Here is a 576716-nt window from a genome sequence, read left to right on the forward strand (position 1 = left end):
TTCAGTTTAATTAATTTAGATTGATATATTTTATATAAATATATATAAAATTATGTAAGTCTAGTTCAGCTTTCTAGAATTCAGTTAGATTAGTTGCCTTAAGCATCTCTACCAAAACATTTTCTACACACTCTTTGAAAAAATTTCCTTACTTAAGACTTATTATGTGATACCTGTCAACTTAGAATATAAACATGTAAAATTATATTTCCATATTGAAAATGTAATTATGACAATTTATTAATGTTAGAATTGCAATTTTTAACATGAAGAACTTCATCCAAATTAATTACCATCACAAAAGATGTGCTAAATTAAGACTAAATTAACTTCAGATCCAGATGAAGTCAAATTGATACACAAAATCACACTTTGAATTCCTCTGAGAGCATCTTTAATGGTGTGGGCTAGTGCCCACATATTTTAAACATGCCATACTTAGAGGATAATTCCCTTTAAAGTAATCTATTCTACAACTTTTTTTCTTGAGAAAGAGAGAGTGAGGTGGGAGGGATAGGGGGAGAGGGAGAAAGAGAGAATCTTAGGCCTTCCACACCCAGCGTGGAGCCCAATGCAGGACTCAGTCTTAAGACCCAGAGATCATGACCTCAGCCTAAATCAAGAGGCGGTGGCTTAGCCTACTCAGCCAACCAGGCATCTATATATTCTACAACTTTAAGGACATTTGCTGAAAATATTTATTTCTAAATCTTTTACAATTTCTCAATTGACACTTCAAAGTTTTAATAAAAGACAATTTTCATTAAGAATCATCACTATTAATAGTATCAGTCAACTTTTGTTGCAATTCTTTTATTAAATTAAAATATTTTATTATTTTAAGGGAAACTAATGATTCAAAAAGTTAAGAATAAGAGAATGTGAAAGGGATTCTTAATCATACTATTTGTAATTGTAGAATGCTTTTTTAAGTTTATTTATTTTGAGAGAGAGTCAGAGAGAGTAAATGTAGGAGTGGCAGAGAGAGAGGGAGACAGAGAATCCCAAGTAGGCTCTGCACTATCAGCACAGAGCCCAGTGAGGGCCTCAAACCCACAAACCTGAGCCGAAACCAACAGTTGGATGCTCAATGGACTGAGACACCCAGGCATCCCTGTAGAATGTTTTTGAAGTCCTAGATATTAAAGGTAAGGAATTTTTATTTTTATACATAACAAATGTTACAAAATGACTAATAAAGAAATGCTACATTGGGTATGCTTTCTAAGGTATTTTTTAAGTTTATTTTCAGAGAGAGAGAGAGAGAGAGAGAGAAAATCCCAAGCAGTCTCCATACCATCAGTGCAATCAATGCAGAGCCAGATGCAGGGCTCGAACCCACGAAATGTGAAATCATGACCTGAGCTGAGATCAAGAGTGGGACGCTTAACGCTTAACTGATTGAGCCACTCAGGCACACCCCCCACTTTTTTTTTTTTTTGGTATTTTGATAAGGCCACTAGTACAGCACTACTCAAATCTAATAAAGAATAAATTTGAACAATAAATCTTAACTAACAAGACAAGCATAGGGAAATGGTAGCATTGGTTATTTTTGCATTCTTTCTTTTTCCTGGGACTCAAATTGAGATAAATGACTGTGGGGCCATGTATCCCCCAGTGGACCATTTGCTTTTTTCTGCCAGTCTCTGACTGCACACACCTCACAAACCACAAGCCCCATCCATGTTAGCCTAGCATTGCATAATAATTTTAAAGTAATACTCAGTCGGAAGAGGCAGAAATCCATAATTTTTAAACATAAATTTCTAATTTAATAATATGTAAGTTATTACAAAGTTACAAAATAAGCCTATGCTCTCCCAGCCTAGTTGTAAACATATTCCATTTTATTACAAACATTTTATTTTTCAATGTTTTCTGTATGTACTTACATTAAGGATATGAATTACTGTGGTATTGTGATCCTGCCTGTCTAAATGATGTTTTCTTAACATTGACCTTGGTGTCCTAACATCTTTCACTAAAGAAATGTCAACTACTTTGGCATTGTGAAAGTACTTTGTTGTTGTTGTTGTTTTGGTGGTGGTAGTTGTCATTGTTACATGTGTATGCTTTTATTTTGTTTTTACCACATGAGATTTCATGTATTTAACAATGTAATGGAAAATAATTTAAAAATCCTTTTATTTTTAACTTTATTGAGATATACTCCTTTTTCCTCTTTCTTTGTACTTTTTATTAATGTTCCTCAGAACAGTTTTTAGTTTTTTCTTAGTTTTTAGTTTTTTAGTTTAAAATTTTTTTTCTCTTTTAGTTTTAGTTTTTTTCTCTTTTAATATTTTCTGGAAGATATCCTAATATTTCTTTTTTTTTTAATATATGAAATTTATTGTCAAATTTATTGTCAAATCCATACAACACCCAGTGCTCATCCCAAAAGGTGCCCTCCTCAATACCCATCCCCCACCCTCCCCTCCCTCCCACCCCCCATCAACCCTCAGTTTGTTCTCAGTTTTTAACAGTCTCTTATGCTTTGGCTCTCTCCCACTCTAACCTCTTTTTTTTTTTTTCCCTTCCCCCCCCCCATGGGTTTCTGTTAAGTTTCTCAGGATCCACATAAGAGTGAAACCATATGGTATCTGTCTTTCTCTGTATGGCTTATTTCACTTAGCATCACACTCTCCAGTTCCATCCACGTTGCTACAAAAGGCCATATTTCATTCTTTCTCATTGCCACGTAGTATTCCATTGTGTATATAAACCACAATTTCTTTATCCATTCATCAGTTGATGGACATTTAGGCTCTTTCCATAATTTGGCTATTGTTGAGAGTGCTGCTATAAACATTGGGGTAAAAGTGCCCCTATGCATCAGTACTCCTGTATCCCTTGGGTAAATTCCTAGCAGTGCTACTGCTGGGTCATAGGGTAGGTCTATTTTTAATTTTCTGAGGAACCTCCACACTGCTTTCCAGAGAGGCTGCACCAATTTGCATTCCCACCAACAGTGCAAGAGGGTTCCCGTTTCTCCACTTCCTCTCCAGCATCTACAGTCTCCTGATTTCTTCATTTTGGCCACTCTGACTGGCGTGAGGTGATATCTGAGTGTGGTTTTGATTTGTATTTCCCTGATAAGGAGCGACGTTGAACATCTTTTCATGTGCCTGTTGGCCATCCGGATGTCTTCTTTAGAGAAGTGTCTATTCATGTTTTCTGCCCATTTCTTCACTGGGTTATTTGTTTTTCGGGTGTGGAGTTTGGTGAGCTCTTTATAGATTTTGGATACTAGCCCTTTGTCCGATATGTCATTTGCAAATATCTTTTCCCATTCTGTTGGTTGCCTTTTAGTTTTGTTGGTTGTTTCCTTTGCTGTGCAGAAGCTTTTTATCTTCATAAGGTCCCAGTAATTCACTTTTGCTTTTAATTCCCTTGCCTTTGGGGATGTGCCGAGTAAGAGATTGCTACGGCTGAGGTCAGAGAGGTCTTTTCCTGCTTTCTCCTCTAAGGTTTTTGATGGTTTCCTGTCTCACATTCAGGTCCTTTATCCATTTTGAGTTTATTTTTGTGAATGGTGTGAGAAAGTGGTCTAGTTTCAACCTTCTGCATGTTGCTGTCCAGTTCTACCAGCACCATTTGTTAAAGAAACTGTCTTTTTTCCATTGGATGTTCTTTCCTGCTTTGTCAAAGATGAGTTGGCCATACGTTTGTGGGTCTAGTTCTGGGGTTTCTATTCTATTCCATTGGTCTATGTGTCTGTTTTTGTGCCAATACCATGCTGTCTTGATGATGACAGCTTTGTAGTAGAGGCTAAAGTCTGGGATTGTGATGCCTCCTGCTTTGGTCTTCTTCTTCAAAATTACTTTGGCTATTCGGGGCCTTTTGTGGTTCCATATGAATTTTAGGATTGCATGTTCTAGTTTCGAGAAGAATGCTGGTGCAATCCTAATATTTCTAAATGATTGAGATTACTATTTCTTTTTTAAGCTTTTATTTTAATTCTAGTTAGTTAATGTACAGTGTTATATTAGTTTGAGGTGTACAATATAGAGATTAAACAGTTCCATATATTACCTGGTACTCATCATGGCAAGTGCTCTCCTTAATCCCCATTACTTATTTAACCCATCCCGCACCTCCTTCCCCTCTGGTAACCATCAGTTTGTTCTCTATAGTTTAGAATCTGTTTCTTGGCTGTCTCTTTCTGTCTTTTTTTCCTTTTGCTCATTCATTTTGTTCTTAGATTCCACGTATGCGTAAAACCATATCTTATTTTTCTCAGACTTTCACTTAGCATTATACTCTATAGCTCCCCGTATGTCCTCACAAATGGCAGGATTTCATGCTTTTTTATGCTTGAATAATATGCCATTGTATAAAGATACCACATCTTCTTTAGCCAATCATCAGTTGATAGACACTTGGTGTGCTTCCATATCTCGGCTATTGTAAATAATGCTGCTATAAACATAGGGGTCCATGTATCTCTTTGAATTAGTGTTTTTGTATTATTTGGGTAAATACCCAGTGATACAATTACTCTATTTTTAACTGTTATGGAATTTCCATACTGTTTTTCACAGTGACTATATCAGTTTGCATTTCCACCAACAGTTCAAAAAGGTTCCTTTTTCCCCACATCCTCACCAACAGTTGTTTCTTGTGTTGATTTTAGCCATTCTGACAGGTGTAAGGTAATATTTCATTGCCGTTTGATATCATTTCACTGATGATAGTGATGTTGAGCATCTTTTCATGAGTCTGTTGGCCATCTGGATGTCTTCTTTGGAGAAATCTATGTTCATGTCTTCTGCCCATTTTTTAATTAAACTATTTGCTTTTTGGATGTTGAGTTTTCTAAGTTCTTTATATATTTTGGATACTCACCCTTTAGCAGATATGCCATTTGCAAATATCTTCTCCCATTCCGTATGTTGCCTTTTAGTTGTTTTTTTTTTTTTCTTTTTAATGTTTATTTATTTTTGAGAGAGACGGAGACAGAATGCGAGTGGGTTAGGGGAATAGAGAGAGGGAGACACAGAATATGAAGCAGGGTACAGGCTCCAAGCTGTCAGCACCAGATCCCGACACGGGGCTTGAACTCACGAGCTGTGAGATCATGACCTGAGCCAAATTCGGACATCTCAACTGACTGAGCCATCCAGGTGACCCTAGTTTTTTTTTTTTTAATTGTTTTGTTCACCGTGCAGAAACTTTTTATTTTGACGTATCCCCAATAGTTTATTTTTATATTTTTCCCTTGCTTCATGGGACTTTTCTGGAAAAAAGTTGCTAAAGCCCATGTCAGAAAGGTACTGATTGTGTTCTCTTCTAGGATTTTTTTTTCTACTCAAGGATTTTTATGGTTTCAGATCTCACATTTAGATCTTGAATCCATTTTGAATTTATTTTTGTGTGTGGTGTAAGAAAGTGGTCCAGTTTCATTCTTCTGCATGTTGCTGTCTAGTTTTCTCAACACCATTTGTTGAAGAGACTATTTTTTCCCATTGAATATTCTTTCCCATTTTGTTAAAGATTAATTGATCATATGCTTGTGGGTTTACTTACTAGTTTTCAGTTCTGCTGTATTGATCTATGTGTCTGTTTTTGTGCCAGTACCATACTGCTTTGATTCCTACAGGCTTGTAATATAACTTGAAGTCCAGAATTGTGATATCTCCAGCTTTGTCTTTTTTTTTTTTTCTTCAAGATCACTTTGGCTATTCTGGGTCTTTTGTTGTTCTATAAAAATTTTAGTATTGTTTATTCTAGTTCTGTGAGAAATGCTATTGTTATTTTGGTAGGGATTGCATTAAATGTGTAGATTGCTTTGGGTCATATAGGTATTTTCATAATATTTGTTCTTCCAGTCCATGATAATGGAATGTCTTTCTGTTTTTTTGTGTCATTTCATTTTTTCACCACTCTTTTATAGTTTTTAGAATACTAGTCTTTTACCTCTTTGGTTAGGTTTCTTCCTGGGTATTTTATTATTTTTGGTACTATTGTAAATGGGATTTTTTTTCTTAATTTCTGTTTTTGCTGCTTCATTATTGGGTTATAGAAATGTAACAAATTACTGTGCACTGATTTTTGTATCATGCAACTTTGCTGAATTTATTTGTCAATTCTAGTAGCTTTTTGATGGAGTCTTTTGGGTTTTCTATATATAGTATGTCATCTGCAAATAGTGAAAATTTTGCTGCTTCTTTTACCATTTTGGATGCCTTTTATTTCTTTTTGTTGTTTGATTGCTATAGCTAGCACTTCTAGTACTGTTATATAAAAATGGTGAGAGTAAGCATCCTTTTCTTGTTCCTGACTTTAGGGGAAAGGCTCTCAGTTTTCCCCATTAAGGATGATATTAGCTGTCGATTTTTAATATATGGCCTTTATTATGTTGAGCTATGTACTCTCTAATCCTACTTTATTGAGGATTTTTATCATGAATGGGTGTTGTACTTTGTCAAGTTTTTTTTTTCTGTGTCTATTGAAATGATCATATGGTTCTTATTCTTTCTCTTATTAATATGCTGTATCATTTTGATGGATTTGTGAATATTGAACCTCCCTGGCAACCTAGGAATAAATCCCAACTGATAGTGGTGAATGATTTTTTTTAATGTATTGATGGATTCAGTTTGCTAGTATTTTGTTGAGGATTTTTGCATCAGTGTTCATCAGAGATATTGGTCTGTTATTCTCTTTTCTTGCGGTGTCTTTATCTGGTTTTGGTATCAGGGTAATACTGGCCTCATAGAACGAAATTGGAAAATTTCCCTACTTTTCTATTTTTTGGAATAGTTTGAGAAGAATAAGTATTAACTCTTCTTTAAATGACTGATAAAATTTGCTTGTGAAGCTATCTGGTACTGGACTTTTGTTTTTGTGAGGTTTCTGATTACTCATTCAATTTTTTTTTTTTTTTTTTTTTTTTTTTTTTTTGCTGGTAATTAGTCTGTTCAAATTTTCTATTTCTTCCTGTTTCAGTTTTGGTACATTATATGTTTCTAGGATTTATCCTTATCCAAGGTTGTACAATTTTTTGACATGTAGTTTTTTTTATAACATTTAATTATAATTGTTTATATTTCTATGGTGCTGGTTTCTCATTTGTGATTTTTTTTGAGCCCTTTCTCTGTTTTTCTTGATAAGTCTGGCTAGAGGTTTGTCAGTTTTGTTAATTTTTTTCAAAGAACCAGCTCTTGGTTTCATTAGTCCATTCTATTGTTTTTTTAGTTTCTGTAGCATGTTTTATGCTCTAATCTTTATCATTTCCTTCCTTTTGCTGATTTTGTTGTTGTTGTTATTGTTCTTTTTCTAACTCCTTTAGGTGTAAGGTTAGGTTGTTTATTTGAGCTTTTTCTGGCTTCTTGATGTAGGTCTGTATTGTTATAAACTTTCCTCTTAGAACTATTTTTGCTGAATCCCAAAGGTTTGGGTCATTGCATTTTCATTTTCATTTGTTTACATGTACTTTTTTATTTCTACTTTTATTTCCTGGTTGACCCATTCATTGTTTAATGAATGTGTTATTTAACCCCCATGTATTCGTGGTCTTTCTAGATTTTTCCTTGTGGTTCACTACTTATTTCATAGCTTTGAGGTCAGAAAATGTGCATGGTATGACTTCAGTCTTTGGAATTTGTTGACACTTGTTTTATGACCTAGTATGTGATCTATTCTGGAGAATGTTTCATGTGCAATTGAAAAGAATGTGTATTCTGCTGTCGTAAAATGGAATGTTCTGAATATATCTGTTAAATCCATCTGGTCCAGTGTGTCATTCAAAGCCATTGTTTCCTTGTTAATTTTCTGTTTAGATGATCTGTCTATTGATTTAAGTAAGTCCCCTAGTATTATTGTACTTATTATTGATTAGTTTCTTTATGTTTATTACTAACTATTTTATATATTTCAGTTATTCTATATTTGGTGCATAAGCATTTACAATTTTATGTCTTCTTATTGGATTGTCTCTTTTATTTTTATACAGTGTTCTTCGTTTTCTGTTAGTCTTTGTTTTAAAGTTCTGTTTTGTCTCATATAAATCGTATTGCTCTGGTTTTCTTTTGACATCCATTTACATGTTAGATGTTTCTTCATCCCCTCACTTTCAATCTGCAGGTGTCTTTAGCTTTCAAATGAATTTCTTGTAAGCACCATATAGATGGCTTTTGGTCTTTTATCCGTTTTATGTTTTGTCTTTTTTTTTTCCAATATATGAAATTTATTGTCAAATTGGTTTCCATACAACACCCAGTGCTCATCCCAAAAGGTGCCCTCCTCAATACCCATCCCCCACCCTCCCCTCCCTCCCACCCCCCATCAACCCTCAGTTTGTTCTCAGTTTTTAACAGTCTCTTATGCTTTGGCTCTCTCCCACTCTAACCTCTTTTTTTTTTCCTTCCCCTCCCCCATGGGTTTCTGTTAAGTTTCTCAGGATCCACATAAGAGTGAAACCATATGGTATCTGTCTTTCTCTATATGGCTTATTTCACTTAGCATCACACTCTCCAGTTCCATCCACATTGCTACAAAAGGCCATATTTCATTCTTTCTCATTGCCACGTAGTATTCCATTGTGTATATAAACCACAATTTCTTTATCCATTCATCAGTTGATGGACATTTAGGCTCTTTCCATAATTTGGCTATTGTTGAGAGTGCTGCTATAAACACTGTTATGTTTTGTCTTTTGATTGGAGTGTTTAACCCATTTACATTCAAAGTGATTATCACTAGATATGTATTTATTGCCATTTTATTACCAGTTTTGTGGTTGTTTCTGAATATTTTCTCTGATTCTTCTTGTCTTTCTTTCTTTAGTGATATATTTGCATTTTTCTCTTAATTCTTTGTATATCTGTTAGTGATATTTGACTTGTGGTTACCATTAAGTTTGTAAATAACATCTTCTGAGTATAGTAGTTCATATGAAGTTGATGGTCATTTAAATTTTAACCCATTTTTACACCTTTTCTCCCCACATTTTAGGTATATGGCATCATATTTTACATCCTTTTGTTTTGTGAATTTCTTGACTTGCATTTCCACTCATAGAGTCCTCTTTAATATTTCTTGCAGCGCTAATTTAGTGGTCATGAACTTCTTTAGTTTTGTTAGTCTGGGAAACTCTTTATCTCTCATATTGTGAATGATAGCCTTGCTGGCTAGAGTATTCTTGGTTGCAGATTTTTCCCATTTTACAGTTTGAAATATCATTCCAATCCTTTCTAGCCTGGAAAGTTTCTGCTGAAAACCTCCTGATAGCATTATGGGGTTTCTATTATAGGTAACTATTTTCTTTTATCTCACTACTTTTAGATTTTTTTCTTTATTACTTTATTTTGCCATTTTATTTATTTGTTTGCTTGTTTGTTTATTTATTTACAGTTTATTTATTTATTTTGACAGAGAGAGGGAGAGAGAATTCCAAACATACTCTGCACTATCTAAACAGAACCCAGTGTGGGTCTTGATCTCACAAACATGATATCATGACCTTAGCCAAAATTAAGAGTCAGGCACTTAACTGACTGAGCCACTCAGATGACCCTATTTTGCCATTTTAATTATAACATGTCTTGGCATGGAACTGCTTTTGTTGATTTTGTTGGGGGTTCTCTGGGCTTCCTGGATCTGGGTATTTGTTTCCTTCCCCAGATTAGGGAAGTTTTCAGCTATTATTTCTTCAAATAAACTTTCTGTCCCCTTTTCTTGCTCTTCTTCTGGGACTCCTGCAATGCAAATGTTATTACGTTTGATGGAGTCACTGATTTCCCTAAGTATATTCTTGTTTTGCATAATTCTTTTTTCTCTCTTCAGTTTGGCTTGACTACTTTCCATTACTCTGTCTTCTAAGTCATTAATTTGTTCCTCTGCTTCTTCCAGCTTGCAATTCATTCCATCAATTTTGTTTTTCAGTTTGCTTATTGAACCCTTTATCTCTTCTATATTATTTCTTATCTTTGAGTTAATGGTCTCATTCATGGCTTCCAGTCTTTTCTCAAGTCCAGTGAATATCTTTATGATCATTACTTTCAATTATCTATCAGGCATGTTACTTATATCTGTTTCACTTAAATGTCTGGACTTGGAATTGCACCCCCCACCCTTTTTTTTTTTATTTGGGACAAATTCCTTTGTCTTCTCACTTTGTCTAAATCTCTGTGCCCGGTTCTGTGTTAAGAAACTTAGCTACATCTCCTGTTCTTAAGAGTAATGACCTTATGAAGAAGAGGTCCTGTAGTGTCCTGCAGTATAGTATCCCCTGTACTTCAGTATAGTATCCCCTGGTACTTCAGAGAATGTTTCCAATGTGTGCTACATGTACTCTGCTGTCATATTCTGTCCACTTTATCCTTCAGGCCAGTCCTCTGCAGAGGGTCTCTTTGCTTCTTGTGGGCAGTGTTTAGTTCCTGGCCTGAACATGGCGAGTTTTAACTCTGTGTGCTTCGGTCTGCTTGTGAAATGAGACCTGTCACTAACACCACTGGAACCAAGGCCCTGAAAAACTCCTGGATCAGGAAATGCAGTTTGGGCAGGGGCGTAGGCCAATATTCTAGGAGAGGGTGTTGCTGCACTGAGACTGAGGCAAGTGTGACTGAGAAAAGCAGTTCCACCAGAGCACAGAGGATAGGACTTGGTGTAAGCAAGTTGGGTAGCAGGCGTTGGTGCTGCTCTGGTTCCTGCAGGTGGCCCCTGTGCTTATGCTGGAGATAGAAATGGTGCTGGCCAGCTCCCTTGTTCCTGGAGGAGGTCTGTCTCTGGATTCTGCCTGTCTGGGATGTACTCCAAGATGAGCAAATAATCTTCCCATAGTGTGCCCCAGGCACTCTTCAGATCACTTTCCATACTGTATGTAGGGGGGCCAGGAGGGGGGCGCTGTTTGCCCTTCCTTCTGTCAGAAAGCAGCACCAGTGCCTCTGGGCACTCCCTGAGCCAAAACCACTTACCTTTCAAATGCCAGGCTTTAAGCCCTGTTGTTGTAAGAACTTATGAAATTCGGCCCTTTTCACTTTCTAAGCCAATTGCTATGGGGATTGACTTTCCCTGTGTTTTCCCCTGTGTTTTAGTCTGTCTCTCAAACATATTTGTGACCACAGCTCCCTCCATAACTCAATGAGCAATATCCGTTTCTCTCCCAAACACTGTTGCCTCACTTCCTACCTTCTTTGCTGTGGCCTTTCTCTACCTTTAGTTGTGGGATTTGTTCTGCCAGTCGTCAGGTTGATTTCTGGGGTATGTAGGATGATTCGATAGTTATCTAGTTGTATGCGTGGGACAAGGTGAGCCTAGCATCCTCTTACTCTGCCACTATCTTCCAGATTCCAAGATTATTATTTCTTGATTAATCAATTTAGCTTATTAACCATTGACCTAATATTAATATTGATGGAGAGTTAATTGATTTACATCTCCCATGCATGTAAGTCTGTCCTTTCTGATAATTGCCCTATTTCTTTGCCTTACTGGTAATATTTTAAGTTTCACACAATAAACTTAAATCTGAATATCTTGCTTTTTAAAAATTTTTAATGTTTATTTATTTTTGAGAAGGAGAGAGAGAGACAGAGCTTGAGAGGGAAAGGGCCAGAGAGAGAGGGAGACACAGAATCTGAAGCAGGCTCCAGGCTCTGAGCTATCAGCACAGAGCCCGATGCGGGGCTCAAACCCACAAACCGTGAGATCATGACCTGAGCCGAAGTTGGACGCTCAACTGACTGAGCCACCCAGGCACCCCTGAATATCTTGCTTTATATAAATATAAAATAGTGTCTATTGATTCTCTTCTTCCTAATAAAAAGAGATTATCCAAATTTTCACCATCCTTCTGCCTGTCTTCTCCCACATTTCCCCTCTTATATTATTTTACATGTACATTGATTTGCATTTAGTTAATAACATTTTTTTTTATTTTTAAAGACAACTAAAATTTCTGTGCTTAGTTCCTCTTAGCTAAAAATTGAGTATGGATAAATAACATTTAATATAAGAAGTTTATGTAAACATTATTTACTGCAGATGCAATTAGTGAGAACTGATGGATTGCATTTTCTTCTCTGGCTATCAGTGTTCATGCCCTGTGGTCGCTCAAAGGAGAAAGTTCCTGGGAGCAAGGTCAAGTAGATTTTCTTTTTAAATCCACTAATTGCTCAAGTTATGTTGCATGTTAGTTCCATTCATATTTGAATAATGACATAGTTGTGCAAAAATTTTTTTTGTTTTATTTTGTTTTCATTCCTAGGACTTTTGATTTCCTTTCCAATTTCTCATTGGAATTTGGAAGATATTTCGCCTTTGTCATTTCCAAAACCTCGTGTGGTTTTTAGAATTCATTCTAATCTTTAAAGTGAACACAACCTTGCTCATGCATTTTGCTCTAACTTTGCCCAAGTACCTTTCAGTTTTTTTCACTGAGCTATTAGGTAAGCTGTGTAATATTTCATATGCCACATAATTTTCAATTTTGGTTTCTAATTGCTAGTCATTTCCTTTGAACAGGTTTGTACGATGTAAAATTTCTTCATCTTAGCAGTTCTGTAAATGACTTATTTTTAAAACTCTCATATTTGATGAGATATTGGCTGAGGTATAGGATTTGAAATAAAAATCAGGTTTTTTTAGAAGTTTAAATGTTACTCCACTCTTCTAGCATTGCTTGTTGTGGATGCCTAACATTATTCAATGTCAAGGGTGAGCAGAGTTGAGGAAGGAAGACTCCAAAATACATTAATTGTCGAGTTGCTGTGAGTTGTCTGGGCAGTGTGGTGGGCAGGTTTAGGCATGGTGGAATATCTTTAAAGTGGTTTAGCAATGTCCTGTCAGGTAAGACAGTGTGGTTTTAATTACTCTGTTCCTACATTGAATTTTCAACTGATCCCTGAGCATAGTTTCTTTAGCAAGGGAAAAGACCTTCTATCTGGAATACATGGAGGACAAGATGTGGAGAATAGCACAGATGAGAAGAGGCTAAGCTCTTGTCATCTTGAGTAATTAATTTTTTTTTAAATTTTAGCTTGAAATGTCCAAGTCTGTCTAAGAGTTGACAGAATACTTATAATGTTGAGTTTTATGTGTCAGTTTGACTGGATTATAATACCCAGTTATTTAATTAAACACTAATCTAAATCTTACTATGATGGTATTTTGTAGTCCTGCATTAACATGTATAATCAGTTGAATTTAAGTAAAAATATTACCCTCAGTAATGTGGATGTGCCTCATCCAATCAAAAGGCCTCAAGAGTAAAAACTGAACTTTCTGAGGAGAAAAAGGAATTCTTCATTTCAGACTGCAAAACCAGCCCCTGCCCAGAAGTTTCCACCCTGCCATACATATTTCACAGCCCTCACAACCACACAAACCAATTCTTTGAAATAAACCTTTCTCTCTTATATACATATGCATATGCATATGTATATATATATATGTGTGTGTGTGTGTGTGTGTGTGTGTGTGTGTGTGTGTGCACATATATATTCAATGAAAAGTTGAAAGAAAGAAAGAAAAAGGAAGGGAGAGAGATAAAAGAAACAAAGCAACAGTTTGCAGAAAGATCTGAAATAGGCTAAAATATAATATTATCTAATGAGGAGATACAATCTTAAGTAAATGAAAGAAGTCAATGATACCTACTCAGGATAAAGTATAAAATTAGAAGGAATAGGATTCTCATCAAGGGGAAATGCAATAATAAAGATTCTATTTTTGTTTATAGCATTCATAGTTTACTTCCAAATCTATTTCATTAAAGCTAAAACCTATGAAATGAACAAAACTTTGTGAAATGAACAAAACTGTAAATAGACTAAGGGAAATACATTGTCACTTATAGTGGTCTCTAGAATTAATGGGACAGCATGGAACAACTGAACCTGAGAACAAAACCATTCCTGTTGATATTGGACAGAACTGGAAGATTGTTCAAGTCAGAGACTGCTTTCCTACTCTCTAAAACTCAGAGCTTAAAAGAGAGAAATTAAGAAATTAAAAAAAAAAACCCTCACACTTTAAGGTAAATAAAAAACTACTATAAATATATTTAGCTATGATTATTTGACAGAGCTTAGTAAGGTACATTTATACTATGATTTTTAAATTTTACAAATTTACCTCTAGGCTACATCTATTTTTTCATTTAAATCATAGCACTATGAAAGATGCCATGTGTTAATAGATGGAATATCAAATTATTCTTGATGTTCTTAATGGAAAAATCTTACTTTCATTCACAGTAGTTTTTTGACTATCTAATCTCAGCCTGGATTTTAGGGCTTGGATAAACACATGGAAACACAAACACACAATATTTTATAATAAAATATTGTACATATCATATATATTTTATGTATATGATAAAATACCTGGAAATTCATAACAAATTATCCAAGTCAAAATATTTCAAATTGCATTTGAACCCCTTCCTTCCTTCCTTCCTTCCTTCCTTCCTTCCTTCCTTCCTTCCTTCTTTCCTTCCTTCCATAAATCAGAGGCTTGACATCTTGAGTCCTTTAACACAGGGATCAGCAAACTATGGCCCATGGACTAAATCTGGACTGCTGTCTATTGCACAGCCCACAAGCTAAGACAGATTTTTCATTTTTAAATGGTTGGGGAAAAAAATCAAAGGATGAATATATTCCTTGACATGTGAAAAATACATGAAATTCAAATCCCAGTACCTATAAGTAAAGTTTTATTGGACAACAACCATGTTCACTTGTTTCTAACTTATCTATGGTTTCTGTCATGCTATACAGCAGAGTCAAGTAGTTGAGACAGACTATAGACCTGCGGTGCTGAAAGCATTTGCCAAGATGCTATTACAGAAAAGTTTGCCAACCTTGGTTTTACCACATAGTACACTGGGGAGAAGATACATTTGCTGTCCAGGCAAATTGTTTTGAAAGGCTTTGAAGCAGCATAAAGACTCAAATATTTTGAGAGTCCTATTACATATTTCTTCTCTTCTACCTTAAATAAAAGTGTAATAAACCTGTATTGAGTTTCATCCTAGTGGCTTTACACGCAATCTCCGATTTAGAAAAGCTGGCAGTATCATACAGGATAAATGTTTTACTGAATAAATGAATCAAGGGCTAATGAACATTTTGCATGCTGAATGGGATTCTCATGGCTCTAATGATTTTTTCAAGCTTATTTCAGGGCTGTGCTAATTGACAAATTTAAATCATAGATAGTTTGCAGCTGTAGCCCATTTAGTTTAATGTGAACATTTCTCTTGTCTTCCAAGTAGCCTTTATTTAGGGATCCGTGGTTCCTTTATTCAATGCAAATGATCAATGATTAAGTTAGGCCAGTGGAGTCAGTATGTTGGTACCATATATCAGCAAAGATTTTTCTCAGCTTCTTTGTAAGACCTTGAATTTGAAAGCAATATAAGGTGATCCATGTGCCAATATTCCCCACATACATGTTCAGTTGTGTTCAGTGGGGGACAATGAGCCCCACACTCAGAGAGAAGTGCTCAGAGTACGAAAATGAAGGCAGAGAGAAGTAATAGTATTGTTCAATGCCTGGTATAAGAAATGCCTGAAACAGGCAACCCTGTTGCCTAAGTGTCTAAGTTGTGAGCCTAAGTAATTCTCTTTTCTTCTTAATGTTATCTTGTTGTAATTTGGGTTTGTGATTCTTTTAAATAATACATCCTTCCTAAAAATGTTAAACTCTAAATTTATTCCTTCAGGATTTTTCCCCTTTCATAATTTGCTGGAGTAAAAAAATACACTTTTTGAAGAATTTTTTTATTAAGTTTTTTATTTATCTTGAGAGAGAGAAAAAGCCTAGCGGGAAGGAGGGTCAGAGACAGGGAGAGAGAAAATCCCAAGCAGGCTCTGCATTGCCAGCCCAGTGCCAAATGCAGGGCTCAAACTCACAAACTGTGAGATCATGACCTGAGCTGAAACCAGGAGTTGGACACTTAACCAACTGAGCCACCCAGGTGATTGTATGCTTTGAAGTATTTTTAGATAGAAAGAACTCTTCCTATCTGTTTCTCAAAACCGTTTCCTGAAACACAGCATTATATTTTAATAATGGCTATAATTCACAGAGCGTTTTTTAATTTCTGTCATCCCTTTTATAATATAGTAAAAATATATTCAAACGTGTGTCTAAATTTTTTAAAATATTGTTGTGAGCCTCTAAGCAGAAAATCAATGTTAACATATTTAGAAAAGTAGACCAACTGAAGGGTTGCATTGGTTTATAGAAGTGGTAATTCTTTTGTCCCTCATTTGTTATTTATTCTACTATGTATTGTTTTCTAATATGAAAGGATATTTAAATAACATGTTGCATTGGTTAACAATTAGAGAAGATGTAACATACAAAGGGCATCATAGTAACATGTCAGCAACCTGATTTTATAATTTCTATGACGTGTGATGGAAATTTATTTGGAATTTAAGTATATACCTGAAAGTTAAAACATAATTAGCTTTTTGATGGTCAAATCAAAGAAGGTTGACGACCATGGGAAAAAAAATTGAAGTTAATTAGCGAGTATAGTATATCCTGTTTCAGTAATGATTTACTTATCAAAATAGCTTATAAGAACTCCTATTTCTCATAGAAAAAATAATTTGAAAGCTTGAATTTATCACTTTTTCAAAATATTAAGATCTTTATCTCACTAACTCTAGTCTTAAAAAATAAGAAATAGCATGCCATGAATGATCAATCAAGGTCAATTTTTACTATGTATACTTGTGAATTTAACTTCTAGGAAAGTGTATAAAGAAAATTGGGAACTCATTTCCCTTACATACAGGCATCTTCACAAAATACAATACTTGATTATTTCTTGTAATTTAAATCTTCAGAAAGCTTTGTTCATATACAATATTGAATAAAAGTAAAACAATTTGAATGTATGAAAGTTTAGTGGTTAAATCCCCATAAAATTCTGTGATCAATTTTCAGATGACTTCTCAGACCAACTGGAATTGGAAATATAGAGGTAGAGTAAATTATTTGGGAAGTTCCTTTAACTAACACACACATATAAACACACACACACACACACACACACACACACACACACACACACAGGTTAAAAATTATTAAAGAAGACACTTTTGGTGAACAAGCTAGTGTTTAATACTTCATGAAGCAGATAGTCTCTCCCAAGAGCCCAGAGAACCACAAAATGGGGTGGGAGACAGGAAGCTTGTAAAGGATAAAGAATAAAGATAAAGGAAGAGAAAAATAGAAAATATCTGATTGGCTGGGGCCACCTTGTATAGAGTGAGAAGAAACAAGAAATAAGTATAGACCCCAGAGTTGGGTTGGCATTTGGAAATTGGTTGCTTGAATAGACTGCATTTCTGGCCAAGTGGAACATTTACAGGGACATGAAAATTATCTAAGTTTTAGTTTGTGGAGGTGGTACCCAGGCTGATCCCAGGCTCCATCTTGGGCCTATAAAGTAATTTCAACATTTATGTGCACACACACACACACACACACACACACACACGTACTCACACACACATGTACTAACACAAGCCTGCTGTTAAAGGAGAAGTCAAAGAGCAAGTAAGTGATTAAGTATTAGCTATGGACACTAAGAAAAAAATATTTTGTTTTTTGTATTACATGAACCAGGCTATATATGTTGGAAAATATAAATACCAAAGATTGACTTTCTCTATATAAATTTAAATAAATCATCTCAACATTGTTAGTTAAAATATGGCAGTCTGATCTGATAACATACACCCTTTATATTGCATTGACAGGGACAATCTAAAGCATATGACAAGTAGGTATAGAGCAAGACTCAAATGGAATTTGAAATAGCATATGTGAGTATTTTTTTCTAAGGGAAAGAAACACAAAAATAGAGTGGCAAGAAATGACACCTGACTTTTTGTTTTACTTGGTGACACAATATATGGTGGAAAATTAAAATCGGATTTTTTTTTAGTTGCAGTTTTGGCTGATGCCTCAAAAACCAAGGACAATTTAATAGCTGCAAAATACCCTCAGATCCTAAACTAAAGAAGAGATCTGCCTATTAAAGGCATATTTAATTGTGAAATGGCTTCTACTACCTCTAGTTTGCATAAGAATTAGAAATTGTAAAATGCACTTGGGAGAGAGGATTTCAGATTCTTGGCTTCAGTACCGTTTTTAGAAATGGAGAAGGGTGTTTCCCCTTTTTAAAATATATGAAGGAACTATTAATACAACCGCTTGACAGCTTGGTATGTGTTTCCTAAAGTTCAAGGAACATAGATAATATTTGACTCCTGCAGGGAGGTCTGCTGCTGCTGCTGCTGCTGCTGCTGCTGCTGCTTCTCCTCCTCCTCCTCCTCCTCCTCCTCCTCCTCCTCCTTCTTCTTCTTCTTCTTTGAGAAATCTTAATATAAAGTTGTAGATTAGGTTGTCATTTTCTGGCAAAGGTGTAAAGAAAGGCTATATAGAGAGATTATGTCTGCATAGTATAAGTATATTCCATATGGACTGAACAGAGAATTGAGCAAGGGAATCTATCTAGGATCAGCCTAAAGGTAACTCACCCTAAAAGTGCTGCCTAAATGTTGAGAGACAGACTCCTGCAAGTCTGAGGGCTGAGGAGATAGCAGAAAGTTTCCAGCTACAGGAAAAATTGTAAATATCACAAAGACTGTAATTTGATCACCATTTGAACAGCAAGATCTACCAATTGCACATTTGCCCTTAAGAGGGCACCAACACCAAAAGACATCTCTCCTAGGCAATAAAAACCATTCAGCATATTCCTTTTCCTCCTCTCACCATCGCCCCTTTTGTTTCAATCCAGAGGACCCCAAAGTATTAGGTGTTGAGTTGTATAGGAAAAGCAGGAAAGAAGGAAAAAGAAAGTCTTTCCCAACTGCAAGTTTGATGGCCTGAGGCAGAACTGAGTTGGAACTGAGAAGAAACTTTAAACTGAATTTATCAATAAAATTCTAATATTAGATTTAAAAAAAAAGGTTATTTAATCCTGTAATGCAATTCCACTTGTGATTGACATGGACTAGATAATGAGACCTGCACAAAATTTCACTCACCACCCTCCCATGCACCCCCGCCCCCAAAGAAAAGTCTAGAGCATGGCTTTCAAGGTTGTTGAAACAATAAAATTAATGCCTGCTCATCCTTAACTAAGTCCTCCTTGTTCAACACGGTTACAAATGTAATGCCTGGGTGTCACATGAAACATCTATGTGAGATTCTAGGGACTTTCTGGGCATGACACTGATGTATGATAGGAAGCAATTAGAAGAACAATGCATGCATATTCACAACACATTATGCTAATTCCCAAATTTTGAATAGGGATAGTCTTCAATACGAGTTCAAGTTCTATTTCTCCATGACAAGAAGCAAGCGAAAACTGTATCTCATACTTGTAGACTCTTGACTATAGTTAGCTATTCATTTCCTGCAATGTCTTCTGCTCTTAGACATGTAATGAAGACACTTAAATCTCAACATAGAATGTCCTACTCTCTTGTTCTTCACTACCAGCCACTACATGCCTTATGATATTCTCCAAACTATATTTTTTTCTGATACATTCACTACCTCCTTTAATTTCTCCTTATGACCTCTGCTTAGCCTCCCTCATTTTACTTTATAAACATGGGTATGATGTCCTCCTTTTCTCTCTTTAAATGTTGTTAGTAATCTAGAAGCCTCTTCGCTTCAACTCTGTATACAAAGGACAATCATGCTGGGAAAGATTACATAGATAGATGATAGATAGATAGATAGATAGATAGAGAATGATAGATAGGTAGACAGATAGATAGATGATAGATAGACCTCTGAATCTTTTTGACACCTTCATTATAAATAGTATTTACTTTCTGAAGACCAAGCTGAGCATGGTTGAAACAGAGAGATAATTTCCTTGTCTACATTAAAAGATGTTAGCACCTTGCTCCCATTTATTCATTTTAAAAAATATTATTGATCCCCTTTCTGTGCCAAATGTGCTGGGGTAGATGTATAATGAATTAAATGAATAAAGCCCCTCCTCCATTAATGGTGATACAGAAAGGAAGGAGAACCCAAATAACTCTCATAAAACAACCACATACACATGCACACACACACACAAACACACACTGTACATATAAGATTAGGGCTATAAATGAACATAATGGTGCTAAAAGACAGGATATCCAGAAGTCACAGGGAAGCCACTCTGAAGGACTGTTTCAGTTGAAACTTGAAGTATATGTAGGAGTTAGGCAGGTGAAAATAAATAGCATTCCAAGGGAATTTATTGTCTGTGTGAAAGCACTTAGGGAAAAGAACTAGGAGCTTTAGAAAAATTATGAGGAAATTATGGATGAGGCAAGCGTAGAAGGGGTGGAGTTAAGTGACACAAGATGATGGCAGATAAAAAAGGTAAGAAAGGGCCAAATCATTAAGGGTTTTGTGGGTCAAGATAGAGATTCTAAAATTTATGCTAAGTGCAGTAGATGACAACAATTGAAGGGTTTAAATGGGTGAGTGAAATGATCAATCAGTGTTACATTTACTGATTTTACCTTCATAACATCTCTCCAAAAGATTCTATATTCTCTATTCTTATGGCCACTACCCCGAGAGTTCCAATCAATCCACGAATCCAGATCCTTATTACCCCTTGCCTGAACTATTATAGGAGACTTTTAAAAGACCTCTCAGATTTAGGTTTGTGTTGAAGAACAACTTTGATCCTCTCTCTTTCCTATTCAGAAATTCCTCATTAGCTAAAGGATGTTACCCTGTTCCTTAGCTGACATTCAAAACTCTTTATTTTTTGTCTCCTGTCTTATTTTATATTAAAACTTAGTTGTCAATCAACTTGAACTCCTCCACATTTACTCCACATACTTGCAACTAATCCTTCTCATTATTTTCCCCAACCTGTTTGCTGTGCCTTTATTCTTTTTATGTTCAAATTCTCCCAAGGCTTAAAAATATAACCCTAATGACCTGTCTAATACCTACAAATTTTTGACCGACTCAAGCCAGATTCTTTGTTCTTCCCTCTCCTTTGTATTATAATTTAATCAGTTAATTAATTAGGCAAAAAATATAGAGAGAGTTGTAATCTTGAAGACACTCTGCTAGGCCCTGTTGTTTTCTTTTGATCAAACAAAACACTGTTATCTTTGCTTTAAGATAAATACAAAAAGTTTTCTGTTAGAGAAAAGCATGCCTTTTCACCCAAATAAAGATGTATCATGCAGTGTTGTAATTTGTACTAAGGGTATATAATATCAATGTGAGCTCAAAGGGCAAACATTAAATATTGCTTTGTAGGGTCAGAGGAGGCGTGCCTAACTAGGCCTTGAAGAAGATGAGAGTGTTCAGACCATGTGAGGTCAAGGGCATTCCAGAGAGGAGGAATGTCTGTTCATATCTTACTACTTCTGGAGTATACACACTCTGACTTTGGACCATGGGTCTGCTTATTCATTTATGCAGCAGCCAGGGATGTTCTGCCTTGCACAGAGTAAACAATAATCTCTTTCATGGGATACCTGGGTGCTCAGTCAGTTAAGCATCTGACTTCAGCTAAGGTCATGATATCATGGTTCGTGGGTTCGGGCCCCACGTCGGGCTTTGTGCTGAAAGCTCACATCCTGGACCCTGCTTTGGATTCTGTGTCTCCCTCTATCTTTGCTCCTCTCCTGCTCACACTCTCTCTCAAATATAAATAAACATTAAATAAAATTTAAAAAATAATCTCTTTCCTGTCCAACCTCTTCAACTGCAGGTACTAAAGACTAGAAAGCTCATGGAGTCTTCCCTGTTAAGTCCTATCATATATCCTTAGTACTTGTTGCCATCATGGTTCAAAACCAAGTTCATCATTTTTCTCCTACAACCACCCATCATCCACTTTTCCCAAATAGACAAATTATTGGGGGATATGCTTAATCTATATCCCTGATATCTTATTCCATGAGCAGGGCCACTCATTAGCATTATAACCCTGGACCCTGTTTGTTACCTTCTTTATTCATGGGATAGAAAAGGGAATTTATTCAAGTTGAGTTTAGGAAAAGAAGCCAGGCAAGGATGACTCTGTCCTTCCATCTCAACTTTTTATGGGGAACTTAGCTGACTGCAGGAACCATTCATTTTCCTTTATTCCTGTATATCAAAGAAAACTGATGATCATACAGCAGCCCCAGAAAGCTGTTTCTGAGTAGGCGAGAAACTGTTCACTTCTGGGATTCTATGTTAAGGAGGCTGCTTTTTTGTTTTTCTCAATTCCTTCCTTCCTTCCTTCCTTCCTTCCTTCCTTCCTTCCTTCCTTCCTTCCTTCCTCTTTCCTTCTTTTTTCCACTAATGTAAACAATATTCTCCAAAAGTCAAAAAGGATTTTATTTTGTTCTTAATGTGCCATTCAAACTTCATTAATGTACACAGTGGCTGTTTTATTTTTAAAAAAAAAATTTTTTTGAACGTTTATTTATTTTTGAGACAGAGAGAGACAGAGCATGAACGGGGGAGGGGCAGAGAGAGAGGGAGACAGAATCGGAAGCAGGCTCCAGGCTCTGAGCCATCAGCCCAGAGCCCAACGCGGGGCTCGAACTCACAGACTCACAGACTCACAGACTCACAGACTCACAGACTCACAGACTCACAGACCGTGAGATCGTGACCTGAGCTGAAGTCGGACGCTTAACCAACTGAGCCACCCAGGCGCCCCGTCACGGTGGCTGTTTTAAAATGAGTAACTATTCCTTGTGCAACAAAAATCAGTCAGACGATGTCCCCTAGCACCAACAGCAGCAAGTCCCAGCTTTTCCCCAATGGCATGCTGTCATGGTTCCAGAATGCCTATGGTTAATCCATTATGGGTAGTGACAAAGGTGGTATTTAGTAAGTATTTACTTCACGTTAATATCTTATAATTGTTAGTCTATATTTATTAAAAATTGTAAAATCAATATACATACAACTGTTGTCTTCTTGTGCATATAAACAAAGATGCCAGGAAGCAATTTCTTTGTGATCCTGCTCCCTTAATTGTTAGTGTTTATGTTTATTTTTTAATTTTTTTTAAGTTTATTATTTAGTTTTGAGAGAGAGACAGAGACAGAAAGTGAGAAGGAGAGGGGAAGAGAGAGAGGGAGACACAGAATCCGAAGCAGGCTCCAGGCTCTAAACTGTCAGCACAGAGCCCAATATGGGGCTTGAACTCATGAACTGTGAGATCATGACCTGAGCCGAAGTCAGATACTTAACTGACTGAGCCACCCAGGTGCCCTGTAGTGTTTATGTTTAAAATGAGTTATTATCAATGTCTAACTAAATACAATGTAATGATTAACAATTTCATTAAATTTCAATAAATGCAAATATTCAAAATATATACATAATTTAATGTTATTATAATACCTATAATTTCATATAAATGTATTTTTTAATTTTAAGATTATTATAAAATAATTTCCACTGAAATATTCACACAGTTGTATCAGCATTAAGTGAACTGTTCCTCCTTCAGAATAAGATATAGTATTTTTCACATTTTTGAAGGAAAACATCTGATGAAAATGTATTCGTTTTTTATTCTTTTATTAGTTGAGTTTAACATTTATATTTTCCATTAAGTGTTCATGTTAAAAACCAGATTCCAGAAAGTTATCCCAAATTCTGTAATTCTGAGACAGAAATTCTAGAACTTTTTTCTACCATGTCTTCAACAAAATCAGTTCTGCTTAAGCCTGGAGTCATTTTTTTGAAGTTAAAAAAATAAATTTTAATATATCTTAAAAACTCAAGCCATGCAAAATTAAGCATGATAAATTCATCTGAAGCCTTCTAAGTAATCCCACATCTTTGGTGTAATAAACATTAACCATTTTATCTTTATCTTTCCTCTTTTATCTTTCTATAAATGTTTTACATGTGTAAATTACATGTACATAACACATATGTACCTGGCATTATTTACTTGAAGATATTTCTGTGTTAACATTAAATGTATAATTTTACTAGGGCATATGTTTTATGGGTCTTATTGAAACTTTTTTCTCTACTAGTAGAGTGGAATGATATATAGGCACTTTAGAAAATCATGTATTTTCTTCTGCATGTTTTCTTTTTTAGCATTTTTAATTTATTTTTGAGAGAGGAAAAGAGAGAGAGAGCATGAGTGGTTTGGGGCAGAGGGGGGATAGAGGATATGAAGCGTGCTCTGTGCTGACAGGAGAAAGCCCAATGTGGGGTTTGAACTCATGAACTAAGAGATCATAACCTGAGCAGAAGGCAGACGCTTAACCAACTTAAACACTCAGGCACTCCTGTTTTCTTAAATAATAAAAAATAGCTATAAATTCTTGCTGAATATTGAAAACACTTGTCTAGAAAATTATTATAAAATGTTAAATTTATCCTTATAAAAATCTTGATTATATAATTTCAAATTATAAAAAGAAAATTGAAGCACAAAAAAGAATGAGTGAAAATGTTTTAGTCATTAACATTACTGACATATAATGCAATACAGTCCTATATTTAAAATCAGGACCAGTGATATCTCTGTTTGAAACATAAGGGACAATAAAGAAGTGATTTTGTTTTATTTAGATTCCTTAACACTGTATGTATAACAACTTCTTTTCTCCTGATTAGAAAACCATTATGCTCACTTTTGATCAATCAGGAGATGTGAAACAGGACTAAGAAGAAAACACTGGGGAAAGTAACATATGTTCTGTCTGCATCATGAACACCAGCTAAGCCAGTATATGGGGCAAGTTATATTTTCCAACAGATTCAAGATACTTGGCACTTCATGCAGATTTAGAACTAGAAAAAAAAATGAAAATTCCAATTACCCAGTTTCATTTCAAATTATACTTTTCTCTAAGATTTTAACATTTCCCTCTTCATTTCTTGTCACTTGGAGTTTAATTAGTGTGCTCATATTAGTTTTTAAAACATTGTGAACAATACTTTTTTTCTAGAACTGAAATCATTTTGGAAATCAGGTGTCAGTATTCACCTCCACATTATTTTGACATGCTGATTTTCACTCTTTTGGAATCCTTTTGTAGCTTATTAGAAACACACCCTAAATAAGAAAATGAATGCATTCATTTTTTTTCTTTTTAAAAAATTTTTTAATGATTATTTGTTTTTTGTTTTGGGGTTTTTTTTGTTTTGTTTTGTTTTTGTTTTTGAGACAGAGACAGAGTGCAAGCAGGGGAGGGGCAGAGAGAGAGGGAGACACAGAATCTGAAGTAGGCTCCAGGCTCTGAGCTGTAGGCACAGAGCCTGATGTAGGGCTCAAACCCATGAACCATAAAATCATGACCTGAGCTGAAATCCAAAGTTTAAATGACTGAGCCATCCAGTTGCCCCTCAATTTTTTTTTTTTCAATTACTGGGAAAACTAAACTTTGGAGTTAATGAGCATACATTACATTAAGATAATTGCATCTTTTTTTTTTATAAGTTGACACTTTGACATAAAAAGAATAAGGTTAGATACATATGTTTTCTTTACAAATTTACATAGTCAAAAGAAGAGAAAAAGAAAGAAAGAAAGAAAGAAAGAAAGAAAGAAAGAAAGAAAGAAAGAAAGAAAGAAAAAGCAATACTCTATACACTCTTTACAAGACTTACAAATTGATTTTGTAGGTTGTATCCTCCATGGTTCTCCTGAAATACAAAGGGAACTTTGTAGGTCTTTCAAAGATTTACAAGGTAATCTTGTATTATTATAGTTATTCTAAGACTACATGATATAATAGCTCTTATAATACTACATGATAAACACTAAGTATATTTACTTCAAGGGAAAATACTATCTTGGTTCAAGAGAAATGAAAATATATTTAAGATCACCTTGCAAAGACTGTCAAATCAATAGCTTTCAAATCATTACATTGTACTTAGGTTACTTGTCATTATGCATTATATTTTTGGAGGCCAGAGAGAGTAACATATATGTTTCCACTAATAGACACATTTCCCTGAAAATTGTTTTTGTATCTAAAAAGGGAATGCAATTGAATATTAACAGTAAAATTACATATAATAATTTTATATATGTAAAAAATTGGTATTTTTAAAACTCATAGTTTTATTTGGACCTTTTAAAAATAAATCTACATGGGTGCTGGGTGGCTCAGTTGGTTAGGCGTCCAACACTTGATTGTGGTTCAGGTCATGATCTCCCAGTTTGAGTTCAAACCCCACATTGGGCTCTGTGCTGATAGCATGGAGCCTGCTTGGAATTCTCTCTCTCACTCTCTCTCTGTCCCTACCCCTCTCGTGCTCTCTCTGTCTCTGGCTCTCTCTCAAAATAAATACATGAACTTAAAAGAGTTTAAATAAATAAATAAATAAATAAATAAATAAATACCTATAAACCAAAGAAATAACAAAAATATCCTGAAGTGAATAAGGAAGTTAATGAAAGCTGGTTCCAAGGACACAGTAATAAAGGGTTTCAGAGACTACATAATTCAGAAAAATTATTTTTGAAAAAGTGAAAACAGGGAGAAAAATGCTTCCTCTCACTATTTTCTCAGGGTCATACATTCTTGGGCACCAGCATATATTTTGTAGTTCACTATTTATATTTAAGCACATGAAATAGAAAAGAACTTATCTATTCTATAACTGGAAGGAGAATGGATATGGCAAAAAACTCATCTGTTTGTATGTAATTATAAAATACTAAACAAAGAATACTTCTTCTTCCCCAGGTAACCAATGTGTTTCTTCTTCTCATCAACATTATAAATGAAGACATCATTATTTTTATTATTATTAATTATTATTATTATTAATCTGTATTGTATGGTTAGAAAACAGACAGTTGGCTAGGTAATTTGTGGAGGGTCGCTCAGTGAGTTCCTGAGATGTGAATCCAGGCAGTGTAATTCTATTTTCTTTTCCTCTGAGGTTTCACCGAATATTTCACCAAAGAAGGTCAAGCAGTTAACAGTAATTAATTTTTTAAGCTTATTTATTTATTTTTGAGAGAGAGAGAGACAGAGAGAGGAGGGGCAGAGAGAGGGAGTGAGAGAGATAATCTCAAGCAGGCTCTGCACTGTCAGCACAGAGCCGGATGTGGGGCTCAAACTCACAAACTGCCAGATCATGACCTGAACTGAAACCAAGAGTCTGACGCTTAGCCTACTAAGCCACCCAAGCGTCCCAACAATAATTAAGGTTTAATTGAAATACTTTAAAATAAAATAGGTTATCATAAACAGATACCAAAAATAAGAATATTTGCTATTTAATATATGAATATGTTATAAATCACATATCAGAGACAAACAATAAAGTCTTTTAAAGTCATTTATCATTTATAAGTACAGTTTCTTTTAAATTTCTTTAATTTAGAAATATTTAATTTTAAATTGGATATAAAATATTTCATGTGCTATTTATACCATGGACGTTATATTTTTAGGTGAGAGATACAGATGTGAGAATGTGATTGCAAACAAAAGGGTTAAGAAAAATGCCACGTGGTATGAACATTTTGAATATTTCCATAATTCTAATATTTAAACATTATTATAATACCTAGCTTTTGCTAAAGATGTCTGAAATCATATAAATTATATTCTCATTGTACATGTGTCAAACATTTATACATTTATTTAGGGTGTCTGTCTAGGGCCATCAGCCATCCAGCTTGTCCAGGACTTCCCTGGTTTAGTACTGAAAGTCTTATGATCCTGGAAACCTCTTGGTCAGGAAAACCGGAATAGATGGTAACCTTTTTTATTTGATAAATTAAAGAATAGAATTGAGGAGAAATAGCCTACAACTCAAGAGTAGTTTCCTCATAGAAATCAAATGAGTTACCTCTATGTCAGTACTTAGTTTGGTTTTAATACATGGAAAGATCCTAACAGTATACATACTATAACCATTGGTTTACCTCAATAATTGCTCACTATGAGAACATTACATGTTAGACTCTATATCAGATTGTTGGGTATAAAAGCAGATATATTGCATCCTCTACTCGGAAAAGAAAAATCATTATTCACCTAGGTTGTGATGACAAAACACAGGCCTCTATATGCATGTTATAGGAGTTCAAAAGTGGAAGAATGATATTCAGTCATGTTGAGCACACAGAGAGTGAATTCTCCGGTGACCAATTCACATGAAATAGAATAGAGTCACTGGAAATGAACCTGATGGAGAAAATTGTACTTCCTAAAGGACGGTAAATGTGATAAGCCATGTTGAAAATGGAATGGTCAAATGCAAAAAGGATAACAAGCTACAAAAGGAAATCTTTCTGGATGAAAAGAAAAAATGAATACTAAAAATTAACACCCATCAAGTTCTTATGTTTTGCTAGGGACTGTGTTTTACCTGAATAGTCCCATTTTCTGTTCACAACACCATTCTGGGACAACATTATTTCCTTATAAGAACTAGTCGAGGCATCGAGGCATAGAATCAAATGATCTAATCTTTTGAGTTACACCCCAACTAGTTATACATAAAATACACAGGATTGGGAAACAATAATTATTTTTAATCTTTCAGCGGGTCGTTAAATAAGTTTAAAATGCAGCCTAAAAATTCATGTTAACACACTCTATGTAAAGTCGCTAATTGCAGTAATTCCAAATTTAATTACAAGTCTTCCTATACATAAACTTTTTATTTGATTTTTTTCATTTGAGTATAGTGGACACAACGTGACATTGGTTTCAGGTGTAGAGCACAGTGATTCAACGACTCAGTATGTTACGCTACACTAATCACAAGTGTAGCTACCATCTGTCACCATACAACACTATCACAATATCATTGATCATATTCCATACATTGTACCATTTGTTCTTGTGACTTATTCATCCTAAAGCTGGAAGCCTGTATCTTCCACTCCCCTTTACTCATTTGCCCAACCCCTCACTCCCCCCTTCCTTCTGCCAATCTGGTTGATCCCTATATTTATAGGTCTGATTCTACTTGTTTGTTTATTCTTTTGTTTTGTTTTGTTTTTTGAATTCTGCACATAAGTGAAATCATGTGGCATTTGTCTTTCTCTGTCTGATTTCTTTACTTTAGCATAATATCTCTTGGTCCATCCATGTTGTCACAAATGTAAGATATCATCTTTTTTTATTCCATTATATATTATATATACACACGCCACATCTTTATTCATTGGTCTATTGATGGACACAGGTTGCTTACATAGCTTGGCTATTGTAACTGATGCTGCAATCAACATAGGGGTCCATGCATCTTTTCAAATTAGTGCTTTTGTTTTGTTTGGGTAAATACTCAGTAACAGAATTATTTGATCATATGATATTTCTATTTTTAATTTTGAGGGAAACCTCCATACTGCTTTCTACAGTGGCTATGCCAGTTTTTACTCCCACCAGCAGTGCACAGAGTTCCTTTTTCTCCATGCCTTCTCCAACATTTTTTTTGTCTTTTTGATTTTAGCCATTCTGAAAGGTTAAAGTTTAATCTGTGTTTCCCAGATGATTAGTGGTGTTGAGCTTCTTTTCATGTATTTGTTGGTCATCTGTGTATAAACTTATTTTTAGAGAGATCGGGTATTTAAAAATATTTTCTGCCATAAAAAATCTTCACAGGGTCCCAGGCATATACATATTATATAGATTGCTGCAGCAATGTGCAGCCAAAACCATGTGTACCTGTCAGTTAGAAGACAGATATGAGATATCTCAAAGCTCAGCCTAAGTTCTCTATGACTAAGCAAATGTACATATTAGACCTGAGAAGAGACAATTGGCCTCATCTTATCTGTAAACTCAGTTGAAGTTTGCAGAAAGCATTCAGCAAGCACATTTAAAATAAATCCTAGGGGGGCGCCTGGGTGGCTTGGTCAGTTAAGCGTCCGACTTCGGCTCAGGTCATGATCTCACGGTCCGTGAGTTTGAGCCCCGCGTCGGGCTCTGTGCTGACAGCTCAGAGCCTGGAGCCTGCTTCCGATTCTGTGTCTCCCTCTCTCTCTGACCCTCCCCCATTCATGCTCTGTCTCTCTCTGTCTCAAAAATAAATAAACGTTAAAAAAATTTTTTTAAATAAATCCTAGGGGCGTCTGGGTGGCTTGGTCGGTTGGGCGTCCAACTTCGACTCAGGTCATGATCTCACGGTCCGTGAGTTCGAGCCTCGCGTCGGGCTCTGTGCTGACGGCTCAGAGCCTGGAGCCTATTTCAGATTCTGTGTCTCCCTCTCTCTCTGCCCCTCCCCTGTTCATGCTCTGTTTCTCTCTGTCTCAAAAATAAATAAATGTGGGGCGCCTGGGTGGCGCAGTCGGTTAAGCGTCCAGCTTCAGCCAGGTCACGATCTCGCGGTCCGTGAGTTCGAGCCCCGCGTCAGGCTCTGGGCTGATGGCTCGGAGCCTGGAGCCTGTTTCCGATTCTGTGTCTCCCTCTCTCTCTGCCCCTCCCCCGTTCATGCTCTGTCTCTCTCTGTCCCAAAAATAAATAAAAAACGTTGAAAATATCTTTGAAAAAAAAAAATAAATAAATGTTAAAAATAAATAAATAAATAAAATAAAATAAATCCTAATTCTCATCTGGCTTAACCACAGTACACCAACAGAGATAAGAGAAATAAGTTCATAATTATTACTTAATTGAACCAAATTCACTGCTTAAGTTGTCTCATATTTATTGCTGATGCTTTGGCAAGTACATTGAGAGCAAAAGGTAAAATTCTCTGGGTGATACTTGAGAGCAGCAAATATTCTAGAAAGAGAGAGAGGCAGGAAGGGAGCAAGAAGAAGAGACAGAGATCATATTGGAGACTTTACAGTAAGTCAAAGGTCATCAAAAAGAAGGATGTAAATAGGAAAATAAGTCTAGTCTTTCAAATGTAATTTATTTTAATTATTCCTTACCAAATTGCTAAATTATCCTTTTAAGTGTGAATTGAATACATGAATATGAAAACCTACATACTTTAAAATGCCATAGGTATTTATTAATTTATATTACAGTCTGGTACCTATTCATATTTTCCCCTTGAAAAATAGTATCACTGTATTATGAAAGAATAAATTGCGCAGATAATCTTGTCCAAAGCATGAAAGGACTTGTTTTCCTGAGATTTATGTTATCTAATTAATCAAGAGCATTGTCTAATGGTGATCACCACAAAATGCAGACATGAAGTTATGAAAGTACAAACAAGGTTTGAGGTATACCTTGCAGGTAAACTCATAAAGTAATAAAAACACCTTACTATGCAATGGCTAGAGCACAATTGGAATGAGGATTACACACACACACACACACACACACACACACACACACACACACACACACACAATCTTCCATATTCTTCTTCCAGAGGAAATGTTTTGAATTGGCTATGTTAACCAGTACTGAAAATTGTGTCCCTTTCTATCCCTTTAAAGGTAAATAATTAACATTATTAAATGCAAATTAAATGTTGAGAACTATGGAAGACCAGGTTTCAGCCCAAAGCACAATAGGCACACAATCCCAAGTTATAAATAAATTTATCACAAGTTTTTATTCATATTTATTTCTCACACACACATACATACCATATAGGCACACAAAAAAATACTCAATGCTCTGTGATACTAAGTACATTCAGGGGACTCAATCATGCCAGTAATTTTACTGTGCCACTTGTATATAGTACAAGTAACATTTAATAACCAGCATTTCCCATAAAAAGAATATCCTTTCCACAAGAGTTTTCAACTCCAATGTTTCTTAATCTCAGGTTAAAGATTCCTGACAGTGAACTCCTGGAACTGTCCAATTCAAATTAAACTCTTTTACGGGGCGCCTGGGTGGCTCCATCGGTTAAGCATCCGACTTTAGCTCAGGTCATGATCTCACGGTCCATGAGTTCAAGCCCCACGTGGGGCTCTGTGCTGACAGCTCAGAGCCTGGAGCCTGCTTCTGGTTCTGTGTCTCCCTCTCTCTCTCTGCCCTTCCCCCATTCATGCTCTCTCTCTGTCTCAAAAATAAATAAACATTGAAAAAAAATAAACTCTTTTGGCATTATTTATCATAAAACCTTATGTAATTATCTTTACACTTATTACTCTATGTAATTATTCAAGATTTAAACAAAATTTACTTGTTGTCTTTCTCTTTTCCTCTACTTTGTAAGCTGCATGAGGCAGCAGGATTTGCCTATAATTTCTAGCATCTAGAGTAATCCTTGGAACATAATAGGATCTATTTTGATGAATTAATGAATATAATATAACCATTTTTTTGTTTAGAGCAGGTGATGATAATACAGTAAGTTTAAGAGAGTTAAAATTATACAGTCTACATGTATTTTTTCCAGACTTGGTTAAGGCCTTACAAGTTTTCTGTATTTTAAGGAATACTACATTCTTATTATATTCTGCAAATAACAGGTTCTACACAGTTAAAAAAATTCCAAAAATGTATATGAAATATTAAACTATTTTATAGTTATAAATACTTTAATTATACCAAATATCATTCAAGTGCAAAATACATAGTAAGAATCTATAAATAGCCACATATCATTGTACAAGTTGCACATTATACAACATGTAAGGTGATACTGTTCACATCATACACATTGTAGACTTAATACATATTACAACATATTTCCAGGAGATCATGTCTTAACTAACAAAAATCTATTTGTTACAATAGTCTTTCAATAGTTGAGAGAAAAGAACATTGGAGCTTTTTCTCATTCACCCAGAGATATTATAAAAACTGGGGCATCCTTGAGGATATGGAGCAAGATGATGTCATGTATAAGGAAGCTTACTAAGTTTCTCCGCTTATTGATAAATATATTCATTGGGGTGCCTGGGTGGCTCAGTTGGTTAGGCGACCAACTTCAGCTCACATCATGATCTCACAGTTTGTGAGTTCGAGCCCCGTGTCAGGCTCTGTAATGACAGCTCAGAGCCTGGAGCCTGCCTTAGATTCTGTGTCTCCTCCTCTCTCTACCCCTCCCCTGCTCACCTGTGTCTCTCTGTCTCTCAATAATAAATAAACATTAATAAATACATGTAAATGTATATATATATATATATATATATATATATTAATTAAAAATAGTCTTGTACTGTCCAGCATAGTGCATTTATTTAATTATATAACCTTCTACCACCATTAAATGGCTCATCTATGCCAAGGCTGATAATTTCAGTAGACATGTTTTTGGTTCTGAGACTCTATGTTATCTGCTTTAGTAACTAAAGGAAGTGGCCCCATATGATTCCGTTCATAGTTGATAACCTTGTCTCTGACCATAGTTAATTTCATGTAAAATAGAAACCCAGTCCTGGGAGACCAGTTCATAGAGAGAGTTGAGACACTTGAGCTCTTTTTTTTTTTTTCTTTACTTCCCAGAATGTAAAATTGGGATTATTAAAACAGGGTTAGATATTAGGTGGTATTAAATTAGGAAAATGGTATGGAGACATTTTCCATTAAAGCATAGAGAAACAAAGAAAGCTAATCTGTAGTAAGTAAGATGAATGAAGCAGTACTAAAAAAGCATGAGTGGGGGAGGGGGGAGAGAGAGAGGAAACATTACCATAGAAACTGTAGATTACTAGTTCTAGTCCATCAAGCCTAGAAATTCTACCTGTTCCTTTCTTCATGTATTCATTTAATAAATTATTGGCTTTTTCCCCCTTACACCAATGAACATATATATTTCTGTTGTTCTTAACCAAAGATGAACTAACTTTACTTCTTTTCTTTGTGTTCAAATTATTTCAAGTAGTTCAAATTATTCTTTAAAACATCATGCTCATGGATAATAAAATATGCATCAAGAGGAATTCTCAGTTATATATAAGTGAAGATGTTTTATATACAGCATCATAACCATTGGATTACTTTTATTAGTGACTTTAAAATTTTCCCAGTCTTCTGATCATGTATTGTGGTAACCGCATTCTGAGGGAAAAAATGTACAGGGGGGGAGGTGAATTAGTAATTCTACACATTGTTCAAAGTATGTTCCCTAAACTTTGGTACTATTTGTCACAACTGGTCAATGTATATTGCAGGATAAAAGTATTTTCAGATAGAAGCAGGCTTATTTACTGAAGAAGTTCAGTGGACATTTTGATTGAAATAATAAAAATAAAATTTCAAAGTCATTGAACACTTCTTCCAGAAACAATGTAAGATGATCTGTAAATACAAAAATAAAGAGCTTATGGTTTGACAGAGCGAGTTATGTAATTTCATTATCAATACAATTTCCACATAGAAATAATAAGTCCAAAGCCCATAGCTTAAGTTTATATGTCGACTCAACATATGTGGCACACAGTATAGAGTCAATATGTACTTGCCATACATTACTTTCATCAGTTTCTACCACTAATCCCACTCTTAGTGCAAAGTAATAATTAGGTTCTGTGACTGTTTCTTGTTTCAATCAGAACATTTGTCATGAAGTGCTGTAGTTTTAATTATTAAGTGCTAAGTTCAAAATGAGAGTATGTTTTTTCTTGTACAGGGAGAACTGTCTGAGCTTAGACTTCAGCAGATAATAATTTATAATATGTCTACATAAAAATACCCCGAACTTTGAAAATATCTAAAACTTCTCATTAAAAAAATAATGATAGAGTTAGGAATTTGTTAACTATCAATAATTATATACCATTTTCAATGAAGCAAGAGGAAGCTACCTTTAAAAAGAAAGAAAAAGCATTCAATCATTTAAATAAGTTATATTTAAGCTTCTTCCATTGGGGATAAAATAAGTAATGCATAGCTCATACTGGCTGATACACTAAAAACTTGTAAGTGTATTGGTGGAGGCAATTTTGTTTCCTGGATGTGCTACTGGAGGAATGCTCATGAAACTTGAGAATACACAGAAGAAAACAAAAAACCTAAACTGAGATTTTTGGAAGAATTTATTGAAAAATCAATGCTCAAAATGATCCCTAAATTAGTCAATAGAGGCAAATGGGGTAATTGTCTAAAATTAATAACAATCATATCACCAGTCATTAGTGATAGTGGTGAGTCAAGGTTGTTTCCTTTTTTAAAAATTTTTTAATGTTTATTCATTTTTGAGAGAGAGAGAGAGAGAGAGAGAGAGAGAGAGAGAGAGAGAGAGAGAGAGAGAGAATGAACAGGAGAAGAGCAGAGAGAGACGGAGACACAGAATCTGAAGTAGGCTCCAGGCTCTGAGCTGTCCGGACACAGTTCAACACAGGGCTTGAACCAATGAACCATGAGATCATCATCTGAGTGGAAGTCCGGATGCCCAACTGACTGAGACACCCATGTGCCCCACGATTGTTTAAAATGAAGTTCCCAGGGGCGCCTGGATGGTTCAGTTAAGTGTCCAACTCTTGATTTCAGCTTATGTCATGATCTCAAGGTTGACTGAGCCCCCTCATCAGTCTCCCTACTGAGCATGGAGCCTGCTTATGATTCTTGATTCTCTCTTTCCTTCTGTCCTAACCCTACACTATCTCTCTCTCTCAAAATAAATAAATGAACATTAAAAATAAATGAAGTCCCAGAGTCCAGCTAAGGTATTGGGAGTGGGGTGGCAGCCAATATGGTGAATCTCTCATTGGAAGCTGGCAATGAGAGAAAACAATATAAACGTGGGGACAAATGAGGGACTAGTAAAGAATATCATAAACAGACACTGGAGTGTCTCAGAAATCAAAAATAAATAAACAAACAAACAAATCAACAGATCATAAGTTTGGAGCCAAGAATTAGTAACAGACTAATGGTATTTTTTACCAAACATGATAGGTACTTCCCATGGTTCAAGATATAATTTAAGGTAGACTTATGCCAGGTATGCAACCATCCTGTATTTTTAAAAATGTAACTAACAAAATTAATCAGTGATTTCATGACTATCATTGCTTAGGAAGGGAGTTTGGTAGGTACCATGGCAGATCCTGAATCAGGCATGTATCCCCATTAGTCTTTTCAAAACTTCAGTAACTGAATCTTCCATTATAACTATTTGGTACCAACTATATAAATTATTAATAAGAATTCAAATTCTTAGGTTATTTTCAATAAAAGGTTAAAATGCTATTTCTGTAAAATAATAAGTGTTATAGGGTAAAAAGTTGTAGAAGTATACACAGTGTAAATTGATATTAGAATAAAATGTGATATGTTCCCCTCCCATCTCTCCTGTGCCGTCCAACTCATGATATATTAGTGATTAAGTTTTTTTTTTTTTAAATGTTTATTTGTTTTTGAGAGAGAGAGCGCCAGAGCATGAACAGGGGAGGAGCAGAGAGAGAGAGGGAGATACAGAATCCGAAGCAGGCTCCAGGCTCTGAGCTGTCAGCACAGAGCCCGACGCGGGGCTCGAACTCACAAACCGTGAGATCATGAATTGAGCCGAAGTCAGACGCTTAACCGACTGAGCCACCCAGGCACCCCAGTGATTAAGTTTTAAATAGATAAATATTTAAATAGGGAGTGTTATTGTTGACTGTGAAAAAGATATGCCAAATATTTGTGTCTGTTGTGTTTCTTCTTCTTTTTAAAAAAAGTTTATTTATTTATTTTGAGAGATAAACAAAGCACAGCAGGGAAGAGCCAGAGAGAAAGAGGGAGAGAGAGAGAATCCCAAGCAGGCTCCGTGGTGTCAGCACAGAGCCCAAGGTGGGGCTGGATCTCACAAACCATGAGATCATGACCTGAGCCGAAATCAAGAGTGAGATGCTTAACTGACTGAGTCACCCAGGCACCCCATTGTGTTTCTTGATGAATCTTTAACACCTTGTACCAGGCCTGGGACACTCAGGGCTATCAGAAGCTGGAAGGGGCAAGAAAGGATCCTCACCTGGTGGTTTAGGAAAACCATGGCTTTGCTAACACCTTCATTCTGAGCTTCTAGCCTCCACCACGATAAAATAATAAATTTCTCTTGTTGTGTGCCACTCAGTTTGTGGTACTTTGTTATGGTAGCCCTGGGGAACTAAAAATATTTTTGTTAAATAGAAGCATGGAACAAAGTAGTAGGCTAATCACGTCCTTCCAAAAGTAAAACAAGTTGGGATATGAGGTGAAATAGTATTTTACCCATTGGCCTCAGGATAAATTTAGTGAATTTTTTGCTGTTCTAGATATTTGCAGAACAGCAATAACATTTTTCTTTGGTCTGACATTAAAAAAGAGAACAAATGAACTAAGTGCCAGAATTACTGTCATTTGGGGATATGAGTTTTGTAACAAAGTCTTATACATTAGAATAAAGTCTTATGTTGTAGAACAAAGCAAGAGATGAGTAACTTGTGGTGGTTAGTCATCCATATTAGTCAGATATAATTTCTGGCAATGGTCAATTATCATTCTCTTTCTTGTTTGTTAGGAACTCCTATAGATGTATGTGTTATAGAAACATGTTTAGACTAGCATATCTGTATTCACATGTTCATTCACTTATGCACTTACACAATGACTTAACAGATATTTTGGTGCCTATTATGTTTAATACTCTCTGCCTGGAGTTAGGTATAGCATAGTGAAACAAACAGGCAGGTTCCAGCTTGCACTGAGTTTACGGATCATAGGAGAGATGGGAAATAATAAAAATGATGTTACAGGTGTATAATTACACACTGCAAAAGTGTTATGAATGAAACACAGAGGGACATGTGAAAGCACAGAGCAGGGGATGTGAGCTAGCCTGGGTTGATCAGAGAATGTTTTCATGAAAAAATGATACCTAAATGTCCATCAACTGATGAATGGATAAAGAAATTGTGGTTTATATACACAATGGAGTACTATGTGGCAATGAGAAAGAATGACATATGGCCCTTTGTAGCAACGTGGATGGAACTGGAGAGTGTTATGTTAAGTGAAATAAGCCATACAGAGAAAGACAGATACCATATGTGTTCACTCTTATGTGGATCCTGAGAAACAGGAACCCATGGGGGAGGGGAAGGAAAAAAAAAAATAAGGGTTAGAGTGGGAGAGAGCCAAAGCATAAAAGACTCTTAAAAACTGAGAACAAATTAAGGGCTGATGGGGGGTGGGGGGGTGGGGAGGGTGGGGGATGGGTATTGAGGAGGGCACCTGTTGGGATGAGCATTGGGTGTTGTATGGAAACCAATTTGACAATAAATTTCATATATTTAAAAAATAATAAAACAAAATATGTATGGGGAAAAAAAAGAAAAATGATACCTGTCACTGAGGTTCTAATGCTAAGAATTAACTGAACCAAGAGGTGAGTGGTGGAAAGTGTTTAATGCAGAAGAAAGAGGCAGTCCAAAGGCCCTAGGGAAGAAAAAACAGTTAAATTCCAGGGGTGTAGAGAGCTTGTGTGAAAATGTGAAAGGAGACGGAAAACAAGTAGAGGCCAGAACTGGCAGGAACTGCAGGCCACGTCAGGGATTCTGTTCTATATACTAAGAGAGAGAAATAAAAGGGTCATATTTGCAATTCGAGAATATAGTCCTGCCTAACATTTGGAGAGGGAAGAATTGGTTCAAGGAAATAATTCAGGAGATAACTGTAGTATTATTTTAGGTAAGAGATGTTTGTAGCTTGAACTAGGGATTTGGAAATGGAGAGAAATAAATGAATTTGCATACACTGTGATATAGATGTGAAAAAAAAAAAACATTTAACTATTTCCTATACCATGTATTGCCTTTCCTTAGAACATCATTCATGCTTAACGTAAATTGGTACCTGTGCATACTTCTATACATGTACTGAGTCCAGCAAGAAATGATATGCATTAGGAATAGGATAAAAATTGCCAAAGAAAAGTCACCCAGTACACTTTGGTGTCACTTCCAAAGTCTCTTTGGGATATTCAGTCAATTCATTTTTCAAATCCCAGTAAGTGCCGTTTCCCCTCCGTTAGTGTGTGTTCTCTTCCTTTATTCACTCTACAGTTGAAATGAGAGGTCTAGATACATACTGTCTGGTGGGGGGAGGATCACTTGTGTGCTTTGCTGTCTTCTCCATGCCTTCAACAAGTTGTCCTTCACTTTGCTTGCTCACTGGGGTCCCAAGACAGATGAACTATGTTCTGTGTTGGGGAAAATAGAGCATTTGTCAGTAGTCTTGGATTATCTCACATCTATCTAGATTAATTTCCTCCTGATCCCCCTGAGATTTGGATTGTAAAAAGGAAGCCAGAATACTTGTTTCAATATTCCTAAACATTTTTGTTTCTTCACATCACTTGCCCATTGCCCGCCCCCCCCCAATTCAAACCTACTCTCAGTATCTACATGGTCTTCACCATTTCTTGTAGGAAGTGATTTCCCTACATCATATCACGCATTTCCACATCATACATTCTCCCTGCAAAAGACTTTATCAGAATGAAGTTTGCATATTGATCCTCCAGGTATACTTTATATTTTCCAAGCCTTATTCTTGGTATATAAATATAAACTTCTGGTATTATAAGGTTTTTACCCATTTCTATATAATCTGGATTTCAAGTTTAACATTTTACTACACACATAAACTAAATCCTAATTTGAAATTCAAATTAAGTAAAGAGTTATTTATTTTTGGCTGGATCTGCCTGACACAGTATGTAAAGATTCAAAGCTGAAAAATATGGGAGTCTACAATGGAATTATATCTGCATGTAATTTTTAATGTATTTTAATTTATTTTAATGTATATTTTATTTAATATACAGTACGATATTGGTTTCAGAAGTAGAATTCAGTGATTCATCACTTACATACAACACCCAATGCTCATCACAGTGCCCTTCTTCTTCTTTTTTTTTTTTATTTATTTTTGAGAGAGAGAGAGAGATAAAGTGCAGCAGAGGAGGGGCAGAGAGAGAGAGGGAGACACAGAATCCGAAACAGGCTCCAGGCTCTGAGCTGTTAGCACAGAGCCCGATACAGGGCTCACACCCACGGACCGTGAGATCATGACCTGAGATGAAGTTGGACGTTTAACCTATTGGATCAGCCAGGTGCTCCACAAGTGCTCTTCTTAATACCCATCACCCATCTAGCCCATTTACCATGCATCTTCCTCCAACAACCCTCAGTTTGTTCTCTATAATTAAGAGCCTTTTATGGTTTGTTTCCCTTTCTTCTCTTTCACCCTACTTCCCATATGTTCATCTATTTTCTTTCTTAATTCCACATACAAGTGAAATCATATGGTATTTGTCTTTCTCTGATTGACTTATTTTGCTTAACATAATACATTATGGCTCTATCCACGTCATTGCAAATGGCAAGATTTCGGTTTTTTGATGCTGAGTGGCATTCCATTGTGTGTGTGTGTGTGTGTCTCTGTGTGCATGTGTGTGTGTGTGTGTGCACCACATATTATTTATCTGTTCATCAGTGAGCTCTCTCCATAGTTTGGCTATTGATGATAATTCTGCCATAAACACTGGGGTGCATGCACCCCTTCAAATCTGTAGTTTTGTATCCTTTGCATAATACCTAATAGTGTAATTGCTGGATCATAGGATAGTTATATTTTTTTAGTTTTTTGAGGAAATTCCATACTGTTCTCCAGAGTAACTGCACCAGTTTGCAGTCCTACCAGCAGTGCAAGTAGGTTCCCTTTCTCCACATCCTTGCCAATACCTGTTGTTTCTTGTGTTGTTAATTTTAGACATTCTGACAGGTGTGAGGTGGTATCTTATCATGGTTTTGATTTGTATTTGTCTGATGATGAGTGATGTTGAGCATCTTTTCATGTGTCTGTTAGCTATCTGTAGGTCTTTGGAGAAGTGTCTATTCATGTCTTCTGCCTATTTCTTAACTGGGTTGTTTGTTTTGGGGGTGTTGAGTTTGATAAGTACTTTATAGATTTTGGATACTAACCCTTTATCAGCTATGTCATTTGCAAAAGTCTTCTCCCATTCCATAAGTTTTGTTGACTGTTTCCCTTGCTGTGCAGATTTTTTTTTTTAAATTGATGAGGTCCTAATAGTTCATGTTTGCTTTTGTTTCCTTTGCCTTTGGTGGGTGATGTGTCTAGCAGAAGTTTCTCTGGCCAAGGTCAAAGAGGTTGCTGCCAGTGTTCTCTAAGATTTTTAGGGTTTCCTGTCTCTCAGTTAGGTCTTTCATCCATTTTGAATTTATTTTTGTGTATGTTGTAAGAAAGTGGTCCAGTTTCATTCTGCATGTCACCATCCAGTTTTCCCAAAACTGTTTCTTGAAGAGACTATCTTTTTTCCATTGGATATTCTTTCCTGCTTTGTCAAAGATGAGTTGGTCATATAGTTGTGGGTCCATTTCCAAGCTTTCTATTTGGTTCCATTGACTATGCATCTATTTCTGTACCAGTACAATACTGTCTTGATGACTGCATCTTTGCAATATAGTTTAGAATCTGGAATTGTGATTCATCCAGTTTTGTTTTTTTCTTTTTCAGGATAGATTTGGCTGTTCAGAGTCTTTTGTGGTTCCATACAAATTTTAGGGTGGTTTGACCTAGCTTTCCAAAGAATGCTGGTGGTATTTTGATAGGGATTGCATTAAATGTGTAGATTGCTTTGGGTAGTATGGACATTTTAACAATGTTTGTTCTTTCAATCCATGAGCATGGAGTGCTTTTCCATTTCTTTTTTTTTTTTTAATGTTTATTTTTGAGACACAGAGAGACAGAGAGACAGAGAGACAGAGCATGAGCAGGGGAGGCACAGAGAGAGGGAGACACAGAATTACAGAATTCGAAGCATGATCCAGGCTTTGAGCTGTCAACACAGAGCCCGAAATGGGACTCGAACTCACAAACTGTGACATCGTGACCTGAGCCGAAGTCAGATGCTTAACTGACTGAGCCACCCAGGTGCCCATGCTTTTCCATTTCTTTGTGTCCTTTTCAATATCTTTCATATGTCTTCTATAGTTTATCTCTTTATCTCTTTAGTCAGGTTTATTCTTCAGTATCTTATTGCTTTTGATGCAGTAATAAATGAGATTTATTCCTTGATTTCTTTTTCTGCTGCTTCGCTATTGGTGTATAGAAATGCAACAGATTTCTACACGTTGATTTTATATTCTATGACTTGGCTGAATTCATGTATTCATTCTAGCAATTTTTTTGGTGGAGTGTTTCAGGTTTTCTACATAGAATATCATGTCATCTGCAAATAGTGAAAGTCTGTCTTCTTCCTCATTGATTTGTATGCCCTTTATTTCTTTTTTTTTATCTGATTGCTGAAGCTAAGACTTCCAGTACTATGTTAATGTTAATAGTAATGGTGAGAGTGGGCATCTTTGTCTTGTTCCTGACCATAGGGGAAAGGCTCTGACTTTTTCCCCATTGAGGATGGTGTTAGCTTTGGGTCTTTCATATATGACCTTTATGATGTTGAGGTATGTGTCATCTAACCCTACTTTGTTGAGGGTTTTTGTCAAGAATGGGTGCAGTATTTTGCCGAGTGCTTTTTCTGCATCTATTGACAGGATCATATGGTTCTTATCCTTTCTTTTATTAATGTCGTGTGTCGTGGTGATTGGTTTGCAAATATTGAACAGGCCTGCAGCCCAGGAATAAATCCCACTTGATCATAGTGAATAACTCTTTTCATATGCTGTTGAATTCGATTTGCTAATATCTTGTTGAGAATTTCTGCATCCAAGTTCATCAGGGATATTGTCCTGTAATTATCCTTTTTAGTGGGGTCTTTGTATGGTTTTGGAATCAAGGTAATGCTGGCTTCACATGTTAATTTTAAAAAATGAAGCAGGTTTAGTATCTTGGCATTTGTGTCTGGTTACATCTTTTCCTCTAAGAATGTCACTCTCTTTCTTCATGTGATGACATCTTGGTACTTAGTAAAGTTTAAATATTTTCAAGTAGACTGGGGACAAAACCCACACTTCAAATGTTGAACTTAAGCTCTAGCTTGTTTAATGTCTTTTGATCCAACACCATTGTGATCACTGAGCATGAGTCAACTAATGTACGGCTGATCCATTGTCTTCATTTGTGCATGTGTGTATGTGTGTAGGCACTAATGACCATGCACTTTGCCATTATCTGTGAGCACATCTTAAGTTTTTTTATTACATTTATTTATTTTTGAGAGACAGAGACAGAGCACAAGTGGGGAAGGGGCAGAGAGAGGAGACACAGAATCCAAAGCAGGCTCCAGGCTCCGAGATGCCAGCACAGAGCCTGATGCTGGGCTTGAACTCACAAATTGTGAGATCATGACCTGAGCTGAAGTTGGATGCTTAACCGACTGAGCCACCCAGGTGCCCCTATCAGTGAACAGATCTTGACGTTCTTACCTTATCCGCAGCTTGATTCTGCTCCACTCTCTTCTCACTACTTCAACTTTTTTTAATGGCAAATCAGTTTTTTTTAATGTTTATTTATTTTTGAGGAGGGAGAGAGCGAGAGAGAGCGAGAGAGCGAGAGAGCGAGAGAGAGAGAGAGAGAGAGAGAGCAAGCACAAGCAGGGGAAGAGCAGAGACAGAGGATGACGCAGAATCTGAAACAGGCTCCACGCTCTGAGCTCTCAGCACAGAGTCCGCCTTAGGGCTCGAACTCAGGAACCACAAGATCATGACACAAGTTGAACTCATTCGCTTAACTGCCCAACTGAGCCACCCAGACGCTCCACCACGTCAACTTTTTATACACGCACTCTAGGCATTTTGTCATTATGGGGTGGTTGCAAAGCTATGTGATTAAAGGAGAGAGATAATTCAGGGAAAGACATAAGGATATACATAGAAAATATTTTGCAAGTCTGAATATATTACTAAAGTAATTCTGACAATAAGAACATTTTAAATGTATTTTAAACATCTAATGCACTTAAAATTTTAACATAATTCATTTATTATATAAAAGACTACATATAATTATAGATTTTCTCAGGTAAAGAAATCTGAAAAAGTTACGTCTAACAAATTTATTTCATTTTCTTATATTAAGTACATTGTATAAAGGGGATATTCATCTTGGGTATATATCCACAGAGGAAATACTATTAATAAAGAAAAACTGAGTGTTTCCAAGAGAGAAATATTTGCACATTTCCTATATTAATGACAGTGTACTCTGTATGCACAAAGTCATAGTTACACATACACAAAGTAAGTTACAAGCACTGGCTTTATCTTTTTAATCCAACAATTTACAATCCAAGTATGGTAACATTTTTACCTCTATTAACAGCATCCTGACCTTTCAGGTAAACCTTTATTTTGAAAATCACTGATACATTTTAAATTAATAACTGTGATAAAGTTTCATATATGGGCATATGTGATACATTTGACTTTCTAAAACATAATGTATTGAGTGGGGAAAAAAAGGTAATCTAAACAGGCCTATGAACTGTTTCTTGGGGCCAAATGTATCCTTTTAAGGCACTATTTCATATACAAATGCCCTAGATATCTGAAAGAAGTATATGAACATAAGATTTTTATGGCATTGGGAAAGAGAATCTCAATATTAGAATGAAAAAACACTATTCATGAGTGAATTTTTGCAACAAGGAAAACTATGCCAATTGGTAACACTTGTTACAGTATAGAAATGTTAGCCCTTTGAGTTATGAATTTCTATCTGAATCAATAGGTCTGAATCTTTGGAATTTACTATTGCGATTCATGCTTTTTCATATTTATATTCAAGTCAATACAGATTAAATGGGCCCATAAATTTTAATGTTCCTTCTAAAGTAAGGTGTTTATTTTCACTATCACCACCACCACCTACCCTCTCCTCCTTGGTACAAGCACAGCCTAAGAGTTTTTTATTCCTTCAATAGCGTCAAGTGAAGGAAGCAAATGAATTCAATTGTAAAAGACAGTTATGGAGCACTAATGTGCAGAGAGAACAGTGGGTATGAACGTCATGTAGCTACCCAACAGATAAAAAGAATCTTGGTAAAGTGGACCCCAGCTGTGTTCTTCCAGATGCCAATTTTTACTTAATAACCAGTAGAACAGGCAACAAAGCAATTAATGGATCTATGAAATGAAAGAAAAAGCTGTCGGGTAGATCACCTTTTAAAAGTCTGAATTTGTAAAATGATATAAGCAAAAATAGGATAAAAGGCAGTTTCTCAATTAATGGTAACCTTTTACAAACATTTTTCAATACTGACTTGCCCCTAGCATAATTTATATGGAATTTAATAAAATATAACTACATGAAATCAAAGTATCTTATGGGTATGAGTGACAGTTAGCTCACCCACCTATCAACACACATTCTCCTAAATCAAGAATTCTATGTCCAGTGAAATAGCCCTGTGACAATTTAGCCTCTTGTTGGATAACTAAAAACTCAAACTCACTACTTAATAAAAAATATTTCATAATTTGGCAGTATTTTTAATAAGTTATTGTTAATGACTTGAAGCGTGCACTCTATAAAATTTTTAACTCCACAAAATTTTAAATTGCTCTTTGAAGCAAGGTGAAAATCATGTTTATTTTCATATGCTAGGCTTTCAGATATTTAGTGCAAATGTATGTTGGGGGAGGTGACATCAGGAATTTCTCTTTTTCATCTGTTTCCTGATATCAATATTCCCAGTACCTTTAAAATTCCTCTTATAAAATGAATATCATAGAAATCATGTTTATAAACTTTAACATTCACATACCTGTATATATTAGTTTATTTCTGTAATACAGAATTAATTTGTTATGACTATTTGCATGGATAATTCCCTATACTCTTGTCTGTGAATTTAATAATTAAGACTTGAGTAAAGGACATTATCAACATCTTTCCATGATTGGAAATGTTCATAATAAGAGTTTAATTTTGACCTCACTTATTAAAGAACACCTAGTAATAAATGACAAAGCTAATAGAATATAGATTTCGTACCTTGAACAATTTTTGTCTCATTAGGTCATAACTATTTTGAGTTAATGCATATCTAATTGATAGAAAGAATTAGATGACATAAAGGAGATAAATTATTAAATTATACAACTTGGATTTTTTTTCAAATTTTAGTTTTGGATTTTAAAGTTGCTCAATAGGTAGGTAGGTAGATAATAGATATACACAGAGAGATTATATATATTAATTAGCATAACTTAATTTAAGGTTGGAAATAAATGACCAATGTATTGAATCAATAGATAAGATTGAGTGCTGTGTTGCATTTTGCCCTACCATGAATCAGAGGGAATGATGTATGTAGCATTCCTTTTATGCAATAGGAGAGTGATAGAAAATTATGAAGATATAGATAGATAGACATATAAATATATCTATAAAACATGCGTCTTTGTATTTATGCATGCACATCTATCACTGTGTTTACAAAGAATCATGAACAGGAAATAAACTGAGAAATACTCAAAATGCAGAAAGAGGATGAGCTTACCATGAGCAGAGACAAACAGATCTTAACACTTGTAGGACTGTATAATAGTGTGTGGTAGGGGTACTTCTAGGTATTCTTCAAGCACATACTGAAAAGATGAAATAAACACAGAGAAGTCCTTCATATAATTATCAGGATGACTAATTATGAACTTGCACTAATAAAACTAGAAGATTTGGCCCCTTCCTCTTCTCTTTACATCACTTGTCCTCAGCTAAAGAAAGTAGCCATATTTGTGCCTTCTCTCCATTTGTCCCCACACCTCCTCTCAAGAGTTGGGTTTGGGAGTGAGGCAGGACAAGTATTCCAATAATGAGTAATGTCTAGAAGGAATGTGGAGCCCTGAAACTCAGAAATCACCTGCACACCATAAAAAGCAGCATACCCCACCCTACCCTACATCAATGGAGGTATGTCTGGAATCAATGTCTGCAGCTGATTGACAGACAAACAGGGATTCTTGAACCAATGAGACATCATTTGACAACTGAGCATACAACCAGACATCACATCACTAAAATTTCAGAAAAATCAAAACCACCTAAAAGACAAAATATCAACCAAAGAACAGACTTTTAAGGAAACAAGATAACAAAAAAAGAATAGTAAATAAAGATAATTAATGTCTAAATCTTTTGTAAAATATGGATCTTAGGAATTTAAAATATGAGCATCAATATTAAAACTAAAAATGGTATGACCCTTACTCAAGTCCCAATTCAAACCAAAAAACCCTAGCATATGAGTTGATTTGAGTACTCATTGAATATGTGATGATATTATGGAGATACTGTGTTTTTTTTGCTTGATAATAGCATTTAATTTATTATTTTTTGTTGAAGTATAATTGACAGATAATATTATACTAGTTTCAGGTGTACAACATAATTTCATATTTGTATATATTGTGAAATGATCACCATAATAAGTATAGTTAACACCCATCACCACACATAATTTTTTTCTCGTGATGAGAACTTTTAAGATTTATTCCTCTTAGCAACTTTCAAATATGCAGTGTAATATTATTAACATAGTTGCCATGCTCCACATTACATCCCCAGAATATATTTATTTTATACCTGGATTTTTTTTTATCTCTTGACCCCCTTCACCCATTTTGACCATGCCCCACCCCCCTGCCTCTGGCAACCACCAATCTATTATTCTGTGTATCTATGATCTTATGGTTATTTTTTTCTAGATTTAGATTCCATATGTAAGTGAGATCTTTAGATGTATATTGATAGATATTTGCACATAAAATAATATAATGTATGGGATTTGCTTAAAAATAATCCACAGGAGAGCAGGTGGATAATGTAAATGGAAGTAAATGTGAAAAAAGATCCATGAATGGATAATGAATTCAGGTGATGGGTACATAAGACCTTATTACACCACTCTTTCTATTTTTGCATATGGTTTCAATTGACAGGAAAGCAGAGGATACAAAGGTAGGGAACAATTTAATGAGTTAGGTAGTTTGAAAAAATTAGTGTAATTTGGCAGTGTTTGCTCTGAAAGTTTAGCTGTGAATGAAACACCCATAATTTACAACTTTGTCTAATTGATGTACTAAGAGGAGGGTATAAAATACATGTGAAAAAAAAATACAACATTGAGCTGAAAAAAAAATTAGGTGACTTTAGAGCACACCAGTGAATTAAAGTGAAAGAATGCAAAAATACCCAAACAAGCAAACAACAACAAAAACAAACAGAAAGTCCAGTTTGGTACATGAATTTAACATCCCAGAGGATAAATAAGAAATTCAAAAATATTATAAATGAAATGGAATAGCTTTATCAGCCATGCAAGCAAACCATATGTATGTGCCTACAAATATATAAACCGGTTTTATTAGCAACCACAGCGCGTGCTGAAGGCAGAGTAACGAGAACCTAAGGGAACTCAGTTTTAAAGCTAGCCCACCATTAGATTAGGAAGGTAGATGGCAGCAATATAATTTCAGCCCAATAATGGTAGGAGAAAAATGAACTGAATGAGATGGCAAGGCTTTGGGAAAGGCAGATTCTGGGAGGAGGTTGGGGGGAATAACAAACAAAAACAAAAACAAAACAAGGAGATGGTGTTGCTGAGATTTTCTATCACTAGGGACCACAGTTAATTGAGTCATCCTTTTAATTATTTTTCTACCCCATTTATTGTTGCTCTAACATGCCAAACACATGCCTTGGAGCCTTTTCACTTGCCTTCCTTCTGCCCTGATGACTATTGCCCTGGTAACTGCGAGACTCCCTCCTTCCCTCCCACCTCTTTATTCAGGCCTCTTCTCAAATGTCTTTTGATCAGAGAGACTTTCTCTAACCATGTTATCTAAAATAATTGTTGCTGCTCCCCCAGAATTCTCTAGTCCTTCGCTTGCTTCATTTTTTCTACATAATAATTAAATCCCCATGACATTGTTTACTTATTTATTTGCTTGTTTGTCTTTTCCCACTAGGATGTAAGCTCCAATAAAGCATCTAGAACAGGGTTTGACACTAGTATGAAACAGAAAACATTATAAATTATTTAATGTCTTGGAAAGGAAAGAGCTGAAACCCCCTACCAACACTTCTTTGGGAAATGGTGGTTACTTGCTAATGTACAAAAGCAGAAAATCATATGGGAAAAATATGTTATTTATATCTTCTTTAAATGCAAAGGAAAGAATAGGAACAGAAATGATACATGAAATTCAACAACAAATGCTTCTTACTGGATTTAAGTGTGTCTCTAAATATATTTCTTACAAACCAAATTAATGAAATAAATTCAATTCTGTTTGTATTTTATCAAAGAAAATCTTATTTTCAAAATGCCTACCTCTTGTCTTTAGCATACTCAGATGACATTTCAGCAATTTGAGTGCAAATTGCAAATAACTGAAATTATATATTCTTTAAATAATGTGATCTTAAATAAATATAAGAATTCAGTGAAGTGGATCCTTAGTGACAACCTCAGGCACTGAGTTAAATATTTATTATGAGAAGGATTTTCTATGTGCTAATAACTTCTTTCTCCCTAGGCTTCACTTTTTGATATGTATTCCCCATTATTAAGTGATGAATTTTTATTGGTTTAACATAATATATTCGGAACGTCTTCTGGTACCCAAATGATTGTCATTTGTGTCCCTCAGACTATAGGGCTATTACCTGTCAGTTGCATCTTCAGACCTCCCCAAGTACAGGAGAATGACAGTGTTTGAGCCTTTACCATCTGGCCACTGACTTCCCGGAGTGATCCTTTGTGCAGGTCACATAAAGCAAATATGGGGTGCTCCAACATTAAAAATTAGTAACATTTTCAATAAGAAATGAAACTTTGAACATTCTTCACAATCACTCTCAAGATTCACTCTTATAACTATGATCAATGAACAAAATTTTAATAACATAAATCTTGTCATACTTCATCATTAATCAATCAATATAATAATCTTCTATTAAAGACCCTATTGTTAAGTACATGATTATTCTTTAAAGTCAACTACAAAATATCCAATTTATCCTTATAACTCATGGATATCAATGTATTATCTTAATATTTAAACAGCAGTCATATTTTTCATCTATAATATCTGATTTTCATAATTTACCTCTTGACTAAGTTTCATACTCTATATATTAAATAGTAGTGCATTTATTTGAACCATCTCAATTTAGATAAAGTATATAGAAAGACAAATGTTAATATTTGTTGAATATCTTCTATATGTTGGGCCCTATGATAAAAAATGTAATTTAATTTATTTTCGCCAAAATCATTTTGTAGATTAGGAAACAGAGTCTCTAAGAGGTTTTGAAACGGTGTCAAGTTGACATAGTTAATACGTGCCAGTGCTGGAATTCAAATCCAGATCTGGTTGCCCCACAAGGAAGCTCTATCTGTGTCATTTTAGTTTGAATAGATTTTGATCATGCTCCTCTCATATATTCAGGATTGAAGATCCATGAACATATCTCTCCTCCTGAGGCTTTTCCTTGATCCCTTTGTTGTCTCAGTTTCTACTTTCTGGACTTTCTCCAATCCTATTTTTGTCTATATACTGTTCTGAAAGTATCCCAGGGATCCCAGTAGGTTAAGACTCTTGATTTTGGCTCAGGTCATGATGTCTGAGTTCGTGGGATCCAGTCCCACTCTAGGCTCTGTGCTGACATTGCAGAACCTTCTTGGGATTCTCTCTCTCCCTCTCTCTCTGCCTCACCCCTACTTGCTCTCTCTCTCTCCCAGAATAAATAAATAAACACTAAATATTTTTGAAAGAATCCCAAATGATAGATGTCACAGTTTTATAAAAATGTGCAGATATTTTGTTTTTATTTATATACACTAAAAGATATGCCATTTTAGACTTATGGAGAGTTTCTAATTCATTGTGTATCTTTTTTTTTTCTTTGTCATCTGAGCTAATATTGATGTAGATTCTAATAAAGTAGATAATAGACATTATCAAATGTTTATTAAGTTAAGTTTCAAGGTTTCTTGGGTATTTACAATCATGTTTTATTTGGAACCATGTAACTTTCTGAAGTTAAATCATAGGATAAAATGGATTATTTATTCTTAATGTTAGAAAAATTGTAAGCTGCATTCAGGAAGTGAAAACTGTAGGTTAAATGCAGAGTACTAGGTGAGTAGATGGTAATAAAATTGAGTTAATCCTCAAAGTAATTGGTGCTAGACTGATGGAAGAGTAACATTTTAGAGATTACTCGGATACAATTACTGAGATACATGTCTATGGACCTTCTACATTGATGACATAGGTTTAAAATCTACAGTTTTACTTGGGATACATCATTGGTTATGATATTTCACCTCAATATTTTTCAGGAAAGGATCAGTGTGGTATGGTACTTTCAAAAGATCTGTGTCTGAATTGTGAAAATGCTGGAGACTAATACAAAAATTTGTACAGATTACATCATTGTTTTAGCCTTTAGGTTAATGATCTAGAAAAGAGTACTAACCACCTCTCCTTTCTTTCAAAATTACTTCTCCCCACAATATCCTTTCAGTTCATTCAATATGCCAAGCAGTCTCCACACCCTGGGTATTTGCATCTAACATTTTCCCCATGGTTTGCTTTTCCTTGTGCATCAGGTCTCACCTTTACTATCAGAGCTTAGAGCCCTATTTTCTTCTTGAAAACCATCGCAATGTATAAAGTGAGATAACATGTTAAAGTTCTTTAAAAATACAAAACCTGGCACTGTAATTTGTCATTTAAAAAAATACCATTTCTTTTTTTTTTTTAATTTTTTTTTTTTTTTTTACGTTTATTTTTGAGACAGAGAGAGACAGAGCATGAACGGGGGAGGGGCAGACAAAGAGGGAGACACAGAATCGGAAGCAGGCTCCAGGCTCTGAGCCATCAGCCCAGAGCCTGACGCGGGGCTCGAACCCATGGTCTGTGAGATCATGACCTGAGCTGAAGTCGGACGCTTAACCGACCGAGCCACCCAGGCGCCCCTAAAAAAATACCATTTCTTATACAATTCCTAAATTAAATTAAGATGGCATTACTATATGAAAGCAAGTATGAAACTGCCTGGTTTCTTATTTCTAAAGCTTATTACTGAATTATCTTTGTCTACATTTTTAAGTCTTTCTGTTGGGGAAGAAGATATTCCTCAATGATCTATCTCTTTCTTTTGATTTTTGCATTTTTCCAATCTAATCAAGGTAACTTTAGAAAAATCTTAAATTATATATCATCTCCCTGTTTAAAACCCTTCACTAATTTTCCAGCACAGTACAATTAAAGTTGAAATTCTATACTGTGAATTACACCATCTCTCGCCCTCTCTTCCACACCCACTCACTAGCAGCCATCTTTCTGTTCCTCCAATATCCCATGCTTTTTGCACTTCAGTGACTTTCAGCAGCCATTTTCTCTCTGGTTTGCTCTTCTTCCTCCTCTTATGTTGTTTTCTTGTGTTTTGTGTTTACTCTCTTCATCCACGAGCCATGTATATATGTTCTGTTGTTTGGATGGGTTCTAATGTCAGATTAGTGGGGGAGCACTTTTCTAAGAATTCTGTGAAGAGAACTGTCTGTGCAATGCCATTTGTGATCTCACTGCATTGATCACTTCATAACACTTGGAGTGTTTTGTGTAGGTTTTGTTCATTTAGTTGTTTATAGTTTTTGTCCACAAATAAAGTAAAAGCTCTGTGTGGACAGTGAGAACCCCCATTCACAGTGCACGTTATAGGCACGTAACATGTGCTCAATAATAATTTGTTTCATGATTGAATAGATTCCAACAATTTCATAACACTAAGTCAAATATTTAATCATTTTCACCTAACAGCCTAACTCATTATTAGAAATTTAGTTATTTCAATATTGGGCAGTCTTGATCTAACTAAAAGTCAAATTACTGAAATTCCTTGTTTTACTGAAGAACATGAATAGGTATCTTCTTATTGGTAAGTTCATTTTTTAGATTGTAATTCTCCTGAACTTTTCTGACATCATTGAACTATTTACCACCTACATTTTGAAATTCTGTTCTCCTTTGTCTTCTGTTCAAATACCCTTTTGAAAGAATACATTTTAGAGGTTGTATGTGTCAGTGACACCTCCTAAACTGTCATACTGTCAGTGGCACTAATAAAACAACATTTTAAAAATTGCGATTGTATGGAATTCAATACTTTCTGTACATTGGCTACATTTACAGTTTCAAAAGTATGTTTTAATGTTTAATAAATGTTATTTACCACATAAGCTGACCTACTCTCTGTCAAAAAGAAATAAACGTCAAACTATTTGTTTTCATTTCAATGTCATGGACAATATTATTCTGTACGACTTGAGTCCCTTTCACACCTCGTGTGTGTTCATGCATGTATATAGGTATATTACCACACATACGTATGCACACACTGTGAGTTTGAATAGGAAATGATTAATTCAGGCTGCAGTCACTGCTTTCTTCTACGGCTTTATTAGAAAACACTACCTACAGCAAAGGAAAAGAAGCTTTAAAAGGGGTTACTGAAACACAATCTAATGTGAAGGAAGTAGGTAACTTTAGGAGTTATGTTGCATATGAAAATTGAAATTTTACAACTCTCTATAACCTATAAAATTCTCTCTTGTTAACCAAAGAAATAGACTCAGGCATGGCTTTCTAGGAGTCTAGATAATTGTGTGATTGCCGCTTCGGCCTCTCTATGCCTCTTTTTGCATGTTTGGAAAACAGGCAAGTAAACTAATTATGAAAACGTAGCTGCAAAAGCTGTATGTACATTATAAGAATTTGAAAAATGTTTAAAGCATCTTATGTTGTGGGATAATCAAAATTTAAAATTTTTCTTTTTGCGTGTGTTTTCTACCAAGATAAGTCCTTATACCCTTCACTGCACAGGGCTAAGTACATAGCCAATTCTCAATGTTAGTTGATTGATTGATTGAAATATCCTGTGGTTTCAAATAATCTGCATGGCTAGACATTTTTGTGAGTGTCAGAAATCCATACTCTGGATTTTCAGTGCTTATATAGAAGTATATATTTGTAGCAGTAGATCAGAAATAATGAATGAGTCTTCTGGTAAGCTTGTTCTATTGGATGTAAGCGTCAGTCTTCGACTCCTCAGGCAAGAATCTAGAAAGCAGAAATTTCAAATCTATCCTGTAATGTAAATTGTTTTAGTAGTCCATTCTATTCATTCAAACAACTTTAGTAAGCGAAGGAATGTTTGTTTATTGAAAACAAAGCAAATTAAGTTTTTTAAAAAACTTATGATGAAATAGAATTAACATTCTCATGCAAAACCGGCACTTGGACATACTTTCTTCATTTGACTAAAATTTTACTACAAATAAAAACACAATGATGTCTCATAATGCAGTATATATGGTGGTTAATATATGTAAATTCCATGTACATGGTTCAATAAATATTAAAGGGCAAGTTTTATAACTGGAAAAATAGTTTGTAATATTCTTAGTAAATTTGTTGTTTCACTCACATTATCAGAAATTTACTTACTGCACCAGGATTTCTCTTAATTCCTCACAACTCAATGCCAATACTAGTTTTTGTAATCTCTAAATTACTTTATTTACTCATTAACTTCTCATTATGTTTCCCACTTGTATGAGAAAGTAAAATTACTTAAGTGATTTGTCAACTGAAGCAAGTATTTCTAATGAATTTCTCCTACTTGAAATGATTTTGAATATATACAGACATTTATGAATACTGGCTACTCCTACAATAAATTTATGTGAATTGTCAATTTTTATCATTTACTTGCAAAGCCACTAGGTCACCTGAAGAGCAATTCTGTGGTTAATCAAGAATCATATATTTTGAATACTCAAATATAGAGTAAGTTGTATTTTTTATAAAATGCTTGTGAAAGTTGCAAGACCAACTATTAAAAGCCTTATTTCCAAAACTCTGTCTATCTCAAAATGAAAGTTAATTAAATATACACATAGTTTCAAAACAAATCATTTCATCTTCAACACTTTGAACAAGTCTTGGCACATAAAATGTGCTTAGTAAAAAAAGAAAAACATGTATATACGTGTGTGTGTGTGTGTCTGTGTGTGTGTGTGTTTGAATAAATGAGGGGATAGATGGATGATGCATGGATAGAATTCATATATATATATATATATATATATATATATATATATAAAATATACTTTTATTTGTAATGTAAATAAAATTTTTGAATTTAAATATGAAGGCTTTTATTTTTTTAAATTTTTTTTAAAATTTTTACATTCATTTATTTTTGAGAAACAGAGTGAGATAAAGTATGAGCGGGGGAGGGGCAGAGAGAGAAGGAGACACAGAATCTGAAGCAGGCTCCAGGCTCTGAGCAAGCGGTCAGCACAGAGCCTGATGAGGGGCTCGAACCCACAAACTGTGAGATCATGACCTGAGTCGAAGTCAGACACTCAACCAACTGAGCCATCCAGGTGTCCCAAGACTTTTAAAATAAATTTTAACAGATGCAATGGAAAATATTTCTAAATATATTGTGCATTTCATTGCGTCTTTCTGAAAATGCGTTTTCAAAATACATGCTAATTTTTTTAGTGTTTTAGAGTCCTTTGTAATAAAAATGAGAGTACTGAAATATTCTAGAAACCACTGCTTTGTAATTCTCTTTGCTTTTACACTATATGACAACATACATAGTTTTATAGTACTTTTGTTTAAATATTTATTTTTTGCTCTCTTCTTCACTGTAAAGTGTCACCCCCCAATTGGCCATTATTAGTAATTCAAAAAGTGTTTATTCATTTCCTATGCCATAATAGCCACTGTGTTAGGCACTATGAATTCCATATTATATAAGACATTATTTTCTGCCCTCTAGAATCATCCTAGCCTAGGAAGTACCTAGTAAGGTAATCTCCATTTTTCCAAAGATTATTGCTCCAAATAAGGAAAAAATATTTTTGTTTTCAAGTCTAGACTTGACACACACAAATTAATACACACTACCATAATATTAGAAAGCTCACTTTTGAGAATGCTAAAATTTTCACTTCTATTAGAGGATAGTAAATTCATAGATAGTTAGCAGTATTCTGAACTTTGAATGACAGAATTCATGTAAGGATATTGAGAACACCAACACATAATGAGTGTATCTTTTTAAAAAATTATTCAGTACATGATAGGAGAGAAAGTATAGCTATGAAAAAGTGTCTAAGATAGATAATAAAGAGGAAATATCTATGGCAAGTGGTTTTAAATATTTTTCTTATATTGTGTCTTTTATTTTACCTAATAAGATTTTTATAAGGATTAAATGAAATAGCCTGCTGGCATTTAGGGGATGTCATAAAATTATAGCCCTCATCTTAGTCTCCCAGATAATTATTTAAGAAGAAAATAATAATAATAGTAAAAATTCTATATCTATCTATATCTATATATCTATATCTGTATCTATATATCTATATATCTATATCTTTATCATCTATCTAACTGTTGGAGAAAATATTCCGTATTTAATCTGAGGGTCATCTATCTAGTATGAATAGATGTGAAGAATCTAGTATAATCTGCAGATTCATCTGTTATTTTCCCACTCTCATCTCCATTTGTTTTCTTCTAGAATTTTACACTAAAACTTAAGTAGACCACAATCTCAGGAACTCTATGTAGTATTATGATCTTCAGATTCATCTATCCTAATATTTTTCAGACTGTATTCAGTACATGTCACATTTCCTCTGGTTTCAAAAAAAAAAAAAGTGACAATTTTGATTTCACTTGCTGATTAACAACTAGAGAACTAGAGAAGTATAGGAAGAGAGAGGTCACTGTACTTGCAGAAGACAGAGTCTAGGGCAAGGGGCCATTAGTTGGCTTTTCCCAAGACTGGCAAGTAATATTCTTTTGGACTGGGGATGAAAGGCAATTTGGCAATAAGAGTCATGAAAGCATATTAAATAATGACAGTTTTTATATTCAAATTAGAAAATAGAGGCCTATTTACTTATAGTAACAATGTTCAGAAGAAATTTGATTTGTTGTGGGCGCCTGAGGGGCTCAGTTAAGTGACCAACTTTGGCTCAGGTCACGATCTCGAGGCTTGTGAGTTGGAGCCCCGCGCCCGCCTCTGTGCTGACAGCTCAGAGCCTGGAGCCTGCTTCGGATTCTTGTCTCCCTCTCTCTCTGCCTCTCTCTCCTCATGTTCTGTCTCTCTCTGTCTCTCAATAACAAATACATGTTAAAAAATTTTTTTTAAAGAAATTTGATTTGTTAGAATAAACCCATTGAAGGTCTTTGAATATATAATTTTCTTGAAATAAAAATCACAGTACCATTTCTAGAATAGTGTGTATAAAATGTTATCAGCTGTTATAAAGTCACATATTACGTACACATGAACATCTGGAAAAAAGAGTATTTGTAAACTATCTGTAATTTATGTTATCTCCTTAATCAGAATTATATTAGGGCAAATGGGATCCTAGCTTCCTCAGCCATGCTTCTATTACCATAAATTTTTAAAAGATCTGGTAACAATGCATACGAAAGCAGATATAAAAATTTGCCAGATGCATCTCGAGATGGAAGATGCAAGTGTAGAAATATTACTTGTGTCCAAATGAGACCTGAGACAGTAAAACATCACCCAAGTGTAGTTTGGCTTACAAGAAGGGGGTATTTTTAGGTCTTCTAAGCAGAAAAGAAAATGTAGTGATGTCAAAACTAGTAATTTTAATTTCTGTTATTTTATCTATATTTATATAGACATCATAACCTCTTTCTTACAACTTCCAAGCTTCTGCATTTTATATAGTACAACCTTACTATTTTATTTTGATATTAATGGTAAAAATTCCATGGGGCACACAATATGTCAAAATGATCCTGGAAAATTTACATATAATAAGTAAAATAATGAAATTATACTATGGAAATTACAACACTTTAGAAAACATAAAGCGTTAGTTAAGCAGTTTTCTCTTTAAAAGATTGCTACATAGGGGCGCCTGGGTGGCTCAGTCGGTTAAGCGGCCAACTTCGGCTCAGGTCATGATCTCACGGTCTGTGAGTTTGAGCCCCGCGTCGGGCTCTGTGCTGACAGCTCAGAGTCTGGAGCCTGTTTCAGATTCTGTGTCTCCCTCTCTCTGACCCTCCCCCGTGCATGCTCTGTCTCTCTCTGTCTCAAAAATAAATAAACGTTAAAAAAATTTTTTTAAAACATTGCTATATGTACAAAATCAGTCACATGATTCCCCAAATATTTTCTATAGTAGAAAATATTCTTGAAAAATAATTATATATTAAATGTATCTATATCTACATTAAATATATATATGTACATATATATATATGTACATATATATATACAAATCTATACTTACATATTTGTGGAACTATTTTCATAAAATAGGTAAGGGTTCCTTTAATCATATCATGTTGTCCTGAGCAGTATTAAATAACCAAACAGGACCTAGTACAAAAGTCAAAATAATGAATTTTCCCAAGCCACCTTGGACATTCTGCACATGATTTTGGCAAATAAAAGCATAATTAAATAAAGCCTGGGTCATCATAAATATGAATGCATTATATTAGTGCCATTTGAATTCCTGAATTCATGCAGTTAACTCAGTAGTTTACTTATGAGAATTTCTCAAGTGTATACATTTATCGCCTGATTCAAATCAAAAGGTCAAATAAACCAAAGAGGTAGAGTGGACTAAATTGGCCCCTCCGGATCAATACGTCTACAAATGATGTTTATTAAGCAGTCACTCAATTGCTACTTAACTAAACTGTACCTATACTGTAATGAAGATTAATAGATGTTGAACAGGCTATGATTATGTGTTTTAAGCAAAAGTAAGAGGCTTTGATATTATCCATAAGATCACTTAATATTAGTGCTATATGTTAGTGCTATATGTTCCATTCATTTTTGGAAAGAAAATGTCATTACAAAACAACCTTCATTTTCATTTACACATCCACAATGCTGGGCACTCAATTTAAATGATATCCACCTGTTTTAAATAATTTTCTGGTAATGTGCATAGATATGTGTCATTAAAATAAAGCATAGATAAACAAAAACAAAAATACAGTCCCCATCATAAGACATGAACTTTCAAACAGGATCATAATTGGCCATTAAAATGCTTTTGTTGAGTGTTATTACATAGAGGCAACTTGTTTGACATTGCAGAAGGCTGTCAAAAAGATTCAAGAATATCAGAATTCACTTTTCCTGGATAAGCACACATCTAACTGTATTTTAGAAAACAGTTACTAAAAGGAAAAAGTCCTCAGCCAAGAAAATGCTTGGGTCCAAATCCAAATTTGTGTATTGCTTAAATATTTGAGTTGTAGGAACTTTCAGTATGGCGTAGTTAATATCCAGTTTGGATGAAATAATAATGTAAAGAGTTTCGTACATGTATGTAGTTGTAAATGCTTGAGCATCCTCCAGATTTGTAGTATCCTGATGAATCATTTTTGCTAAAGTTGTGTCAGGAAATTATGGCAATATGAACACTCATCTGAAAGATCCTGATTGACTGAAAACAATTCAATTTAATTAAATAAGTTTAGAGTAATTGAGTTGATTTTGTCTTTAAAACTAAATGTAATGTGATTGTTAAGATTGTTTTAAAAAATGATCCTTGTTATGTCAATGCCATTTATGAACTTGGAGATCTTAAATCTTAATTTACCTGACTTTCTAGTGAATTATTAATTAGGATTGGCTAAACAATCGTTTTTGTTAGATCTTCAGCCAGCGGCAAGGAACCTAATTCTGCCATATATACTACTACTTGGCACTGGACCCAGTATGTAGTAAACACTCAATTAATTTTTTTACAAATTTTGAATAGTCAGTAAATAAATTAATGAGTGCAATATTTCAAAAGGCATGTTTTTCCAGGATTTTTTCTAATATGTTAAGCTAAATCATGATATCTTAGTAAATTCTTTTGTTTCCTTCATTTTTTTCTTCCTTCCTTCATTCTTTACTTTTTTCTTTCTTTCATTGTCTTTCTTTTTTTCTTCCTTTCTTTCTTTTTCTTTCTTTTTTTCTTTCTTTCTTTCTTTCTTTCTTTCTTTGTTTCTTTCTTTGTATCTTTTTTTTCTTTCTTTCTTTCTTTCTTTCTTTCTTTCTCTTCCTTCCTTTCTTCCTTTCTTTCTTTCTTCCTCTTTCATTTCTTTTCCGTTCCTCTCCTTCCTTTAATACTTCATTTTATCCTCCGTCTTTTCCTCCTTGTTTCCTAATAGTCTAGTAACAATAATTAATAATTAATAAATAAATACTAAAGTTTAAGAATATAATCAATCATTTTCTTCAATAATTTCACTTTAACATAATTTCAGGCATGTTTTATTTTCTAAATCCTATGTATTTTACTTAATAATTTAAATGAATTATGTTTAAACATGTTCCTCAGCAAGACTGATTATTGTATGCAGCTTGATAAATATAGAAAAGTAGCTATTTTAAATAGTAGCTTGCAACAGTGTTTTCAGCTCATAAGATATCACTATAAGACCACCAAATACTGAGAAAGCATACAAAATATCACTACCACAGTAACTACATTGGTCATCATTTGTTAAATATGCCTTAATCTTTTTAATTCATGTTCCTTTATAATAAAACTCAATATTATATTTCTTTTGGATCATATAAATTACTCTTTCAAATAGACTTTTAAGCTATATAATAGTAATACCAGTATTGTAGAGTAAAAGAGGAATACAAAATGGAATTTCAGAATGACAACAAAAATGAATTTTATATTACAGTTTTTGAAAGTTTACAGATATTAATCAATGAAGAATATATGCATATGACAGCCTTGTATTTTTGTTATTTTAATTAAGTTAAATTATTTCAAGTTAGAAAATATATGAAGCACGAATTTCTATACAAATCATTTAATTAGCTGCATCTGAAATTTCTACATTACCTCTGATGGAAAGTTTCTCTGTCCTGTTTGTGATGTGTAATTTCATACACTGCTTTCTTCCCTAAGGGAAATGCTTGCTTGATTCAGTTCTTGGATAAAAATGATCTGTCACCATTGTTGCTTTAAAGGACTTTTTTTTTTATTCTCTCTCTCTCTCTCTCTCTCTTTTCTTTTAAACAATGAATACTGAAAGAAAAAATTAAGGCACTGGGGATTGCAGTCCAGCTGTTGTGGCATAAATCAATATTTAAAATGCACAACAGTGATTTTTCTTCCCCTGAAAGTGGGGGGAAAATTGTGTGCTTAATTTATTGTTTTGTTAAAATGGCCAACTTTGTCTAGGAATGACTTCATACTTAGCTTTGGTTTCTATTTAACTTTACTGCTCAAGAAGAGGGAACAGAACAGTAATATAACTGCACTTTTATATGTGATTCCTGTGCCCTGATGGGGGTCGCTGAAGCTGTGAGTTTCACAAATGAACAACAGCCACATTCACCATGCACTTAAGGAACCTGCTGCTTCTCACCTCCTTTGCCTTCAGCAAAGGTGACTGGGTTCTATTTTAATGGCTATTAAAGGAAAAAGATGAAAAATTTCCAAGTAGTCATAGCTAGAAAGGCATCATAATCCTCATCATTCTAAGTATAGGTATAAGGGAAAACACATCTGTCTTCCCTTCTTCAAACAGGAGATTTTTGCAGGATAGTAGCCTTTGGATGTATTTGTTCATTGCCTAAACTCTTCTATGCATTCTGTATCATGATTTATGCACCAGAAGGTTATGCCTGGAAATTCTCTTTTATCATTTTATTCCACTGCTTGGTTTACACGAACAACAGCTTTCATTCCAAAGCTACACACCGAACACACTGATTTTGCAAAAGTCGTCCCCTGCACTCAGATGCCCATCTTAAAATTTCTCCAGCACGCTTCTGGACCCCAAGATGAAGCGCTGCCTGAGTGTGTTAATGGCAGAATCACAATGTGTCAGAATGGTAGCATTATCACTCTTTGATGCCAGCATCACTGTTTCTTGTGTCTCACTACAGACAAACCAAGACTAAAGGTTAAAGGATGTGGTTTATTAAATAATTCAAGCCCTTAACCTGCAACCTGCAAACCTATGGCAGCCTATTAAGTTTACGTTGCCATGATTCACGTTTGGTGTTTACTGATACTAAAGCATAATGCCTGTTTGTTTTACTTTTATTGCCACACAGTAATGTAGTGAGGAAGGGGGATGAAAAAAGGTGACAGGACCTAGCAAGGGGACAATAAGAGCGGCAGACTCACTTGCATAAAGAAGATTGAAGCCTTCCCTCCCTCCCTCCATCTCTCCGTATAGGCCCCAGTGCACATCTGCGTCACTTACAGGGGAGGAGGAGGCGATGAGGCAGAGAGAAAATTGTACTGTGAGGACCTTGACAGCTTCACGGGCGGGCTTTTCCTTTTGCCTTCCTATATTTTCTGGAATATTTATTCTTCTCTTTTACAAACTGACTATATAAAACCACCCCTTCTCGCCTTGCAGAAGGCATTTGACTTTCTCAAAGACACCCGGCAAGCTCTCAGAGCATCCTCGGAGAGGCCAGGCACAGGGGCGCAGGTGCACCGAGAAGGCTAGGGGGTGCGCTTCTTCGCGACTTGGGGCGCTCTCTCTCTCTCGCTCGCTCTATCTCGCTCTCTCTCCCTCTCTCTCCCTCTCTCTCTCTCTCTCTGCGCTCTCCAGGCACTGAACTCTGAGCTGCAAGGACAGGAGAGCCGACACCTTCCCGACTGAGGTTTTGCCACGGGTGCATCCCAGGGAGGTGTATCCAGCTGCCGCCGCGTCCCGGGCTTCCGAGCGTGCAGACCTCCCTTCTTCGCGCACCTCCATCACCAGGGTCGTCCCTCCCTGCCGTAACCACGGGGCCCCCGCGCGCGGATCAAGGATTCTCAGCCCTCTGCGTCCGGCTCCTGCCTCTGCTCGCAGCCGGTGGGCTCCCCACGCGCGGGTCCTTGCGGACCTGACCGCAGTTGAGCGGCGCGGCTCTGCCGTCCGCGCTCGGGTGGTTGCCTAGCAGGGCGCGCAGCCCGCCTTGCCGCGAGTGCTCCCGGAGTGCAGAGGGCGCAGTCCGCCGCCTCCTCCAACCCCGAGCTCTGCTGGCCTCCCCCACCAGCTGGTCTGTCTACTCCCGCGCCCGCTGAGGTCTCTTTGCCTTCTTGCGTCAAGCATGTCAGGCTCTGGGAGAAAAGACTTCGATGTGAAGCACATCCTGCGACTCCGCTGGAAACTCTTCAGCCACCCGTCGCCAGCCCCAGGCGGCCCGGCGGGGGGCGGCTGCCTGCAACAGGACGGCAGCGGCAGCTTCGAGCACTGGGGCCCCAGTCAGAGCCGCCTGCTCAAAAGCCAAGAGAAGGGCAGCGTGAGCACTTTCTGGAAGAAGCCTTCCTCTTCTTCCTCCTCTCCTTCGTCTTCCTCCCCTTCGTCTTCCTCCTCTTCCTTTAATCCACTGAATGGCACCCTGCTGCCAGTGGCCACAAGGTTGCAGCAAGGGGCGCCGGGGCAGGGCACCCAACAGCCAGCCAGGACTCTCTTCTACGTGGAGTCTCTAGAGGAGGAGGAGGTGCCAGGCATGGACTTCCCTGGACCACACGATAAAGGGCTGGTCCTGCAAGAGCTCAAAGTGGAGCCGGCCAACTCAAGCCAGGCAACAGGTGAAGGATGTGGACACAGGTACAGTAAGACCCCATGGGGCATCCAAGCATCTCCCAGTTTCCACTGATTTCCCCCTCTCCCCTGTGGGCTTTGGTAGTTACTAAGACTAAAACGTTTCAGGTTGAAAAATTTGATTGAGAGATGCCAGCTCGGCTTTTATTACCCAAGTTTATATCATCTCACTGAAAGTTTGCTCATTAATTTCTACAGGCGCATTCATATGGTTTTGCTTTTTGCAAGTTTTCAGAGTTGTAATCACAAATTGAATATATATGCATTTTGGTAAATCAGTGGAGTGGGTCTCATATTTCTGAGATGATGGTGTTCTTCTGTCGTCTTCTGTCACATCAGTATTGCCGTTACCTGATGTGAGATGAAACTTGTTTTAAACACCAGTCACAAGGATCTCATGTACTGACCTAGAAATTGACTTAGTGTGTTATCTAGGATCCCTGTGTCTTGAATCTATATACCAGAACTAATGAGGTGCGTGAAAGGAGGCCACTGGACAGCAGCATTTTCTCTTTCCCTTTTTTATTCTTCCATGAAATGCAGTGTGGTTATTCTCTATTCTAACTTCCCTTTTTATCTTCCTGTGTGTTCACTTTTGCCTTATTCAGAGTCTTAGAATTAAACTGTTGCTGAGCCTGTTTGCATTCAGCTGTTCTTATTTGGTGGTTTAGGCTGGGATCTTTAGGTGGTAGGTCAACATTTATGTTTTGTCTATTTCCAATATCAGATTCTTTTAGAAGAATTCTACCTTCAAGACTTATAGAAAACCTTCAGACACATAAAACTTCTGAGTTTTACATTTTTAGAGAATTGACTCATTATTCACTACTAGTTTTGGCATATAGTGAGGATATGAAAAGATTTGCATTTAAATTCATATGGTATCAGGATACATTATTGAAGAAACATAGGAAACATAGGAAAATTATAATGGATATGTTTATTAGATTTAATTACCTCTCAATAACAAAACAGAAACAACTTTTTAAACTTCTGGTTGATTGAATCACCTTCTTATAAAGTTGATTAAGTCACAAAAGGAATGCACAAAATAATACTGTAGGTGCTTTTCATGATGTTGACAAATGTGAAATTAAAGATATGAAAAAATATCCTTATAATTTTCAATTATGTGGATTATATGGAAGAGCCTTGGACATACTCTAATATGTTAAGACATTTAATGTAATGTATGTATTAAAAAGGAGGAAGTTTAATTTGTAATTTTCAAGTATGACAAAGTTTTTCTTTCCATATATAGCAGACCTAAATATTAGTCTATTATTCAATTAAGTAAGATATTTTACCAAAATGGTTATAACTCTGGGTACCACCAATACCATAAAGTAATTTGATTTATGTATTCACTAGTTATTATAGTTTAAGCCTTTTTTTCTATCAAATATGTTGAGCTTTACCTCCTTTAGTGTAGAATATTTAAAACCATTCTTTTTAGTTTTCAGAAATCATAAGCATTTAGCAATTCATTTTATATATTTAAAAGAAAACATTATGTTAAATATTTACTAATTACTACTTTATTGAAACTGATATTTTATGACTAAAAGACTTTATAAAAAATAGATTATTTTTTTCAATTCTGTAAAGTCTTAAAACCAGCTTAAAATATGTGACCTTCTTGAAAACACTAATGTTTAATAATTTTTTTAAATTTGTTTTACAACAAATACACTTTTAAGTAAATGAGACATATTTGTCATGAATAATTTCTGAAGATTTTTATGTAAGTTGAAGAATTTGAAAATACTAATAGAATATTGACTTAAGAAATTATAATAAATAAAAAAATAAAAGTCATAACCAATAGAACACTTAGGCACAAAACACCCATCAGATGTAACTTCTGGTCCCTCACTTTTGAATGTATATCATTTTTACTCACAAAGAGTTGTATATGAAAAGAATTCTGAATATAAGCAAGTCCCACCAAAACCATCTTTGCTATTGGAATGATGGTTTCCTATGAGTTCTTACATGTTTAAAATATTAAAAATCAGATCTGATTTTATTTTTAAAATTGTGTTAAGACATAAATAGGTTAGAAAAATTTGAGCTTCTCACTGGAAAACGGAGTTATTACTGATAGTGTGGATTGCATGAGTTCCCAAACCTTCATAGAGCATTGGTTCTGTGCTCATAATTGATTAAAACCATGCTACTAGACTTGAGTTAGCCATATATAGATATTGCATATATAATTATATATGTGAATTTTAATATGTGGTAAGAATAGGGTTCACTTCTCAGAAAAGACAGCATTTCCAAAGTACTGAATGCAAAATAATATGTAAAATAATCAGTAATGTGCATTTTCTTTTGTTTCTATCTTAGCACATGCAGGGAATCTACATAGTGTTTATATTGATCAGTGAGTACATAAACCACCTAAACCCCGCATGATAATTTTGATTACTTGAGTTATTATTATCTAACCATACTGTGAAGTCCCATTTGATATTTAGCATCTTGTTTTAGCAGTTGTGACTTCCATGCTAAATTAATCTTCATGTATGAAACAAGAGCTGACCTCTTTCTTTTCTCTTCATTTTCTGATCTTCTGTTTATTCATTTGGTTTCATGCTAGTTAGGAAGATTGGTTTACTCAAGTAAAAGTCACTCAGTTGGTTTCACTTGTTCAAACAGTTGCTGGGGATGTTCAGGGGAAAACTTCCTGTAATCTCAGAATTCTGGGAAACTATAATGGAGTTTAAACATAAAGGCAGCAGGAAGCCACTGGTAAACTAATTTATTACCTGAACCCAGACCTTATCTGGTCCCACCCTACTAGGCATACATAAAGAAATCTCAGTTTTCTAATACCTTAACCATTACACCATTAAGAATTCTGACTATGGTAATAGGTTCCTCATCTATGTGATTAGTCATTTATTTTCTCTACTTCATTGTGAACTTAGTTGTTGGAAAGTATGTAATCTAGCTATTCAGATTATCATACATTCTCGGTGTGGATATTTTTATCCAAAATTCTGTAGGTAGTAATCTAAGAACCAAAGAGAAATATTTATATTTTCGCGATTTGTAGTAATGTGAGGGGGAAAGGAGATGTCATGGTCAACTGCCTCCTTTTTTAGTTTTCTCAGTTCTCATGGAATGCAGTCATCTGATTCCATGGTTTCAAATGCTGTCCACAACCTGTATCTCGAAATTTGTATCTCAAAATTTGGACCTGCCCCTGACCTCTGGTTTCACACACCCACCTCTCTGCTTGACCTCTCTTGTGGATATCACAGACACAATATAAATACAACATTGTACAAAACTGAACTCATAAATGTCCCCCTCTCTCTTGCTCAGTTTCCTTCTTTATCTCAGAGAACAGCTTTCCATGCATTAGGTTGTACAAGCCAAAAATTCAGGGTCGTATTTGCCAACATGCTCTTCTCCATTGTTTTCACTATTCCACCAAGCACTGTCACTTTTTCTTCAAAAATTCCCTTCTTCTATCTGTGCCACATCCCTCCATCTCCATTGTTTGCACCTAATTCTAATATACTGTCCCCTTTCAACTCAGCTTCTGCCACTGCCATTCGCATCATCCTCACTCATTAATTTTGCCACATATAATCCATTCTCTGATAGTGGAGTGAATGAAAAATTTAAAATGAAAATATGAACTATTTTGCCACACCCAGATTCTCCTTTTATTTCTTTTTCCTTTTTTTTTTTTTTTTAAATATTTCCACCACCCTCTGACCACAATCCATACTCTGTACAGATGGACCTTGGATGATCTGTCTCTTGTCTATTATCAAGGCCTTTCCCTCACCAACCTCCCTCTTACCCTCTGTCTTCCAGACTCAGTGTCCTCCCTTAACATTTTTCTCTATCTTTGGGCCTCACAAACTTGTTTTGTCTCCTTGCATATTGGCTCTCCTTCCCTCAACCCACCCTTTTCTGATTTCATTCCTACTTATCATTGAGATGTCTTGATTAAGAGCTTTGTACATTTCTCAAAGAAGCATCCGTTGATCCCCTAGGCGAATTAATTTAAATTTTTAAAAATTTATTGCATCTGCTCATTCCATGTTCTTGGAGTAACTAAATACTCTCTACTTTTTTATCAATTTCTCATTGTCACCTGTAACTGTATATTAGTATCTATGTTGTTTTTATTGTTTGTCTCTAACAAAAGTTGCCCTGGGGCACCTGGATGGCTCAGTTGATTAAGCTATTAAGCATCAGACTTCAGCTCAGGTCATGGTCTCATGGTTGGCGAGTTCAAGCCCTGCATAGGGTTCTGTGCTGACAGCTTGAACTCTGGAGCCTGCTTTGGATTCTGTATCACCCTCACTTCCTCTGCCCCCCTGCCTCTCTAAAATGAATAAACATTAAAAAAAATTTAAAAACATTGCCCAGTGGACAGACTATTTCCATTCTGCTCATCATTTTGTCCCTATCATAGAGCATGTAGTTACTCAATAAACACTGTTAAGTGAATAAATATTTGTCATAATCATAGTGAGTGACATTGATTAAGAACTTCCTATTTGCTAGATAGCATGTTGAATGTTTATACTGTGCAATTTAATATTCAGAACAGTCCTTTGATTCTGGAACAGTTATGTATCCCTTAGGTATAATGATTAGATAGATGAGAAGACTGAGGTACAGACAGCTAATTAATGTGCCCAGAAGCATAGACTTGTACATAGTACAGCTGCACTTTCTCTTCTTACTCTCTGATCCAGACACCATATTCCAGGCCACTTTGCTAATTCTCCTTTCCTTCTGCTTAAACAAACAAACACAACAGAACATAAGAAAGGGGCTACAGCTAAAGTTATGCTGAAGCAGTTTTCCTATTCCCTTGGTTGCAATGATTCTCTGTTTGAATGTTTAAATAGACTTTTTAAAATAATAGTAATGGGTGGGATGCCTGGCTCAGTCGGTTAAGACTCTGACTTTGGCTCAGGTCATGATCTCACGGTTTGTAGGTTCGAGCCCCGTGTTGGGCTCTGTGCTGAGCGCTGAGAGCCTGAAGCCTGCTTCAGAATCTGTCTCTCTCTCTCTCCCTCTCTCTCTCTCTCTGTACCCCTCCTCCACGTGTGCTCTCTCTCTTCAAAAATAAATAAACGTTGAAAAAATTAAAATAAATAATATAAATAAAAATAATAATAGTGACAGACAATGCCTCATAAGGCTCAAAGAGAACTTCTTAGTCTGGGTTAGAAAACACTCAGTTTTTTTCTGAAGTATGGTTCATTCTGTGCATTTTACTTTATAATTAAACAACACCATGAGGAAATGACTTAGGGAAAACTAATTTAATTTTTGAATCCAAAAGAGAGCTTTATGATAGAAATCTGCTTTTGAGGGTCGGAACAATTGATACGGAAAATTGTCACCAGAAGAAAGCATACACCATTAAATTATCATGAAGGTTGGTGAGACCTGAACCAGGTATTTGTTGAGAATGTTAAGAAATCAGTCTTGCCTCAGTCAAAAGGAAAAAGCAACTTTAAAAATGGTTACAGGCTATTTATTCAGGAAAGGAGTTCTTAAACTATGCTTCCATGGAACACTAAAATGAAGTCATGTTCATATTTTTCCTGTAACCCCGTTTCGTAGTGAAAAAGAGTATGGAGTGATTTTACTCAAATTTATGTCTTCTTGGCTAATTTATCCCAGGCTGGAGTGTTACACAGCCTACTGTTATTTAGAGCAGAACTAGCAGCAGATAATACCTTGTTTGGGGAGAGCTTCTTTTATTTATTTTAGGATGGGTTTATCAATATTATTTGTCATTTTATAAAGAAGCCCATAATTTCCAGGTGCCCTCCCTTCTGAGCACACTTGCTTCAGGGAAAATAAGAAGATCATAAAGGAGAAAGAAATAAGACCACTTGATTGAACTTGCAGGTACCCAAAACTCCAGAACCATCTGAGTGAAAGATGTGACTATAAGTGCAGAATGAAACAAATACAACAAATATAACAAACAAACAAAACCCCATGCTAATTGAGTACCGTTTTCTGTTTTTCATTGATGAATTTCTAATGAATACCTTGTAAACTATATTATTAACCTCTTTAAGGTATGGTGATTTTAAATAATCTGAAAGTAATCCCTATCCAATCAAATTAGCATTTGGCAAATACAGAATATAATATTGATCAGATATTTGTTTTAGTTGGCTTCTTTTTTCTAAGCCTCAAAAAATAATTTGTGTATCTGGGGGATAATATGCTTCTGATGATTACTTAGATGATGTGTTTCTAAGTCACATTCCATTGTTTTTGACCAAGAACTCTTACGGAATTACAGAAAACTAAGATCTACAGCATATTTTAGAGTTTCAAGTTTCTGAACATGAAAATATGCAGCATTTTAAACAGAGTCTCTAAGTAACAAGATTCTACTGATTTTATTTTACCATCTAAAATAACCACAGATATTTTTGTAGTAGTTGTAAAACAAATGCTCTGGAATTTACATACTAGGTTGGCCAAATATTAATTTACCTTTCTACATTTAAAATAATGTTATTCCAAACTTTGAGGAAAAAATCTGATATAGATACTGATAATCTGAGCTGATTTAAATATTTGAAGATTTTTAAGTCAAGTATAAGCAAAAAGCAAGCAAACAAACAAAAAAACCCAAAACAACAACAACAAAGAAACCTGTTGTACCATATAAGTTTTAGGATGACTACTTTGCTGACTTTTCTGGCCAGAATTTGAGAACAGATTGATATAAGTGTGTATGAAAGCTTAACATAGGTTTTCCTGACCAGAGAGAATGTGTGCTATAATTTAGGATCCCAAGAAATATCTGTTTTGAGTGGAAAGTCTATGAGGTAGATCATTTTGACTGATGATCATGTCACAGGAATGGTACTTTTTGAAAATGATCTGAGAATCTCCAGGAATAATAAAGAGTGCATTCAGTTGATGTTAATTCTGAATTTGGCCTTTCCCGTTTTTTTGGTGGATTTAATCTAATTCAGATAACCGATTACTATAGGTAATCTTTCATTTTGAGTTTCTATCATAATTGTGACACTGTGTCCAGGCCACATTTTTCCTTAGTGATGTTGATTGACATTTGCTCATGTAACTCAGCATTTCCATCTTGACTAAAATACAGTGGAACAACTTAAATTATGAGACCAGAAAACTGGGAGGGTTTATACTATAAGGGAAAGGAAGAATTCAACAATTTTACAGTTTTTCAAGAGGTGAATGCCAAAAATCTCTTTGTATCAACAGTAAAACACACAACTTTGTTTTATTTCTTTAGTAGATTCAAATTCTACTAAAATATCCAAGGTGTCTCTTTAGGCCAATATTCAAAAATACCAGAGCTTCAAAGAAAAATGGAAAAATAGGAAATATGGCTATTTTTAAAATCTATATTTTTGAATTTATGTATACAAAAACACTCTGACTTTCTAACTCAGAGATTCAACCTCGAACTCTAACATTTAGGAAATAAACTTGGAGTTGTTTTTTTCTTATTTGTAATAAAATTTAAATGTGATGCCTACTTTTACAGTTACCCTTGATATACTGGTATGTAATTTCAGTAGAGAAGTTCACACAAATTAGTACCTAGATATTTGGCACGTGGTGATACTGGTAATGTTTAAACATTTATTGGTGCAATTTTCTTTTCTCAAAAGGAAATTTTGTATTATAATTATTTTATGATTCTGGTTTACCGTGACTTTGGTTAGATCAGTCAATTGTCATTAACAAAAGCAATATGCCCATATTATTTATATATATATATATATATATATATATATATATATATATATATATATATATAAATTCAAAATTCTTAAAAAGAAACTAAGATGAAAAAATCCTGGGCCAAATAATATTCTAATCATTTTATTAGTCACCATGAAATAACTGGACCTCCTGCCTGGCTAAGACAGAGTAACAGGGACTGGACTCACCTTCTCACCTAGAGAAGCAACAAAGAACAAAAGAGGGAGAGAAGAAAAAGAAAGACAGAAGGAAGACAAATAAAGGCAAAAAGGAATGAAGAAAGAAAGGGAAAAAGAGTGGGAGGAAAGGAGGTAGGAAGGAAGGAAAGAAGGAAGGGAGGGAGGGGATATATGAAACAACATTTTTCAAGACACTGGACATCAGGTACTGAAAGAGAGTGATTCCTGAGATGTGAAAATCAAATGAAATGACCCTGTGATTGTCCCAGCTTAACTCCTTGAGAGAGATTCCAGGCACTGATGCAGGGGAAACCAAGAGAAATATGATAACCACCCTGGATTGAAGAGAGGGAGCTGAGTGTCCAAGGAGCCCAAGTCAGTGAGATCTCACAAGACAGAATGTCACAGAAAAGACCTTCATGGAGAGAAGTCTCAGAAATCTGTGGTGGGGCCTCTTGAGTATTTGGCAGATCAGTATTCAGTAGAATAATGACAGATACATGTGTTTAGGAAACAGCCCAAGTCTTGGGAAAGAACTATATTAGAATTAGAGGGACTAACACCTGTCCCTAGCAATAGGAATGGAATGATTCATGAAATTAGAGAAAGTATTTGGAGGAATGTTACATTAGTAACAGGAAATGACTAGCCCTAAAATAAATGCTGCCATGGTTCTGCTTAACAAATCCGAAGTATCAGACGGTTTCCACGTAACATTAAATGTGCCTTGGAAAAAAATTGAAGAATAATTCATATATTTAGAAGTATTTAATGCCAAACAAGGTGAATTTTGTAATGTATGACATCCAATTAAAGATAACTAGGCAACAAAGGAGTAGAAAAATATGAACCATAATGAGGAGCAAAATAATCAATTAAAACTGACTAAAAACTATGGCCGACAAGGTAATTAATGCAGTTAAATCATATTTTATATATTCAAGTAGTTAAGTAGGGTCATGGTAGATAGGAAAAGATTAACATCAGACTTCTATAATGCCTGAGATTTTATGTGTATATATGTATATATATATATATATATATATATATATATATATATATATATATACACACACACACACACACACGCACACACACACACACACGCACACACACACATACATATAGGGTGACATTAATGGTAGAGCACAGATTGCAGAAAAACATGGTACCAGCTGGAACAAGGAATGGAAATCACCAGAAATGATAACTACATGGGTAAAAGTAAGATTAGTTTTTATTATATAAATCTGGAACATTTAAAAGATATATGATGGTTAAACAATATAGTTAACAATATAGTGATAAATAGCTAGTAATCCAAAAAAGAAGATATGATACTCTCATAAAAATTATTTAATTAATCTAAAAAGTAGGAAATGGGAACAAAGATAGGGCAATTAGAAAATGCACAGCACAATTTTAGTCTGAAACCTAACTATATCAACAATTACATTAAAAACAGCTACTCTATGCATCTATGATTAAAATGCAGAGTTTATTGGGTTGTTTAAAAAGCCAGATCTAAGTATATTTTGCTTATAAGAAATACACTTAAAAATAAACACATATTTTTGTTGAAAGGAAAAGGATAAAAAAGATATAGTATGCTAAGATTAATCAAAAGAAAGCTGAAATGGATATATTCATACTAAACAAAATATATCTCAAAACAAAGAATATAGATATGATGACAATCTTGAAAAACCTGCAGCTAACATCCTAGTGTTGAAAGACAAAATGTGTTTCCTCTAAGATCTGGAGCAAAATGAGAATTTATTCTCTTATCACTTATTAAACATTGTATTGGAGATGCTAGTCAATTCAATAAAGAGACAAAAAGGAATAAAAGGTATCTATACTGGAAAGTAAGAAATAAAATCATTTTAATTTGCGTAAGAATCGATCATCTATGTAAAAATGAAAAACATAGTCTTTATTTGCAGGCATAATTGTTTATTAAAAAAAATTTATTTGAATTTGCAAAACAGATAATGGCTTTCTTAAGGTGGCAGCATATAGAGTGAACATTCAAAAATCAATTATATTTCTATATACTTTCAAGGGAAAACTAGAAATTAGAAATATAAAAATAATATATCTCATAGTAATATCAATAAAATATGAAATACTTAATAATAAATTAGAAATATAAAAATAATATATTTCATAGTAATATCAATAGAGTATGAAATACTTAATGATAAATATGACCAAAAATATGAAGACTCATACATCGAAAGCAATAAAGCCCTCTGATAGAAATTAAAAACCTAAATAATGGAAAGATATACTATATTCATGGATCAGAAAAATTACTATTACTAAGATGTCAAATCTTTCCCAATTCATCTATAGATTATAAACATTCCCCCCCAAAAAGTGTTCAAATTGACAGATTTATTCTAAAATCCATTGAAAATTTGAAGGACCTAGAATAAACAAAACAACTTTGAAATAATTTAACATATTTGAAGACTAACACTTCCTGATTTCCAGATTTGTTATTAAGGTACAGTAATAGAGACAATGTGGCATCATTATCACAATATATATGAATAGGGAATGGGTAAATAATTCTGATAATAGCCATTTTATGAAACAACATTATGCTATTTAAAAAAGAATAAGCTGATCCTCAAATGCCATGATTGAATGTAAAAATGTTATGATGAGCCAAAGAACCTAACTGTGTGGTATATTTCTCCTATTATAAGTCAGATAAACTTATTCATTGTATTTATTATTCATACTTTGAATAGAAATTTGATTCTAACTTGCCTTGAATCATTTATTGGAGTCAGATGCCTCTTTGAGTTGATACATGGCCTAAGAAGTCATCCATTGACATTTTGCAGAACTTGATAATGAAATATTCACACTGACTTTCTTGCTACCTTCCACTTGGCAGCAGATCAGAAAGAAGGGAAGGCTAAATAGTTTTATAGTAAGTGTTCTGCAAAGAAAGTTCAGAAGGCTTGCTTTGTGACCACAAGGGACTTTGTATCATGAGTCAGCGGAAGCATCTCCATTGCCAGTACTAGAGGAGCAACGATACAATCCATGAACTTTACCTTAATGATTCAGAAAGGAATGAGCTATGTGCCGTCTTCTTTTTTGACTCCTCTTTGGATTTTTCCAGATGACTTGAACATTCCACTAGACGTGTTTCCCCACAGAGAAAAAAAGGTTCATTATTTACTCATTCTTGTCCTAATAGATCTAAAATATTTACATGTCATTATTCTCCCTAACAACAGCCTGTGACTTTTAGATAGATTTCTTATCAAATACTTTTCAATTGTAAAGTTAAATTTGTATTAGTATAGTATAGTATAGTATACTGAATTTGTATTAGTATTTGTAATGTATACTAAATTAGTTTTAGTGTTAGTATTTGTATTGTATAGTAAATTTGTATTAGTATTAGAGCCCCTCAAAGACACAATTTAAAAATATTTTCTAAACGTAAATTTTCTTTTCCTTTCCCCAGATTGATATACCTAGTGGTAATCTTAAAACTCCTTTGTATCTGTTCTCACTCTTTTTTTTTTTAATTTTTTTTAACATTTATTTATTTTTGAGACAGAGAGAGACAGAGCATGAACGGGGAAGGGTCAGAGAGAGAGGGAGACACAGAATCTGAAACAGGCTCCAGGCTCTGAGCTGTCAGCACACAGCCCGACGCGGGGCTCGAACTCACGGACCGTGAGATCATGACCTGAGCTGAAGTCGGACGCTTAACTGACCAAGCCACCCAGGCACCCCTGTTCTCACTCTTATATTCTATCTTTGCCTCTTACCAAATTTTTCTCTTTGTATGGTAAATATTTTAATTCTTATTCTTCAATAAACTCCAGAAAAATCTTTGGTCTTTATAACATTGCAAACTGAAATATGTATGGTGTTTAAATATTGATAATTTTTTATGGCATATATTTCTCTAAAATAATATTGTTTGACTTTAGAAAATATATGAGCCTCCCCACTTGCATGTTACAACAGAAAGAAAACTGGATTTGGCAATAGAAAACCTTAGTTTTAGAGTACACTCTACTTGTATAGGAAAATGTCACCGTTGCCACTTAAATTGCTTTTTATCTCATTTTTTTATTAGACTATGGTGGGAGAGGGCAAAAAATGCATCATATCTAAAGGCCTCTAGCCTTGCCACCACAAAGAAGACAGTGGATCTTTACCTATAGTTGATTCAGCTTTACTCCTAGTATATCAGCGTGAATTAGGCTGCACTTTGACTACTTAAGATATGAGGTAAGCTCTATTTGAACACTTAAGGTATATTCTGAGCCAAATGTACCCCAAGGAAAACGCTAAATGTTCCTCCACTTAATGAAGACTATTTTAAATCAGTTTGGACTAGTCTGGAAATCAGTCTGGAAATACATTTCCAGACAATATGCTGGCTTCTTGAGATACAGAGAGTTATAAAAACTCCCTTTTTTTCAGAGTAAAAAACTAGTAGTAAACTAAGTAATTTTAGAAATTTAACTTGTAATATACTAAATATATCTTAAAAGAGATTTTTAAAGGTACAGAAAAGGAAGTCTTTGAAAAGTTCTTAATAAAGTTCAGACCAGCATCAGCATGTGCAGTTGCTAATTAGAAGAAAAAATAGAAATGAATTAGCATGGCTATGCCTGGGTAAAATGTCAGTTGATGTGGCTGGGGCTATAGATCATAATCAGAAAACGGGGGCCTTTCTCGATCATAGTAAAGATTTTGGATTTTATGTATGGTGACTGTGAATGAATCTAGCTGATGAGATTCAAACTTTAGTGTAACAATATTTGAGATGGATCAGAGAAAAGATGGGGGAAGCTGAAAGTGGAGAGCCGTTAGAAAGGCTAAAACAACAGTCCTGGTGAGGAACTATTACTAAGAAAAGGGGCAGAAGGAAAGAAAGCATTTAGAAAATAAAATGCCACATCTGCCAATTAATTGGGGTTTAATTGTAAAAGAGAGGATGAGAGAAGAAGATCTACAATTCTGCAATGGCAAATGAATGTACATTTTTGTGTGGGTACAAAGTGGATAATGCAGAAGGCTGGAGGGAAGAGAATGACTTTTGTTTTGAATAATCTGAGTCCAGTAAAGTAGCTGACGTAAATATTTTTTGTCTTAGTCTTTGTGCAGTAGTTGTAGTGGGCTAAAAAAAAATAAATTAAAATTTAGGAAAGTGTAGTTATAGAGTATGTAAGGTCTTAAGATTTCACATGAACAATAGACCTAGATAGTGAGAACATCAAATATGTTGCCATGAGAATAAGTTAGTAACTTGAGTTAAAGGTGTACAATTCAAGGAGCTGGAAGCAGGGGCTATATTATTTGATAAGTCATCTTTAGAAGATTGAATATGCCCAGGAATATAGTTGGATTTGAAGGGTGTCAATGTCTTCAGTGATGAGAAGGCATAAAAACAGCAATATGAAGTATATGAATACAAACAAGTCACTTGAGTCTTCAAAAGAGAAAGGCCTTTGTTGCTTGAGAAGGAAAGGCTCATAGGTGCACAAAGGTAGTGCTAGACATTTCCAGACACTACCTCCAGGTACCACAGATGGGAAGAATATGAATAACCTACCAATGAGAGGGGTGCAAGGGAGACAAAATGATTTATAAAGCACTTTTGAAAGAAATAATGCAAGCTTCAGATTGGAAATCTCAAAAAGTCAGCTGAGGCACAATTCCACACCTTTATGTGTATAAGGTTATGAAAGAACAGATCACTACTGAGGCTTGTGTTTTGTGCGATGGTCAAGGATGGTAGTAAGTGTTAAGAGCATTAGTGAGATTAATTGGATATAGTTTCATATAAACCAGTGGTGAAAAGTTGGTAGATTTGAGAGGTACTTTCAGAGAGGTTGGGACTAGTATATGTTTCACCAACCATTTGAGAGATATTTTTCATGGATAAGAGAGTGGATTGGGTGCTGTCATTATGGCAGGCTGTGTCATCTGTGGGGCCTGAGGCAAAATGAAAATTATTAATTATTAATAATTAAAATGTATAAAATGTTGTTAAAATTAATAATAATTTAAGGACCCAGACAGTAGAGCATAAAACCAAGGGCCTTTCTGGACATAGGTCCCTATCTGACTACACAGGTCCACACACATGAAGCTGGCCTTGAATAAGTTTGTGGCCATAGAATATAAAAAGTTGACATAATCTGGAAAGGGATCTCTTTTACACAACACTAACATTTGGAAAGCCAAGAAATGGTAAATCACTTCCAGCATAAACAGCTACATCTTCAGTGAATTTTACACACACACACACACACACACACACACACACACACACACACACACACAAAATACAGATGGCCATATATAATTACAAAGCTCACAAAATATTTAACAAAATATGCTTTTTAAATTTATTAATTTGAAGTGGTAAATAACTTCCCCAAACAATACAACACTTCTTAAATATCCAACATGTCATTACACTTGAAAGGAATGCTATTGGAACCAAGAAGTTAATATCAAAAACTTGAGCCTCAAGGAACTTAAAAGTATGTCTAGTCAGCTCTACTTCAAGATAGTTTCTCAATATTCACACACATGCCTATAGTTTTATATGCTGAGTTTGACATATTAATTAAAATATTTCCTATGTTAATTCTTTAGAAAAGAAAAGAATTTATCGGTAGCTTTATATTTCACTCAACTTTATCCAACTGTATACCAGGTTGGAGAATTACATTGGTCCAGGAGCTAGTCAAGGAGAAGTATACCAAAGTGAGCCAATGTAACATTATCCACCTATGTAAAAGAACATCAAAGTAATGTATCAATTGTGAAAAACCAGTGATAGCCACAGTCTCAGGAAACATCCTTCCTATTGTTTCTTACTGGCCATAACTACATTGTGAGGTTAAGTATAACTTTTTATAAGTATTATATTAAAAAAATAAAAAACATATTGTATTTAAATGTGCAGATAAATTTAACTGAATGTATAAAGTAAATTGGCAATTATTTTGGACTTTCTTCAGAGAAATTCTGGCAGTTAAAAATTAGAAGAATGAGTGATACACTTGAAGTTACAAATTTGTGATTCCTTATAATTATAGAAGCTTTATGATAGAAAAGGTTAATCTCTCTCAAATAGCAAATATATCTAAAATAGAAATTATCTCCTTATACTCAAGTTTCTATTAAGTAAATGGCTTAAATTTATGTAGTTATAATATACAGGGTTAGAAATAATTAGGAATATTTCATTGCTGGTGGGAATGTAATTTGCTTTGGTGTGGGGGTGTGGAGAGAGCCATGGGACAATATCTATGGTATGAAACAATATAAAAGACTTTTAATTCAGGAATACAAATTTTGAGAACATATCCTTCAGAAATAGAAGCACTTTGATGTTAAGAAACTCCCATGCTCCATGCTTTTTCGTCAATAGAAGAATGAAAATAATCATTTTATATTCGTTTTGTAAAACAAACAATATAAAATATACGATATAAAATATATCCTGTAAGATTATATAAGTAGGAAAAGAATAAATTATGTAGAATGTCTCAGATAACACTAGTGTTCAATGCATAAAGCAATTTGAGATATGTGCGAGATATGATTACATTATTGTATAAATTAAAAACAAGAAATCTCCACGTGCATCTCCTTATGTGTAAATTCCTTTGTAAGATCAGAGAATAGTATGATTAAATCAAACACCATATTTTACATTTGTTACATGAAGATTATAAGACATATAGACTGTGTGTCTATTGTTTTCTATGTTGTTAATGTGTTTCATTAAACTTTAATCCTATTTTTTAAATTAATAAGCTAAGAAACGTTGCAAAAAATTATTTTATTAAATATTGACTTTGAGAATGATGCATATAATGGGTGTCAAACTTTGGCAAATGCCTATTGGAGGTGTTCAAGAAGAGTAATATTGCCATCTATTGGTCATTTATTCACATAGAAGATACATGGTCCCTTGAAAACAATGTGAGAGATGATCAAGCAGTTAAAACCATATAATATAGCAGATAAACAAGGACATCAAAATATCCTAACTTACTAACAAATTGCTAGGAAAGATTTTCTTCTTTTTTTATATTCAATTTTCACTATGCTATTAAAGTAATTAATGACCTTTTAAAATGAGTTTTGGAGTGTTCCCTCCTCTTTGATAATTTGATAGTTTCTATCTTTGTTGAACTCCAAATTTTGTTCACGCATTGTTCTCCTGATTTCATTTCGTTGTCTATGTGTTCTGTAGTTTACTGAAGTCCTTTAAAAGGGTTATTCTGAATTACTTGTCAGACAGTTCATAGATCTCCTTTTCTTTAGGACCAGTTATTAGAACTTTGTTAGTTTTCTTCGGTGATGTGTTCGCCTGATTCTTTGTGATCCTTGTACCTTGTGTTGGCATCTGCATTTGAGTAAGTGATACATGCTTCCACACTTTTCAGGTTCACTTTTGAAGGAAAGATCTTCTCCAGTCTGCTCAGCTTGAGATTTTAGATCTATCAGCTGTGGGTATTGCCCACAGGCAGGCAGGGCCTACTATCAAGTTCCTTAGTTGGTTGAGGCCCACTGCCTGTGCATGCTCTGAGATTTGTGGCTGAGGTAGGGGTGGAGTGTGTTGGGGGGTGGCCACTGGCTGAGCTCCATGATTGGATTAGCCTGCTGATTGAGCTCTTATTCCAGTGGGGTTTCTAGGTAATCTCCCTGGTTGGGTAGGGCTCCTGATATTCTCTGTGGTCAGGTGGGGCTGCTAGTTCGGCTTTGCAACCGTATCTGGGTGTGGGGTAACAGACTCTGTTCTCTAACAGGGTGATGCTACTAGTGAGAGTCTAATTGCACACAGCTGCAGTCTGGGCTCCACAATCACTCATGGTTAGGTTGGCCCTCAGGCTGTATGTACTCCTTGACCAGATGGTGCCACTGGCTATGCCCCCAAATTGGGTAAGGCCACAGGCTGGGCTTCACAATTAGGTAGGCCCTTGGCTATACTGTGCTGTTTTGTAAGGTTACTGTCTGGACTCTCTTGTTGGGCAGGGCCTTCAGTTGTACCCTGCAGTTGGGTGGGGATGCAGGCTGTGCTCTATGTTTGAACAGGGTCTTATCCAGGCTCTTGGTTGGGTAGGGCTGAATTCTATATTCCATGATTTAGTGGGCCACAATTTGGGCAAGGCATGTTTGGATAAGGTCCCATGCTGTGTTCAACAATTGGGCAGGGCCACAGGGTGGGCTCTACTGCTGGGTCGGGTTGTAGGCTGGGTGGTACTGGACGATGGGCTCCCAGGCTGTCCAGGGTCACTGTTCAGGCTTTCTGGCTATTCGGGGCCAGTAGTTATACTCAACAGCCAAGGTGGACTGCTGGCTTGCTTCCTTGTGGTCTGTAGGATGGGCTCCAGGCCTGCCTGGATTCTATGACTAGGCTTCCTGGCAGAGTGGGACTGGAGGCCATGCATAGTAGTTGGGTGGGGCTGTACATTTGCTCTTCTACCCTTGCTGTAGAATGTGCTTAGCAGTTAGGTGGAGCTTTGAAATTGGTCCCCTGCCCAGTGGAGGCATAGAATGGGCTTCATGGACAGTACAACCTCTTGTCTGGGAACTTAAATCAGTCAGAATGGCCAGCTGAGCTCCCTGGCCAGATGGGGCCACCAGCTCAGCTCTGCAGATGGGAAGAGCCAGTGGCTGGGATCTTTGTTTGGGTGCTACTATTAAGCAGGGACTCAGTCTGCCAAGGTCTGAGCACTGGTTGCTATAAGCACACCCTTTTTTTTTTATCTCTATCTGATCCCCAGTGATGGAGCACCCATGGATTTCCCCTCATGATCCTTGGGCAATGAGACCTGGATGTCTACCTGGGGCTCACATTCCCCCATGAAAAAACCTGGGGTGGCTCTCTTGGTGAGGTGCTATGCTGGCCCAGGGCAGGAGTGATGAGAGTAAAGGGAAACAAATGAGGTCCTTCTCAGTTTCTGTGGTCCAAGAGGGGCTACAGCCTTAATGCCAAATGCTGGGACTTTCACAATGGTGTTTTATCTGTGGATTGTTGTTAGTTTGTCTTTTTGTGAGAGAGACTGAAGTCAGTCAGGAGCAACCTATGTCAATATTTTCATATCGTCACTCTCCCCAACTTTTCAAAGATTCTCAAAATTTGCTTAATTTTTTCCCAAAAATATTGAAAATGAATTAAGAGTGTCTACCTTACAAAATGCAATAATTTCAATTACTTAAAATTATATAAAAGTATAATGGATAAATATAATGTTAAAAACGTACTACCTATAATTCAAGTGAATTTTTTTTATTTGAAAAAGACCACACATTCAAGTCATGCAAGGCAAATTTATGGACTCTTGAGTAGAAGGAAACAATGGGCCTACTATTCTTAAGTCTGTGTCTTGCTGAGTTACATGAGGTTCCAAGTCTGCCTGACCCACCTCACATGCAGATTTGAGTGAATTATGGCAGAGTATCTGAGGGCTCTTGGAGACTAACATTACACCATAGCAGTTGAGCTAGCAGCGTTGGGAGTGTGGTCCATAATACCAGAGTTAATGAAACTAGATTGAAAATGCTTGCAGCATGTCACTTTCCCATCAGTCCAGAGTTTTTCCTGGGCTTTATTATTGACACGTGTCATCTGCTCAAGATTTTTTATATAGAACTTTGTCAGTAAAACATGTAACCTTGAAACTAGTATTGCATATTAACCTGACAATGTTCTCCACAATGGTCCATTGGCTATTATAAAGAAAATAAAGAAAAGGATAAACAGAGCAAATAAACACTGGGCTCTCTTTAAACTAATTCTCTGAAAGTTTCTTTGAATTTATGAAATACAATATCAGGTTAACTTTTCAGAGTCTATAGAAGCAACATGTTTTAATTCTAACTCTAGGTAGATCTTTCAGATCATCTTGTCCTGAAGCTAGTAAATTACAACCATAGTATTCTCATTTAGCTAACTGTTGCTTTAGTAATTCAAATTAAGTTTTGTCCTCACTCAGATTAGATAATCTGGCAATTGATTCTCCTCTTTATTCCATTTCCTTTAGAAGAGACTATATTGATAAATCTACTAATCACATCCCTCTCTTACCTAGAAAGTGGGGTCAAGTTATACATTGAGTAAAGAACTTTTCCACTGCTTTGAGGTTTGCTTATGGTATTTTTGTTTTCAAATCTATTTTTTACCACAGCAAATACTTTTCAGAACTCTTACCATTGGGAGGTTTTTATTGTTAAGTACAAGCCCTTGTCAGTTCCCCAAATGGAGCTGTTCTGAAAGGTTATTTTGAATTTTCTCCCTAAGACACTGCTGAAAAATTCTCAAAAAGTCCAATAATGCACATTAATTACACTAGAATTGAATCATCTTATTGGCAATGCCATTAAATTTCTTTTTTACTTTTTTTACAATTTTAAAATTTTTATTTATTTTTGAGAGACTGAGACAGATCATGAGCAGGTGAGGGGCAGAGAGAGAGGGAGACACAGAATCGGAGGCAGGCTCTAGGATCTGAGCTGTCAGCACACAGCCCTAGATGGGGCTCGAACTCACGAACCATGAGATCATGACCTAAGCTGAAGTCAGCTGCTTAACGACTGAGACACCCAGATGCCCCGCCACTAAATTTCTATTTGGAGGATTAGAGAAGAGAATTTTTCCCCCAATAATTTACATGGCAGTGGAATCAGGGGCTCATTTTACACAGCATGAGAAACAGGATGTAATCTAGCTCCAAATCCCTATTGGTCTGCTTTGACCTGTGGAATCTAGAACATATTCTTCCTGTCCTTCCAGGAGCCTTCAATTGATTATCTTCCCCCCCCCCTTTATCTTAATACTGTCTTTTTATTAGAAGATTTCACTCATCTTAACCTATAATAAGAGATAGCAAGCCAGGTTGTAATTACACTCCTTAAAGCCTCTCTTAAAATAAGCATAAAATAGTATTGCATTTTTAAAGGATATTATTGCTGGCAACAAAAAGAAGAGAGAGAGAAATGACTTGGCATAAAAAGGAAGTTACAAATTTGGCATGATGTCTCAAAAAAAAAAAAAAAGCCGTAACCATATTCCTGGTAGAACCAACTTAATGTGCACTCGATCTGCTAGTCTCTCGGGGCCGTGCTTAGGAGGGTCCCACATTTGGTTTAATAATCTGCCCTCTCCCTCTTAAAAGTCCTAATAATGTTGAATCACTTTCTTCACTTGCATTTTTCACTGAGTCCCACAATTACTTCATCAATTCTTAATAATCCTGAGAATATAAGTAAAACGAGTCTTTCCCTTCCTTAGATCTTAAGTATCTTTAACTTTACTCTTGAGAATTCTGCCAATCACTGTAAAAAAATTATTTTGAAATTATTGCAGTAAGCTCTCTCATAAGGAGTCCTAAAGTCCCAGGACCATCCCAAATTTCACTTAGATCCTGATACTATTGATTATGTTGAAGAGATCAATGACTGAAGCAATGCTTACTATTTGAAACAGTAATTAGGCTTTTAATCACCCTTAGGGTTGACTATGAATACTATCTCAGAGTCCTTGAAACAGTAGCTTGAAGGTAAGTTATATAGGCATTGAAATAAGGAAAAGACAATTTTTTAAATGTTTATTTATTTTTGAGAGAGAGAGAGAATCCAAAGCAGTCTCCAGGCTCAGAGCCTGATGCAGGGCTGGAACTCACAAACTGCAAGGTCATGACCTGAGCCAAAGTCAGATACCCAACCAACTGAGCCACCTAGGAGTCCCAGGAAAATACTATTTTTGTAGCACTGGGGACTAGGTGGAGAACATGGCCACTGAAACTTATTCAACTCCTTTCTCACTTCTCTTACTATCAATTCTGTTGGCTGACTCAGCATGTAAGTGAGTTGAGAGACAGGTATAATTCTTTATTTTGTTTATTTGGAGCAGTATGAGAGGAAACCGGATAAACAGGTAGAAAAAAGTTTGACAGTTAAGTGTTCCAATGAAGAAGGCAGAGGAGGGAGTGATGGAGATCAAAAGGATGTCTTAAACTCACTTAAGTAGCTAAGGAAGATATTCAAGTTATATGTAAAAATGACAGTCTCCAGTTTTCTCCCAAAGAAGTCAAATTACACTCAGAGTAAAATGGTTTCTTCTGCTTTAGATGGAGAACTGAAATGTGGAGTCTTGTTGCTTAATTTAAACTTTTTGAGCACAGTCTACCCAACAGTTTTCTGATATGTAAGAATGGGAATATTATATTTTAGTCTACATGAGTCTAATAATTTTACTAGGTGAACTTTTGCCTTTTTTCCAAGCAGCCCCATTTTCCCAAATTCAATCCAGTCAGTGATGATTGAGTCAATATGATCTTATATCAAAAACTTTTAGAGAATTGCATTACATTTCTTTAATATAAATCTTAGACAAATTTCTAGATGCTCTATGATGACCTATCCGCCTTGCATAAGAGGGCTCATTTCCACATAATATCTTGTTTAAAGAATCCAATTTTCTCATGTTAGAAAGAACTACTGGTAATTTAAAATAAAATTAGTTCTCATGATTGGTAAAATTAAACATAGCCTTTTACCATGTTTTAGTAAAAGATGTAATTCCACAATCAGATATGCATATTCTCCTCAAATAATGTCATTATAGAAATTCTTCTTAATTATTCAAGCATATTCACTGACCTTATATACATATGATCTTGATAAAATGTATATGCCAGTTCACGGTATGAACTTCAGTTCCAATTGTCACATAGCTTTTATAACTTAGCCTTCATACTCCACCCTTTAATTCCCCAAGGATGAATCAATCCATTTGTGGCAAAGCTGTTTGAGTATGATATAATTGGTTCAAAATATCCTGAGAAAATAAAGACATAAAATATTCTGTCAAAGCAGCCTAATGTCTAATACAAACTTAAATTTGGAATTAAAGAATTACTTTAAAATCTAACAAATTAAGTAATACCTCACCACATACATTTTGTGTGTCAAACATTTTTCCTGATTTTTTCTTTTCTTTTCTTTTTTTTTTTTTTTACAATGGGAGAGATATTTCAAGATACCAAGAGAAAAAGTTGAAAGATATTTGTGCTCCTTTAAAGAATGTTTTCTGATAACTATAGTGCCTAGAAATACTTAGATTTTACCCCCCTATTTCCTTATCTATTTGAAGGTGAGTGTCTGTGGTTATTTGAATAACCTAGGCCTTCAGTACCAGTCCATTTCATTTGGTGTTTGGAGGTGTTATGGCAGAGGATGTGTGCACTCTTGTGGACCTCAATAACGAAACCACTGTCACCCACACGCTTAAGGATAACATACAGAATTAACGTAAGAATATGAGCAAAGCTAAGATGTTGACAAACAGTTCTGGTCATAAAGTTCAGGGCAAAACAGGATGTAATAACAGCAGGCAGCTAGTTTCAGGAGATAGATTACAGAACAGCTGTGGAGCAGTGACTCTTCCGTACTTCCCCTTTCCTCCTAGCTGTTACCTTATGATTGTTTCATTATCATATATAGGGACTTCTTAGGATAGATATTTTGTCTTTACTTTCACAGTCCCACAAATGAAGAGGAATTCTGCATTAGTAGCTGTACTTAATGAACTACACACAGGAGTCTCATCTGCTTGTGGACTTGATTTAAATGATGGGATTTGGGGACTTTGAGTTGATACTGTAACAGGATCTGACTCTTGAGAACCTGGGGAGAGGAGTAACTGTATTTTGTGTGTGGGAGGGGCATGCATTATTGGGGGTCAGAGGGGGAGTTGTCACAGATAGACCTTAGGAAATGGTCATCATGTCCATACCCTGTTTATCTCTGCTTGAGGTCATGTCCACACCCTCTATAGTCTCTTTGCTTGAGTATGAATGGGGCATGTAACTTGCTTCTAACTAACATATGGCAAAAATCATGGTAATGAACTCCCATGTTTAGGTTATATTATATTGCAAAGGAAAAAGGATGATAGATATAGACACAGATACAACTATACTTTGCAGCATATACAGTATAGATTCTCTTTTCCTTGCTTGCTTAGGGGAAGTCTGATGCCATGTTGTAAGGGGACCAAAAGAGAGATCCACATGGCATGGATCTTCTGATAGGCTCTAAGTAGCAAGGAACTGAATTTGGTCAGCCTGAAGAATAAGCTTGGAAGCAGATTCTTCTCCAGTTGAGCCTCTACATGGAAAATCAGACAAGATAACACCCAGACTGCAGCCTTGTGAGTCCTCCATCTTGACCTAAGAAAACTAGGATGTAATAAATGTGGATGGTTTTAAGCTGTTAATTAGTGGTGATATGCTATATAGCAATAGAGAATTAATACACCAATTGTGCCAGTTACCCAGAACTAAAGTATTCTCCAGGATATGGGACTTAGAGCTATAAATCTGAGACAACCCAGGGGCGCCTGGGTGTCTCAGTCGGTAAAGTGTCCGACTTTGGTTCAGGTCATGATTTCACAGTTCGTGGGTTTGGGCCCCGCATTGGGCTCTGTGCTGACAGAGCCAGGAAACTGTTTCAGATTCTGTGTCTCCCTCTTTCTCTGCCCCTCCCCTGCTCGTGCTCTGTCTCTGTCTCAAAAATAAATAAACATTAAAAAAAAAAAAAAACTTTAAATCTGAGACAACCCTGAGCAAACTGGGACAAATTGGTTTTTCTAAACCTCCCTTATGTTTTGTATTGGCTCCGATGTGAATTTTAAAGGATACTGGGTATAATTTTTAAGATTTCTACACAACTATTTTTTTATGATATGTACTTTGCAATATCTCTGGAAAAGGAAGTCCTGGATGACATTACAATAACATAAACATACGACACCCCTAAGAATAATATTAAAGGAGACAATGATCTGTCAAAATCGCTGAATAGTTACCCATTGAACAAATCATGGTTGAGCAAAATTAATTTAAAAGCAGTTGTGTTTCTACATGGTACTGGCAATCTGAAACTGGAAGTTAAAAACAATACATTTATAATGGCATCAGAAATCATCAAGGACCTAGGAACACATCTAGTGACAGCTGTGCACAAAGTCACCCACAACGAAACATACTTTCGAGAGAAGTTCGTTAAGATCTGGGAAACAGAGAGACATACCTTTTTTTTATAGCTTGGAAGACTTACTGTTGTATGTCCATTCTACTAAAACTAAACTATAGATTTAATGCAACTGGAATCCAAACCCCAGCTACCTTGTTGACAAAACTGACAAGCTATTTTAAAAATCTGTGTGGAAGTGCAAAGTGATTATATAAAATAATCATAACAATTTTAAAAAAAAGATGCACAGATTCAGGGCCTATACTCCCTAATTTCAAGGCTTAACATAAAACTATACTAATCAGGACAGTGTAGCACTGGGGTAAAAGATAGATAGAGCTGAGAGATCAATAGAACAGAATAGAGAGTCAAGACATAGACTGTCATATATTCATGTTCAATCAATATCCAGTCAAATTTCCAAGTCAATTCAGTGGGGAAATAAAATTTTTAAATAATTTATGCTTAGAATGATAAAAATTTTTATTGGGCAAACCAAGCCTCAATTTCTAGCACATTCTCTACATAAGACTTAATTTCGCATGGATCACAGATGTAACTGCAGAAACCAGAACCATAAATCTTCTAGAGGAAAATGTATACATATTTTTTAACATAAATGTAGGCAAAGATATTTTAAACAGGAATCAAAAAGCATTGAACATGAAAGAAGGAAAGTAATAAATTGAATTTAATCAAAACTTAAAATGTCTGCTAAACAAAAGACACTATTAGGAAATGAACATATAAGTCACAAGAGTGGGAAAAATGATTTTTCAAGGAACTATTTTGGGTAATAAAATGTTCTATGTTTTACATTGGGGTATGAGTTATAGTGCTATATATAGTTGTTAAAAGAAAAAAAATTACAAGTAGACCATGGTGTATCAAGGCACAAAACTCAAAAGTAAGAAGATAGAAATATTTAACTAAATGAAATGTAAAACTAAAAAAAAATTAATGTTTATTTTTGAGAGAGTGAGAGAGAGAGAGACAGAATGCAAGCAGGGGAGGGGCAGAGAGAGAGAAAGACACAGAATCCAAAACAGGATCCAGGCTCTGAGCTGTCAAGATAGAACCTGACACGGGGCTCAAACCCACCATGAGATCATAACCTGAGCTGAAGTTGGATGCTTAACTGACTGAGCCACCCAGGTGCCCCAAAATTAAAACTTTTAATGGCCAAAAATATCCAACTAAAAGGCAACTTAAAACAATGATTTGTAAAAGTCATTTTAGATGCTTGTAACTGTAGGAGAATGGGCATGTAATATATAGGCATATAATAATACGCAAATTAAAGTGGTGATCAAATATGAGAATTTTGTTCAAACTTGGTAATAATTTATGAAAACAAGAAATCTCATTCACACCCACCAACCTGGCAAAAAAAAAAAAAACAAAAAAAAACCAACCTTAAAGACCTGCCACATAGCTTGGGGTTGGGACTTTAAAACAGGTAACAAAATGTACGCTTTAATGTTTTTGGCAGAATTTTGAAATGTTACGACTTTGGGGAATATTCTGAAGGTTTTAAATATTGACAGTACAGATATTCTTTAACTGAGATTTTCTCAACCTTGATGCAATTGACATTCTGGCCAGATCATTGTAGTGGGGTCTATCCTACGCATTGTAGCATATTTAGAGCATCCCTGGCTTCCACCAAATCGTCTCCAGTGTGACAGCCTAAAGTGTCTCTGAACACTGCTCAGTGTCCTCTGGGGAACAATGTCACCCCTCATTAGAAACACAGTTAAGTTAACCTCTCAAAATACTTTTGTTGCACTGGTATATTTGTAGTTTTGATAAAAAAATATGAAAGACAGTCAAAAGTATAAATGACACAGCCATGCCATGAAATAGTAAGCAAACATCAAAATATTGAATCGCATTACACTGTACTGATTGATTAGAAGGATTGCCATAAGGTACTATTGAGCAGAAAGAAAAGAGAAAACCAAGCTGGGAAAAATAGCCCATCCTAAACATAAAGAGCACTTACAATTTTAATTAAAAGTATATGTATGTGCACATAACAAAGATAAATAAGATGCTTGAACATTAAAAAAAAAAACTAAATTGTAACATGATTGTGACTGGCCAATATATTAGTCTGTCAGCACACTTATAAAACTAATATGAGCAGATGTTCTAGTGAGAAGAGGAGATACAGCAAAGTGAGGAGGCAATATTAAGCTCTAGGTTTATCTGGTAGATACAGAATGACTTTGTTTCAAAAATATATTGTAAAAGATTTAATTTTAAAGCTCTTTCCTCTAATTATCTCATACCTCTTTCTGCATTTATGATTTTCTTTTGGGAAGTATAAATGATCCTGTGGTCACTTAACGACTGCACCCTCTGAGCCCTTGCCAAGTGTTGACAGGTGTCTGAAATAAGAGCCAAGCCATGTTGGCACACACCTCAGATTCATTCCCTGGTCCAATCAGACGGCACACAGACTAGCAGACACACAAAGGCAGTCTGAGACCCGTGCCAACGAGCATCCTTTCAGACTCTGCCAAATTCTTGCACCAAGCAGCATGTTGACTAATGAACACCATGCCTTATTAGTGGCAGTAACTGCCACAGGAAAATACATCTCAGTACTTTCCACAAATCCCTTCTCTCACCTATTGAACCAGAGACTGAATCAGAATACACAGTCATGTCCTGCTATAAACCTGCACTGGAGATCTGCTAGGGAACTATTCTCAAAACATTCTAAAAGAGTAAAATAAGTTAAATTAACCATATAGCGTATAGATTAAGATCTCAGTACCCTGAGTTCAAATCCCAGATCTAACCCTTACCTAGAAGTGTGATCATGGGAAAATTACTTAGCCTCTCTAAGCCTCTTTTTCTTATTTGTAAAATGAGGGTAATATTACCGACTTTGTTGGGTTGTTGTAAAGAATTAATAGTATTTTTTAAATTTTTTTTAAATGTTTGTTTTTTTGGGAGAGAGAGAGACAGAGTGTGAGTGGGGTAGAGACAGAGAGAGAGGGAGACACAGAATCCAAAACAGGCTCCAGGCTCTGAGCTGTCAGCGCTGAGCCAGACATGGGGCTCAAACTCACAAACCGTGAGATCATGACCTGAAATGAAGTCAGATGCTTAACCAACTGAGCCACCCAGGAACCCCAAGAGTTAATAGTCTTAAAGCATTTAGGACAATATCCAGCACATTATAACCATTATATAGATGTCTGCTATTATTATTATTCCACCTTTGAAAATTTTGAGACTATAAGGTATGTGAGTAGTCTTAAATTATATTACTCTGTTCTTATGCTGATGAAACTAAAATAAAAGGCATCCCTATTTTGGATTAGATGGGACATTAACAAAGAGAATTTTTTAGACATGATGAAATAGAAAGTGAAATAGCACAGGTTACATAAGCATCATAAACAGAGAAAATTATGCATCTTGGTACTTAACTAGGTATCTACCACGGCATATATGCCTTGGACTATGAATTTCAGTATACAGGGGGAATTACCTGGGAATTGTTGAACAGTAACCATTGATAAGTCCCATCCTGGGAGATTTTGATTCGGTAAATGTGGTAAGGGGTCTGGGAACAGGAATTGTTAAGAAGCTTATATGTGATTCTCAGGGCCAACCTGGTCTGGACATCACTGATATGGAACAAATTTACTGAAGTTACTGACTCTGCCTTGATTCAGGTCTACATTCTAGGAAGGTGTGGAGGGTCTTTGTCAACTGTGGGGTGTATGACATGGTTGATAATTGTCTAGCCTGTAGCTCTGTCAAATACTCTGGAGTATTCTGTCTTTAATTACTTGGGTTGAATATCTTACAACCATCCCATTCCTCTGCTGGCCATCAAACTGTAAAGCTTGTCAAATGGAAGACCTGATAATTTGAGCTAATGAGAAAACCAGTGTGTGTGTTTTGAGAGAGATTATTTTAGAGAATTGGTTGTTTAAACTGATTCATTGCAGCAAACTCACATTTCATGTTTTTGATAAATATTTAATCAAGCATATTATGTTCCTTACTTTATATGCTTACAAAATTTTATTTTTAGTGAAATAATTTCAGTTGAAATGCATTGATAATAAAAAAAAACATGCTTATACCAGTGCACTGAATGGTGTGGTGATATTAAAAGAACAGCCAAGCTGACAGTGATCTCCATTAGCTGGACTCACATTTTTATTTTATAGAAGAGAAGGCGAGGAGACTAAGGCTCTCAAATGTTAATTGACCTTTACAAGGTCCCAGATCTCATTAGTGGTTTTCCAGTTCTAGAAAACTGTTTGTCTGACTGCAAAGCCAATATCATTCACTAAGCTCCCTGGCCTTCAAATATCTTTGAGTTTATAAATTTTTTTTGTTGCATTTTTATTAATAATTGGAGAAAAAAAATTGGAAGTTCCACAAATTAAAGTTTTCTATGATTCAATTTGTCATTAAAAACCTAATGGGATATTTAAATAACTCTTTGAACATCATTAATGTGCTAATCCCAAATACTTTTTTTTATGTGTGAATGAGGAGCCTATTTAATATGACCTTTTAAATATAAGCAGATGAAATTGAATCTACTTTCCTCACTGTGGATGCTGTAGCAAGAAGATGGTTGGCTGGTGCTTAAGTGGTCTAAGAATCTTTTGTAATATGTTTTTTTCTCCTTTGCCCAGATTGAGTTAATTCCCTTCATTAGAGCATGCCAGTCACACGTAGAGAGCTGAGCTATGCCAGCTCTCTAAATCCTCCCTATCTCAGCTTAGAACAGGCAGAACAGATGCAGAGATTTCTGCTGGGTGCCCTCTGGAAGGGCACCTGTAAAGAACAGGTTAATAGAATATTTTCCAGTACAGGATTTTTAAAAGAATAATAAATATGGACTGAATTCTACTTGACCTTTTATTTAATGAGAAGAAAGTCTTTGAAAAAAAAAAAAAACACAAAACGGAACACAGTAAATATCACAGAAAGGGCACGGAACATATGCAGGTTTTGCATGGCTTCTATCCCATTGGATAAGATATTATTTTTCCTTACCTTTTTGTTCTTGTAAAATAGTCCCTAATATTTATAGCTCAATATCAATTTTTAATTAATAGAATCTATTTTAGAGCAGTTCATAGGAAAATAGAGCAGAAAGGAAAGTTCCCATAAAGTTCCCACTGCCCCCACCCCAACCTCACCAAGTTTCACCTACTATTAACATCTTGCATCAGGGTGGTAAATTTGGTACAACTGACAAACCAATATTAATACATTATTTTTAACTAAAGTCTGCTGTTTACATTAGGGTACACTCTTTGTGATATATGGTTCCATGGATTTTGCAAAATGTTTAAAGTTATCGACCCAACCATTGTTGTATCATACAAAATACTTCTCTGCCCTAAAAATCCCCTGTGTTCTACATATTCATTCCCCTTACCCAACCCTTCAACAATTGATTTTTTTAAAGTTTATTTATTTATTTTAAAGACACAGTGTGAGTGGGGAAGGGACAGAGAGAGAGGGAGTGAAAGAGAATCCCAAGCAGAGCCTGATGTGAAGCTCGAACTCATGAACTTGTGAGATTATGACCTGAGCCGAAACCAAGAGTCAGACACTTAACTGACTGAGCCACCCAGGTGCCCCAACAATTGATTTTGCTACAATCTGTACAGTTTTCCCTCTTCAAGACTGCCATATAACTGGAACCATATAGTATATATCATTTTCAGATTGGTTTTGTTCACCTGAGTAGTATGCTTTTAAGGGTTTTCATGCCTTTTTGTGGTTTGATAGCTCATTTTTTATCACTGAATAGTATTTTACTTTATGGATGTATGTAGCACTGTTTGTTTATCCGTTACATTTTGAAGGGCATCTTGGTTGCTTCCAGTTTTTGGCAATTATGAATAAAGCTGCTATAAACATGAATGTGCAGGCTTTTTTGTAAACATAAGTTTTCAGTACATTTGAATAAATATCTAGGAGCACAATTGCTATATATCATAAGGTAAGAATATAAACATTAGAATACGTTTAGCTTTTTAAGAAACTGCTGAACTGTCTTCCAAAATGGCTTCACCATTTTGCCCTCCTGCCAACAATGAATGATAATACCTGTTGCTCCATATCTTCCGCCAGCATTCAGTCTTGTCAGTGTTTTGGGTTTTAGCAATTCTCATATCTGTATAGTGGTATATCATTGTTATTTTAATTTGAAGTTCTCTAATGACATGATATTGAACATCTTTTTTTGTATACTTATTTATCATCTGTATTTCTCTGTCTCTCTCTATGAGTGTATGAGTGTGTGAGGTGTTTGTTCAGATTTTTTGCCTACTTTTTAATTGCTTTTTTCCTATTGTTGACTTTTGAGAGTTCTTGTATATTTTGGATGTAGTGGTTTTATTAGATATGTATTTTGCAAACATTTTCTCCCAGTATGTGGCTTGTCTTTTCATTCTCTTAAGAAAATCTTTTGCAAAGGGGAGCCTGGGTGGCTCAGTTGGGTAAGCATCTGACTCTTGATTTTGGCTCAGGTCATGATCTCATGGTTTGTGAGATCACGTCCAATATCAGGGCTCTGCACTAACAGCATGGAGCTTGCTTAGGATTCTCTCTCTTTCCCTGCTCGCACTCTCTCTCTTTCAAAATAAATAAATAAATTAAAGAAAAAAAACAGAAAATCTTCTGCAGAGGAGAAGTGTTTCATTCTAATGACATCCAACTTACCAAGATTTTCTTTTATGAATCAGGATTTTAGTGTTGTGTCTAAAAACATATTGCCAATCTTGAGGTCACATAGATTTTCTTCTCTGTTGTCTTCTAGAGTTAGTTTGTCAATTTTCACAAAATAACTTGCTGAAATCCTGACTGGGAGTGCTTGAATCTATAGATCAAATTGGGAAGGATTGACATTTTAATGATATTGAGTTTTCCTCTCCATGAGCATAGATATTTCTCCATTTATTAAGAGCTTTTATTTCTTTCATCAGAGTTCTGTAGTCTCCCTATATATATTTTGTTAGAGCTCACCTAAGCATTTTATTTTTGTAGGAAGTTTTAAATAATGCTGTGTTTTAAATTTCAAATCTGTCCGTTCATTTCTGGAATACGGGAAAACAATTGACTTCTGTGTGTTGACCATGTGGTGTATACTGCACCTTTGCTGTATGTATTGCTTATTAGATACAGGAGTTATTTTGTTGATATGGGAAGAGGATTTTCTATATAGACAATAATGTCATCTGCAAAAAGAGACAGTTTTATTTATTCCTTTCCAATATTTATAGCTTTTACTTTGTTTCTTGTCTTACTTACTTAAGTAGAACTTCCAGTATGAAGTTGCATAAGGGTGGCACATAAGCAACACCATTTTCTTGTTCTTGATCTTCTAGGGAAAGCATCTAATTTTTCAACATTATTAGTATGATGATAGCTGTAGTTAATTTTTTGTAAGTGTTCTTTATCAAGTTCAGGTTGTTCTCTTTTCCTATTTTGCTGAGAGCTTTTATCATAAATGGGTATTATGTTTCTTTCAAATGCTTTTTCTGCATCTGTTTGATACAATCATATGATTTTTCTTCTTAAGCTTATTGATTAGATGGATTCCATTAATTGCTTTATGAATGTTGATCCAGTCTTGCATAACCAGGATAAATTCCATTTGGTCATGGTATATACTTATTTATACATTGTTCTATTTTCTTTGCTAGTATTGAGGATTTTTACATATTAATGAGAATATCCATTTCTGGTTTCCCTTTCTTGTAATATCTTTGGACTCCATTTTAAGATAATGCCTCATGGTATAAGTTAGAAAATATGGTTCCTGCTTCTATATTCTGGAACAGATTTTAGAGAACAGGCATCATTTATTCTTTAAATGATTGATAGAATTCACCAGTGAAAACATCTGGGCATTGTGCTTTTGGTTTTGGTTTATTTATTTGATTCAATTTCTTTAAAGGCTATTCAGATTATCTGTTTCTCTGCTTCAGTGAGTTTTGGCAGATTGTGTCTTTCAATAACTTGATCCACTCATTTAAATTACCAAATGTGCGACCATACAATTGTTCATGATATTCCTTAATTATGTAAAATTCTATGGGTTCAGTAGTGGTAATCCCTCTTTTTTTGATATTAGTAATTTATATCTTCTCTCTTTTTCTCTTGGTTAGCCTCTATAGGCGTTCAGCAATCTTATTAATCCTTTCAAAGAACCAGATTTTGATTTCTGTGATTTTCTCTATTTTCCTAATTTGCGTTGTATTGATTTATGTTCTTACTTTTATTATTTTCCTAGAGTCTGAGGGTAGAAACATACACTATTGATTTTCGATCTTCTTATATATGTTTTTGATGTTATTAATTTCTATTACTCTTTTTGATGTATCCAGCATATATTGATAGGTTGTGTTTTCACTTTAATTTAGTTAAAAAATATTTTTAGAATTTTCTCGAAACTTCTCATTGATCTATATATTGTTGAGGAGTCTCAAAAACTGGAAATATTTTGGGATTTTTCCACCTATCCATGTAATTGATCTCTAGTTCAATCCCACTATGTTCTGAGAGCATACTTTGTATAATGTCTGTTCTTTTAAATTTGTTAAAGTGAGTTTTATGGCCCAGAATGTCATCTATCTTGGTGAATGTTCTATGTGAGCTAGAGAAGAATGTGTTTTCTGCTGTTGGATGAAGTATTCTATAAATGTCAATTAAATCCAGTTGATTGATGGTCCTGTTCAGTTCAACTACATCCTTACTGATTTTCTGCCTGCTGTATCTGGCTACCACTAATAGGGGAGTGCTGAAGTCTCCAAGTATAATAGTGAAATCATCTGTTTCTCTTTGCGGTTCTATTGCTTCACATATTTTGACACTCCATTATTAGGCATATAGATATTAAGGATTGTTATGTTTTCTTGATTGACCCTTTTATCTTATGTAATGCTGCTCCTTAAAACTTTCATTGCTCTGAAGTATGTGCTATCTGAAATTCAGATAGCTTCTCCAATTTTCTTTCGAGTAGTGTCAGCCTGGCATGTCTTTCCACATTCCTTTATTTCTACTTTATTTGTGTCTTCATATTTAAAGTGAGTTTCTTGTAGACAATATACAGATGGGCCTTATTATTATTTTTTTTACTACTCTGAGAATCTGTCTTTTATTTGTTTTATTTGGACCATTCACATTTAAAATGATTAATAGTTGCATTTTCTCTTTGTATCTACTGTATTGTGTTTTCTATATGCTGCTATTCTTTGTTTCTTTTTTGTTTTCTACTTTTTCTACCTTCTTTGGTTTTGATTGAGAATTTTATCTGATTCAGTTCTCTCTCTACCCTTAGCTTATCAATTATACTTCTTTTAAAAAAGTTCGTGGTTGCATTAGTGTTTGAAATACATAGTTATGAGCAATATACATACCTTTCCAAATATCACCACAGCTTCACAGATACTGCATGTACCTTATGACAGAGATTTCCCAATTCCTCACTCCATTTACTCATAACATCACTATCATTTATTTTATTTATCCACAAGTTATTAACTACTAAATACATTATTGTTTTTATTTTGAACAGGTTGTTAAATCAATTAAAAGTAAGAGAAAATTAAGTTTTATATATTACATTTACTTATTCCTTCTCCACAATTCTTCCTTTTTTTAGGTAGATCCAAGTTTCTGAACAATATCATTTACCTTCTCCTTGAATAACTTTCAACACTTCTTACAAGGCAAACTTACTGATGATAAATTTTCTCTATTTTTGTTTGTCTGAGATTGTCTTTATTTATACTTGATGTTTGAAGAAGAATTTCACTGGAAACAGAATTTTAGTTTGGTGGAGATATATATATATATATATATATATATATATATATATATATATGTATAATTTATTCTTTATTTATTATTAAACATTTATTTATTTATACTTGAGAGACAGAGAGAGACAGAGCACCAGTCAGGGAGGGGCAGAGAGAAATGGGGACAGAATCTGAAGCAGGCTCCAGGCTCTGAGCTGTCAGCACAAGGTAGATACAGGGTTCAGACTCATAAGCCACCTTGAGATCAGGACCTGAGCCAAAGTCCCTTAACCAGGACCCTTAATCAACTGAGTCACCCAGGTGCCCCTGTTGTTTTATTTTTCTTTCAACACTTTAAATATTTTACTCTGCTCTCTTATTGCTTATAGAAGACAAATCTCTAAAGGAGTTTGATATAACTTTTACCTTGTTTCACTATGGATATGTTTTTGTTTTTGTTTTGTGTGTGTGTGTGTGGGTGGTGTGTGTTTGTTGTTGTTGTTTGTTTGTTTGCTTGTTTTTTACCTTCCTTCTGGCTTCTTTCAAGATTTTCTCTTTGTCTTTGGTTTCCTGAAGTTTGAATACAATATGCCTAGATACAGAACTTTTGGTATTTACCCTGCTTAATGTTCTCTGTGCTTTCTGGATCTATGGTTTGGTGCCTGTCATTAGTTTTGGAAAATTCTCAGTCATTATTACATTAACTACTTCTTCTTTTCCTTTCTCTAATTCTTTTCCTTCTGGTATGCTACACCTTTTGTAATTATCCTGAAGTTCTTGAATATCCTGTTTCATAGTTTTCTTTTTTTCTCTTTGAATTTCAGTTTTGGAAGTTACTATTGTCATCATATCTTCTGTTTTTTTCTTAATGTTTATTTATTTTTGAGAGAGCTCAATCAGGGGAGGGGCAGAGAGAGGAAGACAGAGGATCCAAAGTGAGCTCTGGACTGATGGTAGCAGCAAGCCTGATGTGGGGCTCAAACTCACAAACCATGATATCCTGACCTAACTGCTCAACCAACTGAGCCACCCCACTATTGTCATATCTTCAAACTCACTGGTTATTTCCTCAACCGTGTCTAGTCTACTGATGAGCCTATCAAAGGCATTCTTCATTTCTGTTACAGTATCTTTGAATTCCAGCATTTCCTTTTTTTCCCTTTGAGTTTCTACCTATTTGCTTATATTACCCGTTTTTTCTTGCGTGTTGTCTACTTTTCCTATTAAAGACTTTGGCATGCTATATTTAGCACATTAATTTTCCCATTAGATTTCTTAGCATAGTTATTTTAGATTCCAAGTTTACTTATTTCAAAATCTCTGCTATATCTGAGTCTGGTTCTGATGCTGAGTCTGGTATCTGATCTGTTTCTTAAGACTATATTTTTTTGCATTTTTCTACATGATTTTCAATTTTTATTGTTGTTGTTAAAAACAATGCATAATGTATTAGGTAAAAGGAACTGAGGTTTTATGGTTGTCTGGCTACAAGTTAGAAGCTGTTGTGGCAGAGCCTAAAATTTCCTCTGGTGCTCTTCTGTTTTCCTTGGGTATCCCTAGAGACTCTTTAAAAAACATCTAAGTCTTGTAGTTCTTTTAGCTATAATCCTATTTTATTATATAAGAGTATTATGAATGTGATGGCAGAGCGTGGGGTTTGGAAGTCTTATAGTTAGCTCTCAGTCTTTTAGTGAGCCTGAGTTGGGTATTTCGCTTCCCCCAGATGGATTAAATTTTGATAAAATCCCGATAGGTTTGGTTTTGATACAACAGTTTAATAATTTCCCTTGAGGTTAGGACTTGTTAAAGGGAACAGAAAACTCTTATTGCAAAAGAATTATTTTTTTTTCCTTGCCCTGCTGGAAGCAAGAGGAAATTTTTCTTATATCTTATGGTAAGACTCTAGTAGAGGGTTCCTGGAGTTAAAACTCAGGAAAACATGAATATCCCCTAAGACTGAGTTTCTAGAACATTTTAACTCTCAAGCTAAATTTTTAATAGTTTTAACTGAATGTGGGTTATTTTTATCAGGGGAAAAAAAACCCTGATGGCCTTAGCAAACAAATTAGTCAACAATTTGCATGAATTTATTATCAATTTTCTATATCAGAATTTACATAAAGCTACAAGATTTAGTTCTTTCATAGATGAGCATATACATCTCTATTTCCATTCACAGAATAGGCACATTTTTAAACAGCTGAGCATATGCATACCCTCTGCATATAATGACCCCAAATACAATATTGGAATTTCCTTGTAGGTGAAGGAAAATTTGTGAAACTTAACTTGGGGTCTAAATCTCAAATGTATGCAACCATAAAAAAGATCAAGAATTTAAAAACAATTAGCTATACCCAATACAATATACCTTATTCTAGAAGATCTTAATGACTTTAAAATCATTGTAATTTATTAATATAACTGTAAATAAAATTAAAAATGATATTATTTTCACATATACCATATGATAGGTCTAATGGTCAAAACTTGAGTGAATAACACATGGTTTACCATGATCAAAGAAAAGCTTGAAAAGGAACAGCACATTCTGTTGAAAGGATAATGATAACCCTGTGACAGATACTGTGTAATTATAAACCATGTACAAACTTATTACTGTATGCATTCTGTTAAGTTTAGGAGCATTGATACATGTTTCTGCTCCTTTTAAAACATATTCTAAAATTAATTTAAATAACATTGAGTAAATAAATACTTAGAAACATTTGAATTTTTTAAGAAAGTAGAATCTGAATATTTTTACAAAAGAAACAAGATAAATATGTGAGATGATGGATGTGTTAATTAACTAGATTGGGGGAATTCTTTCACAGTGTGTACATTAAACCAAATCACCACAATGTACAGTTTAAATATCTTACCATTTTATATTTACCAATTGTACTTAAATAAACCTGAAAAAAATTAAGAAGAGAGAAATCATGTAAAAGCCATTTGGAAAAAAATAAAATTGGATACATACCTCAGAAAAAGTTAAATTAAAATTGATTTAAGTTTAGTTTGGTTTCCATATGATAATTTCCTTAGTAAAACAAACCCAAGCATTTTTTATTTACATTAAAAATAGCCTTAAGGGTTAATAGAGTAATTAAACCTGCTACGCACTTCCCCATAAAGGAGGCTAGAGAGTGATGATCTATGTGTCTGAGATAGTTTGTTCCAGAGGACTAGTAGGTCTGCACTAGTCACTGTGCAGGCTTGTCTGTTTCTGGAATCTTCCTTCTTACTAGATTTCTTGGGGATAGCAAATCTACTACCTATTTCTTCTGTACCTCCTTCCAGTTTTAGGTAACATTTTGTTCCACTGGTAGATGAGCTTACCTGAGGAGAACAATGGTTATGGCAGAGATAATGATGAAAGATAGTGCCTCTCACTGGCTCCAAAAGCAATTATGGATTCCACAGTTCTTGGAAACTCCCACTGCTTGTGTATTTCAGCCTGTTTCTAGTAATTATGGTATCTAACACTTCCCTCAAGAACCTGTTGTGCAGGAATCTGTTCTCTTGAGTCCCTTCTCTAGCATTGCCTGTCCTTTTTCTCTTCTATTGAGGAGGAGGAACTCCACTCGAATGATCAGCCCATGTTAGATCACAGCTTGGGTAGCAGGTGATCTGGATGGCAATTTACTGCTAGTTCCTCATTGGATCTCCCCAGACAGAGTTCAGGTCCCTGGGTGACCACTTAATGGCTGTGTAACAATTGTCAAGTCCCTCACCTTCTCATAGACCTAACACTCTACAAATAATTTTGAGAGGAAATTAAGATAAATAGAGGTATAGAAAAACAATGATACCTACATCACAGAGTATTTTGAAATTTAAGTGAGATAATGCTACTAATTCAAAGTATTATGTAGAATAAACACTGAATAGAAGGTATGTTTTACATATTAACTTTTTCTCTCTAAAGTATAATGTAAAAATGCTGAGACAGTTTTCCCCAGGTTTGATTAGTGTGTTTTATATAGATTCTGAATACTTGTTTAGACACTGTTTGGATGATCATGCCATGATGGTCTTATCCACTTGAACTGGATTATAAAACTGAATCTTGTAAAAACTAGAATGTGAGGATCATGAGGGCAGAAATGAAGTTTTATTAATGCCATACCTCCCGATGCTCTGTTTAGTGCCTAGAAAGTGCTCAATAAATATTATTTTATAAATTGAACACTGAAAGCTATGCTTTTGGAATTATAAAGAAAATATGAGTCTCTGAACAATGGGAAACATACCTAGGGAGGTACATAGATAGATTAGTATTTAAGAGTTGTTATATAAAATGATTGTTTTCCATTCTCTTATAATGCAATCTTCTCACTTCAGTGGGAGTGTAACATATAAATATAATGGTTACAAATAGGAATCTAAGAATTTGGCACAGGCCATACTGTGCCATGCAAATTATCCATTATAAATTCAACTCTGACAATGACAAGGACTCTTGTAGCATGCCTTGTGAGCACTGTCCCTAATGACAAAGAGAAGCAAATAAAAGAAAACATCCTCAGCATGATCAGGCTCTGGGATAAACCTTTCTCACTACCCAGGAAGAATTATGAATCTGAGGCCAAAACAGAGGTAATACATGGAGTTTCTGATTTCCAAACCTGTTTTTAATGCAACTCTAAAGAAGTCTGCTCATTTTCTTGATTTACTAAGTCCGTAACCTAGAGTTTAAGTCTTCCTCAAAATTTTATATCATGTCTCTATTTTTCATTCTCTCACACACCCTCAATGTCATCTTTCAATCTGTATCCTCATTTTCACACAGTTTCTGGCATACAGTAGGTGCCCAATAAAAGCTTGCTAAACTTGCTTCATGAAGATTTTTTTAAATCTTTCATTGCCAGAATATTTAGACTGACTAAATTAGTAATTTTATCTTTACTTAATATGCTTCTAAAACGTGCTTCAATTTCTACCACCTCTTGAGAACTCAAAGCCTCAGTGTAAATTCACAGTGCAGACAGTAAAAAACACAGCTGGTAAACCACAGGGCAAATTTGCAAACCCTTGTGTTGCTTGATTTAGTTCAGTTAATTACTGTTTATTTTGAATAATTATGCTATAGTCTGTAGTTTAAAAAACATTTTTGTCTGAGCAAATTGATAGAAATATTTATCAATGTCTTTAGTTAATGCTTTAATTTCCCCCAGATAATCACCGTAGAATGCAAAATTTAGCTTACTAGTCTCCATAATAGGAGTTGATATATGCTTAGCCTTCTCTTTTAAATATTTTTTGCTTTGTCTTGGTTTTGATGAAGCAATGAATGTTAGTGGTAAACCTGGGAATTCTAACTACCATCTGTCTGATCCACCTGCTAAGCCCTTACGTCAACTGATGCTCAGGTGTCATTGAACAAAGACACTGCATCTGGCTTTAAAGTGGATCTGTGAAGTTCTGTTTAGAATAGGTTTACATCACCCCCTTTAGCATAGTTTATTTCTCCAAAAATGTAGAGATTTAAAGAATAAAACCAGGGGAAAATATTACACTCCTTAAAACTTTCCACTGTTCTCAAAATTTTATTTAAACAGTAATTGATTCTGCAAGCTGTATTCCTTCCCTAGTGTTAGAGAACAATAAAATTAAATAAAGAATGGCTGCTTTCTTGTTATTGATTGTTGTAGGAATAGGCAAGCACCATTTCTTTCAGCTTTCCACTCTTTTTTTTTTTAAGTTTATTTATTTATTTTGGAAGAGAGAGAGAGAGAGCAAGTGCACTCGCAGCAGAAGGGGCAGAGAGAGGAGAGAGAGAGAGAATCCCAATCAGGTTCTGCACTCCATGCTGAGCCTGACACAGGACTCCTTCTCATGACCATGAGATCATGACCTGAGCTGAAATCAAGAGTTGGACACTTAACCGATTGAGCCACCAGGCGCCTCATCGTTTTTTTTTGTTTTTTTTTTTAAGTTTATTTATTATTTTTGAGAGAGAGAGAAAATGGGGGAGGGGCAGAGAGAGAAGGAGAGAGAGGAAATCCCACTGATTTCCACACTGATAGTGCAGAGCCCAAGGCAGGGCATGAAATCACAAACCTTGAGATCATGACCTGAACCAAAGTCAAGAGTTGGAGGTTTAACAGACTGAGCCACACAGGCGACCCACAGCCTTCTACTCTTAATCATCTGCTACACCTCTTCCCAATCTATTGTCTTCTCCCTAATATGCTTTAAGGTGTAGGGAGGATTGGCTAGGACGTCATAGTCTAGAGAGATTCGACTTTGAACCTGGAACTGATGGTGTTGCTATGGTCATTTCCTGTAAGTGAGGTGAGGTGCTTGGCCTCAATCACTCAAGGATATGAAATCCTGCATAAAAATACCATCAATTTTAGTCACTTAGTGACAAATTAAGTATTTAATTTGTCCTTAACCAATATCTGCAGCCATAGTAAAAATAAGAATATTTCTATAAACACAAAGGAATCATTGAAAGATGTGCTTCGTTCCTTCTATTTGCATGCCGGTTAACTAGTCCTCGTAATCATTGTTGCTTTTTTCAGCATGTTTCCACGTCCTGACATTAGTCCTCTAAGTGTGATAGTCAATTTTCAGGATGGGTTTTTTTTGATAACCTATGTTATTACCTCAATATTTCAATGGATATTTTCCTGAAGGAAACATTTCATGGGTTTGGTGTGTGTGTTGTTTAGAGTTAACCCTGCTGTGTTTATGGAGGAGTCAGGCCCGAGGAAGAAAAAGAAGCCGCCTAGTTACATAAGCCCACCTATAAATGTAATCTAAGTCAAATCTTGGTATTTGCAAAATTTATTCTCCAAACTACATGCCTCACACGCAGGATGAAGGATGTGCTATTAGCAAAGTGGAGTACTGAATACTTTCATATTCTTTTTCTTAATTAGACTGAATTTACAATTATGTCGATAGTTTTTCTCTTTCTTCTTTGGATTTCTTTGGAGTAAAAAGGTGAGGTTACAACATTGTGTAAAACCAGGAATTTTGCAAAACCAAAACTCAATTTTATTTGCATTGAAGTTTCTGATGAAGTGTGCTAGTTAGTGGGTGGAGTTTGAGAATTATCATCAAGCTTGTGAGGTTGTGAACTTGCATTTCCTTTTTCTTTTTCATTTATATATGTTTTTTATTTAAATTTCACCAATGGATACTTTCTTTAGATTCTTTTTTTTTTAACATTTATTTTTGAGAGAGAGAGAGGGAGAGAGAGAAACAGAGTGTGGGTAGGGGAAGGGCAGAGAGAGAGACACACACACACAGAATCTGAAGCAGGCTCTAGGTTCTGAGCTGTCAGCACAGAGCCCGATGCGGGGAGCAAACTCGAGAACCATGAGATCTTGACCTGAGCCAAAGTTAGATGCTCAATTGACTGAGCCACCTAGGTACCTCCACCAATGGATAGAATTTTAATGACAAAATGGCATCGGGAAATTAAAGTATGAGTGAAAGTGACAATATGAACATATACGTAACATTTTATTGGTTACAATGATCAAATCAGAAGCCATGTGATGATAAAGTTTTAGTAAATGCATTGCATGTTATAAAAACTGTGGTTGCAGTTTTTAAAAAGAACCTAAGATTTATCCTACTTAGAGATAAAAATTATGCACTTGTTATTAATGCTATCTGTGGAATGGCTGCCTGGGTTGTGTGTGTGTGTGGTGGGGTGTCTATCACTCCTAAAAAAATACATTGGAATAAAGAAAATACTTGTACCTCCCAAGGGCCTTATGTATCCCACCTAAAACAGTCCACTTAAAGAGAAGCAGTCAGAGAGGGGCCTGGATGTATAGAATTTTAGGTGAAGGTTTAGAATCACCGATGAATTAAAACCGAGCTGTGTTAGAGGAAACTGAATTGCCATTAAGAAAGATCAGAACCTGTAGCCAAACTTAATAGTATGATGTACCTCCAGGAAACAAGTATGGTATGATTGGGAAAGCTAAAATGAAAAAAGGAACTTTACAAGACAAAGTAAAATTCTTTATTCATTTAAGGTAAAAAGAAGATCAAAGAAAAAACCACACATCTTTGAACCGGAAAAAAAAAACTGATAACTAAAAAAGCAAATGCATTTAATTTTTTAAATTCTTTTTCTTTTATAGCAAACTTTGTGTCCATGTAACCAGAATATACAACTGTGAATTGGGATGAAATTGTTGAAACTGAAAAGAATAGTATGCTTGTCCACAAAGGCAAATCTAAAACATTGAAAATCTAATAAACTCAACAAAAAAAAGCATAAGACAGGCATGGAAAGATGTTATATTTACATACTCATCAATTCATTTATTTATACTAAATGTAATGAGTATTCATTATTCTCTTGCAATGATTAAAGGTGAACCACTGCAGTTTTATTTAACAGAAGAAAAAGTTGTGTATCTTGTATTTAGAAATTTTGATCTAGATATCCAATTCAATATATTTATGCATCCTAAATAATTTACTTGTGTTGCATGTAATTCGAATACATTTAAAAAGCCCACATGTTACTTTTCCCATCTAAGTCATTTGAGGGCTTTATACTGGTAAATTTGGGTGAATAAATCTGAAATTTAAAATGTTCACATATACCACAAAATTCCTCATGAGTCCAAGATAGATAGATAGTTGTGGACTTTCTGTTTCCCCTTCTGTGACACAGTCACAGAAGCTGGAATAAGAAACACCTCCAGCTGAGAATGAAAAAAAGGGTGTGTTAAAAATGAACAAGCACACAAACAAAAACAGAAATGAAGACAGCAAGGATTTAGGGATGCAAGGTCCTAGAGTATAGAGAAGGGAAGTGAGATTAACCCTACATTTGCAGCTACATTTATCCTGAAATGCTTTGCCAATTCACAGGGCATGGCTTGGATGCTGTGTAAAAAGCCATGAGTTGGTGGTTGTTGCAGCCTCACTGTGAAGGAAAAAAGTGACTTTGGGGCTACCAAGTCAACAAAGACTTGAGGGTCAAAGTTCCTGGATAAAGGGAAACAAAGAAGAGTGAGCCTGACATTCTCCCCACATCTTTTCCCCTTGAGGCAATTGCTGATTAAGGCACTGCTCAAGTATTGGAAGTGACACCAATAAACCAAGAAGTAAATGACTATTAGGGCTACAAACTAAACAAAAATATAAGACGTCTCATATTCCTGATCAAACAAAAATCAGAATTAAGCCCTGCCAAAAAGTAGGGACTAACAACAACACTCCAGGTTTTTTTGTGACCCCTGAGTAGGCTATATTCCAAGAGTAACTGCAAACTGGAATTTGACTTTCCTCACTAATTAAAAGGTGATCTGTCCATAATTTATCGTCTTACCAAAAGAAAACTTAATGTTCTCAGAGGAAGATAATATCAAGGATCTCTATAATATTTCATATACAATATCTGATCTTGAATAAAAAGAATCCGGCATACCAAAAAATCAGAATCAAATGACCAAAATCAAACAACTTTCCTTCCTAAAGCAACTTAACTAATCTGCGGATAAATTCATGAATGAATTTAGTGAGACTGCTGGGTGCAAAATCACTATCTAAAGTTACTTTAACACCTCTAAATTAGAATAAACTGTCAAAACTAGATGTGTAAAAGATGACTTTTATAAGAACTTTAAAAATTGAATCACACTCTAGGTAATAAATCTGATGAAATATAAAAATTCTAAACTGAAAACTGAATAATACTAAGACAAAATTTTTTTTTAAAAAAACTAAATGAGTAGAAAGATATACCATATTTGGGAGTGGAAAGACTCAAGAATTGGTAAAGATACCAATTCTTCCTAAATTATGTATAGATTAATTCGTATCCCAATTTGGAGCGCCTGGGTGGCTAGGTCGGTTAAGCGTCTGACTTCGGCTCAGGTCATGATCTCACGGTCCGTGAGTTCGAGCCCCGCGTCGGGCTCTGTGCTGACGGCTCAGAGCCTGGAGCCTGTTTCAGATTCTGTGTCTCCCTCTCTCTCTGACCCTCCCCCATTCATGCTCTGTCTCTCTCTGTCTCAAAAATAAATAAACAAAAAAAAAAACAAAAACCGTATCCCAATTAAAATTCATCTTTATTTGATGGAGGTTGTTAAGATTGACAATAATTTTGACAAGTTTTTAAGGATCAAAAACAGTTTAAACAACCTGAAAGAGGTACTCCACAAAATATCTAAGCTTATTATACAGCTAAAGGAAATAAAACATTGTGTTATTGCTGAAAAGAGAAATGAATAATTAATTGAAATAGAAACAGAACCACACATATACCTGGTATGTGACAAGTCACCATTGCAGTGCAATGGAAAAATATGGTGTTTTTAATAAATAATGCTGGGTCTGTTGTGTATCTGCAAAAAAAAAATCAACATTTCGATTCCTTTTATATTACATACAAATTCAATAGCAGATTTATCGTAAAACATAAAGGATAGAACAATAAAACATCTAGACAAAATATGAGAAAATATTCACTATATTGTGACAAGCAAAGATTTCTTAAATAAGATTCACAGAGGATAAAGATTGACAAACTGGATTTTATTGAAATTTAAAACTGTGTTCATCAAAGCATACCATTGTGAGGGTGAAAAAGCAAGCCAGAGGGTAGATGTTTATAATATATAGTTCCAAAAATGACTTTTCATCCAGAACATGCAAAGGACTTCTGTAGACAATCAAGGTACAAAGGACCAACTTTTTGAAAATAGCAAACTTGAACAGGCCGTTTTCTAAAAACAGGTACCCAAATGGCTACCAATACAATGCAAATAAAAACATGATGATATGTAACTAAGTACATATGTTACATATACATAACAAAAGTTATGGCTAAACTTTTTAAAAAGAAAGGAATATTTAATATCCAGTATTTTCATGATGCAGTACAACTACTGACGTGAGTGTAAATTTGTCAACTTGTACGGAGACTGTTCAGGAGTATATACTAAATACGAGCACACTCATATTTTACAGACCACCGGTTCCACTCGTAAAAATGCACACCCTCAAAGTAACCACATATGTGAACTCAAACTTATGTGAGAGAAGTTTTATAACAACGTTATTTGTAATGACTCAAGCCAGAAACCACCTAATACCCATCAATAATGGAATGGATAAAGTGTGGCATCTTCGTACACTGGACCATTTTAAACCAATAAAAATTGATTTGCTACATGCAACAGGATGCATCTTACAGACATACCTCTGAGAAAAATCCAGACACAGGATAGTATTTACTGTGAACTTACATCAAATTAAAGTTCAAAACAAACATGGGCTTATTTAATTTGTAAAATTATATTTTTACCGTTACTATGATACGTTTTATCGTTACCATGATACGAAATTTGCTTTTCCTGACATGTTAGGACTTCAATGAAAAATAAAGATGATAATGTCTGTCTCACTGCATTCTCACAGAAAGCAAGTGGGCTGATGTGTGTAGAGTAACGCTCACCGTTGGCAGCAGGTAAATAAATGGCAATGAGAGTTCTTTCCCAACTGTTTCATCTGAACCTGTCAGAACCTGTTCATTTTCCCAGGTATCCTGTATTTCAGAATGGAAACCTTGAAGGCATCTTTATTCAATTCTCTTCTTTTGTTTCCCATATTAAATAAGTCATCAATCCCTTTTATCTCTTAAATATGTCTCCACATTTTGTTTTTTCTTTTCTCCATTGCTTCTGTTTTAAGTATACTTTCACAATAGTTTCATAATTAATTTCCTGTGTTTAACCTATTTTCCTGCTAAAGTATACCCCTGACAAAATTCTCTGAATTAAATTTATCTTTAAAAACATGTCTTGTTGTCACTTCTCACAAAGGTCTCAGTGTCTCCCATGACTTCAAGCATTAAGAATACAATTCTTAATAATGCATATAATGCTCTCCAAAACATGACACTCATCTGTCTTTTGCATCTTCAATTACCCACCGGATATTTAAGGCTCTGCCATTCTAAGTGTCATACTTCCTGGAAAAGTCTTGTAGTTAAACATCTCTTTCTATGTTTTATTCATAGAACTTGCAATACTCTTTATACTTTTGATTTCATGTCATACTTTTTTGAAATTCTATATTTTCGTCAAGAGTACAGCCAAATTTCACCACTTACAATTAACCTTTCTGTCTTCTCCTCAAAAAACCAGTCTATTTCTTGGTGTGCTTATAATAGTATGTTTAGTATATTTATTGCAATGATCATTTTTTCTGCCTTGTATATGTTTCCGTTAATTGTGTACTTGTTTTTCTCACTCAAGCACATTTTCATGAAGATTAAGCAATGTGTGTAATTCATATTTTTTATTTCTCCATATTCAAGAACAGCGCTTAGCACTTGAGTGGTCTTCCCCCTTCCCCCATGATCTAGAACTGAATTTAATATATGTGTATGAGAAAGAGAAGAGGAAAGCCTGTTTCAGAGAACATGAACAAAAATCCAAGTTATATTTTGTTTTCATTTTTTAAAAGGAAATTAGAAAAAAAAAACAGTTGTTATGTTTTTAATAAATATTTTAGTAGTTAATATTAGTAAATATTGGCACTCAAAATACACTGAAGAATAACTAATATTAAAATATGCTATGGTGTGTCTGGAACATTTACCACTTTTAGCAAAAACATTTTTGTTAAATTCAAATTTTAAGTAATAGCTTCAAATATGGGAAAGCCTTAGTCCCATAGTGCCTTCTAAATTTGGAAGGCAAAAAATATTAAGCTTTTTTCTTACAGTTTAGCTCCCATCACAAAAGGTCTCTTCTTATAGAAGATACCTTCTCAAAAACACCCCTCAGAAATACTGGAGAAGTGTGAGAAATAACTTAAATGTTCTCCAGAATTGTACCATACTTTTCTCTCAAGTTCTCATAGGGCAAGAGTATTGATTTTGTCTTTATGTTTCATGGTTAAAGGAATAGTTCTAGCCTTATAATGTGAGACCAAATATACTACATTGAAAAGAGATGTAACCCATCCTTTATTATGTCTTCATTAACTTTGAATTCCACTGCTTACTAATAGCAAACACATTTTCTGTGCATCACAATTTCTGCTACTTACTGAAAAGTTAGATTCCAGTATGAACTGAATTCAAAATCAATGCCCTCTACAACTGCTAAGAAAGTAGAAATCAATGATAAATAATATAAAATCTAGGTGTCTGAAATATTGGAAATATTTGTCATAATATAAGATAAAAATTAATCTATAAAAGTGTAGCTTAATAGAGTTTAACAAATCAAAATAACTCTATAAAACAAAAAAATGGAAAAATACTTTTATTTCCATTTGCTTTAAGTTACGATTTTTATTTTGGAGCACACACACACACACACACACACACACACACAAGATGTAGATTTCCTTAGCGATTTACCACCATCTATGAAAAGTTAGTAGAACAAATTGGTGGAGGGCCCATAATGTCAGCAAGGGCAAACAGAATCATAAGTCATAGGTGGAAAGAGCCCCTAAAATCAGCGAAGCATCCACTCATCTAGTCCAAGAAACTCTTTAACAATACATTTATCATGGGCCCCATTACCGTACATTTAAACAGTTCAATTAGTGTGGAACTCACTACCTCCTCTAGGCAATCTCAATGCTAGAATTATCCTATTATTGAGTATAAATGTATTAAGTTAAATTTATCCCTGTATTGAATTAAATAGGAATGTCTGCATAAAATGCTTGCCTTTTAACAGGAAATACCCATATGGGTTCTTTCTGGTGATTATCAAGACCCTGCTGCATTGGTTTTCCCAAAGTAAACAGTAATGGCTAAGAACATTATGTAGAAAGAACTCTAGGGTAACACTAAAATCTTCTGTGATCAAAAGTAAAGTCTGATGTGCTAAAGGCAACAATCAGTGAAGGATATAACCATCTGTTATTCATTTTCATTTGCTAAGCAGGAGCAGAAAGTGTCTTCAAATGGTTACCTTTTGAGATTTTGGTTTTAGGAAAAGCACAGTATTAGTAATTATGATTAAATAAAATGCTATGAAACCTCTGCATGACATAGTTAGGCAACACTAGGAATAATTTATCAAGGGCGCCTGGGTGGCTTAGTAGATTAAGCATCTGACTCTTGAATTCTGCTCAGGTCGTGATCTCAAGGTGTGTGGGTGTGAGCCCCGCATTAGGTTCTGTGCTGACAGTACTGAGCCTGCTTGAGATTCTTTCTCCCTCTCTCTCTGCCCCTCTCCTAGTATGCTCTCTATATCTCTTTAAAAATAAATTTAGGGACATCTGGGTGGCTCAACTGGTTAAGCAACCAACTTCGGCTCAGGTCATGATCTCACAGTTTGTGGGTTCAAGCCCCACATCAGGCTCTGTGCTGACAGCTCAGAGCCTGGAGCCTGCTTCAGATTGTGTCTCGCCCTCTCTCTAGCCCTCCCCTGCTCACGCTCTGTGTCTGTCTCTCAATAATAAATAAATGTTAAAAAAAATAAATTAAAAAAATAATAACTCATCAAGACCCAAATTGTTACATGAGAAAAAAAAATAATGATTATTTTATAGAACAATCTAATTCCTCACTCCACACATCTCCCTTTGTAGAAATCTGTGATCTAGCCACATCTAATATCTTTCCCAGTGACACATGGTATATCCCAACTAAACTTGGCTTGGGAATGTAACTGACCTCTTTATACTCTCTAGTATTGATTTCTGTTTACAATCCTTTTAAAAGTATGACATTAGAGAATGACTTACTTATTTGCTACATCTAACTATGGAAAGATATGATATTCAGTTTTCTAGGGACAATAATTATTACAACAAAATTTGTTGGTGCGTATAAAAAGACTTTCAAACTAGTAAAATGCCACACAGATATATCTGGAAGATTACTGTTGAAATTGCTCTCATAAAAAAATGTTACACTTAGGGCTTGATGGTTAACAACTACCAAGTTAGTATTTGTCTTTTACCATGATTAAAAATACTTTTTACAGTATTGTATAGGCTGGAGAAATAGAGATCGCATCACCATAATTAAACCCAGATATAAAAAAATGAATTAGTGGGGGCCTGGGTGGCCCAGTTGGTTAAGTGTCCGACTTCAGCTCAGGTCATGATCTCACGGTCCACGCAAATTCCAGCCCCGCGTCAGGCTCTGTGCTGACAGCTCAGAGCCTGGAGCCTGGTTAGGATTCTGTCTCCCTCTTTCTCTGCCTCTCCCTCGCTCGCACTCTGTCTCTCTTAAAAATAAATATTAAAAAAAAAAAAAGAATTAGTAATTCAAATCAATGTAGTAACTGGCCAGATTAATATTTATTTTAACGGAGCCTTGGAACCCCAGTTATGACACATGAAAAGAGAAATCAATCACCATTGTCCTTTAGGGAATTTCTGAAGTGTGCTGTATTTCAGTTCTTATGCTCTTCACAGAGAAAAGAGTAAGAGTTTAAAAAAAAAAAAAAAAGGAAAGCTCAGCTCACTTCCTTTGAGTGAACATATCAGAACCTCAGCCTTCATTTTAATATTTTATCATCTTAAACCTTATAAAATTTTAACTCTCTAGATAAAAGTTTCATACAAAGGTAGATGCTGGCTTCTGAAGAAGACTTGTATGGAAAGCCTTCTTAAGAAGGAAGAAGGCTCCAGATTGAGGTGTGAATATTTCATGTAACACAAGTCAGTTTCCATCAAAAGGCTCCTTTTGATGACATATAGAGCACCAAAATTGACTTTCAAATTTTGGATGGGTTGTATTACTAATATTAAAGTGATAAAATGACAAGTTATTTCTTTTTTATAGTTTCAGCTGATCAACTTAGATGATCAATTAAAGGCAGCATTTTCACAGTAAAAAGTTAAAACAGTAAATTGTTTGCTTACAGTTTTAATTTTATATTTCACATTCTGAAAAATATTTGTTAAATTGTCACTTCTAAATAAATTAGCTATTAGGTACTTCATTCCTCATTTTTCCCTCCCATTTTAATATTTTATGGTTTTAACTAATTTGGTTTAATGTCATTTCTAGTTTCTGTTAAAAGACAACTAGAATAATTTTGTTTTGTTTTGGAGTGAGCCAAATCAAATTTGAACAATACTAAATTTGTTTTTCTAACTTCATGTTCTGGGGACACAACATCATTTTTCTTGGCCTCGTTTTCCTCATATATAAGATAGGGACAAAAATACCTTCCTTTCTCATTTTTGTTATGAAGTTAAAACAGAATCATTGTACTGTATGTAAAAGCCACTGTAAATCATAAAATCCTATATAAATAAAGCATTAAAAGTTTACAGAGGTTGTGTAGTGCCATTGGCAGGTCATAAATTATACATACTTATGTTTATGGCAACGATGATTATATTCTCTGCAGACAGCGCAAGCACAGGCGAAATAGCTATAGTTCATTTATGTACTGATTTAGCGCTCATTGATGTTTTTCTTAGTAATTCAGACCAAGGTCTTATCGTGATTGCTGGAACTCTGATATCTGATAAGTTGTTGCAGAAGTATTTTAAAATATAAGTAGAGAACTTTAAAAAGGAAAAAATATAGCTTTTTAAGAACTAATGATACTTCTTCAACTTAGATTTAGAGGCAAAAAGAAATAAAATAATTGGGTTTAGAGACAAAAGAAATTTAAAAATTGGGTTCAGTTGTCACTTGGCAGCTCCATGATGAATACTCATCTAAACCTACTTAGCCTCAATTTTACATGTCTGTAAAATGGATTTTAATATATCCCTTCTGGAAAAAAATGTCACAGGAAATATAAAATTAAATAATGAATAAGAAAGTAATTTCTAAACTATAAATTGCTAGTGAAACATCTATTATTAGTACTAAAGATATCGCATACAATAAAACAGGTCTAAACTGTAACAAGTGAATTTCTCTTTAAGACAAAGTATATTAGTAATGTAGACCAGAGTAAAGCAAAATAAAAGTGGATGAAATGATTCTTCTAGCCTTACCATTATATCCTTAGGTTTCAAAGTCTTTCCTAGTTGGCTGTTTTGCCAGATAATGTTGATGTAAATATGTACTATAGTTATTTAATAACCTCCTTGCTTACCAAAGATTATGAATTGGAACAATCTTTTATTCCAATATGCTTAAAATAAGTCTAGAGATAATTACAAAATTAACACTGAATCTTAAATCATATTCTAAAATACACACAGAATTCTGGTAATTGTACATTCTAAGCATCAACATTTTTGATAAGTGGATAATCACTCAACATCAAGTTCTGAGTTCTCAGAATGTCCATTTCTTGTCAGGCCAATCAGCATTACTGAAACTCGAGGGAGCATATATTTGAGTTAGATTCCTGGAAAATGTAATTTGTGCAGTAGTATCATGTTTCTTTTTCTAAGATTTTCCTTGAGACAGCATGCCAAGTTGTGGGGTGACGTATGCCAGTGATAACAAGCTGAAGTCTCCCCCAAAATGAAATGGAATCTTGTCTCAGACTTCGAAGAGATCTCATCAATAATTTATTCAAACAGTTCCATTATGATATAAGGGGGCTAAGATCCAGAGATACAAAAATACATGTCTAAGGGTTTAAATCTGACCACTGAAAGCACTAATATTGGCCTCTGGCCTTAAAAGAAGTACTATGCTACCTTTGAATATTGTTTAGCTTATGCCTGGAAATCTAGAGCAGCCAGAGAAATAGGATATAGTTACACACATTCATGGAAGGAAGAAAGTTACATTTTGTAGTTAAGAGTTTAACTTTGTTTCTAATATGATGTTTCAATTCATATGTTTAGCTATATTTTTAAAGCGGTGTGTTCAGAATTTGCTAAATGCAAATCACTAAAATGTGGCATGCATACTACTGCTTAGAAGTTAGAAGAATTTTCCTTTCCAATAAGATCAGAATTTTATGCTTAATGAATGAATTCCCTATATTATTATTGAGAAACAGTGAATGGGTGAAGTGATGTGTCTCTGAAGAACATGGCCTTCATAAAATCTACTATATGGGACCAAATTTTTCCTAAATGATTATTATGTATATAAATAAACTAATTTCCTTTTTTAAGCTAATTTGGGTAATGTGTATACTTTTGCACAACGAACTAATTTCTTTTTTTAAAAAATTTAATGTTTATTTATTTTTGAGAGAGAGAGAGAGAGAGAGAGAGAGAGAATGAGTAGGGGAGGGGCAAAGAGAGAGGGAGACACAGAATCCAAAGCAGATTCCAGGTTCTGAGCTGTCAACACAGAGCCCTACGTGGGGCTCAAACTCACAAACCCTGAGATTATAACATGAGCTGAAGTTGGACGCTTAACCCACTTAGCCACCCTGGCATTGCTGATCTTGTTTTCATCTTTTAAAACCAAACTGGTCAAGCTAAGTTGGGTTTTTTTTACTTTTTTTTTGTTTGTTTTTAATTTTCTCTTATATGCCATATCTATTACATTGTGTTTTTATGAAAAAAAATAGTATTGCATAAACATTTCTGACTGAGCTATTCCTGTATTTTGCACTGGTCCATATCAATTCTATTGTGTATGTGTTAGGATGTGTTAGGATGGTCAGTTGCAAGCTCCATAAAGGGATAGGCATTTTATTGACAGCAATAGTCACAATCCCTAACACAGGATAAATACTGGGTGAAGGAGTTTGTTTAAAACAGTCGATGTAGGGGCGCCTGGGTGGCTCAGTCGGTTAAGCGTCTGACTTCGGCTCAGGTCAAGATCTCGCGGTATATGAGTTCGAGATCCGCGTCAGGCTCTGTGCTGACTGCTCAGAGCCTGGAGCCTGTTTCAGATTCTGTGTCTCCCTCTCTCTCTGACCCTCCCCCGTTCATGCTCTGTCTCTCTCTGTCTCAAAAATAAACATTAAAAAACATTTAAAAAAAAATAAATAAAATAAAACAGTCGATGTAACCTGAGTTTGAAACTATGAAGCAAAGATCTAAATCCCTAGAAAAACAATTCCCTTAATGCTTTGGATGAGAAGACAAGAGAATCCAGAATTGTAGCTTCAGTGTTTGGTGTGGTAAATTATGAAAACATGGGCTATGAAGTCAGAGGAAGCTGGGTGCAAGTCTAGAATCTGTCACACTGTACTTGTGGGATCTTAGTGTATTATTTATTTTCTCTGCACAGCATGTTCTTCCTTTGTAAGACGGAGATAATTATCCTTACTTTCCAAAGGCTTTGGGAGGATTAAATGTGATCATTAATGTGAAACTCCCTCCCAAAGTCAGCCACTGTGATCCTCCTGACTATATTAACCATCTTACTCCTTGTGACCTTTTATCTCACACTCAAGCCCCAGTGACAAACACAAGAAATATTCTCAGTTCTTTGCATGTCCTTTTACTAGCTCTATCCTCTTTGTAGAACGTTTCACTCTGCTGCTTCTTGACCAAATTGAATCTCATATCTATAGTGAGTTTGCCCTGGTAAGAAAAAGAGATTCAACATTATTCTCTCTTTTCATTTTAGAGAAAGGAACAGCAAAAGAAAATACAAAAGAACAGCTTAACTAAAAAATATTTCCTTAAAAAGGTCAGTTGAAGGTTTGAACGAAAGATAGCTTTACTGGGATAAGGCAGTTTTCAGGCATAGAGTATTTTATTTTTACTTTTATTTTTTATTCATTTTCTTTCCTGTTTCTAATTCATATTTTAAAATGGTTATTTAAAAATTCTAGCTAGTGTAGTATTGGCTTAGGAGTAGAATTTAGTGATTCATCACTTACATAAAATTCCCAGTCCTCAACACAAGTTCAGGCATAGGATTTAAATATGATTAAAAGTTTTGACAAAATTGGGAGAGGAAAATCTCCCCACTAATCTGGAAACCAAACATTTTCTCTTGTCCTTATGAATGAGTGGAGTTAGGGTAGTGTCCCCTGTCTTGAAAAGAACTAATGTGAAACATTTGATTTTGCCCAATAAGGAGATACATGTGATGGGGATGTCATTAGTCATTTAGGAATTTTTTTTTCCTTTATGCTAGATATGCAATTATTAGAGTAAATCCAGGAACATTTTAAACATTTAAACATATATTGTGCTTAACTTTAGATGTCAGAAGGGAATTTCTTGTGTTTTTGGTTTTTCATGGATTTCAATTTGTAATATTTATTTATTAGCTCTTTCCCCATTCTTTTGCTTGCCAAGTATAAGACACTTATCTCTGTATCTTCCACTTTTTGCAATTTATCTAACAGATGGTAAGTCTTTCGTAAATGTGTCATAAGTTAATATATTTTTTTTTGCGTTTAGAGCACAATAGGAAAATGTTTTTAGAGTTTGTTTGCAAATGGTTAGGAGAATTCTTGCAATTGAGGAATTGTAGTCACAAAAACTAAAGCTTTAAAGGTCAAGATAAAGCAGAAGTGGCCTTTTGTGTATTTGATTTATTGGATGCATCAGATTAGTTTGCTCATGATTGTAATATGTTTGACTTAATAATTTTAGAGAGTAATCCTACTTGTCCCTTGGAAAGATCATCTTAGAAAAAGAACTGACAGCCTTTCGGGTGATGGATATATGAATCAAGGCTACATTCTTCGAGTTGTGTGTTGACTCAGTTGTTATAGTTCAAATAGCAATTTGTGTTGTGTGTGTGTAAAGACCATGAAAATGACTTCAAATATGAATAACAATTCACAATACCCATGAGAATTAAGTGTTACTGTTTCCTTTTTATACCAACAGAACTTGGTCTCAGAAAGTTAATTGACTCTCCCAAGGTTACTCAGTGAGTCATAATCAAAACTGGAAATAGAGCCCAGGACTCCAGATCAGTTCTGTGACTCCTATATGCTAACTATTTAAAAACTGAAAGATTGACTGTGTTGTCTAGAGGCTCAGGGAGTGAGTAACATTTCTTTCTAATAAGTAAATTAAAATACCTATTCTTACTTTAATCTTAAAATACAATTCCAAACTGAGAATTAAGTGACAATTTATTATATTTCAAAATAATAGCAATAAGCTCATTTAAATTAGCACATGGAGGGTAAATCATTTCCTTTTTTCCATGCACACTAATCAGAAGACCACAAGGTTATACATTTGGAAATGTGAATGCTATCTGTCAAAAAGAAAAACAATGTAACCCACAGCAAGGCATAGATCTTGCTACTAGGTATTTTAAAATGAATTTTCAGCAAATAGATAAGGGAAAAATATATAATTTTTTAGGTTTATGTCCTTTCTTGTGAATTTGCCATTTATTTAATTTAAATAATTTAATTCAACTAATATATTTATTGGGTACCTACTTCTTGCTCTATTAAAAAAAGGTAAAGGGTCAGGAAGTGATCAAAATAATGGTGCTATTATAGACAGATTGATAAGAAGTCTCTCCAGAGGAATTCATTTGAGCAAAAATCTAAGTGCAATGAAGGAATGAGACATGTTTATAACTGAGCTGTGTTGTAGGAGAGAGAAGAGCAGGTTAAATGCCTTTAGGACAAAGCAGATATTCTGGGAACATAAACAGACTCCAAAAACCAATGCATATTGAGCCGTGGGAAAAAATTGTAAGAGAAGGAACAAGTGGGTAGAAGAGAGCTAAGTAATGAAGAGACTTTGGGCCACAGGGAAAGGTTAGGATATAATTCCAAGAATGAAGAGAAACTGTTGGAGAGTGTTGAACAGAGATGACAGGGACTTAGTTTTTATAGGATTCTTACTGCTCTGAGACAAGTGTGTATGAGGGTAAGAAATGCAGAAAAACTACCAGGTAGCAAGCAGTTGCAGAAGTGCAGGTGAGAAATGGTGGGTCAGGCCCGGAGTGGCAGAGGGGCTGAGAGACTCCTGCTGTATTTTAAAAATGTAGTCAGATTTTCTTCTGGGAAGATGGTATAGGTGGACTCTTCCCTCTTCCTTATATATCACACATATACAACACACATATATATGCTAATAACACATACATATATAATGTATATACTTAATAGATATATAAATCAGTAAATAGCACATAAGAAACATAGAGGGTAGAAATAAGGCAGACTTGTTAGGTACCTGGGGACCCAAGGAATGACACCATGATGAGTTCTCCAGGTTTTATTTTTGCCTTAGATAGCCCAGATTGGACTATGGAGAAGTCAGTAACATGGAAATACAAATAGGCAGAGAAAAAAGTCCCAAGAAATTCTACTCTCTCTGGCCAAATATTAAGAATGGGCAGCCTAGCAAGACAAAATGATTTAGACAGAAAAATTTTAGGTAATAAATCATCTACTTCAGCCAGACACAAGGGGAAAATCTATACTCCCACCAACCAGCAAATGCTGACTGAGGAAACTAAGCATCCACCCTTGGGAGGGGTTAAAGAGTTCCTGTTGTCGTGGTCTCTGAGAAGGCTAAGTAGGATGTCTGGTGTTTTGCCCTCACGTGGCAGTAACAAGACCCCCTTCCCAATACCTTACCCCAACGGTGGAGACCATATAGGGAGCCTGGATTTCTACCTCACTAAGGAGTAGTAAGACACTTCTTCCCCTCCCTGCTAGGATGGGGTCAGAGAAATACTAGTACAGAGTACTCATCACTCGTTATTAACAAGGCCACCTCTCCATGGTGCTAGTGGAAATCACGTGGGAAGCAGTAATAACTTGTTCCTACCCATCCCAGTCAGAGTGACATCATAGACTTCATGGGGAGCCTGAAATCCTACTCTACTTCCATCCAGAAGTAACTAAGAGCACCTCACACCCCATACTTTTTCATCACCCTGTCCACAGACAGGAGAAGTTAGACAACAGACATTGACTCCTATTCTTTTTGTAAAAAATTATTTATTTAAATTCAATATTTAATATACAGTGTAGTATTGGTTTCAGGAGTAGAACCCAGTGATTCATCACTTACATATAACATCTAGTGCTCATCCCAACAAGTGCTCTCCTTAATGCCCATCACCCACTTAGCCCATCCCCCCACCTATCTACCCTCCAGTAACCCTGCTTGTTCTCTGTATTTAAGAGTCTCTTTATGGTTTGCCCCCCTTTCTATTTTTCTCTTATTTTTCCTTCCATTCCTCTATGTTCATCTGTTGTTTCTTAAATTCCACATGTGAGTAAAATCATATGATATTTGTCTTTCTCTGACTCACTTATTTTGCTTAGCATAACACAATCTAGTTTCATCCATGTCTAATTATAACACTGTCTAATATGCAAAATGTTGACACATATAAAATTTGTTGTTATTTATATATAATGGAATATTTGGAGCAACCACTAAAAAATGTTATACAAAAAGATACACTAAAAAATACTAAAGATAAATCAAAATGTAATTTAAAAAATGTTCAGGAAACCTAAAGTAAAATAGTAAGAAGAAAACAGAAGCAAAAATTAGAGAGAAAAATATAAAGCGTAAATAAAATAGCAACTAAAACTTCTGCTTTTTGAAAGACGCTGTTTAAAAAAAATGAACTAAATATGGAATACAATCTTTGCTAACCACATATCTGCCAAAAGACAAATATCTAGAATATATCAACAACTCTCAAAACTGAATCATAAAAAAAAAAAAAACAATCCAATTAGAAAATGTGCGAAGGACATGAAGTAATATTTAACACAAGAACCAGGTATATAAATGGCAATCATATGAAAAGATGTTCAACATCACTACCGAGATATCACTGTGTATGCATTATAACAACAAATATAAGAAGTGATAGTTTCAAATGCTACTAAGCATGTAAAGAAATGGATGTCTCCCACTATTGTTGGGAATGTAAAATGGCACAGCCATTATGGAAAATAATTTGGCAGTTTCTTTAAAACACACACATATACATCCATATATACACACACACACATTTTGAATATTACCCAGAAATTATACTCTTGAGCATTTATTCAGGATAAAAAAACAATACTTATTTCTGCATAAAATATTTACATATTTTATAGCAGCATTATGGCCCAAAACAGGAGAGTCCAGATATTTTTCTTTCTTTCTTTTCTTTAATGTTTATTTATTTATTTTGAGAGAGAGAATGAGAGCATGCAAGCAGGGGAGAGGCAGAGAGAGAGGGAGACAGAGAGTCCCACTCAGGCTCCACATTGTCAGCTCTGAACCTGATGTGGCTCTCAGTCCCATGAACCATTGCATCATGACCTGAGATGAAATCAAGAGTTAGATGCTTAACCGAGCAGCCCAGGTACTCCCCCCGTTTTGTTTTGTTTTGTTTTGTTTTGTTTCAAGTTTGTATTGAAATTTTAGTTAATTAGCATATAGTATGTTATTGGTTTCAGGATTAGAATTTAGTGATTCATCACTTGCATATAATACCCGGTGCTCATCACCAGTGCCCTCCTTAATGTCCATCACTCATTTAGCCCATCCCCTGCCCACCTCCCCTCCAGTAGCCCTCAGTTCTCTGTGGCCAAGAGTCTTTTATGGTTTGCCTCACTCTCTTTTATCCCCCACCCCCTATGTTAATCTGTTTTATGTCTTTTATTATTATTATTATTATTATTATTATTATTATTATTTAATTATTTTATTTTGAGAGAGAGAGGGGAAGAGAGCAAGAATACAAGCAAGGGAGAGGGAGAGAGAGAATCCCAACCAGGCTCCACACTGCCAGCATGGAACCCGATATTGAGCTCGAACTCATGAACCGTGATCACGACCTGAGCCAAAATCAAGAAGACACTTAACCGATTGAACCACCCAGGAACCCCCATCTATTTTGTTTCTTAAAATTCACATATGAGTGAAATTATATAGTACTTTTTTCTCTGACTAACTTGTTCTGCTTAGAATAATACCCTCTAGTTCCATCTACATTGTTACATATAGCAAGATTTTATTCATGTTGATCGTTGAGTAACATCCATTGTGTGTATGTGTGTGTGTGTGTGTGTGTGTGTGTGTGTGTGTGTGTGTATACATGCCACCTCTTCTTTATCCAGTCATCAGTCGATTAACATTTGGGCTTTTTTCATAATTTGGCTATTGTTGATAGTGCAGCTATAAACATTGGGATGCATGTTTCCTTTCGAATCAGTATTTTTGGATCCTTTAAGAAAATATCTAGTAGTGCAATTGCTGGGTCATAGGGTAGTTCTATTTTTAACTGTTTTGAGAAATTTCCATACTGTTTTCCAGTGTGGCGGCACCAGTTTGTATTCCCACCAACAGTGTAAGAGGGCTCCCCTTTCTTCACATCCTTGGTAACATCTTTTGTTTCCTGTGTTGTTAATTTTAGCCATTGTGACAGGCTAAAATCAGAGTGATATCATTATAGTTCTGATTTCTCTTTCCCTGATGATGAGTCACATGGAGCACCTCTTCATGTGTCTGTCAGCCATCTGTATGTCTTTTTTTTATATGAAATTTATTGTCAAATTGGTTTCCATATAACACCCAGTGCTCATCCCAAAGGTGCCCGCCCCAATGCCCATCACCCACTCTCCCATCCCTCCCACCCCCCATCAACCCTCAGATTGTTCTCATTTTTTAAGAGTCTCTTATGTTTTGGCTTCCTCCCTCTCTAACCTTTTTTTTTTTTTTTCCTTCCCCTCCCCCATGGGTTTCTGTTAAGTTTCTCAGGATCCACATAAGAGTGAAAACATATGGTATCTGTCTTTCTTTGTTTGACTTATTTCACTTAGCATCACATTCTCCAGTTCCATCCACGTTGCTACAAAGGGCCATATTTCGTTCTTTCTCATTGCCATGTAGTACTCCATTGGGTATATAAACCACAATTTCTTTATCCATTCATCAGTTGATGGACATTTAGGCTCTTTCCATAATTTAGCTATTGTTGAAAGTGCTGCTATAAACATTGGGGTACAAGTGCCCCTATGCATCGGTACTCCTGTATCCCTTGGGTAAATTCCTAGCAGTGCTATTGCTGGGTCATAGGGTAGCTCTATTTTTCATTTTTTGAGGAACCTCCACACTGTTTTCCAGAGCAGCTGCACCAGTTTGGATTCCCACCAGCAGTGCAAGAGGGTTCCCATTTCTCCACATCCTCTCTGGCATCTATAGTCTCCTGATTTGTTCATTTTAGCCACTCTCACTGGTGTGAGGTGGTATCTGATTTGTGAGAGGTGGTTTTGATTTTTATTTCCCTGATGAGGAGTGATGTTGAGCATCTTTTCATGTGCCTGTTGGCCATCTGGATGTCTTCTTTAGAGAAGTGTCTTTTCATGTTTTCTGCCCATTTCTTCACTGGATTGTTTGTTTTTGGGGTGGGGAGTTTGGTGAGCTCTTTATAGATTTTGGATACTAGCCCTTTGTCTGATATGTCATTTGCAAATATCTTTTCCCATTCCGTTGGTTGCCTTTTAGTTTTGTTGATTGTTTCCTTTGCTGTGCAGAAGCTTTTATCTTCATGAGGTCCCAATAGTTCATTTTTGTTTTAAATTCCATCTGTATGTCTTCTTTTTTTTTTTTTATTTTTCTTTTAATGTTTTTATTTATTTTTGAGACAGAGGGAGACAGAGCATGAGCAGGGGAGGGGCAGAGAGAGGGGAGGGACACAGAATCTGAAGTGGGTTCCAGGCTCTGAGCTGTCAGCACAGAGCCTGATGCGGGGTTCAAACCCATGAACCGTGAGATCATGACCTGAGCTGAAGTCGGACGCTCAACTGACTGAGCCACCCAGGTGCCCCAGTCTGTATGTCTTCTTTAGAAAAATGTCTGTTCATGTCTTCTGCCCATTTCCTAACTGGATTGTTTCAGATATCTTTCAACAGATAATGAATATACAAACTGTGGAACATCCATACTATGAAATACTATTCAGCAATAAAAGGGAAGAAAATATTAATAGACACACAACTTGGCTGAAACATAATAATGAGAAAAAAATCATTGACTGCATGATTAAATTGATATATTGTTCTCATAATGGCATAATTATAAAGATAGAAAACAGATTAGTGTTTGTCAGAGGTATGGTAGAGAGAGAGTAGGGGAAGACAGATGTGACAAGAAATAGGTAGCACTAAGAGGCTTTCTGTAATAAAATCAAGACACAGTAAAATTCAACTCACAGATGACAGTTATTGAAATGATTAGATCAAATATATAAAATGTACATATAAACATCTATAGAAATGAAAGGGGATTGTAAATATAACAAAGAAGTTAATAGTTCATCAACAAATAAAAAGAAAACAATCATATTGGCCATAAATACAAAATAACATTTTAAGAAGTGAAGAAAATACTAATTGAATTTTGAAAACCCAATTTGTCTGTTAAATATCATTTAGTAATAGAAAATTCACTAGCTAGAAATAGTAATGAACCTATTACATAGAGCACAGCATAGGAAGAACAGATAAAGATGATAAATGCTAAGGAAAAGTTAAGAAATATTGAGGTTAGAAGGAGAAGGTTTTTTTGTTTGTTTTTGAGGGAGAAATTCTAACATATCTAATTGGAATATCAGAAATAAAAAGAGAATAAGGAGATGATACAAAGATATGAAGGCAAAGAATGGTTTAGAAATAATAAAACACACATATTCTTAGATTTTAGACAAGTTACAAATAAAATAAATAATAAAAAACCCACATTGAAACAAAGTGTACTTAGATGGCAGAACAAAGACCCTAAAGTCAATCGCATCTGTCCAGTAGAATTGCAGCCCTGACTCTAAATGCTCAACAGCAGCAGTAAAATCCAGAACACTGTGTAATTACATCTTTAAAGTGCTTTTATGATAAAAGTTAAAGAAATCTAGGGGTATATCCATTGACACTATCTCAAGAAAAATGACAAAGCCAGCTTCATAAAAGTCCTATGTTCACCTATATACAACTGGTATTCAATTAGTTCGGTACATTATTCTCAGATAAGATAAAATTATAAAAACAAAATACATGGCCACCATAAGTATTCTAAAAGCTTAATCACAAATTATTCAATACATTTATATGCATCATTGAAACATCTGTCTTGAAGCATTAACTGATATTCTGTTGCATAGTTGCTGAAGCAATTGCATTGTAAAATTAAACACTCCTTTCTTTTTGACATATTTTTTTTCTGTACTCCTTTCTATGAACTTAAAATGTGCCTAATTAACATACTAGACACATCCATTCCCTGAGCATTATCTCATGTTTACTGTCATATCAGCCCTGATATGTCCTCAGGGCTCATTTGACTAAAGTCCTCATAACCTCATTTGACTCCCCAAAAATGAAGATTTAACCTCAAAACTTTTACCCTTCCCTCACCAAACTCGGGCTCACGTGCTCCTGTTTTCTACTTTCCCAAAACTCCACCAGCTTCATTTCTGTTATTTCTCAATCCTCCAGCTGTTTTAGAGTGAAATGGGGGCTCTGGCCTGGTCTGTAAACCTCCTCTAAACAGACCTGCTAGTGAACTTAAGGCTCTTCCCTTAATACTTACCAAGACTGATTCTATTTAAAGACTTGTTGACAAAAGTTATTTTTACATGTTTTTTTTTTATGTTTAACTTTAACTTAAATAAACCAAAAAATATTATCTCATTTAGTCACTATACCATTTAAAAGGGCATGTTTCATTATTCTATAAGTACCACAAATATTAGTACTTGTAACTACACGCAACACTTAAATTGCATAATGATTTTATGAAGGACAAACCCCTTAGTTATAATCCCATGACTTTATTGTTTTATTATTTTTATAACACTTATTTTATAAAATTTATTTTTTAATACATTTATTTTAAAATACACATAGAAAGATTAGTGATATATTTAAGTTTTGGGCTAATTTGTAGTCTGGTTCAATTTCATAAGTCTATTAAGTTATCAAATATATTGATCTTATTCTAAACTTTATAGACCTTATTCTACAGTTGTTTAATGAAGTTAAAATACAGGTGTGTGTCCCAAGAAAAAAAAATAATGGCTTATAATCTTCTAAATGGACACCACTTCTTCCTCAACACACAAACACACATACACAAACAGATACACGCACCACGACACACACAGACACAATCAGACACACCCACAGATTTTCTTTTCTGGAAAAGATGACTGCAAAATTTCACTTTCCAATGTTTTCTGTTTCTAACAAGGGAACTTTTTTCTCAGCCCTTCTCCTGATCCCAAAGAAGCAGTGATGCATAGAAATGCAGTTGTCATGACAACTGTTCCACAAACTTAAGGCAAACTCATATCATAATAACTGCTGAGCCTCTGCTCCGCAGACAGATGGAGAAACCAGGTTCAGATCCTTCTTTGTTTCTGACTCTTCTGACCTGAAGAGTCCATTTTGGCATGGAGAAGAGTTTGTTTTTAATCAAAGTTGGTAGCCAATTACTTTCTGTATTCTAAATCCTTTAGTCTCTTATGTGTGAAAGATTTTGTAGTAAAACATTTATTCAAACATTCAATAAGATAACAATAACTCATTTAGAATCTGTACATATTCAAAGACTTTTAGAACAGAACAATAAAACTATGCATGATTTAAAATTAATGATATGTAAATTCTGAAAAATTTTTTAACAGGGCTGCATGTATTATTGGATTACTTGAGGTGATTCTTACTACTTAAATAACTGAAGCACTGTTACTTTTTGTTTCTATTTTGGGGAAGTGCTATGTTGTAAGGCATATCTGAGTAAGGAATGAATACACGAGAGGTATTTGTTTAGTCTCTATTAGTGCTTAGTGGTTGGATTTTCATCAAGCAACATTTATTAGAGGTTTAAGAACAGTCCTCATTATGGGGTTTAAGAATAGTTGAGAGAAAACTACAAACCAGGCTTTTTCCCTCATCACTTTACTTAGATAAAGAAAAGTAAATTTTTTTTCTTCCAACACAGATCTATGAAACACAAAGCTATTCAAGGAATACTAAAAACGAGAAATGAGCAGTTCAAAAGGAAAATATTTGAGGGACGCCTGGGTGGTTTAGTTGGTTAGTGTCCAACTTTGGCTCAGGTCATGATCTCACGGTTCCTGGGTTTAAGCTCCGCATTGGGCTCTGTGCTAACAGCTCAGAGTCTGGAGCCTGTTTCAGATTCTGTGCCTGCCTCTCTCTCTTCCCACCCCCGCTCACACTCTTTCTCTGTCTCTCAAAAATGAATAAATGTTTAAAAATTTTTAAAAAGAGGAAAAATATTTGAAGAAAAATAAAGATAATTAAAATATAGCTAAGTGCACATTTTAATACATATCAGATTACAAAACTATATTTGTAGATTCAGATTAAGAACTAATACTCAGAAAGCAACCTTACTGAATTCCAAAGGTAATATTCATGCTCAAAAATGAAAAGCTACAAATGAATGACATTTAAGGAAATTCAAAAGTGTTATGGTATTGAATGGTCATAGAAAAGAATGCTAGTTACCTGAAAAAAAAAAATCAAAAAAATTAATCATTATATTTAAAAGATATATTTTAATCATTAATTTGAAAAGAATTCAAATCAACATAAATATTTTTTTCATATATATATTTGATGCATATTTAAATGCATAAGAAATAATTATTATTTCAAAACCCATTTAATCTGGTGAAGAAATTTTGAAAACTATACATTTTTAAAATGGAGAACACATTCAGTTACTTAATGGTCTTGGAGCTTTAAGATTTTTGGTTTACTAGAGTGATATATGAGAATAAAATATAAGTGTGTTTGGCAGAGAAACATACAACATGGTAGAGCATTATACTTGTTCCTTTTTTTTTTTTTTTGAAATCAGAGTCCACTGTACTCATTTCCTCAAATTGCTCTCTCATTGTATTTTCTATCAAATTCTTTCCTGAAATAAGATGTAACTTATTACTAGAATCTCTTGGTTAATACCTAAGCACATTGTTTTCAAATCTTCTCTCCTTTGGTAATGAAAGATCTGCCTATTTTACCCAAGCTTTTGGCTTTGGGAATCTGATATGTTTCAAAAGCCATCATGGCAATTACTACTTTCTCCCATAAAGCCCTTTCTTACTTTCTCATTCCACTCCACTGCTCCATAATCATAGCAGCTATTAAGTGCATAAGATCCTATGCTTAGCACTAGACATATTTGTATATTTTTAAATGTCTACAATAAACCTTTAAGGTAAGCGTAATATCCATATTTTATAGACTGTGATCTTGAAATTCACATAGGTTAAATTGTTTTGCCTAAGTCTGTATAACACATGAGTGGTATAATCAGGTATCAAGCCCTGGTCTTCCATATTCTACGTCTTGTACCCTTTGTTGTCTATGCCACATTTTTCTGTCCTTTGAGATCTATTGTATTTTGACTCTTTTTTTCACTTATTTTATCCTTCTTATTGTTATCATGTTTATATTTTATAAACCCATTCTAAATGGCTTTGAATTATTTACTTATGTTTTTTTCATTGCCTTGTGTAATACCTTTCCTGTAGCACAACTACAACTTCCAATCCAATAGACCTTTTTATACCTTTCTTTCTGGTAGAAAGAGGACAGTGATTAGGTAAATTGGTATTCAGAGCTTTCAGTTCATATCTAGCTCAAGATCTTGATTGATCACCCAGAATCAATTTGCAAAGAGTGCAAAAGACTGCAGCCTATCCACAGCTGATGTTTGGGATCCACTATGTCAGTTCTCATATATTCTTTTTAGCAATGTCCTATATCATGCTGAATGGAAAGAGAAATATATATATACATATATATATGTATACATATATATATTTATACATAAAATGTATATATATGAATATGTATATATATACATATATTTTTAATGATTATTTGTTTATTTATTTATTTTGAAAGAGAAAGAGAGAGAGCACAAGCAGGAAGGGACAGAGAGAGGGGAGGACAGAGGATCCAAAGCTGGCTCAGTGATGACAGCAGGGAGCCCAATGTGGGGCTCAAGCTCATGAACCATGTGATCATGACCTGAGCTGAAGTCAGACACTTAACTGACTTGAGTCATGCAGGCACCCCAAGAGAGAGTCTTGAGCAGGTTCTATTAACATCATGAGGCCAACATGGGGCTCATTCCCACAACACTGGGATCATGACCTGAGCTGAAATAAAGAGTCAGTCATTTAACTGACAGCCACCCAGGCGCCCTCCCAAAATATATTTTTTAAAGGTACTTTTTTTTTTAATTTTTTTTAACGTTTATTTATTTTTGAGACAGAGAGAGACAGCATGAACAGGGGAGGGGCAGAGAGAGAGGGAGACACAGAATCTGAAACAGGCTCCAGGCTCTGAGCTGTCAGCACAGAGCCCGACACGGGGCTCGAACTCACGGACCGTGAGATCATGACCTGAGCCGAAGTCGGCCGCTTAACCGACTGAGCCACCTAGGCGCCCCTAAAGGTACTTTTATCTATGACCTCATCTACTCCTTGTAGTACCTTATCCAATGTAGTTAATAAAATACTATTCATTCTTGTCACTTTCTTCTAGGAATTTCTTTGGTCAGAGCCATAACTTCATTAGGTATATGCTCTGCCTCTCAAATATTCTATACAGTAAGTTTACCAAATATTTTGCCAATATATAACATGGTCACTTCATTCTCTGAAACAGATTCCTCCCTACCCACCACCTAGCTCTAAATCCAATTTCAAATATTTAAGGTTATCTTTAATCAGCTGTTGCAGAGATAAACTTTTTATACTGTGTGCTTTGAAAGTGTCCCTACTAGATGACATTTAAGGACATTTGAGAGCATAGTAACTGTCATGGTAGAAGAGAACATTGCTTTTTGGTATAGTTTTCCTCTTCCTGCTATATGAAATGTGATCACTTCAGGTTGCTACAATAGAGAACTTATATTTGTATTCATATCTTGTCTTCATTTTGTGACTGCAAAGTTCTAAAGTGAAAAAAACATGGGCTTTGTTGAGAGCCAAAGAAGAGAAAAGAGCAGCATTTACTTTGAAGTGACTCTAAAAAGGGATTTATACTACTCTTTCTCCTTAGGCATTGTTTTGCACCAAAGCAGTCATTGTATATCTGTGCTTTCTTGCTTTGTCTCTGTCTTTCCAGATCTAGCTTTCAGGAATTTAAAGTTTGTTAAGAGAAGTCATGTTATTTTTCTACCTTTTAAAAGTGTTACATTTTCAGGGTGCCTGGGTGGCTCAGTAGGTTAAGTATCCAACTTTAGCTCAGGTCACCATCTTGTAGTTCATGAGTTCAAGCCTTGCATCAGGCTCTATGCAGACATCTCAGAGCATGGAGCCTCCTTCGGATTTTTGTGTCCCCCTCTCTCTCTGCCCCTTCTCACTCATACAGTGTCTCTCTATATCTCAAAAATAAAGAAAACATTAAAAAAAATTTTTAAAAAAGTGTTACATTTTTAAAAACAGTAAAAAATGCTACAATAGTCTTTTAAAATGTAAACATCCTATACTGTGTGGTTCTCTTTCTCCATTTACTCTTTCAAAGTTACTCTTGTATTTAAGAATATTTCTTCATTACAATTACTCTAAGCCACCAACATTATGGGGCACCTGATACATGTGCAACCAATGGCATGAACCCAGTAACTGTTGTGACTTAGAATTATTTTAAGCATAAAATTGACAGGCATTGCACATTTTAGAACATTGATTAATCATAGAAGTCTAGTCCAAATACATAATTTTCCAACAACTATACATTCTCATTACTCCATACTTTTTTGTTTTGTTTCGTACTTTGCTTCCACCTTTTGTATAATTATTTTTTTCAATGTACAACTCAAATGGTGTCTCCTTCTCTCACTTTCTCTCACCCTTGCCCTCTCATCTCCCCCACCCAACACACACCTCTAAGTTCTTAAAGGATAGCAAATCTTTCTTAATCACATTTGAATTTCTAGCAAACTGCACAACTCTTGGCCTTTATTGGGTACTTTATATATATGTATCATATTCTTGTTACCCATGAGGAAACAGGACCCCAAATTGGTTAAGGGACTTGTTCAATATCATAGTCAACTAGTGGGAATAGTAGGATAACAATCCAAATACACTAATTCTCAATTCAATATTTCTTTCTATGTAATACATGAATAAATAAAGCAGATAAATATAAATTAGAACTTTATAAAATCACATTATATTTCTGATCCTTTTAAAACTGACTGCTGAAAAATGTCTTATCTCCTCTAATTGAACTCTGTATAGTACTATTTTGCCTCTTCAAATATTTATGTCTAAAACAACCCACACAGTTGTATCAATTCTATGTTATCCAAGCCCTTTTTTGTTTTTAGTTTCAGTTATGCATTTCTCTTATAACGTGTTGAAACAACAGTGATTTGTGACTTTTTAAAATTTTTATGTGTAACTTCCTTTGGTACTATCAAATATTCATTTATCTAGATTGTTTATTTATTACTGCTTCTGTTATTTTTAACAAAGGAGCTCTTTTAACATTAACACACACACACACACACACACACACACACACACACACACACACACAACTAGCAGCCAAAAGGATATCCTCTTTGCCTTTAACGTTAGAATGTTCCTGCGGTGAGCAGGGCATTTTGCATGACCTCAAGGGGAAGGCTTATTTGAGGAGACAGGGCTTGCTCTGCCTTTCCTGAACCTTCAGAATGTTTTACCTGAGTCAGTGCTTTTGGGACCAAGGCTTTATTAGCTTTAGAGCATCCCATGGAATGTTCTGTCTGTTATTTTAGCAGACTAGGCATTGGAGGGCTAACAGAAAGATGATCAGAGTAAGTTTACATATGTAAGGCAATCTGAACACTCTAAAATGCTTTAAAAATTGAAAAAAATGGGAAAAAATCATAACATTAGTTTGGGAAGGTCACATGTTTACAAATTTGAGTTATTTTCTGAATTCAAATGGCATATTTTATATTTAACTTTTCTTAACTTATACATACACAGGAGTTGGGAGTCCAGACTTTAGGATGAGCAGCTTTTTCAAGTTATATAATCAATTACCCCAGAATCTACTACTAAAATATGTCATGCATGTTCTTGTCCAGGTGTTCTGTTCAGTAGTAAGACTGTAAATGAGGAATAAATGAAGACTGAATGCCATTACATCACATGTACCAAAATTCATAAGGATAAATAAATAAATTAAGCATGAACCTGAGCATCTATATTGATTGATAAAATAATTGTACCTCACTATCAACTAAAGAAGATAACCACTTAGAGACACAAGCTATACTTTAAAGGCCTTGATCCTCATTAGCACATCATACTCATAGGTTAAATTTAAAATATCAATGAAAATCCCTTGTTTAGCATTGTATAAAATTCTGGGCCTCATTTAGAAAAATTAGTCAAAAGGCCTTGACTATAATTTATGTGAGCAGCAACTTCGAATAATGGAAAAATGGAGGTTTTGTAGTCTCCTGACCTGGTTAAATTGCTGCAGGGTCATATGAAATTCATGTGTATGCACATCTCTGGTTCTACATTGGAAATATAATACTTCCTTCACAGGACTGTTGTGAGGGCTACAAATAAAATATCTAAAGGGCCTGGCCCATATTATAAACTCATATACTATTAGTGATTATTATCCTCGGTGATTATCCTTTAGACCAGAGGTTTCAACACTGGAGTATACATATATACCTTTAGGAGCTACAAGGATTGGCTTATACTTAAGGTAATCAATTTGCATATCCTCAGCTTTCATAAATACCACTTCCTAAACGTGATCCATGCAAGAATGCATCTGTGCTGAACAAATCCTCCTTTCCAACTCCCTTTCATAATTATCATTCTCCTAAGTTGAAGGAAAGAAAGAAAGAAAGAAAGAAAGAAAGAAAGAAAGAAAGAAAGAAAGAAAGAAAGAAGAAAGAAAGAAAGAAAAGAGAGAAGGAGGGAGGGGGAGAGAGAGAGAGAAAGAGGAAGGAAGGAAGGAAGGAAGGAAGGAAGGAAGGAAGGAAGGAAGGAGGGAATCCAAATCTTGCGACTGAATGCTAACAACTGCTGGACACTATATAAAGAGACAATTCTAGAATGATTTTATGTTAAGGAAGATCCCCTGAAGAGTAGAGAGGGCTTGTGTATAACAAAAAAAGACAATGGCACTCTTTATCTCAATCTTTATGAAAAAAAATTCATGGCAAGCTTCCCTGTCTCTCACTCTTTCTCTCTCTACCCCTTTCCTCACTTTTCATATCCCTGTCTATCTGTGAATTCAGAAGTAATGTGGTTCTCATGGGAATGTAAATAACCATGTTTCTTCATATTAAAAAATTGTTAGACTTCTAAAATTAAAATTAAGTCTCATTTAGCGGGGTCATTTGCAAATTCAGTTTAATAAGATATTTTCTGTACATTAAATGAGTTAAATTTGATGGTACAGGCTTTTGAAAAAAATATATTAAAGCATGTATTAGTAAAGATTCTCCAGAGATGCAGATGTGTGTGTGCATGTATGTATGTATATATACATTTTTTATGAGGAATTGGCTCGTGTGAGTGTGGAAGCTGATAAGTCCCATGATCTGCTTTTGCATACTGGAGATCCAGGAAAACTGGTGATATGTTTCAGCCTCAGAACCAGAGAATAGACCAGTGGTATAAATACCTGTCTAAATGCAGGAAAAGATGAGAGGAGATGTCCCAGCTTTGCAGTGAGGCATGAGAAAGGGGAAAATTCTTCCTTCCTCTGCTGTTATTCCATTCAAACCCTCATCTGATTAGATGATGCCCACCCACATTGTTGTTGGGTGGGGGATGCAATCTACTTTCCTGAGTCTACCAATTCAAAGGCTAATGTCATCCAGAAACACTCTGACAGATAATCAGAAATAATGTTTAATATTGGCTCTCTGTGGCCAGTTAGGTTAGCACGTAACATTAAACATTATGAAGAATACCAATAATATCTAAAATGCTGAATCATATATCCTTTGCAACAAATTGATCTTATGAGAAACATTCTTGACATCACAATAAAAATGTGTGAGGAGGCTAATTACAAAAGAAAAATAAGTACTTCTCTAATGGACATATCTGGTAATCACTCCCTAAGCAGGTTATCAAACAGTATATATAACCAAGAAGACACAGCCTGACATATTGTGGCATCTGAGAGAGGCAAAGCATCACCTATACTTGCCACAAACATTTAACTTTCAGATCTAAATTTCCATTTACTAGCAATATAAAGGGTACACAAACAAGACAAGTGAGACAACACTATGAGAAAGCAATCAAAATTGTAATGTGAGATTTGCTATGGAGAATTGCCCTGGTTGTTTTAACAAAGTTAATGTCTTGGAAAGATTACGAAAGTTTGGAGGTTGTAAAGTGGCTCTAGGTTGAAGGTGTTCAAACAGATACAAAAAGCAAATGCACTCTGTGAACTTGATTAGATCCTAGATTTTAAAATAATAACAGAATAAAATGTTTTTAGGGCAGTTAGGGAAATATGAATATAAACTGAGATGATGTTATGTAATTATTGTTGATTTTCTAGGTGATGGAAATGGTATTGAGTTTATATTGCAGAATGTCTTTATTCTTAAGAAACTCATATTGAAGCATTTGGGAGTAAAGTGTTACGATGTCCTCAGGATACTAATAAGAGTTTCAGGGAACAGCCAGTTTGGGTGTATGTTGGGGAGTGGGGCACACAAGCACATGTGTGTGGGGGGAGCTAGAAGGCATAAAGGCATATGGAACAGAATGTTAACACTGAATCTGGTGAAGGACATATGAGTATAATATTTTTTTAACTTTTTAATAGGTTGGATAGGTCTAATAGGTTTGAACATTTCTAAATCAAAAGTTAGTATAAACCTTATATGTAACTCCTCAGAAATATGTGAAGGAGCGTGCACTTTTCAAACGTTATAAAGGTATAGTGAGCAAAGGAATGTGAGCAAAAACATAGAACTCTTTAAACAGAGGGACCCTTTAAGAGGACATAGATATATTATCCATCTGGAAAATATAATCCAAGCTTCAACATAAATAAACCATGATGTAGTTCTGGGCTTTGTGATGTAGTTTTACTCAGTATAGATTCTATCTTACTTGAGGACCCTTAATACAGTTACAGTTTGCCAGATTGCCTGCTTTATAAACTATGCATCAAGGAAAGCATGAAATTAAGGCATAAAAAGGCTTAAGCTTCAACATATGCTTAGAGAATAACTTCACATCTGTCCATTTCAGATGGTAGCATATAAAACAACGAACTCTGTTTTGCTAAATTCATCTAACCTCACACTAATTTGCATACCTAAAAAATAAAGGATTTTTGCTTTTATTGATGGTTGTATTACACCTTACAATTGTGTAAATAGTAATTTGGGGGTGAATCTAAATAATAACACATTTTTATCAGTTATTTATGTGAATTTTTTCATACTATGCCTATTTGTCCACCATATTTTATATTACAGATATATTACTTTTCTTTTTTTAACTTAAGTAATAGAGTACAATAAAATAATGACACAGAATATTTTTATGTATTCTGTATATAAAACTCTCGTTTTGACCCCATTCTAATAAGCAGGTCAGTGTCATTAGTAACAGTGGTGACAAGAAAAAAAATTGGAAACAAATCAATAAAAACAGAATAGAGAGCCCAGAAATGGAACCACATCAATATAGTCAGCTGATCTTTGAGAAAGAAGGAAAAGCAATACAATGCAAAAACGATAGTCTTTTCAACAATTGACGTTGGAACAATGAGATAGCCGCATGTCAAAAAATGAGTCAAACTCAACCTTGCACCCTTCACAAAAATTAACTCAAATTGGATCAAAAACTTAAATATAAAATGCAAAACTATAAAATTCCTAGAAGAAAACATAGGAGAAAATCCAGGAGATTGTAGGAATGAAAATGACTTTTTATTTTTTTAATTAAATTTTTTTAAGTTTATGTATTTATTTTGAGACAGAGAGAGAGAGAGTGTGTGTGTGTGCAGGTGAGGGGCAGAGAGAGAGGGAGAGAGAGAATCCCAAGCGGGCTCTGCTCTGTCAGCACAGAGCCTGATGCAGGGCTTGAACTCATGAACCGTGAGATTATGACCTGAGCCAAAACCAAGAGTTGGACACTTAACCAACTGAGCCACCCAGGCACCCCAAAAATGACCTTTGAGATACATGGCACCAAAAGAAAGAAAGAATTGATAAGCTGGAATTCATTGCAATTAAACATTCCTTATCCATTCATCAGTTGATGAACAATTGGACTATTTCTATAATTTGGCTATTGTAGATAGTGCTAATATAAAGATCAGTGTGCATTAATCCCTTTGAGGTAGTATTTTTGTATTCTTTGTATAAACACCTAGTAGTGAAGTTATACTAGATTGTAAAGTAGTTCTATTTTTAACTTTTTGAGGAGCCTCCATACTGTTCCCCAGAGTGGCCACACCAAAAGATGTGGCATATACATACAATAGAATATTTATTACTGAGCCAAAACAAGGAATGAAGTGTTGCCATTTGCAGTGACATGGATGGAGATAGCTTATTATGCTAACAAAATAATCAATCAGAGAAAGACAAATACCATATGATTTCACTCATAGGAGGAATTTAAGAAACAAAACAAATGAGCAAAGGAAAAAAAGAGAGAGAAGCCAAGAAACAGACTTTTACTATTGAGAACAAACTGATGGTTACCAAAAAGGATATGGGTGGGAGATGGGTGATATAGGTGATGGGGGTTAAGGAGGGCACTTGTTGTGATGAGCATATGGTGTTGTATGGAAGTGTTGAATCACTATATCGTACACCTGAAACTAATATTACACTGTATTCATTTAAGTGGAATTTAAATAGAAACTTTAAAAACAGTACACATTCCTGTTCTGTTAAAGACACTGAAAAGATGTTGAAAAGACAAGTGGTATGCTGGGAGAAAATGTTTGCACCTATCCTAACTGATAAAGGACTATAATCTGAAATATACAAAGAGGGGCGCCTGGGTGGCTCAGTCGGTTAAGCGGCCAACTTCGGCTCAGGTCACGATCTCGCGGTCCGTGAGTTCGAGCCCCGCGTCGGCTCTGGGCTGATGGCTCAGAGCCTGGAGCCTGCTTCCGATTCTGTGTCTCCCTCTCTCTCTGCCCCTCCCCCGTTCATGCTCTGTCTCTGTCTCAAAAATAAATCAAACGTTAAAGAAAATTAAAAAAAAAATAAAATAAAATATACAAAGAACTTTTAAAATGCAACAATAAGAAAACAATTCAATTATAAAACAGGCCAAAGACTTTAACAGGTACCTCACCAAAGAAAATTTACCATGGCAAATAAGCCTATGAAAAGATTCTTCGCATTATATGTCATCAGAGAAGTGCAAATCAAACCAGTGAGATACCATGGCACATCGATTAAAATGGCCAAAATCTGGAACACTGACAGCATCAAATGCTGCTGAGGCTGTGGAGCGATAGGAACTCTGATTCACGGTTGACAGGAATGCAAAATGATACAACTACTGAGAGAGTTTGTCAGTTTTCCACAAAACTAAACATACTCTTAGCATACGGTCCAGCAATCATGCTCCTGGGATTTACCCAAAGGAGTTTAAAATGTACGCCTGTTCAAAAACCTGTATGTGGATGTTTTATAAAGTGGCTTTATTCATAATTGCCAAAACTTGGGAACAATTGAGATGTCCTTAATAGGTATTGTTCTTCAGTAGATGAATAAATAACAATGGAATGGTATTCACCACTAAAAGGAATTGAGCTATCAAACCATGAAAAGACATGGAGGAAACTTAAATGCATATTACCAAGTGAAAGAAGCCAATATGAAAAGGCTATCTACTATATGATTCCCACTAAATGACATTCTGGGAAAAGCCAAACTATGGAAAAAGTAGAAACATCAGTGGTTGCCAAGAGCTGGGGAGAGGGAAGGATGAATAGGCAGAACATGGAGGGCTTTTAGGTCAGTGAAACTACTCCACACATTAGTAAGGTGGTGGATATATGTTATCATACATTTCAAACTGACCAAAAGCACAGCGCCCAGAATGAACCTTGATATAAACAATGGACTTTGGGTGTTAATGATGTCTCAAGGTAGGTTCATCGGTTATAACAAACGTACCTCTCCAGTGGGGGATGTTGCTAATAGACTATGCGTGTGTGAGGGCTGGTAGCATATGGGAAATCTCTGCACCTTCTTCTCAATTTTGCTGTGAACCTGAAACCGTTTTTTAAAAAGTCCATTAATATATGTGGATAGAGAGAGAGGGAGAGGGAGAGATGAATCAGCTTAATCCATTACCAGGGTAAAACAATAACACAATATGAAAATAAAGCATTTAAACTAATGTTTTATTGATGAATCAGAAAAATCATTTTAGCATATATAAAAACATACTTAAAATTAATGCATTCAGGAGGCTTGTGTTGAGTGCCTTTATGTAACTTGATTAGCTGTGCGGCTAGAATTGAGAGATAAAAGGCATAGCTTCTGCTCTTTAGGTAGTCTCAGGATATAGAGCGAGACAGTCAAATTAGCCAGAGATGAGAACAAGGTAAGTGTGATATATCTACAGACATGGTGCTGCATACTGAGAAAAATGCCTAACCTATAATTTGAGGGCAAGGAAAAGGGGATGGCAAAAGTCTTTTTAAAGAGGTGTGATTCTGGGAGCTTTGAAGGACTGATGCGAAAGTGAAAGAAGAAGGTCCAAAGAAAGTGTGGTACTTCGTTAAGCCACTTTAGCTAGTGAACCATTCTGGAGGAATCATGCCTTCTTGCATACTGGTCTTAAAATTCTCTTTCTTGAGCCCCAGTTTAGCCGCTGACGCTGCTAAAAAGTAATTTGAGTTTTGCTTAAACAGATTTTTTCCTCATTAATTACAAAAGAATTTTAGTATTCAAGAAACAGCATAAGGTTACTAGCAGTTAAAGGCATGAAGTCAAATTTTATCTCCATTCACACCAGTATCATTTACAAATTGTGTAATTTGGGGCAAGATATTTAGCCCTCTGAGCTCAATTTCATCATTTGTAAAATAGAAGTAATAATAGCATCTGCATCTGAAAATAGTTGTGAGATTTAAAGAGGTAATATTTGTAAAAGATTTAGCACACCATCTACCATGGAGTATAAGTGTACAATAAGTGTTAAGTGTTATTGCTGTTCTTTCACCAATTCTGTTGCCCCTCCACTTACCCTAGGCTCTTAGAAGACAACAATAGCTGTTACTTTGCTGAGATAAGTGAGACCAGCCGGTGAGGGAACTTCTGTCCTCCATTGTGAGTGCCTGAGTTTGGGAGCTTCCTCATCTTGGAATGGCTTCAGCAGTTCTGCAATGCTCCTTGCTCTGGGGCTCTGTAACCTATCTCTTCCTTTTAGTTCATCTCCCCAGCCCTACTCCATTTTTTTCCTTTGTTTTTCAACACATTCCTTTTCAACTGGTGCTTGTCAGGTGGCTTTTTAAAATGTTTATTTATTTATTTTGAGAGAGAGAGAGAGAGAGAGAGCACACAAGCAGGGAGAAGCACAGAGAGAGAGAGAGGGAGAGAGAGATACAGGATGAATGTGAGTAGGGGAGGGGCAGAGAGAGAGGGAGAATCTCAAGCAGGCTCAGCTGTCAGCACACAGCCCGACAAGGGGCGTGAACCCACCAACCCTGAGATGGTGACCTGGGTCGAAGTCAAGAGTCAGGCACTTCATCAACTGAGACACCCAGGTGCCCCTCATTGGGCTTTTAAACACCTGTTCCTTCTGTCTCAAAACACTAAAATAACCTTCCCTGGGTTGGATGCTTCTCGCTGGCTAGCCCTCTAGGCATTATACATGGGTTAAAAGTCTTTTTTTTATTTTTTAAATGTTTATTTATTTTTGAGACAGAGAAAGACAGAGCATGAACGGGGGAGGAGCAGAGAGAGAGAGGGAGACACAGAATCCGAAGCAGGCTCCAGGCTCTGAGCTGTCAGCACAGATCCCCACGCGGGGCTCGAACTCACGGACCATGAGATCGTGACCTGGGCGAAGTCGGACGCTTAACCGACTGAGCCACCCAGGCACCCCTACATGGGTTAAAAGTCTTGTAGGAGTGGTCTACACTCATGTCTCCCCATTTCAGGAATCGAACCTCAGGTCATAACATTCCACTGAAATGATTGCCATTAAGTTATTAATGACAAAAAAGTCCAGTGAATATTTTATTTTCTAATATCCCATCAATTTCTGTAGCATTTAGCTAGGCCATATCGCCCTTATTTTTTGAGATCCTCTCACCTGTTTTTGCTTTAGTGGCATTAATGTCTTCTGTTTTCCTCCTGTCTTTTTGGCCCCAATGCCATTGTCATCCCTTTAATATTGGTGTCACTAAAGACCTATTTTTCTCACTTTACAAAACATCATGAAGTGACCTCATTCTAACTATTGGTTTAAACTCCTAACTATGCACTGTTTCAAATATCTTTTTCTATCCAGGCTTCTCTTTAAATCTTCAAACACTTTTCTATTTGGACTAATTACATGTGTCTCCAACAATTCAATGACTGAACTAAGTGTTTTATTTCCAACCAGCTCCTTTTCCTTGCTTCCAGTCTCAGTAAATGACACAATCATCCCACAAATCACCTAAGCTCTAAACTTCAAGAAGATGTAGTGTATATATAATGTAATATTACTCAGCCATAAAAAATAATGATATCTTGTCACTTGAAATGACATGGACATAGCTACAGAGTATTATGCTAAGCAAAATAAGTCAGAGAAAGACAAAAAACATATGATTTCACTCATCTGTGGGATTTAAGAAACAAAACAGATGAACATGGGAGTAAAAAAAGAGAGAGACAAACCATAAAATAGACTCTTAACAATAGAAAATAAACTGGGAGTTGCTGGAGGGGAGGTAGGTAGGGGGAAGTGCTAAATGAGTGATGAGTATTAAGGAGGGTACTTGTGATGAGTACTGTGTGTTTTATGTAAGTGATGAATCACTAAACCCTACACATGAAACTAATATTACACTGTATGTTAACTAACTGGAATTTAAATAAAAACTTGGAAGAAAAAAATAAAGTCACATGTTTCAAATGAAAAAAAAATCACTCGACAGTTTGGCTATTGTAGATAATGCTGCTATAAACATTGGGTACCATGTATCTCTTTGAATTAGTATTCTATATTCTTTGGGTAAATACCTAGTGTTTCAACTGCTGCATCATAGGGTAGTTCTATTTTTTTTTTTTTTTGAGAAACCTCCATACTATTTTCCAGAGTGGCTGCATCAGTTTGCATTCCCACCAACAGTGTAAGAGTGTTCCCTTTCTCCACATTCTCATCTCTTCCTGTTGTTTCTTGTGTTGTTGATTTTAGCCATTCTGACACGTGTGAGGTGATAGCTCATTGTAGTTTTGATTTGTATTTCCCTGATGATGAGGGATGTTGAACATCTTTTCACGTGTGTGTTGGCCATCTGGATGCCTTCTTTGGAAAAAATGTCTATTCAGGTCTTCTGCCCATTTTTAAAATGAATTATTTGTTTTTCTGGTGTTGAGTTTGTTAAGTTCTTTATATATTTTGGATACTAACCCTTTATCAGGTATGTCAAATATGCAAATATCTTCTACCATTCCGTATGCTGCGTTTTAGTTTTTTGTTTGTTTGTTTCCTTTGCTGTGAAGAAGCTTTTTATTTTGATGTAGTCAGAGTAGTTCACTTTTACTTTTGTTTCCCTTGCCTCAGAAGACATATCTAGAAAGAAGTTGCTAAGGCTGATGTCAAAGAAGTTACTGCCTGTGTTCTCTTCTAGAATTTTTATGGTTTAAGGTCTCTCATTTAGGTCTGTAATCCATTTTGAATTTATTTTTGTGTATGGTGTAAGAAAGTGGTCCAGTTTCATTCTTTTGCATGTCACCGTCCAGTTTTTCCAATACAATTTGTTGAAGAGTCTGTCTTTTTCCAGTTGGATATTCTTTCCTGCTTTGTAGACTTATTGACTATATAGCTATGGGTTTATTTCAGGCTTTTCTATTTTGTTCTATTGATCTTTGTGTCTATTTTTGTGCCAGTACCATACTGCTTTGGTCACTACAGTTTTATAATATAATTTGAAGCCCAGAATTGTGATGTCTCCAGCTTTGCTTTTCTTTTTCAAGGTTGCTTTGGCTATTCAGGGTCTTTTGTGGTTACTTGCAAATTTTAGGATTCTTTGTTCTAGTTCTGATTAAAATGCTGAGATATTTTGATAGGGATTGCATTGAATGTGTAATTGTTTTGAGTACTATAGACATTTTAACAATATTTGGTCTTCCAATCCGTGAGCATGGAATGTCTTTCCATTACATTGTGGCATCTTCAATTTCTTACATCAGTGTTTTATAATGTTCAGAGTACAGGTCTTTCACCTCTTTGGTTAAGTTTATCTCTAGGTATCTTATTATTTTTAGTACAATCATAAATGGCAATGATTCCTTAATTTCTCTTTCTTCTGCCTCATTATTGGTATATAGAAATGCAACAGATTGTTGTATACTGATTTTGTATCCTGCAATCTTACTGAAATTGTGTGTCAGTTCTAGCATTTTTTGGTGGAATCTTTTGGATTTTCTAGAGTGTCATGTCATCAGCAAATAGTGAAAGTTTTCCTTGAACATTTCTCCATCACTCCCTAAAACCAGGCACTAATCCCCACAGATTTCACCTCTCCATCTTCTTATATGAGGTCCTTATTACTTTTGGTTGTACTGCTATAACAGCTAAATAATTAGCCTTGAGGAATAAGCAGTATGGCGGGTAAGGAGGCAATCTCTAAATCCCTACCATCTGAGTCAAATTCTCGACTCTGCCACTTTATAGCTGTGTGACATTGGGCAATTGACTTTCTCCCTTTTCTCATGCTCTGAATCTATAATATGGGGACAGCCATAATACCTGTATCATAGGCTTCTTATAATAACTGTACTAACATAATATAAAATACTCTCTAGCATATGCCATATCAGGATAAACTCCCCTTAAACTGTTTAACTATAACTTTCAAGATAAATTTTAAACTTTTTTTTTCTTTGCACATAAAACACTTCATGGTTTTGCCCCCACTCTTAACTTGTTACAATTATCTTTGCCCCTTTCCAGAAAGCATGCTAAGAATCAGCCACAACATTACACTTAGGCTCCACATAATGTTTTATGTTTTTATTTGATTTTTATTTCAGGACCTTCAATTCTGTTTGCTGTTTTGACATTAGCATTTTGTAGTCATAATATTGTGTGTGTGTGTGTGTGTGTGTGTGTGTGTGTGTGTGTGTGTGTGGTGGTGTTGTCATTGTTGTTGTCATAGATGGCTAAGTTAACTTTAGCAGCCTATTGGGGATTTTTCCTGGGGTAAAGTGGTGTAGCATTTTTAGAGGACAAAGAAGGATCAATACTGACCTCCAGTTTTTACAGTGTTTTTCTTTTACAAAGGTCAGTGCATTCTTTTAGAAAGGTTTTGAGTGCTAAAACTGATATTTTCATTGAAATGTGCAAGACCTCATTTAACCTTTCTGTACCTTATTTTTATTCATCTCTAAAATAAAAGTATTAAAACCCTAAGGTTCTACCACACAAGAATGACATATATTTACTGCTTCCAGTTCAATGGTGAATTCTGATCGTGTGGATCATTTCTCATTAACATAAATTATTTTAAACTAAAGCTTTTGTTATAATGTTTGTCTTGCTTAATTTTTTTCATAATACAATAGGTGTTGTTATACTGTAATATTGTTTTAAAATTGTTTAAAATACTGGGAAACAGCAATACATACTCTAGAAACATACTTCAATTAAAGGAAAATATGAGCTAACATATCCTGTTTACCAGCATATTCTTCTCACTAAAGCAAATGTGTTTTGACTGTCTCTTCATTTGTTTTAGCTCTCCTATATTTCAGCCCCAGAAGCTCACTGAAAATTCATAAACATCTAACATTATCATTATCATCATTCATACACTCCATTTTTATAAGACTTCACAATGCTTCAAACACATTGATATTATATAAAGGTCCCATAGCAATTGGAGTAACATTCTGAATCTTAGAGATTCTCATTATATATGCATGGATGATAGTATGAGAAGTATGAAAAACATCCAGACTTTATTTTGTGCTTCCTTATCTTCCTCACTAGCTTTCAATTTGACAGACTCAGTGATGATTTTCTTAGCTGTCACACTCAAATTGTAAGATTTCTATACTTTTCCTCTTTACTTTCTATCATCTGATAAATGAGATTGGAATTCTTATTATGGACTGCAGCGGAGTATTTGGGTGTTCTTCAAACAAAAAACAATGAACTTTATAGCCACATAAAATGATTGATTTTTTTATAAAGTTGTGCACTCATTTTACCCTCAGTATTCATTCTCCTTTTTCCTGACAGAGTTTCTTGTTGACTTTTGTCATTAGGAGACTGGGTTATATCTAGTTACTTAAGCACAAAATTAATACGAACATTAGAGATGTCAAATCCATTTCAGCTCATTTTTGTCCCAATTCTTCTTAAAATTTTTTTTCTTTTTCTCATTCAAATATGTCAATCTGTGTAACTTCATTATTTTATATTATATATTGATATTTAATTAGTATTCTACTTTGTGGGATATGTGTCCCTAGAAACAACATAAGATTAAATATATTTTTTCTCTTCAAATGTGTTTCCCAGCATTCCTTATATTAGCCACCATGTAAAGGCAAACTATTACGCAGAGAACTGTGTGTATTTTTTTGCAATTCTAAACGTTAGAGAATATACCATACCCTCATCTTAAATCACAGCTTTTGGTGTCTATAACAAGTAGTGATTAAATGACTTGCTTTAAAATCTGGATTTGCCACCTACAGAAACCTGTATTTTATGGGTATGGAATTCTGTATTATTGCTCAAACTGCATTACGGGCATCTACCCTAAGCTTTTACACTAGCAGAATAAATAGAATATATCCTAGAAATAGTTTTTAACAACTTTCAAATATTTTATAATATTTTAACTGCAAATATGGTACTGAATTCCTACTAGGAAACTCTAAGTAGCATGAGTCATTTAGCACCAACTCAGAATAAAACCACGCTATTAGAAACAAACAAACTACCGCCACCAACAACAACAACCACAACAACAACAAACAGTTACAGGCTATTAAAATAGAGCAGTGATTCAACTTCATGAGGCAATTTTCACTCTGATAAAATTAAGATAGAAATGCTCCACTACTGTGACATTACCGTCTGGCATTTACTCCAAGTTACCAACAAGGAAAGAAATCTGTGGGGGGAATCTGAAGCTTTTCTGACTGTCCAGACTAATTATAAGAGCCATGAAAAACTCTAGCATGAGGCAAGGTAACAATGTAATAAGTAATCGCCATTGGCATTTGCTGATGGGCTCTCTCCCATTTCATTTTTTCTCTTTCTGTCGGAATTTTTTTAAGTATCATTTTAAAGCCTGGAATTGCTTTCAGTGTACTTTGAGATGCTACTGTGCTTTCTGTAATGTTTCTGACTACATTTTTTCTTCACAGTGTGAGTTTTTCTTTATCTCCTTCCAACGTAATAGGGCACTAGACATTGGTGTACTTGGCCTTCATTTCTTTTTTTTTTTTTTAATTTTTTTTAAACGTTTATTTATTTTTGAGACAGAGAGAGACAGAGCATGAACAGGGGAGGGGCAGAGAGAGAGGGAGACACAGAATCTGAAACAGGCTCCAGGCTCTGAGGGGTCAGCACAGAGCCTGACGCGGGGCTCGAACTCACGGACCGTGAGATCATGACCTGAGCCGAAGTCGGACGCTTAACCGACCGAGCCACCCAGGCGCCCCTGGCCTTCATTTCTTAATGGTATTTTAATTTTTTAAAAATTTTTACTATTTTTAAAGTTTTTATTTAAAGTCCAGTTAGTTAACATACAGTGTAATATTAGTTGCAGGTGTATATTATAGTAATTCAGCACTTCAATACATCACATGGTGTTTATCATGACAGATGTACTCCTTCACCCTCATCATCCATTGCACCCACCCCTCACTCCCTTCCCCTCTGGTAACCATCGGTTTGTTCTCTACAGTTAAGAGTTTGTTTCTTGGTTTGCCTCTCTCTTTTTTCTCCTTCACTTGTTTGTTTCTTAAAGTCCATATATGAGTGAAATCATATGGTATTTGTCTTTCTCTGACTGACTTACTTTGGTTAGCATAATACTGTCTGCTCCATCCATGTTGTTGTGAATGGATGAATAATTTTTTATGGCTAGTTTTTTTATGGCTATTTTTATGAATAGTTTTTATGGCTTAATAATATTCCATTATATATCTCACGTGTTCTTTATCCATTCATCAATCAATGGACATTTGGGCTGTTCCCACATCTTGGCTATTGTAAATAATGCTGCTATGAATATCAAGGTGCGTATATCCCGTTGAATTAATATTTCTGTATTCTTTGCATAAATATGTAGAAATGTCATTGCCGGGTCATAGAGGAGTTCTATTTTTAACTTTTTAAGGAACCTCCATACTGTTTCCAGAGTGGCTGTACCAGTTTGCATTCCCCCTCACAGTGAAAGAGGGTTCCCTGTTCTCCACATCCTTGCCAACACCTGTTGTTTTCTTGTGTTGTTGAGTTAAGCCATTATGGCCAGTGCAAGATGGCATCTCACTGTAGTTTTGATTTGTTCTAATTATATTTTTAAATGTTTTGTGTCAAAATCTAGGCTAGAGTTCTTCATGGAAGAGAATTTTGAACAATATATAAGAATTTACATGCAAATAATATTTGAAATGAAGAATTAAAAAATCAAGTGCAAAATTGTTATAGGTCAAAAATATAAAAGTTTAGTATAGAATTTTTTAAAGCTCCATGAGTTGCATAGTCACAATATTCATAATACATACTACCATTCAAATAGCATCTTCAAGCCTCCTTCTCCCCCTTAAAAGACTGCCAAAAAATCCCATTAAGTGGCATTCCTGGAGTTCATAGGTAGGAGAAAGTTCTTTAGATAAAATACGCCTTGAGAACCAAGAATTTAAATTTTGTTAATAAATTAAAAGTAGAAATCTACCAATATGTTAACAAAATGGAGAGTGAAAGAGATAAGTAAAAACAATTTCAAGACTTCAGTCCAGAAGGTAAAGAAATTAGAGAGTAAAAACAGTTAAGAGAATATAAATGTGGAGCAGAAAAAAAGTGAAAATACTAAAAAATTTAAACTGATGAGAAAGAAGACAAATTTTGGAAGTCCAGTGCACTATCCATTGTGCTACAGAGCCACCTAAGAAGACAAATGTTAAACTGAGGCAAACGCTTTACTCCTAAAATGACAAGGGAAAACGTGGGGAATCATGAAAAGTAGGATAGTTACATACAAAATAAAACAAAACATGGAAGTTCTCATGACCATTGAGTTTTCCTGGAAAACAGTCTCTATTTATGAAATTTTCAAGTCTAATAGAACCCTAAAATCTTGAGTTCTGGACTCTTTGTTAATAAATTCACAAGGAATATAGAAGTATTTCATAGGGGCACCTCGGTGGCTCAGTTGGTTAAGCGTCCAACTTTGGCTCAGGTCATGATCTCACAGCTCAGGACTTTGAGCCCTGCGTCAGGCTCTGTGCTGACAGCTTGGAGCCTGCAGCTTACTTCAGATTCTGTGTCTCTCTCTCTCCCTTCTCCTCCCCCGCTAATGCTCTGTCTCTCTCTCTCCCCCCAAAATAAATAAACATTAAAAACAATTTTTAAAGAAGTATTTCATATAAGATGTGATTTTTTTGAGAACAAATATTTGCTGTCTATACTTGGAAAAATATCAACAGCCTTTAAAGGATGCTATAGACTATTTGAATAATAAAAAGCAACACAGCTTAATTAAAAATTACCTGAATAAAATAAGAACAATTTGCAAGAGGAAAAGATGAGTCCTAAGTCAGAACTTTTCTGAGAACTGGATTTTCTTACCTACAAATATTTATATAACATTATCTATCCGGTCCTGTGTCTCAACTAGTAATATGCACCTGTAAAATATCAGGACAGTGATGTTCAGAGCAAAATTCTCAGGATAGGGCTCAATCCATCTCTTGGAACCTGTAGCTAATGTTGATGGCTGATAGAGAATACTTTACACCTCAATTCCTCTATTTTTTTCTTTATTTTCTGTCAGAAGAGATGTTCTTCAAAATGGAAAGTACAGTGAAGATATTGGCTAAGACATATAAAATTCCAGCAAAGGTAGAAAGAGTGTAAATAACTACTCAAAGTAAGTTTCATATCTGGTCGAGATATACTAAAATGCTAAGCATACACTTTCCCCATACTTAAATTTTTTTTCAACGTTTATTTATTTTTGAGAGAGAGAAGCAGAGTGTGAGCAGGGTAGGATCAGAGAGAGAGAGGGAGACACAGAATCTGAAGCAGGCTCCAGGCTCTGAGTGTTAGCACAGAACCTGGCGCAGGGCTCAAACTCACAGACTGCGAGATCATGACCTGAGCTGACATCGGATGCTTAACCAACTGAGCCACCCAGTTGCCCCACTCTCTCCATACTTTTGAAGCACATCAGCCATCAGGAAAGAATCCATAAAGCTAGAGGAAAACAAATAGGCTGCTTTCCGAAAAGGGGGGAGTGGGGTTTTCAGATAGTCCAATGAACTTGATATTAATGATATGGACTAATGGATTTTAAAATTTGGTTAGCCCTAAAAGAGAGTTCAGTGACCATTCTTCATGATTTGCTAGGTTAATTTGGACAAATAAATGTCACGGACAAAGGATATCTTTATTTCAAGAAGGTATTCGATTTTTTCATGTAGATAAAGTAAAGCAATGGTGGCATATAAAAGATTATTTGTTTGTAGTTGAACAATTTTATGAAAAAGCCAGTAAAGAATAGAATGATGGAAAAATTTCCCCTGTTCTCTCTGTGAGTTTGATTATTTAATAGTTGTATCTGTTACTTTGCCAAAAGTTAGAGATCACACTCATTAAATTTGTGTGATTGCAAGCTGGAAAATACTGCAAACTTGTATATGACAGTACAAAAGAATGCTGGCAGGTTGAGATACTGTTTAATAAACATGTAAGCTCTGGATTAGGTCTAAAAATAAATCAATGCAGAATATGTAAGATGTGTCTTAATAGTGTTATATTTCAGGCGCCATTCAAGATTTTAGTTGGCATTGGTAAAACTGTCATTTTTTTCCCCTGTCATTATCCAAAAAATAGACAAATGTGATTTCATTCTCAGGCGCATAGTTAAAGCTGACACAGCCAAAATAACAATCAATTATTACTTATCTGTTAATGGAAAAAGCAAAGAAAAACATCATATCAAAGTATATTGTCCAATTCAGTGCTATCCTTGAAATATTTTGTATGAGAAGCCAAGAAAAACATTTCTCTCAACAGACAAGAGTTTTTATAAATCATCTGGTCCCACTGCCTACAAGTGGCATCCAAGATGTTATTTCAACTAATTGAACAAAAAACATAAATAATTTGGCACTCCAAACATGTGACTTACAATATTTATATAAAATTAAATTTTATTTTAAGCTACATGCTAGGTAGCATTAGAATTATACGTGCTTTCTATGCATATAGAAAACTATGCCCCATAATAAACACATAACCAAATTATCAGTACAGAGTGATAGAAACAGAAATGAACTCCTTATTTTCCAGCTATTCCTCCCCATTTTCTTCAAAGAATACATTAAATTTGAAAAAAACAGAAATGACTTTAGGGTTAGAAAACATCTTAATTTTAAATTTGTTAATGTTTACTTTTGAGAGAGAGGGAGACAGAGCACAAGCAGGGAAGGGGCAGAGAGAGAGGGAGACACAGAATCCAAAGCAGGCTCCAGGCTCTGAACTGCCAGCACAGAACCTGACACAGGGCTGGAACTCATGGACTGCATGATCATGACCTGAGCCAAAGTCAGATGTTTAACTGACTAAGCCACCCAGGTGCCCCAGAAAACTTCTTAATTTTATATTCATGTGCTGTATATTTTGGCTGAACCCTAGAGGAAAATAAGCTAGTTTTAATTTTTGGAAAGGAAATAACTTTTAGAATGTGGAAAATTAATAAAAAGTGAAGAATTCTTGTATTTCCAAAGTAAATTTTCAAATATTTTGGCCCACATTTTTTTTTAATTACTAGAAAGTGGTGGTATAATAAGATATACAATTTGGCTTATTCCTGATTTAACTGTGAACTTTTCTGTAGGCCGAGCGTAAACAATCCATAAGCCTTCATTTTCATTTTCTTTTGTAAGATCCGCTTTGCAACTCTGTCTACAATTCCATTATGAGGATTTCATTTGTTGTTGTTTTTACAGTATGGAGCCTATAGTAGCCAGTGAAGGGGTATGGCAGTCTTTAGACAGATGAGTAGGGCAGTCAGACATTGCTCAAAAGAGCATACCTTAATTAATAAAATAAATATTATGGTGATGAGAAGCATTGAAAAAGGCGACATAAAAAGAACAATTTAGAAATATTTGAGAAGCTATAGCTTTTACTGCTGGAAAGTGCATGCTTTTGTCAATGAAGATGTCTTTAGGAGATCAGTGACAGAAAATCAAGGAGAAAGTAATGAGAAGTTTGACTAGAAATCATCATTGGGAGTTCACCTGAAGAATTTCTATTTGTTTTTTAATGCACACAATCCAATATGTCACCAGATTCCATATTAATGTCTCCATCTTTATCTTAATGGATCTAGTAAAAGCATTTAAAGTACTTTATCTCTGCATACCTTCTTTACCTATCCTTTGAGACACCAATATCTCTTGGTTTTATGTATTTTTCACTGGAAAATTCTCCTTAGTTTCATGTATGGATTGTTCCAGGACTCTGTTCTTGGTCACTTTACCTTTGATACATGCAGTCACAATCTACGTGATCTGACCCCATGGCATGATTTAAATAATTCCAATAAAAAATAAGGTTTGCAAATTTATTACTCAAATTCTTAACTTGCCCCAAAACTCAAGAACATATGTCCAAATAGCCTAACCAACATCTTCACTTCACACTGAATTCTTGCCTATAGTCACATCTCCTTCTTTTCTCCATCTCAGTATGTGTCAAAATCATTTTCCAAGTTGCTAAGATCAAAGAACTTAACATAAGATTTAAATAATTCTATATTCTTCATTTCCCCTCTTTTCCTATTAAATCATAGCCAATCCAATCACACATTCTCTCAACAGTATCTTTGGAAAATATCTCAAACACATCTCCTTTCCTTTGCTACTTTCTGTGATCAAACCACTATCATTACCCATTGCATCTCTTGAAATAGGCTTCTAATTGTTGGCCTTGATTTCACCTTTGTCCAAGCAATCTGTTCTGCATACAGAAGTTAATGATCCTTCTAAAGCATAATATCTTAATAGTTTTCCATCTTATACAGAATAAAATCCAAAGCTCTTACCTAGCCCTACAGCTCTTTCTTGTTCTTCCACTGCAGGTACACTGGCTTCCTTGCTCTTTCTTTTCTTCTCCTTCTCCTTCTCCTTCTCCCTCTCCTTTTCCCTCTCCCCCTCCCCCTTCCCTTGCCTCTTCTCTTTTTCCTTTTCCTTCTTCTCCTCTTCCTCCTTCTCCTCTTCCTCCTCCTCCTCCCCACCCCTCCTCTCTCCTTGTGCTCCTCCCCCTTTCCTCTTTTTCTTTTCTTCTTCATCATCATCTTTTTAGAGAGAGACCACAGGTGGGGCAGAGAAGGAGAGAGAGAAAGAATCTTAACAGGCTCCACGTTCAGCATGATGCCCAATGCAGGATTCGATCTCACAACCCTGGGATCATGACCTGAGCCAAAATCAAGGGTTGGATGCCTAACGGACTGAGCCACCCAGGCATGCCTTCCTTGCTATTTCTAAACCACGAATAATTCTCTGACTTATTTTTTTCTCTTCTGGGGAAGCAATCCCCAAATATATACATTCTGTGTTTACTCATTTCCTTAAGTTACTTTTAAATTATCACATTATCAGAAAATGATAACTTCCTCCTTTCAAATTAGCATTTTCCCCAACTTGGCTTGGTTCCCTTTCAACTCAAAGGACACTACATGAGAATAGGAACTTTGCCTCTTTTTTTTTTTTTTTTTTTTTTTTTTTTTTTTACTGCTGTGATCCTAGATTGTAGAAGTCCTGACATGTAATAGCTCTTGATATCTGTTGAATAAATGAGTGAATACATTAATGAATAAACAGCAATGAAATATGTTTTGGTTTCATATTACAGAAGAGAACATTGAAGCTCACATGAAGAGAGGTCTACTTGACCACATTTAGACAGCCTGTAAGTAGCACAGTCCATATTTCAACTTCAGTTACTTTTCTCCAGTTTTGTCTCACTACTCAAAGTAGTATGAGTAGTAGTATGAAGCAGCCCATAATCAAGTTATAGAAAGGTAGTAGAACTTAGGTCCTTATTTCAATGTTCTGAGTCCTTTATTCCTCCTTCCTATTAGAAAACTCGCTTTTTAAAGACATAGTGAAACACTTCTTGTTCCCCCAATACTTCATATAACTTCTGAGCCTCTAAACACGCTCTTCTTGTTGAGAAGCCTATCACTTTACCTGCCCTCTTTACCTATGCAACTCTTCATAATTTCTTGAAACACACTTTTGTCCTCTAGGATGTCTCAGCTCATACTCCCCAATCCACACTCCCAGGGGCAGAATTGAATTAAACTCCACCCTTCTAATTTCATAGCATATTGTAAATTCCTCATTCAAACACTGTGATCCGGTTGTCTTTGGTTAACTTGTTTGTCTTTCTATAAAACTGCTTAATGACAGAAATTGACCTGTGTATACCTTTAAATATTTTTTCCTCAGTATGTAATAATTCACATGCTTATGGTATAAATAGGATTTTTCAAAATCCCAAAATATTAGGAATACAGTGAAAGTTATAATCTCACCTTCATTTCTTTTTTTTTTTAGATAAAGCATCATATAATCCTGAACATTGATGACAAATTTAAAATCTAGGAGGGAGAATGAAGTGCAGTGTACTGTGAGAGGGATTATTATAGTATTGATCCAGTTAGTAGGTTGTTTTCTATTGTAGATACACAATTTTCTAAATCAATGAAAATTAATTAATTTGATCACATCAAAATGGCAGATTCATACTGATGAATAATTAAATTGATATCACTTTTGGTGTATATATTCAGTGCAATTTAAATACCTGATAGAGTTTTGTCTACAACTCACTAAAAAAGGACAAGTAATCGATTGTTATTATCAGCATCTGGTAAGAGAAAAGAGAAAAGTAGTGTGAGAAGAACAACTGTGAATCTTAAATGAGAATCACATAATTATGGGTGAGAAAGCTGTGGAAAGTACAGGGGAGATGTTAGGATAAATGAATGTATCCAAATAGGGGGACTAATTCCCAGATACCATATATAGATACACACACACTTATATGTTCACAGGATGATAAAGATCTTTATGACTGAAAAGTTAGGACTCTTGACATAAAAAATACCTATGAGACAGAAGTGAATGTTCCTAAATAATCAGCTTGAGGCTGCCCATAACCTTTATTCCTAAGAGAATGAGAATTCCCTCTATGAGTTCCAGAAGCCCCAAAATATTTAGTTTTGAATAAATATTCAAAATGAAACATATAAAATTATGACAACCTGATTTTCAGTGCAACAAATTTTGAATATGGTTAAGTTGTGTAATAGGTACTTCAGAAATGATAGTCTAAAATAAATACTTCCAAAAATTCAGAGATTGGAAAATGTAATGCTAGATCTCTTAGAGGAGTCCACCAAGATACTTAAAGCAGACGTCACCAAGTCAGAATACGTCAATATATGTTAACTCCACATTAAATTCATTTTCAACATGAAATCAAAAATATTACAAATTTTATATATGAGCTACCGTGTTGTTGAGAAAAGCCAGTTATCAAATTTTGGATAGTTTCCTGCCCATAAAAATATCAATTGTTTTATTATGCCTCATTTATTACCTGGATCATCTACTTATTACCAGAATAATATTAAGGAAAGAAAAACATTTTCAGTAAAAACAGTGAGTTTGGCTTCTAGATAATACTATTTTTTTAAGTGATATAACATGGGAAGGTGTGATGGAAATCTAAAAGCTAGACATCATATCTCATTACAAACAAGAACAGTTCTATGGTTCACTACATTTTTTTAATGAGTTAGGACAGTTGTAAGTTGTTAAGGGGTAGGTTTTAAACTTAATCAGTAATGGAAACATTAAGTACTGTACCATTAAAAATATGTTTCAGCATCTCTTAGGAGAGCATCACCCTGGAGATCAACTGGTTTTTTCCTCAATTAATCTAAAACCATCTGATTTTCTTTCAGCAAATAAAATTTAGCTTTTCTTGGTTTGGTGGGACTATATTTGTTCAACACCAGATTAGTTACCTAATCTATAGCACAAAAAATATGTATCTTAGTCTGTTAAATTACCCTGTATGCAATATTCTTTCACTGAGAGAAACTTGTAAAACAAAGACTAGTGGTGGGACCAGGATGTTAAGCCTCCAACACCTGCTCAGTACTTGAGCATACACTCTCTGAATGAGATGTCACACGTTTTTGTTTTCAAATTTTATTTATTTTCCATCCATCATACTTTCTTTTCTCTTTTTCAGCTCACCATTTGAATTGCCACATGTTTAGAATACAGACTTCCTTTTTCGCGGCTAGAAATACATTCTTACAATATATAAGAAACAGCTAAATGAGCAAATAAGATGCTGCACTCTATATAATAATAGAAAAAGAAATTTTAAAAAGCAAATCAAAAGTGTCTCTACAGTCCCCAAATCCTCATTGTGAGTGGGAACCTCTATGTCTATTTATTTTCTTGTTCTGTGTTTTAGTGAATGGTTAGGGCTTGTGAATATATATTTCTTTAAATTATTTAAATGTGTGAAGTTAAAAAGTACTAGGCCAGTTGAGATTCTTTTCTATTTAACGGTCTACCAACGAAGCTTAAATAGATAGATTTTAGGTAAAGGCAAATCCCACATCTCTACTCTTGCTGAATTATTAAAAAATGCAAATGTCTTTTTTTGGTATTGCTCTTTATATTACTGAAAAGTACATCAATTCAAGTGCCATCATTATCTATTCTAGGATATACTGTTTTTAAAGTAGATATTTTCCATATGTATGTCAGAAACTCAAAATGTAAGATTCACTTAAATAATGAGTATATCAACACATGCATACATGTAAATGTGCTTGTTTATTGTGAATGATTTCTGGGAAAAGTTATTTTTTGAACGGAATAGAATTATTAGAAAAAACTTTTAATAAACTCTAACTTCTATAATTTATTGTGAATCATAGAAGTACCTATTTTTTCAAAATCAGATGTACTTGCTTTATTTATTTCAATATGGCAGTTTCAAATATGATTTTTCCATTCTGATTAATATCATAGGGTGTTGTTAATAAATTCTTAAATTATTTTAGCTTAAATTGCCAGCAGCATTTCCCTTAATATCTTTGAAATCTAAGAAAACAAAGGATTCATAATTGCAATCAGGTTGTTTTCTTAAAACCTATGTTGTAATAATAGCCTCATAGCTCTTATAGTTATCATCCATAATGCCATCAATTTTCATTAAATATAATAAAATGTAATGGTAATGTATTTTCATTTAAAAACCAAAAAGAACTATTGTCAACAATGTACATAATGATAGGATAATAATGCCAACAGTAGAAGTAATAATGACAGTGATAAATAATAGTTGTATTTAAAACAAAAGAGAAATTTGTGCATATGTAAGGTTAACCTGGAAACCTCTTGTGAGGTTCATATCTTTCTAATTAAGAAAACAAATTTATCTGCAATCAATTATTACTTATAGTTCTAGATTTTATGATTATGAAAGATACTTTTCTTCTAACAAATCTTTCAAGAAAATAACTTAGTATTATTTATCTTCTTTTGTGGTGATTTCTTATTTTTATTTTAATTAAAAAGAAACATGATGATTTAATTGTTACAGAATCTTTAATATTAACTTCATTCATTGGCAGCGTTCTCAGAGACAGGTATCCCCCGCTTTCCGAAAGTTCACGTTAATGCTACTTCACTTTTAGGAAATACAGTAGGTACATTAGTAGGGTAATGGCTTTCTTCATAAAAAATTAAAAATCCTTTTTGGATTTCTTTTGGTTAGTGAAAACAGGTACTAAGGCAGGTCTTTCATAAAAGCAAAATATCCTACAGGCAACTTTCAGAAAGTAGGGAAATACTCCACTTTCTTCCATTTTAACTCACAAAGGGTTTCATAGAAGTGCTGTACCCCCAGATAGCAGTGGGGGCGGGGCATGATTTTTAAGTGAAGGTTGAGAGCATTAAATCCTTGAATGGCTCCAATTACCCACAGATTAACTAAGATGCAAGCAAAACGTTTCATGATCCCAACCCTGCTTATCTCTCAGATCTTATCACTTGTTGCTGTTTTTCCATATGTCAATTTAATAATGATTTCTCTTTCAAAAGTTCATGCTATTAATGTGTCTTTGTCTCTGCTTATAGGTATTCCTCTCAGCAATAGCCCATCTTCCCATCTCTTCTACAACACACTTACACATTTTTTGAGTCTTAATTCAAGGCTGACCATTTTCTTGAAGATTATCCTGATTCTCAAGGCATTATAGACCACATCTTAGATGTGACTTACCACAAGATTCAATAGACATCCATTACTGAACTTTAGTTATTTTATTTACACATTTAAGAAAAATATGGGTCTCTGAATATTTAGTTCTTATTTAATTCTATGAGTTACGTTAAATCAAAGCTGACTCTCAAATTTCATGTTATTAATGCAAAATATTATTCTGGGTTTTTTTTAACTTTTAAGGTAAGCAATATATTGGCTTCATACCTAGTGGCAGCTTGTTTTATAGATATTTGAAGTTGCAAAATTAGAATTACATTTAAGACTGGGAATTGCCCATATTCATCTTTACTTTTCTGCAGAATTTTGATGTAAAAAATTCAGTGGAGACCAATAAATTCCTGATAATTCACAAGAGTGAGTGGAGGGAGCCATTTAAGAAGTTATTAATGCGGCTATAAGTGATTTAATTTGATTTAATGTTTAACCTTGAAGAATATTAGTGCACAAATAAATTCTTATTTATCCAGGTTAAAATTGCATTTAAAGTCTAATGGAAAATAATGGGCATCTTGAAGATGATTATACATGATGCTTGAAGGAATATTTATGCCTATTAAGTAACTGAAAGTAAAATTTATTATAGCCATGAAATCAAAGCTGCATTAGGAATAACTGCCAAAAATAATTTCCTGTTATGAACTTTAGATTGATCCTTATCCATGTCAACAGTTTTCCATTTTGGTCCTCAAATTTTCTTCAAATAAGATAAATGCTCACAAAGTATGATGAAAATGTTTATTTTAACTGCATATTAACTGGCCTAGTAAATTCATCATATGTATTTAAAATATTTATTTGAACTCATTTTTGACCAAGAAAAACACATTTAGTCATTGAGGGAATATTTAACTACAAAATGTATGATGCCAAAATTGTGATAAACCTCTCCTCAGATGTTTCATATTATACCCCTTCTTCCACTCTTTTGTACCTTAGCCCATACTTTCCCCAATGCTATAATTTTTCTTTCTTTAGTGACTATTTACCCTCAGTAGATTGTAAGCTCTAGGAATGCATATTCTGCTGTAACCAAAAGACATTTAAATATAATTTCAAGAATTAATAATTTAATTAATGGTACGTTGGTTTTTTGGTTTTTTTTTGTTTTTTTGTGAATGAAGTATAACTTTATCTGGAATAATAACAATTTCAGGAATGGTGAGAAGCTAAAAATGTGTTTTCATCTTGGTATACAAGGCATTTAGCCCAGTGTTCTGAAAGGAATGTTTATTGAGTTAACCCAACCTGAAGAATGTCATGTTGGCTTTGGAAATAATCATGGGACACTGATCCTGACACATTCATAACCTTCAATGACCACTTTCAAGGAGTGTAAGAGGGCTCCTTACCTCTTAATCCTTTGAAGTTTGTAACTCTCCTCAGATGTTAGCCTAATCTTCCCTCTATTTACACTGGCATCTTAGAGTAGGTGCTCTCTCTGCCCCTTAGCTCACCTTGAACAGGCCCCCATTGCCTGCCATTGAGCAGGGGAAGGACAATTTCCCTCCCTATATCAATTCTTTTTCTGGACACTGAACTGAATATGTGCATGCAATCTTGAAAAGTGATTAATTCTATTCAAAGTCTGTAGTCATGAATCTAAAGTACACATATTAGATGACTAGGTTTAGTAATCCTATGACCATTACTTTTTGTTTGTGTGTGTGTTTGTTTGTTTGTTTGTTTTTTAACTTGCACCTTACTACCAATTTATCAGGTTGCCAGTCTGTGGAAGTTTGATAGGCTGGATGACAGTGCCCTGAGTGCCCTCTCCTTTCTTCTTGTTCTTCCCTCTACTCACAACCACCCCCAAAGAACCTGCATTTTAAGAACTTTCTTCTGAAGTCTCTGTCTCTCTTGTTTTTCTTTTCCCATTACGCTTCCTTCAAATTTAGCAAGTCTGAGTGTCACTGTGTATCTTATCATGAAAGACATCCTATCGTCTCTCTCCTGCTCCTCTCTGCTACTAGGAAGAGAAGAAAGTACAAAAGGAATAGGCATCATAGGTTTCTTTGGGTTTTAAGCTTATTACTATTGGTTTTTGCCTTTCTTCTTCTGATCCTAAATTTGTTATTTCTTTCATATAATTGGAGGCAAAGGGAGGAAAAGCTAACTACATTCTGAAGTTGAAAATTACCCTAAGTTTTCTACCCTACCCCTAGATTTTTGAACAAATATCTTTCTCTTTGCCTTTACCATCACATATGAATTATTTATAATGACAAAGTCTTGCTAATGTTTAAAAAGAAGAGTAAATATTCTAGAAAAATAGCTGAGGTTATCTCTTGGTGAATGGAGGTCAAGGAGTTTAAAGAATAGTGTTCCTTGAGACAAGTAAGGAGAAGCAGGGTAACAAAGATGAAAAAGATTAATTGAAGTGAGACACATTTTCAAATATTAAATGTCTATACGTGGTTATGCTTAAAGGTTGGATTGTGAAACCAAATTCTTTATTTTTTAATATAATGCAACTGGTTGGCTTACTAAAGGTCTAAGCATCCCCAAAGTCTTTATTACCTGTCCCTTTTTTGAAATAAAATTTGGACTTATTCTTTTTTTAGTGTTCATTTATTTATTTTGAGAGAGAGAGAGAGAGAGAGAGAGAGAGAGAGAGAGAGAGAGAGAGAGAGCATAAGTGGGGAAGGGGCAGAAAGACAGGGAGAGAAGAATCCCAAGCTGGCTTCATGCTGTTTGTGCAGTGACTTGATCCCGCAAACCATGAGATCATGACCTGGGCCAAAACCAAGAGTTGGATTAACCAACTGAGCCACCCAGGTGCCCTTTTCAAATTAATCCTTGAGAGAAGAGCTATGGAGCTACCACATATTCCTAAATGGTTTTACACATGAGTGTTTCCTTTAAGCTACTGAAAGTGATAAATGTGCATATAAATGTAATAGTGGCTTATTCATTTATCAATGACAGACAATATTGCCCTGTCATTGAAAGCTAACAGTGAAGAGATCCTCTTGCAGAGGACAGTAAAGCTAAAGGGATAATAAAGCAAATGGTCTTGCCATACTTCCCCTTTCTCCAACAAGAGGAGAAACAGACTGTATCAAAATGGTAGTTTTATTTTTGGTATCTACCTAGTTTTGTAAATATAAGCACAATGGCTAACCAAAATAAAAATTAAATCATCAGGGAGAAATAAAAAGTAACTTTACAATCAAGGAACCTGTCAAATGGTACCTTAGCCAAGTAGTCCAGGTTGACATCAAGAGTAATGGCATGCCATGGAATATTACTCAGTGATCAAAAAGAACGAAATCTTGCCATTTGCAACAATGTGGATGGAGGTAGAGTGTATTATGGTAAGGGAAATAAGTCAGTCAGAGAAAGAGAAATATGTGATTCACCCGTATGTAGAATTTAAGAAGCAAAACAGATGAACGTAGGGGAAGGGAAGCAAAAATAAGATAAAAACAGAGAGGGAGGCAAACCATAGGAGACTCTTAAATACAGAAAACAAACTGAGGGTTGCTGAGGGGGAGGGTGATGAGGCGATATGCTAAATGCGTGATGGGCATTACGAGGGCACTTGGGATGAACACTGGGTGTTATATGTAAGTGATGAATCACTAAATTCTACTCCTGAAATTATCATTATATTGTATGTTAACTAACTTGAATTTAAATTAAAAAAAAAGGAGTAATGTCATATCGTCAGTATGTTCTCAAAATGTTACTTTACCTCAGTGATCTCCCCAAATTTGATAATCCCAGTCTATCCATGAGCAAAGGACCAGCCAGATTCCAATATTGAGCGTTTCCCAAAATACGTAGAAGTACTCCTCAAAACTGTTAAGGTTATCAAAAACAAGAAAAGTCTAAAACCCTGTCATGACCAACAGGAGCCTAAAGAGACATATAGACTAAATGTGGTGTGGTATACTGGATGGGATCCTGGAACAGAAAAAGGACATTAGGTACAAACTAATAAGGTATAGAGTTTAGTATTAATGTATCACTACTGGCTCATTAATTATAATTAATGTATCATAATAATGAAAGATATAATCAGTAGGGAGAACTGGGTGTGGGATATCTGGAAATCCTTTCACAATAATCTTCATAAAAATTCTCAACACTGTCAGTCATAGGATGTTTGACTTTAAACTTGCTGTTTTAACTCTCAAATATAACTATAGTACACATGCTCAAAGAAAGAACAGTTAACATACCTCTGCCACAATTCTATCTTTGAATTGCCTTTTCTATCTTCTCTATATAATTGTGATATGTTACAATTTCTTTCAATTTTTTACACCAATTGCCAAGGTAGCAATGCCAATTTTTCTGCTTTGAAAACAGTTCGGCTAATGTCCTACAATGCTTAAAATCTATGCACGGGATCTATCAATACATAGAAATTCTCTTCCTCTTTGTGTTTTCAGTTGAAGAAGATTTCTCAAAACCTAAATTGCTGATGTACTTTTCTCAATTGTCTCAAGTAGGCTTCTTTTCTTTAAATTTAGCTCATCAAGAATCTATTACAATATACAATGTAAAATGCGTACCTTTCTTTATGTCTTCCCAGTGATTAGTTGTTTGTTCCTGAGACATTTAATATATAATCCTTCCATTTCTCAATTTTCTAATATATTAGTAAGAACTGGCATATTTTTATGAGCTTTTCTTATTTTTAATAATCTATATCAATACCATATTGATCTAATTGTAATGGCTTAAGAGTATATTCTGATACCAAAAAGGCATTAACTATTTTTCTTTTGTATGATTTTTGTTGCTATTCTCAGGTATCTATTTTTTATGTAAAATTTAAAATTCTTTAATCAAATTAAAATAAGCAAAATATTAGTTTTTAGTCACTAAAGTGCATAAATTGTTTTTGTTGTACATGAGTAATAGCGGGTAAATGTATCTAAAATGAATTGTTTTCTGAATATTTTAAACAGAGAAATTTTAATTTTAGTAAATTTACCTTTAGTAAAATAATATTTTTTTATTATTGATCATGAAAATTTTCTAATTCTCTTTAGAAACTGTCCTTCTAAATTATTTTGGTTATTTATTTTGGAAATAAATATTTATTTTTCTCTAAGTCTGTTTAATAACCATCAGATAAACAGATAGTATCTATATACATATCTATATACATTTAAACAGATATATCTATAAATCTATCTATAACAGATAAATCTATATACATCTATATAGATGTATATACATATATCTATATACATATATATATGATCATATGCTTATATACTTGTTTTAAAAGCCATTTTTCACAATTACATCTGACCTTTGAACAACATAGGTCTGAACTGCACAAGTCCATTTATATACAACTTCTTTTTAGATAAATACAATTCAGTACTATAAATGTATTATATTTTCCTTAATAACATTTTCTTTAATGTAGCACACCTTACTGTAACAATACAGATTGTAATACATGTAACATACAAAATATGTGTTAATTATTTATGTCTTCAGTAAGGCTTCTGGTAACCAATGGTCTATCAGCAGTTAACTTTTAGGAAACTCAAAAGTTTTATGTGGATTTTCTACTGCAAAGGGGCGGGGATGAAGCAGGTGGTCAATGCCGCCAGCCTATGTTGTCAAGGGTCAACTGTAAGTTTGTGTGTATGTGCATTAGCATTTTGCATTATTCTGGAGAAAAGGCATATACATTTTTTCATAATGTATACATAGACAGTGTTTTCTTTGGCATTTCTGTAAAAAAGGAATGAATTTTTAGCTGTAGTTACCTAGTAAACTTGTGTGTAAAAATAATTTTTCTAGATTTATTTTCTCAAAAAATATTGAAAATATACACAGGGCAGTATATACTGATCTAATAAATAGTTTTGCAACTCGTTAAAGAAGATATATTGCTGATATGTGAAGGCATAGATATAGCTCTTAATTTCAAGGACTTCTGCAATCACATTAACACTCTAACAACCTGCACAACAGGAAATTATTTTCTAAGTAAGACATTGAATTAACTGGATTTCCTACTTAATTGAAAATAGTTGGAGTCTTTATGGAGTTACATATATCTCCACAAAAGTAATAAAATAAAGTGTATTTGTAGCAAATTTTAGTTATAATTATCAAAGTGATTATACTAATTTAGTATTTCTTCAACTAGTAGTTTTTCAGCTAGTGCAGTAACTCTTAATTTGTTTACCCAGCATAACATTTTATTTTATGATAATCAAATTATTTGGGGATAATAAAAAGTGGTAAAACAATATTAACATTTTAACAAGAGCATATTTAATGGTAAGACATTTTGCCTTTAAGAACCATGGGATAACTTTTGAATGTCATATAAGGTCCTGGTAGAAATGTGATACAGAAATATGTTGATAATATTAAAGTTATTAATTGCATTAAATCACCAGCAAAGTGAATAATACAAAGAGGGAAAAGTGAACTAGTAAGTGAGGAAGGCAAGATAAAAACCTAGTACTTGTAATATCTTCAAATGAGAACATAGTTACTATATACAGCAAAGATGTAACCCTCAATGAGCATTTCTATGACCAGAGAAAAGGCCAGCATGAAACTAAAAGCACCATAATTTTGAATACATTAGTGGTGCATAGATTAGCTTCTGGATTATTAGTCAAATGTTTTTATGTTGTTCATTGTTGTCATCTATCATGTGAGTATTTATTATCTGATCCTACAGTTTCCTACCTATTAACTCTATACAGTAGTTGATAGTTTCATCTTTTCCAAACTTGAGCTCTATTTCTAGCCTCTCACTGCTGGTTTCCTATTTCCATTAACCAGTCATTGACTAATAAACTTCTATTTAGAATAACCATGTAAAACTCTCACATATACCACATATTGGTCATTAGTTGGCCTGAAAGGTAGGTCCCACGTAAAAGTTATAATCAGTATGAATCTATCATATACAATAAATATATTTATCATATATAGTAACCATGTATAAAGACTATTGTATATGATTTAATATCTAAAAATGAGTTTATCCAAATATATGTATTGACTTTCAGGTTTTGTAGATTTTATCTCTACTATATCTTGTGAAACCATGCTCATTCTCTTAACACTTCCTATATTCAGTCTGATCTGGTCCAGGTCTGTATCATCTCCCTTGATTACTATAGAAGCCTCCCAATATATATCTTTGTCTGCAGTCTTTCTTCCTTCCAATCCATGTATCTAGTTATCTCACCCTGATGCTTCTAAATGGTTAAATGCTTAAAACAGCTCTTTCCAAAGTGTTCTGTGGTGTACAAGTTCCGTGAGATATTAACAGGGGTTATCCTCTTGTGCTACTCTCTGAGAAATAAACAAATATTTTTAAAAACTCACATATTGTCTCAATGATAAATGTACTTGAGAAAACAGAGCTAAACAAAATTAAGCTCATTTTATTTCTTTGCATATCCTTTGTTATCTTCAAGTGTAACAGGAACCTCTAAAGTGAGGCAGAGAATGGTATTTTTCAAACTGATCATCTCTATTTAGATATCATGATAAAAGTATTACATGAAACACACCACATTAGATGCAGCTTAAAAGATAAATTCTAATCTCGTTAATATTTCATTCAAATCATTCTCTGCCTCTACTCTCAACATGCCTCTATAGGTACCTTAGTGCCTTTGATTGCTTCCTCATATCTGAACATAGCATCCATTTCTCTGACTCTTATTTTTTCCCTTGAAATTTTATTAAGTCGCTTATTTATTAAGAAATGTTCTTATCATGCTTCAACACAAAGGTTGCATATTACTTGATTGTCAGTATTTTAAAATGTTTCCAGGATTATGGGCAAAAATATGTACATATAATTTGTGTGTCCATAATTGCTATTTACGTTTCACCTTATTTTAATATAATTATTTTCCATTTGTGCTTTCTCTTCTGAATCAAATGAAAATATCTTTTTTTCTATTTTTCTGTTTGTATTTTTTATTATTGTTTTTTAAAAGTGCTTTGAAAACCTAGGTATTAATATTTTGTTTGTTTTATAAGCTAAATAGTTTCTCTGAGTGTGTGGCTAGTATTTAAATGTGTTTATGATATCTTTCTCATAAAGATAGTTTAAATATTTTTGTGGTCCTTTTTTCCTTTAAGAAATCTGGAATTTGCAGCTTGCTTAAGAATGCATCCCATTCAAATTATATGAAAGTATGCGCCCCCCCCCACTTTAATATAATTGCCTTTTTGTTTAGTATTTTAACATTTCTGAAGTTTATGATATCAGGTTGTGACCTAAGTTATTTTTAATGCAAACAGTTTGTCCCAAGATCATTTGTTGAATAATCAGTCTTTTTGCAATTGGTTTGGGGTTTATTTAGTATTTATCCTACTTGGAGTTCACTGTGATTTTTTGGATCTGTACACTACAGTATACATCAATTTGGAAACATTTTAAACCACCGTTTCTTTAAATGTTTTCTCTGTTCTATTTCTCTCACTTTGCCTTCTAAGGCTCCAATTATAGTACGGTAGCTCTTTTACTATTTTCCTACATATCATTAAGGCTCTACTTATTTTTCAATTTTTTTTTCCTTTTTTTATTCTGACTGTTTCCTCTCCCAGTTCCAACTGGCTATTTTACTCATCAGTTCATTTCTTTTTTTTCAATATTGTGCTTTTTCAGTTACAGAATTTTTTTTTTCTGTTAGATTCCACTTCCCTAATCTTTTCATGCTCTTTTCATGCATTAAGACCTCAATGTGACCTTTAATTCCTTGAACATAGGAATAATAACTTCTTTAAAGACCTCCTCTACTATCCAAACATCTGGGCCATTTTATTTATTTATCTTTAAATGTTTTTTTGAGCCCAACGCGGGGCTCGAACTCACGAGCCGAGCGGTGAGATCATGACCTGAGCCAAAGTCGGACGCTCATCGGACTGAGCCACCCAGGCTCCCCTAATAATCTGGGTCACTTTAGAGTCTTTTTCTACTGAGTACTTTTTTTTCCACGTTTTTGTTTTTTCATTACGTGTTTAGTAATTTTTAATTACAAAATGGACATTATACTTATGTGAAAAGAAGTGTGCATTGTGTTATCTTCGTTTAAAAGTGTTGAATTTTGTTTTGTCAAGCAGTTATTTTAAAAATACTAGTAGCCTGTTTTGGATCCGTACACTAGGAGCAGTGTATCACTAGGATATCACTGAGGAGTGATTTTATGCTTTGTGGGGGTGGTCATAGAGTAGCTTTTACTTATTGTGTGGTTCTTACTCCTAAGATAATGACTTGCTGACATCTCAGTAGATGGCCAGGTGTTATAAGGTCTCCCACCCTGGCTGAACTAAAGCTCTAATGTCAGTGCTCCCAGGATAAATCATAGAAATAAATAATAATAAATCATATGAGATAAAACGTGATTGGCATATGTGTTCTTTCATATGTATAGCTGCATAAGTGAGATTTTGCTTATTCTTTCCTTTTCTTGTTTTGCCTTTTTGTTGTTGGAATCCAAGTCTACTAGACTCATAATGAAGTAAAACATTTTACATATCTGCTTTGGAATGAAAACAATTTTATAGCATTTGACCTCTTGGGTTATTAAATGTTTGCAGAAGTTATAAGTCAAATTACCTAGGGTAAGAATGTTCATATAAGGTAAAATGTTTGACTAAGTTTTTTATTCAATTTTTCTTTGATTAATCAGGTTTTCTTTTAAGTAATAGTTCCAGTTTATCTTTTATTAGAAAACTAGGCATTTTATAAAACTTTAAAATTTATCCGAATGATTTCATAATAACCTTCTATTAATTAAATGAATAAACAAAAAGTAATCATATATACCTCTTACTGCTATTTGTCATCTAGCATTTATTCTCTTTTTCTCTCATGTTTTCTATTTCTATCCTCTCCATTATTTTTCTTTTCCTTCATCATATTTGCCAGTTGTTTTCCTGTTCTTATTAAAATACTGCCTTCTATTTTTTTAATTTTTAAATTTAAATCTTTATTAGTTGTTTTTCTACTTTATTTTTATTTTATTATTCTTTTCCAATTATTTAATATTGGAGCTTAAAATTAATATTCATTCTTTATTATCATTATTCTTTTTAAAATAAATGCATACAAAGTTGTATACTTTTCTCAGTGTAACATTTTACTTCATTATATAGGCATTCTATATTCAGTACTGGTATTTTTTATTTATTTCTAAGTAATTTTTATTTTAATCCGTGATTTCTTTATTTAATAATTATTTAAACTATATTTTAAAATTTTCTTAGAGGAGGAACATTTTAACTATATTTTCTTATTATTTTCCAGGGATTTTACACTATGATCAGAACCCGTGTCTAATGTAATACATTTGTTATAAAATACAAAGTATTTTTTATTAAATTCCAAATCTGCATGAGAAACATCATTTTGTTGGGCACAGCATTCTTTATATATTTTTTAAATCGATCTCACTAATGGTATGATGTAACTGCCCTATATATTCTTTTTTCTTCCTTTTTATCAGTTTTGGGGGGAAATATTTTCACATATCCCACTTTGTGGACTTGTCTTAATGTTTTTGAACTTCTAGAAATTTGGAGATTATATATTTAAAATTATTTTAGCTGTTTTCATGTGTATGAGTTCTTCCAGACTATTTTATCGATATAAGCTATCCCTTTTTGTCTTGATAGTTATTACAATAAATTTTTGGTCTGATGTTAACAGTGCCTGCATCTCCCTCATAAATGCTTTTCTCTTTTTGTAATTTCAACTTTTTAATGTCCTTTCGCTTTAGATGTGTCTCAGTAGCTACATTTCTCGGTAATTGTGCACAGCTAAGTGCATGGGCTTGTGTATGTGTAGATATTGGTCTCGGTATGAACTGAGATTTGAATGTAGTTGCAAATATAAGCCTATGTTTAGGTCCGTGCATGCCTATACCCATATCTGTTCTAACTTACGCTGAAATTAGTAATTTTTAAATTATTCCTGACATTCCATTTTGTGTTTTTTATTTGCCTGAATTTTTGTATTTTTGAAAATTTATTTTCTGCCTTTTGTTGGATGGATCAGATTTACTTTGTTGTTTTTTTTTTGGGGGGGGTGATGAATGTTAAGTCTTTTATTTGTTAAAATGCCGTACATATTTTGTCAATTTTAGCAATTTTAGACTTTAAAAAAATTTTAATGTTTATTTATTTTTGAGAGAGAGAGAGGGAGAGAGAATGGGCAGGGAGGGGCAGAGAGAGGGAGACACAGAATCTGAAGCAGGCTCCAGGCTCCGAGCTGTCAGCACAGAGCCCCATGAGGGGCTTAAACTCACAAAACGTGAGATCATACCCTGAGCGGAATTCAGATACTTCAGATGCTTAACCAACTGAAGCAACCCAGGCACCCCAGTGATTTTAGATTGAAGTTTGGCATTTCACCACGTATTTTTAACTTTTTCTTCCAATATATAAACTTACATATATATATTTTCCCCTAAGTTAAGAGAGTAACATTTGCCTCATTTGCCTTTTACCCCCAAATCCAATTCCTAAAATTTCCAAAGGATAATATGGGATACTCTTTATTTTTATAATGTACATTATGATTCAACAATTATTTATATTGTCACAATTATACATTTTTACTGCTTGGTTATTCTTATATCCTTTGTAATCTTGGTTATTTGAAATTGTGCTTGAGTTTACCGTAGAGTAATTCTTTCAGAATGAGTCTATCTGTCATAGAGTTTTTGCAAACTTTCATGCCTAATTCCTTATACAAGTTACTTAAGTTCTCTTGGCCTTAGTTTTCAAACCTGTAAGATGGGAACAAAGTAGTTGTATATCAAATACGAGATCATGTAGGAGGGCACCTGCTACATTACACATGCTCAATATAGGTTAGCTTTTATTATTATTGCCCTTTAAAATTCATTAAATTATTATTTTACAGATAGAAACATGATAACTGGAGGAAAATATTTATTTGGAAGACTTTACCACTTAGAAAAAGAATAAACTGGGTCACCTGGATGGCTCAGTAAGTTGAGTGTCCGACTTTGGCTCAGGTTCCTTACTTCAAGCCCATATCGAACTCTCTGCTGTCAGTGCAGAGCATGCTTTGAATCCTCTGTCCCCCTTTCTCTCTCTACCCCTCCCCCACTCAAGCTCTCCCTCTCGAAAATGAATACACATTTAAAAAAAGGAAAAGAATAAATTTGTAAGCTAAAATACCAACAATGGCTTTTGAATTTTAGGAACATCTTTTTTTTTTTTTAATTTTTAATGTTTATTTATTTGAGAGAGTGAGAGAGAAAGAGAGAGTGAGCATGAGCCAGGGAGGGGCAGAGAAAGCAGGAGACACAGAATCCAAAGCTGGCTCCAGGCTCTGAGCTGTCAGTACACAGCCCCACGTGGGGCTTGAACCCACAAGCTGTGAGATCATGACCTGAGCCCAAGTTGGATGCTTTAACCAACTGAGCCACCAGGCACCCCTAGGAGCATCTTTTCCAAAACCTATATATTTAAGGCATGCTGGATAATTACTAAAGTTTTATTTTTAACTTTTTTTTTAAATAATTTGTTTCCTTTAAAATAAGTTTCCCTTGTGGACTTCATACAACATCACCAATAACACTGATCAGTAATCTCACATTTATCTTATTTATATATTTGGATTTTATTGAAAGCCTAACAGGATTTGTTTTTCAATTTACTAATGATAAAATATTAATATCTTTAATAGGGATCAATATCCTATCAAATCTATGATATACCATTGTATCTTGATTATAGCCATGCAAGGGAAATAAGGGAAAGTGAATTTTGTTGCTGGTGAGTGACCTAGCTTATGAATCCTAACTTCTTTAGTCCCTCAGCAGTTCCATATACATCTTGTTCTCTGACAGCACCAATTTTGTCAATGTTATTTACCTGGTGGAGGAAGCTAAACCTTTGTTCCTGAAGGTCCTGAGTCCTTACTAGTCCTGTATTGAATAGGTTGCCACAACTGATCTTTATCACTGGATATAAGATTGCTCAGTGGCATTCCTGTCGGTCTCCTGCTTTCCAGACGTCTTCCTCATTAGCCACATTTTACAAGCAACCCATGTTTTCCCCTTAGTAATTGGGACTGATCACTCTAACCCACAGTGTAACATCTTGCTTGCCTATTGATTCAGTGTCAAGGGGAGCCTAAGTTAGTCAGGAGAAAATTGACATTTGAAAATGGACCGCCAAACCTTTAATGTTAAAAATTTTTGTAATTGTAAGCAAGAATTCCATGTACTATCAAAGTAATAATTTGTTTTAAAGGCCACTTGTTTCAGGATCTATAAAGCAGATCTATGATTTCAGCTTTTCTGAATGGGTCATAGGCCCCTCCTCGTGAGATCTGTGGCACACACAAAGATGACCCTCAGTGATCCCTGCTTTCTTGTAACTGAAGCTTTGTATGACTCCCTCTGAGTATGAGAAGGGTCTGTGACTTGGTTGTAACCAATAGAGTATAGAAAAAATTATGCGGTATTGCTCTTGCGGTTATGTCATATTATATAAAATGCTATCTTGCATTTAGATTCTCTCTAGAGATCCTCTGTGCTGACTTGATGAAGAAAGCATCCATAGTGAGGAGGCCTGTGTGGAAAGAACTATAGATGACCTATAGAGATTGTGGGTGGCCTTTAAGAGTTGATAGTTTCCTTCAAGACCTGAAGATGACCTCTAGGAGCTGAGGGCATCATCTCAATGAAAGTCAGCAAGAAGCACAGTCCTCAGTTCTACAGACACAAGGAAATGAATTTTGCCAATACCCTGAGTGAACTTAAATGTAGATTCTTGCCCAGTTGAGCCTACAGATGATAGTGTATCCTGGCCAATACCTTTTACTGCAACCTTCTGAGACCCTGATCAGAGGATTCAAACCATGTCTTGACTCTTGACACACACTCCTAATGGGTTGTTTAAAGCTGACACTTTTGTGATCATTAGTTACTATCAATAGAAAACTAATAGAAGGCCCTAGGTACTGGTTGAAGTAGAAGTGTTCATAGAGCAGAAATACGTATTAGGGAGTCTAGCCACATATTCATGCAGTTTACTTCTGGATCTGCTAAAGCCCATTCTCATATGTATCGTTTCTAATTTGATGGAATGCTAATGCACACATTCTTCTTAATGATTTCAAAAATTGTAATGGGTTGGTTAGTTAACAGTTGCCTCCTGGCTAGCATTCATTCTCTTCTTTGACCCCATGGTAAGTGAGGAGATGATTCTCAGATTGAGAATGTTTATTGGAAGAACTATGATTTTGTTCCCAAAGTCTTGCTGAGCTATAATTCTCTTACTGGTCTGGCCACAAGGTACCTTCAGCATTTCTAGAAGTTACAGACCCTTCTACTCATATCTAGTCTTCCGGATCATAAGGCCCCAGGCATAGAACTGCTTGTTCCACAGCTCAAACCTGCAGCAGAGGCCTTTCTCTGGGCCTCTGTCAGAGCTGATAGACTTGGGAGTTTACTGGCAAACTCGTAGTTATAGAACACCTCAATTTTGTATGTTATGTCTCCAACAAAAAGACAATCAAACCTTGTGCCTTTTTCATAGTGGCAGTGACACATGGTATACCATTTAAGGTCTTTCACTTTATAAGTAATTTCTTAACATGGTCAAACTGCTATACCCCTAGAATTTTCAACAGTGTGATAGGCCTTTTAAATTTTGCAAGATTTTTCTCTCACTCTCTGGCAAGGAAGACATCTAGCACACCTGCTATTTCCTCCCCGTCAGATCCAGTGATCATAATGTCACAGATGTCGTGGAAATATGTGATGTTTTATGGGATATCAAGGTGATCAAAGCTCTTGCACACTGTAAAGAGAAGAGTTGCCCTTTCTCTGTGGCAAGCCATTGAAATGATGCTGATGCTCCTGTTAGAAGAAGGTAAACAAGTTCTGATTTCCTTAATACTGCTGATTGAGAAAAAAGTGTTCTGCTAGGTTGATAGCTGAATACTAAGTGCCAGGGCTGTGTTGATTTTCCTCTGTAAAAATATCAACATCTAGAACATCAGCTATAATTATCATCACTACCTGCTTATGTTTGTGATAATCTGGTCATTATTCAAGATCCATCTGGAATTTGTACCTACCAAATGAATGAATTAAGTTGGGATGTAATAGTATCTCTACTCTTTCATATTTTGGCTGTGATAGATCTGCTGTATCATTCCCATATACATAAGTATTTTTATTTCTTCTTCTATATGACTGAGAAATCTTGGCATTACAGATTCTAGGATCCCTTTTAGTTTAGGATTCCATTAGCCCAATAGATGTTAGAGCCACTCCTCTGAATCCTGGGTGAGGAGAAACATCATTTTATTTCATCCATGTCAATCTTAATCTGATAACTTCTGAATCTTTTCCTATAGGCACTTCCCAGGTACCTACTATCCAAGTTAGCACATTATTGTAATTCCTTTGTTGTGTGGTATATCTTCTCAGAACAGAACTTGTTTTGATTAATCATTTTCAATTAATCAATTCGCAACTGCATTTCATATTAGAAACACTTTCAGATTTTGTAACATTTCCCATTCCCTCTGTGTAGTTGTCTTTCTTCCCAGATTTGGCATCGTTTTGTTGAGAACTTTCAGCATCTAAATATGACTTGTCAACTCTTCTTTTCATGCCCTCAATTATGATTTTCTTTATTTTCAGTTTAAAGATCTTGGAAATATTTCAATTATTTCAATTTGGCAATTTCAAACATTTAAAAATACTTCTAAGTTAAATAGATATATCTATAGATTATACACTTTAAAATTTAGAAGAGGAAAACGACAAAGTATCCTTCATGTTTATAGGATTATTCATTATTAAAGGTAGGTGTAATTTTTCAAGAAACATTTGCAGCATACTGATGTACACCTCATAAAAGTACCCTTTTTATTTTACAAATATTATTGGTTACATTTTCACATCTGGTATTTCATTGGAAATATACTTAACAGATTCAAATACATATTTTATTTCTTTCCACAAGTATTCTACAAGGAGGTTTTTAATGATATTCTATTTTACAGATCCATTAATTGAGATTCAGAATGCAATAAATGATAGAGCCTAGAATATATACAGTTTTTTTTTTTCCTAGCTCATTTTTCTTTATTCTGTCTTATCCGGGTGTGTGTGTGTGTGTGTGTATGTGTGTGTGTATGCGTGTTTGCATTTGTGTGTGTTTCAATACTCTGATAAAAAGCCTTACTTAAAATTCCAATTATCTTATAAGACAAAATTGTACCCAGAAGCAACATTAATGACTATGTTCATTTTTCTTGTTTCTAAGTAGTAGCACCTGGTGCTTGAACTTTATCCCTTCTAATATTTCCTGGTTCTAAATATCTCTCTTGGGGGTTATTAAAAGATTTGAAAATTAGTGTGTTTGTATAACCAGACATTCATTTTGAACATTGGTTTACTCTGTCATACCAATATATGATGATGATGCTTCATACTCTCCTATTGTAATAAGCAAAGTTGGTTCTTTAAATTTACTTATTTACAAATTTTTCCCATTTCTTTTCTTTATCTTTTTTAAATAATCAAATATTAACTTTAAGTGTAGGACTTTCAGGGTGACATAAGCATTACTATTATATTTTATTGTCTGATAATTTTGGTTACTTTTTGATCTTTGATATTATTTACATAATATTACATAATTATTTACATAATATTATTTACATAATATTACATAATGATTTGTAATAATGACTTTATGGTTTTAAAATTTAAATGACATATGTTTCATATAAAATATTTAAGCAATGTAAAGAAGGAAGCAAATAACAAACTTTTAATGAGAAACAATTTTTAAAGTTAAAATAAATGTCTTGCTAATATGAACAGAAGCTTGTAGGATACACTAACTTCATAGCTAACACAAATACTTATTTCTTAATAACCTAAATAACAACATCTTTCACTGTCTTCAGTTTCTCGCCCAAGAATTATGTATTGGTAATTCCTTTATCTGAAATTATGGAAATGTTCTTTAAATTATTCCCTCAAAACAAAAACTACCTTATTGCTACAGAAAAAAAAAGTTGCAAATTTATTTGCCATTTTAGGTCTACACTTACATAATAACATTAAAGATATAATGACACTGGGACCTAGTCTTAGGGACCTTTGTTTGAAATAAATTCATTGTATCTATTTAAAGGATTTTACAAAAAAAAAATTTAATGTTTTTATTTATTTTTGAGAGACAGAGTGTGAATGGGGAAAGGATAGAGAGAGAGGGAGACACAGAATCTGAAACAGGCTCCAGGCTCTGCGCTGTCAGCACAGAGCCTGATGTGGGGCTCAAACTCACAGAGGGCGACATCATGACCTGAGCCAAAGTTGGATGCTTAACCAACTGAGACACCCAACTGCCCCTGTTTAAAGGATTTTTAAAAGTATTTTCTGAGTGCACCTGGGTGGCTCAATCAGTTAAGTGTCCAACTTTGGCTCGGGTCATGATCTCATGGTTTGTGGGTCCAAACTCCACCTTGGGCTCTGTCCTGACAGCTCAGAGCCTGGAGCCTGCTTCAGATTCTGTGCCTCCTTCTCTCTCTGCCCCATGTCTCCTTCTCTCTCTGCCCCTCCCCCAGTCACACTCTGTGTGTGTGTCTCTCTCTGTCCTAAAAATAAATATTTTAAAATATTAAAAAATTAAAATAAAAATATTTCTGTAGTATACTTAGTGTATTCTTTAGTGTTTTCACAATGTGCATAAAAACACTATCAGAGAACACAAAAGCATTCATATTTGGGTTATAGTAGTTATGTATTCTTTTTCTTCTCAGTTCTGGAAGCTATTTGAAATTCAACAATAGGAATTCACACAAACATTTACTAACTACTTTCTGTGTGCCAGGCACACTGTCAAATTTGGGGATATATATTACTTTACCAAAAGTATATTTTTGTGTTCAATGAAGCATACAAGAAAACCATGAGCAATTAAAATCAGTATTTGGCCAAGGCCAATTTCTCATAGAATATTTTCACTCATTTACTCAACAAATAAACTCCTAAAATATTCTACATGCCAAAGACATATTTAAAACGTATTGGATAATTAGCATGTCAGGGTAAACCATGACTCCCCAAACAATATGGATTAAAACACATCTTTCTGAAACAAAAGTGATAGTTAAACTAATTTCTGAAAAAGTAAAGCTATCCATGAGAATGTGACTATGTTATGGAGGTTTTAGGTAAAGAGCAAAATGTGTGTGAAGGCTATAGAAGAAACAGGTATGGAAAACTGGAATTAATTAGTATGATTAGAATTAGAACTTGAGCTGATAGGTATTAAGAGTTGGAGAAAATAGGGGTGCCTGGGTGGCTCAGTTGGTTAAGCATCTGATTGGGCTCAGGTCATGAATCTGCAGTTCATGGGTTCAAGCCCCACATCGGGCTCTGTGCTGACAGCTCAGAGCCTGGAGTCTGCTTCAGATTCTGTGTGTGTCTCTCTCTCTGTAACCTCCCCTGCTCACCCTCTGTCTCTCTCTCTCAAAAGTGAATAAACGTTAAACAAATTTTTTAAAGTGTTGGAGAAAATATCAGATCGTTAGGCATTTGTAATATATCATATGTAGTTTGAACCATGGAGACACTGAAGGCTGGAGCCTGATTGCCAGTGCACAATTTATGGTGTAATTTAAATGGGTACATAAGTAGAGAGTCTTAAAGTGAAAAGAGACGAATAGTAGTTAGTTCTTACAGCCGTTTATTTTTTTAAGTTAATTCACGGTCTAATCTTCTAGAAGTAACTATTTCCTGGTGCGAGAGTCAAATTATTTCCACAGGATCCCAAAATTATTTACCACAAAAAGAAGAAAATATCCTTTTTTTCAGAATTGTTTGGTACAGGAAATGTAAGTGATGTTCAGTCCTGAATTGTTTAGCATAGGAATAGGAATGCACATTGGCCAGTTCTCAGCAATTAAGAAATGACAATTAAAGCTAAATAAAGCCATAAGAAAAGACACTGGTGCTCTTGCAAAAGCATTTTCTTTATACGGGTGATTGGGAAGTTAGATTGCCATGGATTGAGGAGTATTCAGAGGGTCAGGATTTAGGATAATGAGTGCAGACAACACTTTGGGGACAGACATACGGTTGGGAAAGGAAATAGGAATAGCTGTGGCTTGAGTTCATGAGATCAAGAAAATTTGGTAATCATTTTATTGTTTTGTATATCACCGGTTGGGGAATTCCTAAGCATGTTTAAATTCCGATGGGAAGAAGTCATATTGCCCTTTTAAAATTTCATTTCTTGGAACTTGAAGCTTTACATTATTGGGCCACAATAAAGATAAAAGTTACGGTGTCAGATCCAACATCTGAGAGACTCTCACATTTGAAAGATATTATAAAGTTTATTTAGGCTGAACACGTAAAAATTAGACAATAAGAGAAATCATACAATGTCAGATTTTATATTTATAGGAAACATCATGAAGATATCTCTATTTCATAAAATTTTAAGATCTGATTTGTTAAACTAATAAGGCTGGATATGTGATGGGAAGATTAAATAATAAATCTTAGTTTAATAATCCTAAATGCTCTGATGTGGAAACTTCTTTTTAAATCTTGAGTCAAAGGTCAAGGACAAGGAGTTCTATTCAAGCCTGAGATCAGGAAATGATTTATGAGGAAATGTGCAAGCACTGTGACAGTGACTTTATAGGGAGAAAAATCAAGTCAAACCAACATAACCATTTTTCTTGACAGATCTACCAACCTCCAAGAAAAATAACTAGTTTTCAAATATAATGTGGAGAAAGTCAAAGATTTAGAACTTTTAGAAAAAAAAAAAAGTGAGGAGTGAAGATGAACTCTGAAAAAATAGTTTGTAGTCTAGTTTCTAGCTCTCTGTTCTTTTGACTTATCCTTTTAAATTACTTTCAAGTTCTTCAGCAAAGGCCCACGTCTGTATGACAGTCAAGATTTGTTAGAGTACCAGGGCACCTGGGTGGCTCGGTGGGTTAAGCGTCTGACTTCGGCTCAGGTCATGATCTCACGGTCCGTGAATTCGAGCCCCGTGTCGGGCTCTGTGCTGACCGCTCAGAGCCTGGAGCCTGTTTCAGATTCTGTGTCTCCCTCTCTCTCTGCCCCTCCCCTGTTCATGCTCTGTCTCTCTCTGTCTCAAAAATAAATAAATGTTAAAAAAAAAAAAAGATTTGTTAGAGTACCTAGGTTACAGAAAAGAAGGTGCCACCTTCACAGTAATTAGCTTTTTGACTTTAAAAAAATCCTGTAAAATTCTGTGCCCTGTTTCATTTGCAGTTATTTGGTCTCACGAAACTCTAAAATGGTATTATTCTATTTCTTTCACTATTTCCTCTAATATCATGTCCACTACAACTTGAGTGACTTGAAGATCAGCTACATTAAAGTCTTTCCTTGCTAACATTTCCCAGGCTTTGAAAATCTTAGTGAGGTATAAACCTTTCAGCCGTAAGTATGTTATTTGACTTGAAGGAAATTTACATGAGGATCTGAATTAAGCCAATCTGGAGCCCTTCTGCAGGGTCATCTCTAATATCTTGACTTTAGGATTCTGTTCACGCAGTCTGGTACCAGACCAGAAACATCGGGATCTCAGTGGATCAGTTTTGATCTATTTGGCAGCCTATGCTCCTGATAGTCCTGACTTGATTCTCCATAGTAAACTGAAATCCAATAATGATATGTTCGTTCTAGATTTACAACTCCTTCTTGCAGGGCATTTTGTGACTTTTCTGTTCAATGTGTTAATGTATAGAAGAATGTTCTTGCCACATATGCCTGAGCCTGAATTCCTAAAATATATTCCAGGAAATGACCATATTCTGGGGTTGTAATTTGCAAACTTGTGAAAGGCAAACATATGGTATAGCAAAATTTCTATTAGTTTTAAATATGTAAGGAAAAACTGGTAAAGTCTGGTGAAAATAACCATATTGTGTAGACAAATATTGTAGATAACAGAGAACACACATAATTTAATTGATTTAGATTTGTAAACTTGTCTGCAAATTCTTTTGGATTTTCTATGTGCACAAACATGTCTTCTGGAAATAATATTAATTATATAGTTTTTCCTTGTCTAACTCTAATGGACTTTTATTTCTTTTTTTCTTTGCTTACATTACATTGGAAAAACACTCCAGAAAAATGTTGAATAGAGGTAGCACTAATGAATTTCATTTTAAATCTCAATGAGGAAAGGTTTCCATTAAATATGTTTGCTATATGAATGAATTAGGTGATTTTATATGATGAGAATGTGTTCCTTAATTAAGTGTAACTTACTTGTGATGCATTATCCAGTATATATTTAATATATATCTTTTTTTATGTATTTCTTTTTTACATACAGTTTTGTATTTAGTTGCTAGAATTTTGCTTAAGATTTTTGTAAATCTGGGTGCCTGGGTGGCTCAATCAGTTGAGCATCCCACTTTAGCTCAGGTCATGATTTCATGGTTTGTCGGTTCGAGCCCACATCGGGCTTTGTGCCTGGAGTCTTCTTCGAATTCTGTGTCTCCCTGTCTCTCTGCCCCACCCCTGCTCATGGTCTGTCTCTGTCTCTCAAAAATGAATAAACATTTAAAAATTTTTAAGATTTTTGTAAATCTGTATAGGAGAGAGAATGACCATTAATTTTTCTTTCCTTGTAACATCCTTTTCAATTTTGTTTCTGTGTTATATTTACCTCATTAAACAAGTTGGAGGAAAAGTTCTCATTTTGTATTCTCTGGCAACTTTTTAAGAAATTTTTTTTTTCTCTCTTCCTTTTTTTTCTAGCTTTGCATTGGTTTTACCATCATGTGCAGTTTTGTTTTATTGTGGATGGATAGTGAGTCTTGAATCTTCATGTCTTTAACATATTTTTGAAGACTCTTGGCCAATATTTCTTCAGATGGCTTTTGCCCTATTATGTCTCTCCCTACTTTTAAAACTATAATTATGGGAATATTACAATGTCTTACCAAGTTTCATTTGTTTCAGAAACTACTGTTTTTATCTTTTTATATCAATAATTTAGTTTCAATATTTTCTATTTATTTTTACATTATCTTTGCTTCACCTGCATCCAATCTGCAAGTTCAATTCCTCTACCAAAATCTTAAATTATTACATTTCCAGTTGATTTATTCATATAACCTAATGTTCTTAAAATTATCCACCTTTTTATTTATATTAAAATATATTAATAACAGATATTTTCACATCTATAATTAATAGTGATCCATCTGGGAGCCTGTTTCTATTGTCTGTTTTCTCCCTAGGTCTAGTTTATTTATAGGCCTACTTTTTTTACTTTAATGTCAAGCATTATATACATGCAGAAGGAATCAGAGTTTCTATCAAGTTATCTTTTTTTAAGGGGTTTATTTTGACTATATTATGACATTTAGATTAGAGGATCACTTTAATGCACTCAGAGGCTTCATTGATTCAAATCTAGATTTCTGTCTTTGTGTTATCTCTTGTATTTCCAGTACCCTTGACTCCTGGGATCCAGTCCTTCAGGGGCCCAACTGAGAGCCTGTGTAGTTACCAGCATCCCTCATCCTTGCTGGTCCTTGAATCCAAATTTTTGTCTTTCAAGTTCTATTTAACATTTCAATGTCCTATAAGCCATTTTCTGCTTGTCTAGCAGTGCTTAGGAGTCACAAATACCTCTGGGGAAAATTGGTACACAATGACAGCCTTTCCTAAACTTTCCTTTGTGGCCCTTCAATTATCTCTCAAGTTCTGATTACCTTAGGAGCCCCTAATTCCAATATCCATCCTTTCCTCCAAGCCCCATGATACTGTTGGCTGCTTCATTATGCTGAGTTTCTCAGAGTCTCACCCTATGCTGCTTATAATTAGTAAATAACTTTAGAGGGAAAGAAAAAGCAGTGTAGAATTTTGAGCTGACTTCTGTGAGTTTATCTTTATTCTAAGTTCTTGATCTATCAGATCCTGGTCGCCTTAGTAGTTATTATTAAATTCATTTAATTATTTTGATATTATATGTAACATTTTTTCTGGTGTTCTTGGTGAGGGGTTTAGTCAACTACAAGTTATTCCCCTGTAATTGGAAACATAATTCCCCCATGTTATTTTCTATCTTGAAATAAGATATTTCATTATTATTGTTATCAAACACTTGGTTGGGTCTTCTGGGCCTACCATTCACATTTTGATAGAGTCTTCTCCTTGATATGGAGCATGGTATTTCAATGTCTTCATTGTGAAACAGTCTATGATATTAATAAATGCAGTAGCCAAAATTCAGTATTAATTTTTTCAAAATTTAAAGTTTATTAAATATACTCATGTGTGTATATGCATATATACATGTGTATGCACATGTGTATATGCATGCATACATACATATTATATATATATTTGATATATATATATATTTCAAAGTACTTGTTGAGCTACTGCATGCTGTATATATATTTAATCAGTTGGGTGTGGAATATAAAACTCAACAATTTAATTTCAAATTTATTGTCAATCTTTTTTTACAAACCATGTTTCATAATTTCTCATAATAAAAGTCACCTACTTCTGTAAAGGGACATTTATTATAACCTCACAGGAATCGTAATTTAGGGTAGTATAATTAGATAATCTATCTCATTTTCAAATGTATTAAATTAACATTTTATTAGTAATCAATTTTAGAACAGGCATGCATGTTCGTAATTGACTATTTCTGTTACTTTTTTGGGTTTTTTAATTTAATGTCCTAATAAATACAGATAACCTATCTTTTAAATCATTTTAAGACAAGAAAAAAAGATAATTAACAATTCATTTATGGCTTCCAGCGCAAATTATTTCACCCTAAATAGATTTTTCTGACTTACATTAACAATGATGGACATAAGGAGAGATGCATTGATTTCCCTATAAAGTTCTAAAACTCTGTGTGTGTAATTTTGGTCAACTCCTAGCACTTTATAAACACCATCTTTTTTGTATGTGACTTGCAGGCTGTCAGCAACTAGCCATTCACTGACCCCTCAAAGTGATATGGACTCCAGTAGCTCTGAAGAATTCTATCAGGCCGTTCACCATGCTGAGCAAACCTTCAGAAAAATGGAAAGTTATTTGAAACAACAGCAACTCTGTGATGTTATCCTCATTGTTGGGAACCGAAAGATACCTGCGCACAGGTATAGTAACCTGTCTTAATTGGATACATGCATTCATATATTTGGAAATGATACTCTGGTATGTAGATGTAAAACATTATATGATTAGAGAGTTAAGCATCTAATTTTTTGTGTGTGTGGTCCAATAGAACTTTATTTATGGGCAAAGGGATTTGAATTCCATTTAGTTTTCACATGTTGTGGAATATATTGATCCTTTGATTTTTCCCCAACCATTTAAAAATATAAAACCTGTAACTAGCTTGTGGGTTGTGCAATAGGCAGCAGGCCAGATTTAGTCCATGGGTCGTAGTTGGCTGATCCCTGTGTTTAAAGCACTCAAGTTCTCAAGTCTCTGATTTATGGAAGAAAGAAAGGGGTTCAAATACAATTTGAAATATTTTGACTTTGATATTTTGTTATGAATTTCTAGATATGTTATGATAAAGTATATGACATATGGGATATTTTATTATAAAAATACAGTAAAATCTTAGATTGCATGTAACTTGGTCTGCAAGTGTTCTGCAAGATGCACAAACATTTCAAATAAATTTTAACTTAGTAAACAAGAGATGTCTTGTAATGTAAGTAGTATGTGATACTTCACATGATCGAGCCAATTGTTCTTGAAATTCACTTTGATATATGAGTGTTTTGGATTACAAGCATGTTTCCAGAATGAATTATGCTTGCAAACTAAGGATTACTGTATTGTGTTTGTGTGTTTTCATGTATTTATCCGTAACGTAGCTGTTATGCTCTTAAATGTTGTCAGGCTCATATTAGATGGACAAAGCCTACTGTGATTGAAAGTTAGATTTTCCAGTAAGAACATCAAGAATAATTTGATATTCCATCTATTAACACATGCCATCTTTCATAGTGCTATGATTCAAATGCAAAAAAAAAAAGATGAAGGATAGAGGTAAATTTGTAGAATTATAAATCATAATATAAATGTATCCTACTAATCTTTGTCAAATGATCATAGCTAAATCTATTTATAATAGTTGAGAATCCATATTTTTAAGAGAGATTAAGTTATTTTTCTTTTACTTTTTATTTATTTTGCGGGAGATTTATAATGCCATTAGAGTAAACATTTTATAATAAATAAAGCAAATATAAATACTTCAAAAAGAAAACTTCTTCTAACTAAGGTTGATAAATATTCCATTTTATGTTTCACATAATCACACTAAGTGGAGATACATTTTAACATAGGAGAATGTACCTAAAATCTGAAATGAAATGTACTTTTCTGACAAAACTAAAAGGAAATCCGGTCAGGCGTTAGGGTGCCTCAGTGGCTCAGTTGGTTAAGCAACTGACTCTAGGTCTCAGGTCTGGTCTTGTTCTCAGGGTCATGAATTCAAGCCCTGTGTTGGGCTCCAAGCTGTGCATGAATCCTACTTTAAAAATATAAATAAATAGAAATAAAAAATAAAAGAAAATCAGGTTATATTGGGTATACATTATTTGTTTCAACTAGGAAATTCAAAATACTTCATGATGACATCTTTATTTTACATTTATTATTATTTTTTTAATGTATTATTTTTAATGTATTATTTAATTATAATATAATTATTTTATAATAATAAAAATAATTATTTAATTATTTTTAATGTATTATTTTTTTAATATACTTTTAAACATTCCTTATATATTTATTATTGATAATTTCAAGTTACATGAACTAAACATCCAATTACTTTCTGACATATTAATTTCTTATCAGTTTACTTATGAAAATTCATTAAATTTGAGGTCAATTTTGTACTTTTTCAATTTTTTAATGTGAAATTTTAATTGAGAAAAGAATTAAATTTAGTTTTGATTCTTATTCTTTTATTATTTTAAATACTTGAATATATAGGCAAATAATCTTAGATTACCTTGATATATGTTGTTTAATATTATTAACACTAATTGATTAGTAGAAAGAAGATGTTATCAACATATAAAAATATTTTTAATGTATTCCTATTTTCTATATTTTTTAACTTAAATTTTACTACCTAGAAATATATATACATCTAAGTGCTGACAATCAAAAACATTCCTGAAGAATGAGGGTATATTTCTACTATGATAGCAATATTAAAATGTGAACATTGAATTTGATACACTTAGAAATGCATAGGAGGGAACATTTAACATTGAATAACTACTGTAGTTTTCAATCGATCATCTAACTATGGAGACAATTCTAATTATATAACATTCACACGCATTTTCAAATATTTCTATGAAATTGCATTATTATTGACAAAAAAACAATTAACAAATAGTCATTATTATTGAGATATTCTATATTGTAATATGTGTGGCAAATATGCTAATTATCCGGAACTAACATCTGGATAAAAATTTCAATGTAAGAGATATTCTTCTTTGAGAATGTAACTAAGTTTACTTCATTTAACTTACAAATTGGTTAAATAATTGCGTATATACACACACACACACACACACACACACTACATATATATATATGTAGTGTGTGTGTGTGTGTGTGTGTGCGTGTAGAGAGAGAGATTCAATCAATTCAAAAGTATATCAGCACAACAAATGGTCATTAATTTTTTTAAAAAGAGCAATGTTTCACATAATTTACAGTCATATTTTCAGACTTTTATTTGTAGTAATTTAAGATTTCTCATTTGAACCATTTGTAACCAATATACTGAGCAATCCTCCCATATTAATTATATTTTACATTCTTTTCTTTGTTACTTTTTTTATAAATATTTATTTTTCACAGAGAGAGCATGAGCGGAGGAGGATCAGAGAAAGAGGGGAATAGAAGGTCCAAAGCAGTCTCAGTGCTGACAGCAAAGAGCCTGATGAGGGTTTCAAACTCACTAACCATGAAATCATGACCTGAGTGGAAATCAAGTCAGATGTTCAACTGACTGAACCACCCGGGAGCCCCTCTTTGTTACTTTTTAAATCTAGATTGTTAATATTATTTATAAATAATTTAATTATGCAAGTTATTTTATAATAATCCAGATGATTAAGAAATAATGTCATTTCTTTTTTAAATTGTTTTTAATCTTTATTTTTTAATTTGTTTTAATGTTTATTTTTGAGAGAGAGAGACAGAAAGAGTGTGAGCAGGGTTTGGCAGAGAGAGAGAGAGACACAGAGTCCAAAGCAGGCTCCAGGCTCTGAGCTGTCAGCACAGAGCCCGACACTGGGCTAGAACTCACAAACTGTGAGATCATGACCTGAGCTGAAGTTGGATGCTTAACCGACTGAGCCACCAAAGCACCCCTTCTGTTTATTTATTTTTGAGACAGAGAGAGACAGAGGGCAAGCAGGGGAGGGGCAGAGAGAGACACACACACAGAAGCTGAAGCAGGCACCAGGATCTGAGCCATCAGCACAGAGTCCAACACGGGGCTCAAACTCACAAACTGTGAGATCATGACTTGAGCTGAAGTTGGACACTTAACCAACTGAGCCACCCAAATGTCCCAGAAATAATATTGTTTCTAATTTCAGATATTCTAAAACATTTGAGTAATGTATTAGTTTTATACATATTACTCTGAACATTTTAAATATTTTATATAGTTAGCAGATATTAAAACAAGTATATTATTGTTGGTCATCTGTATTTCCCTTAAATGTGACAAGAAAAAATTTAATCTAAGTCTATATCCTAAATTGATGCAAATAAGAATGTATATTTTCTTTACACCATGGCTTAAGATTTTAGTACTGTTATTTTACAAGTAATTTGCATAGTTATGATTCTAAGTTAAACATACATTAACAAATATATGGGGAAATATTTATAAGGCGCCTGAAAAAAGGCAAGTGCTGTTTTTAGTAATTGCAGATACAATGCCCCTCTTTATTTATACTTTTGCACAGTGAAATGATAGTAATGAATGAGTGATTAGCTCTTTGCTTTAAACAAATAATCATCTTAGAAATAGTAACGAAGGAATGGATTTTGAAGTTATTTTGTTATATTTTGATTAGTACAGATGAATATTGCCTTTAGGCAAAATATATATGATGATATGATCATTAGCACTGGAACAAGGGACTATTATAATAATTTCAAATAATGAAAAAAGAAATAACTTTCAGTAAGGTCTACTGCTCCTTTAGGAAAGACATTGAAATTTAGTGTTATAAGTACTCACTAAATATCCATTCATAAAGTCATATATATTTAATTTTATTTTATTATCTCATCATTCAAAACTTTCATATTAATCCCTATTTAAATTAACAGATTATGGCCATTAAAGAGCTCTCCATAAAACCCTTTGTTTTTGTTTTGGTTATATTGTATATATGTTTTTAACCTGATATAAGTCACAACTATGAATGTATTATGAAATGCCATGTTTATATAGGTATGTTAGGTTATTGCTCAGCATATTTTTATGTATTTATTTTGAAAATTTATTCATTTATTTTGAGAGAGAGAGTGCACATGTGTGTGCAAGTGGAGGAGGGTCAGAGTGAGAGGCAGAGAGAGAATGCCAAACAGGCTCCATGCTATCAGCTCAGAGCCTGATGCAGTGGTCAATCTCATGAACCATGAGGTAATGACCTGAGCTGAAATCGAGGGTCAGATGTTCAACTGACTGAGCCACTCAAGTGCCCCACTAGGCATATATTTAAGTAAGTTAGCTCTGAAAAGTTAATAACACTCAAGATGACACATTAATACATTTTTTGTCATGGAAAATAATCACAATTCTGAATTCATCTGTGCTTTAAGTTTTCAGAGGAATTCTAAAATAAATATAAACTTCTCATAAAATGGCCCAGAATAATTGATTAACAACAAATGAACCAAAAAACTGAACATAAATCCCTAAGTACTAATTATATAGAATTTTTTGCTATGTAGTCTTCCTATAATCAGAGAGGTCAGATACTGAAAATTAGACTGACAGATCAATATTAATAATTGGATAGTCGAATTTTCAATGGTAAGAGATTTAAGGGGTTTTCAGGGCCTACTCTGTTACAATGTACAGGTATATAATGAAATATAATTTAGCTTGTGAAAGTCTTTTCCCCCTCTAGCAATTATTAAGGGTAAGTGCATTTGACAGAAATAAGTGAGAAAATCTTAAATAGCTAACATCCTCCAAGTTGGAAATAATATTAGATATAATTTTATGTACATAGAAACAGTGTGGAAAGATATTCAACATACTGTCAATAAAGCTTATACCTGGAGAATACGAGTAGTCAGGATAAAGAAGGGACTAGCTATTGTTTAAATGTTAATGTATAAACATAGATATTCTTTGAACTCTTTAGAATGAGTGTGTAATAATTCATGATCAAATAAAGACTTAAATAAAAAATTAAATGATAATATGTGACAGACAGAAAGAATCCTGCTCTGTAGACCAAAACCCTGGGCATTTCGTTTAGCACCATATTATGTTTTCATTTTTTTTAATGTTTGAGGATATATTTAATTATTTTAAGAATATATATATATATATATATATATATATGAATATTATGAATATATATTCATATTTATATGTGTGTTCTTTACTGAACACTAGTATCATGAAAATAGTTGAAACTCAAAGCGGCAATTGAAATGATGTATCAGAAGCACTTAAAACATGGGGCTCCTGGGTGGCTCAGTCGGTTGTGCGTCCAACTTTGGCTCAGGTCATGGTCTCATGGTTGGTGGGTTCAAGCCCCACGTCGGGCTCTGCACTGACAGCTCAGAGCCTGAAGCCTGCTTTGGATTCTGTGTCTCCCTCTCTCTCTTTGTTCCTCCCCTGCTCACTCTCTCTCTCTCTCTCTCTCTCTCTCTCTCTCTCTGCCTTGAAAATAAATAAATGTTAAAAAAATTAAAAAAAGAAACACTTAAAATATTAAATACAGTAAAAAGAAATTACTTTCATAAGTAACATATATTAATACTCAGAAGTAGGCAAGTAGTAGTGTCTCTGTACTGATGGAAAGTTTATTTACATAGTTTATCTGTGCTGACAGAGGAATAACTCATTTCTCCTATTTTATTAAATCCAACATCCATCTAAATCTCTCAATCAGCTTGATAGTTAATAAAGCTCTGAATCAACTTCAGAAAAAAAAAATCCCTGTTCCTGTTGGATTTAGTGGCCCCAGGTAACTCCCACAGCCCCAGGCTGTGCCAGCCCCTCCCATAGTGCCAGGCTTCCAGAGGACTCCTGTGGACACGGGCTCCCAGCACATCCCAGCCATGACCTGCTACCATGGCTCAGGCTCCTGGTGGCCCCATACCCCCAATCAGTCACCTGGAACCCAGGCTGCAGGCATGTTCTCGTAAACCCAGGTCCCTGGCTGGGCCCAGCCAGGTTGACTACCACAGGTCTAGGCTATTGTGCCACCATAGCACCAAGCCAGCTCCTTTGTACCTATGATCTCTGGCCCACCCCAGTGTCATGCCGGACCCTAAGAACCTCAACTCAAAGCTGGCTCCCATGGATTCAGGCTCTATACTTGTCTCAACACCAGACCTGCCCCAGCAGAAAGAACCTTCAGGCTGGCTCCCAAACTCCCAGGTTATAGTTGACTCCATAGGCCCCAACCTCCATGCTCACTCTAGTACCAAGCTGGATACAATGTCCCTAAGCCTCCAGTTTGGCTCCCATGAAACCAGGCTCCCAAACCACACTACGACCAAATCAGGTCTATGGAGCCAGATGCCAGACCCAAACCAGTGTCCCTGGTACCTGATTGGATCATGTAGACCCAGGACCCACGTCTGCCCCTGCAGGTCCAGGTCCCAAGCCAGTCACTTTAGACTCAAATGCCAGGCCCACTGCAGTGATCCCAAGCTCCAGGCCTACCCCTGGATACTCAAGCACTAGGCTAGACCCTTGCATACCCAATGTCAGGCCCACTCACCTGCTCACCCAGAAACTAGATATGCCCACTCAAGGACTTCAGAATGAAGCCTGTAAACAGATACCACCAGATGGCCAACCCAGGATCTCTGGATAGGCAGACTGGTGAAGGTTTTTGCCTGCCCAAGCCAGTCTGTGAAGATTGGAAGAGCCACACCACCTTCCTTGAATGCATAGACAACAATGCAAGGCCACAAGGGAATCATGAGCTGAGAAAGTACATCACTACTAGACTTGCCTTACAAGAAATGCTGAAATGAGTTCTTCAAGCTGAAATGAAAGGATTCTAATTAGAAACATGAAAACTTGAAAGTATAATACATACTAGTAAAGCTAAAGCTATAGTCAAATTCAGAGTAATCTAAAACTGTAATGTCATGATGTGTTTATCACTTAACTCTAATAAAGTGATTAGAAGACAAAAAAAGAAGACAAAGGTGTTAAAAGTACTTATTACTGTAATCATTAGTTAATGATTACACAGTATATAAAGTATGTAAAGTACACAGTACATAAAGAGGTAAATTGTGAAATCAAAACCAAATATGGAGGGAGTAAAAAAGTAATTTTTGTATGTGATTGAAGTTAAGTTGTTATCACCTTAAAATAGACTGTTCCATTTATAGGCTGTTTTATGTAAGCCTCTTGGTAACCGCAGCACAAAAACTTAAAGTAAATACACAAAAGAAAAAAAGGGAATCAAAGCATGACATGAGAAATTACTAATTCACAAAGAAAGATAGCAAAAGAGGAAAAAAGGAACAAAGGAATGCAAAACAGCCAGAAAATAACTAGATGGCATTGTAAATTCTTACCTATCAATAAATGTTCTAAATAAAATAGGATTAAATTGTGAAATCAAAAGGTATACAGTGAATGAATGGATTAAAAAATAACACCTAACTATATGCTGCCTACAAGAGACTCACTTCAGCTTCAAGGTCACACATAGTCTCAAAAATGAAGGAATGGAAAAAGATATTCTGAGAAAATGGAAACAAAAAGAGAGCAAGTATAGCTATCCTTTTATCAGACAACATAGTCTTTAAAGCATAATGGTGGCAAGAAACAAAGATGACCATACATAATAATAAAGGAGTCAATTCATCACAAAATGCAACAATTATAAATATATTGTGGTAATCCCTTTACTATATATATATATATATATATATATATATATATATATATATATATATGATATATGTATCAAATCATCATAATCTATACTACAAACCCATGTTATATGTCAATAATATATCAATAAAACTGGGAGAGGGAGAGATAAGAGAAGCTGAAAAAGTTTTGTCTTACTTTTTTTTTACCCATCATTTAGGAATCATTTTAATGTCCTCTTTATGTGTACTACTGATATTCTGCAATACATGAAGCATCTTTCGTTGCATGAAAAAAAAAATGTATATCAAACATGTATGCCTTGGTGTATTCCCTTTTGGTGATATAAAAGGGTTATAAAATATGACATTTTCCGTGTGAAGTTTACACTAATTTTGAGGAGGAAAGAATAACCCCTATGACAATTAAGAAAGTTATAATAGTTATCATATATTTCTTAACTGCAAATGGAAATATATGGTTTTGATTCCAAATGCAGAGATAATCAAATAAGGAAATGAGCAGTTTTTCTGAAAAATTCTGTTTGAGGTCAGCCTAGTGGAAAAGAACAAGTATGCTATTTTAGATTATGATAATAATATGGAAAAATAGAGAAGTAAAGAATTTGAGGAAATTGTGAGATACTGGCTTAGCGAAGTGGAACCATTTGTATTGGAAATACTGGGGAATTAAGCTGTAAAATGGGGCAAAAATGATTATGACAGATTTTGAAAACCAGGAGAGAAATTTAAATTCAAATGATGTACATAATTAGGAGCTCATGTAGGTTCCTGAAGAGCGGTATAACATAATTAAGTCAATAATAATAATAATAATAATAATAATAGGCCTAATGCTAGTTAACATTCACTGTGCTGCTTATGTGCAAGGCCATGTTGGAAGTACTTTGAATATACTAACCCATTTTGTCCTGAAATGGAAAGAAATCTTTATTTCACCCACCTTTTTGTTACAGAATAGAAAATGGAGAAATGGAGAAATTAAGACATTCATCCAAGTTATGCATTTAACAAGACGTAGAAGTAGAATTCAAACCCAGGTAGTTCTGTAGAAACAATATATTGACAACTGTCATAATTTACAAAGATAGTTCTAAAAATGGGACCACTTTAGAAAACACAGAAAATGGGGACAGCCAAAACTAGTTAATGATCTAGGAAGCTGTTGAAGTTAATCCAGGCATGAAATGAGTACTGTATAAATATAGAGAAAGAGATTAACTGAGAAATATTTTGGAGATATGTGTCCTAAGTAAGGTGTCCTGGAAGTAGAGCTGGAGACTGGAATTCAGGTAGGCAGGTTTATTTAAAGAGCATCCTCAGAAGAAAGGGAAAAGGATAGGGCAGAGGAAGGAGCAAATCAAAGATGTAGTCTCAGCTGAAGCCTTGTTTTATCTTTAATTCCCAAGAAGCTCTGGCACATGACTTGCTGCAGAGTTAGTCACACTTTGAGGAAAAATACAACATTTTACACTCTGCTTCTATTATTCATTGCCATCGGGCCCACCCACAGGTTGAAGGAGGGGTTGTGAGGGTCAGGGGATGAGGTAGGAAGAACTGAACACATAAAATCCCAGGGAGGCAGCTCCTGTTCCACCAAGTGTGATTCTAGAGATGGGATAGCAGTTAGATGATAATACCACTGGCACTGGAGGGCATAGTTGTGACAGATAAAGGGGGTCTGGGTAGAGCAACCTCAAAGTCCAATACAAAAGAGAATATGGATTTTGTGTCATATTTGATATAGGCAATAAAAGAGGAGATGTAAATAATGACTTTGTAATATATACTCTGAAAGTTCAATATATTGGTGGTATGCCAATCAGTAACAGAGAAATAAAAATGAATACAGAAATCTCACAGGGAATACTCTGAGTTTGGTTTAGAGCATCTGAAATACTGTGATATCTGGTGGGTGAGCAGTTTCTCTAGGCATTTGAGATGCAAGGCAAGATTTAAAACCAACATAACAGTAATAATAAAGGCTATGCTAGAGGATGATTCTGAAGAGGATGACTCACTTAACAGTCAGTGTTAAGTCAAAAATTTAGAGAAAATTCTGAGGAAAATAAAAAACACCTAGGGCAATGAGAGGGTCAAGAAGGAAGAAGAGAAAGAAGTCAAAGAATCAGAAGTAAGCTGAGATAAGAAAGTCTGTACTGCCTTAGCCAAAAAGGGGATTTAAAGAAGAGCGGGAGGTCAACAATGTTAAACACCACCAATAAATTGAAGTAGGACTAGACAAGTAATAGATTTGGAAGGAAATAAATTTGTGATGACCTCAATGAAAGATTTTCGAGAATGGCTGCATGCATTTCCGTTTATGTATTTTCTACTCTTGCTTCCCTTGCATTAATAGAAGTTATGTATGTATGTATAAATATATTATTTTCTGTTATGCATTAAATCCCTCTTCCAAAATCTAATTCACATCTCATGTGTCACTAAATCTAAATGCAGTATAAACTTGTTTGCACTTCTCTTACTGAATTAAAGATGTAACATATTTTGTACATTATAGTTGATTGAGAAGATTTCATGTAATTAAAATCGAATTCCACAGGTCACATATTTTCCTCTATATGGATGTGACCCTGTTATAAATAAAGGCTTTCTATGTGTAAGATTAAACCAGTTAACTTTATATTAATATTCTTGTGCTCTAGGAAAGATATACATATCTCTGGTTTATGGCAGTTTATTTTTATAGTATAGACTGTTAAGTTCCTTTGATTTGACACTGATGTATATAATTGGCATGAGATAAATATTTGAAGATATCTGTGTCTTTACTATTTTTTCAGACTTTTAGAATATAAAGAAAAGACATGTTAGTTACTAATGGATCAATTAAATTTATAACAAATTGATAACTTTAAATATTTTGAACACGTTTCTACCCTAGGCATTAATATTAATAGGATAGTTAAAATCATGGATCCCATAAAGTAGTCTTTAAATGCATAAAGTATATATTAAATGACTGTTTTCACTTAAAAGAAGGAATGTCTTTCATTGTTAAAGTTACCTTTCACCATGCCTTTCACTTACTTAGAAATAAGATATGAACAGATCAAATTAAAAAATAAATAATTTTAAAACTTTCTCCTGATTTAAAAAATGAAAATGTTAAGATCACAATGCCCCGTATTGACGTTTCTTCCTCTCTTTTCCCTGACAACATTCTTAGAAAGAAAAGTGCATCCAAAGTTCACTGTTGTTCAGCTTACAGATGTAAGCACCACCTTTGGTTCTTTTGACATATCCCACATCACTTTGTAAGCATTTCCTCACTTTCTGAAAAAAAAAAGAATGATGTTCCAGAATCCCCTTGTGCTTTCCCTGGTTCAGCACTGTCTGTGGTCAGTTTTTTACCCAAGGGTACACATGTACACACACATCTCTTAATTTACATACACCTGTACACACATATGCACACAGTATTTCTATTTTTTTATTAAGAACTATAAATTTACAATGATATATCCAATTTCAATCCAGCATCATAGGATTTATTTTTCTCTTCTGCATTTCCGTATTTTCATCTCCTTTTCCATCAAGGAGTAAACTTTCTCTGATGATCTTCAAGAATGTAGTAATTTCCTCTAATATATTTAAAACAAAAAGAAGTTTCAGCATTTCTAATTTAAACAACTGTGAAAATCATAACTCTTACGCACAATGTATTTTTTTACAGTTTTATATTTCTTTGGAAACAGAATATTTTGTCAAAATTTGTGCTCAATATTTTTTAAATTTATATTTCTACTTTGGATTTTACAGCATGTGAAAAATATTCACTCCCATTAAAATGCAAATAAATCACCAGAAAATTTTGAGAGAGGGCATGTGAGTTGGGGAGGGCAGAGAGAGAGAATCTCAAGCAGGCTCCACACACTGTCAGTGCAGAGAGTGATGTGGGGCTTGAATCATGAACCATCAGATCATGACTTGAGCTGAAACCAACATTTGGATGCTTAACTAACTGAGCTACCCAGGCACCCTGCAGATAACTTTTAAAATTTGTCAAGAGGCCCATTCACTGCTCCAGGATGCTCAGAAAACCATAATCAGAGTAAATACCAAGTAACCACATCGAGGCATATCATAGCAGTCAAACTATTAAAATCCTAAGATAAAGAGGGGGAAGAAAGTAAAAACAATTAGAGATAATGGACATAGTACAACAGGAAAACAATTATAAGAATGAAAGCTGATTTTCTATTATAAACATTAGACCTTGTATCATAACAGATTATTATTTTTCTAGCCCCAAATGCTAGAATTCTATATCAAATGAAAAAACTTTTGTATGATATTCTTTTTTTTAAGTTTATTTATTTACTTTGAGAGAATGAGAAAGAACGAGTGGAAGAAGGACAGAGAGAGAGGGAGAGACAGAGAATCCCAAAGCAGGCTCCACACTCCCAGCACAGAGCTCAATGCAAGGTTCTATCCCATGAACTGTGAGATCATGACGTGGCTGAAACCAAGGGTCGGACTCTTAACTGACTGAGCAATCCAGGTTCCCCAAGATATTTTCAATACACCAAAATGAAGACCTTTTTTGATCAATGAAAACTGATAGAATTTATTACTATCAGACCTGCAGTACAATAAATACTAAAGAAAGTTCTTCCAGTTAAACGGTATTGATACCAGATGGAAGTCTACTTCTTCAGAAATGAATAGAGCCCAGAAAAGATGAAGAAAGGGATAAATATAAAATATTTTTTTATTTACCTTCACATATACATTCTTCTTTTAAAAAATTCTTGGTGTGACTGAGTGACTCAATTGGTAAAGCATTGGAATCAATTTCTGTTCAGGTCATGATCTCTGGGTGTGAGATGGAGCCCCAAGTCAGGCTCTGCTCTTGGCATGGAGCCTGCTTAATTCCCTCTCTCCCTCTTTCTCTGCCCCTCACCCTGCTCACGTGTGTGTGTGTGTGTGTGTGTGTGTGTGTGTGTGCAGGAGCTCTCTCTCTCTCTCTCTCTGTCTCTCTCTCTCAAAATATAAATAAATAAATAAATAAACAAACAAATGCATGAATGAATAAATAAATAAATAAATATATAAATTTCTTTATTTTTGATTGCCCAGGATTGGGTAAGTAGAATTATGCTGTTGTAAGGCTTTTACAATATTCATAAAGTAGTATCATTTTATTTGATGATACTATTATTAGTTAAAAATCAAAATTTCTTTTTTTTTTTTAATTTTTTTTGACGTTTATTTATTTTTGAGACAGAGAGAGACAGAGCATGAACGGGGGAGGGGCAGAGAGAGAGGGAGACACAGAATCGGAAGCAGGCCCCAGGCTCTGAGCCATCAGCCCAGAGCCCGACGCGGGGCTCGAACTCACGGACTGCGAGACCGTGACCTGAGCTGAAGTTGGACGCTTAACCGACTGAGCCACCCAGGCGCCCCTAAAAATCAAAATTTCAATCTCTAGGCTGAGTCAGCCAACTTCTGTTCAGGGGCCAAATCTGGTGTACAGATTCTTTTGAATGGATCATGAGCTAAAATTCATTCTTGTATTTTAATGAAATGAACATTTTTGAAAAGGGAAATATATTTATATATGCACATATATATATATATGTGTGTGTGTGTGTGTGTGTATATATATATATATATATATATGTGTGTGTGTGTGTGTGTGTGTGTGTGTGTATATCCCAATGCCTAAAATACTTGATATCTGACTCTTTACAGAAAAAATAAATTCTGATACCTACTCAAGAAAAACCATTTTTAAAAAAATACATACATGTATACACAACAAAAAGATCCAATTAAAATATTAATGAATGAAATTTTTTAAAAAATCATCAAAAAGATTAATCCAAATGAACAAATACATTAAAATATATACTTTTTAAACTTTTAATATTACTTTTTAAAGTTCATTTATTTATTTTGAGAGAGGGAGAGAGAGTGAGAGGGGAAGGAGCAGAGAGAGAAGGAAAGAAGAAGAATCCCAAGCAGGCTCTGCACTAGCAGCAGTCATGTGGGGCTTGAACTCATGAATCCTGAGATCATGACCTGAGCCTAAACCAAGAGCTTAACTAACTGAGCCACCCAGGCATCCTAAAGCCAAGCATAATTTTTTTACATGTTAATATACATTATTAATCTGAGAATCTAGATAAGATGGGTAAATTTTTAAAAATGTTCAATGCAAAAGTTGATGTTGAAGAAATAGAGCACAAAAATAAGCCATGCCGCTTATTAAATAATTGAAATGAGATCATGTCACCATTTCTCAAAATAGTCAAACCAAGAAATTTTTAGGGTAAGTTCTAGAACATCTTAAAACAAAAATTAATTGCTTTCTTCTATAAATCATTATATAAAATTTAAAAGACTTGAAGATGCCACCTCATTTTATGGGGTTATATAATATTAATTCAAAAATCAGATAAGAAAATACCACAAAATAAAATTTTATAGGTTAATTTTTCTTGTGACTATAAATAAAAAACCCTAAAGATAATTGTGATTAAGATAAAAGGAGCTTTATGAATTTTAACACCCATATAAATTACAAAAGTGGCTAGCAAAGCTAGAAATTAAAGGGGTCTTTCTGACGTGATAAAAATTATATACCAATCCATTCAACAACTGTCTCACTAAAAGGAGAATCTTTAGATGTGTTCCTTTTAGGATAGAGAAATACACAAATTTTCTCCCCTGGCAGAGTGTATGTTCAACACACCACTGGAGCACTGGAGGTCCTGGAGGACGTTTTAAGAAAAGCAAAAGAAAAAGTGTTATAGAAAATAAACAAGAATGGGTCAAAATGAGATTATTCACAGGTGTTATAATCATCAACTAGAAAAAAAAAAGTGGCAGAGTCAAAAGAACTAGTAAGATAATTCAGTAAATGTGCCAGATAAAAGATGGATTTATGACAATTTCAACTAATGGATTTTAAACCAACAAAAACCAACAAATAATAGAATTTGTCTTAAGTTATGACACATAAGGCCAACAAAACTATAAAGTATGAAGAAAGCAACCAAGAATATACAAGACAATTTTAGGGAAAATTTTAAAATCTGAATAGAAAGCAGACAAGATATCCTGACTACATGGAGAGATATTTTATACTTTTGTGTTGGATAACTTTAAATTATAAATATGCCAGTGATCCCCATAAATAAAATCAGAAATTCAGTGCATTTTTTTAAGTTTATTTATTTATTTTGAGAGAGAGACAGCATGAATGAGGGAGGGGCAGAGAGAGGGAGAAAGGAAATCCCAAACAGGCTCTGAGCTGCCAGGACAGAGCCTGACGTTGGGCCCAAACCCACGAAACCATGAGATCATGACCTGAGTTGAAACCAAGTAGGTCACTCAACCAACTAAGCCACCCAGGTGCCCCCAGTGCATTTTTAATTAAAATTCCATTTAACTTATTTGAAAAGCTTAACAAAATTCCATTAAACTTTACATGAAGAATAAAACTTCACTAATAGTTAAATAAAAATAAAGACAGAGGATTTTCCTCATTTGGTTATAAAGGCATATTTAGAATCATAGTATTAAAAAGAATACTATATTACCACAAGAACAGGCAAATAAGCAAAAACAATAGAAATCTCTGACACAGATAACTACACATTCAGGACTCAAATTTTTAATATACATGGCACCATTAATTCAGTAAGGGCAAATCAAAGTCTTTAGTAGATAGCATGGTAAAAAGTAGGTGAGTATGTAGACAGAAATAAAATTGGATTCCTATCTAAAAGGGTCAAAGAACTAAATGTGAGAAAGAAAAAAAAATGGTTTAAAATGATGGACGAAAATGTAGGAGAATGTTCTGTGACCAAAGGTGGAACAAAAGATCCTAATTTAGTTTTGAAAAGTACAATCTGTAAGGCAGTAAATAGATTGATGATACAGAGATACATAGATGTTATATAGGTAGATAAATAGAGTCTGTACTGCATTCTTATTAGTACTTAGCATTTTGCTGCTTTACATCTGTGACCTAAATTAGATCCTATGACTCTTTCAGGCTTGTCCTGAGCTCAGTCTCCGACTATTTTGCTGCCATGTTTACAAGTGATGTTTGTGAAGCCAAGCAAGAGGAGATCAAGATGGAAGGCATAGACCCCAATGCCCTCTGGGACCTTGTCCAGTTTGCATATACAGGTACAGTAAAAAGAATTATAGCTTTATGTTGCTGTCTTGTGAGTTTTAGAATTTTGGTATAGGATTTAAAGCTTAAAAATGTGCTTAGTTTGTATTTTTTTTTTTTAGTTGAAAGATTATCTAACAGAAAAATCAGACTACTTGTTCATTTGTCGTGAAATCAAAAATGTATATATGTATACATATATCCTATTCCCTTCCACAAAGGATTTAATAAGTTTATAAAAATAGTCAATGGATGAGCTGGGGAGAGGTTATTAATTCTCAAATAAAAATTTGTTGGTATCCATACTTAGAGCATTAGGCAAAGAAATAGATTCTCATTTGTTTTCCTTTTGGAAAGTATGGGTTGAAAGAACTCTTTTCTCCTTGTAATATATTATTTTAAAATTAAAATCTTCACAGAACATTTAATGTGGATTTGACAAATGTAGTTGAAAGGGACAATGAAGATATTTAGAGTTATGAAAGTGACTAATTTTTGAAGCATTTTCTTCCTGATCTACTATGTTGATGTTTCCTAATGGCCTTTGCACCATGTTATGTTTACCACATTCAGATAAGTTTGCCAATTAGCAAACAGTTGATGAATGTTTCAAAGGTGCAAGTATCAGCTGTATCTCTGGAGAATAAACCAATGAATCAGCCATGCCTTTGTCTTACAGAAGCTCACAGTCCAAGTGGAGAAGTTAAATGAGGGAATGAATACGGTATAAGGTGATACATTAAAAGAGAGTTGAAGACATAAAACCTGCCTCTCCAGGCATTATCAGGGCTCATATTCATTTAAAACATTTTAATAATTTCCAAGATTAGTGTGGTAAGGGGAGACATTATAATAAAATCTTGGTATAGAAGCAAAGGCAGATAGAATGAATTGATGTAATATTTTTTTTTTTTTTTAGAAATGGCAGGTGGTTCATTTTGCCTGAACTCTCAATCCTGGTATTTAATAAGACAAAAAAAGGTAGGCTAGCACCTGATTATCAAATCAGAGGACCCCAGTGTAAGGAGCTGTGTTTTTGTAGTATTTCAGGTTACAGGGAAAGTAAGATGACTTGGTGAAGATTGGCCACTAGAACAAAAAGTCTATAAAACTATTGGGAATCTGTGTTCCTGGAGGATTTGGCTTCTCATCCAGAGGAGTTTGCTAATATAACAATCAGTAAATGAAGCCTTTTTGAAAAAGAAAAATGCTTCTGCTCTGGGTGCTGTATCTCAAAGTAGCAATGTGATGGACAGATATGGACATTTCCCAGCCTCAGTTATTTTTAAATTCTATTATGTCAAAGTAAATATTACACTGGGCAAAGTTAAAGGAGTCAACAAGGCTGTTGCAATAGGGAAGAGAGGCAGAATTCAGTATTTAAGGGGAAGGAGAGAACATTTTTAAATGCTAGAATGAGAGAGAACACAGGCCATCTGCGGTTGCAGATGTAAAAGTAAACTTTTCCTTTGTGATATGATGTAATTTTAAAACTTAGAGCAAGGCACTCACTCAAAGTACACTTCTACTCTCCCACAAAGAACTGAGAAATAAGGATGCTATCATCCTTGAAGTTGGCATTTCAAACAGAATGCTTCCGGATCCTTGAGAGCAAGATTCCTGGATTGTAAAACTGGCAAAAAGGCTTTTCAAATTATTAACATCTCAAAGGGATAGAGAAAGAATTTATAATTGCAAGTTTTCTGGAGTAAATTCTCTAAGGAAAGGGAGACCAAAGGCCTAAAGTTTAGAAAGGAGCCTGTTTATATCCTCGTCAAGCTGAAGGGCCATTAAGACCATCTTAATTGTTTTCAATCTGCTTATAGCCTGAAATAGTAGCAGAAAGGATCTTTGGCCTCTCAGCCAAGAGATGGCAAACATAACCACATTAGGGTTTCCTTGAAAGAGAAGAATCATGAAGCTTCCATTTTAGGGATCTTTCTAGCAACAGAAAAGCATAAATCCAATCCTTACAGCCTCTATGGCCTGGCAACCTTGCATTTCTCTTGTTCAAAACTAGGTCAAAAGACACTCATCATCATGCAGCACAAAGTTGGAAGGTGTTTCAAAGCTCCCTGCTGAATGTAACGACCCAGATTTTGCTCTGCTTTATAGAGGACAGACAGGATACAAAGTGGCCTTTCACGTGCCACTGTCACTTTGGTTTTTTCTCCAACATCCATGCTCACTGGTAGTTCATAAATTTCTAATTGTTAGTTTATAGAAATGTTAGATGAGCAAATGATTTACAAGCTGATATTGGGAGAATTTTAGGCATAACATAAAATACTTTGTCTTTTGTTATATCAATCTATCTACCTATCTATCTATAATAGATATATAACAAAATATAATAATAGAAGAGATCAAGTGAGCAAATGACAGGAAGGGAATAATAGAAGGTACCTGTCTATGTGTCCACTTATGTAGTGTGCTAGCTGGTCTCTGAGAGTTTTCTTGATAGGAGGATAAAAATAAATGCCTCATCGAAGAGGGAAAAAATGAGTAAGCAGTAAAGATATCGGGCAGCTATTTGGTAATGTTTTCTTAACTTGAGGTTTGAGAGGCTTTGGAGAAATTAAGGAGGATCCACTATGTCAAGAACTGATAGCTAACTATCAGCTGTAGAAATAAGGTATTCAATACAGGTACATAAGATCGCTTTAAAATGATTTAAACAGATAAAAATTTCCATGAGATCTGGAAATTCTGTAAGGTTTGAAAGAACCCTATGTGCTTAATTTATTTCATTAGCTTAGATATTAAGGAAAAGAATGAAAGGATGACTTGGCTTGAAATAGACTTTTGACTAAGATAAACTTCAATGATTATAGGGTTTAATAATCTTTGATTCAAAGAATGAGAAATTATCCCTTAAGGAATTTCAGGTAGTAAAATTTGTACATAGTAAGACGTGGGAGACACCCTCCCTGTCTACCCCTCTTTTCTCCTACTGTAACAAATTAGAATAAGAAGAAATGAGACCAGGGGCATGGTAGAGATTCAGTAAGAACTAAGGCAGTATTTACAGTTTTGTGTTTTTTTTTCTGGTTACTAGGGACAATGACTTGGGTACCCAGGGTGACTGCAGTGATGGTAATAAATAGCTCAAAGGGAGTATGGATATTTTTAAAGGAACAATATATAATAATAAAAAGGTTAATACTAACAATATGTAAGATAGGATAAAGAAAATCAATAAGGTCTTTGTGTTTACAAAATTGTACATGTTTAGAAGTCTGAAGGATTAAGATACAGTGATAAAAACAATGTCTATTACAGTATCAAAATAAGCTTTACTTAAAAGGCACCATTAGGTCAATTTTTTTTTCACACATTTTCATAGCTCAAGAATAAAAAGGAAATGAAAATTTACACTGGTGTTAGAAATAATTGTATATCTAATATGTGGTTCATATCAATTTCCAAAATTCTTAATTGGGTGTTTAAAGTGTTTCAAAATTTCTTCTTTTTAAAACTTTTCATTGGATTTTCTTTATGGCTTTAAGCAAGAAATCTGAGTATGATCTTAGCTCTTCAGAGAACAAAGGCCCATTTAAGCAACAGTGTATATTATAAAATGGTGCCCTTTAACAATTCTGCCTTACATTTAAAGTTTGAATTCTTAGTTGCAATCCAAAGGACATATAATTATAAGATTGCATATCAGGTTTTTAAAATCAAACTAAAATTCAGCTAATAATATGTAAGCACAATGCATGAATCAGGTCACACTAGGGTCCAGAAGACAAAATATAAATGTAGACTGGATGCAAAAGCAAAAGTGAACTACTGGGACCTCATCAAGCTAGAATGCATTATGCCAAGTGAAATAAGTCAGAGAAAGGCAAATACCATATGATTTCACTCATATGTGCTACTTAAGAAACAAAAATGATGAACATAGAGGGACAAAAAAAATAGAGAGAGGGAAACAAACCATAAGACACTCAAGTATAGAGTTTGAGTTTAGGGTTTAAAATAACCTTTGTTGTCTTCGTTTCGTCTAAACATACTTTTGATATACACAGTCTAATATTTCTTCATTAGAGACGGGTATAAAGCAAATTTTGAAGACCATTATATTGATTGTATATATAAATAAAAATATATATAGATATGTGTACACACACATATTTCAGTTCTAGCCAAAAATTGATGATCACATTGTGAAAATGAAAGAGGAAATGTAATATATTTGAAAAGAATGCTCTGGAGTTCACTGTGTTTTAAAGTTGCTTTCAGGTTGATAGAAATTTCCTTCTGGTTTATCTTTTACATAGTCCCTACTATCTGGACATACTTGAAAATATACTGTGTTCATTGATGCATAAGGAAATAGAGTTCTAACAAATGTGAGAGATGGGATTGCAGGGTTACTAGCTAAGTGTGTCAGGTCCTGTAGAGAACTGATAAGGACACGGTTTAAATAAAGGAAGCTGTCCATCTAGCAGTGGTATTAAGAAGAGAGGTAGAAAATTAAACTGCCAAATGGCAAGCCTTTCATCATACTGAAGAGTTAACTTCCTTATAAAAAAAAAAAAAAAAAAAAAAAAAAAAAAGGTTTGTGTGCCACTGAAGTTAATTAATGTCTTAGTACATGCTAACAAATGTTAAAATGACTTCTGCTTACTTCAAAACATTTGAACGAAATAAATATACACACACAGGAGCTGAGATGTTTAATGTTCTGTTTTAATATTAAAAAAGTATACATCAATATAGTCAGCTTGGACTGAATATTCTAAACTCCCTTCAGAGTTTTTTGTTGTAATTAAAAGTAAATTATCGTTGCATTTTTATTACTGGTTTAATTCAAGTGGCATGAATTATGCAAGCACATTAGCAGAATATTAGTCTTAAAGTAAGAACTTTTACTACATGGAAAATTTCTTTCCTCAATTTAATAAATTGAACCTTTAAAGACTGGCTTTATCTATTATTATTACCAATCAATTACAATTTTGAATTAATAATTTCCATAGGGTGCTGAAATAACCTATATATCCATTAAGAAAAAAAGGAAAAATTATAAAAATAAAAATAAATCAATTGTATATTGCCATCTTACTTCTCCCTTTTCATTAACCCAAGAACCCGTGTGTGTGTGTGTGTGTGTGTGTGTGTGTGTGTGTGTGTGTAACAATGAATAATATAAACTAATTTAGGGAAAATTTTTGTATTAAAATAAATAATGAAAATTATGTACACTTTCTGAATATTTCACAGTGTTCTGTTATTGTTATTACTGAACTGCATCCTGGCTTCATGCTATGGGATTTCATAGACAGATTGAAAAAGAAATTGCTTTGTGAAACTTAATATTTACTAGAGATAGAGGAAAGGTTATGTCTCTTCTGCCCTGTAACTCACATTTGCTTTCTGGGTCTCCAAGTAAGGAAAATCTCTCAGGTCTCATCTTATAATCAACTTTGCCTTCTTAAAAAAACCTTCTTGGATTTTATGTTATTGTTGCTCACAATCTTATAATTTTTTTTAGATTTTCCTTTTCATACTAGATATTGTACAGGAAAATTGTTTACATGTCCTTTGGATCTTACATTATGCTTTGGATGCTAGGAAGGCAGAAAATGAATCATATGCCACTATAGCATGCATGAAGAGTACATGCTATGTATTTTTTGTGCATTAATCTTGTATTTGACTATATTTTCTCAGGATTATTTAACCATTACTCTAATCTCAAAATATCTGTACACTTGATTCTGTTACATTTGAGTGATATCATGTAGAATTTAGCATCAGAAATATGTGGGGTTTTCTTTGGACTTCCAAGACTAATATTCAACCAGAACTCACTGAGATGTTGCAGCCCAGTGGTCATTTGAATTGTTGGGCATTTATTCTAATTGGCAGGTACTTATTTCTTATTACACAAGTATTTTTATTATATCCCTTGGGTTCCCCCATTTCATACCTAGAGAAATCAAATTACTTAGATTTATAGTCTTAATATTAGTCAACTATAGGAAAGGAAAAATAATAATTTCTAAGTAAGAGGATTGTTTTAAAGAGTAATTAAATAAAATTAAATGAGGTTAGCATAATTCTTAGCATATTGTCAGTGCTCAATTATGATTATTCATAAAAGGTATTTTTATTAGTTTCATCAAATCCTTTGTGCAATCCATTATAAAAAGTGAAGCTGGAGGGGTGTCTGGGTCGGTCAGTCGGTTAAGTGTCCAATTTTGGCTCAGGTCATGATCTCATGGCCCCTCCTTGGCTCTGCACTGACAATTCAGAGCCTGGAGCCTGCTTCGGATTCCATGTTTCTCTCTCTTTCTCTCTCTGCCCCTCCCTTCCTTGTGCTCTCTCTCAAAAACAAATAATTTTTTTTTAAATGAAGCTGAAGACAGAACTGTGGAGGGAGTAATCATTTTGTCAACATTTATTAATTTTGAATCTGATTTATTATATACTTTAGTATTATAATATGAATTCTAATTCATATGTATCATTTTATATACATTTTTAGTGCTACATTTTTTTAGGTCACATACTTGTAATTTTGCTGCCTTATATATTTTAATTATGTTTTTATCACATATTGCATTCATTATTTTAGCATATTTTATCCCATTCCACACAGTCAAATCTTACTGTCAGATACAAAAATGAAAATATCTTATTAGAGACAGATCCACATAATTACATGGATGTGAAAGCATGGTCTAGTTTTCCCAATGACATTTCAATGTGCTTTCTGCTAGATCTAAAGTTATTCAACCTTCTGACTGATAAATATGAGAGAGAGGCTCCTTATATGTACTTACGTTATTGCCACCTTCCATTTTCCAAGTATGAACTGCCATCAAACAAAATTTTTTCTTACAGTTAATTTCGTTTTACACAAAATCATGAATAACCTGAGGAAAGTTTATTGATGCTACAAATGGAGAACCATTTATGATTGATAATAGCACCATTTAAAATATCATCCTCAAGCTTGGACATTCACAATTTCATAACTGCAAATTTAAGTCTAATTTTGTTTTTTTTTATTTTTATGTAAATAAGAAGAATTATAGGAACCACTACCTGTTTAACATTTAACATTTGCAGGATGTTTTACACACATCTCTGTCCTTCTCATAACATTCAGTTTTGTCGTGCAGTTGGGAAAATATAGCACGAACTTCACATATGTTTCTCAACGATACACATCTTTTCAAATATTACTTTAGTTGTGTTTTGACTATTTCTCAATGCTCTGCATTTAAAATTTGATAGAGTTGATTCTTTGCGCAGATACTATTGTGGTGTAAAAAAAAAACAACTGAAAACAATAAACAAACAAAAACAAGCAAATAAAACAACTCCAGTCACTGTCTCCTTCTGAAGTCTTCCAGAAATTACCATTTTGTCTGGTTTACCACTTTCATTCAGGAGAGATTTTTCCTTCATGTTGGAGACAGGAAATTTTATGATGAAAATTCTAAGCACTTTAATTTTAAATGCTTTGTCTACCTCAGATAACGGGTGGTGTTACCCCACAGGGGAAACATTTCAGCCAGAAGTGGATGGTATGCTCGTCATAATAAAGGAATACCTTGATTCCTGACTCCTTTAGACTGCACTTGAGCTTCATTAGGCACATCATAGCACATACATTCCTCCACCAGAGAAAATATTCCACTAAATGGCATTCATGCAAGTCTGATATCTATTTCCCACCCCATCTTTCTTCTTCTCTGAAGAAATATTTAGGGGAGGGGGGGGAAGCATTGAGGGGGGAGCATAGTGCAGAATAAAATATCAATAAAGAAAATATGGACTAGTAATGGCAGAATTCTCTTGTGAGAATTATAAAAATTACTTTGTTTAACATACGACATTTTCATTTCTGATACATCCGTGTCTGCAAAAAGTAAACAATACTTAGAAATATATGTCATTAATAATTTTTATGTGTTTTCTTGGACTACATGCTGTAATTTCTGATAAAGGGGAAATTTTACTATAATAGGACATTTAACCATTTTTTGACAAATTATTATTTTATTTATCAAGTTAAGTTACAGAAAATATATTCAGGACCTCAAGTAAAAACCTCATTTTTGTATGCATTTAATTTGAATTTGCCATGTCACAAAATGGCTTAAAATGACTTCAAAGTAAAATACATAAGAGAGAGAAATAAGGTATCAATAATGTATAGGGTAGTGTTTTGACATGTATTGGAGAGTTAACTGTACATTCATATGATAACATATCGTTTGTTACTATTGTAACTATAGTTACATAGTTACTTTGTAACTATTTTGAGGCTAAGAAATATTGATTATGATTATGGATTGTTATATGTGAAAATTTCAAGAAAAATATGAATACTTACAGTCAGAAAATGAAAGTCGTAAAGCTCTGAAATGATCTATAATGATAGCATTAAAGGACTAAAATAACATATTAAGCGTATTTTGAGAGCCAAGATAGTGTTCCAAAGAAAGTTATCTGTTAACAAATAAACAAACAAACAAACAAAAAAAACATCTGGCAACTCAGAAGCCATGGAGTACAGAGGCAGTGGGCGTATGGCTGCCTTCACGGGTAGAACTCTCAATCTGGGGAGATTGCCAGGTAATAAAATGTCAAAACTGCAGCCTTTTTTATTTCCACATCACAACCATCCAACTTAGTGCATAAAATCTTTCAGCATCCCAAGATGGAGCAACTTTGTAGATAACTTCAATCGAGCCTAGTTCTATGAGCACGTACTTCTATGCAATGTTGCTGTAAAATCTGTCCAGTGACAAGTTATATTTTCTTATAGTCATCCCTTTCAATCTCCCGTCTATTTTTCTGACTGAAGTAGAACAATAAAGGAAGAACAAATATAAAAAGTCATTTACAGAAGGCACAATACTATAATTTTAGTCTTAATATCATGCCTAAGTATCTATGATGTGTAAGGCATTGAAATTCAAGTAAAAAAGACCTGAAAAGAGCATCCAAATTCAAATCCACACCACCTTTGGTATGATGTGCACCATAAGAGTCTTAAGTTTCTGTTGTATTCATAGAAATTATACACCAGTTTGTTTTAACTTCTCAGTCACCAAGGCAAAGAAAGGAGCATAATCAGTTATAATCTAAAATAAAAACAAATATTTTACTCAATATAAACACAGGTTTCTAATATTGAAGTCTGAGAAGCATATCCTTGGATATCTGAATATTCGTAAAACACTATATGATGTACTTCAGACATCTTCACTGATTTGCTAAAGGTGGATATAATAATGAATTATAGAGCTATTTCTTCTGTTGGCTGATTCAAGTTCAAATGATGTTGCCCAGACACGCAAATTACGAATAATTTCATGTATCAAACAATAAAATATTAAAACTCAGGGATCAAACTCAGTTGGATTATGGGTACATTTAATTTAAAGAGATTGGTATTACTGATGCTGAACTCAAAATTATATGTTCCACCTGAAGGTACCCTCAAGTATTTAATTTTAGAAGAGCCAAATGAGTATATTTGGGGTATGTTTGATACACCAGTAGACAAATTATGTTACTTCTAGTACAAGTTTAGATAACTTGTATAACTATGAGTTGATCCTTTTTATTTTTCATTTTTCTCACAACCAAAATTTCCTTAAGTATCGAGTGACAGCCTCAGTTGGATTAAATCCTACAGCAAGTACTAGAAGTAGAAAAAAAAATCTATGTAGTGGATTAAAGACAGAGTTATAAGCTATGATATACTAAAAATTAAGGAGTATATTCTCTGGTTAAAATCAAGTAAGCTAAACACCTGTGTATGAATGTGGGTCAAAGGTATGTTCAGAAAAAGTGAAGATATTTCTCAGTAAATAATTCCTTGTTCTTTCCAAATCATAGATATTTGAGAATATTGGATTTAAAACAACTTAGGTAAATGAGAACTACTGAATTTTTTTAGTTCCGATACCCATTGGACTATATTATTTATTACTTTTTTTTTAATGTTTATTTTTGAGAGAGACAGAGCATGAGCAGGGGAGGGGCAGAAAGAGAGGGAGACACAGAATCCGAAGCAGGCTCCAGGCTCTGAGCTGTCAGCACAGAGCTGGATGCAGGGCTCTAACTCCTGAACTGTGAGATCATGACCTGAGCCAAAGTTGGATGTTTAACTGACCGAACCACCCAGGCACCCCTGGACTTTTTAAAGTAAAAGATGTGTAGTTAGAATTAGAAAAAAATGATGGCCTTTATTATTAAAACTACCCTTTCATGGGTTCTTGCGTAGAGATTTCCCTGACTTCTCAAACAGTGAGCACTTAAACTCTGAGATATATTTACTAGTTAAAAAACATAAAGTGTGCTTTTCTTATGACTAGAATACAGGAAAGACGTTGTTTATTGATTAATAAGCTCTAAGATTATAGAATATTCTAGGCATAGCTTGTCATTCTGTTTTATAAAACTGGTTTGCTATAAGTTTTTAGAGAAAAACCAAGATTTTCTTCCAGATGAAAGGTGAGAGGGAGACCAGGGAGCCAGTAATTTGAGCATATTAGAATAAGGAATAAATAATTTGATGGTAGCAGAAGTCTAAAGTGCAGTAAAAATCAATTGCTTTTGGTAGCTGTTAAAAAGATATGTAAGCCTATTAAAAATAATAAAATGATACAAACCAACATTCTCTTAACTCTCCTGCTTTTTTTTGAAACACTCAAAAAATCTTAGGAATTTGATGATATGTATTATTAAGTAAGTAAATAAATAACCAAGAATATACAAACCTCTCATGTAGAATTCCACATCATTTATGTAATTAATATGCCATCAAGGAAATAGAGCACAACTCCCCATTCTTTAAGTGTGACCATTCATAAGGACCTCCTTCCAGAAAGCACAATAGAGAAAAGGAGATCCAAGAGTAATTTTATAGTGGAGAAACCTGACAAACACTACTTCTGTTGTTGGGTCACCCAATTGGATGGAGACCAGCAGTTCGGGGGGTGAAAAAAATCACCTAAGCAGAATAAAGGAGATAGAAGCACACTGCAAGGGAGCAGGGGGCAGGACAGCAAAGGAGAGACTGTCTGCCAGGAGGCAGTGGTGACAGGCTGTAGAAAAGTGAGGAAGGTGAGGAGGTATGGAGACATTGATTTTTCCTTTTTTGGTACGTATGTCCAGGTATCAGTAACCCATTGGTCAACGAAGGCTTATGGATATTTTGAGGTAGGTTGTCTGATGGGCCTCTTTGTATTCAGCCCTGGGGGTCACTGTGGGCCCTTTTACTGTATTCAGGTTTCCATTGCTCCAGTTGGTTGCCCAAAAGTGGCCACTACGCCTACTAAGTGATCAAAATTAACATCAATAGTGAGAAGTCATGTTGATAGTATGTACCCTTGATATCATGTGGTGAGACCAAATCCATATCCCAGTGTAATCATAATTAAATGAATCCCAGTTGAGGCACATTCTACAAAAAGCTTAACCAGAAGTCTTCAAAACAGTTATCGAAAACAAGGAAAGTCTGAGAAACTATCACAGCCAAGAGGAGCCTAAGGAGACATAACACTAAATGAAATATGGTATCATGCATGAGATCCTGAAACAGAGAAAGGGCTATTAAATAGGTAAAAAATAAATAAATAAAAATAAATAAGAGTAAATTATGGACTAAATAATAATATAGCAGTATTGGTTCATTAATTTAACATAGGTATCATACTAATGTAAAATGTTAACAACGTAAAACAGGTAGGTATTTAATATGAGAAATCTGTACTTTTTTGTAAGTTTCCTATAAATTGAAAGTATTTTAAGAAAAATGTTTATTTTTTAAGAATTTCTATGAATTAATTAAATATTAATTTTTAATTTTGTTTCAGTTCTAGTGTGGTAATGATATTACTTCTCTTTCTACTGAAGATAGAGATGATAGATAGATATAGATGGATAGATAAATTGATTTGATAGACTTAATTTACTTTATGGACTTTATAGGCAATTTTTGTATCTATCTGGTAAAATGAATTCTTTTTTAATGTAACTGATTTTATAGATCAAATATGGTTATACAGCACAGTTGGTAATAGGATAACACTTGTCCATTAAAAATACAGTATCATAAATTTCCATTCTTCTATAATCTTCACTTTTTCCTCCCCATTTTATTTTACATATTTTCATTCCAATACAGTGTAAATTTAAATATAAATTCTTGTAGAAAACCAGCGTAAGTCCACTGATATATATTTGGAATTCTCAGTCACTTTAACATTTACTTAAGGTGAGGCTATAGATATATGTAGTAAACATTTGGAAGTATTCTATTCAAAAGGCATTCCATTCTTATTCCCCAAGTTGGCTCAAGGGAGAGTGGCTCTAATTCTATCAATCTAGTTCATATAGGGTCAAAATCAATTATTGGGGTTTTACCATATTGCTAACTATTGAGGTAAGCATGGTCATGGGATACAATTTTTATTAAGGCAACCTGGAGAAAGACTTCTGGGGAACTTTTAGTAAAGATTTCTTCACTGATTGAAGAGAAACATGCACGAAGGAATAGTTTCTCTTCTGATGGGTGTTTTTCTGTCCAATCTGAAGCTTGAAACTATGGCAGCTATGAGGGAAACAACAACATACTTGAGAAGATGGTCATCTTCTGATGATGTGTTGAGCCTTTCAGTTATTCATTTCTGGAGACAACCTTCCTATCCCTTTGTCAAAAGAGATTATAACTATTTCCTTATTAAGAAAATTTCTCAGGGCTTTCTCTTATTACAGTGATAGGCTCCTTAGGTACCCAAAGTTTCATTTAAGTATCAGATATTTTTAAACTGATTTTCTATGGCACCTAAAGTAAAAACATGTATACTTTCCCATTTGGTATATATCTATATATTTTCTATGAAGAAAAATATCATGCATGAGGTAGCTCAATTTGTGTGCATTCAAGCTCAACACTCACTAATATTCCATTTGTGCCTTCTGGCTTTTACAAATGGTCTTTTCATTGGATATATTCCAAGTGGAAAAAATAGAATATTTTAGCTCTTTGAAACACACAATGCTTATATCCTCCAAATTTGCATCCAAAGTTACCATAAGTAACCTGAAAAAATTAATCTATAGTCAACCTGTGAAAATTCAAGTTTTTCCTCTCCCCCACCTCTGCCTTTATTTTTCTAGGAAAGGAAGGAGAAATACCTGCTAAAATTTTATCTAAATTATTATGAAGTATAATGCTAGACTCAATATTTGAATTTGAACTATTTGGTCTTACAAACAAATATCTTACATATCCTATAGCTCATTACACTGACATAATATCTCTGAATCACTTTTCAAGTATCGATCTGGCAAGGTAAAGATACTAACATGCACACACACACCCATACACATACACCATTTTATATGCTAGGTTTACATTTATGAGATTATTTTAACAATATGTTGATAAAGTATTTTAAATGATAATTGCATATGTGAAGCTGCCATGACTATAATGTTATCTATATTATAAACTTCAAGAAAAAAAATAACACATAACCCCCAATTTCTCTAAATTACAATATACTATCTTTGTAATTTTGTTAGCAAAGTTTGAATTAAAGCCCTCAGAATACATAGGTACTAAACATCTTTGTTGGCATTTTATTATTCTTTTTAAAAGCTTTAGTGATGAATAATTGACATACAGGAAACTGCATACACACACACACACACACACACACACACACACACACACATATATATATATATATATATATATATATATATATATATATGATGTACAATTTGATGTTTTGATCTCTGTATATACCCACAGAACCATTACCACAGACAGGGTAATGAATATATCCATCACATGCTTTCTGATTCATCTTGTTGCCCCTCCTCACCCCATCCTATACTGATGATCTGATTTATGTCACAATAGTTTGGATGTTTATGAATTTTAATTAAGTTGAGTCACAGGGCTTATTTTTTGTCTGATTTCTTTCACTCAGCATAATTACTCTGCACTAAGCCTACTTAACTATGATGTTGCATATATCTATAGTTCTTCCCTTTTTATGAGTAGTATTCCATTGTATAGTGTAGATCTACAATAGTCTCCCCTTGTTTGCAGTTTTGTTTTCAACAGTTTCAGTTACCCAAACAGATGATCCTCCTCCTGACTTGTTGTCAGAGGTCTGTAGGCTTAATACTAAGCTATTAAGTCACAATGCCTACGTCATTCACCTCCTTCATCTCATCACGGAAGCATTTTATCATCTTCCATCATCATGAAAAGAAAAGAAGGGTGAGTACAGCCCAATAAATTATTTTAAGAGAGAGAGGGACCACATTCACATATCCTTTATTATAGTATACAATTATAACTGTTCTATTATATATTAGTTATTGTTTTAACTGTGCCTAATTTACACACTAAATTTTATTAGAGCTATGTATGTATAAAGACAAACAGGAAATACTGTTTAAGGTTAAGTACTATCCATGGTTTCAGGCATCCCCTGGAGGTCTTGGGGCACATCCCCCACAGATAAAGCAAAGTACTGTAATACAGTCTGTTCATCTGCTCCCACTTGTTAATGAACATTTCAGTTGTTTCCAGTGTTTGGTTATTACAAAAGAAATCTACTATAAATGTTCATGTACAAGGCTCTATATCAACATAACTATTTTATTTTTCTTGGGTTAATACTTCGGAGTAAAACGACTGAGTCATTTGAGAGGTGAAATTGTCAAACTGTTTTCCAAAATAGATACACCATTTCACACTGCCACCAGTACTGCTAACGCATGCAAGGTGGTATTTCATTGGGCTTTTAGCTTCCATTCTCCTGAACATTAATAATGTTGAGCATTTTTTATCCATGTATCTTCTTTTATGAAACATCTGTTTAGATCGTTTTGCCTATTAATTTTTTTTCTTATTATAAAGTTTGAGAGTTATTTATGTATTCTGGATACAAGTACTTTATCAGATGTAAGATTTTGCAAACATTTTTTCCCAGTCTGTGGTTCATCTTTTTGTTCCTTTAATATTGTCTCTTGCAGTGATTTTTATGAAGTCCGATTTAACAATTTTTTTCTCATGGATTATGCTTTGGATATTTTATCTAAGAAACCTTTAACTTAAGGTTACACAAATTTTCTATCTTATAGAAGATTTAGAGTTTTAGTTTTTTACATTTAGGACTATGAGCAATTTTGAGTAATTTATTTTTCATTAGCCTATAGCATATTTAATTTTGTGTTTTCTAAGTTAGCATTTCATGCATAACAGTTGCTTGACCCCAAAATTTCCCCTCAAATACAATGTATTAAAACAACAACCGTTTATTTAGTTTATGAGTTTGCGGCTTGTCAATTTGGCTGGACTTGGTTGAGAAGTTTTTCTAGTGTTTTGGAACAAAGCTTAATCCTGTATTGGCGCTCAGTTGACTGTCAGCAGCATAACCACCTAACAGAGGGCATCAGATTGATGAAACAGGCTTGCTCAGACTTAATGACATGATGGTGGAAAGGTCTCAAATGCAACAAAGGAAATGCCTTTCAAAGCCTTGCTTGCCTTATGTTTTACACTTTTCCTTTGTCCATGGTATTTCCCATGGCCAACCTCAGAGCTAGTATAGAAGAGTATTACCAAAGGGCAAAGATATAAAGAAAGGAATGACTTATGGACATATTTGCATTTTATCTTACCTGCTCTATCTTATCAGAAAGTCCTCTGCATACTCACTGCCCATAATTTGAACAAAAATGTGTTCCTCTAGGAGGGCATCTAAGTCTGTATTCCAAAACTTGACTCAGGTTCTGACCAACAAGGATGCCAATCTTTGATCATGCTTAACCTCTGCAAATAGTAGTCATGTGTAATGCTAAATGTAATGCTAAATGCTGAAGTTTCTTCACTGAATTAACATTTTGAGTACATTTTATAAATTGTATGGGTTATAATGAAAATACAAGTTTTGCATATGGATATCTGACTGTATCAGCACTATTTGTTCAAAGACTATACTTTTTAAATTAAATTGTCTTATGGCTTTGCAAAAACTAGTTATTTTTTATGAGTGGTTCTAATTCTGGATTCTATTCTTTTCCATTGTTCTGTATATATTTAGACAAGTACCAATCAGTTTTGATTACTGTAGCTTTGTAAGAAGTCTTAAAATCTGGTAGCATTATTTCTCCTACTTTGTTCTTTTTCAAAATTATTTTGGTTATTCCAGGCCATTGCATTTGCATATGAATTTTTAGAATAAGTTCTCTCATTTCTACAAAAAGTTTGCTGAGATTTTGAATATGGTTATAATAAACATATAGTTTAATTTGGGGTGAATTGAAATGTTAACATTGTTCTGTTTTCCAGACAAAAGTCACAGTGTATCTTCAACTTCATCTACACCCAACAAGCCTAATCCTCTTCAATGAGTTGTGACAAAGCATGTGAATTGTTTCCAACCAGAGAGATTTATGAGAGAATCAGTCTTCTGGGTTTTTTGGGGGGACTGATCACATAGGCAGCCTCTGCTTGACATGCACCAAAATTCAAGATTCTCAGAAGGAAAGCAAGTGTTTAGCATAAACCGTATTGTTTATACAGACAGTTTAGGTACAGAGAGCAATTTGTATTAGTTAATGGTAGGAACCCCTTTGAAATGTACATTTTCAGACACCAGTCAAGGTCAAATCTTAACAAGCAGGCCTTTTCAAAAATAGTAGGTCAGGTCTATTGTGTGAATTTTCTCCTCATAAGTGCTGTTGAAAACAATTAGATAAAATTAAAGGAAATCATTCTCCAAATATACTGAAGTCATAATAAATGGAATCTATAAAAGCCATGCTACTTTCATTTATCTCTTTTATCTGATTTTCATAGGATCCATCCTAGGAAGCATATATCCATATCTTGGCAATCTTAATGAAAAATTTTAGGTAAAATTCCTCTACAGTTCTTAAATCATAATGATGTTTTAAAGATATATATGTTATAAAAAGCTGTTATGCATATGATCAATTATAAATAATAATATATTTTAATGTATTCATGTTATCTCCTCTATATTTCATATTTTTATTTTAACAAGTAAAGGTACACATTTCATAAATCATTCAAAATCTATAAAGTACAGGTGTCTATGACCTGTAGAATACTTTATTCTTGTGCTTACTACAATATTCACAAACCTTAAAATATATATCAATAACTACACTGACATGATTATCTTAAAATAATTTGAGCTTGTCTGATCCTTCAACTTCAGATGAATATTTTGTTTGACATTATTATTGAATGATATTGTGAAATATAAACACCTCGAAGAACTGTATTGACAAATGTCTCCTCTGCCAAATTGACCTATGATACTCAATGTTCTACTAGTTGATAATATCCAAATAATAGGAACCTTGTAAATTTGTTAAAATCTTGTAAGTTTAAAAATAACTATTTCTAAATTTTGTTATTGATAATGTCCCTATTTCATAATTAAAATTAAACTTTAGGTAGCTAATTCAATTGGAAATTAATATATAATAAAAAGTATTTTTATTTTTCTCCCATACCTTGTTCCTTTCAATTTATTGTTTCCAGTTTATGTGCTTTTTTTTTCTTTCTTCATCAAATCCCTTGCAACATTTGGAAGCATGCTTTAGATTCCTGTTCTGTCTTATTCTTTCCATGACACTCGTAAATAAAACATAAAACTCTTTAACTATTAAACATGTTAAGTTATAGGTGAAATGTCATGTTTGAAAGCAAAGGTATCCCTCACCCAACAGATTATTTACTAATTATAAAGGAAAAAAATTCTTTAAAATGAAGAAATCTAGCAGACATTGCCTTAAACAAGGTGCGAAACAACATCATCCATGATGAGACATACGTAATGAACCTCCCTATAAAAGGCACTGAAAAGGGTACAATATCACCTATATGATGTCCCTGCCAAAAAAAGATTTCAGCTAGGTTTAATCGTGGTGATATACTATGACTAACACAACTGGGGAAATTCTACATAACAACTAGTCTGGAATTTTCACTATTGTTATAAATGTCATGAATGACAAAATGGCTGGAAAACTAATATAAGTTAAAGGAGACTAAAAGGACATTACAAATAAATATGATGTGTAAGCCCTAATTAGATCCTGAATTTAAAACTAAAATCTATAAAGCATATTATTTGGACATTTGGGGAAATATGCATCATAGTAAATACTAGTAATATTATCAATTTCATATGTGTAAAAATTACATTGTAGTTATGTAGGAGAACACCTTTGTTCTTGGAGACACAGGCTTAAGTATTTAGGGGTGAAGTATAATGGTTAGAATAATCCAGTAATTCAGCAGCTATAGCATAAATACACATACACACACACACACACACACACACACACACACACACACACAAACACACGCAGAAAAATATGGCAAAATGTTAACTTATGGTGAAGCTAGGTAAAGAGTATATGGGTGTTTATTGTACTATTCTTACAAATTACTATAGGTTAAAAAAATCCAGAATAAAAAACTTTGGTTTGGAAAAAGATAAAGGCAGTCTATTTAAAAAGATCTTTCTTAATAAATATTCTGTCCTTGAAAGATGAATTTTTGAAAGTAGACAACTTTTCTAACATGCTGGATGAAAAAAAAAGGAAAAATAAAAAAAATTTTCTGTAGCATCATAAAGTTAGAAAATAAATTCTAGCTAGCAAGAATACACACTTAAATTTCAATTAGATGATAGCATATTAATAATGAAAGGTAGGGTGTCTGGGTTTCCTAGTCAGTTGAGAGTGTCACTCTTTGTTTTGGCTTAAGTCACAATCCCAGGGTCATGGGATCCAGCTGCATGCTCAGTGTGGAATCTGCTTGATATTCTCTCTCTGTCCCTCTCTCCTGCCCATGCACTCTCTCTCTCTCTCTCAAAAAGAAAAAGAAAATGAAAAAGAAAGAAAGAAAGAAAGAAAGAAAGAAAGAAAGAAAGAAAGAAAAGAAAGAAAGAAAGAAAGAAAGAAAGAAAGAAAGAAAGAAAGAAAGAAAGAAAGAAAGAAAAAGTTCATCAATTATTTTATTCATATAAGTTTGTGTTTGAGTTTCAAATTTCCTGTAGCCTGTCTTCCAAGTGCACAAATGAATTAAAATATCCCCTTTATATAGGGACTAATAACTATCATTGAATATAAGAGGCTGTAATATAGGTCTTACTGAGGCAAAAAGTAAAAGAACCATATAAATAAAACTTGTTTGGATACTTCAAACCTCAGTCAAATTTAGAACATTCAGAAAGGAAAATAAAACATTATTTTCTCAGAAAGGTATCTAAAATTCTCAAAATTTTGCTATTAAATGTAGAACACAGATACTTATTTTTGGGTAATAATAATTAAAACTAAAGGTGGTAAAGTTACATAAAGAAAGAACAGTAGAGGGGCCCCTGGGTGGCTCAGTCAGTTAAGCAGTTAAGCGGCTGACTTCAGCTCAGGTCATGATCTCACAGTTTGTGAGTTCGAGCCCCCCATCAGGCTCTGTGCTGACAGCTCAGAGCCTGGAGCCTGCTTCAAATTCTGCGTCTCCCTCTCTCTCTGACCCTCCCCCACTCACACCCTGTGTCTGTCTCTCTCTCAAAAATGAACAGACATAAAAAATAAATAAAGACAGAACAGTAGAAATAAAACAAATCCATAATCAAAGAAAAAGAATGACATTATTAAAACTTAGGATTAAAAATTAATGTTTATGAATTAATTAAAAATTCTGTGAAATGAGTGATTCCCATTTGTAGAATTTCTACAATTAAAAGTTATTTAAATTTTTAGTAAGTTAGGGTTAAGCAGGATATTAGATATACCAAATAAGTATCCATGAATTTAAAGGTAGATATAAAAATATTATAAATTTTAATACAAATAATTCTCATGGAGAGAACTTCTACAAGTAAATATGAAATATTTGCAAAGTTTTACATGTCAGGTTTAAATGAAATATTAAATATATTGGGGACATAATCAGTGAATGGAATATATAAAGAAACTACAGATAGGGAGGAGAGAATGATTTGATCAATACAAAGCCCTTGATAATAGTCTCTAAGGGAAAATTGGAGAAGCAAAGGTAAGGAGGAAAAACCACTTCAATAAAAATAGGCAATACTTTTCCAGAACTTTCATATTTAGCAAAGCCAAAAATCTCTAAGCAAAATTAATAAAAATAATTCTAAAAAAACTCACGTCCATTACCATTACTCTATGTTATGCATTAACGAGACCCACCAAAGTTGATTCTCTGAAATGATTAAACAATCCACTGAAAATATAGGTTAATTTAACAAAATAAGAATGGCAGTAAAAATAAGCAATCTATGGCATGAAAAATTTCCAATAATTACAGGCATACACTAATTAAAATAAAATTAAAACTGCAATTTAGAGTAGATTGGGGGCACCTGGGTAGCACAGTCAATTAAGCATCTGACTCTTGATCTCAGCCCAGGTCATGATGTCATGGTTTGTGAGTTTGAGCCCCACATCAGGCTCTGTTCTGATGGTGCAGAGCCTGCTTGGGATTCTCTCTCCTCCTCTCTGGCCCTCCCCAACTTGTGCTCTCTCTTGCTTTCAAAATAAATAAAATAAACTCAAAAAAATTTTAAAAATTTGGAGTAGATTAGACTGCAAGGATCAATAAAACCAATAAACCAATAAAATTATATACAGTTGAGTACTTGAGTTTATTGAGTATTATTAGCTTAAATATTGAGTTATTATTTGAAACTAATAGTTTTTGGTATAGATTCAGGCACACAGGCTCCTTACACCATGTGCATCCTCCATCCACCAAGGTTTTATGCCATCTTTACTTTGCTGGTAGAAGAGAAAGAGACCATGGATGGAGCACAATCAAGTCATAAATACCTTGGTGTGGTAGTAACCAACATCCCTCTACTCGTAGTCCATTGACATGTATCCTGATATTATCATGTGGCCTGGTCCTGTGTTCAGGAAAATGCGTGAAGCTATTTCTTTTTTTTTTTAATTTTTTTTAACGTTTATTTATCTTTGAGATAGAGAGAGAGACAGAGCACGAATGGGGGAGGGTCAGAGAGAGGGAGACACAGAATCCGAAACAGGCTGCAGGCTCTGAGCTGTCAGCACAGAGCCCGATGCGGGGCTCGAACTCACGGACCACGAGATCATGACCTGAGCCGAAGTCCGCCGCCCAACCGACTGAGCCACCCAGGCGCCCCGCGTGAAGCTATTTCTAGTGAAGAGTAACAGTCTGTGCCACAAAAACTAAGATGGAATAAGCCGTTTGTATGACTTAGAAATACTCACTCAATCCTGAGTGACACATAGACAATCTGAATGGAAGTAAACCTATTAAAGATGTGTTGAGTTGCCAAACAAAACCTAACCCCAAATAGTTAAGCCCAGAAGGCTTCACAGGAATGTTTTACAAACATTCCACAAAAAGTCCAATTCTTTAATAAATTATTCCAGTAGTTAGAAAAAAGAGGAAATACTCAAGAGCTCATTTTCTGAGGTTAAGAGAACTGACTAAACGGAAAGAAAAATTACAGAAAACTATAACCATGGGTACAGTGAGTTAAAAACAGTATTAGCAATCTACAACACAGGTATATATAAGGCATGTACATGTACATGTATTCATTATCCACATATAGGTGCTTCATACTAATATACACAAGTGTATTGTCAGAAACTTCATAAATCTTTGCTCTCCTAAGCTTCTAGACATGTTTTTGTGAAACTTTCTTGTGCCTCCTTTTTTTTTTTCTTAATTCACAACAAAAGGAACAACCATAATTCCTGCTGAAGTGGATACAGACATTTTAGTTGACACCGCATTTGTACATACTAGAAGATTTTGAATGTTACGTGAAGTGAGACATGCAAGTTATCGTTCTAAACAGTTTCGTGATTCTGTTCACTTAACGTTTAGGTTGCTTGGAGTTAAAGGAAGACACCATTGAAAACCTTCTTGCTGCAGCGTGCCTTCTTCAGCTCCCTCAAGTAGTAGAAGTGTGCTGCCACTTCCTCATGAAGCTGTTGCACCCATCCAACTGTTTGGGGATCCGAGCCTTCGCAGATGCTCAAGGATGCATTGAATTAATGAAGGTGGCCCACAGCTACACAATGGTAAGGAAATGTACTATTTTCATAATAGAGGCATAGCTGTATTATCAGAGGTTAAAACAATTGCTATCATTGCATTGAATGACTTTTTTATGTTTCAAATGAGTTCTATAGGCTTGGGCACATTTCTATTATGGGGCACAATGTACTACATAGAATTTTATAATATCGAAGCAAAAAAAGCCTGTTCTTAATGGACTTATTTCTACATTGTGTATAAATTATAAATAAAACCATAAAGCAACTATAGGCTATTTAAGATTTTAAAATTGTTTAATCTTTCTTAGTACTCCTGTCATATCTCTTTTTAAATCTACTTCCACAGCTGCCCCTTTTTTCTTCTTTTCTTTCTGATGAAGAGCTACCAGTCTGTACCACAAAAAAGAAAAAAAAAAAAGCAACTTTTTTTTTGCCTTTTTCTTACAACATTTCTACTACGGAAAAAGTTGTATCAACCAAAATTCAATGTTGAAGCCTACCCACGATGTGACGGTTCTTGGGGATAGGGACTTTTGGTTGTAATTAGGCTTAGATGAAGTCCTAAGAGTGGGTCCCTCATGATGAGATTAGTGCCCTTATAAGGAGAGATACCAGAGAATTTGCCTCCTCTCTCTCTCTACCTTGTGAGGGCACAGTAAGAAGGTGACCACCTATAAACCATGAAGAGAGCCCTCACCAGGAACTCAAATCAGTCTACACCTTCATCTTAGACTTCCCAACTCCTGAATATGGGAAATAAATTCCTGTTCTTTAAGCCACCCAGGCAATAGTATTGTGTTATAGCAGCCCAAGCTGCCAAATGCATTTTCATCATAGCATATTATATTTGATATGCCTCTGCCTGTATGATTTGTCCAGGGAAAATATCATTACTTAAAGTATATATTATAAAGTATTTATTGGCATAGTACATACTGGATTTCAGAACCTCTGCAAACTTCTATAGTAAGGGAAAATATTTAGATGTATAAATGAACTGATCTATTTTTTTAAGAACTTTGACTTTCTTTACCATTTTATTTATTTATTTTTTACATTGCTTTATTTCTGAGAAACAGAGTGAGACAAAGCGTGAGCGGGGGAGGGGCAGAGAGAGAAGGAGACACAGAATCTGAAGCAAGCTCCAGGCTCTGAGCAAGCGGTCAGCACAGGGCCTGATGCGGGGCTCGAACTCACAAACTGTGAGATCATGACCTGAGCTGAAGTTGGACGCTCAACCGACTGAGCCACCCAGACGCCCCTCTTTACCATTTTAATGATGGGTTTAAACTGAGTGAATATCAGTCAGTAAATCCTCATAAAGTAATTTAAGTCTATTTATATTTTTTCTCATTTTTTCTATATATATATGTATTTTAACATCTTTATAGAGATACCAAAAATCACTTGAATTGTACACTTTAAATGTGTGAACTTTGTGGTGTGAGATGTTTTTTATGTTATCTCCATTCTAGAATAGAATAATCAGTTACAACAATTCACACTGTAATCACTTACAACAATTCACACTGATCATATTTCATACCCTAGAAAGAACATTCTAAAAGCTCTTATTCTAGTGTCTGGCATATAGTAAGCCCTCTACAAAATGCTAGCCAATTTTGTTATTGTCATTATTAACATTACTAATGATTTGATTGTAATTATTGAAACAACCAATTGTAAAGTATAGAACTTTCCCTTTCAACTCAAGGAAAGAATTTATATGAGGTAAATCTCATTAAGCTTTGTAGTTGCTACTTACGAAAAAGTTCTTTTAAGATTCAACATCTTTTCAAATCACTAATGACTGTCAGCCATTTAAAAGTCTTCTGATTGTTATTCTTATACAGAATTTCAATATTATTTTATTTTTCTTCTTTAATCCTTTAAGCCGAGTGGTAAATTAAATGCAAATATACAAATAAAAAGAAAGAGATACATGCTCTGTGATTCTATTGTCAAAATTTTCCTTTGAAATATTCCATGACAAGGCATAGTACCACTATTGAAATTATATGAACCATATAAAATCAATGTAAACAAACAGTTCATCAACCAAAATATCAAAGTCCAACTGCAGTCATTTAATTATGCACATTTCATTACAATTAGGAGTTCTTGGCGTAGCTAAGCCGAAGAACAATATGTGTCCATATCCAGAGGGATAATGGTCCCTTCTGGTCTAGTTTGAAATTATTAATTTAGTAATAAAGATGTTTTTCTTGCAGCTGCTTGGACTGCTCCACAATTTATCACACAATATTAACAATATTTTTTCTTTAGACAGTTTAAAATGTATATTCTATAGTAAAATATATTTAAACCTGAAATTTACACAAATTTTGTTAATATACTCAACATTCTAAACGTCTCTATCTTAATTTATTTTTGAGACTATGAATGGATTATGTATTGTGTCATGTAGGTTGAAATTTCATTTCGTGATTTCAAACATGATTTCAAATTCTTTTGGGAACATGAAGCTCCAATATTCTCGGTGCTCATGGGTTACTATTTTCAGTGAATAAAATTTACTGACCTATTGGTCCTACATCACTGTTTTCTCTCATTTCTAACACTTTCAAATGAATGTTTTACATCTGGTATTATAATTTCTCACCACATCTTTACTTCTGATCCTTGTTCAATCTTGCATATGTCTTCATCCAATCTATTCAATCTGTGTTTTAAGAACAAGCCCATTATGTTATCTTTTTTTTAGTTGCTTTAATAGCAAATCATACTACTTTTTCTAGTACATCTGGGGCTAAATTCTTTATTGGATCTGTTATTTATTTGTTTATTTTATAAGTAACATTTTTCCATAAGTTTCTATTTCCTTGCTGAAAGTTTTAGATATCAACTTGACCTTGAACATCCAGATCTTACCGTGCTGGTTATATGCTTTTGCCATTTATATCATTTGGTAACTTTCCTTTGGAAATTTCACCTCTGTATTTGGCTTCAACTATTGATTTTGTGTGGATAATTCCAAAATCTATTCAGGAAGGTGACCCAGCTTGGCAGTGGTTCATGTGCAAGCTACTGGAAAATTTTGATCGCAAGTTCCATATTAGGCAGAAGTGTGAAACTAATTCTAAAACATTAATTTAAACTTTGGCTGTATGAATATCCAGACAGCAACAAAGTAATTGAAGGAAATGTGCCCCCTCTAACTATTAGAGTTCATTATGAGAGTTGTGCTTAATTTTGAAAATCATAGTTTAAAATCATTAGAGTGACAAATAGAAACAGATGAGAATATCAAGAATAGCATGATTCTATACTCATGTCATATGAAGAGATATTGAAAAAAATTTGGTGCGTATAGCTGAATTACAGTAGGGCATGAAAATAGCTATTTTCACATACTTGACAAAATAGGTTTGTGTCTAATAGTGCTGTGTAAATGTTCCTCATTGTGTTCCATCTTATTGGTGTAATCTTCTGTTCAAATTAAATGTTATATGAAAGAATAATACTAAGATTAATTTGCTTTGTGCAAACATGAATGGAAAGTCCAAAGGTCTACTTCAGTCATCCGACCTTTCTTTCTCTGCTGGGTTGTCTATTTCCACTAATCATCACCGCCACTTCCCTCCAAGGTCATCTTGCCTTTTCAGGGGACTCCTGGAACTGCATTTCTCTGAAATACTCTCTCCTTTTGGTTCTGGGTTAGAGTTTGTCAATAACGGGCATCCGTGTAAGCTATGGGAGATAAGAGGTGGAAGGTACAACTTCACAAGCAGTTAAAAGCAGAAAGGTGGACAAATGGAAACTTGAAATAACTTCTTAGCAAGCCTTTGAAAGAGATTTACTTCACAACTGTAGACTGAGTCAGTTGATGGGAGCCTTCTGGAGGTTCTTGAGAAATGGAGTGCCTTTGCTGAGTGCCTTTGAAGACAATTCACATAGAACTGAAGGTTGAGACCATTAACATGAATTCTCTGACCTTCACTTGCACAGCACTGTCAATTCACTATCCACAATGTTTCTTACATTGAATAGATTGGCATGTTTTCCTCATCCAACATTTATTTACCTCAAAATAGCAGATTCACACAGTTTTGATGTGCATAGTCCTCCTTACCTAACTTCTAAACCATTACCTGGGCATTTTTCCTCAAAAATAAGCAGACCTGACCTCCCTCCTCCTAAACATGTGCTGTGAATTCCCTTCACTTGTACTTCACTCATGATAATGTCTCTGGCCTGGAATCTCTGGAATATAATTCTAAATAACCCCTCAGTTTCCAGTTTAAGTTCATTCATGCCTAAGAAACATCTTAAAACTTTTCATGGTGGGAGCGTGGGTGGCTCAGTCGGTTAAGCGTCTTGATTCTTAGTTTCGACTCAGGTCTTGATCTCATGATTCGTGAGTTTGAGTCCCACATTGGGCCCTGTGCTGGCAGCATAGAGCTTGCTTAGGGTTCTTTTCTCCCTTTGTCTCTGCCTCACTTTTGCTCATGCTTTCTTTCTGTCTCTCCCTCTCAAAAATAAAAAATCTTTTTAAAAAACCTTTCCATGGCATTCTTTCTCTCCTTTGAAATCTTAGAGTTCCCTTATTTAGGATTATGTGACATCATCATAAATTTCCTTATGCAATCAATGACCTTTTTTGTCTTTGTGACTGGTCTTCACAACTGTACTGCAAAATCCTTTATGACAGAATAAGCATTATGTGTTGAAATTTATTTTGTCCTGAAGTATCTAGTAAATGGTAATATACTAACATATTCCCTTTGGATATTCTTTTAGGATTGCGACTTTCCCCACTCATGAATTCAGTCATTCAAGAACACACATAGTTTTCCTCTAATTTTCTTTTCAGTCCCATTTCTTACCATATTTTCCCTGTTCATACACTTTCAACCACACTGGTCTTCATACTGTCTTTTGACTACATCAAGCATCTCACCTAAGGACCTTTCACCTGATGACCTTAGTGTTTGCTCTTGCTTCCCTCTGCCAGAAACACTGTTCTACCAAGTATTTATATCCTTTTCTCCTCTGCCTCGTTCAGATGTCTTCTCAAATGTCACTTCCACAGAGTTCTCATCTCTGAATATTTTATATAATGTGGCACTGCCTTCAAAACCCTCTACACCCTCACACTGTTTTATATCCTTTAGTGTAGTTATTAGTTTCTGGCTTTATATTTTTGATTTTGTTACTGTGTTTTCTTCTCTTCCATTACTGTGGTAGCTTCTTGTTAGCATTTTTATTAAACTTATATACCTTAAGTGCATGGCATTTATTGTTGATTGAATAGTGACAGAGTGACTATTGAATATTTTGTACCCAGACTATAGGTCACATTGGGCATACAATGGTAGCTAAAATAGACATAGTTTGCCCTTAGAATAAAAATGAAGATACTTAGTGCAAATAAATTATTCCTATAAATGACATTTATATACATGCATATATATTTGCATCATGCATACATATGGTAACTGCTACAAAGGATAGTGGTCAGATGCTATGGGGCAGTGAAAGAGACAAAGCCTTGTTAAACAAGTGATGCCTTATATGGAGTTGTAAAGGATGAGGCAGAATTCATCAGGTGAAGTGTTAGCTAAAGAACATTCATGATGTGCCAATGACCTAAGGTGGGAAGGAGCTTATTCTGTTTCGGGAAATTCAAATGTGATTGAATAGTCAGGCAGAAAGGAAGAGAGGTGGATGATGAGGCTGGAGTTTTAGGCAGAGCCCATTTTCCAAGGTTATTGAGAATTTGTTAAGGATTTGGGTTTTTATATCGAGTATGATGGTATATCATTGAAAATATTTTTAAGCAAGTAGAAGCCGAGATTAAATTTAAAGACTAGTTGCCTGACTGCCATGAGGAAGAGGCCAGAAAAGAAACCAAGAATAAAGGCTGGCATTCTATAGAGACCTATATGTGTACACTCACACACATATTGGGTGAGTGAGAAAGAAAAAGAGAAAGTCAGGTAACTCTAACTTCTGCCATTGTGTTTGGTAGCAAAGCTTCCCACTGCTGGTGCTGGAGGTATACAAGTTAAGTGTATATAGTACATATCAAGCATTGTTCTAGGGTGAAGCATGCTTAGTTAATTTAATCCTTTCAGAACCCCTGCAACATATGCATAATCTCCATTCTAAAAATGACTCAGGGATGTTCAATAATTTCCTGAAGAACAATAGAAAGACCATGCTAGAACGGAGATTTAAGCCAGTACTGTCTAACTAGAAATTAGATGCTGTATCTAATACGCTAATGACTACACAACAATTGAATTTTATTCATTAAATCAAGTTAGATTTCTGATGTCCAGAACACTTCAAAACATGGATTACTTTAGACAAATGGATACTGTAAACTTAAAATATAGATGAGAGTACAGAACGCCATGAACATTTTGTTCCTCAGTTTTTGTTTTTGTTTTGTTTTGTTTTCGTTTCCCTGTTCACGTCACTCTCTCACTTTCTGCCCAGTGCTACCATCATGGCTTACAGCATTTCCCGATGTTTATGCTAGGGGCAGAAGTGTGGCAATAGGACTGATCAAAGGCTACCATGTTCAGTCAGTAGCCTTGGAAGATAGAAGTCTCAGCACTGCAGCATAGAGCCCTGCCAAGTCAGTGTGAGAATGGCTGCCCTTTCAGTCTGGTCCTCAAAAATCCTATACATCATTCACTTGTGCTTCAGAGCCATTAGAGCAATTCCAGACAAAAAGAAACAACCTTATTTATGCGGTTTCTGTTCATGGTTTTGAAATACCTGACATTTCTCATGGTTTCTAGCTAGAAGCATGCTCTTTTTTTTATCATTACTGATAACTCTTCTAATAACCCATTAGTTAGAGTTTTCTTTGGGGGAATCCAAGGAGTTTAATTTAATTTAATTTTTTTAATTCAATTTTTTTGGAATTTAATTTTAAATTGCTTTGCTTTTCTAAGTCATCAAAACAAAGTTCCCTTCATCCATATTATCCCCAGGATTATTATGTGATATATTAGTACTAAAATGTGTGTTGAAAGTTATCTTTTTAAAAATGTTATTCATTACTTCATGTTACTCCTTTTCAGTATCTGAGTAATACATGGTCTGAGTAATGAGTTTAAGTTAATATAGAATAGTCAAGTTGAAAATGAGCAAACTTTGACTTTCAGCATTTCTTTGTAAATTGATAAGAAATGAAGGTTGAATACATTGAGTGGCTTCGATGACAACTGCCACCGAAGATGGATGATCACAAGTAATAGGGAAGCAGGTGGAAGCTTGCATAGACATGAACTTCCTATTGTTTTAGTTTTTGCTTCTCTTTACTTCCTCTGTGCCTAAATTAGGCTCACAACTCTTTACAGGTATTTATTTGTGTCCTAAATCACAGTCGTTGGTACAACCAAGTCTACTAGCTAAGACCGGAAGCTGATTTCAGTGGAAGTTTTAAAAAACTGACTTTTGTGTTCAGTATCATGTGTGAACAGGATACTCATATGACACTGGATAAACTGATAGAGATGTATAATAAATAGTAGCATTATAACACATAATTATTCACTCATGTGATTGCAGTTCGACTACACAGAACTTTGTAATTGTTAGGGTTCATAAAATAACCACAATTAAATGTGCATTTATGACAGTTTCAAAGACTAATTAAGCATTATTGCAGAGGATCAAATGAAAATTATAAGCCTCTTAAGGGTCCCTTTTAGATACCGTCCATTTCTTCTATTCAGATATTCTTCAGATATGTTTCCATTTTAGGTTTTTATATCCAAACTGAAGAACATTCTATTTTAAGAAACATATCCTTCTGCTTTCTTGATGTTGATGATGTTGAATATAATTATAATATTCCTCTACTTGAAAAGTATTCTATTCATTTTAAAGATGATTTCATTTGCATATTTTAATTTTATTTTTATTTCTCATACTGAGCTATTTCTAAAACACAAAGATACAGTGCATAGCTGTATAAAATCAAATACACACACACACACACACACACACATGCAGAATCTAGGATTAAAAATGTATTAGGTCTTCTTTATTGTCAGCAGATACAAATGTTTATGGCGTTGCTGTATGTTAAGCTGATGCTGTAACAACAATAGAACCAACAAAGTATCGAGAAGGAACTAATGTTACAAAATATCCTATAAATACACATACAAAAGATTTTTTCATGGTAACTTGTAAGTAGTCCCCAAGTGTTTAATTATTTCAATCACTTAATCTATAGAATTCCCTTCTGGAACAAGTAACATTCTTACATTATTAGAATAGTCCTAAAAGAGCTTCTAATATGATGTCAGCAGAAAGGAAAGCCAGAAACATTTTGGGTACAGTGCCCTTTGCAGTTTGCAAAGCACGGTTCTTCAACAAATGAAATCAATAATATGCTTTTGTTCAAGTGAAAAAAAATTCTGATTTTTATGCATAAATAAAGTTTCACTCTATTATCATAATTTGCACCTCATAACTAATGTAAAATATTTATATTTTCTGATGAGGTAATGAATCACATACTATGAAACTAATTTCTTTTTACAGTTCTCTTTTAGATTTTTCTTTCACTGTCATTTTTCAGTTAGGACTATACTTGTACTTAAAGATCTTTAATAGTAAGTTTTTAAAGAGGAATAAAAGGTAAAGGTATCGATTATAGTTCATCAGATGGTACATGATACATGATACATCTATCTTTGCTTGAGGGGAAACTCAGTCTGTCCTTTGTATGTAGGGTAGAGTTGAGATGGGGCTGATCATTTCCTAAAAAGAGTGCTTTTAGAAATGTACAACCAGACAAATTTAAGAAAAAAGTAACTTCTTACAGAGTATCAGGTGTTCCTCTCAGACTCCAAGTTAGTCTAAATGTATAATATTATGCAGAGAGCTGGATTACATGTTCCACAAGGTAACAAACTACATCGGACTTATTCACTGCTACATTCTTAGTTCTCAGCATATAGCACCTTTCTCATTTTATTTTTATTTTTCTAAAGATTTTATTTTTAAATAATCTCTACACCCAACATGGGGCTCAAATTTACAACCTCAAGATAAAGAGTTGTATGCTTTATCAACTGAGTCACCCAGGCGGCCCATACCTTTCTCATTTTAGATACATGATAAATGATATTTGCAAGAAAGGATAAATGAATAATTTCAAATATTAATAATTTGAAATATGATATTAGAGTTACATAATTTACAATCAGTGAAAAGGTTTTTTTGGAAATAATGAAGGGTAGATTTTCAAAGCAACATGGACTATTTCATCAATACCAAATCTAAGCAGATTTATTAGACTGAGTAAATGTTCCAACAAGATATTATACTATTCTAAACCTTTGTTAAAGACAATTTGCATTTTAATTGGATCTAAGTTAAAAGAATATTAAGAGGTTTCCAAATATATGGATAGAGATGGAATTCAGGTTCTTCTCTAGTTTTATTGGAAAGGAAAAAAGGCTGATCATAAATTTATAAAGTAGTGTTTCTATTTTTACTTCTGGTATATGGATAAGGAAAAATGAGGGTAACAAAATGAGGAGGAGACAGAGCATAACATAAAATGTAGAAGAAGATAATTTTCAAATAAATATATTGCAATTGAAGAAAATTGATGAGGTTAAAATTAGGTTTTATTATATGTAATTGCTGATTAGGACATATATGCATAAATTTGCATGCACAAATAGACATCTGTATGAACATTGACTGCATATATTAATTCAGAAGAAAGGTTTTATTTTTAAGTAGTAAACTATGATAACCCTAGTTTACAGTGTTTTGAAAATCTACATTTTTTCGCAGATCGTATATGTACTTATATTATGGTCATCATTATCATAACTTCTACATTTTAAACTTTTATAAGTTCAAATTTATATATTTTTATAGAATGAGAAAAAGCATAAAGAAAATATAGACAGCAATTAGGATAGTGTCTTCCTTAATAAAGTTTGTCATATATTCTGACAGCACTTTAAGATGCAGTAATATACTTTCTTCCCCTTTGGAAGTAGAATGTGGCAAGTGCATTTACTCAATTATTCAGAAAGATTATGGAGAAGAAAATTGTTAAATATTGAAAACTTGAAAATCCTAACTTTTATCAAAGACTCTGAAGGTTGGTTTTTAAGTAACCAATGATGTGGTAGGTGTTTGAATAGTGTGCTTTCACAGGTAAAAAGCCTTTAGAGATTTGTGATAGTTTAGTTGTCAGCAGACTGAAACATCACTTGACTTAGGAAAGAATATTATTTTACTAGATCATTTAAAATCAAAAGTGGACAGTTGGAGGAGCTCACTTGAAATTCATCACAGTAAATTGACACTCTCTTTTACTTTTGAAGTCATAAAATGCCTTGAGAATTATTTCTTTATTTTATTTCAAGGAGCGAGAAATATGAGTGAAGTATTCCAGCTTAGTACAAATGAAACTTGGTAAGAAACATAAGTTAAAAAACACCAAGATCTTTAAACTTCTCATAGTAAATGTATATTTTGGCAACCTGGACAATAAAAACAGGAATCACTGAAGCCTCAGGTCCTGGGCCAAAATAAAAGGAATTTTCTAAAAGATCAACAGTTGAAAACTTACCAACTCCAAGAATCAGCTTGGGTGAATAGAATAACATCGGCCGACCATCAACTCTTCATTCAATGGTATTCTCCGATACCAAACATTAGCAGGGAATAGGTTTATCTTGTTGACTGAAGAACAAAAACTATATAGTCATGTACAGTGCCCTTTGTCTTATTTTTAAAAGCCAATATAATGTGTAGCAAAATTAGATTTTGAAAGTTACATAATTCCCTCCAAGTATTAGTTTTGTTGCTATTATTGTTTTAATCCAAACTATGACTAAAATAATATTTTGTACAAATATATTAGCATATCATATTATTAACATTAAATATTGTAACCTAAAATTTTAATTAATAATATCTTAGAATTTCTGACATTTCTTGAAGCTTGATTTTTTTTCCTTGAAGTTTATTTTAAAAATAATTTGTGAGAGCATAGAACACCACTGGGATTTAAGGAAAATGGTCAAAATTTTGCCATAGAAATTGTGGAAGTAATTCCAATTAGATAAGATACTAAACCAGATAATTTCTCAAGTCTCTCTTTAAAACATGGGCTAGAAGTCCAGGCTGCACTCTTTTATTTATCATTAATTAGTTCATTCATTCATTCATTCATTCATTCATTCATTCATTTTAGTCCAGAAATTGTTCCCACCCCTGCTCCTTTGATTTTTGACCAACAATTTCATTTTTTAACTACTTTGTTTCAAGTTTCCATTATGTCCCGAATGCTCAAGCTGTGTGAGATTTAAATGCTTCTTGAGCACTAAAAGAAGGTAAAGTATAAGGCAAAAAAAAACATTGCATTGAAAATTTTAAAACTTGCCTTTTTAAATGTTTAATAAAACTGTATGTTTTTTAGCAATTCACGTGAGATCTGTCTCATTAACCAAAAAATGATAAAGTTTATTTCAGATCATACTGGTCCCATATGGTTCCTTGCAGCTTCATGATTTTGCAAATATCTTGTTAAATCTGAAATTCCATGAAATGTAAATACATTTCTAGATAAGGTGGATAAGTGTCATTTTATCATTAATAAGACCTTAGTGGCACTACAAGTAAAACATTATCTGATAACAGTAGAGGACCAACAAGTAACTGTGGAAGAATGGATAAATATTTTCCTGCTTCCAAATATGTTATGTTGTGTAAAAACAACATTATTGAGGTAATAATTCACCAACCATACAATTCAGCAATTTAACGTGTCCAACTCAATGCTCTTTAGTATATTCACAGAATTCTGCCTCCATCACCATAATCAATTTTCAAACAGTTCCATCACTTCATAAAGAAACCCTGTATCTATTACTAACCTTTCCCCCACTGAAATCATACAATATGTAGGCTTTTTAGACTGACTTCTTTTGTGTGGTATAATGTTTTCAAGATTCATTCACGTTATAGCATGTGCTAGACTTCATTTCTTTTTATTACCAAATAATATTACATCACATGGATAGATCCTCATTTTATGTATCTGTTCATCAGTTGATGGACACCTGAGTTGTTTACATTTTGGGACCATTATGAATACTACTTCTATGAACATTTGCATACATGTTTTTGTGTGGACATACTATTTTAATTTCTTTTGAATATGTAACCAGGAACGAAGTGGCTGTATAGTATTTCTATGTTAAAGATTCTGAGGACCTACCAGATTGTTTTTCAGAGTAGCTTCAGCATTTCACATTCCCTACAGGAGTGTCTAAGTTTTCAATTTCTCTGTATCTGGGTCAATAATTTTTTATTAACTTTCTTCTTGATTATAACCACTCTTATGGATGTTAAGTGATCTTTTGTGCTTTTGATTTATGTTTCCCTAATCCTAATGAAATTGAACATCTTTTCATGTGCTTATTGGATATTTTTATATTTTCTTTGGAGAAATATCTGTTCTGCTCTTCTGCCCATTTTTAATCATGTTGGTTATCTTTTTAATTTTATTTTTTTAAGTTTATCTTAGGGAGAATGAGAGGGAGCACGAGAGAGATGAGTGGAGGAGGGAGGGAGGGAGAGAGAGAGAGAGAGAGAGATTGAGAATCCCAAGCAGGCTCCATCCTGTCAGCACAGAGCCTGATGCAGGACATGGTCTCACAATTTGTCAAAATCAAGCGTCAGACGCTTACTGACTGAGCCACCCATAGGCTCCTATTTGTTTTTTGGTTTTTGTTTTTTAGTTATAAAAGTTCTTTATATATTAGAGACTTTCCCAGGGCTTGGCACAAATAGCTTTATATGCATTAGTACAACATCCGTGCGAGATAGGTAAAACTGTTGTTCTCATTTTATAGATGAGAAAACCAATATACAAGATAAAATCTTGCCCAAAGCCACCCAGCTAATGAATTGCAGACCCTGAATTTGAACACGCAGCACAAGCAGTAACCACTATGTGTCATTGTCTTAGTTTTTACTTATAAGACTACAATTGTTTTATCATTTTATTGATAAAAATATTATGCAGAGGTGAAGATAACTTTTCAAAAGTGATTTTTAAAAACAGAATTGGTGAAAGTATATATTTTGGCTTTAAGTAAAATAATGCAATCAATGTCAAGCATGGACCATATATGTAAGTACTTTAAGAAGTATAAAGTTCCAGGCTAATGAAAGGCAGTGTTATATTTTTATCAACACATTTAAGTTTACTTCTAATCTTAGAATATCAGGTGTTCCTCCAACTATTCAAGACTAATTCTCCTACGTCTTGATCTCATTCCTCCTCTATTATTATTAGAATTGTTTTATTAAGTATCTTCTTTCATTTTTTTTTTTTTTTTATTTTTTGCGCGGACACAATCCAAAGAAACCATTTTTCTCTCTTTCCACTTCTCCATCTGCAGTATAATCTTCGGGTTACTGTAATAGTTAACTATGAGAAGGCAATGACTCAGCTTAGTTGGCACTGAGGCCTTTAAATAATAATGGGAAGATCGAATTTGGCTGGAGATTACATTTGAGGGATTTGGGGGTACTTGGCATTAAGGACTATGTGTTTATCGTCTATCTACCTGTGTCTTATCCTTTCTCTCCACTATACACTCACAGCTCAAAACACCTGGCTAATGGAGAATAGGCAGTCCACAGAATAAGTACAGAAAGGAGTTTAGTGGGCTTGTTTGATCTCAGTTTCATGTGGTGTAATCATTCAAAAATATCTTACCCAGAGAGAGAAAGAAAACTTGCTACATGCCATATTAAACAAATTCATAGTGATAGGGTTCTGTGTGATCTAAACAGAAAAAATGGGAGCCTTTCAATGACTCAATAGGCATAAAGAGGGGAGCAGGCTGCAGAAAGATATCTAAGTTTTAGGGCATGCTAAAGTGCCCACGGCCTTTACATTCTGGAACAAAATATAGAAACAATGGTTACCTGAGAACTGGGGCAGCTTGACTGTTCCTAAGATATAGGAAATAAGCTCCCCAAATATTATAATAATATTTCCATATCCAGGTAAGAATTGCCTATTTTCAAACAACACTAAACTTGTTATTGAACCTTATTTACTGGCTTACTGCTCCTATACAAGAAGGGAAAGTAGGTAAAAGTGACATAAAGAAATGGGTATGCATTTTCCAAAGTTACAACATCATGCAAATACAAACAAAAAAATCATGGGTAAAAACATGAGCCACACAAATGTATATTGAGCATATGCCATATAATTTTCTCATGAATGAGAGTACCAGCAGGGTGGTAAACTAGTTTAAAGAGGCCAAAGTTACTAAGAATAAGAACGCTGAAATAAACTTGAAAGATAAAGACAAAGCTGGTTAATGTCCTACAAGTCATTAAACTTTAAACATTATTGTTTCTCTTTTGCAGAGAGCAGAAATTATTTGCAACTGTCATTATGCTGCAAGTTAACATGTAATTTCACAGAACTTAGTCTCTAATCAATAGGAATGGTAAATCAAACAAAGGTATATTGTTCTATTAAATAATCCTTCAATGGTGACTTTCATGTTCCAATATAACATTAAAATGATACACAGTCATTCATGTATCTTATTTATAAGTGTCACATAACATTTCTTAGCTACATAGAGAGCAAAAATGACAAGCAATTACAATTTCTTCACAATTTCACCAAAATAATATTAATAATTATAACAGATTACTATAAGCCATACAATATTCTAAGTATTATATATTAACTATTTTATTCCTAACAGTGCTATGAGATAGGGAGTATCTTTATGGTCAAAGAAAAGTTAACTCACTGAATTGTAACTTATTCATGGATACATGGAGCCAGAATTCAAATTAGCAGAACTAGCTTCAAAGTCTGTAATTTTAACCATTGCACTAAATTGTCTCTTACTAACTCTCCCTCTTTACATCCTGATTCCTCCTCAACTATTTTGGTGCCATAAGAGCATCTCCCTTCCCATCAGCACCTCCTAGAAGTGCCTCAAAGAGCAAGATAATAACACTAACAACAATAGTGATGATGATAATGATGATGATGATGAAGATGATGATGATGGTGATGATGATTCTGTTTAAAAACTGTCATTTCAAAAAGTAATATAAGAATAAACAAAAGCATCTTAGAATGTAATTTTTAATTGATCTGTAGTTGACACATAACAATTTAAAGTTTGTCTTCACAATATCAACACAAGAGCCCTAGCACTTGCCCTCCAAACCAGATCATCACCCCTAAGCAATCCCAGCATAGAAATTCTTGAACCCCGATTTCAGTATGCATTCAGTCTCCACTAAGACATAGGCAAGCCATGGTCCAAATTGACCAGTCACCCTGGAGTTTAAAAAATCCAGTTGTACTTTTCTCTCCCAATTTTCTGCAGTGTTAAACTCTGTTGAACACTTTCTTCTTTAGAGTGCCTCCTACCTTGAACTTTGTGGCAGCCTTCATTACTCTTTTCCTTTCTCTCTTACCATTTACTGAACCCGACTTCTTCCCTTCTGCCTAGAGTTCACTACTCTGTTACATCTCTCATCTGTTCTTACCTAAGATGTTGAATTAGCTTCTTTTTCTCCCCATCTAATTCATTTTAAAATGTAATATTATAATGTAATGTTTTTTATTTTGTAATATTTTTAATTCATTTGTAATGTTTTCAAATATTTTATTTTTAAATGTTTATTCATCTTAAATGGGTTATTTTGTAAAACTTAAAACTTAGAATATATATTAATGTTATAAAGTATAGCACTCAAATAACTTTCCATGATAGTGGTATGTAACTTAAAAATCAAACGTCTTCTTACTTACACTTAAGTACACTTCTACCTGTGCAATCCCTGAAATCCTTTCTACTTGTTGTTCCTTCATTGGTAAATTCTATTTTTTGAGGACAGTAAGAATTTTGTGTTTTAAATACATGTGTCCTTTATCATGTACTTACCACACATGTATGTATCCCTAAATATATATTGTTTGTTTTTGCTTGTTCTAGAGCTTCATAAAAATTGTATTAAATCATGGTTTTCAGTGGAGATCAAATAGCATTTTATTATTTAGTTTTTTATTTTTTATAAATTTAATGTTTGTTTACTTTTGAGAGAGAGAGAGACAAGAGTGTGAGTGGGGGAGGGGTAGAGAGAGGGGGACACAGAATCTGAAGTGGGCTCCAGGCTCTGGCTTTGAGCTACCAGTACAGAGCCTAATGTGGGGCTCAAACTCATGAACTGTGAGATCACCGCCTGATCCTAAGTCGGATGCTTAACCAACTGAGCCACCCAGATGCCCCTATTATTTACTTTCGTTAAGTTAGGTGGTTAATTTCCTTAAATCCAAATGTGATTCAATCTATTTCCAGGTGAACATTCTTGAGTGATTTCCCCATTAGTAAGTATAAACTGTTAGCATACACTGGGTTTATAATCTGGTGGCCACCTACTTTTCCAGTCCTGTTACCAGATTTCCCCATAACTCTGCTATTCTGCCGTACTCAATACCTGCAGCTCCACCCCATTCCATGAAATTTCACCACCTTGTGCCCTCACACATCATTCTCTTTCTACCCAAGCCTTTTACTTTTCCCATATGTGTTCACAAAATTTTAATTTAATTTTTAACCCTAAAATATAACAAGTAAAATGTTCCCTTAAATATCCCCAACCCACCCTAAAAACTTTTACTAAGCTTTTATGTGACCTTGTCCTTGCATTGGTTATAGAACTTATTACATTTTACGTGTCTTATTTATTCCTAATCTTCATAAGACATTGATTTTTTAAAAGCTAGTAGCTATTGGTCTCCCTTACCTAAAACTTGAAAATATATTGTTTTGATTGAATGTTTGAATAAATGAATGAATAATAGAGTAAACTTATGAATGAGGAAAAAGGGAGAATAAAGTCTCACCCAATATTTGAGGAAAGGCAGAATGGAAACAGGGTTAGGATTTAGAGGCTGTCTTCACACTGAGTTTGAAATGACCAAGTTTCATCAAATAAGGTGGACAGAAACTTAAGAGAGATCAGTTGCATGGATTTGGAATACTACAAAATAGTTTCAAAAATAATTATAAGCTTGGATTATAATTTGACTATACTGACCCTCAGTCCACATACAACAACATTTATATAGCAAATGCTTATTTGAAACATCTAAGGTATTACTATGCAAGACTGAGATCCCCTGAACGGAACTCCATTACTGCACTCACATTGACGGATGGGGATTATAGGATTATATCTGCATTAATAGATTTCCCACAAGACACATGCACTGTAAACCATGTTGCAGACGATAGGGGTGACTTGACCTGCTGTGACTTTATTTATCAGATTTCTAGTAAAGTGTTTGAAGATGTTTCTTTTTACTGAAGGAAGAAGTTTTTAATTGATTCCAAAGGAAATTATTGCAGTTGCAGCCCTGCTTTAGTTTTTTTACTGGCTAGACTTTCTTATGGAGAAGAAATATATGTCCCCTGTTATTTGGTCAGTAAGATCATTTACATTTTAACATACAGAAGCCTCATTATCTGCCAAGTTGGTGCTGAAACAGCATGAGGTGTTAATTGTTATGCAGAAATAGAGTTTATGAATATGCTAAAATGGGATGGGGTTAACATTTATGACTGCTTATGTATTTGTATATTAAATGTTCTTGTTTATTTCATGTGCAGCCTTTACTTTATGAGGGCATACAGAGGAGAATTAATGTTTGTGAGGTATTTTGTGTCAGAGATAATATGTGAACAAACAGGTATGTTTGCTGACCTCTCTCTTTTTCTCCTAAGAATATTTGAGACTGAAAAATTCAATGAATCAGAATCTTTTCATTCGCTGTTACCCTTTGTTCTGTGACCATGTTTAGTATAAAAAGCCATATGTAGATACATCTCCATAATGTAAAGAGCTCAAGACAGTCATAAATTTATGTAAAATCTAATATTTTCTAAGAACATATCAAAACAAACACAAATACCCTAGAAAACCCATTATGCCTTACATATTACTCATCAACTTAGCTTTCTTAATTGTTTTCAACCAAAGGAAAATTCCACATTACTTTGTTACCCCCTTTTCCATTTTTATATGTGCAAAGTAACATTGCCTAATCCTTCATGGTGACATTGCTTTAGGGATATCAGTTTCATTATACCATTTCATTGAGTAGTGCCTGAATATCTTTTAAAATAACACTGTAAACTACAAAAGGACTAATGCTTTATATCTTTACACATTTATTTACTTTCTTAATTTTCTGTTAAAATGGGTGAACCTAGGATTCACTTATTGTCTTCCAAAATTTAGAGATTGACAAGCTCACATACGTTTTCAATGGGTGGGAATTCTGGTAAAGAGAGTAAACGCTGTTTTTGTAACTCCATTCACAAAACTCTCCAAAATGGATGTAAACACACAGAATAAAGGAGAAAATTCACCTGCATTTGAGCTAGTGAATTATAATAACTCAATAATGTAAGCTCTGAAGAAAAAAAAAAAAAGGCTGCCAAATCAAGTAAATATTAGGCCAAATATAAAAGGAGGCACCAAGTTGGCATACCTCTTCTTCAGTTTATATCATCATGCAAGCAGGCAGGTTGTGTGGGGCGGTGGGTTCTACTCTGGAGAATATGAAAAGACATGGCTGAGGCATAAGAAAAATGAGGGCACCCCAATGATGTTTCATCAGCTAAATTAAAATGGTGGAAGAAGCAGAGCTGAAAGAAACTTACTTACTTAATCACTTACTTATTAATTTTTTTATTTATTGGATCAGGTATAACCTAATTTATTTATTTATTTATTTATTTATTTATTTATTTATTGAACCAGGTATAACCTTATTTATTTATTTATTTATTTGACCAGGTATTATTTATTTATTTATTTATTTATTTATTTATTTCTTGGACCAGGTATAACCTAATTCATTTATTTATTTATTTATTTATTTATTTATTTATTTATTTATTTATTGGACCAGGTATAACCTTATTTATTTATTTATTTATTTATTTATTTATTTATTTATTTATTGGACCAGGTATAACCTTACTTACTTACTTATTGATTGATTGACTGATTGGACCGGATATAACCTAAACTTGAAGGTGGGGCAGGGACAAATAGAGAACAGAAATATCTGAGTCCATTGTTTTGGACAGAGGCTCTGAAGACTGCTTCAGTTTGCCCTGGCTTGCTCCTGCCCCCTGAGTTGAAGTCTCAGGACACTCTCCTGATCTTACTATTAGACCTTCCTCCAGAGCTGGCCCTGGCTGTGTGATATGGGATTCCATCTATTTGTAGAGAAAATCGGTGTTACTAGTGTACCCAAAAATGGATTTTTCTACCACCTGTCTTATTTATCTTTTCCATTCAAGCAACTTCACAGCTGAACAAAAAAACACAAATCAACAATCTAACCAATGCAGTTTAAAGTCCATGGATAGAATGCAGACTATGTCAGGTAATAAAAAAAAAAAAAAAAAAAAAAAGCAATCAGTTAAGGAAAATTGACAGCATCTGTTCTGGACACATATCAGTCCCAGATACAAATGTTTCCTTTTGATAGTAATCATCATCGTCATGTGTAACAACAACCACAAATATTACAAATAAATGAAGGACATAAATATTCCACATAAAATACACAGATACTCTGAAAGAGTAGTCTACATAGTATAGAAAAGGGAGTAAAATTTTCAGAGCTCTTTTCATTCAGCCTAACATTGAAAAGTAGAACAGCCAGCCTTCAGATACTTGCTACTCCTGGGGAAAAATGCCAAATTAGTCCAAGACGGTCCACAAGTTTGGTCTTTTCTTCCGATTTCGTGATCCAGAAACATACTACTGAGACACAGAAATTGTATTTCCAAAAATTTATAGAGGTACAAAATATTGCTCAGAATTTTGAAGAGTTTGTGTGTTTGATTAAGGAGTATGTGAGAAGTAGTTTCTGAAAACAAGCTGGAAAATTATTAGATGATCAACTCTGAAGGGATTCTGTTATCATAATAAAAAAAACTTGAATATTTCTCCTATAATTGAATGGGAGACTTTGACAGCTTTTTTTTATAAGAATTCTACAAATTGTGGTACAAAGATGAGGGAAAGGAGAATGTAGTTTATAGATTACAGGAAGGGCACACTAGAAGGGAGAATTGCTCTAGGCCACTGCAATAATCTCTTTAGGAGATGGCTGTATTCAGACTCTTAGAAAGGAGGATTTTGGAAATGTTGTGGAGGCAGAAAGCACCTGATGAGATTAGACACTAAGTCCAGTTGAGCCTGACCTTTAATTACATTGCATTGTTGTGGTTGACTCTAAACTATATTAGGTTTGTGGTTTCATGAAAGGAGTCCAGTTATCAAGAACATCTTCAATTAGCTGACATAAACTGATCTTATAAGGATATTCTTTTGTGAAGTGCTAGCAAAGCAAAGAAGGCAAATAAATAAATAAATAAAGTCATCTACTTTGCTGCTTCCTCATGCAACATTCAGTTTCATGGCCAGTCAAAAATAAACAGTGCATATAGAAGTCCAGCTTATATGAGACAAAATGCAAGGGGCATTTTGTGAGAAAATGTTTAAAATATGTAATAAAAAAAGATTAACCTTAATAATATAAACCAGATTTACAAATTACTTAGTAAATGAGTCAACCAATTAAAAATGTGGCAAAACATAAAAACCAAGGGACATAGTACATAGCACTGAAGCCAAAATTTAGTGCTAATTAAGTAAAAGAAAATTAAAGTAAAAACATGCTATTTTACTTTTCTCCTATAAGGTTATCAAAAATAAATCAATAGAATTTAACTCTAATAACAGTCATTATCAAGAAGGTGAGGTAAAATACAATATTTCTATCATTGTTAAGAATGTAAATTCTGAATTTGGCCATGCTGATCAAAATAGCAATTGTGGGGTGTCCCACAATAAATCGATCCCAATATTAGGATTCAGTGCTACAGAAATACAAGTCCAGATGTATGGACAATAAAGTATACATCACATACCTTAGTAAAGTAAATCACTGAAATGACTAAACTATCTATAAGCCTCACATGTGAAGTCATAATGTTATACCAAAGGAAAAATAAAAATTTTGCAGAAAACTGTATAGCAGGAAAAGGTTTTGCATATACATATATTTGTATGCCTTGATTTTATGGTGTGAATCCATACCTATACAGAAGGAGAAAGAGAGAGCACAGCAAAATTATACGGCAGACTTTTTAATTCCTTTATGTTTGCTGTTAACTGTGTTCTGTATTTAGGTGCTTTCATGTTAGGTGCGTAAATATTTATAATGGTTATACCTTCTTGTTGGATTACCCCCCTTTACAATTGTCATACCTTCTTGTTGGATTATTACATAGTGTGCTTCTTTGTCGTTTGTTACAGTTTTTGTTTTAAAGTCCATCTTGTCTGACATAAGTATTGCTACTCCAGCTTTCTTTTGACATTCATTTGCATGATAGATGTTTCTTCATCCCCTCACTTTCAATCAATCTGCAGGTGTTTTTAGGTCTAAAATGAGTGTCTTGTAGGCAGCAGATAGATGGGTCTTGTTTTTTGTTGTTTTTTTTTCCTTTTTTTCCTTTTTTATCCATTCTGTCTCCCTATGTCTTTTAATCAGAGTATTTAGTATGTTTACATTCAAAGTAGTTATTGATAGATATGTCTTTATTGCCATTTTATTACCTGTTTCGTGATTTCTGAACATTTTCTCTGATCCTTTCTTATCTTTCTTTCATGGTTTGCTGGTTTTCTTTGGTGACTGAGCCACCCAGCCACTCCCTGTCTTTCATTTGGAACAAATTCCTCAGTCTTCTCATTTTGTCTAAGTCTCTGTGTCTGCTTCTTGTGTTAGGAAAGTCAGCTATGTCACCTGTTCTAGAGGGTAATAGCATTATGAAGAAGAGGTCCTATAGTGCCCTGAAGTGTAGTGTGCCCTGTTCCCCAGGACCTGGCGCTTGAGGAAGTGTCTCCACTGAATGCTGCATGGGCTCTGTTGTTGGTTCCGGCCATTTTATCCTTCAGGCCAGTCTGCAGAGGCTTGCTTTGCCTGTTGTGGGCAGTGTTTGGTCCCTTACCCTTACCATTCAGGTCTTCTTGTGAAATGAGACCTTGTCATCACTGCTGCCAGAACTGAGGCTCTGCAAAACTCCTGGTTAGGAGATGTGATGTGAGAAGAAGTTTGGGCTGGTCCTCTGGCAGAGGGGGCCCACCTTGCTGGGACGGAGGCAGTCGTGACTGGGAAGTGTGGTTCTTCCAGAGCACCAGAGACAGGGCTTGGTATAACCAAGTTAGGTTCCTGTAGGTGGCTCTGTGTTTATGCTGAGCAGCAGTGGAGGGGATTGGCACCTGCCTGTTGCTCTCTTCCCGCAAGGGTCTCTGTGAATGCTGCCTCTTTGGAACACATTTTGAGATGAGCAAATAACCTCCCACCATGTACCCCAGACACTCTTTACATTGCTCTTTCCATGCTTTATGTTTGCAGGCTATTTGCCCTACTTTCTGTCCTCCTGGACAATGCCTCTGGGCTCTACTTGAGCCAAGCCTGCTGACCTATAGAACTCTAGGTTGTAAGACCCGCTGGTTGCAAGAACTCATGAAATTCTTGCTTTCCAAGCCAATTGCTATGGCGATTCATTTTCCCTTGGTGAGCTCCCCTGTGTGCTAGTGATTCTCTTGCCCTTTTCTGTGACTTCACCTCCCTCCCCACCACAGCAGCAGCTGTCCGTTTCTCCTCCAAACCATGTCTGATTTCCCATCTTCCTTGAAGTGGCCTCTTCTCTACCTTTTTTTTTTTTTTTTTTTTTAATTTTTTTTTCAACGTTTTTTATTTATTTTTGGGACAGAGAGAGACAGAGCATGAACGGGGGAGGGGCAGAGAGAGAGGGAGACACAGAATCGGAAGCAGGCTCCAGGCTCCGAGCCATCAGCCCAGAGCCTGACGCGGGGCTCGAACTCACGGACCGCGAGATCGTGACCTGGCTGAAGTCGGATGCTTAACCGACTGCGCCACCCAGGCGCCCCTACTCTACCTTTAGGTGTAGAGTTTGTTTTGCCAGTCTTCAGGTTGATTTCTGGGGTATTTAGGATATTTTGATAGTTATTTAGTTCTGTTCATGGGATGAGGCCAGCCTCAGGTCTCCTATTCTATGGTTATCTTCCCCTCTGATAGATTTCTTTAAATATATTTTTAAACTTCATATGAAATTCTTTATCTGTGGTAGATTGGCCATTCACTACGTGGATGCAAACATTGGAAATTTGTTAAATTTTGGAGGCCAAGGCCAGGCATCTTGCCATCCAGGCATCTTGTTACAGATGGTGAGGCAATGTTAAACATGGCAATATTTTTTTCTAGTACAAAAAGTTTTCAGTGCAGTGGGATTTGCCAGACTATATGGAGACCACAAAGGAGGGGATTCTGGCCTAAGGAACGTAAGAAGGACTTCACAGTTAATTTAATACCTGATCTGAGGCTTGGGAAAAGAAAACCAGAACGATAAAAATGGGTAAAAGATATAGTAACATATTAATTAATGATAATTTCTGGATTTAATGCATTGCTTTTACTAGTGTCATAAAATGAATTTCATATACTCAGAGTTCTTTATAATGCAATTTTTTGGTTTAGCCTCATTACATAGTTGTATCTTAAAATAGAGACTTTTATACCATTAAAAAGATTCTCAAATTTTTTCCAAGATACAAAATGTCATTCATGGAATGAATAGGAACATTTTTATGATCTATATAATTAACATTTGATAAATTATTGGGAAAACATTTTGATGTTTTCAGTAATGAGAAAAGATCTGGACTTTAAGATTTTTTTAACTCTCCCCAGTAGAAAAACAATAATGACTGCAAAGTCTGAATATGTTCTGCTTTAATAATTATGTAATTTTTTATATATTTTGTGACCTTTATTTTCTTTACTGGAGGTATTTGCTGTTTAACCTCCCTTATGTTGTAATTTTGAAAGAAAATTCTTTGGAATAATATTATGTGAAATATTTTACAACTGGATTATATTTTCACTCCAGAAATATTATTTATGTGGATGTAGATCCACTTGGAATAAATTCTCTGTGCATCTCAAGGTGTGCTTATTCTGCACAAATTCTGCCATAAATTAGAGGCAGTTAAGATTTCCTCTGGGCTAAAATATGACAAATAAGCATCTAACTTACAGTTTTATTCCCCTTTCTTTTCTTGTCTTTCTTTCTCTCTCTCTTTTGAACATCCAATGAAATACTTTTAATATATAATTCTATTATATATCTATATAATATTACTTGTATATAATGTAAGTAAATAAAGAGTTGTCATAATTTAGTTGAAGCCGCGTGTGAGAACCAGGATTTACCTTAAATACAATGAGTACTTTTATCAATATGTATAATGTAAGTGTATTAATATTCAAGATTATTTTAAGCAATATTTTGAATGTATAGAGAATATATAGTCTAAGAAAGGACAAATACTCTATTTTAACACTGTAAAATGATAGGCAAAATATTGCAGTCAAATCTACATTATTTGATCAATTTGGAAGAAATATTGGTAAATAGGAACTCACTTATTATATTGTTTGGCCCTTATTTACCAAAGGAAACAAAAACAGTATAAACCAACATCCCTTATAATTTTGGAAATTGATGTCTAAATCAGTACTAATTATTAATATGCGTTACTTTTGGTTACTGTGTAAGTGCATAAGATATATTTGTTGAAAACATGTAATAACACATAAAATGTATATATTATATATTTCATTTTATCTGTCAACAAAGAATTTCTTTCTTTAGTGAGAGAGAAAGAGGCACAGGGAGAGAGAGAGAGAGAGAGAGAGAGAGAGAGAGAGAGAGAGAGAGAGAGAATCTCAAGCAAGCTCCATGCTTAGCATGGAGCCTGATGTCGGGCTAGATCCCCCGACCCTGGGTTCATGACCTGAGCCAAAATCAAGAGTCAGGCACTCAACTGACTGAGCCAACCCAGGTGCCCCCAAGATTTTTTTTTTATATTTTCATAAGTGTTTTTCATATTTGTACTCAAATTCTTCCCATACATAACTATGTAATTGTTATACTTCCCAGTTTATAGAATTGACTGGAATGTTGAATCAGGTCAGAGATAGAAAGCATAAATGCCTAACAAACAAATTCTTTTGTCAACTCTTCTCAAATACCATTTCTTCACCATATTCAGACATAAATGACAACACTAATAATTGATAATTACACTTTAACCTGCAGCTTCTCATTCTCCTGACTCTCTGAACATGTTTCTCAATGTCTTTCCTTGGCTACTCTCACCCTCCCCCTGCCTTTGACCCCTAGGATTCTGGTCTTTCTTCTCTTCTCTTACTATTCTCTACTCTTTCAGTATATCCATGGTCTATGATTTCAATAATTATTCACAAACCACAACTCCTATCCTGAGACCTCACCTCCTATCCTGAAATCCCTTCAAATTTTCCACATCTCCATTTTGTTTTATTATAATGTACCCTGCATCCTGCTAATATGATCTTTTTTATGTAAAAAGATGGGCATTCTGTGAATTGGTCTTCTATTCCCTATAGGATAAAGCCCTAACTCCTTACAAGGTACCCAAGCACTCTTTAACACTCCATTTCATTAAATCAGCATGTCTCTGGTTATATCCACTTCCTCTACCCTCTCCAAATTTTCCCAAAGAATCTGTATTATCTACATTGCAGCTAACTTTCTTACAACATTGGTAGTTGTGCACAATGAAGAATTGTCCACTTCCATCCATGATTTTCAGATGTCTAACCAAGCATTAATGTAAGTGGGACAGCTATTCAGAATTATCTGAAACCAAGAGTAAAATTTACATATAAACAAAATATTTTCAGTATTTTATATGAATTAAATATTCCCAAGGATTTTTTGAAGAATGCAATTACCATGTAAATAGAAGAAATAATGTAAATATCATCCGTTCAGAATATTACCATAGGTGTTTGCCATTTTGGAAATTTGCTATGCCAATGTCAACACTGCTCACAGTATTTTAATTGCCAGTATAGCACACTTATTTGTAGTTTTATGAGCGATCTCGAATTTTGTAAAATGATACAAATTTAATTTGTATTTAATTTAATACTTCAAAAGGTCAAATACTTTTAAAAATGAAGAGCTATCAGGTAAATATTCAAAATTGTGTTATAGAGCTTTGCCCACAAATATTAGCCATCAATGGGCCCATATAGCCAACTGTGTCAACTCTTTTGTTGTTGTTGTTTATCTGTTTGTTTGTTTAATGAGGTAAAGATTATATCAATGCTTTATGAAGAAATATATGCTAGAGATTACAAAGATAATCTAAACTTCTGAGATTTAAGGGAAAGTTTAAAGATCATTGATAGTATTATTGATGTGAAAATAAATGTTTAAATCAGAGCAATAAGCTCATTTCTTGTAGCATTAGACAAACGATTTAAAAATGTAGTAATATGCTAATATTCTTACCAGCTGAGAAAGCTTGCTAATTTTACCTGAAATCCAAATGAAATATATATTTTTTAGTCCATCAAGAGTTTTACTGTTTTAGGTAGACTTGATAAAATGGATCAAGGTGTCCAAAGTATGTGTAACCACTACAATCAAATGAATTTTCATTGCAAATGAAGAAAGTATCATGTATAAAAATCAAGATAGAAATTTTACCTTTTTGTTAGCTTTCTATTTCAGTGCCAAAAAGAATGAAAGAATAATAAATACACCATATTTAAAAGGTTTTGTATCCAAAATAAAGTAAAGGCTATAAAATTATAATTCTAAGATCATAGTTTTTTTTCTCATTATTAAAAATGTATTAATTCCAGAAACTTAGAAAATCTAAAACTAAGCCTAAATAATCAAAGGAAACAACTCAAAATATCACTATAAGATGATTACTTTTAAATATTTCATTCTACTCCTGTTTCCCTGCATATTAATTTAAAAATACAGCCCTTGAAAAAAAAAAAAAATACAGCCCTTGATCAGTTTGGTCTTGAAGGGGCAAAAAAATAAAATAAAATAAAATAAGATTTTTCTCACAAATGTCCCTGTCAATCTACTTTGTGAATTCCTTTTCCTTGACCCACTGAATAAAATAATAAACAGGAACTGCGGCTCTTCTGATGATTTTTAGCTGATAAAAATTTCCCCAGGAATCGTGAGTCACAGAAATAGCTTCATTTCTATAATTAAAATGCCCAGTCTTGTTAAATACTTATTAGGTGAATCATGTGAAACCTTGGTGACTGCTTAATAAGTGGGAAGTTCTCCTGGGATGTTAAGAAGGAAAGAAAACACATAGTGTATTTACCTATTAAAAATTCACTATGTGAGGTCACTTTGCTGATCAAAATTCTTATGCCAGTTATTTTAGTTCCTTGGGAGATTTTGGTACACAGGGTTGATTTGGGGACATCAATTGATTAGTGTGACAATCATGTTAAATGAATCTCTGGGTTGCTGTGATAGCATAAATTTGTTAAACTTGGTAAATTTATTTCAGTGTTCTACTCCTAACTATTTATCAGCTATTATTTTGGCAAGGAGATACCCGATATGTGATTAAGAACATGGACTTTGTAAGCAGAATGCCTGTATTTTTTAATATAATCACTTTGGAAAACTGTTCAAGACAAGAAGTCTTAATGTGACTCACTTTTCTCACCTATTAAAGGGAATGAATAATCATACTACCCACCTCACCAAGTTGAATATTAAATAATATATTCAGTATCTTAAGAATATAAGGCAGGAAATCCCAAGTTCATCACAGTTGCAATCATCTCAAATGACAGGAGTTAATCGGCAGGAATCTGATTCTTTTGTATAAGCTGGGCTAATTGAAATCAAAGCTTGTTACTTTTCAACATAAAGGCTTGTGACGGAATGAAAATCAATAAATGTTTTAAAATAAATGATAGGGAGAAATCGTCATATCCAATTTTTAATATTAATAACTACATATGATATCTAACCAGCCCCAGCATTTGGCCAATTTATTCACTTACTTATTTTTTAATGTTTATTTTTGAGAGAAAAAGAGAGACAGACAGAGTGTGAGTGGGGAAGGGGCAGAGAGAGAGAGGGAGACACAGAATCTGAAGCAGGCTCCAGGTTCTGAGCTGTCAGCACACAGCCTGATGTGGGGCTCGACCCCATGAACCCTGAGATCATGACCTGAGCCGAAGTCGGATGCCTAACCAACTGAGCTACCCAGGCTTCCCAGCCCAGTGTTTGGTCAATTTAGAACATAAACAGAAGAAAGATCACCCCCAAGTTACAGTGCATGGTATTCTCCTTCACATGTATTTTTATTTTTTTTAATATTTTTTTTAACGTTTATTTATTTTTGAGACAGAGAGAGACAGAGCATGAATGGGGGAGGGTCAGAGAGAGAGGCAGACACAGAATCGGAAGCAGGCTCCAGGTTCTGAGCCATCAGCCCAGAGCCCGACGCAGGGCTCCAACTCACGGACCGTGAGATGGTGACATGAGTTGAAGTCGGACGCTTAACTGACTGAGCCACCCAGGCGCCCCTCACATGTATTTTTAAAAACCGAGTTAAAAATTAAAGGTTAGTGATTAAAATTTATGAAAATCAAAGAGCACTCCCATATTATCAGCACTGTTACTACAAGTAAGCACATGATCTGCACACCACACTTGAAAAATCAACCTTTAGATTCTATTCACGTTCTGCTGTATTAGGCAAGGCCATTGCTTGGAGTCTTCTGATGAACATTATATAAACTTGAAACCAAACGAACCCAAATATTGTTTTTGTGTGTTTTATGTGGTTTAAAGGTATGAAACAAACTGAATTTACTCAACATAGAAAGAATGTAAGAAAAGTAATTTTAACTGTTCTCTCAATTTCTTTCTTCTGGATAACCATGAGGTAGTCAGTTTTATTTTCTCTAGTTATTTCAGGAAGGCATTTCATTATTGCAGAAACTATAGCTATGGGAGCTATCACAGAGAACAGAGTAACTACAAACCATCCGTGATAAGTCTTCCCCCCAAGTTAAATAAATTGTATTATGATAATTGATACAAATCCAATATAGTTCAGCAGCATTTTATTTAAGCCATACTGAGAGACAAAATAACTTAGAGATTAAGTATGAGTTCCTGGAGCTAGAAATAAAACCCTGTGCAGCCCTTCTCAACCATACACAAGCTGTGTAAACTTAGAATATTTTACTCTCTGTGCTTGAGTTTCCTCAAAAGGTGAACATGGATGGCCAAAGAGGTTTCTACTTTTTAGAGCAATTTTGAGAATCAAAGTGTAAACTCACAGCTACTTAATTTTGTATGGAGCTCTGTCCTTGTATGGCACCAGGACTGGTAGGAATAAGATGCATGGAGAATGATCTGAATTCAATTTAAAGCTTTTTGTAATGGTTGGTGTCAATTCCTTCATTTGGTAGAAAGTTCCTTCTGATGGGAAGAATGAGGAATGTTGGAGACTTAAGGATACTGAAGAGGGGTTTGCAAGATAGGAATCTAGCTGAAATACATATACATTCCTCTAATATTCAGATTCCATTATTCTTAAGGTGAGAACATTCCTAATGATTATTTCAGCTTTGTCTAATAATGCCCTGGTTGAGACTCATAAAATTTAAACGAGGTAACTCTGTAAGGGATTTTTCTGCTTTCATATTTCTCGACCTCAGCAAAGTTTCAACCTCTCACCTTAATGAATTTTTCTCATGAAATAATGAATATAGAATTATTGTCATAAATCTTTTATAGAGTCTCTTTTTAGTGTTCAAGTTAAAAATAAAAAAAAAATATCTGTTTTACATATCAATATAAAACCTCATAGCAGTTATATTTGCTTTATAAAAACTAAACTAAAAGTGATATTTCCAAATAATTTCCAGTATGCCTCCTTAAATATAGAGGGCATACAGTAAGCATTCTTTTTTTAAGTTTTTATTTAAATTCCAGTTAGTTAACATAGAGTGGAATATTAGTTTCAGGCATATAGTATAGCGATTCAATGCTTCCATACATCACTGAGTGCTCATCACAGAGATTAGTAAGCATTCCTTTAAATGTGCATGAGAAATTTAAGAAATAATGTCATGATCATTGATACAAGTCCACTATGGTTCAGTTGAATGTTTCAATCTATATTTTCCTTAATACTGTGTTTCTTGGATTTAGCTGCTCTCTCCATTTTATTTCTCTCATGGTCTGTGTACTTTCATTTTTATTTACTCTCTATCCTTTGGAATTCTACATATATCCAGTAATAAAATCTCAGGACTAAAATCCAAAGATTCATTTTAGTATACTGACAAGTTCATTTTTTGACCTTTTGGTTAAAGTCATCACAATCATTCTTCTTTATAAGAATTATCTTTTTTAATGATCTCATTTGCTTCTGCCTTTTCCTTACCCTTATTTAAATTTTGAGTTCTCTTATGATTGTATTCAGTTTCTCAACAGGCTCCTCCCTCTACTTTGTAAGAGAGTCCAAACAAGTTTTTATTAAAAAAAAAAAAAAAGGAGAAGAAGAAGAAAAAGAAGAAGAAAGAAAGAAAAGAAAAGAAACATAACAAAAAAAAAAACACCTAACTTGTTCCAGGTTTGAGACAATTATCAAGGATTTAGTCAAGTAGATGAGTCTTATGCTGTAAAACTATGGTATCAAACATTTTCTTTCCAGCACTGTAGTTCTCCAAATAGTCTTCTGCTTCTGTTAGTACTAAATTGATTATCCAGACTCTGAATTCTTACAATCAAGCTTTTACACCCACCACTTGGCTGAAAGTCCTTTTTTTTAATGTTTGTTAATAAGAGATAGAAAGAGAGAAGGAGAAAGAGAGTAGAGGAGGGGCAGAGAGAGAGGGAGACATAGAATCCAAAGCAGGCACCAGGCTCTGATCTGTCTGCACAGAGCTCAATGCAAGGCTTGAACTCAGGAACTGTGAGATCATGACCTGAATGCTTAACTAACTGAGCCACCCAGGCACCTCTGAAAGTGGTGATCTTTAAGGATACTAATGGAAAATCAATGGGCTTGTTCTGTTTTCATTCTCCTTCAACTTTCTGTATTTTTCAGTGTATGAATTCAACTGTCTTAAAGTTTTCTTCTGCTTGCTTTCTCTGTTTCATGAATATCTCCCTTTCTTCCTTTTCCTTAAATCAGCAATGTTGGCCAAGCTATACAAGTTCTTTGACTCTCTACCAATTAAAATGACTCCAGATCCAATCTGCCCAAAACCTAACTTTTCATGAACTTATATTTCTACATTTCTGCTAAATAGTATCCATATATTATACCTTATTATTTCAAAAGGAATGAATCTTGTAAAAACTCTTTGTACATTAATAGATGTTAAGTCCTTCTTGACCACATTAATTTCTGCCGAAGGTTCATCAATGTATTTGTCAACCAGACTGCAAATTGATGTTAAAATTTAGGTTGACATTCAGCCTCTTGCACCTAATCCCGCTCTGCTTAGTCTACCTTTATTCTTTTGCTCTCCCCAGATACGCCATCTGTTTACCCTTGACCAGGATTGTCATTGTCCCCCAAGCATCTCATACATGTTTTTGTTTTTCAATTTTTCTATAACTCTTCCTTATTATGTTTATTAGCTAACTCATTCCTGGAAATTTATCTACCTACCCTAGTTCTTGATAATATAACCCCATCCCAAACAAAGTTAAGTACAAGGAAGAATGGTTTGAAGATACATAATTCTAGGTTTAAATTAACCACTTATCAAGGTTTGTATCCTTGGATAAGTCTCCTAATCTCTATGAGCCTCATTACTTATACACAGAAAATAACACCAAATAAGATAGTATGAGTAAAGCACCTGTCATAGTAAAATAAATATTAGTTACATTTATATTATGTATATTACATTATTTATATAATATTATTTATATTACCCTTGACATTTTCTAATGACATGCATTTTTTCATGGGTGATATGGTAAGACCAATGAATGTTATGTTCCGGAGTCCTTTTTTGTACTGCCTTTGTCATAAAATAGGTTCCTTTTCTCAAGGACATTTTGTCAGTCATAATTTTGCCAGTCACACTGTATCATTGGATCAGGAATTCTCTAAGAGATTGTTGCTGAGAAGCCAAAGATGTAAACCTATGTCCAGAGTATGTATCTATTCCAGAAAATAATCCACTTTTCCACCAGATGGCTAGATTGTCTTCTTCAAAGAATTGTGCCATATTAGGAATTATCAATAATATAATTAGATCAGCTTTGTTGAAGGGGAGTTCATATTTTCATACCCATATATAACTTCTATGCTTGCTACCATGGTCATCTTTTTGTGGGCCCATTGTAACACTGAGATGGCATAGAAAATAATATAGCTGATGTCCATGGTACAAGTTATACTGGGTACCTGATCATTGAGAGCCTCCTCTGTAATGAATGCTATTGCTGGGCACTTAAGAAAGATTTTTACTTTATGATCACTTGAGTATATCTATTGACATAAGGGTACTCCAGATCTCCTTGTCACTGATCTTTCTCTGTTGTTCCTTTCAGGCTTCTCAATAGCCAGTCAAGCTATTTGCTCGTGCTCAGAAGTTTATGTGTGACTTAGACTATTTCTCTCTTCCAACAAAGTAGGCATCTAAGTGAAATGTTCACAGATTTGCCTATTAAAAAATATACTTTCATCACTGTCCTGGCTAGCACTGATATACCATGCCATCCCTTTTCTAAACTAGGACTGAATTGTTTCATTTTCCATAAGTTTATTGTAAAAAAACCTTGGGACCATACATACTAGTTGAGGAACAGGCATTCACTTATTAGTGCCTTTTAGACCTGCTCAAGCCTGGTTTAAATGCAATGCTTCCATTGTGAAATTGCACTGTACAATGGATTGTTTCTATGATTACTTCTCATTATTATCAAATGGATTTAATAATAGCAAAACAATTTTCGTAGTCCCTGGATGTTCCATGGTAAGATCCTTAATCATCACTTGAGCCCAACAGTGTTTCAAGAGCTGTTTGCTCAAACAGAGAACAATTCTTGATTGCAGAGGGTAGTACTGAGAAGTTCAAACCATAATTTTATCACTGAGACTTGATAGATTCTCTTCCCAACTTCTTACCCACCATGGCTACTTCCAGAGCAAAATAATGTCTAGTCGCATTGTATAAATGGAGGAAAGCTTACAGAATAACTGGGCCTTACAAACACTAGCCCCGTTAGAAACTGATAGCCTGCTGAACCAACCAACATATAGATTTGAATCATATTCCTATATGCTTTATAAAATTCAGAGGAACATGGGGCATCTGAGTGGCTCAGTTGGTTAAATGTCAGGCGCTTGACTTTGGCTCAGGTCATGATTTCATGGTTCATGGGTTTGAGCCTTGCATTGGGTTCTTTGCTGGCAGCACAGAGCAAGCTTGGTTGGGATTCCCTGTCTCCCTCTCTCTCTGACCCTCCCCTACTTGTGCTATTTCTGTCTCTTTCAAAGTAAATAAATAAATTTTAAAAATATTCAGAGGAACTTAATACATTTTGTGCCTTATTTTCACTGGTTACATGAGTGAAGGACAATGACTTGCTATCTAGAGAAGTTCTCCTGCTACTCTAGACTGTAAGATTATTGTAAAGTCCACAGATGAAGCAGATCCTTGAAACCTCATGGGATTTAGCACTTGCCTTCCAGGATGCATGAGTCTTACTAGGTTATCCAAAATACGTTTCACTTACTAGCCACTAACCCAATTAGGGCGCTGATATCATCAATAAAGTGGCTACCTGTGATGATGCTTTTTGGAATGTCAGGATAGGTAAGGTTTTTGTAGACTCTATTATGACAGAAAATAGTTCTATTATAACAGGAGTCCTGTGATTATGAAAATGTACTGCCACCTATGTTACGGAGAAACAAACTTCTTTTGTTCTTTCCTGATGATGAGAATTGAGAAGAAAGTATTTCTCGAATCAGTAGCTCGGTGATAATACCCCTTGGCATTATATACAGGAGGGTTGTGCCATACCAGGGAGCACTATCTAGGCCTGGTGCCAGGCCTGAGGGGATGCACTCCTCCTCCTTCCAATCGTTCCTGAATCTGATTTATGTTTCTTTCCTCTGACCAACACTAGGCACTCTTTGAAGATGAGATACAAAGTGCAAATTATGTAATTTTGGTGCTTCTGCATATGACTTCAATTGTCTACTATTAACATTTAAATCTAGCATTGTATAACATAAAGATGTAGAGTAAAATTCACCCTAGTAGTTTAAAATGTTAACTTTTCTTTATTTAGACTGACATTAAATAGCAAATAAAAAGCACCAAGACAAATCAAAAGGGATAGAGTGGAAGAAAAGAAAAAGCTTTCTATGTACCTTTAACATCATTTTTTCATGCTCCTTGAAAAAGAGACTCTGCATTCACTTTGCATTGTGCCTCACAAATCATGTAGCCAGCCCTGCTTCCGGGACATTCTGATACATGCAAAAACTTGAGAACCAGTCTTCTAACACATCAGGGAATCAATGAGAGAGCTCTGCCAGCTGTTAGCATATCTTAATTACACATTTATATCTAAGAAGATAATCACAGGAAAGGTCTATAGAACCATTGTACCCACACCAAGGCAAAATTTCATTTGCATGCAGCTTCTATAGGTCCCACTATACCCAAAAAAAACCATTATGGCATTTCAGTGTCACCACAAATCTCTTATCAGTCCTCAAATGTATCCCGTTTCTTTTTCTCAGTGCTCATCTATACTAGCAAAGGTTGCAGATCCATCGGGGGAAGGATCAGAGGGAAATTCTTTGTATATGCTGGTTGTGGTATGCTTCTCAAGGGCTCTCATTCCCCCCTTAAATTAGTAGATTCTGAATCTGTGGACTTGTTTTGATCTAGAAATTGTATGGACTAGCATTTGTCATTACAGTGGATAATATCCACTTTCATATCACCAGCTATCAAGTTTTCTAACTCCCCAAATGAAGCAATATCCTGAGTGAAAAGCCATCCATCTAACCTCAACATACTTGAAGATCAATTCCATAGATTCTCATGGATCAAAGAAAACTATATGCCATTCCTACTCTTTATTTTTATTATATCCATCTTGCTTCTGATAATTAACTGCTGCCATCTAGATTCTTCCATGCTGGAATATCAGTAATTCCAGTGGCACTAAACTCCAGGAAGATGATAGGGCCTCCCACTCCTAACTCCAGCCTTCTTAACATTATGGTTCCCTCTACAGCATTATTCTTTGGGCCCTCCCAAGAGGGCATAAGAGTATAAAATGAAGGGATTTTCTGTTCTTTCACATAATCCATTTTAATATTTCCACCTCCTTCTGATTTCTGTTTTCTTCCTCAATAATATGCTAATACAGTTCTAGCATCGCCAATTTATTTACAGTAGGGCATAATCATATACAGACTTCAGGGTAGCTTCCATTTTCACTACTAAAATCAACTCTTAGCCAGTATGTTGAATCCCAAATAATGAGTGAGTGGCCCACATAAATAGTCTTATCTTTATTCCTACATTCCTCCATGTTGGCTTCATACCAAGATCAATTCCAAAACATATTCCTTCCTGCTTTTTTCATACCCTTAACCAGATCCTGTAATTGTGTTGCTGTGGATGTTACTTCTTCCTGCATCAGAGTTTTTACTTCTCTACCCAAATGGTACCAAGACTTGACTCTGGTTTTTAACCTAGAGGCAATGATAGTTGGTAAGGAAAGGAATTGAGATAAACCAAACACCTTTGGCATTACTGTTTTTTGGTTATATTTGATAAGGTTTTTATTTATTATTTTTTTCTGTTTGTGTAGCAAAAGAGAAGGGATTGTTCTGCAATCTAGAGGGGAAGGGTTCAGAAAAATTAGGGTTCAGGATTTTCTGGCTTGCCTCTCCCTATATTTATCTCAATTGACAAGTTCCCATTCTTTCCCTGTCACTTATATGGGTCATTCTTCTTTGAAATAAGATTTTATCATCTATCTACAACTTACAACTGTAGGACCTTCCACACCTCACTTTAACCCTCATTAGTTTAATTTCTTCATATGTAGACATTATATATTATAATCTATATATTTCATACCTTATTTACTAGCCTATGATAAGTTACAATTTCTCTCTCTCTCTCTCATTATCTAGTGTTAGAGACACCTATATCAAAATATTTCTCTAAATATAATTTTTTTTGCTTTATTTTATAGTCAATCCAGATATTACTATGAATTTAGTGGAATCCCATAAAAATTACTAGAACGTCGATGGTAATACATACAGATGGTAATTCAACTAAAAGCATTACACATAGCTCCAAACTTGTAATATGACCAGTCATGTTGCAAATAATTTTTAAATTTGTGATAACAGTAAAGCTACAGTAAATATTTAAATTTACCATTGTGTAATAACAGCTTTAGGGCATATCAAGTGGATAAAATATTGTCTTTGATACAAAAAAATGCTTGATAGAAAACTATATAACTTTTTTAATGTTTATTTATTTTTGAGAGAGAGTGAGAGAGAGAGAGAGAGAGAGAGAGTATGTGCACAAGCAGGGGAGTAGCAGAGAGAGAGATGGATAAAGAATCCTGAGAAGTCTCTGTGCTGTCAGCACAGAGCCGGAAGAGGCACTCTAACTCACGAACCACCGTGAGATCATGACCTGAGACAAAATCAAGAATCTGACGATTAACTGACTGAGCCACCCAAGAACCCCAAACACTATATAACTTTTTATATAAATTGTATTATATATATATTACAATTATATATATATATAATATATATATATATATATTATATATATATATTATTTTACAAGACATTTTAAGTCAGTCTTTGTCGAGTAACAGCAAATGAATCATGGGGAATCATATGAGGAGAACTTACCACTACCATAATGCCTTGCCTGATCCCACTCCTACCAGACCTCTTACCCCTCACTTCCCTTCCCCCCTGCCTTGGGATGCTATTATAAGACCTATTATAAGAGTAGTCACAGGATTAAGAGTTGTATTTATGGCTAGTGTCCTAATACATGGAAGCTAGAGGGAATCAAAACAAAATAAAGATACTAAATACTAATTAAAAAAATATTGGATTGGTGGGAAACCTATATATATCAAGCAACCAGATGTCAAATTATTCAGTGGAGAATAATTTGGCCGGCCTTGGGGATGTGAGTCTTGACTACAACTTTCTTCAGAAACTGTAATGCCTTAGCTGTGTAACAAGTCTGGTATGGAAGGGAAGCTTTCCTTTATGAGTCCTGCCAGCCAAAGCCTTGCCATTGCCTATGATTGGGCCTGAAAAATCACATATAGGATTTGTTCCTGGAGCTGGACTCCTCAATTCCATCTCTTGGTCCTTGAGGGCCTAAGCAAGAAGCATGGGCTACCCATCACGGGCTTGAATGAGCTAAAACTGAGAGGCTGTGACCAGAGCTGGTTAATCTAAGATAACAAACAACAAGGGGCATAATCAAAATCACCCCAAGTAGGACAGTAAGGTGTCCTTATTGGAAGATTGGAAGAGTGAATGTAGCCATGATTCCCAACTATTACCAAGGAAAAGGTGTGCCACATCCATTAGGATCTATTCTAGATAGCCAGAAGCCCTATGGACTTTGTAATTGACTCTTTTACTTTATTAGTTTCATCGATCCATATACATGAGATGTTAGCAAAAACACAATTGGGTAAGGATGAGTATAGGGAGGAAAATCTGCTATGTTAAGGGAAAAAACAAAAACAAAACAAAAACAGCCTTGATGGTGGGTGTGTGCTTTGTTTCAGATGTTCTGGTTACTCCCACCTGTCACAGGAATTTGTGGAATTTTAGAGACACATTTCACTACTGCTATGCCAGAGTTCAGTTTGCAGCAATGCTTTGAGTCAAGATAAATAAGGTTGTGGCACTTGAGATACCAGAAAGATCCATAGACAAATATCCACTTGTATGTAATGGAACAACAATCAAATGTTTATCTGTAGGATCAAGATGTTGTCATATACTCAATAGCCACTCAAATTCAGAGCAGTGGCCACTGCCTGGAACAGATGTCTCTGTAAATTCAGTGAGATGCAAGTCACATGGGGTACCCATAGGAGAAAGAGAAGAGGATTGAGACCCTCCCCCTTCCACTCTTATATGTAGCACTCAGGCTGAAGGTACTCATATACTATCAGTTCAGAACTGGAGGGAATCCTCCACATCAAGAGCAAAATGAACAGTCTATCCTATCCATGATCAGGAATACCACATTTGATCCAAGCCTAAAGGTAGTCAACCCATGTCTTCTGGCTAAGGTCTTCTTAGGAAGAAAAGACAAATCTATTTTATATGCTGATATCCATCCCTTGGGGTTACCAAGAACACAGTAGCAGGGCCACCGTAAGGAACAATGTTTGAACTAGAGATCTCAAGCTGATAGCCATTCTTTTCAAGGTTTCTATAGGTAAAACTTCAAGCTCTACACCTGGAGGGAAAATGGAAAAGGAGATTACTGTCTCTATCTCTCGCATTTTAATAGCCATCCTGATTGCCCATCTATTTGAATTTTTGTAAAGACGCTAAAGAGGATGGAAGACTTTTGCAGAGTCCCCCCGTAAAGTCCAAGGTGTCAATAGCTGTAAAAATGGGGTGTACAATTGAAATAAGGGGACAGACAGCCTGGTCAAACATGCAGGGCAAATGGGAAGTACTATTTTATATAGTTACTGCATTGCTCCAGACTACTCACCTGAAATTCATGGTCCAGGCTGGGGTTTTCTTGTTCCTTCCCATCAGCCCTTTATACCTTACTGCTATTTTCCATTAAAACACTTACCTTCCCCTGTGGCTTGTGAATGATACACAGCATCTTGAGTATATCATATGCCCTGTGATTAGACCTACGGGGGTATAAGTTGGGCTGCAAATTTCAGGGCTGGTATTAGATGCAATGTATTTAGGAAACCCAAATGAGAAATAAATATTATCTTATAGGGCCCACATAGTGTGGCCTAAGTCAGTGGAATGTACAGGCAGGAATGACCAGACCAAACCTGGAGAAAGTTTCACACTACATTCAAGATCCAGTAGAAACTCCTCCATATGGGGTGACAGACCCAACATTCTTCCTGAAAAGATCTTCCTGGCCCATTGGCTCAAAGAATCTGTCCCTGAGTAGAATTATTACTCTTGGCCAGAGTCTGGTAGGTGATTCAGCTTTTCCATGCTGTTCTGGCAGCTTCTGACAGAAGAGGCAGTCCATAGGCTCAGTTTGGGATGTTGTCTGAATTTCCATGCGATATCCTCCATGGATCCCAGCACATCTGTTTGTTCTGGGGAAAAAAATAATTCATTCTCTATGTTTAGATGACAAATATGGCCTGCCCATTGGTTATGTTCTCTTTTTTGTATGTAAGAAACTTTCTGGTGAGCATCTACATGGTTAACAAAAAGATACAATTGTATCTAAATCTCTGGTCCCCACAGAGAGGTGAGAAGGCCTGTTTTATATGCCAGTCTGAGGCTTGTCACTGACCTTACCATACAACCAGACCATTAGCCATAGCCCATGATTCAGTGAAACTAACATGGCACATTTGCTGTGGTGGCCTAGATAGCCATCTGTACCCCATGAAGCTTTGGTCATTGTGCCACAGGTCTTTTCTCACAATCTTCAAGGGACAGATCTCTCAGGTTGGATGGTAGCCACACCTCATTCCATCTCAGTAGAACTTAATTGGAAAGAGCCATCAGAGAAGCTCAGCAGATAGTGAGCAAATGACTCATAGTTGTGAAGTAGTTTTACTACCAGAAATCCCAATCATGTCATAGATCTTAACAGAGGACTCAATTTGTCTGATACAGGAAGCTCATGAGTCTCCTCTAGTGAAGTGGAAATAGTACATACAGGGCAGGGTGACACCTGGCCTGGCTAGAGTCTTGCGTCTTCATGAGTTGGTCTCAGGAGTGCCCACCTACCTCTTAGGCATAGCTGCAGAGAAGCCACTGTCTCCACTGGCCCAATGGGAACTCAGGTATAGAGACCTCCTGGATCATGCATGGGCCTGGTCTCTGACAGCTCACTGGGAATACTTAGCCTCACTAAGTTTAATAAGATTACCTCCTTCATTTTGACAGCAGACTCAGTCTCAAAGTTTTCATGAGGCTATTAGATGAAGCCATTTGAAAGGGCTGTCCACACTTTTTCACTAAAGCCATAAACCTGAATATCCACTGAATTGCCAGAAGTCTGTCTTTGCCTGGCACTCACCGAAGGCTAACCTAGAGCTCCATCCGATACACCTCAGTGTGTGAGGGGTCCATCACCAAAGGACCATGAGCAATAGCCAGGGGCTGCTTTCCTACTTTTTTAGAGCCCCTTTGTTGGATTCCTCTCTTTGTAAAAATTCCCTGGTTATTTAATCAAATACTAATCTAGGTATTGCTGTGAAGATACTTTGCAGATGGAATTGAGGTAACTAATTGAGTTCAATACAGAGTGATTATCTAGGATTATTCAAGCATAATGGCATGAGTGCCTAAATGTAGAAGAGGAAGCCAGAAGAGTCAGTCACAGAGATGTGGCAGAATAAGAAAGAAGAGACATGAGGCAGAAGGAGAGGCAGGAGAGATTTGAAATGTAGGGATTCAGCCTGCTTTTGCTGTATTTAAAGATGGAGGAAGGGACATGCTCAGTAATGCAGGAAGCTGAGAATGACCTTCAGGCAACAGCCAAGAAGGCAATGGGGATCTCTGTCCCACAACCACATAGAACCGAATTCTATGAATGCACTTCAAACAGATTCACTCTCAAAGACAGGAAGTGAAGGAGCCTTGCCAACATTTTAATTTTGGCTTTGTGAAATCTGAAATAGCACACCAACAGAGCCACACCTTGCCTGGACTACAGAATTGTGAGATCATAAAGTCATAAATGGGTGTTTTTTTTGTTTTTTTTTTTTTTTAATTTTTTTTTTTTTTCAACGTTTTTTATTTATTTTTGGGACAGAGAGAGACAGAGCATGAACGGGGGAGGGGCAGAGAGAGAGGGAGACACAGAATCGGAAACAGGCTCCAGGCTCCGAGCCATCAGCCCAGAGCCTGACGCGGGGCTCGAACTCACGGACCGCGAGATCGTGACCTGGCTGAAGTCGGACACTTAACCGACTGCGCCACCCAGGCAAAATGGGTGTTTTTTTAAGCCGCAACATTTGTGGTTATTTGTTACAGGAGCAAGAGGAAACAAATATACAAGTTTATCATTCTTTTTACTTTAAATAGACAGAAAAAAAGATTATTTAATAGCTTTATCAAATGTAAAAATGTATATTTAGCTTTTGTTTTAGAAATAATGAATAGTTACTTCATATAGAAACCCTGGGATGCCAATGTATATAGCCTATGAGAAGTATGAACATCTAACTTTTCAGAGTAAAATACTTGCCTCTTTTTACTACATTTTATTTACAAAATATAATAATATTCCATGGACTTAGTTTGGCACCAACTTTCATATGTAATGCATTGTATGTAAACATATATGTTGTAATGTAGCTAAGGGCTATTTTATTTGCTGAGAGATAAATTAATGGCATGCACTAAATTATTATTTGGCAAACTGGAGGAAAATTTATTATACATTTACATAAATACTAAAGGGATTATCCTCTTTCTTCCAATTGTTTTACATAAAGTATTCTCTTTCGTTAATTTCCATTTTACAGTTTTCTTGGGAAGAATTTTTATTGCTTGCTTTTGATTTTTACTTGATTTTTTGACAATGATTACAATTATGTCTGTTGTTTAGAAATTTTTTATAGATGTTAAATATAAGAGAATATACTATTCTGTAATTTTTAACATTGGTTTAAAGCAGCTAGTAAATTAGTCCACCCCAGAAGGGAAATAGTCTAAATCCTTTTATTAAGCAATAAATGCATGCACAATTATAATTAAAATTTTACATGCTTCTGTAGAGACCATTTAAACCTTAAGATTGCAAAATTGTAATGTATTCTTTGTTCCAGAATGTTAATGCTGTTCTTAACTGCAAACTAATCAATGTGGTTATGTAAGCAACTTCCATACTCATTCTTCCGTTTTGTTCTACGCATACTTTTTACCCCAACTGTCAGGCTATTTTAGATTATGCATATAACAGTCTTTCCTGATGCATCATTTACGTTTACACGCATAAGAACAAAAGACTATATAAATACAGGTTGACAAAACAATCCTTTTTTGGTCCTGAAAAAAATTGTTTTCTGTTAAGATAAGGGATAAACTTTCTTTCAATTTTCTGTAAGCACAGAATGAGCACTACCTGATAAAATACACATTTTTATGCACCAAAGAAGATTCGTACAGCCAATTTTCTGCAAGATGTCCTTGCAAGGAAGACAGAAATACTATCTTATGTTAAAATTCCGTTTTTCTAGAAAAGTTGTAGAGGATCATTATTTTAATGTTTTTATGAGGCATTGTAACTCCTTTAAGAAAAAGTTTATGTGATCAGGTGTTCTGGACATTTTGCTACAGTGAAAAGAAACAGCTTTGAATTCATAGGTATGCTGTTACCTCAAGATTTAATTGGCAATATTACCATTTCTCCCGTGGGCTGGCACAAATATGTGCCTCTTATAAAGATTGTGCAGAGATTTTCATGTTCCTCTTTTTTTTTTTTTTTTCATCTGCTACCTTTCTCAGTGATTTCTATAAGACACCCAAAAGAAACTTGGCAAATACTAATGGAAAGCAGTTTACGAAGGGAGGGGGGAAAGATAGGTTTGGGCTCTACCAAGGAGTATATGTACCTAATATTAAGTTACAAAAATCAATACTACTACTCTAATAATTTATGCACACATAATTACAGTGTTTCACAATTTGCAAAGTAATTAATATGTTTGGAACAATTACTTTTCCATTAAACCAAAAAAAAAAAAAAAAAAGGAAGTAGAACTGTTTAGCTGCCTGGGCTATTCCTGGTAGTGATGTTTATAAGTGATTTGTATATGCTCCCTTCTCCCTTTTCCTACATATTAGTAGATAATATATCACATATTTAAGTTTGAATAATTATCTCCAGTATCAAAAGCAAACCAAATTATTACAAGGGTTAAAGAATCCCATGAAGATACTTGCATTTCATTTGTATAACATTGTAAAGTTTAGGAATTATTTCCTTCTAAGATCAATGTGCTAGAAAGCAAATTAGAAAAGGTTTATAGGCTAGGTGTTTTTCCAGAGCCCATTTTCGAGGTGAGAAGATAGTATCTTAGAATAATTAAGTGACTATTCCTGAGAAATCTTGACTAGAAAGTATTAGAAAAGGATGTTCTCCAATCCTTCCTGTTGAATAATTATCACTTTTTCCACTATAATTTCCAAGTTATCTTAACTCTTTAGCAATATTTTTTCAGAAAAGACTTCCAGTCATAGACTCATATATTTTTTAAGGAATTTAAAATAATGAAACTATCTTTTGTCTGATACAATAATCTTGAAAGATGACCACCAGAAATCATTTCTGATAATGGATACAATTTTAGAATTATTATAAAAGGCTTCTATTTAACACTGATACTCTAATATTTGGGGGGGGGGTAGTTACAACCAGTTAAGTAACCACACTTAATAAAGGGAAAATAATTAATAATGAAAATGCAACCATTCCCTGTAGTTTTGCAGCTTTGGATCTTGATAGTTTATCTGTAGCTAAAGAAAACTCAGAAGAGGATCTATATACAGGTGTGGCCATTAATGCTTACTGCTATTATTAAGGAAGGGTTTGATATATAATTTTTAAAATATAATTTATTGTCAAAATGGTTTCCATACAACACCCAGTGCTCATCCCAACAAGTGCCTTCCTCAATGCCCATCACCCATAGTCATTTCCAAAGCACTGACAAAATTGGTAAGAAAAACACTGTCAATTATATACATTGACAACTCTTTGAATATTTCTTTTCCTTGTTTTATTTGAATAACAAAAATTATATATCTACCTATACATATACATATACATATATATGATTGAAATTAGATTTTTATGCAATGATTGTTTAATATTTATGTTGCCTTTATTTGGAAAATGTCTTTGGGAAAGTTTAAAAAGTTATATGTAAATGAACAACGCAGAGTCTGTGAGAATATATTTTTAAATTTTTTAATGTTTATTTATTTTGAGAGAGAGACAGAGTGTGAGTGGGGGAGGAGCAGAGAGAGAGTGAGACACAGAATCCAAAGCAGGCTCCAGGCTCTGAGCTGTCAGCACAGAGCCAGATGCAGGGTCCGAACCCACTAGTCATGAGATCATGAGCTGAACCAAAGTCAGACGCTCAACCAACTGAGCCACCCAGGCACCCCCTGTAAGAATATTTTTTATTTTCATTTTATTTGTTCTCATTTCTGAAGGAATAAAGAAAAGAATGCAGGTCTGCTCTAGCATAGCTTCTTGGTTTTGAAGATTAGGATCCCTTAGAAAGATTAAACAATGATAGTTCTGTAGCCTTTAAAAGTCATAAGAGAGAAAAATATAATCCTCACTATTTGAAATGCTGATCAATAGACTAAAAAATAGATTTGCCTTGGAATTAATGTAAGAATATTATAAGAAGGAAGTTTTTACTTCAAAATGAGGGCAATTTTCCGGGGCGCCTGGGTGACTCAGTTGGTTAAGCATCAGACTTCAGCTTAGGTCATGATCTCGTGGTTCATGGGTTTGAGCCCCATGTGGGAGTCTGTGCTGACTGCTCAGAGCCTGGAGCCTGCCTTGGATTCTGTGTCTTCCTCTGTCTCTTCCCCTCCCCAACTTATGCTCTCTTTCCCTCTCTCCTTCTCTCTCTCTGTCTCTCAAAAACAAATTAACATTAACAAAAAAAAAATGTTTAAATGAGGGCAATTTTCTGCCAGAGCTATTCAGCAATGATATGGGCTTTCTTATAGGGTAATGTGTTTCCAATCATTGAAAATCCTCACTCGGTGGACAGTGCACAGAAAAGTACATAGACTATACATTAAACTAAGTAGCTTCAAAGATTGTTTCCAATTTGAGATTATCTGAGGTCATAGAAATTCCTGATGCTGCGGGCACCTGGGTGGCTCAATGGGTTAAATGTCCGACTTCAGCTCAGGTCATGATCTCACTCATGGTGTTGAGCCCTATGTCAGGCTTTGTGCTGACAGCTTGGAGCCTAGAGCCTACTTCAGATTCTGTGTCTCCCTCTCTCTCTACCCCTCTTCTGCTTATAGCCTGTCTTTCTCAAAAATAAACATTATTTTTAAAAAAAGTAATTCTCCATGCTAGATAATGATATGAGAATTAGACCACATGACAGCAACATGTCTTTGGTGCTCTGTGAATCTGTGATTCCATGAGAAACATTTCCTTGTCTTGGGAATTGCTATTCCAGAGAGGAAAGGTGTGTATATTTCCTAACTCACACTCCTCCTTGACCTCATTTACTTCGCTTGTATTCTTATAACTTTGACTCCATTAAATTCTCCATTTTTTCTCTCTTGTCATAAAATATCTTATAATATCATATTTTCCTTCTCATTAAAAAGTACGTTCTTTAGGAGCCAGAACTTTTATTTTTTAGTCTCAGTATTCTTTAGCATTGCGAATATACTAGGCAGAGAAAAAAAAACACTCGGTAAAATTGTGTTGACTACATAATCAGTAAAGAAAATAGGGAAGATACAGAAATGTGAATGTAGACAATACAGCTAACAATAGGAGGCTAAAGTGAAGGGTAGGCACAGATATGGAATGGTAATGGTTGATGAGTATATAACACTTACTAAGTATCAGCTACTTCTCTAAGAGAAGTAAACATAATTTAATCCTGACTCTTAATCCTCACAACAATGCTATACAGTGGATACCATTTTTATCTCATTTACGCACAATGAATCCAACTTTTTAATCACACAACCAGTGGATAGCAAGGGTTGGGATCTAAATCGTGACCATCTCTCCAAGTCAGTAGTAATATGTGACTCTCCATAATCACCATGCCACATCATGGAACTCAGATATATCAAAAAGAGGTGGAAACAAAGTTCAGGTGAGCATTTAAGAATCAAGGTGCACATGTGTTGCATAGTTCAAAGTAAGACGGGAAATCTAAACTAGATGAACAAAGAAGAAGCAGAAGGAGAACTTAGTCAAAGGATAGATAGCCCAGATAATATAATAGGACAAGAGACTGAGTACCTAATCCCAGACCTATTGTGACTAATGAAATGACTGTGTTTGAGCCCCTCCAGCCTCAACATTCTCACCTGTAAAATAACAAGGTGTTATTTATCTCTTAATGAGTCTCTATTCCCTTTGAACTCTAAAGTAGTATTCAAAGAGTTCAGAGAGCAACTTTGACACTGGGATTAAAAATTAAAAATTCAGGCAGGGAATGTAATCAAAAGCCAAGGTTTTAACTTGAAAGGGTTAGTCTTGACACCAGTATATCAGTGTAGTAACTTCAAGGTAGCTGATGTAAGAAGCCCTTGATAATTGGAAGAGATATGTCTCCCCACCCTGCACTTCTAGAAGGTTTAAATTCTAGAGGCAGTAGAAAGGGAGAGAGGGAGAGGGAGAGGGAGAGGGAGAGAGAGAGAGAACAAGAGAGAGAGATCTGGATCCTAATAGTAGAACACTTTTTCCTGACCCTGACAATCTTTTAGGTAATTGGAAACCTGATATTTCTTAAAGGCATCAATCTATAAAATAAAGAGCTTAGAAATTATAATTTAAAAGATTGGGAATAGTTTCTTAGGTTTATGTAAGGGTTTTTAATGTAACTATTTTTTTTTTTTTTTACTTTCTCTTATGATATTTATTATTTTCCTGCGGCTGCCTTAACAAAGTATTGAAAGCTGAGTAGCTTAAAACAACAGAAATTTATTCTCTTATAGCTCTAGAGGCTAAAAGTCTGAAATAAAGATGTCAGCAGATCCATACTCTCCCTGAAAGTTCAAGAGAAGAATTCACCCTTGACTTTTCCAAATTCTGGTGGTTCCTAGCAATCCTTGGGATTCCTTGGCTAGTGACAGCATGACTTTTATCTCCACCCTCACATGGCCTTCTTCCCTCTGGATCACCTCTGTCTTTACGTGGTGTTCTCACTGTATGTCTGTTTCTGTCTTTTAGGATACCAGTAATTGGATTAGGGACCACTCTAATCCAGTATGGCCTTATTTTAACTTAAGCTACTTACATCTGCAATGACCCTATTTCCAAACCTCACATGAGCTTTCAAGTGGATATGAAGTTTGAGGAGACCCTACTCGATCTGGTGGTGCATCATGTAACTTCTGCTTCAATTCAGAATTTAGACCAAACATTTGCAATCCATATCTATATAATAAGCCTCAGCCAGAGGATGTAGCCAATTCTCAGGCTCACCTTTCAGTTTTTCATTTATTTGATAATCTGAGTCTCCTAATAATTCATCTTTTTAACCAATAACATTTTAGATGGACAATGAATTCTATGGCCTCTGGTGATTTGGAACCAAGCCAGAGATTCTGTGGTGGTCTGGCAAAGGATTAACCTTCCCAATATAATGCTTAAAAAAGCAATTAGGAGGTTCTTCTAAGTGGGGTGCCTGGGTGGCTCAGTCAGTTTAGCATCCAACTCTTGATTTTGGCTCAGGTCATGATCCCAGGGTTGTGTGATCTAGCCCCCTGTCAGCCCGCTGAGCGCTGGGCTTGGAGCCTACTTGAGATTCTCTCTCTCCTTCTGCCCCTCTCTCTGGCTAGTGCGCTCTCTCTCTCTCTCTCTTTCTAAAAATTTTTAAAAATTAAAAAAAGTAATACTCATAAAAGAAAAGAAAGTTCTTCTAACTGACCTCAGATCACAAAGTGCAAGACGGTAAAACATAAGTTTTAACTCAGTAGACGTGCATAACAGTGGTTTCTATGAGTTAACCATAATAGTTTACCATGCATAGAGTGTACTACTACATTGGGAGTAGCTGCTGATGAAGTAAACAATGTTAAAGTTTATGTTAAAGTTATTTGAACATTAATAAAATATTTTACTACAATTTAATACTCATAATTTTAACTACATCAATAACTAAAATATGATAATTGAATAGATTTACTTATATTATTTTGACCTGATATTACCATTAATTGTTAACTGACCTTCAGAATTATGTCAAAAATTAATTTCTACTGGAACTTCAAATCAATTACTAATTATTGATATATAACCAATAATAAGCTAAGGGAAGACAATAATATAATTAAGGGAGAGAAGAAAATTAATATTAGAAAATATTTGTGTCACATTCATGAAATAATTAAATAAAAATGGTGAGGAAATTCTGTTCCAAATAAAAAAATTATAATTTTTATAGTTAGCCAAATTATTTAAATATTATGAAGTGGAAAAAGTAGATAGTAAAATTTAGTCTTGCTCTAATTAATTAAGATTATTTGTGTCTTATGTAGTGGCAACTTAAATTCGGTGCTAAAATCTTCTTTATAATAAATGTTTCACTCTATGTGTAAAAATTGTGTGTATATATTACTATTTAATGGAGAGACTGTCAAATCTTTAAAATAAGTGTATTCCATTATATGGTCTAAAGTAAACTTTCAATATTATTTCTCTCTCATTCTCAATGAAATTGACATTCCAAATATGGCAATTTATACCATATTACCTGCTATTATGTCTTTGTTTATGTGCTTTCCTCTAGTTGTAATACTGTATCTTTCCATTTCCCATTTTCTAGTTGACACTCCTAGCTATATTCTAGGCCCATTTGAGAAACCTGCTTGGCAAGTCATTTTCTAAGCACTGCATGTTTTATAGTGTCTCATGTGTGGTATGCTTTTTGATGCACATCCATTTTGTCCTCCTTACTACAGTTATCTGGGACCATATGTTATGTGTTCAGTAAATCCATATAGAATGAATTATTGAATAAGTTTAAAGTAAAGTTATTGCACAAAAGGTAAATAGGCCAAAGAACTTTTATGCCTTTCATTACTTGATCTTCTCTGACAAGGAGTTAGCTAAGGTGCACAAGCAATGTATGGAAACTAGTGTGAATTTATATTCTTTTCTTCTTCAGTGAATAGAACATAATGAAATCAAAACAATTACCAGAAGCTAGAATAAGCAAAAACAAAAACAAAAACAAAAAAAAACAAAAAACAAAATACCAGGAAACTATTAGGCAGTGTATCATGAAAAGGGGACTTGATGGAGAAAACAAAAAAAGAGCAAAGAGAACTTCAGAACTCTAAAATATGTAAAGGAAAAATAATAAACAACATACTATACAGTGTGACAGATCCAGTAATATCTGCTACTAGCTCTTAATGTCCAGTTTATTTACTGCAGTTTTTTCAAACCTGGCTTGTTCCCAAAAATGTAGTATGCCTTGCAAAGACATAAAATTATAAAAATATACTCTAAATCAGATTCAGGAATAAAAGAAAAAAATTCTGCTGTAGTGATGTTAAATGACACCTATTGGAGCATCTGAAAAAGAAATCAAACTATAAAAGGCTATAGCCTTCCTATGAGATAGATTTCAATTTAACTCTAAGTTTTCTAAAGGCCAAATAAAAAGAGAAATCTGATCAATTTCATAATTTACAACATCCATAGTAAAAGCAAACCAATTTACTCAGGAGAAGTGCAATTATTCCTGCTACTAAAACCTGTAGGAAATTTCTCCCAAGGGTCATCATAAAGAGACACTGTAAAATATAACAAAATATGTCTTAAACAATGTCTTTGATAGACACCACTAAGAGTTTCATAGAACTGCTTTTTTATGGCACCCTTTACTGTATACTGCTGGTTTAGCTATACAATTCTGTGTGTAGTTTAATAGAGGCATAGACTTTTCAGTAACTCGAAAAATAGATGGACAAAAACATCTTTCAAAGATTTCAAAGCCATCTTGATCTCACTTTTTATCAAGTTCTTTAGAGAAATTTGGTGGCACTATTTCTCAGAACACTCTATTGGTTACTTCAGTAAATAGTTACTGGACATCAATAATTTACATAGTACTACATTAGGCACAGAGGAAACACTGGGGACAAAAATTTCCAGGAAATCAGCTATTCTGTGATGTCAATTAAATGTACATAAATATGAAAAATGACCTGAATGAAAGTAAAAGTTGACATGCTTTTGTGACAGCTGAAGGCATTTCAAGCCTTGGATTCAGTACCAAGGATATACTCTTAATACAGGTTAGGTCTGACTTAGAAAATGTGTTTGGATTTGCTCTGACATACACGGTAATGGGCACTTGCTGAATCTCCTACTCAGCTTTAGGATAATCATAATGCCTTTTGGGGAAGAGATCTAGTCCCATCTCTTTTACATTTTTTTCTTTAATAGGCATGTATTGAGATTTCTACCAAAACTGTGATTTGAGAATCCTTACTTATATCTTTGTTGGAGTTGAGACACAGAGGAAGGTGGAACAGAAGAGGCAACCAGTCAGATCTGTCTTCCCTAACCATACATCAGCCCCTGAAGCCTGTCTGCTAAAATACAAAGTTTTTGACAAGTCGTTTTAAAAATGTGTTTGAAAAAACTGCACTGTTCTGTACTAATTCCAAGATTTTATTCTTCTCTACAAAGATCATCAACACAGCAATTCAATAAATATATACTATTCACCTGCTATGTTCCAGGATCTAGATATATAAGGTTAATTGTCAAGGTGTTTGTCTCAAGGAGCTTCCAGTTTGTGATGAGACCCCCTAAGTACACTGAAAATTAGGCCACAGTTTGGTAACTGCTGTCTCAAATATAAATACCACGCACTGCAGAGGCATGATGGATGGGGCAGCCAGATCAAATGCAAGCAGACAGAGGGCTCGAGAAGCCCATATATAGCAAGTAGATTTGGAATTGAGTCTTGAAAATGACAGAAATTAGGAAAACAACATGGATGAAAGTCATTTTAAAGCGATAGAGGGAGAGAGGGAGGACATGTCAATCAGGATGGAAATTGAAAGAAGAATAAGTAATTTTTGTGACTGGAACACAAATAAGGTGAAGCCATGTAGTCTTAGAACAGAAAGAGGTCAGACCAGAAAAAACTAGTGTGGTTAACCAAGAGATTTGAACCAAAAAACAAAAGTAGACCAAACGAAACTAAGCAAAACTTCAGAGTAATGGCATACATTTTATGTTTTAGACACATTCTATCATTATTATAGGGGCTGCAGTAAAGAAGCTAAGAATAGAGTCAGGCAGAGTAATTAGAAGGTTATGGCAGCAATCTGGAAGAAAATAAATGGGGATCTAAATTAAGCCAGAGAAATTGTGATGAGAGGAGGGAGGTATGAGAGATAATAAAAGGGTGGAACATACGTGCTTTTGTGACTTCTCTGGCCTATTTGTGCTATATTTTTTTTTTGTTTTTTGGGAGTTTTTTTGTTTGTTTTGGGGTGTTTTTTTTGCTTCTAAATAAACAATGATGCATCTTATAGTGTCATTTACTCTCTATGTAGTTTCATTCCCACTTTCTGATTCATGTATAGGTAGTCAAGCTTTAAAAAATCTGAAATGCTATTCTCTTCGTATTCACCAAATCTTACATAGCAGGTCCACTTGAAACTTGAACATTTAATCACTTAGTACATTCTGCCTGCATAACAAAGCTCAACATTATAATCCTCCAGTTATTACAAGATCTGTGCTGTCTCTGATACATTTACACTTCAATTACAATTACAATGCTTTCATTTTAACAGCTTCTAGTTTCTGAAGGATTAAGTCTCAAGGATTATGTTATAATGAGAACAAAGGTTATTGACGACTTTTCTCATTTCTTTCTGAGATGCTTTGCTAGCTAAATCAAAGTGAAGCCAAATTTATGCCAAGATGTTTTCTCCCTGCAGGAAAACATAATGGAAGTTATGAGAAATCAAGAGTTTTTACTGCTTCCAGCTGAGGAGCTCCATAAACTCCTGGCCAGCGATGATGTAAATGTCCCTGATGAAGAAACCATCTTCCATGCATTAATGATGTGGGTCAAGTATGACATGCAGAGGAGATGCAATGACTTGAGTATGCTTCTTGCCTTTATAAGACTGCCACTGCTTCCGCCACAGGTAATTGCATGTGATGCTGATAAATGGCTACTATGTGTTGAAAAATCCTACGTTAAAAGTAACATCAAAATATAAACAAAAGGATAATAACAACTTAAAATAGAAAATAATACCCATAGAGCATTTGGTAACATAGTCATGTTCAATTAATATGTATATAGTAAATGCGTGCATGCGCGCACGCGCACACACACACACACGCACACACACACACACACACACACTTGAAGGCAGAAAGTCCAACCATTTCCCAAACTAAGTTTTATGCCCCTCCATTACCATTTTCTTACAACTGTTCAATTATTAAAGAAAAAGGAGTATCACACCCTGTTCATTATTATTCCTCACAATTTTATTTTTACTTTTAATCAAATACTCTTTTCAGGAAAATTTGGTGATGGAAAATGATGATGATAGGTCTGAATCCCGTCTCTGCCACATATTGACTCATGTTCATATAACTATGAGAATGTCACTTAATGTCTCTGATATTCAATTCCTTTATATATAGAATAAAATTGTGCTATCACACAAAAAATTTGAGAGGATCAAATTAGATAAATAGTATCTAGAAGATGTTTAAAACTTTGCAATTAATTCCCTGGTTCCCTATTTTTACAATCTATCCATCTGCCTATCTTCTATATAATTTATTTATCTAGCCTAAGGTGTAATAATATGATCATTTTCTGATGAAAATACATCCTTGAAGTATATTTTAAGGCTCAATGCATGAGATATCAAACCTCTATAGATGGATAAGACATATACTGACGGGGTTCATACTTATGAAACAACAGCCTTTGGCAGTTGGGATTGTGAAATCTTTAATAATTGGAGCTAAGGAGAATCCATACACCAAGTGAACCAACCACCTCCTTTGATTGATGAGTTATGTAAGACACAGATGAATTGATAAGAACAAGTTTATTCAGTTCGTAAGAAGAAGAGTATTTTTCTCTGATTTGGAGTCTTGTGCTTTAAACTAATTTCTAACGTTGCAAAATTATCTATGTGCAGCAATGTTAACATGGGGTTTCTGTCTTCTCAGGCTATCCAAAATAAGCTTGAAGGTAGCTCTTACCTCCGCAATGTTAGATAAAATTGTGTTGTGTATACATTTTTTTTCTGGTAGCTGTGGGGGGCCTGTAACATTCACCTGATCCTTCTTTTGGATCCATACAACCCTCAACACTTTCACTAATACATATATTACTAAGAATGTAATACAGGGAATTAGGGCACTGGGAAAGAATGACAGGCCAAATATAACATGCTAATACGTGAAGTGAGAGGTATGGTCGTATATTAAGATTGGAAAGTTAAAAAAAAAAACACTGTGTCAAAATTGGGATAACAAATCAAACTTAATACAGTAATAATTGTTTTTCATCTGGCTGCTGAAATGAATAAAGTAATAAAAACAGAGAAAAAGAATTTATGGAAATCCTGCCTAAGCAAATTATATAAGATTATCCTAATACCAGGATTTTAAAAGGGAGACAAATGCATTTAGGTAACTAAACAAAGAATAAACTGTGAAGCCAAGCACTGGATTTGTCTGCATCTTCCATCCTGGGTTCTGACGCAAGATATTCTTTGAAGCCTGGGGATCTTCTCTCAGGATAGAAATGGCCAATGATCACTATTAGCCAAAAATATCATACTCATCTGTCATCAAAAATGGGAGATGCTTTTACCTATACATCTGTCTATACTATTCCATCAGAATAGACATGTACATCCTATTAGCTTATTTGTTCCTAAGGCTACACATTAAAATTATAGTTTTAATTCTTATTGGTTCAGCTGATTCATCTTAATAAATTAAACTATTTATTAACATTAGAAATTAAGATATATATTTTTGATGTAACTCGCTAGTAAAAGACTTTTAAGTATACTCTTATTAAAGTGTCTAATAGGTATAAATATAGCATATATATATATTCTCTATTCCTCATTTCTCAAACTAGGGCCATTCCAAACTAACTTTATATATAATTTCAAGATAGATGTGCAAGAAGAAAGAGTAAAACACATTTTCTTTTCATAAAATGTTTCTGGATATAGGAGGAGCTATCACTTCTTAACTAACAGAATTACATGTCATGATTAAGCACATTCCATATATTTCTAACCTTCAATACACAACTGCAAGGTAGATGTTATTAATTATATTGTGCAGAGGGAAAACAGGTTGAAAGAGGTTAAGTGACCTTGTCAAAGGCCATAGAGCTAGTGAGAAATCCAGACTTCTTGCAAACCTGAGCTGTGATGTAGTTCTACTGAGTGTACGTTGCTTCTTTGTTTGCTTTCAAAAATGGAAGACCATAAAAAATCGCCTGAATACAGCAGTTTTGAATATTCCTACAAAAAGACTGGTGAAGGAAGAAGAGCAGGGGAATAGGAAATAACATGATTTTATTTCTTTCTTTAGTTACTAAAAATAATACACTTCATCTCATTTAATTTCTTCATTATCCCATGTAGTAAATATTATTATTACCATTTGACAAATGAAGAAATTGAGAATGGGAAGATAGCTGTCTTCCTATGGAGTTGTAGATTGTGCTCTGGATGTATCTGATTATTCCACTGAGGAGAAATGAGTGTAGTATTTTTCTGTTGGCTTCATATTTAACTCAATCTCCGACAGAGGTTAAAAAAAAAGAGTTTAATCAAATCTAGGATTTTCTAGCCTTTTACATGAACTTTCAAAGAAACTAAGCATCTTAGGGTCTTTAAGAAAAGCCATTATGATGATCAGGAAACATTTTTTCTTGATCCTGGAGCCATTAAATATATGTTTACACCTATTATGTATTGCTTATACACCAACACTCTCCTCTCTTCCCTCCTCCCTCTCTCTCAATATATATGTTTATTATATATATATATGTATATATATATATATGTATATATATATGTATATATATATATGTTTATTATATACATAATTTACATATCTATTAAAGATTAAATATATGTGCTTATTATATACATAAACCTTTATTTAATCTTTAATAGTTATATAAAATGCAATGTTACATTTTAAAGTACTAGCAATATTTAAAAGAAGGAAAATCTCCATTTTTCTAGTGAGGTAAGAATTTATTTTTGAAGGGAAAGAGTAAATGGGCTAACTTTTTAAGGAGACCTGAGAGAAGAATTTGTATGATAATTCCTGTGATGTAAATGACAGGTTTCAGGTAAGTGAGAGAACGATCCTCGGAAGACCTGTTGGGAGCTACATATAATATTGTGAAGCAAAACACAACAAGTACTGACCAAGGCAAGAGTAGAAAACCAAGATTTAGAGATGTCTAAACAAAAAGAAATAAATACAGAAAAAAAATATATGTTTCTGGGATAAAGCTAAACTAAATAACTGGGAGTATTTTTACAGCCTTGATTTTCTAGTTTCTATTTAGTAAGTGCATGGAAAAATTTCTAGAGCTTAAACAAAAAGTAAAAATAAAGACATTGAGACTTCATCAACAAAGAAAACATGTTAAAAGGTTGACTGCTGTCAAAGAATAAATCTAGATTATTACTACACTAATAGTCTTCTCTTATACTTGTGAGCCAATTGACCAACCTGCCTTAGGTGGATTTCAATTTAATTATTTATCACAATCTGCATTCTCATAGATATTTTTTCCATCATGTGTATTTGTGTTTAGTTATTTCTTAAGTTCACAAGAGAAAATCTGTTCTGATATTCTCTTTTATTTATAAATTAATGTATGTTATTATAAAGTATAAATTATGTTAATTTGGTGTACAAATATATAATAAAGATATAAATTTTGGTAGACAGTATGGATTTTAGTTAAGCACAGTGGTAGACACCATGAGCTTCAGAAGAGAATAAAAGAAGAGACATAAAAAGACTCAGAAGTGAAATGTCTATTTTATCTTGTATTGAAATATAATAGTTATTGCTGAAATAACTTCAGTTGGCTTTGCTATAGAAAGGAACTGAGGAAAAGGCAAAATGAAAGAAATACATAATTGAGTTATAGTCTAACAGTGAGTGACTTCTATTATCTTTTAACATTATATTTTAAATAAGGGAGAAGTAGAATTTTCCATAAGAGTTTCTATATTTTTCTGGACTGCCCAGAGGTTTAAAAATTTCAACAGACTTGGAAAAAGTATGGAAATTTCATTTTAGAGAGTGAATGTGTATGTGTGTGTTGTGTGTGTATGCATCGATTTACTTTTTTTCTATATTTTCTTTTATAAAGATGCAACAAAAGAATATGTTCCTATGCAATAACATGTTTTAACACTATGAAACTATTGTTTCCACTCGTTTTAACTGATTTCATAAGATATAAACTTGTAATACGTACATAAATATTTATTTCTTATATACCTGTTTTAAAAGTACAAAAACTATCCAATTTTTGGTGTGTTCCTTTCTAATGATTGGTTTGGAAATTTAAATCATGTTATTCTAAAAATGAAAGGATTGCAATTCTATATATACTCAAGTCAAAATATCTTCCAAAAAACTCAGTTTTATCACAGTCAGAGATTATTTAGAAGGTTAGACATATACAAATAAACTATGTTTCCTATTTGGAATTGGTATTGTTTCTCTTTTGAGATGACAAGGATAAAGATTTCTTATAACTTACTAACCAGACACCTACTGACTTTTAAAGGAAATACGTAGCTGCGTGTGTGTGTGTGTGTGTGTGTGTGTGTGTGTGTGTGTGTTTATGTACATAAACACTTTCGGTAGCAAAATGTGAAAGAAAAAAACATATGAAATGGAATAACAAATGATTGCCTAAGCTTAGAAGAAAATGGCTTATTTTAATAATAAAAAATAACAAAATAACAAGGAAACCATAAGTGTATCTTAAGGAAACAGATACTACTTCTATTTTATAAGAACACATATTTCTATGCAAAGCTGTAATTAATTTATTCCAAAAGATTCTTTATGTAATAATAGCAATATGAGAAGGGAGAGGTCATCAACATTTTTTACTCCATTGGAAATGTGACAGTTGATCAGATACCAGTGATATAGATTCTGCTGTCTATAAAAATTATAGCCACCACTAAAAATCCTAATGAAAAGCAAGCAAAGTGACAAAGAACAAATCAATATAACAAAAGCATTCATAAATCACAATGTAAGATATACCGAGTAGATTATACTCCTGAGTAATTTATATGTTTTGTTTGGTTTTACTTCTCCAAAGGAAGCATTGATAGACCACCTGATAATTCCAACAATTCTCCAAGTTTGTCAGCATAAATGTTCAGTATTTAGTGTATTATATATCTTACTTTTACAAAGGAAAAGAAAAGAAAAAAACTTTTAACTCTTACAAAGGAGTAAGGCAAAAGGAATTAATCAAACACATTAACAATGCATTTCCGGTCTTTGTTACTCTTCAATTTGTTTTTGTTCTATTTTGTTTGGGTTTTTTTTTTTTTTTTCTCCCTCTCTCTCTCTGATCTGCTTGCTGTCTGATTAATTAATGATTATACCAGACATCATCAAAGAAATAGTCTTCTCCACAAAACTAGACTGTAATAGTTTTTAAAAGTGTAGAATAATGTTATTCTCTAAAAGAAACTTGAGAAACAGTGTTTTTAAAACAGAAATGCTCAGACAATGTATGCTTCTAAAATCTTACCGGAAATACCATTTAGTTTCATGATCATCTATCACATGATGGCATTCACGGTTCAAGTTATAATATTAAGAAAATACAATAATTTTTTATTTCATCAATTTTTGTAAGTGAGTTATAATGTAAAAACAACAACAACAACAACAAAAGATATGCACAAGCACAAACTCAAACTTACACACATTACTCTCTTTGGTCACGAGGGTAGAGAAATTGGAACCTAATTTGAAAGACTACTTTTTTGTTACAGTGCTGAAAGCCTCTGTGCTTTTGTCAAGGGCTGATATCAATGCTTATGGTTTGTATCCCATCTTTATTGCCATTGAAATTTCACTACTTCAGTGACCCCTTTTATATTTTATATTATTAATTTGTTCCGTATCGGATCATTGGTATTAACTCATGTAGATTTGTTGTTTCGCATATATTAAACAAAACTCCTCACATTCCTACCTCCGGTTTCAATTCTGTTTCCTTTTCAAGCAAAATATGTAATTATTATTTATAGTTGTAATAAATCTAATTATTAATAATCATCATTCTCTCTTCAATCCACTGTAATCAATCCTTTGAACAATTTAAAATCACCGCAAACCTCCATGCTGTAATATTCTGCCTATCTCATTTGTTTCTATCTTATACTTGGCTTCCCAGTGACGTTTGACAGAATTGATCTGGCCACTCTTACCCAATTGTTATTCCTAATTTTTTTGTACTCCGTGATGTTGCAATGCCCCAGGACACCATGTGCTCTGCATAAAGAATAATATTTACTTCTGTACTTTTAAATACTTTATAGGAGTCAATTGTAAGTTCCAAATTTATATATTTAGCTCTAAACTTTTCCTGAGAGATAGATTCAAATACCTGGTTAACTACTTGATATCTCTAATTAGATATCCAAGAGCCATCCAAAACTTCGCATATTGGAAGAATTGAAGATCCCAAGACTTTCTCCCTGCTCCCCTACTCTCAGTAAATAGCACTACCAACCATCTAGTTGCTTAGGCTTAAATTCTAGCATCACTTTTAATTCTTAACTTTGCATTGCATTTAATATTCAGTTCTTTAGGAAGTCCTTTTTGACTGTATTCTAAACTATATCCTTAGTCTGTTGGTTTGTTTTTTTTTTTTTTTTTTTTTTTTTTTGGCCTCGCTACAGCCCCATCCTAAAATAAGCCACCACCATCCTTCTCCTGCACAATTGGAATAGTATCCTACCTGTTACTCGAACTTTTATGCTTAACTATGGCAGTAATTTCCAACAACAGAACTCTTGAAGTGTGAATGCATTAATCTCAAATTTAAGATTTATACTCTTAGGACAAAATGCTAATATCCTTGCCCTGCAAAGTCTACATCGTCTATTTCATGATTACAAACTCCCTGACCTAATCTCTCCCCAGCACTTAGTATACTTTAGGTACACTGATATTCCTTCTGTTTCTGGCACAGGTCAAGTTTATTTCTTCTATAGCATATCTGTGCCAGCTGATGCTGGGGGCTAGAAGCAGTGGCTTGCCAGTGGAAGAGGATGGTGATGATAGGAATATCTTCTCAGGTGCGAGCAATGAAAGGGGAGGCATAGTTTGTAGATTATTAAAGACAATAATAAAATGGACAAAAGTCAGCCCACTTTTGTTATTACTAGACCTTGACAATTCTTTAAAATGCCATTAATAACATACTCCTACCTGCTGGGATGAACTGCCCACCACACCCCTTTTCTGAACGTCTACTGCCTAGAAGATGTTTACATTCATCATAGCATGGCTGACTCTTTCTAATTAATCACATGCCACATCAAATGTGTCCTGTTCTTAGCACTTTCACCTACTATTTTCTTGAGTTTTAATCTGTTTTTATCTCTTTCCTTGTAAATATATTTTCCAGAAAACCAGACTTGAAGCTCTTGTTCACAAAATTCCTGGCATAATAAGTACTCAAAAAGTATTCAAGTCAACAAATGAAAACATTTTCTAGGTCTTAGGAATTGTAGTTTCATTTAACCGTATGTTGATATGTGACTTATCTGAAATGAGAGAGAAATCTACAATAGTGTGTTATGATGGAGCTAACAGTGGGTACTAAGGATGAAGTCATAAAGAGCACATTGATTCAGACTTTCCTGAAAATCCTTTATTGAATGGACAATAGGAAAGCAAATTAAATAGGATATGCTCCCTCATCTCTTTGCTTTATTAGATATATCCATAGAACATAAATTCATTAGAATTCCTCTGATTTAATGATACATTTAAAAATAAGTTGGCTATAAGAAAAAAATGTCCCATTTTCATTGCTAGCATAATATATCAGAAAACAAAGTCCATTCCATGGGGAAAAAAACCCCTTGAACTTCAGTTAGTTCATAAGCATTTTTGTACATATTAAATAATATACATAACATTTACCAAGAGGCCACACAGTGTGAGAACAATTATTTTCCTCAATTAAACATTAAAGAAGAATTTCATTTTTTATTCATGCCTATTTTATATAACAATGATAAAATTAAAGGACATAATAATTTGTAAGAGGACTAACAAAAATTGTGGAATGTTTGGAATGAAGCAAAAGCCATTTAAATCATTAAAATATTTCTAGCTATTTTAATTTAGGATTTAGGGAACTCAGTTAACTCATGAAGCTACTTTAATATTTTAGTAACTGAAGTTTATAGAAATAAAATCTGAAGATTAAAATAGGATCCTTAGACTAAAGAATACTCTTAATTTGGGGGCAAATATCATAGGTAAAGCTATAGTAGAGGAAATTACCTTGATCCAATTATAAGATTATTTTATTTTGATCAGTAATTTATTTGGGATATAGATAAAATACATATTGTTCCTGCATCCCCTGTCCACACTGCTATTTTTATAAAATATTTTTGCTTATTACTCTTTGAGGAAAAGCAAGGCAGCCTGTGTGGCTGAAACAGAGTCATCCAGGGAGTGAGTTGTTGGAGGAATTTAGAGAAGGTGAGGATCGAAATCATTGAATGACTTGTAAGCAATTGCAAGGACTTTGGTACTTCCTTTGAGTGTGATGGAAGCCATTGCAGAGTTTTAAGCAGAAAAGAACTTTATCTCATGTACACAGTTGAATGGACTATCTAGTTGTTGTGTAGAGAGTATACTACAGGGAAACAAGAGTAGAAAATGGAAACCAGTTAGGAGGTGATAGCAATAGCAGAGGTGAGATATTTGAGAAGTCACATAAGAGTAATAAGGTAGTAACAATGAAGATAGTGAGAAGTGTTCTCATTCTAATTATATTTGTAAGTACAGCTGTTTATATGGGAGAATAAGAGATAAGAGAGGAATCAGAAATGATCCCAGGTTTTTTGGCTTGAGCCCCAATGAGGAAGGATATTATGGAATACTGACTTTAAGATTTCTATTAAGCCTTTAAGTGGAAATGTTGAATAGGCAGTTGAATGCATCATTTAGGTGTTGTGGAGGTACACTGGGAGATATAAATTAGGAAACCGTTGGCATATAGATATAATTTAAAGCCATGATATGAGATAGTATTACCTAAGAAGTCAGAATAGATAAATAAGTACAGAGAACTCAGAATCACGTTCTGGGCATCGAAACATTACAAAATTAGAGATAGAAAGAACCTGGTAACTGAAATCAAGACACTAGTCAAATAGTATATAAACCAAGGGAGCTTGCTGGCAGAAATTTCATAAAATAAACCATCAGAGAGGACTGAGTGATAACCTGTACCAAATGCTGCTGAGAGATCAAATAGAACGATGTACGTTAATTGATTTTTAAGGATATGAAAGTCATTGGTAACTTTGACAAGATTAATTTCTGTGGAATAGAGCTAAGCAAATGTGGGAAAACTAGCATTTAAAATAGTAAATACATAGGATGTTTAAAACTGCAAAATTGAACCAAAAAAATAGTCTGTAAGTGGCTGGGTTTATCAGCCAGGATTCAATGAAGAGAAACAAAAACAAAGTGAAATTTTAACATGGAAAATTTATTTAAAAAATCACTAAGTATAACAAGGATTTGGAGTAAGGAAGCGTTAGAAACTAAAAAGCTAAAGGAACTCTAAAGAATATAGAAATAGCAGATTTCTGAGGTATACTTCAGAGACATTGCTGTTTTAGGTCTAGACCACTACAATAAAGTGAATATCACAGTAAAGTGAGTCCAATGAATTTGTTGGTTTCCCAGTGTATATAAAAGTTATGTTTACATTTATAAAAGTATAGCCCATTAAGTGTGCAATTATGTCGAAGAAAAACAATGTACATACTTATTTTAGAAAAAACTTTACTACTAAAAAAATGATAACCTTCATTTGAGCTTTCAGTGAGTCGTGTTCTTTTTGATGGTAGAGAGTCTTGCCTCCATGTTGATAGCTGCTGACTGATCAGGGTGGTAGTTGCTGAAGGCTGGGGTGACTGGGGCAATTTCTTGAAACAAGACAACAATGAAGTTTACTGTATTGATTGACGTTCCCTTTCACAAATGATTTCTCTGCAGCAAGCAATGATGCCTGATAGCATTTTACTCACAGAGATTTCTTTCAAAACTGGAGTCAATCCTCTGAAACCCTGCCACTGCTTTATCAACAAAGTTAATGTAATATTCCAAATTCTTTATTTTAATAGTCTCCACAGCATCTTCACCAGGAGTAGATTCCATCTCAAGAAACCACTTTGTTCATCCATAAGAAGCAACCACTCATCCATTCAAGTTTTATTGTGACCTTTCAGAAATTCAGTCACATCTTCAGGCTCTACTTCTAGTTCTAGTTCTATTGCTATTTCTACCACATCTTTAGTTACTTCCTCCAGTGAAGTCTTAAACCTTTAATTTGTAATAAACACAATATCTGCAAAGCACGGTAAATCAAAGTCCTATAAAACAAGGTATTCTTGTATAAGGAGCAGCTACTTACTGCCTTGGGGCTGAGACAGAGCACCCACGGAAGCACCCCACCTGAGATTTCAGACCTCCTTGAAGACAGTGCAGCCATGGCTAACTAAATGGCAGACAAGTCATTGTGGTGTAGCAGTGGTAGAATTTTCTAGAAATCTGTCCTTTAGAACTTACTAGAAGTCTTCCCCCTAGGTATCCCAAAAGAGACACCCTGCTACAAAATCACCTGGGGAGACTTCTGGGATAATTTTTTCCGTTCTCCTGGCCGTCATGCTCTGCAGGAGGCAAGCACTAGAGAAACTGCATTCATTGCAGAAATCCGGTGACTAGGCATACTCAAACCAGGAAGCAAAATCTTTCTCCCTAGTGTCTCTCCAGTGTCCTCTACTGACAATGCTTACCATAGTGCTAGCTGGCAAAGAAAAAAAAAAAAAAAAAAAAAAAAACCTTAACGGGCCATTTCATCATCCATTTTCACAAAACAGTTGAAAAAGATCATTTTGGAGCTGAGGGTCAATAAATTGATAAAGAAAACAAACAAAATATATTGATAAACACCAAACTGAAGGAATCAGGCATGTTTACATACTCACAGGTGTGATTCTGAAGACAGGAAATTTGATGATGTAAGTCAGAGGGAAGAACTGTTGTAATATTTTATCTAAATGTGCTAGGGTAGGTAGGATTTCATGCATAAGTGGGTAGATTGACTTTAGAAAAGAGGATTGGAAATTATCTATGTAAACAGGAGAAAAGCAAAAACATGTGCATGCAAGTTTTGGTAGTTGAGTAGATGCAGTGGTATAAATGAGTGTTTATTTGATATTTTTGAGTTCAACATTAATTCAGTGTTTGTTCATGGAAAGTTTAATTTCATTGGACCTCAGTTTTCACTTCAGGACAAGAAGATAGAAATATTTTTTTCTGTCAGTAACATTGTGTGAATGAAATTAATTTTTTTTTCCCTAAGAATTGATGCCTACTCAATAAATACTTGACAGTTTTATGGAGAATTAAGATATGTATGTCTTTCCATCTGAAAAAAAATAATTTTTACAATGCTTGAAACCTCTCATGAGCCTTTCAGTCATTGAATATGTATTAAAAGAAAGCAGACAAACAAACAAACAAACAAAAAAACTTAAAGAACTTTTTGCTCATCAAATAAATGGCCTTTAGTGAAATATAGATTCCTTCCACTGGAGTCATTTTTTCCTGAGAGTCATCATTCACAGCTTTTAAATGACAAAAATCCTATGACTTAAAAAAATAGATAAACTGTTTAAAATTACTTTGCAAGCTTGTATCATTTAAATCATTCCTAAGAGGAAAGGAAGCAAACTATATACTGTGTGAATGAATCACAAGTGAATTGAATTTTATCACACAAGTATTGAAATGACTATGACTGTAATTTTAATTTCCAAGAGTATCAAATAAATAAAATAGTTTATTATTATAATGACTCTGAAAATGGAAAAAATACCCCCAAGAGAAGAGCAATTTAACATTAATGACTATCCAGAGAATCAGGCAAAAGCACTCTTTTCCATTCTAATTAGATGGCAAATACTTATAGGTCACCCAGAATATAAGTTGTTACTTTAATAATATTCAAAAAGTAACAGTGCACTGCTAATGTTAAAAAATGGTAAATACTTATATATTATTTTGCATAACTATTCGGAATTTTTTGGAGTGATGTTATTTTTTTCAAAATACAAAGATAAATTATCTTAGAATAATCTTATTGATGCTGAGTACCATGCAATTTCATATTCCAACCCCATTAAGAAAATGGTGCACATGTTAATTTAATATTTCCCACAAATACATCAAATTTTCCAATTCAAGACTCCTGATAAATTAGAGAAAAGTTTATTTACTTTCCATATATTCAATTTTTTTATTTAAATTTTTTTTAACGTTTATTTATTTTTGAGACAGAGAGAGACACAGCATGAACGGGGGAGGGGCAGAGAGAGAGGGAGACACAGAATCGGAAGCAGGCTCCAGGCTCTGAGCCATCAGCCCAGAGCCGGACTCGGGGCTCGAACTCGCGGACCGTGAGATCGTGACCTGAGCTGAAGTCGGACGCTTAACCGACTGAGCCACCCAGGCGCCCCCATATATTCAATTTTAAGTTAATGAAAACAATTAAGAGTTTGCTATTATCAGTAATTTTTGTTAGTCTTCTATAGTTAACCCCATCAAGTAGAACTCATTAAGTGGGTATATTACTTTTCTCTTTTTTTTCTTTTTAACCTGAACAATAATTGGTGAAACTGTGTGATTTTTTTTAAATTTTGTTAATTTGTAGTTTACTCTAATATCTCTTACCCACACTATTGTCTTCCTTATCAAGCCAATTCAGATCAGTTTAGAATTTATATTTCCATAATCACCAGGGAAAATATGTGAATGATCACACAATGCCATACTAAAATGTGTATCTACCTTACTTTCACAGAATTTTTCGGGGGGAGGAAAGACCTTCAAAACCAGCCCCCTAATATTTTGCAAGTAGAAATTCAGGCTGTGAGAATTAAAGCAGACTACTTTAGATATTTTAAATTTAAAAACTCACAGAGGCATGTGCAATGGAACTTAGGAATTCTAATTATCAAAACAATTTTTTCCACCTATGAGAACAAGCTTTCAGACAAAAAAAATATTTTAACTTTTACTTAGCATTTAGCAGTTTTTGAGGTATTAACTGTCATCATGACACCTAGAGCAGAAAAGACAACATAGATCCTGAACATTTCAATTTTTCCTGTTATATCTGAAGTAGAAAGTTAGATAATTTTAACTACAAAGTCTAATTTTATTGTAATTCAAAGGAAACATTTTCCTGAATGAATAACTAATATAGAATTTGATTTCACGTATGGGGCGCTAGGGTTGCTCAGTCAGAACACCGTGTGACTCTTGATCCAGGGTTGGGAGATCTAACCTAACCATGTCAGGTTTAGAGATTACTTTTAAAAAATCTTTACAAAAATAAATAAAAAATTTAAAAAATAGAATACTCAGGCATACTTCTGAACACTTATTTTTTCACCAAAGAAATTTTATCTTTATTTGGCATGGAATAATGACTTAATAAATAGATGTTTAAAGAATCAAAATTCAATTGTTGATTTTAAAGCAAAATATTTATTTTTCTTTTGAAGAACATTTAAAAAATAAATATCGTGTTAACTGAAAAATAGCTTTTAAAAATAAGTATTATATAAATCATGTTCTGTTATTAATCTCTTTCCTGATGTAGTTTGCATATTATGTTTCTCATTTTCCTGGTGTGAAAAAAAGGTCTCATGAACCATGAGATCATGTCCTGAGGAGAGATCAAGAGTCAGATGCTCAACCGATTGAGCCACCCAGGTGTCCCTGGGTGGTTATTATTTTTTAAAGTTTTGGAATTCTTAATGGCAAAGGTTAATGAACAATAGATTTTCATTTAGAGTAAATTATCCCAAGTTATAAACACAAATTATAAAATGTGTTTATAATTTTAAAAATTGGCACATTTTTATGAGTCTCTCTGCCACAAAGTAGCTTGCAAAATTTGCTTTGCTGAGCTGGAAAAGCAGCATATTCAGTGAATTCAATAAGCTGACCTATAAAGACCTGGAAATAGAGTCATAAATAATAATGAGTGTGTTATTCTCAATTCAGTCAGCTATAGGGGTTTTCCAAACCATTAAACAACTTCCCAATTTGCTACAAATCAGCATAAGTGTTCTACTCTTTTCAAAAAGAAGCTAGAATAAAAGATGGCAAGTATATGGTAAGAATTTAGGGAGTGATGAATATTTAATCGAAAGGAACACATGAAATCTAGTTTCAGTGAGTCGTCACTCATAATATTCAGCTATTGTAAAAATAAAAGATGAGATTTTATCCTGAACATTAGATTTGACCTCATCCTAATATTTGTGCTAATGCTCATTATTTTCTGTGTATGCTAAAATATATGTAGAATTGGGCACATACATAAGTTATGCCTGAAATATAAAGATTTAGTTGAATGGTAAATACACACTTCATCTGATTGGTCAAATTTTTTTTAAGTTTAAATACTTATTTTGAGAGAGAGAGAGAGACTGGGAGAGACAGAATCCCAGACTCTGCGTTGTAAGCACAGAGCTTGATGCGGGGTTCAAGTCCACAAACTGTGAGAGCATGGCCTGATCTCAGATCAAGAGTCAGATGCTTAACCAACTGGGCCACCCAGGCACCCCGTGATTGATCATTTTTTTAGGAGACAGGAATGGCATCTTGTCCTGATGTCATGTCCAGAAACAAGGACTAGATATGTGTTAGATCTTCAAATAAATTCCTTATTTAACAGCTATTGTCTTCATGTGTCACCAAATTTTGGAATTTTTTGTTTTTATTTTGATTTTGTGTGTGTGTGTGTGTGTGTGTGTGTGTGTGTATGTTGTTTGTGTGTTTGTTTTGTTTTTTGGTAAATGTGATTCTTTAAAAATGTTCTAAACCTTTTCTTTCCATGTATATTTTCAATAACTTTAGATTAGTCTTTTTTTTTCTTTTTTGCAGTGGACTCAATGATAATTGTCCAACTCTAGTGACATCTTTCCCCATCTGTATCTGCTCTTCACAATGCCTCCAGGGTGAATTTTTCAAAACACATATTCATTTTATTGATATGTTGATATGTTGATTAACAGTAAATCATATACACATACAACAGGGAAAACAGCAAAGATCTAAACTGCTACCATTAGTAAAACACCAGAATCAATCATTCAGTGATAATCAGTCTAGAAATCTCTTCACTTATTCATTCACTCACTCACTCATTTCATGAAGACTTTCTAAGTGCCGCCTGTATGGAGTGGTGTTGACTCAAACAGACTGCTCTTTACTCTAATGCAGCCACATTTTAACAAGAAGTGGAGGACAGAATGAAGGGTTGGCAACAACCATCAAATGAACTATGCCTTCCTTAAACCTCAGATGGTGAAAATAATTATGAATTAAAGTAAACAAGACAAGGTGAGAGAGTGCTTGGGGTTGCCAATTTAGGTAGGCCAGAGAAGTCCTTTATGAGAAAGTGACTTTGAGCAGAGACAAAAAAATAAATGAGGGAAAAACCAAATCGATATCAGACAAAAGAGTGTTCCAGGAAGAAGGAACAGCAATGAGGCCAAGGTAAATAGAATTCTTTGGACAAGGTAGCAGGTGTGTGGAAGATGAGGTCAGAAGTGTTCAGGAAATAGGTAATACAGGGCTTAGATGGTCATAAGGAGTTTAGCTTTTATGTCAATTACTATGGAAAGTCACTGAGGGATTTTGAACAGAGAAGACACATGCTCTGTTGTTTCTTCTTATTTTTTATTATGGAAAATTCAAATGTATTCAAAAGTAGAGAGTAACTCTATCTTAAAAGGATCATTCTAGCTAGTGTATGAAAAATAAACTATATGATGGTGCAATAGCTAAGATCCCAGCAGGAGATAAAATTTACCAAAAATGGTTCATATGAAGAGATGTTAATGAAGGCACTACTTACAGAGATGTGGCCAGTGTTTAGAAAATGCACAAAGTAGGTTGAGGACTCAGGGCCCCTGAACCAAGGTGATAATGGAGAAAACCATATTACTTACTTCAGAAATATCAGAACTATAACAGAGTGGCTGCCCTACTTGAGCTGTAGTCATAAAAGGACATCACTATAGCCATGTTTTGCAGGGAATAGGGAAGAAAACACTCATCTTTATTTCCACCATCTAACTTTATGCTTGTAAGTCCCATTGGCTGGACTTGGCCAAAAGCAATTCAGCAACGGAGCCATGTGATGTAGTTCCAGAATGTTTAGCCTCTCAAGGAACTAAACTGGACAGAGAACAGTGCAAATTGAATGACAGGGAAACAAATGAAAACAATCAGCACTAAAAGGACAGACTGGAAGCAGATACACTAGTTAGGAGGTTTTACAATAGTCCAGGGAGGATGTTAGCTTGTCCCAAAGTTGTAAATATATTCTAGAATATCTTGAAGGTTAAACTAAAAGTATGTCCAGTGGATTTGATGTGTTAAGTGAGAGAAAAAAAGGATTTATAAGGACATTCGATTATATGATTACATAAGCATAATCTGATTATACTATTACATGGCTTTATATATAAAGATGGAAGTTTGGGTGGATGGATGGATGGATGGAGATTAAAATATATAAAGATATAAGAGAAAGAAAGATTTTACTAAGAATAGAGTCTCAGGACGCCTGGGTGTTTCAATCGTTTAAGTGTATGACTTCGGCTCAGGCCATGATCTCATGGTTCATGAGTTCAAGCCCCACATCGGGCTCTGTGCTGACAGCTCAGGTCCTGGAGCCTGCCTCAGATTCTGTGTCTCCCTCTCTTTTTCTGCCCCTCCCCCACTCACGTGTGTGCGCTCACTCTCTCAAAAATAAATAAAAACTTTTAAAAAAATAAAAAGAATCTCAATGAATAGCATATTTTGAATAAATATCATTAGTCTGGATTCTGCTTGACTTCCTTTTATTCCTTTGAACCTCTGACCTTTTTCTTGAAATATCGTTTATTCTTTTCTGTGCCTGGCAAACAGGTACTTGTCTTTATTGATTCAATTTAAAGAAGACACTCTGTTGTAAGTATTTATTTACCACATAATACTTGGTTAAGCATGCCTTCCTATTTCCTAGAGTACTTTGTCCATATTTCTTGTACCATTTGACCATCTTCACCCATTTCACCCACCACCTGCCCCCTGCCTCTAGCAACTACTAATCTGTTCTCTGCAACTATGAGTTTGGGGTGTGTGTGTGTGTGTGTGTGTGTGTGTGTGTGTGTATGTGTATTAGAAGATCCCACATATAAGTAAAATAATATAGTATTTGTCTTTGTCTTTGTGACTCATTTCATTTATCATAATGCCCTTCCTAAGGTCCATCCATGTTGTCACAAATGGCAGGATTTCCTTCTTTCATAGGGATGAATAATAATCCTACATATATACATATCACATTTTCTTTATCCATCCATCCATCCCTCAATGGACACTTAGGTTGTTTCCATGTCTCAGCTATTGTAAATAATGCTAATGCTGTGAGACCATGAGAGTGCACATATACATTCAAGTCAGTGTTTTATTTTCTTTAGATAAACACCCAGAAGAATTGTTGGATCAAGTGAATACCACTTTAAAAAATTATCTTCTTGTGCATTAAGTTGATTAATGTAGCTTGTTGAAATGACTTTCAACTGTTATACAAGTCCAGGAGGGTTATTTGTAAGGAAAAGAAGAAGAGTGAATGGTTTAATGATTCGTGTTTTGGAAAAATCAACCATCTGAAAATTAGGATGTTGGATAAAGATATAATAGGCTTCTCAACACAACAAAAATACTTTTATTTAGCTGTAAGTACTAGGAAATAATAAGCATATGTTCCATTATATTATAAATTACATGTGACTCCACTATAATATAAATTATATTGTAAATTATTTAAATTAGGAACTGATACATTACTTTTGCATACTCCAAAGTGCCTGACATGGGGCTTGACACATTCCAATTATTTTAATGTCCTTAATATTTATATTAATAAGGCTATATTTTCCCTTATCCCTGAAGTTTGTTCAGTCAAGATGTTTGAACAACTCATTTCATACCCAAACTTTAGAAACTCTACAGGCAGAGTGTATGCCCAGTGGAATTAGCTTTACTTGGGAGAATTATTTTAATCCCTTATTGACTTGCAAGATGCATCCACCTTGATGTTTTCACAGGAACATATCTCACTGATGATGATCAAAAGAGGTATGTTGGACTTTGATCAGAGTAAATCTAAAGAAAGCTGGAAATCTGCAAATATGCAGTGATTAAAATTCTTTCTCCATCTTCTCTTTGTGGAATGAGGGAGGTGAAATACTGACTGATACCTTATAATTAGTGTGAGAGAAATCGAAAAGTTTTTATTTAATTGAGACAATGCTAAAGCAAAACAAAAATTTCATACTGTGCCTACATTATTATAGAAATTTTAAAAAATCTAATTTTCCAGAGTAAACTGAATGCAGTCCTTTCAATTGCCTTCCTGAATATCTGTGTTAACATCTGGGAGTGTTTGCTTCTTACCATCAGCATCAACTTCTCTCAGACAGAATATGGGAGGAGCAGGGGAAGAATTTTCAGTCTTTCTTGTAGCACCAGATGTTCTTTATAAGCCTAAGATAGTTACTTTCTCTTTGATATTGTGTGTAGATCACTGGTACATTTATCCCTCTCAAGGGAAAGTATACTTTAGAGTGACCCTTACACTTAGTGCATTGTACTTGTTAACTACAGTTAGTATGGGGACATTGTGTCTTAACTCAGAGAAATTTCTTCCAAGAAAAACTTACAGAAATGCAAATAACACTGAATAACACAATACATTTTATTCTTTCAAGAGCATATTACTTATTGCAAGATGTTTTGAAATCAGGTTGTGATTTGAGTACCTCATTTGAGTAGAGTTCATCAATTTCAGGCAAAAACAGCTAGGATTGAAATGTAATCATTCCTATAAGATATTAGTAAAACCATCCAACTAGTAATAATTAAATGTTTTTAACTACTTTTTCCCTAGGAGATTTATCTTTTTATCTTGGTATCTAGCAGATACATGAGTTCTACAGGAGAAGATGATCCAGAATGTTAGTGTAAATTAGAGCTTGAGATATTGTCCAGGCCAGGAAAGGTCTGTAATAGAGACTAGACATATAGGAGCAGGCTAAACATCTTCAGAAAGGAAGAGGGAGTTTAGGAAAAGGAAACATCAAGGAAAATAGAAATATCTATTAATTTTATTCTTAGCATACATTTTATTAATGTATCAAAAATATCAAACACTTGATAATGTTATTATGTATAATATCTATGAAAAAAAATATTGGTTCTTAAGCATCTCTCTGTCATGCAGGCAATGACACAGACATAGCCCAGTACCTATTTAACATGTGGAAAATTACTACATCACACAGCTCAAAAGTTAAGAATACCTTCATTTAATCCAATGCTACAGATAAATCTATCTTTCATAAGTCTCGCGGTATCCTCAAAAAGCACAAATGTGCAATATGCATTCTTCCCAATTTGAGTCTGTGCCTGATTCCTCACAGAGATGGCTTGCTAACTGCTATGATCTGTTATTTCCCAATCAGAATTTTTTGTGTCTGTGTGTGTGTGTGTGTGTGTGTGTGAAAGAGCTAAAAGAAGCAAAAATGCAATAATGGTTTCTCATGAGAAATCTGCATACATTTTAACATGTCCTTTTCCAATTATCTTTTTGCAAAATAAGATGACAACAGAATTTTAGAAAGTTATACTCCTCCAGATTTTACCTTTAAAATTCAAATAAATACAATTAATATTTAAGAATGAAACAGCTACATACAGAACCATAATAGCAAGATAAAAACAGTGTATTTTTCTACTGGCAATTACTAAGTACAAGCAATAGAGTACTAAATAATGAAATAAGGAAATTACAGATCAAGTCTAAGTCCTAAGGAAATTCATTTGTATATGAAAAGACAGAGGAAGTTTTTTTCATTGAAAACACAGATAAAACAAGAACACTCAACTGAGACTCAGGTAGTTCCAAGGTGAAAAATCACATTAAAGATGCAATAAAGAAAAAGCTCAAGTGAGGGGTAGCAAATAGAACAGCGTTATCAAAGCAGAAGGTTGGTCTGGAAGTACAGTGAGATATGAGCCTGAACTAAGTGGAAATACTTAAGAAATACTTCCAATTGTAATGCAAGGAATGGAAACAAGACAATAAGACAGTAAATGGTGAATGCATATGTTTTAGGACACGATGTAGGAGTAGTCTGGATTCTGCATATGATTTCTTATGTCACATACAAGAATTAAAATTTTTAATCTTTCTCAAAAATTCAGAAAAGAGTTCATATCAACAAGCAAAGTGGCTTTCGGAAAGGGAAGAGAATAGCGGAATGGAAGGATCTCAGGCAGTATTGTAATAATCAACAATATTTAATGACTCTTTGGAGTGGGCTTGAGTGAGAAGATAAACTTTTCTAAATAGAATTATCAATGGATTAAAGATTGAATTATCAAGGGATCTCAGTAAAGAAAACACATTTGGGGATATTTTTTATTCATATACTGTATTTTCCAAAAGTTTGAATCAGCTTAAATAGTAGTTTAAACAGATGTACAGGCAAAGAAATGCTGTCATCCATCAATAAGAGATAGAAGGCATGAGTCAATACAGAAAGAAGAATGGTAATGGTAAAGAATAAGTTCAGATTTAAATGAGTGAGTTTGAATTGTTAGTGGAACATCCAAGTTCAATGTTCCTTAGTGACAAGTCAAATCACCTTACATAATGTTCAAGAGCCCAAATTATTTGTGCAATGGAGTTTTGCTATTGACTATGACTAGAAATAAGCAAGCCATCAGCTGAATCAAAGATAAATTATTTAGAAATGTAGATATTTGGTTGGTTGTTAAGCAAAGATGTTTCTGAAAGAGCATAAATATTTGTTTTGTTTTTCTAATGCTGATTTTATTTTTGAGAGAGAGGAAGCATAAGCTGGGGAGGGGCAGAGAGAGAGGAAGGTAGAGGATCCGAAGCAGGCTCCTCACTGGCAGCAGAGAGCCAAATGCAGGCTAGAACTCACAAATATCAAGATTAAGACCTGAGCCGAAGTCAGATGCTTAATTAACTGAGCCACCTGGTGCTCCAAGACCATAAATATTTGTACAGACAATTAATCTATGCATGTAATTTGCAATGATATTGAATATATCTCTGCCTATACATTATTTTCAAACTTCAATGCTATAAATGTTATTTAAAATAAATTAATAGTCTAATCAGAGTAAATATTCAATCACTTAAATAGTTACTGAGCAATTCCTAGGAGCCTATAACCTTGCTAGTTGTACCCAACAAGAGGTAGCAGACATTTTTTCCTGATTTCTTACAAGTTTATGACTAGCATGCATCTGAAGCCCTTGAATGACTACACAGATGGCAACTGATTAAAGTCCAATATGATCAATAAAAACAAATTGTGTCAGTTGTGGCCTCAGCCACTTAATTAGGTAGTACTCATGGAAGTAATAGAATGTACACCAAACTCTGATAATTGTGTCTATTTTAATAGAAGACCTAGAGGGAAAAGACATTACCAATATTATTTTTTAAAAAGGTGGGATCCAGTCAGATGAGAAGAAAGAGGTCTGAAGAGCTAAAGTATGAAATCCAGAAAAATATACATAAGGTATCTTAGAGAGTGATGGAATAGCTAAAATACAGTTGTATTGCACAATTTTTGTCCTGCTAGTCTGAGAAGGCTGAATAATGTCCTGGAAACAATAATGAACTAATGCATGCTGTAGAATATAGCTAGATATGAGTAAATTAACAAAAGTGTTCTAAGGGGCGGGGAGGAAGGTAGACTTGAATAGAATAGATTAGTGGTGAGAGAGACTGAAGGCAAACAGGTGCCTATTACAGCACTTGGCACAAAATAGGTTCTGACTGAATATTGAATGAATGAATGAATGAATGAACGAATGAAAGGTCCAGAGATTACCTAGAATGCAATGAAATTTTTCTGGATGAAGATGATATTCATGCAGGGCACAGAATCACTTATTTCAGTTTTTTGAAATTTTGAGCTTTCAAACTACCTATGGAAAAGCAAATCCATGTTAAATAACTAATAATCATAAATTATAGCAGCATAAAACCCATCTCATTTGTCACTAATAAAAACTATCATTTGAGTTAATTTTATGAGCTCTACTTGTGATCATGTCATTATTCTTCTCTATTTGTACTGTCAGCCTAGCCAATTATTTTGCATCTTAAGGCAATCAAATATTCAGAATTGAAAATATCCTGTATTCAGAATAAAATTAATTAACCTGATCCTTATGTTGTAGATGGTTTCCTCTCATTCCTCAAATACTTGAGCAAGAATTATTCAGATGTATCTGATGTAAGCTTTAGTGTGTCAGTAATTTGTGTTTTCCTTTTGAAATGACAGCACAGGAGGAGACATAGAAGCTGTACTGTATCCGCTTTCTCATTTATTTTAAAATATAAATAATATTTTCAAGTAGTTTAGCCAGAATAGTGATTATGCTTGCAGAAAAGATGAGAAGGTATTTCCATCTCTTAATATGTCATGATTCTATCCTTTGCCAAAATTCTTTTCAACAGATATAAATGGGATTTTAAATGCAATATAAGGATCTCTCTACTCATATCAATGAGTTTCTTTCAGGCAGAAGATTGATATTCCGGCTATAGTTGAGCTAGTTACTTTTACACAAGCTTAGGCTGTTCCAGTCACAGCAGATACTCAAATAATAGCTGATGAAGCGTTGTTGGCATTGGTGCACCAACTAACTTCTATTGCCAAGCTTTCATGTAATTGTCCATTTTCTTCCCTCTATGTCTTCGAAAATCTATCTGAAAGGGAGGAAATCTGCAGAAAATCTCTCTGGCATGAGACAGTTTATATTGTCCCTTGCAAAGTGGAACAACTCGACCTACAAGCTTCACTATTTCTTAGGTTGCTACAAAGTTTTCTGATAACTTACTCTCCCCTCTCACCAGCACCTTATATTGACTATTAAACAAGCACGGGGCTTATTCACCACTAAGTGTGCCTATTAAATCATTGTTTCTCCATCTTATAAACTGCTTAATAAAAACACCTGAAAATTTATTTGTATCAGACCTATTTATAAGATATTGAAGTAGAAAATCATTTACTTTCTTGCAGCTTACAGTGTATCATAATATTTTATCATTCATCCTATTCATTTTGTCAAGCAATAAACTTGAAAGACTGTAGGAGACTGTCACTTGTTCTCTAAGGACTGTCACTTTTAATGGAATCAGTTTTGGTTTATAGATTCAGATAACGTGAATAGATTTTCTTTAGCACAACCTCTGGTAGCAAAACAAAAGTTTGAAATATTATGAAATAACATGAGATATATGGAATTTTGTCACACTGTTATGAATGTGAGAATGTTTTCATAACCTTGATAGCCAAAGGACACAGTGTTAGAAGAGTTAATACTTCCTTTGGTCCATAGGAAGTTTAAATTTATCTTTCTTTAGCTGTTTTTTCAACATTGCATTCCATATTCCAGTGCACTCCCTGACCAGATAGAAGGTATAGATGTATTTGCTAAGTTTTGTATAGATCCTGTTAGTCACCTTGCCTTTCAAAGTATGTCTTCATTCATGCAGTTATTACTCTCCCTTTTTCTAGCCATTAACATCATAAGAACACATTACTGTAAATTATATCTCCTAACTGGCATTATTTTATGGTACTTCAAAAAGTCTATGTATAATGCAAATTTTTATAATATAAATATTTTGACTTTTACTACAAAATTAGAGGAGTATGCCCTGTATGTAATAAGAGTAGGTCATGAAGCACAAATAAATCTATGCATTTGATTTTGTTTGCTTATTATATGAGACAGTTATTTATAATGTTAAGGAAATATCCATACATGTGATTTAGTGCAAAGAATCATGACAAAGATTCTAACCAAGAGATTAATTTCTTTGACATATAAAGTTAAAATGTGCAGAGAGGAGACAACTTTTTTCTGCATCATATTATAATTATTCTATTTTCTTATTTGAAGGCTGGCAAAACAATGCAAACTCTAGGTACTTAAATAATGCATTCCATTTTCATGAAGCAATACTTTTAGAGTCATAATTTGAATTTATTGAAGGCATTTAAAATAAATTAATATAATACTCTTGGAAAAGTGCAGTTGAGGAGTGTCTATGTGTAAACATATGGGATTAAACATTCATCAATATTTTCATGTTGCTAGACATGTGGCTATTTTAAGCATGTTGTTCAATTCCTCAAACCATCAACAATCAAATTATTTGTGCTTTAATTACAAATGTAGTGGTCATTTTAAATAAACATTGTTTAAAAATTGAATTTGTATTTTTCTCCAAAGTGTAATTAGTAATAAAGCCAATGGAACTTTAAGAAGAGTGTGCAAAAAGAAATTAATAATGTTTTAATATACACAATTGCAAAAATATATCTAATCAAAATTCATGACATTTCTGGCAACTGTAATGTTGTAACAAGTTATTTTGAGAATGCTAGCTATTAATAGATTATTCTGATTTTTCATAGTAGTCAATCTGACTATCATACATGTTTCTTGGCCACGTTCTATTCTGCAGCTACAGGCTTACCGTTAACTTGCAGATCATTACTTCATCACAAGGAAAACCTACCAAGGTTGTTTGGAGATAAGACTTATTTGCAAAGTGGCTGCTTAGCTGACACAGATCCAAGGATCAACCCATTAGATTTTTATGTAATGTTAATTGTCAATATACCCTATGTTGCCCTTCCTTTTTAGTCTCAGGATATTTTGATTTCTCAAATTACTTCTAGACGACAAAATATTTTGAAATGTTATTGTTTGTAGAGAGTAAAATCTTTTCTTGAGGTGTAATACACAATTAATTTATAATGATGTAGTAAATGATTGTTCTCAGTGTAAGAATATACTAACAATGCAGATTTTGTGAAATGTCCTAAAAACTTTTTAAATTATAAAATAAATTATATTATGATTTTCCTTGATTAGGGGGAGTATTGATAGGTAGTAATCCGAGGAATAGATTAATTTGTAGACAATTATTGTACAAATTCTTTCTTTTTTTAAAAAACCTTTTTTAATGTTTATTTTTGTGTGTGTGTGTGTGTGTGTGTGTGTGTGAGAGAGAGAGAGAGAGAGAGAGAGAAAGCATGAGTGGACGAGGGGCAGAGAGAGACGGAGACACAGAATCCAAACCAGGCTCCAGGCTCTAAGCTGTCAGCACAGAGCCCAACACGGGGCTTGAACCCATGAACAGTGAGATCATGACCTGAGCTGAAGTCGGACACCTAACCAACTGAGCCACCCAGGCACCCCTATTGTACAAATTCTTATATAAACATGAGTATGTTTCTAAGTAGTACACAATTATTGAAATACATTGATATATTTTCTAAATTTGACAAAGATGGTATTTCACAATAGTGTAGGATTCATTAAAAATGGAAGAATATGAAAAAAAAACTATTTTTCATTTTATAGGAAAGAGTAAGTGGTGTTAATTTTGGATTAATTTAGGAAATCTAAAGATAGTTCAAGTTTAAAAGACAGCTTAACCATTATATTATTCTGAATTTGTGTCTTAATTTGAGATGAAATAATAATGCTAAAAAGTGTCGTCAGAGGACATAATCAGAGACACATAGTATTCATAAGCAATAATTACAAGTCATAATTTGAAAATACACAATAATAAAGTAAAAGTGATTACGAAGAATTCAATTTTTTAAATATTTATTTATTTTGATAGAGAGTGCACATGTGTGGGGGAGAGGCAGAGAGAGAGAGGGAGAGAGAGAACTCCAAGGAGGCTCCACACTCAGCACAGACCCCAGCATGGAACTGTATGTCACCACCATGAGATCATGACCTGAGCCAAATTCAAAAGCCAGACACTTAACCGACTGAGCCACCCAGGTGCCGCTCAATTTCTTTTAAAATAAAAAACTTTGTCAAATGATTAGAGGCATGCCACAATTAAGAAAATTTAAACAATGTTTTGTTAATAAAAGGAAAAAACTAAGTACAGGATACCTTGGTTATTTTATAGAAATAAATTACAAGTTTTAGTTTTATTTTGTATATCTTCCTTGTTATACTTTGAAATAAACAATTTATAATATTTTATAATATTTTTAAACCCAAATCTTATATTTATTAAAATATTGAACATTATTTTTACATGGTGATAAAATTAAAAAAGAAGGCATAGAGATATTTTTAAACTAAAACTAATCCACTATAATTAGTTAAGAATCATTTGCATATTGGAAATAGTCTCTGAACTCTTTTTTAATGCAAATGTCACTTTGTACTCATATGTTAAAATTTGTAAATATTTCCATCTATGTCATGAATCCATTTATCTAAAACCTAAGCCTCAAATTTCCAGTTAAACTTTTTGATTATGAGGTATAGTTTTCCAAGACACAAACACAGAAATGAAGCACTGTCTTTTGAATGTGCTTCTTTTTTTCCCCTTTTATTTGGTATTTAACTGTTTATCTGGATAAGATATTCCTAGAGTGTGCTCCTAATAAAAGAAAGTTTCTTATGGTCAACTAACCCCATGTTTCTCCAAAACAGTGAAAAAGGGAGAGAAGAATTTATGGAAGCCAACTTCAGCAATATATACATTTATCACTGGAAAAGCTAATTGTTTTCCTTTTAAAGAAAGGAAAAGGCTTAGATGTAGAAAAATATTCTTTGATACAGAGATGACCAAAAGCTATATCAAAATACTTTTTTTTCCATTTACTTTATAAAGACCATTAGGGTCTTGTTAGAAATAGATATTCTCTTTGCCGGTCAAAAAATTTTTTTTTTAATTACTGAAAGAGAAAAACAGTAGTCCTTTTAAAACATCCATTAGAGATATTCTATCCTATTCCATACCATTAAATTTATTTTTTTGTTTTTCTTGTTTAGTGTTTAAAATGAAGGTGGATAGGAAGTCAACACTAAGATTTCAGTGTACAAAAAGTGCAATGTAGCCAAGAATTTAATTGAACATCTTCTTTCAATATTCCAAAGCATCAGGAAACTAATATATTACATTCCTTATTCACCCTCAGAACTTTTATGTTACCTTTCCTACATGTCATATAAGTTATCTTATTTGTTTTATATTCTTCCTGTCATCTCCAACAATTTATGTGTCATGTGATGGCTAAATAAATTTACTTAATTAAGGTTAAAATTATAGTGTTAAAATTAATTAATTATATGCTGCCATCATATACTAACTTATTCACTCAGTACATATTTGAGTACACATATTGTCAAGTTTCTTACTGATGGGTAAGAAAAGGTCAGTGAGTCAATATTAAATTTTCAACTTATTAATTTTTCTAAATATGTGTGACAGATTTAACTGTCATTTGAAATGAAATATTGATTCATTAGGAAAGAGAAAGTGATAGTGAAATAGTAAAAGAAAGAAAGAAAAAAGAAAAAGAAAAAGAAAGAAAGAAAGAAAAAGAAAGAGAAGATAAAGAACAGAGGAAGAAGAAAATAAGAGAGACAATGGATGTGTTCAAAGAAATGTACACAGAAGCATTTGGGGGAATGAAACTCTCGTGTAGCAAAAGAAAAACATAATATAGCTTCAAACAGCTGGTCTTACTCTATCCCTCCTTCAGGTGCTAGAATTTTGGTATAAAAGTTCTTAGTTTCACTGTTGGAAACTTTGCCTACTATACGACTTTCCAACCACTTGCAAACTTAAAGAGATAAAGAGAATTGTTTTCATTTTTATTGATTTTTTGTATTCGAAAGGATTTTAAACTATACCTGAGATATCTTAAAATAAATATATATTTATGAAGATTGTTAATGTAATTTGTCGAAGGTTATTTTTTAATTTCTTTTCCCACACAGCCTTATGGCCAACAGAGGCAACTATATTCAATTTATAATCAGGTTTCATAAGAGGAAAGGGAATGGAAAAAGTGATTTCTAGAAGTTTCTTTACAACCCATGTAATTAAATGACAATAAATAGTATTGAATAGAAAATAAAATCCATTCTGTTTCTCATGGAAGCCTTCCATTTTACTCATATTTTCTGTCAATGTAATTAATTCCTATTACATTTTGCATTTTTCTCAATATAGGGGTAAAATCATAGGCATTAGGCTTCTAATTTTAACTACTGATGTCATATACTCATTCCTATAAAAAATATTATTAACAGTAATTGTGTATTATTCACAGATATTGGCTGACTTAGAAAACCATGCATTATTTAAGAATGATCTGGAATGTCAAAAACTGATTCTGGAAGCAATGAAATATCATCTATTGCCAGAAAGAAGAACTTTAATGCAAAGTCCAAGAACTAAACCTAGAAAATCTACAGTTGGAACTCTGTATGCTGTAGGAGGAATGGATAACAACAAAGGTATACAATTCTTTGTTTGTTTCTTGGGGGGTTGTTTGTTTTGTTTTGTTGTTACATTTCTTGATCTATATATAATACAACCTGTATCAGACCATGTCACAATTTTAATATTGCAATCTGTATAATACCAATAAACCTCACATGCTTTACACATTAAGATTTAATATTAAGGGGAAAATTAAAAGAACATCTCTTATTTTCAGCTGTAGTTGCTGCTTTTGCTTTTTATTCATCTTTAAATCCTTTATCTCTTGTGCATTATGTGCCAGGCTTCATATGAAATGAAAAGGGGACTTAAAACACTTACTTACAAACACAGGCCAAATAATTGATTGGATATATTGACAGCTATATTTCAATTCTAATTAAAAGAAATATAACATTCCAGGTACATGCTTGCTAAAAGCAATATTATGAAGAAGAGAGTTTCTGTTTTTGACGCATTTGGAATCTTACACAGAAGCCTGGCAAATAAATAGACAACTATAAACAAATGTAATGACTGTGACAGTTATATTTTATAAATTTAACTGTGATTACCAATTTTGCTGTTCAAAGGGAATTGAATGATTCATTTAAAAGTTGAACACATACATTTGAAGGTCTCATTCTTTTCTGTAATTAGTGGAAAAAGATCAATGAATATTTGTCTTCTTCAGCTTATCTTATGTTGTGAGTTCACAAGACAACGTAACTGTCATATGTTTGTATTTGGTAAGTGATATAATTATCCACCATACATTTAATATACACGTAAAAGTTGGCAACGACAGAGTGTGGTCACATGTTCAATCTCTATCAAATATATTTGTTATTAAAGAATTAGAGGGAAGCAACAAAACTTATTTCCACCATTGTGAATTGAGATCCCAAAACAGCAGCTAAAGGGAAATAATTTAGGGAAGACACATATTCCCATATTTTGTCTGTCACGAAGATATCTTGTGGCTGGCTGTTAGATGGTGTTCACTTGTTTATTTTTTGACAAGTGTAATTTCTGTTTACTGGGACATTGACTTTTCATAGCCATCACATTAAATGAGCACTAGGTAATTTATATTTATATATGCATATATATGAGTACACATATATGTATATGTGGTGGCTTTATGATGTTTCAAATTTTAAAGTAAAATGAGTGATTATTTTTTTAAAGAACACTGTGTTAGAGGTGTCTGGGTGGCTCAGTCAGGTGAGCATCTGACTCTTGATTTTGGCTCAGGTAATGATCCCAGGGTCTTGAGAGCCTGCCCCCAGTTGGGCTCTGCACTGGACATTGAGCCCACTTAAGATTCTCTCTCCTTCTCCCTCTGCTCCTTCCCTGCTCTCTCTCTCTCTCTCTCTCTCTCTCTGTAAAATAAATAAATAAATAAATAAATAAATAAATAAATAAATAAATAAATAATAAAGAACACTGTATTCTACAGAAAGAGTGCCTATACAAGAACCATTCCACTTGAAAATATGCACACAATACTTTTTTTTCTAAAGAAGAAGAATACAAAGAAGAGGAGGAGCAGGGGAAGGAGTTAGGGAAGAGGAAGAGGAGGAGGAAGAGGAGGGAGAGGCAGAGGAGGAACATTTATTGAATCTGTTTTGTTTCTGATGAAGGCTGAATAATAAACATAATAGATACAAAAATTACTATACTATCGGGGCACCTGGGTGGCTCAGTTGGTTAAGGGTTCAGCTCTTGGTTTCAGCTCAGGTCATGATCTTACAGCGTCATGAGTTCAAGCCCTGGGTCAGGCTCTGTGCCAGCAGTGCTGAGCCTGCTTGGGATTCTCTCTCCCTCTCACTCTGCCCCTCCCCAACTCGCACTGTCTCCATCTCTCTGAAAATAAATAATTAAAAAAAAGAATGTTTAAAAAAATTACTGTACTATTAAAGAAAGAAAGGTCATGACTGAATTCGAATTTTTAAATCTGGTGATTTCACGTTGTTATAGCATAGAAGAATATGAGACTATGGAGTCTACTGAGTTAAACTGTTGCCAGCATTTGAATTTCTCTCAGCAGTCTTTGAGATTGAAGGAATTCTTTAAAAATTGATCTTTCTTAATGATTCTGAGTTTTCTTTCACTTTAGAATTGAAAATACCAACAATTTACTTATTGTTACACGTATTCAGTAAGATAGAGGCGTAAAAGAATGTGATAATACAGGAGGTTTCAAAAGATATTCCAGATTAAATCAGCAATACAACAGAAAAAAATTATTTGAGGGAACCTTTAGGAATTTTTACCATATCCTTAGCCCTATAGGAATCAGATATTAATATCCCATAAACTTAGATACAAATCTAAAACTTAATACCAAACCTCAGAGATCCTTTTTTCCTAGTGAAGCAGAAACATATAAAAGCCCAATGTTTCAAGGGATTTAAAGGGCAAATAGAACATTTTCAAGGTAATCCCTCCTATTTGCATCATGCTTTTACTGCTTTAACAGTGATTTCTACACCTTATTCACTTGTATGTTCTTTAAATAAGCATTAAAATTTTATCTTAAAATTGTGTTTTCTTGGAAGATAATAAAAATGGAATAAAATGCAAAAAATATCAAAAGAAAAAAACTACAGCAAAAAAAATTGGAATTTACTTGGCATGATTATTTTGAAAAGTAACACAATACATAATACTCAGTGTGGCATTTTTGAAATTATTTACACATTTATATTGTGCTATATATAGGGCTATATAAACATTTTGTTGGATTCCTCTTCAGCTCCATAATTCCTGAGATTAAGATGACATCGCATGCGATAGATAAACTATGGGTACAACGCTTGCAGATTCTCCATAGATATGCAAATTGAGAGCATGGTTTTCTCTGTTCCTTCTTCTTACAATCATATGTGTACACATTCAGTGCTGATGCACAGCTTTTGTACATCTATTTTGTGCCAGGCTCTGCATTAAGAACTTGTGTACCACGGTGAACATTATGAATATAACCCCTACTTCACAGAGCTACCAAGTTAATCTGGGGAAACAAATAGTAAACAAACACCCAAATGAAACGAATGTTATACAAAGGGAATTGCAGGTGGAAGGAGCATAATGGCTGAAGAGCAAACCTGGTCTAGTCTAGAAAAGTAAGGAAGTACACAGAACATGTCTGCTCTTTTGTTGTGGTTGTTGTCGTTTTCCCAGCAGAAATCTAAAGAACTATTAGGCATTAGTTTAGCACATTGTTGGAATGAGAGGTTGGTCTTGGTGGGGAGTTCCAGACTGTAGGTACATCAAAGGAGAATGTTTAGTGTTGAAGAAAAGTGACATCTTCCAAAAAATGGAGTGAAATCCCTTATGGCTGAATTATAGCCAGTAGGGAAATGAAAGCATGGTAGTGAAGGCTAGACACAGTAGGCTTCAGTGAGGCACTTTACAGGATCAATTCTGATTTGTAGCTACAGAGGTCTTGAAAGGCTGGTTAAGCAGCCTTTGAAATCAGGGGGTGCCTATTCAAATGCAAGAGTGTCACTTAAAATCTCTAGTATACTTTACTCTTTCTCAGTATTATATCCGTTTCTGTAAAAATTATATTCATTAAATGAGATGAAGTATTATGTAAAGAGGTTAAAGTAAAACACAAGGCATTCCAACATGTTTCATACCAAAGGGACTCCCAAGGGACTCAGCAGAAACCTGGTCTGACCTTCCTAATCATGTGGAATAAGGCCAAGGCATGTAGGAACTTTGGAGACATGAGACTATCAGGGTGCTGTGAAATAACGGTGATACGGCACAGGGAAGGGAAGAAGACAAAAAGATATTCATATAAATGACATTTATATTTATATCATGATATATATATGGTAAGTACCTTTTATGCTAATATGAACATTCAAAAATGTTCATTTTTGAATGTTCAAGTGAACATCAAAAATGATGAATCAAATGAGAAAAAAGACTCAAGCCATAAACAGAAGTTTGCAGTGTTTTAGAAAGCATGATTTAATTCACTTTTATAACAGAAAAATACTGAAAAATAAATATTTAAGAACATAGCAATATATAGCACATTTTAAGTCCAATTAAAAGATTATTATATGTATTCATATTTGTTCTACTATGAATTGAGAAATGAGGGGACATAAAATTAAATATATTTTTTAAAAATCAATTTGCTAAGAAATTTATTAAAAATCACACAGTAATCATCATAAATTTTTAAAAAGGTTGATTTAAAGATAAAACACCAATTGTTTACTTTCAAGTGCTTGCATTGACTTATGTATGAGTCATGTAAACTATGAAATAAAATTTGGTGATAGTGTTTAAGGGAAAATATTGGCATGAAAATATCTTTATTGGGTATATATTCTGATATTAACTGATTATTAGACAATTTCTTAGAAATAGGAATAGTTTGGTTTTGTACCTATCAGAAAATAGTACTTTTTTTTGGAGATAACTTTTTTCAATCTAGTAAACCACATATTGAAAATCTGATAAAACTACAACAGTATAGATAAGAAAAATCAAGTATGAGCTTATAACTTAAGCACAATCCCTGTTAACAGCACGGTATATTTCTTTTCTCCAATTTCTACGTATGTGTGTATGAGTGTGTACAGCCATAACTATATATCTATATTTATATAGAGATATACCTATTTACATTTGTCTTCATCTCGGTCTCTGTGCTTATCTAGATAAGGTTCTAAATATATGTTGGTTTATTAGCCTACTTGAAATTATTATTTGTGTTGCTTTTATTCATTATTTATATTACATGTGTTAATTTATATTTCATTAAAATTTTAAAATACATCATATCAAGAAGCTTACTAATTCTTACTCATATGGAAACACCGCAGCTTCTTTGAGCTTAGTCCTATTATTAAACACTTGGTAGGATCCAATTCTGTTTTCTTTAAATGATGTGATCGTTAGCATCTGCATGCATCAAGAGTTATTCCTAACATTTGAGTGTTCTTTATAAAGTTTACCAAATGAAAAATTACTGGGTGGGAAGGTAAAGTGGTTGTGACATATGAGCCAATTTCTTTCTGGAAAGTTTATAAGAATTTATAGCATCACCAAATTATACCATAGGGCCAGATTGTCTTCTAAACCAATTTTCTGCCTTACAAAAAGACCTTAATATAAAAATTTTCTAGCATAACAATAGTAGAAAAAATTACATAATGAGCTCCCATGTTTTGACATAACTTTATATTTTTTCTTAGTAATAATTGAGTTTTGAATATATTGAATTCTTAAGTATAAAATCATGTATATAATGATATAGAATGACATATTAGTTCCTTCATTTTTATTTTTCCAAATTCTATTTCATTGTCTTGATCTAATTGCCTATATCATATAGTATAAAGTTCAATAGAAACAGTTCATTGGGGTAATCCTCTCATTTTCCTTATTTCTTTATTTTAATATTTTTTCTATATTTATTTATTTAGAATAAAGCTAATTTTTTACAAGTTTGCTGTAAATAATAGCATAGCAATACTTGGCGATTTCTGGAAAAATGATGCCTCTATATAGAAATTGTGAATAACATTACATTGTCTCAGAGAGAATTTACTTTCATTTTGGCAGACACTTGAGTAAGAGGAAAACCCATCTTCCAAATCAGGATTGGATGATTTGAGACTAAAATGAAGTATTTTGAGGACTGCTCTACCCCTAGTTTGTTTTCAATATCCATGTGAGAGCCATTCATCTATTGTGGGCCCTGAATACCCTTTTATTTTCAGAAGAATGAGCCCTAGCTAATTTTTAGCATTTTAGCTACTATCTTCTGCCTAGATTTTTGCCTCTCATCAGATATGTCTTAGCAGCAAATGCACAGAGAAGACAAGCAACAATGCCCCACCATTCTCTCTTTTGAGGCTAAGGTCCTAACTGCATTGGTTGTGTAGAAGTGCATGCACTTAGTATCTTCCCTGCACCATGACACTGCCAAGGAGCCTGTGCAATGAATATTCCCAGGGCTCTTGGTCTCTGGCTGCTTGTGAATGAGCATTTCTTATGGGGAAAAGGACCAAGAATTGTTCAGCTCACTTCAATGCTCATCTCTTCTATGGGTCTTTGACCTCTTAAGTGTTAGCTGCCTTTTTTAGTCTCTAATGTCGTTAAACAGCTAATTTTTTGGAGTATTTTAAAACTGTCACTTTATGGTTACTCTCATGAAGATAGTCTTATACAAGCTTATCCATCCTGGTGATGCAGAGGCCCCTGTGGATTTGTAATTTCAACAGTGTCCATTTCTGAAAATTCTCTCTTTTGTGAGATTTATAAAATAATCATTCATGTTCTCATCTTACTTACTTTTAAATTTCATCCGTTATTTATTTAAATGTTTTTACATATTTATTTTCTATTCCGTAATGAATAATCTCAACATTTAAAAGATTGAGAGTCTAAGTGTTGTCTGTTATTTCTGACAAGTCTCATTTTTGTTAATTTGATTCTTTTACTGTTGGATAATATTATTTTGAAGTCATAGTTCATTCGTCAGGCTTTGAGAGGACTCAATTGGGATGTTTGCCTCCAACAAGTTTAGCTTTAACCAAGAACTGGGGGCACCTCTGACATAAGTCCTGTCAGTCCTCTTCAAAGCTCCAGACTTCACGCAAAGCCTCTGGTTCATTCTTCCACGTTATGGTAGGCCAAGGGCAGGTGCTCCAGATCCTATCACAGGTGTAGACATCTTTCCTAAGGAAGTACTGGCTTTTGTATTTGGTTAGCTCTCTCTCAGGTTTTATCTCACTGTTCTTTCAGATATTTGGTTGTGCCCTTCTCACTTTCGTTGAAGTCCAGCAATGCAAAAAAATAGTGTTATGATAGTAATTTTCTCAGGTGTCTTGGTGTTATAACTAGAGGGCATATCAGCTGTCTTCTATTCTCCAATAAACAGAAGCCTGCTTTTTCTTTTCCATTTAGAATTTTTCTTCATAGATTATTTTACCTCTTTATGTCCTATACTTTTTGCAATGTAGGTATTTTGTTTAGAATTCAACTGTTAGCAGCCTGACTTTTTCCTATCTATCACATATTTATAAAGTAGATAATTGATACATCCATGGTTAAATAATTCTGAGTATTCACAAATTTGGGAGTACTATTCAAATATAACTTAAAAGTCTAAATCTTTAAAATAGAGATCATAATTCTAACTCAAAGTATTAAATTATATCATGTACTAAATTAGAACAGCTAGATACAACATAGATGATGATTCACTAGCAATTTGATCAAATCCCCACACATTCTCCTGATAGCAAATGTAATTCAAACTCAAGCTTAATTAGAAACTGATACATCTTGGGGCACCTGGGTGGCTCAGTCGGTTGAGCGTCCAACTTCGGCTCAGGTCATGATCTCACGGTTTGTGGGTTCGAGCCCCGCCTCGGGCTCTGTGCTGATGGCTCAGAGCCTGGAGGCTGCTTCAGATTCTGTGTCTCCCTCTCTCTCTGCCCCTCCCCTGCTCATGCTCTCTCTCTGTCTCAAAAATAAATAAAACATTAAAAAAAAAGAAATTGATACATCTTGGATCTGTATGATCATTAGCAGATACTCAGAACTACAAGTATAAATTAATAAGTATATTTATTCTAATGTAATAGATCAATATTGTTACTTCTAGTAGGCTTTTGGTAAATATTTGTCATATTTAGTTTACAACTTATTTAACTGATCTTAGTAGATGTCCAAAATGAACAAATCTTGTACATATATATGTATGTATATGTATATATGTATATATAACTTTGAAGTAGAACATTTATGAGTATAAATTGTGTTCATATGAAATTCTCCTTTTTTATAATTGAAGATCTAAAAAACAAACTGTAAATAGGAGATCGCTATTACCTAAATAATTTTCCTAATATAATCCTTCAAGCAGAAAAAAATATCACGAATCTATATCAGGTCCTCAGTAACTGAACATTGAAAAATGTTAAAATTATTTCATCAATGGCATACTTTGAATACCTATTTATTTTTTTTAAAAATATTTATTTTGAGAAAGAAAGTGAGAGAGACAGAGTGGGGGAGGGGCAGAGAGAGAAAGAGAGAGAGAGAGGGGATCCCAAGCAGGCTCTGCCATTCAGAACAGTGCCCCACATGGGGCTTGATCTCAGTAACCATGAGATAATGACCTGAGCTGAAATCAAGAGTCCTACTGGGCCACCCAGGTGACCCTCAGTACTTCTTTTTTTTTTTTTTTTAATATTTTAATGTTTATTTATTTTTAAGAGAGAGAGGGTGTCAGAGTGTGAGCAGGGGAGAGGCAGAGAGAGAGGGAGATACAGAATCCGAAGCAGACTCCAGGCTCTGAGCTGTCAGCACAGAGCCCAATATGGGGCTCAAACTCACAAAATGTGAGATCATAACCTGAGCTGAAGTTGGACGCTTAACCGACTGTGCCACCCAGGTGCCCCCTTCAATACTTACTTCTAAGCATCACCATATACAAAATTTCATTTACTTTGTACAACAAACATGTTGAGAGCATATTCTTAATTATTTGATTTTGAGAAAGGTTGGTATTTTTTTTTTTCGAGAGCGAGAGAGAGCATGCCCAAGCAGGAGAGGGGCCAAGGGAAAGGGAGGGAGAGAATTATAAGCAGGTTCCACACAGAGCCCTACCAGGGGCTGGATCTCATGACTGAAGATCATGACCTGAGCTGAAATCAAGAGTTGGATGCTTAACAAACTGAGCCACTCCAGCACCCCTGAGAAACATTCTTAATTTGTACCTTTTACTAAGTATGTTAAGATAGATTTTAAATGAAGAGATCTGTGTAATTCCAAAATCAGTGTTATTTCGCCTACCCTTTTGCCCACATTTAACCTATTAACGATGAGATGTGTTGAAAGTGACTTTTTTAAATGCCACCATAAAAGCCTGATGTACTTTTAATATTTAATATGATTTTTCTTTAGGATTTTACTGACATTTAGGACTAGTTCTCTAGGGAACACATTAGGAATATAAGAAAGTAGGTAATTGAGAAAATTAAATATTCTCTATTATATTTATTTCTCTTTCATGTTTTGTAAATTAATTTTTATTCACACAGAATTATAAATATTTTAAGTATTTCCCCTTAATTTAAAATTCTCTATTTGATCAATTTCTCAGAAGCTTTACCTTTCAATAACACATCTTCAAAATGGAATATAATAGACATTTTATAAGAATTCAGACTGTATTTTAAATTTTATTCTAAGGATAGATATGAAGAATTATTAAATTAGTATTTTTAGATAACAAATACATGTATTTGCTTAATCTCCAGAATATTCACATACATGAATACAAATTTATAAAGATCACATTCAGTATATTGTTTTAAAAATAAAAGTTTATTAAAAGTGTTCAAAATATTCTTTTTTGTTTAACTTTTATGTTGATATTGTTTCCTCAAAGAACAAATTATCCATGTGAAAAAAGGAACTTTTAGATACATATAAAATACATGGTATAATTATTAAATAAAAGCAGTGTAATTTGAACAAAGTCATTATACTTCCTGCTATAAAAAGCCATTAATATCCTGTCTAGAATATACCCTATCAGCAATATTTCCATCTAACTTGGCTTTAAATGTCTCTCATCAGAATTGCTCTGCCTTCCATAACTAATCAGTTATCAGAGCCTGCCTGATTTACATCAGCATTTCCACTACATTGATTGAAGCTTTATCACCTTATGCCTACAAACCTGGGGTAATGCATGTGTTTCTCAGATAAACTTATTTTTTCTCACAGCACATAAATAAGCTACATAATGATCTCCCTACCTCTAGTCTCTTTCAGTTCTACATATCCAGCTCACTACTGGCAAACCAATTTGTCATGACTTTTAGCATAATCACTAAATGCAAAATAATGAATAATAATAATAATCCTTCATTAGTCACCTAGATAGAGCCCATTCTTTATTAGTGTATGTATCCTTCACTGGCTATCATTTCAAATTTAACCAGCAGATTTTGCCTATTTTCTCTCCATCAAAAATGTCTTGATATAAAATCTCTAATCTTTATCAAATTTCGCAACTCATTTCCTCAGGTTTGAAGCTTTACACAAGTCGCAATACTATCCATACATGTACATTGTCTTTTGTTTCAGTGTCTTTTATCTTTCATCACCCCTGCCTTTACTAGTCTGACCCTACTTAAAATCCTCCCACCCCTTAGCTGCATCTTGTCCATCTTTTATAATATCTTAGCATTTCATACTTAGCACTTTTATTACACCAATCCAGTTACATTGAAAACATCAGTTTTTTAAGTATTTCATTTTCCCAAAATTTTATAAAAATTGTGAGCATATAGAAGTTAAAAGAATCATACGGTGAATATCCATATATTCAGCTTGGATTTTATAGTTAACACTTTGCTCATCCATCAAATTTTGTAATGCATTCAAAGTTCTAGACATAGACACACTTCACCCTAAAAACATTGGCATGCTTATTAACTAGATTTGAATATTTTTAGAGCTTTTAGGTGAAATTAACATAGAGTAAAATGCATAAATCTTAAGTGTAACCTTAAATTAGTTTTTTTTCCAAATATATATACCTATATAATTCAAACCTCTAACAAGATAGAGAACATTGCCATTACCCCAGAAAGTTACCTCATATCCCTTTTTAATCAGCCCCAGCTTCCACAGCTCCAAAGAGAATTACTCCTTAATTTTTTTCAACTTAAATTAGTTTGGCCTATTCTTGAACTTCATATGGACGTAATCACACATTTCACATTCTTTAAAGTTTCTGTCAATCAGTATAATATTTTTTTAACTTGTTTGATTTTTTATTTTGTTAAATTCACATCCAAATTAGTTAACATATAGTGCAACAATGATTTTGGGAGTAGATTCCTTAGTGCCCCTTACCCGTTTAGCCCATCCCCCCTCCCACAATCCCTCCAGTAACCCTCAGTTTGTTCTCCATATTTATGAGTCTCTTTTCTTTTGTCCCCCTCCCTGTTTTTATATTATTTTTGTTTCCCTTCCCTTATGTTCACCTGTCTTGTCTCTTAAAGTCCTCATATGAGTGAAGTCTATGATTTTTGTCTTTCTCTGACTAATTTCACTTAGCATAATACCCTCCAGTTCCATCTATGTAGTTGCAAATGGCAAGATTTCATTCTTTTTGATTGCCGAGTAATACTCCACTGTATATATATACCACATCTTCTTTATCCATTCATCCATTGATGGACATTTGGGCTCTTTCCATACTTTGGCTATTGTTGATAGTGCTGCTATAAACATGGGGGTGCATGTGTCCCTTCGAAACAGCACCCTGTATCCCTTGGATAAATGCCTAGTAGTGTAATTGCTGGGTTGTAGGGTAGTTCTATTTTTAGTTTTTTGAGGAACCTCCATACTATTTTTCAGAGTGGCCACACCAGCTTGCATTCCCACCAACAATGCAAAAGAGATCCTCTTTCTCCGCATCCTCACCAACATCTGTTGTTGCCTATTCTTTGTGGCCACTGCACATTTATGTTTAAGAGGTATATCAGCTGATGTTATAAGATACATGATCTTCAAAAAAAAAAATGTGTGGAAAATACCACTGCAAATATGTCTTTACTTCTTAAAAACTATACAAATATGTGACTAAATAAATCACAAAAAGTGCTGTTTTCACTGTGCCTAATCATTACTAAACTTTTTTTTTTCTTTTTCATGGTTTTATCCTCCTAATAATAACATTTCGTATGTTGAATAGCAACCTGGACGTTTTGGCATCTTTTATGAATATGAAATATTATTTGATACACCAGAATTACAGGATATATTTTTATTTAACATCAAAGCTTTTGAAGGATTGTATGTTAGTTGTGTTTTACACTCAAGTCGTCTTGGTGTCTAACTTCTAGGGAATTCTTTAAGACCATGCAGCATTAATGTGGTTCAGAAATACAAATGTACACTTATAGATAATGATCCATACAAATAATGATATATCCACCAAGAGGCAATTTAAGTGTGAGAGCAAATTTCATGAATAAATACCAAAGGGGATAAGCACATTTAATTTACTCTACCACATTGGAGTCATGTAAACTATATATATTACTCAAGGAATCCAACCATGCCTGCTGAGAGAGGGAGATAATAATTTCAATGATGAGGGTGATTCCAATTGCAATTTCTCTGGAGCAATAAGCAGGAGATAGGAAAAGTGAAAATGTTGATGCCTCAGAAAGTCCCAGTATCTGTGTCATGTAGGAGTATACTTGTACATTTATGCACTTACTTTGTATTTTAAATAAAAGCAAATTATACACAAAAAGCTGAGCATTCCATTCTGTGTCAAAACACCAAACCAAATATAAATTCCTGTACTAGATTTAACTTTTGAAAAATATAGTTATATATACATATAAGTACATAATGTACACATACATGTATACATATTTATGTAAGTCCCTATTAACGGGCATTTACTAGAAATATAAGGGATTTTTTAAAAATTCAATTATTTCAGGACTTAACTATAGATTTGAAGGCTTAACTCCTCACCAACAACCTGAAACAACTTTTGGTGCATGCCATTTACTCATTTTAGTAAAAATGAGACAATTAGAGTTGTGTGAGCTTTGGTAAGATGAGTAAGTATTCCAAATGTTAGTGTTTCTCATATACAGTAGGAATAATATAGTATTTCATATCTCTGAGACACTGTGACAAATACCGACAGGAACACATATAAAAACCTTAACTGAACACTGATTCAGTAAATGGTAGTGGGAGTAATATTTTGAAGAGTTATATATTATTCATTGCTGGTAATTTTTTTCTATATTTATTTCTTTTTGAGAGAGAGAGAAACAGTGTGTGCATGAGTGGGGTTAGGGGCAGAAAGAGAGAAGGGGATAGAGGAACATGACTTGAGTCGAAGTCAGATGGTTAACCACCTGAACCACCCCCGTGCCCTCATCACTAGTAAATTTTTGTCCACACTTAAGCCTCTAGTCATTGGGGTTGAGACTTTGATGGTTCAAAGAACAAAGACACCTAAGAAGAAAAATCACACTAGTAAGCTTCTGACCTCTAGACAAAGTTTCATTTGAAAGGAAGTTTATGAACAACATGAAATTCACTTATAAAAACAGTTAGCTATGCTTTTGCATGAAAATTTGAATGTCAGGGGCGCCTGGGTGGCTCAGTCGGTTCAGTGTCCGACTTCGGCTTGGGTCATGATCTCACGGTTTATGAGTTCGAGCCCCGCATCGGGCTCTGTGCTGACAGCTCGGAGCCTGGATCCTGCTTCGGATTCTGTGTCTCCTTCTCTCTCTGCCCCTCCCCAACTTGTGCTCTGTCTCTTTAGGTCTCTCAAAAAATAAATAAATGTAATAAAAAATAATAATAAATTTGAATTGTCAGTATCAATTTAATATTTATCCAGATAAGAATTTTAAAGCAGAGGGGCACCTGGGTGGCTCAGTCTATTAAGCGTCCAACTTTGGCTCAGATCATGATCTCACGGCTGGTGCATTTGATTCCCACATCAGGCTCGGTGCTGACAGCTCAGAACCTGGAGCCTGCTTCTGATTCTGTGTCTCCCTCTCTCTCTGCTCCTTCCATGCTCATGCTCTCTCTGTCTCTCAAAAAGAAATAAACGTTAAAAAAATTAAACAAATTTTAAAAGCAGATATTATACTTTAAGGATAATTAAGTTAAGTTTATTTTATAGCAGTTATACAAATAAATTACTTTCATTTAGTATACTACTCTTAAGCTTGACTCCATCTATTGTCATAAGGTTTTAGTTACAGACATTTTTTGTTGTACAAAATTCTAATTTCCTTTTAAGTTTCTTGTTTACAGGTGACCATTGCCAATGTCTACCTATGAAGCATGGTCATGAATAAATAACAACTTCATATATTTGACAGTCTTAACTATAATTCTATTAGATTAAAATAATTTTTATATAGGTGTTCACATTTTGATTAGAAAATTCAACTTTCTGAGAATTCTGCTATCACTTTTTCTCCAAAATTAGGAAAAAATAGATTTTGTTGTGTTTTTTTTCCTTAAATTTCTGCCCCAATTATTGGAAAGTATTAATTATGAAATTGGATTTTTTAAACTTTTTTAATGTTTATTCATTTTTGAGAGAGAGATTGAGAAACAGAGCATGAGCAGGGCAGGGGCAGAGAGGCAGACACAGAATCTGAAGCAGGTTCCAGGCTCTAGGTGTCAGCACAGAGCTGGATGCGGGGCTCGAATCCATGAACTGTGAGATCATGACCTAAGCCGAAGTCAGACGCTTAACTGAGCAACCAAGGCGCCCCTATGAAATTGGACTATAACTGTCTCACTGCTATAGCTGGTTCCTCAGCATTTCTTGGGTTCCCAGATTACCAACTCATTCGTTTTGAATTTTCTAATTCTGGTACAAATATTCATACAAACTTCTAGTCACTGTTCTTTGTGCTGGCCAACTAAACAGCAAAAGTCACTGGCCTGTCATAGCTTAACTTATATTCAGGAGACAATAAACAAAAATACATGTTAGTATGAAATAATTCATTTGATGGTTAGTTATAGAGAAATATAAAGAAAGTGGGAGGGGGTGTACAGGATGAGGGGCCAGTGTTGCTGTTTTATGAAGATTGAGTAGGGAAGGCTACTCTAATAAAACTGGTACACAAATTGCTATATGGAAATTCAATTTGTTCTTTCAAAAATGAAGACTTGTTTGATTTATTATAACCAACAAACATTGGTTAGGTGGCATTTTGCTTGTATTATATTGGCATCTAAGAGCAAGGGTTGGCAAACTATGGCCCACAGGCCCAATCTAGCCCACTATCGGTTTTGTATGGCTTTGGTTTTTATATCATAAGAATTGATGGGGCACCTGGGTAGCTCAGTTTGCTAAGCATCTGACTCTTGATTTCGGCTCAGGTCATGCTTTTACAGTTCATGAGTTCAAGTACCTCATCAGACTCTGTACTGATAGTGTGGAGCCTGCTTGGGATATTCTCTCTCTCTCTCTCTCTCTCTCTCTCTCTCTCTCTGTTTCTCCTCAGCTTGTGCTCTCTCTCTCCCCCAAATTAAATAAATAAACTTAAAAAAAGCTAACTGGAAAAAATGTAAAGAAAAATATTTAGTGACTATTTGCATTTTGTGAAATTCATATTTCAATAGCCATTGAGTTTTATTGTACCTCTCTCATTTGTTTAGCTATTGTTTGTGGTTGTTTTTACTCTATAATAATCATATAGTTATAACAAATAGACCCAAAAGGAGACCCACAGCTACATTTTTTACTATCTGGCCCTTTATAGAAAGTTTTCCAACCCCAGCTATAGAAGAAAATAAACCTCTGTACAGTATTTCTAGGAAACTTGTATGTCAAACGCCACCTTCCCTTGACCCAACTTGAACGTATTGGCGGATGGAATGGACAGTTTCTGTACTTGTTCATGAGGTTCCACCACAAGCAACCTCCCAACCTCCCTGCTTATCTGCCTAAGAGCATTCTTTTTGGTATGAGAGCAAGGTCAGACTGCATGCACAGGAAGCCCAATAGTGCAAGTACAGGCTGGGGGTAAAAGCTCCAGAGGAAATCCTCAACCAACAGGGTAAGAAAGTCTGTGATTCTACTATAATTTCCCTTCTAGCATTATCACTGTTCTCTTTTATGCTCCACTTACCCCTTTGTTAGGCAATTCTCTCTTCAATTATCCTTTATTTATTCATTCATCTATTTATTTTTATTTTTATTTCATTTTGGTAAAATGACAGTGACTTTATCATAAAGAGACAAAAAGGTGACACAATAGCCTGTGCATGAACTCAGTAACAGAAGTGCAATGAGCAATCACTTGCAGACTTTGAAAGAAGTGATGTGATTGGCCACTGATTGTGATGTACATCTGGTTTTTAAGTAGTGATTTGTGGACCACAGAACTAATAGCAAAGTTTGCATTTTATGCAATTTTTCACAGTTAATATATTGCAGTAGTTGAAATTTGTTGCGGGGGGGGGGGGTGTTATTTAACTAACCCATGGTAACTGAAATTCATGCATATCAGAACTATTCAAAGCAAACACTGTCTAATTTGAGGAGTCGTTGTTAAATTATGCTGCTTGATACAAAGAAATAGGATTAGAATGTTAGGGTGTGAGGTTGATGGCAACTGCAAGGTCCTTCTTGTAGGCCTAAGTCTATGAAGCAGCCCTCTTTTCTTTGGCTGAAGGAGAATTAAGATTATGAGAGGCACTGCCCTCTTCTTGACACAAAGTGACCACAGTGAGCTTTCCTAAATACAGTTCCATCGCAGGTAAGCAGAGGACCCTCTGGCTTAGGAGAAGCCATGTATGAGACTACAGTTGACCCTTGAACAGTGGGTGAGTTGGGGCACTGATCCCTACACAGCTGAAAATTTGTGTATAACTTTTGACTCCTCCAAAACTGAACTACTATTAGCCCACTGTTGACTGGAAACCTAACAAATAACATAAACAGTCTATTTACACGTTATTTTGCATGTGTAATATATTCTGTATTTTTAGAATAAAGTAAGCTAGAGAAAAGAAAATGTTATTAAGAAAATCATACAAAAGAGAAAATACATTTACGATACTGTGCAGTACCCAAACAAATTCCTCCTGTAAGTGGACCCACACAGTTCAAACCAGTGGTGTTCAAGGGTCAACTGTTTTTAGTTCCAAAGAAAGAGTAAGCCAATGGTTAAAAGCTTTTTCAGTTTGATATTCTTTGGAGGTAAGAGAGAAAAAATGAAATTGAAGTTTCATATCTTCTGTTTATCATTTCACACATGACAGCTGTGAACAATAAATGGAGCCTAAAGAGATACCCCAGATACACTGGTAGGAAGACCACACTGGCAGTGACTCTTCTCTTAGATTGTGATGGACTGAGTGTATAGTCTTTGATTTCAGCATATTTGTATTGCTTCCTTGCTGGTGCCCTGTTGCAGCCACAGGTCAATTAACAGCCAGGTTTCTGAGCAGAGAGTCCTACCTACTTCTTTCACATGAACTAAAAGCAAATCTTCTTAATAAAGGTAATAATAAGAAAAATGCTGATTAAAAACAAGGAAGGAAAAGCATTAATTATTAATTATAAAATAAAAATCTTAATTTCCTTGAGGTATTTTTTATTGAATCATTTGATTATAGAGCATATATTATTATGACATTTAAATATTTAATGTGTGCCTTGGACTTTCATATATTTAAAAAATTTAAATTATCTAACTTTAAGAATAAGCTCCTGTTATTTTTCTTTCTTTATTCAAAAGACTTGAAAGGATTATTTACCCTGAATTTGTCTCTAATTCGATGCATCATTATCAGTATTGTTGAAAGGCAAAAATGGAACGGGAAATAGATAGGTGGAATTAACCATCTTGACCTGACTTTTTTACTTCCTTAGCTTGAGCTGTACAAGCTTCACTATCAAGAACTTTTAAAGAATGACTTTTAATACAGCAATTTTACAACTGGATAATTTTTAAAGCATTTAACTCAATAGTAATCGTCATGTAGCTTTAAGAAAATGATTCACTTACAATTCTGTGTCAGAGAAACCTGAGCATTTGCAATTAGGTGGGTGAGATAATTTTAAAATACTGTCGGAGTTTTTCTGAAGAAAAGCAATATAACAAAAGAAAGCTTATTCTTTCATCTTTGCCCTTTGAGTACTACCCTACTTGATATCTGCCTCAGTAACTTCATTCAGTCACTTTGGTTCCCCTTCAGTACGTTTTCTTTAAACTTGACATATACCATTGGAGATTACCAGTTCAAGGTCATCAGTTTGCACAAAATTATAGAAACAACTCAAAACCATGAAACATGTTAGTGTAAGCCCAGTTTGTTTTTCCGACACAAAGGATTGTCTTCTGTCATGGGCATCTATTTACTGGTCTGCTAACATATTTTTAGGAGAGAACCATACTTCCCCAAGGGTCTCAGATGAAGAACAAGGCCAAGTCAAAGTATCCAATTCTTTAACACTCTTTAGAATCAAGAAAGATGCTCACGTGTTGTTAAAATATGGCTGTTGTTTTTTTAAGTTTATTTATTTATTCACTTATTTTGAGACAAGGGCTAGTGGCAGAGACAGAGGGAGAGAGAGAGAATCCCAAGCAGCACCACACTGTCAGCCCAGAGCCTGATGCAGAGCTGGAACTCACAAATTGTGAGATAATGACCTGAGCTGAAATCAGGAGTCGGACACTTAACTGACTGAGCCACCCAGGTGCCCCAATTCTGGTTGTTTACATCATTCTCAGGGAGTCTCCAGACAAGGGACTTTCAGTCCCTGGAAGTCATTTTTTTTTTAAGTTTTTATTTTAGTTCCAGTTAGCTAACATAGTGTTATATTAGTTTCAGGTGTACAATATAGTGACTCAACACTTCCGTATATCACCCTGTGCTCACCATCCCCATCACCTATTTAACCCATGCCTCACTCAGCTCCCCCCTCTGGTAACCACCAGTTCTCTAATTAGGAATCTGTGGAAGCCATGTTCTTTACTGAGGAGTCAAGGAAGGCTGTTTCTGGTGAAAAGTGAATCACCTGTCAATGAAGTCTCCTTTCTTAGCCTCATCCTTACTAGAAAGAAACAAAGCTTAGTGACTATTTTGGTTGTAACTGTTTTTGGTATCTCTTGTGAGGATAAATCAGGGTTAAAATTATAAGTCAAATTCTACAACATTTAGTCTAATAATAACTTTATTTTGCCTTCTAGTAGTCAGAGGAATTGGGCCAAGTCACTATATGTCTTCTGTAGGTCTTTCTATGAATGTGGATTGAATAATAAATTAGTGCGTTATGATGAACTTCCCACAATAATTATAATTCTTGAGCACTCAGTATTCTTTTTGATCAATCTCCCTGTGAATGAACAGTAAGCGATAATAGATACATCTGTTTTCTAAATTAAGTCTCCTTTTGCAGATCCACAGGGAATAAGTCTATGTGTGTTGTACATATGTTTCATACAAACTAGATCTTAACCCTCCAATGTGTGGCTCTTCTCTGGCAAAGAAGGACTCCTCAGGGCTACCTTAAGTTACTTCTGTGATAGAGTTAGAGAATGTTAAGTAAGAGATTTAAAGATAAGTAGAAGTCACTACACTTTCACCTAATGTGGTATTAATGTAATACTTTACTTTAAATGAGCAAACACCAGTAGATCACAGAGATCCTTCATTAATATATCTTTGTAAAGTAGGTACTCATTTATGAAAAAGGCAAAAATGTATTTTCCAAGAGTTTATAGTTTAGGTGGAGATCAATAAGACCTCGTGTTCTTTTGCTATACTTATGAAAAAGCATTTCAATGACTGGTATTTTGTTATATAGTCAATAATAGAACTAGAACCCAATTGTCACAATATTAATTTTTCCTATCATTCACTGGTACCCACATTTTCAGCAAAGGCTAGAAAAATTCTAATAAATATTTTACAAAAATTATTAATTAGGACATAGGGCATTTTAATAACAATCAAAATAGCAAGATTTTGGCTGATTTTTGGCAAATGTTAATTGTGAAAATAAGTATTTAATTTGAAAATGTTAGCACATGAATTTATGTTTAATGAATATTTTTAAGAATATGAAAAAACTGTATTTGCAATAATGCTTTAATATACGTGTTCTTTTGCAATAAAGTTATTTTAATAAATGAGTTCTTTGCTGTAAAAAAGGTGGCTAAGTAATAATAATAGAAATAATTACAATTTTGGCTTATCTTTTTAAGTCTCTTTCCTATGACATCATTAGTAACATCAAAAGCTGGTATTAAAAAGAAATTAGTATTTCATTTATAGGACTAAGACATATTTATGATAAAATATTTAATAGGAAGTTACAAATCAAAAATTCAACTCCCACTATTTCCTAAATTTATTATGTATTTTACTATACACACACACACACGCACACACAGTAGTCCTTGAAAATGTTGCATCAATTTAAGGTCAACCAGCTGATTTTGATGTCAATATCAAAATTACTCACTTTCCAAATCTGCTGTGAATATAATAAGGTTATCTTAGAAAACCTTAAGTAAAATTTCTGATGCTTACATGTTGTTCATATTGCTTTCCCATTAATTACCTGCTAGTATTATTAACATGTTACTATTTTTATGTTTCTAATTTAGTTCTTGATCTCTAAAGGCTTTTTATACATCAAGGAAATTCACCCTTCACTACATTTATAAAAAGTTTTTGTTTTTAATGTTCTCAGTCTTTTGTTTCTTTATATATTTTTGATGTAACTGTATTTTATATTTAGATGATTGGTGATCATATATATTCATATTTATTTTATAACTTCTGGGTCTTATGGCCTTCCCTCATGGAACTTCACTCTTAAGTCTACCTAGAAGTAAAAATCAATCACCTCCTTTTTTATCTTCCAAGATATTTAAGGTTTTAATAATGTGTAACCCAGGGCAATTTACTTAAAATCTCCTGTCTCTGTTTTTTTGTTTTTTTTTTAATGTTTATTTTTTAAGAGAGAGAAAGTGAGAGACAGAGCGCGAGCAGGGGAGGGACAGAGAGAGAGGTTGACACAGAATCTGAAGTAGGCTCCAGGCTCTGAGCCATCACCACAGAGCCTGATGTGGGGCTCAGTCACACAGCACAAGATCCACGGAGCGTGAGATCATGATCTGACCTGAAGTAGGTCGCTTAACTGAGCCACCCAGGCGCCCCTCCTTGTCTATGTTAATGTCTGTGAAGCCTTGAGAAGAGAACCATGTCGTGGGTTCTCTTGAACCCACACAGCTGTGCTTTAGTCATTGGTTCATCTCAAGTGCATTCCAGTATGAAGAGTAAGACAGGACTCCAAGTTTACTTATTTATTTTTCTCCAGAGAATAACTAGTTATCTTAAAACTAATTTTTAGTTAGTTTGTTTATGTATTTATTTATTTACTTTTAATAGAATTTATTGTCAATTAGCTAACATATAGTGTATACAGTGCACTCTTATCTTCAGGAGTAGATTCCTGTGATTTATCACTTACGTACAACACCCAGTGCTCATCCCAACAAGTGCCCTCCTCAATGCCCATTACCCATTTTCCCTACCGCCCTCCCCACCCCCATCATGTTTTCCATTGGTTTAGACAGATACTTTTATTAAATTATAAATATCAAGTGTATTAAGGTTATGTCTGGCTTTCATTTCAGAGTTATGAATACAGTTATTTCCTTTGTCATAAAGCATTTTTAAAAATTTCTATACTTATATAATGCTTTTTAAAACCTGGTAACCATTTTTCCCTTACTACTCCTTTGTTTTAGAAATTATCCAGCTTTTAAAAATGTATTTTTGATATTTCTATTTGAATTTCCAGAGAAATACAAGTATAATTTCATAAATATTTTGTAAAAATATCATCATATTAATTGTGATTATATAAGATAATAATTCACATTTCTGAAAACAAGCCATCTTGTTCAAAATTAGTGTGATTCTTTCCATTCATTTTAATTGACATATTTCCATAAAGTTTTAATTTTTCTTTATCTAGAACTAGCCCCTATCTTGCTGATTTTTAGATAACTCACTTTTAGTGGTGCTAAAAGGTAAATTTAATTTTTCTAAAGAAATTACACTGATGTTTGCATTTTGCTTATATGATTAAACAACTTCCAGGAATCTTTTAAATTTTTCTAAGATTTTAATGGTAATGACATTTAACTATTAAGGTGCATTATTACATAAAATACAAATAACTAAAATTATGCTCCATACTTTTGTTTCTCCAAGCTATGAGTTAAGAACTTGGCATCTTTTGGCATTCCTGAATTTAGTGAAATTAATTTAAACTAAGTATAATGTTAGATTTTTTTAAGTAAAATTTTAGTTAGTTAACATCCAGTGCAATACTGGTTTTGGTAATAGAATTCAGTGATTCATCACTCACATACAACACCCAGTGCTCATCACAACAAGTGCCCTCCTAAATACCCTCCATGTTTTTGAAATTTATATAGCTACCTCAAAATTCAGCATTAAGTTTAATGATATATTTACATTTATATCTCTATGCATAGCTATGTATCAGTCTATTACCCCTTACAAATGGTTATATTTATAGAAGGGAGAAATGTGGAATTTTGTTGGATGTTTATCCAGCACATATGAAATTATTATGTGTGAAATGTTTATAATGCCATCCTTATAAAACATAACAAATTACCTAAAATGTAGTGACTTGCCTGTCTTTGAAAAATATTTTCCCTGCAGTGATATCTTTTATATTAGTGTAAGAATATTATCCCAAACTATATTTTCAATAAGTATATAGACACATGAAAGTCAATGAGAAGCTTATCCTATGAAAAATTCAAGAAATAAGTCATTCTTTATAATGCTATTTTATTTAAAGCCTGAAGTTTTATATTTTAAGTATCATAAAAAAATCTTTGCTTTTAAACTTTTCCAGTATGTTTCTCTCTATTTACTGCTTCCTTCAAGAGAATACATTCTAACATAATTTAACCTTTTCCTAATGATTTGATGTGCATGATTGTTCTATTTCAGTGAAAACACCGTTTTTATTCTGGTTACTTCCTCACTGTCAGCTATTGCTGTTGTCAAAGGATCCAGATCCCTCTCACTTGTTGGTTTGTAAAGTCTTGTGAGTAGGGTAATTGAGCTTATTAATAGTGCACTAAAATTATAGTAGAAAGGCTTTGTGAGAAGACCAGAGGCCCTTTCTTTTGAGTTGTATAAAAGAGCTTTAACTTCTTTATAGCTTTTTGTGACATTTTGTCAGTTCGGAAAACTATGATCATTTTATTCTGTGCTATGTTCAAGAGAAGTAAGGTTGCTAAATGATTGAGTTACATATATTGGAATAAGTCCTGCTACCGGTAATGCCAAAATGGAATGCGTATATATTAATTGCTATTGTTACAACTTAATCATATGTGACTGTATAATAAACAACTCTAAAGAGACCCAGAACCACACTTTGATAATATCTTGAACACTTATTCTAGGTTTGATATTTTGAGACAAGAGCCTGCTGTGTTTTTTTGTCATGAAGAAAATACTTTTGTATTTGCATTGTATAGATTACCTTCTAGTTATGTTGTTCAACTTGAAAAAAAAAATACCTGATAAATTTTTAAAATGCAAATTAAAACAAAGTACACGTTATTGCTGTGTACCAAATTACCACAAACAGTGGTTTAAAACAACGGTCATATTTTAGCTCACAGTTTTGTAAGTCAGAAGTTTAGGGTGGCATGGCTACATTCTCTGCTCTGGATGTCAAAAGCTGAAATCAAAGTGTTGGCTAGGGTTGTGGTCTCATCCAGAGCTGGAGGTCATCTCCCTGAAAGATTGCTTCCTTGCTGGCTGTCAAGTAAGGAACACTCCCAGCTCCTAGAGGCCACCCGTATCCCTTCTCATGTGGCCCCTTCCATTTTCATACCTGACCTGAGCAAGTCGAGTCCTGCTCATGCTTCATATCTTTCTGACTTCCCCATCCACAACTAGCCAGAGAAATCTCTCCATGTTCAAGGGTTTATGAGATCAGGGCCAGCCAAGTTATCTCCCCATATTAAGGTGAACTGTGACACACAGCATAACAATCCAATGAAGTGATTTCTTATCACAATCCAGGAAATAGGTCATTAAATCTCAAGAAGGAGCATTTATAAAATTCTGCCTGCCACATGCATTAAGTGCAATTAACTTGTTCTATAACCAGGATAAGGTAGTAAATATGTGTTTATCAGAGTGGGCTCTAGAGCCAGCTTAATATTGCTGTTCAACTAGTTATTCTCTGAGAGACACTGAGCAAGTTACTAAAGCTTTCTCTGATTCAGCTTCTTTTTCTATAAATTTGGCCTAATAATAATACCCATGTCATAATATTTTAATAAAAATCAAATGTACTAATACATGTAGATCTCTTAGAGCATAAGAAGTACTCAATAAATACTGTATACTAATTTGATTAGTATATTGGGACTAATGTCATATGGTCTCAAAAATGCCTGACATTTTATTTCACATTATTCAATATACCAAGAATGAGATGTATCTTTGAATTATATAACTCCATTAAGTTAGGAAGTTTTACAAATTTCCTTAGATTCTATTGAGTTACACTACACATTTTATAAAATAATATTGTTATTATACAAAGTTATAGCTCACAGAATAATAGTAAAATTCCCTACAAGAAATAATGCAAACTTCAAACTGCTTTACCATAGTAATCTAGAGTTTAAAATACAAAACAATAGGGATCTAACCAGTCCTAATATTGGTCCTCCATAGCCAGATGTTCTCATTATACCTGTTTTAATGAACCTAAACATTAATTAGTTGCTTACGTTTATGGTTTGGAGTCTCAAAGTAGGTGCTTTCCAGTTTATGAAAGTTGTCAGGACTCTATTGTGCCTGCAGTCACACATTCTAAAGTCATGCAGGCATTTGAGATAATTAGTGACAGTTTCATGACCTCCAAAGTAACTATATGTTAAAATAAGTTTTCCTTTTTAACATTTCAAATTTATGACTTATGACCACAATAGTTACTTATATTCTATTTTTAATTTACATAATGACAAATGGTACCTTTACGTCACATTTAACAGGGTAACATTTCTCAGTGAGAATGGCTTTGTCTTTCCTTTGACTCAGGCAACCACTAAGGAAATACATATACTCTGATGAACAAAGAAAACCAACCAAACCCATAAACAAATTTGTAAATTAAAATAAATAGTAATAATAGAATTGTGATGTTTATCCAGATAGCTAATGTAGGGTATACTGGTGAGAGAATTTCTTTTTCTTTTTTTTTGTAATGTTTATTTATTTATTTTGAAAGAGAGAGAACAAGCAGGGAAGGGGCAGAGAGAGAGAATCTCAAGTAGGTTCAGTGTTGTCAGTGAAGAGCCCAGCATGGGACTAATTCCCACAAACCCCGTGATCATGACCAGAGCCAAAACCAAGAGTCAGACGCTCAACCGACTGAGCCACCCAGGCACTCCTGATGAGAGAATTTCTTAAAGAACATTATTATTAATAGCTTTCCTTAGAAAAAGAGGAAGCATATGCTTAACTTTGTGATCCTTAAAAACTAAATAAAATATTTATATTACATGCTGACTGAATGAGAAAATAATCAGATTGGCTACTATAAGTAAGTTCTACAAATCAAGAAATATTTCTTTGTTTTGTTCTACTAAACTTTCTATAACTATGCAAAGTCAAACAGCAGAGTGGAAATAGGTGTTGTCTTCTGGGGCAGGTAGAATATGGTTCCCCAAAGATATCTGTATCTGAATCCCCAGAATTCATGAATATGGTAGCTTACATAGAAAACTGTGGAAAAGTTTTAAGGTGGTGAAGAGAATTAAGTTTGCTAATTAGCTGACCATAAGCGGTCTATTCTACATTAAATAGGAATGTTCTGCATTAATTCAGATTATAAAGGGGTGGGCCTAAAGGAATCACAAAAATCTATGTCAGAGAAATGCAGTGCTTCTGGCTTTGAAAATGGAAGAAGGGGTCATAAGGAATATGGATGGCCTGTGAAAGATGGGAAAGGCAAGAAATTTACTTCTTCAAAGCCCCTGAAAGAAATGAAGCTCTGTCAACACCTTGATTTTAGCACAATAAGACCTATTTTGAACTTCTGACCTCCAGAGCTGTAAGGTGATAAATGTGTGGGTTTTTTTACGCCACTAAGTTTGACGTGATTTTTCATAGCAGCCATGGGAAATTAATACAGCTTCTAATTTGAAAAATGAAGACAGGATGTACTCAATTTCTGATGTAGCAATTTTAGGATAAAATACAGAGGTCACCTTTGAAGACTCAGTTCAAGGAAAAACACTGTAAAAGCAAAAAATCCTGCCATGTGTTGAGATTTAAGATACATCTAGCTTGTTTGGATGAGACTTTGAAACTGAAATCAATCTTCACTTTTCCCTTTGAATAACAACACCTTTGGTTGCTCAGAAGCCATTAATTTCATGCATTCCCAATTATTTTCTCTTAGAAGGATGACTAGACCTTAATTTCTGTGCAAAGGTTTTGACCAAGGTTTTGGACAGTATGGAAAGTACAGTTGTACAAATAATTCTTTGTCTACCTGTATCTGCAAAATATGAGTCTCATGAAATTGGGTTCATTGGGATTAGGTTACACTATTCCACCAATATTTGTCAAGAGTTAGTCATAAGAGAGAGGTACTTCCATATAACTTAATTTTAGTGAAGCATTCGTGAATGCCAATGCCATCAAGCTTTGAGAATTCAGATGACCTTGAAATTATTCAGTGGTTTAGTTCACCTTGGAATTTTGTTTTGTACATGGATGAATAAATCATCAAATATAAAATATAATAAATATACTTAAGCATATCTTATGTTACTAATCAGTATAAGTGACTTTTCTGAACATTACAATTTATGTTTATTCTAAAAATAATAGTTCTAATCTTATAATGCCTCATATTTAGTTATATGGAAATTAGCTCATATTTTTATTAACTTAAAAAACATTAAATGCATCTAACCTAGTATCTATATTATTATTGCTTTGCTACCTTTGGATAACATTTGAGCATTTACTCAATTTTACTCATTTTATTTCAATTAGCAAAATTTCCCCTACCAAGTTGTTCATATTTGTTTAGTTCCTTGCTGGTTACTTTCTAAATAACAAGTGAATACCCTGAGGAATACTTTCCCTAGTTTGCAAGCTTTTATTATGTTACAAGTAAAATAGATCTTTAGTGAGTATGTGAAAAGTACACAAGAATGTTGACTCCCTTTGTAGGGATATTTAATCATTGAAGATAAAGCACTGGTGAATGTGAATCTGAACACTAAGATCAAACACTGAAAAGCAAGAGTAGTGTTTTGTTAGCTATGGTTTATCATATAAACATTTGTGAACTGGTTCAAGGCAGACATTTTTAACGTGAAATGTGTAACCAAATCTATAAAAACATATCTCATCAGCAATTTAACTTATTTCTGCTTTCAATTTCTATATGGCAAGTTAGATTTATTCCATTTCTCAGATTTATGTATAAAAAGCTTTTAGGAAAGATAAGCTATCTTATTTAGAGATTGTAACATGATTGATAAGGATAGAAAATCAGTTTAGTCTCTACATTCTATTAAGCTATTCCCCAGATACATTTTTTAAAAGAAGATCTTAAAAGGCATAGCTGACATTTGTTTACATAACCTCAAATTGACTTTTAAAATGTTCTGTTATTTTAAGGCATAAAACAAATTTAAAGAGAAACATGGTAAATAATTTATTAAATTCACTTCACTTTCAGAAACTGTACAGAGATTATACAGAAATTATACTAGGATTATGTTACTTTTTTATGGCAAACAGTGACATAAAAAAGTTGTAAAATCTGACAGAACTGTGCCATGACCAACAATAATTCTATTGAACCAATAGTTTAGCCATGAGACCATTATAACATTCAAACAAGTTATAAATTTGTGTCTACTTTGATAATTAGTTTCTGCCAAGGAGAAGAAATAATGTAGTTAAAATACTACTCCCTTTAGTTTTCTGCCACATTGTCTTTAAGAAAAATAAGTGTGACAAGAGTATTTTCACATCTGAATTTGTACACTGTCTTGGGCAGGTTGTGTGTTAGATTAGTAGTAAATGGTGATTGTTTGATTTTATGTTTCATCAGGAGCTACAACCATAGAGAAATACGACCTCAGAACAAATTTGTGGATCCAGGCAGGAATGATGAATGGCAGGAGACTGCAGTTTGGTGTGGCTGTTATTGATGACAAACTCTTTGTAATTGGAGGTCGAGATGGCTTAAAGACATTGAACACTGTTGAATGTTACAATCCCAAAACCAAGACTTGGACTGTCTTACCACCAATGTCAACACATAGACATGGTCTAGGTAAGATCTCTTACTTTATTGATATTATTTTTAGAAACATTTATTGATAGTTAAAATGCATGTTAAAAATACATTACTGTCATTAATTATCATTAACTTTAGATAAATTATGAGCTTATTTGGAGCATTCTTTCTAAGTTCTTGACATTTTCTTGTGTTGACTAATGTGCATTAAACTGTTGAGAAGGATGTCAAAGATACCAAAATGAGTAGACCTCAAGCAATCCTCAAAGTTTTCACAATCTGACATTCATACAACATGTAAAGTTCAATATGAAAAAATAAAAAGTAGAACTATCATGGAGAGGCCAGAGTAATGTTGCCCAGAGGAAAAAATAGTTAATGTGCATTGAGGAAAACTTAATTAAGGTGGCTCACTCCACTCCCATAACTAGCCTACCCATACCTTTGCATGTAATTAATTCCACTTGAAAAATCTGTGGGGAAAGAGCAATACAGTTTAGAGAAAGAATAACGTATCAATTGGCACCAGGGATCATTAACATAGGATTCAACCGATTTCTCCTGTGGAAGAACCTGGAGATGCAGAGAACTATATTGAGATTCAGATGATCTGGGTGTGAGTCTTGAATCTACCGTATTGACATGATTTGAGGACAGCACTTAAACTATAAGACTTCAATTTCAAGACTTGCCACCAATTCAAAGTTATTAAGTAGATAAAAATATAATTATAATGTTATGAAATCACTGTGTGAATTGTAAAGTCCTATACAAATATTTGAAAAGAGGAATGAAATAAAGGTGAACAGTTCCTGAATTTGTACTTGTACCATGGGGATTATAAAGAGAAGTACAAATGACTTTTTTTGAATAACTGAAATATGGCAAGTAGTCAATTAAGTGTCTTTCATGTATTTAGAATATACATATCAGAGAGCTATCCAGGTTTAATTGCAAATTCATTGATTTAGACATTCATAGGCAAGCAAAATTATAGAACATTTCTAAAATACATATTAATGCTAGTTCAATTTTGATATCTCTAGCACTGCACTTCCCATTCTTGTTTACTCTACCATCAATTTAAGCAAACAATAAATAAATAAATAAATAAATAAATAAATAAATAAATAAAATAGGTCTGACTATTTGATCTTTTAGCTTACCTCCCTTTTTTCACATTAGGTATTAGTAAATTAAGGAATAGTAATAAATATATGAAAACCTTTTCAAGTTCTAAAATTTTTTGCTTTAAATAATAACTATATAATTTATTTAAATCACATGGAACCAAATTATAATACGAAAATATTAACAGCAAATTATTCTTCCCAGGTAACATTCATGAGTATTAAAGGTTTCTTACATGATTGTTTTTCAAATATAATGGAGGATTTGTGCTTTTATATCCATGTAAAAGCTATATGTGTTGTTTTAGTTATCTAGCTATCTAATTACCTATGTTTCTGTTTGAGTGAAATGTAGAGAATAAGCACTCTGGTTTAGAATGTTTAGAATTTAATGTCTCCTTCTTCCTTTTTGTTTTCGACAATTCAGTAATTTTCTATTAAGGTGTACTAAGGTTCAATTATGTAGGTTATTTGCATGCTAAGAGAACATACTTGAAAAAATTTCACCGAGAATACATCGTATGCTATATAATTTCAAGTGTTTAAAGTGTACAAGGTGATGGTGTGCCTCCAAATTCTGTCACACAGTGTCCTCTCCTCTAGGCGTCAGGACTGGACAAAATGGTAACCTGGGGTGTGGTCTTTCAGTTTTTCTAATTTGCTAAACGGTTCATTGTAAAGGTACAGGTGGAAGTAAGGCTGCACAGTAAATGACATGAGCTAATAAGTATTTCAGATATCTGAAATGTAGTGCAGCATTTCTCACAAGTTTTGGGGACCCAATACTAACTGTAGTAGTCCACTATTTTCATTCCTAGCCCTCCCTTGCTTTGTGTTTTTCATTCTGTTTCGTTTCTATTATCAAGTGGCTCACCTCTCCTCCATTTCTTATGCCATTGGTTTCCTGTTTTACTTCCTAGGGGCTATTGCTTCCTGTCAGTTTTTTTTTTTTAATTCTCTCCTACAATACTCCCCAAGATCCGTCCTTGTTGAATTAGTAGATAGAGCATCATTTCTGGACACAGTTCTCATCCCAGAGTGCCTCATAGATTGCTAGCAATGCCCAGTACATAGAAAGCTGCCTTCAACTTGGATGCCAATCCAAGCTCTAATCAGCTGAAGCCAGATTGATAGCAATGCAAGATACATGTGTGTTTCCTGATGAAGTTGAATGTTTCCTTTATGATGAATCACATTCCTTATGATCAGTTGAATCTCAGAAGTTCATCATTCTATGTCATACTCAAATGCAATAAGCCTCCTTGGCCCAAGATTTCTGTCCCTTCGATATACACATCAATCTTTGATTTACCTTCTCCCGGGGACTCCTGTTACATTGATGTTGATATTTCTTATTTAATTCACCATATCTTTCTAGTTTAATTTTGTATGTTTTCTTTTATCCCTTCCTATTGGCTAATTTTAATATCTAGCCCTCCAAATTGTCCTTAATCTTCATGCATCATGATATTTCTCCCATATATTGATGTCTTGATCTTAATTAATTTTTTTCACAAACTCGTTATTCCTGCTTGGTAATTCACTATAATTGCTTTCTTCTTCCATGGTATTAATATTCCTCCCTGTCTCTGTGAGGCTATTTATTATACCTATTTCAAATTCCTATCTGCCTCTTTACTTCTTTTTTGTTTATTATATGTGATCATCTTCCTTCTCTTCCTCAAATTCCTCTTTCAGCTCTCCTCTTACTCTTCTCTTTTTCCTGTTAGTCATCCTTTTTCTCCTCCTCCTGTTGCTGTTCTTTTTCTCCCTCCGCTTCGGCTTCTGCTTCCCCTTCTTCCCCATATCTATTTTTTCTTCCTCCTTTTTTTTCTTCTTCTCTTCTAATTTTATTTTAACAGTAGTTGTAACCATGGAAATGTGTAATTTTTAACTGTATTTTTAACTGTAATTTTTAAGTCATATGAATATATCAGATGCTTTGGCTAATTGAATGGAAGTTAAGGCATATGCCATTCTTTGTGCCCTCTCAAAACATTCAGGACTGGATGGGAGGGTTATGCCAGGGCGTGGAGCCCTGACCTTGCAAGCTGATTTTGTGCAACCTATCAGCTATTATTCCTGACATGTAACCCTCAGGGACACATCTGTTTACTTTCACTTGCAAATAAATGTCCTTATGCCTTTCTTCTTTATCTGTGATGCCCTAACTATAGGACTGGGAGCTTGGATAGGAAGGGAATGTTCTGAACCAGTAAGTCTATTTGCTTCTGCTGTTAACAGTTCTTCCTTTAAGCTGGGCTCTGACGACATTCTGATTTCATCCAGCCAATTATGGCAGGCTCTTGATGGGTTCTGCTCTCTTGCTGCCAAGCAATGTAGAGGGTTTACTGGTTGTTCTTTTGACCACATCAAAAAAGCACAGATCAAATTTTCCTCCAAGATATTCCCCCATTGCAGTGCCATGAATTTTTGTCTCAGTAAGTTACAACTAACTTTTGTTTTTTCTAATTATTTTTTACAGTGTCAATGTTTGTTTTTCAAAAACGCACCATGACCTTCCTTTTATGTAATCCCTGGTATTTGGTTTGAATGTAAATCAACAGCCTTCTGTGCTAGTTTTTTATTCGTTCAGAAATTAGAATGTCCCATTTTATTTGCCATATAATCAGTACTTATTCTGCGATATGCAGTGAAATTACAAAATTGACTATGTAATCCCATGTTATGCATTCAAATGACTAGAAGTAACAGGCTAAAGTAAAACTTAAAAATATGTAAAATATATAAAAATATAATATATGTGTGTATATATGTGTGTGTGTGTGTGTGTGTATATATATATATATATATATATATATATATATATATATATATAAAATTCAAGACATTTTTGACCTGTATGGCTTTTTTTTTCTCACTTGATTTGTATAGGAAAAACAAAACCTTGAATTATTTTTTGAGAAAGTCACATGAGTTCCTTGGTTGCTAAAGATGATTATGTGGCCAAAAATGTTTCATAGCTATCAATAAATGAAGAAAACTCCTTCTGCTGCATAAAATAGCATAGAAAACTTATATGCATATTAAGTCTGTGATGTCAAGGGAGCAATGCATCTGCCTAGAGAATTAAACTAATTAAGACCACAGTTCTCTCAATATGCTAAGAGTTTTTATTTTGGCATTTATGTCTTTGAAGCACATAATCCACATATCATGACTTTTTTGCACCACATTTTATATTATATAAAACTGAATAAGACATTACTACAATACAGTGCTTGCAATTATGTCTTTTCAGGAGAAATTGATAAAGAGTAAGATAGCTGTGGATTATTGTGGATTTTCTACATGCTAGGAACCAATGTTGTATATTAAACATATGGTAGGAGTTGTTTTTATTTTTATTTTGTTTAGTTTTCAATTCAGGTAAAATCCACACACCGTAAATTCAAGTTTTAAAGTGTAGAATTGAGTGCTTTTGAGTATATTTACAGTTGTGCAGCCATCACCACTATTAAATTCCAAAATATTTTTATTATCTTTTTAAAAAAATATTTTTATATTTATTTATTTTTTTCAGAGAGAAAGAGACAGTGTGAGCAGGGGAGGGGAAGAGAGAGAGGGAGACAGAATCTGAAGCAGACTTCCTGCTCTCAGCACAGAGCCCAACGCAGGGCTTGAGCCCACGAACTGTGAGATAATGACCTGAGCCGAAGTGGGACGCTTAACTGACTGAGCCCCCCAGGCACCCCACAAAATATTTTTATTATCTGAAAAAGGAACTGTACTTGTGGTGCCTGGGGGGCTCAGTCAGCTGAGCATCCAACTTCAGCTCAGGCCATGATCTTGCGGTTTTTGAGTTGGAGTCCCTCATCAGTCTCACTGCTGACAGTGTGGAGCCTGCTTTGGATCCTTTGTCCCCCTCTTTCTCTCTCTGTCCCACCCCTGCTCACACTCTCTCTTTCTCAAACATAAATAAATATTAAAAAAATAAAAAAAATAAAGAAACTGTGTACCCAAAAGTACTTGCTCTTCCTTCTCCCTTCCTCCTAGCCCCTAACAATAATTAATCTACTTTCTGTCTATGGATTTGCCTATTCTGGACATTTCATATACATAGAATCATATAATTTGTGGTCTTTTGTTTACGGCTTCTTTTACATAGCATAATGCTTTCAAGGTTCATTCCTGTTGTAGCATGTATCATTTCCTCCTTCCTTTTATGGTTGAATAATGTTCCATTGTTAGAATTTATCACATGATGTTTTTACATCATAAATAGAAAGACATTTGGGTTGTTTCCACTTTTGGACTATTATGAATAAAATAAAACTGCTATGAACATTCATGTATGCCTTTTTTCTGTACTATGTTTTCAATTCTCTTATAGATATAGATAGATACAGATAGATATAGATATAGATGATATAGATATAGATAGATATAGGAGTGGAATTGTTGAGTCATATTGTAACTCTATATTTTATTTCTGGAGGAACTGCTGATTGGTTTTCAGAATGGTTGCACCATTTTCTATCCTCTCAGTACAAATTTCTCCACATCCCTGCCAACACTTATTATCCTTTCTTTTTATATTGTAATTATCTGAGTATATATGAAATGGTATCTCACTGTGGTTTTACATGCATTTCCTACTGAATAATTTTAAAAAACTTTTTCTGTGCTTATTGACATTTACTCATATTCTTTGGAGAAATATCTATTCAAACGTTTTGTCTATTTTTTGTTTAGATTGTTTTCACTGTCGAATTTAATAGTTCTTTGTATATTCTGAAAATGTCTTCTGTTAGATATGAGTTTTCAAATATTTTTATACATTATATGCATTCTATTTTAACTATCTTGACAGTGTCCTTTGAAGCACAAAAATTATTAACTTAATGAAGTTCAAATTATTTCTCTTTTCTTTTTTTCACATAATATTTTAATTAATTTATTTTTCAATCTATGTCCAAGTTATTTAGCATATAGTGCAACAATGATTTCAGGAGTAGATTCCTTAATGCCCCTTACCCGTTTAGACCGTCCCCCCTCCCACAACTCCTCCAGCAACCCTCTGTTTATTCTCCATATTTAAGAGTCTCTTATGTTTTGTCCCCCTCCCTGTTTTTTTATATTATTTTTGCTTCCCTTCCCTTATGTTCATCTGTTTTGTATCTTAAAGTCCTCATATGAGTGAAGTCATATGATTTTTGTCTTTCTATGACTGACTAATTTCACTTAGCATAATACCTTCTAGTTCCATCCACAAGGTTGCAAATGGCAAGATTTCATTCCCTGTGATTGCTGAGTAATATTCCATTGTATATATATACCACATCTTTATCCATTCATCCATCAATGGACATTTGGGCTCTTTCCATACTTTGGCTATTGTTGATAGTGCTGTTATAAACATTGGGGTGCATGTGCCCCTTCGAAACAGCACATCTGTATCCCTTGGATAAATACCTAGTAGTGCAATTGCTGGGTTATAGGGTTTTTTCTTTTATTTCTAATGCTTTCGGTGACATATCCAAGAAAATGTTGTCTAATCTATGGTCATGAAAATTTATGCCTATGTTTTCTTTTAGAAATGTGATACTTTTAGTACTTAAATTTAAGAATACAGTTCATTTTGAGTTAGTTTTTGCACATGGTGTGAAGAAGCAATTTGACTTCATTCTTTTGCATGTTGTCTCAGCACCATTTGTTAAAAAAAAACAATAATAAACTTTCTTTCTCATTGAATTGTCTTTTTAAATTTAATTTTATATTTACTTATTTATTCTTAATCTGAGTATAATTAACATACCATGTTGTATTAGTTTTAGGTGGGCAATATAGTGATACAACAATCTATACATTACTCAGTACTCATATGATTTATTCTCCTTTTCCCATTTCCCCCCATCCCCCACCCACCTCCCCTCTGAATACCACCAGTTTGTTCTCTATATTTAAGAGTCAGTTGTTTTGTTTATCTTTTTCTCATTGTTGTTGGTCATTCATTTCATTTCTTAAAATCCACATATGAATAAAATAATGTGGTATTTGTCTAAAGAAAGCCATCAGCAAAACAAAAAGACAACCTACTGAATGGAAGGCGATATTTGCAAATGATATATCCAATAAGGGGTTAATATCCAAAACACATAAAGAACTCATACAACTCAACAGCAAAAAAATCCTAATAATCCAATTAAAAATGGTCAGAAGTTATGAACAGACATTTCTCCAAAGAAGACATACAGATGACCAACAGACACAGGAGATGATGTTCAACATCATTCATCAGCTGGGAAATGCAAATAAAAGCCACCTTGACATACCACCTCACATCTGTTAGAATGGCTAAAATCAACAACACAAGAAACAGCAGGTGTTAGAGAGCATTTGGAGAAAAAGAAACCCTCGTACACTATTGGTGGGAATACAAACTGGTGCAGCCACTCTGGAAAACAATGTGGAGTTTCCTCTAAAAGTTAAAAATAGAACTACCATACAACCCAACAATTTCTGGATTGACCCTAGATATTTATCCCAGGATACAAAAATACTGATTTGAAGAGATACATGGACCCTGATGTTTATAGCGTATTATCAACAATAGCCCAATTATGGAAAGAGGGCAAATTAAGGAGATATATATATATATATATATATATATATATATATATATATATACACATATATATCAGAGGGATAAATTAAATAAGTGATGGAGATTAAGGAAGGCACTTGATGGGATGAGCACTGGATGTGATGAATCAGTAAATTCTGTACCTGAAACTAGTATTACACTGTATGTTAATGGGAATTTAAATAAAAGCTTGAAAAAAGAAAAAACAAATCAATTGGCCGTAAGTGTGAGGGTTTATTTATGGAATCTCAAATCTATTCCTTTTGTTTCTGTTTCTGTCCTTATGCCAGTGTCACACTGCCTTTATTGCTCTCATTTTGTAGTAATTGAAATTTTGACATTGAGAAGTTTGAGCCCTCTGACTTTGTTGTTCTTTTTTCAAGAATTTTTTGGCTATACATATAATGTTATTTGCAAAGAGAAATGCTTTTATTTCCTTTTTGAGAAACCATATGGTCTTTATTTAAAATTTTTTAAAGTTTATTTGGTTTTGAGAGAGAGAGAGAGAGAGAGCACAAGCAGGGGAGGGGGAGACACAGAATCCGAAGCAGGCTCCAGGCTCTGAGCTGTCAGCACAGAGCCCAATGCAGGGCTTTAACCCATAAACCATGAGATCATGACCTCAGCTGAAGTCAAACACTTAACTGACTGAGCCACCCAGGCAACCCCAAAACCATATGGTCTTTATTTCTCGTTTTTGCCTTCTGGCCCTAGATGGAACCTCCAGCACAATACTGTTAAGAAATAGCAAGAGGGGACATTGTTGCCTTTTTCTTTTAATTTTTTTTAACGTTTATTTATTTTTGAGAGAGAGACAGAGTGTGAGTGGGTGAGGGGCAGAGAGAGAGGGAGACACAGACTCTGAAACAGGCTCCAGGCTCCAAGCTGTCAGCACAGAGCCGGACGCGGGGCTCAAACCCATGAACTGTGAGATCATGACCAGAGCAAAGTTGGACACTTAACCAACTGAGCCACCCAGGCGCTCCTGCCTTTTTCTTAAACTAAGGGATAAGGTTTCAGTTATTCACTATTAAATGTGATGTTATTCTTTTTTTCTTTTGTGGATGCTCTTTATCAGCTTAAGAAAACTCCCTTATATTTCTAGCCAGTTGAGTGTTTTATCATAAAAGATACTGGGATTTTGTCAAATGCTTTTCCTGCATCTATATGAAGAGCATGTGATTTTCCCCTTTATTTTAACAGTACAGTGTATTACATTAATTGATTTTCAGATGTTAATCACCTTATTATTTTTTCAGAAAAATATCACTTGGTCATGGTCTATAATCCTTTTCATATGTTGCTGTTTTTGGTTTGCTAGTGTTTTGTGAAAGCTTTTTCATCTATATTCATAAAGAATATTGGTCTGTATTTTTCTTGTGATATCTTTGTCTGGCTTGAGTATTGAGGTAATAACTGGTCTCATGAAATGATTTGGGAAGTGTTCATTTATCTCCTAGCTTGTGGAATAGTTTGTGAATGATTAATGTTAATTCTTTAAAGATTTAGTAGAATTCATCAGAAAGACACAGTTTTTGAATTACTAAAACTCTTTATTTTCATTGATCTATTCAGATTTTTCTGTTTCTTCTTGAATCACTCTCTAGCTGGTGACTTCCTAGGAATTTGTCAATCTCATTACAATATCTAAATTGGTGGTATATAGTTCTTTATAGTATTCCCTTAATATTCATTCTGTTTCTTTAAGGTAGGTAGTGATGTTCCCTATTTTACATCTGATTTTAGTACCTGGCACTTGGCTCTCTCTCACTTTTTCCAACTATTTAAAGGTTTGTCAATTGTATTGATATTTTCAAAGAACCAACTTCCATTTTCCTTGTTTTCTTTATTCTAGTCTCCATTTTATTTATTTCCATTCTATTTTTTAATATTATTTTTCTTCTGTTTGCATTGGGTTTGCTTTTCTTTTATTTTTTAAGGTTAAGGTTAGGTTGTTGGTTTGAGATTCTTCTTTTTTTTAAACATAAAACTTTTTTATTTTTTTTGTTCTGTTTACAGTGTACAACATGCTGGTTTAATATATACACACACCGTGAAATGAGATCCTTCTTAATTTTTAGCAGCTATACTTTCCATGCTTCAGGTGCACTCCAGAAGTTTTGGTGTTTTTGTGTCTTCATTTTCATTCCTCTCAAAGTATTTATTTTTTAGACTTTCTTTGACCCATTAATATTTAGTAGTGTGTTTAATTTCCACATATTTATTATTATTGTGATACAAAGTACATATTTATACATCCATCAACACAGATGTAAAATTATTGCTTTGAGTAAATGTCTTTTAAATAAAATAGGAGAAAATAAAGTTGTAAACCAAAAATACTGGGGAACCTGGGTGGTCCAGTCAGTTAAGGGTCTGAGTCTTGATTTGGGCTTGGGTCATGATCTCATGTTTGTGATGTCGAGTTCCACCTCAAGCTCTGTGCCGACAGTGTAGAGCCTGCTTGGGATTCTCTCTCTCTCTCTCTCTCTCTCTCTGCCGCTGTCCTGGTCATGCTTGCTCTCTCTCTCTCTCTCTCTCTCTCAATAAATAAATAAACAAACATTAAAAAATATATTAACTTATCAGTGCTCTTATTCTTTATGTGGATTTGTATTACTGTCTAAAAATGTCAACATTTTGGCCTGAATGACTCCTTATAGTATTGCCTATAGGGCAGGTCTGCTGGCAATAAATTCCCACAATTTGTTTTTAACCAGAGTATAAGATCACTTCTCCTTTATTTTTGAAGAATATAAAATTCTTAATGGTCTTTTTCTTTCAGCACTTTGAATATGTCATCCCATTGTCTTCTGGCCTCCTCATCATCTGATGAGGATAACCTTGTAAGGAGAATCCCCTGTATGTAATATGTTGCTACTCTTTGGCTACTTTCAAGATTCTCTTTGGTGTTGGATGGTTTGTGATGTGCCAGGTGTGCATATCTTTGAGCTTATCCTACCAGTGGTCCCTTGTGCTCTGCTCTCTGGCTCTCAGCTCAGTTGGGTTCCTAACAAGGCAGAGTTGTTAACTGCCTACTGAAGTGTTAAAGGAGTACACCAACATGCACACTGAAGTGTTAAAGGAGTATGCCAACAAAGACAAGTTTTCCTCTTCTTCCCCCATAAGGAAACTTTGGCAGAGGTGCCTGAAGAAGACCTCTTCTCAAGCCCGGGGAATAAAGGTGCCTGGGCTAGGCATGCAGATACATGAAGGGTGTGACCAGCCAAAGGGGTCTGAGTCCTTGATTGCAGCTCCCTTCAGAGACTGCAGTACCTTGACTGTGCACAAAGACTGGTGTAGGGAGGGCAGATTTCCTTAGTGAGTCCTTCCGGGTAAAGATAGTATAATTGCCTGTGGTCAGGTCTATAAAATCCCATGTAGATTTTTAACCAGGAGCTGGACTCCTCATGCCTTAACCTTCACTTCCTGTTTATACAAATCCTCAAGGTCAGTGAGAGGTAACTTTTGCATTCTCAGATTTTGCCTGAGTATACACACATCCCTGAATTAGCCTCACCTAATTTCACCACCTCGGGTAGATATGATATTCAATAATTGCCTCTGATTGCTTTTTCCTTTGATATATGCCCTGGAGCATTCTCAGTAAAAGGAAGCCTTGGTCAATGGATAGAAAGGCAAGCCCTGCAAGTGAAGGTTTCCAGAGAACTGGCAGAGAGGTCAGATAAAAACAGTTCTTTGAGTATAGGACTTCTGAAGAATCTCCAAATCTGTGCAGGGCCCTCCAGTGGCTGCCAGCCTGATGGATTTCATGACTACTTTGACTGTGAGGTTGTTGGTTTTCAAGGCTATTGTAAAGCTAAGGGGAAAGCCTCACTCACCTCCATCCTGCCCTGCCCCAGCTCTGGAATCTGACTGCAGGCAAGATGATGTCTGAGTTCCCTGGCCACATGGGGCCCTGTCAATGAATGGAAAAAGGACAGGTTAAAACCAACCAAACTTACTGTTCTTATCTAGATTCAGCTATTTTTCTTGAATAAATGCTCTTCAAATATTTATAAGCCTTATTTATTTCCAAAGTTCTGATTTCGATACAGTTGCCAGTGTTCTCATTACTTTTATGGAGTAGTGGATTTTTGGATGTCTTTATTCTACCATTCCTGCTGATGTCACCATGAAGGAATTTTTCTTAAATGGGTACAATAAACAGGAATGGACTGATCCATGAACAAAGGGTTAGCTGAGAAAAGTGATTGAAAGCCAAGTGCATGTTCAGGGTTATGCACATTGCTCAGGTAAAATCAGGAACCTGGATGAAACCAAGAGAAACTTGGTAATTAATTCAAGACCAAAATTACATCCTTGTGAAAGTCTGCTGAAGATAAAGATGTTTCCATGAAAGACACTGGATGCTCCAGCTGGCATCTGCTTCTGTCTATTCTAGTTCCATGAAGTAGCTGAGTCACATTACCCAAGAAACTAGGTGTGACTGGAAACTTTGACAATGCAAAAACAAAACAAAACAAAACAAAAATCTTACTTTCCTTCTTTGCTTTGTTCATTCTAGTTTTAAAGTTCCTGTTGGAAGCATCTTATTGGGGAAGCTTAGTTTATAGGTACAGGCTTCAGTTTTTCAGAATCAGGAAAAAGAAGCAACTCAACTAGTTGGCATCCATAGTGGAAGATAAGGCCTGCTTCCGATGAACATTTATATGTGTGAACATTCAAAAAATAAAAGGGACATTCGATATTGGGGTCATGAGGGAAAAAAGACCAATGTCTACTATTCATTTGTCAACTGATTAAATACTGACAACCACCCTATAATGTAATTATTCTTATTGCTGTTTTAAAGGTAAAAAATTATGCATAAAGTAATCAATTACTTCTTAATGTCACATTATCTGACAAGACAGAATTGTGATTTTAGTCTAAGTTTGTTTCACTCCAAAATCATATTCTTTCTAATACAACATGCTCTTCCCAATGTAAGTAAATGGTAATACATATATTCTATTTATTAATAATAAATATATAAATATATTCTATTTACTATTTTCACTTTAATTTATCAATTGAGACTCATCTATCACCTTATCTGTACAAAATAAGACATACACACAAAAATAGGCATTTGCTACCTGAGTGTCTGAATGAAATTGATAACATGGTTCATCAATTGTGAAAATGCCTGTAGGATGGTTTCAAGGAATGTTTCAACCAAAATATTTTAGTTTTGAAGTACAGATGTATAGATATATATTTAGATATAGATATAAACACATAAGTAGGTAAGTAGGGAGATAAATGATAGATGATGCGTAGATTATGGATAGATGAATAGATAGATAGATAGATAGATAGATAATGGATGGAGATGTTCTGTGCTATTTCACTGTGCAACTATATTCATTTGAATTCTGCTAAGAGTGGAAAAAGGGAAAATACTGGGTGAATCGTTTGCTGTTTTCCTATCAACAATTTTGATGCCATTGGAATGATGCTGTTTGGAACTAGTAAATCAGAAAAATTTAAAAAAAAAATCTCCGTATTCTGGCATTTCAGGATTATCCATCTTACAGGCTTGTCTCCCATCCAGTTGTCCTAATAGGAAACTTTCCTATGCAATTAGAGGTCTAGGAACTTATTACCTCATATTAAAACTATACAAGCTATTAAGATTCCTAGGCCATTTTAGTGATAGGAGAGGGGTAAAGATATATGTACATATATGCAACATTCTCTGAAAAATCATAGGTAGCTTCCAAAAGTAAAAATAAAATGAAAAGAACAAAATTAATTTGGTATCCTCTAATAGAACTCATAAGATATTAACTCTTGGAACAGTTATTTAAAAAGATAGCAAAGAAAAGAAATGTCTCTTTAAATTTAAAACGTTTACTGAAATTAAGTATAAATAAAATTTATGGAAAAAATTAAAATTTGTATCATCTCTTAAATTCAAGGACAGGAAATATATTAAAATAATGGGAAAATAGATGAGATAAAATCAATAGTTAGAAAGCATAATATTCTACCCCATGATAGTTTTAGGAGAGTACTAAGAAAGTAGGAGAGAAAATAATGTGAGAGTATTTCTCTGAGTTCAACACATGGCCTCAAAAATGAGTAACCCAGCAAGCAACTAGAAAATTGAGTGAAGAAGAGCGAGTTCAGTCTGTTTGCATCAAATTTCAGAATATCAAGGATAAAGAGATGATTATAATGTCTCCCAAAGAGGGGGAAATTAACCTAAGCTAACAAGAATAACCATGAATGAACAGCAATGAAAAAGTGCAGTGAAATATCTGAGTCAACTACAAAAGAAGAATAATCAGACTGGATTCAGGCTTTTCAGTATCAATCTTAGATGCTAGATGATAATGAAAGCATACTTCAAACTTCTGACGGCAAAGCTTTTCAACTTACTTATGTCAAGTCAAACTATTACTCATGTATGAAGGGATTAGAAAAAGCATCTTCAGACAGTATTGGTTCTGCTGATCTCAGTAAGGACGTGAACCTCAAACTCCATTCTCACAGGCTTGACATTGGAAAAGGAGCATCTCGGGAAGAAAAAATACTCTAGTGTTAGGATACTAAGATCTCCTTCGTTGTCAAGAAATGTAGAGGAAAGATGGTTGTGCATGCACAAAATTCTCGGCCTCATGGAAGAAGTAAGCCATGAGATGGTCTCTTTGCCAAAAGCAAACACAGGACTGTTTTCTACCTGCAAAATTTGGGCAGTCCTAAGGTGTCACTGAATTGCCCTCCTTCTTGTTGCTTAAAAGAAGTCTGACTCCACTTCTGCCTTGTTATCCTTGCCTGTTATCCTCGATTTGCTTACTAAAACAATCTGAGGATGCTCTGCTCAGAGCAGAGGGCAGGGCGGGAGGATGGAGGGAACTTCTTATTTGCATCCAGAAACACTCACAGCCCAGAAAACAAAGCAAATCAGGTTTCATAAACTGCACGGGCAGAATGTGATGTTAACATTAAAATATTAAAGAGTATTTTCAAAACAGTATTATGTATTTGAATTAATAAGATTTCTGAATGTATACATGAAGAAAGAGAATGCAAAGTGACATTAGCAATTTTTTCCTTGACTTTTAGAAACTATGTTTATAACAATAAGTAATGAATGGACTGCAGGAAATATGAGCATAATAAAAACTTGCATTTATTTGTGGTAAAACCCATTAGAGTAGAAATCTCATTTTAAACTGTCAGTTTTCATTGTCTTAAAAGGAATATTGCTTCAGCTCAACCTCTTTTTCTTAAATTATATCAGTATATATTTGTCTTCTTCATATCTCTTTTACTTAAAAAACAGCATTTCTCACAAGACCAGAGGGCCTACATTTCTTTAGAACTATTCTCTCTTCAGGGACACCTGAGTGGCTCAGTTGGTTAAGCATCTGACTTTCAGCTCAGGTCATGTTCTCAGGGCTGTGGGTTTGAGCCCTGTGTCAGGCTTTGTGCTGACAGCTCAGAGTCTGGAGCCTGCTTCCGATTCTGTGTGTCCCCCCTCTTTCTGCCCCTCCTCATTCATGCTTTCTCTCTCTCTCTCTCTCAACTAATAAATTCAAAAGTATTCTCTCTTCAAAGGTTTGCAAATTTTTATAAGGAAACAAAATTCAAAACAGTCCACTCAGTTTTATATGCCAGATACAAAAACTGACAATGCAAAAAAATATATAACAAGGTAGTTTGGGGTTGCAAATAAAATATTTAATTGTTTTGATAATGTACACTGTACACATACTCAAACACATATAAACAAATGTATACACAGGCCCACAATTTTCAGTACTTATAAAAGTCTGATTTATAAAATATTTCTGAACAGGATATGGGACATAAAATGTCTGATTTATAAAATATTTCTGAACAGGATATGGGACATAAAAACAAGATTTTGGAGCTCATAACATTGCCATTTACATTTGAAATTTTAATTGAGTAACAGAAAACAATAAGGTCACCTTTCTAATTGTTTATACAAATATGATATCTATACAGACATGTAGGTAAAATTTCAAATAACATTTTAGAGCTTTTATACCTATTTTCTCTAATTTTATCAGTTCCCCTTATAAATATCATAGATACACCATTAATAATCCCAGAAACAAAGAAAAAAAGGAAGGAAAGAAGGAAAAGAAAAAGAAGCATCAGCAAACTACAAGACCCAACAGAATGTGATTTTATACACTGATTTGTAAATTCTAAATATCAGTAAAATCCTCATTATGTTTAGTCTTCTGTTACCTGTTGAATTATAAGATTAGATATTCCCTGGTGTCCTTCCACTGAGTTATGTTCTTGTTCAAATAAACATTTACTGAAGACTTTTTTGTCCTACAAATTCTGTCAAATGCTGGGTAAACAAGAGACAAATGAAGGAATGCATACATTCAATATTTTACGCACTAGTTACATAGAGTAGTTACAAATAAAATTTATTTGTTCAGCCACGGAGAATTTGTGCCCTGTTCATTACATAATAATCTTTTACTTAATCTATTACTTATTTCCAGAAGTAAAATTTTGGGTCACAATGTTTCACTGGTCCTCAATGAATTCATCTTAGATTTATGGATATCCCTTCTCTTAAAGAGTCAAGAACTATTTTTTACCCCTTGATGTGGTATTTTACAAAAAAACACATAACACTGAATTTCTGCAGTGGTGCTAACAATTAGTGGAATGAATAAGCAGAATTCCTTCTACTGTACCATGCTTTGATAAAATGGTAAAGGTCCATAGAAAATCTTCTAGAAGACTGCTCCTGGAAACTAAGATCTGGTTCTGAGTACCAACAGTTTCTTCTTTATAAGAAAACTTGAGAGATATAACTGTTGATCTGAGTCACAGTATTAGTTTTCTCTCCCTGAGCAATTGGTCAGTTTTTATCCCCTTAATGTCAGAGATGATGTAACTAGATTTTCCCTTGTGTGTTAAATACCTTAAAATCTAGAGTTAAATTTGCATATGCAAATGTATGCATGCTGTTTTTATAGCCATCTCAGATTTGGCTCTATTTTATATTTCTTTGCTTATTTTGCTATCTTCTTTAGCACATAGTTTTTAAATCAAATATATCTGTCTCTACTTCTTATATTTTGGAAATCACCTTAATTTTTCAATAATAAGATGAGGTATTAAAATAAAGATAAGGCTAGAAGAATTAAGCTAGTTAAATCTGAGGAAAGTATGTGCAAGAATATTCATTGGTTAAATCATTCCATCCTTCAACTAAAATGATACCACTGAATATTATAATACTCATTTTAGAATGAAAAGATGTATATGATATTGTATTCAAAAGTCTTATGACTAAGGAAGAAGACCAGAAAAGTTAACAGTTATTAAAATAAAGTGTTAAATAAGTACAATAAGTGAGTACTATCATCATACTGTGTGAGGTTAGAACGGATAATTAGGAAAGGTTTCTAAAGAGAGGTGATGTTTAATCTTTTTAAATGTTTATTTATTTTGATAGAAAGAAAGTGAGCACAAGTGGTGTAGGGGCAGAGAGAGAGGAGAGAGAGAATCCCAAGCAGGCTCCGTGATGTCATCACAGAGCCTGATGCTGGGCTCTAACCCATGAACTGTGAGATCATGATCTGAGCCAATGTCAAGAGTTGGACACTTAACTAACTGAGCTACTCAGGCACCTTGAGGTGATGCCTAATTTTTACTATAAAAGATTAATAGGCAAATTGAAGAAGAAAAAATACATTTCAGTCAACAAAGCAAATTTGGGTGGGTTTTTTTTTTCTTTTTGTAAAATTGATTGATTGATTGATTGTGATAATCTCTACACCCAACATGGGGCTCAAACTCACAAGCCTGAGATCAAGAGTCACATGCTCTACCGAATGAGCCAGGCAAGCATCCTAACAAAGTGAAATTTGTAACAAGGCAAAAGTGAAAAGAAATAACAGAATATTTGGGTAGCAAATCTGCTTGTTAGAAAACAAATTGGTTTCAATGATGTTGCATTATCTTATGAATATATCTGTTTTTTAATTTTTTTTAACGTTTATTTATTTTTGAGACAGAGAGAGACAGAGCATGAACAGGGGAGGGGCAGAGAGAGAGGGAGACACAGAATCTGAAACAGGCTCCAGGCTCTGAGCAGTCAGCACAGAGCCCGATGGGGGCTCAAACTCACGGACCGTGAGATCATGACCTGAGCCGAAGTCGGACGCTTAACTGACCGAGCCACCCAGGAGCCCCTGTTATGAATATATCTTAACATATAACAAATGCCCTGTTTCATGTTTCATCTGCAGTAGAAGAAATATGGGAGAATACATAATATGTTACATAATATGGCCTCTATAATTCCATTTTATGATAATATTTCAATTGAAATTTGAAATTTAATAACAAAATATTTATTTTGAGGTAATTTTTTTGTCCATATTTGTCCATATGTCCACATAATTGGCCTTGTATGTTTCAATTTAGCCCAAATTTCAAAAGATAAAGGTGTACATTCACCTGATATCCTTTCCATATTGAATGAGATACATAAGACTCAGTTTTCTGAAAGCATGAGGACAATCTAGTCGCTCAGGTGAATCCCACAAAAAGAAATATTAACAGAGAAGGAAAATCATTACGTCGACTACAGTTAGCTCACCATTTTCATTCCTGTTATTCTGGCTTTTACTGCTAGTTTCATTGCTTGCTTTTGCTTTTGTAGATTTATCTGGGGAGATAATTTTAGTTTACATTTTAACTTTTTTCATCAATGTCTTCGACCTGAATGACCATGCAAATCTTCCAAGGCTCAATGTAAAATGCATGTTAAAATCATAATAAATAGAAATTTTCCTCCAGCCCCAATAGTTTCCATCTCAACATACAGGTGGTAATGAGATGCTAAAGGAACTGAAACCAAAAATTATGTAGACTAAGAGATGCTTAAACTTAGCATGTAAGAAAATATTTACTCCAGAATCTTAATTTTACAAATAGAAAAATGGAGGACCAGGAAGATTAGGTAGCTTGTTGAAGTTCATACAGATCATTAGTGGCAAAACTTGGTTTGGAGTTCATCACAGATTTGAGGTTTATTTTGTTTTGCTTTGCTTATTGCATTGGTTTGCTACCTCATTCTGATTATTTATGTATTACTATTTCTGGAATATATCAAGTTTATTTTTCACAATAAATATGATGAGCCTATGAGCAGAGCCAGGCTTGGTGGGACTTACTGATGAGACTGTCCTTAAGAAAGAGAAATGCAATTGTCATCTGAACACATTGTTAGGGCGCCATCCAGGGCCCCCAAAAGAAGCTTGGTTAGTGAGGGGCCCTGAACTTTCAGCTTCATCAGTTCACAGGAAATCCCTTCTCAATGAGCACAATTAGTAATATTTACTCTAAGACTAATATTTTGCTATAGTTAATACATTATGTAACTTGGTATGTTTTCCCTTTTATGGGGATTACTGATGTGATTATATTGCATATAAATTCATATTACATTCAAGAGTATATAGTTTCTAATTTCATAAAAATCGGTTTCTTTTTTCATTTAGTAGAAAAGTTATAAGGATCATGACCTATACCTTCCAGCTATAAATTTACTAAGGTGTAAAATATTTAAAATGAATACATAAATATTCAACTGAAATTCCATGGATATGCATGCTTATGATGTTTAATTGAGTGGCTGATTAAATAGTTCTAAATTGTTACAACCATTGTTCATATAAATCTAGAGAAGATTTCTGAATTACTTGCATGAGATTAATTATTTATAAATACTTTTGTCATGGCCAATGTTATGACACTAGAAAAATGTTCTTATTTGCCATTTTATTAATGGATAGTATGAATTTTTGTCCTATAATTCTTTAGGCATCCAGAAAAAAACACATTTCATTGAAATTACCCCCCAAAGTATTTCCTTATAGAAGTAAAGACAATGTGTTGTTATTTTTATTTTAAGTGAAATCAAATCACCCTTCTTCATATCATTATTCAAATCACCCTGGCTAGAATGTAAGCCCCAGGAGGACTCAGGTTTTGTGGTCGCACTCAACCCAATGCATATAGGAAACCAAATATCTTGAATGAATTAATATTTTAATTAAATGTGTGCCATGTAAGTTTGAAGGAATCAATATTGAAAATTACTAATAGTTCATGTATTATTGTAATGTTTATTTTTACTAGACAAATATAATATAAATCTTGCATCATCCAACCGTTGAATCACTAGTACCTCTTATGACAATTGGGCCTCACTCTGTCTCTTTAGATGTCATTTGTGTAACATAAAAAACATTTCAAGAAACCAAATACTTAAGCTTGAGTATTGGCATTAGCAATGCCATGCATAGGAAGCTACTTCTGCCCTTAATAGTGATTTATCTATTAGTTGCATTAAACAATTTCATCATTCAGCACTCACAGGAAAAATGATTTAAACAAAAACACACTGCATTTTTTTTCTTTGCCCAGATAAAGACTTTAGATTGTCAGATTTAATATAGACAAAAGTTCGTTCCAAAGACATTTTACATTTTCACAGGACATGAAGCCTCTGCTCAAGAAACAATAAAAATGAAAAATGATGCCTTAGCAACTTTTCTTCCCTGATCATTTCAGTTAAAAGATGGTTTTAAGTGCAGGAGTTCAAATAGATTTCAGAAGGGGCTTTAGTGATAATCCTACTTGCTGCAATGAAAGAGAGCTCATGAGTCCTCAGTACATGACTCCTGAGAAGTAGTAGGTTCTAAGAAGCTAATATGCAATAAAATATTATAGTGTTAATACTTTACAATTGAACAGAATGGTATGGTCTATTTATACTTTTTTTTCCAGTTAGATTCACACTGCATTTTAAACTTTGTGATAAAAAAGAAAGAGTTGTGCAAATATTAACTTACTACATTTTATGGTTGGGAGGAGGGAAGAAAAAAAGCACAAATCAGTTTGATTATTTTGCTGGGCTGTACTATTTAATATTTTGAAGGATGGTAAATGAAGAATCATTAATACACTTATAATACACAAAAACAATATATTAAATTTTAAGAAGTTGAAATAGACCACAATATTTATATATTCATACATATACTTGTAAAACTATATATTTATATCCTCATGTCAGAATTTGATTAGGGGAGGCTGGGTGGCTCAGTCTCTTAAGTGCCCAACTCTTGATTTTGGTTCAGGTCATGATCTCATAGTTTTTTGTTGTTGGTTTTGGTTTTGTTTTTAATTTTTTAAATGATTATTTGTTTTTGAGAGAGAAACAGAATGTGAGTGGGGCAGGGGCAGGGATAGACAGGGAGACACAGAATTCAAAGCAGGCTCCAAGCTCTAAGCTGTCAGCACAGAGACAGATGCCAGGCTCGAACCCACTAACTGTGAGATCAGGACCTGAGCTGAAGTCTGACACTCACCCACTGAGCCACCCAGGTGCCCCAATGATCTCATAGTTTTAAGATTAGGCTCCAAGTCAGGCTCCATGCTGAGTTAAGATTCTCTCTCTTTCTCTCTCTCTCTTTCTTTCTCTCCTGCCCTTCCCCCGCTCACATGCAAGCATGCATGCACTCTCTGAAAAAAAATTTTTTTGATTAAAGCCTTTTTGAATTAGACATTTTAATGCTTTTTAAATCATATAGTTTATATATTTTTTACAAAGAATAGTACATTATGATTAACCTTTATCCTCAGTCTGAAAAACCTAATTATTGGGACGACTCAAAGCATGTTGAAAAGAGGACTGCTGGCTTGCTCCTACTCTTTTGAGCACTCAACTAGTTTTGTCCTTATTTGGTATAGACTCCTTTAAGAAGGTTAATATTTTGTTAATTATGCAATAGAATTATTTGCCTCACTTATGTTTTTAGAAAATAATTAGCTATTGATATTGAATCTGTTAGGCACTTACAGATCAGTTAAGTTCAACTTGGTATTTTATTATATTAGATTGAAACTTTCAGACTAAATTGTATTAATTCAACAAATACATTGCCAAGAGTTTGTCTGGTGCCAGAGAGAAAATTGTCAGCGCTAGTGACCCTGCTGTCTTGTTGCTTCAGGTTTAGTAAGGTGACAAAACCCCCATTTATTTCATAGCTGTTAATCTTTGATTTTAGGAAAATTTCTCTTTGGGCTTACTTAAATAAGAAAAAGAACTATACTTATAAATATAATGTGTATATTATTATAATGGATATACCACACTATTGAAGTTTTCAAAACTTTCTTTAACAAAGATGTTTATTTTTATGCTCTCAAATTTAAAAAGTAACAGTTTATTTACCTTGATAGAAAAACTGTATTGCATAATATGTGTGCTTGCTAAATGGCACAGAATGATGAGTGCCTCTGAGAGAATACAAATTAATTATATATATATACTTATATAAAATATATAATATAAACATGTGTAAATAAATAAATATATAATGTAATGTAATATAGTTTAAATATATATAAGCATATACATGTATGTAATATATATATATATATATAATATAAATGTATTTTATATAAATACCCTAACTTTATATTTTTATTTTTAAAAAGTTTATTTATTTATATTGAGAAAGAGAAAGAGCATGAGCAAGGGAGGGGCAGAGAGAGAGAGGGAGAGAGAGAATCTCAAGCAGGCCCCGCGCTGTCAGGGCAGAGCCCGACTCACGGCTAAATTCAGGAGCCATATGAGATCATGACCTGAGCCAAAATCAAGAGTTGGTTGCTTAATCCATTGAGCCACCCAGGCACCCCTAAATACCCTAACTTTAAAACATAAGTATTGAAGTTTCTTTGATAGATATTTGTAGGCTTTAGTAGCTGTAGATAATTGCGGAATGTAATTATGTTCCCCACAGCTTTACTGTTTGTGTCAATGAAAAATAAAGTATCAGATCGAATTGGGATGACATATTCATATTTGCAAATAAAACAGAAACAAGCAAAAACTAGATCACTACCTGATTTGTAAGCTAAATAAAATACAGCTCTTTGTAGTGAAATACAGCTAAAATTGTGGTTTAAGTTAGGCAATAGAGTCCTTATATTTGGCTATAATTGATAAAGCCTTTGACCTTGAATAGGTGACTGAACAGAACAACCTGTTATAACTATCATCTTATAACTTTATCCTGTAATCACATAAATTGTTGATATGAGGACGAAGGTACTTATAAAATATTCTCCCTTAGTCTACATATCTTAAAGACAATTCATTTCATTAAGGGACAGAAAATGTCTATCAAAAATGTTTTAACAAAACATTATACAATTGAAATAGCTGATGCTCTTGTCTACACCTGAATCTGAGCTTCTGATTAGTGTTTAAATGCTAACAAACCACTCTTCTTTGTAGCAGTTCCTTTCCCAACTGTTACTTTAGATAAAAATATTTCATATATTAATTAATTGGTCTCTCTAAGGGGTAAAGTAAAAGAAAAATATGAAAAAGTCATTGTACTCTAGTTGCTGACATATTCGAACATAAGGTAGGCAATCAGGAAATTAAAACTTATGATTTTTAATGAATAAAACAACTTTAAATTGTTCCTAGTACATTGTCTCATGTTGAATGTATAAACTCTCACACTATTTGCTAATAAAAAGACAAATGCTTTGATCTATAATTTTTGGTTTTTTTTTTTCCTTTAGGGTTTTTATCTTTTATTGACACAATAGTCCCATTAATTTTTTCTATAATACAGCCTATCATTTTGTTTTATTTCCATCATAAAATGCTTGCATTTCATTAATACCATGTTAATTTTATATAATGTAATCAAAATAAATATTGAGATCGATTTTTCCTGTTTCAACCATTACAAATATAGTTGCATATTCCATAAATCAGTATGAATAAAAACATATTAACTATTCAAAATCCTCAAGCAGTAACTTGAAAAATTGTCAATCAGTAACTTGATTTTGAATCTCAATAATTGCCAAACACTAGAAATTCTAAGTGTAAATGTCAGTATTATAGGTAGAATTTATAATTAGGAAGAATAAGGGGAGAATTATAAGAAAAATGGTGCAATAAGCAATTGGGTTCATGGGAATCCAGACCATTACCTTATGCCTTCCTAGACAAAGTTTTGACCTTGACCTTATTTTTGGCCCTCAGTACATGAAATCACATTAAACTAAAAGCTGCTTTAAAAGAAGAAAGAAAGAAAGAAAGAAAGAAAGAAAGAAAGAAAGAAAGAAAGAAGAAAGAAAAATCTATGTGCTAAAATCTCTCCCAAGCACTAAGTACATTTTTTTCATTTCATTTTCACAACAGCTCCTTGAGGTAATCGCTATTATTCACTGTTTTATAGATTAGAAAACAAGCTCAAAGAGTTAAAGCAATTGACTTAAAACTGGCATAAGGATACTCACAACTTTTTGCAACCAACTCCATGGTGTAAGAGATATTTTTTATTAATACTTTTCTCAGGTTCTAGCTTAGGAAACATTTCCCTGTCAATCAATTACTCTCAGACAATGGGCAAATTGCTAAGACTTTATAACGGAAGGATGTGTATGCACCCAGAATGAGGGGGGAAAAAAATAAAAGGAGTCAACAGGAAAGGACATTTCAGGGACTTGAGAGCAGACAGTTGCTTATTTTGTTTATGTTAATTTTATTTGTTTCCATTTACTTGAATACAACCGCATAGGTATAGCAGGACAGGACTGTATAGGTATAGCAAAATAGCATGTTGATTAGTAAATCAACATGCTTTTCTCTGCTGCCTCCAAAATAGCATTTCCTAGTGTCAGCTACAAACTACACAAATTCATCACAATAAAATGATGGTTTCCTGGGATCCCCATCAATGCAATTATTTTATCTAATATACACATTTAATTATGAATATTGTAATACTGAAAGGGATACACATCAGACAAATCGCTTAGTGGAGTTTGCTGTCTTGAAATCATATCTTCACATTTTGATTCATATGTTTCCCTATGGTGATCATTTGTTAAGGCATAAAAGAGACATGTTATAGCATTACTGCTATTAAACAGAATCCACTCAAAACTATTTCATAATTTATAATCCTTCAACTTAGCATTTAGGAAGCCTTGAGATCTAAAGCTTTGTACCCAAATCCCTTCACTAGCAGTCCCCTCTTGGCAAAGTATATCTGGTTCTAATTTTAGACTGTTATAACTGTTTTTGACTAGAAGCAGCCAACATGAATCTGTAACAACAAAGGTCAGTTGCTGCTACAACATAAGCAAGTATGAAATGACAGACAAGAGACGTTAGTGGAAAAGGCTATAGGAGGGATCTCTAACCTTGACTCTTAAATCTAGAAATTTATAGAAGGCATATTAACCTGTCTGCATCCCCCTAAAAGATTTGTGATGGGAAGGTAAAGGTAAGTGCTTCATTAAGAGTAAATTGAGGCAGTTGATTCTCATTGTTTAAGACAATTTTGAAGACAATGGATTAAAAGTGTGGCCATGTTATAAGATACAGAAGATAAGTACCCTGCCTTTGTTATTATTTTTCTCTTACCTTAAAAAGTTGCTAAAAGCACACAATGTCAAATAGCTGAGACAGAGAGCACAGGCTAGAATAACCAAACATGCAACACAGAGAACAGGAGTGTTCAAGGTATAGAAGAGGTAGTAGAGTCAGGTTAATGTGCAGACAGTATTGATTAGTTGGAAGAACTTTGATTTGGAAACTTAAGGGACAACAGAGAAACAGGTTGGCTAGAAGCAAAAAAGCATCCAGTGCAGCTGATTATCATTGTCTTGATGACCAAATTTTACAACAGTGAGATAAGCCAATCATACCTTCCTGAAAGTGCCCCAAAGACTATGTATTTGTTTTATATTTGCTTATGCCATACATACTTTTAATATGTAAGTGACAAACTTAGGCTAGGATAAACAAAACGATTAGGATCTCATATGTTTTTCTGTTGTATTGCAGAAATACTTACCTTAGTCTCTCCCTTTCAATTTATAGCCCCTAATACTAAAGTTAACTTTCCAAAATACAAATCTGATTGTTTATTCACTTGTGTAGGAAGAACAAGTTCCTTTATGTGACATTAACTGCTCACCAATATTTAGCCTTTGCCTCCTGCTATCTTAAGCCCTACTTCCCTCTGCTACTATACCCTGAGATTTATCACACTCACTAAAAGAAATACCAAGCTGGAAACTCACAAAGCTGTTTTACAGCCTACTTTGCACAATCTGTTGCCTCTGCCCAGATTGACCCTTCCTCTATTCCCTGACTAGATTATGCATCCCTCAACAGATGGGTCTAATGTCATTTCCTAGGTAAAGTCTTCCTTTACCACTCTCTGCAATACTATAATCCTCTCTTATCTGCTCCAGGTACGTCATGAGTCCATTATAGCACCCATGATTCTAGATCATGATTATTTAATTACACATTTTTCCACATTTAGTCTCTTAGCTTTTAGAATGAGGCTACGTCATATTCATTTTTATTTAACTGCTCACAAGTGCCTAAAACATTGCTAGCTCCTATTAAAACTCTGCAAAATAAATATAAGACACTTTCAATGATTACAGAAAATTATTAAAACTAACTTTTTAAAAATTTAGTTCCCTGCTAAGATGACAACCATACCTGTTTAATTTCTATATGCACCTGAAGTTCAAGCATATATCTATTTTTTTCTTTTAGGCAATAAACCTAGAATAAACTCAGGAATATCTCAGTTCAATCAAGAAATAGTTAATAATTAACAAAAGCATAAACAGGATCTTAACTAATGAAGTTATTAAAAATTACTAGGTTTTTACATCACGTCAAAGTCAATGTGTAACAGAAGCAAACTGTGATCAAATGTGGGAAAATTCGTCTCTAAGACACAGTGAATGGAAATTTTTTTTTTTTAGCACTGAAGTCTGTTTGGTGTCTGGAAATCACTTGATATGTTAGTTTTGACCTTATACTTGATAAAACATCTCCCTTAAACATCTAGACACTTGTTTTAGTCAAGATGCTGGCAGTTTTCTTTTCATCTGCTTTTCTGATAGAATTTTTTTTGTTTTTTTGTTTGTTTGTTTTAGAAAATGAGAACTCTATGTACTACCTGGCTTTTAAAAACTTCTATAAAAATGACCCAGAAAAAATCCTGTGATTCAAATATAGCTCAAAATATGTTGACTTAGAGAAGTGGACATTCTCATTAATTTTTGGTTTCCAATGTGGAAATTAATTACTCCTTTACTCTGATAGTTAAAGTCATATTACTCGATATGAAATAATGGGGAAAACATTTTTCAGTTCTAAAAATTGTTTCACTTTACTATTCACAGTAAGAACACTGTCTTAAATAAAACATATAATTTCTTCTTTATTATTGAAGTATAATTGACATACAATGTTATATTAGTTTTAGGTGGAAAACATTGATTTGAAAATTCTATACATTACCCAGTGCTTACCACAATAAGTACAGTCACTGTCACCATACGTTATTATAATACTATTGTCTACATTCCCTATGTTGTATTTTTTACCTCCATGACTTATTTTATAACTGGAAGTTTGTACCTCTTAATCCCCTTTATCTCTTTTGTCCATCCCCCCACCCATCTCCTCTCTGGCAATCACAAGCTTGTTCTCTGTATTTAATTTCTAGTCTAATTTCTTATTTATAGTGATTTTACTTAATTATTTGGAAATTTATTCTGTAAGCATTTATTAAATAATTAATATTAATTAAATAATATGCTTTACCTTAAAAATTAAATATGAGCAAGAATCAGTATAATTTTCTCATAGAGGAAAATTTCTTAAGGCTTTATCTTTTAACTTTCTTTCAAACTACTGCACTACACTTTTCCATATCTTTTGGGAATCTGTAACATCATATGCTGCATTTCAAACCACTGAAGAAGATTAATTTGTTATTCTAGGCTTTAGTTTGCCTAATTAGTCAATTTTTTCATTCTTTCTTTATTCCTCCATGGTTCATCCACTCATGGCTCTAGCGAACATCCGTTTATTGAATGGCCACTAAGCCTAAATCACAGTTGCAAGTGCTTTGTGAGATGTAATAATCAGAAAAAAAATTGTTTTCACAAAGACTGCAGTTTCTTAGGAGACACAACTCTATATTATTTTAATACAATCTTAAAAAATACTAACTTTATTTAAAAATATTATCAAACCATGGTGTGTTCTTTGTTGCTTGGTAAGGAAAAATTCTTTCTTTGGAGACTTGAGTAGAGATTTGAATGGTGGGTATAATTTTGATATGTCATCATAGGGGAAGTTCTTTTGCAGTATAGGATACAATATAAGGAATGTCATGAAAGAGAGGATACATGGAACATAGATTAAACACCAGGTACTTCATTTCACTGATTTAAAAACTTACGGATATACTAGCAGTAGATACAACTTTAAAAGGTTAAGGCCAGATACTGATCAATCTATTATGTCACATGATGAAGTTTTCTCTTTAATTTTTTCCTCAATAGTGGAAAATCTTTGGAGTTTTTCAGCAGGAATAGTCAGTGCTACTGGAAGGTTAATCTCAATCTCATAGAAGCATCAAAAGTCAGTTGGAGAACATAGGTAAGCAGGTAGTAAATTCAGTTAGAAGGCTACTGAAGTATATGATGTCAGATTCGAGTAAGATTAAAAATATGGAGAAAACAAGAGGAAAGAACATGTTGCAAAAAAATTTTTTATAGAAAGAATATCCTATTAAAATCATTAGGAAGTTGGGGTGCCTGGATGGCTTAGTTGGCTAAGCTATAGACTTTGGCTCAGGTCATGATCTCGAGATTCATGGGTTTGATCCCTGGGGCGGGCTCTGCTGACAGCTCAGAGCCTGGAGCCTGCTTCAGATTCTGTGCTTCTGTCTCTCTCTGCCCCTCCCCTGCTTGTGCTCTCTCTCTCTCAAAAATAAATGTTAAAAATTTTTGAAAAATCATTAGCATGTAAATGATTAATCTGTTAAAATTCTGTGAGAGGCACCTGGGTGGTTCATTTGGTTGAGCATCTGACTCTTGATTTCAGCTGAGATCATGATCCCAGGTGGAGAGATGGAGCCCTGTGACCCATTCCACGCTGTGTGGAGCCTGCCTAGGATTCTGTCTCAGCTCCTCGCCCACCAACCTGTATTAACCTGCATGTGGTCTCTCTCTCTCTCTCTCTATCAAAAATAATCTGTGAAATTAACTTTAATATAAAAATTGATGATATTGATTATATAGTGTAGATTAATATTACTTGAAAGAGTGTAAGGTAGTTTGCTAAAACAGTTTTAATTTGTACATGTTTAAAATTTGTGTGTAAATCATGTATAACATGTTTTCCTCACTTTCCTACCAGTGTAAAAAACTTATCTATATATTAAAGCAAAGAATCTGGATTTTGCATTGGTTAGAATAATTTTTGCCTCAAGCAGATAACTCTAGGTTAAGCCTGAAACAAACAAAAAATTATGGATAACATATTTGTTTTCATTTCTAAAATTACTTCTTAAAAATCTAGTCACTAATAAATGTAGCAATAATTTAAACTAGACATATGCACATCTATTTCCTGTTTCTTTTCTGAAAGTGAGGGGAAAATATTACAGTAATATTGAATGCCCCTTTCATATGAATGATATATAGCAGATAAGCAAACTTTTCTGTCGTCAGTTGTTAATTTACAGCATATAACCAAATTGGTAAAATTGTATGGCTGATTTTTTAAAAAATTAGTATAGACTAACATTGTTACTATTACATCACTTGGTGATAGCTTGTTCCTGGGAAGGGTGTGGATCAATTTGCATAAGTGGTTTAGGTTTGTATTGAAGAAAAGGATGGAGATCCTCCAAATCCAAAGTTAAAGGAATCTGTTGAGATGAACTAAAGAATTTCTATCCCAAGTCCGTGGCAAAGAAAAGCACTGAAGCCCAGCATAAAATACCCTTTGAGAACAAGGTAAACTTGGTAGTGGGACAGCAAAATGCCTAAGGTCCTGGGAGTTTAGAGAGAGGGAATGCCTTGTGACTCCTTCATCCTATTATGTATATATATATATACTTGTATCTTTTAAATAAGTACTGTTAAACTGTACATGATTAGCAGCTTTTTTCTTTTCTCACTTAATGTGGACAAGTGTCAGTACATAAAGAATTGCCTTTTTCTTTACATATTTAATTTAAATTTTAAGTATTTGATTTTACCACACTATCCCAGTCAGCTCAGGCTACCCAAACAAAATACCACAGATTTCGCAGCTTGAAAAACAGAAATTTGTTTCTCACAGTTCTGGAGAATGGGAGTCCAAGATTAGCATCCCTGCATGGTTGTGTTCTGGTAAAAACACTCCTCCTGGTTTACAGATGGCTGCTTTTTTGCCGTGCCCCCCATTATTTAGAGATAGCAGTTCTCTCCTCTTTTCTTTAAAGTCACTAATCCCATCATAAGCACTTCACCCTCATGAGCCCATCTAACCCTAATCACCTCCTAAAGTCTTCATTTCCAAATGCCATCCCATTGGGAATTATGAATACAATAGATGAATTTTAGGGGGACACAATTCAGTCCATATAACACATGGTCTCTCACTGTATTCTCTTATTCTTTCTTTTTTAACTTAATTTTTTTAATGTGTATTTATTTTTGAGAGAGAGAGATGCAGAGACAGAAGGAGACACAGAATCCAAAGCAGGCTTCAGGCTCAGCTGTCAGCACAGAGCCCGATGAGGGGCTGGAACCCAGGAATAACTGAGCCGAAGTCAGACTCTTAACCAACTGAGCCACTCAGGCACCACTGTATTCTCTTATTCTTTTAGTCTCTCATGCTTCTGTGATAATGTCTTCCTCATTCCTAATCTAGGTATTATTACTATCTTAGTTTATAAATCAGGCAGGTATACAAATCAAAATATTTGAGTGATCTGTTCAAATAAAGAACATTGAAGCTTATCTATACTACTTAGATTGGTTTGTTTTCTTTCATTAATTTCAACTATTTTACTTTTATTAATGGTGTCTCCCTAGTGAAATCTGTTTAGCTTTTTATTCTGAAAATATGTTAAATTTTATTTCTTATCTCCAGAAGTTGTATATTTTCCATTTAAATATTGCATGGTTTTACACTAATCAATTAAGCCAAGTCAATTAATTTGATTGTTCAATTCTTCAGACATTGTTATTTTTCTACGATATTTCTCTAAGGCTAAGAGATGCATACTTAAATTTCACACTATAATTGTATTTTTAGCACTGCTGGCATTTCTAATAGATTTTACATTATGAATTTAGCTATGTCTTTTGGTGCAGACAGGGTTTTTTGTATGGGAACTTTGAAATCAATTCTATATATGTTGTATATAAATATAGCCATATCAAATGCCCCTCTGTATCCTTGTGTAACATTAATGTTAATGCAAATTCCATATTTCTGTTTACATTTGCCTGCTGTTTAATTTTTTTGCTAACCAATTTGTTTTCCACTTTTGTCCTTTCATATACATGCTTATTAGAAATATCATGTGACTAAGTTTTGTTAGCCCAATCTGAAAAAGCTTTTTTTTTATTTCAAAAAATGAGTTTTTTCACCATTAGTATCAAAGCTAACATACTTTCTTCTTTCCTCCTCCTTCCCCTCTTCTTCTTCTTCTTTTCCTTCTTCTCCTTCCTCTTCTCCTTCTTCTTCTCCTTCTCCTTTCCTTCTTCTCCTTCTTCTTCTTCTTCCTCTTCTTCCTCTTCTTCTTCTCTTCTTCTTTGTCTTCATCTCCCTCTCCTTCCCCTCCTCCACCTCCTCCTCCGTTTTCTTCTTAATTTATCTTAATATGTTTCCTCTTACTCTTCTAATATTTCCATCTTCCATAGAAGATGCTATTTATTTTATTCTTTACTCTTGTTAATTAGAGGTCTCAATTTATTATGAAATGCTCTTTTAATCAGACATATTTGAGTCCCATATTTTAAGCCAAAATTTTTTGAGCAAGACAGTTTTTTCTAAATAAAATGTTCTACCACCCCTCTAATTCCTTCCCAACTCCAATAAAATAAAATACTGAGAAGCTTGGGAATTTTACAAGGATATGTCCAAGGGTGAGGTTTTTTGTTTTTTGTTTTTTGGTTTTTTTTTTTTTTTCCCTCATTGATCTTACCTAGAAGTCAAGGATGTTTCAATCTATATATCAATATTTTTCTGCAGTTCTGGAAATTTTTCTTCTACCAAAGGTAAAATTATAACATCTATATGTCCCCTTTTATTTCCAGGAACTGCTACTATTCACATATTCTTTCTCCTGGATTTTTTTTTCTAGTTTATTTTGTTTCATGTATCCATTTATTTATATCTTTGTTCTATGAGTTAAGCTATTTCTTCCTCTTTATTTTTCAAGGCTACTCATTTGGGTCTCAACATAAATCATTCTGTCCAGTTATATTTCCATAACTATTTAAAAGAAAATAATATATTTTTAAAATAAATACATAAACACACACTTTTTAAAATCTCCATAAATTTTCTTTTGTGGTTACAAATAAATACCCTTAGACTTTCCTTTTCTTTTAAGCAATTTGGCAGTTCCTCTGTAATTCTATTTAGATTAGTAGCTTTATAGATTATTCTACTTATCCTTTCTGGCAGTTGGGAACAGTTGGGAGTCTTTTTTCCTTGTGGCAGCAATTCTCAATGCTGGCTACACATTCAGATTACGTTGGCAGCTTTTAAATTGTGGATGCTGAGCCCCAACTCTAGCAAATTTTATCACAACCCTTCTAAGTAGAGCTCAGGCAAATATATATATGTGTATATATGTATGTACATACATATATACATACGATATATATACATACACATACATATATATATACACATATATATGTGTATATATATATATTTAATATATCTTTTAAATATATATTTACAGTTTTAGTTGATTAGGAACTACTGTTCATAAGCTCATTGTGTCTCAGGTTTTGGTGACTGGAGTACCCTATTTGATGGAATTCTGACAGATGGTAAAAAAGGTACCATGGACTCATGCTCCATTGAGTCTGTTATGAAGAAGCAATGAAACCATCAGTCCTCTGTTGTGGTTTCTGGACAGACAGAGGTTCCATGTTCTGTAGATTCTCTGTACTGTCCCAACTTCAAAAGACTGAAGCCGTCTGTTCTACATAATTTTTGGCTTCCCGGGAAGCCAAAGCCAAAGAAATCCACAAAGTCACTTGAAATGTCAGCTCTCTCTTTGGGGAAAAATGTCTATGATGCCAATTTTTTTTTTGCTGGAATTGCTTTTTGATTATTCTTACTACTGGATTCTATTGTGTCTCTGAGAAACTTACCCAGGCTATGTCATGGAAGGCTAACAATCTCATAGTCTTGCTTCTTCTACCCAGTAGCCTAAAAATCTCATCACCAGTGTACCTCCCAGAAGAAAAAACTTGGAATTGGAAGTAAAGAGAAAGAGAATTTTGTTCAAGTAAACATGGTCCCAAAACACTTCCCTTTAATTTCAATGCATACTGTGAAATTAACTTCCAAATAAGGCTTGACTTATGTATAAATATATCTAGACTAGCATTGGTGAAATATTTCACTTTTTTAAAATAGTTTCATATTGTACCTACAATCCCCTGGAAATTGATATTCTCAACCAGGAATATTACTTTGACAATAGACTCAACATTTAAAGCACAGGTACAAAATACAAAAATAATAACCCAGCTCTGAAATATTTGCCACATATTATGAGATTTAAAAAAATAATAATGTAAATTATTCCTTAGAACAATCCAAGGAGAAGAGCTCATATCCCTAATTTAAAGATTGACAAAATGAGAATCAAAGAGGTTAAGGGATTTTCACAAAATCACAGTTAATAAATGAATAGTCTTAACACAATCTTCAAAATGTATGATCTTTCCACTACCCACCTGCTTCATTTTCATTTAGCATGAAAGCAGAGTATTTCCCCAATTTTATCTAATTTAGCAGTTATTGAAATATAATCAATAAAGTATAATCAATAGGCTATACATAAAGGTAAGACAAAATAATCCTAATGAATGAATTGCATTAGATGCTTTAGGAAATTAACTACTTCCACAGTGCTGTTCTTTTAAATTACTTTTTAAATCAATACAACTATAGAAAAGATAAACAATATCTTTATTAATTGGCATCCATCATATTTAAAAATATAATAATAGAATATAAAATAGGCAATGCAGGGGCGCCTGGGTGGCTTGGTCGGTTAAGCGTCCGACTTCAGCTCAGGTCATGATCTCACGGTCTGTGAGTTCGAGCCCCGCATCGGGCTCTGTGCTGACAGCTCAGAGCCTGGAGCCTGTTTCAGATTCTGTGTTTCCCTCTCTCTCTGCTCCTCCCCCGTTCATGCTCTGTCTCTCTCTGTCTCAAAAATAAAATAAAAACGTTAAAAAAAAAAATTTAAAAAAAAATAAATAAATAAAATAGGCAATGCATATAATGAATGGTTATTTGATAAGGAATCTGGATACTACATATTTATAAAATATTTAGTATACATATTACATTTCAGAATGAGGATTCACATAAAAAAGTTTAGCAGAGCGATGGTAAAGGATGGGACAAAATCTTACTAAAAGAATGAAAATTTGCAGAAAGCTTTCTATTTGCGTTAGATCTGAAAAGAACAAAATTTAGTCCGACTAGCTGAGGTACAGAATGTTAAAGTTCAGGGAACATATGGGTCATGATAATACGTCAAATGTTAAGGGATTTGGAAATGCAATGAAATTAAACATGGGCAGGTGGAATGAGGCCAGGTTATAGAATCACTGTGCAACACCAGAGTCTGTACAAGTGTATTAGCAAGAAGATGCCTAACCGTGTTTGTGTTAACATGATTTTTCAGGGGCACTGTGAAGAATACAAGACTGGAAGTAGGAGAGGCTGTTGGTGCATAGTGGCAGTGTTATATTAAGGGGCCTTGGGGAGTAATGTATAAAACACAGACTCTGTTAAAACAGAGTTTACAATCCATTTGGGAAGACAAGATATTAACATTCAGAAAATAGAGAATAATGGAAATTTTCATAGGACACCAAATTTGTGCATTCATTCATTTGTCAAAATATTTCGAACTTCAGATATGTGTTAGGTATTAACACGTAATCAGGCAGGTGTTAGGTTTAGCCCATATCTTAAGCCTGGAAATGTCCCTGTCCCCTGTTGAATTATAAACAAATTAGGAAAAAAGTGTATCGGAATTTTATGTAATTTGGACTACATATATTTGTTTTTATGTCCATTACTAACATACTGTGTGTAATTATGTATCTTTGAGAACAATTACTACAACTCTGGGAGAAATTGGTTGTCCTAAAAATTATATTGAGTGTCATTTATTTTTTAATCATCCTGTTGTTCCTTAGAGGAGAGCAGCTAAAGGGTATCATAGAAGAACATTTATTTTCAAGTATTTCTATGTCATTAAAGAAAGTGAGCCTAGAATCTTAAGAAGTTGATATTGTCATACACAGAAAGTGTGTGTTTCAGTAGACTCCAGCAGTAATGCAGTAGAGAACAATTTGAATAGGACAATTGCTCAGATTTTAACATCAAACCAACTGAATTTAATATGTCTTTGCCAGTAGGATCTCTTAAATTCTCAATTTCCTTCATGAAAAATGTCAACAATTATTCATTTTTGCCGAATTACTGAATCTTGATCTACATGTCATATTGAATAATAAATGGCACACATCCCATCTCTCCAGTTTTATCCCAATGGGCATACTTACACATTGACATTTTCTTTACATTCATCTAGATAAAAGGTTTTTTTTTTTTTTTTTGAGAGACAGAGCATGAGCAGGGGAGGGGCAGAGAGAGAGGGGGAGACACAGAATCTGAAGCAGGCTCCAGGCTCTGAGCTGTCAGCACAGAGCCCGCCGTGGGGCTAGAACCCATGAACTGTGAGATCATGGCCTGAGCTGAGTGCTGAAGTTGGACGCTTAACCAACTGAGCCCCCCAGGCGCCCCTAGGAGAAGGGATTTTTTTAATGGCATTATCACTTGTCTCTCCACATATTCTCTACAATGATATAAAGACTGAGGTCAGATGAATCTAATTAGAATAACAGCTCTAATGATACCAACACTCTTGCTTAAAAACGTTCCTCAGAGTCTCACATAAAATCTGTACTTCTTAAAGTGACTTTTATATCCCACCTGCTCCCCTCCCCACATTTTTTTCAACTTTATTTATAACCTTTTTTCTTTTAACAATAATATTAGTTTGGGTTCACTAAACAGCAGATGCCAAGGCAGGATTCGCTGTTCAAGAGGTTTGAAACAGCCTTGAAAGATTCAAGAGAGTGAAACAGATTTCAGACCTTCGTGTTTGACCTAACTTCTGCGAAGGCAAAAGGGGAGGAAAGAGGATTGGGATTGGATAGAAAGAGCGTCAGACTCCAACCCAGTTCCCAAAGCAGTTTGGCCAACTCCAGAGGGAATCCTAGAGGCAAATCTGCAGGGATCCCCTGTGCTGAAGGAGTGGGCCTGCAATGGCACCATCACCGTGCACAGTCACTGTCTGAGAGTCGTTGGTAAGAAGTGTGGCCTTGGTGCAAATTCCATGGCGGATACAGAAAAATAGTAGTCAATTATAGGCAGGCACATTTTTATGGTTGGCATAACCACTGATTAAAGTAAGTAGTCACTCTAGCTATTTGTAGCCTGATTCGTACTTCTGTGTTACGCTCAAGTGTTTTCCTTCACTTATAATGTCTTGCATCTGTGTTTGTGAAAATTACAGCCAAGCTGTAAACCACAGTTCTCTTGCCTCATCTTCTGTGATGTCTCCTCTAATCACCCAATTATAACCCACAGCCTCTATAACACTTTTCTGTGTTACCTCAATGTAATTTTTGCCTTAAAAGCCAACAATGCATAGCTACAAGGAAAGCTGGCATTTGGAAGAATAGCACTTCAAAATATATTGTGATTATTTATTTTTGTTTAGATGTATACAGTATTCCTATTTTATTTATTTATTTTTATTTTTTTACACTTTATTTATTTTTGAGAGAGAGAGAGACAGAGACAGAGCACAAGTGGGGGAGGGGCAGAGAGAGAGGGAGACACAGAATCCAAAGCAGGCTCCAGGCTCTGAGCTGTCAGCACGGAGACCAATGCAGGGCTCAAACCCACGAACCGTGAGATCATGACCGGAGCCAAAGTCAGTTGCTTAACCAACTGAGCCACCCAGGTGCCCCTACAATATTCCTATTTTAAACAATGACTAAGTATTACCCACAATCATCCTGAGGAAACATATATTTATTTAGTAAAGTATTTAGAGAGGGTCTTTTTTTTGTGAAAGGTTTTTGATCAATATTTTAAATTGCCTACAGGGAGCAAACATAAATGGAGCCCTCAGAAATGGAGACAATGTGGCACAGTGGAGTGTATTAAATCTTTAACTGGCCCCTTCAGAAGTCTCTCCCATATCCCTACAGTGATACAATAGACTGAAATTTGATGAGAAGACTTAGGGTTTTGATAAATTACTATCATGGTCTTAATCATGCCGAATACTTGCACAATGTTAAATATGTGCCATATGCTTTTCTAAGTGCATTTCTTTCAATCCTTGAAGCAACCCTGTGGGTTAGGCACCATAACTAGCTCCATTGTACAAATCAGAAGACTGAGGTATAAGAGGTTAAGTAACATTTCAAATCACATGGCAAGGATGTATTTTTTTTTTTAATACACAGAACGTGTTGATGGAATGGATGAAGGAGGGATATTAGGGAAAGGATCCAATAAATACATCTTCATTTGAAAACATTTCCTGAGTCTTTCAAGTTTCTTTATATGAACTTTTACCACATCAACAGAAGACACTACCATCTCTTACATACACTGTTGGTATGGACTCATCAATTCTCATTTCTCCACACCACATCTAGCATGACAATATTTGAGAAATAAATGCAATTGAGTCATTTCTCTGCTTTAAAATTTTCAACAGTTTCACATTGCTCTTAGGATTAGAAAAAAAAAAGAATTCTTGTTCATATATAAAGCCCCACACTGAGTGGTACTTTAACTCTTCAGGCTTACTGCATGCCATACTGCTTGTCCCTTAACTCTCAGGGTTTACTGCCACACTGGCCCTCTTGCAGCTCCTCAGACATACTCTGCTTCTGCCTACCACCAAGGCCCTTATACCAATGTTCCTTCTGCCTGGAATTCCTCAACCCCCAAGGGAATCCTAATATTTTCCAGGTTTTAGCTTAGTCAACACTTTTTCACTTTGGAGAAAAAACATTCCTTTCATCCTGTGGACAGGTACTAAATTTTCACCTATCGGTGAACTTCACTGATGCATATGCCCTGCCCCTCTTCACCCCACTGTACACTTAATGGGGAAATGAACTGGTAGAGGTTATACCATAATTATTGGAAAACTGGATGGATGATGAATGAATCCAAGAAAGGGAAATTGTATAGTAGTAAAATTGGATGTTAGCTGACTATTAATCTTCAATGACAACCTTGATTCCATACATCTACACACGCACACACACCATGAATGATAGATGTTAGTGACTTGTGAGGTAAGCAGATTACTGGTCAGAAAACTTCTGCCTAATGGTTCTGTTACTAATATCATTTTCTACTGCAGTAGTCATTCTCAATCTTGACTGAGGAATCAGCTAAGGATTCAGTTAAAAGTTCTCACCCTAGAGGGGCGCCTGGGTGGCTCAGTCAAGCATCCGACTTTGGCTCAGGTCATGATCTCATGGTTCATGGCTTTGAACCCCACATCAGGCTCTGTGCTGACAGCTCAGAGCCTGGAGACTGCTTCAGATCTGTGTCTCCCTCTCTCTCTGCCCCTTCCCTGCTTACGATCTCTCTTTCTCTCAAAATAAATAAACATTTATTTCTCACCCTAGAGAACTTTGAAGCATCTCTGTGTTTAGACATCATCTCAGTCCAATTAGATCAGAATCTTTGTAATTCAGACATTAGCATTTTTTCAAAGGTTCCCAGGTGATTTCACTGGGTAGTCAAAATTGACAATGACAATCACAATTAAGGAAAGAATGGGATACAATACACCAATACAAAGTGTGTTTATCCTCTGTTTGAAGATTAAGCAAAAGTAAAAATTTATCTTAAGCCAACATGATTTTGTAGGATTGCATAAAAAATATCTCTGTGCAACACAGTACATTTTGCTCTGCCTATTATCATATATATATATATATATATATATATATATATATATACTGATTGGCTCAGTCGGTTAAGTGTCCAACTCTTGACTTATGTTCAGGTCATGATCCTAGGATTGTGGGACTAAGTCTTGAGTCCAGACCTGCTCTGAGCTTGGAGCCTGCTTGGGATTCTCTCTCTCTCTCTCTCTCTCTCTCTCTCTCTCTCTCTGTGTCTCTCACTCTCTGTCTCTCTCTTCCTCTGTCCCTCCCCCACTAACATATGTGCTTTCTCTCTCTCTCAAAAATATATAAACTTTAAAATTATATATATATTAGGGCACCTGGGTGGCGCAGTCGGTTACAGTTGGTTAAGCATCCAACTTCGGCTCAGGTCATGATCTCAAAGGTTCAAGCCCTGCTTTGGGCTCTGTGCTAACAGCTCAGAGCCTAGAGCCTGCTCTGGATTCTGTGTCTCCCTCTCTGTCTGCCCCTCTCCCACTCGTACTCTGTCTCTCTGTTTCTCTCTATATATTAGTATTTTACATAATAATTATATATATATTAATATATTATATATTATAAGCATATATAGATACTCACAAAGCTATATTTATATATACATATACAAACATGCATATATACGCACATATATATACATATGTACATGCATATAAATTTAATATCATTGGGAAAATGTTATAACGTAATGTAGATAAAATGTATATAATTTTACTTATATATTTTTCCATTCCCAATTATGTAAGTTATCTTTGTTTAATTCTTTGCACAGCACAACTGTGAGGTATTAATTTTATGAATCTTATTTATTGATTCATTGCTTCTAAAGTAAAACTATTTGATAACACTGGATTTAAATCACCCTAATCATTAGTTATGAGTACTTACTAGGTGCTACTGTATCCTTGATGGTTATTTTTGAAAACAGTTTAGAAAAGATTAGTAATAAATTCATGTCTATATTCCAGGCAATATACATATTGAAACCCCTAGTAATTTAAATGTATTTTGAGACTTCCAAAAGGTAATAATTAGTTATATTGTAGTAATTTATTTGACATAGTTATTAGGTCAAAAGAAACTAAATGTATTGTTATTCATTTGAAAATAAGTGTTCTCGGGGTGCCAGGGTGGCTCAGTCATTTAAGCATCTGACTTCGGCTCAGGTCATAATATCAGGGTTCTTGGGTTCGAGCCCTGCATCAGGCCAGCACAGAGCCTGCAGCTTGCTTCGAATTCTTTGTCTCCCTCTCTTCTGCCCCTCCCCCACTCAGGCTTGTCTCTTTCAAAACAAAACATTAAAAAAAAATGTTCTGTACCTAAACAAAAGAAGATCTCATTTTTTGCAGGCTAATGCTTTTCAAATTATGTAATTAATGGCAAAAATGCAAACAATAGAGCAATATTAAGAACTGGCTTTGTGTTGTCACAATTTTTAATTAAAACATAATCTCTTTAATTTGGAAAATTTTAGAGCTTAGAATAAATTTAGCAATATTTTAAATGGATAATAATAACAAGGTTAGAGAAGAGCAATAATTTTTTTCAGGAAAAAATTATCTGGTTGTATTGATACAGAAATAGTAAAATAAATATTTTGAGGTACATTATGTAAGTGGGAGTAAATTTTGCTTTAAGTGAAATATTTTGGAGAGTGACCTATCCAGATGGACCATGCCCCACTGATTACTTCCCATGTTCAAAGGCCTAAATTGCCAGTGAATACATTTATTCTCTGTAACCCATATAGAAAATGCTCAGCTTCAGTTTGTGCTACTTTATCTGAAACTTAGGGAGGGTTTGCTTCTTTCATTGAACAGTCTTGAAGGAAAATTATACAAAAAATTCTAATAAATATTTTACAGAGGAAATCATAAGGGGGATAATATGTGCAAGACCAACAGTTTAAGATATATAAATAATTATGTGTTCTGAAAAACTACATTTTGGTAACATAAAACATCGAAAGACATTTTAAAATTCTTTATCAGAAGTAATCATGCAGTTACTAAGCTTGAGACATACAAAAATGTTTCCATTAAATTATTATTTTTTTAGTGCAGGTTTAATGTAGTTACTGAACAAAGCACAGAAAAATATTTTTACACTCTTAACCTTGCATTACTGCATCTGTAAGATATTTTTGGTAAACATAAGGAAAAAATTAAATGTATCATTCCAATTTTGAAATCATTCTGGTCCACTTACTAACTCTACTTAATGAGACCCTTGTGCAAAGGAATTATCACAGCTGCAAAAGTTATGCAAATCACATCATAAGGCATTCAGAGTCCATAAATCTGTGGCATTTTATATATGTTACACTATAGGACTGAAACATGTACAAAAAGTCAAATAATCTCAAACAGTTAAAAAAGCAAGTCACAGATCAATGATTTTTGTAGGGTATATATTTGACTAAGTAGTTATCAGATTGTATTAAAACTTGTAATGTGATGGTCCAGAACCTATTTTGAAAGTGAACAATAACCTCCCTCTTTCCAAATCCAATAGAAATTTGTACTTGGTCAGAAATATACAAGTGTATGGTTACTCCATCCCCCTAGAAATACTCTCCACTCTTAGTTTTCAGATACCAAAAGCTTCTGCTTTTCCTTCCACCTATCTGGCCATTTCTTCTCTGGCTCTTTTGTTCTCTTTTGTTGCAATTGATTTTGAAGCCACTCATGGCTAGATTTTGGTCTCTGTTACCTTCTCTCTTACTACTCTTTTCTTAACTGCCCTTATCTGATTCAATGCCTTCAAACTCCATGTCATTGCTGAGGAGTCCAAATTTATACATATAGCTCCAACATTAACTTGAACTTATGACAAGTATATTAAACAGCCTTTTTGAATGCTCCACTTAGATGTCTAATAGTTCCCTCAGACATGATATCTTCAACATGTAGTTTTCAAACTTTTCAGTCAATTCACCTATCGTTGAAACATATTCATATACCCCAGATCCAATCCATTAGCATGTTCTAGCAACAAACCTCCAGTATCAGAATAAAGTTCAAATATTTCCACTTTTCTCTATTTACTCTTTAACCTACTAATGCAAGATGCTATCTTATCCTTTTTGGATAACTATAATTTCCTCCTAACCATCTCTCTACTGCCTCCTAAACTGACTCCAACCCATTTACTACAACAAAATCAAAATAAATATTATGGTGATAAAATCCCTCATTGATAAACACTTCAGTGATTTCCCTTTGCTCTTAGAATAAAATGTAAATTCATTAGATTCATGCTAATGATCTGGCCCTTTCTGATGGATATCTCCTTAAAAACTTCATTGATGTTTAACATTTATCTCCGTATATTTAATCATTATGGAGACATGGGAATGATTGTACATGCTCTTGTAAAATTCCATAAGATATATTCATCTCCTTTGGAAATTGCCCCAAACTTAACATTTATTCATCCTTTCTGATCCCACTTACTTTGAGCTGCCCCAAGAAAAGATCAACATACAAAGCTTATGTCCTTTGGTTTTGGCAGTCATTGCATCAGAACCCTGTCCTCCATATGCATATCTACTTACCAGTGTGTGTAAAATAGGATCCCTAAGTTGGAGATATATATGACAGTAATTTGATATTCTAATCAGTTACTTTTTTCTTTATTAAATTATAATTGTATAATATGTGTGAAGGGCTTGCTTACTGTGAATCATGTACTTATTCCATTTTAGTTACATATTTATTGCCTAATAAATATGAGCTCAGCTCATCGAGGGCAGGGACTTTGTTGGCCTTGTTCACCTCTGTTCTTGGCACTGTGTCTTTGGTGATAAGAACAATTTCTAACACACAACAGACTTTCAAATGAATGAGTGAATGAATGAGCAAACAAGGGGTTGTTTTATTTTCAGGTTCCTATTGAAAGAAAATTCTCCATGTGTCTCTCAAATTTCTGCATAACTTTGGAGAAAGGCACTGACCCCCCCCAAAAGGATGTTAATATAATGGAAAGTCTTAGAAGAGAGGATAATTCCTCTCTCCAAAGTGAAAGGCAGGCATGCTTTAAAAGCATGAAGATAATGTCTCCTTCTGTAGTAATAAGCACATAGGTTTAGTGCTCATGGTAAATCCATTTCCTTTCTTGTAATACAATCCACTGCATGTTCAAGTTCCAACTGAACTGCAAAAACATTCATTAGACAAATTTAACATGCAAGGGACTATTGTAACAGGGAAGAAAGCCCAGAATTTTGGCTGGACTCAACCTCACCAAAACAAAGCCAGGAGCGTTTTTAAGAGCTCAGGCAGGTGTAAGGGATTATAGGCAAAGTGCATTTGCTAATTGGTCGTACCCAAAGGTAAGGTAAATTTTCTGTCTTCACAACAAGTAGTTTTACAACTTGAAGCAAGGTGTCAACTGAAGATAGGCTCTCAATATCTTTCTTGATGATTACATTTCAAAGAAATAGTTCTCAGGTCCTTGAGAAAGAAGTCCTGAGTTGTAACACAAGTAGGAGGCATTTCAAAAGATTTCCATCTAGAAATCTTGTGCAGAGAGAAATCTTGTGCAGAGAGAAATAATGTGCAATTACATGTTTTCTAAAATAAGTGCTCTAAGGAAAATGAGGTCAGGGCCCTCAAAGCAAGAAGAATCCTTTCTAAATTTTGGTCAAGCTGAAGGCAAAGTTTAAGGTCATGTTGGTCATCCTCTTTGGGTCACCCTATTGGAACCAGGGCTTGAAGAACAAGTGAAAGACAAACAATAAAAGGTGATACTCTATTACTGTTGTTATAAGTAATGAATTACCTTTCCCCTTTGACACACAACTCCCGTGTCTTCTACCAATATCTGTATATTTATGGCAGTCTAACTTGTCAGCTGGCAAGTAGGGTAAAATCACGGATTCTTCAGAGTCCTTGACAATCAGGCTTTGAATTTTGAAGAAAAAATTCATCAGAATTGCTCTTTATATAATGAAATCATTTCAGCCAATATTAACATGATATATAAATATTTAGCAATTGCTAGAATTTAATAAAATTCATCTATGAAGAAAAGAATATACTGGAAAAGCAGTATATAGGAGTATCTGTCTATCATCTATCTATCATCTATCATCTATCTATCTATTATCTATCTCTCCTTTCATCCATGACTCACTATTACTTTGTTTTGATTGCTTGTGTTTAGTGATTTCGGCTTGTGACATGAAATGCTTCATATTTTATAAGTTTTAGATAACTTTATTATGAAGTTACCAAAAAGCCAAAACACAGAAAACCCTACCCTGAATTTCAAATTGATACTATTGTGTTGCTTAATGTAGCATCATTTAAAGTAACAAACTACTTTAAACCGCAGTATAGAAATGTTTTTCAGAAGTAGAGGCACATGGTGTATCATCTCTGATTTTTAGAATTTGCTTTTTCATAGAGATATAAATAAGCAAATTAATTTTTTTCTATAAAGCACCTAGATCATACTTATTTTGGTTCTAATTGTTTTCACTTTAATAAAATGATACAATTAATAGTAAATAGTTTCTACCCCATTGCATTTGTGTAACAGCTAGAGCCTATTTTGAATTGCATCACAATTTGTACTGTTAATCTGATTTTTTAAATCTCACTGTGAAGCACATTCATTCAGTTTTCATTTCCCCCATGTTTTAGGTGTAACAGTTCTTGAAGGCCCTATTTATGCTGTGGGAGGCCATGATGGCTGGAGCTATCTGAATACAGTGGAGAGGTGGGACCCCCAGAGTCAGCAATGGACATTTGTAGCCAGTATGTCCATTGCCCGAAGCACAGTTGGTGTAGCGGCTTTGAATGGCAAGTGAGTAGATTTTTCTTTTTTCATCTGGAAAATATTTTTAGTAAATATTCTTCTTAAAATAACTTTTAGTAAGCTAATCCAATAAAAATCTTTTTATAGATTTTACGATTGTCATGTTTTTTTCCTTTAATTTTGTCTTCATGGATAATTGAAAAATTAAGACTGCATATTTTTCTGGTTGTCTCTCCATATGAAACAGAAACCCAAACTCCTTCACATTAATTGCTGGTTAAAAGCAGTATGAAGTATAATTCATAAGAATTATTTCCACTAAAGATCTGGATATTTATATACTTACTGGTAAAATTGTCTGAGAAGCTTTCAAAATGCTATTAAAAGTTTGGGGCTTCGTATATATTCTTTGCATGATTATAGTAGTCTGTCCACTTTGTACTATTTCCAACCTATTGGCCTAAATCAGGAATTCTCAACCTCAATACTGTTGAAATTTGGGGCCAAATAATCCTTTACTGGAGCTGAGGCTCTGTCTTGTGCCTGAGTGTGCTCGGCAGAATTCTGGGTTTCTGTCCACTAGATGTCAGCTCCACCTTCATCCCAGTGTGACAACCAAGAAGTCTTCAGACATTGCCTGATATCCTATGGGGATGACAAAATAGGCTCCCTCTCACTCCCATGAGAATTCCTGCCCTAAACAAAGTTAATAACAACTCGGGCCTGGACAAAGGCAAAAGCTTTCAATCTGGTTTCCCTACCTCTCTTTCTCCTACAGTCCATTTTCTAAATCAGCCAGAGCAATCCTTTTACAAAATGAAGCATATATCATTCCTCTTCAAGGCCTTCCCTTTGCAAAGAGTATACAGTGCCTATCTTCACCTAAAGGTACCCACTGGATCTTCTCCTGGTGTACTCTTTTTTTTTTTTTTCTCTTTACATCAGCCAAATTGCCCTTGTATCTGTGCCTCAAATATGGCAAGCTCTAACCTCTCAGTCCCTTTGAATTTGCTGTTTTGTTTGTCCAAGATGATGTTCCTACCAGTCCTAATGTGCCCAGATCCTTCTTATTGTTCAGATGCCATCTCAAAATTTGTCCCCATGGAGGTGCTTCCTATCTACCCTCTTAAAATAGACCACCCTGCACACTACCTCAAACAATTTGCTTACTGTTCTTGAAATTACATACATTATTGTTTTCCATCTCTTTTCACTAACATATGCTCAGTCGATGTTGAGATCTGTCTACATCATTCATTGTTATGAATGGGCATAATCCACATTCAGTATGTCTATTGAGTAAATGTTAAATAAATTGCCTTATCCAATTGAGACACTTTCAATCACCTTTGACAACCTAATTTTTTTCTAAATATATATATATTTAGAAAGTTATTATTATACCATGGTGGTAAAGAAGCTGATTTTGTCATCTAAATTGTAAATAAACATTTCCATGGAATTAAAGACTTGCAAATTCAAATTTTAATGGCTACGCAGTAGTCCACTGTCTGCAAGAAAAAAAGAAAAAAAGTCCCGAAGTGTAAGTAACTAGTTAGTCTCTGATTAGTATCTAAAGTATCTAAATATATCTAAAATATTTACATTTAACATAATATATATCTAAAATATTTCCCAAATTTTGATATTATCAATAAAGCTGCATTGCACACTGTTAGATGTAATCTTTTTGGGCAAATTACTGAGTATTTCCTTAGGAAAAATTTCTGCAACGTGGATTTCAGGGGAATTGGGACTGAGTTATTTTCAGGACTAAAATAAATATAATTTAAACCTTTCCTTCGTAAGATTTACCAAAAACTTTCTGAACAGCATTACATGAAAAATACCTTTTTCAGTGCATCCTGATCAACATTTTGCTACCATTTGTTACCACCTAAAAGGAAATTGAAAAATATTTTGTTAAAATGTAAATTTTTATAGTAGTAAGATTAAAGTTGTGTGTATTCCTTATTCTATTTGACCAAGTATATTTCTATATTTCTACTTTTATGGAATATATAGCAATATTTTCCACTGGCATCAACATTGTGTCCATTTATTCTTTTAATTGTATATGTTTTGGCACACAAATTTCATGTTTGTGTATTTATATCAACCTATTTTTGTTTATTATTTCCTCTGGCTTAGGCTTTTTCAGGTTTCACTTAAGTTTATTTTAGGCAGAAAACGACATTGTTAGAGTCATAGATTTGAAAATCCCTTGAGGATTTTGCCTGGAAACAAATATCACAGGTATTTATATTTGAAATCTTTTCATTTGAGAATATGGGCCCGCTTTCATCTCTTAAAATCAACCTCTATACATTTTGGTGGTTTTTAATTTTGGCATGGCCTTCATATCTTATTTTGAGGTCTGTTCGCATTTATTTATACTTTGTGCATTTTTATTATATTTATTCATATATATTAATAATTATACACTTACACTACACTAGAGAAAATAGTTTATATATATATATATATATATATATATATATATATATAATAGCCATCTTACTAAATGCATGTTAGTTCTATTAGTCTTTTATTTTATAATAACTGATTTTTTAGGAAAATAAACATATAGTAAACTAATAATGAAACTTTATCCCTTCTTTATTAATATTTACATTTATTTCATTTTTACTGTATTGCTTTTACTTTTAAAATAATGCATAAATAGTAATGAGACCAGGTGTCCTTGTCTGTGTCCTCTAATTGGAAAGACTTTAAGGTTTCGTAATCTGTGTATGATGTTAATTATTCTTTGAGATATATGTACTGCACGATGTTAAGGGCAAGTTATTGTCTGCAGTTTGTTTAGTGGATATTTTATCCTAAAAAAACAGCATTGGTTTCATGTTTTATTAAATTATTTCCAAGAATCTATGAAAAATGGTATCTTTTTTCTTTTTTGACCTATTCATGTGGTAGCTTATATAAATACTCTAACTGTAATGATCATTACATACATAAAATAAAACCAACTAATTGATGTTTCATTATTCCTTTGATATTTTGTTGCATTCCATATTCTAACTATGATTTTGCATCTATATGTGGTCCACATAGCTTTTGAAAAACCATTTCAGAACATTTTCCATTATGATATCTTAGATAATAATAATCACAACATGAATTGAGAAGCTTTCTACAATTTATCTGCTATAACTTGCTATAAACATCAGAAGTTTCTTGAGCAAGAGAAAGAAATAGTGGTAGAAAGTATCTGTACATGGTTATATATATTCCCTTTAAAATTTTTATTTTACTGGGGCGCCTGGGTGGCTCAGTTGGTTAAGCATCCGACTCCGGTTCATGTCATGATCTCACGGTTCGTGGGTTCAAGCCCCACATCAGGCTCTGTGCTGACAGCTCAGAGCCTGGAGCCTGCTTCAGATCCTGTGTCTCTCCATCTCTCGGCCCCTCCCCTGCTCATGCTCTGTGTCTCTGTCACTTGCCCCTCCCCTGCTCATGCTCTGTGTCCATCTCTCAATAATAAATAAACGTTAAAAATTTTTTTAAATTTTTATTTTACTGATATTTTAAAGTGGAATGCAGGCCTATTTTGTTTATAATTCTAGACTATTAATAATATTCCATTTTGTATTGTTATAAAACTTCCTTTTGTATTGTTCTTTTCCTCCTAATTTGATATTTTTATGTGCTAGCATATTTATTAATTTCATTTTGCCTTAGCTTTTGTCTGTTTCATTATTGTTCTTAATTTTTTTTTAAGTTTATTCATTTTTGATGGGAGAGGGGCAGCGAGAGCACAGAGAGAGACGGCACAGAATCCGAAGCAGCCTTCAGGCTCCAAGCTCTCAGCAGAGCTTGACGTGGGGCTTGAACCCACAAACCGTGAGATCATGACCTGAGCTGAAGTCAGACGCTTAACAGACTGAGCCAGCCAAGTGCTCCTGTATTTATTTTTAATCAAACATGTACATATACAGAAGCTATGCGTGCTTTCTCCTCTTGTTTTTTTATTCATCAATTTGTGCTTGACTTAGTTTTATTTATTGACTTGTTTTATGTCTTGAAATTCAGAATTTAATAAAAGATAGTATTAATAACTATCTTTGTAGTTTATTCTTTAATGTATAGAAATTTTATGTACTCAATCTCTTATAACTGGACATTTTAATAGTTTCCAGTTCTTGAATTAAGAATAGTGCTGGGGCGCCTGGGTGACTCAGTCAGTTAAGCACCAGACGTCAGCTCAGGTCATGATCACATGGTTCATGGGTTCGAGCCCTGAGTCGGGCTCTGGTACTGACAGCTCAGAACCTGGAGCCTGCTTCAGATCTGTGTCTCCATCTCTCTCTGGCCCTCCCCCTCACACTCTGTCTCTCTCTGTCTCTCAAAAATGAATAACCTTAAAAATTTTTTTAATACTTTTGTCTTTATGTACATCCTTTGTGAGCATGGGTACACATTTTAGGTGGGTATAGACCTGGAACTGCAATTGCTAGGCTACGTGGCATTCTTGTGTTCAGCTTTAGTAGATACTGCTTTTGCAAGCTGTTTTCTGAATTTATTTACACATTAAAAGTGTATTCAAATTCTGGGTACTCAGGGGGTACCTGGATGGCTCAGTCGATTAAGCGTCCAACTTCGGCTCAGGCCATGATCTCACAGTTCAAGAGGTCGAGCCCAGCATTGGTCCCTCTGCTGTCAGTGTGGAGCCTGCTTCAGATCATCTGTCTGCCTCTCTCTTTGCACCTCCCCTGCTCTCTCTCTCTCTGTCTCTTTCTCAAAAATAAAAACATTAAAAAAAATTCTGGATACTATATACCTCCCTGACTTGGTAATGTCATTCTTTTATCTTTTATGTTTTTTATACATTCTAGTGGATAGAGCTATCACATTCCACTAAAGATTAATGGGATTGAACATTTTAAAAATGTTTATTAGTCATTTGTCTATCTTCTTCTTGAAGTATATGTCTTGTGTTATGCCCAGAATTCGTGATCCCCAAAGACCACTAGGGAGCCGAGTCCGATGCAAAAGCAAAAGAACCTTTATTCGAGCTAGCTCGAGCTCAATCCCCTACCTGCACCGACGCAGCGGTGAGATACCAGGGAGAGAGAGCGAGTTTCAAAAGCACAAAGGTTTTATAGGGGTCTAGGGGCAGTTGGTGAGGTAATGGCTGTGGCCTCAGCCGATTGGCTGGGGAAGGGTCGTGGCCTCAGCCAATTGGTTGGGGAAGGGTCGGAGTCCTGTTACGCAGGTCGCTGGGCGTGTTTTGATCAGAAAGTTTGAACGGGTGAGCAGGAGGTTACTCAAGGGGAGGAGGCGCAGTCTGAGGTTTCTGTGAATTTCCCGGAAAAGGGGTCATGTCGGGGACATAGTCACTCAAGGTGGAGAACACAGAACAAGATGGAGTCGGCCGGCGTAGGCCCGCCCTTTCATTCCCCCCTTGTCATGTAACTTACGGACCCAATCATGGGACCGGCTGCATTTATGGTGACAAGGGGAACAGAGTTTGGAAGTTTACGCTAAGTTCTGGGAAGCATGTGTCCCTGGGGTGGCTCTGGGAGGTCTAATTAAGTATTGTCCCTGAGCTGGTATCTATGATCTGCCAGGTGATGTTTTGGGGGGTGTGGGGACTCCCGGTAGCATGAGCAATGACAAGCAGAGTTAACAGAGTTACCAATATTAGGTGGGTCGAATGCGCTGTAGCTTGAGCTTGAGCTTGAGCGGGTTGTGTTGGTCCCGACTGATGGCCCATCGCGTGACGAAGTCCTTCCGGATCGAGGAGGTGTCCGCTGGCCGAACGTGGGTGTGATGGACCCAGGTCGCGATGCCGTCTACTTTGAGAGCGGTGGGGGTTGTCAGCACTACAATGTAGGGTCCCTTCCAGCGCGGCTCGAGAGTCTCTCGGTGGTGCCTCTTGACATAGACCCAGTCTCCCGGCTTGTACTGATGAGGTGTCGGGGTCGGGCCAGCCTTGTAGATGGCACGGAGGCGCGGCCAAATATCCTCATGCGCCCTCTGGAGCCCTCTCAAGGAAAGAAAAAGTTCTTGATCTTTAAACTCTGCAAGAAGTTCAGCTCGAAGGCTGGGAATAACAGGGGGTGGCCTGCCAAACATGATCTCGTAGGGAGTAAAACCCAGAGTGTAAGGAGTGTTTCTAACCCGGTAAAGGGCGTACGGTAGGAGAGTCACCCAGTCCCCGCCAGTCTCCATGGTTAATTTGGTAAGGGTCTCTTTTAGGGTTCTATTCATTCTTTCTACCTGTCCTGAGCTCTGGGGCCTATAAGCACAATGTAATTTCCAGTTTGCCCCCACCGCCTTGGCTACTGCCTGTGTTACCTGAGAGATAAAAGCTGGTCCATTGTCTGATCCTACCATGGCAGGAAAACCATACCTGGGTAAGATGTCTTCTAGTAGCTTCTTAGCCACCGTCTGAGCCGTTTCATGCTTGGTTGGGTATGCCTCCACCCAGCCAGAGAAGGTGTCTGTAAATACTAAAAGATATTTATAACCATACTTTCCTGGTTTGACTTCAGTGAAGTCGACTTCCCATTGGGCTCCCGGTCTGGTGCCTCTGAGCCTGGTTCCTTTTTTATTTGATGTGGCTTTCGCGTTGGTGAGTTGGCAGGTCTTGCAGGCAGATACAACTTGCTCTATTTTGGTGTCCTGTTGGTGAATCTTGATTCCGGCATGTCGGATTAAGTCTTTTAATTTTCGGGCCCCCATGTGAGTAGACCGATGCATGTGCTCTAATATTGAGACTCCGAGCCGGTCTGGCAGCACGAGCTCCTTGTTAGGTGTATACCACCATCCCTTTATCTCCTGGGCCATGGGGAGTTTCTTGATCCGCTGTAACTCCTCCTGGGAGTATTTGGGCTGGTCTGGTAAAACTGGGTCTCCCGGGTCTGGTAGTTGTATGGTCATGGTGGGGACTGGAGTAAGGGCTACTGCCTTGGCTGCCTGGTCAGCCTTTGGATTACCTCTAGCTACTGGGTTATCAGCTTTTTGGTGCCCTTGGCAGTGGATAATGGCTAGCTTGGCAGGAAGCCATAAGGCCGTAAGCAGGTTAAGTATCTCCTGCTTATTTTTTATAGTCCGTCCTTCTGCCATCAGTAACCCCCTCTCCTGATAAATTGCCCCATGAATATGAGCTGTGGCAAATGCATAACGGCTGTCTGTGTAGATGTTAAGCCGTTTTCCAGCTCCCAGCATCAGCGCCTTGGTGAGGGCTATGAGCTCCGCTCGCTGGGCTGACGTTCCGGAGGGTAGAGCCTCCGCCCATACGGTGTCCATTTCGGTGACCACCGCTGCACCCGCATACCTGTGTCCATCTCGCACAAAGCTGCTGCCATCAGTGAACCAAGTAGCCTCGGCATCGGGGAGGGGCTGGTCGGTCAGGTCCATCCGGAATCCATGTACTTGTTCCAGGATTCCCGCACAGTCATGTAGTGGAGCACCTAGGTCAGGGTCGGGCAGCAGGGTTGCAGGATTGAGGGCTGCACTGGGGTGGAACCGCACTCGTGGAGGGTTGAGTAGGAGGCTCTGGTAATGAGTCACACGTGTATTGCTCATCCATCTATCAGGAGGCTGTTTCAGGACCCCTTCAATGGCGTGTGGGGTTGTGATCCAGATCTCCTGTCCTAGGGTCAGTTTGTCTGCATCCTTGACTAGGAGTGCTGTCGCCGCAATAATTCTTAGGCATGGCGGCCAGCCGGCAGCCACTGGATCTAGTTTCTTAGACAGGTAAGCCACTGGGCGGTTCCAGGGGCCTAAGGCTTGAGTTAGAACCCCTTTTGCTATTCCCTTATGTTCGTCTACAAAGAGGTGGAAGGGTTTCATAATGTCTGGTAGGCCCAGGGCTGGGGCACTTAGGAGGGCCTTTTTTAACTGATTAAAGGCAATTTCTTCTTTTTCAGTCCATTTAAATGTTTTCCCCTCTTTGGTAGCTTCATATAGGGGCCTGGCGATCTCAGCAAAACCTGGAACCCAGAGGCGGCAGTAGCCGGCTGATCCTAGGAATTCCCTCACTTCTCTTCGGGAGGTGGGAGTAGGGATCTTTAGGACAGTTTCTTTTCTGGCATCTGATAACCGCCGCTGTCCGCCCTCCAGGATATATCCCAGGTAACTTACCCTCTCCCTGCATATCTGAGCCTTCTTCGCGGATGCCCGGTACCCTAAAGCCCCCAGGGTAGCCAGCAGGTCCTGGGTCCCTCGCTCACAGTCTTTGGCCGTGTCAGCAGCAATCAGGATGTCATCTATGTACTGTAGGAGGGTGAGGCCAGGGTGCTCCCTTCTGTACTCACCCAGGTCCTCGTGTAGTGCCTCGTCGAAGATGGTGGGTGAATTTTTGAATCCCTGAGGTAGCCGTGTCCAGGTGAGTTGCCCACTGTAGCCCTCCTCCGGATCATGCCACTCGAAGGCGAACAGGGGTTGGCTCTGGGGTGCCAGCGGCAGACTGAAGAAGGCGTCCTTTAAATCTAGTACAGTATACCAGACCCTGGAGGGCGCCAAGGAGCTCAAGAGAGTATATGGGTTGGGAACAGTTGGGTGTATGTCCGCGACCCTCTTATTTACTTCCCGGAGGTCTTGTACCGGTCGGTAGTCATTTGTGTGAGGCTTTTTGACCGGCAGTAAGGGGGTGTTCCAGGCAGACTGGCAAGGAACTAGTACCCCTAGGCTTCGTAGTCTCCGGATGTGTGGCTGGATCCCCTTCCGGGCCTCCTGTGACATGGGGTATTGTTTGATCCTTACCGGACTCTCTCCTGGCTTGAGCTCTACCAGGACTGGGGTCCTATGAGCGGCTAGTCCCATCCCCCCCCCAGTCTCTGCCCAAACCGAGGGGAATTCTTGTAGCCATCTGTCTATATTATCCTCTCTCGGGAGCGCCTCCTGGTGGAGGAGGTATTCATCCTCCAGTTTCATGGTCAGGAACCTGGATGGGGTGGCCCTTGCCATCGGTGACCTGAGGCCCCCCTTGTCTGAAAGTTATCTGAGCTCCAATCTTGGTCAGTAAGTCCCGTCCTAACAGCGGGTAGGGGCATTCTGGTATTACCATAAAGGAGTGGGATACCCGGCCTGTTCCCAAATCTACTGTTCTTCGGGTAGTCCATGAATACTGGCTCATACCAGTTGCCCCTTGTACCCAGGACTTCTTGCTGGCTAGTTTTCCTTGTGGGGTGCGGAGGACCGAATGTTGTGCTCCGGTGTCGACAAGGAAGTCAACAGGGGTCCCCTCCACTTTAAGAGTTACCCTGGGTTCGGGGAGAGGGTCCGAACCCCGACTCCCCTAATCACTTAGTTCATCTAGCTCTAGGACTTTTACTCGATCAGTCTTGCTTCCTTTCCCGCCGGCCCTTTTCAGACAATCTCGGGCCCAATGCCCTATCTCCTTGCAGTATGCGCACTGATCCTTCTGCAGCCTCTGCTTCCCCCCCTTGGTGGTTCTTTTACCTTTTCTTGCGTCGTCTGCCAGCTGCCAGAGACGGCGGTCTCGTTCCTCAGGGGAGTCAGCAGTGGTAGCTAGTAGTATTCTCGCCAGGTCTCGAGTCTGCTTACTGCTGGCAGCCGCCATGGCGCGAGCCTGCTTGTCCTCAGGAAGCTCCCGGTTATTATATACCTTTTCGGCTACCACCAGTAAGTCCTGCAGACTTTTTTCTCCTAGTCTATCTATTTTCTGTAATTTTCTCCTAATGTCTATGGCCGATTGGTTTACAAAGGCCATGATAACAGCTGCCTTGCTTTCCGGAGCCTCTGGATTCATGGGGGTATAGGTACGGAATGCCTCCATGATCCGTTCTAAAAAGGCAGCCGGAGATTCATCTTTTCCCTGTTGTACATTTCCTACCTTGGCCAAATTGGTTGGCTTTCTAGCAGCCATTCGGAGACCCCCCATTAGAGTCTGGCGGTAGACCCGGAGCCTCTCCTTACCTTCTGCCGTGTTGAAATCCCACTGGGGCCGAGTTAAGGGGAAGGAGGCATCTATCTGAGCCTGGTTGGTGGTGGGATTCCCGTCTGTGCCCGGAACTAGTTTTCGGGCCTCGTTGACGATCCTTTCTCTTTCTTCAGTCGTGAACAGGACCTGCAAAAGCTGCTGGCAATCGTCCCACGTGGGCTGATGGGTAAAAAGAACAGAGTCTAATAAATCAATAAGCCCTGCCGGTTTCTCGGAAAACTTAGGATTCTGAGCTTTCCAATTGTAGAGGTCACTAGTGGCGAAAGGCCAATAGTGATGGGGCTGGTTCCCCTCCGCGTCTGGGGGTCCGGTGGCTCGCAGGGGCAGAATAGTGGAGTCGGCGGCGGAGGCGGATTGCTCCCTCTGAGCCCTTTGTCTGGTGAAGGGCGGGCTTCCCACTGGAGCGTTTCCGCCTCCCGCTCTCGGAACAGCGTCTGCCTCCCCCGGAGGGGGAGGATGGTGTTCTTCCAGCATCCTAGAGGGGTTATACGAGGGAGGAAAAATTAATTCTTCTTCAGTACCCCCCTGTAAGACAGGGTAGAGGGGTGCTGAAGGCTGGATAAGACTTTTCTTCTTCTTTGTCCCCTGCAAAGCAAGAATGGGTTTTGGCTCCGGAGGGAGCGGGGCTAGGAAGGGTTTAAGCCAAGAGGGTGGGTCTTCCACAAGGTCCTGCCAAGTGATAATGTAAGGGAGCTGATCAAGATGGCCCGTCTTAGGCTGAGAGATGATACTCCTGACTCGGTGGATGGTAGGGAGGTCGAAGGTCCCCTCTGGTGGCCATCCGACATTGAAAGTTGGCCACTCGCTAGAACAAAAAAACTGCCACCGACCCTTTCGGACTTCCACACTGAGGTTGTTAGCTCTTCCCCTCACATCCTTAAAGTGATCAATCATAATACTTAGAGGAGTAGTCTGAGTCTGTCCCATAACGTCCGTCCAGTAAGTCCACAGAACAAAACAGAGAAACACAAAAACAGACAAACAGAGGGCCCCTAGAAAATCTTCCAACTCCATGGAAGCAAAACTGAAAGGTAGCTTAGACATTTGAGGGGATTCCACGTCCCTCCAAAACCGATGAGGGGATTCCACGTCCCTCCAAAGACGACGGCCTCACGCCGACCAGCGGGAGCGACCCGCCTCATCTCAGACCTTTGAGGGGATTCCACGTCCCTCCAGAAGGGAGAATCGGAACGTCTTCCGAAACTCCCGGCCCGTGGTCCTCCAGTGCGTCCACTTAGACCGCGTCGGGCACTACCAGAACTCCAGAAGTGAGCTCACACAGAAAAGACAGAACAAACAAACAGACACTAACCGTGGCCAGTCAGGCTCTCCGGGTCGGGGGTCCCTCAGGGGTCTTGGGGATCCCGGGCCGAGCCCCCAAATGTTATGCCCAGAATTCGTGATCCCCAAAGACCACTAGGGAGCCGAGTCCGATGCAAAAGCAAAAGAACCTTTATTCGAGCTAGCTCGAGCTCAATCCCCTACCTGCACCGACGCAGCGGTGAGATACCAGGGAGAGAGAGCGAGTTTCAAAAGCACAAAGGTTTTATAGGGGTCTAGGGGCAGTTGGTGAGGTAATGGCTGTGGCCTCAGCCGATTGGCTGGGGAAGGGTCGTGGCCTCAGCCGATTGGTTGGGGAAGGGTCGGAGTCCTGTTACGCAGGTCGCTGGGCGTGTTTTGATCAGAAAGTTTGAACGGGTGAGCGGGAGGTTACTCAAGGGGAGGAGGCGCAGTCTGAGGTTTCTGTGAATTTCCCGGAAAAGGGGTCATGTCGGGGACATAGTCACTCAAGGTGGAGAACACAGAACAAGATGGAGTCGGCCGGCGTAGGCCCGCCCTTTCATCTTGAAGTATATGGCTTTTAAATTGGCTATACATGGAATTCATCATTTTGGTCGTTTCTCTTGTCCTTGTAATTTTTGGTCAGCTAGGTTATGTAATATCTTAAGAAATCCTGTTTTCCTCTAATAGCATACTTCATAACAAGTATCAGAGTGTGACAGTATTTAATCTTAGTTTTTATTCATGAAATTGTTACATTTTGAGTACTTTTGTCCCAAATTTAATCCATATATTCTCCGTAAGTATTTTAAATGACTTCATTTTCAAATAATCTTTCTCCTTTAAATCAAAATATTATAACTCTCATTTGAGTATCTTTTTTTTTTCCTGAGTGTGATTTAATGACCTCAAAATTCTGTGATTTGATGACTGTCTATTAATGTCTAGTTGCTTTTTCTGTTTTACTCAGAGAGAAACATAATTACTAGAAAGTGACCTTTCATGGTTCAGACTCATGGCAGAAAATTGTTTCAGCATCACCCTCGACAGGCGTTTACCTTTTTCTCATCTCTACTGACATGATTTTTTTTCTCCTTGTTTTGTTTTCACATATCGCTAATGTGTCATTCTAACCTGACTGTTGCTTTTCTGAAGATTATTTTGAATAATTTTCCCAATTAGACTAATAAAAACCAATTAACAGTCCTTTTAAGTTTAGATTCTTTATGATACCATTTGTTGAGGAAAAATAAATAATTGCTTCATGGCTTAAACTTAATGAGTATATTCCGATAAATTCAAGAGCAAAATTATATCAATTTCATGAAACATTTTGGTCAATCTTCCAATAAGACAGAGTAAGCTAAGTGGTAGATATGTCATCTGATGCCGGCAGAGTCAACATACTTGATAAATGAAGGAAACACAACAAAACAGTGAATAGACATTGCCATGTGGTCATTGGCCATATAAAACCTCAGAGTCCCCAAATAGTATCTGTTCTAGTGAGTCTTTTTGTTTTTTCTTTGCTCTCTGTTGATTCTCTCAAACTTTGTAGCTAAACGGTCTTTCTGGTTTGTTTCTCTTTATTTCCTGAGTTAGCTCAAGAAGCAGATACTGATACTGTCTGAGTACACCCATAAATAGGCCTGAATTTTTAATCAATGTATGCTACAGAGAATCTTCAAAACAAACAAGAAAAAAATAGCTGGGTTCGCTTCATGATTCACTGTGGCAAAACTTATTCTGCTCATTCATTCAAAACTTCATACTAATAATACTCACGGGGCAGTTGCAATTTCTGTGCAGCCTGAAACTGACACAGTTTGAAGAATCTTACAAAGTAAATGTGTGTTGTTTTCTCCAGTGTGCGCCAATATCTAGCACAGTAACTTAAGCCTCAAGGACTGTCATTTGCAAGGCACCTTCCAAGAGAGATACTATTTCTAGTTTTGTATTCAACTTTACTATTCTTTTCCATAAGCTGGGATCCCAAATTGCCTAAGTTTTTGTATGATAAATAATTTGTATTAAAATTGTATTGTCTTAGATTCACACATTAAAAAACAACTCCTTGTTTGCTGAGTTTCCCTGGGACTACAAAGAGGCTCAGGAAGTATGTAATTTATCTCCCGGAAAAAACATTTTTTTTAAGCTGGGACTTAGTTAATTTAACAGATTTACAGAAAGTGGGGGAGCACTGTAACGAAAAGGAACAATTTGTGTCAAGCCCCTGAGTGACATGCAAACAAAAGGAAGACAAGTTAAGTTTGTCTGTGACATAATGAGAGAGAGTGGCCGCAAGGATTTGGAGAGAAAGGCAGACCCTGGGTCATACAGCAACTTAGCTAAGGTAAAGATGTTATAAAAGGTTAAGAAAGGGCAGTGACACGGTTGCATTTTATGAAGATCACTCTGGCTGAAGAATAATTTATAATTTTCCAAGGAAACTATAAAATTATCAGAGTCTCATCACACTAGTAGACTGGATATAGTGTATTCCTGTGGTCCAAAGGGATTATTGGATAAACCATGCCTCAGAACTAGAATGTAGAGCAAAGGAAGACAGTTCATTTGAGCTCCCTGTGGAGCATGGCTGCTTCCAGATCCCTCAGTCTGGCATACACTACCTGTTATGATTGACACCTCGCCTTCCTTCACTCCACTTCTACCGGCTGCCTTCCAGCGCCCTATGTCCCAGCCATACCGAATCACTCAGTTTACTCGAACATGCTGACACGGTACACACACTTTTGCCCTTTCACAGATTCATCTCTCTGCTTCAATTTCTTTTCCATTTTTTTTTTCTTAATATCTCGTGACTCTGCACTCACCTCCCACTGTCCACCTAGTTTCTCTGCTCAAATTTTCACCTCATCTTTGGATACATTTGAAATCTCTCCAAAGTGACACAACTCTAGCCTAGCACAACTCTCGTTGGTTCTCTGTGTGCATTAAATTCCATGTGGCAACATCAATACTAAAAGGATTCAGGTTATTGCATTTGAGGACAATAGTGTCAGGAAGTATTAAAAATGCATTAGATTTTCTTTTACCCAAATAAAACCTAAATGAGACCATTTACATTATTTTCCATCATCCAAAGCCTAGTTCAATCTGTACCTTTCCATAAACCACTTTTTTAACTTCACCCATTTAAATTTAATCATTCCTTCTTTTGTGTCCCCAGGACACATGATTAATACTTTTTTCTGCCATTTGTCAAAATCTTATTTCAGGGGAACATAGGTGCCTTTTCTTTGACAAATTCTATAGATGAATCACCCTTTTTCAAGAACTGAAATCCAAGAACTTAATCCATTTAAAAAAATGTACAAACATGTACCGGCCATGGTGATTTGTCAAAGAAAATAAATCAAATCTGCCCTCAGAGAGCTTACGTTATGTTAAAGGGAAATAGAAAACATGAAAGGAAGGAAATGCAGAATTGTAATCGGTGGAGAGGAGTTGCTGGCAAGGAAATATGGAAGGATTAGGTAGTAGAGACCATTTCTACCAGGTGTTAGGTTAGTGAATTCTACCAATTTTTGGAATGTGGTTAATTGACCCCAATTCCTGTGCATATTTACAAGTAGAGGTTTCTTGTAAAAAAAAATGGGCATGTTCTAATAATTAGAGTTAAGTGTTTTCTATCAGACTTCTACATACAACCTTGCTTACCAGCCATGTTGCAATGTCAGCAAATCTAAACTAGATTTGCCACAGGCATCCACGTTTCATAGCAACAGGAACAAGAGCATTCACAGAACCTGTTGTAAGCTTACTGAAATTCTGCTCGCTGTACTGTAAGATACTCTAACAGGAACATCTCATGAGAGAGCTCTCGGAAGGGCAGATACTAGAGTATTCTGACAGCAGCACTGACAAGACTTCTCTTGGGATCAGATTAAAGAGTTCTCTATCCATTGAGAAACAAAGGATCACACAGAGTTCTGGATCCAGGGAGTTGCTTCAAAGGTTTTACACTGTGGGGGGTGTGAAATTCTTATATTTTTATTATGCAAAGGAAGGGATGTCTGAAAGTTTCTAGGTAACAATACATTGTGAGTGAAAATTATATTTTGAATATCATCGGCTTAGTCAGTAAGACCTTCAAATATGGAAGCAGTGGTATTGGAAACACTTTCTGTAGCCATGAAACTGGTAGCCAAAGGGTTAATGGAACTGCTGTAAGCTGCAGACTAATAAGAACAGCTGTGAGGTTTTACTCAGATCTTTTTGTTTTGCCTTTGAATTTCCCTCACTCTCCTACTTCAGGAGGGTGGAGGGGGTAGATTTGAGACTTGTCCTTCAGTCTCTTTGTTTGGCTGCCTCTGGAGTAAATCCTTTCCTTGCTGCATATGCCATGTCTTAGTGATTGTCTTTGCCGCACATCTGGCAGAGGGACTTAAGTTTGTTTACGGATTTGGTGAGCCAGGCAGAAGCTCTTTGCCCTTGGTTTGTAGGTCCCCAGCTGCTAACAGGCGTTAGGTGATGAGTCCATGCAGCAGCTGGGACTCTTTGTCCTAGAGAACATCCCTGGGGCCCCATTCCTACTATGGCAAGGAAATGGTTTTTGATTTCAGTTTGGACAGACATCTCATGGTGAGTATTTTGTGTGCAACCACAGATGAGCTTAGTCTTCTCCAGTTTGGTTTGGTTTACATTCTTCTACCCATTCGGTTACCTCCAAATATGGGGTTGTGTTCTTTTGGCTTCTTTTTCTTGATTAAGAAAAGGATGACTAGGAAGCCATTTAGTTCAGTAGGTGACGTTCTGACTTTTAGGGAGGAACCAGTGCTCACAGAGTTACTCTGGACTTAATTTGGTTTGGTTATTGATGCAGCTTATAGTAAAAAACAACTTTGTTCCCATTGGAGAATGGAAAATGATAGTTTGACCCCGCATGTGGCCCTTTGGGCTGTATTCTTTAAAACTTGGCAATCTTTTTTTTGTGCAATACTGCTTGGACACAATATTTGTTAGACTCCAGATAAAAATGGCCAATTAATGGATCCATAAATTGTAATACCATCTTGCAATTAGATTTGTGTTGTAAAGAGAGATATTTGGAAATTAGGCCTTTAACATGTTTTTTGTTATCTTGTTTATATATTTTATGTGTCTCCACATATGTTGTAAATGTGATATTTTCTGTACTTCTGGATTGTATTGCTAAAATTAATTTGCAAAAGAGCTCTATTTAGTCAGTTTAAAGGTAAACACTTATAAAAATTGGGCATTCTAAGACTCAGAAATATAGAAACTAACCCAATTGTTTTGCAAGTTCACATGATCTGGGAAACTAATTCAGTTAAAGATAATTTAATGTTGTTTTAATTAAAATGGACATGTCTTCAGAATTCTCAGAATTATGTATGAAATTTTTATTCTTTCTGTGCTTATTGAATGTCAAATAAGTTCAACTTATCTCCATTGAAAAATTCATCAGAAAAGAAAAAAAAAAACTTGGACTTTGTCCAATGCCTCATGAAGTTTTATGGGTAATCTAAAAATAAAAAATAGATATAAATAATTTTAATACATGTAATTAAGACTACTGGAAATAATAAGGGAAACAACTCTGTATGCAAGGGAAATGAGACTGGGTATTTAAAAAGGGAAAACTTAGGACAAACTCTGAATGTAAAAAAGACAGCTGTAGAAGGTTTATGAGAAGGGAATCTTTGGAAAGGAATTTTGTATGTGGTTCAGACTGACTAAGATTATGGAGATTAGTATGTAAAGTAGTTTATTGGGGAAGAGAAGGAAGCATACGAAGCAAGATTAGGCAGAAGCTGAGCAGTGATACAATATCAACAGAAGCCTTAACTAATTCTCTGAGGAGTTCCAAAAGTTGAATTACCCTTCATAACTATTCTAAATTTAGGCAAAAAGGTTGGACTTTTATGACAGTCATAGGATGTGACCACCTGGGCAGAGGGCATGCCCTTGGCAAGGCAGCTGTCTTCAGTCAAGGCGATCCCTGATGGCCTTTGAGAGCTGAGGACTCTTGGCAGCCTTCCTATAGCTGAGAGTCCTTCATTCCTGATAGAGATTCTAGTCAGCACATCACAGCATCTAGCGCAAGAACTCAGATCCATGCAGTGCCCTGGATGTCCTTGTCTCAATAAGTATATATCAACATGGGAGATAACAGGGAGGAATAAAGGAGGAACTACATACATTTTTTTAAAAAAAATTCATCTTGTTGGAATATAATGTATTTTTGACTAATTAGGCTTATTTCTTTGGTATGTCAAATTACACAAGCATTGTCAGATAAGTGATGATAAATCTTCTTAAGTTGTATTATATGGTTGAATGTTATAACTATTCTAGAAATTATACAAAATCCCTAAGGTTTTGATACATTCTGGTGTAAATGTCATCAAGTGTAATTCTAATTATTAAAGTGTTGTATGTCACAGAATTTTCTTGTCAATTTCACCATAATGACAAATACAGGTCTCTGATATCTTTAAGGTCATAAAACTCAACTAAGAATTTCCAGAAGTAATGGGAAAGCTGCATCCAAAGAGGCTCTTCTTTCTCTAAAGTTTTCTCTTCCAGACTTAAGGCTATCTATGACTTACAGAAATTTGATAAAATATTTCTTTGTAAACAAATATGAAACATTTATCTTTTTCTCTTTACAATCCTTCCAGAAATCAAAAATTCTCAGTGAGTATTCTTATATTTCCATGATAATGTATTTATTTGCAGGAGTTCAGTAAGAATCTGGTCTCCTTGTGACAGGACACTGTTGGAAACACTCATTTGACTGAGGCTTTGGCTGGACAGTCGTATTTGAGGGAGCCAATCATAGACTCAGATATAACCATGTAGTTTCTAAGAGCCAAGGTTGGCTTTGTGCAGCCAATGAAGCCCCTTGAAAAAATCCTAAAACCTTGTTTATAAGATTCCCAGGAGTCATACCAGGGCACTTCCTGGTAGGTGCAGAAACTTCAGGATATTTGGGGGACTTATAGATGAGAGGAATTCATCCAGATCTGCAGGTATTGCGGGCAAAGCCTGATAGCAAGTATTCTCTTAGCCTTGAGAAACTTAAAAATTCAATCTGAAATTCCTTATGAAAATTTCCAGCAAAAGGCACCTGGGTGGCTCACTTGGTTAAGCATATGACTTTGGCTCAGGTCAGGATCTCACAGTTTGTGGGCTGGGCTCTGTGTTGGGCTCTGCACTGACAATGTAGAGCCTGCCTGGGATTCTCTCTCCTCTCTCTCTCTCTCTCTCTCTCTCTCTCTCTCTCTCCCTCTCTCTCTGCCCCTTCCTTGCTCACACGCTCTCTCTCTCTCTCAAAAGAATAAATAAACAAGCAAAACTAAAGAAAAAATTCCAGAAAAGTAGATTAAAAAAAAAAAAAAAAAGAAAAGAAAAGAAACCTATATTGGCCAATCACTATTCTTATTGTGTTTATGTAAATAATGAACCCAAGTTTGTTAAAATTGGACTTATTTTACAAATTAGTCTTAATTTGGCTATCTTTGGAAATGAGGGTGATTTTAGAGAGATATTCTGTTTCAGTAATATGCCTTTGTGGATGTTAGATTCTAGCTCTGATTAATTGTCTTTGAATATTTGTTGTTTGCCTAAAAAAACTGGACGAGATCCTGAATTATTCTGTTTTCTCAAATATCTGGCAAGACTCTCCCAACAAAAGTTTCCATTTTTTTTTTCCCATTCTCTTGACTTGGAATCACCAAGAACTAAAACCACTATTTTTTCCTGAAGCCCTGAAAACTGAAACTAGACAACTTGAGGTAAACTTCAGAGAAAAATTGCCACACGGTCCATGTTTAGATGATCTTAATGGCTGTTCCTATATAGGCCACTCAGAAAGATCACCAGAGACACACAGATAATTCAATAGGTTTATTCTGGCCATCCCAATTTGATGCATCTGCCATTGGGAAATCCAGACACTGAGATGTTTATGGACAGACAGTTTCATGGATCAAAGATGAGGAAGAGCTGGATGCAGTGGTAACCCATCAGTTATTGTCCACTGTTGAGGGCACCAGAAATTATACTGTACAAGAACCCAAGGGCACAGTTGGGAAGATTAAGCTGCCAGGTTGGCAGTCCATACAAAAACTCCAAAGACTCTATAATGGCTTTAGTACTAGACATAGACATAACTAAATAAAAACCCCAATATTCCTTGGAGACCTCAAAAGAGCTAAGGAATGGGGATTTGGACACCATGCTGGCATTAAAAACAGATGGATATATATTGAATCCTTATCCCAGAACACTGTATGGAAGAAATGATTAACCATATTCCCCAAAGCATCCAATAAAGGCGAAATACTACTCTTCAGTGGATCCGGAAGTGTATTGTTGGTCCCAGTCTTCAGAGAACTATGGAAAAATGTGACACTGTAATAAAAACAATCCTAAGGCTGGGCTCTTCCCATTCTAAAAGGTGTACAACTTTGGGGTGCCTGGGTGGCTCAGTTGGTTAAGGGTCCAACTTCGGCTCAGGTTATGATCTCACGGTCTGTGGGTTTGAGCCCCAAGTCAGGCTCTGTGCTGACAGCTCAGAGCCTGGAGCCTGCTTTGGATTCTGTGTTGCCCTCTCTCTCTGCTCCACCCCTGTTCATGCTCTGTCTCTCTCTGTCTCAAAAATAAACATTAAAAGGTATACAACTTAGAGGCACCGGACCTGGAGAAGACTGGTAAGTAGACTTTACCATGATGCCAGAAACAATAGGTAATTTTCAATATTCACTAGTATTTGTAGACCCTTTTACAAGCTGGATTGAAGCCTTTCCATGACCTTCAGAAAAGGCCTCAGAAGTTGTCAAAACAGTTGCAAGCAAAATCATTCTTAGGTTTGGATTGCCACTAACAATTCAGAGCAACAATGGACCAGCATTTGTGGCAAACGTCACATAAGCAGTGTTCAATGCCTTGGTCATTGAATGGAAATTACACATTTCCTGGACTCCACCCAACTGAAAAAAAAAAAAAAGAACTTTGGCAAAGATATGCCAAGAAACCAACTTAACATGGGGGAAAAAACCCTTAGGTAAGAGTGGCCCCTAGAAGTAGGCAGGGATTAAGCCCCTGTGAAATGTGAAGACTCTTCCTACATTCTTCCATGATTTAGAAGTCCCTGATGGGGCTTACATTAGGAAATTGGATATTATCAGGTACATTCAACACAGCAGGTTGATGTACCCCACCGTTATACCCTACACCTCCCAAATTCTGGAGACTTGCTGTTATTAAAGACATAGGAAACTGAGCACCTAGAGTAACAGCTCCAACCTTGTTGGACAGGATCTTATGAAGTGCTTTTTACCACCCATTCTTCAGTGAAACTTAAGGGAATTAAGCCATGATTCATCATACATGCATGACAAGAATCCACAGGTTCCCTACACACAGTCAGTAAGGAGAACTTTGAAATAGCCTGCTTGGTCTAGCAAGTCTCTGATGGACCTAAAACTGCTATTTAGGAGAACTGGTTTGAAGATATCAGTCAATAAGTACAATAAGCTACTTGTTTGCAACAAATCTCCCCTAAGGTCCTAGATAAAACAGAGTGATAACCAAAGTACAAAAACTTTGGTAATGCAGAATGTTGGGTTTCAACCTGGAACTAAATGGTCCATTCCTCTAATCCCAATCTTCCCCCATTCCAGCAGAAAGTAAATAGGTCATCATCCCAATTCCCTCAAGAATGAGCAATGATCAAAAGACAGTGGGGATGGAAACTAGTAACCAAAAAGTTAACAGGGCTACTCTCAGCTGCAATTTTTTTTCATTTTTTCCCCCAAGTTTATTTATTTATTTTGTAGGCAGAGGGTAGAGAGGGATAGAATCCCAAGCAGGCTCCACATTGTCAGCACAAAGATTGACACTTGGCTTGATCCCACAAACCATGAGATCATGACCTGAGCCAAAATCAAAAGTCGTACACTTACCTGACTGAGCCACCCAGGTGCCCCTCAGTGGCAAAGTTTCACCAGCTATTTTCCATTTGACTTTAGATTTCCCCTACTCTACTCTTTCAGAAGGGCAGTTTTGAGGCTTGCCCTTCTGTCTCATTTGGCTGCCTCTGGAATATACCCTCCCTTTGTTGCATACTCCATGTTTCAGTGATGGTCTTTGCTACTCATCAGGCAGATGAACAAGGGTTTGGTTACAGTCATCCCAAAGTATGCACTATTGATAAAGTATGACTATTAAAAATTATAATAATATACTATATTGTAAAGTATGAACTATTAACAATGTATAAAGTTAATTAAATAACTTTACCCAGGATACAGTTTATACAATGTTAATTTTCTTGGAAAAAGACAAAATGAGATCAGGAAAGACTTTCTAGCATAAGTGATGAATCACTGTTATCTACTCCCAAAGCCAAGAGCACACTGTATACACTGTATGTTAGCTAACTTGACAATAAATTACATAAAATAAAATAAATAAGCAAAAAACAAAATAAAAGATGGATTATTTAATTTTATTTATTTTGAGTATTTTTGATGTACATTGTTACAGTAGTTTCTGGCATATAAGATAATGATTTAAGTTCTCTATATCTCATGTTATGCTCACATAGTTATGTTATAACTACCATCTGTCACCTTCCTTACAGCACTATTATAATATCATTTATAACTACCATCTGTCACCTTCCTTACAGCACTATTATAATATCATTGACTATATTCTCTATTTTGTGCCTTTTATTCCCATGACTTGTTTCATGACTTGAAGCCTGTGTCTCCCCTTTGCCTTCACCAGTTTTGCCCACTCCCACCCCTTTCCCTCTAACAACCTTCAGTTTGTTCTCTGTAGTTATTTACTTTTTAAATGTATCCATTTTTTTATTTTAGAGAGAGAGAGAGAGGGAGAGGGGCAGAGGGAGAGAGAAACTATATATATATATATATATATATAAATAAAATATATATAATATATAAATAAATATAAATATATATATTTATATAAATATAAAATATGTAAAAAATATATTTTTTAACTTTTAACATTTATTTTTGAGAGACAGAGACATAATGCAAGTGGGGGAGGGGCAGAGAGAGAGAGGGAGACACAGAATCTGAAGAAGGCTCCAGGCTCCACGTTGCCAGCAGAGCCCAATGTGGGGCTCCAACCCATGCACCGCGAGATCACGACCTGAGCCAAAGTCGAACGCTTAACCTATTAAGCCACACAGGTGCTCCAGAAATAAAATCTTAAGCAGGCACCATGCTCATCATTGAACTTGACAAGGTGCTCAATCCCAAGACCCTGGGATCATGATCTAAACCAAAATTAAGATTCGGATGCTCCAACAACTGAGCCACCCAAACGCCTCTATTCTCTTATTTATAGGTCTGACTCTTCTTTTTGTTTGTTTATTAACATGTGGAATCTAAAGAAACAAAACAGAAGGTAGATTCTTAAAGGGGGAGGGTGCACTCCTACTTTTTTCTTTGTCCTGATGTTTGAACTGTGGTTGTGATAGCAGGGGCTACCTCAGGCAATCAGCACAAGAGAGTTTGCAGAGAGCTCTACAATGGGATTTTAGCATTACTGTACATTTCCTAAGTAAGAAGTGCTCACAGCAATTGTTTTTTCACACTGTCCTGCAAGGATATTTGTAAATCAAACAGCTATGGAAGATAGAACCACTGTCTTTCTTTGGAGCAGAGAGCAGATTCATTCCTTGGCCAGAATAATAAAGATAATGGCTCCTTTCACAGCAAAGCTTGGCAGGTTTGTTGGCAGCTTTCTTTAATGAATTAGCATTTCCTAAACTTAATGTTCCTCAGATGTGAGAAAGGCCAAGCCCCGCTGCATGTGCAGTATTTACTTGAGTCTCTTATCTACCCATTGCGACTTGGCAGGGGACAAGACCCAACGTAAACATGAAGCTCATGTTGCTTATTGTGCTGTGAATAGTAGCATTTTTTTCCTCTGACCTAGGAGTCTTTTGTCTTCTTCCAGCATGTATGAAGCTAAGATAGGCTAATTTGTTAGATTTCAAGCAGTAAAAGAATTTCAGATTACTCACAGTTCTTGACAAAAGGTCATACTCTACAGATGATATGCTTTCAAGTGGGAAACAGCCTGGGTCTCAACACGTTTTAACCCATATCCAAATACAGGATTTGTTTCCTGAAACGGCTATATTTTATTTACTACAATTTTAAATATGTGGCACTCGCTCAGATGGGCACCTGGAAATTAGGTCTTTAAACACTGAGACCTGGTAGCTAGACTTGAGGTTAAACTCATCGGTGTGCTGAATAAACACATAAGTTAGGGAAAGTAGTGTGGGAAGACTCAGATTCTTGCCATTCTCTGCAAAATTCAGAAAAGTTTACTCACATCAGGGATATTTTTGATCTCCTGCCAATTTTTGACATGCAAGGGATATATTGGTCAATACTCACATTAAACTGAACTAGGAACCTGATGATGCCTAAGAATGTTATTTCTCTGTGCTTTTCTCATTGCACACGAGTGGAATCCCAGTGCAGCAGCATACCACACAAGCCCTTCATTCTCACCAGCTGCACTTCTTCGTCCCCTCCTTCCCCACCACCCCTTCCGTCAACGTGACATACCTGCCACTCTTTATTTATCACCTGCTGTGACCTTTCATGCCTCTTGTCTTTATGCATAATGCTTTCCCTGCATGTAGTGCTTTCCCCCCCTATTTCTTCATCGTACAAATTTCTACTCATCTTTCAACTCTAAGTTAAAATGTCACGTTTCCTTTCCCGCTGTGAAACTGTCAGCTGCCACTTCCTATCATGTCAGTGCATTTACTTCTAGCATCAGATTCTTCTCTGCTCTTCAGATTCTCAGCATCTAATTTGTCATTGGAGTGAAACAAAGCAGGGAATTAACCTAAGTTATGACTAAATAGCTTGTGAGGGCAGATCTGAGAAGATAATTGTCCATGTAGTTATGTGTATACATTATAGCCTTTTTTCTAACTGCTTGAGAATATACTGTTTCTATCTCTTGGTTATTTTTATAACTTTAACAATACTTACAGCAAGTTATTATTGTTACTTATTTTTCCATTTAATTCTTAGTCACTTAGCAAATTTATGTTTCAAAATAAGTGGATTAGAGATGTTGTTTGATAGCATATATTTGTAAAGTACATAATTTTCAAAATCTTTCAAGTATTAAAATACATCATTAGTTTTAACTAGGAATTCATAAAGCAGTCCAAAATGACACTATTATCTTTTACACAAATGACAGTTTCCTCATTTCTTTTTCAAAGTTCATTTTTGAGGAAAAATTCAGTGCATTTACTCTTATCAAGTAATTTTGCCTTTGTATTAATCAATATATTATACTGAAATTATAGTAATTTCATTGTTCGCCTGTGGACTATATAATACCATAAAATCTATATAGAAAAACATTATGAGTGACATGTACCAAATGAAAGAAACCATGATAACATAGCCTAAGCTGCAGTAGGTAATTTATAAAATAATAGCTACTATACATCAAACATTTATGTTACAAAAGGGACTGTCAAATATTATGTCATTTTCATTAAGGCATGACATAAATTTCTTTTTTGTGTAATCCCTGTGTTACTGGATTTTATTAAGGGAGGGTTCACACAGAAGAAAGGGACTGAATAGTGTTTGAAATATGCATAATTACATTAAAGAAGTCATTGATGTTGTAACTTGTGAACTTTGCAGGACTATTTAATTTCCAAATAAAAGGCTATACTCCCAAGCTCAATATTTGAATTCTGTAATGTAAGCAATATGCTTAATTATCATTAGTTTCTATATACATTTAACTATATATTTGTAGGTTAGTATTTTAAATAATTACAGAAAAAGAAAATGTGTGATACATTCTTGCACATAAATACTGTATTAGCAATGCTGGGTTCACCTAAATCAATACTATAATTTGTCAGTGTAATGTGTATAAATAAAAGAGGAGCTTGAAGTCAACAATTCCTTTAAAACAATAGAAAAAATGGGGGATACTTTTCTTATATATAAATTCTGTACCAGGGATTGTGCAAGATGCCTTGTATGGAGATACTTACTCAATAAGTAAAATTTCTGCAAAATTTTACATTTTAAATAATATCTAAATTTTAATAATTTAAATGACAAATATTTAAATTTTAATAATTTTAATTTTAAATTTTAATAATATCTCATGATTAGAGCGTACTTCTTTTGAGTTAGATGTTCATAGAAATAAATGAAGTTCGGATTTCATAAAGTATTTAGAATGAGAAAAACTTCTTAGTGAATATTTCACTTCTGGGTGTTTCTGCGAGTTAAATTGCCCAACACTTGTCCTTTAAAATGTTCCTGTTGGTTAATTTCCACACACTGAAGACTGAGACCTAGCAGACAACCATGAGTAATCAAGCAAAGAGGCCTACAGCCATAAAGGGCACACTTGGGCAGTCAGTTACATTTTATCATGCTCAACATTAAGAGAAACATAAAACAGCTTTCTAAAAAATATGTATCTAGGATATGAAATCAGTTTAAACATCATTTTCTAGAGTTACTAAAGAATATGAGAGCGTGCATTTGCAAATCTAAGACCTGAATGATTTTATATACTAGACAATAGTGTCTTCCTGCACATTTACTTAAACTTAATACTGTATTTTCCAGTTTCTATTTCCCATTATATTAGTTATAATGTCCCCTGGCTAAAGCAAAAATTCCATAACATCTAATCTTATTAAAACACATTTGAGGGTGGCTGAGCCTGGGTGGCTCAGTTGGTTAAACGTCTGACTTTGGCTCAGGTCATGATTTCCTGGTTCACTGTTCGAGCCCCACATTGGGCTCTCTGCTGTCAGCACAGAGCCCGCTTCAGATCCTCTGTCTGCCTCTCTCTTGCATGCATGTGAGCAAAAATAAATAAACATTAAAAAAAACCATTTGGGACTCATATGGTGATCGAAAATATATTTTTAAAGATCTTCTCCTTTTTTATATTTTGTCATTCAGACCATAAGATTAAATCTTGTTTTTTTTATTGTGTTTTTAGGTTATATTCAGTTGGAGGTCGTGATGGAAGTTCCTGTTTGAGTTCAATGGAATACTATGATCCTCATACAAATAAGTGGAACATGTGTGCTCCAATGTGTAAGAGGAGAGGAGGTGTTGGAGTGGCCACGTGCGATGGTTTTCTCTATGCAGTAGGAGGTCATGATGCTCCTGCTTCAAATCACTGTTCCAGGTTACTAGATTATGTAGAAAGGTAAGATCTAAGATCACAGTTACAGTGAGAGAAATAACGTGAATTACAATGATGCCTAATTTAAGTGATTGTAAAAACTGCATAATTTAAGGAAGGGTAAATTCTACTTTCTAAATCTCTTTCTGTTTGTCTCTTTATCCAACCCTCCCCCCATACACACATACACACACTTTCATTATTTTCTTTTTAATTCCAGCATAGTTAACTTACAGTGTTATATTAGTGACAGGTGTACAATATAGTGATTCAACAATTCTCTATATTACTGAGTGCTCATTGAGATAAGTGTACTTTTAATCCCCATCACCTATTTCACCCATCTCCCACCCACCTACACTCTGGTAATCATCTATTTGTTCTCTACAGTTAAGAGTCTGTTTTGTTTTGCTTTGTTTTGTTTGATTCTTGTTTTAATTTTTCCTTTTTTTTTTCTTGAATTCCACACGTGAGTGAAATCATATGGCATCTGTCCTTCTCTAACTGGCTTATTTAGCTTGCCATTATACTCTATAGTCCCATCCACGTTGCTACAAATGGCAATATTTCATTCTTTTTATGGCTGAATAATATTCCATTGTGTATGTATACCATATCTTCTTTATTCTTTCATCTATTGATGGACACCTGGGCTGCTTCCATAATTTGGCTGTGGTAAATAATGCTGCAGTAACATAGGTATGCATATATCCTTCCGATTTAGTATTTTTGTATTCTTTGGGTAAATACCCACTAGTGTGATTACTGGATCATACAGTAGTTCTATTTTTCTCCACATCCTCACCGACACTTGTTTCTTGTGTTTGATTTTAGCCAGGCTGGCAGGTGTGAGGTAATATCTCATTGTGGTTTTGATTTGCATTTCCCTGAGGATGAGTGATATTGAGCATATTTTCATGTCTATTGGCCATCTGTAGGTCTTCTTTGAAAAAGTGTCATGTCCTCTGCCCATTTTTTAATTGGATTTTTTTAGTGTTGAGTTTTATAAGTTCTGTAGATATTTTGGATACTAATCCTTTATCAGATACGTCATTTGCAAATATCTTCTCCCTTTCCATAGGTTGCCTTTTAGTTTTGTTGATTGTTTCTTTCACTGTGAGGATGCTGTTGTTATTGTTGTTGTTTGCTTTGTTTTGTTTTGTTTTGTTTGATGAAGTCCCAGTAGTTATTTTTGCTTTTGTTTCCCTTGCCGCAGAAGAAACTAGAAATTAGTTGCTAGGGCCAGTGTCAAAGAGGTTACTGCCTGTGATCTCTTCTAGGATTTTTATGGTTTCCTGTCTTACATTTAGATCTTTAAACTATTTTCAATTTATTTTTGTGTATGGTGTCAGAAGTTGGTCCAGTTCAATTTTTTTTTGCATGTAGCTGTCCAATTTTCTCAACACCATTTGTTGAATAGACTTTCCATTTCACAATGTATATTCTTGCTTCTTTTGTTGAAGTTTATTTGACCATATAATTGTAGGTTTCTTTTTGGACTTACTTTCATTCTTTCTTGTTTAATTTTTGTCCTTCCTATCTCCTTCCTTTCCTCTTTCCTCACTTCTTTCCTTTCTTTCTTCAACTTTTATTTAAAGCCCTGTAATTTTTTCCACAATAATTTAAAGTAATATTTTAAAAGATCCTTTAAAACAGTTTTAAGTAATCTACTAAATCTATGAATATTTGTTAATTCTTTTTTAAAAGTTAGGTATTTAATTGTTCATCCTATATTGTTCTACTACTCCCTTCCAACTCTCAAAGGTGCATTATGGACTTTCTTTTGTGTCATACCTTTATTAATGGAAGATAGACTTATTAGAACTCTATCTTCTGTAATCCTGGTCCTCTTTTAACTATTCCTAAAAATGGCCAAGTGCACAAAGTTCTGGAGTAGAAATATAGGTTCTCTTTTAATTCTCCCTAAAAATGGTCAAGTGCACAAAGGTCTGGAGTAGAAAGGAACCCTGTCTTCAGGCTTGGGTCCAACAATCCAAACACTTCCTGGCATGTTTATATCTAAGTTCTCTTTAAGGGCTGTATATCACTTGGAGCTATTGTACTGTGTACAGCGATAGTTAGTGAAACCTAAAATGATATTTCTAATTATGTAAGAATACATGCTGATATATGGGGAAGTGAGAATTGGGAATACTGAAGTCAACTGTTATATCAACTGAGATAGGATAAGTAATTCTGTAATGAATAACTTTGAAACTCTCAGTGACTTAATACTGTATTTTTTTTTCTTACTAGTGCTGCATGTCCCTGACAGATCCATGATATCATTGCTCTGCTACTCAGAATAGCAGATAAGCTAAGTATAAGCACTGCTAGTGTTGGAAGGGAAACGTGTACACTGTTCACTGGCTCTTAGAGTCCACATGCCAGTAATATAATTCTCTTTTTTCCATACTTTGACAAACCAGTCACATGGCCACAGAAAAATTAATGAGGGTGGGAGAACTTCCACCTGGTAGAAGAACAAGAGATAATTGGTAGATTGCGCTGATGGCAATAACAATTGTCCTCTTCATATTTAGAAATCGCATCCATTATACTCATGCTTGCAGGTGGTATAGTCAGTGGCAGAAAGATGCTCTCTCTTTTATAATGTATTTGTCTAAAGATATGTGATGATTTTTGTTGAGAATAAGGCCATTGCAAGAGATAGCTTTTAGTAAACTGTGCTCAAACTTAAGCCACTTCTTGAATAAAATGTAGAAACATGTTTAATGACATTTCTAGTGTGTGAGATGGACTGTAGATTTATGGCTATCTACACATAGAGGAAAGCAATAAGCTCAACACGGTTTCACTTCACCATTCTCTTGTCCAATGAAATTAGGAACAACAGGTGTTACAGTGAGGACAGTGGTGAAAGGATACCTTTATATACACAAACATGAAGTCATTTATTTAAAACATGCTCCTAATAGACTGACAACTCATTCACATTTTTCTCTGCTAAATTCTTGGGAAAAATAGCAAAAAGAAAAAAAAAAGATTAACATGATGTGGCTCCTGTTTTTACTATATATCTTACATAAATGTTACTAATGAAATGATATTTCATTATTCTCTTCTAACTTTACTGTCTAATGTATTGAAATGTTGTGAATAGAGACATAAATAATCCAGTCTACAAATATATTTATGATGCAAAATTAAACTTAAATAAGTGTAGCTATTTTAAGTTAGAGGAGTACAATGGGTATGAGCAGTTTAAGTAATGCAGAAGCACACAGCATTATCATGATTCTTATCCCAGCTCATATTATGTGTCAGATTAATAGCATTTTTGTAGTTTCTATCACATATATTCTATAGTGATGCTTTCACATGTAAATCATCAATAAATCAAGATACATAATAGTACTCTGTAGCATTATTTTACACATATAATGTAAAGACTGTTTTTTAGTATATAATCTTAGGAAAACAAACCATTAGGAATAACAAGTGGTAGTGTACAATGTTATGTATCATAGATTGACGGATGGAACAAATTTTACTATATGACAAGGATTTCTTATGGAAACATAAAGGTATTACATAATAGTGGTGTTAAAGTAGTTATATAAGACATCAAAAGTTGTAAAGAGTCAGGCTGTCTTAAACACAAAGAACACTGGCATCTCAAATCAGAGCAAGAAAGAAGTCAAGGACTCAACAAGAACAGACAGTTTAGAATAGTTGATGGAACAGTGAAAACCAATTTCACAGCCAACTCTCACTCTGGTAAGAGCATCCTAGTGGACAAAATTGATGTCCAAAAGATGTAGTGAGTTCTAGCAGAATTGCCCAGAAGGTGCAATCCATAAGACAAAGCGCATGAATCTATTTTTTTATTCAACAAATATTGTTTTGCATGTATTTTCACTGGACTAAATAGAGCTTGAAACTTACTTGAAAAAAAAAGAGACAAATAAATAATTAGAACTTGAAGATCACAAATAAAACAGGAAACCAGGCAATGAATCAAAAAATATGCTCAAAGGCATCGGTTCTGCTGGCTAATAATAGATCGGGACCACCTTCACCCTAAAATCTGCATCCCAGCCATAAGGCCTGCAAGAGAGAGAGATCAAGATAAGAGCCTCTTAAATCTGCCTTTGTAATGTTCACTCTGCCTTCCTCCAATTTTTTCTCCATATAGTAGTAGCCAGAGAGATTTTTTCATAAGTCAAATTTGACCTGAAAGCACAAGGGAGTTTTCTTGTGTACCTACTATCGATAATATGATAAAAAATAATTTTAAATCAATTTTTTAACATAGCTAGATCCATGTGCTGGTGATGATCAAGATTAGCCTGTTCACCCCTATAATCCTCCCCTTGGTACAATTCTTGGTACAAAGTGAGTCCTCACCAAGCCTATAGTGAATCAGGTAGATGCTAAGAAAAACAGGCCTCAAATTTCTCACAAGGGAAAACATCTGGAAATACACTGTAAATAGGAAGGTATATAGATTAATAGATAAAAAGATAGGGATGCACGGATGTATGGATGGAAGAATGGAAAGATGCATGGATGTGTGGGTGGACTGATGGAAAGACAGATAAATTTTTGTTTATTTTTCTATTTGCATATGAATGCCCATTTCCACCATTATAGACTGAGTATCAATGATTTACATCCATATATTTTAGGCATTTGTTTTATTGACAAAATTTTTGATAGGGACTAAAATATTAAGCAACTTTTCATATATTTATTGAAAGTTATATCTTTATATCTAACCCAAACACTATTAACAAATAAGCATCTAATAAATTTTTATACATCACTTACAATAAATATAAAACGTCTGTTCAAAATTTACCAAATTCTAGTCTAGTCATATCAGAAAAAGTCACCTAGGGGGGCCTGGGTGGCTCAGTCGGTTGAGCGTCCAACTTCAGCTCAGGTCATGATCTCATGGTCTGTGAGTTCAAGCCCTACATCGGGCTCTGTGCTGACAGCTCAGAGCCTGGAGCCTGCTTCGGATTCTGTGTCTCATTCTCTCTCTGCCCCTCCCCCACTTGTGCTCTGTCTTTCTCTGTCTCTCAAAAATAAATAAATGTAAAAAAAAATTTAAAAAAAAGAAAAGGAAAAGTCACCTAAAATAAGAATACCTAATTTATTTCTGTCCAGATATGGCTCAATATTTTTATCATCTTTAGATCTTTGATAAAGAATGAAATAATGAAAGTTAAGATTTGCTGTCAGACATATAGGGATAAATACATTATTAATTTAACATTTTTAATGTTATTATACACAATAATATATAAGGTAAGAATAGAATTTTGTATTCTTTCATTTCTCTTCTTATTTCAACTTTTTGGTTTGGACATAATCCAAGAATTGTATCAGTTCTAAACAGTGAAAACAGATGATCAAGGAGAGACTTTTTATTTGAATCATAAGCACTTATCCTAGGCCATATAGCATATTAATATACTAACTCATACTTTGACATATGTAAGATTCTAAATTTTCTCAATTTCTACCTGAACTGTTTAAAGTTCAAATGTTTGATTGGGGTTTTGAACTACTTAGTAAGAGATTTTCTTCTTCTTCCTAAGATCTTACTGTTAACATTAGCCAAATGAGCGTAGCATAAAAAGACTAACTAGTGTGCTGTTAATGTTATTTTTCTATTATTGTGCACACATAATCTTTGCTATTTCTTTGATAAAAAATTATGTTCAAATTTCTTGTAGACATATATGCAAAAGATGGAAATTCTGATAGCCTAGATACGTGGGGGCCCTGCTTTGCAAGTGGATGTAACAACTATTAGCTAACACCACAGCTAAACTAATTTTGATATGTGAGTAGATATTTGTAGATATGTGATATGTGATTAGATCAATGGCTTATGAGGCGAGTGTTATCCTTGAATTGGTCAGCTAAGGACAGGGAATAACAAAATAATCTGTTGTCCTTGGATGTACTACCTGGAATGCTAGCATCATGGTACTCCATCTACATGCTTTAAAGGAAGGAAAAGAACAATTATGGGGAAAGGTAGGTGTCCATGAATAGATGAAACCTCATGTCCAAACAGATGGTAGGATATCAACCCTGGTGTCAATTACCAAATCCATTTTCATGTTGAGAGAAGCTATTTAATACACAACTTGTACTTATACTGCTAATAAGACTTTTCTGTTATATTAGTAGATTAAGTGATTATATAATCAATTGCTCCTTAGTTCTGAACTGTTAAAAGGTATGTATCTATGTATGCATGTATTCATTCATTCATTCATTCATTCATTTTGAGAGAACTAGTGCAAGTGAACTCCACCCAGCTCAAGTGGGAAAGGGGCAGAGGGAAAGGTAGAGAGAGAATCCCAAGCAGGCTCCAGGCCCGGCCCAGAGCCTGATGTGGGGCTCAATCTAATGACCATGAGATCATGACCTGAACCGAAATCAAGAGTCTTTCACTTAACTAACTGAGCTACCTAGGTGCCCCCAGGTATTTATTTCTAAAAGTGAATTTTAACCAACATTCAGATCTCCTGGGTATGCTCCATGTTCTATTGATTGACAATAATTTAAATAATTTTTGAAGCCCCTCTGAGGAAACTACATCTAAGGAGTCAAAGAGCTGTGTGGCTTATCCTTGCTTCCCCTTGTTCTGTCATCAATTCACTTCTCTTCTCCTCAAGCTTAAAAAGAGGATGTAATAAATATGATCTAGGTCAAAATAGGATTTTTCGTGTGCCTTCATAGGCAGTTAAATTAAATTGAAATAAAATTAACCTTTTTAAACATTTTTTTTAAATAAATACACAGGGATTGTTGAAAAGGGGAGAAGAAATCTAGTTACCCCGTCTTCTTTCCCAATGTTTCTGTTCCCATTATATATTTAAGAGAAGTACCAACGATGATCGGGAGAACATCAATAACTACTTTTTAAACGTCTATCTTAAAGATTAAGCACATAATCAATATGAGAGCTGGAAACACGCAAACAATATTGGGAATCATTTTTTTCCTCTAACATTGTGCTGACTTTTCTCCCTCTGTCTTGTTGTTGAAATGGATACTCACCTCAAAACCATCTTATGTCACATGTGACCCTAAGTGAGACTATTGCAATGAAATAAAAACAGGGGATGTGTCCTTAGAGAATGTGTGGAAGATCCTGTGTTGAGGAATTTATACTTATCAGAGAATAATTTGTAAATTCAGACTGGATTTGAACTAAGAAATCCTGTCTTGGATGGTTGCAGCCTGATATTTAAACCACTCTGAAGTTTTTATTTATTTATTTATTTAGTTAGTTAGTTAGTTAGTTTATCTTGGGGGGGGGAGAGAGAGAGAGAGAGAGAGAGAGAGAGAGACAGAAAGAGAAAGAGCATGTGGGGGAAGGGCAGAGACAAGGATAAAGAGAATCCCAACCAGGCTCTGCACTGTCAGCACAGAGACTGACACAAGGCTCAATCCCATGAACTGTGAGATCATGACCTGAGCAAAAACCAAGGGTCAGATGCTTAACTGACTGAGCTACCCAAGCGCCCCATGAAGTTTTCATTTTTTTAATTTAGAAGTAGTGTTTGTTGTTGTGATAGAAAATCATGAGGAAAAAATCATAAAAGAAAGCAATTTTGTCAGTACTCATTAAAATTCATTTATATAAATTGATGTCTATATTTGATTCTTTTTCAATATATCGAGACGTATTTACTAACAAAGGTTAAATTAAAGAAAAAAGCCAGTCTATTTCTTTGTTCCTTTCTCCAATTGTACATTTAGGTTCTATATGCCAGGGGTAGAGCATATAATGAATGCTTAAATATCCTGTCTGAATAAATCAATGGATGGATTCATGTACATTGTCTGATAGACTGTGGCTTCTGATCTTAAATTCTACCAACACTATGGTTGGGTTTTTTTGACACTGGTTTAGACCAATACTCAAATAGTTATTTTGTTTATTTTTATAAATATTAGGTATAGATGTTACTAACCATATGTATGTCATATGGTTAATACAAATTTATAAATATTTTTAATATTTTATTTAAATGAATATATTTTATATTTTAAGGTAGATATATACTTCTTCATGAAATTGTTTGCTATTGTTTTAGTTATTTCTAGCAAATAATTCTACAATCTTAGTGACTTAAAATACTTTTATAATTGTTTCTTTTATGATTAAAATCTTTCATGATTATGTGTTGACTGGGTTCAGTTGGGCTACTCTTCTACTCTGCATGATATTGGCTGATGCTACAATCATCTGGGGCTCAACAAGGCTTTAATATTTGCAGTCATTCTCTGGCCGAGCTGGCAGTTAGGGCTGCCTCTCACCTGGTATCTCAGTTGATGCTTTAGCCAGAGCACTGTGGTTCTCCTTTAGCTGGATATTCTACCATATGGTAGCGGGGGTTCCAAGACATGGGAATCCAAGAGAACGGGGCTCAGAGAGGGCAGACATCCAATACAATGAATCATCAGGCCTCTACATGCATCACACCTATTAAAGTCACACTGGCCAATGCTGGTCACAGCAAGGAAGGAGTGGAATACTCAAATGTATGACACTAAGAGTATGGTTCTTTAGGCACCAGCAAAGTGACAACCAGCACAAATATGCTTGCATGTTAAAAGTAATTTCCCATACTGAAATCACATTTTTATATGTAATTATATGAAGTCATATATATGTATATATAATGCATAATATATAATATATAATAATATAGAATATATTTTACCCTCATTTTATAGCTTTACTTGTTATCAGTTAACTCTTTGTTTAGTAAATCACTTGGCAAATAACATAAAATTCTCATGTCTTTCTATTCATTTCTTTGGGGGAAGTTACTGAGGTCATGTAATCTGACTCCTTTCTCTGCCTTTAGGGGAGCCAGTCCTGTAGGTGTGGACTGTAGTCACCAGCCTTTGTCTGGAGGCACTGCCATTGTGGGCTCCTTGGTAGGTGGAAACAGGAGCACCAAGAGCCACAAGGGTTTATAAATCACAATAAAGAATTAATTTCTAGGGCCTCTGTGTCTAGGCCCATGGAAGTAGACAAGCCATGAAAATCTGTGGCGGTGTAAAACCTGAGTCCAGGCAGCAAGTTATTAGGAAAATGATTGATTTCCTTATATGTATGTTGTATTAAACCAACTATTTTATATGAGAATTCCTAGAATTAAATTCTTTCAGGGTAGATAAGTTTTGAAGTAGAAACGGTTTTCCCTCCATATTCTAGTTTATTACATACAACATTTTGAAAAAAATCTAAATAATTTTGGTGCTATAGTGATTACCTTTATAGGTCATATTTTTAGTTACACATGAAATAGTTATCAAAATTTACTGTGTTCTGGGTCATAAAGTAAACCTCAACAAATTTCAAAAGTTTGAAATCTCATAGGGCATGTTCTCTGATCAATAGGGAATTAAACTAAATTAAACTAGGGAATTAATCAGCTGTTTGTTTTTTGTTTTTGTTTTTCAGTAAGTTCAATGCTTACTGAGGGGCTTGAACCCACCACCCCAAGATCAAGAGTTGCATACTCTATAGACCAAGCCAGCCAGGTGCCCCATGTTCAACTGTTTGAAGTTAGGAGATACTTTGAAATGATATGTGACTCAAACTGGAAAATAATTTGAACTTAATGATAACGAAAATATATATCAAATGTTGTGGGATGTAGCTAAAGAAATTCCTTTTTAAAAATTATATTCCTTTCACTACAGATTTTTCCAAATGCTTCACGCTAGACTTGGTATTTCTATAAAAAATACAAATTCACACTATCATTAAAAGAGGTCTTGGGGCACCTGGGTAGCTTAGTCAGTTGAGCATCCAACTCATGATTTCGACTCAGGTCATGATCTCACGATTCATGAGTTCAAAACCCATGCCCAGCTCTGGGCTGACAGTGCGGGGCCTCCTTAACATTCTCCCTCTCTCTGCCCCACCCTTGCTCACATTCTCTCTGTCTCTCTCAAAACTAAATAAACTTAAAAAAAAAAAGAGGCGCCTCCCAATTTTCCCAAGCTCTCCTCAAGATCTTATTAGAAATGTACATCATTAAACTCTGTTTATACCACACAATAAAATCATTTAAGGAACCATGCAATTTAGGCAAGACTGTTTGAATTACTGAAAAAGTTCACATAAGGAGAATACCACATGTATCATAAATTGCCAAGAGACTAATCTACTCCTGTGACATGTAACATGGGGTACTAAGTTCTAGCATTTCCAAAGAAATTCTTGAAAAGAAATTTATTGACTTAAGTGCATGTACTTAACAAGTTAAAAGAGCTGAAAAGCAAAGATTTAAGCTTCAATCTCAAGTTACAAAAATTGGACTAAAACAACTACCAAAACAGAAGTGAAATAGTGATTGAAATATATTAACAAAATATAAAGCAAACATGAAATTGAGAGGATTAAAAAGAAACCTAGGTTATTTCTCTAAAAATATTTGCAATAAAATTTAAAAGCTAGTTGCTAGATTGTGAAGGAAAAGGAGAAAAAAATTACCTATATCAGAAATGAGTAGGGACCTCTGGGTCCCTAGGTCATGGTTTTGGCTCTTGGTTTTGGCTCAGCTCATGATCTCAAGTTCATGAAATCAAGCCCCGTATTGGGCTCCATGGAGCCCCCTTGGGATTCTCTCTCCCTTTCTCTCTGCACCTTTCCCCTCTACCTCAAAATGAATAAGTAAATTTTAAAAATAAAAGAAATGAATGAGTCACTATTATGAGACTCTAAAAAGAGACTATTTGAATATTTATGCCATTATTTGAAATTTTAGTTGAAATGAGCAAATTTATAGAAAAGTAAAATCTTTTATACACTATGTAGGAAATAAAAAAACAAGAGAAACAAATAAAAAAAAGACGGTTAAACTCATGAGCATAGATGCAAACATCCAAAAGAAATATTAACAAATCAAACCTCAACCAATTTGCATTTATTCCAGAAATACAAGTTTGGTTTAGCATTGAACAACTAATCAATGTAAATCAATGTCATAAATAAACATCTGAATAAATGCAAAAATGATAAAATTCAATACCTACCATAATAAAAACTCTCACCAAACTTGGAAGAGAAATTAATAGAAAAGTAGTGAAATATTGAAATATGTTGTTTTGCGATTTTCATTAGGGAAAAAATGAATGTTAATACCACTTTTTTCAACATTTTATTAGAGTATCCAGTAGTAAAGCAATTATGGAAAGAAAATCATTAGAAAGGAATGAATAAAACTGCCATTATTCAAGGTTACATGATAAAGATCTAATGATAATCTACCACAGTCTAATTAGAAATTATTTGATTTAAAAAGTGGGTTAATAAGTTTGCTATATACTCAGTCAATATATGAAATTAATTACATTTCTACCTGCAAACTATAATAAAATTAATGTATAAAAAGTTGCCATTAGGTGTACCTGGCTGGCTCAGTCACTAGAGCATGTGACTCTTAATCTTAGGGTTGTAAGTTCGAACTTCATGTTGAGTGTAGAAATTACTTAAAAATAAAATCTTTAAATAAATAAATAAATAATTGCTATTAAAAAATTTAAAAAATGCCTAGCAATGAATCTTACAATAGATATGCAGTACCTCTAAATGGAAAATAAAATATTGAGAAAAGTTTCAAAAAATCTTAAATGGAGGGAAATGCCACATTCATGGAACAGAAGAATTGTCCTCTAAAATGTTTTATGGATTCATTGCAATCCTTATTTAAATTGTAACTGTTGGAGCAACTGGGTGGCTCAGTCAGTTGAGCATCCTACTTCGACTCAGGTTATTATCTTACTGTTCCCAAGTTCCAGCCCCACATTGGGCTCTGTGCTGACAGCTCAGAGACTGGAGCCTGTTTTGGATTCTGTGTCTCCCTCTCTGTCTCTGCCCCTCCCCGACTTGTGCGGGCGTGCGCACGCTCTCTCTCAAAAATAAATAAACATTAAAAAAAATTTAAAAAATTGTAAATGTTTGTCGAGTGTGATTATGGATGTAATGTTGAAAAGTTAATCCTATAATTTAAATAAAAATGAAAAGGACCCCAAATCTCAAGAAAACTTTGGAGTACTACATGTTACAACTAATAAAGTTACTTTAAGATATTGTGGTAATGGCCTAGTACAAATGAGTAGACAAGTGAAACAGATTTGTGTTCAGAAATAGAATCACACATATGAGGAATCTTGACTTACGGCAAAGGCAAAAGAGCACATCTCATGTGGAAAAAAAATCAGTTTTAGCTCCATCTCATATCATACCAAAAATCAATTCAGGATGCATTTTAAATGTAAATAAGAAACAAAGCTTTTATAATATAACAGAGGGGGTAATCTTTACAGTTATAGGGAAGTGAAAGATTACTTAAACTGAATCTGGAAAGAGTCATTCATAAAGACAAATATTCCTGTTAAAATACCTTTCATCAGGGGGTCTGGCTGGCTCAGTTAACAGAACATGCGACTCTTGATCTTGAGGTCATGAGTTTGAGGTTCATGTTGCATGTAGAGATTACTCAAAAAGAAAAAATATTTAAAAAGGTCCTTCCTCAAAAGATAGCATGAAGACTAAAAATTTACCCCAGAGAGTGGGAAAAATATTTGCAACGCATTTACCCCAGAGAGTGGGAAAAATATTTGCAACGCATTTAACCAACAAAGGCTTTGTTTCCAAAAATTAAATTCTAGAAATGATTTTTCAAAGAACTTAAAAACATTAGAAAAAGTCGGCAGAAGATTGGGAGAAGAGCTCTTGAAAAAATGACTATTGGGAAAAACGCTTGGAGTCATCAGGGAAATGCAAATTAAAGTCACAATGTCATACCAGGACCTACTAGACAGGCTAAAGTGAAATTAGCTAATACCACATGCTGGAGAAGATGGAGAGCAACCGAAAGTCTCATGACACTCATGGTGGGACTGTAAATTGCCCAGACTCTATAATACCAATTGGCAGTATCTACCACATTTCAAAATATACCTCCTCTTTGACCCACAAATTCTATTCCTAAACACCCATTAGATATGCATATGTATGAAAATATCTGAGCAAGGATGTTTATAGGAACATTTTTACAGTTGTTCTGAAGTTTTTAAAAATTAATTTTATTAAAATTAATTTATTTTCCATTCCTGTCATGAAAATTTCTGAAGTCAAGGTACATCTGTTTTGAAAATCTCATGAGGCCTGGTAGATATTCATTTTCTTTACAGGAAAAATGAAATTATTTATTTTTGACCAGCATTATTGTCACACTTGATTGCCTAATTCAAATAATTTATGAAAATTCAACTATAGATTGTATAATTCATTTCCTAGAAATCTAAAAGCTCTTTCAGAGAAGTTTATTTTTGTAGCATGGATCTCATCTCTTCTTATTTCTCTTTTTACTTATTTGCTTTGTTTTGTTTTACAGGCGAACAAACCTGGCTACAGATCTCTTCTATGTCATTTAATTTGCTTTGTAGCTGAATATTGTCATACAAGTTTAGGAAAATGAGTATTTTTAATTTTATTGGTTACTGAGGTAATGCTTTTATACTTAAAAAGTTTCCCTTTAATATTTTAAGATCAATTTTTATCCTTAAATAATGTGAAAAAAAGGGGGGGGGCTTAAAAAACTAATGGTACCTCAAAAGCTTCAATGGAGATTTTCAATGAGACACTAAGTTTTGTTCTGTGACTCTCATATGCCTTCAGCAAGTTTTCATTTTATAGCCAATTTTAGCCCCTACATGCTGGCACTTCTCTTTCCTGAGGGCTATAAAGTTTAATAGAGTCCCTGATACAGAGCTCACACCGTGACAACAAAGGCCAAGGTGAGATGTAGGAAAGGCTGACAGCCTAAATACAAAAAGACAGTCAACCCCCTCCCACTCCACCTTTTTCTCTTCCAAAAAAATGAACAGACAACCAGAAAAAAAAATTGGGGGAACTTAGTGAAAACTAAGTGAACCCTACCCCCGACAATGACAGAGTTCACTGTTAATAATTGTTTGGGAAATGGTTATACATCTGTGGATCCTCTCCTAAGGTAAAAAAGTCTGTTTATTTCACTTTAGGGGGTTACAATTTTGTATATCCCTGGGCTGAAAGGTGAATCTATTGAGTTCTGAATATAGAAAAATTAATTTAGAGTCCTTAATGTAAAAAACAAAATAACCACTAGTAGGTAACCTTGTATTTGTGTATTTACTTTCTAAATATCTAGGAGAGAGTGTGTGTATGGGTAGGAAGGGGTTGGATTGTTTTTGTTTGGGTTAGATTTCATTTTTGAATTGCAATATATAAATTTAAATTTTCATCATTGCCAGATATGAATCAAAAGTTTGTTATTACAAAAAAATATGTTACATAGCACTGAAGACAGGTATATCCAATTCAAAGGTCTGGATTTCTAGAATGCATTAAATTTGTAAAGTTCCCTTTAGGAATTTTGTAAAGTTATATACACATTTTATACACACACACATACACACACACACACACACACACACATATGTATATATGTATATATATGCCAGTATATATATATATATATATATATATATATATATATATATATATATGACATCTATTTCTAAATATAGAATGTTATTTCTAAATGTGTACTAAATATAGGGCATACTGGCATTTTCTTATTTTCCCCTGGAATGTGAGTATTTGAGAATTGTTCAATATTTGAGTTTCACTTAAAATTTCGTAAGTCTTCAGAAATTAACTTATTATTTCTTCACACACTAGTGTTGGCTATTTTCTCAGTTCTTCTGCCTTTTTGCCAAGTGACAAAGTCTGCTTTGCAGACAATAGTTGAAAAAAATTCTATAGAGCTGAATAGCAATTAAATGAGGGATAAAATATGACTTCAGAAAAAGCTATTTAGGTGAAGTGATTGTGACAGAAGCCAGCCTGGATTTTACTGAAGAATGAATAAAGTGTAAAGAACATTCACTTTTCACTGAAATTAAAGTGTATTATACATTCTTACTTCTAAGGTTATTTTTACTACAGATCTTTCCTGACAAACAAAAAACTAAACAATACAATAAACTTCCCTATACTCATTACCCAGCTTCAACAACTGTCACCAATGTGTCATTCCTGTTTCAGCCTTTCCCCTTCACTCTTTTTTAAGTATTTCAAAGAAATTCTCAAACATATCATTTTAGCTCAAAACATTTCTAAATTCACCTTGAAACAAACAACTAAAATTGAACAGGACTTTTTTTTTTTAAACATAACAACAATGCTATTATCAGTACTAATAAAAACTTAAATGATTCCTTATTAAAATCTAATTCCCAGGCTATATTAAAAATTTCAACATACCTCATCTTTTAACAGTTGGTCTATTTGAATGGGGATCCAAATAAGGTCCACTCATTTTTTTCTCATGTTGAAGTCAAATTTATTTAGAAGAGCTACTTCTTCCTAATTATTCATTATAACTGGGGCTTTTGTTTGTTTTGCTACTGAGTTTTTGGAAAATTCAGTCAGCTAACCTATAAAATGCTCCACTTTCTGGATTCTACTATTTTCATTCCTTGAGATGTCTTCTCTTCCTTTACCTTCTCCTTCTCCTGCTCTTCTTCCTCCTCCTCTTCTTTTTTGTCCTTATTTTTATTTTCTTTTTAATTTTTTAATGTTTATTAATTTTTTAGAGAGAGAGAGAGAGAGAGAGAGAGAGACAGAGCATGAACAGGGGAGGAGCAGCGAGAGAGGGTGACACAGAATCTGGAGCAGGCTCCAGACTCTGAGTTGTCAGCACAGAGCCCGACGGGGGGGAGCTTGAACTAATGAACCATGAGATTATGACCTGAGCGGAAGTCAGATGCTTAACCGACTGAGCCACCCAGGTGTTCCAATTTTGTCCTTATTTAAAAAAAATCTTTTATATTTCAAAATGTTCATGATAAGATTTTGATGGCATAGATTTAAGTGTTTATGTGTGTCTATCGGTGCCTGTGTTTGTGATGTTTTGAGTTTATTAACTACAGTATGTAAAATTACATTTTTATTTGCTAGATAGCATATGGTTCATGGTGGTCCTGGTTTTGGAGGAATTCAACCAGTCTCTCATTTCACGTAAATTATCTTGGCTGTCACAACCTTTCCAACCATGGCATGTAAATGCATGTAGCATCTTGGATAACATGAATACAGAGAAATATAAATTTCAGATCTTTGGGGTATTCTCAGCCTTTTCTTTTATAACAACCTTCTTTGTTTTCAATAAACTATAGTAGGTTTTTGTTTTGTTTTGTTTTTGCTTGTTTGTGTTTGTTTCTTTGTTTTAGGAGTCTGTGGGTTGAAAGTTTCAGTTGGTGAAACACAAGATTTGAGTAGAAGAACAAACTAAAAATATGTTTGCTGTGTCTGTTAAAAAAACAAAAAAACAAAAAACTTTGACCCTGTCTTCTTTTATATTTACTCTGCTTGGCTTGTACTAGCTTTTTCATTTCTGTATCTGACCTTGCAGGTGCAGGTTAAAGGCAAAGAAGTGGTTTAATCCTTCTTAGCTGAAGTAAAGTCCATTCACCAAAGTATTCTTCAGACTTCTGCCACTCAAAATACGAAATATTCATATATAATGTATGGAAATCAGAATTTCTGGAAATTAAATTATTTTTGGTTTAAATTCAGTAATGATAACTTGGGCCCCCTGCTTCAGTGTCTTGATTTACCAATCTCTCCCTTACAGTGAATCCCAAATAAAGCCACTAAAGCACAGTTTGGTTCATGTTGTAATTATTTTCCCCAAGTTTTGTTACTGGAACACAGAATGCTTTCCTACCCATCACACAATGCATAAGCTGATCAAAAACTACCCTTTCAGGCACTCTGCTCCTTGTTACCTCCCTGAACTTAGCCACTCTGCAACCCTGCTTTCCTCAAAGCTGGCCATGCATTTTCATTAGCACTTCAGATTTTTTTTTTTTTGCATAAACTTCTCCTTTTCTTTCTAGAAAAGTTAGGTTACACTTTCAGACCTGATTTAAAGGAGACTTCAACTGTGGGGGAATTCCATAATTCTCCCAGATTTTTAACCATTATTTCTGTATCATTACCATAGCATTTTGCTTATGTTTGTTTGACAGAACCTCATTCTACAGTGGAAAATAGTGGCTTACATATCCGACTCCCTTGGAGAGAAATCATGATGCAAATTTTTCTGCTAAGTGACTGTGCATCCAACTAAAAGTCTATGTATATTTTTTAAACACCTTAAAGTTTAGAAAGCCAGACATTGTGGATATTAACTCTTGAACATCTGCTCAAATGATTGAGCTTTTAGAAAAAACACAGTTTTGATTTTCATGGTGTGCTTTTGAAAGAGTATTTTTCACATACTCAAAGTTGAATGTGGTTAGGATATGCTATGTCCTATTTTCCTTACATTTTAGATATGATCCCAAAACAGACACATGGACCATGGTGGCTCCTTTGAGTATGCCCAGAGATGCTGTTGGAGTCTGTCTCCTTGGTGACAGATTATATGCCGTTGGTGGCTATGATGGGCAGACATACCTCAACACTATGGAATCCTATGATCCACAAACAAATGAGTGGACACAGGTAAGAGTGTTGCCAGCATAATACTTCAAATACAAGAATTTACTTCATTTACTTCGTTCTAAATTTCCTTGAACCCCAAGTGATTGATTTAGCCCATTTTCATGTTCATTTTGTAAAAAGTTCACTAAATCACATGTTTTTGTGTACTTTTCTCTTATGTATTTTATAATTAATAAAATTCATATTAAAATGTGATATTCATGCTTCAATGGGATTTCCACTTTGTTATAAGTAATAACAAGGAACAGTAACTGAATTTTAATTAGCTGAAACAAAAAAAAATCAAAGTGGAATATATTGGTTCACAAAATCCTAACTTTAGTATATTTGGTTTTAGAGATAGCTGGAATAAGAAGATGGAAAGCTACAGAAATCAACTTCCTGCCTCCCATTTTTGCTTTACTCCCTTTATTAGGCCCACTGTTACCGACTGCAGAGAACATTTACCATGGAGTGGAGATGCTAGAAACCCCAAGTAGCAATCCTCACAACCAAAAACAGAAAACAAAAACAAAAACAAAACACCTGCTTTTTAATTAAAAAACAAAACAAAACAACAACAAAACAAAGAAACAAACAGCAAAGGGCTCTAAATGATCTGTCATGTAGAAAGTGCTCACTCCCAGACAATCACTTTGGTCAGGAAGATTCAGTGAAATAATTAGCTGATCATAAGTGAGGTGCTATCCCTTGATATACAGTACACTGTAGTTAGAGACTCAGGATAATGCTAGAATAAGGCAGCTCCCTGTCTGGTCACATAGCTGAGGATTTTTGTTGCATGTGTGGGTGCTGGGGGAAAATAAGGGCAGTGCAACCAAATTATAATGGAAAACCCCTTATTCAGTATAACTACTATGACCTCACTTTTAACGGAGGGAATGGATATATTCTAAGACTTGTGTCCCTGTATTTTATTACTTTCTACTCCAAATTTCTCAGTGCTTCTATTATTCCTCCCCTTTATCAGAAACTTAGAAGCAAGATACCATTCCAATAAACAAACCATTTCCATCAATGGATGCAATGAGATTCAAAGGTCTTATTGAGTTGAAGCAGAATAAGAACCTCATCTCCTAATATTCCTCAGTGGATGGAGGGTTCCATTTTTTTAAGGGGGGAGGGGTTGCAGAAATTGAACAAAGTTTATCTGAAGAACTTGAACACTGATTGAAGTAAATTTCTTTTAAAGATACTTACTTTTAAAGATATATAACTTCCTTGATTGTGCCAGTTTCGATATGTTCAATCACAATATTGAAATAGGCTGAATCTGAAGTACAAAACTAAATTCCGAATGTCCAGACTGCCTTATGGATCATACCCTTCCCTAAGAGAAAATCCTTTGATTTCACAGGAGATAAATGAATTTGGCTAAGAAGAAAAAAAAAAAGGCAGAATGAAGGAAAGAAGGGAAAATTTTGGAAAACTAGGTCATGTGATTTTCTGTGTTTCACTTTAATTCTAAAAAAAGAATCATTTCCTATCCAAAGAGCAGCAAATATAAAAGCAGTTTGTAATTATTGCACTAAGTTTTTAGAGGATATATTTTAACCTATCCTCCTTCTGATTCCCTAGTGTTTACAAAGGAGACACTGCATGGATTAATGATTGTTGATTTGCCAAGGAAATGTACCAGTTCAATGATACATATTTAAAATGTGCCACTTTCACAAATGAACATCAAATAAAGGAAGTTTACAGGCATATCAATGATAGAATGTAATCTTCATTTCATGTTTATAATAATGAGCCATTTTGCTTATCATTCTTCTGAAATTAAAATCAAAATAATCTGTGTAGTAATAATAGGTAAAATTCTCCTGAAGACTATTTTTCCTCATCTGTATTTTATTGTGCTGTGTTTTGGATCATATAACAACTTACAAACAGGAAGGTGGTATTTAAAATGGTTTATAACAGCTTTACAAAAATGTTTTACAACAACTTTGTTTAAGTACAATAAACATTAATTGTAAAGCACTTAAATTACTCTAAGATTTTATGTCTATATATTTTCATTATTTATATTTTTAAGATAGCAGACACACACAAAATCACTTTGAAAATTTTCAGGATTCTACGTCCCTGGCAAAAAAATCCCATATGTGCTGGACAATGCCTGTTACTTTCCCTCCATTTACCCCATAAATGGACAAAACCAATATGTTATCCTATTTATCATTGGCGTCCCCAAATGGCTGAGCATTAGAGTAAATAAACAAACTATATTAAAATATCGAAGAATGTATATTTGGAACACTTCCTAAGCTAGCTAATTACAAATAATGTTAATAGATTAGGGATCAGTTTCCAGATTCATGTCTTAGATAGTTTTACCGAGAATACATGCATACCTGTATACATATGTACGTGTGTGTGTGTGTGTTTTAATAAATTTGACTTTGTCATTTAACACTGGGTTTATTTCTTCTGTTTTATTTGAAAAAAACAATATGTGTGCTTCAAGACATAAAAAGAGAACTTTCTTCCATTTCCCCTGGTATGGGTAAAATCACCCTTTCATGTGTTGTCTTGGCACATTGTCATAGTGCTGTTATGTTTTACCCACCCATAACTATAAAGATAGTGTGTGATTTACTATCATCTCCCCGAAGACTAGCAAAATTGCTGGCATGGAGTAAGAGACAATGTGAATATTTCTTAAATAAATTAGTTGAATATTACTGTTGCAACTCAGTTCTGTTGTGTATGAGTTTAGTTTGTTTACACACAATAGATATATGGTAGTATCCCCTTATCTGCACTTCTGCTTTTCCTGGCTTCAGTTAACAATGGGCTGCTGTAGTTTGGGAGCAGGTGATCCTCCTCCTGATGTATTGTCAGAAGGTTAGTTGTAGCCTAATGTTATGTAACAATGCCGACATCATTCGCCTCATTTCATCTCATTACATAAGCATTTTCTCATCTCACATCATCACAAGAGGAAGGGTGAGTACAGCACAAGATATTTTGAGAGAGAGAACACATTCGCGTAACTTTTATTATAGTATATTATTATTATTGTTTTATTTTATTATTAGCTATTATTGTTCATCTCTTATGGTACTTAATGTGTTAATTAAACCTTATCATAGGTCTGTATGTACAGGAGAAAAACAGCAAAACATGTGTTTGGTACTATCTATGGTTTCAAGCATCCTCTAGAGGTCTTAGAACATATTCCCCCTTCAAGAGGGGACTACTGTAGAGAATAAGTTCCAGGGGAACCTGGTGAAATATCTACATTCTCAGTTTCTTTTTTTTTTTTTTTTAACATTTTTATTTATTTTTGGGACACAGAGAGACAGAGCATGAACGGAGGAGGGGCAGAGAGAGAGGGAGACACAGAATCGGAAACAGGCTCCAGGGTCCGAGCCATCAGCCCAGAGCCTGACGCGGGGCTCGAACTCACGGACCGTGAGATCGTGACCTGGCTGAAGTCGGACGCTCAACCGACTGCGCCACCCAGGCGCCCCTCTCAGTTTCTTTTTTATAATTGGTTCTGTGGCCAACTTTTCTAGGTTGTCATTCTAGGGTTGAAGGTGCAACCCTGGAGGGAGAACGTAGCAGGTTTAAAAAATAAATAAAAATTAATTAATTTATATATATATTATATATATAATTATTATTCATATATATTTATTTTTTATAAATTATAAATAATTATAAATTATTTATAAATATTTATAAGATAAAAATTTATAAAATTATAAATAATTATATATATATATATATACACATATAATACAAAGTTAGAGCAATGGGGAAAAGGACAAAAGATCTCTTAAGTATTTAAATGTATTTATGGAGAATATATTAATGCTCAAAATAGCATGATAAATTCTGTGGTAAGGGAAATACTTAGCAATATGATAGAATTTAAGTGTATTGGGTAGAGAAATCTTCCTTCAGGAAATGGCATGTAGAATGAGGCCTGACAGGTGGCTAATAGTTAATCAGATAAAAATATGGGGAATGGTTTGGTTTGAGAAACAGAATTTGAAAAGAATTGCAGGAAGAACATGTAACATGTTGTACTGGCCAAAAATAAAGTGGTGAGCAAGGAGTTTGGAGACATAAACAGGGTCTATATGAGGCAGGGCCAGAAGCCATGTTTTTAGAATCTTGACTTTAATATAAGGCTGAATGGGAGTTAATGAATTTTAAGCAGGGAAGTAAATAATCAGAATTCCGTTCTAAAATAATTGCACTTGATAGGATGTGAAAAACAGGAGAAAGCAAGATTAGATTTAGAGAAATCTGTTAGGAGGTTATTTTACCAATCCACTGTAGGGGTAGAAACCTTTCTTTACTCCTTCTAGGTTATTTGGTTGGTCTCATAATTAAATTAATATAAGATGGATGAATGGGATAAAAAATTAATTTTGTATGTATGGGAACCCCGTAAAAATATGAGAGTCAAAGAAGTGGCCAAAGCAGGAAGCTGTATTCTTTTTCAACAAAATGATAAATTTGTGAACTGACAAGGGATTTGAGCTTGTGGTAGTAAATTGGTGAAGAAGTAACAAAGTTTACTTATACAGGATTCTTGGCTCTAAATTCCCTATCTCTGGTGATAAGGATGCCTTCTAGTGTCCTGGTACAGGGAGGTTACCTTTCACATGGGAGATTTATCTCCCTCTTTCAGTGGGACCAAGGAGGGTCAGCAAGTCCTTTCTGTACCAATCATCTCTGAAGTACCTTTAATTCAAAATAATCAATATGCCAAAGTGGCATATCCTGGGGTGGCATACTGCAATGCTTCACACTCAAGGTAAAATTGTAATGTGAACTGACAGGAATAGGTATAATTAGGTTGGATGGAGAGATACTTATAGGACTTGATGATTATTCAGATGTAGGGTTGATGAGGTAAAACTAAAGGTTGTGGATGTACCCTAGGTGTCTATCTTGAGTAACTTGAGAGTGGTGTCATTAACTGGCACAGGAATCACAGGAGGAACAACACATTTTTGCAAAGTGCAGAGACTTATTTTTATAAACACACTCATGCATGTAGGGAGATGTAGATGTAGATATAAAGTGAAGCTATTCATGTTATACTTTTTCTAGAAACTATGCACAGCATTTCTCAGTATTGAATGAACATTGGAGGGTATTTGGGAAAGTTTTCAAAAATACAAGTACCCAATATTCATCCCATTCCTATTGAGTGGTAGGGCATGAGCAAATATACTTTGTAAAAGTTCGTTAGATGACTTTTATATGAAACAATACTTTAAAAAGAGGGGCAATGGAAAGTATGTGCATTTTGGAGTGAGATACATTTCAGTTTGTATACGTTGCTTTATATATTGTTCCCTGACATTCCATTCACATACCTATCACAAAAATAACAATACATGATAAGATTATAAAGATGATGTGGTGATCTATAAAAATTATTCTTAATACGAATGAAAGGAATAAAAAATTATCACATAGGAAGTTGCTCTGTGTGCTTGTGTGTGTGTGTGTGTGTGTGTGCGTGCACATGTGTGCATATGTGTTAACTCTGCAAAGGGACGGCAGGTAACAGTAAGTACATTTAACAGAACTGTAGATATGGGTGGTGATTTTCATATTAGAGAGTGAAACCATATCCTTTCTCAATCAATAAGATAATATATGTGATCTGAGATTATTTTTCTCTTAGCTGTTTTATTTCTTACATTTTATTCACTTTCTTCTCAGTTTGGGATAATATCCTGTAATTTCTAGCCTACTCTGATATTTTTATGTGCATAAATTATTCTTAGAAAACTGTAATGAAAATCTTTCATATCAAAATGCTCAAATTATTCAACTCTTGACTTACCTCTATGGAATAAATTTTCATTACAAAGTGTAAAAATTATTGTTTTTAATATATTTCTAGCCAGTTTCATATTCAGGATTATTAAAAACATCTCAATTCTCATTTTGATGACTATCATATGGTAGAATTTTTTTAATAAGCACTATAGAAATTGTAATTATGGCTTGTTTATGACAAAATATTGAAGTTACTTCATCGTATGTCTCTGTTTAGAATGAATGAATAACACATTTAATTCAGTAGACTATCTGGGGAAATAACTTCAAAATTATTTCAATAAGTGTAATAGCTATTTGATCTGAAATATATTCCAAGATACCACTATGAAGTATTGTCAGAAATGTGTCCATGCAAGCCCAGAAATAAATCTTCGTTGGAAACTTTTCTATAGTATCTTTATGTCACTAAAAATCATTAAATATCTTATTACTTGTATTAAAAATCCCATAAATGACTGCAGGTTTTAACAACTTCAATATGCAAATTTTTGCTCTTTTGTAAATGCCATTTTCATTGTTTCCATTTTTATTGTACTACTTGAGGCTAAATGGGGAAAATAGAAGCACATGTATTTATGATTTTAACACATATGAGTGTTTTAAATATATTACAATTTGTATACTATTCTATGACAGTAAAAATTGTCTTAAGTTGTGTTTCATCTTTTTCAACAGATGGCTTCTTTGAATATCGGGAGAGCAGGTGCCTGTGTGGTAGTCATCAAGCAACCTTGACTTATTTTTATTTGGAGAGATTTTATTTGCTGGAGTGGTTATTTTTATAACAGAGAGCAAGAATGAGAATTTCCTGAGATGAAAATTCTTCAAGAACAAGGATTTCTGTAGATTTACCTACTGATGTCAAAAGAGGTAGACTATCAAAAAGAATTATAAGAATAAAAAAAAAACATCAAACTGCTGTGAAACAATGTCTGGCCGTATATTAGTTAGTTCAGGAATGGTTATTGGTAATTTGTTTTGTATTGTAGAATACAATAACTAAAGTTACCAAAGGCTTGTTTTTCTTGAGCAATTAAGAGGAGAGACCAATATTTGTGACACGGATAATTTCATGACTACAACTCATTCAATTGTTTTATTAGTTTGTGGCAATATCAAAGAAGTCAAAGACATGATATTTCGTCTGACAGAACCTGATTGGTTTACTATTTTCCTAATCAGTTGTGGTCATTCCAGGAGGCAGAATGATATTTTATTAAAACAAACACGCTTCTTCCTCATTTTCTCAACTATGAGAACAATTAGAGAAACAGATTCATGCCTGTCTCTTGCATTCAGGAAACAAACTGTTCTGCTAATCAAAACTGCTATATCATCAGAGTGGATGGTTGAAATTTGTTGCAGCCGTATTAGCAATCTGAAGCTGGCAAACACAAAAGATTGTTTTCATTAGGCTTACCACATTGCTTTGTTTTTTGAACACACTGAGCCAAAGAATCAGTACAATTATGGGCTTTTGCCTTATGTTGAGTTCAGTGTAAGCATGGAAGCTAGTTACTCTGAATGTTATATATATCATTGCATGTTCAAGTCCTTTAGAAATTTGTTCATTAAAAAAAAAAAAAAAACAACTTAGAATTTTGAGGGAGAAATCTATGATCCATTCATTTGGAGTATTAATGATCATTGTTAGAAGGAGGGCAGACTCCAGATTCTCATTCCCCATTTTTCAAACTTGTTACATTGATATGCACATTATTTTATGCCAAATGTTTGTAATTGTTTAAAGCATAAAGTGGAAACATTACACATTGTCCTTAATAGATTCATGTAAATTTTAAATATAATTAATAAATAATAAAAAATTTGCTTTTATCACTGTATCTTTCTTCAATAAATTTTAATTCAAATCTGAGTGAAAAACTGATAAGGCTGGGGCACCTGGGCAGCTCAGTCAGCTAAGCATCTGACTTTGGCTCAGGTCATGATCTCACATCACAGTTCATGAGTTCCAACCCCGCGTTGGGCTCTCTGCTGACAGCTTGGAACCTGGAGCCTGCTTTGGATTCTGTGTGTGTCTCTCTTTCTGCCCCTCCCCCCCCCAAACATGAATAAATTTCAAAAAATAAAAATAAAAAAATTGATAAGGTATACTGTAGAGATAGGGCATTTTTATTGCTTGAGTTTTCAAAATAATCAAGGAGTATGTATCTCTCTCAAAATGTTTATTTCCTCTTAAACATTACACTGACATCAAATACAGTCTTTAATTATTGCTTTCTTTTGTAGTCACTCAGTTGAGGTAGTTAGAAATAATGCCTACAAAACACACATCACATAATGAATGCTGATAATTGTGCAGGATCTAGAAAAGATGAAAAGAAAAATCCTCTTTGAGTCAGAGTAAGCCATGGGATTGATTTTTATTGCCAGATGGAGAAAAATGTTTGAAATCTAATAACCAAGGAAAATATTGATAGTTTGTATAAAGGAAATATTAGGAAATCTAAATTTTCCCAACATATACATTTGATCAAATTTATTGGTCACATTTTACCTCAGAAAAATTATGCCACTAGAAGTATAAGACAGGAGGAAGTATCAATGATTTTTAAAAATTGCAGGTAAAAAAATGCATAGCATGAAATTTATCATCTTCACCATTTCTAAGTGTATAGTTTAGTAGCATTAAGTACATTTAGTTTCTTCTTCCCACATATTTTCTCCAAGACATAGAACATACAGAGAATATTAGCCAGCTAAAATAGACAACTTAGTTTTGAAATTAAAGAATAGAGGAGAAGATAAAGTAGGTATGTCTATTTTTTAACCACTAAAGTTTTGTGGTGGTCATATTTAAAATTTGATGAATCAAGATTTTTACTATATTTTTTCCTGATAAGGAATTTTCCTGAAGCAAACTTGCTACATCAACCATCTACTTTCTATATATAGATCACATTAGCCTATGCGACTGCTTATATTGCAGAGTAAGGGTATACAGTAATTGATCAAATGATGACATTGAACAGCACTTTGGATGATGAACTGATAAGCCTATATGAAATAGGGAGACTGGATTTAATTGTGCCAATTTGCTGAAAAGGAAATTGTCCTCCAAGGTCACATACTAAATAAGTCCCAGCACTTATTACCTACTCTGCCAAGACTCCAGTCCAGGATTCGAAACTTGACTCTGTCAATTGATAAATCAGTTCTGCTAACGATTGCCACTTGAGGTAAAATTTTTGCTAATAGGATTCACTATTTGGCTCTTTGAATTAATAAAGCATTCGGGGCATCTGGGTGGCTCAGTTGGTTGAGAGTCCAACTTCGGCTCAGGTCATGATCTCACAGTTGGTGAGTTCAAGCCCCGTGTTGGGCTCTGTGCTGACAGCTCAGAGCCTGGAGCTTGCCTCGGATTCTGTGTCTCCCTCACTCTCTGCCCCTGCCCCACTCATACTCTGTCTCTCTCAAAAATAAACATTAAAAACATTTTTAAAAAATTAGCTAATAAAGCATATTTAAATAAAGTATAGAAAATAGCATCTATGAGGCTAGTTTTTCCAAGATACCATTCCATGTTTTTATTACATTGGTATCCCTGAAGTGTAACATTTTTATAAATAGCACAATGAAGTATTAGAATATTCTGCAAGTATTTTCAATTTTAATGATGACTGTTAATGAGAATATGAATACATAATATGGTTCAAAATTCTTTATAAAGTATGCAATCACATCCAAATCTCCAAACATGGCAGTACTGAATTTTTTTATGTTGCACATTAAAAGCCAATAAAATGCAATCAGTCTTACAGTTAAAATAAAATCAAAGAGATGACATTTGTAAGTTTCTCCTAAATACTGGAACAGGAGACTGAATAAGAATAGAAGCATTCGTGCAATCTCCTGAAAAATATTGGCTAGTCAAAGAGTATAAAGAATTTAAATTATTAATTACATAATATTATGGTTTGAATAAACCAGCAAGTCTATGTATGAAATTAAAATTTGCAACCAGTCAGCTAAAACCTGTGATAAATAATAACCCTAAAAACATTAACATTTACACATAGGCTAAAATGTAATATTGAAATATCTATGGTCTTATATTTCTATAAATTTCTATGGTCTTATATTTCTATAAACATTTCTTAAAATGTTTCTATAACAAATTTAAGGTTTTGTGGCTTTGGGAAATTCTTCTTTTAAACATGTCCATGTCAGGGCAACTGGGTGGCTCAGTTGGTTAAGCGTCAGACTTTGTATCTCAGCTCAGGTCATGATGTTACAGTTCCTGGGATCGAGCCCCACATCTAGCTTTGTGCTGATAACATGGAGCCTGCTTAGGATTCTCTCTCTCCTTCTCTCTCTGCCCCTACTAGGCACTATCTATCTTCCTCTCTCTTCCTCAAAATAAAGAAATACGTAAACTTCAAAAAATAATAATAATAAACATGTCTATGTCATTTGTTAAACCTGGTCATAGTGTTTTTAATATTTCAAAAGAGAGGAAAATTACAGTATAATAATAGGAGGAATGAGAATCAAAATCAATATTTTAGGCATGAAGGGGAGAATTTGCCTCTTTGGCATAAGGATTAGCTTGAGCTGGTTATTTTTTTTATTTTTTTATGTTTTTATTTTATTTTTGAGAGAGAGAGAGAGACAGAGAACGAGTGGGGGAGGTGCAGAGAGAGGGAGGGAGACACAGAATCCAAAGCAGGCTCCAGGCTCTGAGCTGTTGGCACAGAGCCTGATGCGGGGCTGGAACTCACAGTGAGATCATGGCCTGAGCCAAAGTAGGATGCTTAACAGACTGAGCCACCCAGGTACCCCTTGAGCTGGTTATTTTTAAAGAAACAACAGAAAGAGGAAAAGCTCTGAAAATTGAGTATAAAATAATTTTCCAGTAAGGGACATTTACATGTATAGGGGAAATTTCCACTTGTAAGAATGTTTCCATCTCTATAACTAAAAGAGGAGGATGACTGAAGATGTCGAATTTTTTTTTTAGTTTTTATTTATTTATTTATTTTGAGAGACAGAAAGACAGAGAAGGACAGAGAGAATCCCAAGCAGGGCTTGATGTGGGCCCCAATCCCACAAGCATGAGGTCATGACCTGAGCCAAAATCAAGGGTCTGACTCTTAAGTGAGCCACCCAGGTGCCCCTAGAAACCTTTTTATCAAAGTTTATTTCTTCATTTTGAGAAAGAGAGAGAGACAGAGTATGCAAGTGGGGCAGTGGCAGAGAGGAAGGATATAGAGAATCCCAAGCAGGCTCCACACTACCAGTGCAGAGCTAGATGCAGAGCTTGAACTCAGGAACCATGAGATCATGACCTGAGCCAAAGTCAAGAGCCCCATCCTTGCTCAAGAGCTGAACATTTAACCAAGTGAGGCACCCAGGTATCCCCAAACTCATAACGAAGAAGGCAACAACCTAAATCTTCCTAAAAACCTTACCCTTGTTTGCTATGCTTTACTTGATAGCCTCCCATAACTGGCTCCCACCCCCAACATCTCCTTTTATCTTTTCCTGGTGATGGTATTTAAGGTGGTACGTTGGGTCATTTTGGTGAGTTAGTCACTTTTCCTAGGTATCTCCCATGTACAGGAGGTGTATAGATTATTAAACTTCTGTTTTTCTCCTGTTAATCTCTCTTTTTACAGGGGACTCTCAGCCAAGAGCCTAGAAAGATAAAGGAAAAATTATTTTTCTTCCTCTGTAAGGCAACTTTATTGTTTCCTACATAGGTTTAACAGGACTTCTTCCTATAAATATTCCACTATTACACTACTAGATAATTTGAAAAGGCCTAGAACTGTATCATCTTAAGGACTATGGTTGTCTCATATGGAAAATTAATATTTTGTGACATACAAATTTTGTATATTGTTTTTTATCCCTCTAGAGTAAATTCTTTTTTTAAATTCATTAACATACAGTGTTATATTAGTTGCAGGTGTACAATAATACAGTGATTCATCTCTTCCATACATCATGTGGTGCTCATCCAAAGTGCACTCCTTAATCCTCAGCACTATTTAAGCCATGCCCTCATCCACCTCCCCTCTGGTAACCATCAGTTTGTTCTTATAGTTAACAGTCTGTTTCTTAGTTTGCCTCTCTCTCTCTCTCTTTTTATTGTCCCCGTGGCTCATTTGTTTTGTTTCTAAAATTCCACATATGAGTAAAATCATATGGTATTTGTCTTTTTCTGACTTATTTTGCTTAGTATACTCTCAAGCTCCATCCATGTCACTGCAAATGGCAAGATTTCATTCCTTTTGTGGCTGAATTTCATTGTGTATGCAGATACCCCCTCTTCTCTATCCATTCATCAATCAGTGGATGCTTCTATAATTTGGCTATTGTCAATAATGCTGATATAAACATAGTGGTGCATGTATCCCTTTGAATTAGTGTTTTATTCTTTGGGTAAAGACCCGGTAGTGCAGTTGCTGGACCATAGGCTAATTCTATTTTTAACTTTTTGAGGAACTTCCAAATTAGTTTCCACAGTGGCTGGACCAGTTTGCCTTCCCACCAGTAGTACATGAGTGTTCTTTTGTCTCCACATCCTCACCAACACCTGTTGTTTCTTCTCTTGTTGATTTTAGCCATTCTGACAGGTGTGAGTCGATAGCTCATTGTAGTTTTGATTTGCATTTCTGTGATGGTAAGCGATGATGAACATCTCTTCATGTGTCTGTCTTCTCATCTCCTCTGCATGTCTTCTTTGGAGAAATGTCTGTTCATGTCTTTTGCTCATTTTTAAGTGGATTATTTGTTTTTTGGGTGTTGAGTTTTATAATTTTTTTTCTATATTTTGGATGCTAACCCTTTATCGGATATGTCATTTGCAAATATCTTCTCCCATTCTGTAGGTTGCCTTTCAATTTTCTTGTTTCTTTTGTTGGGCAGAGCTTTTTATTTTGATGAAATCTCAATAGTTTATTTTTGCTTTGGTTTCCCTTGCCTCAGTTACCACATATTTTCAAGATAAACAGTATTTTTTGGGGTACCTGGGTGGCTCCGTTGGTTGACAATCTGACTTTGGCTCAGGTCATGATCTCCCAGTTCATGCATTTGAGACCCACATTGGACTCCGTGCTAACAGCTCAGAGCCTTGAATCTGCTTTGGATTCTGTGTCTCCCTCTCTCTCTGCCCCTCCCCCACTCATGCTCTGTCTCTCAAAAATAAATAAAGATTAAAAAAATAAAAATAAATTAGAAAAGCAAAAAGACAAACAGTAGTTCTCAAATAAGAAGACTAGATAGGGACCTGGCTCAGTCAGTTGAGCATCAGACCAGCTCAGGTCATGATCTCGTGGTTGATGAGTTCGAGCCATGCATCGGGCTCTGTGCTGACAGCTCAGAGCCTAGAGCCTGCTTCTGATTCTGTGTTTCCCTCTCTCTCTGCCCCTCCCCCGCTCGTGCTCTCTCTCTGTCTCAAAAATAAATACAAACATTAAAAAAAAAAGACTAGATAGAACCATTTGTCACACATAGTTCACCTAATTTTACTGGGTAATTGGGATAAGCATCTGTGTTAATTAGCTTTATCTGGGGGGTAGGGAGGAACACTTCTCAAACTTTATGACAGCAGGTAATTTTGCAACCTGGACCAAGCATCCCACTGAAGTTAGGCCCCTACCTTCCTTCAGGAACTAGGAGATAGGACTGTTGTCTTCCATGATAATTACATATCAAAGAGATGGTCCCCTCAGTGAAAGAGGACTTCAGCTACCTCCATTTTGACCTCATTCTAGCTGGGTTCTTCTTTCCAGGTGGTCTCTTGACTCATGAAAGACTCTGAGGGCAAAGCATCCCCCGATGCCAACCCATATAATCCCCTCAAGCAAGCTTGCCCTGAACCAGCAACATCCCACTTCTGATTGACTCCCAAAGATCAACTTGACTTGCACTGTTTACCTGCACGTTTCCACCCACTTCTGCCTCACATTTTCCTTATATAAACCTGGAAGTATTTTCAGAATTTTGGAGACAGTCTTTGAGATGCTAGTCTTCCTGATGTCGGCCTCGCTGAAATAAATTTCCTTTCTTGTTTCAATACCACTAATTTCTCTGCCTTGGATTTTGTCAGCAGTGAGTGGCTGGCTGAACCTGGCTTGTTTGGGACCCTGGACCCAGGTACCCCCACACCTCTGCGTGCTGGCTACACCAGGCCCTTGAGAAAGACATTCATTCCTATGTCATAAAGTTGCAAAGGGCCCATCTAGGTTTTGAAAATTTTTATGTATAAATTCAAAGAGAGGAGAAAGTACTCAGAATTACAAGTTTTCTAAAGTAAATTTCCTGAGAAAGAGGAGGGGAGGAAAAATCTCTTCCCTTATTTTAAAGAGAGAATTAAACCTCTTTTTTTTACATTTGTATTTGTCCTTACAATTGACATTAATATAATTTTCCTCCAGTTGTTTTTTGTCTAACTTCAGATTTGTTCTTTTTCTCTGTGAGGGCAGGGTGAAGTAATGATCTCTGACAGGAGTCTGCAAACCAGAGGGCACAGACCAAGTGCAGCACACTGTTTGTTTTCTTATGGCTTATAAACTAAAAATGGTTTTCATGCCTTTATTTGTTTTAATGTTTATTTTTGAGAGACAGAGACAGAGAGACAGAGTGTGAGCAGGGGAAGACCAGAGAGAGAGGGAGACACAGAATCTGAAGCAGGCTCCAGGCTCTAAGCTGTCAGCACAGAGCCCGATGTGCAGCTTGAATTCACGAACCGTGAGATCATGACCTGAGCCAAAGTCAGACACTCAACCGACTGAGCCCCCTAGGCGCCTCAGTTTTTACGTCTTTAAATGATTGGGGGGAAAAAAATCAGAAGACTACCATTCTACCACACATGAAAATTATGTAAAACACAAATTCCAGTGTCTATAAATACAGTGTTATTGATTTTTTTTAACACTGATTTGTTTTCAAGAGACAGAGTGTAAGCAGGGGAGGGGCAAAAAGAGAGGGAGACACAGAGTCTGAAGTAGGCTCCAGACTCTGAGCTGTCAGCACAGAGCCCCTGTCAGGACTTGAACCCATGGACCATGAGATCATGATCTGAGCCGAATTTGGATACTTAACCGACTGAGCCACCCAGGAACCCCTAAATACAGTGTTATTGAAACACAGCCATGCCTCCTCCACTATTTACTGTGGTTACTGTCTAGCTACACCAGCAGAGTTAGTTGTGATGGAGACCATATAATTACAAAGCCTAGAATATTTACTTTCTGTACCTTTACAGAAAAAGTTTCTGCGTGCTTAGTCTAGGACCTTAGTAATCAAAGTATAGTCCCTGAACAAGCAACTTTACTATTTCCTAGGAGTTTGTTAGAAATGCTAAATCTGGGATCCAGCCAAAGCTGCTAAATGAGATCCTGCTTTTTAACAAAATATCTAGTGTGATTTGTTAAACTCTGAGAAACACTAATGTAAGTAATTATTTCTCTGCAAATTCTATTTCCCCTCTGGTTTTGTCAATGAAGTTATCAAGTAGGGAGTTAGCAATCTTGCTCAGTTCTCATATTGATCCATGTACTCCAGTATAAACTTTATCAGGAAGAAAAGTAATGCTTTGGTTCTCAGCTGCTTTCTCTTTGTCTAATTGTTTTTTTAATTGGCATAGAAACTAGATGGGGAAGGGTGCTGCTTATTGGATTACTCCCAAAACCCAGCAGAGAAATAATAGCTAGGTGAACGGGGTATATGATAAGCAGACTGTTCCAATTACAAAAAGCTGCAATTTTTTACAAAGGAAGATGCAAGAGAAAGTAGGTCATATATTTATACTATCCCCATTATTTTATAATCTGTTTCAGTATTACTGAGACTGGAGAGGACAGTAGTCTCTGGTTTCATGTAGCCAAATTTCTGGGGTAATAATCAATCACAGTTATTCTTACCAATCCTGGATTCTTTTGAGATGGTAATTTTAGTTTGGGAACTAATCCCCAGTTTACCTAGAAGGGCAAACCTATTTACCTGCCTACTGAGGAACTTGTATTTTCAACATTTTTTTTTTTTTTTTTTTTTTTTTATTTATTTTTGGGACAGAGAGAGACAGAGCATGAACGGGGGAGGGGCAGAGAGAGAGGGAGACACAGAATCGGAAACAGGCTCCAGGCTCCGAGCCATCAGCCCAGAGCCTGACGCGGGGCTCGAACTCACGGACCGCGAGATCGTGACCTGGCTGAAGTCGGACGCTTAACCGACTGCGCCACCCAGGCGCCCCGGAACTTGTATTTTCAAAGAGACTTAGACTTCTTATATAGAGGATGGAGAAAAACCCACAGCAGCAATGCCTTTTGCATTAAACTGAGAGATACAATTAAAATATTTGTAGTGTTAAAAGATAAACTGAGACATAGTAAATATTTTAAGAGTTAATTGAACAAAAATAGATTTCACTGTGGCGGCACCAAACCAGAAGTGGTTTAAAAGCATTCCACCTAAGGGAGCGAGGGGAAAGACTTACATAAAGACGGTACAGAAACAAAATAAATTACTCCATTGACTATAGCTTGAAGCTTTGTTTGTGACTGGTTGTTCTTAGCACTCTGATTTCATAACCTAGAGCCATTTACGGGTTTATGTTTTGATTTGCTTATGTAGGCCACCAGGGCATTAGAACCATCTCAGTCTAATGGACTCCTTCTTTAATTAATTTAACAGTATTTATGGATTTTGATGCGTTAGAAATTCTTTACAACGGCCTTAAGATCCTAGTAAGTAATATTAAGATTTAGGAAGTAATACTGATTTGAGATTTTAAATTTTATGTGGAAGGGTAATGGGGCACCCGGGTGGCTCAATCAGTTGAGTATCTGACTCTTGAGTTTGACTCAGGTCATGACCTCATGGTCATGAGATTGAACCCGACATGGGACCCTGAGCTGACAGCTTAGAGACTGCCTGAGATTCTCTCTCCCTCTTTTTCTGCCCTTTGCTTCTGGTGCTGGCTCGCATGCCTGCTCTCTTTCTCTGTCTTTCTCAAAATAAATAAATAAGCATCTTTAAAAAAGTCAAAAAATAAATTTTATGTGGCAGGGTAAAAGAAAATGTGATGAAGATTATGGACAACACTTGAATATTAAAAATTAAACCACTGAATTTATAATTTTAATGTATTATTAGAGTTGGCTAATGTTTTAATGTTTTCTGTCTCAAGATAATTACTTCACACACTTAAAACACAAGTGTTGTTATATTTATGAATGAAGATTAAAATGTTGGAGGGAATTTAAATAAGTTCAAAATGGGATTGATCGTTTAAGGTAATTTAATGCGCTTAAATTTATATAAGTATATATTAATCAAGGGCTCCCTTAAGAGGGACTGTTACTATTTCAGAGATTTATAACTAAAGCACCAAGACTTTGAAAGTTCAATTTAGAAACTTAAGGAAAATATTGTTTGTCTACACTATTACCTTTAAAAGTTTTTTATTCCATGAAGAAAACCACCACTAACAGTATTTTTTGCATATAGAGCACACTCACTCAAAAGCAAAAATATTTTTCATGTTTATAAAGTACTTTCATATGTATTAATAATTCATCATTACCTCAATATTCAAAATAACAGTTTTGTTTTTAGATTATACTGTATCCATCACAGAACTAAGAACAGAATTACATAGTACAGCTATGACAATTCATTTTATTAAATAATACTTATGAGAAAATAAGTATTGGCTCATACTGGCTCAAAACCCAACTTATGGATACTAGATTACTTATAGTAAAATGTAAAGTGTTCTTATTCTATATAGATAATGCTATGCTAGTTGCAACTTGATACGATATGAATGTTTGGAATTTCACAATTGTCATATCCTTTATCCTTCATGCCCATACACAAAAATGTCAAAGTCCTTTTATGATAGGGAAAGATAGGATTCAGTAAGCAGAAAGGGAGAGGCTAGGGCTTGAAGGTCCCTGGGTGGGGAAAAACACATATTTTAAAACATTTCTTCTGGGAAAGTCTGAAAGCGAGCAAACTCCCTCAGGCATAAAGTTCCTCTTAAAAATGTAACAGACAGCACTGACTTCCCCTCAGGTTTCCCTCAGGAATTTGACAAACAGAAGACCTGACTAAAAATAAGTAGACCATAGAACACATGACCCACAAGGAACAGTAGTATGGCCATAGACCACCTTGTACAATGGAAATGAGCCAATCAAAAAAGAATGACTAGACATTTAGAGTTAACCAGCTGGTAAGGGTAGAACTTGAAAAGGAACAAGGGGAAAGTAGAGAGGCCAACCCAAACCCTAAAAAACACAGCCCCTTGCCTATAGCTGCTGGTGTCCCCTCTCTGCAGAGAGCTTTCATACTATTGTTACTTTCTAATTTTTTAAAAAATCTTTACTCTTATTTTTGAGAGAGAGAGAGAGACAGAGAGACTGAGTCGGGGAGGAACAGAGAGAGAGGAGACAGAGAATCTGAAGCAGACTCCAGGCTCTGAGCCGTCAGCACAGAGCCAGACGCAGGGCTTGAACTCACAAAATGAGAGATCAGGACGCTCAACTGACTGAGCCACCCAGGCACCCCAATACTATTCTTACTTTCTAATCTTATAATAAGCTTTTGCCTGCTGCTCATTTTATTCTGTGTCCACCTCTTCATTCTTCGAAGTGGTGAGACAATGAATCCTGTGTAGTGAAGTAAAGAATCTTGCAACACTTTTAAAAATAATATATACTTAAATGCCTATGTTTCTTCAGAGTCCAAAACCCATTCCTTTACCTCACTTCTATTACCAGATACAAATAATGTACAATAATTGGCTGATACAAATGGCAACTTTAGATTTTAACTGGTATAGAAGATGCTTACAGGGAATTTATTTTTATTTTTTATTATTTTTTATTTTTATTATTTTTATTGGGGAAATTTATTTTTAATTTAAATACTGAAAAAAAGGATTATATTAAATGTAGTTTGATTTCAATTAAAACATTAAGATAATTCCTAAAGGACTGTAGAAAACAGGCTATGAAGTGTACACATTAGGGAGAATAGCTAAATTGCACATCCAGGTACTGCCTTGAGTGATTTTTACTCTCATCTTCTCACCAAATTACATTTGCAAAAGTAACCATGGAGACTAAAAGCTTGACTACTGAATTGAACTAGCAAAGTAATACCAAAGAATGTAGTAAAAAGAAAGCAAAGGTGTTTTCAGGGTAAAAAGGTGCCTTATTTTAACATACAATGACACTACATTAATGTTTCTAAGTCCTAGGAAATCAACAGTGTCTACTTACTCCCTGGAAGAGTAGGAACAGAGAAGCAGATTAATCAATCATAAAATATTTTTGTTTGGATGGCTGGTCTAATATTCTATGCATTTGTTGATTATCAAATGGTTTAGTGTATAAAATTATATTTCTTTAATAAATATATCACTGGGGCACCTGGGTGGTTCATTTGTCAGTGAAGTGTCCGACTCTTAATTTCAGCTCAGGTCAGAGTCTCACAGTTCATGGGTTGGAGCCAGTGTTGGGCTCCCTGCTGACAGTGTGCAGCCTGTTTGGGATTCTCTCTATCCCTCTTTCTCTGCCCTCCCCCACTCACTTGAATGCGTGCACTCTCTCTCTCTCTCTCTCAAAATAAATAAACTTAAAAAAAGGGTATATATATATATATATATATATATCACATTCCTAGATCTACATTCACAATCAAAATTAATCAGATCTATGGTCATAAAAAGACATTATTTTAGGGACTGAAAACCTTTTTGGACTAATGCTATTATTCAGATTTTATGCTATTAATTTAAACAGAGCGCCAATGGGGCGCCTGGGTGGCTCAGTGGTTAAGCGGCCAACTTCGGCTCAGGTCATGATCTCGCGGTCCGTGAGTTCGAGCCCCGCGTCAGGCTCTGTGCTGACAGCTCAGAGCCTGGAGCCTGTTTCAGATTCTGTGTCTCCCTCTCTCTGACCCTCCCCCGTTCATGCTCTGTCTCTCTCTGTCTCAAAAATAAATAAACGTTAAAAAAAATTAAAAAAAAAAATAAACAGAGCGCCAATGAAAACAATCAGGAATTTTTAGAAAAATCTCAGTTATTCAATTGGCTTGAACTTATGTAAGCATATAGAAATTATAGATCTATGTTAAAATGAATATATGATTCTCTGTAATTTATAGGGTGAAGATAAGTTAAATGTAATATGTTAATAATGCAATATATTCATCTGTCAAATATTCATTGAAACCCTTCTATAATGCCAAGAATCCAAATTGGTGTTGGAAGCATAATTTTAAACAACAAATGGTTCTTTATATCCAGAACAGTGAGAAGAAAGGCATTTAAAAGCAAATAATACCCGGGAAAAGTGCTATGAGAGATTAAGTATCAGATGTAAAAGACGTTGATCAGGTAATATCAAACTGCTTGGGGAGATGAAGAAAAATTTACCCAAGACACTCTTATTTGTAAGTATCAAAAGGTAATGCGTAGGGATCCTAAGTAGTCTTGGAGTGAGATGTGCTTTCTCTCACCACTTCTGCTTGTCTCCTTGCATACCTAGCACTGCTCAATCTTGGTAGGAGGAAGGTATTTCTGCTCGCCCTTTCTTCAAAGGCTCAGAAATAATCCCAAACCGAATCCCAAAGGATTCATCTTTTCTGCCTTTCTCTCGTGGAAGGCCGTCAGAAAAAGAATCATTGTATGCATTTACCAGTCTACTTTTCTTCTTTGGAACTATAAATTATGGATAAGAGTAGCAGGAATTAGTGAACGAGCTTCCCTTTTACTAGTTTAATTCGGATAGATTTTTTTTTTTTTAATTTGTAGTAAGTTTGATAACATACAAAACATTTCCTTAAACATTCTGGAAGTATTCTGAGTGGTTAAGAGGTTACAACTGGGGTTCAGGTCACTCAGGCTCTGTCTAGGCTCTGTCTTTCTCCATGTATGTGAGTAGGGCAAATTACCTAACCTCTTTGTTCCCGAATTTCCTCACTGTAAGTATACTGAGGATTGTGAAAATAACTTAAACCATTTAGCCCAATGCCTAATCCTTAGTTAATCCTTGATAAATGTTAATAAAACAAAAGAAATAAAAGCTCCCTTGAACTGTAATAACAAGTATGCACAGTAAATGTTTACAGAGAAACTAAAAAAATTTTTTTATTATACAACCATTTTAAGAGAAGCAATTGTAAAAATACATTTTTCATAAAGTTTATTTATTTTCTCTGAGAAATGTAGGCATATTAATAGAACCCAGGTGAATATTAGCACTAGCTCTGAATCAGAACACAAATAAACAAAAACCCTTTTAAATATATATATAAACTAAGAAAATAACTAGATCATCAAATAACCTCATACATTATGAAAGCAATCCTGTTTGTAGTAGAGTCAAGGAAAAAAAGGAAAAACTTCCTAATATCAAAGAGAGGAAAGTAAACTGTCAAAAATTAAAATATAATTATAAATATTAAAAATTATCTCTCCTTGTCATATCCAAACCTTCCTAATGTCCGCTTCTCAAATTCTATTCACTTTATCGATCTAAAAAGTGCTGTGAAAGACCAAATTACTTAGATGGTTTTATTCGGGCTGTTGTAACAGAAGGAACATTCATTAATGAAGACATTGTAAAAGACTAGTGAGGAAAAGGAGGGTTCACAGGGAAATAAGGAGATTATGGAGGAGGACAGTGAGTCTTATTTGAAGGCTGGAGGTTTTTAATTCTTGAAATATGCCAGGAAAGTCACTCCCTTGCAGTTAGCCATTTCTCAGAACACAAGAGAGGAGGGGAGGGTCTCTCAACAAGATTTTCAGGAAGAAAGGGCTCAGGTAAATGCAACAACATTAGTCCCCTATTTATTCAATATTAATATGATTCAGTCAGTGTTGAACAATTCAGAGACAATCCTAAACCTCCTGAGTAGAGTGGATGAAAAGCTGAATGAAAGGTTAACCGGAATAGGTAAGTTAAGCTTCTGATAGTATCAGAAAACTAAAACTATTACTATACCAATGGATGAACACAGGATCATAAGGATAAAACCTCACATACTATCTTTAAGGTATAGTCCACAGGTCCAGCAGATTTTTTTTTTTTTGCAAGGGTGGGCGTTGTCTTTAAAATGTTTTAGTTAATTCACAAAATTTAAACATACCAAATTTGACCAAGGAAAGCCCATTTCTAACATTTACTTGTTAATGTTAACCAGCAAATTAAATTCATTCATATAGTCTTCCTTCCAGTACTGAACTCACAATAAGATTTCTTCTGTTCAAACCTCTTATTTAATATGATAGAGAAAAAAGAAATGAAAAAGTCAAGATGATTGCCCTAAATTATTAGGCATTAAATGAGCTCTTATATTTTGAAAATTCTAACAGCAGTCTTTTGGAAACAGCTGTAATATTTACAGACTAGATACAGTTGCATTTTCCAAATTTTCTCTTTTTGAATACCATAGGTTTTCTAAGTTCTTTTTTTATTTCTGATGTTGTCATCTTGACAACATATGTTTTTATTTTTGAGAGAGAGAGAGAGAGAGAGAGAGAGAGAGTGAGGCAGACAGCCAGGGAGAGAGATCACCAAGCAGGCCCCGTGCTGTCTACCCAGAGCCCAACGAGGGCTCAATCTCAGGAAACTTGAGATCATGACCTGAGCCAAAATCAAGAATTAGACACTTAACCAACTACACCACCCAGGCACCCAGTCATCCTGATGTTTCTTAAAGGTACTGTTCAAAAGGGAGAGCAAGCTTGAGATGTGTGTTACAATTGCTGTTGGTATTTACAGTGGTGCAGATTGCCATTAATATTTTCAGTTTGCTAAAATATGATTAGTTGTATAGTGCTTAGTAGGAAAAGCTGATCATCCTTTCAGAGTCCTAAAATTCTTTCATAAAAAGGTATAGATAGTAATTGCCTGAGAGTAATTGAAGTGCCAATATTACAGCTGTATTTCAGTTAAAAAAAAATCTAATGTTACATTTCCCAGTATTCGATATATACCTAACACTAGCATAAATATAATTTTTGAAGGGGTCCAGGACACATTACCCCAACATATTGCACACTTGCATGTTGAATATTTTCAGCTGAAGGAATTTGAGAGTTTGAGTCACTCTGGCCTTCTCTCCCAGCCCCTTGTTCTTTCTTCAGAAACGGGTCATAAATCTCTCAAATGAGAGGCGCCTTCCCTATACCAGGAGGAAAGGAGAATCCTTACCTTTGAAGACAAAGACCATCATGAAGAGTCTAAATAAACAGACCAAACTTGTTACAATTATCTCATACTCCTCACCCTATCCTATTCCTTCACAGCTGTCTACTCTTCATCAAACCTACATAAAAGTGCACAGGTCTAAGTGTTTCTTTGGGTTTTCATTTCTTTACGAAGGTTCCCATGTCATATAAAACTTATAAAATTTTTTAATGTTTTCATTTATTTTTGAGACAGAGAGAGACAGAGCATGAGCAGGGGAGGGGCAGAGAGAAAGGGAGACACAGAATCTGAAGCAGGCTCCAGGCTGTGAGCTGCCAGCACAGAGCCCGACACGGGGCTCGAACTCATGGAGTGTGAGATCATGACCTGAGCTGAAGTCGGACGCTCTAGGGACTGAGCCACCCAGATGTCCCGTCATATGAAACTTATAAATTAAATAAATGTATATGTTTTCTCCTGTAAATCTGTCTTTACAAATTTAATTTTCAGGTACAGCCAGGGACCCTAAGAGGATCAAGGGAAACCTTTTCCTCCTCTACATTTTCATTTCTGTCTTTTTAAAATATTTTTCTTGTTATTGTTGTTTATTATTATTTTATTACTTACTATATAGTTTTGTTCTGTTTTCCTCCCTTCCCCCCACCATGTTTAACATAAACTTATTTACGTGAAAGCCATATAAAATAAGAGTAAGCCCCTATCTACGAAATGGGGTTGTTACTCTTTAATGTGATTTAATACAATACCTGAAATAAAGTGAGTACATACTAAAGATTAGTCATTAGCTGTATTAGACACATTCAATAGTTACAAGTATATTGTTTATTTAAGTTTTAAACAAACTTTATTTCTCTTTACTCCTTTTAAAATATGTCAGGTATAATATATCATGAGAAACATCACAGTTTTACTTGTTTTGAGAATTGTAATTTAATTATATTTATACCTCTTTCTTACTTAGATGTTATTTACCCTCAAGAATTACATTCTCTCCAAATCTGATTGGAAAAGACATCCAATTCCCCCTAATAACTGAGCTACGGTTTATCTTTAAGTGGCCGTAGGTAATAATAAAACTGTTTCTCTCTCTCTCTCTCTCTCTCTTTTTTTTCTGTATTGTTCATAGTCAGCAATAAAACCAGAAGCTGGAGTACCCATTAAGTTGTATATTTGATAGACTTTCTAAAGGAATCTTCAATAGCAAATAAGAAAAAACAAAATTGAGCAATAAATAAAACCACAAATTTGAAATGAATTGCACGTTGCCTGGAAAATCATGAAGACAAGGAATAAGAACATTATCTTGCTTGTGATGCAGGCATCACTTGCTTTTCTTTTCCTTTTTGTAAAGGCTATTTGGGCGGGGGGGGGGGGGGAATAATATTTTTTTTTTTTTGTAGAAGAATGGTGATTGTTACATTTAAATTTTATTCCCCTTTTTGCTATGGTATGATACAATAATAAATTAACCATTGCCCCATTTAAACTTCTTCCTGTGTGACATCACACTCCCACCACACACTTGTAGGAACTATGTAAAATATAACAAATTCCATCCCCTCTACTTTCTCTCCCTCCCTCATTCTTGTCCTTCCCTTCCTCCACCCTCCTTTCTCTGCCCTTCAGCAATTGCATTCCACTTCTAGAAAAATGTTTTACCTTGAACTCTATCCATTTGGGTTATTCAAGAACCGTCATTTATATTGACTTTTTTTTGGGGGGGGGGCCAAAGTTAACTTGTTTAGTGGTAGATATTTCTCTACAGTTGGGCCTATCATTATGCCCTCACATCCTGAACTTTGATGTTCTTAGGACCAAGATTTTAGCACAAAGATACTCATAGTACCTCTGTTAGAGTCTCTTGGGGTACCTGGGTGGCTCAGTCAGCTGAGTGCCCAACTTCGGCTCAGGTCATGATCTCACGGTTCAGGGGTTCCAGCCCCACATGGGGCCCTGTGCTGACAGCTCAGAGCCTGGAGTCTACTTCAGATTCTGTGTTTCCCTTGCTCTCTGCCCCTCCCCCCACTCATGCCTGTTCTCTTTCTCTCTCTCCTCTCTCTCTCTCTCTCAAAAATAAGTAAATATTAAAAAAAATTTTTTTTTAAAGAGTCTCAATACTCACACACATGCTTGGCACATTTTTCATACCTGGGTTTTGGAATATGTTTGGTGCAAGAAATATAATTCCAAGAGTAGCTAAAGTGGGTTCCTGATCATCTTTCAGGGCCAATAGAAACTGAGAGCAGACATAGAATGACTTCATATCTGTTAAACAATTTTAAGCTCTTCAGATAAAGCCTGTCCTCCATTAGATATTTACTAGCAAGTGGAAATAATAATTACACACACACATGCACACACACATACACATAATACATGTTGCCTAATAGTTTCAAATTACCTGTGATAAGGATCTCTATTATTTTTCTTATCTAATGCAGATGAATATTTTTGTAAAATACAATAAAAACATCATATTAATGTTAATCATTGTAGAAGTATCTGAATGTTTATTTTCTATTTATGTACTTACCTTGTTAAAGACTTGTAACAAGCAATTTATAGCATATTATACTGGACTGAACATCTTTATTCCCAGGAAATGTCACTCTATCCACTGGGTTTAGAGTTTAGTGGAAACACCACAATTAAAGGGTCATAAACCAGAGATGATATAAGTATATCACTATTTCATATAAAGGCTGAAGGTGTGCATGCCAGGGCTGGTATGGCAACTCTGTGTCATGGAGTCTCCAGATACGCAGCATCCTTCCATTCCATTGTCAATATACTTAGGCTCTATTGGTTTTCCATTTGGGACATATGGAGGCTTTAGCACTTAGTCACCACATCTGTATAAAAGCAGTAGCAGCCAGGAAAAGACACATAAAACAAGGAAGCACTGGGGGACTGGTTAGTTTACTCGGTTGAGTGTCCAACTTCGGCTCAGGTCATGATCTCATGGTTCGTGGGTTCGAGCCCTGCGTTGGGCTCTGTGCTGACAGCTCAGAGCCTGGAGCCTGCTTTGGATTCTGTGTCACCCTCTCTCTCTGCCCCTCCCCCCACTCACACTCTGTCTCTTTCTTTCTCTCTCCTTCAAAAATAAATAAGCATTAAAAAATTAAAACAAACAAAACAAGAAAGCACTCATGTGAACTACTGAAGAAATTCCAAGCAGCTGACATCTGACATTTCTATCTTTAATTATTAGCCAAAATTTTGTCACAGGGCCACACTTAATTACATAAGAGTGTTTGAAGTAAAATCTTTATCCTGGAGAAGTTTGACTAAAAACAGAACAAAACAAAACAAAATAAACCAGTTAGGGGAAAGAAACTGCAAGCTATACCTCCTAACTTACTAGATAGCTACAATTTAGTGTTTAAAAGAGTTCCCAGCAGGGGCGCCTGGGTGGCTCAGTCGGTTGAGCGGCCGACTTCGGCTCAGGTCACGATCTCGCGGTCCGTGAGCCCGAGCCCCGCATCGGGCTCTGTGCTGACAGCTCGGAACCTGGAGCCTGTTTCAGATTCTGTGTCTCCCTCTCTCTGACCCTCCCCCGTTCATGCTCTGTCTTTCTCTGTCTCAAAAATAAATAAATGTTAAAAAATAAATAAATAAATAAATAAATAAAAGAGTTCCCAGCAATAACCCATTTGATTTATCTCTTTAAAAAAGAATATATCTGAAGTTTATTTGCCCTCCAAAACTTTTTGAAATAGTAGAGACTATTTTTTTTTCCAAAATTGGAATTATTGAAGCTCAGTTTCTGTTCATCCTCTGTCTATTCCAGGAAGTAAAATGTAGGTTTAATTTTAATACAGTTCAATGACTCTATTAGATATGAGTGATAAAGTTCATTTCACTGCCTCAGTGACTTTGACATCACTGGACAATCATATCCTCTAGAGTGTCATTCACTGAGAAGAAAAAAGGAGGATATGCTATTATCACTTTAACTTGGCAAAAGCATATCACTTCTGGGATGAATTAAGTATGACTATGGCAAATTTTATGGTCACTTTTGATATTTCAGAATGAACTTTCATAACATATGCCCTTTGAAGAACTAATACAAAAGGATAGTGCTTAAACACACATGGAGGACTTTTTTCCCAATAAAATTTATGAAATCGTAGTTGCTTAAAGTCATTGACAATGTAACTTGCTAATCCAAAAGGGCCACCGTGAAGAACAGAATATTCACATTAATTTTAAAATACATGAAGATTAGATTTCTTGGTAAAGAGAGATTTAACCCTTACGAACTTTTGGTAAGAAGTCACAGAAAAATTTCTGCTTCCCTCCCAAAACTTCTTTTCCTTTTGCAGTGTCCAGATCAAGAAGAGCAAAAAAAAAAAAAAAAAAAAAAAAAAAAGGAAGAAATGATGGCTTGGATTAGGATATATTAGAGGACACTATTTAGATTACATTATGAGAACTGGGCATTAGTTGGCATACATATGCAGGTACTGAAAGAAGTGGGAATTTATAGCATGTTTATTTTTCTAAGATTGGCATAGGTGCTTTAAAAATGCATTTTCTCAAATTGTGATCTTAAAGACTGAGTCCGGTTTATAGTTCAGATAAAAGTAATTCAGTAGTTTAAGTAAGAGATGATTATATCTTGCATGAGGTTAGTGTGGTGAAGATGAATAAATGTGAATAAATTGGAGCATCCATCAAAGGGCTTAGTGATGGATTCTATTTATAGAGGAGAAGTAAAAAGAATGATGCCGGGTTTCTAAGTTGGTAAAACTTAATGGATATTGATACCATTCATTGTGATAGGGAGACTGAAAGGGAACCATGCTTTAAAATCAGTGTCGTGCACAATTTCAAAATGGATGCAACAGAAAGTATTATTATCTCACACAATTACTAAATATATTCTTAAAGTAGAAAGAAACCTTAGAAGTTATCTAGTCCATCATCTTAAATGATGATAGCTATACTGTTTCTGCTCAGATGTCACAAGTGATAATATCCTCTTGGCTTTATCAACACAGAATAATACATTTTAAATAGGCATCGTTGTTTTGATATTCTTATGCTCAGACAACATCTGCCCCTTTGTAGATGATAGTAGCAATTTTGAAAGTAAAGTAGAGTTCTATAGGGCTTTCTCTACTTGTTCAAAAATATCTTGGTATTTCTTAATGAAATATTTGTTGTTTAGAAAGGCAAACCTGTTCCCCTGCCTACTGAGGAACGTGTATTTTCAAAATGAGAGAAACTAAGAACTGATACTGATTGAAGACAATCAAACCCACAGCAGCAATGTCTTTTTTTTTTTAATAAACCAAGGAATGCAATTAACAGGTTTGTATGGTTAAAAGATAAACTAAGGTACATTAAGTATTTTATGACTTATTTGAGCAAAAATCAATTCCAATGGGACAGCGCCTAACCAGAAGTGGTTAGGAATGCTCCACTGACCACAGCCACCTATGCAACCCCCAAATCTGTGGAAGACGTCATTGCATACATGCATGATTATTATATACATGTGGTAGTTTATGCTCTTTCAGCTTAATCACAGTTTGTTGATTTTTACCACAGCCATAGATGCTTGTTTGTTTTTTGGATAGTATCATAAACCGAAAACTACAGACACCAAGATCTTGAAGGAAACAAATCTAAATATTAAGGATATTATTCAGACTGATATTATTAATTCTGTTTTGTAGAACAGATTCTTTTGTTTGTTTGTAGAGAATATTTTATGGAATATATGTTAAGTCAGAAAGTGTGAAGGGTCTGAGACTTTACCCTACTTGCAAGTTAACAAGTTAGTCTATGTAATTTCATGTGTATCCTGACAGAAGTATCAGACTGCAGAAAAACAGGCCATGCATTACTCACATCAAAAACACCAGCCTGGGTAGGATCTTAGTGCCAGTTCTTTGAGCCCCAATCCTCACTGGAACACACAGTGCAGTAGTCCATTGAGACTGCTATAGAAGAACACCATAGACTGGGTGGCTTATAGATAACAGAAATTTATTCCTCACAGTTCTGGAGGCTGAGAAGTCCAAAATCAAGGCACCAACAGATGTGGTGTTTGGTGAGAGTCCACTTCCTGGTTCATAGACAGCTCTCTTCTTGCTGTGTCTTCACATGGTGGAAGAGGGGAAGAAGTTCTCTGAGGCCTGTTTTATAAGGTACTAATCCCATTAATGAGGGCTCCATTCATGACCTCATCGCCCCAAAAGCCCTGCCTCCTAATACAATCACATTGGTGTTAGGATTTCAACATACACTTTTGAGAGGACACAAACAATCAGTCAATTGCTCAGAGTGAGAACAAGGTATTATTTGGGAATGCAGTGAGTTCATATCACAGGAGAGGCACTCCAAAATTATAACATTTAGTGCTTAAGTTGGATAGCTGGTATTTCCATCCATTAGCCCCTGTGGGAAAAAGAAAAAAAAAAACTTTATTTTGGTCTAGAATGTCAAAGGCTCTTGTGATCTGAGGAGGGGAAGGCCTTCTTAGTTTATTACACTGAAATCTAATCAGATGTCTCTCAAGGGATGGTATATCTAAGTTTCTTAATACTCTAGAATGTAAGCAAATCTTCATGAAGATGGGAGGAATTTTTATTATCCTGAAATGTGTCCAAAGAGAGAAATGTTATGTCAACAGCTTGTAATTCTTTTCCTATAAAGACCTGAAATGTATAGGGAAAAAAAAGACAAAGAAGAAGAAGAAGAAGAAGAAGAAGAAGAAGAAGAAATAAAAACAGAAATCTAGGAAAAACTATCTTCTATAATTATACTTATACCAGAATCAACTAAGATTCTCATAGGTGCATAGGATTTCTAAATGTAACAGTGGCTCCTGATCTTTAACAAGGTCTCATAGTGGTCAATCAAGACCCTGTCACCCAGGCCATTCTTAGTGAATCTGTCATGGAACCTCAGGCTCCTAATGAAGTAGATGATGATGAAGAAGGAGAAACTGTAACAGAAGAAAGTGAGAATGAACTGGATAACTCTAAACTCTCAGTCAAATAGGAATGCAGACAGGTTTCTCCCCCAACTAAGAGAATATAATTCTGATTTAATTAAACTGTGGACTGATATTCAGCAAAAAATAGAAACACAGTCACAGGTAACCCCTCCAGGAACTCCATCATCTGTCCCTCCATCATGGGAACAAAAAGCTGCTTTAAATCCTACCAGTGCTGCCAAGAAAATCCACACCAGGCTTCAGTCTGAAGAATCTACTGAGATTCTAGACTCAAGCTATATTGTGGGACAGGCACTAACCCCAAGGAAGCAAAAAACAGTTGTTAAATAAAATAAAAGGAAAAATGGATTTGTTTGCGCCTTCCAAGCAGAAGAAAAACATGTCAGCAGGTAGCATAGCCTCCACAGACTTACCAAATAGCAATAAATTCGGGCTAGATGTCCTCAAACACATGATACATGAAGTGGAACACTAAATGGAAGAATATGAATGGTGGACAGGATGTGAAGTCAAGGGACTACAGAGTAGTCAGTCTTACAGGTTTCACTCTGTAGCTGGTGAGCTCCCTCTGTTGCCTGATTTGGTACCTTAAAGACAGTGAGCTGCAGCTGCATAAAGTAGACACAGGCAGCTGCTACAACAAGTGTTAGGTGATCATCATGAGCTCACTAATGCTCTTACACCTGAAATTCTTCTTGGAGAAGAAAATACTACCCAGGTTAAGACTTCAGCAGTACATGGTCACAATAGATTAGGCAACTTATATCACTCACACATGCCATAAAGAATTGTCTTTGATAAATAGCAACACAGAAAATCAGGCATTAGAAAGGGGATCCATGGGTAGGAATTACAGATAATTCAGAGGGCCCTGTTCTAAATGCTAATGTCTCTGTGCCATCGATGGTCAGAGGGGAAGAAGTGGTTGAATTCCCACAGGAAGACTTGGCTGTTAAACTTTCCCAGGTGCCAACCCCCTCCCCCAGATCGTGTGGATCTGGCCAACAATTTTCCAGCACATGTATTTGAGCTCAAATAACACCACCAAGGCAGAAGATCAACTCAGAATTTTCTCCCTTGCAGCATGTGTTGAGGAGGACTGTTCAAACTTGTCCTGCTCCACAAATTCTTCCAACTATGAAAATAATTGAGAAGAAACAAAATTGAGAAAAGATCTTACCTACTGCACAATCAGAATTCAAAGAAGTTGCCTCTTCACTCAGAGGTGGAGGGTTTCTCATATGGGGGAAGATATGGAGAACAAAACTCAGGTTCCTTTTTTTTAGCCTCTTCCAGACCCTCCGCAGTTCTCATTCAAACATTTAGCAGGACAGAACCCCCAATTTTTCAGAAGAGCCCCTAGTACTGGGAGATGGGCCATAGCTTAGAACAAATGAGGCAGGAATAAGAAAGGATTTCATGGCACAAATTGTTGAGTCGACAGTGCAGAATTTAGCTATCAAGACACATCTGAGCAATAATATTGGGCCAGAAGGAGAGCAAGGGGATGGACTTCAGGAATTCAATAAGAGACAAGTCATACAAGTGACACGACTGCTAATTTTCCAGCAGCACAATCTCTACCACCAGGAAGCATGAAGGAACAGATTGCAGGAATGAATCGGCAGAGTATAGATACTCATAGAAAAGTCTTGCAGAGCAGCTGATACTTGTTGGTTTGGACCTTTTCTCTCCACCAGTATCGCCCATTCTGTCACGGGCCAGAGCACGGACTGAAGGAGAAAAGAGGACAATTGAAGTATTTATTTTACAAGTACAGCCCCCGACAGCTCAAAATGCAGTGCTGTCTCTCCTAATTGAATAAATACAAGATCTCCAGGGACTGCTAGTAATTCTTGTTCTCCATTAAATGCTACCTCACGAACTGGGTGATTCACACCTCTTAATCCAAGAACAAAGACTGAGAAACAAAATGAAGAAGGCTGGTTTGCTTTTGCTACCCACTTGTCATAAATGAATTTGGTTTTACAGAGTTTGTTCTCAGTAATATATTCTTGAGCTTCCACTCCCCTCTCTGCTCCTGCTTTCAAGTTTTCATGTCCTTCTTTTAGATAAAACCTGCAAAGATCTTATGACTTAGTATTTTTGGAACAAAGAATAAAGCAATTATTTTAATTTTTGACTTCTTCCAATAGATTTCCAATGACTAACCAACCTACGACTTCTTGTAAATGTTGACAACAGGGAAAAAATACAAATTTAAAAAGTTTCCAGAAAATTGTTTGAGACTCTAAGATTTCTTAATTTTCAATATTATTTCCTTGATTTATTCTATCATTCATTTTAAGTATTATTAAGCTCTAATGATATAATGAACAGAGTCACAATCTAGTGTTGAAAACAATCTATAATCATACAGGTAGACATAAAGTATCTACGAAAAGAGCTACTAATAGAATTTTATAGGTACAGAGATCAGAGAACTTTCTCCAAGGCACTGATGCTGCTTAATGAGAACGAATATAATTTACTTAGAAGAACAAGGAAAGGGGGACACTCCAAGGAGAAAGAATGGCATGTGCCATGTTCCATGGTGAAGCACAGCCTGTTCACAGTCCAGAGCAAGCATAGGGATAAGAGCAGGTGAGATCCTGGCATAAGAAAGTGATGCTATAATATGGACTTTGCATTTGTTTGGGGATAACTGGCCTTCTTTATCTTAATAAATAAAGAGTCATGAATGAAGGTGTTTTTAATGGGAGAGTTTGGTAATTTAATATAAATTTTCAAAATATTACTATGGCAGATTTATCAAAAGAGAAGTAGATCTGACTCCCAAGATAAATCTATCTTCCAGTATGAATTCCAGAAAAGTAGAACCCACAGTGAAGTAAAAAAGCAGAGTGCAGACTTCCTATGTAACTAGTATTTCATGACTTACGATATCGCATCTATATTATGATAGGCAGAATTCTGAGATAGCCTTAAGATGTCTGATTCCTACATGGTGCTCTATGGACTACCCTCCTCTTGAGGTAAGGAATAATTTGTGAATATGATGAGACAAAGATTGCCCTGATTAGGTTACTAATCAGATGACTTAATCAAAAGGAAGGTTATGTAAGTTGGCCTGTACTAACCTAGCGTGCCCTTCCAAAGGTCTTCATCCTTCTGAATTTAGGGAGATTTTAACATAAGAAAGAAATGAAGGATGGTGCATATCAAGGATCTGAGAGTACCACCTGGGAGCTGAGAACAGCCCAGATTTCACAGCCAGAAGGAAATGGGGCAGGGGGTCTGCAATCAGACAAACACAAGGAACCAAATTCTTTCAATAACCTGGATGAGCTTGGAAGAAAATTCAAGCCCCAGATGACAATCTCCATCCCACCTAATAATCAATTTCAGCCTTGTGAGACCCAGGAGGAGGATCCAGCTAATTTGCCCAGATTCCTGACTCACAAAAACTATAGGATAATACTTGGGTATTGTTGTAAGTGCCGAAGTTTTTGATAATCTGTTATATATTGATAGAAAACTCTGTGCATTTGAGTGTGTGTGTGATGTGTGTGTGTGAGTGTGTGTGTGTGTATACTCATTCCATAATCCATTAAAGTCTTTTTCTTTAATTGCTCTCGACAAGCAATTGTGCCATGTTACAGAATTCCAAAACTTTAGTCAAAAGTTGTGATAAGGCAGGTTAGTCACAACTAAACCTTTATTAAAAAAATTTATTTATTAAAATTTATTATACTTATTATTAAAATTTATTAAAAATATATTGGTATGAAAATATAATTACTCAAATCATTAATATGAATTTTGAAGATATGTCAAAATTTAGTAATAAAAAACAATTTTGAAGATGCTTTCCAACCAGGTAGATTTGAAGAAGTTCAAATACATAGTTTGAATTGGAGGTGGATGCAGCTGTGTAGTCATAGGTTAAATTAATGCTTTCATCTCAACGTTGTCCTCTTCAGATTAACTTCATGTCAGTACAGTGCATAACATCTCACCTAAATAGTTTCAAGCAGTTTTATTTTCTAAGCTGAAAATTAAGTGATTTGAAAACTCTTCATCCAGTATATTGAAACAGAGAAATCATGGTGGTTGGCATCAGATCAGTCTGCAAGGTCAATCATTTTGTTACCAATTGTATTTTTAATCCACATATGCACTATAACTTCCTATAGTGTTCACTATAACCAGATGTCCATTGGCTTTTCCCAAATAAATATCAAAATGATAAATATTTTGATAAATAAATAAATATTTCCCAAACAAATATCAAAATGAAGTTTTGATGACTACATATAGAGTATAAAATAGCATAATTTTGACAGTTAAATAAACGTCCATTTTTTGCTGAATATCAGTCCACAGTTTAATTAAGTCAGAATTATATTCTCTTAGTTGGGGGAGAAACCTGTCTGCATTCCTATTTGACTGAGAGTTTAGAGTTATCCAGTTCATTCTCACTTTCTTCTTACAGTTTCTCCTTCTTCATCATCATCTACTTCATTAGGAGCCTGAGGTTCCATGACAGATTCACTAAGAATGGCCTGGGTGACAGGGTCTTGATTGACCACTATGAGACCTTGTTAAAGATGGGAGCCACTGTTACATTTAGAAATCCTATGCACCTATGAGAATCTTAGTTGATTCTGGTATAAGTATAATAATAGAAGATAGTTTTTCCTAGATTTCTGTTTTTATTATTTCTTCTTCTTTTTTGTCTTTTTTTCCCTATATGAGTTATTCTGGAGAATGTTCCATGTGCACTCAAAAAGTATGTGTATTCTGCTGCTTTAGGATGAAATGAATATATTTAAGTCTATCTGGTCCAATGTGTCATTCAAAGCCATTGCTTCCTTGTTGATTTTCTGCTTAGATGGTATGTCCATTGTTGTAAGTAGGTTTTTAAAGTTCCTTACTATTATTGTATTGTTATAAAGAGAGTTTCTTTATGTTTGTTATTAATTGATTTATATATTTGAGTTTCCATGTTGGGGCACAAATATTTACAATTGTTAGATCTTGTTGGATCGGCCCTTTCATTATGACATAGTGCCCTTCTTCATCTCTTGTTACAGTCTTTGTTTTAAAATCTGGTTTTTCTGGGGGTGCCTGGGTGGCTCAGTTAAGCGTCTGACTTCAGCTCAGGTCATGATCTCGTGGTGCGTGAGAGCCCCGTGTCGGGCTCTGTGCTGACCGCTCAGAGCCTGGAGCTTGTTTCAGATTCTTTGTCTCCCTGTCTTTCTGACCCTCCCCCCATTCATGCTCTGTCTCTCTCTGTCTCAAAAATAAATAAACGTTAAAAAATTTTTTTTAAATCTGGTTTTTCTGAAATAAGTATGGCTACTTCACCTTTCTTTGACATCCATAAATGGTTCTCCATTCCCTCACTTTCAATCTGCAGGTGTCTTTCGGTCTAAAATGAGTCTCTTGTAGGCAGCATATAAATGGGTATTGTGTTTTTATCCATTCTCATATCCTGTGTATTTTGATTGGAGCATTTAGTCCATTTGCATTCACAGTGAATATTGATAGATGTGAATTTAGTGCCATTGTATTATCTATACATTTGGTGTTTCTGGAAATTTTCCCTGTTCCTTCTAAGTCTTTGTCACTTTTGTTCTTTCTTTCCCACTCAGAGTCCCCATTACTATTTCTCGCAGGGCTGGTTTAGTGGCCACCAACTCTTTCAGTTTTTGTTTTTCTGAGAAACTCTTTATCTTTCCTTCTACTGTGAATGAGAGTCTTGCTGGATAGAGTATTCTTGGCTACATATTTTTCCCATTCAGCACATTGAATATATCATATCACTCCCTTCTGTCCTGTCAAGTTTCTGTGGAGAGATCTGCTGCTAATCCTATTTGACTTCCCTTGCAATTAGGGATTTCTTTTCTCTTGCTGCTTTAAGCATTTTTTCCTTATTTGTGTATTTTGCAAATTTGGTTTTGTCCTGCTTTCCTTGATTTTGATGGAGACTCTCTGTACCTTCTGAATTTGGATGCCTGTTTTCTTTCCTAGATTAGGGATATTTTCAGCTATAATTTGCTCAAATAAAATTTCTGTCTCTTTTTCTTCTCTTCTTCTTCTGGGACTCCTTTGATATGAATGTTATTATGCTTTTTTGGTGTATTGAGTTCCCTAAGTTTACACTCATGATCCAATATCTTTATTCCCCTCTTCTTTTCAACTTTATTATTTTCCATAATTTTATCTTGTATATCTTAGTTATTCCTCTGATTCTTCCATCCTTGTAGTCATTTATATCCAGATGTTTTTGCATCTTGGTTATAGCCTTTTTTATTTTGTCCTAACTAGTTTTTAGGTCTTTTATCTCTGTGGTATGGGACTGCCTGGTGTCTTCTATGCTTATCTCAAGCCCAGCTAGTATCCTTATGATTGTTGTTTTAAATTCTAAGGCACATTACTTATGTCTGTTTCAATTAGATCTCTGGCTATGACCTTTTGTTGTTCTTTCTTTTGAGATGAATTCCTCTGTCTTGACATTTTTCTAGGTCTCTGTCTTCTGTGTGTTAGGAAAGCCTATTATGTTTCCTGCTCCTGAGAGTAATGGCTATATTAGGAAGTGGTCATATACTATTCATGGAGGGTCTGTTGCTTCAAGAAGTGTTCTGGTGTATGCTGTGTGCACTGTGCTGCTGTGTTTCATCTGGTCTTTCTCTCAGGTCAGTCCTCTGCAGAGTTTCTCTCTACCTGCCATGGGGAGTGTTTGGACTTTGTCCAGTATGTGGCAAGTTATGACAAGGTGTACTTTGGTCTGCTTGTTAAAAGAAACTAGGTCCTATGTCCAGTAGAGTTGAACCTTTGCAGCACTCTGGTCAGAAGACTTGGTCTGTCTCAGGTCATGATTTCATGGTTTGTGAGTTCAAGCCTTGCACTGGATTTTGTGTTGACAGTGTGGAGGCTGTTTGGGATTCTCTCTCTCTCCCTCTCTCTCCTCTTCTCCCACTAGTGCTCTCTCAAAAATAAGTGTAAAACAACAACAACACCTTCAAATTTTTAGCGATATGGCACAACTTGGATATGCACTGATCTTCTGGGGGAGGGTCTCACCATGCTGTGGCTGGTGCTGGTTTTTCCCAGAAGGGCAGTCCCATGAATGCACAGGGGCTTGGAGTTTGTGGTAAAGCACAGTAAAAAGCCTGAGTCCTGGTTAGCTGTCCCCAGCAGGTGTTTCTGTTTGTATGCTAATGAACACAGAATCTCAATGGCACCCCCTCAGCTCTTTTGCCCCGGAGAAGCAGTGCCACCTCTCCCAAATGCACTCCAAAAAAGAGAACTGTCTCTCCCATTGTGACCCAAGGGATTCTCTGGCCATACTGTCTGCTCCTGGGTGTCTTCCCTACTTCTTCATAGGAGCATGCTAGGCCTACCAGGCTCCACACTGGCAATGACACAAACTTCTAAAACTTCAGTCTTTGAGCTCTACTGCTTGTAAAAACTCAAAATAATCAGCCCCTTTCATTTTCCCAGTCAATGGTTTTAGGGAAGTGTTTTTCTTTTGCAATTCCTTGTGTGCTGCTCTCTCTCTCTCTCTCTCTCTCCCTTTCTCTGATCAGGGCTCCTTCCCCTCCACAGCACCCATGAATCACATCTCCACACCTTTTCCCTTCCACTACTGGGCCTCTTTTCTCCCACTAGCTGTGTGGTTTGTTTTTTCAGTTCTCAAATCAATTTCTTGGGTAGTCAGCATGATTTGATATTTATCTAGCTGTGTTTGAGGGAGGAGGCAAGCATAGGTTCCCCCTACTATTCTGCCATATTAACCATTTTATTTTATTTATTTTAATAATATTAAAAACATTATTATTCTTTTCAGAGTAAAGAAAAATATACCTGTCTCAGTCTTTTCAATTTTTCAAAGGAAATTGTACATTTTCCCATTGATGAAGAAAGCAGTAGCTTTCGCTCCCTTTTGAGTGACATACCAGGCAAATGTTGATCATTTTGTCAGCACATTGCATAGGGAGATGTATTTCCCAAAGGTCTCAAAGTCTTAATCAAATAATTATTAACATATAGTTAATATGTTAACATATTAACATAACAATTTGATGGATTACAGTATACAAACAATTCATAAAATATGAAGCAAGGTGAATGAAAATATAGACTCTTCTGAAATTATAATTTACCATCATAATTACCCAGTATTTTAATATATTTCAAAATATGTTACCCAAATTTATCAGTAGTTTAATTACCAACTGTATCACACTAACCAAAAGACATTGAATTAAAAAGATGCAGTACAAAAACAAGGTTTCTCAGAGCAAGGTGTTGATATATCTCTGTATAAATATCTCTAATTTTGATAAATTACCTATTTATGGCATTTTGACATTGTGTGTTTAATATTCAGATATTGTAAAAAGAAATTTAGTTATCTATATCTTCAAATGAAGACAACATTAGAGGCAAGACAGTTAAAACTAATTTTTTTTCACTGAATTATCTTAATGACATTACTGTATATTAGCTTTGATACTAAGATGCAGAAGGATTACAATTGGTGACGATGTACATTATGTGTTGTGTGATACAAAATACTGGTATAACTCCCTTTTCTTGGTAGTATCCCACAATTTATATTTCATAGAAATTATGCTTAAGATGTGGTAAGTGTTCAATAAAGACAAATGAGTCTTTAAATACCTAGTTTTTTTATGTATGACATAATGCATATTGAGCTTTCCTCAAAATAATCAAGTCTTTCTATATCAATTATTTACTCCTTTTTCAAAATAAAAAAAAAAGAAATAATGTTTAAGAATTCATGAAGGATATGATTTTTTAAATTTTTTTAATGTGTATTTATTTTTGAGAGGGGGAGAGAGACAGCGTGAGGGGGGGAGGGGCAGAGAGGGGGGAAAGAAGAGAGAGAGGGAGAGAAAGAGAGGGAGAAGAGAGAGAGGGGAGAAAGAGAGGGAGAAGAGAGAGAATCTGAAGCAGGCTCCAGGCTCTGAGCTGTCAGCACAGAGCCTGACGTAGGGCTCGAACCCATGAACTGTGAGATCATGACTTGAGCCACAGTCGGACGCTTAACCGACTGAGCCACCCAGGCACCCCAGATATGATTTAATAGTAAAAACAAATAAATTGGTTGTTGCTATTAATTTATTATATTAATTGTGCTATTAATATAGTTAAAAAATCATTTTATTCGAAAATATATAGAGCATTCACTATAGAAGTTTTTCATAAGACCCTCTAAAAAAAATGACTCAGGTTAAATTAGCATAATCTATTTGTTTGGACTGTAAAGATTTTAATGTTCCCATTTCTTTAAGAAAAACAAGGCTTGAAAGTAAATATATTGACCAAGATCATATAGTCAGTCAGCAGCTAAATCTGTTTCATATCCAAGACTTAAGTCTTGTAACCATCCTGCTTATACAGCAGCAGACATAACCAATGAACTTGAACTTTTAAGCATATGAGGAAGTTTTTGGAGGAAAATTTTTTTATTTAAAAAATAACTTTTGATTGACTTTGAAATCTTTGTACAAATTGTTGAAGTAAAACACATACCTCTCGCTCCTTACTTCATTACAATTTAAATAAGAAATCAAGTGAAAGAAAAACAAAGACAGTGGAAAAATGAAGCGTTATTTAATGTGTCAATGTACAAATATTTTCACTAGAATAGAGTGCTTGCAAAGTAGTTGTATTAAGTCTTTTCTGAGAATAAAATGAAGATTTGACTGACAAACAATACAGCTTTAATTTTTTAAGTGAATTGGATTTTCTGAGTGCTTGATGTGTTGTCTCTGTAGAATCAATGAATCTCCTTTTTTTTTCCCCCTGGATGGAAACAGTTGAATGAGAATGCGTGCTTCTCTTTTTCAGTCCATTATAAAGCCTAACAGAGTAGCCAGTCAATGTCAATTTGTGCGTAACGTTTCCAGTTAGGTTCCTAGGAATAAGAAAAAAGAACAGCATGGGAACGAAGAGCCAGGACCTGCTGTTTAAGTGATGTTTCAGAAGAACAGAATCGTGTGCCTGTTACTACTCTTCTGAGGGTACCATGCAGAGGAGAAGTCTTTAGCAAACTGAATCTTAAATGAACATGGATCTCTTTGCAGAAACAGAAACAGCATTTCTTGGGAAGGAAACAATTAAGCAATTTGGTACGAGAAAGAAAGAAAAATCAGACGAGCTTGTTAGCTTAAAATAAGGATGATAGGGAAGTAGTCAGGGAGAAGCAAATCATTTCATCCACCTAAAATACTGAGTTGTCAGGGTAAGAAAATACCATTACCGAATGTGTCTGTATTAAGATTGAAATTTGACATTCTAAATGAAAAAATATTAATATTATATTAAAAATCAGCGATAGCCAGTTTGATGACCTTATGTAAATTAAATTGTGTAAACAATTTGGTTTTCCAAAGTATATTTATGGGGGCATGTATTTCAATTGATTTTTATAGGTGTTGAAAGCTTTCTGTAGAATATTAAGTATAAACATCTCGATTAATAATTTTATTTGATGCAAGACTCCCCACTGTCTTTAATATACAAATATGTACTACAAATCTCTAAGATTAGGATAGGGTATTCAGTATTTCCTTAGTAATTTTCCTTTATCATTCATTCATTCATTCACTCACTCAGCAAAACTTTTTTTTCAGTGTCTTCCAGGCACTGTTCTTGGTGCTAGGAATACAGCAATGAACAAAACAGATAAAACATCCTACCTGCAGTGATTTTGCATTCTAATTGAGTAACTGTGGGTCTAATGTTCTCCATAGCAGTCTTCCAAAAATACTGACAAAATATATACATATTGTCTCAGAATTTAAATAGGGTAATAGGTAACATTTGTCTGAAGTAGAGTAACAATGTGGCTTTCGATATTTCATTAACAGAGAATTTGAGACTATTTATCTGATGCCACTTTGAGAATATATAGTCAAAGAATAAAGCCATTCATCATACACAATTGATAAAATTCGAAGATAAACCATTTGAGAATTCAGACAGGTAGGTTAAACAGGGAATTAGAAAATCATACAATTTCATAGTGAGGGCTACAGTTGTAAATTAAAAGAACTTCTGCACTGAAAATTCTAAAATTTTAAGGTACAAGTGGCAGGATTCAGATTATTCTCGAACAGAATGAAGTCTACATGCAAAGTGATATTCTCTTCAATATAGCCACAGACTACCACACTGCTTTTTGCCTCCTAAGAATTCCAGTAGTTGGCATTACTAGTTGAAAGACATAATTTATCAAAAGTAGAACAATTGTTCTGTAGTATCTTTCAGAGTGGTATAGAGCCATGCTAATGCAGCGATACTCTCTGGAAGCAATAAGGGTGCCCACCAAATATGATGGCTGCCTGCAGAGGAGGCTATCTACATTGGATTATCAGTGTTAGTGGCCATATGCTATCAAATGGAATCTGATCAAAAAATATTCGCAAACATCTACATTAAAATGAGACAAGAACCATTCAACATCTCTACATATTTTGGTCACTTGAAATCTCAACCACCAATAATGCATTTATCAATTCTCACAATTATTTATCAAGGCATATAATTATTACTTATGATTTAATTACAATGAGTTGCCATCTGTTGAGTTGTCTCCCTATACAAGCACTTTTCATATCATCTTATTTAGCCCTTACAAAAGCCTTGGAATTTTATTATTATTATCCTAATGTTACAGAAGAAGAAACAAAGACATATCAAAGTTAAATAACAGGCAAAGCTCACACAGTGGCCCTTATTTTTGAAATCTGGTCTATGAGAGGCCAAAGACAGTACTGGATCCACTATTCTTCACTATAATTCAGGCCTGAGCTCTTTTTTAAGACATTTATAAACATAGGATCCTAAACACATTAGAACAGTGCTCAGAACAGACAGATTACTCAATAAATATGTGTGGATAAAATTAGCGATATGAATATATTTAGAACCCCCTTCATTCTCATTTAAAAATGAATAAATTCCATAGTAGGAATAAATTCCATACTAGGATTAAACATTAAGGTGATTGTCTCAACTTTGATCATGATCTAGCAATAGGAAGTAGTTGCTTGTTTTTTTTTTCATTCCCAACCAAAAGTGTGTTTAAAATGTGCTTCCTATCTTGAGACATCACTTTCAAACACATATTCCCTACTCTACTCATCTAAACTTATTTGAATATACAGACTGACTCTTAGATATGCAAATATGCAACCCAGTTTAAATTAAATTTAATTTGATTCCACGTAAAATAAAACCAATGATTAAATTGGTTTCTTTTTATTGTATATTTACTTCACTTTTGCTAACAGAATGCACTGCTTAAAGGGAGACAATTTTGGTGTTTATAAATGTGTCCTGATTTGCATTCATTGGAAAAAATTGCAAACAACTCAGTTCTGTTAGTCAATACTTATTGATCACAATCAGAGTTAGTTATTCAGGTGTAGTTATCATAAATTATAGCCATAACATTTATTTTATAATAATAAATTACAACTTTAATTAGAAACTCTCTCATGTGATGTTTTTTGTTTGTAAGGATCTCTTTATTGTTATTTAGGGCCCTTATACGTAATCAATACTCTATTAAGGCTTCAAGTTAATAGTTTATATGAATCAAAAATTTAAAAGCTGTCCTCAATGAAAAAATCATTATCATTATTATCTTGTTGTTTAATATTTATTATGCACTACATTTCACTGAACTTTGACATTATTAATATTGGTTTTAAAGCTCTCAGTAAAATACCTATGATAAAAGTGAAAAGATTTTCTATTTGCTTGAGCTTGAAAGGCAATTATTTTTAAACTTGAGGTTTTCTATATTCTGAATTAGCTAGAATTTCATTTGAAGAAAGGGGACCAGAAAAGATGAGCTAAAAACTTCAAAGATTTCTAAAGTATGAAAAATTCTCTTTTTGCCTTTTACTTTGATATTATTCCAAATCACTCAGTAATCAAACCAATTAGTAATAAATATTGTACTCCATTCTCCCCCGGTACACTCAGTATTTTGGTTTTACTTTTTAAAATTTTTTTTTCAACGTTTTTTATTTATTTTTGGGACAGAGAGAGACAGAGCATGAACGGGGGAGGGGCAGAGAGAGAGGGAGACACAGAATCGGAAACAGGCTCCAGGCTCCGAGCCATCAGCCCAGAGCCTGACGCGGGGCTCGAACTCACGGACTCACGGACCGCAAGATCGTGACCTGGCTGAAGTCGGACGCTTAACCGACTGCGCCACCCAGGTGCCCCTGGTTTTACTTTTTAGAATGTAGTATGTTGTAAAGACAATTACATATTCACAAGCCTCCATGTTCTCTGATATATTCCCAAACTCACACAAAAACATATATTAGAAATTTGTACAATTATTAAATATAGATGTTATTAAGACATAATTTTTCAAATAATTATTACTAGGGTAAATTATGTTACCACGTTATCCTCTAGGAGGTGTATGAAATGTGATTACCTTTGAATTAGGTTGGGGAAGTGAAATGCACATAAAACATAACAAGTGAGAATAGAGAGTAAACAAATGTAGGAACTGCTAGGTAAAAGGTGCTCATATTGACAGGAGCCATGGGAACAAGACCCAAGTGAAGAACATTACGCACTTGGGGCATTTTCTGTTGGCTGTTATCCTGCTTCTCTTAGCAAAACCAGGATGCGGGCCAGTATATGAGCCAGATTGAAGATGAAGGCTGCACAAACCTGAGGACCCTGGCTCCAAAAAGCACCAGGGAGTTGCCTGAGTTGCCCACCAATATCAACCAGCCTGGATGTGGCCCTTCTGACCAAGCAGGAGGAGGCCTTTCCAACCAATCAGGAGGAGGCATTTTTTTTTTCTTTCCCTTATTAGCATATTGGACCAGGGTGGGACCCTGAGCAAGAACTTTCTCTAAATACACAGGACCTCCCCTTTGTTGAGAAGGCCCACCTAACTCCTCTCTGTTAGCGCTGTGTCTCCCTTCAGCTCCAGCTGTAGCCCCAAGAAAGCTTTGCCTGTACCTTTGACTTTTGGGTCCACCCTTGTTTCTCTCCTTTCTATGGTTATTGTTGGGTCCAAAACCTTCTTGGTTCTTGGTTCTTAGTTCTCTGACCTTCAGGAACACACACTGTTGGTGAAGGTCAAAGAAGCTATTTTGGAATCCCTTTGGATTTGCTACAATTCAACAAACAAGCAATAAATTAGATTATGTTCAGTTGAGAGCAACAGAGACCCAAATCGCCCAATGGCTTAAACACACAGAACATCTGGAAGTATGCAGTCTAGAGCTGATATAGTACTCTCTGCTCCACAAAGTCCTCACAGACACAGGATCACTTCAGCTTACTACTCTGCTACCACTAAAGTATATCCCATATTATCTAAATCCAAAGAATAATCTACATCCCAGACATCAGGATGGAAGAAGAAATTAATAAAGGGCAAAGGTCATCAACATTTTTAGTTTTGTTAAAGGATAACCAAGACTACCTCAGCTTGATTAAAATTTAGATATTTTCCTGACTGTAAATCCCTAATTTCTCTTTTGTTAGAACAATTACTTTAGAAAACTTCTACTTGCAAATTCTTCCTCTGCTCCTCTGAATCGTAGATAAATTTCCCAGCCTCTAGCCAGTTTTACAACCTAGAAATGTCTTTCTCCTGGACCTGGAGATAATCCCTTTCAAATGCAATCAAGAAAGATAGTGCCCCTATTTCCCAGGATCTGTGGGAGCTTAGGAACCTAACTTTGATGAACACTAGTTAGGAAACACAGATGGCCTAATCACAGAGAAAAATATCTGCAAATTCAGGAATGATTCAATGTGCTTAACACATCCCAGAGATCAACCTGTCCCCAATAAAGTCCTGTCCTCTACCACTTTTCACTACTTACTCCACTGTTTAGAAACTACTCCATTCATGGGCACCTGGGTGGCTCAGTAGGTTAAGCTTCCGAGTTTTGATTTTGGTTCAGGTCATCATCGCATGGTCCTGGGATTGAGCCCCGTGTCGAGCTCAGCACTGTCAGCCCAGTGATTAGAATTCTCTCTCTCCCCTCTCTCTCTGCCCCTCCCCTCTTCTCAAAAATAATAAATATAAATAAATAAATATTAAAAATTACTCCATTGCTTAAGAAACCTCCTGCCTTTTGTTTCAATCAATGGAGTTGATTTCAATATCTCTTCCTTATTGCAACAGTCTTGAATAAAGATTTCCTCGTCTATTTAAGTTTTTTCAGTACAATCTGTCTTTGACAAAGATTTTGCCAGAAGTTGCCACATAATATTTCCACCTATTGACTAGAATTTTGGTGGTAGGCCACCGGGAAATGTAGTCTTTATTTTGAATATCCATATATTAAGTAAAAAATGTTATTATTGTGAAAGAAAAAAACATTTCGAGCTGACAGTAATTTCCATGCAACCATTTACTTAGTAACTTACCATGTGCAAAACAAACAAACAAAGAAACAAAAACAAGAGGTGAATGTTATTTTTTGGCAGTTTTAAAAATACACAATACTATTTTCAATATTCCTTGTGTTTTGTGTCTTTCTTCTTTTGTACACTTACTTATCCTTCAAAATCTAGCTTCATAATTAAAAAATATATCTCTTCAATTGTTTTTTTTTTTAATTTTCATGCCTTTGTTCACTAATGACATTGGACATTGTTTTTGTGTTGTGTTGAGGCATTTATATTGCTTCAGTTTTTAATTACTTCTCTTCCCCAGTGTCAGGAACAAAAGCCTCTGGATGACTCATGTTCAGATTGTGTCATGTGTTCATCCTTTATCAATTATTGTGGTCAAAAGGATAGAATGTGTTGTTTTTGTTTAACTTCAGGTTACAAATTCACCCCACTGAATGGGTTTATTTCACAAAACCTATTTAAGATTTACTCAAATTCAGTAAACCCTCATGGAAACAGGGGAAATGTACTGAAACTGATCTTTAAAAAAAATTTTTTTTAATGTCTATTTATTCTTGAGACAGAGACACAGGGGAGGGGCAGAGAGAGAGGGAGACACAGAATCTGAAACAGGCTCCAGGCTCTGAGCTGTCAGCACAGAACCCGATGCGGGGCTCGAACTCACGGACTGTGAGATCATGACCCTAGCAGTCGGATGCTTAACCGACTGAGCCACCCAGGCACCCTGAAACTGATCTTTAATGTTAATGTTTTAGGGTTTTCTTTTGCTCTTTGGTATCTCTCTGTCTCTTTGTTTTTGGTTCTGTCTTTATCTCCCTCCCTTCCCCCCTTGTTTATGAATGAACTGTACTGCTGGATTATTAAAGCTTTAATAAACTGGGTTTTTTAATTTAATTTTTTAAATGTTTATTTATTTTTGAGAGAGAGAGACAGAGCACAAGTTGGAGAGGGGCAGAGAGAGACAGAGACACAGAATCTGAAGCAGGCTCCAGGGTCTGAGCTGTCAGCACAGAGACTGACATGGGGCTTGAACCCACAAACTGTGAGATTATGACCTGAACTGAAATTGGATGCTCAACCAACTGAGCCACCCAGGCACCCCTTAATCAACTATTTTAATATGTGGTAAAGAAAGTTTCTCTGTGTTACCTCTCAATTTCAATACAGGAATGCAAATAAACTTTATTCAAAGTTACTTTAATCTTTTCCTAACTTATGCAACTAAGTTGTGATCTTTTTAAGAAGAAATAATGTATTTTGTTTCTCAATATATGCCTAATCTTGAACGCAGAGTTATTTTTGTTTGCTGATTGCTAATATGGCTTTGGAAAATGATTTTTGGAGTGTTCACCTTTGAATGGTGAAATAAATTTTATATGATAATTATTTAATGATAGATATGATAGTTACATTCCTTATTAATTGCATATTAATAAATTAATTTTAATGCTGAGCAATTACACTACAGTTGGTTAACAATGACTCTGGACCAGAATAAACTTTACCGAATACTATAGTGCTCAATGAGCATGGACGTACTAAAACTACCATGAATGCTCTTTTTCCAGTAGCAGATATTCACAGTAAAAAATCTGAGCTAATTAGTCAGACCCTAAAAGTACCCATATTACAAACATAGAGTGTGCTAGCCTATCTGGGTATCCATTTTGAGAGTGTTTATACATAACACATCCGTAGAGCTTTACAATTTATTTCTACCCCACAATTTATTTCTTGTCCTGCAATGATGCTTTATGTATTACTTCTTTGCAAACAGATTTTAACACTGGTTTTACATTTTTTGATATCTTCAAAAACTTCTCATTTCGTATCCTACCCACTTCTTATCCCCAACCCTCTCTCACTTATTTTTAATATCATTTTGTTATTGATTTATTTAAAATTTCTTTAGCACCCATTTTAGATTCATTTTATAGTTATAATACAAAGAATACCATTAAAACTGTCTTTCTGTGGCAATCTTTCCACCCCCGCCCCAAATTATGCTCTATAAGCCAAATTGGGAAAGAAAGAATGTTATAAAAGACATGATAGAAAGAAAGAAGAAATTGCTGGATATAAAATAGATCTCAATAAAGTCAAAACCCAGTTTGTTTGAATTACGATGAGGAAATAAATGTAGTCACTATAAGTCAAGCTCAGCATTTGAAATATAAGATTTTAGAGATATATTTCTGGGGAATATCAAGGTCTTAGGTCCTCTTGCAATGGCTGGCTAATAGAAGTGTAAATAAAGAGCTGGTGGTTATTGTCAAGATCAAAATCTTAAGACAAGATCAAAATCAAATCTTGTGATACGATTATATGGATATTGTAGTCATTAATGTACATTAATATAGCATAAAGTTGAAGAATAATTGTGAGATCAGTTTAGACAGTGCATGTGAAAAAAGAGATAAGATTCATTGTTAAAGTAAAATTATTTACTTTTTTAATTTTTAAATTAAAAAAATTATTTATTTTTGAGAGAGAGACAGAGAGAGTGTGAGCAAGAGGGGGAGGGGGACCAGAGAGAGGGGGACACATAATCTGAAACAGGTTCCAGGCTCTGAGCTGTCAGCAAAGAGCCCAACACGGGACTCGAACTCATGAACTGAGAGATCATGACCTGAGCCAAAGTCTGATGCTTAACCAACTGAGCAACCCAGCCACCCCTAAACTAAAATTATTTTAGATGAGGGAAAAGCCATGATTAGCTGGCATTAAGATTCCAGGCCACATAAGTGAAAATTTTAGGAGATAGAGACTTTAAAAGTCTGAAATATGTCAATTTGTTCTAGTCAGCTGTCTACAGTCTTTATCAGCATTCTAGAAAGAATGCCATTGGGTTGTCTGTCATGATTCCAAAATGTGAATGAGACTGTCACAGTTGGGCAAACATAAATATAGAACCAACTTTCCCTGACCAGATAGTACCAAGAAAGCGTTCTCTGGCTTTATTATCTTCTGATAGAAAATAAAATGTGGTCTGGGTCATTTGGAGGCCTCACACTTCACAGGTAGAATTAGTCTTTTTAAACAAAGTTATTTAGTGCCTCCTTATAATAAGTCATTTGAATTCAGCTAAAAAATATATAGGTTTTAATTTACCTTTACTTACTGCATTGAGTGAGTAATTGAGATTGGAAAACATCAGTGCGCTTCCTCTCATAAACTCAAAATCAAATATTTTATGTGATATGATTAAAGGGGCAAAGACACAAATTTTTAATCCACTAGATTATTGCAGGGTAGGATGTGCTTATATGCTGTCTCAATTAATTAGATTATAAATTATTGCTGGCAAAAATGGTGCACATATTCATTTTAATAACATGTTATCCAAAACACTGCTATGTTGAAACCTAATCATTACTAATAAATAAAATTGAGCACTAAATATGTAATTTTGTATTCTTTGCATGAGAGCATAGACCTTCCACTGAGTTTGCATTGTCAAGAGTTAAACTTATAGATACACCCGATCACAAATACTCTGATTGGTGATTTTTCAGGAGGTTTATCACATGTCACATTCTGTACCTTCTACTTACTTATTTTCTATCAGAATATTCTTTGAATGCCTCCTTTTTATGTGATTATTTTCTTATGTATGGTAAATGCACAATATCTTACCTTTGACCGTTGGTCTTACATGTATAGTGTTACCTCCCTAGTTTTGATTATTTATTTCACTTTCCACCTAGAATCTATTTTTACACACTACCAAATGTGTATAAAACTGAAGGAATAAAAATAAATAATTCATGTAATTGAGATTTTTGAAGAAGTACTGGAAATTACTTAATATCAAGAAGAAGAAGCACTCTAGAGAAGAGGATGTAGAAAAAAAACTAAGATGGAATTCAGGAGCTATTATTTAACAAAGAATAATTAAATGAAGACATAATGAAAAGTAATGCTAGAAAAGTAATAGTAGTTAATGTGATCTGAATGCTGATTAAAAGTTCTGAGACTCGGGGTGCCTGGGGAGCTCAGTCGTTGGGCTTCTGACTTTGGCTCGCAGTTCATGAGTTCGAACCCTGTGTTTATTATAAGATTAGAAAATAAGAATAGTATTGGGGCGCCTGGGTGGCTCAGTTGGTTGAGTGTCCTGATCTCTCATTTTGTGAGTTCAAGCCCTGCGTCGGGCTCTGTGCTGACAGCTCAGAGCCTGGAGCCTGCTTCAGATTCTGTGTCTCTCTTTCTCTCTGCCCCTTTCCTGTTCATGCTCTCCTCCTCTCTCTCTCAGAAATAAATAAACATTAAAAGAAGAAAAAAAGTTCGGAGACTTGATACAATTAGCTATAGGCTATCTTTTTAAATTCCCAAGTGAAATGTTTATTCAATCAACAAATATGTGTATTCATTCATGGAACAAATGCATGTGAATACTACATCAGTGTATAATTTGGAAAGAAGCTTCTCTGTCTCTCCCTCTTCTCTCTCTCTTCCCTTAAAGAAGATATCAATCCAAGAGCAATACAAGCTATAATACTGTCTAATAGTTAAAAACCCAGTAATACCTGATAGTCGCTTAATCAGTATGTGTTACTCAACAGGTTTATATACATAAAAATGGGGACAATTATACAATTCATTAATAAAGTTTTTGACAGTATTGAATGAAATAATTCATGTTGTGCTTTAACATTATTTTATGGCTGAGGACCTGTCTCTGACATATAAATCAGTATCACTCAGATGTGGCAAAGTCAGGCAGTAAGTTCTGGGGGTTCCTTCTCTTATTCACATATTAATAATGTCCAGGGAATCTTTCCTATCTATGCCTATTGTCCAGATAAGTACAACCAGTCTTATGTCTTTAAATATGATATTATATGCTTAAAATTTCACTTTTATAACTTCAACTCATCTTTTTCTTTAATCCTCTAGACTCATTTTTCCAACTTTCTCCATGATGCCTCTAACTGGATATCTAAACTTAAACTTAACATGTCCACAACTGAACTCCCAAACTTTTCTTCCAATATCTGACCTAGCCTCAGCCTGTGATACCTCAGTTGAAAGCAGCTCATCCCTCTAATTTCTCAGGCCAAAAAAAACTTTGTGCTTTCTTTGAATTCTCCTTTTTTCCCTCTGCTCTCATTCAATAATATTTTATATATTATTGTATATAAATATATTTATTATATACATAATACTATAATATTTTATAGTATTTCAAACATAAACTAAAATATATCAAGTATTTATACTTTAGTAATTCTGGAATTTTCACTTTCATATTACTGTTAATTCTTCCAGTATTTTCATACAAAATAAACGGAATATTCTTTTTAAAAAATGTTTCTATTGAAAATTAGAATTATCTGAGATATATTTGCAACATTAGGTTTGGATTTAGCAAAAGTGCCTTATTACATTGGGGCTGCTATAACAGAATACCAGACTGGCTAGCTTATAAACAGCAGAAATGTATTGTTCATAGCTCTAGAGTTTGGAAGTCCAAGATCAAGGTGCCAATACGACAGGCAAGAGCCCTCTTCTGGGTCAGAGACTTCTCAATGTGTCCTTACGTGGTGAAAGGGGGTAGGGGCCTCTTGGGATCTATTTTATGAGAGCATTAATCCAATTCAGGAAGGAGTCATCCTCATGACTTAATCACTTCCCAAGAGCCTCACCCTACTAATACCATGAACTTTGGGATTTAGAATTTCAACAAATTTTTGGAGGACACAAACATTCAGACCTTAGCAAGGGTTGTTTCAAATTTCTTTTCTGCCATTTGGTAAGTTAGGTGTTATATAATACTGATCAATTGTGAAAGACAGCAAACTGTTCTCCTTCCACTATGTATATATCCATTCCTCACTTCTTCCTGGACACCCAGTAACACCATTACAGCTCCCAAATAAATGGAGATGCATACTAGTAGCTCCGGTGGTTCCACAAAAGAAAAATGTATTATAGAATTCAAGAAATGTATCAGGTAACTTAGATATTCTGATACTCAGTTCTTATAAGATCTGGTTAATAACAATAACTTCAGAAAGTAGATGAAAATGTGAAGACATAATTTGTAGAAAAATGTCAGCAGCAGTGACTGTATCTTCAAACCTGCTATATTATTTACATGTTTTTCTCTCAGGCTTTCAGGTCTTTAATCGTATAACCATTAAATTTCTCAAATATATATGAAATATACATTATATATAAAAAATAATATATACCTATATAAGTGGTAATTTAATGGCTATCCTACTATATATATATATATATATATATATAAACACATACATATGTATATATACACATATATACACATATGTATACATATATATACATATATACATATACATATATACATATACACACACACATATATATATATACATATATATGTGTGCATATACAGATGACCCATTAAATTACCAAAGAGATAGAAAGATGATGCACCAAAGAGATAGAAGGAGAGAGAGGGAAATAGGTTTAATGTGAATATGATATTAAAGTATGGGAAATATGAAAGAAAATCCTGCAAAATAATCACACATTTGTTTTGACCTTATAGATAATATGTGTATATTAAATTTCAGCTTTTGTGAATTTATTTTTAAAGCACAGCTATGAGTATTTTCATTTTCCTATGATTCAAAACAATGAAGTACTATTGGTTTTCTCTCTGTGTTATTTTTTTTAACTATGTGGTATAGGTGAGTTTGGTTTATATATCCTGTATAATTCAAATCTGCTGTTTACATAGAGCATTTACAGAGTTTATTTAGACAAGTTTAAAACCTCCAGGAAACTGTGAAAGGTGATGTCTTGTTTCTGTTTTCTCTTTATTCTGTGATTTTACCAAAATCTCTTAAACGCTTTAATACCGAAAGAATTAAATATATCAAGGAGTATCAAAGTATTATGATTATAACAAGCAAAGGTTTTAAATAGTTGTACTGTTAAAAATCTCTTGCAGTCTAATACCTGAATCTAACTGGTTCTTCTAATTCCAATAAGTTCTTTTGCTCTCCTCATTCTTTTTTATTTTATTATTATTAAAGATATAATTGACATGTAACATTGTGTAAATTTAAGGTGTACAACTCATTGATTTGATACAACTCATTCATTTGATACATATATTGCATTATGTTTACCAGCACTATAGCATTAGCTACAACCTATTGAGTCACATATTTATCATTTCTTTTTACTTGTGGGAACAAGTTTCTCAGCAACTTTGAAGAACATAATGTATTATTGTTTATTGCAACCACTTGTTTTGCATTAGATTTCCACAACTTTTTTTATCTGCTAGTTGCATGTTTGTACCTTAAACGTCTCCTGAATTCCCCCATCCCCAGCCCAGGTAACTATTATTCTACGCTCTGTTTTTATGAGTTTAGCTTTTTTTATTTTACTTGATTAATTAAGTACTTAATTAATTTTAAAGAGAGAGTGAGAGCCTGAGTGGGGAAGAGAGGCAGAGGGGTATATAGAGAGAAAATCTTTTTTTTTTTTTAATTTTTTTAACGTTTTTTATTTATTTTTGAGACAGAGAGAGACAGAGCATGAACAGGGGAGGGTCAGAGAGAGGGAGACACAGAATCTGAAACAGGCTCCAGGCTCTGAGCTGTCAGCACAGAGCCCGACGCGGGGCTTGAACTCACTGACCGCGAGATCATGACCTGAGCCAAAGTCGGCCGCTTAACCGACTGAGCCACCCAGGCACCCCTATAGAGAGAAAATCTTAAGCAGGCTCCACACTCAGCACGAAGCCTATTCAACATGGGCTCAAACCCATGACTCTGGGGTCATGACCTGAGGAGAAATCAAGAGTTGGACACTCAACTGACTGAGCCACCCAGGGGCCCCAAAGTTCATCTTTCTTAGATTTCATTTATAAGTGATAACATTCAGTATTTGTTTTTCTCTGTCAACTTATCTCACCTAGCTTAATGATCTCAAGGTCCCTTCATGTTGTTGCAATTGACAAGATTTCCTTCCTTCTCACAGATGAACCTTCCATTGTATATATACCAGTCATCCACTGATCTAGTGGACTTTATCCAGTCATCCACTGATATACTTGGGTTGTTTCCACATCTTAGGTAATGTGAATAATGTTGCAATAAACAGAAAGGGTGAATTTTGATATGCTGTTTTCATTTCCTTTGAAAATATACTCAGAAGTGGGATTGATGGATCATATGGTAGTTCTAATTTTAATTTCTGGAGGAATTTCATGCTGTTTTCCATATTGACTGAACCAATTTACAAGTGTTGCCTTTCTCTGCAACCTCATCAACACTTGTTGTCCCTTACCTTTTCCTGATAACCATTCTAACAGATGTGAAGCGATAACTCACTGCAATTTTGTTTTGCATTTGCCTGAAGATTAGAGATTTTAAACATCTTTTCATGTACTTGTTGTCCTAGATGTCTTCTTTGGATAAACATCTATTCAGTTCCTCTGCTCATTTGTTAATTGGGTTGTTTCTCTGTTATTGAGTTATATGAGTCTTTTATATATTTGGATATTAGCTTCTTATCTGATATATGGCTTGTAAATGTTTTCTCCTATACTGTAGGTTGCCTTTTCATTTTGTTGATGGTTTCTTTGCTGTGCAGAAACTTTTTTTATATAGTCCTATTTGTTGTTTTTTGATTTTGTTGCTTGTGCTTTTAGTGTAATATCCAAAAAAAAAAAAAAATTGCCAATATCAATGTCAATGAGTTTCTTTCCTATGTTACTTCTAGGAGTTTTATGGTGTCTGATCATGGGTTTAAGTGTTTAACTCATTTGGAGTTAACTTTTATAAATGGTGTAAGATATGGGTCAACTTCATATTTCTGCATGTGGATATCCAGTTTTCCCAACACCATTTGTTGAACACACTATCTATTCCCCTTGTCAAATATTAGTAGACCTTATATTCAGGGAGTAATTTCTGGGATTGTTATTCTGTTTCATTGGTGTATGTATTTATTTTTATGCCAGTGCCATATTGTTTTAATTACTATAGTTTTGTAGTACAGTTGGAAGTCATGAGGTGTGATGCCTCCAGCTTTGTTCTTCTTTCATGTGATTGTTTTGCTACTAGGAGTCTTATAGACAAACTCACAGTTAACATCATCCTGAACAGTGAAAATACTTCAAGCTTTTCCTCTAAAATTAGGAACAAGACAAAGACAAAGTTGCCCACTCTCACCACTCTTATCCAACATAGTACTTAAAGTCTTAACTAGAGGAATTATGCAAGACAAATAAATTAAAGGCATTCACTTTGGAACAGAAGAGGTAAAATTATCATTATTTGCAGATTATATTATTTTATATAGAAAAAATACTAAAGACTCAACCACAAAACTGTTGGAACTAATAAAATAATTCAGTAAAGCTGCAGGATATAAACTCAAGAGAATCATTGCATTTCTAAATATTAACGATGACTATCTGAAAAAGAAATAAAGGAAACTTTCCTACTCACTATAGCATCAAAACAATAAAATACTTAGGAATAAGTTTAATTAAGGAAGTGAAAGATCTATACAATGAAAACTACAAGATGTGGATGAAAGAAATAAAGAGGGCATAAACAAATGGAAAGGTATCCTATATCTATGGATTAGTAGACCTAATATTGTTAAAATGATTAAACGAAGCAATCTACAGTCTCAGTGCAATCCCTATCAGACTTCCAACAGCATTTTTCACAGAAATAGAAAAAAACAATCCTCAAATTTGTACATAACTGCAAAAGATCCCAAATAACCAATGTTCTTCTCATTCTCAAGAATTAAAAATATATGTATATATTGGGGGAAACACTTTAAATTATACAAATTAGAATCAAGTAAGTAGAAGCTTTCCTGATTGTTAAAGATACAATAATCTCTGTAGCTAGCAACAGCATACAAGGATACTTTAAGCTTTCCATAGGGAAAAATCTATAGCTGCAATAATCTTGTAATAACCTCTAAAGTTGCCAATGTTAAGGAAGATACATATTTTCATCAATCCTAAAATATGTACTCTGTATGTATTGGCTTTTCATATGGAGAAGGAGATAAAACGAAGTGTGAATTTCCACTTTCAGTACAGTATAAAAAGTTGTAAACATAAAACTAATGGTTACAATGTAGGTAAAATGTTAAAAATAAATGGTAACTAATACAAATTCTATTTTAGATGCACTCTTCATTTGGTCTCTTAAAAATACATTTTATACAACAAAAGGCACTGAGTGATAGAAGATTTAGATAGCATCTCTACGAATTAAGTTTTGTTATGTATGAGTCATTTTTAATGGCTTCCCCCCCACCACCTCTTTTGGAATTAAATTAAATATAAGAAGACCAGAAATCTGAACTGGTTACATAGATTTTAGACTAATAAATATGTTAACATTCAACAATGGTGTATACATTTTTAAAAACTTTATCGAGAAATATCTAAGCATGAAGGTATGTGACTGTAAGAGTATGGGTATATATGAGTATTGTAAAACCATTAATGAAATAGTAATTAATTTGAGTAGTTCCTAATACACTTCTGAGTCTTATGCATAAACCTTGGCAGGTGTTAGACAACATGATAGATTCTGAAATGCTGCCAAATGTCAATGATAATGACTGCTTGACAGTGATAAGTATAAAATGTTAGCAGAGAAAATTACTTCAAGTAGATTATTACTGTCAAGCCTCAGCTGGCTGAAAGTAGGAGTGAATATAACAGTTGCTTTGATGTCCCCTAGGGTATGCGCTGGGAGAAAATGTGGGTAGATAGTGGAAAAATTTCCCCTAATTTCTGAGATTTGTGTTCTGTGCTGAAGAAAAGAAAATTGAGGACAACATTATACATTATTACATTCCATCATTTTGAAATAATGTGGAGACTGTTAATGTCTTGTGCTGTTCTTGACTTTAACAATCCCACAAAATAAGTTCTTCTATATATCCTTCAATGTGAAAGTTTGCTTAAATTTCAAATGTATACTCATTTCATCACCACATTTCTGGAAAAGGTAAGGATGCACTAGTGTAAAATCTTTTGGTCTATCATCATATTGGAAAATCTAATAAAATATTTGGAAAAGCTTATCCATAGATTTATCTAATAGGGTGTTTTGCCACACTCTTGCCCTCCACTACAGCATGCAGGTGTCATACATTCACTGGTAATGAAGTAACTGTTTTAAACTCAATTACACACTAAGATCTGATTTTGGAGGTTAATAGTTGGAATTAAATTGTGTCTAAACTGGTGGTAAAAAAGAACAAGTCAAATACTAAATAAATAGGATAGAATTATTCTCTAATTTTAACATACTCTAAAATTGCATAGAGGAAAAATATAATTTGTCTAGACTCAGTTGTCCAATTCATAGGAAACAAAAGGATCATGAGATAGTTGTGACAATAGTATCTAAAGTCTTCAAGCAGCTGCTTTTCTATTATGTGTCTTGATAGAGTGCTTAATATAGTGTTTGTTTAAAACTAAACAACTCTTCTCCAGCCAATATAAAGGATCTTAGTTCTTTTTCTTACTTTTACATTCACGTGGATATTCTGAAATTTTATCGATATTAAAACAACAGGCAACACAGTAAGGACCATAAAAACTCAGCGAGTTTTGCTCTTTGGCAGTAATTCTCATTTTTTTTCCATCAGAGCAGAGCAATAAAAATGCTGAGAAAAAAAATCTTAATAGGATATATAGCAATTTCCAGCCCCGAAGGCTGAGTTTTTATCTTTTCTATAAGCTGAACCTGACTTTACTATATTCTTCTGAGTGGTAAAGCCACTTGGGGTGTGTGTGTGTGTGTGGAAAGGCAAGGAGAGATTCATAGACCTCCAAGAGTCTCAGCAAAGTTTTGGCTTTCTTTAAATTTTTAAAAAAAAATTTTTATGTTTATTTTTGAGAAGGAGATAGAGCGTGAGCATGGGAGGGGCAGAAAAAGAGGGAGACACAGAATCTGGAGCAGGCTCCAGGCTCTGAGCTGTCAGCACAGAGCCCAACGCCGGGTTCGAACTCACAAACCATGAGATCATGACCTGAGCAGAAGTCTGAGGCTTAACCAGTACCCAGGTGCCCCTCTTTTAAAAAAAATTTATAATTTTTTATAATTATATATTATATAATATTATATTATATTAATATATTAAATTAATATTATATATTTATTTATAATTGAGAGACAGAGAGACACAGAGCGTGAGCAGGGGAAGGGCAGAGAGAGAGGGAGACACAGAATATGAAGCAGGCTTCAGGCTCCGAGCTGTCAGCACAGAGCCCGACGCGGGGCTCAAACTCACAGACTGCGAGATCATGACCTGAGCCGAAGTCGGCCGCTTAACCGACTGAGCCACCCAGGAGCCCCTCTGTTTTGTTTTTTGTAAAGCATTTAACACAATGCTTTTGTGTATTATTCTGCAATTTTTTTTTCACACAGTATTATATTTCTATGAGTTAGCCACGTTTTCCCTTTAGTTCTTGCATACGTTGTCTTATAAAATTAAACATATATATATAACCTACAATTATATTCTTATGTGTATACATAGGAAAAGAAACGTGTTCATGTTCACTAGTGGATATGTACAGAATTGTTTACTGCAGCATTGGATAACAGCAAAACACAATCTAGAAGGAAGTCAACACCTATAAAGTTGAGAGAATTTGAAATTGGATGAATTGTGACAAACTTACATCATAACATATCATGCAACAATAATTTATTTTTCAAATACAGAGGTAATTAGTCCTATTTTTTTTTTTTTTTTAGCTAGCATAAGAGCTATATTCTAAGGGTATCATTTAGAAGTTGACAATCTCTGATTGGAATGCAACTACTATCGTTTTTTAAACCTGCTTAGTTAAGATCAGCCTTTCCCCAGTTTCTCATCTCCCTTTTAGTAACCACCTTGTTAGAGATCTGAATGAGCCTGCTTTGATCCAGAGCTTCTTTTCCCCAGGTGCTTCTATCTGCAGACAAAAATCTTTCACTGTCCATACAGCACTATCAATTATTGATATAATATAGATTCTACAGCTGCTCTACTTTTATAAGTGCTCTAAACCAACAATGAGAATGGCATTAATAAATAAATACCTACCAGGAATTTTGCTGGTTGAAGAACAATATGCTGGAGAAAGGAACTCTAATTTTTTTTTTTTTTTTCAGTTCAATGATTTCAGCTTGAGTTAGACATTGTTTCCTATGAGGTTTGTGGATGAATTGTAGAGCAGGTCAGAGTTTGGCAGAAAAGGGATATTGCCTATGATAGTGTAAAAGGGTCCCTAGGGTATGTATAATACATCCACAATAAGAATGATACGTTACATGCATTAGGATGAGGTTCCCAAGAAGATCATCCTGAAAATAAAAAGATTAACTGTTATGAAAAATTATTTCTTTCCACTAAAATAAATTTAAGACTGTTCAACATAATACTTATAACAGCGCACTTCTACTGGCATCCTCGAAATTTGGTGACACAGATGAGGCTAAAAGGATGGACAGAAAAGAACATAAGACACAGAAATATGGGATGCCTTGGATAATTAGGTACGCTTTCTTTCTTCTCTTTCTCTTAATGTTAAATTTCTCATTATAACACATCAATTCAGAGAACAATAATTCATTTTGCTTACTGATAAATGTTTATTATGCTTGGTACTGCAATGCACGCTAAAATTACAGTGGTGAGAAAAAGAGAAGTTACCACCCCTCCTGACATACATATGTTACTACTATCTGTACTTTTGATCCCTTGAATCACCAAAGACAGATATTAGTAGATAAATTGTCAAAGATGTTTGTCTTATAGTTAGATTACAGAGTTGAAAATTAAATTATAGTTTTGGTATAACTATTTTACCAATACTTATTGTAAAACATGACAAAGAAATTGGTCAGAGTCAAATCATGAATCAGGAGTGTGAGCAGAATTACAAAAAGTAAGCTTGCAGTAAAAAAGAAAATCTATCTATTGGTTAATCTAGCTATCTACACACACACACACACACACACACCCCTACATTCATACATATATATTATATACTATAAATGTAGAGAGTACATTTTTTATTGCTTGAATTTAGATTCACTGAGTGAGCCCTTCCTAGAGTGTAATATGACTTGGCAAAGCAAAAAATCAAAACAACAACAACAACAAAGAAAGAAAGAAAAAAAGAAAACAATATATTTGTATTAAAAAAGAATTTAATGTTTATTTATGTTTGAGAGAGAGACAGTGTGAGCAGGGGAGGGGCAGAGAGAGAGGGAAACACAGAATCTGAAGCAGGCTTTAGGTGCTGAGCTGTCAGCACAGAGCCTGACATGGGGCTCGAACCCATGGACTGGACTGCTAGATCATGACCTGAGCCAAAGTTGGACGCTTAACTGACTGAGCCACCCAGGTGTCCCTCAAACAATATATTTGTATTAAAAAAACTGTTAGAGGTGCCTAGGTGGCTCAGTTGGTTAAGCATCCGAGTTCAGCTCAGGTCATGATTTCACAGTCTGTGAGTCTGAGCCTGGCATTGGGCTCTGTGCTGACAGCTCAGAGCCTGAAGCCTGCTTCAAATTCTGTGTCTTCTTCTCTCTGCCCCTCCCCTGCTTGTGCTCTCTCTCTCTCTATCTCTCAAAAGTAATGAAAAACATTAAAACAATTTTAAAACAACTGGTAATATCATTTAAAATTTATTAATTTAATTTATTAATTTATTTTGATTTATTTTGGCTTAATTTTTAAATATAGCTAGGTATTGTACCAGAACATATGTGAAGTAATATTTGTGACCATTCTTTATTGAATATTCCAATTCAAAGAAGAAATACTAAATAGATAATATTGACATGGGAATAATCCTTATTTAAAAAAAAACAAAATTAATGGAATGGAAAACATATTGTAAGCGAATTAGGTTCAGTACACCATGAAGAAATCACTGGTCTCTGGCACATAGAACCAATGATACATAATATATTTGGAAAACATGTCTGATGCAGCATAGTGGAAGAATGAGGCAAAATGTAAAGCCATCGAACATTATTAAATCTTTCAGTACAAATGATTAAGTAGATTTAATTTCAACTGGATTTTCTGGTTACATTTGACATTGCACTATTTACGTTAGTAATTCACATTTGGGAAGGATGATAAACAAGGAAACATCACTGGTATATCACAGTAGATGCTTGTTGAACCACTCTAAAGAATTGTATATACATATATGTATTTATATATGTACATATATAAAGAAATGGATTAATTCTATTCTCACAGAATATAAATGCATAACACGTAGAAATATTAAAATGTATCAGGGACTTCTGTTTTTACTCTTACAGTTTCAAAATATTTATGCAAGAGATTTTATTTTTTCACAACAGTGTTTACTATAGAGAAACTAACAATTTATTCCACTAAAAATCTAGCTGAATATTTTCTTCATATGAAAGCTATATTACATACTTTAATCTTTTTCATGGTAGGAATATTCCCTAAATCAAAGGACATGAAAATGCTAATAGATAGTATATTGGAAAAAAATGTTCTAGCACCTTCAGAAGTCCAAGAAATTAAATTACAATAACAGGAGTAATAAGAATTAACTTACAACCCCCCTATCAAATTTGTGAAATTAAAAACAAACAAAAAGATAATAATCAATGTTTGTAATGCCCTTCTGTATTAAAAGACAGTGAAGATATAAATTGGTGAAGCATTTTTGGAAATCTTTTTTTTTTAAGTTTATCTATTTATTTTGAGAGACAGAAAGATGGAGAAAATGCAAATGGGGGAGGGCAGAGAGAGGAGGAGAGAAAGAATCCTAGGCAGGTTCAGCGCTGTCAGTGCAGAGCCCAATTCAGGGCTGAGCCAAAATTAAGAGTTGGACACTTAATTGACTGAGCCACCCAGGAGCCACCTTTTTGGAAATATTTTTAAAAATATTTAAAATTGTTTATACCTTTTGACTGTGGCATTTTATTTATTAAAATATATCACAAGGGAGAATTAAAAATCCAGATAAATATCACCTTTGTCAAAATTTGAAAAAAAAATAAGTCCAATGTTACTAAAAGATACTTAACACATAACCACATAAAGTAGAAAAAAATTAATTAAAAAATAATTTATTGCATCCTTTCTTTTTTCCAAGCACCATATTTCATAGATACACAAACAGCACTTACCTTCAATGAACTAAAGGGAATGTGTGTATTTCCTCATTCTACTCCTACTCTTTGATCATGGTGGATTGCTCTCCTTTACTGTTTTTTACTTCTCTTTATAGTTTAAATATAACTGCTCCTTAAGACTCAGTGGCTATCCTCTCTCTATAGATTCTTTCTTGCATGTATCATTGAATTTCCTCCTGGTATGATAATAGCTTCAACATTATGTTCCTATCCAGAACTCTTGCCTGTGCTCTGAACCTATATTTCCATTCCAAATCATCTACCCAGATGTCTCAGATGAAACACAAGATTAACACCCCCCAAACCAAACTTTGTAATTTCTCTGAAACCTGCTTTACCCTTGATATCTGTGTTTGGTGAAGAGCTCCAGATCTTTATGGTTGCGGAGAGGAAGCTACCCTCCTGGACCATTCATATCCAGTCATCTTGAATTCCTGTAAAATATTAGTCTTCAGTAATGCCATTATCTAATTCTTTTTCCAAGAGGATCCATTTATTAAACGTGATATGTCCTCATGGGTTAGGCTAGTAACTAGTATTAAACTAGCTCAATAAATGTTTGCTGAAGGATTGTTGGATGAATGAAAGATACTCGAAAATATCTTTAGAGATATTTCCATTTCCATTAAGAAACTTAATGTTTTTGGGTGATTTAAGTTCTGCCACTAGAATGTTATGATTAAAAATTGACATACAAAATGAAATGGATTCCTACTTACGTAGTTATTAATGAAAATTGATTTTTCTCCCACAGCTATGGATTTTTTAAAAGAAAAATATCCCCTTTCTAGAAATAGAATGCACTCCATAAAGATTCTTTAGAAAAATTCAGATATTAAAATTTCCATTATTTCTATAAGCTGTTCACAAAATAATATGAAAATACAAACAGTTCTGAGTATATTATATCGAGGACAAATTCTATCGTTAATGAAGGTAATGTGGATGCGTGTTTTTCACTGAAATTCAGATTTAAAATCTAAGGATTGTATTAGAAAGACAAAAGGAAACAATCCTTTAAAGTAATTTTAAAATACGTATGAGAATTTCTATACAGGAAATTCACTTATTTACTTTCCACTTCAATAAATATTTATTGAGCATCATTACACGACATTGTTCTTGGTACTAGGATACATTAGTGAACAATAGAGACAAAGTTTCTTGCCTACATGTGGCTTACATTTTAGTCATAGTCAATAAATTGGAATAGACAATAAATAATACATATGGTAAGTAACTGAATTTTATGTCATAAATTATATGAAATAAACCAGGTGGTAAAACAGGGTTAAGAGGAATGAGAATGTTTACAGAAAATGATAGATGTAATATGAGATCAAATTAGAATTTAAAATTGGGATTAAGTTAGATATCATCAGAAAGGTGAAATTTGAAAAAGATGTTCATTTGTCTAGGTTAAGAGCATTCTTTATTATGCAGATAGCCAATGCCCAAACTGTAAAGTGAGAGAGGAATGGGAGTGTTAGAAAAATAGCTAAAGGGGAAGCAAGAATATAAATATGGTTGCAGCAAAGTGAGGTGAAGAAAATAAATAATAAATAAATAATTGCAGTGATGGAGAGCTGACTCTGAAGGTACCTTTAGGATATATAAGGACTCTGGCTTTTCTTTGTGTAAAATTGGAAAACAATTCAGGTTTCTGGCACAGAACTGATATGATCTGGCCAACATTTCAAAGATCTCTGTGGTTACTTTCAATATTATGTAAGAAAATATTTAAAAAAATAAAAATAACTATTTAAAAGACCTAGTGTGGTTTCTGTTTCCACAAGTATTTCTTGTTGGATCATGGTGAGTTAGGTAAAAAATGGCTTCTGAGCATGGGGGTGGGGGGTGGTGGGGATGGAGTTTTTCATCAGTAGAGATAGGCAAGTCAGTGAGTATAGCAGGATGCAAATTAAGTGGGCATCATGATCTTTATATATTTATAAAACATAATAGTGGAGATATTGAATCGAAAGTTTGAATAAAATAACAGATCAATGAAAAGCGAATTCATAACTAGAAATATAAATATGGAAGTTAATACAGAGAATTATGGTAGAGACTGCTAATCATGTAACACAATTTCGTCCCTTCTTTTTCCATTATAATACAATTTTCGCTTGCACAATGCTATTTGACTAGATATTTTTAAGCCTTCTCATCTTAACTTAGTGAGCTAAGTTCTGATCACTGGACCACAAGCAGAAGTAATGTATGCTAATTACACATCTAGGACTTAAGACATGAGACATGCTTCCTGGAAGCAATCTTTCTTCTCCCCAATGATTGGAAACCAGGTATGAATTTGAACCATAAAGACAGTAGCATTATAGGGAACTGTGAGGTAATTGTCCGGATGACATTTAGGTCTCTGAGGTACAAAGATGAAACACTTATTTCAAAATTCTAATGAAAGACAATAATCTTTATGTTGTATAAACCACTGTATTTCAAGGTCTCTTTGATATAACAACTTTGACCCTAAAATACACAGACACTAGAATCACAAATGTGTGATATTTATTTAAGACAACTTCTCACTTTTTAGTTCTGGGTTAACTGTATTTCAAAAAGCTCTAAAAACTTGCAAAAAGGGAAAGTGTCAGTTATATTTCAGACAACTGTGAGAAATAACTTCTTGCAGAGTCTTGGACACAAACCACCGTATTCTTCCTTGTATATTAACATTTTAATTTCTTGGCCAATTTTTTTCCAGAGGTCTCCTCTGCCAAGATTAGCAAGCACTGCAACCCCATCTGTCCTTGCACCCTAAAGTAAATTTAATTGAATAAGTACATAGCTCTCAGTGATTATGATCACAGAATGTAGATCAAATATATAATGAATTTGCTGATTTCAACTTTTTGTGCTCTTTTTTTTTTACATACTTCATTATCTGTCATTGATATATAGGCAATAAAGTCCACCAGTACTTTTTCACGCATGTTAACTTCTTCCATTTTTATTTTTTAAAAAAGTACACATCAGTTTAATAGTATAGATTTATCTACATGTTGACCTATTGTTTTACCCAATCATATTCAATTAAAATAAATAGAAATGTCTTTTAAATATTTTAGGAATTTTTTGACAAATATATTCACCACAGTCATCCACACCATATCCATATTTAGCATATAAAAGTTAAAGTATTCTTAATTATGGTCTGAACTCTACATTTTCTGGAAATACATTATGAATCCTTGTGTTGAAATTAATCATCCTCTCTAAATCAAAAGAAATGGACAGCAGTCACTGAACTGCAATTCTGGGAGACTAACTGAATTGCATTTCTGGGAAGACTACCTGTAATCTCCGAGGCATATATTTCAGAAAGAAAACACTAAACTAAGGATTTTCAATCATATCATTTTCAAAGGGAATGAGTTTACATTTTCTCTAAATATAAAAATGTGTACTAACTTCTGCCTTCAGCCATAAAGAGGTAACAAGAGGTTTACTCTCTTAAGCAAACAAAGAACTAGAAAGTATATGAAATAGTGGTTTTCAGACATTAGACAAAAGGCAACAGTGGACAATAATTCCTGAAGTGGGAGAGATTCCAGTCTGCAAAACAAAAAAAAAAAAAAAGGAAATGTGAACAGAGCCAGCCTGTAGTCCCTTGACTATCGTAGAAGCTAGAACTTACAGGGAAGAGCTCCAGAGAGGAGAGAGCTCTTTTTTTTTAAATGTTTATTTATTTTAGAGAGAGAGAGAGAGCACACAAGAAGGGAGCAGGCAGAGAGAGAGAGAGACATAAGATTCAAATGAAGTGGGTTCCATGCTGATAGGAGAAAGTCTGAGCGGGGCTCAAACTCACGAACCCAAGATCGTGACCTGAGCCGAAGTTGGACACTTAACCGACTTAGCCATCCAGGTGCCCAAAAGGAGAGAGTTCTACAAAGAAATAAAGAGTTCCAGAGATTTTCACAGAAATCTGACTGAGTCTTTACATTAAGCAGAATCAGAGAATATGCATGAGAAAATAACCAGAAACTTGTAAAAGAAACTCTAGAAAGGATCAAGTTGTCCTGAGGCTCATCTAGGGTAAAGAATTATCTGTGTTTCCACCAGCCAAAGTACAGAAATCAATAAAATATAGGGCTTGAGGGTTGTTGAGTAGAGTACTCAGAATGACAATGTCTTGATGGTGGGTCAAAATTCCTACAAAGTAATGCCCTGCCTAATAAAGCTTAAAAGTGCATTTTTATAAAGGGTAAAACTGCTTCCAAATAGTGAAGTTTTGTCACAGAACAAAGGTCAAGGATATTTTTTTGTATCCAATTTTTATATAAAAATTATTTGGATATATATAAAAAAAACTGCACATGTTTAATGTATATATTTTGATGAGTTTGGACATATGCACACACCCACGATACCATCACCACAATCAAAATACTTAATATATTCATCACCTCCAAAAATTTCTTAGTCAGAGCACCTGGGTGGCTTAGCTGGTTAGGTGTCCAACTCTTGATTTCAGCTCAGGTCACGATCTCACAGTTTGTGAGATTGAGGCCTGGGTCAGGCTCTGCATTGACAGCGCGGATACTGCTTAGGATTCTCTCTGACCCTCTCTCTCTGCCCCTTTCCCTCTTGTCCACACTAGCACACATGCTCTCTCTCTCTCTGTAAAAATAAATAAATAAATATTTAAAAAAATCTCAGTGTTCTTTTGTGATTCCTTCCTTCCTTCCTTCCTTCCTTCCTTCCTTCCTTCCTTCCTCCCTTTTCTTCTTTCTTTTCTCTTTTTCTTTCCCTTTCTTTCTTTCTTTCTTTCTTTCTTTCTTTTTCTTTCTTTTTCTTTCCCTCTCTCTTTCTTTTTCTTTTTTAGCTTTGAAAGAACACCTAAATGAGATCTCTCTTCTTAATATATTTTAAGTGTACAGCGATGCCTGGGTTATGCATCCAACTCTTGTTCTTAGCTCATGTCTTGATCTTACGGTCATGAGTTCATGAGTTCAAGCCCTGTACTGGGCTCTGTGCTGGATGTGAAGCCTACTTAAAAAAAAAAAAAAATATATATATATATATGTATATACACATAGTGTGTGTATATATATATGTATATACACACATAGTGTATATAATACACATAGTGTGTGTGTATATATACATATATATATATATATGCATAGTGTGTGTGTATATATATATATATATACATAGCGTGTATATATATATATATATATACACATATACATATAATTTTTAACTTTATAATACCATATTATTAACCAAACATACTATATTGTGCAGTAGATCTCTGGAATGTGTCTTGAAAAAATAAGGGACCTGCTCAATGGGGTAAACATCAAGGATATTTAAAGAACTACAAAGACATTTAGCACATAAAAAGGTAAAACTCATAATGTCTGGTATCCAATCAACAGTTACTGGACATGTAAAAAAAATCAAGAAAAAATAAACTATACTGAGAAAATTAATCAAAGAAAAGAGACCAAGGAATAACACAGAGGATAAAACAGTTCTTAAGCCTGTTATAACTATATTCCACATTTCAAAAAGGGAGAGGAAAGCATAAGAATATTTAAGTATTGCTGTTCATATTTAAAAAAAAAAGACCCAAGTCAAACTACTGGGGGTGAAACTAAAAGTGTCTGAGGAAAAAAAAAAAAAAAAGGATTAGACACTATTGAAGGAAATATCTGAACTTGAAATATAGCAATAAAAAGTATTCACATGAAGCACAGACAGAAAAAACAAAACTAAAAAAAATATTCTGATGATAAATGATATATGAGATAACTTCAGACAGGCACATGGACATATAATTTAATCTCTGAATCAGAGGAGGAAGTAAAATAGAATATTTGAAGAAATAATGGCAAGCATTCTCCAAATATGATGAAAAATTCAAACCTCTAGAACCAGGAACTCAATGAACCTCAAGAACAAAAGCATGCAGAAAACTATACCAAGGTGTAATCCAACCAGTGTTAAATATATATTTTTAAAGAAGTCACAGGAACAAAAAAGAGATTTTATATACAGAATAACAAAAATAAGAATGATTACTTCTCATCAGAAACCATACAATGCAAGCCAGACATCAGTAGGAAAATATTAAAGTATTATAAGAAAAATACCATCAACCTAAAAATCTATATATGGTAAAAATATCTTTCAAGAACAAAAATGAAATAAAGTCTACTTTATATATACACAAGTTAAAATATTCATCACCAATAGATCTGAAGTATTACAAAAATAAAATTAGTCTTTCAAGCAGAAGGATATCAAATGGAATGTCAAATGGAAATCTGTATCCACACAACAGAATAGATAGATTGAAAATGGTAAATATGTGAGCAAAAATAATTTTTCTTATTTATCTAAAACAAAAGTGAAAAAAAGGAAAAGGGGAACAAAGAACACATAAAAGAAGTCAAAACTAACAGCAAAATGGTATACTTAAATAATTCGTACCAATAACCAAATGAAATTGGGGTCTACATATCCCAATTAAAAGTAAGAGATTAAATTAATTAATTAACAAGGTTTTTAAAAAGTAAGTAAAACTCAACTAAATGCTACTAACAAGAAACCAACTTCAAATATAAAACTACAAATGAGTTAAAAATAAAAGGACAGATAATATATACTACCATGCTAACACTAGTTAAGAGAAGACTGCTGGAGTGGACATATTAATATCAGGCAAAGTGTATTCCAGAGAAAAGGATATTATCAGAATGAAAGAATCATTTCACAATGATAAAGGGGTTAATTCATCAAGAGGACATAATTAATCTATAATGACAGAAAGTACCTTCATGTTTGCATGCCCATGGATTGGAAAATCAGGATTGGATAACAAAGGACACAAAAAAGTCCTCTGTGGGTGACAGATGTACTCATTTTCTTGATTAGGGTTATTATTCCAAGCTGTTTATATGAAAGTTTATAAAATTATTTAATTTAAATATGTGTAATTATGCCTTCATCATAACTCAACAAAACTATAAAATGATACATGCTCTCTAATAAAATTCAGAAAATAAAAAGTAAGAGGGGACATTCCCACCTCTTTTAAAACCTTAGGGGAAAGTTACTCAATTTTTTACCAAGTGTGATGGTAACTGTGGGTTTCTCCTACATGCCCTTTATCAGTTTACATTCCTTTCTGTTCCTAGTTTTCTAAGAGCTTTGTAATCAATGAAGGTTGGATTTTGTAAAATTCTTTTTTTTTTTTTTTGCATCTATTGAGATAATTTTACCGGTTTTCTTTTTTAGTCTCATTAGCATGGTGAATTACATTGCTTAATTTTCAAACTTCAAACCACTTTGCATTTCTAAAATAAACCCCATTTAGTCATGATAAAATTTTGGATTTTATTAAAATTGTGTTCAGAATTTTTGCATCAATGCTCATAAGTTATTTTCTTGTCTTGCCTTTTCTGGTTTTCTGCCAAGACATTGCTAGCCTTACAAAATATGTTCAGAAATATGCCTTTATCTTCAATTATCTGGAAGAATGTATGTAAAATTCATATTATTTCCTCCTCAAATGTTTGGCAGAACCTGCAAGTAAACCCATCGAGGTCTAAAAATTTTTGTTAGAATATATTTAACTGCAAATTCAATTCATTTAATAACCACAGAAATAGTCTCTTTTTGAATGAGTTTGATAGTCTATGTCTTTCAAGGAATTTGTCCATTTCATCTCTGTTACTAAGTGTATTTATATTAAGTTGTTTATAACATTCCCTTATTAGTCTTTTACTGTCCATAGGATTTTCAGAGATGTCCCCTTTCTCATTCTTCATATTGGGGGATATGTTCTTCATTGTCCCCATTGAAGCAGAATATACAGCTCACTATAGAATTTTTAAAAGACTTTGTTGTTCTATTAAAGAAACTTTTCTTTGACATGAGGCTGCACTTCAGCCCAGTATAAGGAGAATCTATTAGGTACAAGTTCTTCATGCCTATTTACCCACATGAGTGATACATTGGTTAACTCCAATTCTATAACAAAAGGTTGCAGATGAACTGACACCAAAATGTTGCAAACATCTAAAGCCAGAGTCTATCATTTAGGTTCACCAAGATATGATAACACTCTTTCCTCTGTCCATACCTACAGACTTTAGTCCAGTAACAGTTGCACGACCAGGTGTTAGATGTCATCTGAAATGGATAGCTACACTCATTTCAGGCATCTTTCTCTCAACCTGGAGCATAATGATTTGAACATTATATAAACTATTTTTAGAATAAACAATCATTATTTTATACCATGCTTTTTAATAATCTAACCCACTAAACAGGGAAGAGGTCCCAAACATTTGCTATAGATCACCTTAGATGCTTCAGTGGTTATTCTCATAAGAAAAAAAAACACATTCCACATAGGAAGCCTAAGAAAGTGCTTCTACTTTTAGGTCAGGATTATTTGGGTGAGTTTAAGGGTCTACAATGTGCATCAGTCTGTCCAGAAAAGTAACACTCATGGAGCCTTTAATATTCCCAAAAATAGTTTCAGAACTGCCAGACTGATTTATCTATACCTCACTAAATCATTTTGTTATTCTGTTACTGGATCCAACATTCCTCAGTAATTCAGTCCTTTTCCTTTAAATCCCTCAGTTTGACAAACAGCTTTATGTATATTATCTAAGAACATATATGTCTCCCACAACTTTTTATCACCTCCCATATGCATATACCTTGGATGCATTTTTTAATATTTTTAAATTTTTGAGTTCTCTTCCATGGGAATAAAGCCTAATTGAGTGCCCTTTACAAAACAGTAAATTCTTCAGTGTCTTCATCAAAAAGAAGAGAAAATACAAGATGAGAATTCCAGGAAAGTATATTGTTAGGTGTATTTATAGCCAAATAAACCTTCAAATTATATCTATGATATATTCAAGTTATAGCTATATATACATAATTCAAATTATATACATTGATATACAGTTTCAATTATATCTATGTATAGCCAATTAAACTACCGATAAAACTGACCTTGAAATAAGTGTAGCTTTAAGTATTACATTACCACAAAAATGATCAAGATGATGTGGTATTGAAGTTATTATAACTATTGTGTTGTGCAGTTTGGAAAGAGGAAAGGCAGTGTTGCTAAAGAGCTTTGTTAAATCAATATGTGATTCATTAAGTAGAAATTCCAAACCCTTATGCTAATTTCCCTTTGAATGAATATTTCCAGTGGCAAAACTTACACATCAATAGCTAAGAAATTCATTGTCTATTGAACTGTTTACTATGAAATCAAAATGAAGTCTTCACAGAGTTACTCATCAAATGAATTTATAACTTTGAAAATAAAATTTTTGTAGTTACTATTGAAAAATAATAAAATTATAGTCAGTCATGGCTAAACAAAAAATATAACCTAAGAAATTTAAGTACCTTCCTGTTCTTTGATATATCTGTTATAATGGAAATTTTCCCTTCTGATGAGAGCTTTTAACATCAATCTGAGCCCTAGGTAAAAAGAAATTGTCACATCCTGTATATATCTCCTGTATCATACAAATGTTTTCAGGACAATTTTTTAGATGAGAATTGAAGTTTATATTCATTTAGCACCAATCCAACAGTTCTAATTGGATTGCAGTTCTAATAATCATTGAATCACATTCCCCACAATGTTGTTTTAAATTCCCAGTATGGAATTCACAAGTGAAAGAAACTTATTCATCTTTCTTAATCAGTGTGAAACATGTGGTCTACTATCACTGCATTGGACTTGCCCAGCCATAATGCATCAAGCTGTGTATACGGAGTCAAAAATCAAGTTGAACTCAGAAAAGAAATAGTCACAACCAATGATAATCCTAATTTTAAAAGTTTGGCCTCTCACTTAGACAACTGCCATAGACTACAAATTCTGCTCTCTGCTTTCTCATATACTTTCTTCAGTGGATTATGCACAAAGCAGAGAGTTTTTCCTAAATAAATCCTAAATCCTCCATAAATTATGTTGTGCTATCCACACTTGCTTAACACTTAATATCCTTGGGAAAAAACTGACATTTCTTATCATTAGCTATGAGGCTTTGTATCTTCTGGATCCTGCAGAGCACAATACCCTGATCTCTAGCTCAATGCTTCACATACACTGGCTGCTTTCAGATTCAGTATTATTCCAACCTCCCTGCAAAATAAGATTGATTCCAGTGATTCCATTAGTGGAATCTTAATAAATATAACTTCTGAAACTTCTTCCCTGAACTCCTTCTCCAGAATTGTTTGGCTTTTGTAACTCTTTAGTTTTAATCATTGCAATTTCTTCTTATAGTAATAGCAATTGCTATCTTTTTATTATTTTATTATTTGGCTGATTAACTGTATTTCTCTCTTCCCTCCCATATTATAAGCTTTATAAGGAGAGGAGCTATATTTGTTTGTCTTTATCCACCCAGCACTCAGCACAATGTTGGCACAAAGTAGGTGAACAGTAAATATTTTAGCAAATAAATAATTTACACCAAACATCTGGACAAGTAAGTACTTTCAAAATATTATACTTAGTGTAAAATTGGTATTTTACTGATAGAAAAAAGTCACTGCTTTTCTATTAGCTTTGGTGAATATGAACGCAATTTACTCATATCCTCATGCCTTATTCCTCTTGTGACTAATAGCATTCATTAGCAAGTTGGCTTTTAAGAATCATGAGTACATTTTGAGTTTACATAAGAACCAAATTTATGTCATTAATATAATTCCTCCTAATAGCCCTTTGGTAAGAAACTCAAGAAGGTCACCATGCAGGGATAGACAAATTTGTGTGAAACCAAGGGATCTCTTATGAGTAAAGGAAGAGACATCTTTCCTCTTTTTAATGTTACTAAGGCATGATGAAAAAAGTTTATCCAAACTGAGAGACACTGGGACCAATAACGGAAATGACCATGAGGAAGCAGGAAGTCTGGGCAGGTAATCCAGGTTTAGTACCAGGGCCCAAATAAAATTAGAAAAGGGTGGCTCTGGTACAATGTGTGGCTGCTCTGGAACACTTTACTGACACAATCACCCTGGATGGAGGAAACACTTTGGAAATATGGTCATTCATGGAACTGTAAACTAAACAGCTACCATCTCTTTGGAGAAGATTGTCTGGAAGTAATCCAGGAGGTGTAGTATTGTGTTTTACTGAAAGACCACTGAGGCCTGTATGAAAAACAGCACAGAAGTGAGAAAGATTCTCCTGAATTGTGAAGGACTAGTTTTCTACAGGAATCATAACAAAACAAAAGCAACTGCAGCCAAAAGTCTGGCCTACTAGAAGATTACTCAGTGAAGACCTACTGAGGTCAGGAGTTGAACAAATTTGGAGAAAGATCCGTGGGCCTGATGGTCCATATAGTTTGAATGTGAATAAACAACATGGATTTATTTGAATATCTGTAGCAGACAACTGTCAGTGTTTCATCTGTCCTTACCATTTCCAAGCACAGAAGCTTTAGTTCCAGCTGCCAGCCTTTGTGCCCTCTTGACTGAAAGACCACCAGAACCTGTTCTGCTCAAGTGCTTAATGTATCAGAAGTGTTGGGGAACAAAAGAATTCTCTGGAAAACAGCATTTAACCAATGGTACCTGGTAGAAAATTGCCCTAATTCCTGCATTTTCAAGAGGAATAACTGAAGGATGTGTTCTGTATGGATACTCAGAATTCCTAGGTGGGATTAAATTGCAGTGGCTCAGAGCTTGATAACCCACCCTTTCTTGACTTTCTTCCTTTCCCTGCCTGTATTATTTCTTACGGCTGCTTTTATAAAAAACAAAGAAGCTAAGCGACTTAAAACAACAGGAATTTATTCTCTCACAGTTTTGGAGGGTAGAAATCCAAAATAAAGGTGTAAACAGGACCATGCTTTTCTCTGAAGGTTCTAAGGAATTTGCTTCTTCATTTTTGATGGTTGCCAAAAATCCCTGGTGTTCCTTGTCTTACGTCTGTATTGCTTGAGCCTTTGCTTCCATCATCACATGACTTTCTTCTGTCCCCTCTGTGTCTCTGTATCTCCCTTTTCTATCTTTTATAAAGACATCAGTTGTTGTATTTAGGGCCTACCCTAACCCAGTATGACCTCATCTAATTACATATGCAAGACCCCATTTCCAAAGGTCACATTCCAGGTAGACATGAATTTTGGGGGAACACTGGCAAACTTCCTCATTTGTTTTCTCCACATATACTGTTTCTTAAGATCACCCTTCAAGGAAACAACTTGCATTTAAATGCTTTTTTCAGGGATAACTTTTGGGAGAACTCTCACTCCTTGCCTAAAAACCATGCTAAGGTCTCACAGGAAGTAGATGTCTGGCAAGATAATACCTTCCTCCACTTTCCCTCATTGCTTCTGGAATAATACATGTGACCAAATCTCGGTATGGATTAATGAAGGAAGTACTGTCTCTGCTGTAGGAAGTAAGGGATTATTCATTGAAAGATTTGGCGAAACCAGTTATTAGAAACCAACCAGAACAGAGAGATCATGATTGGGACTAGATTGTGATGATGCTAGGTCAATGGGGGCCGAATATAAAGCTGAATAAAGTAGAGTTTATTAATAATTTGGTTCCTATGATTTCATAAATTGTACCTGTCAAGGACACCTGGAGATAGCCCTAATATTATGTTGATAGGATGATTTCTTCAAGAATGGGAAAAAAAAAAAGCTAGGTGATTAGCAGTAATGAAGTAGAAATGCTAGAACTGCGTATGGTCAAAAGGCTGAAAACATAGCAAGCAAGAGTAAATTTATTATACAAAATTAGATAACCCAGTAGTTGCCTCTGATTTCCAACGATTATCTTGAAGGATAATGTCTCCAAAGCAATGAGGAGCCACCAGTATTGTTGAGAAGCCAGTGGTGGCTATTCACCTGTAGTGGGATTGATGATAGAAAGTTAGCTGTTCAACTGGATAATACAATGTCAGTGAGAAACACAGAATTCCAAAAGAACAAAGATCAAGTTTCAGCACTTAACCATCAGAGACAAAGTAGGCATAATTGTGGTAGTAGCAGAAAGGATGAAATGACACTTGTGACTCCTAGGAATCTATGGATGACTAACAGACTCTGGTATTCTTCAAAAAAGGGGCAATGAGCAGTCAGTGATTTCTTAACTTTTATAATGAAGAAATTTAAACAGTGGGGAATAGAAGGCTGATGGCAATTGTTATAATGCAAATTATAACAGTGAGCCCAATTTCTAGACCTTCAACATTCCTCAAACACAAGTCCCTTCGACTGAAGGGGAGGCCAGGGCTCTTTGAGAAGTAAGTATTTGGTGTTACAACATGTATACATAGTAGTAATTATTACTGTATATCTCAAAGAAACCTATGGTCATTCACCAGAGTAACTGTAGAAAGAGGAATACTCAGATATTTCAGGATTGTTGAGTGTACTTTGAACTGTCATTGATACTAGGGACTCCTAGCTGGAGTGTGGATTTCAAATTCCAGATGCTAAGTGAAAAATTGCTCCAAATCCATCTGACAGTGTATGAAGTGGGCCTTAGTATCATATTCTACATCATCAGGAAAACAGCTAATCTGATAGAACATTGGAGTGTACACTTGAAGATACAGCGAATGCCCTGATTATGACATCCTTCTCATCAAGGTAGTGCTCTTCGAGATGAAAAATATACAAGGGCCCAATAGCCAGTACATGCTGCTTTATCCCATATGTGCTTTGAGGTCTAAAGTTTGGAAGTAGAAGAAACCTTTTACTGTCATTATCAGTGAGTCACATGTGGAATTTCTGCTTCCTTCTCCCTGTAAACATAGATTTTGCGTGATGAAAAGCCCTGATCCCTAAAGGCACTTTTCTCCCAGGGATCACAGTAAGCCAAAACTGTGGCTAGTGCCTAGTCACTTTGAGATCCTTATACCAGAAGACCAAATGGCCAAAGTCACTACATAAGCAGGAGGAATTGATGATTCTACTATAGAAAGCATAGAGAAAACAATGTCTGAAACTCATGGGATTGGTGTTTCCATGTCTAGTGACCATGGTAAATGAGTATTTATATCAGCTGTGGCCTGACAAGGAAAGGGTCATCTGCGGGCTCAAATCCCATCATGCAAGTAATTGAGAACAACAAAACTGTTGACTATGGATGTAGATGAGGGGAAATCTAGGAATGGCATGATAGATGTTGCTGCCATTGGGCCAACTGAAGCAGTAGGTATCTCTGCTTCAAGGGCATCTCAGTAACACTCTCATTATTTGTTGTTTTGTTTTGTTTCAAGAAAGTTGACCTGCCAAAATGTTGAAGAATTCTGAGACGACTGAGTAAAATTGACTTGTTATACAAGCAGTACATTTCTCATTAAAAAAAAAAAAAAAATGTTTATTTATTTATTTTGAAAGAGAGAGAAAGCGGGGAAGGGGGAAGAGATTGGGGGGGGGAGAGAGAGAGAGAGAGAGAGAGAGAGAGAGAGAGAGAGAGAGACCCAAGCAGGCTCTGTGCTGTCAGCACTGAGCCTGACATGGGGTTCAATCCCATGAACTGTGAGATTGTGACTGTGACCCGAAATCAAGGGTCAGTGCTTAACTGACTGAGTCATCCAGGTGTCCCACATTTCTCATTTTTTATTAGTGCATTTTCTAAGATATGAAATTGCAATCTTATAATATTGTAAATAGGATGTCAAGAGAAAAAACTCATATAATTTTGTCATTATTTACTAGAGTTTGGCAGCATATGTAGATATAGAAATTCGTGCCCACGTCTTTGAATATTTCTGAAAGCAGAAGTGTTACTAGAGAAATTTGCAAATACACAATGAATAGGGACTCGTAGAATGGTGTTTCCAGGGAAAGAAGAAGGAGAAAAATGCTCTCCTAAGTTCCCGTAGCTTTCAGAGTCTTCAGAAAAACACTGAAGTTTTCTAAGTATGTAAGTATAAAAGGAGGCTAAACACTGATCCCCATCCCTTCAGAATATCATTTCAGCAGTAGTCATGGTCAACTAAGAGGGCCAGACCCAATGAGACCTATATCTGGGTTGTTTTACCACTGAGATGTGCTTAGTTTCTAAGAAGATTCCCAGCATGGCCTTTCTTTCCTTCTCAGCCCACAACATCAGGGGATGCAAACCCAGAAGAGGGAGCAAGAACAGAATACCGGAGAAGACATAACTCCAACACACTCATCTCCATTGTAGAGAAATGACAGAATGAAAGACGTCCTACCTCCTCCTCCCTCTGAATTCCTAGGACTGAAACAACCATTTAGGCAAGATATAAGACTTGAATTGGATTTTAATTGGAAGTTTAAACACAGGCTATAAGGAATTCAGTAACAGAAAGTATAGAAAGTATCATATAATCTTATCACTAAGGAATTTACTAATTAGAGAAGAGTGATTCTACATTATCCAGTTGGGGATATGTTTAAAAAATAAATAAAAAATAATGAAACAAGTCCAAACTTACTCATATTTACATGCATTGATTTGCATTAATAAACTAGTTACATATGATAAAACCAAAGTGTGGGGCACCAGATCACAGAAGACACTACATCCATTATTTTACAAGCAAAAGTACTGATAACTAAGACATACCTATGCAACCAGTGGGCACTGCATCACTAGCTAAGGTTGTCTTTGTTAGGGTTCTCTCAAGACAATAATTTACAAGAAAGTAATTTATTTGAGGTCTGATCCCAGTAAATATCTGTAGAAGAGTTAAGAAGTGAAATAGAAAAGGTAACAAAGCCTATTAATTCCTACCTTTTCCCCCACCTCTACTTGGGGAAAGTACCCAGAGAATTAGGGGAGTTATTTACAACTCTGACAGCTCTCTCTATTCAATGTTTTTCCAAGTCTTTTTCTTTTAAATTCAGGTAAGAGAAGTGCTGGAGTTATGGTAGGAGTAGTAGAGCCTGTTAAACTACTTTCCAAAACAGTATCTGGCTTTTTAATGTTGTGTAACATCCCACCCCAAAAATTACTGGCTTGTCACAAGAAGAATCATTTCTTTTGCTCACACATATGCAATATGATCAGAGCTTTATGGGGAATTTTTTCTCTGTTCTCTGTGGCATCATTAGAGTGTTCCGACTGGGGCTGGAAGATCCACTTCCAAAGATGGCTCAATAAACATGGCTAACAGGTTTGTGCTGGTTACTAACTAGCTGGACACTCAGCTAGAGCACTGGCAACAGTCTTGTGGCACATGAGCCTCTCCATGGAGCTGTTTGGGTTCCTCACAACAGGACTCAACTTCTACTGGTCAAAATACACAGCTCTGGGAGATTCAGGAAGGAGGGGCATAGAATCACCTTTCTGTGGAAAGAGTGAGAGAGACTCTGGTACTGCCACAAGCCCTCAGGTAAATATCCAGTTATGTGTGCTCTCTGGAAAATGGATTGTGGGACCCTAATTCCTGTTAGTCCTCAGGAGTGTGACATACAAGAAATCTTAACCAATATTTTGTTTTTTGACCATTTAAGTTTATTTGCCCTACTTTAAAGGTAACGGAGTTATTTCATTAGCTGCTTTGAGAATACTTTGAATTTCATTTATGTTTTTATCCCTTACAAATACTTTTTTGCACACATGAGATTCATTCTTTTAAGAAATGTATAGGAAAAATGAAAGAATTAGCAAAGGAAATAACTTCAAGCTAAGTCTTACACATCTCTTTAACAAATCAAAGTACTGCTTCATGATGTAGCTATCAGCTAAATCAGGCCTATCAGTTTGAATTTCTCATGCCTTGTTCTTTTTCCCTTGCTTCCCCTGTCTTATTGTGTTTTCAAACCACTACTGATGTCTTCCACTTCTTTGACAGTTCCCTTTGTCACTAGGAAGGCTTGAATCTGGCATTGAAACTGGGTATGGCCAGGAGGACACTCAGAGTTTGTTGGCAAGAAAATCATCCTGAAAAAGAGTTTTCTTCCTTGTGTGCTTAAGTATCTGTTGAGTCAGATGGCTTTTTTTCCCCTCAACAAAACTTTCTTCTTCCTAGGGAGAGAAATGGCCTTGTGGAGGCAAGTCTCTGTGTCTGAATAAAAACAGGATTAACTGTAGGGGAAATTATTTCTGTGCTGAAATGAATTCTTCTCTGTGGCTTTATTTTGAACTATATTACCAATACTCCTCACAAATACAAAATTGGACAGCTGAATTTCACATCATTTTGATGAATAAATTCAGTGGGGACTACCACTGGTACTGAGGGTCTTCAAGATGGGAGAGTGTGTGCTTATTCTGAAGAGTTATCAGATAAGAACAAAAGACAATATAAGCTCCAAACAGGCAAGCTGATTTCATGTTTGCCTCAGGCAAACCAAATGTTCACTGTTGATTTACTGTTGAATTGTGAAAGCAAAGACTATAAAAGCAAAAACAATCTTTGTTCTTTTTTTCCCCATTGTGGTTCCTTGATACCCTAAAGTAATATGATTTGCTATGGAGGAGATGAAGAAGGGTTGGTTAGACTTATGGTTCTGGAAACTTTCAACAGTTTTAACATTGTGGACACGAGCGTTAAAAAATCAAACCATTTCTGTAACAAAGGTTAGAAATATTGTTACAAAGACAGGAAAATTGAGTTTCAGTGATCTCTTTCCACCTTAGTGTCCCTGTAAAAGCTGTGAGTTTGAGGTAAAGCAATAACACCACAAAATGTTATTTCTGGTATACTGGCATTTCTTTAGAAGGCCACAGGATTATAAATATTAGCTATAATGACCAGAGAGGCCAATAATATTTCAATGCTACCTCCTATATAAATAAGAATCTTTGTTATTGGAAAACATCTTGCTGAGCATGAAGCCAACATTTCTTGTCTGAGTGAATTATACTAATTAATTAACATAAATTGTGATGAGTCAAAATGTTAAAGCAGCATTTTTCCCCCTCCACATTAAGAATAAAAGTGCTCACTTTCCTAACTTTCTTTACTGGAAAAACTGGGGAGAAAAATTATAATACTTTGAAACTTTCATAGGAATCTTACTAACCTGATATAATGTATCTTGTCAACAATGTAAATGAGTCAGATGAGGGACTGGAAACTCATAATGATTTACCTAAATGAGCAGGGCTGAGAAAAAGCCAAATATGGACTTAGACTCATACTTTACTGACTTCAAAGTATCTGCTCAGTCCTTTACACATTACAGCTCTTACTAGTTCTAAAAGTTATTAGCATCATTTACTTATGTTCTCATCATGAAGAAAAAAAATGTTTTAGAATATATCCTTCCCAGGCGCCTGGGTGGTTTAGTCGGTTAAGTGTCAGACTTTTGGTTTCCCCTCAGGTCATGATCTTACAGTTCATGGGTTCGAGTCCCATGTCAGGCTCCATGCTGACATTGTGGAGCCTGCTTGGGTCTCCCTCTCTCTCTGCCCCTCCCCTGCTCAGTCTCTCTCTCCCTCTGTCTCTCAAAATAAATAATTAAGCATTAAAAAAAAAAAAAAAAAAAAAAAAAAAAGAATACAGCCCTCCCATTAGGTAAAAAGGAGAAATCCTTAATCATTTTGACATTATGTTAAAAATGTAATACTTACATTTTGAATAAAATAATAAACTTGATCCTTTAAATTACATTAGAATTAACAGCAATAGCCATGGAGTTCTCTGGAATTTTCATATGTTCCGGGCCACATACTATTTCTGGGGCTGCTGTAATAAGTACCACAAAATGGGTGGCTTAAAACAACAGAAATTTATTGTCTCACAGTTCTGGAAGACAGAAGACTGAAATCCAGAGATCAGCAGGGCTGGGTCTTTCTGAGGGTTCTGATGGAGAATGTGTTTCCCACCTTTTTTTCTAGCTTCTGGTGACAGCTGGCAATCCCTGTCATTCTTTGGCTTATAGATGCATCACTGTAATATCTGCCTCGATCCTCACAAGGCATTCTTCCTGTTTGTCTCTTCTCCTTTCTTATTTATTTATTTTTTTATGTTACCTTATTTTTGAAAGAGAACACAAGCAGGGGAAAGGAAGAGAGAGTGAAGGAGACATAGAATCTGAAGCAGGCTCCAGGCTCTGAGCTGTCAGCATAGAGCTGGATATGGGGCTTGAACCCAGGAACCATGAGATCATGACCTGAGCCAAAGTTGGATGCTCAACTGACTGTGCCCCCCAGGCATCCCTCTTCTCTCTTACGAGGATACTGGTCATACTGGATTAAAGGCTTACCCTATTCCACTATGACTTCATCTTCATTTACATCTTAATTACATGTGCAAAGATCATATCTCCAAGTGAAGTCACATTCACAGGTATCAAGGATGAGGACTTCTACATATCTTTTGGGAGACACAATTCAATCCACAGCATGTAGAGACCATGAATCAAGGATCAGTTAAAAAACAATCAAGCAGAAAACTATAAAGCTGGAAACAGCTGGATAAATGTGGTCATTATGTATGAGTGTATGTATATATGTGTTTGTATATGTGCTAATATATTCAAATTTATGTCTGATGTCAATTAATACATTGCTTTTAGACTAGTTCCAATTTGTTTTATAAAGTTATTTATTTATTTTGAAAGAGAGAAAGTGTGGGGGGGGGGGCGGGGGGGGCGGGGAGAGGCGGAGAAGGAGAGAGAAAGAGAATCCCAAGCAGGCTCCATGCTGTCAACACAGAGCCCAAGCAGGGCTCAAATCCACGAACCCTGAGATTACGACCTGGGCTGAAATTAAGACTTGGATGCTTAACTGACTGAGCCACCCAGGTGCCCCTACTTCCAATATTTTTTAGTTTTTGTTTTCTAATTTTTTCTTAGTAGGCTCTGTGCCGAACATGGGCTTGAACTCACAGCCCTGAGGTTAAGGGTCATGTACTCTATGGACTGAGCCAGCTAGGCTCCTTCTCCATTTTTTTTTTTTTTTTTGACTAGTTCCAATTAAAAAAAAAAGAAAAAAAATTAAGTTTTTTTATTTATTTTGAGAGAGAGAGCACAAGTGGGAGAGGAGCAGAGAGAAGGAGAGATGGAGTCCCAAGCAGGCTCCATGCCATTAGTGTCTACAAATAATTTTACCAATTTTAAGATCTCTTAGCTGGAGATTTATTTTCAAGAAGTGTTTCTGAACTTCACCTTTGGGATTTGTAAATTTTTTCTTTGAGAAGTTTATTAGAATTCATCAATCTTTTAATTAAAAAATTGTAGTTTTGGATGTATAAATTTATTCTTTTTTCATACAAGTAGGAATTGATTATACTTCAGGAATTTTTATCATGAGGAGTCATCATACTCTTGGTTCCAAATCTTAATTTTCTAGTATTTAGACTTTTTGTAAATATTCTTTGAACAGCTAAAGTTATACCTTAGTAATTATGAAGTTTTAATTAATATATAGACTATACAATATAAATCTGAAAGCAGCTTATAGAACACTGAAGACTTTGATTTTATAGTTAATACAGCACAGGAGTTAAGAAGCTATTCATCTGGGAAACCAGAATAAACAGTTAGGTCAATGTTCATTTAATATTTTTAAAAAAGTGAATTACCTCCATAATATTTTCAGAAGATTCTTTGCCTACCATGCCCAAAGTGGCAGTCCATTTGGAGCAAAGCATATTGGTTAAGCTGCTTAGAACTCAAGTCGTCCTATTTTGTGTATGCATTTTTATTTATTTGTTCCCCACTTTTTATGTGTCTGATCTATGCTTGCCTATAGAATTGAAAAGCTGTTCTGAAACCTAATTGAATTGTTTTATTTTACTTTCTTTATATCATTTTTTTTCCCAGTAATGCTACTCTCACAGTACACTAATGCTTACATGTCCTAAAAATGTGTTATTTGCTTTGGTTTAGAAACTAAATTAGAGTAGTAAAAAGTACCCATAGTATCTGCCTCTCTCATTTTAAATGTGCTGGCTCTGGCTTTTATGTGACACAGATTCCAGAGCAAGCGTAGCAGTAGACAACAATTATTAATTTTTATTCTCCCCTTCCAGCTCAGAAGGTAGTTACCTAAATGCTACACTAAATTTGGAGAAAAGAATGTTACCTCTGTGATCCATATTCTTCCCCCTAATCGACTGAACTAGGTTTATTGCCCAATGAGCTAGTGAACAGGAAAGCAGCCATGGAGCACACATAGTGAAACGGTGAAAAGAAGGGTGAGAACTGGAGTCATCCAGCTCTTCTCCACACTCAGATCCTGACTCCAGAAGTCAAGCATCGGAAGATGTAATTAATTTTTTTTAGGCATTGGAATTCATGAAGACTGTCATATGGAGGGAAGGTTACAACCAAATCTAAAGGACAGCTCATGACTGAGAGTTCTGTGAAGTGTTACTGGGTGATAAGAGGGGGAAAACAAGTGTTTAAGGCAGAAATTATTTTGGGAAATCATGGTTTAAATAAAGTTAAATAGGTTTACCAAATTCAGAACGTCTCAGATCCCTAAAAATGATAATACACATTGTAAACCACTAAAAACAGGGATATACTCTGTGGTTAATGGGCTCTGCACCCAATTCCAAAGTGGAATCAGAAAATCCCCACACCCACCTGGAAATAGCATCAGATTCTGTAGGTAAGGGGTTCAGTTCCGCTAGACAGCCATCAATTATAGATGCCAATCTCAAACTCAGGTTACCTGTACTTCTGACCAATTGGCTACAAACTGAAGGTTCCAACAATGACCTCCAACTCAGGGTACCAATTGCAAATTCAGGTTCTTACCTGTACTTCTTACTGACTGACTATAAGTGAGGTTCCCACTGACTCTCCTTGGATTTGACTAATTTGCTAGACTGGCTCACAGAACCCAGAGAAACATTTTACTTAACAGATTACCAATTTCTTAGGAAAGGATATAACCAGGGACAGCCAGAGGGACAAGAGGCACATAGCAAGGTACGTGGGGAGTATGCCAAGCTTCCATGCTCTCTGAGCAAATCACTCTCCTCAAATCTCCACCTGGAAGCTCTTGAAACTCAATCCTTTCAGGTTTTTCTGGAGTGTCTCTTACATAGGTGTGATTAATTAAATCATTGGATGCTGGTGATTGATTCAAATCCCTCTCCCTTTCTGGGAAATTGGGGGTGGGGGAAGTGTTACTGAAATTTCCAACTCTATTCACTACTGGTTCTCCTGGCAACCAGCCCCCATCCTTAGGTACTTTCCAAAAGTCACCTCATTAACATAAATGCAGGTGTGATGATAAGGGCTTGTTATGAATAACAAGACATTCATTTCACTTTATGCCTCTGAAGTGATTTCAGGAATTGACAGCAAGAGACAAAACATTTTACCAAAAGATGCTCTCATTGCTCTTATGAATGACCAAATATATAGTTTTTATAAGTCATAATATTGAAGTCCACTACCTGGTCTTCAAAGAAAGATTCCTTATAGCAGAATGGTCATACTTGTCAAAGTATTACGGTGTATCATTATACAACAGATATAGCAATACTATCTGATGAGGTTTTTGGAGTGGTGGGGGATCTGGAGCCGACAGCCAAAAAATAATTCTTGAGGCATATTTGGTGCAAAAAGGTGATTTTGTTAAAGTGCAGGGACAGGACCTGTGGGCAGGAAGAGCTGCCCTGGGACCATAAGGAGAGATTGATTATATAGTATGGAGTTGGGGGAGGTAAAGTCAAGGAGAAGGTTCCAAAGGGATTTTCATATACTAAAGAAGACTCAGGATGCTGGAGGACTAGCTATTGTCAAACTAAGGTTGTTTTCCCCTCTAGCAAAGCACTAACATTAAGACAGTAGGGAGTTCTCTCTGCCTCTCCCCTGTTCATGCTCTGTCTCTCTCTGTCCCAAAAATAAATAAAAAACGTTGAAAAAAAAATTAAAAAAAAAAAAAAAAAAAAAAAAAGACAGTAGGGAGTTCCTGGAAAAACTTAACTCTTCCGGCCTCAAGTATTTGTCAATGGGTTGCGTGTTATAAGGAAATTTAGTTCTATCTGCCATTTCCTTCTACCTTTGTTTCTCACATCAGTAATTACACAAATATGTCTAACATTTGGAGAAGCCAGAGTAGGGTAGGGCTAGATTTAAAGAAATAATTCATTTGTTCTATAAAGCCTTTACAAACATTTTCATATTCTTATATTAGTTTGACTATTGTTTTCCTCCCTTCATCTATGGCTACTTGTAGATAGAGCCTGAAAAATAAGAGTCAAAAGATACTGGCTACGTGCATGTGTTGTGACATTCCTCAGGACTCTGTAACACAGACCGCCCATTTAGACTGTATGTTACCATATATGGGAGACAAAGGACCAAAAATTGTACAAAAGGCAATCCCCCACTGCACTAGGGGCTCAGCCTTTTAGGTCTTAGCCCCCTGAGCTCATGCTGGCACAAATAAAGCTTTTTCCTGGAAAGAAAAGCCTTGGTGTCCCCACTCTCTGTGTGTGACTCACTGGTACATTCTATTTAGTAATTAACAGTAGGTCAAGTTCATCAAAATATCTTATAACCAAAATGACGTCTCCCAGAGCAATATCACTCAGGTTTTCAGGCTGTACTCATTGTGTCAGGTTCTAGAAGCAAGAGTGGTATCAGCAATATATGGCTTCCCCCTTTCAGCATCCAGTATAATTGAGCTAAGAGACATTATCATCTCTTGCTCTGATCCTCTTTTGAGGTGTTAGTCTAACATTGGATTTACCTCATTACATAACCCATTTATGTATTCATTCCTTTATCCACAGCTACTAGTTTTCCTTCTCTGCATTGATACTCAAACTTTTCCACCTTTGGAAGGGATGTCAGGTCTACCACTGTGCTTGTGTAGCAAGCACATGGCAACACTAGTCTAGCAAGTTTCTTCTCAGTTCAGTTCTTTTTTTTTTTTTTTTTTTAGTTTTTGTTTGTTTATTTGTTTGTTCATTTATTTATTTATTTATTGGAGAGAGGGAAAGAGCATGAGTGAGTGCGACATGGGGCTTGAACCCACAAACCATGAGATCATAACCTGAACTGAATTCAAGAGTCTGACGCTTAACCGAATGAGCCATCCAGGTGCCCCTTCTCAGTTCACTTCTATTCAGATAGGGAGAGGTTGCTCACCTACAAAACTAGTGGGCTATCTTCACTGTTAACCCCAATTTTGCCAGACACAGTGAAGGTACATCCTGCCCCACCAGGCCCTTAGAAATTGACAAAAAGGTTAAAAATAGTTACAGTTTCTTGGCTAGGAATCATCCCTGCTTCCTTTGTAGTTGCATCCTTCCCTTGTAGTTGCAACCCTGGCCCTACAACCACTGCATCAAGTGGGAGGGGGGTGGGGGGCGGTGGGGAGAAGCTGTGGTGATGTGGGGAAGAAAAAACACCAGCATCCTTGCTCACTGCCTCTTCTTCAGATGCACCAGAAACACAGAGGAATCTATCCAGTGGGGACATTCCTTTAGCCCCAATCATGTTCATATTGAGTGTGAGGACACACTCATGAAGACGTGTGCCAGCCCTTCATGATTTTATCTCCCTGTTTTAGACAACCAATGTTTTAATTGCCCATTCCAAATCTGTTAAAACTATTACTGCGAGGAGGATTATGTCTCTGTCCATTGCTGGCCATTATGGGTTGTAAAATGTGTTCCCTGGCCGGCAGAAATGATGGCCCACTGTCCAAATTGGTATAGCATCTTCTGTTCTGGTTCTTTCATAACACTCAGCATTTACATCTACGTGAAGTAAGGAAAGCCCAGTGTAGAGCCAGTGTCTAATCCTATCAGGACTCATTTGTAGTCTCCAGTGCTACTGGTATCCACCTCACTCGCCAGCTATGATCAAGGCCTTTTTCTACCAGGGGATCTGCCACAGAGCATCAGCAGTCTCTGTCTCTCTTGGTAGAACAGTTCTTATTGGCATTTTTTGCCTTGGAGGGTGCAAGGGAGGTATGTTTGGATTCAGCCCATCTCTGCATTGCTGCAGTACCACCTGTTTCACTCATTTCATGGATCCAGGTGGCCACTGTAAGTAAGCACACAGGGATATCTGCTTGTTAATTCCAATCACCTTCTGAACCTGAAAGAAGATTCTTCTGATGGGCATCAACTTGTCCTACTTGAATGTCCTCCTCAAATTCCCAGTGATTTCCATAGGGTTGTGCTCCTCTTTAATAGTTCAGGCTTCCATTGCCCTCCTGCCTGACCATATGACTAGGCCATTGAGCCCTTTCTGGTAAAAACCAATACATAGGAGATTTTACAGCTCTTCAATTCTTCCATCACTGCTGGGATGCAGCATGCAATTCAGCCCATCAAGCTGATTTGTTTTTACCATCTTCACTCAGAATGGTAGCCTTCTATATTGGATCTTGTCCATTCCATATTGGATCTTGTCCATCTTCACCTTGGAACTGCCACCTCTTTGTGGGTCAGTTGAGAGCTGTTTATAGGGCACTGTCCATGTTAACAGAATCCAGCAGCTTCTCATGTACTTCCAGAGTCAGGCCAAGGGAAAAAAGGCTCCCTGCTTGTATCTCTTCCTTGCATTCCCCAGGCAGCATGATCCTGTATAAATCATGCGAATTTTATTGTGGAGTTTTTGGGGCACTGATATCCTCCTCGGATATCATCCAAGACATTATAGCTACTTCAGATTTTAGGATCACTTTATATCTGTTTCATAGACATAGCTTTAATTTATAATATCCAATAACAAGGTGGTAAATGCCCTCAAATGGAAACCCCCTAGTCCAAAACCCCAGTAGTATTTCTGGGAGGTGCTCATAAGCCCTAGTCTATGTTTTGCCTAGGGCTATCACACAGAATTTGTCCTTCCCAGCACTCCAACTTGTATTCTATGCTGAGTGGGCTTAGGCAGTCTTACTGGTTCTCACTTAGTATTTCCAATTATTATTGCCTGAATGACAGATTTACAAGCCTTCTATTTTTTAGTACTAGGTAGGGGAAATGTTTCCCAGTGAGATACAATGTCTATCTCTATAATACAATCAGGTAAAAGAGACTTCACATAAAACCCTTTCAACCACCTCACATAAAGCCTCAAACATACCAATTCTCCACACATTTTTTACCTTAATTCTATTAACTCATATTCTTATATCAACTCTTGTTTCCTAACTGTAGCCTCTATTAAGACTTTATCCACAGGCTTTGGTTTTATAATACTAGACAGGGGAAGTATTCCACAGCCAGACATAATATTCATTCCCTAAAAACATTCAGGTAAAGGAAACACAACTTCTTTACATAAAGCTTGCTTAAACATTCCAACTTTCATAATCCTATCAACCATTATATTTTTTATACTCTCTCAATCCAATTGTAGCCCAAGTCAGGGTGAACCACAGTTCTTGGAACATCTGTATTAAGGAATCCTGGCAACTTCTCTACTCCCAACGGATTTACCTACTCCTGTGCAATAGGCTTGGGTCCCCCAGTAAGGAGCAGAGGGACCTGGCCCTTTTGTCAGTCTTTACCTTTATTAGCCTAATCACTGTCCTAAGTGATTTCTGGTCAAGTTTTTCATAGCAATCTCTACCTTACAACTTTTGAAATTTCTTCCAATTGGGGTAAATAGAAAAGATGTGTTTATGGTCCTTTTATGTTGGAGATCCAACAGGGGATCCCTTTGGCACCTCAAAGCTTTGGTAGTAGTGTATTATAACCTTTGTTTTAACCCATCAATGTCCATTTTATTCATCCCATTTCTTAATAACCATCTCCAGATTTCCACCCAAGAGTTCTATGACTCTTCCCCTCCTATTTTCCTCTTTGTTTCACTCCCGTCACATTTGCTTTACCCACCTTATTTCTTAAAATAACCTTTTACAGATTTCCACCTAATTGGGAACAACCTCTTGACTCTTCCCTAGGCCTCTCTTCCCATTCTCTTGTTAATTGACCTAATTTACTTATTTGTATCTATAAGACCCAGGAGGGGAAGTTGAGGCAGCAAATTCTGTTTGTCCCTTGGTTATATGGAGTGCCCACATGAAACGTGCCCCTTTAACCACAGCATTTACAATGACCAGGATAACTGGCATATTCATTGAGTGAATATCAAAAAGATAAAACCTTCAACAAGTTTTGGACTTTCGGGAAGGAAGTATTATTAATTTTGAAAACAGGTGTTTTTTGTTTTTGTTTTTGTTTTGAGAACTCAGTGCATTAGCCTATAAGATAACACTTCTTTCTCACTGAGTCTAAATGAAAATTAAAGCAACATTTTTTTCACATTAAATTATCGGAAAAAATATCATTTGTTTTTCCCTATAAATAAAAGGCTCATTTTGAATTAGTTTGAAAAAATTACTTTGAATTAAGAATTTATAGAATCATTTTAAGTAAATTTCTCCATATATGTTTCTATAGCAGTTAAAAATGTATTATTCTTCAGAGTACCTAGGTAGCTCAGTCTGTTGAGTGTCCCACTCTTGACTTTGGCTCAGGTCATGATCTCAAGATTTGTGACTTTGAGCCCTGCATCGGGCTTTGCACTGACAGTGTAGACCCTGCTTAGGATTCTCTCTCTCTCTTGCTCTTTCTCTCTGTCACTCACTCTCTGCTCCTCCCACACACTCTTTCAGAATAAACAAATAAACTTAAATACATGTGCTATTCCTATTTACACAGTTTTTACTGATTTCTCTTTGACTTTCAAAATTCTTCCTTCATGTTCCTTACATTTTGTAAGAGGTGGGGAGAGGCAAAACTGTAATTTATATCAAAGCAAAATTCTTATAATATCTTTGAAGATTTTAGACTTTTAAAACATGGTTTATCTTTGAAAAATCAAGTATCACAGCTGTTATGAAGAAGCACTGACTGCCAGAGTTAAACGTGGTAAAAATGTTAAAAATCCATCTCTTTTATGAAGTACTTTATCTTAGTCTTCTAGTTCAGGACGTGGATTGGCTGAAGTTACTTTAAACAGTAAATACTGAGAGATCAACACCATATGGTTAATTAAGTTTTCTCTCATCTTCCAACATTTACATTACCCCTCTCACCACACACCTATTTAGGAAAACATTTCTGTACTTACCTATCTCCTGTTAGCTCCTCCAGTTGCTTTCTTGGCTTTACTTCATTCCTACTTTTAATTCCTAGCTTCTGTTATTCAGCCTCAGGCCAGATGTTTCTTCCTTAAAAAGTAGTAATACAGAATATTTTCTAGAAATCATTCCGTTCTTATTGTGTTCAGTGCCAAGCTTCCTCCTAACTTTCTATGTGGGGGTTCACCCTAGGTATCCATGCATAGCCAGGGATATTCCTTTTATTATTACTTTTACAGATAATAGCAGAAATGGACAAGAGTTGTTGCCTTCCCAGTATGTAGCCACCATGAGCATGGTGGGAAGCCATACATGGCTAAGTTTGACTGTACTCCTAGCTTTCGAGTTTGTTCTATAATCTCAGCCCCCCTGCCCTAGTGATTGATTTTAACCATGCCTATCTCAATTAGCACCAATCAAGCTTGGAGATCTGTGGTAGGCTGAATAATGGACTCCCAAAGACGATGTGCATTATTCCCCAAATCTGTGAATGTTATCTTATATGGTAAAATAAATTTGGTACTTGTGGTTAAATTAAAGATTTGTGTATAGAGATTCTCCTGCATTATTCCCTTGGGCCCAGAGTGTAATCACAAGGGTTTTTAGTAGTAGTACTGAGAAGGAGTCAGAAAGGAAGGAGGAAGTTATGTGATGATGGAAGCAGAGATCTGGAATGGGACACCTTGGAGATGGAGAAAGGGGCCACAAGTCATGGAATACAAACAACAAACACTAGAAGAAGCCACTAAAAGCTGAATAAGGCAAAGAGACAGAGCTTTGAGAAGGTACCAGTTCAGCAGACACCTTGACTTTAGCCCAGAGAAACTGATTTCAGACTTCTGGAACTGTAAGAGATGAAATTTGTGTTATTTTTAAGTCACTACACTGTCGTAATTTGTTGCAGCAGCAATAGAAAACTAATACAGGATTAGAATCCAATCCATTGACTTCTCTTGTGTAGTTGGTAACAAAACAAATTTCATTTCTTCTGTATGCTATATAGAACAGATGTGAGGTATGAAACTATTTTAGCCATTAACCTGTATGATTGAGGACAGCTTCGATGTGAAACTGACAAATATAGGAGAATAAAATTTAAAAAAATGTACAGAAAAGCAGGAGCATAGCCATGGTCAAAACATATTTGAAACCTGCAATGACTCAGGTACATAACTGTTGCAGTTATGTATGCTTATAAATTCCTTTCATTATTGACCAGACTTTTTCAATTACTTGCATTGAATGCAACTCAATCGATGTAACAGTTTGGCACAAAACCTGTTTTTCAATACAATATCTAATATGCTTTCATAGCTGGATGAAACCAGAAGGAAGCTGTCCTGGTTTGAACAAGTGTAACTGATCAGTAAGAACTGTGAAAGCAGGCATGGTATTATGGTACCTGTCTCGTTCACTATCATATCCTCCTCTCTAGTACTGTTAACAAATGTAAATAGGTGTTTAATAAATATTTTTAAAATGGGTTGATGACTAAATATAAAATGTACAAAGTATGACTGGAATACCGTTATCAGCTAATCTTGCCTTAAAAAATATGTTTTGAGCTATGAGAGCCTGAATATAAAAATGCACAATGACCAGGCAGTACCTGAAAATGGAACTCTGACCTACAACCTCTATAGCAACCAATCAGGAAAGCAGATCACAACCTCTACAAGCAATCGGCCCCAGTCAGAACTCAGTCAGTGACTACCAGCTTCCCTATCTTCGCCCTAAAATTCCAACTCAGGACCAATCAAAGAAAGTCCAATACTCTCCTCAAACCAATCACATAAGATGCTGAGCTCCTACTTTGCCTGCCCCTAGCTTCCCCTGGCCAACAATTCCAACAAGAACGTACGTGATGTTGTCTCTTTTTCCACTATAAAGCTTTCTCATTGCCCTGACTACCTCTAAGTCTCTGCTAAGAAAAGATGGCTGATTCCTTTGCCATAGCAAACTCTGAATTAATAGTTTCTGTTTTTTTGCATTTGGACTATCTTCATTTATTTCCACAGCTGTGTAAGTGAGGCTGACATTCTCTCTTCAGGTTATTTCTTGTCTTAGTCGTTTATGCATAAGACACAAGTTTCTGTGAAAAGGTACCTTTTCAATAAAATTTCACCATATAAATGGGTCAGACTTTTTTTTTTTTTTTTTTTTTTTGGGGGGGAAATGTAAAGTAAATAGATGGGAATTAAATTATTTTGGTCCTGAAATAATCTCCCACTGATCTGGAATTTGCTTAAAGTTTGACCACTGGGGTTTCATTTAATTCATTTATTAATTTTTAAAAAATTATGTAACAATTAAAACTCTCTATGACTGGCGCTAAGTACATGGTCACAGTGATGGACAGACAAATTCTGCTCCAGATCTCAGGAAGTTTATATTCCAGAAAGATAGTGAAGTTACTGCACATTTACATAATTATATTTTTAATTACAATCTTAGTAAGGGCCAAAGGTAGAAATTCAGGAAGATAAAAGGATATGGCAGGGTTCCAGGCTTGAGTGGGACTGAGAAGGGCTTTATAAAGTAGCAGTAGGGGATCAAATTGCCCCTCCCTCTAATTATCTTCTAAAACTTTAGAGATTAGCATGATTCCAGGAAGGGTTTAAACCCCTTGACTGTAACTGAATTCCTGTCATTCTGGCAGAATGGGGCATAAAATTAGAAATCATTTTAGCTTATTAAAAAAATAAAGTTACATTTCTTAATACTAGAGATTTTGGACTCTAATTCATAACTACTACACTTACATACCCTATACCCTAAGGTGTTAAAAATGATTGTCAGATTCATTTATTTTCTTTGTAGATATATCTGTGTTTTTTATGGTAAACTAGTTATTTGAAAAGAAAGTGAATAAAGACTGCTTGAAAACCCTTTCACTTTAGCTTCCTGCAAAAAAATAGGGCAGACACCCTAGGAGAGTCTTTAGGAATACTCTTCATAATTTATCCCCAAACCTGTCTTCCTCTACTTTTCTAGGACTATCCATCACTCTCTTTGACACCCTCAGTATTTTCAACATGCCAAGCTTCTCATCCTTATACACTCAACCTGTTTTCATAGCGCCCTTTTTCTATTCGTGTGCTTTAGTCAACTTGAATTGCCTTGTTTGCGTATGCCCAGGCTAACTATGATCTCCTCTGTGAGGCCTTCCCCGCCAACCCACCTCAGATAAGCGCTATTAATGTCCTACTTTACCCTTATAAGGTAGCATATTTTCTTATAGCTAATTAAGTTTTTTGAAGTATTAGGGCAAGTATTTGGAGATGAAAACCATATACTTCAGTTGTCTTTGTTAACAGCATTCTCTATATCATTGTTTAAATTTCTATGTGACATTTTTTTAACCTGTATCTAACTTATTATGAAACTAATTTAACGTAAAACAATATAATACTTCACAAAACTAAAGTGTGTTATCAAAGATATAGATTATTTCAACCATATTTACAATTTTAGAAAACCACTTATTCAGAGAAGTTAATGGAGCAGTTATGAGCAGTACTTTATAGTGGTTAAGAGGCCATCTCTGAAGCTCTGAAATCAGACTGTCTCAACTTGACTTTTGGATATGCTACTTATTAGCTGTGTGCCCATGAGTAAATGATTTCAACTTTTTTTTTGGGGGGGTCTCCATTTCTTCATCTGTCAAATGGGGACATTTATAGTACCTGACATAGAGTGTTGCAGTGAGGTATAAACAGATAAAAAGAGGTTAGAACAATGTCCGGCACAGGCTGATCTCAGTACATTTTACCTATTAATTCTATTAGTAGTGATGATTGTAGTGGTAGGAACCAGAGGCCAGGATCAGTTTTGGTGTTACATGTGACAGACAATATGCTAGTTAGTTCTTCCATCAAGGAGTTCTAGTCTACTGAGGGGGCAAAAATATAAGTAGATCAATACACACCATTGTGTTTGATGCCACAGGAGAGTAAGGCACGTAGGAGATCAGGAATATTGCGCAAGAAGCAGTAGGGAAGAAGTAACATCTGGGGTGAGTTACGGAGTTCTGGTAGAAGTTAGCAACAAAGAAATGGAGAAGCAGTGTCTCAGCAAAGATGAATGCAGGAAGCCTGGCAGACCATTGCACTTAGAACCCCTCACTGTAGAAGAGATGTGGTAGTCAATACCACGGTAAACAGAGAAAGACAGCCTTTAGATTGGAAAAGGGTTTGTGTTTCATGTGAAGATGTTTGGATTTTTCACAGGAGTTAGGGAAAAAAATTAACTACGGGAATTTTATTTTCGATTGAGTAAAAGTATTACTTGCCATTAGTGTGGACAATGGAGTGAGTTAGGAGCATGTATGCCAGGTAGAAATTTATTGTACTAATTCAGAAAAAGCCAGCAAAGCCCTGGATAGAAGTAGGAACAGAATACAGAATAGAAAGACACTATTTCAAAAATATGAGGAGGACTGAAAAGAATCGAAAGCTAGAGGCAGAAATGGGAGGTTACAAGGTTTGGGCATGTTTGCATAAATTTAACTATAGTTAAGACGTTTAAATTGAGGAGAAATAGGAAAAGATATAAAACTGGCCACTTAGCACTGAATGTTCACACTTAAAGTAGTTTTGATCAGTCAACTTATGTCCTGAACTTGGAAACCACACTACATAAATAAAATAAGAACTAAATAAATATTTATCAATCACATTATGAGGACACTGAGGCTATAACTTATTATAAGCTATAACATAAATAACTTATTTTGAGAAGGAAAATGGAAGGTATAAAATTGGTAAATTATGTTACTTATATAATTTATGTTAATTATGTATCTTTTGTTACTTATATGTCGTTCCCCGCATTGTGTTGATTATTTTAAATATCACTATAACACAAGAGCAATCTTATGAAATGGTATTAATATTCCATCTTATATATGAGGAATGTCAAGTTGAAAACATTCAAATAATTTAAGGTTAGGTAAGAAGTGGCAGAGCCTGGCTTAAAATCTTAATCAAACCCTGCATGTTTTAGTCCTATACAAATCACATTACACTCCTGACAAAGTAAAAAACAATAATAATAAAACAAATAAAAAGACTAGATATACAGTAGAAGCTGTTTTGTAGAGGAAGGCCACATTTGTTCCATATGAGAGGAAGAAAACGTCCTCCAGTATGAAGAAACATAAATTGATATTGTGCTCCTTACAACATGCTGACACTGTGACAAGAGTCAGACTTTAAAATATGAAAAGTATTGTTTTTGCATGTAAAAAATATATAGTCTTTTAAGGATCTGAACTCAAAGAATATTTAGAGACTGCTACTGAAAGTATAAGAAGGCAGAAAAGTGGGGCTAAAATGGTGAAGCAATTTAATCCAAGGGCACAATTTTGCATAGTCTGAATTTACTTTCATCTGTATAAGGATAAATAGAAAGTATCTCAGATTTCAGCTTTAGGAGATTTAGGTTATTATGAAGAATTCAAAGAGGCTCTGATGGCATTCCCACGTGATGCCCTTTAAATAAAACATTTTATCCCCCCAGAAATCTTTTTTCCTTTTCTTTTAGAGGGAAGGAAATAAGGTCAGACACTTCCCGGCTCCACCCCCTAAGCTCCTGCCTCACTCAGAACATGGAGCGAAGGAGGGACAGGGCCCAGTCTCCCATAAGTCTGCCCTTTCTCCAACCATTCCTTCCCACAGCGTGAAGATTAGAAAAATTTAACTATATGGTTCTTCCCCTGGCGCTGAACAGAGACCCCCCCACCACATCCAAAAAGGAAGTGGGGGAGGCAGATGTGGAAAAAGGAATTGCACTGAAGCCCCCTTCCAGTGAGGGGGTAGGGATGCAGGAAGAGGTGGAGGTAAGAGACCTAAATAGAAGGAGAATAGAATAGGAGAATAGAAAGGAGAATAGAAAATTCCTAAAACCTTTTCCTTTTAACCTGACATATTTATATATTTACAGTGTTGGGGGAGGGGAGGAGATCTGGAGTGATAATAATACTTCAAAGGCAGGGAATGAAAGCCAAAGAGCAGAGTTTTGGTCATAATTTCCTGATACTGGGAAAGGGGGAAACAGGAAGTGGGAAGTGGTGGGAGGGAATGTTTGAGGGTCCTGAGTCCACAGCTCACTTCCAAAGGTGAGGCAGCAGAAAAGAGGTGGCTGGGTCCAAAGGAGTAAAGGGCACTGGGAGGGGAGCCTGGGTGACTCAATCAGTTAAGCATCCAACTCTTGATTTTGGCTCAGGTCCTGATCTCAGGGTTGATGAGATCCAGCCCTCAAGGGGCTCTGTGCAGGCAACAAGGAACCTGCTTGGGATACTCTCTCCCTCCTCTCTCTCTCTCTCTCTCTCTCTCTCTCTCTCTGCCCCTACCCCGCTCACGCTCTCCCTCTCTCAAAATAAATAAAATAAACTTTTTTTTTTTTCTTTTTAAGGGCTCTTGGAGAGACATATAAGAAGCAGCCACTCACGTCCTGCCTCTCCGTCTCTCCACATCTCTGAAGGCTGCGGGACTACACCAGATGTCTCCTAAAGCAAACTGAGTGGCCACTCGTCCTGCGTCACAGACTTCAGCACGCTCTTCTTGAAGCTGTCCTGGGCATCTCCCGTATCAAAACCTCATACTAGATGAAACAGACTTTCTCAGAGTTAAAGATGATGTCCATCTCGCACATGCTGGGCAAGTATTTGTCCAGGAGCTCACCACCTCGGTGAGTCAGCTCCAGCATGAGGAGCTCATTGTCCTGGCGCTCAAAGGCGCAGCAGAGGTAGAGGCTGGCATATCTTTTATAGAGGATTTTAAGGTCCGTTCTCTCCAGGAAGCCGCACACCATGAGCTTGCAAGCCAGAACGACCGCGTAAGTTCTCAAGCCACCTTATTTCGTTGTTTGTCTGACAAGGCCATGTACCACTGTAGCAGCCGCAACTTCTCCAGCCCGCCGAACAGTTGCAAGAATCCCATTAACTTGCAGCCGGCAGCTCTGCATGTCCCTCTTCAGCCACCGTAGGCGCTCAATCCTCTCCACATCTTTTTTTTTCTTCCTGGCGTGAAGCCTTGTCCGTGCCAGAAACTTTGTTCGAAGCCTCCTACGTGTGCGGGGGAGTTTCCAAGACGTCTGGTTGAAAGCAGTGAAAGGTGAGAAGGGTATCTTCTTACTAATATGAGCACCTTAGGGGCCGACGGCCTTTTGACAAGGCTAACTGTTCCCTGCTGCCTTTATCTAGACTACACAAGTCAGACTTGCTTGGGGCTTTGACATTCAGGGATCAGTTCTTACTGAGGACTGCTGATATTTCAGTTTTTTCCATGAGCTGAACTTTGGTGCACTTGAGACATAATTGTTATTCTGTAGTGAAGTTGTTATATATATATATATATATATATATATATATATATATATATATATATTTCAAAGCAACAATTTGTTATATATGTAGACATCTTATGAATAAGCAAATACATCTTTTATCCAGTTTTCCAAAACATTTTTAGAACTGACTTAAGATCATGGTAATTTAACTTGAATTATTTTTGAATGCAATATAAAGTCATTCTTTTCTCATGATTGCTTGATTCTAGATTTCAAATTTGTCTTTGTATATAATTGTAATCTCTCATTTTTCCCCCACAAATAATATATTAGGTGGATTCATAAAGCCTGTATAAAATGCAGTTAAACAATTTACATATCAAGTATTTATCTATCAAATATAAGTTAATCATGACTTTAAATAGTGACAAATTGATAGTTCAGTGACAAAACGAAATCTTGTGTTATCTCTAGAAGAATGGCATCTATGCAATAGAAAGTTTGGCTTGAATGACTGGAGTGAAATGCTAGCTCTGTGAAGGACTAGGTGTGGGACTTTGGAAAAGCATTTCACTTAAGTGTGCCTCATTAATAAAAATGTACTTAACATTGTATTTTAGGTGACTTATAGAGATATTGCATCTGAAGCATTTAGGACGTTACTTGCCATATAGTTAGCATTCAGGAAGTATTAGTATTTACCTATTTCATACAGACAAATTTGGGAAGGAGGTAGTCTGATAGTGAGTTGCCTGATTTTATTTTTTCTGTTGCCTGAAATAACCTGATAGATCCAAGGGGGTACTGACGTTGACTTCCATTGGGAGGACTGATGATGTTGATGATGTTATGTTGGGGGCTTGACATTGGCTATGATGGGATTATTTATACCAATTAGTCCCAAAAGGCAGTTGCTAAACATTTACCTGGATAATACTGAAGTTAGCTTTGTTATTCAAGTCAATAGTTTTCTCCTGCTCTGGTCTCCTGGTCCCGTGCAAAGGATCTTTAGACAGATTATAGAAAATATTCCATTTATTAAAAAAAAAGAGAAAGAGGGGCGCCTGGGTGGCGCAGTCGGTTAAGCGTCCGACTTCAGCTCAGGTCACGATATCGCGGTCCGTGAGTTCGAGCCCCGCGTCGGGCTCTGGGCTGATGGCTCAGAGCCTGGAGCCTGCTTCCGATTGTGTGTCTCCCTCTCTCTCTGCCCCTCCCCCATTCATGCTCTGTCTCTCCCTATCTCAAAAAATAAATAAACGTTAAAAAAAAAAATTAAAAAAAAAAAAGGAAAAAAAAAGAGAAAGAATTTTGGCAGTTTCTTGTACTATTAAATGTTTATCAGTGACATGACCCAGAAATTGTACTTCAAGGTATTCACCAAAGAGAAATGAAGGCCTATGTGCCCAAAAGAATTGTTCAAGAATTTCCTAGCAACATTATTCATAATGGGCAAAAATGGAGTTGTCACAAGACAAGAGTATAAAAATAATTGTTGTATTTGTACAAGTGAATACTACATAACAACAACAACAAAAGAAATGAACTGTTGATGCATGAAGCCAAGTGAAAGAATCTCACAGAAGGAGAGTTAATTGAAAGAAGCCGTACAAAAAAGTGTGTAGGACATGACTTTGTTTATATAAAGATTAACACCAGACAAAAACGATCTATGGTGAGAGAAATTAGAACAGTTGTTGCCTTTGGTGATTGAGGGTGGTGGTGGTGGTGGTGGTAGTGGTGGTAATGATTGACTGGAAAAGAGCATGACAAATTTCTGGGGTGATGGAAGTGTTCTCTATCTTGAATTGGCTGTTGGCTACATGGGTATACACATTTATCATATCTTATCAAACTATCCACTAAAAATCTGTATATTTTATTCAACATAAACTATGTATCAATAAAGACAAAACAATATATACATATATATGTGTATATAATATACATATATATGTATACATACATATAATATACATATATTTATGTAATATATGTATATATATTTAAGTTTATTTTAAGAAAGAGAGAGCACAAGCTGGGGTGGGGGCAGTCAGAGAGAAGTAGAGACAGAATCCCAAGCAGGCTTTGCAGTATCAGTGCAGAGCCCAATGCAGGGCTTGAACTCACAAACCATGAGATCATGACCTGAGTCGAGATCAAGAGTCTGACACTTAGCCTTCTGCACCATCCAGGTGCCCCTAAAGCAATATATTTTAATAAAAATGCTGCTAACAGCAGATATGGGTGATGACTAAATTTGATAATTAGAAAATAAAGTTTGGGGAATATGTATATTTATATGAAAAGAAAAAGAAAGGTAGCAATTAGATATACAATCCATCTAATCTATCTTTCAATCACTATAATTTTTTGAATTGTGTGACATTGAACAACTAACTTAACCTTAAGAATATTCTGGTTTCTAATCTGCACAAATGGGATTAAATATAATATTGACCTCAAAAAGTAGCTGGCTGGATTAAAGGAAATCATTCATCAAGAGAATTTGTGATGCCTGGCATTTAGTAAATGCTTAATCATTTATACTTAGTTCTTTTATAGCTATTCTTCTATAGCCATTTTTATTAGGAGATAAATACATAATAGAAAAGATAAAACTCAAAGAGACCATCTAGTAAATTTCCAACTCCATCTCATGAAAGTGCCAGAAAGAATGAAGCAGGTAAATGTGCAAGCCATATTTTTATGTAGTAACAGTATGTTATTTTGTTATACCGTTAAGAAATGACAAACAGTTTTCCAAAATACTTGGAGAATTTTCTCACCAGCAGTGTGTGAGTTCCAGTCACTCCCAGCTTCACCAACGCTCTGGTGGACTTTTTAACTTTATGCATCCTAGCTCATTGTGATTTCAATTTGCATTATTCTCATGCTTAAAGATGCTGAGTGTTTTTGATGTGTTTGTTAGTCATTTGTGTATCTTGTGAAGTTTAAGTTCAAATGTTTGCCCATGTTTTTTGTATTCTTTGCTTTCATTTTTTATAGCTGATTTTTAATAGTCTTCTATTTTGTGGACATATATATTCAGAATATAAGTCATTTGTCATATATATATACATATATACTATATGTATATATATACATATACATATATACTATTTTCCATATATATATATATATACACATATATATGTATGTATATATATATATATATATGTATATATATGGAAAATAGTATTTTTTTTCCTTGCTGTGGCTTACTTCTTCATTTTCTTTCCTTTCCTTTTGTTTTCTTCATTTCTTAATGGTATTCTTTAATTAACTGAAATTTTTAATTTTAGCAAAGTTCACTTTTTAATTTTTTTCCTTTTATCAGTGCTTTTTATGACCTTTGTAATAGATCTTTGTCTACCGAGAAAATATTTATTTCTTACACCTCTGGTTTTATTGGGGGAATAGTCTACCAATATTCTACCTAATATTCTACCAATATTCTACCTAATTATTTTTCCCTTCTTACTGATTATCTATATCTACCTTCCTATTCAAAGAAAGGGATATGACAAATTAAAATAATGAAAGCACCTTCCTGTTAGAGATTGCTAAATTAGTGTGGTAGCTCCAAAAGGTTATTAACATTCCAAAGCAACCCCACAGTGTTTTAGTAGGTTGCATTTTTGTGGAGGACATTATATTTGAGCTATTTCCCTCAGAGAAGGAGAGAAAAAAATTCACATTGTAAGTCAAATTTTATACAAACCATGTGGATATAAAACTTTAAATATACATCTGGTCTTCTGGGAAACTCTTTCAACTTCACAGACTAATGATATAATCAAAAGTTACAGAAATTTTAATCTATAAAGTGTTTTAAGGCAATGATTATTTAAATATAAACTCGTGTCTGTTTTGCAGGATACATACATTTGCTACAGATAGATCTAAATTTATACTAAAAATAAAAACACAAACTTTCTTGGCAACATTGCTTCTTTTTTTCTAAGAACCAAAAAATCCAGTTATGTAAAGGCATAAGCATTTTTACAGGAAAACATCCTGCACTTTAAAAGTGGTACTTGATTGTGTAACACAAGTAAAACATTTAAGTTCTTAATTGAAAGTTGCATTGCTCTTTAGCATTTCTTTATACTTTCAATTGATGGTCATGTAATGCAAATAAGTAAATTTTGAAAGAGTAATCAGTGCCCCAAAACTTAAGACAAAGTTTGTCCAAATATTCATCTTTCTTGCAATTCAAAACTCTGGAATTAAAATACTGTTCTTTCACGCCTATGTCATATGTATTTTTAATATGTATGAACAGATATTCTGCACATTTATTTTGTATATTTTAAAGTATATATGGATAAATAAAACACTGATGAACAATCATGCTCTATTGTTCTGCCCCAGATATCTGAAAAACAACTAAGTAGCACATCATCCCAAGGTTAGGAGTGTTAACATGATATTTTTTCCAAAAATGAACTAAAATCTATAATTACTAAAGTTGGTTTACAGGGATCACAAGAGGGATGTGTGATCCCTGATTTGTGTTTTTATTTGATCCTAAAATTCAGGGCTTTAATCTTTTTCTTCCCATTTTAATTGTAATGATTGCTTTCTATAGTTATTTAATGAAAATTTCTATTCATAACTTTGTATTTAGAAATCTATAGAGATTTAAGATCTTTTACGTGTTCAGTAAACCATGTCAGGCTTTACAAAGCTTGGATTATTTCTACATGTAGACCTTGATCAAGGACCCCTATATAGAGTTAAGTCAGGCACCCCAAAAAGAATTTAGAAAATATAAGCAGTTGCTGAGACGACTGGTTATTTGTGAGCTGGTTGAAATTATTAAACTTCTTAATTTCTTATGTTGTAGGCCAGAGAGGTCATGTAACGATATATGGCACAGAGATGTCACAAAACATGTGATACCTTTGCTCAGGATATATCAGCTTTCATATTTTTTCCCTTTGAGCATTAGATGCTCAATTTTTAAAGTTATTTTCAGAAGCATGATATTTCACCAAGTTTGTAAATTACAAAGCAAGAAAGAGTGTCAGCAATCCCCTTAATTTTCAGGTGTGTGTACCATGTAGAATAGTATGTAAATTACTTGGTTAGAGTGTTGTCATAGTTACAGTAAAGATAAGAATTTATATTATAAACATATACCAAATATTAACTTTATTTATTAAATAATATAAGAACGGGGATGGTACGGCAAGATTTAGTTTTATTTGCCACGTTCAAAATATATATTCTACATATCTTGCTTTTACTTACTTATTTCATTACATCCATTCTTTTTCATCTCTTAGATAAAGCAGAAATAGCAAATACTATATAAACTAAACACAAATACAAGGAAGAAACATAGAGTGCCTAGAGATATTAGGGAAGACTTCAGAGAGCCTTGAATGATGACTGGAAGAGTAGTAGACTTTTTCCGGATAGACAACGTTCTAATTATTCTATTTACTCTCCCATCCAGCTGTTTTGTTTGTGATTTTTGTTTAAAGTGTTGATTCTTGTATTTGTAATATTTTTTTCCTTCCCACATACTGCGCATTTGGGAAAATGGTTACCGCAACAATTCTTCATTGGTTAGTTCAGATGCCCAAAGGGTGAAGAATTTATGGAAGATTTTCTTTTAGTCATGACATAGGCAAGTTGATTCCTATAAACTTTCTTAAGCCCTATTTGGCAAAATACCTCTCTCTCTCTTATTGCTATTAAATCTCCAGTCAGCATTTATTATACATGCAAGAGTGTAAGGAAGTAAGCATCTCTTTTATGTTTGGTCTAGTTAATCTTGTATCTAAGGCAAATGGCTTCTTATATTCTTTCTACAACTCTAGGTACATAGAAAAAAAATCATGAAAAATCCATTTCCTGGAATTTTCCTAAGGCAAAATAGCAAGTAGCTAAATCACCACCCCACCATTTATGTTTGTGCACTTTCTTGGCCCCCAGTTTAATTTGATTTAATTCTTCTGTAGCCTTAATTGCCATCTCTTTTTTCAATGGTTAAGTTATATATTAAGATTTGCACAGTTTCTAATGAAGTGCACATAAAGGTAACTGTTATATATTTCATATTAAGACTGTAGAAAAATGTAAGATTTTCTACTCTTAACATGGAGAAAAATGTCATATTAAATGCTTGTTAATGTATATTAAATATAACCTTCCTATAAGATGTAAGTGAGTCTATTCCAGCAAATCACGTTCATGGAAAAAAGTAATAGGAGACCCAAAAGATTAAATAGGACTATTAAATTGTAACTCACTTATGTGCTATATTTCATGTCCTTTTTTGTAAGTAGTTTTAATCACAGAGCATATAAAATTATTTCTAACCAACTGACAATCTAAAATTTAAGGACGAATTTTTACTTAATAGATTTGCTATTAAGATTATTGTTTCTGGGGCGCCTGGGTGGCTCAGTCGGTTGAGAGTCCGACTTCGGCTCAGGTCATGACATCAGGGTCCTTGAGTTTGAGCCCCATGTCGGGCACTGTGCTGACAGCTCAGAGCCTGGAGCCTGCTTCAGATTCTGTGTCTCCCTCTCTCTCTGACCCTCCCACGTTCATGCTCTGTCTCTCTCTGTCTCAAAAATAAACATTAAAGAAAATTAAAAAAAAAAATAAATGTTAACAAAAATTAAAAAAAAAAGATTATTGTTTCCTAAGGAAGGCATTAGGCCTAGCCTTCTGATTTATATGGTAATTTTGCAGACAAAATGCTTGTGTTTAGGTGTTTGCAAATTGTATAAGAAAAAGTAAACTAAGAAAAGTTTTCCATTTTTAACCATAAGATAAGTGTTTGATAATTACTTGTGCATTAATTACATGGAATGCAGTTTACCTTCTGAAATATGTGACTTGGTTTAAGCATCCAATGAATAAGGGTTTAGTTAAGAGTACAAATTACCTTATTTTTGTGGATTAGTTGAATTTGTATTGGCTTAACTAACCCCTGACAATTTTGAATGTTACCTGAGCCTTATGCTCCTGGAAAATAACAGTTAAGAAATGCCAGTCCCCCACCCCTCCCCACTTTATGTTCTAGGAAATGCCCTACTGCAAGTAACTATCCCCGTGTGACTTAAATAAGATTCATGGATAGCCTTCTTGTTTATAAATGATAAGGCTAGGCATAGACTCTCCAAATTCCCATGCTTGGGCTCATAAACTGTGTTACTGAGAAATGTGGACAAAATACTTGGTAACCTGGCTTGATCCATGTTTGGTCGGCTTTCCCTAGGCCCCTCAACTGTGGTCCCTCCTTTATGAATCCCTCCTGAGAATCAGCTCACTTCACAGAAGAACATTCCTGATCAACTATCTGAGCACACCACCTGTTAATCCCACTCCCTGAAAAGGGTTTTTTTTTTTTTTTTTTTTTAGCCTGTTTACTCATTCCTATAAACCTTTGAGAGGTTGATAGATGTCTTAAGTTCAGAGTATTTTCGCTACTGTCAAAGTCGGCCTCCCCCTATTCTGGTAGCCTCTGGACTTGCTTTTAATTGAAAATCCCTTTTTGTTTTTTATTTTTTGAGACAGAGAGAGAGGCAGAGGGAGAGAGAGAGGAGTCTGACATGGGGCTCAATCTCCCAACCTTGAGGTCATGACATGAGCTGAAATCAAGAGTCAAGAGTTGGATACTTAACCCACTGAGCCACCCAGGTGCCCCGATAATCCCTTTTTAAATTATGATCAGTTTCTGACTTAAGAAACATTGTTACAGACAATTATTCATGCAAACCCATCTGTACAAATCAGAAATAGAATTAGGAACCCTCTCAAATTTTGAGAATTTAACTTAGATATTTTTAGGAGGAAGGAGAATCAGAATAATTTAGTCTTCATTTTAATGCTGGCCTAGCTTTCAAAACACTGAATTATATCCAGTTTACTATTATAGAAGTCTGAAAAAGCTAATGAAGTATCATAAAATTGAAGGACAAAATGAAGCCAGCTCAAGACTTTCACTTGCATATTAGGGCAGAATTCTGATTTAAATGTGTACCTTGGGAAAGCTAACATTCTTTACTTGTTGAGAGGAAAGTTTTAGGTATAATCAAACTCCCAACTGTATATAGGGTGTGGCAAGTCAGGGAGGAAGACAAGAAGCCATCAGGTATACCTGGACTATTTATTATATTATATCCCAAGTACCTAGCCCAAGGCATAGGGCATAGTGTATACTGACTTAGTATTTATACAGTACATTTATAATATCTTTTTTTATGAAATTTTTTTGACACAAGGAGGCTTCATTTTTTAGTTTACTTCACTCAAAAACATGTCAGTTCTTGGAATAAGATTGACAAAAGGCATAATGTACATATTTATTCATTGAACAGAAGAAAGAGGATGTTAGGAAAATGAGGAAGTGATATGTATACATATTTATATCACTCATTTTCAAGTTTAAAAAACAATGCTAAATTTTATGCTTAGTCATCTTGAGATAAAATTTTGCATGACATTATATATTTTCTGGTAATTTGTTTTTTATTTTGACTTTACAAACTGATGTTATTATATAATTTTATGAATGTATAATGTCATGATAACATTTTATGAGTTAACAAATGTAAGTTAGATTCCAAAAGTCCAATCCAATGTAAATAACAATTTAAAAGTCAGACTCAAATCAATTTGTTGAGATCTGCAATCTTGACCCTGCAATTTTTTTCAAATAATATAATGTGATAACATCATTGTCGGGCCACCTGGGTGTCTCGGTGGGTTGGGCATCCCACTTCAGCTCAGGTCATGATCTCGCAGTGTGAGTTCGAGCCCTGCGTTAGGCTCTGCGCTGACAGCTCAGAGCCTGGAGCCTCCTTCAGATTCTGTGTCTCCCTCTCTCTCTCTGCCCCTCCCCCACTCACGCTCTGTCTCTCTCTCTCTCTCTCTGTGTCAAAAATAAAAATAAACATTAAAAAAATTTAAAAAAATGAAAAAAGATAAAGTCATTGTCAGCTGTAGTATTGGCTACTCTTTTCATTCTCTCTGTCTCAGTGTGTACCCTTCATTTACATTATCAAATTATAGAAAATAAGCACCCTTTATGGTACTATTTATGTAGGGAAATTTATCCTTTTTACGCACATACTTATGCTACAATAGACCTCTCCCTCTAACCCACTTACTATTCCCTCCCACACCATACTGGGTTGGTGTTGTGTCAAAATTCATGTTCATATGAACCTCAGAAAGTGACCTTCTTTGAAAATGGGGTCTTTGCAAATGTGATCAAGTTTGATTAGGTCATAATGAACTGTGGTGAGCCCTGAATCCAGTATGACTTTTGTCCTTATAAGTAAGAGGGAAGTTTGGACACAGAATCACAGACCTGCATTAAGAAAATCAAGGTATGCCCTCAGCCACCAGAATGTAGAAGAGGCAAGGAAGGAGTCTTCTCTTGGGATTTAAGGGGGAGGAGCATGAGTCCTTTATCTGGACTTCTGTTAGAAAGTAAATGTCTGTTGTTTTGAGCTACCCAGTTTGTACTACACTGTTATAGTAGCCATAGGAAGCTAATATATACCCCACACCTAAAAGAACCCTTGTGTGGGTGTTTAGGGAAGCGATTTTGTAAAGATGACTAAAAAGTGAGAGTGATAGGAGCTCTCATTACTAACAGAGTGCCATATGTTTCTACGAGTTGATAGTGAGTGTTTTCTGTCTCTAAAGGGTGACATCATCGATTCCTTCTGTTACAGGGGAACAAGGTTTCTTATTATTTTTAATAACGTCTGACTTAGATAAGGTAACTATGCTGTAACACATCCAAAAATAGTGAATGGCTTAAAAATAATGAAAACAGCATGTCTCACTCATGTAACTGCCTAAAACACATGTTCCTGATTGGAAGCCTATTCTCCAAATGTAGATTCAGGGACCCAGGCTCTTTCTCCTGTTTTGCTCCCAAATCATCAACACATGTCTTCAAAATCACCATGAAATGGGAAAGAATGACATTACTGGAAGGTTTTAGTGGGTCATATCTGAAAGTGACACGTTTTTAGTAACTATATTTCACAGCCAGAACTCAGATTGCATTGTTGCAGCCAGGGGTTCAGTAAAAGATCTGGATAATTGTTGTTCATATCTTACACCTAGCAATAGATGAAGTTTGGTAAAGTTTTGGTCACAAGGTCAATTCATTTCAATAGACAATTACTGAGTAATTATGGTGGGCCAGGAATCTGTGCTATCAGTCTATAATTAATGAGTTATTAGGGGATTATCTATAATTCAGAATTCATAATAATTTAAGCCAAGCTTAAATGTCTCTTAATGTATTAAACAGTAAATATAAGGTTGATATTATGTTTTCCATTTTATTAGTATTTAGGTTTTAAATTTTAATTGAGCTTTAGTCTTGATATTTAATGTTATTCTCTTATTCATTTGTAAACGTTTTGCAATTCTATTTTAAACTTTCTGAAATTTTAAAAATAAAAGTCACTTTGGTACAGATATGGGACAGAAATTAAAAAGTATTTAAATATGTACTCAGTTCAAAACTATAATCATACCAGAAATATTAAACTGTGATACATATTGGAAAAGAAGGGTTAAAGGAATTGAGAAATTTTGAGTCTCTGAGAGAGCTAACTGAATGAACCTCAATGTCAGCTGCAGCATTTGAAAACACTGTTTACAAGAGTTATTCTAGGTGCCATTCGAAGAAAGTATCCTTGTGCAGTATCTGGTGAGTTTAGCATAGGATTGAATAGCATTAGAAGCACCTTAATTCTTTTTTTTTTTTTTTTTTTTTTTTTAGGAAATACTTTTTGTTCCAATGATAGGCATAGTATTTGTAGACTAAATCAACTCTGTTTATGAAAGTTAAATGTTGACAATGTTCTCAGTAATTTACACTGTTCCATATTAACAAAGAGAACTTCAGATGTCTTCACTCTTCAGCTGAGGCAGGACTTAACAGGTCCTGGGAAGGCAGCCCCTGTAGTGTTTGGATATAAAGTCTAGAGAAGGAACTGACCTCAGCAGGGTCTTGAGACAGAGTGACACTTACCATTTCAGTCTCTTGCACTTAAATTAAGAATTTCATAAAGAGACTATTGAGTTTAGTCTTAGAATTTTCAGGGTGTTTTGATCAATGGATTTATTTTTGGCTGTCCTGGGACAAAACCATCTGGAACAAAATGTTCTCTGTCTCTCAGTCTCTGTCTCTGTCCTGCTCTGGAAATTGTCTTTGCAGCCTTTTATCTTAGGAAAAGTTATATGGTAAATGGAAGTAAAAACCTGAAGTGTTCATTGTTGTATATTAGTATCATATTTATAGTAGAAAGTAAAATGTCTTTTACTAAAACTAAATTGAAGGCTGAGTTAAAGTTGTGGTTGAACAGGAAACAACCCGCAAAAAATGGTAGTTAAATACAACAAATTACAACAACAACTACAACAACAACAAACAGTGTGTCTAAGAAATATGGAGTGTGATAGGTAAAAAAGTTACCACTATCACATTTCAGGCTAGTTATTAGCTATCAGTACCATTACTAAACTGTTGCTGAAATTTGGCACGGTCCAAAATGGAAATTGCATTAGGTAGAAGTAGTTTGAGAGGCAATGGAAATCATAATCATCCCAGGTAGAGAAGTTGCAATTCTTATTGTTATCGAACAGATGGACGAAATGGTTGTTACACTCTGCAGTAAAGCCATGTACCTAACATGATTGTACATTATGAGATTTGATAGGGAAAATTCAAGATGTGAGAGTGGATTGGTAGCTTTTCCCTTTCTTATAGATTCCGTAATATCCTGTAATAAAGATACAGTCCTGGGTTAAAACTGATTCATGGGAAAGAATAGGCATACTTTTTGCCTCTGGCCAGCCTCCAGGGATGGCTGAGAATATAATAACCTGGAGCCTTGTTTGGATAAAAAAGCTAAATTATTTAACAAAAAGCTTGTTAGCGTTAGCAGAGTTAAGGAAGTCAGAACCAAAATTGGCAGTAAGATTGAGTTATGTGAGAAGCCTGATTCCCACAGGCCCTTTCCATGAATCTCCTGTTATATACTACCAGGCAGACACAGGAGACAATTAGTTTTATGGTGTAAGTTGCAGATAGCAGGGAGAGGTGGAGATTAACTGTGCCTTCCCGTCCTGAACCATTGTCTCAAATTGTCCAAAGCAGATGCCTCAGTGGAGGTCATTAAATTAAGAGTTAGGGAAGCTAGCATATAACTGAGAATTGTTGCTAGGAAACAGATAATTCCAAGTTCTAGCTCTAAAATCAGGAAACATGGCTCAACACAATATCTGCTTTTAAGGGAGTTACTTTCCCAGTGTCTGGGATTAACAGATTATGTTTGAACTTCCACTTAGCAATCAATCCCATATTCACAATTGCTCTTCTCACACACAAATGAAGACACATACATACAAACCTGCAGGAATGAGATGATGAAGAAAATCAGTACCCAGATTAGGCATTCTTTCCAATTACCACTGCAGACGTGGTCATGGATAACCCTAAATAAGGGACTCCTTTAAAAAAAAATTTTTTTAACGTTTATTTATTTTTGAGACAGAGAGAGACAGAGCATGAACGGGGAAGGGTCAGAGAGAGGGGGAGACACAGAATCCGAAGCAGGCTCCAGGCTCTGAGCCGTCAGCACAGAGCCCGACGCGGGGCTCGAACTCATGGACCGTGAGATCGTGACCTGAGCCGAAGTCGGACGCCCAACCGACTGAGCCACCCAGGCGCCCCAAGGGACTCCTTTTAGAGGCCAGAACCAAGAGGCATGGGGGGCTGGGATGTGGGCAAAGAAGCTTTCACCAGAAAAATATCTAGGAATCATCCCACTATCAGGGCAAAAAGTTTATACTAGTCTTTGAAACAGGATATGAGGTATGAAGCAATGACCACCTTACTTTGTTTCCAATTATTTTTTTGTTCTCCAATGATTTTTCTTTTCTGTTGTATTACTTATCTTCTGTTTTATCCAGAAATATCTGAACTTTGCAGTTACATGAAATAAAATATTTCCCTAGTTTTCAGTCAGGGTAGATTGGCCTAGTTTTTAACTGATATTAGAAACTGTCTTAGAATGGATACATGGAAACTCTATTCTCTGATCTGTATGTTTTAGAGAATATCTTTATTTTTTCTTCTGATTTAATTGTTTAGTAACATCCCGTAGTGAAAATTATGTCCTTTCTGAATTTTAAAGACATTTATACTTGGCCTGGAAATCCAGAGAGATGTCTGATTCAAATTTGATTATTGTTCTAGTGTAGAAGACCTGCTTTAAAAAATCTGGAAGCCTTTCACCTCTATGTTTTTCCTCCTTTAAATTCTGAAATAATTTTCAGTAATAAATCATTTACACTCATCCTGCTTGGCCTCTGTGGGCCATTTGAAATAAAAGACCCCTGTCTTCCTTCAGTTCAGAGAAATTCTTGATTACAATTTGTTTTTTTCATTTTTTTTTCCTGGCTTTAGTCTCACTGTCCGAGTCATATATTTTAATTTCTGGTTTGATTCCTTGTCTTTTCTTTCTTTTTGACCCTTCCCTTTTTCTTTTTGCAACTTCTTCTGGGAGATTTCTCCAAATTCATAGTCCAAATTACTCTATCAACTAAATTTTATTTAGGATGGTGATTTATATTTTTATATTTCTTTAAATTACATTTTCTATTCCAACCATATCCCCTGCTGGATCCCTCACCTTGTTTCTCCTAGTACACATTTTAGCCCATGCAACAAACTCTTTATAAAATGCTCTTCTACCTGCTTTTATGTAATTCCCACTTATTCATCATATTTCAAATAATATACCACCCTCTCAGGGAATTCTTCTTTAATTCCAAGAATGTTTTTACTGTTATTAAATTTGTTATTTTTTTACTTTACTTTTTTTAAATTAAAAAAGAAATTGATGTTTATTTATTTTTGAGACAGAGAGAGACAGAGCATGAGCATGGGAGGGGCAGAGAGAGGGAGACACAGAATCTGAAGCAGGCTCCGGGCTCTGAGCTGTTAGCACAGAGCCCGATGCGGGGCTCAAACTCACGAACCACAAGATTATGACCTGAGCCAAAGTCAGATGCTTAACCAACTGAGCCACCCAGGTGCCCCTTAAATTTTTTTAATGTTGGTTTATTTTTGAGAGAGAGAGACAGAGTGTGAGCAGGGAGGGGCAAGAGAGAGAGGGAGACACAGAATCCGAAGGAGGTTCCAGGCTCTGAGCTGTCAGCACAGAGCCCAACATGGGGCTCGAACCCATGAACTGTAAGACCATGACCTGAGCCGAAGTTGGATGTTCAAGTGACTGAGCCACCCAGGCACCCCTAAATCTGTTATTTTTATCTTCATTGCATATATAACTCTCAGTATTTTTGTGTTGTTATTTAATGAGTTTTCTTCAACTAATTTAGTACTTCAGAATCAAAATGGTATGTGCTTACAGACTGTGGTAATATCAGTGGGGAATGTTATAAATATGTGTGGAGTGAGTGAATTAACAAATTATGGCATGGGAGAGGAAGTTCTTTTTCATTCCATCCTCTTCTCCAGTTCTTTTTCTCTTCTTAAAATAAATACTCCTTAAGGATCTCTGTCGTTATTATAGTTAGTGATTAATTTCCTAAGACCTTGGCTCTACAGTCCCCATTAAGTAAATGCTTGTATTTTTATTTTTTTAATACTGAGATATTTGCCATATAGCTTATAAGAATCTTATCTGGTTTTTCTTTATACCCCAAACTGTGATCCCAGTATTATCCTTATTATCATTTTTAATTTCTCTGTCTCTCCTCTCCTCTAGGCATGGTATTTCTGACTCCCTGTTCCACAATTGCTACAAGGAATTCTTCATTGAATATTCTCATGGTAGCTTTGTCATCATACAAATTCAGTCTGAGAACATTCTCTTGATCATCTGTTGTGACACAGTAGCGCACCTCCTCATTTGTAGAATGTGAGGCTGCCATTTTCACATTTCTGAATTCTTACTGCATCTTGCAATTATGTGCATTTGTTGATTCCATCTATCTCTTGATTTATTATATATATCATTTAAGTCTCTCTGCAATGAAGAATCTGAAATTCAGAGATTTAAGCAAAGTTCTCACTATCTCTCATTAATAAATGACTGAGGAAACTTACTCAGCCAAGTTGTTTTTAGTATGGAAATCTATTTTAAAATCACAATTTGTCCATGTCAGTCATTTCCCTGTTTAAATTCTTCAATTGCTCCCTGTCACCTAAAAGATTAAGTCTAAATCCTTAAGCATGATACATAAGCCCTTCCATGAATTGGTCTCTTTTTATAGATACTGCTTCATTTCTTTCTCTTTTACACCACAAACTTTGTACAAAGTGCTTCACACAATATATCATTTCATAGTTCTATTCTTTTATTCATACAGTTTCTTTTGACAGAAGTGCCGGCTCCACATTTTTCTTTAACATTTATAGTTCTTTTTCTTCAAGTCTCGGCTCATTTCTGCTCTTAATGCTTTCTAAGAATATCTGGGTGGTTTAAATGTTCCTTTCTGCTCTTTTAAGCACTTTGAATATTTGCCTTTTTACATATATTATATTACACAGAAATCAGCAACGTTTTGTCTTTGTCTCCTCCACCAGGATGTAAAGTACTTGAGGAGAGTACCTCTAGTTTTACGAATTTATTTGTTTTTAAATTAAGAAATAATTGGCATACAATACTATAGTAGTTTTAGGTACAGCATAGTGTTTTGACATTTGTATCCACTGCCAAATGGTCACCACAAGTCTAGTTACAATCTGTAATCTTACAAAGTTAGCGTAATGTTATTGACTATATTCCCTATGCCATACACCACGTGCCCATGACTTACTTACTTTATAAGTAGAAGTTAGTACTTCTTAATCTCCTTCACCTATTTTGCCCCCCTTCCAACCTCCCTCCACTCTGGCACTCACTAGTCTGTTCTCTGTGTCTATGAGTCTGGGTTGGTTTGGTTTGGATTGTTTTCTTAGATTCCACATTTAACCAAAGTTGTGTAGTATTTATTTTTCTCTGTCTGACCTGTTTCATGTAGCATATCCTCAGAGTCCATCCATGTTCTTGCAAATGGCAAGATTTTGTTCTTTTTTTTTTATGTCTGAGTAGTATTCCTTTGCTCATATACCACATCTTTTTTATGCATGTATATGTTGATGGGAAATTAGGTTGTTTCCATATCTTGGCTATTGTAAATAATGCAACAATGAACATAGGGGTTCACATATCTTTTCAAATTAGTTCTTTTATTTTATTTGGATAGATACCCTGTAGTGGGATTTCTGGACCATATGGTAGCTCTTTTTTTTTTTTTTTATTTGAGGAACCACCATACTGTTGCCATAGTGGCTACCCCATTTTACATTCCCACCAACACTGCATTATTATTCCTCTTTTTCCACATCCTCACCAACACTTGTTATTTCTTCTCTTTTTGATAATAGCCATTCTGTCAAATGTAAGGTGATATCTTATTGTGGTTTTGATTTGCATTTCTCTAATGATTTAGTGATGTTGAGCATCTTTTCATGTGCCTCTTGGCCATCTATGTGTCTTTGGAAAAATGTCTATTCACATCCTTTCCCCATTTTTTATTGGATTGTTTTTTTGTTTGTTTTTGTAATTGAGTTGTGTGAATTCTTTATATATTTAAGATATTAACCCCTTTTTGGATATGCAGATATCTTCTCTACCATTCAGTAGGTTGCCTCTTTTGTTGTTGTTGTTGAGGGTTTCCTTCACTTGGCAGAAGTGTTTTGGTTTGATGTACTCCCAGTTATTGATTTTTGCTTTTGTTGTCTTTGCCTTTGGAGTCAGATCCAGAATAATATCTCTAAGACTGATGTCATGGAACTGCCTAGACATGTTTTCTTCTAGGATCTTCTTTAACTGAGCTCTAGGCCGAATGTGGGGCTCGAATTCACCACCCCAAGATCAAGAGTCACATGTTTTAGTGACTGAGCCAGCTGGGTGCCCCTCTTCTAGGATTTTTATAATTTTAGCTTTTACATTCAAGTCTTTAGTCCATTTTGAGTTGATTTTTATATATGGTATAAGATAGTGGTCAAGTTTCATTCTTTTCCATAGAGCTTTCCAGTTTTACTAGCAACATTTATTGAGGAGACTGTCTTTTCCCCATTATATATTCTTGCCTCCTATGTTGTAATTTACTTGACCATATACATGTAGGTTTATTTAAATTCTTTTCCATTGATCAATGTGTCTGTTTTAAGCCGGTACCATACTGTTTTGATTATTATAGCTTTGTAGTAGTGTTTGAAATCAGGGAGTATGATGCCTCTGGCTTTGTTCTTCTTTCTCAAGACTGTTTTGGCTATTTGAGGTCTTTTGTGTCTCCATACAAATTTTAGAATTATTTGCTATAGTCAGTGAAAAATGTCATTGGAATTTTGATAGGAATTGTATTGAATCTGTAGATTGCTTCGGGCAATATGGGCATTTTAACAGTATTAATCTTTACAATCCATGAGCATGGGATATCTTCCCATTTATTTGTATCTTTTTCAATTTCTTCTATCAGTGTCTTATAGTTTTCAATATACAAATCTTTTACTTCCTTTGTTAAATTTATTTTAAGGTATTTGATTCTTTTTGGTGTGATTGCAAATGGGATTTTTTTTATTTCTCTCTTTGATGGTTCCTTATTAGTGTGTAGAAAAATAAACACACCAGATTTTTGGATATTCATTTTTTATCCTGTGACTTTATTGAATCCATTTATCAGTTCTAACAGTGTTATGATGGAGTCTTTAGGGCTTTTTATATATAGTATCATGTGTAATACAAATACTGACAGTTTTACTTCTTTTTAATTTGTATGTTTTTTTAAAAGTTTCTTTTCCTGCCTAATTGCTCTTGTTATAATATTCAATACTATATTTAATAAAAGTAGGGATAGTGGGTATCTTTGTTTTGTTCTTGATCTTAGAGGAAAAGTTTTCAGCTTTACACTATTGAATATGAAATTAGTTGTAAGTTTTTCATATAAGACCTTTATTATGTTGAGGTACATTCTCTCTATAACCACTTTATTGAGAGTTTTTATCATAAATTGGTATTGAACTTTGGCAAATGTTTTTTTTTTTTCTGGATCTATTGATATGATCATATGATTTTTATCTTTTATTTTGTTAATATGATGTATCACTTTGATTAATTTGCAGATGTTGAACTGTCCTTGCATCCCTGGAATAAATCCCACTTGATCATGGTGTATAATCCTTTTAATGTTCTGTTTAATTCAGTGTGCTAATTTGTTGAGGATTTTTGCATCTATATTAATCAGGGAAATTGGCTGTAATTTTCTTTTTTTTTGTGGGGGCCTTGTTGGTTTTGCTATCGGGGTAATACTGGTCTTATAAAATGAGTTTGGAAGCTTTTCCTTCAACTTTCAGCAAGAGTTAGAGAAGGATAGGTATTAACTGAATATCTGACAAAACATTTTTCATCTGCAAGAAACAGAAGAGTGTGTATTTTATATATTACGCTCCTTGCTTTTTCTACCGATCTGCCAAATAGAATATAAGAAATGTTTAAAAGGAATTATTTTTGCAATCTATTGTGTAAAAAAATAAAAATAAATCAATCAATGGCTTTTCTCTTAAAAGTGAAGAAAAGAATGCTAAAGTTCTTTATGTGACTGACATTAGAACAGATGGTATAAATCCTTAATTCTGTTTGTTTTAAGACTTTGGAAGTAGACAGCTACATGGTATGAATGAAATAAACTTCCATTTTCTTTCCTTATATAAGACAACTTGCTCAAATTCTCAATTACTAGATCATATGGATTCAAGATATAATAATTTTGATATTGAGCTAGTCTATTTGATAATGTTTTTCAAAATTACAAAATTTTCCAACAATTAACATATTTCCAATGAAAAACCATGTGGTGTCCTTGTTCCTTGCAGCCTCATCTTTACTTTTGGATTTAATTTAATTTGGAAGCACATTTTTAAATAATTCTTTCATACAAGGTTTTGAAGTTTTTGGTTAAATATCAATTCTTAATTATTAATCTTGAGGAATACTTTGAAGGTAATAATATGATTATTTTATATCATCATATTGAATATATTATTTATATTTGATGTCTGTTTCTCCAAAAATACCCACTTTGAGTCAACTTGTTAATCCATTTTGTGAAATGGATCTTTTATTTACAGTAGGTTCTAAGATTTTCTCTTTGTTTTTGATATTCTTCACTTTCAACACCATATATCTAGAAATTTATTTCTTTTTATTTATCCAGATCAGAACTTCGTGTGATACTTGTCTCTACACTTTGATTAGTAATAATGACTTGATGGCTGAAAATGACATGATGGGTTGGCTTACTCATCCTAGAATTCCCACCCTCATCTCACACATGGAAGATAGAGAAAGATCTTTGAAAGCTTCTATACGAAATTGAGGTGTCAATATTTGATATAGTTACGAGAGATTTGTAAGGTAGAGGTAAAGATCATCTACCTGTTCATTTGTTTTTTTCTACTAATGTACAAGATGAAGAAAATATTAGTTAAAGTTATTACTGTATTATTTGGGGTATCTGACAGGCTCAGTCAGTAGAGCATGTGACTCTTGATCTGGGGTTCTGAGTTTGAGTCCCATGTTGGTCATAGAGATAACTTTAAAAAAATTACTATGGTATTATTCAAGTGCTCTTTTCTAGTGTTCTGAATGTTAAGAGGCGGTTGTATTTGGACAATTCTAGTAACTGCAGCTCCTTGATTTTGACTTTCTTATCTCTTGATTTCCACTATATAGTGTTCTTTTCCTGTAACATGGTGCTGCATAAGCAGGTGTCACTAAGCCTACTTCTTGTCATCCTATGTGAATTGAGGCTTGGGCAATTTATAAAAATGCTGATACTCTGCTATTGCATTTGCTGTGAGTGATAAAGTTCTTTGTCTTTGACCTAGGAGTCTTGTATCTCTGCCACTATTCAAGAAATTAGAAGACTAATTTGTTAACCCGCAAGTACAGTAAAATCTCAGACCTTTCACCTTTCACATATGGATGTGTCTTGATCTCAATATTGCCAGTATTGATCTCAAAAACAGTAGCATTGCAATTTGCTTTAAATCCTAATTATTTTAAAATTATATTTTATTTTCTGACTTTCATTCTGATTTAATATCTTTTACCAATTCTAGAAATTTCTTGTCAAAATATTGTTTTCAGTATTGCATTTGCTTCATCATCCTTATTACTAATTTTTAAAACTCTTTTTGTACGTATGTTGACACATTTCGCTTCCAGGTTATTTAAATCCTTTTAATTATCATTCATCTTTTCAGTTCCTTGTATTGCATTTTATAATATCCTCATTTTGTCCTCTGGCTTATTAATTTTCTTTCTCTGCATATATTTTTAAATTAACTTCCCCAAGGAGTTTTACATTTGAATGTCTACATTTTTCTATAATACAAATAAAATTTTGGTTCTATTTCACCTCTACTTATACTTTTTCATATTGTATCATTCTTTTTATATGTCTAATCCTTTAAGCTGTTAATCATTTTGTATATACCCATTTTTAAATATTTCCTTTTACATTATAATATTTTTTAGCTTAAGGCCTTGGCAGTTTAATCATTTTTGTTATATCTGATTATTCTAAATTATGGTTGATTGCTTCCTTACGTATTTTGTAATTTTGAATTACTCATATTTTAGAAGGTCTGTGTTATCCTTTGCAACATGAATGGAGCTTCTGTCTTAAATGCTTATGTGGATCCATTTTTTGTTCCTGCGTAGGCATTCCACTACAAACACTAATTTTAAAGACCCAACATCTGTCTCATAGCAGCCTTGCCATATACGTCCCTTATCAGCCACAGCAGCACTTGTTTTTAGTGTCTCAAAACCACTTTCAAATTAATTGATTCGCTAGAATGACTCATAGGACTCAGTTGCATGTTTTAGTAGTAGCTAAAATTTGTTACATCAAAAGGTACAGAGCAAGATCAATATGGAAAAAAAAATAGGCATTGGGTAGAGTTCGCAGGGGTCAGGTGGAGGCTTACAAATCATTTTAAGTCTCAGAGGACACATTTTTCTCTCCTGTGGTGAACTGTAGGGACCCATGCAACATGCCTCCATTCAAGGAAGCCCATTTGAACCTCAGGGTGCAAATTTTTATGGATAACTGGTAACATAGACATGTTCTACTGTACAACCAGCATGGTAATAGCAGTTCAAGATCCTAACAGTGAAAGCAGGTGCATCATTAATCTTCGTTAATGTTTGCATAAAAATTATTCTCATATGTCCTGAAAATCTGGTATGGCATGCCCCATTCTTCTGGGTATATGAAACATAAGTAACATAAAAATATTTCTCAAAATCATATTTTGAGTGTTTGACCGAGAGTGAGTCTTGGTTTCAAGTGACTAGAGACATGCAAGGACCGCAAAACCAAAGCTGCCATGTTAATCTTTTCTCACACTGGGTGGCTCAGTTTTTCACTCCCTTCTTGAATTCTGTTTTTTGGGCATTTTACTTTCATTTGTAAGTATAAATACACAAAATGCTTCTCTATTTTATTCAACATTTATATATATATATATATATATATATATATATATATATATATATATATATATATAAGTTTTTCTTATTTCTCTGCCTTTCCCTGTATGTATTTCTTTATATGACAGGCTCTAATTTTTTTAAAGATTTGTTTATTTTTGAGAGAGAGAGAGAGAGCACAAGTGGGGAAGGGTCAGAGAGAGAGGGCTCTGTGCTGACAGCAACAAGCCCAATGTGGGGCTTGAACTCAAAAGGTGTGAGATCATGACCTGAGCCGAAGTCAGACATTCAACCAACTGAGCCATCTGGGTGCCCCTGAAGAACTCTAATTTTTTATAAAAGAATTATTTATACATATCTGTGTGGCTCTGTATTTCTCACAGTGGTACTAAAGAGCTGAATGTGCTGAAGTTTGCTTACAAAGTATGTACATTGCAAACATTTTAATAATAATCTTTTCACGCATTTATTTGTCTATCTATCCATCCAATCTTCACTTGTTAAAGAATTGTAATGAAAATTTTGTTGTCCCAGAAGTGAAAAAATTAAGTAAGATATTAAAAAAATTATGTATAGTCTTCTACAATTTTATCCTTGTGTCACAAATGATTCCAGTTCAAGAGAAAATTATATCAAAGATATGAACTATCCTAAACCATCACAGAGTCAGAACTTCTGATTTAAATTGATTTAATCTGAGGAGCACCTGGGTGGCTCTGTAGGTTGAGTGTCCAACTTCTGCTCAGGTCATGATCTCAAGGTTCGAGAGTTCCAGTCCCATGTCGGGTTCTATGCTGACAGCTCAGCCTGGAGCTGCTTCAGATTCTGTGTCTCCCTCTCTTTCTGTCCCTCCCCACTCATGCTCTGTCTCTCTATCAAAAATAAATATACACTAACAAATTAAATTGATTTATTTTGAATTTTCAATGAAGATATTACTCTCTTTGGAAAACTTTTATGTTTTCACTCAATACCACTTTTTTTTTTTCATTCTAGAGAGAGGGAGCATGCATAAGAGTGGGAGAGAGAGGCAGAAGTAGAGAGAAAAAGAGAGAGAGAGAGATAGAGAGAATCTCAGACAGGCTCCATGCCTGATGCAGGGCTCTATGCAGGGCTCCATGTGAGGCTCTATCCCATAACCCTGGGATCACATCCTGAGCCTAAATCAAGAGTCAGACACTTAACTGACTGAGCCACCCAAGTGCCCTAGCTCCATACCACTTTAATATTGCCTTTATCTTTCATATCCTTCACATTTACCTATTTTGTTTATATACATTAATTTTGAACATCCTGAATTTTCGCTGATAGCTATTTAGTTGTGTTTTGCATATGTTCCATTCCTCAGTTGTAACTGGAGTTTCTCTAGAAGTGTTGGTGTAGCTTTCTCATTAGTTGGATCCCTGTTTTCCCTGTTTTATTGCTTTGTCTCAAATGTGACATTATTTACTGTGCTGTCCTAAACACTGGGAATACAGAATTGAACAAAACAAATAAAACTTGAGACGTCCATGGAGATTACTGTTGGATAAAATTACCATGCAATACATGTCATCTTTTTAGGTAGGAAGAAATTGCCACCTCTTGCAAGAACTTACAGAGCATTTTCTTCTTTTGATATTCTTTATCTATTACAGTACCAAAAATTTCTCATGGAAATTACTTCTTGTCCAAAAATTGGATTTTGTTTCAGATTAGGGTGATGTTTCAAGCCAAAACATTAATGGTATAATCATGCTTTCAATTAGTTCTGATGGTCTGTTTAGCTCTGGAATGGGGAGCATGGGATTGTGCTTTTCTGCTTGGAATGCTCTTCTTGTTCTAACACAGTCCATTCTTATTCAATTTTAAAGACACAAACCCAATTTCATTTATTAAAGTTTATTTCTTTATCTGGAGAGAGACAAAGACAGTGCAAGTTGGGGAGAGGCAAAGAGGTAGGGGGAGAGAGTGAATCCCAAGCAGGTTCTGGGCTGCCAGCCCAGAGCCTGACACAAGACTCGATCCTATGAACCTCAAGATCATGACCTAAGCCAACATCAAGAGTCAACTGACTGAGCCACCCAGATACCCCTCCAATATCAAATTTTATATACCAATTCCCTCTACCATCCGGAGGGAAAATGCTATATTCTAATGTGCTATTGCTATACCAAATGGTTACCTTAAAAATCCATCTAACATAGGGGTGCCTGTGTGACTCAGTGGGTTAGGCATCCAGTGGACTAGCTTGATTTTAGCCCAGGTCTTGATCTCATGGCTGATGAATTCAAGCCCCATTTTGGGGTCCTTGCTGACAGCATGGAGCCCGCTTGGGATTCTCTGTCTGCCTCTCTCTCTGCCCCTCCCCTGCTCATGCACACACACTCTCTCTCATAATAAATATGTAAACTTTTAAAAGTCCATCTAACATATTATATTGCATTAATTAATTAATTAATTAATTAATTAATATTTTTTACTCTTTTTGATAGGTTGGGAATTCCTACAATGTAAAATTTGTCAGTGAGTTATTCATTTTTATTTCCCTGAAGCACAAAGCTTACTGTTGAGCACATTTTGGCTAATATATAACATAGTGTTGGATTAAAAATTAATGAATGAATGAGTGTCATACAAAATAGGTGAAATCCAAAGATTTTCTGAGCAGGGGTACCTGGCTGGCTCAGTTGGAAGAGCATTTGACTCTTGATCTCAGGGTCATGAATACGAGCCCCACATTGGGTTTTGAGATTACTTAAATAAATTTAAAAAACTTAAAAACGACTTTCTAAGCAGTTTTCTTACTTCTCTTGGCTTGAGTGATATTATAACTTGTTTGATACCTTTCATTTCGTTTTACTAAAAATGTTTGTTTCATCAGTTTATATTATAATTGCATTCTGTAATGGAAAATAGTATTTTTTTAATAGATCTGATCGTCTTGCCAAATGTTGAAATGATATAATCCTTCTACCAAAAACAATATGTGTCTTATTACCAGGAACTAGAATTGAATAAATATGTCCTAGATAGATTATCATAAAGGCTGCTTCTCTTGGTAGACTCTAAGATATCAAAGATAGTATGGGAGGTAAAAAGAGAAGGACCCAGGCTAGGACATTTTTATTTTTTTAACTTGATCTCTTAAGTGAGAAACATGTTAGCTGTGATACATAGCTGTTCTTTAAAAACCAACATTTTAAATGCTTCATATCCGTCACTTGGTAATGTGTATTATTATTATTATTATTATTATCATCATCATCATCATCATCTAAAGCTTTTGTAAAATTTCCCCTTCTTTTCAACTCTTCAAGGAAGAAGAGAGGGATGGTTTTTATCCATGCTTAATTCTCTGTGTATTGCTGGGGTAGTGTTGGCACGCAATAAGGAATTCCCATGGAGATTTTCAGGAATTGATGGTCAAGGTCATGTGGACCAGAAGCTCCTTTCTCTCAGGAGAGTCATCTTCCAGGGTGAGTTTGAAGTTTCTAGTGTTTTCTCAATTCACAAATGTGAAAGCTCTTTAACTTCTGGTTTGTAATCACACCCAGACCCAGATCTTTTTTAAAATTTGAGTGTGTGTTTATAATGTGTAGGAGTGTACTTAGTGAGAGGTACCAGTACTTCAGGAAAAGTTGTCAGAGCAGATTATTTGCTCACCAAGAATTGAACACACATCAGTGAGTGGACTGAGTCAGAACTGACAAGTTTTGTTTACTGTCATAAGTGATTATTAACAATTTGGGTGAGTAGAACGCAGCATGACAAGCAATAAGGGCTAAATGCTGAAATATTACTAAAATATTATTGTACGATAATCTGGAGTTTCTAAATGATAGCAATATATCTAGCTGACATTTTCAAAATAATGTTGGACATGGCTCAGAATTTAGAGAAAATAGACTCGGTGTCCTTGATTCTGTGATCATTCTGTCCTTGAAGGTCTGTGTTTTTTTTGTTTCTGTTTTGTTGTTGTTGTTGTTGTTGTTGTTGTTTTACCATATATCAGTTAAAGATTGTGTTTCACAAGAGACTTGATTACAGTAGCTCAAGCAAAAAGGATTTGTTTACCTCATGCAAAAATAAATCTACCGGTGATACTATAAGACTGAAATTCTTCCTCAATGATGACAGGAAATGGTCTCCTTCTATCTTTTGCTACACTTTCCTTACCAGTGCTACTATATTCCCAGTTATCACCAGTATTCTAGAAAAGGAAGAAGGAAAATCCATCAAGGTAGTGCCAGTTGACCTCCCTTTTCATTTCACAGTTCAGCAGTGAGTCACATGAATACTTTTTGGCTCAAAGAGGTTTAAAATAAATGTAGGAGTATTAAAAAAGATTTCTGGCCTCTCTTTTGGAGGCAGGGTAAAAAGCCATTTTCTGTTGAGTGAGTCAAACTCCAGTATCTGTCATACTTTCTTCTGAAATGTCACTATATTTTTATCATCTCAAACCTATGGTTGGTTGACTTTTCTTAATCCATATTTACTGAATTCTCTGCGTTAAAATTCATTTAAATGCTTTGTAGTTGCATTGGTAATGCGTATCACTAAAATTCCAAATTAAACACCATTGAGTTAAACAAAAACAAAAACAAAAACAAAAAGTGATCACTGAGATACATGATAAGATGGTGTATTTCAGAAAAAAAAATAATTAAGAATGGCAGGCTTTGTGATGGTTGAGAAAGTCATTTATGACCTCTGTAATTTGCCATGTGGGGGGCTGCGGAAAGCAGGATTAATGACTATAAGGAAGATATAAAGAATATTTTATTTATTGTTTCCTCAGTATAATTTTGGCTCCTTTTAATGCAGTTTCAGTCTTTTGCTGAGTATGACCTATGACAGCCATTTATTTTTCACCTTCACTGAACTCTTATTTTTCTGCCTCTATTCATAAAATACAAGGGTGTATAATGTGACTGAGGATAGAGGGAAATGGACAATGCCAATTCTGTAATGTTATGTATAGTAGTTATTTGTGAAGAAGCATATAGGAGGTGAGGTCAATATGATCACAGTGAGCAACAAAAGCTGGTGATGATGATGATGATGATGATGATGATGATGATTTTTACTGTACTAGTAAACAAAACAAAACAGTAAAATCATCTTTGGGCACTACCATGCCTATAGAGAGAATCTGGCAGCAGAATGATCCTATACTTTGTTTCAGGGGACCTGCATTAGATGAATGCCTTCTAGGACCTGAACATTTCCTAGGGAGTGTTCATATTGGACTCTAGAATAGTGCCACTAAAAAGTGGGATATATGTGTGGCTAAGAACCATGCATATACTGACTTTGTGCTAGACACTGACCTGGAAATACAGCTTTTCCGATGAAGTTACATAAAAGATCTGTACGGCATATATAAGTCATAGTACTAATCTAGAACTAAAAATCCTAAATGCATTAATGGCTAGGCAGTAAACTCCTCCTTTTATCAAGGGAGCAGTGAAAAGTTGCTTCTTAAAAAAATTATGATGAGGGGCGCCTGGGTGGCTCAGTCGGTTAAGCGTCCGACTTCAGCTCAGGTCACGATCTCGAGGTCCGTGAGTTCGAGCCCTGCATCGGGTTCTGGGCTGATGGCTCAGAGCCTGGAGCCTGCTTCTGATTCTGTGTCTCCTTCTCTCTCTGTCCCTCCCCCGTTCATGCTCTGTCTCTCTCTGTCTCAAAAATAAATAAACATAAAAAAAGTTGTTATGATAAAGAAGTAAAATTTTAAGTTTTAAGTCTGTGGTAGAATAGCTAGAAAGAGAAATTAAATTACTTGTTTCTTATCTACTAGCTTCACATAATAGAGAAATTAAGTGACTTGTTTCTCATCTGTAAGCTTCATATAACTCAAGTATGAGCTTCCTCCAACTCAAGTAACATTAAGAGAGTTTCATTCCATTTGGTGAGGGGATTATTAAGAGTTATTTTTTTAAAGTCATAAGTTGCTCATAAATTCATAGCCAAGGGGTCATACATGGCCCATACACTTATTTGCCTTACATAATATAAAAAGGTGAGTCTTTTGATTTTAAAATACATCAAATAAAATATACATTTCTGATTTTTCTTTCAGAATCAGTAGTTTTGTCTATACCAGTTCCACATTTCTACATAGCAACATTAGCTGTAGTTGAACAGTCCCACTCTCTTTGGTTTACTGTTTTCATGGTATTTTCTCCCCATCCTTTCACTTTCAATCTACTTGAACCTTTGAATGTAAAATGTGTCTCTTATAGACAGCATATATTTTGGATCATATGTTTTAAATACTCTGTTCTGTAAGTTTCTCACATTTTACTTTATATTTAATATAATTTCTAATAAGGTAGAATTAACATCTGAAATTTTGATATAATTTTCTATACGTGTTATGCCATCTTTGTGCCAAATCCAGGCTTGGTGAAGAGAACTATTCATTATTTAGAGTTTCCTGGCTTTGAGCTACCTGCAGTAATTGATGGAGTGTTGGAGTTGCAATTGTTTACATACTTCAGTTTAATTTAAACAGACCAAGAGATTACAGAAAACAACTATAAGAATTATAATAAAATGTAATATGGTATATGTGGTCCTTGGTTATTTTTTAGGTCATTCAAGGTTGAATATATATGAAGTAAAATAAATTTTGAATCAAATTATAGCATTAATATTTTCATTTTGAAATTTCTGTCCATGCTTATAGCATCTTCTGTTTTATAAAGTAGAAAGAATTTCAATTTTGGTCTATTTCTGTATATGGGATAATAATCAGTGGAAGCATAATCCAATCAACTTTTAGAGGAATAATTTTTTCCCCCACATTCATTATGATGAATAATAAAGCAGGAAAGAAAGGTGCAACTTTAATTCAGCTTTCTCATGGTTGAGCATTTTTTAATCAACATAGCCACAGGGTGTCTAATTTTCCCCTTTTGGTATGATTCTTTTCTGTATTCAATAACAACTGCAGTTGATAATGGTTATGATAATAGAGGCTACATTTATTGAATTTGTCCTCTGATCCAGGCTCTAAGCTACTAGTGTCACATTCTTATATGCTTGTATGCCTTCTTTTTATTTTTATTTATTTATTTATTTATTTTTTTTAGGATAACACCTTTTATTTTGTTTTTTTTTTTAATTTTTTTTTATTTTTTAATATATGAAATTTACTGTCAAATTTGTTTCCATACAACACCCAGTGCTCATCCCAAAAGGTGCCCTCCTCAATACCCATCACCCACCCTGCCCTCCCTCCCACCCCCCATCAACCCTCAGTTTGTTCTCAGTTTTTAACAGTCTCTTATGCTTTTGTATGCCTTCTTTTTAAATCACTGTCTCTGTGTCTTTCTCTAGCTCATTGTCTCTCTTTCTAAACTTAGCTCTTCACTCAAACTTAAGAGCTGCTGGTTTATAGATGTTCCTGCATCATTAATAATAAAGTATGTTTGTAAAACAATAACAAAAAGTTGACATTCACAAAATATTGTGTGCTGGAATTTGAGATTTACTCAGTACAAGCAAATTGGACTGTATTCTGCCACAATGGATGTATTAGTGTTCTCCACGTGTGTGTGTGTGTGTGTGTGTGTGTGTGTGTGTGTGTGTGTGTGTGTTTGCGTGTGTGTGAATAAAAGGATCTATTTTAAGAAATTGGCTTATGCTATTGTGAAGGCTGGCGAGTTCAAAATCTGCAGGGTGGGCTGGGCAGGCTATACACCAGGACAGAGCTAATGCTAGAGTTCAAATCCAAATGCAGTCAGGCTGAAGACACAGAGAAGAGCTGATGTTGTGGTTCAAGTCCAAAGGCCATCTGCTTGCAGAATTCCATCCTTGTCAGGAGAGGTCAGTCTTTTTTTCTACTCAGATCTTCAAGTGATGACACGACACCTACTCACATTTTGCAGATCTATCTGTTTCACTCAAAGTCTACCAAGTTAAATGTTAATCACATCCAAGAACATCCAGAATAATGTTTTACTACATATTTGGGCACCAGAGCCTAGCATCCTCTGTTAACTTGCCATCCAAATGCCTCTTTTTAAGCAATATTTATTTTCCTGATAAAGACAATGTCTACGTCATAACTCCTCTAACGTGATACAACTATGCTGCATGCAACAGAAAACATATTCTTTGTCCAGCAGAGGATGAAAAGTCCTTGAGTAATGTTTACTGTTCTTGTTAGTCCATAATTTAAATACTATAATGTAAAGTCAATGCATCTAATGTTACATGATTACATGATAAGAGGATAAGAGAGAGAAAAAAACAAAGATATGTATCATATATGTATATATAATATATATATGTAGATCACTCACACACATATGTATACAAAGTAAAGAAGAAATATGAAAATTAGAGTACTAAGTTCTAGGACTGCTCAAGTGATCATAGCTGGTATTTATAATTACCTTCTTTCACTACCAATTCTGCATTCCCTATGTCTTCAGCAAGCCCCTCTTCTGGTAATGGTTCTTTATCTGTTGAGATGACCCAAACCTTAAGGATCTGGGTTATTAGTTTAAATGTCTGGATTGGACTGCTACAGTCTTCCACTGACTTTATCACAGGACATGGTAATACTAAGAGATACCCTCGAGGATCACCTGTATTTCAGACATATTCTTTTTTTATCTCTGTGGTAGAGGAGCAGTATCCTTGGTCATCAGGATTATTCATCCTAGCCGACACAATAACTCCTTTTGTGCTTTTTTATTCAGAGTCATGAAGAGTTTAAAGTGGCTGGGTGGCCTTAACTTCTAGTTCAATGGAATCTTTGTTGTGTCTCCTGGTGGACATATTCCTCCCTCTGGAACTAAATCCTTGGGCCAGTGGAGTATAAAGTTGCAGGGATAGGGAGCAAACATTTTGCTACTGGGTCATTTGATGTAAAGTGAGTGATACACCTCCCTTTTCCACCCTTCCATTCCCATACGTGGATATCTGAAAAAGCACCACATATTTGACACTGATTCGGAGCATATAAAACCTCTTAGGTAACCTTACCTCAGTCCTGCAAGGTATTGCCATCTATTCGGCACCATAACTGAGTCTTTGAAAGGCCAATCCATGGACTTAATATTAACCTTTTCTAAAACACCCTCATAGAAGCATCTAGAATGATATTATACTACATTATCTGGGCTCTGTGGCCCAGCAATATTAACACATAAAATTAACCATTGCAATGGATGTAATTCTTCCAGAATTAAAACTGAATTAAGAGTAATCTTCCATCAGTTAAGTGATTATGGTGTCAAGAGGAGAGAGGGTGTTATCCACTACCATATACTGAAAGGGGTATTTTAGATATCCTTATCTACTTCCTAAATTTAGAAACTTCCTCTGATGGGCCTAAGTCTTCATGACTTGAAGCTGTTTCCTTCTTCATCCAACATATTTAAACCCATATAATTTCCACTATCCCTCAACCTTCCTTGACACCACGTTCTGAACTGATTATGAGTTTCATTTTGGGAAAACGTCCTTTCTCTTTTGTGAACCAAGCACCACATATCTGCCTTAAGGTATCCTCCAAGAAAACTTGCATTCCGTGGAGGGCCTGTCTCGTATCCAACATGTCCTTGACACATTTTATTTATGCATCGTATTGGTTGCTGTCAGAGCTTGTTGATACGGAATTTCTTTAATTATTAAATGTGTTTGAATAAAAATTTCTCTAATATTCCCATATTTGTTTTCATTAGAGAATCATCACTGATTCCTATATTCAAGTAATTACTTATGTTTATAGAGGCAATGCTCACAAGTCCTGGGGAGGACCAATAACTTCATTTAATTTTCTCCCAGGCATTCCTTTCCCCAGCTTTGGAATTTTTCTGTCCTCGCATAACTTTGATATTTTAATGGTAGCCCCTGTGCTTCCTTCCAGTCATTCTTTTCCTTTTGTGATAGAATATTATTCAAAGTTTCCAATTCCATATGATCATACATTACATCATTGAGTAATTACTAAGCAAATAGTATGTTCATGCACACTTTAGGCAATTGGGGTTCATCAGTGAGCAAGACAGACAAGGATTTCTATCGTGATCCTCTTCAAGTTCCTCCTGCGCTATTCAGATTCATTCAGTTGAATATTTCAATATTTTAATCTTTATTTTAGTTGGTCACTTTTCTTTTCTACCATATGTGGATATTTGAGAACAATGGAAATTTGAAGACATTTTTACAAAAACAAAGGTTGAGGTTTTATCAACAACATAATTTCACTTCAGGAAAAGATGAAAATATCACAGAAGAAAAACCTGAAATACAAGAAGAAATGGTGGGCATAAACATTAGTGACATAAAGGGGGAAAAAAGGCAAAAATTATCCATATAAAATTTTTAAAAATATGATGATAATAATGTATTTTTAATAGTAATATATAATTTAAAGGAATAGAAAACTCCAGATAATATTAGCATGTAAATCAACATGAGATTTATTAGCATTAAATTTCTCTAAAGTATTTACATTTGTAAAGAACAGAGTGCATTTAATTACACTAGATTCTGAAGTCAAAATAGTAGAATTTCAAAGGTAAACATTAAAGGAAGAAATGAGAAGGAAATAGTTGACCCATTATAAACATGTTCTCAAGGTAAATGGTAACCAGTCCTCAAGAGAGAGGTACTATTTGTTACATATAGATCATCTTAACTTTACCTGATAATTGGCAGCCATCTGTGTACATGAACTGCCTTTATTCAGAGGAAAAACAAACTGACATACCTTTATGACAGGGAGTAGTTTTGCAATTTGGAGCAAGGCATTCATGGAAGTTAGGCCTCAGCCCTCCCACAGAAAGTGAGAAAAAAGGGTTCTCTTTCCCTCAATATTTACAGTTAAGAGATGTCTCGAAAGTCATTAAGAAAGACATTCCTGGATTATACATATGACAAAAGGTCTAACTTTTCTTCAAAGGGATTTATAAACATTTAAAAGAGAGGAGAAAGTACTTAGAATTAAAAGTTTCTAAAGTAAATGCTCTGGAATACAGGAAAAGGAAATATCTTATTATATTTAATTTGTACTTGTCCTTATAATACTCATGAGAACAATACAAAAAAAAGGGAAAGAAAAAGAAGGAAGGAAGGAAGGAAGAAAGGAAGGAAGGAAGGAAGAAAATAAAAGAAGTAAACTCATATGCACCTGATAAAATAGGTGAAATTATAGAATGTGACTACTACACTGTAGCATTAAAATATTTCAGTATACGCCTCTCCTTAGTATTAACAGATAAAGCAAATAAAAATAATATCATTCAAAATACGTTTTAACACAATACACAAGATTGATTTAATGGAAATACAGAGAAGTCTGTTCTAGTATTAGTAGACTAGATATTTTTATCCTCCACATTCTGGTCTGTAGAATGGTGAGAACATTATAAAAGCACTCTTAACAAGAAAACGATGGCCAATTGTGAGGTTATATTTATTATTGTACTGTTGGTCCTTACTAAAAACAAGACAATGATTAAGTAAAAGAAAGGAATAAACCTACCTAGGGCTGTCATCATAATGAAATATAGTAGATTGAGTGGCTTAAACACAAATTTATTTTCTAGCTGTGGGGGCTAGAAGTCCCATATTAAGTCTGATGGTGTCAGTTTCTGTTGAGGATGTCTTCCTTGCTTGCTAATAACTGCTTTCTTGCTTTGTCCTCACATGACATTTTCTTGGCGTGTGCACATGTTGGAGATGGGGATAGGATGAAAGGGGGTAGAGGGGGGAGAGAGAGAGGAGGGAGGGAGAGAGAGAGAGAGTTGGTTCGTTCAGCCTCTGGTGTCTCTTTTTATAAACACACTAATTCTAATGGATCTTGGCCTAACTTTTATGATCTCATTTAATCTTAATTAGTTGTTTTTTTGGGGGGGGGCTCCATCTTCAAGTATAGCCATATTTGGTTGGGGCTTCAATATATACATTTTAGCGGGAGCACAAATATTCAGTCCATAACTCTGTCATTGTCTTTGTTGTATAAAATTTGCTGCATAGAAAACAGAAAATAATCTGTAGATCCTTTATTATGGTTTATAAGAGAGTTTATAAACATTGCTAGGTAAAGTATCATTGAACAAAAATCAGTATGACTTTTGTGATCCAGCAGCCAGAGAAAAGTTAATTAATACAAAACACTAATTCCAGTGATAGCATAGATGTGATTTCTCCAAATGTGAAGAATTGGAGAAAATTTCATGTTTATTTTAGAAATAGAATTTTAAATATTATTTCAGACAATTATCTATATATTCAGTATCATTCCAACCATAATTTCAAAGAAATTTTTGAGATAACTTGATAAGCTCATGCTACATAGAAAATGAAACGCTGCAAAAGAATCTCAATTACTCCTTACAAGAAGAAGTAGAGTATTTTTATTGTTTATTATAAAGTTACAGTGACTTATAGGGATGTATAAATTAGCAAAAAGCAACAAACAAACCAAACAAGAATGTACAAATTGAATCTAATTGTCTGGATCAAGGAGCCTCAAAAGAGCACATGATTAGGGAAACATGATATATGATGGAAGTTATATTGAAGATCACTAAAGTAAGAAAATGTAAGATCAATACAAGTGGAAAAGTGGGGAGAAGAAAGAATGTGGCTACTTATCTTAACATTCACATTCACAAAAATTAGTTCTTGACAAAAAATAATGGCAAAAGTTAAAAATAAATAAGTAGAGAAAAATATCACTATAATATTGGAAAAGACTGAAAATTAGACTTCATTAAAATGAAAACACTTTTGTGGGGCACCTGGGTGGCTCAGTTGGTTAATGTCTGACTCTAGGTTTCAGCTCAGGTCATGATTTCATGATCTGGAGATCGAGCCCCATGTCAGGCTCTTTACTGACTCCAAGGGGCCTGCTAGGGATTCTCTCACCCACTCTCTCTGCTGCTCCTCTGTTCTTTCTCTTTCAGAGTAAATAAATAAACATTAAAAAAACACTTTATTTAACAAAAGAGAACAAGATAAAAATGAAAAATTTACAGATTAATGCTACTCTTAAAAAAAAAATTCATAGACAAGGGCGCCTGGGGGACTCTTGATTTTGGCTCAGGTCATGCATGATCCCAGGGTTGTGGGATTGAGCCCCATGGTGGGCTCCTCACTGAAACGTGCTTGAGATTTTCTCTTTCTCCCTCTGCCCCTCTCCCCTACTCATGTGCTCTCTCTCTAAAATAAATAATAATAGTAGTAATATAATAATAATAATAATAATAATAATAAAATAAACTTTAAAATTCATGAATAGAGTCTAAAATGACATCAAAGTCAACTAGATGAACAGAATTAAATGAAATGTAATAAGATCCAGTATACAAATAGTGGAAAAAAATATAAACATTTCATACATAAGGAAACACAATTCTGTATTTAAAGTTTAAAAAAAATCTCAATTTCCTTAGTAATCAATAGAATGCATATATATTTAAAGTTTATTTACTTTGAGAAAGCGTGTGGGAGAGGGGCAGAGAGAGAGGGAGTGAGAGAATGCCAAACAGGCCCTGCACTGTCAGCGCAGAGCCCAGTGTGGAGCTGCAAATCATGAACCGTGAAATCATGACCTGAGCCAAAATCAAGAGTCAGTCTTTTTTTTTTTAATTTTTTTTAATGTTTATTCATTTTTGAGACAGAGAGAGACAGAGCATGAACAGGGGAGAGGCAGAGAGAGAGGGAGACACAGAATCCGAAGCAGGCTCCAGGCTCTGAGCTGTCAGCACAGAGCCCGACGTGGGGCTCGAACTCACAGACCGCGGGATCGTGACCTGAGCCGAAGTCGGACGCTTAACCGACTGAGCCACCCAGGCGCCTCAAGAGTCAATCTTTAACCAACTGAGCCACCCAGGTGCCCCAAGTGTGTGGTGAATTTAAAGGTGTCCATTTTATTATCATGTGCTATAACTTACATGTATAATACATGTGTTCTTTTTGTCACCCATGTATTAAAACAAAAACATTAAAAATACAATGAAAAGAAATAGAAAATAGAAATTGAAGGAGATGATTTGTGTTAATTATCTGTGTCTGGAACACATAATTTAAAGGCCAGAATGTGACATAAGAATTGTAGCCTGTACCACCTCTGACACCTTTGTGGTGTTAACCCAAGACTTCTGCCCTGGCTAAACAAATAAAAAGAAATAAGTAAAAATTGTTCAACCCACCAATGCTTGAAATTCCCATACACTGAAACTGTCACTTTTAAAGTGAGCCTGTCTTGCATTAAAGACTCTTTCTCTCATTATGAAAATGCTGCCTTATCTATCCCCCATCCTGCAGAACCAGCTGTGGCCAAGTGCTGAGGTTTGTTGGACACAAAGGTCTGCGCAATCTGTTCACCCGACTCGTGCAGCTTGCATTGCTCAAACTTGCACCTGTCATAAACATTCACCTGCCTGCACACACCTGCTGTGACAGCTGCATCAAGAGGCTGGTTCTTACCACAGAGTATTTTGGTCCCCAAATAGGACTCCACTTGCCAGTTTCTCAAGGTTTCCTTGCCAGGGCCCCATGTGTTAGAGTGTGAAGGTAATGATTTTGCATATACTCCTATAATCCACGTTTTGAAACAATTAGGAAGTCAATTTAGAATGAGATAGAGATAAAAATATGCATGATGTGTTGTTTTTTTTCGCGTTGTGGTATGTCATTATAGGAGACTGCAGCTTGTTCCTGAGACCAAAGTGATCTTTTTAATGTTTCCTTCATTATCACTCTTAGACCTTTGGACCCATTGAATGGTATGGTCATTTTCCCAGCCTGCTTTACAGAGGATTGCACTCTTCCTTGGATAGGGTTATTAAAGGTGTGGAGCTAAAGTCAGTCTTACATTTTATTGTTGATAGCATAAATAGCTAGAACCATTTTGAAAAATTATTTATCATTATCTTATAAAGTTAAAAGTGCACACTCCCTATACAATGTGAGGATGTTCATAACAAAGTTGTACACAGATATACATGCACACAAATACATAAATACTTATAATACTCATATATACCCCACTATCATATATATAAGTATATAATACATATATAATGACTCATAATATTTTTATGTGAGTATATAATATTCATATATCCCCCAATATAAATACACATATTTAATGTAAGTATTTAATATATATGTATATAAAATTATTGGCATTTATGTGGAGAAGGTTGACAATGATACTCTCTAAATTGTAGGTTTCTTATGCTATACACTGGTTTATTATATAATTATGGATAAAAGTATAAAAGTTTTCAGATGTACAACATTATTTTGTACTGGTAAATATTGTTTGTGTTATTCTTCTGTTCATCAACTGTATTTTTACAATATTTTATGTGCACTGAAGATTTGCCTAATCTAGACTGGGATCAACATGGTTTACTTTTCTTTTGTTTTTTTAATGTGTATTTATTTTTGGGAGAGAGAGACAGAGACAGAGTGTGAGTGGGCGAGGGGTAGAGAGAGAGGGAGACACAAAATCCGAAGCAGGCTCCAGGCTCTGCGCTGTCAGTACAGAGCCTGATGCTGGGCTTGAACTCATGAATTGCAAGATTATGGCCAGAGCTGAAGTCGAACGTTGAACTGACTGAGCCACCCAGGTGCCCCAACGTGGTTTACTTTCAGTGTGTACTGTAGACTCAAGCTCTAAATGTTGCTTAATGACTTACATGTGCCCCACATGTTTGAGGGCTGCAAAAACAATTAGATACATAGATACACCTTTGAAGAAGCTTCATGAGAAATAGAGGGAAAAAGGCATGAAAACAAATGCAATAAAATCTTTTATACGTGCTGTGGTATAATCTGTATAAGGATATGCTACAGGCAGAAAAGACAATAGGAACAATTTGTGTTTGAGAATATTGTTTCACGGGTGACTTTTAAAATACAGTGTAACTTGGATAGAGTCACAGACTATGAGAGGATTTTCCTGGGTAGATTAATGAGAAAAAATATTTTCCAGGAAGGAAACTAGATGAATCAAAGACTCTAGGAAATTTAAATAATCAAAAGCCCTTTGAATCCCATATTTCTGGAAAGAGAAAAGTGTTTTTTTACTTCACAGATATCTTATAGAAGGAACAACCAGAGGTATAACCAGTAATTCACATTTCTTTAATATCAGAAGAGAAAATAGCATGAGACAGAAAATTGACTTTATTTGGACTTTACACTAAAAAGATGTAAAGTATTAAATCTTAAATATTAGCAGCAAATGAAAATTTATCCATTCACTTTCTCCTAGAAATGTACAAATACTGAGAAATTTCATTATACCTGATATAAAAATCTCATTTGTGTACTCTTTTATATGAGATACTTTTATTTTTTTTTTAATTTTGTCTTCTTTAAGATTTTCACTTTTAAGTAATCTACACACCCAATGTGGGGCTCCAAGTCACAAACTCAAAGTCAAGAGTTGCATGCGCCACCCGCTGAGCCAGCCAGATGCCTCTAAAGACTGTTTATTTTAATCTTCAAAGCCATTGTGAATTTTATGCATTAGCATTATCCATTTGTTGGAATTTTTTTTCTTGGTGTTAGTCTACCTTTGAGGTAGAACTTGGCATTCCATAATGAAACCTAGCGTTTCATATCTACCCAGCCCCAAAAGCTAACTTGTCATTTGCATGGGAAGAAAATAATATGTAAAATATTAATGTTTTATTGTTATTTCCCTGTTAATGTTTCAGAGTAAAATAGCAAGCAATTTATTCTTTTAAGGTAGGTGTGAAAAAATATACAGTCTCATATACAATAATATTTGACTCATCATGTAGTAGAATATCTGACACCTTCAAAAACCAAAAGCATAATACAGAGAATAAAAATATAATCTTTGAGGGATGTCTGGGTGGCTCAGTCAGTTAAGTATCTGACTTGTTTTCGACTCAGGTCATGATCTCTCAGTTCGTGAGTTTGAGTCCCATGTCGGTCTCTGCACTGACAGTGCAGAGCCTGCTTGGAATTCTCTGTCTCCCTCTCTCTCTGTCCCTTCTCAGCTCTCTCTCTCACACAATCTCTCTCTCAAAATAAATAAATAAATAAATGAATAAATAAATAAATAAATAAATAAATAAATATATATATAATGTTTGAACAAAAAGTTGCAGTATGTCTCATAAAGCACATATGCTTTACTCTTCAGTGTTTCCTTTTTATTTTAAAGAAGTTTGATTTTCTGGCTCCCATTCTTATCACATGGTGCCTTTCTGGATAAAAGTTAGCAACTGAGAAGGAGGGTTGGGTTTGTGAGACATATAAATAGTGAGACATGAACAGTCTTAAGAAGAAATATTTACTTTAACATCTAATCGAGTTGTGGTAAAGAAAACCACAAATTTTGCATCAATTATAACAATCCTAAAGCACAAGAGTACTTGAATTGTGTTAAATATTTTGTGTTTACTAAAGCAGCACATTAAGAAAGCACTCTGATTCCTTAATTAATTTTTCAAATTGCAAGCAGAATAATTTCTTCAAAGATGAGGATTGATTACGCTAGTTTGCTGCTATAAATTTTTCAATAACTTCCCATTGCTCCAAGGAGTTAATCTCTTACATTCAGAAACTTTTGGTTTTATTGCTGGAACACTTTGTATCTAATTCCATGTAGGAAACTGTAGCAATCTCACTTTCTTAAGAACCTTTCTAGACTAGTAATTTCTCCCTATCCTATAGTCTCAGAGAATCATTTCCTCTTTTGAAATGTTAATTAATTACAGATACTTGTTCAATGGCTGTATAATGGTTTACTTGTTCGGTGGTTTACTAAGACTGTAAACTCCATGAGGTCAGCTGCAATGATTGTTTTAATCCAGTTGCTATTTAATATAATATATTAGTACCTAAATGATGAGATCAATAATTTTTATACCTTTGATTTAAAATATCATCAAACTAAAAAAAAAAAAGACTGACAGGTCTTTAACAATATACAAAAAACCACAAATGAGTGCTATAAACACTATGATGAAACTTCTACTGTAGAAAACAAAAAACACAATTTCGTTTGGAGTATTGACATTTAAATTGTTGGTAAACAATTTTTATTGACTAGCAGGCTAATGCAGCTGTTTTGAAACAGTAAAAGGGACTAACAGTGCTCAGAAGCTGCATGGTGATCCTCCACACCTAAAAATTCACTCACAGGTATTTCATATCTATCCCAGTGTTTGCTAGCTTCTTTAGCACTGTAAAACCAGGCTAGATGAGAAACAACTTAAAAAAGTTTTCTTTATATGAAGGCACCTGTATTACTTTCCTATTACTGCTGTAACAAATTAGAAACCAAGTTAGTGGTTTAAAACAGTATCGAACTATTATAGTTCTGGAACTCAGAAGTCTAAAATAGGTAGGAAGTACCTTCTGGAAAGCTTGAAAGGAGAATCAATTTCTTTACTTTTTTCAGTGTATAGAGACTGCCTGCATTCCTTGAATTGTGTTTACATGTTACTTCAAACTCTGCTTTTGTGGTAACATTTATTTCTCTCTCACTCTCCTGCCTCCCTCTTTCCATTATGAGGAATCTTTTGATTGTATTGGGCCTTCTTGGACAACCCAAAATAATCTCCCCATTTTAAGATCCTTAATTCAGTCGCATCAAATAAATTCCTTTGCCATGTTAAGGGAATATATTCACAGGTTCTGTGGGTCAAGATGTAGGTATCTTTGGGAGGTCATTATTCAGCCCGTCACACCAGGATATTGTGTATCTCAGTCATAAGCATCTTGTTTCTCCATGTACTTGAAGAATAATGTAGGGGAGGAAAATTTTTTTCTCTACGCATTTTAGGTATTCATAACAAAAGGCATGAGAAAAGTGTACAAATATAAATTTTACATGACAGTGAGCCCTCCAAAGGAAATGACCAAAAGAAGTGGTTAAACCTGGAATAACTGGAAATATGGTGAGGATAAAGGAAGATAAGAACCATTTTAACAAGGTCTTTTTGAGAAGAATTCTCTTGGTCTCAACTTCTCATCCTTACTAAAAATTACTTTCCTTCTGATATATGGAGGACATATTTCACATGGAATTTTATCTATCTTTGAGAACAAAGGGGAGATAAGAATGCTTCTTACATTTGTTGTTTTTCAAGTGTCTTTAGCTCAAAATAACCCTTTACTGATGTGACATATTTTGGGGTGCCATATTCTGCCATCACTTAAATACTACTCTCATAAAGCAACTGTGCAGGGAACAGGAAATAGTACAGAAGACATTCTACATTCACATAAGCACAGATTACAAATCAGAGCACTCTAGGCAAGACTGCAGACAGGACAAAGCTGTGTGCCAGGGGTTGTATCATAGAAGTATAGTATCAGTTCAGAATATCAGATGCAAAGTTGTAACAAAGCAGGTTTCCCATTTCAGATGAGCAGAACTGCACTAATGATGCAACTACAAGATGCCATACTAGTGTCCCTTAATACATGTAAGGACTTACTCTTAGCATGATACACATAAGCGTGTGCGTGCATGTCTGTGTACAGGTATATGTATATATAAGCATATATACACAAATGCATAAGTATATATGTATTTCTAGACAGTATTTTTGAGCATTCCCTATAGGATAAAGTAGTGTTTTCATGAAAAAAGATGAAATGAATAGTAAATTTTAAGGAGATAATTGATTACATATAAGGGTAAATGGTAAAATCTTCAAGAAAATGAACTAAAAGGAATGAAAATGCAGTAACAGTGAACATTCTCATTTGAATTATAAAGAACAGGTTTGACAATGTGGAAAATTACATCAGAATATAAAGAACAACCTAAAGCATTCTTTTAAAGTTTGAAGAAAAAATTACAAAGAGATTAAAATTGTGATGGAGATGATGATAAATCTAGAGAAAAGAAAATACAGATTCAATTAATGGATAATTCTTATTCCTAAACATGTACGTGTGTGGGTGTGTGTGTGTGTGAGTGAATAGTGAAGGTGAGGGTGAGAAAATTTATAGAACAACATTATCTAAAGGTATAAATGGAGAAATTTCTCAATGCAAAATGTAATGTGACTATGCATATATAATAAATACTTTTCCAGAATAAACAGTTGTTTTACATACTGATTAATGTGTATAAACAAATATGTATTACTGTGTATTAAAAATTCTGTTTATAACATGTATTAAATTATTGGTTAAATACTGTATGGATTATACCGTGCACTTTATATTATTCATTCAATTCTGATGATATATGTATATATTTAATTATCTTTCTTTAAAAGATTAGAAAACTAAAAATTGAAACATACAATGAAATTAAATATAGACCTCTTTCAACTTGAAGACCTTACTCTTGAGCAAGGCAATCCATCACCAAGATAGCCTAACAAAAATGTAGCTATCTATAAAACCACCACCACATATTCTCCATTATTGTTCTATTCTGTAGCATCAATGTCATTGTGCATTAGTATAATATATCTAAAGTTTTAAAAGGAAAAGCTTATGGTATAAGAAAACATTTTTAATACAAATAAGTTGACTTTCATGAATGATGAAAGACAACATAGAGCCAGCCGTTCTGTGATGTAATTTACTATCTATGTTGTATTTTTGAGAAAAAAAAAGTAACACTTGATGTGTTTAATTTTACTGAGAGGTTAATAAAAACAAATAACAAAGGGAAAATATTGAGAAGACATTAGGAAGAGAGACTAGAAGATTTACAGTAGATAACCCCTTATCTGTGGTTTCACTTTCCACAATTTCAGTTACCTGTGGTCAACTATGATCTGGAAAGGTCAGAAGGTGAATGGTAACCTAACCTACATCACAATGCTTCTGTTATTCACCTCGCTTCATCTTATCATGTAGGCTTTTTATCATATCACATCATCACAAGAATAAGAGGGGTAAATGTAGTATAATAAGATATTTTGAGAAAGAGATCACATTCACATGACTTCTATTACCATATATTGTTATAGGTGTTATGTTTTGTTGTTAGTTATTATTGTTAATCTCTTACTATGCCTAACTTATAAATTAAACTTTACTGTAGGTATGTATGTAAAAGGTACCATAGGACAAAAGCATAGTATGTATAGGGTTCAATGGTATCCATCGTTTTAAATATCCACTAAGGGTCTTGGAAGGTATTCCCCATGGATAAGGAGGGATTTCATTACTTAATTAGATTATGTTTGATTGAAGACTCTATAGCCCAGAGGCAAAGCTTTATCACACTCTTCTCTTAGTTCTTCTCCAAAAATATTTGATAAAATTTCCCTTTAATATTAGTGGCCTTTCTGTATAATTTATGTGGACTTTTTTTCTTGTCTTATGACAACTTAAAAATGTAACCATCCAGACAGACAGACAAATCATTTCTCTCCAAATTCAGTCACCTGAGGCTCTTCATTGCTGGCTCTTTCTAACAAAAAACAAAACAAAACAAAACAAAACAAAACAAAAACTAAATTATTTATGAGATTGAAATATTATCCAAATAATTTCTAACAAAGTACCTAAATTGTTCTCCTCAAAAGTAGGTTCACTTACAGTTGCAAAATTAATGTTTGTCTTGCCCAGAAAATTTTATAACTAACATTGGATAACTTAAATCATGTGGCCTCCACTTCATTGGAAACAATAACATATTCAGCCAACGCAGATCTCCTCTATTAAAAGTCTTTTTTCATAGTCTAATTGCTTCTGTAAAATCAATAAATATAGAAGGTTTAACAAATCAGTAAATATATTGTAGGTAATGGGCTCCAGGTTTCTCATTGTTGGAGAAACAAGTTATAAATAAGGAGTGGAGGGGCCTGGGGTAGGTGGGCGGGCAGAGAGTGTAGAATGAGCTCTGTGATGCTGGATTACAGTCAGATATCAGTGTGAACTCATGCTTTAATGTACTGTTGCTCTTTTAATATACATTAGATATAGAAATACAGATGTGTGTACGTGGGGTTAGCATACATACATGTGTTTCTTAGCTCTACCAACTGAAAGAGCTTAGATTTGGTGACACCCCAGTAATGATGAGCACATATGGCATCCAGATCTTTATTTCTAATACTACTCAGCAAAAGTGTGTACCTGGACTACTTGGAGAAATGGATGATTCCTGCCAAGGAACACAGAATGCAAGATAAGTCCAGAGAATTCTGCAGTGACAGAAAAAAAGTGCTTTAAAAAAAATTGAAACTTGGGTTACATTGAAGAGACACAGGAGCAAATTAAAAGGTCCCAATAGCCATAGCTGAAACAATTTGAGCCACAAAGTAAATAATAATAGTATTGGATTATAATCAACTAAGAAAATATCTATGAATCCATACTGATATAAAAATAATTCAATGAAAATATATGTGGGAGAAAGGATATCTATTTTGTACAGAAGAATTCAAAGTGATGAATATATAAAGAATGAATAAAATAAAAAGTCACCATTGGAACACCATAAGAAGAACATTTGCTATGGGCACGATCCCCAGATGGATGCTAAAACTAGTGTTCAAATATAAAGAGCAACAGGATATTTAGAGTTTCAAAATATCTCCTTCAAACCAAGTCTTCATTAATCATAAATGGAAAAACAGTAATTTTACAGTGGAGAAACCTTGCCACAAAAAAACAACCTTCAGTAAATTTAGGAATGATTAAATAATAACTACATTAAGATAAATCCAGTTAATCTTTAACTTTTTAAAAACAATGATTTTCTGTTTAATGGAAATCTCAATGACATTTTTATCCTCAGTCTTTCTTGATGTAATAAACATTTTGCAAGAGTATGGAAATACCTGGTCACTCAGAAAAAAATAGCATATGTGTGTATGTGTATACATACATTCTATATATGTATATACGTATATAGATATATACATATATATCTATATATGTGTATATATATAGATACATACATATATATACATATGTGGAATGTCATATTCAATAGATTAATTTTTATGTAAAATGTTTATCACATAAAAACTGGAGAAAGAGACTAAGAAATTAATAGTGGGTAATAAGATGAAGATTATGGAGCTATTATAAAAGGAAAAAAGGAAAATATATTAATTCCAAAGTATATCTAGGATAGTGATGTATGTGTATGCATGTGTGTTTATGGATGTTTAAATTTTTTTAATGTTTATTTATTTTTGAGAGAGGGAGAGAGAGAGAGAGAGAGAGAGCGAGCATGAGTGGGGGAGGGGCAGAGAGAGAGAGGGAGACAGAATCTGAAGCAGGCTCCAGGCGCTGAGCTGTTAGCACAGAGCCCAATGCGAGGCTCGAACTTGGGAACAGTGAAATCATGACCTGAGCCAAAGTCAGACAATTAACTAACTAAGTCACCCAAGTGCCCCTATGGGTGTTTAAATTGGAAAATTTATTGTACTTTTCTCCCCTGTGAAGATTTATTTTATGTTGAGAGATACAGAAAATGAAAGGACTAGGGTATAACAGACTGAACAGTTTTTCAGAAGTGTTAAGAGAAGTTAGAATCTATGATACGTGAGAAAATGGCGGCTTTAGCAAAAAAGCATATTCTTCCTGACCTAGAGGATAAGGAAGAGACAATAGAGGAATATAGAGTGTGGATGGAGAAGGAAGTGGTAGTAAAAAAAAACACAGAGGATATGCAATATTGCAAAACTCTAGGTTAAGTCATATGCACATTACAGGGTGGTGGTCAGAAGACTGGAGACTAGGGAAAATATTTTATGAAATACGGCTTTAAATATGTTAAATACCTAGGTTGGAAAAACGTTTAAGTTCTGAATAGGAAAGCTTTAGTTATTGGTTCTCTGTACAACTTCCTCAGTCTGAATACATCATGTATAAATGCTATCAGTCCCAAGGCAGAAATGCCTATTTCTGTGCTCAAGTATTTACAGACTTTCTCGTACAATTCTTGACACATAGTGGGAACTCAGCATATGAATTTGAATGAAAAACTGACTGAATCACACACTGTATATTAAGGTATTACTGCACAGTGAGTAGTAAAAGTTTCAGTTAGAAAAATTCCAGTGTCTTAAAATCTTATTGCTTTTGGAATGGTGCCTGAACCTTGTCAAAACTGACTACTAAAATCCAGAAAGGATAACTTTTTTTCCCTATGATTATGACAATGTATTCCCTTGTTCAATTATCTATTCTTATTTCCCCCATAACTATGGTTTCATTTTCTTGATCTCTTCACATTCTTCCAGTTTATTAACTTCTTTGCTCAATGTTATGTTAACATATATATTTATCATATTATCTTATAATTTATTATTTAAAAATTGTATTTATCCCTTCATATTTTGCTAACTTCTGTTTTCACTAAAACAGGACAACATAACATTTTTAATTCTTTGCATTTTAAGCCTATAAAACTAATACATAAAAATGAAAAATGATAAAAAGCCTCTAGATAATCAACATTGCAGGGTGCGTGGGTGGGTCAGTGGGTTAAGCTTCTGACTTTGGTTCAGGTCATGATCTTGTGATTCGTGAGTTCAAGCCTGGTGTCGGGCTCTGTGCTGACATCTCAGAGCCTGGAGCCTGCTTCGGATTCTTTGTCTCCCTCTCTCTCTGCCCCTCCTCCACTAATGTTCTTTCTCTCTCTCAAAAATAAATAAGCGTAAAAAATTTTTCAGAAATCAACATTGCAATACTTTTCCTGAATATATTTCCAGAATGTAAATTCAGGTATCTATATTTATATTTACTCTTATGAAGCTTAGTTGTTTATTTACTTATTTTTACGGCAGGCCAGTTATCTTAAGAATATTTATTGAATAACAGATATTTTCTTCACTGACACACCACTTTTATCATCCAATTACCAGAATTTTCATTTTGGGTAAATTTATGGATTCTACTTACTTCCATTCAGAGGCTTCTTCCTCAAAGCTTATTTTTCAAAAATAATTACAGCTTTATAAGAATTTGTAGTAATTGTTGGGGTGCCTGGGTGGCTCAGTCGGTTAAGTGTCAGACTTCGGCTAAGGTCATGATCTCACAGTCTGTGAGTTCGAGCCCTGTCTTGGGCTCTGTGCTGACGGCTTGGAGCCTGGAGCCTGCTTCAGATTCTGTGTCTCCCTCTCTCTCTGCCCCTCCCCTGCTCATGTTCTGTCTCTCTCCCTCTCAAAAATAAATAAAAACATTTAAAAAATTAAAAAAGAATTTCTAGTAATTGTAGGGTTAAACTTTTCTTAAAGTAGAATTTAATATAATTTTAGTGAAATTTTAACAATACTCATAATATCTAATGACATTTTAATTGGTATGTCATTAGAGACACAGTTTAATGTAGGAAGAACAACATTTTTTCCCACAGTGACTAATCCTTTCTCACAATTATTTTTTTAGTACTGCTTAATGTTTTCAAGTAGTTTTCAATTACTCCTCAGATGGGTACAATACACTTCTCTTTTTCCTCTTACATACGCTTTTTTCCCCTATGTACAATGAAATGTTTTCCTTCTGGCATTTTCTGTTTTTAACTTGGATATAGGAAAATTAAGATATTTTTATCCCATAATTTTGTACTTGGTTATTTTATATGGTAACCTTATTGTTTGACTGGATTTTCAAATAATTTTCTGTAATTTTCCAGGTGTAAAGCTTTATTAACTAAAAGTTTTTTGCATTCATTTCTGTAAAGAATTTCAAATGATAATTGTCTAGCTAAGTTTCTTAAATATTATTTTATGAAATGTATTATTATGTTTCTTAAATGTAAATATTTCATAAGACACCAGAAAAAAATTTCAAATTAACAAATGTATTATATTTGGCTAGAATAAAACTTCAAAGATGATTTTCAATGATATATGAATAGAGTATAGATAATTAAAGAATTTTAAGTTTTCAAAGAAAAGGCATTTACTTTATATTTTTAAAATTGTTTTAATGTTTATTTATTTTTGAGAGAGAGGGAGACAGAGCATGAGCATTAGAGAGATGGAAAAAGAGGGAGACACAGAATCCAAAGTAGACTCTAGGCTCTGAGCTGTCAGCACAGAGCTCAATGTGGGGCTCAAACCCACAGACTGTGAGATCATGACCTGAGCTGAACTTGGACAGTTAACCAACTGAGCCACCCAGGCACCCCTACTTTATATTTCTTGTAAGAGTACATTTTAATAAAAGATTTGGCTTATCTTTGCTAGCACTTGTTTTTGCATAGTAAAACATTTGCATGCATATACTGACATCTGGTGGATATTCAGTATAGTATTTCTAATGTAAAGTCAAGGGAAATAAATAAAATGTACAATAATAAGAATAAAGTTCTAGTTAAATTTAGAAAGATAGTAAAACTTATTATTTTGTCTTTTCTTTCTTGAGAATCTAAGTATAGGAAAAATGGAAACAGTTTCATCACACTTTTAAAAAACTTATTCTGAACTGTGTTTTCAGTTTGTGGCATGTATAGAAAATTATTTTTATCCCATTGTATGTATATAGTGTCTAACATCATGTTTTGTATAGGGGTGCTTGGGTGGCTCAGTTGCTTAAGCATCTTATTCTCGATTTTGGCTCAGGTCATGATTCCAGGATAATGGGATTGAGCCCTGCATTGGCCTCTGTGCTGAACATGGAGCCTGCTTAAGATTCTCTCTCTCTTTCTCTCTCTCTCTCTCTCTCTCTCTCTGTCTCCCTCCCTCTCACCCTATCCCCACCTTGCATTCCCTCTCTCTAAAATAAAAAAATAATATTAAAAAAACAAAAACATCATGATTTGTATACTTTTGATGCATTGTGTTAATGGCATTTATACAAATTGTATTCTATATCTATGGATAACTAAAATTATTACTGGTTCAAAACATGTTTAGGTAGAAGAATTGACTGGCAAAATGGAGGTGCTACATGTTTAGCAGTGTTTATTAAATTAGGAAAATCTTGAGAGGTGGTGAGAAAATGGAAACTGGAGTTTCAGTAAAGTGAAATATTCCAGAAGCAAGGGTATCCTTTTTTTTTTTTTTAATTTTTATTTTTTTTACCTTTGAAGAGGTAGGTTATACAAAGCAAGCACTTTTGTGTGTGTGTGTGTGTGTGTGTATTTTTGAGAGAGAGAGAGAGGATGAGAAGGGGGTGGGGGGAGAGGCACAATATGAAGAAGTTCCAGGCTCTGAACTGTCAGCACAGAGCCCAATGCAGGACTCGAACCCATGAACTGTGAGATCATGACCTGGGCTGAAGTCAGACATTTAACCGAGTGAGCCACCCAGGGCCTCAAAGCACTTTGTTTTTAAATGGCTAGTACTGCTGCATGAAGATCTCAGGTGGGCCCCAAACCCAAAAAGTAGCTGCTAAACCTAATATGCGTAAAAAATGTTGTGCAACTGAGTTTTGGCACTGTGGCATGGTAAGAATGTATCAGTCTCAAGGCTAGATAATAATCATAATAATCCAGACCCTTAAATGCTGAACGACCCCTCCCCATTCTACAAAGGAATAATTACGAAGTACTATACTCCTCCAACCTGTGAAGCTTGTCATGATGGCTTCCTATTTTAAGGTTGCTGAATTTGAACTCTTCTGTTTGTTTCCTTGATTTTAAATGTTACTCTTTTTGACTCAACTTATTTCTAACTGTGAGAATGATAAATACTTGGATGAGCTTTTATCTTTAAAAATTTTTAATTTTGCATATTTTCCTCAAAAATGTTTCCTTTCTCTGGTGTACAAATCTGGTAGGGTGGTAGAGGTAGTTGTAAAGTAGATGGAGTGGTCACAGGATAGATAAGTGCTCGTAATTCTCCTAGCTTCCCTGTTAGGAAGCACTACTGGAATCTACATGTTTGTCAGCCATCTAGTGGTCCTTGTATTTGAAAAAAATTTAAATGTATATCTTTACTTTTATTTCTTTTCTTATTATTCACTCTATCAACTTTGTACTTAGAGTTCATTATTTTCCAGGGTATATGCTAGGACCTGAGAGAACAGAAGTAAAGGCATTAACTCTTGCCCTTAAGAAGCTCACTATGGAATTTGGAGGATCTCTCTCCCTTAACATTTTACACTCCTTCAGCTTTCCTGATGGTGAGAACTCTTCATTCTTCCAGTTTTTCAAGTTCATAATGTTCTTATCTCTCTGTTCTCTCTCTCTCTCAAGGATCTCTTTATTCATTCTAAAATTTGGTTCCTTGAACACTGCTTTTCTTTCTTCATATACTACCTTTCAGTGATTTCATTGATTTACATTGTTTCAACTACTAATTATATGCCTCTTTTTTCCAAATGTATTTGTCCTTCTAGACCTCTCTTTGCAGTCTAGGATTAATTAACCAAACTGTTTGCTTGCTGTACAAACATAGGCAACACAGAGGAGCTTCAAAAATGTCAAAATTGAACAAATATTCTTCCTCCCAGGGCCTATTTCTTCTGTATTTTCTCTCTCTACTGGCAGCACTGTGTTTGATCTATTAACACAACCTAAGACCTAGAAGTCATTCTTGACTTTTTATTTTTTTCTCTATCTTCTCTTGTGGTTAATCATCAGTTTCCCTGGTTTTATTCTTCATGTATTTTTGCAGTCAATTCATATCCTCTATCCTTACTACTTTTGCCCTCTTACAGATCCCAATTCTGTCATAACTGAAAAAAAATAACAACTATTGCCTCCTTTTTTGGTTCCTTTTTACATCTGAGCTCTCACTTATGACAGAGTGGTGTATCAAAGGAAACTTTAAGTAATTATCTAAATACTTCGATGGCTCTCCATTTTTATTGGATACATCCCAGTCTCCTTAATCATATGAATGTTTTGTAGACCAATATTTGCATTTTACACTCCAATAACACTAAATTGCCTTTAGTATCATATACATATTATCTGCATTACGTGTTCATGCCTGGGGTTTCTCTTTTGTAATTTCCTCGTACCATCTGTGTATTACTACCTTTGACCTTTCATCATGCATCATAACGAGCCTTTATCTGCATCCTCATGCCCCCACCCCCATTTCCATTTCTAATACACTATAAAATCTGTGAGGATGGGGGTGTCTGGTATATAGTGCTCTATGCAAGACAGGCTGTCAATTTTCCCATAAAAATAAAAAATAAATAAATAAAAATAATCTTACATTATAGATGGTAATGATTTATTGTGTATATATTTAAAATATCAATGTGATTGTGCTACTTCCTGCTTAAAACCCTTCACCAGCTCCATACTACACTTAACTTGAATCTCTGTACTTCAGGGGGTTAGCTCAGTCAGTCGTGCATCCGACTCTTGGTTTTGGCTCAGGTCATGATTCTAGGGTTGTGGGATTGTGCCCCACGTCAGGCTGTGTGCTGAGCATGTAGCCTGCTGTCTGCTTAAGATTCTCTCTCCCTCCCTCTACCCTTCTCCTCTCCTCTGCTTGCACTCTCTCTCTCTCTAAAAACACATAAAAAGTATCTGTGCCCCAATTTTTAAGGACCTTACTGTTTGTATGCATAGAATATTACTCTCCCACACCTGAATGACTTGCTCCTTCACTTACTTTTTTTTTTTTGCTCAAATTTTACCTTATCAAGAGTCTTTACCAACTTTTGTCACATTTTTTTCTTTGTTTTATTTTGTTCATAGCTTAATGCAGCCTGCCTGATACTATTAAATAGTCAATTTTACTTATTTATGCATCCCCCTGAGTTTGTCAGGCTATACATTCCATAAAACTTGGATTTTTTGTATTTTGTTCACTACTATATTCATAGCAACCAGAGTACTATGGATTTATTGTGACAAATGTATGAAATAGTACATTCATCTTTGTATAGTTTCTCTCTCCCAGATTATCTTAACCCAAAGAATATATCTTGATGTTGGGATTTAAAATTCTGGTATATAAACTCAGGGAATAGTTAGATGTTCGATGTTGGTAGTCCTTAAAATATTTGTATTAATTTTTCTATGTCCTAGACTTATACATAGGATTTTTCCTGCCTAATAATAAGATTCTGTGGAATGTTGAGTATAAGACTGAGGCTATTAATAAAACCAAAAGTTACCAAAGGTTTTGTGCATGGAATAAGAAATGGTTCATGTGGTTATTATGCTTGTTATATGACTGGAGTGGCAGGATGTATAGACATGTAGATGTCAATAGGCACTTAATATTTACTAACTACTCAGAAATAATAGGGATTTACATACTAATCAGTATATTCATTTTAACTTTGAGTATTGAACCAAAATTTAAAGATATTTTAAAACTTAATTAAGACCCAGTGGCTTATAAATAGCAAACTTAGGTCAGAAAGTGGGACATATATTACAAACTCACCGAATACCTTGCTTGGCATATAGGACATTTGCATGTATCTATTTATATTTTGGGAATTTAGAATGAAAACATTAACTTGAAGAAACCTCATTAATAATGATTATTATTATTATTATTATATACTAGAGTGACCTAGTTACCCCCCATAAAAATTTGGATTTTATGTAATACCTCCAATTCTTTCTTCTCAAAATTATTTTTAATATTCCTCTAGATTGCATTTATAAAATAATTAAAGAGAAATGAGTATCAACAGAGATTTAAGGAAAGTCTGAATCCCTAAAACAATAAGATTTAGAGAAAAAAATGGACAATAATAAAATAATAGTATAAAATTAAGCTATTCTTATTATTTACCTGTTGTTTGGTATTATTTGTGTGGATAACCAGAAGTAGATTATATCTAGACTGACATCAACATCCATAGAATTTACTAATAAAAAATGCTAACATTTATTTTAATTATTTTTCTAGACACTTTTTAAGTATGGAGATACTAATTTTATGTCCTAGAACATGTGTAAATAATCTTAATGAGAACTGTTTTTGAATATGATGCATACTTTGAAAAATAGGTATAATTACACATAAAAACTTTTTTGGTCATTAAACATTTTTTATGGTCATTTTGATTATTAAACACAGTTTTCCTAGGCAAAAATAGGTATAATACCATTTAAGAAAAAATATATTGCTTTCTTACTTGAGGGGGAGATACTCTCGAATTATCCATACAGTTTGAAATTTCAAGGTTTAACAGCTGTATTAATGAGACACATATTTGTATAGCTATTTAGAACTTTTGGCTGTTACTTAAAGATTAATATCAACATCAATGCAGTCATTTCCAGATACAGTTTACCAAAGACATTATTTTCCCTAAAAGTAATCTTTCCTTATCCAGGGTGTTTGGGGCTTAACCCAATTAAATTGTCTATCAATACTTTACATTACAGTGGTCATATGAAGAAAACTGTTTTGGAACCTCAAGAGTGGTTCCTTTTCAGCAGCCTTACATTGAAAATTAAACATTTTTATCGTCCTGAAGCACATATTCCTGTAAGTTACTACCTGATTCAGAGTTATTAGTGTTAAAAAAAATAAAAGCATAAGTGACTCCTTTTTGGGCCAGTTTTCTTGTTTTTAATAATAGGCAGGAACTGCTTTGATATTGATAATGCCTTATTGGAGTAGGACCATTTGAATTCTCTCACCCCCTTAAGGTTAGTATTAAAATAAAATTCTGCTGCAAGTACAGGGATGTGAAATTGCAAATGGAAACATAAGGTGATATGCAGACAGTGGCCATAGAAAGTCAATGCCATAGAAAGGCCAAAATAAACGTCTAAAACTTCTATTGCTATGCCGAAGAGGGAGGTTGTTTTGAACAAGTTGGTTTTGCATGCTACAAAATAGAGATATAAACCCAGGGAAAGTGGCAAGGTGGGTCAGATACTTTCTCTTGGAAAATGGGTTGGGGAAATGTGCTGTTCTTGATGAATATGGCCAACTGGCTTAGTGGATCCCCTAGAAATAGCACTTCAGCATATTTTATTATTCTGCATCCCTTTGAAACGTTATTGTGTTTGTCTTCTCCCCTAATTGATCCCTGCTTAAGAATTCTAAATAGATATTATTGAATTAATATAGTTCTGCTCTGGTGTCACCTTTCTCATGTCCAATTCCTGCAACAGAATTATCAATTTTATGTGGAAGCTACATAATAAAAAGAACGAAATTTTAGGTTTTCTTTCTTTTCTTTTCTTTCTTTCTTTCTTTCTTTCTTTCTTTCTTTCTTTCTTTCTTTCTTTCTTTCTTTCTTTCTGGCTCTTTGAAATGTAAGGTAGTTAATTTGATCAATTGCAGAAAAATAAATTGTTAACATGACTTCACAATCCTAATTATTCAAGTTGTTGTGATTTGGCTATGTCAGCACAAGGTATAAATATTGTTTCTCACAGAAAGCTAACTGAACATTTTAATATTACATTTACAATGAACCAAAAGTAGGCTCAATTATCATCTATTATTTATGTTATTTTTCAAGTGAGGCGAATGTAACATAACTTCTAAAACAATTTTTAGTAAACTAATAGTTCACATGGTTCACAGAGATCTAATAATAAACTACTTGATAACCAATTCAATAAATACGCTTGTTGGAGCGCCTGGATAGCTCAGTTGGTTGAGCATCCAACTCTTGATTTTGGCTCAGGTCATGATCCCGGGGTCATGGGATTGAATCCTGCATCAGGCGCTGAGCTGAGTGTGGATACTGTTTAAGATTCTCTCTCTCTCACCCTCCCCCCCCCCCCCCCCGTGCTTTCTCTTTCTTTAATAAATAAATAAATAAATAAATAAATAAATAAATATTCTTGTATATATGAAACTGAAATGTATCAACACATAATTGAAGTATGGAGATTTACTTATCTGATATCTAAAATTATATGCTAGACAGTGTAGTCTTTATCTCCTTATCATCTCATTAAACTCTATTAGGAGGCAAAAGCATAAATGACGAACCTGTGGCTCAGGATCACCAAAGTGATCCATTCCTTCTATGAGAAAAAAACATCTAAAAATGAAGCCATACTACCTGTTAGAAAGGACCAAATATAATCTGCATTTTTACAAAGGATTTAAGAAAAGTAGTAATTCTCTGATGGTAACATTTCTAATATTTTGTAACTGGCTGGAGATAGTCTAAGAAATCTTTCTAACACATCAGAAAACAGAAAATAGAGTGAACTTTCTGTGATCTCCCCTGTTTTTTTTCTCATGTATATAATATGAGAATAAAATCCAAAATTCACCTCATCTAATGGCATTTGACACTAGAAAATTTTGGCCGTATTCATCAACCAACATTTAATGTCACTTTTGTGCCAAATTGTTAAGGCCAAAGTTCTTACTGAGACCCTCACTATACTTCTGTATAACACCCTGTGCTCATCACAACATGTACACTTCCTAATCCCTATCACTTCAAGAAATTTCATTATCTGTCAATATCCTATCATTTAAACCTATTCCTATTTCTCCTTAAACAAACATCTATAGGCCTTCATAGTATGTACCAAGTACTTTCCTAAATGTAAGAAACAACAATGGATGCAATGGAAAAACTTCCCTATGTACATCCTTTAGTCCCACTTCTCTCCAATGACTATACCAAGGCTCTAGCAGTCAACATTGCCCTTCTGTATATTCTAGAGGTGTTCTCAAGTCTTCTCTTTCTTCTCTTCCTGACAAACTTCCTTGAGTTTCAAAATTCAGGGTATACTGATACCATTTCCCAGGAACGTTCCTTGATTCTCCTCTGTAGATTTTGTTATTATTTGAACTTTTGTTTACACTGGTATTTTAAAATAGCAAGTGTTATGGAGTTTGTAATTATTTGTTTATCTCACTCAGTTCCTAAATTTTTGGAGTCATTGACATATTTGAGCATCTTATGAAAGCTGTAAATAAACCCCCTTTCCTAAAAGGGGAATATGTGTACCATAACAAGTTGAGTGTAATTTGAAGGAATTCCACATTTGTTGAGACTTGTTAATGCAATCCAAGGTGATCCAATGGCATATCCAATGGTTAATGTGATCCAATGGCATATCATGCATTTCTTTTTTTGATAATACTTTTTATAGTTTTTATTTAATTCCAGTTAGTTAATATACAGTATAATATTAGTTTCAGGTGTACAGTATAGTGATTCAACACTTCTGCATAACACCCAGTGCTCATCACAACATGTGCACTTCTTAATCCCATCACCTATTTAACCCATCACCCCACCCACCTACCTTCTGGTAACCATCAGTTTGTTGTCTGTGGTTAAGAATCTGTTTCTTGGTTTCTTGCTCTCTCTCTCTCTTTCTTTTTTCCCTTGGCTCATTTGTTTTGTGTCTTAAGTTTAACATATGAGTGAAATCATATAGTATTTGTCTTTCTCTGACTGACTTATTTTGCTTAGTGTAATACTCTCTAGCTCCATCCATGTTATTGCAAATTGCAGGATTTTATTCTTTTTGATGGCTGAGTAATGACCGAGTAATATTCCACTATATATACTATCTCTTCTTTATGCATTCATCAGTCGATGGACACTTGGGCTGCTTCCATAATGGGAGATGTTTGGCTATTGTAGATAATGCTGCTATAAACATCAAGTTGCATGTATCTCTTTGAATTATTATTTTTTATTATTTGGGTAAATACCCAGTAAGGCAATTGCTGGATCATAGTGTAGTTATATATATATATATATATATATATATATATATATATATATATATATATTTTATATATTTTTATATATATATATATTTTTTTTTTTTGAGAGAGAGGGAGGGAGAGTGAGAGAGAGATAATGCATGTGTGCATGCAAGCGGAGAAGGGGCAGAGAGAGAGAGAGAGAGAGAGAATCCCAAGTAAGCTCTACCCTTCCAGCACAGAGCCCGATGCAGGGCTCCAGTTATGAGATCATGACCTGAACCAAAATCAAGAGCTGGACACTTAACCAACTGAGCCACCTAGACACTCCAGGGTAGTTCTATTTTTAACTTTTTGAGGAACCTCCATACTGTTTTCCAGAGTGGCTGCACCAGTTTGCCATCCCACCAACAGTGTAAAAGCGTTCCTTTTTCTTTATATCCTTCCCAACACGTGTTGTTTCTTGCATTTTTTATTGTAGCTATTCTGAATTCTGATAGCTGTGAGGTGATCAATCTTCCAGTTCTGATTTGTATTTCCCTGATAATCAGTGATGTTGAGCACCTTATTATGTATCTGTTGACCATCTGCATGTCTTCTTTGGAGAAATTTCTAGTTATGTCTTCTGCCCATTTTTTAATTGGATTATTTATTTTTTGGCTGTTGAGTTTATAAGTTCTGTGTATATGTTGGATACTAACCCTTTATCAGGTATGTCATTTACAAATACGCATTTCTTGAGAGTACTGAGTATATTTTATTTATTTTGAAATGACATTTTAAAATGAATGTTTTTTGAAGAAATGGAAGAGCTTATCAAGTGATGACTACTGGGGAATATTAGTACATTAACACAATATGTTATTTAGGAACAATAGCTCTCCCCAAACTTTTCATGCGTGGTTTTCTGAAATTTTACACAATTAAATGTAATGATTGAAGTAGACTAGTGAATATATGATAGTGACTAAAGCACATCCTTTTAAAATAATTTTCATATAACATTGTTTTGTAAGTTGCATGGTAAACATTGTCTTTCATTTATTAATATTTCTCAGATTTATTTTATTGTTGCAATCAGGTTTGTAAATTTGAGAGCAAAAGTTACATTTTGAAAGGACATTTAAATGGAGTGTACATTTTCATCTCTATTTTAAGCTGCGTAGGTGAGTCTGCATTTGGAAACTTGCATCCTTGCTCTGTGAGCTCAGTCCCTTTTGTGAATGACAGCATTTGCAATTTAAGTCCATCTGGAACACTTCAAGCATTCAATTCATTTATTAACTTATTACGAAGCTTGGCATAAGAATCCTCAGACTATCAGTGAGGCAGAAAACTTAAATGAAATTAGATAAACAGACTTTAATAGAACAGTATGTATATTAGAGATATTGAAAAGAACTTCCTGTTTTTCATTTTTAGGAGTGTCCGTCTATTTATCTCTTTGATGCCAGATTAGTATAAATTAGCTTTGCCCAAACTTTGCAGCTGACTTTGACCACTGTGGATAAAAACAAATGAAATAATTGTTGTAGCCAGAAGAGGGAGATCTTGTAAAAATATTTGTAGTACAAGTTTAAAAGAATTGTTTGATTTTTACCTAGATAGTAAAAAAAAAAAAAAAAAAAAAAAAAAAAAGATTAAAGTTTCAGAAGTTAATGCTTTCTATAATGATATTATTTCATTTTGCAGAATACTTCTTGGGAAAATGGAGCATACCAATGTACTTTATCCTAACTTTTATAGACAGAGCATTATTTGTATTAGTACTATTATTAATGATAAACTCTTAAAATATTAAAAATAAAACTACTAATAAATGCTATTGGTCTTAATTATAGGGGGATATTTTTATTTCCTTTAAATTAATTTATTTAAATTTTAATCCTTTATATAATTAATTCTCTATAAAAACATATCTAAAGCTGGCACAATAGTATAAAAAGAAGGGCAATTATAACGTTATTAATCAGTGAAACTAATTCAATATATGATAACTAGCTCAAATATACATACACATACAACTATTCGAACATATGTTTGGACTATAGTATACATTCTCTTTCTGTATCTGTCTTTGCCTCTCTGTCACATACATACGTATACGTATACATATATATTCATATTACAATGTTAAGCCATTCGTCTTTGCCCCTTTTGATGGTGTCAGAATATATGAAAACAATCACAGATGGGGTATTGATTGTACCACCTGGAGGCTTCACTTGATGAATTTATGACATGATATGAGGAGAAGTTTGTCACTGATTATTATTAATCTTTTTTACAGTCAATTCATATTACTTAGGAATTGGCATTTCTTTTGTTTTGACTTCCACCAGTTAATTTCCATAGGTACTACCAAAATGTATGCTTCTTTGTTTTGTAAAGATAACCTTGTGAAAAATTACTGATATTATGACCAAATATAAGTTCAGTTGCCCTACATATATGAATACATTTAGCAAGTTTAATGATACATTTATTTGCCTGAATTATTAGATCCAGCCCTTATTGGACCTTTATTTCAGAAATAGCATGCTGCGTTCTTTTTACTCTCAAATTAATGCCTGGAACTTCAGATAAAGAATATCAATACTTGCCATGGCAAAACTTCTTTATACTCACCCACTAGAGAAACCTGCAGATCTTTTTTTTTTTTTTTAATTTTTTTTCAACGTTTTTTATTTATTTTTGGGACAGAGAGAGACAGAGCATGAACGGGGTAGGGGCAGAGAGAGAGAGGGAGACACAGAATCGGAAACAGGCTCCAGGCTCCGAGCCATTAGCCCAGAGCCTGACGCGGGGGCTCGAACTCACGGACCGCGAGATCGTGACCTGGCTGAAGTCGGACGCTTAACCGACTGCGCCACCCAGGCGCCCCTGCAGATCTTTATTTGTTTGTGGTACTGGAATCCTTTGAGTTCCCAGTGTAGGAACCAGTTTTCAGAATCTGTAAATGAAATACTGATGGGAGTTTGTGTAGTTCTGGAATCTGTGTGGCCTTGCCTCCTACCTACCAAATTTCAGCCTTCTCTACAGAGAAGCAATGCATTGAGATCTTCCTCATGAAGCTCTTAGAAGTTAACAATAGGCTTTCTTTCCTCCAATTTAATGTAGTCTTTACTGAATCATCCTAAAATACACATCTGTACATCATTTAAACATTTTGTAAACTTCCTCTAAAATAATTTATGCATTTTTCTATCTCTGAATATCGTTGAATGTAAAGGGATCCCCTTATTTCCAATGCCATACATTTAGTTTTCAAGGTAAAACCATAAGTATTATTAAAACAGCAAGTATTTATTTCTATAGAAAACTTCACCAGAATACAGAACAGAAATATAAAATATAAGAGTGAATATTTTTGATATCAAATGTGGTAACCTAACTAAAATCCATTTCTCTCTTTGGTGGAGAGAGAGGGAGGGAGCCAGAATATGCAGTAGGATACTATTGATGTAATGTTACTATAGGTAAAACAGAGGTATACATTGGGTAGGGGTTGATATGTATGTAATGAAAGTATAAAAGCATAAGTGAGACTGATGAACCACCTAATCAGGATATTAGACATCATCCTGAGAAGTAGAGAATTCTAACTCCACTTTGCATTTAATTGTTTTTAAGTTTATTTATTTTGAGAGAGAGAGTGAGCAAGCAGGGGAGGGGCAGAGAGATAGGGGGAGAGAGAGAGAATCCCAAGCTTGGAGCCCTTTGTGGTACTCAAACTCTCAAACCATGAAATTTGAGATCATGACCTGAGTTGAAACCAAGGGTTGGATGCTTAACCAACTGAGAGCCATGTAGTTGCCCCACATTTAATTTTTTTATGTTTTTTTTTTAATTTATTTTTTGAGAGAGACAGTGCAAGGGGCAGAGAGTGTGAGGGGCAGATAGAAGGGGCAGAGGATCTGAAGTGGGCTCTGTGCTGACAGCAGAGATCCCGATGTGGGGCTTGAACCCATGAACTGCGAGATTATGACCAGACCCTAAATCAGACGTTCAACAGATTGAGCAACCCAGGTGCCTTGGGCATTTAATTTTTTAAGTTAGGAGGTGATGCAGAGGTTTTCAAAGTGCTTTAAATCTAGTTTGTTTCATAATCAATATAATTAGAATTTTCATCTATAATTTCATGATATTATCTCCCCTGTTTCTTGCAGCTGCCTTACATTTGCACAAAATTTGCTTATCGATCAAAATGGGTCCCCATGAGAAAATGATGAATGCCAGTCTGTAAACTGGGAGTTACCCCTCTTTGTCCAGCTTATAGAGGAAAAGAAGAAAAGAACAATGTAAATGTAGAAGGGTAGCAGAGACTTCATCATCCACTGTGGAAGAAAAGATGCAATGTTACTTTACTTTCCTTTTTAAAAATGGACTTTCTTTGGGTACCTGGTTGACTTAGTCAGTTAAGCATCTGACTTTGGCTCAGGTCATGATCTCTGCATTTCGTGAGTTTGAGCCCATCATTGGGCTCTGTGCTGATAGCTAGAGCGTGGAGCCTGCTTCAGATTCTGTGTCTCCCTCTCTCTCTCTGCTCCTACCCTGCTCACACTCTGTCTCTCTCTCAAAAATAAACATGAAAAAAAATTTTAAATGGACTTTCTTAGCTTACAGGCATTTTATTTATTTTTTTAACGTTTATTTATTTTTGAGACAGAGAGACAGAGCATGAACGGGGGAGGGTCAGAGCGAGGGAGACACAGAATCTGAAACGGGCTCCAGGCTCTGAGCTGTCAGCACAGAGCCCGACGCGGGGCTTGAACTCACGGACTGCAAGATCATGACCTGAGCCAAAGTCGGCCGCTTAACCGACTGAGCCACCCAGGCGCCCCATTAGCTTACAGGCATTTTAAAGATTTTTTTTTTTTTTAATGACTCAATTTCATGGAGCTGTGCCGCTACCTCTATTTAGTGTTGCTAGAATAAAGTTAACCACACTGTTGTCCTTCAAAGCATAATAAGTGCTATCTCTCTCTTTTTAAAACAAATATTATCATGCAGATTCCACAGACGTTATTAGAAAATACGATGATGATTGGCTTTTTTTTTTTTTTACTTAAGAAATATTCTTTTGAAGGTATGTCTGCCAGTCATGTTAATTACATCCCAAAGGCCAGCACAGTTTCTCCTGGATGGAAAACATATGTATGTCAATTCCAGAGTCTGGTGACCTGTAAACTTTTGTGTGTGCTTAAGGGAGAGAGCATGCACCTGTGTGTATACCTTAATTTTATTTATTTTTACTAAAAAATTCTTTTAATGTGTATTTATTTTTGAGAGAGGGACAGAGAGATAGAGTGTGAGCAGGAGAGGGGCAGAGAGAGAGGGAGACACAGAATCTGAAGCAGGTTCCAGGCTCTGAGCTCTCAGCACAGCTCTGTGCTGACAACTTGGAGCCCTTTGCGAGGCTCGACCTCACAACCCACAAGGTCATGACCGGAGTTGAAGTTGGATGCTTAACTAACTGGGCCACTCAGGCACTCCATAATTTTATAATTTGTTGAAGTAAATTCTGCTTTCTAAATGGTCCTTGCTCCTTTCCTCTTGGCTAGTTTTGGTAATAAGCTTTGTAATTTTGTCCTCTAGTAACTACAAATCTGGGAGGTGACTGTGGAGTTCAGCTGGATTCACAGTAGCATCAGTACTGGGAATAAATCATTCATTATTTGTAATTATGACCTAATGTTGCAATCAGTTGGGAAGAAGGGGTGATCTAATTAGCTACACAAGTATAGAGCAACAACATGACATAACGTACTTCTTCGCTTATCTCATACATAAGCTGAAAATCAAAACCTGTGCTTTTCTAATGTAGGACATACTTCCTAGGTGGAAAGTTAAGGTATGTGACAATTGTTCTGCAAAGAAAAGCCTCATTGTCAGTGTGTGTGTGTGTGTGTGTGTGTGTGTGTGTGTGTGTGTGTGTATGAGTGTTAACCTTGGGATTGGTAACTATATGATAACTGGGTAGCTTTCCAAGATGAAATAGCAAGAGATTAAATGTGTATCAAGTGAGAGAGAAGTATATTTCATTAATAAATTCCCTTCAATAGTTTTTAGATCAGGAATATCTTAATAGTTAATTGCTCACTCTTAGTTTATAGAGAATTGATTTAGGAAGACATTTTTAATTCACCTTTATTAGTGATTGTTTTATTTCTCAAACTCACTTTTTTTCAGTATGGATTCACTAGAATCCCCAAATAATTTTTTTTCCTCAAGACTATGTGGTCCTACCAGCTCTTGTCTTACCACTAATAAAATGTGCTGAGTTTCAGTGGAAAGAGAAATGGTCTGAGTGAAAACACTTCTGTTTCAATCCTGATTTACTACCTACTAATCATCAGACTTTGAAGGAGCCCATTTATTCTTGTTCGTCTGCTAGATGATCAGAACAAGGTAGCTAATTTGACCATAGTTCCTATTAAATGTCAAAGTATGCATGCAAGCACATTGAAACAATTAAAAAAAAACAGATAATAGAAAACAACACACTTTTTTTTAAAACAACTTTTAGAGCTCTAATGTAGCAGAGTCTAACTAGAGATATAAACGATTATTGCCATTTACAGGATGAAGAAGAAAAGAGCAAAAGAAAAAATGAAAACCAATGACTTCCTTAATGAACATAATAATGTTCCTTATCTTTGTGAGGTTAAAAAAAAATGAGCACAGTGAATTTCCCTCAGGATGATGATTGTACTAACTCTTTGTTCTCATTGCCACTTTCTATACTTCTTACTTTCTGTTTTCTCTTTTTATGTGATCATTATTTGAGTGGTTTATTTTCTATACTTTTTGTCAAAACTGCCTCAATTCTCAATTTATTGTACTTCAGACAATACATAGAAGGTATCATTTTTTAACTTGCTCAATTATATTTTGAAATATTTTGTCATTGACAGTATAACTTATTTTAGATTTATAAGTAATAGTGGTAGCTATAATGTAGCTAACCATTTGGCATAATGTTATTTAAATTCTACGATCTGCCATTTTGTGCATGTTTATAAAATTTTATTGTTAATGACACATTTTAATTTTCTACATTCATTATTTTTAATATGTGTACTAAAATTGACAGATGGTATTTGTGTATCTATGGAAATTATCTATACA

The 576716-nt window shown here is 34.9% G+C and overlaps 2 protein-coding genes and 1 pseudogene across 3 annotated transcripts; 2 read left to right on the top strand and 1 right to left on the bottom strand.

The window, feature by feature from the left end:
• Positions 1 to 62119: 62119 nt before the first annotated feature.
• KLHL1 (kelch like family member 1) lies at positions 62120 to 424364 on the top strand. Of its 2 annotated transcripts, XM_019415576.2 has the most exons (11): positions 62120 to 63454; positions 180779 to 180961; positions 197008 to 197144; positions 219080 to 219276; positions 271228 to 271440; positions 299917 to 300103; positions 327817 to 328041; positions 372558 to 372720; positions 398945 to 399157; positions 416537 to 416708; positions 423204 to 424364. In XM_019415576.2, the coding sequence occupies exons 1-11, from the start codon at positions 62952 to 62954 to the stop codon at positions 423261 to 423263; spliced, it is 2253 nt and encodes a 750-aa protein (XP_019271121.1). In that variant the 5' UTR covers positions 62120 to 62951; the 3' UTR covers positions 423264 to 424364. The 2 variants fall into 2 exon arrangements, with proteins under 2 accessions (XP_019271121.1, XP_019271122.1); XM_019415577.2 differs by lacking the exon at positions 416537 to 416708.
• LOC128775895 (uncharacterized) lies at positions 381591 to 384151 on the bottom strand. Its single transcript, XM_053898855.1, has 2 exons — positions 383919 to 384151; positions 381591 to 383081 (listed from the first exon to the last, which is right to left on the bottom strand). Exon 2 carries the CDS (start codon positions 383078 to 383080, stop codon positions 381941 to 381943), a length of 1140 nt encoding a protein of 379 aa, XP_053754830.1. The 5' UTR covers position 383081; positions 383919 to 384151; the 3' UTR covers positions 381591 to 381940.
• Positions 424365 to 445840: 21476 nt separating the features above from the next.
• LOC109247158 (spindle and centriole-associated protein 1-like) lies at positions 445841 to 448670 on the top strand (annotated as a pseudogene).
• The last annotated feature ends 128046 nt before the right edge of the window (positions 448671 to 576716 follow it).

Source organism: Panthera pardus, unplaced genomic scaffold (assembly GCF_024362965.1).
Source record: "Panthera pardus isolate Hobbes unplaced genomic scaffold, ASM2436296v1 HiC_scaffold_1, whole genome shotgun sequence".
Lineage (NCBI taxonomy): Eukaryota > Metazoa > Chordata > Mammalia > Carnivora > Felidae > Panthera > Panthera pardus.

Coding starts and splice junctions, on each gene's coding strand:
- KLHL1 (XM_019415576.2), top strand. CDS start 62,952: ATGTCAGGCTCTGGGAGAAAAGACTTCGATGTGAAGCACATCCTGCGA. Junction 63,455..180,778: donor GGTGAAGGATGTGGACACAG/GTACAGTAAGAC, acceptor TGTGACTTGCAG/GCTGTCAGCAACTAGCCATT. Junction 399,158..416,536: donor TTACTAGATTATGTAGAAAG/GTAAGATCTAAG, acceptor CTTACATTTTAG/ATATGATCCCAAAACAGACA.
- LOC128775895 (XM_053898855.1), bottom strand. CDS start 383,080: ATGCTGGAAGAACACCATCCTCCCCCTCCGGGGGAGGCAGACGCTGTT.